At 42.1% G+C, this 553,341-nt stretch overlaps 3 protein-coding genes, 1 long non-coding RNA gene and 1 pseudogene across 9 annotated transcripts; 2 read left to right on the top strand and 3 right to left on the bottom strand.

Annotated features, from left to right (window-relative positions):
* Nucleotides 1–7,549: 7,549 nt before the first annotated feature.
* Nucleotides 7,550–80,136, bottom strand: LOC126266986 (pre-mRNA-processing factor 6). 2 transcript variants are annotated; one of them, XM_049971726.1, is made up of 20 exons: nucleotides 80,060–80,136; nucleotides 79,859–79,978; nucleotides 79,647–79,706; nucleotides 72,166–72,265; nucleotides 69,832–69,967; nucleotides 69,260–69,416; nucleotides 68,868–68,995; nucleotides 63,854–64,031; nucleotides 63,536–63,680; nucleotides 53,616–53,789; nucleotides 48,349–48,488; nucleotides 34,258–34,400; nucleotides 33,710–33,888; nucleotides 31,028–31,243; nucleotides 25,114–25,277; nucleotides 23,978–24,155; nucleotides 14,544–14,745; nucleotides 14,036–14,174; nucleotides 13,069–13,195; nucleotides 7,550–8,563 (listed from the first exon to the last, which is right to left on the bottom strand). In XM_049971726.1, the coding sequence occupies exons 2-20, from the start codon at nucleotides 79,951–79,953 to the stop codon at nucleotides 8,411–8,413; spliced, it is 2,814 nt and encodes a 937-aa protein (XP_049827683.1). In that variant the 5' UTR covers nucleotides 79,954–79,978; nucleotides 80,060–80,136; the 3' UTR covers nucleotides 7,550–8,410. The 2 variants fall into 2 exon arrangements, with proteins under 2 accessions (XP_049827683.1, XP_049827682.1); XM_049971725.1 differs by having other exon boundaries at nucleotides 79,859–80,116.
* A 93,695-nt stretch (nucleotides 80,137–173,831) lies between these two features.
* Nucleotides 173,832–424,409, top strand: LOC126267438 (adipocyte plasma membrane-associated protein Hemomucin-like). 5 transcript variants are annotated; one of them, XM_049972703.1, is made up of 10 exons: nucleotides 174,025–174,057; nucleotides 195,062–195,142; nucleotides 312,546–312,735; nucleotides 320,623–320,834; nucleotides 328,348–328,464; nucleotides 352,771–352,939; nucleotides 378,620–378,754; nucleotides 386,707–386,974; nucleotides 413,647–413,859; nucleotides 423,662–424,409. In XM_049972703.1, the coding sequence occupies exons 3-10, from the start codon at nucleotides 312,635–312,637 to the stop codon at nucleotides 423,665–423,667; spliced, it is 1,221 nt and encodes a 406-aa protein (XP_049828660.1). In that variant the 5' UTR covers nucleotides 174,025–174,057; nucleotides 195,062–195,142; nucleotides 312,546–312,634; the 3' UTR covers nucleotides 423,668–424,409. The 5 variants fall into 5 exon arrangements, with proteins under 5 accessions (XP_049828657.1, XP_049828660.1, XP_049828659.1 ...); XM_049972702.1 differs by lacking the exons at nucleotides 174,025–174,057; nucleotides 195,062–195,142 and adding exons at nucleotides 202,103–202,322; nucleotides 292,113–292,339 and having other exon boundaries at nucleotides 312,623–312,735; XM_049972700.1 differs by lacking the exon at nucleotides 195,062–195,142 and having other exon boundaries at nucleotides 173,832–174,057; nucleotides 312,623–312,735.
* On the bottom strand, nucleotides 228,378–228,497 carry LOC126268474 (5S ribosomal RNA; annotated as a pseudogene).
* A 23,477-nt stretch (nucleotides 424,410–447,886) lies between the features above and the next one.
* On the bottom strand, nucleotides 447,887–533,794 carry LOC126266676 (protein farnesyltransferase subunit beta). The gene is made up of 10 exons (XM_049971098.1): nucleotides 533,129–533,794; nucleotides 504,650–504,793; nucleotides 498,405–498,517; nucleotides 498,191–498,316; nucleotides 478,840–479,010; nucleotides 478,035–478,164; nucleotides 474,825–474,957; nucleotides 460,636–460,747; nucleotides 454,691–454,799; nucleotides 447,887–449,336 (listed from the first exon to the last, which is right to left on the bottom strand). The coding sequence occupies exons 1-10, from the start codon at nucleotides 533,213–533,215 to the stop codon at nucleotides 449,238–449,240; spliced, it is 1,224 nt and encodes a 407-aa protein (XP_049827055.1). The 5' UTR covers nucleotides 533,216–533,794; the 3' UTR covers nucleotides 447,887–449,237.
* A 6,114-nt stretch (nucleotides 533,795–539,908) lies between these two features.
* On the top strand, nucleotides 539,909–552,930 carry LOC126267334 (uncharacterized). Its single transcript, XR_007548995.1, has 5 exons — nucleotides 539,909–540,352; nucleotides 541,340–541,484; nucleotides 541,580–541,710; nucleotides 541,850–544,804; nucleotides 550,917–552,930. It is a non-coding gene; the product is annotated as an uncharacterized LOC126267334 (long non-coding RNA).
* The last annotated feature ends 411 nt before the right edge of the window (nucleotides 552,931–553,341 follow it).

The following is a 553,341-nucleotide window of genomic DNA, read 5'->3' as shown; positions in this document are numbered from 1 at the left end:
AATTAATATTTCAGGTATGATCTTCACCAAAATCAGCCACACTAATTAATAGATGGTCACATTGAACAGCTGTAAAGTTGCTGTTTTTTTTAAGGAAATCAATGAAGCAGCAGTAATAGTATTCGCACACAATGTCCTGAATGAATGCCAACCAGCTGTGTGTCAGGTGAAGCCGACAGCAGTTGGTTGACTTTGGGCCATGACTGTTTTCTGTCTGGCCACTGCCAACATTGGCAATCTAACAATATAGTACTTGTGCATACCATAGTCATTACAAAGTGATTTTTGAACCTTGCCATATCAGTAAGCACATGTGCAGTGACAGTTCTGCAGGATGAAAGTGCAGCAAGTTCTCACCCACACGAACTCTTCCACGTTGATAGCCAATGTCTTGGAAGTTGGATGAGTGGAGCTTGCTTCCTCTGCAACCCGTACCTTGCACTTAGTTGCAATTTAACTGGCTACAAATATATCACATTTGATAACAATTGCAGTTATCAATCTCAAATATCTCCTTCTGTGTATGAAGAGCAAAAAGTAAGAAAAAGAAACAAAGAGTGACTCCAGAAACTCTATATAGGCGATATAGCAAAATAGCTAATGGTATTGAAAAAGGCAATAAAATGAGTTATTCAGCACTAATTATTTAATTTCTGAAGTGAAGCAGCTAATGAACAAAATTTATTTCACACCAGCCAAGTGTATGTATGAATTTTAAGTCCCCATCTATATAGTTCATAGGCACCATTAGTAAGATAAAAATAAAAAATAAAAATACCAAACATACAGATATACATTACCTGTACCCTATCATTCCACTTTCTAGAACAGCTGCCACTGCACAGCAACAAGCGTTTATTTTAGATTGTCGTTTTGTTTGTTCAACTGAGCTACTCATTTCAGTTTTCTGAACAATATTTTGATGACCCATCCAGTTGCCTTCTTCAGGTGTTGTGAGGTGCGTTATTGAGTGTACTCCAACCAGGTAATATGCATGATGACACAGGTCACAGAAACTGAAGAAAACCACTGTGTCAATGTTTACAATACTGTACAAGAAAATGGAATCAGTAACTTGCATGAACAGCCAAAACCACAACATTTATCAAGCATCACAACTATTTATTTCTCTGGCTATATACAGAAGCAAACATCTATTTTTGTCAAAGTGTAAAGAGGAGAGTAAACCGCTCACTTATCTCATTTCTGACATATATCTTAAATATACTTTCTACATGTTGTTGAAAGTAACTTCAATGGTAGCTTGTGCATTTTGTGGAATTCTTTCTGGGCTCTCGTGTGTACACATAATTTCAAAATTTATTAGCTAGCCATCAGTCACTAAATATTTCGCAGAAAAAGTATACACCTAATGTTACACCAAGCTGATGTGACATTAAAGCAGTGTTTAAAAACTCAACTATCCAAAAGTGTATGTTTCTTACTTGACTGAAGCCAGAAAAGAGATGTGTTGCCAGTACACACACTGTGTCTGGTAAAGTCTTTTCTGTTGAACAGAAAAACAGAATTTAAAAAGAAAACTTTTAAACTTTTGTACATGACTATTTCATTACATGTTATAGTTACCAGTCCATCAGGCAAGTTTTACCTATTCGCTTCACCAAGTTGTGGTTTTAATTCCCACAAGTCTCAAAGTTTATTTTCTTTCATAGGTTTTACTTTACAACAGCAATCTTATGAGACAGAATATATTCTATTAAACAGTGACGAAAATCTTGTGAGATGGGATATGAATTATTACATAGTGGTGATACTGATTGAAAACATTTTTAGAAAGAATGAATGTAAACCTAAATGCATGTGTTAAGTAGTGTTAAAATAATGTAAGTTCAGTATCAGACCTTATCAATACAAACTCTGAGACATGTACAGCTTACTGTTTTGCTTTACGCGATTTGTGAGTGACATAGACAAGAGTATTGCATTTTCACAGTCTTGTTACGTTCAAGTCACACACTCTCTTCAGAATCAAAGAGAAATGCAAATTTTATTTGTACAGATAACTGAAATAAACCATACTAGAATACTATATGATTTCATGAAGTTTGAACTGTTTGTCAATAACATTTTATTTGATGTAAAACACTAGTCTGTCAACAGGCTTAGGTGGATATATCTTAGCTGAAGTATAGCATGAATATGAATCATATTATCCATAAGAACTCTTAAAATTTTGCCTAATGATAGTGTAAATTATCTCTTTCTAGTCAATTTAAACTGTATGTATTTTATTTCTATATGTATATTTTTTTGTATTTATGTACATCTGAAAATAAAACATCAAAATATAACTACCCAAACAAAAATCAACAAGTCTGCTATAAATAAAGATACCTAATTATCCCATAAATAAACTTCCGGATTTCAGAAAATGTTTATGTGGTATAGTCCATGTAAAAGCCTATGAAAATGGAAACAATCAGTGTTTTCGCAGAAATCTGTAACTGTTTGTACATCAGAATTTCACAAGGAATGTGCAAGACCTCTACTAAGAATAGTGTGCACTGTCACTATCAAACATATCTGGAATACATTTAATTGGCAAGTCGTCGTCATGTTTCTCAGGTAACAACTCCTGATGCTTTGTGATGTGAAAACAAAGTGTGTGGACGGACATTCACTAGCAACATATTCAAATGTTGTTTGATTTCATGCACGACATTTAGAAAGCCTGATGGCAGCATGTCGGCACTTCACAGTGGACTGGACTGTGATTAAACATACACAGTTCTTTAATTCTAATAATTTGTGTGTCTTGTCATGAATCTAGTATGTAGTATACAGCTTTAGTAATCATTATTGGTGCTGCAATTATCACAAATATTAGAGTATTGCTGTGACTTGTTGCCATTCTAGTTGGACATTACCTTATTTTATGGACTATAAGATGCTACAGACTATCACACACACCTTAATTTTTAAACATTTTTTAGATAGCATTGTTATTTTTTTATTATTTGATTTGCAAAGCCCAACTAAAAAAAATTCTTAGTTTATAAAACTGAACTGACATTTAAAATCTCTGAAAATCATCATTTGAACTTTCTTCTTCTCCTTCCTTTTCATTGTCTTCATTGTCCTCTTTACATATAATATGGTCTTCACTTACATTGAGTGTGATACTTATGCCCAACTTCTTGAAAGATTGAACATTAATGTCTTCTCTCACTATAGACTACAACTGTTTTATCCACTGACACACTTGTTTGATTATAGGTCATTTTAAAGCTTCCTTTGGCTGAATTAATGGTGGGTTTCATCCATTAACCATTTGTTCCATTCCTCTCTCATATACACTTTAAATGCTTTATTTATCAAGACATCAAGAGGTTACAGTTGTGAAGTAAGTCTTCCTGAAATAAGAGCAAGCTCAGTATTTTCCTGTCTCAGTTTCTCTTTCACAGACTCTTTCACATGACTACTAAATTGATCTGGCACAAGAAGAGAACTCTCCTTCAATGAAGTGGCTTTCTTTATCTTCCTCACTCTTTTAATCAATAATTTCACACCAGCCTCATCCATCCAACCCATCATGGACATGGACAACACCACCTAGCAGTATTTCAGAAGGTTTTGGCATTGTTTTGTGATTGAAAATAATCATTGTATTAAGTTTAGTCCTGTCAGCACTGTAGTGCATTTTTTCATGTTCATGTTTAGCACCTTTCATGGCAACAGTTCTATTAGCCAGCACATCACATCAAATGTCAGAGGAGTTTCGTCCAGTTCGCTATTTGATTTAGTTACTCACTGGTTTTCTTTCAATGTTGCATAACAAAGTAATAGAAATATAATATTTTTCTTCATACTCTTGTGACATTTTCTGAGATAATTTTGTTTTGCTTTGCATGCCTCAGGATATATCTTTCTCAACCAATCCATTTCTTTTATTCATGTACTGCCATAAACTTTTTTTCTCCCCAGTTCAACTCAGTAGCACCTCTTTAGTTACCTGATCTACTCATCTAATCTCCACTTCTGTAGCGCCACATTTCAGTAGTTTCTATGCCCTCCTGGTCTACACTGTCTATGCTCCTCATGTTACTTCCATATAAGGTTACACTCCAGTCAAATATCTTCAGATGAAGACTTTCTAACACATAATTTTATATTGGATATTAAAATATTTTCTCCTTGAGAAATGCTTCTGTTACTATCGCTAGTCTACTTACAACATTGTCAGTTGTTTTGCTCCCCAAAAAACTCATCTAATACTTTATTGTCTCATTTCCTGATCTAAATTGCACAGTTCCACCTGATTTAATTTGACTACAATGCATTACATTACAATGACTAAATACCCTTACCATACACACTGAAACATGAAAATCAATACCAAATGTTCAATGCCCGGCACTAGCCGGACAACCTCAGGATATGTCTCCTGCAGATGGAGACGAAACGTTAGGTGGAAATTTTATACATCAACCACGGCCTCTCAGCCCAGAAGTTTCAACTGAGGAATTCAATAAGATTGATATCAAGAATCAGATGGATTTCAGGAAAAGTATATGCAACTGTTTTTTTTGCCAGAGTGAGATTGAGTTTTTTGAATTGGAGATGAATGGGTAAGTATTCATTCTGACAGATTTGGGGAAAATGTTTGGTAAGAGAGATATATAAATTTTATAAGAAAGGTAATAACAGAAAAATTATTTATTTTCTGGTACCAAATTTTATAGACTCAAATGCTACACTACGGACTATAAGATGCACCAAAATTTTTAAGTAACTTTTTAAAAAAATAACATTTTCCCCATTTTTATTATTAGATTGCAAAGCAGGACTAAAAATGTCTTAGTTTACAAAAACAAATCTGTCTTGTTTTTCAAAATCCGTGAAAATTGTCATTTGAACTTTCTTCTCCTTCATCTTCACCTTCGTCATCATTGTCCTCTTCATATATAAGAGGGTCTTCCATGACATTGAGAGCATTACTTCTGCCATACTTCTTGAAAGATTTGACAACAGTGTCCTCTCTCACTCTAAACTGTCAATGTTTTATCCACTTGCCTGACTATAAATTATTTTAAAGCCCCCTTTAGTGTGAATCCATGTAGGGTTTCATCAATCTTCCATTTGCCTCATTCCTCTCTCATATACACTTTAAATGGTTCATTGGGTAATCCAGGATGGAGTGTAATAATATAATAAAATGGATAGGTCTACTCACCATACAGCAGAGATGCTGAGTCTCAGATAGGCACAGCAAAAAGACTGTCAGAAACTAAGCTTTCGGTCAACAAGGCTTTTGTCAAACATAAACAACACACACACACACACACACAAATGCAACTCACACACGTATGACCACAGTTGCTGACAGCTGGAACCAGACTCATATTTCCCTGCCACAATTTCTCTTTCACAGAATTTTTCAAATGACTACTAAACTGGCCAGGAAAACAAGCCCACTTCCCTTTAGCAGGGCAGCAGCCTACAGCAGGACTGTCACATTGTTACAGGGATTTCAATCTCTTTTGGTGTTGTAAGATTGGTAATCAAAATCTGTGTTACACCACATCTGTACAAATAAGAAAAGAAAACCATGAGCAATACACAATACTTAACACGTGGGGATGGCTACCGTGCAGTTGCTTGTTGAGGTTAGCAGAGTATTGTTAACGACATACTTCAGATCCGACCTCTATAGGTATTCGATATGATCACAGCTCTAAACATCCGCCACCTCATTTACCATGCTAGAAGTTTTGCATTATACCATGTTTTGAGATTTGGCTAACAAACAAATGTATGCATTTCTCTGTTGTAAAATGCTAGGTCCAATGGCTGAGCACTACTACATTGCATTACATGGTGTGTACCTTAAATAGACCATTCAACGATCCACAACTGGCATGGCGCCAGCTCATTGTGCGCATTGATATGTCATTGCTTTCATATCCTTTTTACTTTGTAAACAGGTCCTTATGTCATTATCTTTTCAAACTGAACTTCGCCAGATGATGTACAATTCTAATAACTGAAAATTTGTTGCATTTTCAAGACATACATGTAGAAATTGAAGCTATTTAACTATCTGATAAAATAGTTCATATGGATACAATTCACTATGAAATAAGATCTATTAAGTAATTTCACTATTTCACATTTTGAGGCAGAATCCGCATCTATTTTGCATTTACTGAAAAATGTGAATTTTTGGGAGTCCCTACCCATTCATTACCCAGTAAAATTACACAATAATTTGGTCCATCTGTATGCCCTTTATATTCCCAATACTAAACTACAGTTCAGTCACCTGTGAACGATTCCGGTAAAAAATCTGTTACACATGACCACTCACAATCTCCCAAAGCAGTTGTATCACCATGGATGAAAGCATCTATGTCATATACCAGTTGCAGATCAGCTTCTGTACATAGTTTTATTTATATATGACTGCTAACCAGTTATCTACTCACATAAATGGTCACTGTCAATATGCTGTTAACAGTAAACTCGATCACCTTGTTGTGGAACATGCTGCGCACAACACACAAATGAGAATCCCACCACCAGCTTACTCACTCTCTCTCTCTCTCTCTCTCTCTCTCTCTCTCTCTCTCTCTCACACACACACACACACACACACACATACATACACACACACACACACACACACCATCCCCTCAGTGTTACTACCAGAAGAAATCCCTTTCCTTGTCCCACGTCTTCGCCCTCCACCATGACACCTCTCCCTGGGCAACCAAATCATGTTACTTATACTGTGTTAGTTTGGATGTTTAGTGATACAATCCAAGCTGGTGTAATTAGTCTGCTTCCAAGGAGTAAGGAAACGAAATGCTTGGCAATAGCAGAGCACATCTGACTATCAAGGAAGCAGCAGCTACACATGCTGACCAAGCAATTGCATGAAAGGCTTTTCTATTATTATCATTTTTGGGTAATTGTATTATTTTACTTGATTAAACATTCAGTTCTTGGTGAAAGACTGAAATAAACAAAAAATAGCTTTAACAATAATAACATTGCAAAATGTACCTGAAATCTGAACCCGGGCCATTTAAAATACAAAGTTATGAAACATAAGCAAAAAGTGTGTTTTCTTTTGTAGTAATATTATGACATGTAATATCACATTTTAATGTCAAAACAATGAAGATTGTTTGCATTTTATGTTGGAGAGAATGTCAGTTTGTTACAATGAGTCACAAATGAAACACATCTCACTGTAACTATAGGAGGCAATAAACAGGAGATATATGCAACTGGGTTCTTGTAGCACTTTGTTACCTACAATAAGCAGTATAAAGTAATACGATATCTCAATTTAAATCTAAGTTGCTTCTAATTACAATTTTGTACAACTTTGTGAAATTTATTTCTACCAATGGATATTTGAAGAACGAGTGACATAAAAATAAGTATTCTTGTTTACGAGTCATATTTTTAATATTTATGATTCATCTGAGGGTGAAAATTACAGTTTCCTATATGCATCAGCAAACTTTGGTCATCTTGGGACTATTTGTACAATAAGGTTACAAAAGTTAACAAATGTATATAAACAGTCAAACTGGTTATTTAATTATCCATCTTGACTGGAACATACATTACAGTTCCACATCTGCAGTGATTGATGTAATAAAACTATGTACACTTTACATAACTCTTGATGGCTAGGAGATACTCCACAGAAGCACAGAAAAAAAAATTAACTCTTGCCATAAAATTTCTAAAAAAGAAGTATATATACAGTGCACCACAGTACATCACAATATAAAATTAAGATGAATATAAATTGTTGCTATCACATTCTTTAGGTGCTTCAATGTAACCACAATTTCTTTAAATAAAACTATACACCACAATGACTGTGTGGCACTGAAATTAAAATGTTGGATTTTGCTACAAAAAAATGAATGATGTTTCCAAGAACATCTTTGAGGAGTGTGGTTAATGGTAATTTACAGAAAGACAAATACTGCTCTCATACAAATGAGATCGCATAAGCATGTACACAACTTAAACACATTACACCACACAATAAAACATTATGTTTACTCCAAATGAACATTATATATGCTATGTGATTGTTTAGCAAGCACTTTTGAAATATGTTAATGTTCTGAGCACTTCATTTACAGCCAGAAATAATACGTGTATAGCCCTGAATGAGAGGTCACCATGTAACATACACACACACACACACACACACACACACACACACACACACGCACACACACACAATTATTCATGCCAAAAAAGGGGGCAAGTGTAGCCACAGAAAACACTAAAGACACAACTTTCTTGTTTTCTTTCAACTCACAATATATAATAACACATGTAGGTCACATGAGAACACACATAAATATTACAATGTTTTATACAGCATTACTCACTCACTTAAGTGAGCTACTGTTATTTACACAGGAATGGGAAGATCCTTTGCAACAAGACGCAATATTTGTTCTGTATTGAACCGCCAATTACGAATGTCCTTTGAAACCTTACACCAAGCTTCACCGTGATGAGGCTCTGCAGCAATACATCTCTTCTTGACCTCCTCTTGTTGCTCCTACACAAAAAATGAGATAAATATGTATATAAAAATGATACAGTACAATGGAGTCACAAAAGACAAGAAGGCACTAAAATAATACTTGGTATGTTTTACCCTTGCATCAATAACTGGCCCACTGCAAAAAGTTCTACATAAAAAACTGTATCATCACAACATTATATAAATAATAATTATGGAGTTCAAAAGCTAGACAAAATACACACAAACAACAAAATATTTAAGTCAGTGGGCACCAAAGCTGGAACTGCTGTAATTACTCTGCTTCAGAAGACAGGAGACAGATTAGATAAAAAAAGGTGCACCATTCATATCAGTGTTCTCTTTGTAATGGACAACATGAGTTTATAAGTCATGCTGGCTTTCAGTATGGCCTGTGAGAGTAATGCAGCAATGATGTGATTCTGTAGATTTTCTCGGCATAACAATGAGTTGGAACAGCTAAGGTATGGCAGGTGCTGAGTGCCAAGGACAAAAGGCAACCACAGATAAAAGAATAGGAAATCCTGGAAGCACCTGACATGTGAGCAAGTGGCGGATACATTGTCAAACTGTCAAAAGTATTGCTTTAGAGCTGTGAAATATTACTCCTAAGTATTACCGGGACAATTACAAATATTGCGGACAGTGAACTTACATAATAAATGCATATATCAAATTGTGTGATTTAATGTTAGGAGTTCAATGCAGTATTGCATGCTGTTGTATGTTTTGACTGACACTGATTTTTATAAACAGTGATTAAATAAATACTTTAAATTATACAATTGGCAAACCAATGCTGCTACACTCACAAACAAAATGTCAAACTGAAGCTGAACTGCATAGTATACCCATACTAACACATTTTACCAGAAACTCAACTGAGTCTACAGCACTGGTTTTTAAACTTTTCTTGTTCACAGCTGTAGCATGTAGCAAGTTCCCACAGCACAGTGACACGAGTTGGTAATAGTAAACAGGGAGACAATGTATGAGTCGGCAACAATACGAGAGCCTCCATCTAGCATGTGCACAGCTTGTCTCCACCAATCAAGTTGTTTGTAGGCTCACAGTCCTAACGCAAACCTTGTTGAGGCATACTTTGAGGTGGATTTTTAGTTACACACATGCATACACTGTCCAGTAAATGTGCTGATTTTTCAGTATGGATAAGTTTTTGACTAAAAGGAAAAATTTTTAAGATAAGTCAGTGACAGAAACAAATAACAATAACAAATGTAAGAGTGATAGATTTCAAATGTAAGCCTCATGAAAGCAGTGAAACCTAATGGCACAGTGTGTAAGTACCAAGAGAGTTATTTAAACTTGGATTTACATTCAGTGGACCTGAAAACTGTCTGGTACCAGAATGCATCATTCTCAGAAAAACTAACCAATTAATTTATGATCCCTAGCAAACTGAAAAGACTGTTGAATAGCAACCACGGTCGCCACTTATCTGGCAATGAAAAGAATTATTTAGCCAACTGATTTCATCAGCAGAAAAGCAAGCCAAAGCTATAGTATGGAGAGCAATTATTTCTGAAATAGTACAAGAGGCCAGTTATAAGATTGCTGACATTGTAGCAAGAAAATGCAGCCCCATACTACTGCAGAGGATGTAATTTTTCCTGCATGTTAGGAAATGGTGAAATCAATGTTATGTGATGGTGTTAAGAAGAAAATTTCTTTGGTTCCACTGTCAAATGATTCATCTTCTGATACTATTTCCTGGAAAACTAATGATATGTCTTCAGATATCTAATACAATGTCCACAAAAAGCGAAGCAATGGTCATGTATTTTCACTACAGCTAGATGAGTCAACTGATATAAGTAAGAAATGTAGGCACTGTCATGAGAGAAATTGAAAAAAACATAAGAAGAAGATAACACACCTCATGAGACAACAAATACAAAACACAAACATTAACCATAAACAATCAAAATACACACATCAATTTTATGCTAGACTGATGAAAATTATATGTTGAAAAAAACAAGGATTTCACAGAAGCACAAATGATTGTCAAAGACTACAAATCCTGTGAGAGGGAGAGAGGTTTGTACCACCACACGAGTCCTCATCCTTCAGGTGGTCGAAGTTTTCAATTGCTTATGATTGCTGCCGAATGTCATCTTAATCATGTTGGTGGAAGAGCAGCCAGAAAACAACAGTGTTGAACATATTTCAATCTTGCCAAGGAGAAAATGCTGCTGATTTTCAATACAAAGAAACACTTGTTGAAAGCTTGAACAGAGTCAAAAGAAGAAAACGGGCAAAGATCATTTCGGAAAAGGAAAAAAACTGTGTACGACTTTGTGAAATAGTCCACTCAGAAGCTCTTATTATGGAGAGCAAAGACCATTTTGGAAAGATAAACTGTGTAGGATTTTGCACATTCCATTCAGAGGCTCTTATTATGGGGAATAAAAAGTATTTATTCTCTTTCATTATTATTTTATCCCCAATCACAACTTTTTAAATTTTTTGTGATCAACTTCCTCTAGTAATTTCATAAAAATACTGGTGCTAATTTTGCCCAAGACAGATTCTAATTTCACCCAAAATGTATTCTATTTTTGACAAAAATAGATGCCACATTTTCAGGTCCATATTTATGTGGAATAACAAACAATTTTTTACTGTAATAACTCACCTCAGGGGGCAGTAAAGCTAACTTTAATTGCTTGGAATTCATTTAGGGAAGAATTATCTACACTGAAAAGTATGTCCCTTATGTGCTTCATGTGGAACATTAATCAGGATTGTGTGCTGGAAATTCTCGCCCATAGCAGTGAGGCACGGGTCTTAAATGTAATGACTATTAGAATAGTGAGAACTTCTTGGAAGAATTTTGTTGGTTATGTCAAGAAGAGACCCAAATCAAATAAAGAGAAATAAAAAGTGACTTCTGGATGTAGCGATGACTGTCAAGAAGTTAAGAAACTAAGTTGTATTAATATTTTGGGCACCAAGGTTTTTCTTCTGCAGCACCACAAAGAAATGACTGCACAATAACTATAAATAAGTTCTTAGTGTATGCAGAAAATTTAGTAGCAAAGGTTGTACAATATAAAGGAAATACATCAAGCAGAAATACTGACCAATATTTTCACAATAAACTGGTATTTAATACTGATGTACTTTGATTTAGAGCAAAATTTTTGTATTTATTAAATATAATTTTATTCAGCTGTGACTGGTTCATCAGGCCATGATCAAGATAATCAATCAAAATCTTTAAGACCTGAAGAAGGTGTTTTTACAATAATATACATGTCCATTTTTTTAAAGTTGCCACTCTTTACTAATAAAATATACTAAGGAAATGTTCAATTCATTACACTTATCATATGGTAACACATGAACCTTTTTTCTTTTTTTAAAAATTCTAAAATCCAATATTTCTTGACCTCCAGACTAGTTTTGTTATATAATAATCTTCTTTTATCAGGATTCTTATTCTTTTTAACAGACACATGTATTTTTCTTATAATTTTATCTCTTGGTAATTCCTTACAGTACAGCAGAACCAAATTTCTTAACTAAAAAGACTGCATGAGGCATGTTACAAAGTATTGAGAATTTTGTAAATTCATGTTTGTATAATTCTGAGTCGCACGATTTTCAATATTGTGTTGGTACCCGTCCCTCAAAAGTATTTGTACAGCGTTATCCATATCAGATGTTTAGTCTGTTGCCAGTTTTCAAAAATGTTGTGCACATTTTGGTAATTATTTATTTAGTATAAAAATGGGTCACAGAATATGTATAAAATTTTGTTATAAGAATGGAATAAAGTGCAGCAAAGTTTTAGAAATGTTAAATATGGCTTCTGGTTAGTCTGTTATTAGTAAATCAAGGGTTTATGAATGGTACTAATGTTTCAAAAAAAGCCATGAAGATGTTGAATATAACAAATGCCCTCTACACACTAGCAAATCATCAACCAATCAAATCATGAAAAAGGTGAAGTAGTTATTATGGATGATCACCAAATCATTAACAGATGGTGTTGACAACTCAATTGGCTGACGCAAAGAAATTTTTTTCCGATGTTTTGGTTAGGAAATGTGTGACAGCAAAATTTGCTCAAAAATTGTTTAGTTTCAAACAAAAATAGCTGCAAGTGCGAGCACCTCAGAGGTTGCTAAATGTATTCAACAATGATGTCAAACTACTAAACATGTCATAAAAGATGACAAAACTTGGTCTTAAGGATAGGACCTTGAAACTAATACCCAGTGATCCCATGGGAAATATTCTGGATTGCCAAGATTGAAAACAAGTGTTGCCCAATGTGAAAGTTCATGCAAGTAATTTTTCAACTCACTTGTGAAACTAAAATGATCAAAGTAAATTCTACTTTATTATTTGCATATAAGTACTCACATTAGATTAACTTAAAATTCATAGGAATGTAGAAAAGAAACTAAAGTATTTATAGTAAAATATGATAACACTGTATTTAATAATAAGTACAGCTGCAGATTAGTTATATTGTGACCATTACTTGCCTCTGTTCCATTGAGTAATTCAAACTTGTAGAAATATGCCCATGCATCACCGAGATCTGAGTCAATCTTCACAGTCCTGTTGAACCACTCACGACATTTCTGAAGTTTCCTCTCTGACCAAAACAACCTTTTTCAAAGAAAAACATGACAAAAGAATGATTAATGAATGAAGAGTTTGGGCATGAAAATATAAAAAATTAAAAATGTGTGTAACCAATCACATTTCAGTGACAATTATTCTTAATTTACAATTATTGTTACGTGGAGTTCTGCAGCAGTAGATGTGCATAACAATTACCTATGAAACTACTGAACCACATGAAGACTTAGAAGATTCTGCTGTAATGATAAGTCACTTCTTTAAAATGATTTATCTTATGGTTTGAAACCAGAGTCAATCAAAACAAAGAAAACAGCACTCTTCCAAAAGAGCTTTACATGGAAACTTCCAGTCTGAACTACAGTCCCCTACCATTAAATCAAATGGACCATCAAGACACACTAAAGAATGCATATTGAAAAAAAAAACTGATAATTGTGCTTTAAGCTTCAAGTACATCAAAAAATTGATAACTATTGTTACAATAACCATCATGTCATGCCAAAAGCAATACTGCTTCGATCATCACCAATATTTAAGCTTATTTTACTTTCGTTTACAGAGGTGAGAGAAGAAAGAGAACACAAAGATGGAACCAGAATAGGGTATAAAGAAGAATTTGGTATCCAAATCCCGTCAGAAAGATTTTTTCATTCGAATTCTATTATTTAGAGATAATCATCAATCATCAGCCTGAAATCATCATAATAATGGAAGATATAATAGTGGAAGAGAGTGATTTAAGTGTGACAAAATAATGTTTACATTTCTATGCCTCTCCAACAATTTGCTTCCCTCAACACAGAGTTCTTATGACAAAAGTTGCACTGTGTGTAATCAGAGAGTAAGTATATAACAGACACTTACTTAGAGACAGCAAGGAGTACATGAGGGTCATGCTCGCATCTCTTCAGTGCATCCACACTTTTTGTCTTTCTCTGAGGTCTCTGTTCAAGGAAAATAGCTTCTGCCCATAAAATGCCAGATGTTGGGCACTCTTGCAGTGCTGTAAAATTTGTTCAGTAATAAGTTTTTATTACTGGAACTAGAACAAGTCTATCTGCTTGAATTATCATCAGTGTTGCAGATGAGTCTCTTATTTTGCACAAATCTAATTACACATTAAAGATTCATACTCCCCATCAAATTTATAATGGTGCTACTCAAAACCAGTTTTGTAATAAATTGGGGGTCTCTTGTTAAACAGCTCTTGCATCATGCTATTAAAGAGTTACTATCAAAATTCAAACAATATTGTAACAGTGAAACACATGACATTCCTTAAAAATAAACAAAAACTTTCAGGTGAAGATCATAAGTTTCTTTCAAGGTAAAAGTTTCAGCCATCACAACTGGCCATACATTCCACACATACCTTTAGCCATTAGAGTATTGGCTATGTCTCGTAATCCACCACGAAATTCAACACGTATAGCCTCCAACCACAGTTCAGCACATTTTGGATTGCGCAATCTGCCTTTCTCCAGTACTGAACGTGCTTTTGTTAACAGACCACGACGTTCTTCCAAGGATGACAACAATCGCCATAATGGAATTGAAGTAGGACACTTCTTAATCTATATAACAAAACAGATAAACAAAAAAATAAACAATTTTTTTTGCACTTTTTGGATGATTTGAAGCAGCCAAAGACATATATGAGTCTTTCATATAAAATACATAGCACATACAGTTTATTTCATATTAGAGGAAATTAAAAGAAAATATTAAAACAACAAAAAATACCTTCAATATATGGAATGATTCATTACAAATTAAATGAGAGTAAGTCCTTCTGTTACTAATAAAACTGTATGAGAGACAACTCAGTCTCCAGTTTCAAAATTCTTTTATCCATTACACTGTAAAACCTGGCAAGCATAAACTAAAACATCTGTGCTCAAAAAAAAAAAAAAAAAAAAAAAAAAAAAAATCAAATTTAACAAGCACCATGTGAACCCTATCTCTCTACAAAGGAAAATACTATGATGTGATCATAGAATAACATACTCTTTTTATGTACATACATGTTCTAATCTACAGTAATGCTTACTTTCAAAGCTATATCATGCATGATAGTAATGTAACAAAAGAAATTCTTACATGTTATTCAACTGCTAAATTTGTGTAATGAGAAATAATTGAGCAAAAATACTAAAATTAAAGAGAGGCACCAGGTACAAAATACATCAATATGAAGGGGCCATGGAAACCAATCATGCCACATGTTAAAAATAGAAGCAGAGTACCAAACACAGGAAAAACAAGGTAAAAATGTGATACATTTCAGAAAATCCATGAACATTAAATATGGCCAATCCATGTTATGATAGCAAGTACATGGAAAGAACATTACATTTTATTAAAATTAGTTATCTTAATTTAAGAAGAAACAGAAGCAATGTGGAATCTATATATGCACATTAAAATTTGCATTATGAACATTATCCTGCAAGTAAACAGTGTCATATACTCATGTTCTTACATCACCTCTGGCTACATGATCATCTCTTACAACAAAAAGTCTCCACTCTACTTAACTCTTACTATGTCCTACACTATGCAGACCACTCTCACAATGGTTCCACAACTTCCCTATGCATACAGGAACAGCTAATTTAGGACTGTGCTCCCCTCTAATCTTCGTTTCTCAGATATTATTTTATTTCATTCTTTATACAACTTGGCAAAATGCCACATGCAGCTGCAGTAAGTATATTTTTTAAATTGCAAGTCAGTACATAATCTCATATTTCTGTAAAAAATATTTTTTTTTTCTCTGCTCCAAAGGTCTCAACATATTTTACCTCAGGATGGTGCATCTGAAATATAAAACACTGATCAATGCTCTGTCTTCAAAGTAATGGACAAGACCCTCCACAGTCACTGTCAGCTCCTGGTGATGAACTCATGTTGTGAAGAATTCAAATTCAAGATCTCTAATTGTTCAGAAATTAGCTGACTTACTGGAGCTGCAATTATCATTTGTCCATTGAAACAAGAAGCACACTGCAAAATAGTAACTGCTGCTTTATAGGAAAGCTTCCTGGCTACCCAGTTCACCTGAAGAGCCAGAACTTGGAAATTCCTTTTTATCAGCTATTCACTTTGTGAAACATCCATTGGTTCCCCAAAAATGAAATGTCAAACATTAACAGCACATTCATGACAAACATGCAAGGCAGTGGCAGAATGATATTAAAATATTTTTATTGGTTCAAAAATAATTGATTGGCCATCTGGAGAAACACCTTCTTTTGTCTTGGCTTCTAAGCCGAATAGTTGTCGACCTTCCCTTGGACCATGTCAGTGTTCACTGAGGAGACAGTGGCCGTCACACAAGAACACTTATTCAGGTCACCTGAAGTGCGCCAAGATCCTAATCATGTCTGACTTATTAACTCCGACTTATTAACTCTAATACTGGCTTTCGACAACCTAGCAATGTACAGGTACACCAATGTACATCTTATTATCACAAAGAAAAAGGTTGCATGCTATAGCAGCATAGGACTTCAGTGATATTTCTCTGGAGACCAGAACTCCAAGGCATCCAACATTATGAGTATGTAGACTTCTTTGCAAAGGACACAACACAACCAGCAGTAGCATATTCCTGATTTCAATGCTACAGGCAATCTTCCTGAACTTAAACTGAACCCCAGAGGTCATTGGTACTATAATCTTTAACCTGCTCCTGCACAAGATTGTGGTTTCTGGCTTCTACATGAGGCGGACGGGACCTAGTGCCCAACATAAGGATGTGCTCCCATAATGGAAATTTCCTGTCATGTGCACAAAACAGGCATCACACATCCAACTTTTTTTACATGACTCAACATCAGAGTGTGATTTAAATTATATGTTCTTTTTGCATGAATGCTGTGGGGGCACACCTTCTCATGCCACCGCCACAGCTGCAGAGTTGGTATTCAGCACTGCTGGCAACAGACCACAACGCAAGCAGGCATTTCATTTATTGCCAGTGCTGTTGCTAGCCGCATGTTAACAGTGAGGCTCTCTTCTTCCATCCGTCATGCTCAGTGAAGGTTCTACTTGATCACTAGGATTGTTCTGTGATTCTGCTATAATGAACTTTGCCTGTTATTGGCCTTGTCCTGGATTGTTGTTTTCCTTAGTCAAATTTCGTATGCATGTGTAACTCTGGTGCTCCGTCACTGATTTTGTATCTCTTGTGCTTTTGGTTGTTGTAACAAAATTGTTGATACTACAGTTTTTGGCAATGACGTTATTTAATATTTGCATGATCTGTGAGCACAATGGAGTGTTGGTTCAGCTGTTACAACAATAACAACAGCAGCAGCTTGGACAACAACAACAGCAGTTAGACTTGCTTAGTCAGCTGGTTACAACTTTGCAGTATGTCAATGACATTCCACAACCACCCTTGGAACAATCATCTGCACCCCAGTTTTTTCACCACCATTCCAAGAGGCAAAGGGAGAGTGTGACTTGTACACGCAGCATTTGCAGCAACATTTTGCAGGATTTCAAGTAGTGGACCCGACTCTGCATAAATGCTTTTTCTTACTTGGATCTAGCCCAAAATATTTCGTTTCCTCTGGAAACTTGCTCCATTAATAGACCCTGCAGCATTGTCATTTTCTCAATTGTGTAAGTTCCTCAGAGCTTATTGTTGTAAGGAAACCCCACAGGGTGCACACACACACACACACACACACACACAAATTCCTTGATTTATCCTGGATTTCCAGGCAAAAATACTGTTTTTCTGAGGCGAAAATACACTTTTTCCCTGTTGAAAATTCTTTTTTTCCCAGGTGAAAGTAAATTTTTTCCATGTTAAATGACAATGTGCATTCTACGTCTACATTTATACTCCACAAGCCACCCAATGGTGTGTGGCAGAGGGCACTTGATGTCCCACTGTCATTACCTCCCTTTCCTGTTCCAGTCGCGTATGGTTCGCGGGAAGAACGACTGTCTGAAAGCTTCCGTGCGCGCTCTAATCTCTCTAATTTTACATTCGTGATCTCCTCAGGACGTATAAGTAGGGGGAAGCAATATATTCGATACCTCATCCAGGAACACACCCTCTCGAAACCTGGCGAGCAAGCTACACCGCGATGCAGAGCGCCTCTCTTGCAGAGTCTGCCACTTGAGTTTGTTAAACATCACCGTAACGCTGTCACGCTTACCAAATAACCCTGAGACAAAATGCGCCACTCTTCTTTGGATCTCCTCTATTTCCTCTGTCAACCCGATCTGGTACAGAGCCCACACTGATGAGCAATACTCAAGTATAGGTCGAACGAGTGTTTTGTAAGCCACCTCCTTTGTTGATGGACTACATTTTCTAAGGAGTCTCCCAATGAATCTCAACCTGGTACCTGCCTTACCAACAATTAATTTTATATGATCATTCCACTTCAAATCGTTCCGCACGCATACTCCCAGATATTTTACAGAAGTAACTGCTACCAGTGTTTGTTCTGCTATCATATAATCATACAATAAAGGATCCTTCTTTCTATGTATTTGCAATACATTACATTTGTCTATGTTAAGGGTCAGTTGCCACTCCCTGCACCAGGTGCCTATCCGCTGCAGATCTTCCTGCATTTCGCTACAATTTTCTAATGCTGCAACTTCTCTGTATACTACAGCATCATCCGCGAAAAGTAACACTCCACTGTGGCACGCCAGAGATTACTTTAACGTCTGTAGACGTCTCTCCATTGATAACAACATGCTGTGTTCTGTTTGCTAAAAACTCTTCAATCCAGCCACACAGCTGGTCTGATATTACGTAGGCTCTTATTTTGTTTATCAGGCGACAGTGCGGAACTGTATCGAATGCCTTCCGGAAGTCAAGGAAAATGGCATCTACCTGGGAGCCTGTACCTAATATTTTCTGTGTCTCATGAACAAATAAAGCGAGTTGGGTCTCACACAATCGCTGTTTCCGGAATCCATGTTGATTCCTACAGAGTAGATTCTGGGTTTCCAACAACGACACGATACTCGAGCAAAAAACATGTTCTAAAATTCTACAACAGATTGACGTCAGAGATATAGGTCTATAGTTTTGGGCATCTGCTCGACGACCCTTCTTGAAGACTGGGACTACCTGTGCTCTTTTCCAATCATTTGGAACCTTCCGTTCCTCTAGAGACTTGCGGTACACGGCTGTTAGAAGGGGAGCAAGTTCTTTCGCGTACTCTGTGTAGAATCGAATTGGTATCCCATCTGGTCCCACTTTCCTCTGTTGAGTGATTCCAGTTGCTTTTCTATTCCTTGGACACTTATTTCGATGTCAGCCATTTTTTCGTTTGTGCGAGGATTTAGAGAAGGAACTGCAGTGCGGTCTTCCTCTGTGAAACAGCTTTGGAAAAAGGTGTTTAGTATTTCAGCTTTACGCGTGTTATCCTCTGTTTCAATGCCACCATCATCCCAGAGTGTCTGGATATGCTGTTTCGAGCCACTTACTGATTTAACGTAAGACCAGAACTTCCTAGGACTTTCTGTCAAGTCAGTACATAGAATTTTACTTTCGAATTCACTGAACGCTTCACGCATAGCCCTCCTTACACTAACTTTGACATCGTTTAGCTTCTGTTTGTCTGAGAGGTTTTGGCTGCGTTTAAGCTTGCAGTGAAGCTCTCTTTGCTTTCGCAGTAGTTTCCTAACTTTGTTGTTGTACCACGGTGGGTTTTTCCCGTCCCTCACAGTTTTACTCAGCACGTACCTGTCTAAAACGCATTTTACGATTGCCTTGAACTTTTTCCATAAACGCTCAACATAGTCAGTGTCGGAACAGAAATTTTCGTTTTGATCTGTTAGGTAGTCTGAAATCTGCCTTCTATTACTCTTGCTAAACAGATAAACCTTCATCCCTTTTTTTATATTTCTATTAACATTCCCTCGGAGCTGTAAAATATACCAATACTTTGAAGAGTGAAGGTTTTATACACCAGCATAAAACTTCTTGGGACTTTAGGAACCAAAACCACAAAAAACATCAAATTTCCTAAAGACATTTGATGTGCAGCAAAATTTACACTACATATTTTTGTATTACGAAAGTATAAGCAAAAATTCCACCAAATCCAAACACGATAACTTGCAAAGCACTGAAATCTAGATTGTGACGCACTTTTCGCAGCCAATTATAGCTCATGTATCGTGATCTCAGTAGTCACTGACAGCAGATATTCATAGCATAGGACACGTAGTGTAGTGAGCCAACAGCAGCATCACTGTTAAACAGCATGAACCCACAAACAAGAAAAGTTAATGGTTTAAATTAGTATGAATACAATATAGCTACAAGAAATACTAAGCTTTCACATATAATATAGGTCATATATAATTTTTTGCTATTTTTTTCTCAGGGTGTGGTTACTCAGGATCCTAAGACCATGCCTTAAACTGGAACACCTGAATATCTCTGGCAAGGAGGATTATAAATTTCACTGCTGTGCACCCAACAGTTTGTGGGTTACCTAGCTGAATAAATGTTCCACCAAGCACTTCAACTTTCCCATTGAAAAGCTAACTAAATGTGAAATTGCTCGAGGGCTCACCTTGCACTTTTTTTTTAATGATAATTACACTTTTTGCCATCATTATTGGATAATCTGTAATCTATGAAAGAACTAAAAAAAATACGAAAAACTATTCTTGAAGATTGGTCTTTTTCAGTGTGTGTTACTCTTTAAGATATATCAAACACAAATGTGCCAGTAAAATTTTAAGTATTGGCATAAATGACTGGTCTTTTGAGCCTGCAATTTTTCTACATGTCTGGTCCTCAGTGTTAAGTTTTGAATGAGAGTCTAATGCTCTGTGATTTAAGAAGTTAGTCACACTCTCTCACATGTACCATAATTCATCGAGAGTAAAAGGAAATTTACTTAAAAAGTAACACATCTCAAACCACCATTCACAATATTTTCTGCAACTTATTAGAAACATAAACAATTGTAATTATATGTTCACTAAAAGCAATTTGTTGTTACAAAGTATTGCCAAGTATTTGGCATGTTTTACTGTCAGTGGACACTTGTATGTGCACCGTGTTTTGATGATGTAAATGGCTCACTTTCTTTGCAACTGTAGTTTTATTTTGATGTTATTCTCTCATTTATGTTTTATTACTGCAGTGTTATTCTGCAATAGTGGGTTAAAGTAAAATTCTTCATTAAAGTATCAGTTCTTACCAGTCAAAATTACAAAACTTTAACTGAAAGCTAAAACAATGAGAAATTCCCGGAATTCAAAAAATTCCTGCATTTTCCCGGATTTCTCCCAGATGAAAAAATAACCAGGTTTTTCACAGATTTTCCCGGTTGTCCTGGGGCATATACACCCTGAAACCCACATTGTGGCATCCTGCCTGAACTTTCATCAGCAACAAAAGAAACTGGACAGTCCTATCATCTGTGGGTAACCGACTCCAGGGTTTAGATCATTAATGCAAATTCATTTGTGCTCATTGACCCACACGATAGTCCTAGTGCAGTGTTTTATCTACTGGCCTGGAATCAATTTGGCAATTGAGAAGATTGTCCATGATTGCAAACAGTGCACCAAGCAGTAGGCGGCATCACCAAGAGCTTTTGCTTCCTGTCCCATGTTGAGTGAGCCACTGGACAGCATCCACATTGACTTTGCTGGGCCCTTCTGCAATTCTATGTGGGTAGTGATGCTCGACAAGCTGTCCGACTATCTGTATGTCCTGTGCATGTGCCCCATCAGAACAGAGGAGACTATCTGAGCTCCCACTCTGTTCTTCATGACTGCAGGATGTCCCTGATGATTGTCTCTTATAATGGCCACAGTTCACATCAGCATTGTTTCACAATTTCTACACCTGCAATGGCATTATCCACTTCACTTCGGCAATGGTGTTATCCACTTTACATCTGCATCATTTCACCCACAATCAAATAGAGAAGCAAAGCATATGGTGTGCATCTTTAAAACAGTGCTCAGTGGACTCATTAGAAGACTCAAGATTGCTTTGTTTCTCAGCACCTACATGAACACACCACTGAATCCCTGAAGACTGGAAGATATCCTTCACAGCCTGCAACTATTGACTCTGCTGAACCTGTTCTGCCTGGTGCTGCTGGTGACAACATGAGTGATGAACAGTTAGTGAATGTTCACCACAGGCACTGATAGGGTATCACTGTCCCACCAAGAATCAGTTGCAACCTGGTTAGGACACCTACTTGCCGCTCCCACACTCACAAGGAGACCCCCGCAGGGAGTTCTCCTGCAAGCACCCTCCACTGCAGGGGCCAGGCGCCATGGGAGCACTGCTGCTTGAGGCACTGTTAGGAGCTGGTGACATTGAGTTGTGGTTGCTGGCTGCACTGAGCTCTCAGCAGGTGTTTGATGGCAGATGCCTGGAAGCTGCCCTCTCACAGACACACCTGGTGGCCCTTCCGTTGTCATCGTAACGACTACCTCTCACCACCAATGGCACATTTTTCTCATCACCAGTGAGTGCAGTGTTGTTGCCGTGTCTTGCTCACCATCATCCAAGCCACTTCCAATCGACTTCCACTCATATGCCCTGCTGGGCCGCAGACAAATATCTGCACATGCTCACGATGATGACATCCCTTTGGACACTGGCAAGACAAGCTGATGGAGGTGAACATCGTGGCATACAGTGGATGCCACTGCCATGCAGTCATCTGAGTGAACCCTGTGGTCTCCTGAGCTACGCCAGTTCATCTTCAGCAGCAGACCCACCCACCTGGTACGTCTTCTACCTCCTTCCAGCGATGTCAGTTCAACAGAGAAGGGGAGACACATGGTGGTGTGCAGACTTACGCCGTAACCACAACCGTGGAGTTTGTATGTGATGCAGCTGGTAAGAGACCGAAACAAAGGCATGCACTTCGCTTGTTGCCAGCACTATTGTGGGCTGCATGGAGCCAGTGCACATCAACAGTGCAGCCTATTCTCTCTTGCTTCAGTCATAGTGAAGTTTCTACTTGACAACTAGAAGTATTCCATCATTTTCCTGTAACAAACTTTGCCTGTTATCAGGTTCGGCCTGGACCGTTCTTTTCCTTAGTCAATGTTCACATGCTTGTGTAACTCTCATGCTCTGTCACTGCTGTCCTATTTCCTGTGTTTTTGGTTGTTGTAACAAAACTTTAGATGCTACAAATGCTCCAAATCAGCAAGTCACTATGTGCAAAACACTGACAAACTAAAACATTTATTTCCCACTAGTACCTTCATTATCTTCCTATTAGAAACTGCAATAAGGTACAGAATAGTCATGGACTTTTTAAATGGTTGTTGCCTGCAAATATTATTGAACCTATTTTCTTGTGCATGAACTTCATACTGTATATCCTTACTTTTATATTACTTCTTTTGTTTGATGCATGGTATGTGAGCCAAATGCAACAGATAAAAAAAGTGAGATTTGAAACATATATATTGCCACATTTAAGATAAATTTCTTGTAAATGATTTGAAAATAAAGGAGATAGTCATAAATCTAACCACACTGTAATGTTGCTAATAGTTCCATAGCAACACATATTAGATGACAAGAAATAGTTGTGGAATCACTTCTGTAACATATTATGACAATAAAGCTTTCTGCTAAGATTTAGAATTATAGGGCATCTATTGTTCAAACACAAATACATAGTACACATAAAACACCTCTATTATTGAACTGTCAACAACTGCTGTAATAATTATGGTGACATTCAATAGTCATAATTGAGCTGATGAAGCAACATGACTGGCAACAAATGGTGATGATGACGAAACAGTGTTTACACTCACCCCCATGTTATATGTGTCCCATGCCTTATCAACTTTCCCTTGCTGCTCTTCTATTTGACCTTTCATCAGCCAGAGTTTAGGAAATTCTGGAAACACTTTAATAGCTTCTTCCAAGAGCATAAGTGCTTGCTCTAGATTGTCCAAAGCCCACTCAAGCTTTGCAGATTTCATCATTACCCTACAAAATTGAGAATTTAGTGTAAAGAAAAAAAATTTAAATAATCACTGAATGACAGAATTCTAAAAATCTCTTTTTTTTTAATTGAATAACATATATGTAATATTGTTCAAGAAATGTAGTATGACAATCACAACAGAATACAGAAATAAATTTAGGGAATCAAACATTCCTAATGAAGGTGCAGCAACATCCAAATTAAAGCAAAAATGTTTTCGGTTATTGGTTCAAAAGCTTTATTAGTTTCAAGCACTTTAAACTAAACCAAATGCAAATATGCACTCAAATATATTAGCTAGAACTTCTGAAAAAGCTTACATTATTGCTGAAAATGTTTAATGCATACTGAATGTCCTAATAAAGCAGAAGTTCTGGCTGAGATAAATGTACAGAATTTATAAACACACTGATTTTTGACATAATTTCCCAGAAGTTGCATATTACTGGTTAATAAAACCCATGAAAATATCAAAGGAGATACATACAAGTTGATAATACAAACAGGACATCACATCTGAGGAAACGCTAAGAAAGTTTGTCAAGAGTGGCATGCAAGGCGCAAATATTATTCGAATGTGATAATAAAATTATATTCTATGTTTTATATTTCACTTACTTCCATGGTTTCTTTTCTACATTTTCCCATCTTTCTCAACCACAGGCTTCTAAAGACTGAGATTCTGATATCCCTCCCTACCAGCCTTGTAAAAGATTAATGAAAAAAATTGCTTGTGACTCTTTAGATACAGTAAACCTATATGTTTTAGTTTCTGTTTTACATCAGGTTTACTAACTTGCTGTTGACTAATTACAAGCACAATCATGAAAATGTAGCACTGGTCTTACATCTTAACAAAAGAGCATAGAAAATATGATGTCATGTAGTCCTGTGACTGAAGAAGCATCGACAACATTTTCCCTGATTTCAAATTTTATGTTAATAACGGATTACAGTTACCTTGGAGTTGGTGCAGATGCACGAGCCTTAGCCAGCAGACGACGAGCACGTTCATACTCAGAGTTCTCCGATTCAAGTTTGACAGCAGCAAGCCAGATTTCTTCTGAGTTTGGGTTAGCTTGAAAGGCAAGTGATAAAATTCCTCTTGCAGCTGGTACGTCACCCTGAAACAGAAAACCTGATAACACCAGATTTCATCCAGAGCAATTTGCAATAAACTGGAAGCTAGCTCTCAGGTTGCTGTGTTAGGACACAAAAGCGCTCTCTCTCTCTCTCTCTCTCTCTCTCTGTCTGTGTGTGTGTGTGTGTGTGTGTGTGTGTGTGTGTGTGTGTGTGTGTGTGTGTTTTTATTGATGTATCACTTTGGACTGTCCAGTATCTGGTTAATGTTCCCATTGGCTTCCTTCCCAACTGTTACTTTATATCATCTATCCTTCATTGATGTCAAATGTTCTGTTTTCTACCTCTCACTGCCTGTCAGCATCTTTACCTGTGTTTTAGTTCTCATCTTTGTTTACACAAATGAATTAGTCTCTCTCACTATAGAAGTTGTCCTGAATTTGTGCAGCACAGTGTAGTAGCAATGTCAGCCACTTTCTAGGCAGTTTTTCTAATTACCCCCACAACCACTGGAGTTCTGTTTAACGTTTTTTAACTGTAGCATTACTTCACCTTAAATTCTGACCTGCTCCTCGATCCTCTACACAGTATTTTCATTAGTATTTCAGATGTAATTCACAACAATATGGCCATGCCATATTTTGTCTGCATTCTACAATCAACTATGCTTAATGAAATATTTTCACACTACAGAATTATTTTTACAATAAACAGTGTAACTTCTGTTTCTCATTTTGCAATACCTCAAATAATTTTTAAAGTTGTATGTATAATAACTTCACATTTCTATTCATTTATTTATTTCATCATGCATTTATTTTGCCTTTTTACTTACACAAAAAACATTAACCTCATAGCTAAGTTGTTGGACAATCTCGTTTATGTTCCTGTCTATCACTTAACACTTCAATAGTGTGGTGAGTGGTTATCTGCAGAGCTCCATTGTTTAATGATAAACATTATTAGATAATAAGTATCATTCACAAAAGGATGATGTTATGTGTCAACTCGCTATGCGCTAATCAAATACATACAATGATTGACTTTATGGGTTTTAGAGAAATCAGCAACATATGTGATGCATCATTTCTCAGACAAGCATTGATAAGAACAGGTTGTTTAGTTGTGTTTAAGAGCTAGAGGTGCAGTCTGTTTGCAGTTGCCTTTTTTGTCTGAATTTTGTACTGTGTCAAGTAGTAGACATACAATATTTGCATTATTAACAGGGGAGTGGATAGAAGAAATTAAAAGCAGAGCTAAAAATACAATGTTTTGGGCCTCATTGGTTACTGATAGTCTGCTCATGCTACCCTGATCCATTTCCAGAAGTTATCTGAACATCTGATATGCTGGTAGAAGCTCAAGTTTCACATTGCTGATGTACTATTACAATATTGTACCAAAACCATTGTCATAAGCTTGTACAATACTCTACTTGTATGATTCTATCCAGTTTGTGAAATAATATTTTATGCACACTGAAACATGGACTGAAGACACTTGCTTTTCTTGTGGGCATTAAGAGAGCAGATGGCAAGCGTGTACTAAACTAAGGAGGGAATACCAAAAGGTATTACCGCGTATTGGCAGAAATACATAAGTTCATACATAAAGGCAACATAAAAGAAGATAATATCAAGTCCCAATTCTGCTTCAATGGGTATTTCATAGTCTTTTAATGTCTTTTATGAATCAGCCCAGTTAGGCTCAGGATTGCATAGAAGTAGTTATTTCACACTCTGCTAATAAGGACAGCACAGATTTGAATCTGTTACCAATGATGTTTTTGACTGTCTATATACTTATCTTCCCATCAAGATCTACAAAGGTCCAACAAACATTGACTGTCACTTGGAAAATCCAGGACGGCATATGACAATATTATGAAAAGACTAGATTGCTACTCATCACATAGCTCTCTGTTATGTGTTCAATAGCAACCTATGACGGTGGTCGTGTGTGTGTGTGTGTGTGTGTGTGTGTGTGTGTGTGTGTGTGTGTGTGTGTGTGTGTGTGTGTGTGTGTGTGTATGTTTTGTCTGTTTTTGGTTAAGGCCTAGTTGGCCGAAAGCTCAATTTCTAACAGCCTTTATCTGTGCCCATCTGAAAAACATAGATCATCACTTGGAAAATCCAGTATGGAACATGACAATATCACGAGAAGGATAGATTGCTACTCACCATACAGCAGAGATGCTGCGTCCCGGATAGGCACAACAAAAGAACTGTCAGAATGTCAGCTTTAGGCCAACTAAACCTTCGTCAGAAACAGACAACAGACAACAGACATATATCAAGAATCTCTGTGAGTATGGTCTTCTACAAACATCCTTAATCGGTGTACAACTGTGAAATGCACAATGTTAGATCAGATAAAGGAGTCTGACATTTTGGATGGAAGAACAACGTGGCCACAGAGTTCAAGTAGGTTTGCCCCTTGAAAACATCTCGTGGAAACTCTAAGTAATGGGATAGAACTTTAAATATTTTTGTATAATTTCCATGGTGCACATAATGGGAGTACAAAACTTGATGCTGAGAGAAATCTTGGATTCGTATCATATTCTAGAAACAAGTACAATGATGATGCTTACAGCAGATAACAGTTTCTTGTATCAAAATCCAAGTTGGTAACATAGAACTTCAAGAGATCAGCAAGTTTAGAAAGCAGTGTAATAAATAGGAAGATGTGTCAGTAGAACAATTGTTACATGACTGTAAACAAGAGGAATTTAATGTGACAGTTTGAATAGGTCATGGGAATAAGCCCAGGTAAAATATTAAAACACAGTTAATGTTTCGACAGGTAACCTTCCCACCATTCACTTATCATGAACTATTGTATGATCTGCTTCTGCTTTCCAGTTTGAACACATGGACAGAGCCATGTCAGGCAATGCAATATATACACATCAAAAAAAGTTTTGTATCACTCCGGTTCCCAGAACTCCTGAAGATAGACACTGACTGTGGATACCATATCACAGACATAGTCCCATTGACTGTTTAGAGATGTCACTAAACCCGCCCAAAGATGTAAACAATCATGCACGAGCAGTGCCTATTAGATGGAGGGGATCCAACAGCCAATCATTTTCAGTCGTTCCACCAGGAAGGAGGTCTGTAGTTCAACCATGCCCAGACAGTCAACTCCGCAGTTCGATCGCATCCGCACTGTTACTCTGTAGCAGGAAGGGCTCTCAACAAGGGAAGTGTCCAGGTGTCTTGGAGTGAACCAAAGCAATGTTGTTCAGACATGGAGGAGATACAGAGAGACAGCAACTGTCAATGACATGCCTCACTCAGGCCGCCCAAAGACTACTACTGCCGCGGATGACCGCTACCTATGGATTATGGCTCGGAGGAACCCTTACAGCAACACCACCATGTTGAATAATGCTTTTCGTGCAGCCACAGGACATCGTGTTATGACTCAAACTGTGCGCAACAGGCTGCATGATGTGCAACTTCGCTCCTGACGTCCATGGCGAGGTCCATCTTTGCAACCAGGACATCACGCAACGCAATACAGATGGGCCCAACAACATACCGAATGGACCGCTCAGGATTGGCATCACGTTCTCTTCACTAACGAGTGTCACATATGCCTTCAACCAGATAATCGTTGGAGACATGTTTGGAGGTAATCCCGTCAGGCTGAATGCCTTAAACACACTGTCCAGTGAATGCAGCAAGGTGGAGGTTTCCTGATGTTTTGGAATGGCATTATGTGGGGCCGACATACGCCGCTGGTAGTCATGGAAGGTGCCGTAATGGCTGTACAATACGTGAATGCCATCCTCTGATCGATAGTGCAACCATATTAGCAGCATACTGGTGAGGCATTCGTCTTCATGGACGACAATTCGCACCCCCATCATGCACATCTTGTGAATGACTTCCTTCAGGATGACATCGCTCGACTATAATGGCCTGCATGTTCTCCAGACATGAACCCTATCAAACATGCCTGGAATAGATTGAAAAGGGCTGCTTATGGACGAAGTGACACAACAACCGGTCTGAAGTATCTACGCCAAATCACCATTGAGGAGTGGGGCAATCTGGATCAACAGTGCCTTGATGAACTTGTGGGTAGTGTGTCATGAGGAATACAGGCATGCATCAATGCAAGAGGATGTGCTACTGCGTATTAGAGGTACCAGTGTGTACAACAATCTGGACCACCACCTATGGAGGTCTCACTGTGTGGTGGTACAACATGCAATGTGAGGTTTTCATGAGCAATAAAAAGGGCAGAAATGATGTTTATGTAGATGTCTATTCCAATTTTCTGTACAAGTTCCATAACTCTCGAAACCGAGGCGATGCAATTTTTTTTTTTTTTTTTTTTAATTTGTGTATGAAGCATGGTCATATTCTTATTAAAATATTGTCAAACAACGATTAAAGTAAAGAAACATTAGTGGTTGATCTATCAAGATAGTTTTACTGTGGCAACCTACAACTCCAATGCTTTAACAAGCAAAGCCATTTCATTACTAAAATTACATGAACGGCAAACAATTAAGCAACTCATTCCAAATGATTGCAGAAGAAAGCACATGATTAACATCTCACTCCATGTGATTCCAGATGGGAGAAAGTGAGTCTTTAGCATCCTACTGATGATGAAGTCATTGAAGACAGAGCACATGCTTGGACTGGGGAATGAAAATGAGTGTGTCCTTTTCAAAGGACCCTTCCCAGCATTTTTCTTAAGTGACTTCATGAAACCATTAAAAATCTAAATCTGATTGGCAGGATACACAGACGAGTATGTTAAGTTCAATTTAAGTGGGAGTACACAAAGATGCATTGATGAAACTTTGCTTTGTAAACTGAAAGTTATAACAGAACATAAAAACTCTGGTCTGAAGCAGTAGATTCTGGAAAGTTGTTCACTTTTCATTTAAAGTAAACGCTACTAATCTCTCAGTTTCAAAATTAACTGTTCAAGACAAAGCCTTGTATATTACTTTCAATAACACATATTTCGTTTTTGCAACACTCCTTGTCTAGTAAAGCGACACAAAACAAGCACTAGCACTACTGTAGATTAAGTTTTCATAAGGACAATCAACTTTTTGTGCCAATACTTTGCCACTCATTGACAATACTCCTGTTATATTTATCCTTGAGACAGCGAAGTGAAATTTCTGGATAAAGCTCTTAATTTTTGACATAATAAGACTACTAATACACAACTATTGTACAAATACATTTACATGTGATAAAGGACTTAGTCCTACAATTTATAATTATCTCGCAGTCTTCGTTTGATTGCCTACCTGCCACTCAGCACTTCCTCTATCTGATACGCAGCAATCTTTGTTCTTTTCATACTATTGTACAAAGAAATATTTACGTCAGACTCCAAAATAACTTATCTCAAAGGTACCATATAGAATTTTTCTGACACTAAAAACATTTAACACATTTTTCTCAATACATAGAACTGACACGTAACCACATAATTCATACAGCCGCCAAATGTGTAACCTTTCTAATAAACTAAAACTGCAAACCAATTTTCTGCCTAGAGTGACACTCTACCCATGACTGAGATTACCTCTAAACCTGACTCAAACATTCAATATGCCAGTACTTCTATCCTTTCATCTACAAATTCTACCTTTTGCTAGGATACTAATTTTTCCCACGGCAATTTATAATACTTTGGATGGTACTGCAAACATTTTCATATATCTTATAAAAGAGGGAAGGCAAATACATTCTTGCTTGGGATGATGTATGAGACACATAATGAACAATATGAACAATAGTACACTTACAGCCATCCACTTAGATTTGGCACCCATTAACCAAAGAACCTCTGACTTTGGACAATGTGCTACTGCTCTCTGTAGTAGTGCTTCCAGAGAATCCCTGGTGCCATGATTCTTTTCAAAATATGCAGCACGGAGCCAGATTGATTTTTTACTAGGAAAAGTTGCAAGTGCATGGGCGTAAATGGCACGAGCACATTCATATGCTCCCTGTTGTGCACACTGAAACATAAAACAGTAAAGTCAGTAAAGAAACAGGACATGTGCAACAGTTTATAGCATCACAACATTACATCTAGATCTGTTCATCACAAGCTACCACACAGCATGCAGCAGAGAGTAAACCACAATCACTTTCCCTTCTTCCAGTTGCAATGGTACAAAGGAAGGAATGCAGTCAGTACCTACCCTACAGAGAGCTACAGTCTCCCTTTTCTGATTTTTTCTTTCTTTTCATGAGAGATGTAAATTTTAGGAAGCACTGTATTCCTTGAATCATATTGGAACATAGGCTCTTGTAATGGAACGTAGGCTCTTGTAATTTTAAGAATAAGTCTTTCTCTGATGTGCAGTGCCTTTCCATAATATCACCCACTGGAGACTACTGAACATTTCTGTACTGTGTTCTTGTTAATTATACAAATCCACGACAAAATATTCAGCAATCTTTGAATCTTTTCTGTTTCCCATTAATAAAACTTGGTAAGGGACCCATATGGATTAACAATGGTCAAGAATTGGTGAAATAAGAGTTTTGTAAGCAATCTCCTTCTTGGGAAAATTACAATCCCTCATGATTTGCATCTGCCTTTCCCAAAGGCACATTTATGTGATCATTCCTTGAAAGTTGACTGACTGCCAATTGAACAACACCAGGTCTTTTCATTTATCTATGCACATTGCATTACACTTAATGATCTTAAGCACTAGTCATCTTCTTCTTGTATTTCATGTATTTCACCAAAATTTTCTGAATGATTCTAGAATTAAGAATCACTGTACCAACCTGGAGTCTGCTACCTCAGCCTTTTGGATCTGACATATGATCAGAGTAAACACTGTTTCATGTGACTGGCACTTGTGGCATTTATGTTGTTGATTCTGTTCCAAAAAATCATCACATACAAGCATGAAATATAATCCATGACTCTACAATTGCCATACACCAATGAGATAGGTCTATAATGCTATGCAATTATCTTTTAAAGACTGGAATGAGCTGTGACTTTTTCCTATCATGCGGTATGCTTCATTGTTTCAAGTAACCACCTGACTTTTACCAGAAAAGGGACGAGTTCTTTCACATTTTCAATACAGAATATAAAATTATCTTAAATTCTGACACTATGTATCTTATCACACTTTAATGAGTTTTTAAAAGCAATAAATATGCTTAATGGCATGCTTTTGGGGTACAGCAGAACTGTTGATTCCATTTCATGGTGGTGGTGGTGGTTAGTGTTTAACGCCCCGTCGACAACGAGGTCATTAGAGACGGAGCGCAAGCTCGGGTAGGGAAGGATTGGGAAGGAAATCGGCCATGCCCTTTCAAAGGAACCATCCTGGCATTTGCCTGAAACGATTTAGGGAAATCACGGAAAACCCAAATCAGGATGGCCGGAGATGGGATTGAACCGTCGTCCTCCCAAATGCGAGTCCAGTGTGCTAACCACTGCGCCACCTCGCTCGGTAATTCCATTTCATGTAAAATATTTTGACAACTGCCAAGTGCTCTTCTTCAGGTATTGTAACTTGTGTTATCATGCGTACTTGCTGCCTACACTCCAGCAAGATTTGTTGAAAAGCACCAGCTACTCCAAGAACACCTGACAGATGACCACAAATATATAGCTACCATTGGCATCAAACCTGTATTTCCAGGTTGTATTCCAATTGCAGTTTTAGATTTTGCTGTTATCCTAGTCACATTTATTTTCCAAATACAATGATGCATTACAATTGTTTATAACTAAAATTAATTTTGGCACCTTATACTCAACAGTGTTAGATTTACATTTTATTTTTCTTGTTCGTAAGGACATATACTAATGAGACAACTTGAACAAAGAGAAAAAGTTAAGAATTACTTAAAAATTTAAATTCATTCCATGTTTATCTATCACCAACAATGTGTTCTTGTGAAGTTTCAATTTTAAGTTTGAAGTCATTATACCAAGTAGCAAAGTGGAATCTAAATCATTTGTTTAAAAATGGGAAAAATACAGTACAGAATAATGACAGTATTATGAAAAGGATAACTGCTATTCACCATATAGTGGAGATGCTGAGTTGCAAATAGGCACAATAACAAAACTGTCAAACAAGTAAACTTTTAACCAAAAAGGCCTTCTTCAGAAGTAGACAACACACCCATACACACTCATGCAAATGCAACTCACAAAGACAGGACATGCCGAGTCTGGTCTGGCCTCGGCAGCCAGAGACTTTGGACATGTGAGTGTGTGAGTTGCACTTCAAGTGTGTTTGTGCATGTATGTTCTCGAATTAAGATTCAGGCCTTTCGGTTGAAAGCTTACTCGTCTGACAGTCTTTCTCTTGTGTCGATCTGCGAAACGGCATTTCTGCTATACGGTGAGTAGCAACTATCCTTTGCACAATACTGTCACTAAAACATTAGTTTCATTTTTCAAATGCTATAAATTTTATTGTTTTAAAGTGGTTCCTTACAGACTCTGCATCATCCATCCAAGTGTGTTTCCTGTCTTCCTCTTCAACACCGTGTCCAATTATAGTTCTGATCAGTACTTGACAGCAGTGAACAGAACCTGATTTTTCAGCTTCTATTGCTTCTTTAATCCAGTGCTCACGATTGATTTCTACACCATTTGAGCTCAGAGATGTTATTGCTGCAAAAAGAGAAAAATATATGATAATGTGAGAAAATATGGCAGTGGAGGAAATGTGAGAGATGAATATTGTAGAGGGAGACAAAGGCTTGACTACAGAGAGCACATTCAAATGAGTGCACGTTGCAGCAGTTATCCAGAAATGAAGTGACTCACATGGGATAGACTATAAAGCACAGCTGCACTGCACTGAACCATTCTGTGGACTGACGCCCACAATAACAACAAAAATGTAGGAAACACAAAGAGAATATTTTCATTAAATTACAACTGGCTTATTTGTCTCATAAAACTTTCATTGTTACTGTGAAATTATATTTTAAAGTGGATCATTTTTTGTCATAAGCCTTTTGCAATGAATCTGCTTACCTCTCTCAATGATCTTTTCCACCATATGATTATTCCCATTGGCTTCCTCAAGTTTGGCAGCAGTTGTCCAAATCTGTCTGTCAGTAGGTATATTTTCTCTTGCTTTATTGAGGACCTTACGAGCATTTTCATATGTCTCTAATCTGTGACAAATACAAGACACAATATTCAGACACAGAAAGGAAGAACACCATTAAAAAATTATTACACAAGAAAGTTTCCTGACCTACAAAAATAAATGCACATCAATGCAAATAAATGCTTGGAAATAATCTAGTTTAATAAATGGCAAAATGATGAAATTAAAACAATATGGCAAAGTCCATTCAAAAAAGTGTTATGATGAGATTATGTATATAGTAAGTGGAACACGAGTAAAAAGTGATGTACTAGAATCATGCTGGAGACAGTACAATTAAATCCTTGTGTGCTCAAGTTTTCTTCAGTTCTTGCTTCCGCATACAACCAGACCATAAAGATATTTTGAAATCAGGCACAACAGCAACAACAAATAGCATGCTACGGTATCATCTCTCTTATTCCAAAACCACAATGTGCTAAAATGATTTTGACTCATATGCATTGGTGAGTTACATTTTTCATGCCCTCTGTTATTGAAGAAGGGAGATGACAGCGACGTCGTTAGAGATGGAGCACAAGCTCAGTTTACGAAAGGATCACAAAGGAAATCAGCTGTACCCGTTTCACAGGAACCAACCCAACATTTGCCTGGAGTAATTTTGCAAAATCGCAGAAAACTTTATCCTTTGTAATGGATAAAACGTAACATCTGCTATAACAGAAGTTTAAAAAAGTGTACTTTGTAATGCCACAACAATGAAAGTCGCACATTCATGATTTTGGCATGTTGGCATAATTCCAGAAGAGCGAGTAACACATATTTGCATTCTTGACACTCCATTAAATGTCCTGAGATCATTGTGTAAGCAAGGATGTATTAAATATATTGATAAGATGTCATGACAAATTTTCTTATATATGATTACAACCTCAAATTTCATCATTATTTATCTCACTTGATGTGTAATGATGTGACAACATTATAGCTGTTCACTTATGTGAAGAGTTCATTACAGACAGCTTTACAGTTAGGCAAAGACTTAGCTCAAAAGCATAGCAGGAAATAAGGTTGTGTATTTTTTACTTCACTTTTGTGGTGAGTTGAATTTCCGTATAGTATGACTGAAAGAGCGAGAACAACTCTCAGGATAGCACAGATGATGTTTAAGCAAAACGAAAACAAAATGCATCCTATATCTTGTTACATTAGATTCTTTGTTCTTTAAATTTCTAAGCTCCCTAGGCCCAGAATCAGATCTTCAGGGTGCATTTAATGAATTCTATCCTTCCAGCTGTACTGAGATCACCAGATTTAATAATGACTGTTATTAATCATAACAACAATACCAGCAATACAAATGATCGCAACTGGATAAAGGTACCCAAAGTAAAATGTAGTAAACCTTCTTTAGGAACGCACCTTAATTATATCACTGTGATTTTCATCACAGAACCTAAATGTCATTTTAATAACTGATAATCATTCATTCTGCAGTCATTAAGAAATGGAGAAAATGTGGAGAAAATAAATAGACAAAAAATCTGGTGGAATGAATATGGTATGCTGGATCTACACCCAGATCAAAATAATAAAGAGACTGACAGTGAAGCACAGCTGGGTGCGGAAGGGGGCAACAATGTCGGTTTGCCAGTGCGTGCATGTGCATTATGGCTTTAGCAGCAACAGCTGTGTGGTTACTTACTGGACTACCTTCTCACGCCGCCATTAATGTGCAATATTAAATTCACTTTACAGGATCATTATATCCGTGTGGTTTATCAAACGCACTCCCATGTATAAAATGATACTATGTCCCTATTATTTGTATATTTCAACAAAAGCAACAAGAAGTGCACTGTTTTTACAATAATTTGAATGAATCACAGTCAGCTGTCACATTCAGTATGTAAGGGGTGTTGAAATGGATCTGAATCATTTATGTAAATACAATAACTAACAACATTAAATCAATACAAACTGCTTGAGTACTTACCAATCACTGTAGTGTGCATGCAGAGAGTCATACATGTGCAGAGGAAAATTCCTTAATAATGGGATGAGATTTATTGTGCAACTATAATATACACCACTCAGTAAAAAATATGAAATACAAACAGAAAAATAAAGATGAATTAAGGTAAAAGGTAAATGCCACTTAGTTCAGAATCTCTTTCTCCCTCGACAATGTCATTATATGAGCTCTAGTCTGTTGACAAGCCACTGGAATAGTCCAAGGATATAATTATATTTTCTATATTATTCTTGACATTCACTTCACTTTTCCATGCTTCTTTAACAACCGTTTCTGTGTGGCGTGCAACATTTTTCCACTTCTCAAGCATTATTTGTTCCCTAACAGTCTTTGAATTCATGTCACAATGAAGCTTCTGTTATTTTTTGCCTGGTAATTTTTAATTTGAGCCCAAATCATTTTGATAGTGTTAAAGTAGCAGTGCTTTGGTGGAAGCCTAAGAACCCCATGGCCATGTTTTTTTAGCTACCTCATCCACAACATACTGTTGAAACTGTGGCTTATTCTTTTTACTATTTCCATGAGCTCCGCCTTACATAAATCATCTTAAATTTTCACATTGCAGCATTTCAACCATTCAACAACATCAGCCTCCATCAGCCTTTTTTGTTGCCATCGTTGGAGCTTTATCTTTAATAACTGAATTGTATGGGGCATTATTCATTACAATGACAGATGGCCAATTTAAGCTATTGAACTGCTTCAGAAAACTGTTGTAGTTCATTTCCTCATGGCAGTTGCTTGTTTTCTTCGATCTGTAAACAAGGAGACAATTAGGTATGAAACCAGATGCAGTTTCAGCACACAACACAATAATTCTTGCACCCTTTGGCACAGGAACAGCAGAACTTCCACATATGCTGTCATCTGTCCAGACTTTTCTGACAGAATTATCAGCATTTATTCAGGTTTTGTCAAGTCACACAATGTCTTCAAATGGCACTTTAACAATTGTTCTTAAAAATCGACAAAGCCATGCTACGATGCCACCTCTCTCCATTATAATTTTCAGTCGAATATTTTTTTATTCTGAAAACTGAGGGCTCTGACAACCATTAGCAAAGAAGTTTTGCTGCCACTGAATCATCCTGCCTTGAAAAGAGTAACACATAGCTTTTTTATAGATGGATGTTCTTTTCTTTCAAAATATCCATATATATGGCAATGAACAGCATCCTGTTAAAAAGAGTCCAATTTTGTTACTCATGGTTCTGATGTGAATTTTAAAATTTTCCCGACGAATTGACTGTTCAAACAAATTTCGGGCTTGCAGCCGGTCGTCGTTCAATACTTCGCACGATATTTCAACTGGGCACCTGCCAGTCATCTTCAGGTGAGATGTCGCAGATGACTGGCAGGTGCCCAGTTGAAATATCGTGGGAAGTATTGAATGACGACCGGCTGCAAGCCCGAAATTTGTTTGAACACATGGTTCTGTCCTCTTCTTTCCAGGTGTCCGCAGTTTGGATGAACCATTCTGCACAGTATTTCTCCTTACAAGTTTTGATGGCAGTATTTTTGTGTATCTTTAAGGCATCTGCAGTTCTTTCGACTACCTTCATTAGAGGCAATAGAGTTGCACCACTGTTCTCTCTTTCTAGAAATATTCCCACACCAAACAAACAAATTCAAGTGTCTGAGCAAACAAAAGATGAGTAGATAGCTGAACTTTCCATTCTGCACACTTTAGCCACAAGTTTCAGACATTCTGAAGCAAAATAAACTTGTCACACTGAGAAACAAAGCACACAATGTAACGGACCACTGAGAAACAAAGCACACAATGTAACGGACCACAACTGTTTATGTTGCCAACCGTGAGCATTGTCTACAACTGGGCTACAATGGCTGCTACCTGCAGTAGCAGAGAGATTTGACAACAGTGAACAAAGATTTGACAATGGTGAGCAGAACAGGAGGCACGGCCAAACGCATTCTCTGACTGGCGCTGTTGCTATAGTAGCAGCACTGTGAAAGAGCCAGATGTCAATCTCTTTATTATTCTGATCCAGATTTACATAGGCAGCGTGGAAATAGTAACCCTGACCATCTGCAGCACGACAGAGTAAGTAAACACAAAAATGTCTTGTATTATTTGATACAGATGACCAACTCAAGAAACCCCATGCTTTTAGGAACACAAAAAATTCAGACCGATGACGCCATTTTATTGAAAGATATGCCCAATAGAGTCTGAGAAAGACTGAACAACAGGGACTACACTAAATTGTCAAAGGCATTTGGCCACAGCAGAAGGAATGAAATGCTAATTTGCTTTATTTTTTCTTATCTACCTTAAACATGAACCATGGACCTTGCCGTTGGTGGGGAGGCTTGCGTGCCTCAGCGATACAGATGGCCGTACCGTAGGTACAACCACAACGGAGGGGTATCTGTTGAGAGGCCAGACAAACGTGTGGTTCCTGAAGAGGGGCAGCAGCCTTTTCAGTAGTTGCGGGGGCAACAGTCTGGATGATTGACTGATCTGGCCTTGCAACATTAACCAAAACGGCGTTGCTGTGCTGGTACTGCGAACGGCTGAAAGCAAGGGGAAACTACAGCCGTAATTTTTCCCGAGGACATGCAGCTTTACTGTATGATTAAATGATGATGGCATCCTCTTGGGTAAAATATTCCGGAGGTAAAATAGTCCCCCATTCGGATCTCCGGGCGGGGACTACTCAGGAGGATGTCGTTATCAGGAGAAAGAAAACTGGCGTTCTACGGATCGGAGCGTGGAATGTCAGATCCCTTAATCGGGCAGGTAGGTTAGAAAATTTAAAAAGGGAAATGGATAGGTTAAAGTTAGATATAGTGGGAATTAGTGAAGTTCGGTGGCAGGAGGAACAAGACTTCTGGTCAGGTGATTACAGGGTTATAAACACAAAATCAAATAGGGGTAATGCAGGAGTAGGTTTAATAATGAATAGGAAAATAGGAATGCGGGTAAGCTACTACAAACAGCATAGTGAACGCATTATTGTGGCCAAGATAGATACGAAGCCCACACCTACTACAATAGTACAAGTTTATATGCCAACTAGCTCTGCAGATGACGAAGAAATTGAAGAAATGTACGATGAAATAAAAGAAATTATTCAGATAGTGAAGGGAGACGAAAATTTAATAGTCAATGACGACTGGAAAACGAGTGTAGGAAAAGGGAGAGAAGGAAACGTAGTAGCTGATTATGGATTGGGGCTAAGAAATGAAAGAGGAAGCCGCCTCGTAGAATTTTGTACAGAGCACAACTTAGTCATAGGTAACACTTGGTTTAAGAATCATGAAAGAAGGTTGTATACGTGGAAGAACCCTGGAGATACTAAAAGGTATCAGATAGATTATATAATGGTAAGACAGAGATTTAGGAACCAGGTTTTAAGTTGTAAGGCATTTCCAGGGGCAGATGTGGACTCTGACCACAATCTATTGGTTATGACCTGTAGATTAAAACTGAAGAAACTGCAAAAATGTGGGAAATTAAGGAGATGGGACCTGGATAAACTGAAAGAACCAGAGGTTGTACAGAGTTTCAGGGAGAGCATTAGGGAACAATTGACAGGAATAGGGGAAAGAAATACAGTAGAAGAAGAATGGGTAGCTCTGAGGGATGAAGTAGTGAAGGCAGCAGAGGATAAAGTAGGTAAAAAGACGAGGGCTGCTAGAAATCCGTGGGTAACAGAAGAAATATTGAATTTAATTGATGAAAGGAGAAAATATAAAAATGCAGTAAATGAAGCAGGCAAAAAGGAATACAAACGTCTCAAAAATGAGATCGACAGGAAGTGCAAAATGGCTAAACAGGGATGGCTAGAGGACAAATGTAAGGATGTAGAAGCTTATCTTACTAGGGGTAAGATAGATACTGCCTACAGGAAAATTAAAGAGACCTTTGGAGAGAAGAGAACCACGTGTATGAATATCAAGAGCTCAGATGGCAACCCAGTTCTAAGCAAAGAAGGGAAGGCAGAAAGGTGGAAGGAGTATATAGAAGGTTTATACAAGGGTGATGTACTTGAGGACAATATTATGGAAATGGAAGAGGATGTAGATGAAGACGAAATGGGTGACACGATACTGCGTGAAGAGTTTGACAGAGCACTGAAAGACCTGAGACGAAACAAGGCCCCCGGAGTAGACAACATTCCATTAGAACTACTGACGGCTTTGGGAGAGCCAGTCATGACAAAACTCTACCAGCTGGTGAGCAAGATGTATGAGACAGGCGAAATACCCTCAGACTTCAAGAAGAATATAATAATTCCAATCCCAAAGAAAGCAGGTGCTGACAGATGTGAAAGTTACCGAACTATCAGTTTAATAAGTCACAGCTGCAAAATACTAACGCAAATTCTTTACAGACGAATGGAAAAACTGGTAGATGCGGACCTCGGGGAGGATCAGTTTGGATTCCGTCGAAATGTTGGAACACGTGAGGCAATACTGACCTTACGACTTATCTTAGAAGAAAGATTAAGAAAAGGCAAACCTACGTTTCTAGCATTTGTAGACTTAGAGAAAGCTTTTGACAATGTTGACTGGAATACTCTTTTTCAAATTCTAAAGGTGGCAGGTGTAAAATACAGGGAGCGAAAGGCTATTTACAATTTGTACAGAAACCAGATGGCAGTCATAAGAGTCGAGGGGCATGAAAGGGAAGCAGTGGTTGGGAAAGGAGTGAGACAGGGTTGTAGCCTCTCCCCAATGTTATTCAATCTGTATATTGAGCAAGCAGTAAAGGAAACAAAAGAAAAATTCGGAGTAGGTATTAAAATTCATGGAGACGAAGTAAAAACTTTGAGGTTCGCCGATGACATTGTAATTCTGTCAGAGACGGCAAAGGACTTGGAAGAGCAGTTGAACGGAATGGACAGTGTCTTGAAAGGAGGATATAAGATGAACATCAACAAAAGCAAAACGAGGATAATGGAATGTAGTCCAATTAAATCGGGTGATGCTGAGGGAATTAGATTAGGAAATGAGACACTTAAAGTAGTAAAGGAGTTTTGCTATTTAGGAAGTAAAATAACTGATGATGGTCGAAGTAGAGAGGATATAAAATGTAGACTGGCAATGGCAAGGAAAGCGTTTCTGAAGAAGAGAAATTTGTTAACATCGAATATAGATTTAATTGTCAGGAAGTCATTTCTGAAAATATTTGTTTGGAGTGTGAAACATGGACGATAACTAGTTTGGACAAGAAGAGAATAGAAGCTTTCGAAATGTGGTGCTACAGAAGAATACTGAAGATAAGGTGGATAGATCACGTAACTAATGAGGAGGTATTGAATAGGATTGGGGAGAGGAGAAGTTTGTGGCACAACTTGACTAGAAGAAGGGATCGGTTGGTAGGACATGTTTTGAGGCATCAAGGGATCACAAATTTAGCATTGGAGGGCAGTGTGGAGGGTAAAAATTGTAGAGGGAGACCGAGAGATGAGAACACTAAGCAGATTCAGAAGGATGTAGGTTGCAGTAGGTACTGGGAGATGAAGAAGCTTGCACAGGATAGAGTAGCATGGAGAGCTGCATCAAACCAGTCTCAGGACTGAAGACCACAACAACAACAACCTTAAACATTCCACAATACATGGTGAGAAGGGCTCTTTCAAAATGTGCTGTTGGGAAAGAAAAATGTAATAAACTGCCAGACAGAGATGATGATCACATAAGGCAGCACAACTTGAGTTATCTTCTATCAAATAAGGCTACTGCAGTCGTAAGTTTAACTCAAATCTGAATATTACAGTAACACACAGCTGCTATAAAGCCAAAGCCAAATGTGAAGAGGACAACTTCAAGTCAGCATCTCTACCGGAATACAGGGAAATAATCCAAGGATACAATTTAGGATCCTTGGGACTGAAGAGAGACCTGTGTCCTAAATGTTTGCCATTCAATTGGCTGACGTGGGAGGAGAAACTGTTGAAGCAAATCATGACAAACATTTACAAAGAAGAGTTCTGCCCCAAAAGAAGTGTAATGGAAATAAAGTTCTAGCATAAAATGATTCAAGCATTGTGATTGTAAATTCCAATCTACAAGTGGTGTGGTACACTTCAAAGGGGCCTTGTGACCAATTGAGGTCATGACGTTACCACCTGTTACTTGTGGAATAAGACAAACTGCTCAAGACTACTATGATTTTTGATTTAAGGAACTGTAAAACTTTCACTTGTCTTTACCTCAAAATTAATATGTCGATTTGTTGTTTTGTCATGTATGGGACAACTACGTATTGACACTACCAGACATCAGACAAATTATACGGATTTGGTGGTCAGCAGAACAGCACTATGTCTGTCTGCTTGTGCACCGTGCTATGCAAAAACCCTCAACACATGCTGTCTATTCCTCACATATTTTATTTATTTATTTTAAAAAACAGCACACATAAAATTAGAGCGTGACTATTCATTGTAAGATAGAGAACAAAATAAAGTATATGCTGTCGTACTTCCCTGAGGGATGGACACAAATCACTTGAATCTGCAAACCTCACTCTCTTGTCATCCACACTATACTCTGCAACAATTTCCTCATATTTAAAGGTGACCAAAATGGATTCCACAAAATTTCAGTGCACAACGTTTGCATTCTTCGCTATGAAAAAATAAATCTCTTTCAGTGTTTTTTGAGATAGAATCTAATGGTGCCTTTGCTGGAGCTGCCTTGAAAATATAGGGGTAACTTTTTATCCCTGCATCTGTTCCCAAAGCTTACATGAAAAAAATTCCAGTTACTATAGAAAAACTTAAAAATAACTGCTCAAAGTATGTGAGAAACAGATTATATACTATGAATACTGCTGCAGTTTGTTAAGTGATGGAACTGTGTCTCCAATTGCCTGAACCAACACTGAAGAGAGCTCTAATACAGATACAAATTAAAATGGTTATGTGAATTGAGTTCTTTATGTACAATCTGATAGTTGATTGAGCCTGTAATTTGCAGTTTCCCCTGATTTTTCACATGGTAAAACGTATTTTGAAGGAATAAAATTGGAACTGACACCAAATATGACTGATTTACTTTTAGTGAATACGTTGGAATCCAGCACCAAAATGACATATGTGCAATACTCGCCCTTCTCCAGAGGGCAACATCATTATGAAACTCATACCTTACTTACTATTTCTACACATGGTAACAGTCAGGCACAACATGATTACTTAACTATCACAGTTGATTTTAAAGCCACATAAAACATTAATTTCTATCTTAAAGATACAAATGCAAATTTTGTATTGATGTGCAAGGGATGATATGAAGTGATGAAACAAATTTAATAACATAACTCATAAATGCTTTTAATGTAAATATATTCTGAAGATTCCACCTAGATCAAAACACAATTTCTTGTTCACTGTTCCTTGTACAATTTTAAGTGTTATTATACAGCACCATTGGTTGGCTAAGCTTTATTTTACTTTGGTTATTCACTATGTAACATCAAAATGTACAGGGAACAGTGAACTATAATAAATTGTGTTTTGGTCATGGAGGAATCCTCAAATCATATTTATTGTTCAAGCAAAGACTAACAACACATATACTGCACTCTTGAAGAAAACAACTTCAAGGCAAAATGCTTTAAATATTTTGACAAAAAAAGACTGCCATACTAATAATTTGAGGCACTGAAAATTGTGATTATATCAAAGAAGAAAGTATATGTAGTCTAATGATAATGTAATATTGAGATAAAAACAACTTCAAAATGACATTGCTGTACAAAGGCATGAGAAGGTTTTCTCTACTGAATTTTAAATACTAGGAACAAAGATTTTGAATGGTGAGAAGCTAAAAAGGCAGGTGTGTTACGCATTCTGTGCACAGAGAGAGGGAAGATACAATGCAACATTGCCAATTTCCTTCTGTCAGTTCACACACTGAGACAGCTGATGGCACACTAGCATAAACATCGTTCCACAGTGAACTAATGAGAATCCTTACACACGCGCACACACACACACAACCTTCCACACAGAATTAATTGATGTTGCACTCAATCACAACATTCCCAATCGTATAAAATATTGAGATAAATAATCTTTCCGCCCCCAGGATTGGAATGACTCCTTACCCTCTCCCTTAAAACCCACATCCTTTCGTCTTTCCCTCTCCTTCGCTCTTTCCTGAAGAAGCAACCGTCGGTTGCGAAAGCTAGAAATTCTGTGTGTGTGTTTTATTTATTGTGCCTGTCTACCGGCTCTTTCCCGCTTAGTAAGTCTTGGAATCTTTGTTTTTAATATATTAAGTTCTATATGATTGAAGACGAGTCTCTGAAAGTAAAATAGCTGTAAAACATTTAAAAAATCAGGAAAACCACTGTACGTGGTAGCAAGATATATATATGGAAAACTTTATGCTGTTTTCAGATTTGTAAAAACTTTCATAAAAACTCTAATTTAAATATATGTACGTAATAATGAATATTTTTGTTATTGTATAACAGAAAGCAAATGAAAGCCCAGCGATGATGCTGAAATCTCAACAAAACACCTCTGGTTGATAGCACAAAAAGAAACAATCGTGTTTTGCTCAAGGCGGATCCCTTCCAAAAGTACAGTTTATTTGTAAAGCAAAGACAGACAGAAGAGCTCCAATCTCAAGACAATACATACACTATTTTGTCAGTAATCATGATGCAGATTCATTATTTCAATGTTTACTGTCAATGTTTAATGTTCTGTTTTTTGAACGACAACAATTTGTTTCGTTAATCAAATGAATTTTTGCATTGCTTACATTACGCACCCACAGCGATCAAATACATTTAAAAGCATTTTCAAGTTTTAATAATTTGTGACCGTAAGGATATCAGAAATAGATCATTTAATGTGTTACAAAAAGCTAATTTCCTTTCATTGCGCAACCCGCTACGGTGTTACAGCATGTGTACTTAATTGAACAAAATACGTTTTATGAAGAAAATGGCATTGTTATGAAGTCAAAGATAAAAACTTGAGCTTCTATTAATTTTTTATGCTGCTGCAGGCACGGTCACACAAAGTAATAAGTAGCAGTAATTGGTACTTAGATTCATCACAGCAAGAAATCCACGGCATTGTCTTTGCTGTCTGATGTAGATGAATCAGACTCAGCAAGATTTATGATGAATGGCTCCATAACCGTGTCCCTGCCAATTTCCCTGTTGTATTCTTCATCTTGCAGCTTGTTTGCATGTCTTACACAAGCTGCCCATGCAGATGTTGAGATGCGGTCTATTGCCTCATGTGTAAGTGTCTCAACATCTGCAATTTTGAATGTATTGTTCTTTTCCGCAATATATGCTTTCACCTGAGCCCATACCAGCTCGATTGGGTTGTAATGGGAATGGTATGGGGGTAAACTAATGATACTGTGTCCATACTGCTTTGCAATTTCATTTATCTCATAAACTCTGTATGCAGGCTTGTGTCGATTGACAAGAACCAGCAATTCTGCTCTGGTATGCGACGAGTTATGGGGTATTCCGTTAGGCGACAGCCATGCAATAAGGTCTGCCTTTTTGGAGTTCGTATTTGGAGCTTTGTTCACTTGCACTGAGTGGATGCTCACATTATCCATGACTATAACTGAAAACGCAGAAATATGTGGCAATAATTGTCATGTAAACCACCTTTTGAAGAGTCTGTACATCATTTCATAACGGTAATTTTCAGAATTCTTAGCTACAGATGCTTTAAAAATCAGCTTACCCTGGGGGATAAAGCCAGTATCTGCTGATCAGACATGAACCACTATTATTCTGTTACCCTTTGCCCTTGCGTCGTTCTGATTAACGAAAGTTTCATCTAAGTAATAAATTATAGATGTGCCAGCTTCTCTGATCTCCTGCATTGTTCTCAAAAACACAGTTCTTGCAGCTGCGATATCGCTTCATTCCATTAATAATTTCCTACCATCATTCGTTTTCTGATACCTGAACCCCATGTCTTTCAGTCTCCTTAACATAGTCCATTTGCTTCCGTTAAAATTTACAGCTTCTTTCATACACGAAACTAGTTTCTCTGCTGTTGGACACTCGCCTTCAGAATACATGCTGAACTCTTTGTGCCACAAAACATTTTTCGCGAAATCATCTAGTTCACCCACTTCTTTATTGCGGTTGTGTGGCTTCCCTGGTGATTTGAAAACAGCTGAGCTGCAGGCTTGTGTAGACATCTTAGCATCACTGGATACTCTCTGAATGGTCCTCAAACCAAACACCACAGGCTTCAGCTGTCTGTTCCTGGCATTTAGCAACAGCATGACCTGTGCCTTGTGCCAACATGGATTAAAGCACAGAACACTATTCCTCTTACCTGTTTGTGTAGTACTTGGCGTGATTGCCTACCATCACTCATAATGAACACTATGAAGGCAGTCAGCACTCAGCATGGCACACAATGACTGAAATAAACAGTTAGAACCTTGGAACACAGCATGACCCCCACAGAATGAAGACATGAATGTCACTGACACGGGATTGGCTGTAAGTTACGTGGTACACTTCTGCATGCTTCTGCGCATCCAACCCTCACCCACTTTCGTAGCTGCTCTCCACTCTAGCAGTTATTTTTCAACATGGCAGCAGAGAGAGTCACTAAGGACCACTACTCATTACTTCCCTTAAGTGCGCCTGTATGGCTATATGTGATACGAATCTCTCTTAAAATTCTAATTCAAAATTAAGAAAAAGAGACAAAAATTGAGAAAAAAATTTAAGCAGCAATGTAAAATCCTCTGTTGAGATAGCAATAAATGATCAATTCCGTATTTTGTAGAATTTCTTCCATACTTGTCCCTGTCAAGTTCTCTCCCTCTTCCATTTTTACTATTTAAAGTGATTTATTACTTCTGACATACTAAACATCAAAATTGATCATCAAAATACCTGCTGCACTTTCTGTAGAGCTCAATCAGGTTATTACCAAACAGTGGTACTAATTTGAAGTCAATCTTTCACACATTGCATTCAACAGATCCATATTAAAAAGAAATTCCACAAATGTTAATAAAAAGCATATATACAATAGCATACGGAAGCAATTAGCAGCTTCTACATAGTACTTCAACAACTGAAAATGGCCTAATTAATTATAGCACAATTCATAATATTAGCTAAGCCATTTGCACACTATTTATCCACACAGCAGTCACAGATGAGCATCTCACTACTGCACAGAAAAAATAAAAAAACTACCACTATTAAAAAGACAGCTACTCATCCATTTATACTACTCAGACACTGTTTATCTATGATTTCTAAAAGGGGTGTATTATATGGTGCTGCTTCAAATATATCTGTCAAAGTTTATTTGACAATTACAAAAAATAAACAAATAAATAAAATAAAAATAAAACAAAATATATAAATGGCATGAGGAATTAAGGAACAGAGGAAACCAGTAAAGGCGAATGTGTAACAGCTACACAAATGTAAGAACATACTCTTATATTTAAATAGGAGGGAATAGGATAAGACACAACAGATGGAAATATAGCCAACATCAATCCTCTTGTTTGGTACTCTTTAACAATTTCAAACATACATTTCTCAATGTGTCAGTCCAATAGACCCCATAAAATCCTTTTTTTGTTACTGGCAGATATACAATAATTTTATATTATCGAAGTTTTTTAGATAATTACAAGTCACAAAGCACAAAGATGAGTTTCACTATTAACTGAAAGCATAGTTTTAATTTCTGTCAATGAACATGTTGGCTAAGAGGCAATATTTTGCTTGAACTTGCATATTCCACAAATACCAACAGAGGTATCAATGTAGCATCACAGACTAACACGTTATACACAGCTATTTATACAGCTATCATGGAACTGAGTTTAATAACTGAACAATGAGTTTTCAGTAAGTAAAACTGTTGGTCTCACTGGTCTGATGACAGTTAACATGTTGGAAAGAAGGCAGACTATAACTAAAAATGCAAAATATTGTTACAGAATAATACAGATATAGCCGACTCACCTAGCAAGTGCAAGCCAGAGATCAACACTAGTTGGACAGCATTCTACAGCACGACTGAGCAAAATCCTTGCATCTTCTGGGTCTTCAAGCTCTACAGCAGCTTTCCAAAGTCGAACTGAATTAGGTATATGTTCAAGAGCCTGGAATAATCCATTTAACCATTTTGAGAAAGGATGACATGACATATACTACAAAACTTAACAACACAATGGCATGTCTGAGAAAAGCAGAGACAGGTAAACATGACAGAACAGTATGAAATTAGACAGAAAGTATACAATACCTGGACATCTTATAATGCCTCCCTAACATGTTAATGATCTCCTCCTTTCTGCTCATAAAATCCTGGCAATTAGTTCAATTTAGTCTTTACAAAAAATAATAATAATGGCAGCTTAAGGTGTTATATAATGTCATTTTTGTGATTCATGAAAGCTGTGGACCACGCTCAACAAAAAATAACAAGAATTTGAAATGAAGGTCTCCTCCATGATGGAATCACGTATTAATTATAGACATGAGACCTGATAATAGGACAGAACAGTAAGAAGCTGTCAAACAGCATAAATTTCTCTTCAGTGCAGACCCATTATAAAGTGTGAAGTTTCAGCAACATTACACCAAAGACATGAACACTGCTCCCTAAACATTCATATTGTACATTTACAGCATATTCACAAAATATTGCGAAGTTATTACACCAGCTCCGTCAGATCTGTGAATATAATGTACTCAGAGCAGATGCGGCTCCTAATTAAAGGTCATCCCAAAATATATATTAAAATAAGTTTCTCGGTAATGTATTACAGAATTTAAATTATCAGAACACATTTCACATATTTCCCACATTGACTTAAATAATGCTGGTCAAAACTGACATGTGACATCATGCGATGTTTTTCTAACGAGTAATAGCTACTCCTAAGGCTGCGCTTAGAAATACCACGTAGCAGAGGTTTGGGGGCGTGGCTTTCTTGAAGTACAGCTCTTATGGGCATCCTGAAGGCTCTGGTGTTTAGGCATCCTGAAGGCTCTGATGTTTAGGCATGCTGAAGGCTCTGATGTTTAGGCATTCTGAAGGCTCTGATGTTTAGGCATGCTGAAGGCTCTGATGTTTAGGCATGCTGAAGGCTCTGATGTTTAGGCATCCTGAAGGCTCTGATGTTTGGGCATCCTGGAGGCTCTGATGTTTGGGCATCCTGAAGGCTCTGATGTTTGGGCATCCTGAAGGCTCTGGTGTTTCGGCCTAAGGGTGTCCTACCAATGTACACACAATTTTCATGTCCCATTGCTCACATCAAAAGGGAATGAAGAGAGTTGCTGAAACTCTGCTGTTGAATCCCTATCTCTATATATCTCTGCTATGCTTAGATGCACCATTAGTTGACATATTGTTTTGATAGTTTTTTAGAGAGTTTCCTGTTTCTGCCAATTCTGTCCATCACTGGAATTAATTTGCAAACGTCTCGCCAGAGTACACTAGAGTACGGTAACATAAGAATCAGCACTCAACAAGAGATTTCATGAATGATTAGAGAGAAAAGTGCGTGAAATGTACCACTGTGCAAAATATGTCCTGTTACTTTCGTTTCCTTGCTAGCTGATTGCAGATAACATTCAATATTAGCAAGTTTCTTTTTGGGTGTTATGCACAAGTATAGTGAGTTTTACTATCTTGCTAATAACAGCAGCATACCACAAGTTCGAAAACAATGCAATTTGAATTCAATGTGCAACTTATCAGATAAAATTTTGGAACATGTGATTAGGAAGGAAGTGAAGGAACACGGTGGACCCAGACATGACGTAAACATGAATCGAGAACAAAAATAGCATAAATCCAGGCACGCGTATACACACAATTTTAACACAGCAATGTACAATGCAGCTGAGTGGTTGTGTGTGCTGTACGATCACCTAAAATATATATTTTTGCAATACACAAGTATGAATATGACAAGTACAGTGCATAAATTACCATGCTGGTTGCTCGAGCTGCTCAAGTCAGCCAGTCACAGCACAAGACCTGTGACCTCATGGAAACATCACGGTTTCATCACGTAATCTCAGAATGCCAAGACTTGAGCGCACAAAACATTGAAGTCTGAAGTTTAGAAATGAAAATACAAAAAAACATTAAGCATGCAGCAAAGCTAACGTACACCGCATTAAAGATCTCTATAAAATGCATCTTTTAGTATGATTTGTTGTGCTAAACTGTTGAGAAATGTGATGTTGAGGGATCAATAAGTTACCTATACATTTTATCTAGGAGTTAACTTCTGATGTTATTTAGTAGTTGATTACAAATCCAAAAGAAGATACAGTATGTAATTATTGAATTATTTGGCTAGAGTGCAATATTGCTCCCACCCTGCAGCCCCCTCCTCCTTCTGAAATACTGATTCTTTTGATGGACTGATCTGTAGTGCAGCCCGAGGTCTAGGTTAGCTCCGATCAATAAATGCGACAGCCTTCCCCAGCATGGAATCCGCACACAGCACTTGATTCAGAAATATATAATACGAGAAGTGCACACAAAATGTGACAGGTATGAACAAATAATAGAAAATCTGGAACGGAATAACAACAATATGAATTAGTCTAATTTTAAATGTACCTTAAAATGTGCCGGTCAGCTGATCAGTGCCCCCTCTATATGGTGAGCAGCAATCTATACATAATTCACATTATTACAGGTTAGGAACATATGGAGAGTGGAAGTGGAAAAAGTTCAAATCTGGCAAATCTCAAATTTGTCAGGAGACTCCAAAATCTATGCATCCTTTTGTGTACAGAACTTATTTGTATCCAAAAAGGCTGAAAAGCTTTTATGATCCCACAGAATTATACTGTTCACCTCATCACCAGACAATGTACTAAGACAAATTAGAAAAAATAATTTATTAAGAATGTTCTACGTGCTGCACCATGAAACTGGTTCTAAGTGCCAACAAGAAAGTTTTTGTTTGAAGCACCACTAAAACAGAGGCACTTCATTTTATTTGTGATAATACAAGAACAGAAATACTGTAGGAATATTTTAACTAGTCGAACTGTAGTCCACAAAAACCATTTCTCATTTCTTTAATCTCCCCCCCCCCCCCCCCCCCCAAGAGAATAACAAAATTAAACACAGAAAAAAGTCTCAGTATTGACTTCTGTTTCTTACACAACTCCATTCTTGGGATCTGATGTTGCATAGTGATGTTTTGTGCCATGTTTTCCGATAAAGACTGTTCATTCCACTCCTTGGGTCAGAATATCACTGTGCTGGTGAAAATCGGGGACGAGTTACCACCTTGCTCAGCATCTGCCTTTTCTCCTGTGCTGTGCCTTTTCCCAGTACCAACCACGCCAGCAAGTGACAGTGCCAGAACTTATGAATTGTGAGAGTATTTCGTATGTTTCTTTGTAGTTGTGTGGTCGGGTATTAGATGTGCTCCTTGATCATGCGTGAATGTAGTTCTTTGTGCCACACCTACCATACCTTGCTCTTACTGTTTGGTAGTCGACTTACAAGGTACATAAGGAAACATTCCTACAAAGCATACATTGACAATAGTCTTTCCGCAGCATCTTTAAAATCAAAGAAGTTAGCTGTACGCACTCTTTGAATGGCAACTGGACTTCTGAAGGAAGAACTGCTTGGCACAAAGACCATGCACCTTCTAGTTATGAATGTTTGAAACATGTCTCCCATGTTTAGACACTTGGAAGAAATGTTGGGACATACAACAGAGTACCACAAATGTGACAGCACTAAAAACTTGTTTCTGAAAAAAAATTGCACTTAGAATATTGTTATGGTTTCCTTTCTGGTGATTTTATTTTATACAGCAGGCTCAATTGGAAAAAGGCCAGTTAACATGGGAAACAAATGTAATTACAACCTTTTTCACTGCTATGAAGCAAGATCCAGTCCACTTATCTCTGCTGATATGTAATGTATTTTTTCATTTATATTACATTTTGTTCAAGTGAGCTAATGTACAAGACTTGTTACTTTTTGATAAACTTTACAACCAATCTAAAAAAAAAAAACAATTAACAGTAATTTATAGTCAAAAAGAAAAATATTGATGAGATGTCACAGAACTCATCCTCTCAATACCTTTGGCTTGCATAACAGGCGCAACAGCAGCCAGTTTATACTACGAGGTGGACAAATCCCAGTCAGCCACAGCACTTGCTCACCTCAGGGGCAGAGAATTAAATTCTTCTGAAGAAGTTTAAACATATTAAAAACAATCCATTAAATGAGTAATGAAATTAGGCATTTCCCCTGATTGTGCTAGAAGCAGGAGTACCAAATGTAAACATCAACAATTTTGTGACATGTTTTCCATTTCCACTCCTCATATATTTACTGTTTACAGGTAGAAGGAATTCTGCTTACAAGAAATTATACATAGAATAAATATGAAAAAGAAGTTCCACAAAGTAGAAGAGGAGGCTTCATTTAAGATACATATATAGTGAAAATATCTAATGACATACACACAAACGTAATTTATTGATGTGACTTCTCACTTATACAGTATTTGAAACAACTGAACATAACAGACTGTTTGTGTGAATGGTGTGGAATAAATGAGAAGTTGACAATGTGGCAACACCTGCTAAAAAGGAATTGAAAGGTGAAGGAAATGCAGCTTACTGCACATTGGCTTTTGTAATTGACACTGGTGTTATCCATGTTAGATACATGAAGTTTGCATGTCAGATATGTCAGTGGAAAAGTGGGGAAGTGTCAGACTGCTCATCTAAAAGTTACATATTAAATCCTCAGTAGATGCTGTCTCCCTCCCCCCCCCCCCCCCCCTCCCATCACATATCATTTCCTTCACCCATGGCTGTAATACCAAGCTGTCTCATGTCTTTAAGAGCATTTTAAACTGCAGATTAACAACAGTGGAAATTACTGGTTGAAAAAATACATAAAAATCTGTATATTCATGCACAACTGGTTAGGTAAGTTAACTGAAAGGTCAGAGGTAGAGCATATCAACTGCAATACAACCATATGTAATATAGCACAGAAGTGTTCAAAGCAGCTTTCACATAAAGGGCAGCTTTACTTTTACTTATCAAGATGGTTTCAAAACAGAATGATTGTAGTCCATCCCCCTCTAATAACAGATACACTAGTTCTCTACTAACAAACAGCAGCATGCTAACTCCTCAGTGATAAGGGCTCAGACATGTTTTAAGTGTTTTACTAAAACAGAAAACAAACAATCAAAAACATAATATGGATATCATACCTTCCTGTAGACTTTTCGTTTTGCCTTTATTTCAGTCTCCAGATCAGCAGCTTTGATCCATATCCGCACAGAAGTGGGTATATGGCGAACAGCCTGGGCTATAACAGCTCGTGCAGTGTCTGGAGGTTGCAGTCGAGCTGCTTCCAGCCACAGATCTTCAGACTTTGGATTGACCTAAGAAAAAATCATAAATACCATCACAGCAAAATAATATTATATGGAATGGAATTACTGCTATGATTCAATGCATGTCTTACTGGAAAGTGGGAGACCTGCCTGTTGTGTGTAATGAAACAGAACATATTGATGGTAGTCGTGGCAGTAGATACATGATGTTGACAACTAGTGTTTTGCTAACATAAAGTACAGCAACACTTTCAATTATTTATTACACAAGAACTAAACATTGAACAGATGTCATACATATTGCATTTTGAAGAGAAACTCTGAAAGTTTTTTTTTTTACAAACATTCAATATGCGAACCATGAGTGGCCCAGCAGACATCAGTACGGTAATTGAATTCTTTCCATACCTGTCCCAGCATGGCATTGTTGACTGTGGCAGTCGCTTCCCGTATTCTCTTCTGGAGCTCTGCTACATCACATGGTACAGGCAGTACATACTTCAGATCTTTAATGTGTCCCCACAGAAAAAAGTCACACGGAATGAGATCTGGTGATCGGAGAGGCTATTTCAAACTCCAACAAACAGAAAGCTCGCTCAGCACCTGAACTTGCCATGTTCGCGTCTAGCACTGACTATCAGCAAATTACCAAACTATGCTGTGGAGATATATATGAAAAGAAATTTTCAGGGTTTCTCTTCAAAGTAATAAATGTATGATATCTGTACAATGTTCGGTTCTTGTGCAATAAATAATTGAAAATGTTCCTGGACTTTATGTACACCCGTATAACACAACATTCATCAGTGCAGGCACAAAGTTACCACAACTCGGTTCATTCGGATTACAATATTTCATACTAAAATGCAATCAAGGCAGTTAGTGAGTGCGATGACTGCCACTTCATGTCTCAGCTGGATATGAGACGCAAAACAGTCCGAACAGTGGCAGCACTGTGCCCTTTTACAGCTACCTTGGATGATCTGCCAAAGGAATAAACAACAACTACAACACTAGCCATAGCATGCCAGCAAGACTCACCAGTTGGCCAGACAGGCCAATTTCAATATGTCTGATAGAGTGTGAACCATTGCAACATGGATACAAGTCTCGCCTTTGGCTACCAATCCTACTCAAGCAGGTGCAAACACTATGTACAGCATGTAGGCCACTACAGGCAGTTCATGTCACTTCATTGTACTACACAGTTACCTATGCCAATGATCAAGAGTTAGGATCATGCTCCAAATTCTGGACTACTATTTCAGTATATTCTATCATTCTCTGTCAATGCTTGGTTGGACTAACTGGACACTGTTTATTGGAACAGACTTTGGTTTGCGAACTGGACCTATTTTCATGGTGTGTGAAATAAACACCTGTTAGTGATTGACAGTCTGTGTTCTTTCAGTCCTAACAGTATGAGTGTAAATACAGATGAACATCACACATATCAAATGGTAACAGATAATGAGTTAAGAAAGAACAACTGATAATGTGTTCATTTCTTTTATAAGTTGTAAGCTGCCTGGATGTGAGAAAGAGTGGGGCTTGTCCCAGCAACCAATGTGCTACAACCCAATAGCAAGCTTTCGTCCCCAGCATCTTCCATTTAAGTGCCAAGTTAAAGCGAGTGATTAGTACGAGGATCATGGAAATACTTCAGAATAAGTAGCAGTAGATGAGCTACAATGACAAGCAACCGCTGCCACTCATTGGATCATAGTTCCTCATATACAATATTCTGTTTATTAATTGGAATTATCTTTCATGTGATCCTCCTCCTTAAAGGCTTCTGTGGTTTCAGAGGTGCTGCATCTTTCCTCTGTTCAGCAGCACTGTCATTTAGTGCAGTGATGAATGATATTTCATCCACGTTGCTGTAACTGTCAAACACTTCCTTGAAAGACAGTTGATATGCTTGTGTTTGTGTCTGCTTTTGAATACCACAGTACTTTGTACTTCTGAAGCCTCACTGCCTGTCTCACCAGTCAACCAAACAGATCCTGTGGGCCAGTCAGTCTGCATAGAGAATGGTGGTCCATCACAATGGTGAATGGTTTGCAAAATAAATATGGCCAGAAATTGTTGATGGCTCTAACAACCACAAGACACTCTTTCTCCATTGCAGAGTAGTTCATCTTGGACTTGGAGAGTAATCTGGAAGAATAAGCTATCATCTTCTCAGCACCCTTGTGGATTTGTACTAGAACAGTAACTCTCACTAAAAATGCTAGCACCAGTGCAGTTCTGTCTCAGCATTCTCGTCGCATGATGATAGGACTGGTGAGATGCTAGTGCCTTCATAAGGACAAGAATAGATCTTTCTTGCACCTTGTTACAGGGAAATTTCTCTATCCCTGCAGTAGTCCTTGCGAGGGTCGTACTTTGATACTGAGATCCATTATGAATTTCCAGTAGTACAAGCACATACCACTGGAATGTCGCACATCATGAATGTGCCAAGGAGACAGAAAATTTGTGATTTTTTTTTTTTTCTCTGGATTGGTCAGACTCCACTACCATTCACTGAGTCCCCAAAATTTTTGTTTCCAGGGTGGTGAAGAGATATATTTTTGGATTAGGATGGACACCTGCAGTCTGAACACACTTCAACATGGTTGTCAGGCAGGTTAAATGTTCTTCAAAAACAATAATTTCATCCAGATAGCAAAGACACATCATCCATTTAAGATGGACACCTGCAGCCTGAACACGCTTCAACATTGTTGTCGGACAGGTTAGATGTTCTTCACATGCCTTTGAAAAACAATAATGTCATCCAGATAGTGAAAACACATCATCCATTTAAGGTGTCAAAGCAGATCACCCTCCATATGCTCAAAAGATGGCTGGAGTGTTACACAGCCCAAATGGCATAAATTTGAACTCATAGAGACTGTCAGATGTTCTGAAGGCAGTCTTTTCCTGGTCAGCCTTATTAACCTCAATTCGCCAGTACTCTGGCTGCATGTTCAAAGTTGAGAAATACTTTGCTCCTTTCAAGCAGTATAAGGCATAAAAAATGAGAGGCAATGGGCAGCAATTTTCTTTGCAATTTTGTTCAGTTTTTGGCAGTCTACACTAAAACTGTTGTAATCGCAATAGGAATCGTCGCAGGGTTGCCGCTAACGAAAATGCAGCAGGACCGGACAGGAGCGGCCTGTAAACAAATAAGACAGACGAACAGGAATGGAAGTACAAGCACGACGATGGACAACATAGCAAGACACCAAGATCAACAACAAAGTATTAAGCAACAGGGTCACAAGAGATAACCTCACGAAATCAATACAACATCCATTCATAAATGAGAAATAAGCACACGCAATGTAAACACGATGTCTGTAAGTGAGACATTAACTGATTCAATGCGAATACCAGACTGCCTTGCTGAGTGACAGGCAGCCACCTAAATGCACACAGGGTACGTCACTATTGGCCACTGGGACCACGTGCTCCACAGTGGAGCCCTCACATTAGACTAAGGGCCAGGAGAAAGTGCAGCCACGGCATACAGCATGACTGCTGCAGAGACCTCTAGTGGTGATCGAGTTCCATGCCATCTGGCGTGGATTCGAAACCTGCGGCGCTCGGTACCAGTAAAACAGCATGTGCCATCCTTCTTCTTCTTCACAAGGACTACAGGAGAGCTCCAAGGACTCTCCGAAGGTAGAATGATGTCAACTTGCACCACATTCTCCATTACTTCCTGAATTATGCAATGTTCAGCCAACATTGGCAAAGTGGGGCAGAATGGCTAACACTCACTGACATTGTTCCTCAAGAAACCCAGAATCTATTGGCAGCTCAACAGCAGCTTCCTTCCTGCAGTGGTAGTGAGCGCAGTTCTTCTCCAATGGCATGCACACCTTTAGGGATGAGCGATGGCTGCTCACGACAATCAGTTATCTGAAGTTCTTCGAGATCTCCTGCAATGTTAATGATCATTGCTGGTAGGTAGATTTCTTTTGTAAGCCTGAATAGCTTTTTTTAACCAGCAAAAGCTTCACAGTTTTTACTAAGCACTACTAATGATGGCGAGGTAACAACATCTGCACCAGCAAACAATTGCCCAGCCCAATCTCTGTTGTGTGCACTTGTTTGAGTAGCTTTGTCAATCTGAAGCTCTGACCTTACACAATCTATGACTGCTAGTGACGCCAGCAAGAAGCCCCATCTGAGAAAAACATCAAGGCTACATATTGATAAAACAATAAAATCAAAAAGCTGTGTTCTGTCACTGATAGATATGATTACAATGCATGTCCCTGCTGACTGGACAATTTCCTATTTTCAGCCTTTGGCACAATTGCTTTCATATCATGGAACATAGTCATCCACATATACATCTACATCCATACTCCGCAAGCCACCTGACGGTGTGTGGCGGAGGTTACCCTGAGTACCTCTATCGGTTCTCCCTTCTATTCCAGTCTCGTACTGTTCGTGGAAAGAAGGATTGTCGGTATGCTTCTGTGTGAGCTCTGATCTCTCTGATTTTATCCTCATGGTCTCTTCATGAGATATACATAGGAGGGAGCAATATACTGCTTGACTCTTAGTTAAAGGTATGCTCTCGAAACTTTAACAAAAGCCCGTACTGAGCTACTGAGCGTCTCTCCTGCAGAGTCTTCCACTGGAGTTTATCTATCATCTCCGTAACGCTTTCGTGATTACTAAATGATCCTGTAAAGAGGCACGCTGCTCTCCATTGGATCTTCTCTATCTCTTCTATCAACCCTATCTGGTTTGGTTCCCACACTGCTGAGCAGTATTCAAGCAGTGGGCGAACAAGCGTACTGTAACCTACTTCCTTTGTTTTCAGATTGCATTTCCTTAGGATTCTTCCAATGAATCTCAGTCTGGCATCTGCTTTACCAACGATCACCTTTATATGATCATTCCATTTTAAATCACTCCTAATGCGTACTCCCAGATAATTTATGGAACTAACTGCTTCCCGTTGCTGACCTGCTATTTTGTAGCTAAATGATAAGGGATCTATCTTTCTATGTATTCGCAGCACATTACACTTGTCTACATTGAGATTCAATTGCCATTGTTGCACCATGCGTCAATTTGCTGCAGATCCTCCTGCATTTCACTACAATTTTCCATTGTTACAACCTCTCGATTCACCACAGCATCATCTGCAAAAAGCCTCAGTGAACTTCCGATGGCATTCACCAGGTCATTTATGTATATTGTGAATAGCAACAGTTCTTTGACACTCCCCTGTGACACACCTGAAATCACTCTTACTTCGGAAGACTTCTCTCCATTGAGAATGGCATGCTGTGTTCTGTTATCTAGGAACTCCTCAATCCAATCACACAATTGGTCTGATAGTCCATATGCTCTTATTTTGTTCATTAAACGACTGTGGGGAACTGTATCGAACGCCTTGCGGAAGTCAAGAAACACGGCATCTACCTGTGAACCCTTGTCTATGGCCCTCTGAGCCCCGTGGACGAATAGCGCGAGCTGCGTTTCACACGACCATCTTTTTCGAAACCCATGCTGATTCCTACAGTATAGATTTCTAGTCTCCAGAAAAGTCATTATACTCGAACATAATACGTGTTCCAAAATTCTACAACTGATCGACGTTAGAGATATAGGTCTATAGTTCTGCACATCTGTTCGACGTCCGTTCTTGAAAACGGGGATGACCTGTGCCCTTTTCCAATCCTTTGGAATGCTATGCTCTTCTAGAGACCTACGGTACACCGCTGCAAGAGGGGGGGGGGCAAGTTCCCTCGCATACTCTGTGTAAAATCGAACTGGTATCCCATCAGGTCCAGCGGCCTTTCCTCTTTTGAGCTATTTTAATTGTTTTTCTATCCCTCTGTCGTCTATTTCGATATCTACCACTTTGTCACCTGTGCGACAATCTAGAGAAGGAACTACAGTGCACTCTTCCTCTGTGAAACAGCTTTGGAAAAAGACATTTAGTATTTCGGCCTTTAGTCTGTCATCCTCTGTTTCAGTACCATTTTGATCACAGAGTGTCTGGACATTTTATTTTGATCCACCTACCGCTTTGACACAGGACCAAAATTTCTTAGGACTTTCTGCCAAGTAAGTACATAGAACTTTACTTTCGAATTCATTGAACGCCTCTCGCATAGCCCTCCTCACACTACATTTCGCTTCACGTAATTTTTGTTTGTCTGCAAGGCTTTGGCTATGTTTATGTTTGCTGTGAAGTTCCCTTTGCTTCCGCAGCAGTTTTCTAACTCGGTTGTTGTACCACGGTGGCTCTTTTCCATCTCTTACGATCTTGCTTGGCACATACTCATCTAACGCAAGTTGTACGATGGTTTTGAACTTTGTCCACTGATCCTCAGCACTTTCTGTACTTGAGACAAAAATTTTGTGTTGAGCTGTCAGGTACTGTGTAATCTGCTTTTTGTCACTTTTGCTAAACAGAAAAATCTTCCTACCTCTTTTAATATTTCTATTTACGGCTGAAATTATTGCTGCCACAACCGCTTAATGATCACTGATTCCCTGTTCTGCGTTAACTGTTTCAAATAGTTCAGGTCTGTTTGTCACCAGAAGGTCTAATATGTTATCGCCACGAGTTGATTCTCTGTTTAACTGCTCAAGGTAGTTCTCAGATAATGCACTTAAAAAATGTCACTGGATCCTTTGTCCCTGCCACCCATTATGAACGTTTGAGTTTCCCAGTCTATATCCGGCAAATTAAAATCTCCACCCAGAACTATAACATGGTGGGAAAATCTACTCGAAATATTTTCCAAATTATCCTTCAGGTGCTCAGCCACGACAGCTGCTGAGCCCAGAGGCCTATAGAGACATCCAATTACCATGTCTGAGCCTGCTTTAACCGTGACCTTCACCCAAATTATTTCACATTTCAAATCTCTGTCAATTTCCTTCGATACTATTGCACTTCTTATTGCTATAAACACGCCTCCCCCTTCACTGTTCAGCCTGTCTCTGCGGGATACATTCCAATCTGAGTTTAGGATTTCATTACTGTTTACGTCTGGTTTCAGCCAGCTTTCTGTCCCTAGTACAATATGGGCATTGTGACCAATTATTAATGAGAGCAGTTCTGGGACCTTTCTATATACGCTCCTGCAGTTTACTATTATCACAATAATATTGTTATTCCCTGTTGCATTTTGCCTACTCCTACCTTGCCGCGTCTCAGGAGGCGTCTTGTCAGGCCTAGGGAGGGAATTCTCTAACCTAAAAAACCCCCATATGCACTCCACACGTACTCTGCTACCCCTGTAGCCACTTTCAGCGTGTAATGCACACCTGACCTATTCAGGGGTACCCTACATTTCTCCACCTGATAGCGGAGGTCATCTTTAGCTGGTGACAACAAACATTCGACATTACAGGAAAAGAAGCCTATAAGTCAACTAGCACCCAGAGAGGATGGCCAGTGATGAGATTTCCTGACCTTTCATAAATGGTCAATTTTCATTTATGGCAGCCTCATGTTCAAAGATGGTCACCTGATTTAGTTTTCCTGAATTTGGTGGCTAGGTGAGAAGCTGGTATCTCTATACAATGATGGGGAGAAGCTATGGCATGATGAGAAGTGATCTTATTCAGGGTACAGCAACAGGGTTCATGCCGCAGGTCAACTGTAATTGTCTGCAGCTGACTGCCGCTAACCATACTGTTGTAATGATTGATGCCATGGGGTGTAATAGTTGTCAGCACTCATTGTCTTTCTCTGCAGTAGCATCTTGGACATCCACAGTGGAAACAGATCCCTGTATTGTCCTCTGTCATTTAAATGTCTGTTCTTCTGTGATGTTTTATACTTGGCGAAGGAGTTGATTGTACCTGCACTGGTCAGATACTGGGTTGTCTTTTGACAGTTGCCGCATACGTTTGAGTCCATTGTTCATGGGGCATTCTACTGGTGGCTGAGATTAGATCTACAGATTGATAAACTTCCTCTTCAACATACTCTATTACCCCCTGATGTGTAGGGACAACAGTCATGGCCGTTGTCTCTCGTGTACTCAATCTGATATTTCCAACTTCCATAAACTGCTGTACCCCGTCTCTTGCTACCTGATGTACAGGAGAGGCAAGATCATAGTGATCTTCAATGACTGACATAGGGGCCACATTCAGGAGTCAATCATACCTTTTTTATGAAACTTTTTTTTTTTTTTTTTTTTTTTTTTTTTTTTGCGAATGTTTCCCTGACATGCTGAAATCACTTCATGAAGCCTTCTATGGTTGTGACATTCCTTACAGAAGAGCTTCGTGCATGTCTGCTGCGCTTTATCAAATGTGAGATTTTTTCAGTTTATGTAATGTTCAGATTCACAATGTTTCATACAGCCAAAACATTCTGTACGTGAGTATGACTGTCTCATTTCACCCTGATACTGGGATCCTTCGTTCAATTGTTCTTCTACTAAGTGTGTTTGCTGTAGATCACCACCAAACATTTTCTTCAGTTCAGCCTGGAATTTGTCCCAGCTATTGATTTTCTCATTTCTGTACCTGAACCAGTGCTGGGCTGTGCCATTCAAGTAAAAGTATACATTTGCCAAAAACATCGTGTCCTACCATCTGTTGTATTTGGCAACTCGGTTGAATTTTTTCAGTCATTTTGTTGGGTCTTGATCAGCTCTCCAAAAAATATTGATGGATGCTTGAAATGTAGCTAAGTTACTGCTAACTCGGAATCCATTGGTCTCCCGTATATTCATACCTTTGGAATGATGGCTTTTAAATTGCTTAATTGGAGCCAGGGTTATATACTGTTTTGAGGTACCCAGCATCTCCATGTCATGGCATAACAAACATTAGAAGTCCTGAGAACCTTCCAAAAAGTATAAATACTAAATAACAAATATATGTTGGTGATTGGGACCTGCAACACTCCAGCCATTGATGCTAACCAATACTCCACAAGGGATGCACCTCAGTTCACATCATTATTTCTACCTTGCAATGTTTTCAGTACCATACCAGATCTCAAACAATTTTTTAGTCAGCATACATACTGAGAGACTTGCTACTCATATTTTATAAACCAACTGAGATGGTAAAAATCATAACAAAGTGCTGCAAATGCGATCAATGGAACTTGTAAATCCATAACTCATCAGTTCATGATCATTTTCACTTACATTTAACTGGTAAGATTGTTCTCTTTTATCTGATTTATGAACTACCTTCACTTCAGCTGTGTTTCATTAATCTTCAGGCCTTCAAACCTGATACTCTGTAATGCACATTTTTCCCCTTCTTTGCCATACTGCTACAACATATTGATCATTTTTTCCCCCTGTGTACCATGTCTTTCATGGTCTTCTTCTGTTAACCTACTGATGACAAACAAGTTAAAAATATGTAGGTTTTCTGTTAATCTTCAATTTTACCCAGTGTGGATTATGAGGAATTAATTCATGGTGGGTGGATCTCTGGTCCAATAGCCACAACATTTTGGCAAATAACAATGTTGCCACCTTCAGGTGTGTGATAAGTTCATCAGTGGAAGTGATGACGGCAACATGATTGTTTGCTTGTATAAAGCTTTTATGTGTATTCCATATCAAAGTCTCTACTTCTATCAAAACTCTGCCAAACTCTCCATTTACACCCACTTCCAAAACTGTCTGCATGAAATCCTGTGTGTTTTCTGTCCTTTTTGCATGCTAAAGTTTTTTCAACTGAAAAATAGCAGCTTCAAAAATTATTAAATAATGGTTTCAAATTTCAGAAGGGTGACATTAAGGAAAACAATAAATCCAGAGTATGCAAGATTTCAAAGCCATTACCTCACAACCTTTCATAATAAGGTTCCTCGCAGCTTGTACTTTGCCAGTAACCTCCTCCAGTCTGGCTGACGCTATCCAAGCAGGTGGGTGGTTTGGATTTGTCTCTCGCACAGACTTTAAGAGAAGTCGTGCCTTCTTTATGTCACTGAAAATAAAATGACTCAAGAGTGAAAAAATTGTATTCTGGTTCCATTCAATGGCAGAAATAAAAATAGGCAGAAATCTACTATTCTCCTGTGTAAAGCAAATCCACTAAATAAAAGATCACAGTTAAATTTTTGTTAGCAACAATAGTACATATACCCAATCAAAACTCACTTTATGTCTCCACCATATGATGGTATCATGCTCTGAAGATCTGTCAGGTATCCTTTAGGATCAACTACTGTCTGGCCCTCTACAGAGTCCGATACTTGGCTCAACTTCACATTCATCAATGTGTTGCGAGCTTGTCCAATTTTGCACAAGTCCAAATCTCCAGTAGGTGTTAACATTCCTTAAAGCACAAACAGAAAAAAACTAAAACACTGTACAAAATACTGATGACTTTTCCTAGACAAAAGAATAATTACATACATTTTACACATATTCATTAAAATAAAAGTATCCACACACAAATTAAAAATATAAGTTTTCATAAAAGTAGTGTGATGAGTGGCTTGTCCCCACAATTGGCATCACCTTCCAAAAATATTTCTGAAAGATAACTTGTAAAAATGGAACTTCCTTACACTGTAGGTAAATCATTTGAAGGGTTTTGTCAATTAAACAAGACAAGTTAATTTCCTTCAAATCTTTTTATTAGTGTGCAGAACGTTTGTGATGCTTGTTAAAGACAAAACACATTGCCCACAAGTAAATGATTTTTTTATTAAAAATTTACCATTGTTTAATTTGACCCTCATGTCTTTTTTACTGTTCAAATCGTGATTCAGTCAAACAACAGCAACTACTCTGTGTCCCATACAATAACATGTTCAGTCTGTTTTACTAATTCACATGAACATACCTTTAGCAAATCTCAAGCCAAATGTTAAGTTCAAGCAAACTACAAATAAAAAATACTTTGTTAACTGAGTCCTGATAACAGGACATAGCTATAATAGCTATATGTACCTACCAACTTCAACACAACATACTCTCTTTTTCACAAATTTTCATTTTCTTGGATACAATGAGAAGATAATGCGTAAGCTTTCTTAGCTGTTATTCCTCTTAGTCATTTACTTTCACTCTGGTAGTCTGAATCCATGAATTTTGCTAGTAATTATAACAATGCTGATCACTCGTAGAACCAATCAACCACATAATCAGACAGCGATTGGTGTTCACTCGTTCGGCTTTACTCAGCTCAGCTCATATAGCCCGGTCCCCTTTTGCTTGCAGGAAAGTTTATTTCTAGATGCAAGGAGGATTCCCCTGACAGAGACATCATGTACACTACGCACATATTCAAAAATGAACTTATGATTCATTCAGAAATCAACTTACAGAGTGTTCAAAAACCAACAGGGATGCGTTTCAAAATCATATGAGTAATCAATAGACCAATGTGCTCTGGATGCTAGGCGCTTTGTGAAACAAGGTTTTTTCTCCTCAAGAGTATGAATTTGGTGCAGGGGCAATATTTACTCTTCATGATTGTGTAATGTACAGGTGTGCAGTAAAGTATGTAAACATGTCAGAATTTACCAAACTGGGCATACAGAAACATCCAATTACTCCATCAGATTTTCCTTAAATTCCGCAATGTCATGTTCACTCAGAAAATTTTTGAAAGGAATAAAATTTCTACTGTTCCAAAAACTCATTTTCATATCTTCTCAAATGTACCTCCTTCAAGTTGGATTACCTGTTATGTCTTGTCACACCACTTGGAAGAGTTTTCATAGCAGGTAAACTTGGAAAAAAACTGTTTACTGCTGTTTAAAAGGTGGATAAACACTTTTCAAGAGCTTAAAATAATATCCACAAGAGTTACTTTAATGTTTGTGATATGAAACAAATCACAAGGGTCTAGTTAAGTGTTATAAGTGGATGGCTTTGAGAAATATCAGTATTTGGACTGTCCTTTCAGCAGGCACATTCATACCAACTTGTGACTACTGACCTACTTTATTCAATTGTGATAGCAGTTCTATAACCATACAGAGCAAAGACAATGTATCTTTTTCTTTCAGCCACTTTTCCTCTACTGTTACAATGTTGGAGAACGTCCAGTTCCATAACTGCTGATGTCTCTGGATCACACTCATACGGACCATGGACAGCAACCAACGATAATGTTGAATATTTACTGTCAGAATTAAAACACTACAACATCTGTACATAGAACTGCTAACATGGTCTCTTATTTCTGTTTTAGGCAGTGGTAAGGTCTAATGGGACCAAACCGCTGAGGTCATCAGTCCATTTCTGTTTTAAACAAACCCATACTGATTACCTACAGTTCATCCAAATGCAGGTGTTCATGTAAGGTATTAGAGATAGTCACCAACACAGTCTTAACAGTACAATTCACATACTGAAAGAAGCATTGGGCACCCTGTTGAACCATTGTTTCTGCAACAATAATTGGGTACATGTATAAACTTCCATTTTCAAGAGAACATATTTAGTCTTTGCTTTTGTTTGCACAACTAGTTACCACAACCACAGAAGCAGAAGAATCTCCTAATTTTATTTTTCTCTTCAACCCAGGAGTTCCTTCCTCCCTTCTTGATGCTAGTCTCTCAATGCTCTCCTATTTACTGCCACTGTTAACTTTACCCATCAACTCCTTCTCGGTCATCTTTTCTGTCCTCTTCCCTCCACAATTTCCTCAATCAGAGTAGAGAACTGAAATGAATGGCAGAGTATGAGACTTCCCATATTGATCATCCTAACAGTGATTATTTTCAGTATGCTCCTTGCCCCTCCTGCTCTTCTCTGCACTTGTTTCACTGAAACTTTGTCAGTATGTGGCTAATCACGGTGTTCCTCCTAACAGTGACTGTTTTGAGTAGGCTTTTTGTCTCTCTTGCTCTTATTAGCATTTCTTCATTTGAGTTGATGATACCTTCAACACTCTCCTCTAACACCTCATCTCAAAAGTTTACTGTCTTTCTTTTCCTTCTTCCTCAGCTTCCAAGTTTCTGTTCAATATGTGCAGATTCTCTGAATGTAGCTCCTTAAGAATATGCTGTGCATTGTCTTGAGACATTGCACTTACAATTAATGGCAGCATTTAATTTAGAATGAATTCTCAAATTGAAATTATGGTTTCACATCAGCTGTCGAATATGTTAGAACAAATTAAAACTTGTGACGGACTGGAACTCAAGCCTAGATTACCCGTTTATCGTGAGGGGTACCTTAACACCTTCGGCCATCCAAGCATACTTCCAGGAGCAGACCAAATCTCCATGCATCATGGTGTCTACTTTCCCTTGTGCTCGCACTACATTCCGTGATTTCCACACAGCGTGAGACACTATTATCTCTTGTCATTGCCTTGCTATGGCATGAAATACGAAAGAATCAGTTGAAAGAGCACTTTATGGGACATCATAGCTTTGTCAATCTGGTAATAGAAGGATGTATGGCAAATACAAATTGTGGGGCGGGGGATCAAGAGATTAATACAGCAAGCAGCTTCAAATGTATGTAGGTTGCAGTATTTGTGCAAAGTTAAAGGGGTTTTTGCAGGACAGGCTAGCTTGGAGAACTGCATCAAACCAGCCTCCAGACTGAAAACAAAGGCAACGACAACAATAACAATGAGTGATTTCAGTAATTCCCTGTGATGACAGGGATGGTGCCAGTACTCGGACCTTTATGATCTTTCAGTCCCTTTAATTCCTTGTGAAATTCTTCCCTCAATACAAAAGTATCAAGCTCATCTTCACAAACTACATTAACTTTTTTCCAGGAGATTTTCATTCAATCTTTTCCCATAACACAGTTCCTCTATACAACTCTTCCACTCCCTACGTATTGCTCAGCAGGCTCCTTCTGTATTACTAAGTTTTCAACAATCAGTTTAAATTTATTTTGAGATAGAACTACTGGCCAGCATTCAGTAGAACTGGCAATACTGCTGATTGACATACTCATATTTAAAAGTATACACACTATTCTCGGTTTTTGAACTAACAGTTTCTTTCTTGGGGAGGAGGAAGGGTTCGATTGAGGAAAACTGGAAGACAAAATTAGGTCACTCAGACCCCATGATGCTTTGTCTCTCCTCACCCTCACAGCAGGTATTTCCCTTTGATCCTGTAGTCTCAATGACCTGTCCTTCCTTTTCAATCTCGCCCAATCCATCCCTCTCTCCTCTGTGAGGAAGAGACTAGTAGTTCTGAAAGTTACAATAGTCTATGCAATTTTATATGTGTCTTATCAACAGTACTAACAATTCACTTTAAGGTGATAAAGCCAGCAATTCTGCTCACAATCATATAGTTTCCTAGAGAGAATTTTCCTTTTCGTACATTTACTTGAAACCATTTTTTGCGCTTCCTCAATCTCTCTATTGATCTGCCGATATCCAGCTTGGTGTACTGCTATTTCACATTTTCTCCTTTCATTCATCATGTTTAGGACAATTTTTGTTACCCATGGCTTGTACGACACCTTCTTCCCCTTCCCAAAGGATCCTTATACTGTCTCGAGACACTACTTCTTTCAACAATTTTCAATTTTCCTAAACACCAAATATGAACATTAAAGTCACTGAGCTACACTGATATCCATCTTGGGTTTGTGAAAAAACAATGCATTAAAACAGTCTTGTATCAAATGCAGTGCAGAGAGTTGTAGAATATAATGTAAGGCACAACAAAGGAGGTTACTCAAGAATTTCTAATAATTACACATTTCTGAAACTTTCAACAACTCACTAGGTTACATGATGCTATCCCGCTCCTTTTTTTTTCTATTTCTTACATATGAGACAATTCAGGAGAATCCTGTTATTATTTAATGTTTTCAGGCTGATCCTTAGACAGCAAATTGTAACTGCCCCTGAAAACCTCCCTAACCTGGGGTTATAGCAGTTAGTTACCTGGCACACCTAATAACAGCTATCTGGTTTGATTTGTGGTAACCTGTGGCTTTCCTGTTTGGCCAGAGATAATGAAACATTTCATAAGGCACAGACCTGGAGGGATTACATTTACTGCAAACAAATGTCCACTCACAAATCACTGTACGATGACATCACCGTCAGGGAAGACATCAAACACAGAGGGATGCAGGTAATTCACAGCTGTCGGTGTCTCTTCGATTACTACCATTCATAAATACTTAATGCAATACATCGATGTCTTTTACATGGAATTCTTGAACGTACCTGGTGTGGAAAATCCGGGTGTAGTTGTGCCTGGGAAGGCACTAGCAATTCCACTACTCGGATCCAGTGACGTAGTTGTTTCACCTCCCAAATTTCGTGCAAGTACAGAGTCGGGAAGAGGAGTAAATCTACAGCAAAAGAAACATCATAACTTCTTATACGCCATCTGCATAGCAATCAAATACAGTTCTCATTGCTGGAGCCACTGTTCTGTGATAACAGATCTGACAATTGGAGAACTAAATTATAAGTGTTCAATTCCACTGATAAAGAAAACAAGGTATTTTCAAAACTGGTGTAATAATTATTTTACATTAATATGCACACAAATTCCACAGCTACAAAACAGCAGTTGTTCTTTAAACTAACTAAATTAAGGAAAAAAATCTTACTTTTCAGAGCGAGGGTTTCTCATCTTTCTGTTTCGAGCGTCTCCTACTTCAGGAACATTACGCCATTCATCCTCAGTCACATTTACTAAACCTCTTTTTAAATCACTGAATTGCTGCTGAATTTTTGGCCTCTCCTGTCGATAGCGCTCCAGTTCCTCTGTGTATCAGAGATTTGAAGTTAATACATTGTTGAAATAAAGAATAAAAACAACTGTAATTGTATTTAATGAACTGGTTTCTTCCAATTTTATCTCTCAAGTTAACCATCATAACTATTACACTCAGACCAAGTGAAAGGGTAATGCTGATTTAATTTCATTTATATTATGCAATACTTACAAAGTGCAAAATTCATTTCAGAAGAGACCAGTTACTTTTAGGGTTAAAGTTTTACATTTATTAGAATGCAGCATGTAGCAAACAGTAAAACAAAACAAGTGTGAAAAAACAAACACTGATAACTGCTTATAATAAAACTTCATGGGTAGGATGTTGTTTTCTATATGACAATCTACATCTCACTGAATAGCGAGGTATCCCAGAAGCACCAAATAAGAACTTTGTGTACAGACCTTTCAGTCTTTTTTCACGGTATTCTTTCCTTTTCTCATCCATTCTCTTGTCAATTGCTTCATAAATAGCATCAGCTTCCTCATCGTCTTTGTCATATGGATCTTTACTAAATAAGGACCCACCATAACCTGAAAACTGTAACACAGTATAAAAACAAAACACTGTAAAACAAATATAAAATCAAATCACTGTAAGTGACTCTTTTGACTGCAGTGTCATAAGAGCTACTAACACAGGGCAGTAAATAAAATCATATTGAATGCCAAACACAATTCTTCAACAAGAGCTATTCCTTAAGTTCAGTATGTGACTCAAAGGTTGGTCTTAGAAAACCATGAGACAAGGAAGGCAGTTTAAACTGTCCATCATGCAATAAGTGTAAGTCAATGCCCCTGTACATCTGCGTTCAATGTAGAGCATGATTTTAGGGTTGCTGAGGTAGAATACATCTCTGTGGAAAACTCTACATATATCTATGCACCATTGAGTCACCATTCACATTCTTAAACTCTATTCAATAGTACTTTAAGGATTGGTATTTGACAGGAAATCATGAAAGTTTGGAGCAGAGTTGCCACACTCCAAGTTCGATGTCACATCAACATGTTCAAATTCATAAGCTGTTTGATGTATGTTGACAGTGCATGCATTAGGACATTCTAGAAGAGCTGTACTTTTTTTTTAATTTTAACTTTTAAATCATGTGACAAGTTTTTGGGCCACAATTTAAAAACAAGTTTACTGGTAAAATAAACAATTGAAAGTCCAGGTTGGAATATCAATAATATTACAAAAAGGATAGACTGGTACTCACTGTAAACTTGACACAATGACAAGGCAGACAAGCACAATGGAAAGACCGTCACACACACACACACACACACACACACACATTCACACAGCAAGCACACCTTATGCACACATGACTGCTACCTTCAGTTGCTCTCATTAGAATGCAATGGTGTCATGTCAAATGCAAGGAGCAATACGGAGTTGGGCAGGCAAGAGGGAGGCAAGCAGGGTAAGGGTGGCGGGAAGAGGAGTCAGCACTGTCTGTTGGAGCAAGCAGTTACTAGATGGTAGCTGGATGAGGCTGCCAGGTGCAGCATCAGTATGCTTTGAGGGATAACGCTTGTGGGTACATTGGTAGAGAGTGGAGCACAATGAGGGTGAAGAGGTGTGAATTAGGAAGAGGTATTAGGACAATGGGGGTGAAAAGTGTTGCATGGGAGTGTGGGGATAGTCATTTACAATACACTGAGGCATTGATGATTATGGGAGTGGAGAATATGTTGTAAGGATAGTTTTCATCTGCACAGTTTAGAAAAGCTGGTGGTGGCACTGAGGATCCAAATGGCCAAGATTTCAAAGCAGCCACTGATATGAAGCATACTATGTTCAGATGCATGTTGTGCCACATGGTGATCCACTTTGCCCTGGGCTAAAGTTTGACAGGAGCCATTCATCGTGGTGGACAGCTAGCTGGTGATCATAACAATATAAAAAGCTGTCAGCTGCCATTTCCTTTATTTCCTGTATGATTGTACAATTTTGGCCTTAGACCATTTTCAAGTATGTTACAGATGTTTTTTTGGTAACAGATTATGTCATATACATCGTTGCTCCAATGACATCATGTTATGCTCATAAATTAGTTTGAGGTTTTGACACTATTTTACGAGCACATGCATATGGAAGTTGTCCTTTCAACACATTCTCGATTACCATAATCATCAGGGCTCCACCTACTGTAACCTACTATCCTCACACCCTCCACCTAACAGTTCCTGGCTCCTTTGTCCTGTCACCTCCTCCCAGTTCACACCCCTTCACCCTCAATGTGCTCTGTTCTCCTCTGCCAATGCACCGACCGGTGTCTTTCCCTTCTCCGAAGCTCTCATTTACCATTACCCGTTTCTGCCCCCCTCCCTGCCGCACAGCATTCCAATGCTGCACCTAGTAGCCTCGTCTGACTGTCACCTAGTCCCCGCACGTTCCACCAGGCAGTACTGATTCCACTTTAAACTGCACATCAGTTCATCCTCCCAAAACAAATGATTATTCTGAAGGAATATGCGTAATAATTTTGGTAGCAACTTTTCATTTACAGACACACGGTATGCTTTAAAGCCTATACATAAATACCATCTGTAGAATAATTTGGTAAAAGCTGATACGCCATGGACACAATACAACAACAGATTCTTCTTTAAATAATAACCTAAAAGCTTTTTTTGAACAGAATTAGCTTCATGCATTATTGAAAAAGTAATGCAAGATAAGTATCACAGTTCATTGCTACGAACAAAATCAAAATTCAGACCACTACATACCTCATCATAATTGGAATCATTTAAATCCTCATCATCATCTTCTTCTTCCTCTTTCTGATGACCTTTTTTTCTTTTACTTGGTGGAGCATGCCGATCATCTCTGCAAAATATATGGCACATTATTCAGTGCATCTCCATCTCCCTCAATAAAGAGAAGACAATATCATACATAACTAAAGTTCTGTAATTTAAAGAAAAAAAACTTTCTTGTCCCCTCCTCCCATCTGACACTTGATCATCTTATTAACACTCATACAGAGCGAAGGAAGGCTCAATTTTCATAAAATCTTTTTGCAGCAATGCAGCCATAATACTGTCACAAGCATAAGCTTTTTGTGTTAAAATCCAACTTAAGAAATCATTTTCAAGAAATCGAGATGGGAAAAAATGTCCATGCAGGACACTTTTTCACCAGAAACATTTCCTTGAGCAATGCATGGTGTGGGTTCCTGTAGTCATGTCCTAGTTCATGAACCACGGGCAACGTATGAGTGGCCAAGTAAGTGGCCCCGGCAGTTGGGATACCAGTTACTTTGGAATAAAGCTGGGCATCTCGGACATATTCTGAGCCGTGGTCACCTTTGTGCTCATACGGCAACGTCTACCAAATCCACCAGTTAGTCCCTCAACCGTTAGGGGTAAAACTCAATGGGACTCGGGGCAAGTAAGGCTAGCAACCTGCTTCCCCGTTACTCTAAATATGATGCTGGCAACAATCAGAGCAAAATGCCTCGGACCTTTGGAGGTGACGGAGTCCCACTTCTAACTGACAAACCAGGGACTCCTAAGATACGACTTGGCAAACAAATGGTAATGACATGGGGAGCTATTAATATCAATGGGGGCTGCTCTGGGAAGAAGGTACAGCTGGCAGAGGCTACAAGTAAGATGGGGCTGGACATTTTAGCTGTTAGTGACATCAGGTAAGGGGTGAGAAAGAAGAGGAAGTGGGAGAATACAAGATCTGCCTGCCAGGAGTCAAAGCAGGAATAGCACAATGGGGTGAAGGGCTTTACACCAGGAAAGAAATGGAACCTAGCATAGTTGCAGTAAGCTATGTAAACGAACGACTGATGTGGATAGATTTGACAGTGTCTAGCAAGAAAATTAGGATTGTGTCAGTATATTCACATTGTGAAGGGACAGATCAAGATAAGATGGATAGTTTTTATGAAACACTCAGTGATGTAGTTGTTAGAGTAAAGGACAAGGACGGTGTTCTGCTTATGGGCTATTTTAATCCCAGGATTGGAAATCGAACAGAACAGTATGAAAAGGTTATGGGTAAATTTGGAGAGCAAATGGAGGTCAACAGGAACGAGAAACAACTCTTGGATTTCTGTGCCAGTATGGGCTTAGTAATCACAAACTCCTTTTTTAAACATAAAAACATTCACCGATATACCTGGGAAAGCAGGGGAACAAGATCAGTCATTGACTATATAATAACAGACCAGGAATTCAGGAAGGCTGTGAGGGACACACGTGTATTCAGGGGATTCGTTGATGACACTGATCATTATTTAATCTGCAGTGAAATTGGGATTGTGAGGCCGAGAGTGCAGGAGGTCAGGTCCATATGTAGGAGGATAAGAGTGGAGAAACTTCAGGATAAGGAAATCAGGTGCAAGTACATAACAGCGATCTCAGAAAGGTACCAGTTATTTGAATGTAGTCAATTACAGTCATTGGAAAAGGAATGGACAAGGTACAGGGACACAGTACTAGAAGTGGCTAAAGAATGTCTTGGAACAGTAGTGTGTAAAAGTAGTATGAAGCAAACAGCTCGGTGGAATGACACAGTCAAGGCAGCCTGTAAAAGGAAAAAGAAGGCGTATCAAAAATGGCTACATACTAGAACTGAGGTAGACAGAGAAAGTTATGTTGAAGAAAGAAACAAAGCCAAACAGATAATTGCAGCATCCAAGAAGAAATCTTGGGAAGACTTTGGAAACAGGTTGGAGACTATGGGTCAAGCTGCTGGAAAACCATTCTGGAGTGTAATTAGCAGTCTTCGAAAGGGAAGTAAGAAGGAAATGACAAGTATTTTGGACAGGTCAGGAAAACTGCTGGTGAATCCTGTGGATGCCTTGGGCAGATGGAGGGAATATTTTGAAGAGTTGCTCAATGTAGGTGAAAATATGATTAGCAATGTTTCAGATTTCGAGGTAGAATGGGATAGGAAAGAGGATGGAAACAAAATCACATTTGAGGAAGCGGAGAAAATGGTCAATAGATTGCAGTGCAATAAAGCAGCTGGGGTGGATGAAATTAAGTCGGAACTCATCAAATACAGTGGAATGCCAGGTCTTAAATGGCTACACAGGATAATTGAAATGGCCTGGGAGTCGGGACAGGTTCCATCAGATTGGACAAAAGCAGTAATCACACCAATCTTTAAACATGGAAACAGAAAAAGACTGTAACAACTACAGAGGTATCTCTTTAATCAGTGTTGTGGGTAAAATCTTCTCAGGTATTGTTGAAAAGAAAGTGCGAGTATTAGTTGAGGACCAATTGGATGAAAATCAGTGTGGGTTTAGGCCTCTTAGAGGTTATCAGGACCAGATCTTTAGCTTACGGCAAATAATGGAGAAATGTTATGAGTGGAACAGGGAATTGTATCTATGCTTTATAGATCTAGAAAAGGCATATGACCGGGTTCCAAGGAGGAAGTTATTGTCTATTCTACGAGATTATGGAATAGGAGGCAAACTTTTGCAAGCAATTAAAGGTCTTTACATGAATAGTCAGGCAGCAGTTAGAGTTGACGGTAAATTGAGTTCATGGTTCAGAGTAGTTTCAGGGGTAAGACAATGCTGCAACCTGTCTCCACTGTTGTTCATATTATTTATGGATCATATGTTGAAAACAATACACTGGCTGGGTGAGATCAAGATATGTGAACACAAAATAAGCAGTCTTGCATATGCAGATGACTTAGTTGTGATGGCAGATTCGATTGAAAGTTTGCAAAGTAATATTTCAGAGCTAGATCAGAAATGTAAGGACTATGGTATGAAGATTAGCATCTCCAAAACGAAAGTAATGTCAGTGGGAAAGAAATATAAACGGATTAAGTGCCAAATAGGAGGAACAAAGTTAGAACAGGTGGATGGTCTCAAGTACTTAGGATGCATATTCTCACAGGATAGCAACATAGTGAAAGAACTGGAAGCGAGGTGTAGCAAAGCTAATGCAGTGAGCGCTCAGCTACGATCTACTCTCTTCTGCAAAAAGGAAGTCAGTACCAAGACTAAGTTATCTGTGCACCGTTCAATCTTTCGACCAACTTTGTTGTAAGGGAGCGAAAGCTGGGTGGATTCAGGTTACCTTATCAACAAGGTTGAGGTTACGGATATGAAAGTAGCTAGGATGGTTGCAGGTACTAGTAGATGGGAACAATGGCAGGAGGGTGTCCACAATGAGGAAACCAAAGAAAAACTGGGAATGAATTCTACAGATATAGCAGTCACGATGAACAGGCGTAGATGGTGGGGTCATGTTACACACATGGAAGAAGCAAGGTTACCCAAGAGACTCATGGTATCAGCAGTAGAGGGTAGGAGTCAGGGCAAACCAAGAAGAAGGTACCTGGATTTGGTTAATAATGATTTTGAAGTAATAGGTTTAACATCCGAAGAGGCACCAATGTTAGCACTGAATAGGGGATCATGGAGGAATTTTATAAGGGGGCTATGCTCCAGACTGAACGCTGAAAGGCACAATCAGTTTTAAATGATGATGATGAATGATTAGCAAAAAGTGTTACAAAAATAATTACACTGATTGATTCATGAGCACATTTATATGGCACAACCCTTAATTTTGTAACGAGCAAGTTAAATGACAGTGAACACTAAAGTACACCACCTAATTCCAAAGGTTATTTCCATGTCAAGGTAAGCTGGATGTGCAATTGCTCTGTGTTACTACTGATCAACTTCTGTTGGAGAACAGCAGTCAGCTGCAAAATATACGAATTCCTGAAAACAGTGTGTCTGCTAAAACACGATTTTAATTGAGACATGATTCCATAAAACCAGTACCATGTCAATATTTTACCATGTATTCTACTTCAAACTGTTTTGCACATTATAAGACCTAAATGTTTTTAGTGGGGACTGTGACTGAATTGGATGCCACTGAGGTATGTTCTAAACTGTATCTCTGCCTTCATTTTTGGATAAAAGCAAAAAGGGGTGTCTTTGTTCAATTTCATGTACAATGAGCAGTTTGTATTATTTATATGTTGTCAATACTATAAGAAACTTGCAAGAAACAAATGGAAAAAGCTATGTGAGATACATAACAACTGAAAAGGAAAGGTACAACATGCCTTTATGACAAGCCAGTTTCGATATACTTTATTTCATATTTGACACAAAGAGTAAATAATGTTATACATCAAATAAATAATAGAAAATACAAAGGGCACTTAATAGAGACAACAATAAAAATAACAGCAATAGTAATAACAACAATACTAATAATAATGTCTATGCAAGATGTTGTTTTCAGATTACTAGTAAATGGAAAGACTGATGGGCACTACTATGACATTTGTCTGGAATAATATGGTAAAACTGGGAAATTCAAGATGAAACAATCAAGTATTAATCCTGCTTGCTTTTAGCAAGAATAAATTTTCTAGGGCTTTTAGCAAGAATAAATTTTCTAGGTCTCATTAACTTTACACAGTTCTGATCAGCAGGGATAGAATTAATTGCTCAAAAGCTAAAACACATGACAAAATCCAAGAAGGGAACTCAAAAAGCTTGGTATTCCAATTCTGGCAATGTGTGAGATGTGAGGTACTTAATTGTAGATCAAAGTGGCACTTCCAGATTGCAGAACCTGGCCTGTGCATTTTGAGAGTCTTATGGCTGCAGATGGTGGAACTTGATTGATGGTAGTTAACAATATTCCTGTTATTTATTTGAGTGAGGTCCGGTGTGCATGAGAATATCACAAAATAATCAGTGGCTTTGTACAGTTTGACATCTCTGACTTCATGCTGGAGCACAATATACAATTTCTGCTGTTCTTGAGAAGGACCAGTGTGTTTGTTGTCAGGGACATTTTGTGTGTCTACAACAGGGTTTGGATTATGCCTAGGTAATTCTTAATGGCTTCCATCAAATCAGTAGGGAAATAGTAAATGAAATCAAACAAATTAAATATTAAAAGTAACTTGGCAAGTTAACAACTTATGACAGTATGACAGCTGAAAATTGGCTTTTAATTTGAGAACTATGAAGTAATCAACAGTTGCTCAGAAAGCAATGGAGAGATGCAAGTTGGAGAATTACTAGGGGAGAGAGAGATAGAGAGAGAGAGAGAGAGAGAGAAACAAAAATCAGTGGGCAGGCACGAGTGGTAGACGTAATATTATTTTAATGCATATTATATGCAGAAACAGAGACAGACAGGTGATGTAGCCAGGCAGATGGTGGTAGACAGACAAGGAAGTTCTTCACTGGATTCATCAAAGACGTCTGTGACAACACAAAATGAAAGGTGGGTATATGAGATCAGAAAAAAAGAAAAACGGAAATTAACATGAATGCATACAGCTGAAGACCATAAATCACGAAAGTTTAGAGAAGGCCTTCATCCAAAATGTGGATGTCAGAAACCAGATGGCAGTTATAAGAGTCAAGGGGCATGTAAAGGAGGCAGTGGTTGGGAAGGAAGTGAGACAGGGTTGTAGCCTATCCCCATGTTATTCAACCTGTATATTGAGCAAGCAGTAAGAAAAATTTGGAGTTGGAATTAAAATCCATGGAGAAGAAATAAAAACTTTGAGGTTCGCCGAAGACATTGTAATTCTGTCAGAGACAGCAAAGGACCTCGAAGAGCAGTTGAATGGAAGGAGGCTATAAGATGAACATCAACAAAAGCAAAATGAGGATAATGGAATATAGTCAAATTACACCCGGTGATGCTGAGGGAATTAGATTAGGAAACGAGACACTTAAAGTAGTAAAGAAGTCTTGCTATTTGGGGAGCAAAATAACTGATAATGGTCAAAGTAAAGAGGATATAAAATGTAGACTGGCAATGGCAAGGAAAGCGTTTCTGAAGAAGAGAAATTTGTTAACATCGAGTATAGGTTTAAGTGTCAGGAAGTCGTTTCTGAAAGTGTTTGTATGGAGTGTAACATGGAAGTGAAACATGGACGATAAATAGTTTAAACAAGAAGACAATAGCTTTCGAAATGTGGTGCTATAGAAGAATGCTGAAGATTAGATGGTTAGATCATATAATTAATGAAGAGGTATTGAAAAGAATTAGGGAGAAGAGAAATTTGTGGCACAATTTGACTAGAAGAGGGGATCGGTTGGTAGGACGTATTCTGAGGCATCAAGGGATCACCAATTTAGTATTGGAGAGCAGTGTGGAGGATAAAAATCATAGAGAGAGACCAAGAGATGAATACACTAAACAGATCCAGAAGGATCTAGGTTGCAGATGGTGGGAGATGAAGAAGCTTGCACAGGATAGAGTAGCATGGAGAGCTGCATCAAACCAGTCTCCGGGTTGAAGACCACAACAACAACAGTGAAGTTGCCTGCTAGCATCCATTAGTATATATAGGATAATCTCAGGAACTGCTGTAGGAGCTTTGATGTTGTTTTAACCAACAGATACACTAGTTCATGAGGATGATTTTTCTTCACAAATATTTTATACAAATTGTCTGCATTATGATGAATGAAGGTTGAGTTGCGAAAACGATGCCACTACCACCTAGAGAACAGCTGGAACAATTCAAGACAGCAGCATTGCTGAAGAATGCAGCAAGTAGGATCTGATTAGAATTTGGCATGGTGGTCTAGTGGTACAGTTTGTGGTTGGTAAGCAAGAGGATGTGGGATCAAATCCTACTAGGATCATATTATTTTCACTCTGTCTTTCACCTTGGACGTGAAGATACTTATTTCAAAATATGACAAAAACTTCAGACTGCCAACTGCTGCTTTCCTAAGATTAGCAATAGCAATCATACTCTTAATTCACTGTGATTTGAACAACAGGCAGTGAGTTACTCAACACTAAAGTATAAAACTTTGAAATCTAAAAATTGCTAAAAAATTTATGATGGACCCACTCTGTAGTGTTAACCCTATACGAAAACAAGCCAGCCGCTGATGACAAAATACATCTTAAAATAGAAATGCTGGAACAACTGTGATGGTGGGTTATGAATCGTGTGTGGTAGTACAAATGTTTCAATAAGTTTATATTTGGTATTATTCAATATTATCAATAGTTTCAAGAGAGTATTAGCTACTTTCTAAGAGTAGAATATTTAAGTACTTAAACCGCTACATCACATAAATCATATAGGCAAAACCTTATGGAAGTACAGGCACTGTTATAACCATATACGTACAATGAGCAAGAATCCAAGACGTGTAGACAATGTTACGTTTCATATACTTAGGTGAACGTATGGAATCTGTGATATTACTTACGAAACATCATTTGCATCACGGGCAGGACCGATATCAGAACGTGTTGTGAAACCAGTTGCACTGAAATCATAAAAACGGATTTCTATATATTAAAGCACCACTCAAGAGTGTTGCAAACAGAATTTAAAGATGGCAGTTAATCTTCCAAACAATTTAGCATCGCGTGATTACATATCAATTCCATAAGCAGAAATCAAAAGAAAATAACTCACCCTCGTCCAACACCAGCAACATATCCAAGAGGAGCAGGTACACCCATAAAATGTTTCTTATTTCGGTTCACCAACGCTGCTGGTGGAACTGCCATTGTGCTATGTTTAATTTAAGTCCAACTACGGGAAAATTGTTTACCTATAAGCTGATGTAAACAAATTCTATAATGTTTTTGTTAGGTTAGCCACACAATAACAAACCTATCAACAAAGATGCAGCTGCAAACACTGATCGACCAAAGACATACATTACTATGTGTGTGAGATCGATGAACCTTACTGTAAAGTCGACAACTAGCCATCGACCAACACCACCGCTAGAGGGATATGCTTTGGTGCTGTTTTTTAAACCAACAGAAAGTACAGAAAAAGAAGTTTATGCTTCTAAATAACAAAACATAAAAATTTGAATGGGGATCTAAAGCTTTTTACTAATATCTATGCAGTTCTTCGTTTAATATAAGGATATACTGGAAGTAGTCAGATCAGTAAGCGACTCCAGTACTGAGGACATCCATGGTTCTTCTAATTTTACCATAAAGAAAATAATAGAACTATATGTGTTCCACTGTCTTATTTAATCAATAGGATGTTTACAGAGGGAACATTTACAGACAGCCTTAAACGGACAATTGTATTGCCCGTATACAAAAAGGGCGATAGAAATTCACCCCAAAATTACAGACCTACAGCAATAGTATCAATATTATGTAAAATTATTGAAAAATTAATTAAAGACCAATTAAACGATTTTTTGAGTGTCACAACCTTATTAATAGGGCTCAGTATGGATTCCGAACTGGGCTATCAACAATAAAAGCAGTTCAGGAAGTTGTCTTATCAATATTACAAGGTTTTTAATATAGGGAACATACCTATACAACTTTAGTTGATTTAACTAAGACATTTGACACTGTCTCACATAGCATTTTAATTAAGAAACTAGAAAAATATGGAATAACTGAACAGAACCATTACTGCTGAAATCATATGTGACAAACAAAAACTAAATGGTCTATGTAAATTCAAACAACAAATCTGACCTTCTCAAGGTATAATATGGAGTCCCACAAGGATCTGTACTGGGACCTTTCTTATTCATTGTATATGTGAATGACCTGCCCAACACATTACCATATAAATCTGTAATGCATGCTTACAACACAACATTTATCACGTCATATAATGATGTGAATGTTGTCAAACAAATGAACAAATCCATGATGGAAATGGCAGCTCACTGCTTCTATGAAAATAGGCTGTCATTAAACAAAAATAAAACTGAACACATCCTCTTTTCCCTTAGAGATATTAATGATGGACCTAATGAATTCAGACATTCAGTAAAATTGCTAGGCATTTATCTTGATATCAAATTGTGCTGGAATACCCACACAGAAAAGCTGTGCAGTAAGTTGGCAAGAGTTCTGTATCTCCTTAGGAAACTGTGGGATTGTGTCAGTAAGGAGTAGGCCTACATGCTTATGGAATACCATGCCTTTTTTCATACTCATCGGCATTATGGAATACTTCTTTGTTGAAACTCTGCTGGGGCAAAAGATGTTTTCCTCTGGCAGAAGAAAGCCATTGGATGTATTTTTGATGTGAGCAATTTAACTTCTTGCAGACAGTACTTCATTGAGCACAAAATTCTCACAGTTCCCAGTCTGTATATGCTTAAAGCACTTATGCATGCCAAAGAAAATGCCCACATGTATGAAAGCAGGTCAGACGTGCACTCATATAAAACCAGAAATAGGAACTTATTAGACATTCCTTGGACACCTTTGAGTAAAATACAAAATAATTTTTTACATGCTGGCAAAACATTTTGCAACAATATATCACATGGAATGAGGGAATTGCATGTGAATAGATTTAAAATGGTGGTAGAGACATGGTTAAAAGAGAAAGCTTTCTGTAACATAAGTGAATTCCTACATAATGAAAAAATATGATAAATGTGATTGTGATCAAAGAAACTGTAATTTATGTCATACAACCATACTGACCTTTTGTATAATCATATACCATATGTTAACTTTTGTGTAATCATTTGTACCACAATCTGTATAACTATGTAACTACTGACTTTATGTATAATCATTTGCATAACCATCTGACGATGCCTACACAATGCAACAATTGTCTGCAGGCAAATAAAATAAATATTAATTGTCAGAAGACTTGTTGTTGTTGTGGTCTTCAGTCCAGAAACTGGTTTGATGCAGCTCTCCATGCTCTTCTATCCTTTACAAGTTTCTTTACCTCCAAGTAACCACTGCAACCTACGTCCTTCTGAATCTGCATAGTGTATTCATGTCTTGGTCTCCCTCTACGATTTTTACCCTCCATGCTTGCCTCCAGTACTAAATTGGTGATCCCTTGATGCCATAGGACATGTCTTACCAACCGATCCCTTCTTCTACTCAAGCTGTGTCACAAATTCCTCTTCTCCCCAATCTTGTTCAGTACCTCCTCATTAGTTAGGTGATCTATCCATCTAATCTTCAGCATTCTTCTGTAGCACCACATGTCGAAAGCTTCTATTCTGTTCTTGTCCTAACTATTTACCATTAATGTTTCACTTCCATGCCTGGCTACACTCCATACTATTATTCTCAGAAAAGACTTCCTGACACTTAAATCAAGACTTACAGCCATCACAGTTTTTATCACATTAGCCATCCCATCGCATCTCAACACGTTCCAGCTCATCAAAACCTTCAGCAACGCATTTCAAATGCTGGCACTCACACTGGCCGTCCCCTCCCCTCACGTCATGTCATGTCATGGAACCGTCAAGATCTCTCGGGAAGAAATTTTTTTGTTGAGTAGCCTTCAGTCCAAAAATGAAAAAAGTAAATAAATAAAAGGAAGTTTTGATGGTTGAAGTCATTCATCCGTAATTGATCACATGACCCCCAAGCTCATTTCCTCCTGAGTCATGGCCATGAGCATATTTACATATTTCATTTCGTCGTTATTTTCGTGGTTGATATCAGTTGGTTGTTGTTCGTTATTTGTTATAAATTGTTTCGTTTCTTTATTAATTTTGTTAAAATTTAAAAATTTAATGGGAATCGTGAGGTAGCATTCTGAATTGTACCACATGAGCGAACTAAATTGCTTGCTCTTTATTACATGTAAAAAATGGACTTGTATACATACCAGTACCGTATTTAATATTTTACAATGAAACTGACTGCAGTATGGTTGCAACTTGAAGTCAATGGGTATGATCAGATTGGTTAATAAGTGGAATTTATTTTAATGTTGTCAGGCAATTGTAGTGTTTCATAAGGAAATGGAAGGAAACCTTCAGACACTGCATGCCATTTATTTGAATCTGTGTTTATGGCAGGCTTATTTATTGTTAGGTAGCTCTCTGGATTGTGTTTGTAACAGTTTTGCAAGCACCAGTAGTCAATATTTACTTGGTTTCACTAGCTAACTCAAGTACAAATATGGAATTTGAACAATTAAAAGCCAAATAGAAGATGTAAAGAAAACCTGTAACTCTTGAAGAAAAAGCAACTGAGGGAGAGATGACTATAGCACAGAAAGTTGAGGACATCCATGCCTGTTGAGATCACTTGACTTGTGTTGGCTTGGGATTCCTTAATGTAACAGATAATGTGAATACATTGTGACATGTGTTGCAATGATGTCATGATGCTGTGATAGTCAGTGTGGATAGGCCTTAACTGAGGAACCTAACAATCCACTCAATTCACTGTACATTTCTTTCTGTTGTCTTGCAGTTATAATATTTATATAAACACATTGGAGTTAAGTCAGTACGGTTGGTGTAACTCGAAAGATGATGATGTTCACATTTACTGTTGTGGTTTTCAGTCTGAGCACTGATTTGTTCAGCTCTCCATGCTATCTATCCTGTGCAGCCCTCTTCATCTCTGCATAATTTCTGTAATGCATATCCTTCTGCACCTGGTACTGTTTGTGAGCCTTGGTGTCCCTCCATAATTTTTTCTCCCACACTTCTTCTGCATACCAAATTGACGACCCCGTGATGCATCAAGAAGGATCCTATCAACTGATCACTTCTTTCAGTCAGATTTTACAATAAATTTTTTTCCTCATTTCCATTCATCAAGTGGAATAGTTTTGTCTTGTCTGGCTCTCCCAAGCATCTCAATTGTTCTGTGAGAATTTTGTCTACTCCAGGGATCTTTCTTCTACTTAGATCTTTCAGTGCTCTGTCAAATTCTACTCTCAGTAACATATCTCGCATCTCATCATCACCACATCTTGTTCTCTTTCCATAATACTGTTCTCAAGTTTGTTTCTCATATTCAGAGGCTGTATATTTTTTGTGCACCTTTCAGTTTTCCATTCTTTGTTTAGTACAGTTTACTATCTGAGCTCTTAATATTCATACAGCTGCTTCTCTTTTCTCTGAAGATCTCTTTAATTTTCATACAGGCGGCATCTGTCTTTCCCACAAACAGGCATGTTTCTGCAGCCATGCATTTGTCCCCTAGCCACTCTTGCATAACCATTTTGCAATTTCTGTCAGTCTGTCTTTTATAGAAGTCTCTATTTCATTTCACGCATTTCATATGTTGCAGCTTTATATTTACTCCATTCGTAAATTAAATTCAGTATCTTGTGTGTTATCCAAGAATTTCTAGCACGCATTGTATTTTTACCAATACAATTCTCTGCTGCCTTCACTACTCCATCTCTGAAAGCTATCCGTTAGTCTTCTATTGTATTCGTTTCTCGGTTTTCACTCCAACATTGCCTGGTGCTTTCTTTGAAACTCTCGACAGTCCCTGTTTCCTTCAATTTATCCAGGTTGTATTTCCTTAATTTCCTACCTTTCTCCAGTTTTAATCCGCTTTTCATAACCAATAATCTGTTATCAGAGTCCATATTTGCTCTTTTTCTTATTTTTTGAAATGTCTTGCAGTTTAATATCCAGTTTCGAACTTTCTACCTTAACATTATATAATCAGTATCAAACCTTCCAGTGTTCCCAAGTTTCTTCCACATGAACAACTATCTGTCATGACTCTTAAACCAAGTGAAGCAGAGATTAAATTATACCCTGTGTAAAATGCTATCTGGTGGCTTCCTCTTTTATTCCTTTCCCTCAGTAAATGTTCTCCTCCTATTTTCCTTTCTATTCCTTTCATTATTGTCAAATTTCAACCACATCCAACAATTGCTTCATCTTCCTTAACTACGTAAATAATTTCCTTCATATCATATATTCTTTCAGTCTCTTTATCATATGCTAAACTAGTTGATATATATACTTGTACTACTGTGTTGGCTTTATACCTACCTTGGGTACAATACTGCATTCACTACGCTGCTTATCCACTTTCTTATTATCTTATTCATTATTAGGCCTACTCCTGCATTACACTTTATTTATTTTGTGTTGATAAGCCTACACTGACCTGATCAAAAGTCCTGTCTTTCCCGTTACCACACTTCATTAATTCCCACTATATAAAACTTCAACCTATTCAAACCTTTTTGAAACACTCTAACCTAGCTACTCGATTAAGGGATCTAACCTTATATGCTCTGACCTATAGAATGTGTGCAAATTTATGTACATATACATATAAATAGCAATAATAATAATGAAGGGTACACCGGCCGGAGTGGCCGAGCAGTTCTATGCGCTACCGTGTGGAGCCGCGTGACTGCTATGGTTGCAGGTTCAAATCCTGTGTCGGGCATGGATGTGTGTGATGTCCTTAGGTTAGTTAGGTGTAAGTGGTTCCAAGTTCTAGGGGACTGATGACCTCAGATGTTAAGTCCCATAGTGCTCAGAGCCATTTGAACCAATGAAGGGTACATAAATAAAGAGATTAATAATAATCAATTATTTTCAATTAATGCCCGAATTTTGGATTTTTATAGTTTCTTTCCTTTGAGTCCATTTAATGTGAACTTACTCTTGATGTCCTTGGTTATATTCATCTTCTTCCATCATGAATGTTAATCTGCTGACCGTGTCTATAACAGTTCTTAATCGGGCTGCTTCTTCCGAAGGCAGATCGCTTGTGAACCTGTCATTGAAATGATGTGCAGGAGAAAAGAAAACTTTAATGGATTTGCACAAATCTTACAACAATTCATCTTCTCCACTCGAGAACTAAAGACAGAGACGCTCTATTAACAAAAAAATTGAATGAAATTTTTATCATTTGTTAACCGCCTTCTGGCGTAGCAAAATATATCTTTATTGGCGCTTTTAGTGGCCGCGCAATGATCATTATCATTGGTTTTAAATTTTTGTCATAGCTTGTTGGGGCTTTTCCTTATGTACCTATACAAATGCCAGTTTAGCTTTTCCTGATTATGATAGTCTCCTGAGTGGGATGCTACCCATGTTTCTGAACAGGCGACTATTTTATTTCCAGAATATTTTACCCAAAAGGACGCCTTCATCTGTGAGCAATACAGTAGAGTTGTATGCCTTTAGTGAAAAAATAATGTCTAGTTCCCCCTGCTTTCAGTACTAGCACAAATCAATGTTTGCTGATGTTACGAAACCAGAACAGTCAATCATCCAGACCATAGACCCTGAAAATGGTGATGCCCCTCATCAGGATCCAAGGGTTAGTCTGGCCTCTTCATAGGCAGCCCTACATTGTGGCTGCGTCTACTGTTTGTATCGTACAGGGACTCAAGACACCCATGTCAGAGAGGCTAATTGTTTATAAGAGGACAACATAGATTATCATCCGTTTAAAGCAGGGGAGATGAGGCACAATAACTCAACTACACATGAGCCATGAAGCTGGAAAATTTTTGCATCTCCTATGGCTAGATAACATTCTTACAAGGTAAGATACTCAACATAATACAAATTAAAATATGAAACCGTATGTGTTATCTTTACCAGAATGTGTAATAATCTTTAGCAGATGTAGGTGTTTTCGAGTTCTACACCTGATGTGCAGCTATCGTAGTACAGGGTAATATTCTTAATGGTACATATTTCTCAAAAATGGAAATATGATTCTCGATAGAAGTAGGAAATAAAATGACAATTGAGTGAAGAAAACTTTAACCTTTCTTTCAGTACAACCATGATAAAAAACAGTCACCACATAAGAATCACTTATCCTAATATACTTGTATGTGTATGTTCTTAGAGGACTGAATACAGCAACCCAACATGCATGCCTCTGAAAGAGGAGAAGTAATTTTAAAAAACGAAATAATTAAAGTGCGCTATCACCAGAATCGTATATACTGTTTGACAACATAGCTATTGTGTGACTGTTGTGGAAGTTTGCTGGATATCACTGTTATGCTGATAACAGTCATTGTCATACATGTATAGCACATTACTTGCATGACACGAGGCAGTAAATCCAATGGTAATGAGGAAGAGTTTTGTGAATGATCAGTCCATACAAATGGCGACTTGGAGGGATAGAGCTGAAAAGTTACAGTGAGGACTTCAGTAGTCTTCTCCCAATGACATTGCTATCCCTGAAATTGGTGCCAAGCACAAAGAGCAAGAGATGTGAAGTGACGTTGTGCTGAGTCACAGCTATTTTCACCAATATATGAATCAGCACACATGTTCTGCAGCCATTACATTGGGGGTATTTATACGTCCATCACGTAGTACTTTTCTTCGCCTCTCTTACGTTTGAGGTAAGTTTATTTGGCGCAGTATTTTCTTTGTAACAGTAATATCCAACTCGCATTCACAGACTAGATCAGTTTCCAGATCGCAGACTTCTATGACAAAAGCACAAATTTCCACAACATGACAAGTATTTCATTTCTGATGATTAATATGCACACAAAAATCCATCTTCAATTGTTTGTACTTTGCATTCAAAAATCACGACAATTTAGAAAAAAAAATCTTAAAATTATTCATGTGTTATGACTTTGAGTGAGATACTCCGAATAAAACATAATTATTTGTAAATTTCTTCATGAGGATGTGAGAAAGAGGTATGATGTAAGCGAAAAAGGAACTTTGTGCAGGCAACATAATTCATGAACTGAGATGGCACATGGTAAAATAACTAACACCTGAGATGGAATTATATAAGAAACCGACTTTTCATTCAGTATTCGTATAGTACACAACTCAACAGATACTGAACTGGAAAAAAGTCAGTCTTCCAAAACTGGTTTATCATTGGGAAAGAAAGACGTGTGGACAAAGTCCCTAAGCGGACAACAGGCAGTGTCTCAAAAATGTACGAGAGGTGTTATGACTAATTAAATATATTTCATTGAATTACGACATACAGAGACGTGTCTTACGTCAACATGACTCACAAATATTCCATTTATAGTATGTCCAGCAATGTCTATTGCAGTGGGTATCCATACAGAAGAGGCCCCCACTCCTTGGTCCAGAGCACTGAAGGGAAGACAAGAGTAAGGTCAGTGATTGTGTCAGTGGTGGGTGCTGATGTGAATGGCTGGTCATGCTGTGGCTGGCACTTTCGAGAAGCATGAGTGGACCGTTTCTCGAAGTGATGATGTGCAGATGCACATGACCAATCATGCTACGGCTGGCACTTTCATTAGAAATGGCTGGACCATTTCATGAAGTTGTGGTAGGTATGATATGAGCGTTGAACAGGTAGTGTGGCTATAGCTAATGTGGGAAGCACATAGTGTGTTTCCACAGGACACTGATGGTATGACAAGGTATGGGGGTGGGGTGTTAGTGGTGAGTGTGTCAGCATGTGATGCGGAGGCCACATATGCCAGAACGACTTTGATCTGACGTAAGTAGTAGTGTACGTATAAGGGAAAGTGCCATTGACATGAGATGGTAATTTATTTGCCAGAACGAACCTCTGGTTCAGTGCATACACATGGGATGCCAGTTGTACGACTGAAGAGGAGGGGGTTGGGTGACAGTAGTGAAGATGTTGGCACGTGAAGGACATGTATGTGAGAGAGACTTTGATAGGGTCAAAGGAGGAGCATATGTTGAAAAGGAAGTGCAGTTGATGTGAGCCAGCAATTTGTCAGAAACCTTGAAGGGTGTGGTCTGCACAGTGGCTATTTGTGGCAGAGGCAGGGCCATGGGGAGGCAGAAAGGTAGGGTATCAATGTGTATTGGGTCATGGTCGAAGTCAATCTAAACAGAGGTGCAATGGTAGTTGTACTGAACTCAGGACATGAAAGGGCACTGAAATTGTCATTGGTGGCTGAGGGCGAATTGTGCGATTGAAAGTGGTCAAAAAGATGTTGTGTGAGCGAATTGGGCAATTGAAAGTGGTCAAAAAGGTGTATTGTTCAGTCACTCCTGTGCATTTTCGGTGTGGCACTGTAGATCATGATCAACCTGTGATGGGTGTGTGGTAGTCGCTCGTGGAACCAGATGGATGTAGCAGGAAGGGTCAGTATCGTCATGTGAAGATCATCAGCAGGTGATGATTGAGCTGTGTTGTGGTGATTCATGTGGAAGAGATGTGGCAACAGTGTGCTGTTCAGCCTGCGAGCGCGGACACACCAATGGGAATGTGGCTTAGTGGTGAGGTGAGACACAGTTTACCAACTTGTTTGCTTTGCTTTTTGTCCCACGTCTGTGACAATGTGGTTGCAACGTAGAGTGAGATGTGCTCATGATTGGATATTGAGTGGGTGTGATTGGTTGGTGGGCCTGGGACCACGCGTGTGTTCCCACTCTCATCATCATAATAGTTGTGTGTCAAGGCCATGAGCTGCCAAGGCGAGGGCAGTGAAGATATTATGTCATGGGAGTGCGTCCAATGGCCCACGGCAATCAGCATAGTGTTGGTGAATCAGCAATAGCTTGACAACTGAGGAGGCATACTGCTTATGTGCATTGATAGATGTAGAGTTGTCAAAAAAATGGCTCTGAGCACTATGGAACTTAACTTCTGAGGTCATCAGCCCCCTAGAACTTAGAACTACTTAAACTAACCTAAGGACATCACACACATCCATGCCCGAGGCAGGATTCAAACCTGCGACCGTAGCGGTCGCGCGGTTCCAGACTGTAGCGCCTAGAACTGCCCGGCCACACCAGCCGGCTGTACAGTTGTCCTCCTGTTGTTTGTCTTGAATGGCCAATGTACTGGTAGGGTGGAGGAGCCACAATGGAAGGTCCTGGGATGCAGTGATCTGCGATAAATCACAGGAGCTTGGCATGCTGTAAACCTAGGAGAGATGCAGGAGGTATAAAAAGTCCATTGTTAGGTCTGGTTTTTGAAGTCGTTAGTACAGAATGTCCATGTGAGGTGATGAGATGGTAATAGTTGTAGGGTCCAGGACGTGGATCCATGCACTGTGATAGGCAAGCTGGTAGCTTCATGCAGTTACAGAGCTATAGGTCTGTCCTTTGTTGATGAGGTGTCGAGTGATGGAGGGTGGATGCTGGAACTGATGGCTACTGAATGGTGGTTCATCGTAGGTGACGAAGCAGACAGCATCGTTGAAACCACAGTTCTTAGAAGTGGGACCATTGGAGTTGTAAGCCTCACAGAACACTCATCAAAGTCCAGGCCGAAGAGATCACGTTCATGAGCGCAGTCAGAGGTGTGAAGTCCGGTACCAGTCATTATCAGTAGGGTAAGACATGGTTTGCTGCTGTACGGAACGCTGAGGCCACTAGAATAGTCTTCTCGGATAGATGAACTCATTAAGGGCCGAGTAGTCATGAGACAGTCGAAAGTCGCTTGCAGTGTCAGCAAACTCCTTCCTGTCGGACATGGTGTCATGTGGGTGCGACTGCACAGCTCACAGTAGTTTTTTTCACTGGATGGTTGCTGTGCCGATCGTCAGTGATGACGTATCTGGCATGATGCTATCTGAAGTCAATCTGTCTGGGTGTGGCACAGTTAGTCACGTGATGCAATTGTAGCATGGCTGATGATGTTCTGCGCAGGCGAGAGCACAGTGCACTTGGCAGCATTTTGTGCAGGCTGGGGCGGGATGCAGAAGGCGATGAAGTAGGAGTTTGTTGATGTAGTGCGGAGGTCATCACTCAAGCTGGGCATAGTGATGTCAGAGTCAGAAGCAGCTGGGCGGAGATGGTAAGGTTCAGTCACAGTACGAAAGTATGCCAGTGTTATTTCCAACTGTATCAGTGCATTGCTGGTGATCGGTGAACATTCTTGATGTATTTTCGCATTTGTGACTTGAGTTGTTACAAGTAAGTTGTCGACAACTGCGGACCAGGCTTGAGGTTGGTCTGGACGGAATCGACTATGCTTCATCTCTGTCCGTGATATGATATAAAAGTTGGAAATCTGGACAAGCGGTGGTAACAAAGATGGGTCAAACGAAATGGCATGTGGTACAGAAGAAGCGGCGCCCTTGGCAAACGAACGCAAATCCGAACAGCCAGAATGTTGCTAATCAGCCGTTGCCTAGTGTTTCTACAAGATGGAAACAGATCGTTGGTTGCATTCGATTGTTTGGCACTGTAGTCATACTTCGCAGCACACTAGTGAAGCATGTCACTTTCACAACTGATAATTATAGACGGCCAAAGAGTCACCTGAGCATCAATGCACTGTCCAGAAAGAAAGCTGTCGCCATGGCATGAGAATTTCGGCACACGACGACTACTCGATGGTCACATTTTGCTTATGCCATAACCGAATAGGGGCGAAACTAACATCGTATGCAGCCATCGTGAATTGTCAGGGTCAGCACTGAGGACAAAGACCCTACAGAGATAAAAGGGAGTGAGGCAGTGATAGTTAATTATACTTTACTGAATCACGACATACAGAGAGACGTGTTACACCCAACACAACTTGGCACACACTGCAGTTTCAAAACATCCCTGGTGTGAGTTTATTTTGGTAATGCGAGATACCACTCCTTACTTCTGTCTGTAATACTCTGCGTGACAGAACCACCTTTCGTCTATACCACTATAAAACTATGCACAATGGAGATCCGGCTAGTTAATTAATATTTCAGTCCTAGTTGGATGTTATGTAAGAGATATTCAACTACTATAAGTACCTCACACATAAATTAATCGGAAAAGAGTTATAGGGTCTCATTTGTACTGAAATTAAAGGTTTCCATTGTGATTACAGATATTTATTCTCGAAAACAACAAGGGTGAAATTCAGTGAGCAAACATAAATCACTCATAATTAGAATCAATACAAGAAAATGGTGCAGTGCAATTGACGAAGTTGGGAATTGGTGTAGTCCCTACATCATGGTTCCCACTTAGAATGTGGATAACGCTATCTGACTGTAATGGTTAAATCCTGCCTAGTCGTCAAAGATGGGGTGTCTAGGAAACCTGCTTTCTCGGATCGCTAGACAACAATTGAAGCAAATCATGTTAATGAGTTTTATTACGAAAAGTAAATGGCAACACTTAACTTTGAGAATTACATAGATGTGTCGTCAGTAAAGGAAGGCCTACGGAATAAACAAGCCTCTTCAGAATGTACAGTTCATAAGTCGCTGCTATACAAATGCCGAATCTTGATGCTGCTGTTCGACTGGTCGCGGCCAGTTGAGCGCGGCCCTTAAGTCGTCTTCACATAGGGGCCACTGTTGTCGTGTTGTCTTCCTGGAGAGGGGTAGGTCAGTGTGCAATTGGCTGACGTCTGCTCACCGCCCTGTCTGCTCTATCGTTCCCATCTGGCGTACCGGCGCTTGACTTTACGCCTTAACATTCCTCCCTCCCCCACGCCCCCTAAAGCGACGGATCATCGGCGTACAGAGAGCACGACAATGGTCGGGGAGGCAGGAGCGTGGACGCTGCACTGGACCGGAAGCTGTGGCTGCAGGGGACAACAGGTTTCCAGTCGTACCCCGCCATACGGCCTTCGCTCTGGATAAAACCTCCCACGGAAAACGCCCAGGAGGGTACGCTCCTGAGGCCCAAACTAGATGTAGAAGTCGTCGGCTGTTGCGGCGCGGGTGGGTCCAGCTCAATCAGTAGGACGAGAGGAGGTAGAGGAGGAGAAGGTTCCGTCTCCATGGAGCTGTCCCGCAACGTCGTGATGACATCCCCTGGCGGCTGCTGTGACCGCGCTGTCATGGGAATCAGTGAAACTGGGGGAAGAGTTACAGAAGGATCGCCGTGCACATGACAGTGTCGAATTTGATTGCTGGCGCTGCAGTCTGTTTGGGCTGAAAATGAGATACACGCACGCGCCCAACGTCTGCTGCCGCTAAAAACCCTGAAAACAACATGATGTGGCGCGAAGCGATACTTGTGGCTTTCCTTCGGCGCCAGATGCTGAGGATGGTGGAGGTAGGTGGAGCAGCGTCCAATGATGGAGGCCGTGAAGCAATTCCGCTGGCGATGGTCCATCGTGGATACGAACTATAGGAGGTGAGAAACAGTTGCAATGCTTGATCCCTGGTGTGTGTGGAGGGAAGTTTGGCCATCTGCTGCTGGAATGTACTGACAAAACGTCCCAGTACGCCGTTTGACATTGTATGGAATGGTGCTCTAGTTAGATGCTGTATACCATTGAAGTCACGGAATGTTTCAAATTCAACTGAGGGCCGTTGATCGACTCTATAACTTCAGGCAAATCTTCGAAGGAAAAAATAGAGAACACCAAAATCATGTTACGTGACATTGTCGACTTCATTGGCACAGCAAAAAGTAACTTGCTAAAAGAGTCTACCACAATCAACCAACGAGTGTTCCGGAAGGGTCCCACAATGTCTAGGTACACAAATTGCCATGGCGATTGCGACTTAGGCCAAGCAGAGAATTTTTGTGGCGGAGCGGACTGATTTTCCCCACACGCATGACACTGTGATGTCATCTGTTCTATTTGGTTGTCCATACCCTGCCAAGTACAGTGTCAACGCGCTAACTGTTTCATACTCACAATCCCCCCATGTACTTGGTGAAGTAACTGCAACACTTCTTTCTGAAAAGCTTTGGGTATAAACACAGGTGACTGGCCATTGTAATTTTGAACAAGAATCATACCATGCTGTATAGCGGTGCTATGCCAATGTGCAAAGTATTGGTGCACTACAGAGTTCTTTAATCTATTCAGTGAGCGGGGCCAAGATGTGAGAATGAGTTTAGGAAAATTTTCAAATCGGAATCAGCTTCTGTTACCTGTGTAATTTTCCCGTAGTTCAGTGGAAGGGATTGAAGTATTGAGCATCGATATGACAACAAGATGCAGCAGAAGCGTCAAAGTCTGTGTGAGGGCCAATCAGAAAACATGAAAGTGCGCCCGCATTACCATGTTGAGTTGTCAACGATACACAATATTGTACTGTTATTGAGATAACAGCAAAGCCCATCTTTGTAATTTCTGGGCAGTTCATACCGGCTTTTTAGGATGAAACAAGGACTGTAATGGCTTTTGATTCGTTACTAAGTACAATTTTCTGCTGTACAAATAGTGGTGGAATATGGTGACACCATACACAATAGCCGATGCCTCTTTCGCTATTAGTGAATAGTTACACTGAGCTTTGGACAACACTTTTGATACAAAAGCAATAGGCCCGTCTTTATCATAAAGATGTGAGAAGTTTCAACTGAATAACTATAAAACTATAGCGATAGCCTATCTCCAAAGGGCAAGTTCAGAGCTCGTCTACTGCATGTAGTGTAATTAAATTAATTCTATCGCCTAAAATATTTGACTTAGCCATGTCAGACTTTTATTATGATTACTTACCTGTGTGCTGATTGCAGATTTAAATTTAGAGCTTCATCGGCCATCAGCAAACGAAGCAATGATTTATTCAATAACTTAAAGTGGTGCATTACTAGCCCAGTGGCTAGTCGGGAGAGCGGATTTAATCAGGCGTTCCCTTAGCCGTCCGCACCGCGGCTTTATATATAAGAACGCTGCGCGAGAAAAAAAGGCCCCAGTTCTCTCCAGATTCTGATTAGCGCACCGTCTGTGCTGGGAGTCGCGTCGCTTCGGTATCATTGCTATAAACAGCCTCGGATGCCGTAATAAGTTACTCGGGATACACGTAACCAGGAAGTCGTTTTCGAGTGAAGTGTTAATTCTGGGATGACTTTAATGATCTATCTTCAGTTTGCATATGTCGTATTTTCAAGTGCCGCCGCGGGACAGACATTCTGCCATTATTTAGTGTGGCGTTTGATGAACATTATCATCAAATTTAAGTGTGACACACAAACACATACACACACACACACAATATATTACATCTTCCACTTACTGATTCTTCTTCCTCAAATGTTTCTAATTATGCAGGTTGTTCACAAAATCTTGTCTAAACTTCTCTTTACTCCTATAGACAAATGTTATCAACGTTTCAGACCTTGCAGTGTCTATGAATGCAACTACATTGTCTTTCCCAAGATGGGCTTGCCCTCATTCAGTTTGTAGAATCAGCAAGCACCAGTGACTGTCGAGAATACAGATGATCAGTCATTGAGCAACAGAGAATCTGCAGCAGTAGGACAAGAAGAAGAAGACCTAAATCTCTCAGTGTTTAACCATTCATTGTTCAGTCATTCAACTGTTCAACCAATTAACCGTTTACCCACATGAACAGTGGTATAAACTGAGACTTTTGCTTACATTCAATTCAGCTGTTGATTAAGCATTGCAACTGTCAACTTGTCTTTCAGCTCCACAGGACAAACATTAATGTTAATGAGTTGGGTGTTGAAATATTGACAAAATAACCATAGCAAACTGGAAACTGGTGTTTTTGCCAAACAGGCAAGCTGAAGCTGACTCTGTACTGGGAAATGCATTTAAACACGTTTGTCAACCGCTACAGAGATTGTAGCAGCTATTGCAAAAAAAAGAGGATAGACCATGACAAAGCCAAAGACAAAAATGTATTTATGTAAGCAGAAGATGGAAAAGAAGAAAAAGAAGAAGAAGAAGAAGATAATGAGTAACACATTGAAGATGATGGTGGGAGTGATGATGATGATGAAAGAGTCATGAAAGAATATTGTGTCAGAGCCATGGCGTAACTGACAGCATCATTTTTTGTTGAACAAATAGATAAAATATGTGATATAATATATGGTTTCAGATTTAAACCAGCATTAGAAGTGTAGACGATTGGTGATTCACCGGTAGATGTTGATGGAGATGACTGAATAGTTCACAATATAAGATATCTAGAAATGATAGGATAATATAAATCTATTGTTTAAACTTCAACCTCTTACAAAATTCTTAAGGCTATCAATGCACACAAGCAAATAAATCTCCTTCACAGAGAATTAAACTCCAACAGAGGCTATAAATATATACATTTAGTTAATATTGCATTAGATAAAATAAGTAGATCATTATTTAGTGATTGTGGTATATGTACCATTATGGGTTAGACTCTCATCCAACTCTGTCTGATGCTGGATACAAAACATCACCAGGTTTCTTCAGGGGAGAAGCTGCAATTCACTCAGCGTGCATTTCAACCAAAAAATTCTCAGAAACTGATTCAAGTAAGACAGTTATTCCAGAAGAAAAAGAAAACAGACACAGATGAAGATATTATAGTCGCAGGAAAGCAGAACGTTAAGATAATGAAGGATGATTAGAATGAGGAAGATATTAATGATGAAGAAGAGAATGATTATGATGTTGGTGATGAAGAAGAAAGGATGATTGTGATGTGAATATGATGTTTGTGACTGGAAAATGCTGTGCAAGAAATTTTTGCAGATAATTACTGGAATAACCTGAAAGAATTGGTAGAGCTATTAGTTTTCTTGGTAGCTCTGAATGTGGTAGAGAATATCTCACATGACAGTGAAATATTATCTATAGTAGAGGAACTTGAGAAGCATCGATTATTGCTTGAAATTTATAAATAACTGTCGAAAATAATAAAGTGAAAGACTTAACTGCAGGATAGGATATTGCATATGAGAATTTTTTTCCTTCCATTCCATATGTAGTATATTTTAATGCTGATGTCATGTGAAAATGTAAAAAAATTAAAGTGCGATTTCTATGTAGAGTATTTTTGTGTGGCATTTATTTTGGTGTATTATTACATACATGTTATATTTATATTTAGTATATTATAATGTTGATGGCTCCTTCAAGTAACCATTACAGAGAGAGAGACGAAATTTCAAGTAAACATTAGTGGAGTAAAAAACAGAAAGGGATGGAATTTTCTGTGAGGCAGAATTTTAGGTGCTTCTGTATTTTTGGCGTTGGAAATCTTGTTGGAGAGAATACTTTCGAACATAGCATAAAATTTAGGTATGTGTGTATTTACATAATTTTTTGATAAATAATCGAATACTTTTGAACATGGAGATAATTCAGGTGAAGAAGCTTGAGTGTCTTTTATGTGTTCTTACATAATCGAATACTTTTGCACATGGCGAATTTTGCCAATCAAATGTACACTGCATTGTGATTGACTGAAAAATATTTTCCACCCATGGTATCTCACAATGTGATTGAATGAAAAATATTTCCCACCATCCATTATCCTTAATTTTTTAAGTTTCCCACCACATCATGTGTTCAAGGTCATTGATGGCATCATGTGTGCACATGTCATGGTTGTTGATGAGATTATGCATTCAAGGTCAATGATCTCATGAGATGTCACCAGGGCTCAGAGTCAGTCGAAGTGGCTCAAAGTGTAAATTGCCATACTACTACCATGCAAGGAATGACTGCTTCTATACCTCTGTGCTACCCTGTATCACCAGCACAGTCTCTGTGGGACAGCGATATAGAGGGCTCATGATTCATGCTTTCTGCACTGAAAGATAGATCTTAGTGTTTTCCAAGGATGTTCCAGAGAGATGTTCTGCATCTTACTTCCTGTACTGCCAGTTAACATTTTTCAACATCTCTGTTCATTCTCTCACCAGTGAAACAAGCCTGTGACCATTCGTACCACCCATCCCCTGTTGACAGTACTGCCACATCATATTACCATGCCTGATGACTTAAGTGCTTCGTTTTCACCATCATCGTCACAGGTGGTAGAGGTAGCTTGTATTGCTATAAATGTGTCTATACCATACATCATTCCTTAAAACCATGTAGTTAGTTGTGAACAAATCTTGTCAACATTGCATAAAAAGGTGTTACTTTAAGTCCAATTATGGGCTCTCATTCTCTCGTCCTTACAAAGCTCGTTTAAATGCTTCTCTGCTGTTCTAATTCGTTTGTTAAGCAATATACACTTAATGAACCATTTTCACAGTTGATGAAAGTTTCATCAAGTAGTTTGCCCTATTTCCGACAGCGATTGAGTGAGAAATTGCAGCAGTACGACTATGGATAAGCATTCGGGAGGATGACGATTAAAATCCCCGTCTGCTTGTGGTGATTGAGGTTGTGCTTGACTTCTCCTCATATCACTTGAAGCAAATGTCGGGATGGTTCCTTTGAAAAGGATGCAGCTGATTTCCTTACCCATCTTTCTGCTACTCGAATTTGCACTCCATCTCTATTGAACACGTCATTGATGGGACCTTAGATCCTAATCTTCCATCTTTATTTCTGACATTGCTGTTCCTAAAAAGTCATATACACTTACAGCGACCATTTTCTCAGACTATTTTCAGAAAATAGTAACATTATGTTTTAAGACTTATTGCTACACTCCAGTTATTACGTTTCGTACTTTATGATTTATAAACAGTTTTTGATTTTGCTGAGCAACAGTAGTACAATAATTTTTAAATGAACACCCCGCCATTTGACTGTTTTGTTGTTTATTTAATTACAGCCCAGGTTTGGCCTTTTATGCCATTTTCAAATGACTTAGTTTAAGTCTTAACACATATTGCAGGACATCATGCTCAAAATTGACCATAAATTAAGAAAAATATTCGCTCCCCACAAAATGCCAGACGTAAAATCATCTTTTTGTAAAAAGATCAGTAAATAATGGTGAGAATCAGAATGATTTCCAAAATCAACTTTGATTATTTTAATATAATTAAAGACTTGGCATGACTGATGGATTTTACTAATTTCTTCCATTTTAATTTTTCATTTTCTTATTTCTTTCTTTCGAGAGCCAGTGACCTTTCATCTTCAGGGTCCCCAGGGAAATATCCTGATTGCCTGCCCTAATTACATCTGTGGTGCTGACTCCATATTAACTTGTTATCCAACTGGACCCAAGGTATTTTACGCAGTGTGTGACTTCTAATGTCTACTTCTCGTGCCAACAGGTAACTATTGCGTGCCTGGAATGGCATAATATGAGTTTTTGTGAGAGTAACACTTAAACTGTTGGTTATGAACCAGTCATAGGACTGTTCAGGTACTGCCTGAATGGTGGCTGGTATGGTTGAATTTGGACCTTAATTATCATGCTTCTGTCATCTGCAGATAGTGCAGTTTTAAACCACCCTTTAAAGTCACAGAACATCATTTATGTGTGGACCCAGTACCAATCCCAGTGGGACGCCATATCTTACGTTCCTCCTATCAAAGATTAGTCTCTTTCCTGTGTCACTGTCTATCAGTTTGAGGCTTTGCTTTGTGTTATGAAAACAAGGCTCCATACAGAACAAGAGAGGCGTCATTAGCGCCATAACTTGATAGTTTCTCAACTAGAGATTTGTGTTCCACATAATCAGAGGCTTTGGGAAGGACACAGAATATACTAACAGGATAACATTTCTTGTTTTGCTGTGCTACAACAGTATATGAGAGGTCCTCTGCGATGAAATCTTCATGAAAGTGAAAGTGAGAGGCAGTTGAATGTTATTGAAGTAGAAACGAACCAAAATGGCAATGCAAATGAAATTGGTCCCCAGAAAGTAGCTCTGGCAGAAATGACGAAATACTGAAATCACTGGCTATCGAATTATATGATTCTTGTCTCATTGATCATGTTCGACAATATTCCTAGGTGCGTTACGTGTTCCCGCATCTCGCCATGTGTGGGTACATCCACGATCCTTTTGGTAGCACAGCTGTTATGATGTGGCAAGACATAGTGTTACATGGGCGTACTGATCCCCAAATATTTGAAAGCGGCACACTAGCCAGTAAGCGTTATTCTGACTCTTTACTCCTCTACCACGTACGTCTTTTCAGCGGTGACTTCATTTTTATGGATGAGAATTCGCAACCGCAAAGAAAAGCGCAGGTGGAGGACCTCTTGAAACGAGAGGATATTCAGCGAATCGACCGGTCTGCCAGTTCACCAAATTTAAATCCCATCGAGCACGTGTGGAATGCATTGGGGAGATGTGTTGTAGACTGACTTTTGTTTCAACGCGTCAACCACTTTCTCTATTAACTTGAAATACAATTTCGCGTTACTGTCTAGTAACGATGTATATTTTGAGACAGGATGAGTATCTGGATCTTAAGCTAGAGGTATTACGCTGTGCAATATGTTCGAAGAGACTTAGTGCGAGGAGCTGCCTGTTTGGAATAATAAGTGATAAACTGATATTGTGCAAACATGCCAAAATTACACCAATGACCGTCCAGCAGTTGTCAACCTTGCCGTTGGAGGAATGGAACGCCCTAGAAAGGAACTCCATATTAATCTTATCGCCAGCATGGTAGCATGCTGTACAGCGTGCATTGCTGTCCTTGGTAATCACACACCCTATTAAGAACCTTGTCGAACTGTTTGTAATGTCCAGGGGACCGTCATGAATCGCGGTGACTTCAGTGTCATTGTTGTGATTGGATAAAAGTGTCATTTTTGTTCGTCCAGTTGCGTATTTCTCTCGGTTACCTCGTTTACTGAACTGTACGGTATCATAGCGTGGCATTTCCTTCTGTACGGCCCAAGTTTCATCGAGCCATGTTACTTGGTAGTGACACATTATACGAAAGTTATTTTCTTCCTTAAGTTTTGCACTACTGTATGTTGGGATCTCCCCTGCGTGAGTATCTGCATGTTTAACCATAGTGAGCTTTTCCATTAAAAAAAAAAAACAGATGTAATTTTAGTATGCTTGTATTATCACATAACACTGAGATCCTTCGTAGAATGTAAACACTTGGAACTGACTTTGGGAAATTAATTTATAGTAAATCTTTAAGCCAGTAACGATAAATCCAAACGCATCATGTGAATGGAAATGCAAGGATCTAAACACACTGAAGCAGCACTTACACAATTCAGATAAATGCTGTAATGTCAAGTTCAACAATGGTATCTTCTCTTACTATCCATTTTTAAACTATTTAGTTATTTCGCATGTTAATAGGCCTTACTATGTCACAGTATGAGCTACTTCTTCCGCCGAAACTTTATCCATGCCTTCTTGGGAAAAATAGTTACAACTGAATGGAAGGTGGTTAACGCCAAAGACGGAACAAATGTATCTATTTTCGAGGCATAAACAAGTAGAGGGGAAGTACCGTTAAATATGTCGATTGTGCACATTCCAAGAACCTTAGCAAAATACCAGTGGGTGGATATACGACAGATGACAAAACAAAAAGTAAATGAGAACACAATAAAAAGTGAGCAATATTGCTGCAGATCCAACCAAAGCGTACTGCACGTGGAAAAAATGGCCAAATAAATGCAATTAATTGAAGTAAAAATGTATCGATATCTGTTAAGGTGATATTAATTAATGAAGGAGAGAATTTTTTGTGAAATAGGTTTTCGGAAACAGTGTAACACAAACGGTACTAACAGTATAGGACAATGGGAATTCTGACGCTACAACAGGCATAAATAAAATGAAACATTCATCCGTTTAATTCGCCACTGAAGCAGCGATTTTATTTTTTACGCTTTGCGTAGGAGGAAGCAAAAAAATAGAAGTAGTAACAGAAATTTTACAGTTGACGATGAAATCATGTCAGTCCGGGAGAATTATTTCACGGTAAATTAAGTAAAATTCTGACAAAACGGAAGTTGTATAAAAAGAATGTGCGTGATGCGCTGACTAAGGAGTGATTTCTACGAGAGCTGATATTTAATGAAAGTGGAAACAAGCAGCTTTCACGTTGATGTTTCACAAAAAAGGTCGTTGCTCCTGTGAAGCAGGCTGTGAAGCGTTCAGACAGATGGTCTTGATGCGTTGCTAACGAAATTCCAGCGGAACGACTTCTGCCACTCGCAGTCGGTTGGTAAAGCAAGCAAATTTCACCTTCACCATTCGGCTCTCAAAACGTTTTAATTGTGAAAGTTTAAAACGCGAGTTTCAGAGCCTGGCTTGCGTTCCGACATGTTAACCAGTTTCCCTATCAACTTCAAACTTAATTTTGTGTTACTGTCTGGTAACAGGCCATATTTTGAGCGGGAATGAGTATCTGGATCTTAAGCTTGAGATATTAATCTTTGCTACATGTTGTTACGGAGTTAGCGCAAGTAATCGCCTACTTAGAACAATAACTAATAAATCGATATTGTGAAGACATGCGAAAATTTTACTCTTCAGTACTTCTGTTTAGCCGAGATTAGTCCGGATGCTATTATTAACTGAAAAATGTAAACTGAACACCACTAAATTCGTAGAAACGCCATATCTGCATGCAGCATTCACAACAATAATGGTTATGATTAAAAGCGCTGTGGCGTTGGCACAGTAGGAACCACGTATTGAGCATGAAAACATCGAGTACATGAAAACTGCGCCACTCGACCAAAAATAATGCCTTGGTTTAATAAACGTTGCATACAAGCCAGGATAGCGACGACAAATCGATGTTAGTGCCTGTGGTCCAAGGGAGGCACTGAACATTTGACGAACAGACACTGCTGATCCTGGTGGGACTACAGCTGGAAGTAAGACAAATTCTGATACCAGAAGGTCCGCTGAGACAAACAGGAACCGTATCTTGAACGCTTGGTTTCGAATATCGATTCCACTCGCCAGGTGTCACCATGAAGTCTACCGCTCTGATACAGCGAAAGACTCAAATACAGGGATGAATGCATCAAAATAATGTTTAGTGATACGAGCATATTCTAGCCACACTGGACAAAAAGTTAGTCATCATCAGGAGACAGTACTTTAATGCCGTATAACATGGCTCCTAACCATGATAATGACTTCAAGCCGATGACAAAGAGAGTCTATAGACTTCTTCGGGCACGCCATATCATGATGAAGATGCCACAAAACTACCTAAGTACGGGAACATGGACTGCTAATCGAAATAGTCCTATTTCTCTGTGGGATTAAGATTCGCTGATTTAGCGGACCATTCGATGTGCGATGGAATGCATGAGTATTTCTCAAACCGAGAATGTACACTATCTGATCAAAAATATGCGGACACGTGTTTGTGGGTATTAATGTGGGGTGTGATCACCTGACACCTTCATGATTGCTTGAACTGTGCTGGAGACACTTTAAGTGAGGTGTCCGATTGTCTGTGGGGGAATGTCAGTCGATTCTCGCTGAATATCACAAACCAGAGTGGGTAGTGATGTTGCACGTTGAGGTGTGGAGCAGAGTCGACGTTATAACTACAAATGTAGCGTGTGGACAGTAAGTTGGAAATGTTGGTCTCTCAAGGACCGTGCCAAAGTTAAATCCCTGCAGTCGCACTGTCTTCTGTGTCCTCGATGTCCCGGTCGGTGCACACCTTTGTCAACTGTCTCCGTTGATATTTAACAACGCCTATAAACAGCTAATGGTCTAGATTTCATTGTAGTTTCATTCGACCCACTCTGTTGTTACTACTTCTCTACTATACGAATGCATCGTTTTCAGTGATACATACTTACAAAATTTTCTCGGGCTTCCAGCTACGTCCAATGGTTTAAAAACTACGAGCTTTCGGCCGAGTTCTCCTCGGACATTATCAAGTGGTAACTCTAAAATGATTACTATTGCTTGTTACCACTTGACAATGTCCGAGGAGAACTCATCCGAAAGTTCGTCGATTTTAAACCACTGGACGCGTCTGAAACCCCGAGAAAATTTTATCTGTTTCTCTACTGGCAACACCTCCTTCTCTATTGGCGAGTCTGTCTTTGGTGACATTTAGTGATCAATTTCGCGTTACATAGGGGTGTCCATACATTTTCATTCAGATGTGTGCACTTACAGTCCGGTGAATGGGGCTGTTGCCACCTTGGAAGACAGTAGAGGCGACGGTATATTCACTATGAGGAAATGAGAGTAAAGCTGAAACCTGCTCATAGACAACGCTGAAGTAAATATGCTGGTTCTTGTTGACGGTAACCTGAATGAGTGGGCCCCCATCATGGTACCAAAACAACCTGGGAACACCACTGAATCACCCCCGGCCTGAACCTTATTTTCACAAACTCCGAGTTAAACACCTCATTGAGCCTTCACTCCACTCGACACCTTGCAACATATGCAGAGAAGCATGGCAACTCATCGAGACACACTGCACGCCTTCTGGGCAGCTACTGCCCAGTCTATTCGTTGTTTGGCCACTGAAGACTTCCATCTTTATGTTTCGCTGTTGGCAGAAAGCAATTCCAAAAGTCCGTTGTATGCTGTTCTGTTCTCAATGTTTACTCAGAAACTGGATTTGCACTCACGGACAGCAGCATAATTCCAGTTGGGGTTGAAGCCAACTGTCATTGAGAAGGCGTCCCTGTCAGTCAGTACCTTTTTACGACCACTCTTAATGGGCCAAGTTACGAGGAGCGTTCAATAAGCACCGCAACACTTTTTTTTCTCGGCCAATTTCGGTTGAATTTTTTTTTTTCTGGAACGTCGTGAAATATTCTCGCTTCAGCCCTTATAGTTTCATGAATTTTTGATAGCTGGCGGTGCTATACGTAGCCTTCAGCATGGAATTTGTAACGGAGGTACGTTCCAAGCAGAGATCTGTCATTGAGTTTCTTTTGGAGGAAAATTTCAGCATTGCAGACATTCATAGGCGCTTGTAGAATGTCTGTGGAGACCTAGCACGATGAGTCGTTGGGCGAGGCATCTGTCATCATTGCAACAAGGCCGCACACATCTGTGACTGTTGCAATGTTCGTCGCCACAAAAATGCAATCAAACTTCTTCTCCAAGACAGAGCAAGACGTCACATAAGTCAGCGTACCTGACAGGAGCTCACAAAATTTCACTGGACTGTTCCTCATCCATCCTACAGCCCGGATCTCGCATCTCTCGGCTTCTATCTATTTGGTTCAATGAAGGATGCACTCTGCAGGGAGCAGTATGTGGATGATGGGGAAGTTATTGCTGCTGCAAGACGTCGGCTTCGACGTCGACCAGTAGAGTGGTACCATGTGGGCATACAGGCCCTATCAGTAAGGTGGAATAAGACCGTTGCATTGAATGGAGACTATGTTGAAAAATAGGGTTTGTAGCCAAAAGAGTAGGAAATGTTATGGGGTTTTGGAATCCTGAGTAAAACCAATCTGCTTTCAGAAAAAAAGTGTTGCATTACTTATTGACCACCCCTCACATACAGGTGCAAGCGATACACTCTTCCTTGTAGAGATATTGGATTGTCCATGTTGACCCCCAAAATATCGGCTAACTTCATTTACATTGTGGTCACGGGCACATTTAAACACTCCTTTCCGCCAGTCTGTTATGGCTCCACGCTAAGTCTTCATAATGTGTTGATTTCATACAACTGTCTAGCACATGCACACCAATTTACTGTCATGACGTACGTCAGTGACAGGGAGTCACAGGACTGTGTGGTGCCGCGGTGGCCGAGCGGTTCTAGGTGCTTCAGTCCGGAACCGTAAGACTGCTACGGTCGCAGGTTCGAATCTTACCTCGGGCGTGGATGCGTGTGATGTCCTTAGGTTAGTTAGGTGTAAGTAGTTCTAAGTTCTAGGGACTGATGACCTCAGATGTTGAGTCCCATAGTGCTCAGGGCCATTTGAACCATTTTGACTGTGTGGTACCAGTTCTAAACCATCTGCAGCGTTTCAAAGCGATCACTGCTCTCTTATATGGCCTTGAATGATATTTTCTCCAGTGAGCTTGCCTCGGCATCTGTGACGTCGACCAGAAATTACTGGAGTATCCTCGTATCAGCCAAAAGCATACAGGATCAATTCAATGTCGAACTCTGCACTGAGCCTTTAAACGGAACAGTTAGATAAAACCAACAGGTTGACAAGTGTCAGTATCTAATATTGTTGTCACAGTTAAGACAATAAAAGCAGATTGTGGTACATTTGATGATTTGACCTTGCAAAGTTCCATATTTCCTGCTTCCTCTTCTCTAATATCTACAACAACATTATACCGCAGCTTACGTATGGGTCTACCAAATTCCCTAATTCTTTCCATGACCAACATCTTGGGGGCCTCGCGTGGTCGCTGTTGGTTTAATGGAATAAAAGATGTAGAACAACTACTATCGTCTACAACCTCAGTGTTAATCAGTGGCTGGTTCTACCAGTCAAAATTATTAGCAGGCGATGGTACTTCGGAAGCTGTAGACCAGTACTTAGTAACGAATGGCTTTTCAGTGGCGACATAGGTTGTACAAGAATCTGCAGCATCAACTGCCCAGGGGGCTTCGTCTCCAGGTATGAATCTACTAACGTCACTTTTTATCCGTCGTAGCAATATGGCGAAGGCTATTTAATTTTTAGTTCTAGACCTCCGTTTGTCTATGAGGTGTTTTACAGGCTTTCACAAAACCACAACACGACAATTAATTACATGTACTTGTCTACCTGCTTACAAAATTTGAAGTGATTTGCTTAAGTGACATAGAAGTTTTGAGTGTAAAGAAACTCAAAAAAATGTGTTTCTTGCACGTAAAATCCGAATGAAGCTAGATTTTCAATTTTATCGTAATAATGCATTTTTTATTTATTTGATTCACTTTAAACCGCTTCGCGCGTTCAATTTATGGAAGAACGAATTTGACGTGCTACGTTGAGCTCAACTTTAAATAATCGTGTCTTCACGACAACAAATAAAAATTACTGGATTACAAAATTTCGATTTGACTTCATTTTTAATCTACCTTTGGGCAAAGTTTGGACCGATTTATACAAATTTTAAATGTAGATGTGGTGCGCTTCTAAAACCTCCCAGAAAAGATATTTTTTGCAAGTTTTTGCGCGAAAAATCCGAAAAGGCTACACAAAAATGGTGCCATTAGACGGGCATTAATTTCAGCCCGGTTAAAACCGTTTGCAAAAGAAATTAATCGATTCGCACAGTTTGCCCTTTAGCCAACTGCGGTTGGTCTTCAAACCTTGCTTAACATACTGTAACGATAAACATTTTTATTTTTTAACGTTACCCAGCTGGAGTCCGGAACATTTTTATTTACGTCATTGACCATAATCCAACGTGCAATTAATAATCATTAAAAATTAACAGAACAATTTACAGGCTAATGAAACATGTGTGGGCATCCCCTCGACGTAAATATACTCAATGAAAATTAAATCAGTCACGCACATAACAAAACAAGACTATGCAGAACTCTAAAACGGCGGTGTACGTTAACAGGTAACTAGGTAGGACAGCGAAATGGTGCCTTCCTTGTACCTGTAGAGATGGAACGTGATTCACAGCGATTGATGAATGAGCTATGACCATGTGGAATTCCTGGTACAATAATTCACGCTTGCCTGATCAAGGTGCAGCATACTGACGCATCTGGAACGGTGACTAGGTAAAAGATACCCAAGTACCTACTCTGTAGCACAGTTTGGATATCTGACATCCTCGTTAAAGCTGCCGAAAGGAAGAAGTCTGAGAAATCAAAACTTATTGCTAGGTTTGTAACCAGCGGTTTGACCCATACATTGTGAGGAGTACGTTCCAATAAAAGACTACATCCTTCATGCAAAAACCTACCGAGTAAATCTAAAAATAAGACCAAGTCGATCACACGCTCAGGAAAAGGAGGTTGAAGACTAGGGAGCATTCTTTCACCATAAGTACTGCTTTCGGTTAATCAATTAAAAATCGTAACAATAACGAAAGACGAAAACACTATGAGTCGACCATCATTAAACATGTGTCTACATTTATCACGAAAGGTCAGAATGTAAGAAGCCTAGAATACTCAACTTGACACTTTTTTTTTAAAAAAAAGACGCATTTCTTATTTTTCCTATCCATTCGCGTACAAAATGTTTAAACGAAATCCAACTTGTGGCAATCATCTTTTCCGAGAGTGGTGATCTCGGGTGAAAATTCTGAACCTGTTATCTACTGGAGACAGATTCAAATACGGATTTAGTGACATATATAGACAATTGCAATACTGATAAACTATTTCAATCGGATGTTGGGACGACTTACATAGGAAGGTTATGGTGGATACATTCCTATCTCTTTGGTTATCAGTAACAGTATGGGAAACAAAAAAAGGAATACGTGAAACAGATTGCTCAAAATTCATGGTTGTGCGCATTGGTTAGAGCTTGAAATGGAAATCACATATTATAGATCATCCCAAGACATTTTCTCTAGTTGTAATTACTGGTTTTGATGATGAAAGCATCAGCAAATTTGCTTACTTTGCACACTTCGGTTCATAATGACATATGGAACGATTTTTTGGGACAATAGCACACACAGGCACAAAGTATACGTTGTGAACAAACGTGGTTGAAGGATAATATGTGTTGTCTATCCTGGATCTTCATGTAGATAACTGTATAAAAGATAGGTATACTAGAAACAACTTCACAGTACGTCTACTTTCTTATGAAGTTTATTGTACATTGCATATGGGCTTAATTAAAATGAAAGGACTAATTTTTAATGAATAAATGCAATAATTGTAGTAGCTGTGTGACCGGTTATGAAGTCTCGTAACCGGTTGGCCCTGACTAGTATTAGCATGCAATCTGACTGCATAAAATAAAAATGAAGAATGACAAGGAATTTCCATTAACATAATTGATTAATTAAGTCCAGTGCAACTATAAAAGCTACGAAGCAACAAAGCACAAGTGTAACTGTTCTGTGCGTGGTAGTGGTGGTACATGTATTTGGCTCGGTTCTTTCTCAGTACGACAAAATATTTTTTACACCATTTACAATGTTGTTGTTGTTGTTGTTGTTGTGGTCTTCAGTCCTGAGTCTCGTTTGATGCACCTCTACATGCTACTCTATCCTGTGCAAGCTTCTTCATCTTCCAGTACCTACTGCAACCTACATCCTTCTGAATCTGCTGAACTAATTGAAAAACCAGAAATACTATAATTGCACATAGAAACCAGAATTACAAGTATAATAAATGAACAAGAGCCTGATGCTTTGTTGACTGTACCTGTGAGCAAGAGGGATTGTCATTAAAGAAAACTGTAATACATTTTTACGTCATTATATATTGACGAAGATATTCCATTGCACCAGCATCATAAATCAAAAGCCCATCTCCTTTCTCAAATATATTCTGACAATTGGAACTTCTTCCATCTATACATTACACAAACCGAACAGCGGCTACTCTCTCGTCCAGCAGAACAACAACTGTCCTCGACATCCTCTGAACTACTACTGCCCAGTGCAGGCGGCGGAATAATAATCTTTGGCGCAATCTCTGGCGCTGTGACTCAGTGTAGCCACCTTTCAACATAATCAGGCGTTATTTGCAACTAATACTGACATTGCGCAGAAAAGAGCAAAGTGTGCAACAATAAAAACATTTGAACTCATCCCGAAATGTGCAGACAAATAACGCGTGTTTTAAAAACAAATTGAAATCACTTCTGGTTGACAACACTTTCTTCTCCCTAGATGAATTTCTGAGCAGATTATATACGTGTGGTTGAGTTGCACTTGTAAAATTTTGTTAGAGATTAATATAAACACAAAATTCTAGGTATTTAAATGACCAGCTTGTTTCAGAGGAAAAATGTATGTTATGAGCCTACTCACGTCACGGCGAGCTGGCGTGAATGTGATATACAACTGGATCATGGAATGGTTCCATTCAAAATAGTCACCACATGCGTTAAGGCAATTATCCCACTGAGAGACGAGACGAACTATAACCCATTCGTAGTACGCGGTCGGCCGCTGACAGATCCACAAGCGCACCCACTCTGGCACTTCCTCTTCCGACTGAAACCGACGTCCACGTCGCCAAAGACATGAAAATCACTCGGTGAAAGATCCGCTGCGAGGAGGATGCAGTGTTTTCCAAGCGAATCCCTGAAGCGTAGGCTTTGTCCGATTGTGGTTCCACGCCCAGGAACTCGTTCCACCGTAATCGAAAATGCCCGTGCTGCGAGCGGGCGAGGAATATAGGCCATGTCTGCTACAAAGCTGTCTAGCGTGTAGTCGACTCGTAGGCGCTAGCTGCGCGACACGACCGCCAACAACCTGTGATGTGGCACCATTCCCCTACCACAGCGGTGGCAGTACCCAAGCGTAACAACAGTGAGGCCACCTGTCACACAGACTGTGTGTTTATGGCACGTGTTCGCTTTTCATTTGACTGCCTTTATATCATTGGTGAGACCGTAATACACACATACATGCATAAAACCCATGAACAAACACACGCTATAAGCTTCCCATGTAGTTATGCGAGCGCATTTGATACCGAATTATGAGCCAAAATATTTCATTATTGCCATAATTACGTCTTCTCTTCAAATACGTTCCCCGTCTCATATGTTCGTTTGCCTGTCCCTCCCAATAATTCTCAAGGCAAATCGCTCCGCTACTAGTGGGAAAACCTTCTGTTTCTGAATCGTTTTTGTACTGAAGTCCGTGTCTCGCTGCAATAGACTCTAAGTGAAAACTGGTAATAGTCTCTGGTTGTATTCTTTTCTCTTCAAACACATCAAATATACGGTTCTGAAAACCCCGTTTACCGACAGCATTTCACTCTCCAATTTTTCTCGTTTACTGTCCATCCATCATGGTCTTCAACTGCCCTAAAAGCAAAATCTCATCAACCGGCTCTACAGCTTCGTAAATAAACTGTATCGTTTTCCTTGTGATGTGTTAATTGAACAGTATTTTAGTCTTACCGTAATTGATTTCCAGGTCTGCTTTCAAAATTGCTCTATTAACTTTTTCCATTCGTTTTTGGTGTTCGAGAGTGTCATCAGGAAATGAAGATCATTCAGGTGTGTTACGTTCACACATATAGCTTCTTTGTTTTCTCACTTTAGAGGACTGACGGTTTCCTCTAGGACTGAAAAGAATTATTTTGATGATATGGGTGCGCAATTTAGTAAGTGAGTTGCCATCTCTAGCAGCAACAACAACTCTAACCCAGCTGTTCATCCAATCGAACTGAACATGGATGACAGGTACGGGTATATCATTACACACGCTCATGGCTGTGTGTGTGTGTGTGTGTGTGTGTGTGTGTGTGTGTGTGTGTGTGTGTGTGTGTGTGCGAGCGTTGTAACTGTTTTTTGGGGTGTAGCATTTTGTTTCGATGGGTGTCAGTCCCTCTGTCTATTTTTATTCGCAACGCGCAATTTTTTATTTCGTGTTGTCGTTTCCGTGACGTCAAGTCAGTTGATGGTTTTAGCTGTAACCAATGGTTGTGCATGTTGTTGTGTTCTTTTACATTCAAATCAGCTATGATACACCTATTGTATATGTTTTGGTCACATAATGAGTTAAGGAAATATTTTATTTTATAAAAAAAACATGTATATGATCTAAGTACCTGCAATAATTGTATTAAACTTCAAAATGTAAATTTATTATATAAAAGATTCACATGTCGTAACACTCGATGTAATTTCATTTCGTTTTTCTGTTTATCTCACCGTTGAAGGAACATTTAAATTAATCCAATTCGTGTCTACAGTTGGGTTAGGTAGAAGCAAGAAAATCAGTTCTGTGGTTAAACGTAACATTTTGCAATAAAAAATAAATAAATACAGCACGAATGAATCTGTGTGTGGATACCTAAAATCATCAGTTCCACAAGCAGCACATAAATTCTCAAAAGAACCCCGGACGATAATGTAAACTGCAAATCACTTGCGTACAATGAATTTCGTGGTTTGCACTGAACACCAGATACGTGACTATGAATTCAGATTGTGCTTACTGTTCTCAAATTTTGCTAATAATTGCAAAATGTCCCTTTATGGAGATAAAATGCGTTCATATTCTAACTTAAAATGTTGAGTGTGATGAGAACCTAGCTATGCTCTCAGTGTGTTTATCGGCGTGTGCTTGAGCTGGATTGTAAGTACTGGTAGTCCCTTACGATCTCGCAGAGCAGTCGTCGTAAGCAGACTTTGCTTCTGCTATAACTGCAGCATGTCAGTAGATTGTGCAACAGTCAGCGAAGTCGTGCAGGAATGCTGGCAATACCAGCGACAGGCATGTTTCTCCAGATTCGTTCGTCTTCTCCTTCCGCACTCGCGGAAGGAAAGTGCTACACATGTGCACCGGGATTCCTGTCGCCCGTCTGTTCTGGGAACATTCGTGTGACACGTTGGCGTAATTTATAGTCTCAAGTCGCTAGACAAGCGCTTTCCAATCCTTAAAAGGAGCTGGGCGTCACTAACTAGTCCGGCAGCTGCTTGGACCTCTTACGGCGTTGTGGGCAGTGTGTGCTATCATTCCACCTAGACCTATTCAATGGACTCTAGAACACAGGAACTAAACACTCAGACGAACCGAAACATTATGACCACTGCCCAGTATCCATCGGGAGATTGAGTACAACGGTGGCACTATGAACATGTGTAGTGGCAGGGGAATTATGTAATGGGAGGACAGACTAATGAGGCATCGTTTTAGCAACGATACGGGCCGCAAATGGGAGCATCCACTATTAGAAGCTACTTTGACAAAGGGATAAGAACGATCATCTCAGACACGGCGCAGCTGGTCGGTTGTTCTAGGGTTGGGAAAAACCGATCGATTAAAGTGATACCGCTATTTTAGTTCTGAATAATTGCTATTTTTAATTATTTGATTGATCTCAGTTATAACAGGTTTTTAATTTTTTGCTGATGACCGGGTACAAAACTAGCATATCAATTTGCCATACTAGCAGAGCTAAAATTGTTGGCTTTTAAATAAAGGATTTTCTTAAAAGCGAGTGCTGTTTATTCGTAAAATTTCAATTGGTTTGGAATAGAGGGGAAAAAAGATCGGCGCTGTTTTAATCACATTGACGACAGTTACGTACTAATAATAAAGATGTGACATAAGAATTAGCATAGCGTTGTAGAGACAATGACGTACATGTCGCCGTGTGCAGTGGCCTGTTAGATGATAGTGGCCACATACATATGCAGTGTGCAAGACTTGCCCCACCTGGCACACATCATCAGTTTTCCACCGTCGTCCTCGCGCGTCGGTTGGATTGCAGATTGGCACCATGTCTAGTTGGACAAGTATTTTCCGAAGTGCGGTTGCAGTGAAGCACAATGCTTTATTCGCTTAAAAGATTAAAAACGGGTGGGAGCGCAACAAACTTGTGACATCATGTAAGAAGAAAATATTCACAGTGTTATTTGGTTGTTGTTGTTGTGGGCATCAGTCCAGAGACTGGTTTTGAAGCAGCTCTCCATGATACTCTATCCTGTGCAAGCTTCTTCATTTCCAAGTAACTACTACACCCTACATCCTTCTGAATCTGCTTAGTGTATTCGTCTTTTGGTCTCCCTCTGCGATTTTTACCTTCCAAGCTGCCCTCTAATACTAAATTGGTGATCCCTTGATGCCTCAGAACATGTCCTACCAACACAAAACTTCTTCTACACAGATTGTGCTACAAATTCCTCTTCTCTCCAATTCTATTTATTACTTCCTCCTTACTTACGTGATCGACCCATATAATCTTCAGCATTCTTCTGTAGCCCCACATTTCTAAAGCCTCTAATCTCTTCTTGTCAACACTATTTATCATTCACGTTTCACATCCGTAAATGGCTGCACTCCATACAAATACTTCCAGAAAATACTTCCTGACACTTAAATCTATACTCGGTGTTAACAAATTTCTCGTCTTCAGAAACGCTTTTCATGCCATTGCTAGTCTACATTTTATATCCTCTCTACTTTGACCATCATCAGTTAGTTTACTCCCTAAATAGCAAAACTCATCTACTACTTTAAATGTCTCATTTCCTAATTTAATTTCCTCAGCATCACCTGATTTAATTAGACTACATTCCATTATCCTCGTTTTGCTTTTGTTGATGTTCATCTTATAGCCTCCTTTCAAGACACTGGCCATGCGGTCCAACTACTCTTCCAGGTCCTTTGCGGTCTCTGACAGAATTACAATGTCATCAGCGAACCTCAAAGTTTTTATTTCTTCTCCATGGATTTTTCTTTTGTTTCCTTTGCTGATTTCTCAATGTATAGATTGAATAACATCAGGGATAGGCTACAACCCTGTCTCACTCCCTTCCCAACCACTGCTTTCCTTTCATGCCCCTCGACTCTTGTAACTGCCATCTTTTTTCTTTACAAATTGTAAATAACGTTTCGTCCTCTGTATTTGACCCCTGCTACCTTCAGAATTTGAAAGAGAGTATTCCAGTCAACATCGTCAAAAGCTTTCTCTAAGTCTTCAAATGCTAGAAATGTAGGTTTGCCTTTCCTTACTCTATCTTCTAAGGTAAATTGTAGGGTCAGTATTGCCTCACATGTTCCAACATTTCTACGGAATCCAAACTGATCTTCCCCACGGTCGGCTTCTCCCTGATTTTCCATTCGTCTGTAAAGAATTCGTGTCACTATTTCGCAGCCATGACTTATTAAACTGATAGTTCGGTAATTTTCACATCTGTTAACACCTGCTTTCTTTAGGATTGGAATTTTTATATTCGTCTTCGTAGAGAAGCTAAATTTGATTGATATACCTACTTTTCCTTGACATGCTATAAACTTAGGAAAGTAACTGAATACTTAATTCTGTATTTGCTCCAGGGTGACAAACTGATACAGTTCGAAAGTGACGATGCAGTTAAGTCATCAATTTGTGACCTTTCGCTCCTGCTGTTACCGCGCCCGTCCCCTCCACCTTCACCATCTTTCCTGGAGACAGTGGGACCAATTTCTGTCACAGTGTCAACACCGTATCTGTTGTGATCTCCTTCACTTTCATTAGAATTTTTCGGTCTTTATTCGGAGTCTACGTTTATCATTTGGAAACAACAACAACATAAAACGGAAAATTAGTTATTTCAGAAACCGGTTATTTTGGGCAGCTTTAACAGTCAGATACGAGAAAGCGGGTATAACCAAAAACCGGTTGTTTCAGCGATAACCTCCATCCCAAGGATGTTCGCATGCTGTTGTCATAAACATCTGTGTAAAGTAATTGAATCACGATGAAACCACGAGTGGGTGACAAAATTTCCACGTCTCGTCACAGGATGTGGATGCTGGAAGCTTGCCCAGTCCGTAAAGCAGGATAAACGGCGAACTGTGGCAAATCTGATGACTGAGTACAGTATAGGAGCGAGTGTTTCGTAGCATACTGTTCAGCGCACGTTGTTGAACATGGGACTCTGCAGGAGACAATCGTCCAGATACGAAGGCCTGTTCTTTCCACACTACGCAAGTGCACCGGGATTTATGCCTGCCCCTCCCTCCCCCAACTTCTTCTATTGTAGGAACATTCGCTGTTGACCCAATGACATCGATAAATATGACTGCAGAGGGCAAGGGATAATCGATTTTGGGCCATGCGTCAATGGAAACGTTTCGCCTATTCTAATGAATCACGTTTCTTTTTACTTTAGGTCGATGGTCACTTCCAGATACAACTGCATCCACACGAACGGCTGAGCGAAACATTTACACGGGCCAGTAGGGGCAGTATTATGCTGTAGTGGATATTTGTTTGGGCTTCCATGGGACCTGTGTTATTAATCGAAGACATCTTGACAGCTGTGGACAACATGAACATTATTTAGGGCCATCTGGGTCCCCCCATGCTTGATATCATTCCCAAGGACGATGCCGTTATCCAGCAGATTAATTGCCATTGTCACAAGGCCAGAATCGTGTCACATTGGTTTCTGGAGCATGATAGTGAATTCTTGTTGATATTTTGGCCACCAATTTCGTCTGTTGTGATCCTAATGGAACACATCTGGGACATTATCAGGCACAAGGTCCCTACCCGCAAGCCACCGCCTCGTAATTTACGGGAATTCCGTGACCAGTGCATATACAGCTGGTGCTACACACCTCCCGAAGGCCACAAAGGACATGCCGAATCCATGCCACGCAGAATCGTTGCTGCATCGCATTGCAAGGGTGGACCAATACGCTATTAAGCAGGTAGTCATAATGTTTTGGCTACTCAGTGTAAGTTTGCGAAGTTAATGAGCAGTAAAGAATTCTAATCGGCGCTGTTAATAATACCATTTATCAACTGTCATAATTGTAAGTACAAGGTGTCCCAGAATATTTACCCTGAACTTAAGTGAACGCAACTTGGCAATAAAAGGTCGTATCCGATATTATTCCAGTAATTACGAAATCGAGCCTAATTTACAAAGAACTTGGCAAAATTAGCCCACTTTGTGCGACGTTGCACACCTTCTGGGTTTGATGCATGCCCTGTTTCGGGTGGGAAGGGTGTCATACAGCCGTTGTAACCTTCACTGAGGCAAGATGGCAAACAACTGGTGTAACTGATCCTTGATATCCTAGATCCTGACAATAGGACACAGTTGACGTTCTAGATGGTCTCACACATGTTATAAGAGGGACAGATCTGGGGCTGTTGCTGACCATGGGAGTACCTCAACATCACGCAGACGTTAGAGACGTGTGCCATGTACGGATGACCATACACCCTACCAAGCCTGGTAACAACAATAAACACGATCAACACTAATACTGTCTGGTGGCTGTTCTGCCTGTCTCAGAGAACTGAAACTCTAGCCATTTACATACCCGCCGATGGTGAGTATGGTGTATTGAACCGGGTGCCTAGAAGCGACGGAGAGGCTTCGTTCCGCCGTAGCCCTCAGTGGTTCACTACTCCACAACAGGCCACAGCAGTCCACCCACCTCATCGCAGCCCCACACCGAACCCAGGCTTATTGTGCGGTGCAGCCCTCAGTGCCCTGCCCCCCCCCCCCCCCCCCCCCCACGTCCCTCCTCCTCCAGGCTAGCCGGGCGGTAGTACAGAGTTACACTGACTTCCGACAATGTCTTCTGGGTGCTTCAACTTTTTTGTCGGCAGTATATGCGGTCAGTTCAAAAAATTCCCGAACTTCTTTGTGAGCAAATAATAATCGAAACAGACAAAATGAATTAAAATTTGGAACTTATAGGAGGGGAAATTATTACATTGTTGGATTTGTTGCGTATAAAGCTAGTCCTTAACTGTTTTACTTTTAATGTTAAGATTTACCTTCAAAAGGGCGGCCTGGCAATAGGTTTCTGCTTTTCTAGCTTTTGGCCGATATTTTCACTATTTGTCTAAAAAGAAAATTCTTTGGAAATAATAGCCCGTGCCTGATAATATAATGTGCGTCGTAAATATGTAGACGATATTTTTATTGTATTTTAAGGAACAGAATCAGACATAACTGACTTGGTAGGCTCCTTCAGTCAGTTGCATTCAAATAGGAGTCTTAGACTTCAATATTATTAGGCAATCTACACATTTTTGTTAAGATTTTTCAGAAAACCATCCCCCGTAGATGTAATTATTAATGTAGACTCATGCCACCCAAGTGTGCATAAGCATGCTTTCGTCCTGTCAGTGTTCAACAGGTTAACTAAACTTGACTTAAGCCCAGAAAAAAAGGGTTAAAAAAACGGTTGAAAAAAAAAAACGGTTACACTGAACCTGGGATACGAAGCTTCTATGAATCGTATTCCAATAGAAGGAAAAACTCTATTCCCGATTCTCCCGAGAATTCACCCAAATTTGCATCTATATCCTATACAGGACATTTCTGTGAACGAATTGCTAATGCATTTAAAAAGGCCAATAAACAAATTGGCTTCCAGACGTGCAAGAAACTTTAGACAGTTTTGCGCACATCTGTTGGCATTAAGCAGAAAAAAATGTACATAGTCGAGAGTAGAAAAAACGACTTGAGGATCATGTGAAAGTGTTTAGATTTCGCAGACAGGGTGTGTTTGTTTAAGCTGATTAACTGTAATAAACACACCACTGCTATGTGGTGTCATCTCAGAGACAAGAATCATCGTTTAAGTACGACTGAAAAATCTATAACGATCTTACAAAGACCTAAAAGCTTTAGACAGACATTTTGGACGAAATTGAGATTTACAAACATTTTTGTGCTTAGCAACATGGACTAATTTATTATTGGGTATTTTATGCATCCACAAGCTAGCAGCCTGCCTATCCAGCTTAGAGCAATAATTGAAGGGAAAACGATGTGCGTTCACGATTGGTAATAACCACTTTGCTAACAATGGTAACGGCATGTAAATGGCTCAATAAAAGGTGTCCGATGCGTCAGCCGTTCGGTTTCGTCACATATCGTGTTTGTCCGAAACACTTAATGACGACTTACCTGTATTTTTCATTTCTGCTAAAGCCAGAGACCTAGCAGTTGTAGTGTCAAAACTGTCTGGTGAAGTAAACGTTAAGTTCCTGTTGGTAGTGACGAGCGCCATTTACGTCAGCATTTCCCTTCACATGTCTCCACCCATCGCAAAAACCAATTTCGTCATTTAGATTTTTTCTCATAATTTTCAACACCACTTCTTGAAGATTGCCGATGTTGGTAAATAACACACTAGCTGCGTTAAAAAAAATTTTTTCTGGTGCAACAGGTGAGCTATTTCTTCACATCGGAAATCTTGTTTTTCCATTCACACCACCACTCATTAGTCCAATCGGACTTTTTCTATTGTGCCAAATATACTTCCTTCATATTGTCAATGAGGGACATTGGACTTGATGGAAGTTCAAAAAATACTACGACTCCACACAGTGAAAGTAAAGTTACGTTCTACTACAGTTTCAAAAGAACAACTTCAAATATTTACCGAAAATTGTGAAAAAATACAATATAAAATAAAAATATCGGCACTCGATATTGCCATTTTGATATCGATACATCTAAGGACAAAATATCGCCGTTATATGTCGTAACCTTTTGGAAAAATATCGATGTATCGACGTTGTATCAACAGCCCTGCGTGGAACCAAATAATATGTCTTAGTTTTCTATGGGCATGATAATCCGCCACTACCGATTTTAGTTTATATTAAAATAATTACGTTTCATAAAAAAAATTTGTGCTCATTAGCAGAAAATTGTTGTTCTTCTGTTTGATGCAAGCGCTGGTACCGGTTTGAGTTTGACAGAGTATCTGTCTTAGTGTTAACGAAAATATTTAATTCTCCTTCCCCTGTCTTACTGCTTGTATTTAAATTTGTGACATATATTTCTATCACTAATTTATGTTTTAATTTCATGTCGCTTGTCATATCGCACAGTTGTTGTGATTGATTGTAGCTTTTAGACGATGTGTGGCACCACGTTATATTCCCGATTTCAAACAAATGTTTTGTGTATCCTTTTATCAATGTGAAGAAAATATTTTTTTATAATAAGTTGGTTCACAGTCATCAGACACACGGTATAATAAATGTGCATGATCTGTTTCGCCTTGCCGTCTTTACACATTTTGTAATGCCTCCTGGGCGTAAATATGTCTTCTTGGCCCGCACGCTGCACAACTATGTCTGTAGGCTGCGAATGTTTGTTTCACGTAAAACTTGAAACGTCACATCTCGAGCAGCTATTGCTCCTGGGAAGGTGTAATATAGTTTACTATGTTTGACGAGATATTTTTGCATCTCACTTTTTGAAGCTATCTGATGATGGATAAATTCCGAAACGCGCCATATGAGCAATAAAGTCATTCCTTGCCTTTTACCAATCATTGACTGTTACCCTGTCAGCCTGAAAACAAAACTGCTGATTATTAATGTGATGGGCACTTGTCTCCTGCATGACTGTCAAATTTATATTACTGTGGGTCTAGTCTGAGTCAGACGACAGTTTTGAACCTGATGGGAATACAATGATGAGCCAAAACATTATGACCACTGTCCAATGCGAGACTGAATGCCGCCAGGTGACGTTGGGGAAGTATACACGCAGAGCAGAAACTTTGTGACATTCAGTTCTGCAGTGACAAGTTGTAGCTTTCGTTCTCTTATTTTCCGTCACAATCCTCTTCAATGACCGTCCATCAGAATCACTCAACACACACTTTTCGTCCGTTTTGTGACTTTGCAAATGATGTTTCTCCGATTTCCCTGTACACCATATGAATCTTCGGTATAGTGCCCCTTAAAACACTAAACACTTCGTCTACCTTCTACATGTACAGCTACACGGATACTCTGCAAATCACATTTAAGAGCCTGACAGAGGGTTCGTCGAACCACCCTCACAATAATTGTCTATTATTCCAATCTCGTACAGCGCGCGGAAAAAACAAATACCTATATTTCTGATTTCCCTTATTTTATTATGGTGATCGTTTCTCCCTATGTAGGTCGGCGTCAATAAAATATTTTCGAATTCGGAGAGAAAGTTGGTGATTGAAATTTCGTGAGAAGATTCCACCACAACGAAAAACTCCTTTGTTTTAATGATGTCCACTCCAAATACTGTATCATTTCAGTGACACTACTTCCCCTATTTCGCGATAATGCAAAATGTGACGCAATTCTTTGAACTTTCTCGATGTACTTTGTCAAACCTTTCTGATAAGGATCCCACACCGCGCAGCAGTATTCTAAAAGAGGATGGACAAGCGTAGTGTAAGCAGTCTCTGTAGTAGATCTGTAACATTTTGTAATTGTTCTGCCAATTGAACACAGTCTTTGATTAGCCTTCCCCTCAAAATTTTATACGTGTTCCTTACATTTTAAGTTGTTCGCAATTGTACTTTCTAGGTATTTAGTTCAATTTACGGCGCTTAGATTTGACTGATTTATCGTGTAATCGAAGTTTAACGGATTTCTTTTAGCACTCATTTGGATGACACCACACTTTTCCTTATCCAGGGTCAACTGCCAATTTTCGCACCATACAAATCTCTTTTCTAAATCGTTTTGCAATTCGTTTCGATCTTCTGATGACTTTACCAGTCGATAAACGACAGCGTCATCTGCAAAAAAACAGAAGACGGCTGCTCAGATTGTCTTCTAAATCATCTATCTAGATGAGAAACAGCAAAGGACTTACAACACTACCTTGGGGAACGCCAGAAATCTCTTCTGTTCTATTCGATGACTTTCCGTCAATTAATACGAATTGTGACCTTGGTAACAGACGAACCCATCATATGACCACTTTGCCAGCGTTCGAATTACCTTAGTTGCTACATAATGCACTCACAACTACACATAACACTGGTCTGACACTTGCAACGTCAGACCAGTTGTAAAGTGCCGTTCGTGATCATATTCAACAGGGCAACCTGCAACCTGGCTAACACCTACATTTATGTTCAAGCATGCATGTCTCGTGATGTTGCGATATTTTCGCCCAATCTCTGTGTATTTCACGTATTATTGTAGCGTATTTCAAACATACTTGTTCGCATATTTCAAATGTATCTGCAGCGAATACAGCCTTTAGTTCCGTCTCAATCCTGAGGAAACCTGTAACTCTACCTGGGTAGGGAGTGTGCAAAAAGATCTGGATAATGATTCAACTTTTTACGTGTGAAAATGGAACAAGTACCTTTTACATATGTAAGAGGGTACATATTTCCTCTCATTTCTTATCATTCACACACATTCAGTCTTTTTTTCTAACATATTGTTTTCGAACATTTTTACTTGACACTCCTCATAACTTCTCACCCCGCTTCTAGCCACTGACCCCTAGAGGTAGCAGCGATATATTGTCATGCATGTATCAAACGTCGTTGAAATTGTGCCAGGCATTCCTGAGTTACGCTTCTGTCACCGGGTTTCAGCCTCACCTTCAGCTGCTAAGAGTGTCTTACTTTCACAGTAACTTTTTTTTAGATAGCGAGTAATACATGTGCCAACTTTAGTGAAAATTGCTTCAGGCATTACAGACATAAGCCGATATGTCACTGACACTCATAGGAGGAAAAGTCATCGGGACTTTCACCGTTGAGCTGAGCGAGCCATAAACTATGAATTCAAACTAATAGTGGTCATCATAGAATATTTCTGTCAAGCTTCGTACCTCCACCCCCATTTACATGGTTGATAGGTGTACCTCCACAGCATTTTTATGCAAAAAGTTATGTAAATAATGTAAATGAAGACACATGTTTATACAAAATTGGTTGAAATTGCCCAACAAATTCCTGAGCCACACCCTTCGTGGATACACGTGGTTCTTTTTCATACGGTGCTTTTCTGTAGCAAGTTTCGTTGATATCGATCAAGAAGTAATAAATAAAAACGATATGCTTCATGCGGCAGCTCTACTGCATGAAGAGCAAAAATGTAAGCGATTATCTTTTCCTTTCATCATTTTGTGGGGTTTTCAGAGAGAAATATTTCGTAAAGGTTTGAAATAATGTTTAACGTTTGTTCCAAGTCACTAAGTGCTCTCAAATACTAGATGACTACATTGCCTTTTCACTCCCACCCCCACTCCTTTGATAGGAAGGTAGCTCTCTCCTGCACAGCGATGATTCCCAGACAATAAGTGATACATGTACCAAGTATGGATTTTTTTTTTACTGTAAAAAGTGCTGCACAGTTCATGGGATGTACAGAACGACATCACGATCCACCGAAAGCTTCTGTAATGTGTGTCAATCGACAATCGGCTTCAGTTAAGTGACCATTTTCAAATCACAGATATCATCAGGAACATCATTCCTCCAGCCTGATGTAATGATGTGCGTTACTTTACCGAAACCAGATGTCGATAAAGAAATACACATCACATCAACTTCAGATAGATTGCGATGCCGTTTTTTAAATTCTTACTTTTGTTTATAAACCTTTGGCTGCAACAGTCAAGCAGGCAACTGTTGGTTGGTTGGTTGGTTGGTTGGTTGATTCGTGGAGGGGACTAGACTACGACGTCATCGTTACCATCATATTATGGAAAGATAGAGAAGGAAGTCGACCGTGCCCTTTCAAAGAAACCATCCCGGCATTTGGGTCAAGCGATTTAGGGCAGTCACGGAAAACCTAAATCAGGATGGCCGGACGCAGGTTTGCACCGTCGTCCTCCCGAATGCGAGTCCACTGTGCTAACCACTGCTCCACCTCGCTCGGTACAGGCAACTGTCACTTCAGTAAAGGATTACAGTACTTCAGAAGAGGACGCAGACATAAGCAGAATAATTAGTTACTTCAGCTCAACTACTAAATTTACAGTTCCTTCTGGGTTCGTTCATGCAAAATTTAACAAAAACCTTACCACTCCATAATTATTTTTTGTGCTTTGTATCTTTAATAAAAAATGGTCAGTGGTAAAATGGCTCAGTGCATAGGCTCTCAAAAACTGAACAGAGATCAATCATGAAGAGAGAAAGAATGTGCACTGAACTCTGAAACAAGAAGCAAAATAGAAACAGTGAACGGTGCAAGGTAGACATATATAACATTGAGCGAAGTGCGGGAATCACGCCATAGTTGTATGGTCACGCTGTAGGACTACAAAGCAGGATATCCGTGTTCAAATCTCCCTCGTGCCCCCTTTTTTCACAAAATTATGAACTTCCCGCCGGGTGATGACTTTTCTGTCTTCTTCTGTAGACTTGAGAACTGTCGTGCTATACAGAAGGTCACCACGTTTTGTATCATAGCGAAATGTGGGAGAGAGTGTCACTGAAATGATACAGGATTTGGGCTGGACATCATTAAAAGAAAGGCGTTTTCCGTTGCGGCGGAATCTTCTCACGAAATTCCAGTCGCCAACTTTCTCGTCCGAATGCGAAAATATTTTGTTGATACAGACATACATAGGGAAAACCATCACCGCGATAAAATAAAGGAAACGAGAGCTCGTATGGAAAGATATAGAACATATGTGTTCGTTCTTTTCGCGCGCTATACGAGATTGGAATAGTAGAGAATTGTGAAGGTGGTTTGATGAAACCTATGCCAGGTACTTAAATGTGATTTACAGAGTACCCATGTAGATGTAAATGTCATGAATAGTGAGAGCAGGCGAGATGTCGCATACATCTCTCACAGAAAAGAAAACAACAAATAAACGGGTGTGAAATTTATTACTATAAGGGAGTTCAAGAGTCTAAACTTCCAAAACGGAACACAAGAGTCATAACGTGTATCAGGGTAGGCCAAATAGGAGGTACATACGTCTGGAGGTACTTCGCTGTTGCAAACGGTCTTTACACTACGACATAGAGACAGATTTAAATACAGCGAACAGTCACATCAATGACCGGATGGACAGTTCACAATTTTGTGAGGAAAAAAGAAAAGAAAAAAGGTCACTAGGGATATTTGATCTCGGACATTCCTCTTTGTAGTCTACCACCGTGACCGTACGACCACTATGCGGGCGCTGTTCAGATTCGCTCCATGTTGCACTCTTGAACTCGGATCGTTCATTGTTTCTATTTTTCTTCTTTTTTCAGAGTTCAGTACACCTTCGTCCTGTTTTCATGCTTGACTTACGTTCAGTTTTTGACGGGATATCGACTGGGCCATCTTACCACAAAATCTGAGGCGGGAGCGATGGAGAGTTTTCCTTGTTAGTAAAGATACAAACCACAAAAAATAATTACGGAGCTGTAACCTCTCTGTTAAATCTTGCAGGAATGAACCCAGAAGGGACTGTAAATTTAGTAGCTGATTTGAAGGAACGAATTATTCTAGCTATGGCTCTGAGCACTATGGGACTTAACATCTGAGGTAATCAGTCCCCTAGAACTTAGAACTCCTTAAACCTAACTAACCGTAGCGGTCGCGCGGTTCGAGTCTGAAGCGCCTAGAACCGCTGGTCACAACGGCCGGCTTCTATCTATCTCTGCGCCTTCTACTGAAGGTCTGCAGTCCTTTTCAGTGCGCTGTCCCATAGTGGAACGCTAAATAAATAGCTCATAGATGGTTCGGTGAACCCTTGCCAGGCACCTAATTGTGAATTGCAGAGTAAATCACGTAGATATCGGTGTGCATGTAGAGAACTTTATATTCTCAATCACCTCCTCATTTCCTGTACATGACTTTGAGCATCATTTAGAGATGCGACGAATATTTCCCTAATGTACTTTATTTCGAACTCTTATAGATATCATTTCACAAAAGATTTTACCGATTTCCTTCAATTTTTTATTTTTTAAGTATTTCTTTTAGTTTTATTTCATTGTAGTTTTAGATATTATTGATGTTTCTATTTTTAACACCCTAAAACACATCCATCAATTAGTCCTTCATCCAGCCATTCATCCATAGACTTACTGCGAACTTTTGGCTCTTTTCTCGTAAAAGCGTCTGCGTAGACGGTGTTCCCGTTTAAGGAGTGCTTTCGTGAGGTCGGACCCTGTGATTTCAAGCAATTGAGGCGTTGCGAGGTGTTTCTTTGGGTTGGTTACGTCATGCCGACTCGCTTCAAAATGAAAACTTGTACTTGGTGCTGACCTCCATTTGTTGACTTTCACACAAGACATTACTCCATGCGTATGTACTTGGTATGCACAAAAGACAAATATCATTATCACCATTTATTAATTACTGGACACAATAAGAACACATTCAATAGAAGAATGAAACTGAGAGCGACATTGCTTCCTTTTTCGATCTCGGTACCCGTGTATACGTCTTTTATGACAAATGTAGTTTAAATATGTGGAAGGTTACTGTATAAATTCATTGTTAAAACTCCTCTACTATCAACACACACACACACACACACACACACACACACACACACACACACACACACAGATACACACCAACATCCGAAGTGATAATGCACCACTCCTTGAAACGTAGCCTGAAACAAAGATCACCGTGACCACATACAATAACTCAGTAAGACACACCGAAGACCACAGATCCTTCATACCAAAATACTCAGCGAATGCCCCTAGACAACCTGAAAATTATTGTTGACAGACTTCTGGTTCGTCCTGTACATTTTACATGGTCCAGTCATAGTTAAGTAACCACTGCCAATATTCGCAGACAACGTGCAACAACTACTGACAGACGGCAGGTGGTAGCCTTAGCAGTGCTGCGCTAGCTTTCTCGGTTGAAGGTTCATGACGCAAACAGCCCGATTGGGCTAGTCCCACAGACTGTTGTTCGCTTTCAGACCTTTTACTCCGTACACGCCAACAGTTATCTGTCCAGTGGAGCGTAAAATGAGATTCATCTGAAAAACTCACGTGTCTCCACTCAGTGGACATACAGTTGCAGTACTGGCGTGCAAATTCTAGCCTTCGTCGCCGATGAACAGCAGTCAACATTGGTGCATGAACCAGGCACTGAAGACCATACGCAGCAACGTTCGCTGAACGGTCGTTGAGGAGACACTGTTAGTAGTCCCTTGGTTCATCTGGTAGACCAGTTGCTCAACAGTTGAGCGTTTCTTCCTCCGTACGCGTCTCCGCAGCTATCGTTCACCCATTTCATCTATGGCCCGCAGTGCACAACAGTTGCCTCCGTGCCGGTTTACATAGCGCCATTTTGTCGTGCACTATATACCTCAACCTTGGAAGCACGTGAACGGTTTACAAACTTAGCCTTTCGGAAATGCGTCCTCCCTCGGCCAGAAAGCCAATGATCATGACATTTTGGACGACAGATAAATCGCTCGGTTTCCGCATTGTGACAATGACTGCCCTGTTTCCCGTGTCTCCACGACACCTTTTATGCGCTGAAGAGCCAAAGAAACTGGTACAGCTGCCTAATATCGTGTAGGGCCCCCGATAGCACTCAGAAGTGCCACAACACGACGCGGCGTTGTGTCGATTAATGTCTGAAGTAGTGCTGGAGGGAATTGACACCATGAATCCTGCAGAGCTGTCCATAAATCCGCAAGAGTACGACGGGGTGGAGATCTCTTCTGGACAGTACGTTGCAAGCCATTCCAGATAGACTCAGTAATGTTCATGTCTGGTGACTTTGGTGGCCAGCGGAAGTGTTTAAATTCAGAAGAGTGTTCCTGGGGCCACTCTGTAGCAACTCTGAAAGTGTGGGTTGTTGCATTGTCCTGCTGGAATTTCCCAAGTCCATAGAAATGCACAATGGGCATGAATGATTGCAGGTGACCAGACTGGATGCTTACGTACATGTCTCCTGTCAAAGTCGTATCTATACGCATCAGGGATCCCATATCAAATCCAACTGGACACGCCCCACACTATTACAGAGCTTCCACCAGCTTGAACAGTCCCCAGCTGACGTGCAGGGTCCATGGATTCGTGAAGTTTTCTCCATACAGGGATAAAGATTACCGCACTATGACGTGTGATTTTGCAGTGTCGGTACCTCGCATTGCATATATCGCGATAACACAGTCACATCATCGTTATTGCGGCACGCTTACTAACAGATGCGGATGGGTAGACACAAGGTTGCTCCCAAAGTGATGAAAGGCAACACTTGCAACAGAATGGCGGTAAGTGCCGCGTGAGAACACTAGCGATATAGACTCGTTCTGAAACTGCAATCGAGTGGAACTGAAGAAAGGTTCTCGGTGCTGTTTCTAACCTCGGACGCCGCACAATCGTGTGCGTCTGCGTTTAAATATTCAAGAGAGAGACCTTCACAAACTCAGCAAGTCAGTAACGCCTTGGTCCACCTCAGGTGCTCATGCAAGCAGTTATTCAGCTTGGCACTGATTGACAGAGTTTTTGGATGTCCTCCTGAGGGATATGGTGCCCAATTCTTTCCGAACTGACTCCCGATAACCAGCGAAGACGTATCTGGAGTCGCCCCGGTGGGACACCGACCTGGCTGTCGCCCATCCTAAGGCCCGCCGACCAAGGGTGTTTATCTAGGGTGCCACCTCATTTCCTAGCAGGACCCCTGTCGTTGTCATCCGCTCCACCCTTACAGCACAGCGGTACACGACGATATTCTACATGCCATTTTGTTGACCTATATGAGAAAGCATCCGAGGCGTATATTTCAGCAAGATAATGCTTGCCTGCATTGCGGGAGTCATCACTGAAGACAATTATAGTCCACCAACTGCGACATAATCGCGTATACAAACAGTGACCCAATACTGGAAAATGCTTTTTTATTCCAGTCTCTGAATTCTTTAGACGATGACCGGCATATGTTTTGACGATGCCATTATGGCCGTATCACTTTAGGGCATGGTGTAAAAAATATCTGAGGATGGTCATTAAAGCCTGAAACCGGCCATTATCTAAAGAATTCATTTGTGATCAGAGACTGGAATAAAAAAAGCAAATAATAATCCAGTCAGTGTGCTTCCAGACTGAAGGCGTGTCTAGAGTCGCCCCGGACAGCTGGGGGATACCAGTCTGAATGTCCCCCGCCATTCGGTCTGACGGCCAGGACTGATGGTCTGAGGTACCAATTGTTTTCATAGCAGGCCCCCTTTGGTTGTCACGTGCGGCACACTTACGCCACAGTGACACGTCGACGATATTCTACGCCCTGTATAGTTACACTTCATGGCAACCCATATTGGGCTTAGCATTTTAGCAGATAAAGCACGCCCGTACACTGCGAGAGTTTCTACTGCTTGTCTCCATGCTTGCCAAATCCTGCATTGACCTGCAGTATCGCTGGGCCTCTCCCCAATAGAGAACGTTTGGAACATTACGGGCAGGGCCCACCCACCAAGTCGGGATTTTGAAGAACTAACCCACCAATTGCACAGAATTTGGCAGGATATCCGTCAGGAGGACGTTCAAAAACTCTGTCAAATAGTGTTAAGCCGAATAACTGCTTTCATAAGGGCCAGAGGTGGAACAAGGAGTTACTCACTTTCTCAGTTTGCGAAGCTCTTTCTCTTGAGTAAATCATCCATTTTTTCTGAAATTTTAATCGTTGGTTTGTCTGTACATGTAAATTACATCTACCGACTTCCGTCCCACTCGGATAGTTACTTCGTGGTGCGTCGTTCTTTTTTGCCTTAGAACGTAGTTTCCCGTAGCTATCATAACAGGGTGTGGGCGTGGAAACTTTTCCGCACCCTCGGCCTGGTGGGGCGGCACCATTCCTTGACTAGCAAGTTGAGACACCGCTTTGCGAGCAAATTATCAGAAGAAGGGATGGACTAGTACACTTCCGCCACCATGATTTCAACTTAAATTTGAAATAACGACTAGGGAACTTCGTTGGACTTCGCCATGTTGGGTGTTTTTTTATATTAATTAAACTGTGAATGTCAGAATTACCCCAACACCTCCAACCAGTGGTCCTCATTGTAGACAGGACATCGGTGGTGTCTGCTGGTCTGGGAGTACCAGTTGTTTCTGACTGAAACCAATACTTCATTAATTTTTTGAAATACCAGTGCCTTTCGCATGAAAATGCTGTTGCTACTGGAAGACAGAGACCGCCAATGGTACACTGACGTTGAGACCTGGTAGTCAGGGAGAGGCAGGATAAGGCAACGATTATGGATGGGGCTGTAATCAACAACTGTTGGCTACAGTAAACAAATACACTTTATTTGAGGAAATAATTTTCAACAATCATTTTAAAGGAATTTACCTCACTGACGGCTGAAGGCTTTACTAAGAAAGAATCAAAATTATTTGTCGGCTGAAGGCCACAAGCAACTTCAGAATACTCAACAGCTGAAGCCCTGAATTACAAGTGACGAAAACAGTTACATGTTAACAAATACTATGATATTTTCTTCTTAAACAAAATAAATGGCTCTGAGCATTGTGGGACTTAACATCTATGGTCATCAGTCCCCTAGAACTTACAACTACTGAAACCAAACTAACCTAAGGACATCACACAACACCTAGTCATCACGAGGCAGAGAAAATCCCTGATCCCGCCGGAAATCGAACCCGGGAACACGGGCGTGGGAAGCGAGAATGCTACCGCACGACCACGAGCTGCGGACCTCTTCTTAAACAACCAAAAAATTGTAGAAAGCTATAGTAACGGCTGAAGGCCTTAATAAGAAGGAATTGCTAATTATTTGTCGGCTGAAGGCCACAAGCAATGTTACACACAATCAACTGCTGAAAAACTTCAAAATTATTCGTCGGCTGAAGGCCACAAGCAATTTCAGAATAGTCAACGGTTGAAGGCCTGAATTACGAGTGAGGACGGCACTACATGTTAAAAAATACTGAAACCTTTACTAAACAATCTTAACAAACTGTAACAAACTATAATGACGGCCGAAGGCCTTATCAAGACAGAATTGAAAATTATTTGTCGGCTGAAAGCCACAAGCAGTGTTAAAAACAATTAACGGCTGAGGGCATGAATTACAAGTGAGGACGGCGATTTCACATTAAAACATTAAGATAAATTTGAAGCAACTATGACAACTTGACCGAGTAATATGCAGTAATCCACAGACAGTGCTCCACAGATCGATCTGAGGAAGGTCACTACAGCTGTGCAAGCGGCGAGCCTGGCAGCCAAGAGTAATGTTCATCTAAGGAGGGCAACTCAAAGTAGCTACGGTTTAAACGCCGATCAATCCTCTTACCAAATCCACCTAACGCCAGATAACCAGTAAAACGCTGGAATAATTCAGGTGAGGGTGAAGTGACAGTTAGCACTGCGTCTCCAGCATCCGGTGTTAAAAACACCAAAAGGCAGAAGGAACCACTATAACCAAGGTAGACAAGGAACACAATTATCCATACCCCAATCAATGAAGCTGTCAAATTACACACCATGCCAAACAGCACCGGCAACACGAGGAAAGTACAACCGAGCGAGGTGGCGCAGTGGTTAGCACACTGGATTCGCATTCGGGAGGACGACGGTTCAATCCCGCGTCCGGCCAACTTGATTTAGGTTTTCCGTGATTTTCCTAAATCGTTCCAGGCAAATGCCGAGATGGTTCCTCTGAAAGGGCACGGCCGACGTTCTTCCCCGTCCTTCCCTAATCCGATGAGACCGATGACCTCGCTGTTTAGGCTCTTCCCCCAAACCAACCAAACAACGAGGAAAGTACACTGCCGCAAACTGCGCTAACCTCCAGGGCACGTAACTGGGGCATTAGGGGCCACTAGGCAGTAAGATACCACTGGTTGCACTTCACCAATAACAACACCAAATTCAAACTAATATCAAGCAGTATAAGGAGGTTCATAGCTTCTGCCAACCTGACAGACTCCACTTGCGGTTGGTCTCACGGACCCTGGGAGCAGCATCACGCAAACAACAGCGGGATTCCAAACAGTGGAGGTTTCACTACTGGATAAGACTCACTCAACTTCAAACATCCTGGATTCGGTCGTCGGCTACAGCCCCTCGATCCGACAGTGCCTGTATGCTGCCAACGGTCCCGACCTGCCCTCGCGCTGCAAACCACCTTGCTGCTCCATCCGAAGCCCAAATGCCTGACACACAGCATGGCCCGGAAATACAAGCAGTCACACCAAAGATAATACCACAGTACTGGCTATCGATAACCGCTGCTGCTGCTACTCGCGGACAAACAATGCTAGCAAACTCAGAGGCGCCATTAATAGAAGAAGGCAACGAGACTCCACTACCGCTATTACAAGACACCAAGTTATGAACGCAAGAACGCGAGCCGCACACGGCTCAGACGTACTTCTACTAACATAGTGCATTGTAGCAGCCACAGCGTTCAAAACAACAGCCGGCGCGGAGATTGTGCTACATGCTTCTAGGAGCTTGTGGTTCTTTCGTAGTGACCATACTGAGTAGATCACTAACAGTGAGGGGTTTCAAAATGAAGATACTGATGCACTACGTAGTTTTGATACAAAATTTATTAAATTTTAAATTTGCTTGTTATTTAGGACTCTAATTTGTTTTAGGCATTATGAGGTTATGGTAGTTTCGAGTTATGACTGTGATTAGAAAAATTCGAAATTACTTTCAAATATACCTCATAAAATGGTGGATTATTAAAAATTGTGCGTCCCACTGTTCCAAAGTGCAATCACAACTTTAAAACAATTGATTGTTTACTTTCTAGTAATTTGTTCTTGCATTTCTTCTTTGCTATGATAAGGGAGATCAGTTTTAAAATTATACTTCATAGTGAAACCACACCCTAAAGCAATTGATTTCCTTCTTGTATTCGTTACTTACTATAATGATAAAGGATATTTTCGTGAATTTTTTTTGTATTTTTGGATCCCAAGGGTAATTAGTATAAAAAGTTTGGCGATTTGATTATTAATCAACTGACCATTCTGAGATTAGCATCAAATTACTCGGAATTTTATGAGGATTCCAAATCTGTTATCACAATTAAAGAATTAATCTTATTTCTCCCCCTTCCTGTGTGGTAAGGGCATGACTGCACAGTCGCTGTGGCCTCGTCACACGCAGTGTTTGTTCTTATATAAATCACTCAACTACGCTGTGACAGTGAAATCGGTAGGCATGCACAGTTTAGATTAATGTGCTCCGTGTATTCTTTACAGCAGTTACTGTACCATTTTTCAGTGATGGAATTATTTGTCGTAAGTTGGTAAAATTACTATTGCCGGTTTTAGAAAGTAGCGGTAACAGCCCAGTTACATATGTATTTTGTAGTCACAAATAAAATATTAATTTAAAATATAACTGGGGGAAGATATTGCTGGAACCGCGTGACCGCTACGATCGCAGGTTCGAATCATGCCTCGGGCATGGATGTGTGTGATATTCTTAGGTTAGTTAGGTTTAAGTAGTTCTAAGTTCTAGGGGACTGATGACCTCAGATGTTAAGTCCCATAGTGCTCAGAGCCATTTTTGAAGATATTGCTTTCAGATTGTTGCTAAGTAATGGTAGAATGGCGACACGTGGTAAAAAATCCTTTTATCAATATTTGTGCAAAAATATCTGATTCATATTGTCGTCAAAGGCTTTCGAGTCGCCACCCAGCTTATACTCCCGGGGAATGCTGTAACCGGATGAAGGATGTGAAACCGGTGAAGGCTCGGTATCCATAACCTGCCACTGTCGCAAGAGAAAGGCAGCTTTAGTTTAACTACGTATTCATATTGGATGAGATGGTAAATATGATAGGCGAGAAAAATTTGACATAGCACTCACTGAAAGATCTAAGTCGAAACAAGATCCCAGAATCAGACGACATTCCGTCAGAACTACTGATAATTGTGGGAGAGCCGGATGTGACAAAACTCTTCCATCTGGTGTGCAAGATGTATGAGACAGGCGAAACACCATCAGGCTTCAAGAAGAATGTAACAATTCCAATTTCAAAAAATCAGGTGCTGGCCGTGTGAATACTACCGAACTATCAGCTTAATAAGTCATTTTTGCGAAATACGAACACGAATTCTTTAAGGAAGAATTGAAAAACTGGTAGAAAGCGACGTCGGGGAAGATCAGTTTGGATTCCTGTGAGATGTAGGAACATGCGAGACAATAGTGACCCTAAGATTTCTATTAGAAGACAGGATAAGGGAAGACAAATCTCCGTTTACAGCATTTATAGACTTACAGAAATCTTTTTACATTGTTGACTGGAATACTCTCTTGAAATTCTGAAGGTGGCAGGGGTAAAACACAGGGAGCGAACGGCTATTTCCAAATTGTTACAGAAACCAGACAGCAGTTATAAAAGTCGAGGGGCATGAAAGGGAAGTAAGGGTTGAGAAGGCAGTGAGACAGCGGAGATGAACAGGCTCGCACGGAGTAGAGTAGCATGGAGAGCTGCTGCATGAAACCACTCTTTGGACTGAAGACCGCAACAACATTACATTCGTATTGTAACCGTTATAGAGTGACATATTTATGGTTGCACGGGATAAGGTCTGGTGCGTCTTTCGCACCCCGTGCACCGCTCACAGTCACCCGAGGGACGGCACTGCATATAAAAATCTCCCACCAGCGCGCCGCCGGGCGACGTCGTCATTCTATCGGTCGCACCTCCGACGGGTTGCCACGCACACACGCCACCACATGGCGCGGAAGTCGCGTGACCTCGCTGCTCGAGAGACTGATTGGCCGGCGCATCCTTTTGAGCAGCCGCAGTTCAGATCTTGACCGCAGATCGGGCGTACCTATAGAGTTATGAACCGTAGTGTGGAAGACTACAGTGAGGAACATTACATTTAAGTAGCACGAACGTACTATTATTACTATTCAGAAATTTATGTATGCGAATCAGCATTGAAGGCTACTTGATTCTGTCCAGAAGATTAGTGTCATTTGTATATTACTCAGCACCACGTCATTCACAGCTATACATAACTCAATTATTATGTATGCATAGTGTAAATAAACTTATTAATGCGTTATCTTTTTGTAAATGTCTGCTTTTATCGCCACCTCGTCTACCGATACAACAGCTCTTAACGCTAATCTGTAACGGTTATGTCATTACGATGAGGCGGAGTGCCTGTAATTTTCTTTAAAAAATACGTCGTCATATTTGTCCTAAAATGTACGCGGTTTTCTTTACAACTAAATCAAATGAATGTGACATTATTTTATTGCCAACTGGGTGCTGTATGTAACGTCTTTATTAATTGGTTTGTGGACCTGAGACGGATGATTATTCTATGTTTTATACCTTAGTAGCTGTTGTTTGGACATGATTATCTGACCCAGGTACTTATTATATGGCCATAGTCATGACTTTTGGCAACTTACACTAATGTTTGGAAAATGTGGAACACCAACACCTAGAGATGTTATCACGATGAAATTTATTCCACCGATTAGGGACATGACACTATACAAATAATTATATTTACAGACCTGTACGTGCACTTTGACTGTGAAAATTTAGTACTGATAAGCGTCACAATCAGGGTCGCTAGACGCCGTGGCATAGAATCAAAGAGCACCTGAATATGCTGTTGGGGAATACTCTGCCACGCGGTTTGCAGGCACGTCCACAAAGCATCGACTGTGGGTACAGTGGGACCTGAACGAACAAGTTGCCGACCAACCATGTCCCAGACAAGGTCGATGGACGACTTGCCAGGCGATCTGGCAGGTCAGGGAAACAGTGGTAGCCGTCATTCTTCAAAGAACGCTTGCACATTCCTCTCCCCATGTGACGGAGCATTGTCCTGTTGAAATATGGTACGTGGAACAGTCTGTAGGATGGGCTGTGCCTCAGGCTGTAAAATCTCCCTTCAAGTTGCCCTCAAGATGTAGGAACCTAAGTTGGAACTATCACATTGATAATGTTGTGGGCAGAGCAAACCAAAGACTATGATTCATTGGCAGAGCACTTGGAAGGTGCAACAGATCTATTAAAGAGACTGCTTACAGTACACTTGTCCGTCCTGTTCTAGAATATTGCTGTGAGGTGTGGGATCCGCGTCAGGTGAGACTGACGGATGCTACTGAAGAAGTTCAAAGAAGGACAGCTCGTTTTATACTATCGCGAAATAGCGGAGATAGTCGAAATAGAGAGGATATAAAATGCGGATTGGAAATGCCAAGGAAAGAGTTTCTGAAGAACAGAAATTTGTTAACATCCGAGTATAGATTTAAGTGCCAGGAAGTCGTTTCTGAAAGTATTTCTATGGAGTGTAGCCATGTACGGAAGTGAAACATGGACGATAAATACTGTGGACAAAAAGAGAATAGAAGCTTTAGAAATGTGGTGCTACAGAAGAACGCTGCAGATTAGATGGGTAGATCACATAACTATAAGTAGGCTGTTTAGGTGTTTCTATTGGTAACGCCGCCGCCACGTAGCGCTCTGTATGAAAATCACTGGCTGTGTTGTGCCCAGTCTGTGGCTGGTTTGCACTGTTGTCTGCCATTGAAGTGTCGGGCAACGGCAGCTGGATGCTAACAGCGCTTAGCGTTGCGCAGTTGGAGGTGAGCCGCCAGCAGTGGTGGATGTGGGGAGAGAGATGGCGGAGTTTTGAAATTTGTAAGAATTGATGTCATGAACTGATAAATATATTATGACTATTGTTTGTTCTATATTAAAATCTTTCATTTGCTAACTGTGCCTATCAGTAGTTAGTGACTTCCATAATTTGAATCTTTTAGTTAGCTGGCAGTAGTGGCGCTCGCTGTATTGCAGTAGTTTGAGTAACGAAGATTTTTGTGAGGTAAATGATTTGTGAAACGTATAGGTTAATTTAGTCAGGGCCATTCTCTTGTAGCGATTATTGAAAGTCAGATTGCTTGCGCCAAAAATATTGTGTGTCACTTTAAGCACAGTCGTGTATAATTTTTCTGAGGGGACGTTTCATAACTAACGAGGAGGTATTGAATAGGATTGGGGAGATGAGACGTTTGTGGCACGACTAGAAGAAGGGATCGCTTGTTAGGACATGTTCTGAGGCATCAAGGGATCATCAATTTAGTATTGGAGGGCAGCGTGGAGGGTAAAAATCGTAGAGGGAGACCAAGAGATGAATCACTAAATAGATTCAGAAGGATGTAGGTTGCAGTAGGTACTGGTAGATGAAAAAGCTTGCACAGGATAGAGTAGCACAGTGAGCTGCATCAAACCAGTCTCAGGACTGAAGACCACAACAACAACAGTGCCACAGACATCATACGTGAATTGGCGTGGCAATCATTAAAACAAAGGCGTTTTTCGTTCTGACGGGATCTTCTCATGAAATTTCAATCACCAGTTTTCTCCCCCTACTGTGAAAACATTCTGGTGGTACCCACCTACATAGGGAGAAATTATCATCACGATAAAACAAGTGAGATCAGGGCTTGCACAGAAAACATTTAAGTGCTAGTTTTTCCCGCTCGCCGTTCGAGAGTGGAATGGTAAAGAGACAACTTGGAGGTGGTTCATTGAACCCTCCGCCAGCCACTTAATTGTGAATAGCAAAGTAATCACGTAGATTTAGATGTAGGTGTAGAAGACGAGATCGCGTATTATAGACAATGGTGCCCCAAACCATCAGACGGGGAGTTCGTGCGCTATGCCGCTCAACAACAAGGTGGCGTCGAACACCTATGCGGTCATCACTGTAGGACAGATTGAATTGGAACACGTCCAAAAACACTACATTTTGCCACGCAGCACGTAAGTGCAGGCATTCTCGTGCTCATTGCAGTTTGCTGCGTTGGTGGGTACTGGTCAGTGGAAGCCGATGCAATGGCATGTGTGACATCAGTGCAGCCCGCAGAAGACATCGTCGAACCAGCCACACAGACATGATCACAACAGTTGCAGTGCTCCAACGTCGTGGCAACGCTGTGGACGAATCTGGTCTGTCTGTTACTGCCAAGAGGACAAGATGGCGGCCATCTCGCACTGCGGGCTCGTTGTGCCGTCCAGTTTGCGCTGTGTATGACCCTCTTCTGTCTACTGGTTCCACACAACCCTCACTGCTGAAACAGCGTGCCCGGTCTGAACCGCATTGTCACATAATGACAGACCGGCCTCCGGGAGGCTAATTATTCTCCCCCGTTCGACTGCACTCACTTGCCAATATTCTGCCATGTTATTATGGTTCCTTTGTTCTCAGCACGTCCTCTTATCCTGGAGTGTTGCAGACAATTGCTTCTGAGCGTTTCACTTTTTACGAACAGCAGTGTGTATACAGACTTCAATGTTTAAATTTTTGCTTCGGTTACAACCTTATACAGCTCACTATAAAATGTTCCATCACGTAGTTTTAACAGTAAACCTGCAACCGGGAATCCATTTCATTGGCCCTTGTGCACACATCGAATGATGCTGCTAAGTTAATTTTATTGAGTAACCATTCATGTAATTACTTACAGTAAGCCAATTACCATGGTATGGAAGCGGTATAACAAGTCATTTTACTATCTCCAGTTTTGAATAGTACAGAAGGAAAGAGGTAAATGTTAATACTCACGTGGCAATTACATGAAAAATTAACAAATTTCTCTTTTACCTAACTTTGACTATGTATGTTATTGTAGATTTCTTCAGTTATGTCTCTGTTGTCTGGGATAGATTCAACTTGGGCTTAGTTGCTGAAAAAATGGTCCATAGGTTCTTTGCTTCGTACTCCTACAAATATTTACTCTTATTTAACATGTGCGCAACTTGAAAAATTTATTCTTCAAAGTCTAATTATTAACAAAATATTCTTTCCATTGCCAATACACTACTTCTTGTAAAAACTGCTTATAATGGACTCTCCTCCAAAAACTCGTCATACAACTCAATACCACCAAAGGTATTGTAAGAAGTCGCAATACATCGATCTCACACAATTTTACATCGAAAGACATAAATAAACAATTAGTTTTTCTTACAAATACTCTCCAATTATTACTCAGAATAAATCAAAGCGTAAATTAATAATTTCAAATGTAATTACAGTTTGTAACTGAATTAGAAATGCGGAAAATAATTAATTTTTCTGAAAATAATTCTTATGTTAATTCCTTGTGGTAATTTTGTTTATGAAAAGAAAATGTAAGATTTTTTAAAATTATACCTTCAAAATTTACATTAGTAAATGTAGAATTGCAATTTTGGTGCCAGTGAATAGTGTTCTGAACTAATATATATCGGATTCTACAATACGTGACAAAAGGTCCACAGACCTGTTCTATTCCAAGCAGCACTTGATTCGTGGTTTGTGACAGACGTACTATGGCATGAGCGGGGATAAGACGGCTAGTTTCGAACCTAGAATAGTCTGCTGTCGCCATTGGCGTTGAACTTATCTAGTAAATGATTATAAAATTTACTCGTGTTTCGGATATTAACAATTTAGAAATGTTCTTTAGAGATTAGATGGACTTGTATCCACTTGAGGAGTTCTTGTGTTATTGATAGCAGATTAATTCGTACCACTGCATTTAAAATGCTGTATGCGACCGAAATAAATGTGGTGAAGTATATACATTTCCGTCTGTGAAGGAAATTTCCAACGTATCATTTGCACCGAAGAACTCTGTGTTTCAGCCAGGGAAAATTTTAAATACCAACAGTTTGTACTTGGGGACAAAATATTATGCTCGTTTGTGGTCTCTCTTACACTATGAGCAAACCAAAGTTTTTGTTGCAGATCACACGTTGTCCCAATACCCACTGCACAAAAGTGTATGTTAATAAGGAACACTACTGTCGTATGTTCACGATCATATTTAGTCCAGTCTATATGTACATTAAGCCGGACATTTTAAAAAACAAGCTGAAATTTGACAGAAATGTTCAGGACAATGTCTAGATCAAAATCCCAAAGGTCCCAGAAATCCACTTTGGGGAAAATCCGCCTCCCTGAAAATACTACTGCAATTTTCGAATTTTTATCTTTTCAAATAGTAACTGAACCAAGCGTTTGATTAGGTTCATTTTTGCGTCAAATTAATAAGTTTACGTACTGACGTCGGTCCTATCTGTGTACCCGTGGCCAGCCATAGCCACACAAACTTGTACAACTTACTTGCCATGAATACACACTTGTTCACATATTCAGTATTACAGTTGCAAGATGTACTGTGAATTACAAGCTCTGGTGCTAGTTCGTATCAGTCAGAATAGGTTTAAGCTGACCAGCATGCATACTCCATCCTCATTCTCTTTATGGAAGGTGATTCCCCGTCTGTACATGAATCTAAAGGTAATGATGCAAATCAGTTAAAGATCTGAAGGTTTGTGTTTGATAGCAGACGAAATTAATAAAGATAATGCCTGGTGGCAATCTCGAAATGAATGCTGTTTTGCCGCTGGTGGAAGAGCGACCAAATGAAAAGTTCTTTTGACGGAAAGATTTGCTACAGTCCTGCAGTTAAACCGATATCTTGAGCTGTGTAGGTTGTCTTCCACATCACAGTCGCACAAAGCTAAAAGGAAACGTTCTCCAGCTGCTGCGATTTCCTGGTGTGCAGCTTTCGGTATGATGAAGATAGAAACGCTTTCCCTGAAACAGGCGTCCTCTCCTGCCGGAGGTTCGAGTCCTCCCTCGGGCATGGGTGCGTGTGTTGTTCTTAGCATAAGTTAGTTTAAGTATTGTGTAAGTCTAGGGACCAATAAACTCAGCAGTTTGGTCCCTTAGGAAGTCACACACATTTGAACATTTTCAACAGGCGTCTTCATTGAATTTCTTGAATTATACGTTTTTGCCTCTTCTGTATGTAGCAAAAGTTGTGTCACATCCAGCTGGTGCGTGGAAAAAATAAGGTTGTTACAAAGATGTCAGAGGATAGCAATGAGCCCTTCACTGATGAAATCTCAGAGTTCGGCATTTTTCTTTCCTGGTATTAGGATTTGGAAATTTATTCCGGGGTTGGACATAGTGATTATTAGTGGAAGATCGGTGTCTTTGCCTTCTGTCATTGATGCAACAGCTTTGTTGGCAGTATGCATAGCATCCTTCATCACCACAATACCGCCTCTCCGGGAGCTTGAATTACTTCGATTCCAGCGCGTATCAGGTGTCTAGATAACAGAGCGATGGAGTGCAGTTTGTTTTTAACATGAGTCACAATAGTTTCTTGGGGAGACATTGGTGGTGTCACAGCGTCAGTTACAACTAACCCCCATGTTTCTTTTGGTGTGTTCTCCATTCTTGGTACTCAGATAATTGCAGCCGCCGAAGACCCGGAGATGTCCCAACCGAAGAGATTATTGATTTACTTGACGTTCTGGAGTTAACTGTTATTTTCTGGATGCGATCAATACTACCCGATTCAACAGGAACCCGTTGCATTGGATGGAAAGTGTGGTGTGCGTACTGCAAGACCTTCGGTACACACACCATCAGATTATTTGACTTGTCGCTCTAACGAAGTAGACGAGTGTCAACAATATGTCTCATGGTCTTATCGTGGCGTGTTTATCTTCTGCCGTTAGGTCAGACGATAAAAATGGCACTTGCACACTTAGAGTAACAGATTGACGGTGACCAACTTCAAACAGAACTTGATTAATTTTCACACACATTTATTAATATAATAACAATCATAAACCTCACTTAACTTGACTCTGGATGCTATTTCCAACTGACAATATGACGTTCCTTTGGTGTTGGTACATTAATCTTATTCTCACATATCTCTGATACTTGACAAAGTGTCTATACATTTATCTTCATGGCTATGTATAGGTATATGATAATTATATTAGGCGCAGACTGAAACTTGACTATAGACTGGTACAGACAAATGCAGCCTAATGCAGACTAATGCAGACTGACTAATCAGAGGTACACTCGTTATAATACCTCGCGCGTTCAGGTATCACTGCGCGAGTGTGATCCACAAGGAGAAAAGGTTCTACGTTAGCAGCAATCTCATTGGCTGCGTTACATATTAATATGTGGATCAGCGGAAGCAGAATTTGGTCCGTCTCAAAGACAGCGCCATCTCGTAGTGCGGAGATGGCCGAACGCTGCGCCTGAGCTGTTGTGCTTAGCGGGGCGCGCTCTAGTGGGAAAGCTGTGTACGCGCTGACTACGCGGAACTATGTACACAACAGAAAGTCAGTTTTGGGTGGCACCATCGCTTCAAGAATGTCGATTAATGCTGACTTCGTGCCTTTTCGCATCAACGTCCTGTCAAACAGCGCAGAGGCTACTTCAGTATTCTCCAAAGTCATCGTCGTTGCATACAACTCACAGCAGTCGGCGAAAAAGTTGATTTGGATTTATTTCGAAGATAGTGTCTTTGATCTTAGCCGTTTTAGACGCAGGGGGCAAGAATCGTGACTATATTTTTCTCTTTAAGTGGACGTCATTGATAGTAGACCCTCAGTCAATTTCATTGCACGTAGACTGAGGGAGAGAGCCTTGTCATTGGACAGGAAGAGGGAAAGAGCCTCGTCATGGGAAAAACTGAGATCGGCTACCATATTGGTAGACATGGACGCTAGAACGTTGTTAGTGCCGCCAAAAGGATTGTGTAACTGTGTAAGTAGGCTGTTCAGGTTTTTTTATTTGTAACACCACCTCTGTATGAAAATCATTGTTGTAATACTCGCCATTGTAGCGTTGGACAGTTGGCTGTTAGCAGCGCGTAGCGTTGCGCAGTTGGAGGTGAACCGCCAGCAGTGGTGGACGTGGGGAGAGAGATGGCGGAGTTTTGAAATTTGTAAGACTGGATGTCATGAACTGATATATATATTATGACTATTAAGATCTGTTAAATGATAATTTTATGATCCACATTCTTAAAAAAAAAAAAAAAAAAAAAAAAGAGCACTTGGAAAGGAAAGAACAATAAGAAGGGACTAGTAACAGTAACTGCATACATAATATTCTTTTCAAGTACTCGGTAATTTATTTCATAGAATTAGTTTTGTGGTGCACCACTTTAATGACATAGACATTAAGATGTGAATATACATTTCCCTTATCTGCATTGTTGTCTTTACTGTAATATTTTTACTACTTGAGCTTTGTCATGTTTAGGTATAAGTTATAGCATTTGCTGCTGCTGTTTGCCATGCATTATGCTACTGAATGTCACTTTGTATTACTAGGTTAAGACAATTTTATTACTGATCTATTTTTCTTGTTGCTGCACATTGGTTCACATTAGTTGTAATGTTGCATTGCTTGGTAATTTAGATTTACTGTAGCTTGCTTTGCCCATTGCCATTTTTTTGTCATTGCTGTTTGTGTTAATGGTTTTGTGCTGCTGCCTTGCGTCGTCCCTTAGTTTAGCATCTGAGCTCAGTAGGTTTAAGTTAGCTTAAGAGGGGTAGACTATATAAGAAACTAACTATGATGAATTGGAAGAAAAGCATTGAGAAGCTATAAGAAAATGGTTTGGCCAAAAAAGTAGTGTACAGTGGAGAAAAACTATTTTTGAAAGAGGTTGAGAACAGAATACAGAAAGCATGCTGGGAAAGGATTTTTTTTTTTTTTTTTTTTTTTTTTTTTTTTTTGGCTGGAGCAAATGTTGAAATAAGAGAGACGATCTATGGAATGAAGTTTTGGGTTGGACTGCAGTACCAAATGTTACCCTGAAAACAAAACCTGTCCTTTCCTTTTGTGTATCCCACTATGTGTTTGTGTACCCTTGTGTATTTATTTTCTTCCTGTCTCTGTGTACTGATTCATAGAATTTTTTCTCTTCTAATACTAAGCAACATTCACTATGATGAGGAATACTGTTATCCTCAAATATAATTTGCATTAATAACATGTTATTTACTTCGTAAAGATGTTTACACATTATTCATTCTGTTTTGTTCTAATGCTCATGTGTGAAGTTGATGTTTCAAAAGTTGTTCTGATCTTTTATGTATCTACTTATGTCATAATTTCTGTAACACTGCTGTATTTGTTATTTCGATTCTTTTGTAAAGCCTGTATTACAGCAAGTGTTGTCTGTACTATTATGTTCTTTAATAATATATTTTGTACCTTCGTAATTGTATTGTTATGTTGTAAATTTATAACTGTATAGACACCAGTTCTTCAAAGTAAGTTACATTTCACTGCACACGTTTCTGTTGGTCATAGTATATGGACAATATGTGAGAAGTAGGGACTGATAGTGTTTGCACATGTGTTAATAATTCAGCAAGGGACTGGATAACAGCATTGCTGGTTCTAAGGACAATTCCAAAAACTTTGTGAGTACACAAGTGGTGGTTTATGGACTTGCTATATTCTCTGCAAGACACTTCGATAGTGATTGTGCACCCGCACAGTGGCAACAGCTGGCTGCTGGCCGTCCCTACATGGACTACAGTGGGTCTGCATCTTTGATGGCCCACCAGTACCATTATTTCTACAAGAACTGCAGTGGGTCTGCACCTCTGGTGGCCCACCAATACCATAATCTCTACTACGACTACAGTGGGTCTGCTCTGTGATGACCTACCTACCAATATTCTTCAAACTTTCGCCTGACTCTGCTGTGGGTTTGCTCTGTTGTGGCCCGTTACCTGTCTGCATGTCAAGAGTCATCACTGTCGTTCCGTTGGAAGGACAACACTACTTCTTCAATACTGCACAGAAATCCACTACTCACGTATGCATTCTCTTTTACTACTCAGACTTTGAGAAAAACACTGCAATTTTACTGTGATGAACGATCAGGACTGTCTTTATGGACTGTAAGAAAATTTTAGCTTTTGACCAACATTGTATCAATAAGTGTGTGAATTTGATTTCTTTGTTATTGTAATAATAATGATGAAAAATTTTTTCAAATCTGTATTGGCCAGTGCCCAAAACAATTTGTAAATTTTTTTGTGGGGAGCGTGGGGGCTATATAAATAGGCTGTTCAGGTTTTTTTTATTTGTAACACCACCTCTGTATGAAAATCATTGTTGTAATACTCGCCATTGTAGCGTTGGACAGTTGGCTGTTAGCGGCGCGTAGCGTTGCGCAGTTGGAGGTGAACCGCCAGCAGTGGTGGACGTGGGGAGAGAGATGGCGGAGTTTGGAAATTTGTAAGACTGGATGTCATGAACTGATATATATATATATATATATATATATATATATATATATATATATATATATATATATATATATATATTATGACTATTAAGGTAAATACATTGTTTGTTCTGTATTAAAATCTTTCATTTGCTCACTATGCCTATCAGTAGTTGGTGCCTTCAGTAGTTTGAATCTTTTATTTAGCTGGCAGTAGTGGCGCTCGCTGTATTGCAGTAACTTGAGTAACGAAGATTTTTGTGAGGAAAGTGATTTGAGAAACGTATAGGTTAATGTTAGTCAGGGCCATTCTTTCGTAGGGATTTTTGGAAGTCAGATTGAGTTGCGCTAAAAACTATTGTGTGTCAGTTTAAGCACAGTCGTGTATAATTTTTCCAAGGGGACGTTTCATAACTGCAGCCAGCTCGGTATCTTCCCAAGATATGCCCTATACAGAAATTTGAGACTCTCTTAGCTGCACATGTTGGTCAGAGGTTTCGGATAACACATCACAGAAACTTTCCGTGGTATCGATTACATTTGTACATGCAGGCATGGTACTGACCCATCGAGCGAACACTTAGTCCGATAGTCGCCGTTCATGTGTGATCCTCCGTGTCGTTTTCATATTTTGCACTAAAACGTGCTCTATGGTCTTGTCAGTCTATATGCCTGACCGAACTTTACAGATCGTTGGATAGTGAAGTAGCCTTCGTTGACTAATTGACGGTACTCCAACAAAGTCGTAATGTTCTTAAATTGCAACATTTGCTGCGGGTAGATACGAGTTTATTTCGCACAGATGAAGTGCCCCACAGCGTGGAAGAATGGAATCATGCATCACAGATGAAGGGCCCAGTCTCCCGAAAGTTAGGCCCTGACAACAGTTGCATAATGCCAACCATTTCGAAGTATTTCATCCTATGTTTCGCAGTGCGCTGTCCAGAAACGTACGAAGGCATTTTAGATTTGCGTCAAACAAATCTGCTGCGTTGGCGATGAACTCTGACAAAAGAGCGTCGCCAACAGAAGTCTCTCCCGAATGGAGGTCCAAGTATGAGTGTTTCAAACGATCACTGAAACAAGTCTCGACTTCTTCCAAATGCTTAATAATCATGATCGCCAATGATAGCTACGTCAGAAAATGCGCGCGGTTTGTTAGAGCATAAGCATGGCCGGTCACTATAATAAAAACTCGAAAATTCGAATGTGGTGGGTTTTCCCCAAAGTGGATTTTTGGGGACTTTGAGGATTTTGATCTGGAAGTAACCCTAAGCGTTTCTGCCAATTTTCAGCTTATTTTTCTTTTGAAACGTTCAGATTGGGGAGATTTTTTTGTTTAATTTTGCCGGCCTGAGTGGCCGAGCGGTTCTAGGCGCTACAGTCTGGAACCGCGCGACCGATACGGTCGCAGGTTCGAATCCTGCCTCGGGCATGGATGTGTGTGATGTCCTTAGGTTAGTTAGGTTTAAGTAGTTCTGAGTTCTAGGGGACTGATGACCTCAGAAGTTAAGTCCCATTGTGTTCAGAGGCATTTGAACCATTTGTTTAATTTTACTGGACTTATTGCAGTCTGAGTCTTTTGTAGTTCTGGATAACAGATGCCGACTTAACAGCGCGAGTTACACCAGCCCAGTCTACAGCAGATGGCACTCAACTGTCGACATAAAGAGTTAATTAATCTAGTGTTGAACCGTTGCTGTTCAAGTTGCACGTCAGTTTTACAGCTACATGAACAAAACGGTGGTCACAGCACCCTACAATCACACTGAATATTCTTGTTCATGCTTCGCACGACCCAAACACTCATAGGAGCTTTCTCTGTTCAAGCTGAACTATCACAGAGGGCCGCACCCATTGTCGTGGAGTCGCTCATTCTGCCCCATTCGAATTCACAGGCTGATATTGCGCGCTTTGATGCCGGAGAAGCGTTCAGGCACTTGCTTTCACTTCATTTGGCGTCCCTTCAATGAATGAACTTGGTTTACCAATGAGTTTTATTGCAGTCACGCAGGAGAGCGAACTATTGTGCTCAGTTGTTCCCTCTTATTCGCTTATACTTGTCGATAATTCTCCAGATTCTTTTAGTTTGGAATAACTTTGGCTGTTCTTTGTGTGCACTATGTGTCAAATACTGCTAACGTTTAGTATGTTCTGCGGGTGACAAGCTACTAATTTTTCAAAAGGGAATTCTATTGAAATGTGCTTAGTTTCTGCGATGTGAGCCGTCAACGTTAGTATGGCGGTGGCGACAAACCACCTTCGTATTTTATTTTATAGCCTAATCAGTTCCACTTTAAGTCAGCCATCGGTGTAAAGTGGATGTGCAGAGTGCAACTGCGGAATGATTCGTGTGGTGAGCAGAACGGTAACCACATTTGTCAAGGTACAACCATTGTGTTTATGCAGGAAGAAATGTTGCCTACAAAAACAGAGAAATAAGTGACTATATTTGAATTCCGGGGTATATAGGAGGTGCGAAATTTAGCACACAGAGTGACAGTGGCGCTAACTCAGATGGTCATGAAGTAGAACTGAACTCGGGTGACAGATACGGGTACGTCTTTCCACGCTGTTTCAAATAAGGAATGTGGTTGTATGTTGCTTGAAATACGGGCCTATCGTTCAAGGCCCCTTCAATTCACACCAGAGTTCGTCAATGGTAATGGCTGGCCTCTCGTGGTGAACCGTCTCTCGGCACCCGTAACCAGACGTTTTCAAAGAGTGAGAGATCTGAAAAACGTGCTAGGAAAGGCAATAAATAGTCAGCAACTGTATCTAGCCACGTTAGGAAGCACGGGCAACATGCGGTCTTGTGTTATCTTGTTTAAAGACAACGTCACGACTACTCAAAAATAGTGCACAGGCATGGATCTTAAAATTCCGGAAATTTAATGGCTGATCTCCAAGTTACCAGTGAGGCGATCGTGTTGTATGCTCAGTAGGGACGGCGGTTATGGATGAAACAACCGGTTTTCGGTTAAGTCGTTTTTTTTTTCACGCCAGTTTAACCCGACTGTCAAAATCCCTCAAAATAAACGGTTTCTGAAATAACCTATTTTTGGCCCTCCAGACAGACATTTTTCTGTAGTAATCTTAAGATACGTACAGTATTATTTTGTCGTGAGGCGTCAAAATATTTTTCATCCAATCCTTTTCCAGGTAACCAAACATACAAGCAGCTATATTGTATGTTGGAGTTGACGTCCATGGGCGACTATACAAGTCTGAATTCGCTTAACTTTATAGAAAGGCACTTTCTAGAGACCTGATTGTGACATGCTTCTCAACTACGCCGTTTTTCAAATTTTCAGTGACAAATCATGTGTGAAAGATTCTGATGCACTACATATTTGGCTGCTTCTCAAAGAACGAAGTGTGATGTGGTAAGGTCAGGCTAGCGAGGGGACCATAGGTTTCTGGGATGACACGTTCACCAATAAACTTTTCCAGAAGACGCATCGTGTCGTTAACAGTGTTCTCAGTAGCGACATCTTGTTGAAGCCATGAGTATTTTCGTGTTCCTTTAGCAGCCTAATGAAATCTTGGATCATTAATAACGTTCACTGTTGACGGTTTCTTAAAAAAATGAAGGCCCAATACGCGCCGCTAGATATTGCTACCCACGCTCCAAAAAAATGGTTCAAATGACTCTGAGCACTATGCGACTTAACTTCTGAGGCCATCAGTCGCCTAGAACTTAGAACTAATTAAACCTAACTAATCTAAGGACAATACACACATCCATGACCGAGGCAGGATTCGAACCCACGCTCCGATTTTCTGAACATGCATTGGCGTTTCAAGCACAGCATGAGAATTATCCTCGGCCATAATCGTGTGTTTTGTGTATTAAAATGACTAGATAGGTGGAACGGGCCTCATCTGTATAGGTGATATCAGGGATATCAATGGCACTCCGCTCAATAAAAGATTAAACCATTTGCAGTGACAGATTCATTTTTCATGATACTCATCTATCAATTCATGCACTGCTGTCAATTTTTACTGGAGCAATTTCAATGTTTGCCTAACAGCGTTATGTGCGGTTGCAAGTTCGCTAAGTTTTTCCTGTACCATCCCGCGCAATGATTTTCCTGAGCTCTGCTGCAGTCATAAAGGCCAAAAAACTTCTGCTTATTTGCTTTAGATGGTATTCCAGTTCGTCCAGCATCTAACACTGATCCTGCCTCTCGAAATTTCCTAACAAGTCGAGGAACCGCATTACGAAGAGGTACAGCTGTTTCGCCCCCGTGCTAAATCTGTGTATTTATTACCTTGTCGAAACAGATCAAAAAGAGAAATACGTCCCTCACTTCAAAGCACCATAATTTAGAGCATGTTGATGATCCAAACATTGCATATCGCATTTAATAGCTGTCATCAACTGAACCAAGCAGTTCAATGTTTAGCAACAGTAGAACGAATTAAAGAATGATAGGGTATCTCTGAAAAAAAAAAACGGTTCTGTCAATTTGTATTCTGCCAACTTTGTTTCGAACTTTCAACGTAATCTACATGCGTAGACCGCAGTCCAGAGCAGAGCGACTCTCCGAATGCACTTTATTACATTATGGTGATTGCATTAATTTCTTTACTGTTTTCTCCTTAAATTACTGTGTCATTTGCATGTACCAGTATGTTGAATTGGTGTTCTTGTTTTGTTTGAAAAGGCAATTATTTTATTTTCCTAATGATTTGCTCTGTAACAAGCTTCCAAAGCGATGATGACATAGCTCCTAGTCGACTGACACCAGAGGTGACGGAGAACATTTCTAAGAGACAGTTTTGTATCTTTATCCTAAATATCGAGTGTTCAGTGCGTATTTTAACAAGCTGTATTAAGTTTAATTGGATTCCAAAGCCTTTCATTGTTATCCATAGATAGTTTCTGTTAATACTATCAAATGGCATGAAAAGCATGTGCAACGCCTGTAAAATGAAACTGTTAAACTATTTCATCTAAAACCAGCCGGAGCATCATCAAGAATATCTTACATATATAGAATTATATCTTTATAAAATTATGTTGCAAATATTTTGGCTGCAGAACTGACTAATGAGATTTCCCTATAGTTAGTGCAGTTCAATGTAGCTCCTTTTTTGTATTCTGAGCAAACTGAAACTTCTTTCCAGATTTGTGAAATTTTCCCGTCGTCCCAACTTTTGACAATCAGGTTATGAGGACGTCTAAATAAAGATAGATTTCTTATTTCTAAAGCATCAGCCCCTAAATCAGTACCAACTACTTTATGTTCTTTCAGCTTCTTTACATTTTCTTTCATTTCTTGTAGGGAGGGTTAATCACTTGGTGTTCATTAGTTTTGAACCATATATATCCGTTGTTTTTGTTAATTTCCTATTGCTATTTAACAGTTCTTCAAAATAGAATTTTTCTGTTTCTTTAACATATTTTAATTCCATTAACGGATTCCCATTTACATAATTCATGTAACTACAATAAGTATTGCAAAGTCCTTCCATGGAGAAACTCAACTTTTATGAACATGACAAACAGTAAAGAAGATGAAATATGTTAACAAAAGTGTTGTAGACAAGGCTTCTTACAGAAAATAATTAAAACATTGGAAAAATTCCAAGAAGGATCAAACAGAATAATAAAAGTATTGTCATAATATAATAATATCGTAATCTTGTCAGTCTGAAAAGTTAATGAATTGCGTGTTAAGAGTTTTGAGTGATATTATATCCAGACTTAAGCTAAAGAAAGTAAGAAAATTAAAATAGTGGCCATAAATAAACAGAATCTTCAAAACAAATATCAATACCGAAAACATATTGTGTTATTCGCATAGGACGATGACAGAGAGAAACATGACTACCTTTACAACGTAAGCCTTTACAATTGAAGTAGAGCCATTGTGATACAGAAGCAGAAAAAATCTCGAGATCTTCCTGCAGAGACTTTTAAAACAGTTGTTTGGGAATATACTTTGGCAAACGTTTTCCTGGTGAAGAGTTTTAACTGGGACATTCTGGACAAAATATCGGGGTAAAACCGAAGGAAGATCATGGCTTACCGTTCCGTCAACAACGAAGTCATTAGAGCCGGATTACGCACAGGTATCGGGAAGGGATAAGGGAGGAATTCGCCTCTGTTCTCATCGTAGGAACTATCGTGGTTTTTACCTTAAACGATCCAGAAAAGCCACGGAAAAGTTAGATCTTAAGTGTCCGGATCGAGATGAGTACCTATGTCCTCATGAGAGAGAGCACAGTGTGCTGGCGGTGTGAACCGTGGCTATCGCTAGTATGCAGTGTTGTTCCAATACTGCTCTGGCTGTCTGGTTTCGCCTTCCTATGAGCAATGGGAAACTGAATGTAATTTCTTTCTCGGTCTCGACCGTAAACTATCGGTTTCATACCTACTTGCAGGGGGTTCCAACATAACTCCGCCGGCCGGAGAGGCCGAGCGGTTCTAGGCGCTTCAGTCTAGAACCGCGCGACCGCTACGGTCGCAGGTTCGAATCCTGCCTCGGGCATGGATGTGTATGATGTCCTTAGGTTAGTTAGGTTTAAGTAGTTCTAAGTTCTAGGGGACTGATGAACTCAGCAGTTAAGTCCCATAGTGCTCAGAGCCATTTTAAACTTAACTCCGCAGGAGACTGATGAGGGTGGACAGAGGTTACAACACAGAAAATAGGGTTTTGTACTATGTTCGCATATATTGAAATAAAGTTAATTCACATAGCCAAAAACAGACTTGCCAAAGTACTGAACCTACCGTCATAAGGTTGGGAGCAGATGCCAAGAAGACAACACCGGAAATGAAATACAATACACGGATAATTAACTAATACGGAACAGACGCTACTAATACTCCACTAAAACTGCAAAGTATACATACAAAATGACGGAAAATACGCCATTACCCCGACGCTTATGACACTGCGGGTGAACAATCTCGCAATAGATCAGGGAGGTTGGGGGGGAGGGTTGAAAGCATAAGAGAGCGATCGACGATCCCGTGACTTCTTACCACAGGGCGATGCCAAAATCGGTTTTATACATATGGTAGGTTGTCTCATTACTGCTGCAAGATGTACGTGCGTTCGTCGTTTCAAAAGAGTGGCGTTTAATCGCGGACGACATGACAATTTTCTGTCCATAGTGTATCTGAACCGCTTGTCTGCTTCTCTCTATCTGAGTGAATCTTCCTAAAACTGTCTACCAAAACTTCTCAAAAATGATTACGATACAAACTAATTCCTAACTTAAACTCGTGTACTGACAAATGTCTGACCACACTGAATTATACAAAGGCTTAGTGTGATTTGCTCAACATAATCTACAAACTGACGCTGTTTCTATAAAAATACAATGGTACCCTGAATGTTAGCCGAGTTCTGACGTAAATGCGCAGCTGAACTTACACTTACCTCGTTTCTTGACATACATTTTTTCAGATTTATAGAAAGCAGCGAATAGCAGACAGCATCAAAGCAACATTAAAAATTGTGACTTAAAATTCCATACTACAAAGTGTAACGTCCGAACGTACATAATAAACTGAAGTAAGGGTGAGAATTTTAACTGGAAAAAATTACTTCTGACAAAATTCAAATGAAACTCAGTATTCAAAAGTAATGCTCTGAAAAGTTAACTTGAACGTCCACAACAGTATTTACATAACGCGACTCTAAGGAATAACTTTAGGGAAGGGGAATCTCGTCTTCCTATCAGAGTAATCCACGTAACAATCCAACTGTTCGTTACCACAATCTCAATAACACAAAACAGTGCTGCACATCTGCATGCTAATCTCGATCTCTCAACATTTCAGAAAAACTCACAATTAATCTCCTTAGCTTCTCTCTCCATAAATGCATCAAAAATATTGACACTCCAGTTCCATCGATCTCATATCACGCTTAAAAAGAAAATTTCCTGACCATTCTTCAAAATACATCTGCTACTCAACGCTGTTCAACTTAGGAAGCGTGTAACTTTGTTAGTGCTCCAGGCAGAGCCCGTGTAGCAACACAAAGATATTGTAGCGCTAGTCAAAGATTACTAGAACAGGCTTCCCAGAGTGAGCAAAATAATATGCATACCTCACAATAGCAATGGACAGTAAAACTGTATCATCGCCCAATTTGCAAATGCCAAGGGTTCACTGCATTCTCTGTCGGCAAACCTCAAGCGAACCGTCTACTCTTTAGTGCAACAACTGAAATCGGACTGACGGGTGAAGAGACTTTGAACCGGCACTGAAATTTTGTGAGCTTGGTGTGACCGGTCTTCAGTAAACATCCGGCATCAAAAAATAAGTTTTGTACCAAATGTTGGGAAGATCTAACTGTCAGGACGCAGAATGCAGACAGTGTCTTCAGTTCACAGAGGTTCCTGGGCCTATTTCTTGGCGGCAATCAACGCAACCGCAGTAGTTTTTTGCGTATCAGTGTGCATCCTTGAATAAGAAGGAACTGTTCAAATTTATAGCGGATATTAATGGAGTTGCATAATGACCATATCAGAAATTAGATTTTGGAATACTACCCTCCAGTACACAAGGAATCTATTATTGTCTTCTTTCCCTTCTACTTATTTTTTGAGGAAATAATTTGCATAGAAAATAAAATCGGCTGTAAATATAGTTCACTAATATGTCAGTCTAAAATAATGGATCCCAGTTCTGTATGCATACTTGTCAGAATTTTTAATTACTTGGAGTTTCTGTTTTATTTAATGGCTTCGCGCAAACGAACATATAAGTGAGCAAACACGTGCCAAGGTTAGCGAAGGAAGTTGTGCAACATGATGAGTAGCATTACGTGTAGCAATTGCAGCCAACTGATAAAAATGGCAAGAGTTGTAGAGGAATACAACATTAGCAATGTACTGCCATTAGTAGGTGTGGACATTAGACTGCCGCAGTGACTGTGTATTCCTGCCAGGTTGGAGTAGAAGCAATTAGCACCTGACGGTGATAATATAATTTAAAAATAGAGCTGAACTTGGATGTAAATAAAGCAACTCCAGGACTGCCAGAGTGCTCTTGAGTCGCCTTATTCCTGATCGTGTACAGAGAGAGCATTACAAACAACTCACGCAGATTATTGAGATACAAATGGCCCGTCTATCGTCTCAGCACAGTATCGCGTGCACGGAACGAGCCACCAGCAGAGGCATGCAGGACGTGCAGTCGATGGCCAGCTGATGTCCACGCATAGAGACAGCGAGAAAGCGTCGCGGGGCAAGGGACCTCTCTATCGTCAGAGAAAGAGAACACAGGCGCCTCTAGCGCATCGCTGTCACGTCACTGGTGGCCCAGCCTTAAGCCGTCGGCACACGGACCGTGCATCCGAACGTTGACCGTTGAGCGTGCCGAGTTTCTGACGTCATAGCATGAAAGAGCACGTTCGGGAATCTTTCGGAACGTGCAGAGCAATATTCTGAGCGTGCGTCTGAGCGTTGACCAATGAGATGGCACAACGCCACCTACGTCACACGCACGCCGTCTCCCTTCAGTTCAGAGTTGGGTGGCGCAGTGGTTAGCACACTGGACTCGCATTCGGGAGGACGACGGTTCAATCCCGCGTCCGGGCATCCTGATTTAGGTTTTCCGTGATTTCCCTAAATCGGTCCAGGCAAATGCCGGGATGGTTCCTTTGAAAGGGCACGGCCGACTTCCTTCCCCGTCCTTCCCTAATCCGATAAGACCGATGACCTCGCAGTTTGGTCTCTTCCTCCAAACAACCCAAAACTCAGATTGCTGCCACCCCCAGTGCCTCATAGTTGTAACACCGTAATTTCCTGACGAAGTGTTGTTGTCTTGACTGTGTGAGCGGACGATAAATTGATCAACAACAGTAATAGTACTTAAATTTAAATATACTGTGCAATATGACACACGATCACAAATTTTTACTACATGTTCTGCACGTTATTTTCTTCTACTCGTTGATTCGTACAGTGCCAGTCTTAATTTCATATTCCTTGCTATAAATATGTGTCGCACTAGAAGATGATCGTCTGTGTAATGTGCATTCACTTATCCATGTTACTTCCATGTCAATATTCGTACCATAGCAGCCGATCGGTACGAGTAACGCATGCCCGTGTGTTGTCAGCACTGCAGGACAAACAGTAAAACATTTCCCTGTCACATCCTCTAAGCCCGCAGTGGTTGCGCTACTTGGACTTCTGTCCCTGAGGTAAGGCGCCAACTTCAGCTCACGGCAAAATTCATCAAAGTCTATTAAGATTAAGCACTTCATAAAATGTTATTGTTTTTGTGAATACTTTTGTTACTGCGCTGGTAAACTACTCTCTTAAGACGTTCTTAAAACTAGGTGAAGTTTTCGTTAGTTGTTCGATACATATTGTTACAAACATTGTTGAGAACCGCGGGCCACACGATTATCTAAGGTCTCATTTTGACGATCAGTGCACTAGATGTTTGGCAACTAGTGGACAACTGCATTAAACGTATGCCTTGTGAAGCATTGCCTGGTAGCTTGAGTTTGATTCCAAACATGTACCCGACTCATAAAATTATAGTTGTGCTGACTTTAATTTACCCTCGATGCGTTGGCGAAAATACATCTTTAATTTCGGAAGTATGCTAGAAACATCATCCGAAATTGTGCTAAACGCATTCTCTGAAAATTATTTCGAGCAGTTAGTTCATGAGACCACGCGAAAAGTAAAAATGGTATGAGCACTATGGGACTTAACACACGAGGTCATCAGTCCCCTAGAACTTAGAACTACTTAAACCTAACTAACCTAAGGACATCACACACATCCATGCCCGAGGCAGGATTCGAACCTGCGACCGTTGCGGTCGCACACTTCCAGAATGAAGCGCCTAGAACCGCTCGGTCACAAAGGCCGGCTCGCGAATAATAAACGGTTGTGAAAACTCACTTGACCTCTTAGCAACAAATATTCTTGAGTCAGTTGTTGTTGTTGTGGTCTTCAGTCGTCAGACTGGTTTGATGCAGCTCTCCATGCTACTCTATCCTGTGCCAGCTTCTTCATCTCCCAGTACTTACTGCAACCTACATCCTTCTGAATCTGCTTAGTGTATTCATCTCTTGGTCTCCCTCTACGATTTTCACCTTCCACGCTGCCCTCCAATGCTAAATTTGTGATCCCTTGATGCCTCAAAACATGTCCTACCAACCGGTCCCTTCTTTTTGTCAAGTTGTGCCACAAACTCCTCTTCTCCCTAATTCTATTCAATACCTCCTCATTAGTTATTTGATCTACCTATCTAATCTTCAGCATTCTTCTGTAGCACCATATTGTGAAAGCTTCTATTCTCTTCTTGTCCAAACTAGTTATCGTCCATGTTTCACTTCCATACATGGCTACACTCTATACAAATACTTTCAGAAACGACTTCCTGACATTTAAATCTATACTTGATGTTAACAAAATTCTCTTCTTCAGAAACGCTTTCCTTGCCATTGCCAGTCTACATTTTATATCCTCTCTACTTCGACCTTCATCAGTTATTTTGCTCCCCAATAGCAAAACTCCTTTACTACTTTAAGTGTCTCATTTCCTAATCTAATTCCCTCAGCATCACCCGATTTAATTTGACTACATTCCATTATCCTCATTTTGCTTTTGTTGATGTTCATCTTATATCCTAATGTCAAGACACTGTCTATTCCGTTCAACTGCTCTTCCAAGTCCTTTGCTGTCTCTGACAGAATTACAATGTCATCGGCGAACCTCAAAGTTTTTATTTCTTCTCCATGAATTTTAATACCTACTCCCAATTTTTCTTTTGTTTCCTTTACTGCTTGCTCAATATACAGATTGAATAACATCGGGGAGAGGCTACAACCTTGTCTTACCCCCTTCCCAACAACTGCTTCCCTTTCATGTCCCTCGACTCTTATAACTGCCATTTGGTTTCTGTACGAATTGTAAATAGCCTTTCGCTCCCTGCGTTTCACTCCTGCCACCTTTAGAATGTGAAAGAGAGTATTCCAATCAACATTGTCAAAAGCTTTCTCTAAGTGTACGAATGCTAGAAACGTAGGATGGCCTTTCCTTAATCTTTCTTCTAAGATATGTCGTAAGATCAGTATTGCCTCACGTGTTCCAATATTTCTACGGAATCCAAACTCATCTTCCCCGAGGTCGGCTTCTACTAGTTTTTCCATTCGTCTGTAAAGAATTCGTGTTAGTATTTTGCAGCTGTGGCTTATTAAACTGATTGTTCGGTAATTTTCACACACCTGCTTTCTTTGGGATTGGAATTATTATATTCTTCTTGAAGTCTGCGGGTATTTCGCCTGTTTCATACATCTTGTTCACCAGATGGTAGAGTTTTGTCAGGACTGGCTCTCCCAAGGCCGTCAGTAGTTCCAATGGAATGTTGTCTATTCCGGGCGCCTTGTTTCGACTCAGGTCTTTCAGTGCTCTGTCAAACTCATCACGCAGTATCGTATCTCCCATTTCATCTTTATCCACATCCTCTTCCATTTCCATAATATTGTCCTCAAGTACATCGCCCTTGTATAGACCCTCTATATACTCCTTCCACCTTTCTGCTTTCCCTTCTTTGTGTAGAACTGGGTTTCCATCTGAGCTCTTGATGTTCATACAAGTGGTTCTCTTATCTCCAAAGGTCTCTTTAATTTTCCTGTAGGCAGTATCTATCTTACCCCTAGTGAGATAAGCCTCTACATCCTTACATTTGTGCTCTAGCCATCCCTGCTTAGTCATTTTGCACTTCCTGTCGATCTCATTTTTGAGACGTTTGTATTCCTTTTTGCCTGCTTCATTTACTGCATTTTTATATTTTCTCCTTTCATCAATTAAATTCAATATTTCTTCTGTTACCCAAGGATTTCTACTAGCCCTCGTCTTTTTACCTACTTGATTATCTGCTGACTTCACTACTTCATCCCTCAAACCTACCCTTTCTTCTTCTACTGTATCTGTTTCCCCCATTCCTGTCAATTGTTCCCTTACGCTCTCCCTGAAACTCTGTACAACCTCTGGTTCTTTCAGTTTATCCAGGTCATATCTCCTTAAGTTCCCTCCTTTTTGCAGTTTCTTCAGTTTCAATCTACAGGTCATAACCAATAGATTGTGGTCAGAGTCCACATCTGTCCCTGGAAATGTCTTACAATTTAAAACCTGGTTCCTAAATCTCTGTCTTACCATTATATAATCTATCTGATACCTTTTAGTATCTCCAGACTAGCACTGGCAAAAAGGGCATTCTTGGCCAAGAGAAATCCACTAGTATGAAAGATAGGCATTACCTAAGGAAGAAATTTCCTAGAACGTACGTTTAGAGCACAACATTGTATGGTTGTGAAACATGGACTGTGGGAAAACCGAAACAGAGGAGAATCGAACCATTTCAGATGTGGTGCTACAGATGAATGTTGAAAATAAGGTGTGCTGGGTATAAGGTAAGGAATGAGAAGGTCCTGCACAAAATCGGCCAGAAAAGGATTATATGGAAAATACTGATTAGATGAAGGGACAGGATGACACGACATCTGTTAAGATATCAGGGAATATCGCCCATAGTACTAGAGAAAGCCGTACAGGGTAAAAACCGTACGGGAAGATGGAGACTAGAATACATGTAGCAAATAACTGAAGACGTAGGTTGCAAGAGCTACTCTTAGATGAATAGATTGGCACAGGATAGGAATTAGTGGTGGGCGCATCAGATCAGTCAGAAGACTGATGACTAAAAAAAAAAAAGAAAGAAAGAAAGAAAGCTATAGTAATTTCGAGACAGTCTGTACAGTTTACCTGCAATGCCTCCTAACTGCACGTTCCGATTGCCTAACGGTGGTAAAAACGTGGAACTGTAGGTACTTTCTGTTCCCATTAGTGGAGACAAGAGCAAAAAAAAAATCCTCGGCACTTTCTGAAGTTTACATAATTTGGAAGCAGGTATTAGTCCACAAATCATATTTCAGTTTTGTGCTAGAGAGACTCATTACTCGTAGACGGTGATTTTTCTTTGCCATGCGAATGGAGCTCTGTAAATTCAAAAGCCTCGAGTATGGTTTATCACGTTGATCAGATGATCGTTCAAAAACCAAAGTGTATAGTAACTGTTAGGGCTCAAATTAGTGAAATACTATTTCATTATACGTTACCTTGATAACATTTGTGGGAGTAAAATAACATGTTTAAAACACATGGACATTTATTGGTGATTATGAGACCCGCAGTTCTTCAGTGTTACGGGACCTGCACGACCTTCACCTTAGAACATTAAAGCAAGGGAAATATATACCGTTACTGAACCATCGTAAATTTTACTAGTCCATATTTTATTCAAATGAGGTGATTTATGTTTTTGTGCTAGTGAATTACAATTTTCGGGTCTCCAATGGTATGTCGCATATAAAGTAAACATGGAATGTCCTGCTTTACTCTCTATACTGAAAATACCATATTGGCAGAAACCGCGAATTGGTACGAACTGCAATCGTAAGTTTTACGAGGGTTTAGTAAGCTAACGTTAGACTATTTTCCAGGTAGCCGTTCTACCTTCTTGCTGCGAACAATTTACACAGTAGTGGAAACGACGGGATCGTTTAAAACGTCAAACCCTATTATACACGTCTTAACACACCAGAAATTTGGCACCTATTATCCCTGCGGGTCGCCGACACTTCCTGTCAAGTGAAAGTGAAATTGCCGTTCTTGGTCATCGGCAGTCTCGTAACGTCCGCCGTTTGCTGACATCCCATCTGCACTCAACAACTGAATGACGAAACACGAGGACTCTTTAAATTTTTGCGGCTACACGGGCTTAAGTTTCTTTCCCAAGAAGTTCGAGAAAAGAAACCTCAGTTACTCTCATCGAGAGGCTGCAAAGTCATGAAATACAATTAATTGTATCACACAAAATACACCCTGCTGTTAAGCTGCATCAGTCTTCAAATCGCCTCTGCCTCAATGCGTTGGCGCTACTGATGACCTCTTCTTCAAGAACACTCATCTTCCGGCCAGGCACCCAACACGAGAAGGATGCTTCTGATCTAAACACTAATAGTGAGACCGAACAATATATTTAGTTCGTGCATCAATTAACAACTAACTTACACAAAGGAAAATATCACAAATGTTACACAACACGTAAGATAAAATTGTGATAACAGTGGCACTCCATGTCTGTGCAACAGCAATAGAACACACACTGATCAGTAAGATCAAAAGCACCGGTTAGTGGGATCAAACAGATAAAACTCTTTCTGATGTGCGAGGTGATTCAGCTCCCCCTACCGATGGGCTTTATGCAGCACCAGGGTCTTCAAATACCACAACTCAGATTTTCATATTCTCTATCTCGCTACACGCGAACTGTTAGTCTGGCAGAAAAAAGAAAAGGATCTTCTTGTACGAAATTTAATGCAATTAAATCTTATATCGGAATACGTTTTCGCTGGAGGCCGTAGCTTTAGAATTATTTGAGAAAAACGTACATTCGTGAGCTTCTAACGCACCTTAATTTAAAAATTCGAAACTAGTCGCCATTAGGCTCAAACGTGAGTGCAGCTAAGACAGCACATTAAAGAAATAGCGAAAAAATAGACGTATGCTATAATGTTATTTAGAAATACATATTGTAGTAATGTAGAACGATCACCTTAGAGATTTTTTTTTAATCATATTAAGCACCAGTTATTTCTTCTAGCGCCTTTTGTGTACTCGCCAATACTTTTTTTTTTTTACTTTTTCTTTACAAGCTATTAATTTAGCAAGTTTTATGCGTTGGTAAATATTTTAGAAAAACAATAGCAAGTTTTGTTCGCCGTTCTCTTATACTAGTCACATTACAAGCTTCTAAACAAAATTAATCTGTCGAATAAAGATAAATTGGATATCTGTGAGACTGTTGGTGTTACTTAGTAGGCTCTCAGAAAATCGTAACACAGAGAACGCGCCTATCTTAACCAATCGCATAACGGGATTTTGTATACGCCGTTATGTCGACACCGCGGTGTGGTCGCAGCTCTAGTGACAACTACTGTCTTCGCCAGCAGCTGTTTGAGTTTCGTATTTGAAACCTGGCAAAAGTGCTTCGTGGTCTCAGGGATCTTCTTTCGTCGATTGCTAAGGCCCTAATACGATGATTTGTAACTGGGTAGGGGGGGGGGGGGGGGTAGGGGGGTAGTGGAGTCCATAGTCGAGAGCATGCAGAATTTTTAATACTTTGGAAGAGGAATGCAACTTGTAAGTAGCCATAAAAATTTCGTTCCGGCTCTATTAAAAATGTGTGCAACACCGACTATTCAATAATTTTCTTGTAAGAAAAACACCTGAATACACTACATTTTTTCCATTCCCAGAGAGCTAGGGGGGCACCGAGGCGTCCCCTTGCACCCAGATATGGACACCATATATCGATTCTACCATTGGATCATCAGTATGTCATTTAAACTGAGATGAACAGTTTACATTTTAATCGAGTATTGTAACTTGAATTGGTTGTTGAAATGTGTCGATTTCTGAAGAGACATCTACGGAATGATCGCATTATTCCTGTGATTGCTTGTTGTAAACAAACAAATACTTCCGCTTACAATTTCTTTGCCTCCCAGACACTGCTACAGCCGGCCGGGGGGGCCGAGAGGTTCTAGGCGCTACAGTCTGGAACCGCGCGACCGCTACGGTCACAGGCTCAAATCTTGCATCGGACATGGATGTGTGTGATGTCCTTAGGTTAGTTAGATTTAAGTACTTCTAAGTTCTAGGGGACTGATGACCTCAGAAGTTAACCATTTGAACTTTGCTGCACAATAAGTTTCAGTATTTGGAACATCCAGTTTCAATTTTCATCCTGAGTTGACTCGAAAATGCAGAAACTGCTGCGCAGATATTACTTCTTGATGTTATACTACATTTGTGATGTCATACCCACCGATTAGTGTAAATGAATACAGGCCTGCTATGTAAGGGAGTGAGGTTTTGTTTTAGAAGCCCTCTCAGTGATTCTTTCAAAATAAAAACAAAATTTATCATTTGCTCTGTTATCTTATTATGTGAATTTAGGTTGATTAAATATTTGTGTCATATGTAAAAATGTCTTTTGTGTTGTTAAAACAGAAATTAGACAGAAAACGATACCTGTGTGATAGACGCTAAGAGCTCATGCTTCAGCGCCTACCACATTCATGATGATGAGACAAAACATTATAAGCGCAATACAACAGCAGATTTGCCTGGCATGGATTCGACAAGTGCTTGGTAGACTTTCGGAGGTATGTGGTACCAGATGCCTACAGTGAAGTCACGCAATTCCTGAAAATTACGGGCTAGTGTTCTATGGGCGTGGAAATGGCAGCAGACAGCGTGATAGACGTTTTCCATCAAGTTGAGAACATATGAATATCGTTGCCAAGACATCAAGATCAGTTCACTGTCACGCTCCTCAAAACGCTGTAGCACAATTGTAGCCTTGTGGCACTGACATCTATCCCACCAGATGAAGCTATCTCCATCGGGGAACACATCAAGCGTGATCAGATGCATGTGGTCGGCAGTAACGTTCATGTAGTCCCCAGCTGTCTTGGTGCCTTTGATTACTATCAGAAATCCCATGGAAGTCGAAGTGAATGTTCCCAATGTCATAGTTCCTCATCAAGCTGCGATGGCTGTGCGGTGCATGTTTTGAGCAGTTGTTCGCCGTCTTGACGGTATACCTGAAAACGACCATCGACCTGGCGTAACAAGGAAGATGATCCATTCGACCAGGTGACACGTTCCCCTTGATCCACAGTCCAGTCTGAATGATCCCGTGCCCACTGCAATCGCACTTGACGAGTTCGTTGGGTCAGTTTGGGAACGTGATGGGGTCCTTTGCGGCGGAGCCCCGTATTCAAATGCGCCCCGGTACATTTGTGCCTGCACTAGCGTTGTACTCCCGTTGTGAGGTCTGCCACAGATTGCCCCCTATTCCAATTTATAGGTGGGCAAATCACCGACCTCCACATTCTGTCATGAGCCGTGGGACGTCCAACACTTTGTCGCATACTCGTGGTTAGACTCTCCATTGATCCTCACGCCGGTAGCATGCGAACAATCAACCTTCTTCACCGTTTCCACGGTGCTCTTTCCTAGGCGCTGGGCCATGACAATCAAAGCTATTTATCTCAGTGGATTTTCCGGTTTGCAGCCTACATAAGCGCTTTAATGATACTCCATTCGTCTTTGCCCCTCTTACGTAGTTTTCTTCCCGCGTCACATATCTGCAGCGCCACCACACGCCATTCACTCTCGCTGCGGACAGTGGGCGTAATATTTCGTTTCATCAGTGTATACAGTGTGTCCCCGAAATGTTGCGTGAAATTTCTAGCGGTTGTAAAGTGTCTTGAGGAACAAATCTAGGATATGTACCTGTGTCCAGAAACTTCATCCAACGACACTTTTTTTGTCATCCTTAGTCTTCTGGCTGGTTTCATGCGGTCCGCCACAAATTTCTCTCCTGTGCCAACCTCTTCATCTCAGAGTAGCACTTACAATCTACGTCCTCAATTACCTGTTGGATGTATTCCAATCTCTGTGTTCCTCTACAGGTTTTGCCCTCTGTAGATCCCTCTAGTACCATGAAAGTCAATCCCTGTTGTCTTAACTGATGTCGTATCATCCTGTTCCTTCTTCTTGTCAGTGTTTCCCACATATTCCTCTCCGATTCTTCACAAAACCTCCTCATTCGTTACCTTATCAGTCGACCTAATTTTATACATTCCTTTGTAGCACATCTCAAATACTTCGATTCTCTTCTGTTCCGGTTTTCCCACAGTCCATGTTTCACTACCGTACAATGCTGTACTCCAGACGTCCATTCTCAGAAATTTCTTCCTCAAATTAAGGCCGATATTTGATATTAGTAGACTTCTCCTGGCCAGGAATACCATTTTTTCCATTGCTAGTCTGCTTTTGACGTCCTCCTTGCTCCGTCCGTCATTGGTTATTTTACTGCCTACGTAGCAGAATTCCTTGACTTCATCTACTTCGTGACCATCAATCCTGATGTTAGGTTTCTCGCTGTTCTCGTTCCTATTACTTCTCATTACCTTCGGCTTTCTTCGATTTACTCGTAATCCATACTCTGTACTCATTAGACTGTCCATTCCATTCAGCAGATCATTTAATTCTTCTTCACTTTTACTCAAGATAGCAATGTTATCAGCGAATCGTATCACTGATATCCTTTCACTTTGAGTTTTAATTCCACTCCTGAACCTTTCTTTTATTTTCACCATTGCTTCTTCGATGTACAGATTGAACAGTAGGGGCGAAAGACTACACCCTCGTCTTACACTCTTCTTAATCCGCGCATTTCGTTCTTGAACGTCCACTCTTATTATTCCCTCTAGGTTCTTGTACGTATTGTATATTACCCGTCTCTCCCTATAGCTTACCAATATTTTTCTCATAATTTCGAACATCTTGCACCGTTTTACATTATCGAATACTTTTTCTAGGTCGACAAATCCTATGAACGTGTCTTGATTTTTCTTTAATCTTGCTTCCATTACCTACCTCAATGTCAGAATTGCCTCTCTCGTGCCTTTACCTTTCCTGAAGCGAAACTGATCGTCATCTAACATCTTCAATTTTCTTTTCCATTCTTCTGTACATTATTCTTGTCAGAAGTTTGGATGCATGATCTGTTAAGCTGATTGTGCGATAATTCTCGCACTTGTCAGCTCTTGCAGCGTTCAGAATTGTGTACATGACATTTTTCCGAAATTCAGAAGGTATACTGCTAGACACATACATTCTACACACATTTTGTTGCCACTTCCCCTACTGATTTTTGAAATTATAATGGAATGTTATCGAACCCTTCTGCCTTATTTGATCTTAAGTCCTCCACAGCTCTCTTTAATTCTGATTCCAATACTGGATCCCCTATCTCTTCTAAATCGACTCATATTTCTTATTCTATCACATCAGACAAATCTTCCTCCTACCCCTTGGCTACCCCTTCGGGAGCAAACGTGACTTTTTACGCTGATAGATCGTAGGCAAAACGTCTCGCAAATGTTATTTCTTATTCAATGATTGCGACTGATTGTAACGATCGCCAGGGAGAACATGAGCTAGCTACTGCACAGACAGACCTTGTCTCCTATGAATGCGATTCTCTGTTGCCTCTGTGGATGACTGTTTCGGACACGGTTTCCATCCGCAGTTTATTTTTCCCCTGGAACCCTCTAAAATCTCCAACGTTTTTTGATATGGAAGAGAAAAGTAACCTACGTCTGTGTACAAAGTCACGTTTGCTGCTGAAGGGTTGGATAGAGGCAGATTCTGGTGTCTGTAACTTCGACTCTCTGTAGCGTCGTTCGTTGACGTTTCCGGGCACGGGTACCTACTGTCGATTTGTTTCTCGAAACACCTCCTACAATCTCTCGAAGTTGGTCGAAATATTTCCGAGACACCATGTATCTCTTAAATACATATTACAAATTAAAGTCCCCTGTCGAGGTTTCTGTCTGCTAAGCTCAGGCACTATCGTAGTGATATCGATATGGTTTTCACCATAGACAGGGACTCACTAGGAGGGCTTGTGTTGATAATTTATAATTATTTGTGCAAACTGGCTGAACTACGATAAATTTAAGTTCCCCGCCACGTTTTTCTGTCTGTAAGTGAATATTAACTTTAGGAACAACTGTAGGGACTCACGATGAATATTTGTGTATGTAGATTATTACTGCATAGCCAAGCAAGCCATCTGGTTGCAGATTCTTATTGTTAGCCGTATGAAGCCGAAATGGTAAGCAAACTACATATAAATTATAATTACCGGCGCAGATCAGTAATAAGCGATTTGAAGCTTATCAAAATTAAGCAGTTATAATATTTGATTGCCAGACACATGAAGTACACAGCTGTATCCTGTGTAAAATTTATTGTGTAGAACATGTTCAGACACGTTGCCTAGGTCTTTTCAGTTAACCTCACGGATCGACACAGAGTTCCTTTCTAGAACATGAGTGGTGAATCAAAAGTTAGCTTTCCAATCCCCATTTCGTTCATTACGTTTGTCGGTAAAGGGAATCTCTCTCCATAGAATGTGACAATGTGTGAGACCTGCGTCGCCGAGGAATACGATATACTGTGACGAACAGAATTCCAATACGAACAGTGAACATAAACAACATTTTGTTTCGTTTTCGAGTTATCGTTATGTATCAATGAGTCATATAATAAGGTAGCAATAGCTCGCACTCTCTACTTTGCAGCAACGTTTCTTGATTTTGAAGTACACTTCAGCTAAACGTTCGTATTCGAAGCAGTCCAACCAGTTACCATCTTTAATTATTAAATGTAGTTGTCAGCCTCAACCCTACCCTTAGCGGTAACCTATAGTAACAATTAGGACCGTTCCAGTGTACCAACGTTTCCATTTGTGTTGTGAGAAACTGCAAAAGTTATGCCAGACTTTCCGAACAAGAGCAGACTTCTTACCACATTCCTTCAAGCTAATCCAACTTCCAGAAACCTTGTTCTGTGTGGTGTTACGTAGGTTTCTGTAATTGAACAGCTGAAGGAAAATCTTCCTTTAGCTAGTGACAGCTACTCTCATTGCTCCGAGGATCAAACTATGGCCATTCGATTCGCGAACACTTTGGGCGGGAGACCTCTTATTGTTCCCGGACTAGCTGTCCATGTTGTTAAACCAAGAGCAACTGCCTCACGTAGAATGACACCGCTGTCCGCAACGTTAAAGGCCCCTAAGTTTTCAAACCAGAACATCATATCTCCTCTTCCTTTTTCCTGGCCTTGTCTGGTATCTCCATAGGGACGGCATGTTAGTCTGGATTTGGCAATGTGATTGGTAGAGGGTGCTTCAGGAACAGCAGGATCTTGGGAAGAAACTGTGAGAGAGTATGAATTGAAATTTAATGCAAACAAATGTGAATCAAAAACATGGTTCAAATGGCTCTGAGCACTATGTAACTTAACTTCTGAGGTCCCCTAGAACTTACAACTACTTAAACCTAACTAACCTAAGGACATCACACACACCCATGCCCGAGGCTGGATTCGAACCTGCGAGCGTAGTGGTCGCGCGAATCCAGACTGTACCGCCTAGAACCGCTCGGGCACCCCGGCCGGCAGAAATGTGAATCCTTGTTACAATTAGAAAGAAAGATACACCAACTAGTGGAATAAGGCCTGGAGATCAACAACGGGAAAAGGTAAAAAAAGTGTACTTGTGAAATGTGTTAGAGGAAAATGGAAGAAATGAGAAAGATATTAGTGAAGAACGTGGCAGACAGGCAGAAGCATTCCTGCGAAGTATTATGATCTTGGTTTGGGGCAAAGACTTCCCACAAAAAAGCAAAGAAATGTTATGTAGAAGTTACTATATCCCAGTACTGATCTATGTATGTGAAACATGATGAAAGGGTGATGAAGGAAAGAGATCTAAGCAGATTACAGACGTGTCGAATGAAGTTCATCAGAAGTAGGACAGGAGTAACAAGGAGAGTCAAGGTGAGGAATGAAAGGGTAAGCGAAATGGTGAAAGAGGAATACTTACAGGCATGGGCACTTAAAGAGAATGGAAAACAAGAGGATTACCAAACCGATACATGACATAGATACGGAAAGGAAACGACGAAGAGAAAGACCAAGGGATAGATGGCTGAAAAAAGTGAAAGAGAGTGTTGCAAAAAGAGGCGAGAAATGGACCAGAGTGAACAAAGAAATATGGTGGGGTGACCTGTCCTTCTCTCTTTGTTCCGTTTCTTTCGGTGATCTTTCGTCTTCTTTCTTCCTTCTTCGTACCACGGCTATATCTCAGGATTTTAAATGCAGAAATGTAGCGAGAAGGGAGCACATGTGTGTGGTGGTTCACGGTATCGTAGTGCTGTGAGGGAACGTCACACGTGCCTCTGGTTTGAGAAGAGGTTTCAACCTCGAAAGAAATTTATTAATACCAATTAGCTGAAAAAACGCATCCAATCCAGAAGTCACTCACAGTCAGAGTAATTAGTTTCTGTTGTGTGTGTAGTGGTCATTAATAGTTAATAGATCGTTTCAATAATTCTATCACTGTCCGTTTATGAGTTACTAAGCAACGTATCAACAAGCTGATTATGCATTGATTAATATTTGTCGTATACCGACAGTAAATCGCTTCTCGCTTGCTTTAAGCATCAAGACCATTACTATGCCGCTCATATAAGTCTTTGATAGTTATTATCAAGCTAATGTCCGTAAATTACAGTTAATGTTACTGAATCACACACGCGACAATAACGCCCGATTCCAGTTGTGTATCTTAAACTCCGCGCCGATATTTGAGAATTCGCGCGCGATTTGTTTGCACCAAAGTCGGGCCGTGGTTCCCTACAATAATTTTTAAATCAACTGCAGGCTGTAAATTAACAATTCTATGCTCATTCATGAAAGTTACAGCAGATCCGCACTCGACGGCTACTTGATCGCGCACTAGAGCAAAACAATTTTTTTTTCCTTACAAAGAGAAAACATACCATGCATAATGTAACAAGGTCATTTGCTACGTCAAAACATATTTATATCTATCTCATTAAAACTCATTATCTATTAAATGTTGCACACAATTAAATTCTTTATTCTGTAAATAATCAATAAAATTTAGAAAAGAAATCTCAAGTTGACATGACGTCATGGGTCGCTACTGGTTTCTACTCGGCTAGACTCACGTGAAGTAGATCCGACTATATAGGACATACTCATGTAATGTCACAGTGGGAAAACAGGACTAGATGGCAAGGCTTATGTTCCAAACAGAACTAGCCTGGGGGTGGAAATTCTTCAAGAGTACGATGATGATGATAATGAAGATGAGTGGTAGAGGGTGGATGGATGCCCTTCCTGTCGCCACCTCTCCCCCCCTCAGGACTGAAGTTGTTACCCCATGTTTGTCTGTGTCTAACCGTCACCGTCATCCCATTCGAAAGGGTGAGAACGTTATAGAAACGTTTGCGAATAGTGTAACTGAGGCGCGACGTTGGTACTAGCCTCGTATTCACTTACGAGACGGAAGTCGGAAGCCGCCCAAAAACTACACCGCGACTGGCCGGCACACCGGCCCTCATCATAATACACCGGGCGAATTCCATTTGGAGCCAGTGCGCCTCCCCGAGTCCCGGAAGTGACGAGCTAACACTGGCGGCTTTCCAGTACAGTATATTATCCATGGTGTCGATGTCATCCGTTCATTTTAAAACGAAAATTATGATTTCTGCGTCTTGATGCAGAGTCAATTACCATTTTAATTATCAAATAGTTTTTACTGGTATGGTAAGAAGCAGAACTCACCTGACAAAGAGCTCGACGCTCTTAGAACTGTGGTGCTACTGCATGCTGTGTCAATTTCTTGGCCAAGTTAATGTATGAAGAGACGCTTTTGGCTTAAGATCCAAAAATGTTCAAATGTGTGTGAAATCTTATGGGACTTAACTGCTAAGGTCATCAGTCCCTAAGCTTACACACTACTTAAACTAAATTATCCTAAGGACAAACACACACATCCATGCCCGAGGGAGGGCTCGAACCTCCGCTGGGACCAGCCGCACAGTCCATGACTGCCAAGCCCCAGACAGCTCGGCTAATCCCGCTTAAGATTCGTGAGCCTGTACGAGTATCGGTGTTAGTCTCAAATTGTGCAATAAGGGTATCGTTACTGGCAGCCTTTTCAGTTTGTCCAAAGTTAATTCAGTTTCAACGACGGAAACAATACCAGTTAGTTAATATTGTGTTTCGAAACTGATGCATAGGACTTAAGAATACATTTTCTTAGTAAAAAAGTTGTAAACAATGTATTTATTTAAACGGTGAGTGATCTATTATTGTGGCTGCAGACTACACCCATAGAATTTTCGGACCGATGTATGCTGGATGCTTCAACGGCCGAATCTGCACGAACGCTCATTTACTCTTTGGTAACCATTATTCCCGTTTTCTGAATTATGAAATCCTTCGCTGCCGTAAAGATCATCCAAATCTCATACCAGAACTCTACTTGGACCTATGCAGACTCCGCTGATTCTATGAGGAAAAGTAAAGGACATTTCTAGATTACAGGAGACCGAGAAAATTTTAGCGGAGTCGCTGCTGAACTACAAGATCTTCGGAACCCAGCACGGCGATTTCTAGGAAGTTTGGATATCTGTCAGCTTCAACAAAAGCAGTTCATCAATCATGATATCAATGCACTGTAACTGAAGGACAAAGGAAAACTTGAAGAGGCTTGTACTAGATAGAGTAGCATGGAGAGCTGCATCAAACCAGTCTTCCGACTGAAGGCATAACAACGGCAAATAAGAACCTCTAAGCAAGATAATAATGAACTTTCAAATAAATAATATGATTTCTTTTTTATACTTCACTTTAACTAGGGATTTGGAACATCAGTTCATTTTCAAGTATTATTCAGCACGCATTATTACAGGCATTCATAACATCGGGCCAGCGCTCTATTCTGTTTAACAGACTCTTAAGAGATGGTTAACATTTCTCCGTGGCTACAACGAACCTGTTTCCAAAAGTTACTGTCTTTCTGAAATTCGTGTCTATTTTTTTCGATATTCAGGCCGAGCAGTGACACAAGAGATTCAAAATCATCTGCGATCAGAACAGATGGAGCTCCTGATGGTGTCTTCAGTGGGTTTCGCTACCATTTCCCTCATATGTTGTTATATGGTGGTTTCCCATATCGACAGCGCCGACGGAGTAATACAGGATGTTTGAAAATGAATATACGAGTTTTAAGGCCTTGTTCCATTTATTACATTCAACTTTTAATTATAAATAATACATCAAATGAAAGAGCAATCCAAACTGTTTTGTCTGTATACCTGTGCGCAAAGGGAAGAGTATGGAACGACCAAGAGTGACTGAAGAACGTGGTGAAAGAGAGAGTTTCTTTCAAGCATCGTCCCAAGAAATCATTTTGGAAGGCTATTCGTGAATTAGCAATTCAACTGGCGTCTGTGTGAAGACTTTTAAAGAGACGCTCACAACTATGTGCTTATCGTTTGCAGTCTACAGACATGCCAACTTTGTAAACGAAATTTTGTTGCACGACGTTGTAGATTTCATGAAAAATATTGGAAATTTGCGGTAAGTTCCTGTGGGACCAAACTGCTGAGATCATCGGTTCCTAGGCTTACACACTACTTGGTCTAACTTAAACTTACTTACTCTAAGAACAACACACAGTCCCATGCCCGAGGGAGGACTCGAACCTCCAATGGGGTGAGCCGCGCGAACCGTGGCAAGGCGCCTGAGACCACGTGGCTACCACGCGCGGCTTTCCTGGATCATGTAGTCTTCAGTGATGAATCGAAATTTAACGAAGTGGAATCGTGAAAACATGTAATGTACGTGTCTGGGGGTCAGAAAATCCGTCACGAGATAGTACAGTTGGAATGGTGCTTTCCTAAATTGAATGTTTTTTGTGCTATACTCCGGAGGAAAGGTAGTGGGACTTTCTTTTTTGATGAAACGACTGTAACTGGAGTTTTTTTTATCCTGATGCGCTAGAGCTATAGTTCTTTGCTCAATTTGAAATAGCTGAACCACAAAACTTTATTTGGCAGCAAGATGGTACGCCGCCTCACTGGCGTAGCTCAGTACACAATCGGTTAAACGACGGTGTACCTGACCGCTGGAACGGCCGCAAGAGATAGGATGACAGAGCTTGTTCTGCTTGACATTCACGATTTGATGTCTTGCGATTTTTACGTTTCGGGTTTCAGAAAGGATCATGTGTATGTGCCTTCGCTACCAGTTCAAAAATGGTTCAAATGGCTCTGAGGACTATGGGACTCAACTTCTACGGTCACCAGTCCCCTAGAACTTAGAACTACTTAAACCTAACTAACCTAAGGACATCACACACACCCATGCCCGAGGCTGGATTCGAACCTGCGGTCGCGCGGTTCCAGACTGTTGCGCCTAGAACCGCTCGGCCACCTAGGCCGGCCGCTACCAGTTGTCGACCCGACTTCAGAAACAGCATTTTTACGATAGTTATTCCAGACATATTAATCAAGTTTTGGGTAGAACTCACCTATCGACTCGATGTGTAAAGAATGGTGCTCGCATTGAGCAGTTGCGAGAATAACTGTTTGAGTTGCTCTTTGAGTTGATGTATTATTTGTAACTAACTTGGGGCCCGCTGATTCGTTCGCGCATAGTGTATGGTTTACAAAGATTATTTTGTTTTTCTTCTATGGAATGTTTATGTTGTTTGCAAATTATAACACCTTCTAAAGTTTCACACTAATTAAGGCCATAGAAGCACTTTTTGTTTGCGAATCTAGTTCTGATGAAAAAGCGAGTTTGATAGTTGGGATCCCTGAGTCAACGGAAGGGGACGTTTGCAAGACAACAAACATCTGCACGAACAGTTCGACGACATTTGCAGCAGCATGGAGTATCAGCTCGGAGACCATGGTTGCGGTTACCCCTGACACTGTATCACAGACAGGAGCGCCTGCGATGGTGTACTCCACGACGAACCTGGTTGCACGAATGGCAAAACTTCATCTTTTCGGATGAATTCAGGTTCTGTTTACAGCATCATGATGGTCGCATCCGTGTTTGGCAACATCGTGGTGAACGCACGTTGGAAGCGTGTATTCGTCATCGCCATACTGGCATATCCCCCGGCGTGATGGTATGGGTTGCCATTGGTTACACGTCTCGGTCACCTCTAGTTCGCATTGGCGGCACTTTGAACAGTGGACGGTACATTTCAGATGTGTTGCGACCCGTGGCTCTACCCTTCATTCGATCCCTGCGTAACCCTACATTTCAGCAGGATAAAGACGACCGCATGTTGCAGGTCCTGGACGGGCCTTTCTGGATACAGAGAATGTTCGACTGCTGCCCTGGCCAGCACATTTTCCACATCTCTCACCAATTGAAAACGTCTGGTCAGTGATGGCCGAGCAAATGGCTCGTCACAATACGGCAGTGACTACTCTCGATGAACTGTGGTATCATGTTCAAGCTGCATGGGCAGCTGTACCTGTACACTCCATCCAAGCTCTGTCTGAATCAATTCCCAGGCGTTATTACGGCCAGAGGTGGTTGTCCTGGGTACTGACTTCTCAGGATCTATGCACCCAAATTGCGTGAAAATGTAATCACATGTCAGTTCTAGTACACTCCTGGAAATGGAGAAAAGAACACATTGACACCGGTGTGTCAGACCCACCATACTTGCTCCGGACACTGCGAGAGAGCTGTACAGGCAATGATCACACGCACGGCACAGCGGACACACCAGGAACCGTGGTGTTGGCCGTCGAATGGCGCTAGCTGCGCAGCATTTGTGCACCGCCGCCGTCAGCGTCAGCCAGTTTGCCGTGGCATACGGAGCTCCATCGCAGTCTTTAACATTGGTAGCATGCCGCGACAGCGTGGACGTGAACCGTATGTGCAGTTGACGGACTTTGAGCGAGGGCGTATAGTGGGCATACGGGAGGCCGGGTGGACGTACCGCCGAATTGCTCAACACGTGGGGCGTGAGGTCTCCACAGTACATCGATGTTGTCGCCAGTGGTCGGCGGAAGGTGCACGTGCCCGTCGACCTGGGACCGGACCGCAGCGATGCACGGATGCACGCCAAGACCGTAGGATCCTACGCAGTGCCGTAGGGGACCGCACCGCCACTTCCCAGCAAATTAGGGACACTGTTGCTCCTGGGGTATCGGTGAGGACCATTCGCAACCGTCTCCATGAAGCTGGGCTACGGTCCCGCACACCGTTAGGCCGTCTTCCGCTCACGCCCCAACATCGTGCAGCCCGCCTCCAGTGGTGTCGCGACAGGCGTGAATGGGGGGACGAATGGAGACGTGTCGTCTTCAGCGATGAGAGTCGCTTCTGCCTTGGTGCCAATGATGGTCGTATGCGTGTTTGGCGCCGTGCAGGTGAGCGCCACAATCAGGACTGCATACGACCGAGGCACACAGGGCCAACACCCGGCATCATGGTGTGGGGAGCGATCTCCTACACTGGCCGTACACCTCTTGTGATCGTCGAGGGGACACTGAATAGTGCACGGTACATCCAAACCGTCATCGAACCCATCGTTCTACCATTCCTAGACCGGCAAGAGAACTTGCTGTTCCAACAGAACAATGCACGTCCGCATGTATCCCGTGTCACCCAACGTGCTCTAGAAGGTGTAAGTCAACTACCCTGGCCAGCAAGATCTCCGGATCTGTCCCCCATTGAGCATGTTTGGGACTGGATGAAGCGTCGTCTCACGCGGTCTGCACGTCCAGCACGAACGCTGGTCCAACTGAGTTGCCAGGTGGAAATGGCATGGCAAGCCGTTCCACAGGACTATATCCAGCATCTCTACGATCGTCTCCATGGGAGAATAGCAGCCTGCATTGCTGCGAAAGGTGGATATACACTGTACTAGTGCCGACATTGTGCATGCTCTGTTGCCTGTGTCTATGTGCCTATGGGTCTGTCAGTGTGATCATGTGATGTATCTGACCCCAGGAATGTGTCAATAAAGTTTCCCTTTCCTGGGACAATGAATTCACGGTGTTCTTATTTCAATTTCTAGGAGTGTATAATATATTTGTGTAATGAATACCCTTTCATCATCTGCATTTCTTCTTGGTGTAGCAATTTTAATGGCCAGTAGTGTATTTTGTTTTTCTTTTTATCTTTTTCATATATAGCATTGTTATGAGGGCTAATGCGGGTGCAGCAGTCGGAGACATGACAGAGTGCGCCGCGGCGGTTTTCCTTGCCCAAACTGGCAGCTCACCATTTTCGAGCCCGCTTCGCGTAATCTGTCGGTCTGCGTGAATGAAAGACCGAGGTCGCAGTCTCGCGAAACAGCTGCGCCCTCGACTGTTTCGCGATGCGAGTCGCGCGTAGCGTAAACGCACCTTTTCTGCACGCGCCGCCGCTGCTACCGGCGCGTTCTGGCGAACAGGTTGGCCGGCCGGTGTAGGGACGAGTGGGGCCCCTGGGCAGGTGCTCGCCGGCAGCCGGACACCGCCTCCGAGGCCCGCAGTCACATCGTGGACGCCGACCGCGACGGGCCGGTGAGTCTGCACAGCTACTACTGCTGCTGCTGCTGCTGCTACTGCTGCCCACAACGAGAGTCAGCCAGCGTAAGCTGAAATTGTCTTGTCCCGTGTCTCTACAGCGCTCCAACTACAAAGAAAGGAGATGCAATGCTGAATTTTTACTTCGGTGCCTCTAAAGAAATCATCATGCGAAATGTCTCTGCACTTAATAATTTCCGTGTGCACAGTTTACTACAAGGAAATCTGTGTAGATTAGCGTAACAGTTGCCTTACAGAGAGGGGGTTTACGGCTGATACCATCAGAAGAAGCCGGCAAGTGTGGCCGAGCGGTTCTAGGCGCTTCAGTCTGGAACCGCGCGACCGCTACCGTCGCAGGTTCGCATCCTGCCTCGGGCATGGATGTGTGTGATGTCCTTGGGTTAGTTAGGTTTAAGTAGTTCTAAGTTCTAGGGGACTGGTGACCGTAGAAGTTGAGTCCCATAGTGCTCAGAGCCATTTCAACCAGAACAAAATGGCTCTGACCACTATGGGACTTAACATCTATGGTCATCAGTCCCCTAGAACTTAGAACTACTTAAACCGAACTGACCTAAGAACAGCACACAACACCCAGTCATCACGAGGCAGAGAAAATCCCTGACCACGCCGGGAATCGAACCCGGGAACCCGGGCGTGGGAAGCGAGAACGCTACCGCACAACCACGAGCTGCTGACCCAGAAGAAAAGAGGAATCTGTTGAACAAATATTGTTTGCTAATAATTCTTTTGAGTGTTATAAACGCCAACAAAGTGTACATCGCAACGATCACTGACCAATGCTGTATTTTCATACAACTCGTTTCGGTGTAACGTGGGCACGGTAACTGGCAGAATGCAGCTGTTTACAGACGACGCTATGGTATACTGTGGTATATGGGAAGGTGTCGTCGTTTAGTGACTGTAGTAGGATTCAAGATGACTCAGACAAACGCTGTGGCTGGTGTGATGAATGGCAGCTAGTTCTAATATAGAAAAACGTACTGCAGATGAATGGGGAAAATAAACCCATTATTTTCGAAAACGGTATTCGTAGTTTGTTGCTTTATACAGTCACGTCCATTACATATCTAGGCGCAGTGTTGCAAAGCAGTACGAAACTGAATGACGGTGCAAGGATTGTAGTAGAGAAGACGAATGGTCGACTTCAGTTTATTGGGAGAATTTTAGGAATGTGTGGTTCATCTGTAAAGGAGACCGCGTATAGGACACTTGTGTGACACACTGCTGAGGACTGTTCGAGTGTTCGGGATCCGCACCATGTCGGATTAAAGGAAGACATCGAAGCAATTCAAAGGCAAACTGCTAACTTTGTTACCGATAGGTACGAACAACACGCAAGTATTAGTGAGATGCTTCGGTAATCACTGGAGGGAAAGCGACGTTCCTTTCGAGGAGCGCTTTTGAGAAAATTTAGAGAACCGGCATTTGAGGCTGCTGCATAACAACTCTGATGTCGCTAACGTACGTTCCGTGTAAGAACCATGAAGATAATATCAGAGAAATTAGGGCTCAGAGGCATATAGATAGTCGTCTTCACCTCACTTTATTTGCGAGTGGAAGAGAAAAGGAAACCATTAGTATTGGTACAGGATACCGTCCACCACGCACCGTATGGTGGCTTGCGGAGTATGTAGATGTAAAGGCTTGTCATCAGGTACATGTCTGCTGCCTCCTCTGATTCAGTGATTTTCTGGAAATTTTTAATCTGGTCGACGTAAAATATATACACTCTAGATATATGAAATATACGCACAATATCAACATTGCAGAGGCCCTCCGTTACATCACTATTGCGGTACTCTCCATATTGTAATGTTCTGACAAGAAACACTAGTTTTCATTGCTAGGCGAAGATACTACAGTAATATGGAAGTTGGAAGTACCTGTGACGTCGTTAGAGTGCAAGGCCCATAATGTGCCGGTGGAAATATGTTTGATTTCATTCCTCATCATCGACGTTTTTAGAAAGCTAGCAAATGTGTCATTCCTGTTTTATGTAACAGAAAATTATCCCAGTTACATTTTTTCATATATAGAACGACGAGTTTCGAGAACACATTCTCATTATCACGTACAAATATTTACATTGATATCTATATTGTGTTTGCGTGCGTGCTGTTCTGCCTCTCTTGCCTTGTAGTCGTCTCTTTGTGGTTTTACTGCAAACGGAAAATATTGATTCTGCAATTTTTAAGTGCTAAAGTTAGAGAACAGTGTTTTTGCCTATACACTTACAGGTTACTGTGCCTCTTTCATTGCTAATTGCGTCTGTATGGATTTCTGCAAAATGAAAGAGGCACAGAACCTGTAAGTATACAGACAAAAAGTGTTATTTTTAACACGAGCACTTAAAAAATCACAAGATCTGTATTTTCTGATTGCAGTATAACCACAAAAGCGCATCTACAGGGCAATAGAGGCATAACAGCATATATGCGAACATAAAATACCAATGCAAATACACTGACGACAAAAAATTTCAACGTCAAAAATTAATTAATGTAAAGCAATGAAATTTCTGGAATATATTTGTCTAGCTAACATACGTTCTTGATTAACAATGCAGAATCATAGTTCAGTGGAAGCGCGAGATAAGTCATTAAAAGGGTGAAATGCTGGTACTTACATAGCCTGTTGTTACATAGCCAGAATGTTGAATGCAAGCATGCAAACGTCTGTGTATTGTATTGTACGGGTGCCTGATGTCAGTTTGTGGAACGGAGTTCCATGTCTGTTGCAATTGGTCTGTCAATACAGGGCCGGTTGATGGTGCTTGTGGATAACGCTGGAGTTGTCGTCCGATGACGTCCCATATGTGTTTGATTGGAGACAGATCTGGTGATCAAGCAGGCCAGGGCAACACAGTAGAGCATGTTGGGTTACAACAGCGGTATGTGGGTGACCGTTATCCTGTTAGAAAATAGCTTCTGGAGTGAAGTTTATGAATGGCAGCAAGACAGGTCAGATCACCAGACTGACCTACAGATTTGCAGTCAGGGTGCGTGAGATAAAGAATTACACCCCTGACCATAACTCCAGATGTATGTCCAGTGGGTCTGACACACAGATAGCTTGGTTGCAGGCCTTCGACTGGCCTTCACCTAACCAACACACGGCTATTACTGGCACCGAGGAACATTCAGCTATCACCAGAAAACACAACAGAGCTCAACTCCAATGAGCTCTCGCTTAATACCACTGCAGTCTGGGGTGATTGGATGCACGCTACAGTGCCCGCGGCTCTGAGCTCTCCTTGAAGTAACAGATTTGTAATAGCTTGTTCTGTCACTATGGTGGCGATTCCAGTTCAAACTGCTGCTGCAGTACGATGCACCACAGCCATTCGCCGAACACAATGGTCTTCCTTCTCGGTAGTGAAAGTGGCCGTCGGGAGCCCGGTCTTCTTACGACTGTACAATCTCGTGACCACCGCTGCCAGCAGTCATGTACAGTGGCTACATCCTGAGAAGTCTTTCTGCAATATCGCAGAAGGAACATCCATTTCACGAACAGTCAAAACTTCAGTAAGCTGGTTATGCGTCCAATAAAATTTCTGAATATTTACCCTCGTTTCCACTCCAAGATGCTGACAGTTTACAGTCTGGCGACTGATTGACCGGTCTGTACCTCTCTTGCGCTCGCTACACGCCCTTATGCGCTTTACTTGAGGCGCTAACCACGTCCTATACACAGAGGGACCTCACTCCCTGAAGGTTCGCTTACACGTGTGCGACTTCCTGTGCGCACTAGGTGCATGCAGGCTCTCAATGAAGAGACAAGGAGCACTATGCACCGGAGCAAAGTTGCGCATGCCTCTGAACTGTACGGAAGGGGCCTCAGGAGTCTTCCCAGATCAGACTGGCAGACATGTGCCTCTACTTGCATATGTGCATATGGAGCAAGGACAATCGCACGACGCACACGTGTAACCAAGGTGTAACACTAGGTTTCTATCGATCCCTACGCATGAATCAGTTTAGGACCAACATTTATTTATACATAATCCACACTCAAAAATATTCATCATTGCTACAAATAGTGAAAAATTTATACATTTATGAACAGACAACACTAATAATCCAGAATGAGATTTTCACTCTGCAGCGGAGTGTGCGCTGATATGAAACTTCCTGGCAGATTAAAACACGGAGACACGGCTTAGCCACAGTTGGTAGAGCACTTGCCGCGAAAGGCAAAGGTCTCGAGTTCGAGTCTCGGTCGGGCACACAGTTTCAATCTGCCAGGAAGTTTCATATCAGCGCACACTCCGCTGCAGAGTGAAAATCTCATTCTGGAAACATCCCCCAGGCTGTGGCTAAGCCGTGTCTCCGCAATATCCTTTCTTTCAGGAGTGCTAGTTCTGCAAGTTTCGCAGGAGAGCTTCTGTAAGTTTGGAATGTAGGAGACGAGGTACTGGCAGAAGTAAAGCTGTGAGTACCGGCCGTGAGTCGTACTTCGGTAGCTCATTTGGTAGAGCACTTGCCGCGCAAGGCAAAGGTCCCGAGTTCAAGTCTCGGTCGGGCACACAGTTTTAATCTGCCAGGAAGTTTCATATCAGCGCACACTCCGCTGCAGAGTGAAAATCTCATTCTGGAAACATCCCCCAGGCTGTGGCTAAGCCGTGTCTCCGCAATATCCTTTCTTTCAGGAGTGCTAGTTCTGCAAGTTTCGCGGGGAGAGCTTCTGTGAAGTTTTGAATGTAGGAGACGAGGTACTGGCAGAAGTAAAGCTGTAAGTACCGGCCGTGAGTCGTACTTCGGTAGCTCAGTTGGTAGAGCACGTGCCGCGAAAGGCAAAGGTTCCGAGTTCGAGTCTCGGTCGGGAACACAGTTTTAATTTGCCAGGAAGTTTCAACAACAATAATAAAACAGTAATAATTTCATTAATGGCACATAGTGTTGATCTTACAAGACTATCGGAATCTTCACTTGAAAATAGTTTTAACTCTCCTGATTTTTGTTTACTTGTTTTGTCATTTTTCTTCGTTCAGTCCTTGTCTTCAAGTGTTCTAAATTCAAAAACATAGCAAATAGGTCTTTGACTTTACTGTTAATATGTACATCAGAATAACCTCAAAAGTTATCTGCTTTATTTAAAATATTCTTTTCATTCTCGTTTACACAATTGAATACTAATTTTAGTCTTAATAATTTGAGTATAAAAGTGTATCTGCCGAAAAATACTGCGCTTTTAACAGAAAATAAAAGAGCTAGTCGATTACTCTGCATAACTTTTAATTAGCAGTAGTCGGGTGGTCTTAGGTACTAGGTCAGCCCTGGAAAGGGATGACAATAGTATGGCTGCGGTGTCTCCATCACACTTCGTTTATATTCGTGACACCACATGACTTAGGTCACTGAACTTTCGATGACATCATGAAGCCACATCTCTCTTACCTTTCCTCCAATCAGAGCCTAGTATCCCAGCAACCATTAAAACTAAATACCCAGTTACAATGTGACCCTATGTGGGATGTGCTGAAAGGTATCCAAACGACCTGAAATGTTAATTAAAAAATACGTCACATACTCGAAAAAGTAGGAGAACTCCCTAAAATGACAAAAACGTTGTCAACTATGTTTTCTTTACTGACTTCCAAAAAAATTGTTTACTGACTAGCATCAGAAAATTTAAGTTAAAGTTATGAAATATTGGAACGGATAAAATACATACTTTCCTTAAATAGTTTAAATCATCATTTGCTTATGCAATACAATTAACAAATTAGTAACATATAGTTGTCAGATATGAGTTTTACTTTAAATGCTATTCAGCAAAACTTCAAACACGCAAAAAAATCAACTACTGGTTTAAGTTCATATTGTTTGTCTTCGCCAAAAAAAGGTTGTACTCGTAGAACGTTCAATGTTCGATCTAAGTTCTGAGAGACAACACCGTCTTTAATTAAATAATTACCACATCTATGTTGCTCGTCAAGTGCCAATGTTCTTTCCAAGTCTGAAATGTCTGCAAAAATATGTCAGCAATGCAAAAAAAAGTGCCATCTTTACATCAAGTATCACAATTTTCATTTCTGAATACACACATTTCCGTCAAATTAGCCGCCTAAAATATGACTGTCAACTATTGAGTACACTGAACAGCCAGAACATTATGACCACTTATCTAATAGCTGGTATGTCTACCTTTGGCACTGGTAACAGCGGTGACGCGACGTGGCATTGAAGCAATGAGGCCTTGGTAAGTCGCTGGAGGGACACACAAAAGTCACCTATTTACCGTAAATTCCGGACATGGGTGCGAAGAGCTCTGACGTCACGTTCAATCACATTCCAGTTGTGTTTCATTGGGTTCAGATCTGGCTAGTTTGGGGGCCAGCACATCCACTGGAACTCAACACTGTTTCCTCGAACCACTCCATCACACCCCTCGCCTTATGACATGGCGCATTATCTTGTTGAAAAATGCCACTGCAGTCGGAAAACATTATCGTTATGAAGGGATGTACGTATCCTGCAACCAGTATACGATAGTCCTTGGCCGTCATGGTGCCTTGCACGAGCTCAGTGGATCCATGGATGCCCACGAGTATTTTCTCCAGAGCATAATGGGCCGTCGCCAGCTTTCTCCCGCAGTACAGATGTCAAAGAGATGTTCTGTTCTCCTGGAAGACGACTGATTCGCGGCCACCCATCGACATGCTGAAGAAGGTATCGGGATTCTTCAGGTTATGCAGCGCTCTGCCACTGCTCCAACGTCCAGTGCCGATGGTTAAGTGCTCAGTTCAGCTGTAGTTGCCGGTGTAGTTGTGTTAATATTGACACTTGCGTGGGTCGTCGGCTGCAGAGGCCGATTGTTAGGAGTGTTCGGTGCGCTGTGTATTTAGACACAGTTGTTCTCAGAATTAAAGTCTGATGATAGTTTCGACAAAGTTTGCCACCTGCCGTGTTTTACCAGTCTGCCCAGTCTACGACGTCCGACATCTGTAGTGAGGTGTGGTCGTCCAACCCCATAACGTCTGGACGTGCTTTCACCTTGGTTTCGCCACGTGTTGGATACACTCACGCACTCCTCGAACATCCGACAAGTCGCACAGTCTCCAAAATGCTCGTGCCGAGCCTCCGGGCCATGACAATCTGCCCTCGGTCAAACTCAGATAGCTGGCGCGCCTTTCCTATTCTACACACGGACAGCCCGCCACTGATACTACATGCAGCGTGCCTGGCTCTGACTAGCAGCCATTCCTCGCCAGGTGACGCTGCTATTGCCTGCACGGGGTTACATAGATATTAAGTCGGTGGTCATAATGTTCTGGCCGATTAGTAGAAGTACTCCAACGTTATTTCCGTGGCTAAATAGTTACTAACAACATGAACTAACAATCGATATTAGAAGTTAGGCTAGGAGATTAATGCCATAAGACTAACCTAAGCTTATAATTGAAGAAAATACATGTTAGTGAAAATACTTCACTAAGCACGCTAGCACACAAACAGACAGTTTGACTTACTGGGAGAATGCAGTTAATTAGACCTATTCTTGGTGTGAGTCACAAATTAAATATATCCACGTCAAAAATTGTTCTCAAGTACAATTTTAAGCGGAACAAAAAATGGCTCTGAGCACTATGGGACTTAACTGATTTGGTCATCAGTCCCCCAGAACTTAAAACTATTTAAACCTAACTAACCTAAGGACATCACACACATCCATACCCGAGGCAGGATTCGAACCTGCGACCGTAGTTGTCGCGCAGTTCCAGACTCTAGCGCCTAGATCCGCTCGGCCACACCGGCAAAGATAATGTTAATGTTATAGACTAGAAAGATATAATCAGTATTATTGACTGGTAGTGACTGCTTCTACAATATTACATATGGCTCAGGCCTACTAGAGATTATGTTCAATAACTACTTTCAACGAAGGCTGCAACTTTTTCCATCGCGATTATGGCACCAATGTTCTCTAAGCATTTATAAACTATATTTCCCATAATCAGCCATTAAACAAGGCTAACATCTAATAAAAAACACAATTTGAAAACACACACCTACACACACAAAATAGCTAAAAGACAAGCAAAGTGTGGTCAAACACCATATTAGGAAGAAAGGAGGAAAGGAATGAAGGATGGAAAGAAGAACATGTCGTGATGAATTTATTGCGCTGAAGCATATACAACGCATATTATTCTGTAGTGACTTATATCGGTTCCAGCAGGAGCACTAGTGATTGATTAGGGCTTATTTTTATTCTACAATACTAGAGTCGTCAGGTGGTCCGATGATGTACCATTATCAAATAAAACAGTGAAGTCCTATGGCTTTTTGACTCGGAGACACTGAAATGCAGGTTCAGCGGCATAACTGGAAAAGTTCTCCTGCCCTCCGCGCACAATGGCACATTTCCTTCGTGAAGTCTGTGTTTAAGCGTAATTGATAAGTGTGGTCGACAGAAATGGTTGTGCAGTGTGATGTCATTTTTATGATATCTCGGAATGGGCGTAGCAAAAACTTGTATCACTGCTGCGGACGGCATTGCAATATGTCAAGATACAACTTGTGACATCAGACTAAAGGCGATATCCCGGCCAAAAAGTCAGTACGGTAATCTGGCTATCGAGTCAATTCGAACGCTACCTGATAACATCAAAAACATCGAGTTTAACGCAACTTAACTTTAAACTGACCACGTTAGGCCACGAACTGCAGAACAAACGAAACTACCAAGACAATTTTGTAAAGCACGCAGTGAAACCACTGCTCTGTACCACATGCAATACTTCAATGGAGGGTTGGGGTTTATAACTGTCGCGATACTTCAGCGACCACTAATTTCGACACCCAAGTCAGGGACCAGAACCAACACTTAAGTAGGGCAATTAAGCCACACACCAGTTACCGCTCTGCAAAGCTTAAGAATGCACAAGTTTCAGAACGTGCTTAGAACTGCGATCTTGGTCAACTTCACATGCGCTGAAGCGTAACTTGGTATGGAGACCAACAACTAAATACAGCAAGTCAGCTGCTTTAACACGCTTAACATACGTCGCGCATTAGCTCCACTACAATTCAGAATTGTTTTAAGACTGCTAGACACGAAATGTTAATAACCACTGACAGGTTAAAAAGAGACAATCGGTCACAGCGGCACTAACACTATAATAGACTTCATCTCCCGCTGGATACTCCAGTGGCTGCCCTACCTAGCGTCATATTGGAAAGATTTGGTGGACTAAGTCCACTCAATCCCGGATGCGCTGCAATATATCCACGATAAACGTCACCCTATTACTATTCACTAACATGCAATTTAAGAAAACATTTGCAACCGAAGGCAAACCCCATAAACGGATATGCTTATACGGTAACCAAATCCGTCCCTCATGAATATTGCCAACACCGACGTATTTATACACGATAAAAGGACAGTGACATATCATCAGCACACCACACTTAATATGTGTCAGGCTAGTCGGCGAAGCCTGTAAAACCATATAAATATTTAAGGAACAACTAGAATAACGCTAAACACAGCTTCACAGCCGGTCTGTGTGGCCGAGCTGTTCTAGGCGCTTCAGTCTGAAACCATGCAACCGTTACGGTCGCAGGAGAGAAGGTTGCCGGCATACAGCATACTCCTTCTCGAATAGCACTGAGTGGGTCGCCGTGCTTTACGTCCCCATCTGACAGACGGACCAACATCAACAGCGTCACGTGCCATGGCTTCTCGAAACACTGTGGAGAGGATTCGAATTTAAACCAGGACGTTGGCGCAATCTCTGTTGATCAGGAGCTTTACGTCACCACTTCTCCTCCCCTTGCCGCACAAATACTGGTAGTGAGAGTTTCATCGACCACCAGGATTCGAACCGGCTTACCTCCGTGGCGAGTGCCACTGCACAGACATGCGTTACAAACCTCTTTTAGTGTGTGTGAGTTCTTAAGGGACCAAACTGCAGAGGTCATCGGTCCCCCTAGACTTACACACTACTTAAACTAACCTACGCTAATAACAACACACACAGCCATGCCCGAGGGAGGACTCGAACCTCCGGCGGGAGGGGCCGCGCAGTCAGTGACATGCGCCTCTAACTGCGTGGGCACTCCGTGCAGCCAACCTCTTTTTATTTTATTTTTGACTCCCCTTATAGCCTTTCCATTGACTCATATTCAGTTGTCATCTCGGCCTGTTTTGTGTGCCTGTTATCTTGTATCATCAAGTAACCTTCCATTAGGAACGTGGGCCCACTCAACGGCTGTGATATGACTTTCAAATAATAGAGCACAGCAATCAGTCGTCCTTTTCTTTCAGGTTTAATTAGGCAAATCCACATTTTTGCTAATGCCTAGCCATTATCAATGCACTATTTTATACTATCAACGCATGTCCTAGTACGTCAATCCCCCGATGTTCGGACATCTGTCACATTTCTTTCAAGACTTGAACGAACTGTGACAGAAGCCCGACCATCAGGGGACTGACGTACTAGGACATGCATTGATACTAAGAAGTAGTGCATTGATAGTGGCTAAGCACTAACTGAAATCTACATTTGCCCAATAAAACCTGAAACAAAAGGACGACTGATTGCTGTGCTCTATCATTTGAAAGTTATCTTGTCTGCTAAAAAGTAATAATAATCCTTCAAATTGGAATACATTAAAGCAAGTGTTTCATTTCATGTAGCGATTTTTTGTTACTTATTTAAACTGAATTTCCTTCTTGATTGTTATTAAATGATAAGAAACTGAAATTAACTGTATGCTTCTTTATGGACTGAAGAGCCAAAGAAAGTGGTACACCTGCCTAATATCGTGCAGCGCCCAGCGAGCACTCAGAAATGCTGCAGCACGACGTGGTATGGACTCAACTAATGTCTGAAGTAGTGCTGGAGGGAACTGGCACTATCAATCCTGCATGGCTGTCAATAAATCCGTAAGGGTACAAGGAGCTGGAGATCTCTCCTGAATAGCACGTGAAAGGCATCCCAGATTTGCTCAATAACGTTCATGTCTGGGGAGTTTGGAGGCCAGCGGAAGTGTTTAAACTCAGAAGAGTGTTACTGGAGCCATTCTGTAGAATTTTTGGACGTGAGAGGTATCGCATTGTCCAGCTGGAATTGCCCAAGTCCGTCGGAATGCACAATGGACATGAATGGATGCAGGTGATCAGACAGGATGCTTACGTACATGTCACCTGTCACAGTCGTATCTAGACGTATCAGGGGTCCCACATCACTCCAACTGCACACACCCCACACCATTATAGATCCTCTACCAGCTTGAGCAGTCCCCTACTGACATGCAGGATCCACGGATTCATGTCTCCACACCTGTACACGTCCATCCGCTCGATACAATTTGAAACGAGACTCGTGCGACCAGGCAACATGTTTCCAGTCATTAACAGTAGAATTTCGCTGTTGATGGACCTAGGCGAGGCGTAAAGCGTTGTGTCGTGCAGTCTTCAAGGGTACACGTGTGGGCCTTCGGGTCCGAAAGCCCATTTCGATGGTGTTTCCTTGAATGGTTTGCACTCTGACACTTGTTGATGGCCCAGCATTGAAATCTGCAGCAATTTGCGTAACTATTGCACTTCTGTCACGTTGAACGATTCTCTTCAGTCGTCGTTGTTCCCGTTCTTGCAGGATCTTGTTCCGGCCGCAGCGATGTCGGCGATTTGGTGTTTTACCGTATTCCTGATATTCACGGTACAGTCGTAAAATGGTCATACGGGAAAATCCCCATTTCATCGCTACCTCGGAGACTCTGTCCCATCGCATCGCTCGTGCGCTGAGTATAACACCACGTTCAAACTCACTTAAATCTCGATAAGCTGCCATTGCAGCAGCAGTAACTGATCTAACAACTGCGCCAGGCGCTTGTTGTCTTATATAGGCGTTGTCCACCGCAGCGCCGTATTCTGCTGTTTACAAACGGTTCAAATGGCTCTGAGCATTATGGGACTTAACATCTGAGGTCATCAGTCCCCTAGAACTTAGAACTACTTAAACCTAACTAACCTAAGGACATCACACACATCCATGCCCGAGGCAGGATTCAAACCTGCGACTGTAGCAGTAGCGCGGTTCCGGACTAGAGCACCTAGAACCACTCGGCCACCGAGGCCGGCTGCCTGTCTGTTTACATATCCCTGTATTTGAATACGCATGCCTATACTAGTTTCTTTGGCGTTTCAGTGTATATGCAAAGATTTTTGATATTTTCACTAAATTCTGTCACTTATCATCTACAGAAACTGAGGTTCTATAGGAATAATTAAAATGAATTTCTTTCCCTTCGTTGTAGCATACTTCCTCTTTACTACCTGCATCCTTCTTGGGTAATGTAACGGGAAGAAATACTAACCTTAATTACAAAGGGTTCACAAATCTAGACACTGTTCTTATTATCTCAGATGCAGGGATACCACACTATTGCTGTGCCATATGGGAGTCCCCGCGAATTTTTCTTTCGTCTTCCGTCTGGTGGGCTACAGTGTTAATTGAAAAGACCAGCTGCTTCAAACTATTCCGTACTGGGTAAGCGGCAATGCCGTCTAACGTAAGCCAAGAGAGCAGCGAACGGGCAGTGAGTCGGACGGAGCCTTCACAATGGTACAATGGTGTGGGCTGTGCGGTGAGCCATCGACATGTGGTTGCCTTTGAGAATTGCTACGAGATGTTTGTCTTTTGTTTATACTTTTGTTGTTTCGTCGATTTACTTTTAGGAAACGCGTAGCAGAGATCGTTGTTTACATCTAGTAGCTTCCAGTCATCGATGTTTGAAACTTCAATGATGTGTTTTTCTGGCGGTATTAGCTGTTGTTTAGGGAATATGAGCGGGGACTAAGATTTTATCACTTTTAGTGATATATTGTTATTCCCGTGTACTTTTTCTTGAGAGGAATTAGTTTGACGTTTGTGAAGCTGTTCAAATGGCTCTGAGCACTATGGGACTTAACATCTGAGTCCATCAGTCCCCTACAACTTACAACTACTTAAACTTAACTAACCTCATGCCCGAGACAGGATTCGAACCTGCGACCGTAGCGGTTGCATGGTTTCAGACTGAAGCGCCTAGAACCGCTCGGCCACACAGACCGGCTGTGAAGCCGTGTTTAGCGTTATTCTAGTTGTTCCTTAAATATTTATATGGTTTTACAGGCTTCACCGACTAGCCTGATACATATTAAGTGTGGTGTGCTGATGATATGTCACTGTCCTTTTATCGTGTATAAATACGTCGGTGTTGGCAATATTCATGAGGGGCGGATTTGGTTACCGTATAAGCATATCCCCCCCCATGAACCATGGACCTTGCCGTTGGTGGGGAGGCTTGCGTGCCTCAGCGATACAGATGGCCGTACCGTAGGTGCAACCACAACGGAGGGGTATCTGTTCAGAGGCCAGACAAACGTGTGGTTCCTGAAGAGGGGCAGCAGCCTTTTCAGTAGTTGCAGGGGCAACAGTCTGGATGATTGACTGATCTGGCCTTGCAACATTAACCAAAACGGCGTTGCTGTGCTGGTACTGCGAACGGCTGAAAGCAAGGGGAAACTACAGCCGTAATTTTTCCCGAGGACATGCAGCTTTACTGTATGATTAAATGATGATGGCATCCTCTTGGGTAAAATATTCCGGAGGTAAAATAGTCCCCCATTCGGATCTCCGGGCGGGGACTACTCAGGAGGATGTCGTTATCAGGAGAACGAAAACTGGCGTTCTACGGATCGGAGCGTGGAATGTCAGATCCCTTAATCGGGCAGGTAGGTTAGAAAATTTAAAAAGGGAAATGGATAGGTTAAAGTTAGAAATAGTAAGAATTAGTGAAGTTCGGTGGCAGGAGGAACAAGACTTCTGGTCAGGTGACTACAGGGTTATAAACACAAAATCAAATAGGGGTAATGCAGGAGTAGGTTTAATAATGAATAGGAAAATAGGAATGCGGGTAAGCTACTACAAACAGCATAGTGAACGCATTATTGTGGCCAAGATAGATACGAAGCCCACACCTACTACAGTAGTACAAGCTTATATGCCAACTAGCTCTGCAGATGATGAAGAAATGTACGATGAAATAAAAGAAATTGTTCAGATAGTGAAGGGAGACGAAAATTTAATAGTAATGGGTGACTGGAATTCGAGTGTAGGAAAAGGGAGAGAAGGAAACATAGTAGGTGAATATGGATTGGGGCTAAGAAATGAAAGAGGAAGCCGCCTAGTAGAATTTTGCACAGAGCACAACTTAATCATAGCTAACACTTGGTTTAAGAATCATGAAAGAAGGTTGTATACGTGGAAGAACCCTGGAGATACTAAAAGGTATCAGATAGATTATATAATGGTAAGACAGAGATTTAGGAACCAGGTTTTAAGTTGTAAGATATTTCCAGGGGCAGATGTGGACTCTGACCACAATCTATTGGTTATGACCTGTAGATTAAAACTGAAGAAACTGCAAAAATATGGGAAATTAAGGAGATGGGACCTGGATAAACTGAAAGAACCAGAGGTTGTATAGAGTTTCAGAGAGAGCATAAGGGAACAATTGACAGGAATAGGGGAAAGAAATACAGTAGAAGAAGAATGGGTAGCTCTGAGGGATGTAGTAGTGAAGGCAGCAGAGGATAAAGTAGGTACAAAGACGAGGGCTGCTAGAAATCCTTGGGTAACAGAAGAAATATTGAATTTAATTGATGAAAGGAGAAAATATAAAAATGCAGTAAATGAAGCAGGCAAAAAGGAATACAAACGTCTCAAAAATGAGATCGACAGGAAGTGCAAAATGGCTAAACAGGGATGGCTAGAGGACAAATGTAAGGATGTAGAAGCTTATCTCACTAGGGGTAAGATAGATACTGCCTACAGGACAATTAAAGAGACCTTTGGAGAGAAGAGAACCACGTGTATGAATATCAAGAGCTCAGATGGCAGCCCAGTTCTAAGCAAAGAAGGGAAGGCAGAAAGGTGGAAGGAGTATATAGAAGGTTTATACAAGGGCGATGTACTTGAGGACAATATTATGGAAATAGAAGAGGCTGTAGATGAAGACGAAATGGGAGATACGATACTGCATGAAGAGTTTGACAGAGCACTGAAAGACCTGAGTCGAAACAAGGCCCCCGGAGTAGACAACATTCCATTAGAACTACTGACGGCCTTGGGAGAGCCAGTCATGACAAAACTCTACCAGCTGGTGAGCAAGATGTATGAGACAGGCGAAATACCCTCAGACTTCAAGAAGAATATAATAATTCCAATCCCAAAGAAAGCAGGTGCTGACAGATGTGAAAATTACCGAACTATCAGTTTAATAAGAGACGGCTGCAAAATACTAACGCGAATTCTTTACAGACGAATGGAAAAACTGGTAGATGCAGACCTCGGGGAGGATCAGTTTGGATTCCGTCGAAATGTTGGAACACGTGAGGTAATACTGACCTTACGACTTATCTTAGAAGAAAGATTAAGAAAAGGCAGACCTACGTTTCTAGCATTTGTAGACTTAGAGAAAGCTTTTGACAATGTTGACTGGAATACTCTTTTTCAAATTCTAAAGGTGGCAGGGGTAAAATACAGGGAGCGAAAGGCTATTTATAATTTGTACAGAAACCAGATGGCAGTAATAAGAGTCGAGGGGCATGAAAGGGAAGCAGTGGTTGGGAAAGGAGTGAGACAGGGTTGTAGCCTCTCCCCGATGTTATTCAATCTGTATATTGAGCAAGCAGTAAAGGAAACAAAAGAAAAATTTGGAGTAGGTATTAAAATTCATGGAGACGAAGTAAAAACTTTGAGGTTCGCCGATGACATTGTAATTCTGTCAGAGACGGCAAAGGACTTGGAAGAGCAGTTGAACGGAATGGACAGTGTCTTGAAAGGAGGATATAAGATGAACATTAACAAAAGCAAAACGAGGATAATGGAATGTAGTCAAATTAAATCGGGTGATGCTGAGGGAATTAGATTAGGAAATGAGACACTTAAAGTAGTAAAGGAGTTTTGCTATTTAGGAAGTAAAATAACTGATGATGGTCGAAGTAGAGAGGATATAAAATGTAGACTGGCAATGGCAAGGAAAGCGTTTCTGAAGAAGAGAAATTTGTTAACATCGAATATAGATTTATGTATCAGGAAGTCGTTTCTGAAAGTATTTGTTTGGAGTGTAGCCATGTATGGAAGTGAAACATGGACGATAACTAATTTGGACAAGAAGAGAATAGAAGCTTTCGAAATATGGTGCTACAGAAGAATACTGAAGATAAGGTGGATAGATCACGTAACTAATGAGGAGGTACTGAATAGGATTGGAGAGAAGAGAAGTTTGTGGCACAACTTGACTAGAAGAAGGGATCGGTTGGTAGGACATGTTTTGAGGCATCAAGGGATCACAAATTTAGCATTGGAGGGCAGCGTGGAGGGTAAAAATCGTAGAGGGAGACCGAGAGATGAGTACACTAAGCAGATTCAGAAGGATGTAGGTTGCAGTAGGTACTGGGAGATGAAGCAGCTTGCACAGGATAGAGTAGCATGGAGAGCTGCATCAAACCAGTCTCAGGACTGAAGACAACAACAACAACAACAACATAAGCATATCTGTTCATAGGGTTTGCCTTCGGTTGCAAATGTTTTCTTAAATTGCATGTTAGTGAATAGTAATAGGGTGACGTTGCTCGTGGATATATTGCAGCGCATCCGGGATTGAGTGGACTTAGTCCACCAAATCTTTCCAATATGACGCTAGGTAGGGCAGCCACTGGAGTATCCAGCGGGAGATGAAGTCTATTATAGTGTTAGTGCCGCTGTGACCGATTGTCTCTTTTTAACCTGTCAGTGGTTATTAACATTTCGTGTCTAGCAGTCTTAAAACAATTCTGAATTGTAGTGGAGCTAATGTGCGACATATCTTAAGTGTGTTAAAGCAGCTGACTTGCTGTATTTAGTTGTTGGTCTCCATACCAAGTTACGCTTCAGCGCATGTGAAGTTGACCAAGATCGCAGTTCTAAGCACGTTGTGAAACATGTACATTCTTAAGCTTTGCAGAGCGGTAACTGGTGTGTGGCTTAATTGCCCTACTTAAGTGTTGGTTCTGGTCCCTGACTTGGGTGTCGTAATTAGTGGTCGCTGAAGTATCGCGACAGTTATAAACCCCAACCCTCCATTGAAGTATTGCATGTGGTACAGAGCAGTAGTTTCACTGCGTGCTTTGCAAAATTGTCTTGGTAGTTTTGTTTGTTCTGCAGTTCGTGGTCTAACGTGGTCAGTTTAAAGTTAAGTTGCGTTAAACTCGATGTTTTTGATGTTATCAGGTAGCGTTCGAATTGACTCGATAGCCAGATTACCATACTGACTTTTTGGCCAGGATATCGCCTTCAGTCTGATGTCACAAGTTGTATCTTGACATACTGCAATGCCGTCCGCAGCAGTGATACAAGTTTTCGCAGCGCCCATTCCGAGATTTCTCTTGGTTAGTGACATATGTATAAATCCTCCTCATTACACTTACTAAAATTCGGTGAATCCGCAAGATGTATAACTTTGTACAAACTGGAATCGTTTCGTTGACGACTTTGCACCTCTCTATCCTAATGTCTGACGTAACCTATTTGTCGTCAATGCTCTTTCACTTTTCGGGGCAAACTAACATTTCTTTTACTGGGTAACGTAGCTGTTCTCGACTATGGCTGTTCTGAGAAAACTGAAACGTGAGTTTATTTTGCGAATATTGAAGGGAGCTACTTGGCTTTCTGGTTGAACTGGTTTTAGAAGGATACTTATCAGACTGCTACGGCTGAATTTTGAACTTTTAAGGACACGGCGCATTAGTAGCTAATTTTTGTATTTTGCGTCAGTATATAATAGTCCGATCCCAGCTTCTTTAAAGGGTAATGTTAGTGTGTCACATTTTACCTTGAAAATATTTCCACGGCATGCGAAATATCCTATAGCTGGTAGTAGTCTTCTGGCTATTGGCGCTGGTACTGTTAAAACAGACTTACGTAACACGCTTCCGGTAAATTGACTAGTTTTATTTTCTGGGTCATATCGAGACTTGGTTCGCAATGTAGCTGCATGCTGGCCCTAACTTTGTTCAACATCGATCGCCAAATGGTAATATGCATCCTTTGATGATTTGACACCGGATCTAGCCCTAGACCTCGTATCTTTGTTACTGTTTGTATCCATTGTTGTTCTTTCAGCAGTAAACCTTTCCCTAAGTTCATTGTCTTGGATTTGTTACAATTGATCGTGGTTCTTGTTGCTGGACAGTTAGAGTTCAGTAAATGTTTTGTATAGGGTATCTGGTCTTGTGCCAACACAAATACGCTCAGATCATCTGTAAACACTCGACATACGATTTTCGTTCCCTGTAAGATTAAGGCTGGGAGAGAGCTGTTAAATTTTCTTACGTGAGATTCGAGCGCAATTGCATATAAGGCCAACAATAATGGGCAACCCCGACGGCTTGTCCTCTTTATATCGAATCGTCCTGTCAGTTGCCAACTGATTCTGGACTGAGCTCCTCGGCAAATGATTGACGAGTTCGGAGGATTTGCTGCAGATACCGAAATTCGCGTTGCTGTCAGTAGAAAACTGTGGGAAAAACGGGCGAAAACTTTCGAAAAGTCAATAGTTATTGGTGTGTCCCTGTTTTATAGACACCCATGACGGCTACTGGGCCATGGTAATCACTCGAGAAGTCGGCTGTACTGCGTCCAGGGACCCTGCAAGTTTGGTAATTTCCTATCAAGATTTTCCTTACGTCCCTTAATCTTGAGTTTACTGCTTAAGCTAGTATTTTGTAATCGGCGCTCATCAAGGTTATCGGCCTAAGGGATTCGATGTTTGTTGGCAGGTATTTCTTGCCTGCCAATACAACGAGCCCCTCTTCGATCTGTTACACGTTCGACGTATGAAATGGTTCAAATGGCTCTGAGCACTATGGGACTTAACATCTGAGGTCATCAGACCCCTAGACTTAGAACTAGTTCGCACCTCGTGGTCGTGCGGTAGCGTTCTCGCCTCCCGCACCCGGGTTCCCGGGTTCGATTCCCGGCGGGGTCAGGGATTATCTCTGCCTCGTGATGACTGGGTGTTGTGTGATGTCCTTAGGTTAGTTAGGCTTAAGTAGTTCTAAGTTCTAGGGGACTGATGGCCATGGATGTTAAGTCCCATAGTGCTCAGAGCCATTTGAATCAACTTAGAACTACCTAAACCTAACTAACCTAAGGACATCACACACATCCATGCCCTAGGCAGGATTCGGACCTGCGACCGTAGCAGCAGCGCGGTTCCGGACTGAAGCGCCTAGAGCCGCTCAGCCACAACGGCCAGCTTTCGACGTATCACTGAATATGTTAATTAGCTCTTGTTCCTATATGTCCCAATAAGTTATATTTTTCTCCTAGTCACGTCTGTTGTAATCATATTGTCTAAGCAATCTCCGTAGTTTGAGTTTCCACCCATCAATTTAATCTATTGGGGTATTTCCTTACGTTCATGACTCAGGCGTTCCATGTTTTCAGCATCATAATTCTTAATTACGCGTATCTGAGTAAGGTGGTATCTAATTTCCAGTGTCGTTTCCCACGAAAAGTCGTTTGCTTTTATAACTGATTCTGGTAATATAGGCACAATGATCGGAGAAATTTACAGGTCAGATTTCTGACGCAGTGACGTTGCGTTCTAAATCTTGTGAGATATGAATTCTGTCTACTTTGCTCGCTGCTCGCTGACGTTGGTGCACATTCAGTCTGAACTCCACTCTGTATCCTTGGTTAAACAGACATAGTTTCCTGTTTGAAAAACTCTGCCCTCGCCTCTCTGCTACTCCCTCCAGACGGATCACACACAGATTGCATCTTCTATTTGTACCGATATTGCTCTACCATTTTAAGACCTCCTAGTTTCTGCCACTTGAATGCCGTCCTTTGTTGATAGAAGCGTACTTACACTTTCAGACCTGGTGTTTCTGATCATGAATTGCTCTGCATTTTGGACTGAGACTGAACCAGACGTCGCTTGTCTTGTCTTAGTTCAGGATTGGTTCTGCTTGACCCTACAGCCCCCAAAAGACCATTATCCTGGACATTTCTGAGTTGTTGGTATCTCTTTGAGAGTCGCACTGTTTACCTTTCGATGTCTCGACATTGCTAATATCAGTTGTGCTATCATCTTCAGTTATACAAGTGACATGGGCGAGAATTTCAGGTAATGGACCTGTATTCCCCATTCCTAACTCTGACTCTTTCCACGTACGTCTGAAGGCGCAGATACATACTCATTTGGAACATCGCTACTCTGTTCAGGCTTAGTGTTTACAGTCTCAGGATCATTAGTCTGGAACTCTAGAGAGGGAAATGTTAAATTGTTACTCAACCGTCGTAAATTCTACCACTCCATGATTTTATTCAGCCAACGGCCTTGCCGCCTTGGATGGGTGACCATGCTGTCTGCCTAGCGTTGTTGGCAAGCAACTCAGCCCTTGCGAGCAAACTGAGGAACTCCTTGATCAAGTAGCGGCTCCTGTCTCGTGAACTGGCATACGGCCGGGAGAGTGGTGTGCTCACCACATGCCCCTCCATATCCGCATCCAGTGACGCCTGTGGGCTGAGGATGACACGGCCGCCGGTCGGTACCGTTGGGCCTTCCGAGGCTGGTTCGGGCGGAGTATGTTAGGAACGGGTGGGTTTGATTACAAAACCAAGAGTCAAAAGGTAGGTTTGTTTGACAATTTCTAATCTTCTCTGGAAGATCACTCATTCCTCTCTAAATGCCATAAAGGTCATAGCTCACCGTTCACATACCCCGTCTGCAAAACCTCAAATGTTATTGCTTATATTGACAAAGAAGGTGACGACTGAGCCAGTATCCCGTGTCTGCTGAATATTAAATTAAACGCTGGAGGACATGGAGCTACATTTACTCTGCGGTCGGTTCCGCACACACAGAGTGCCAACGTTTCACATATTCAGAAATTATTAAAAAGGTTCAGATTTTTACATTTTACATTACAGAGACTTGGCTGAGGTCCGTGAAACCACGACAACAACAGTAATGCTGCAGACCGGTACTGTGACGGCTACTGCTCAGTGTGAGTGTTACACAAATCTATAATTTTATTCAAAGAAGGTCATAATTTGTAGTTTACACACTAGTTAAATATAATTATTAGAAAAAGTATGTGGTAAGGACTATGGGACCAGACTGCTGGGGTCATCGGTACCTAAATTACGCACTACTTAATCTAACTTAAATTAATTTACGCTAAGGACAATACACACCGAACGTCCGATAGGAGCAGCTGCACGAACCATGAAAAGACGCCTCAGACAGCACAGCTACACCACGTAACTAATTATTAGGTCTCCAGTTGTACGTCATATACAGATACACATTGTTCTGTTTTACGCTCTATACTGACAATACCAGATTGGCGGAAACCGCGAATTGGTACCGAGTGCAACAGTAATTGTCATGAGAGTTTATTGATCTAGGACTAACAACAATTGAGTAAATTCCAGCTGATCACTGTATACTATGCATTGTCAACTATTTCCTGTTACGTGATCAAAAAATAAAGGTTTACGTTTCGTTAGGCTGAGTTCAAGAAGGAATTTTCGTCTGGGATAGTCTTATTTAACGCGATCTGCTTCACAATATACAATATATGCTTGATATCAGTACTGATTACACACAAGATCGGTTATTTAACTTTCACTTTGATGTATGTTGTTTCATTTCGAACTGGGATCGGGAAAAATCTGCCTAGATCTCGTTCCGAACTGCACGAATATTTACATAAGTACTCAATTTAAATGTTATTACTTCGTCTGGAATCCCCATAGGGATGTTGAAGGTAGGCACATTTGTCAAGCATCCTTCGACGGTACTAAGTGACAGAGTCACTTGGTAACATTAGTAGTGGAACAGCAAGGCCATCAGCTCATTTCGTTAGTGTGGGTTGCCTAAATAGGCGCAGGTATGCAATCAGGGGCAAACCTATTTTTCTCCTTTGATTGACAGGTACTTAGCTCATTCTTCCCCCACTCCCTCCCAACCCCCTGCCCCTCAGGAAACCTCCAACCATCCTAACCCCCCCCCTCGCTGTGAGTTATTCGAATAACCCCTCTCATTCATATCAATTTGAATGACTACTTAATTAAATTGATCAATTAATTGAACCCTCCCCCTGGTAAACACCCACCCCTCCCTCTCCCCACTCCCCTACCCCCTCACCCCCTCCCCTCCCCTACATGGAAATCGGCGGCTCTGTGGTGGAGAAAGAAGGATCTCACAAAGGGAAATTCAAGAGTATATTGCTTTTCATAAAAAAAATCAGTTTGCGGTGATTGTATTTCTCTTGCTAATCATCCCCTGGTGTTTGGAAAGATGCAGGTCTTGTGAGAAAGTAGTAACAGCGATCGCATTTCTTTTTTATTCTGATTGCGCAGGGAATAACATCATACATCTCACAAAATAACACAGGTAAAAATATTTCGATCGCGAAGCACTCACTGCCTGCCGCCCTCCTATCCGCTAGTGTGCACAGAACGCTGCCGCACACGCCCCCAGGAATCGGAGTGCACCGGTGGCCCCCGCGAAGTGACGACGCTGCCGTCAGCTGCCGAGCCAGACACAGGTATCTGTACAGGTCCTGCAAGCATGAGGCGGCGGCATCCCTTTCATACTTGACACCGGAAAAATTCATGTCAAAATGTGTGTTCACCTAGGCGCCATTGCTAGTGTGATGAAACATGTCCTTTGTACCTGTGGTCTTGCGAGATGTTCGCATAGAGGGTCACCCTCGGCGACGCTGTGAGCCACAGTCAGACAGACGAATACAGGAGCGCTAAATATTCCTCTCAGGCCGCTGCCGACAGCAGCCAGCAGATGAAAGTCGCGCCTATTTTCAAGTATAAAGTTAGAGTTCTTAGAGTGCCATACGAATGTCAAATGTATATGTAAATAAGAGCCAAGTCAACCTCTGGGCTGTGCTTGTGTGTTTACAATTGCACCTACTACTACTAAGTACACTCCTGGAAATGGAAAAAAGAACACATTGACACCGGTGTGTCAGACCCACCATACTTGCTCCGGACACTGCGAGAGGGCTGTACAAGCAATGATCACACGCACGGCACAGCGGACACACCAGGAACCGCGGTGTTGGCCGTCGAATGGCGCTAGCTGCGCAGCATTTGTGCACCGCCGCCGTCAGTGTCAGCCAGTTTGCCGTGGCATACGGAGCTCCATCGCAGTCTTTAACACTGGTACCATGCCGCGACAGCGTGGACGTGAACCGTATGTGCAGTTGACGGACTTTGAGCGAGGGAGTATAGAGGGCATGCGGGAGGCCGGGTGGACGTACCGCCGAATTGCTCAACACGTGGGGCGTGAGGTCTCCACAGTACATCGATGTTGTCGGCAGTGGTCGGCGGAAGGTGCACGTGCCCGTCGACCTGGGACCGGACCGCAGCGACGCACGGATGCACGCCAAGACACTGAATAGTGCACGGTACATCCAAACCGTCATCGAACCCATCGTTCCAACATTCCTAGACCGGCAACGGAACTTGCTGCTCCGACAGGACAATGCACGTCCGCATGTATCCCGTGCCACCCAACGTGCTCTAGAAGGTGTAAGTCAACTACCCTGGCCAGCAAGATCTCCGGATCTGTCCCCCATTGAGCATGTTTGGGACTGGATGAAGCGTCGTCTCACGCGGTCTGCACGTCCAGCACGAACGCTGGTCCAACTGAGGCGCCAGGTGGAAATGGCATGCCAAGCCGTTCCACAGGACTACATCCAGCATCTCTACGATCGTCTCCATGGGAGAATAGCAGCCTGCATTGCTGCGAAAGGTGGATATACACTGTACTAGTGCCGACATTGTGCATGATCTGTTGCCTGTGTCTATGTGCCTGTGGTTCTGTCTGTGTGATCATGTGATGTATCTGACCCCAGGAATGCGTCAATAAAGTTTCCCCTTCCTGGGACAATGAATTCACGGTGTTCTTATTTCAATTTCCACTAGTGTAGTAGATATACTCGTTAGTATTACGTTGCACACTATCTACTTGATCTGTAGTTAGCTGACTTTGGATTTAGAGAGCTGCTGGCTGCACATTGTCCTTCCGGGGCTAAATTTCCGTTGTTTTGTATACTTTTTCATGTGCTTACTAAAGTGAAGAGACTATCAATTTTCGTCTAATGCAGCTGTGTAATAAACCTACTCTAGCCGATACCAGTAGCACGAGATTTGTAAACACTGACTGTAGTGCACACATTTAATGCCACATGACCAACAGCTACGACCACCGGAGCAGAACTTCCAGGGGTTCACAGGCGGGTTGTGCTCACTACATTTAGTCTTAACTGGTTTTCGCGGTTCCTACAACAGCGATGTGTAAGGAGCTGTAATTTATTCCTAGATTCCTAACTTAAGTCTATTTTTTGAAACTTGGTAAGTAGGCCTTCAAGGGATAGTTCGTGTCTATCTTCAGCGTCTGCCATTTCAGTTCTTTCAGAATCTCCGTGACTATCTCCCACAAATCAAACAAAACTGTGACCTTTAGCGCCACCGTTCTCTGAGTATGTTCAATGTCATCACTTAGTCTTACTTTGCATTGGTCGCACAGACTGGATCAATTTTCTAAGATGGGCTGCAGAGCGCTTTTTAAGAAACATCCTTTGTGTTACCTCTGCATTGACCTATTACTCTACCAATGAACCGAAGTCTGCCAACAGCTTTTTCAACGACTGAGGCTACATGGTAGTTCCATTTCATATCGCTATATATTAAACATCCACATATTTGTATGAGTTTACTGATTCCGGTTGTGACAGAATGATAAAGTAATCACAAGGTACGACATTTCTTTGTTTTCTGAAGATCACGATTTTACTTTCTTGAACATTTATAGAAAGTTGCAGACCTTTGCACCACTTCCAGATGTTGTCATGATCTGACTCAATAGCTAAGCAGCTTTCTCTAGCCTGGTGGTCTCTCTGACAAAAGACCCACGTCACATATCGCTGTTGCACTTTCATCAATGGAACAGCGCCTGTCTTTAGGTCTTCGATTTCTTGTTTACCAGATAAAATATTCGGGGATGCTGGCCCTCATGGCCGCGGAGGAGCGACGCTGTCTCGTAAAGTGGTTTGAAACACGCATCGGCTTTGCGCGTGGTTTTTAAATGCGCCGTTACTGTGTGTGTTCTACATAGATTGAGATAAAAGATATAAAGACTAGAATATGGATACTCTATGCGTACATACGATAAATATCCTCTAACCACAGGGGAACATACAACATTTTGGACGTAACCCTTATGTACCGGAGCGTGGTGGATGAATAAAAGTCCGAAAATCAAAAAAATAATAATATTGCAGGTCATATTCGTGGTTGATATTGTTAGATTTTGACAGTCTGTTCAAAAATGGCTCTGAGTACTATGCTGAGGTCAGCAGTCCCCTAGAACTTAGAACTACTTAAACCTAACTAAACTGAGAACATCACACACATCCGTGCCCGAGGCAGGATTCGAACCTGCGACCGTAGCGGTCACGCGGATCCAGACTGTAGCGCCTAGAGCTGCTCGGCCACTCCGGCCGGCTTGACAGTCTGTGGAAAGGAACATTAATTAAAGAAGGTGATTTAGAACCAGCGTCCGGTCCTTGCTGGAGAAACCAACAAGTGACAGAAGTGAATGAAGAAAATACGCCGAGCAGTAAATTAAGACAAGCAGACTAAGGCTGTAACGTTCATTCTCCCCCGCCAATGTGTTCAACTGGACTATTATTCTGTGAGCAAACCATTTACAGCACGCCTGCGCCGTGTAAAGCGCTACTTTTCATATGAGCGGTAATCTAAAAGTTTTAATTATCACCTCAAAAAGATGTAAGTAATTACTTCATGTGTTCTCAAGTACGGGTGACTATAATTAAAGTCTAGCCACCCACGGAGGTCCAGTGTGGACTGTAATTATCGTATGGCAGCGTAACTTGGCAGATATGCTAATGCGTTAATGAAAAACCGATTTACAATGCAAAAAATTGGTTTAAACTTGGCCACCATGTAACAATTTGGTGTTGTACAGCATGTCATCGATGTCTCTGGTGCTCATGTTGAACAAATTGCCTGAGCGGCAGTTAATAATAAAATGATCTTTATGACTTTCTCAGTTGTCTGAACTTTTTTGTTCACGTCCAGTTCCTGATCTATTACATATGCAAACATTTCTATACGTAAAATCAACAGCAATAGCAGCCCTCACTCGCAACAAAGGAGTCTTTTGATTTTTGGTTTTAACGCTTTCTTCGTAATAAACACAACTGTAATGTTGCTTTTCAACCAATAATTGTTTGAATAAAATATTATTCACAATTTAGAATCGAACTGTTCCCCTTTGAAAAACTTTGGTGTCTATAAGATGTTTTGCGACTCTTACTCTTCTTATTACATAGGACACACAGGACGTGCCTTTACAGGCAGATACAAAGGACATCTTTTTTTAAAAAAAATGGCGCTATCACCCAGTATTCGTCTTTTGGTGACCACTTTCTGATTACAGGTCACCCACCCAAAGCTGTTCACGATATCAACATTTTGCACACTGAGAAGAAAGGCTGTTGATTACATGTTCTCGAAGAATTAGAAATTTTTAAACATATTTCTCGTAATGATGGCCTGATTCTTAATGAGCAGCTACAATTACGTAATAAAAGCTTCTTCAGTGATATAAAGCCGTTACTTGATATTTGATTTCGTGTTCCCTCATGCAGTTACCGAAATATTTTTTGTATCTAAGTCGACTCTCAATATTTTTGTTTTTTAAAACTTTTTATGTCATACCATTCTTTTCTGCTTTCTGATTTATTCAGCTTCCTTTGTACGTCTAAAGTGGTGTTTTCAGGCTTTAAACTGTGTTTGTAAGCTCTCATAAAGACAATTTGTTACTGTGTCTGTTGCTGTCAGATAAAATTGTCTTTTACTCATGTACAAAATAATGTTCATCGTAACATTCGTCTGTCCACATTTTGAATTTTAAATAGCCTGTTTGTATTTGCGGCTACTGGATAGCACTCTTGGTGTAATGTTCATTAGCTTGCATTTGCAGATTTGTTGACTAAAACTTTATCGCTTGATTTTTAGTTTAATTTGTGACATGTAAGTAGTCTTTTTTGTACTACTAGCTAGTAATTAAAAAATTTCTTTCCTGTAATTTTGTAATTATGCTATAGGCCAATCTGAGAGCTTTATTTCTGATGAAGGCACTGATACCAGTGCCGAGTACTGGATCAAAAGAGTCCTTTTTTGCGACCGAGGGCTGCTATTGCTGTTAAGTTTACTTTGTAAACGTCCGCTGACCGCACAGCCATGTTCAAAACTGTAAGATTTCCATACGTCTTTCGTGCATTCACAGCACCAGATTTGTACCTTGTGGCCAAAGCTCGGAAAAAAAAGAAAATGTTCAAATGTGTGTGAAATCATATTGCACTTAACTGCTAAGGTCATCAGTCCCTAAACGTACACACTACTAAACCTAAATTATCCTAAGGACAAACACACACACACCCATGCCCGAGGGAGGACTCGAACCTCCGCCGGGACCAGCGCCCAAGACCGCTCGGCTAATCCCGCGCGGCAAAGCTCGAACCATTTTCTTTTTTTTTTCGTATAAATCGGTTCCGCATTACAGCATTAGAATACCTACCAAGTTTCGCTGCTACTCGATAATTGGAGCCCACCCTGAACCTCTGCGAGTAGCTGCACTTTAATTATAACCAGCCGGTACATGTCTGTAGTCTAGGTACGCCTGACATCCCCGCGCCATCGTAACATAGCACGCCGCTAGCCAAGCCTAAAGAAAATGGCGCGGCCCATTCTTTAAGTGGAGTATCGTATATTAATTCGTCTTCTGCATTTCAAGTGTAAACAAGTGTAAGGTTTTTCTATGTTTTCTGCTATTGTAAATAATTCACTTTTACTGTACTGCGACAAAGATGAATGACCGCACTGTAATCGCAGTGAATAACATCGCTGACTGTGTTTAGTTTTATCTGTGGCTGACTCGTTAGTCAATCAGTTGTGCAGGGATGAGACATTCTTATTTGAAGCATAGTAGCATGCAGTTAAGCTTTTCAAAGAATGAGATCCGTTTTCTGTGTATTTCGGAGAAGCTGTCTAGAACACTTTATTATGGAGATAGAAAGACTAATGTATAATACTGTCTTCTTCTTATAGTATTGAAGAGTTAGAAGAAATTTTAAAGGTATGTTTATAATTTTTGTAATGAGAGAGTTTCGTAATTTTTCTTAAGCTGTGCAGTCTTATTGTCAATAATAATAGTCTGATTCCTCAAAAACGATTTTCTTTAAAGTTAACCCTACTTCCATGATTCATAGTAAAGTTGGGAATTTTTCCCGTGTGTACATTTCACTTTACGCCACACGAAGCAGCAGACTGTTTATCTGTTTATGACAAAGAATTTCGGGTAGATTATTTACCTTTATCTGCTGCATCTACTGATTTGTATTTGCTTTCGAGAACGCCAGTACTCAACATCCTGAGCAAGAGGTAAGTCACTTATTTCAGGGCAGATCTCACCTCGCATTCTTGGTCAAACAGTTTGTAGTCAAGTTGGTCTGGTGTCGTGATAGTAAGTACATCAATTTTCAGAGAACAGTGTTGATAATTAACAGTTAGTCTCTTTCGAATATAGTAATGATTTATTTTTGTGGATATTCTTAGCCTAACATTGCACTTCATATTATGCTTTGTTCATAACATGAACGCAATTAGTTTCCTTTGCCATTCAGTGAGATTCATCTTCTTCAAGTGAAATTTCGCATTTCGTAAAGTTTGAAGTTTTATTTCACGACACTGTTCATATGCGCAACACAAGGCCAACCAACAGTCAGTTTTGCTCAGAAATTGAATATATTAACTAAAGTACATTCTACATGAGGAGAAAGTTGTCGAAATCGACATATTCAGTTCTCTCACAAAGATACAAAATTTTATAGAAAGTTTACAGAAGGTACGCGAGTCCATAACGAATCACCCCAGGGGGGCTGTTTTGTGAGTACATGCCTGGCTACCACGTGGCCCCAGCTATTGGAGCACTACTTCCTTTCCTGTGCTGCGAACCTATACTTCCACTATCCTTTTTCTCCTTCTGCTTTTCCATCGGATGGTCTTTCTGGTGTAGACCCCATTTAGACCTGGTACATCATTTATGATATTAGTTTTCCATTTCACTTCCGGCAATCTCTATACCTTTTCATTAATAAAGCACCGTTGGGTGTCACCTGTCATCATTTTTCCATTTTTTTCAGAAATACGGATCATGCTCCATTTTTTTCAGAAATACGGATCATGCATGGAAGGCCGCCCAATGTGGTGTCTGTTCCACCATTGTACATTTCCATCTCATTTTCCAATAAGATAGTACACCCAAAATCCAGCACAGTAGCCATCCCGTTATGGTGGTTGGTTGGGGAGGGAGGGGTGCGGGGGAGGGGGCTAGAGGCTCACCTAGTACCTGCTTGTTGTTAGCCCTCTGACCACAAAGTGATCACATTGTAGGTGCCTGAGCTGAAGCCTCCCCGTGTACGCCAATGAGTATGTGTCCATCATGACTGGGGCACCGGGACTCTGGAGCAACGGATTACTGGCCAGGGAACCATCGTTGTGACTGAATGGCGGCCTTGGGGAGAGCTCCCATTCTGAATGGGTGGCATCATGGTGGATAACTCGCACATTAAGTGGATGAAGCTTTCTCTTACTGGTGACCGTATGGCCCCAACAATCTCTTCAGAAGGAAATAACTTGTACAACACAGAGAGATGCGACCCCAAAATTTTCCTTCCCTGGCTTCCTTGGCAGGAACATTGGGCTAAGTGACAAGCAGATAAATACTAATACCTAATACCTGGTCTGTAGAAAGACAGATGGGGATTCTTTATTGGCCACAAAGCTTTTATTCCTTTATAGAGACTATAGAGGACAAGTATTAGGAAGCTGCACCTATCTCCAAAACGAAGAGTGAATTTTGAGTAAAACAGCACCCCCTTGCCCAATCATAAGCGTTGCTCGCTTGTGACAAGGTGGGTAACATTCCTGTGACTATCACTCCCCATAATAGTCTAATCATCGTTCAAGGCATCATTCAAGGCATCATTTTCCACCATGACCTCCTCTCGCATTCTGACGACGAGCTATGCACCAACTTGGAGCGATGGGGTGCCCGTCGTGTCGTTTGGGGACCAAAGGACAATAGGATTGCTACTAGGGCCTTCATCTTCGCCTCTGAGCGCGATTCGTTGCCTGGAAAGGTCAAGGTGATGGTATATCGACATGCTGTGAAACTGTTGTCCCATTCTCCTGTGCAGTGCTTCAAATGCATGAAATTAAGTCACATGATTTTGCGTTACAGTGCTGGCCCAGTTTGTAGCGATTCTGGATGACCGTTGCACGCAAATGTTCCTTGTGCTCCGCCCCCTATCTGCGTCAACTGTGGAGAGCATCATACTCCCTGCTCACCAGAATGCACTGTCTGGCGGAGAGATAAAAAGAATTCAAGAATGTAAGACACTAGACAGACTGAAATACCAAAAGGCCAAGAAGAAGTATGAGCATCTGCATCCTACACACATGACAGTGTCGTTTACCACAGCTATCACGATATGCTACAGCTATCGTGACATTGCTCTCTTTGCAGCCAGTACTTATGGCTCCCACAGCGAGCTCCCAGTGCTGCTCGACTATGCCAGCCTGCTCCCCCCACCCCCCCCACGATGCATCGTGCCATCTGGCTTCTCACGCCGGAAAGGGGTCCCTCGGGATCTCCCCTCCAATGTTTATGCTGGACTGCAACCAGATACCGACCAGTAGCTGAAGAAGCCACAGGCTACTGGTCATAGAGCTGTACGATCTTTGTCAGCCCTCTGTCATCCAAAAATCTTAAAGAAAAGAAAGACAAAAAGAAGTCTTCAAGGTTGAAGGAAATTCCTGTGCCCCCATGCCATCGGATCCCACATGCTCTGCTTCTGTGGCCCTGCAGCTATCGCTGTGGCCCCTGAGGCTTCAGATTGCATCACGCAATGTGTCCGAGAACTTGGGTGGCTTGATATCATACCTTCTCAGCCAGTGGCAGCGGATGGCTACGGGACACAAGCTGCCTCCTTGGTCCCTTCACGCCCTCACAGTATACTGACAGCATGATTCTCTGGTGGAACTGTAACAGTTTTTTCCACCATCTGGCTGGATTACAACATCTCTTAAGCTCTTCCCCTGCTTTCTGCATCGCACTTCAGGAAACTAGGTTACCAGCAACACAGACCCCTGTCATTCATAGCTACCAGACATCATTTAAGAATTGTGCCGACTGTGATAGGGTTTCAGGTGGAGTTTTCACTTACGTTCTCAACTCTGTATATAGCAAACTTGTGCCTCTTGATACAACTTTGGAAGCTGTGGCTGTTTGGGTAAGAACATTTCAGGATTTCACCGTCTGCAATTTTTACCTGCCTCGCGATGGTGGAGTGCCTCAGAACGTATTGTCTGCATTGGTTTCACAGCTCCCACCCATCTTTCCTAATCTTGGGCGATTTCAGTGCCCATAACCATATGTGGTGTAGAACTATGATCATTGCCCACTATACAGACATCGAAAACTTAATGGCAGATCCTCACCACTGTGTCTTGAATCTGGTGTCTTCAAGCAATTCAGTGTGGCACATGAAACTTACCTGACCATTGATCTTTCTATTTACGGCATTGGTCTTCTCCTATCCACCCACTGGAGAGTCCACGATGACCTGTGTGGTAGCAACCATTTCCCAACCTTCCTGTACCTCCCCCAGCATCACTCCCTTGGGCGCCCACGTAGATGGGCTCTCCACAATGCTGACTGGGATGCTTTCACCTTCACTGTCGTTCTCAGCTCCCCACTAGATATAAGCATCGACAAGGCTGTCCAGAACGCAACAGCAGCCATTCTGTTGGTAGTTGACTTAATGATCCCCTATTCTTCCAGATTTCCTCATCAGAAGGTAATACCTTGGTGGACCTCCGACACAGCTGAAGCCATTAGAGATTGCAGGTAGGCTCTTTAATTCCTTAAGCAACATCCATCGATTGAGTACCTATTTGCTCATATTTTTTTGTTTTATTATCCGCAAAATCGATTTTCACTAAGTGACCATCCTCAGTGCTGTAATATACAATTAAAATTGGTAGGCACTGGTATCAACAAGCTTAGAGCGAGTTTATGTGATCGCTCTAAGCTTGTTGATACCAGTGCCTACCAATTTTAATTGTATATTACAGCACTGAGGATGGTCACTTAGTGACCGAAAATCGATTTTGCGAACAGTAAAACAAAAAACTACGACCAATGCTGTTTCTCCTTCCAATTATATCCATTATCTGGTCGTGGTGCACAGAACACTCCATGGAGTCGCCAATCAGTACCTCATTGCCTTTAAAAGGCTCTGTGCCTGGGTCTGCTACCTAATAAAATAGCAGTAACAAGAACGCTGGGAATGATACATTTCAACCAATTGGATCAGTACTCCTCCTTCACATGTCTGCGGAGCTTTCCTCTGGTGGAGAGACCATGATCTACCCCTGCTCCACCACTGCCGTCCTAATCAGAGCTCCTGAAACCTTACTAGGACACTCCTTTCGAAGTCCGCGAGAACCCCCCCCCCCCCCCCCTCGCCCCTGGTCAAACTCTTAGTGTAGCTGTCAGAAGACACCGGTGGACAGGTATTGTATGCATCAGCTGGGCTGTCTTACTTGCACGGCGCTGATCTTGCTGCGTTAGCTGCCGTGATCTTGTCAATGGTCTCAAGATACTGCTTAGGTGGACACAACAGCGTGTTCCAATCTTGTGCGCTGAGTCCTCTGCCCTTGCTGGGGCCATGTTGAAAATGACAGAGTTGTAAAACCAAAACAAATAAATAATTAAACTGCTAATGCTGTCTCATTAGCGCCCAGAGACCTGACAGGCCCTCATCATCGTGCTCCACGCTTCGTCATCCTGCAACCCTAAGGGCTACAGCCTGCCGACCCTTATATATTGGTGTCAGAATCAGGAGTCACCTCAGGACTTCGGGAGATCGGCCATACTTACCTGTCCATTTTTGCAGACCAGCGCAAAGCGGTATGGTGAGTGCGGTAATTTTTTGTGTGTATTTGACTACAAGGATCATGAAAAGCAGATATTCATCTTTAAGCTGTATGAAATGAATACATTGATAATCAAAAATTATGTGTACCAATGTATACCATTTTTAATAGGTACAATATTTTTTTTGTGAGCAACGCTCAACGTCTTTAAGTATGGGGTAGCAATATTTACGAGTAGACATTCTGGTGGAACGTTAGGTTGTACTAAATAGTATATATATATATATATATATATATATATATATATATATATATATATATATATGAGTATCTGCATCTTCGGTTTGGGTTTCTCTCGTTTGTTTGGTTCTGTATATTGTTAGTGGGTCATCTGTGTCGTTGTCGATTCCACAGGAGGTTACCCTGGAGGAAAATTTAGAATTTTACAAGCTGCAGTAAGTAGCTTATTAACAGGAGATCAACTTATGAGCAGTGGAGTATGTTTAACAAAGCAAACTTATAGCACCATACCAAGCAACTTCACAGAAGAAGAAAAAAAAAAAGAATCGAATAGGAAAAGAAATGATATTGGCATTTTGCTACTCCGGAGGAAATGGAAGAGAGTGAGAAAGGATTGGATGTTTGGTTTGAAGAAAACACCGATTATGCCTCTCGAGCAGCGAAAAATGCTAAGACTGGGGAATAGGAGGAGCTGTGGTTGAATGACGTTTCTGTGTGAGTAGGCAGTGCGAACAGGTGTCAGGAAAAGAAGATTGTGGAAATTCCTGTAGGTTTAGGTGACACGCAAAGTACTGTGTTCTAGAAGTGACAGAGTAATGTAAACGTATCAGCTACATTATTCTGCCAAAATGCGGAGTCTAAAATAGCTGAAGTGTCGGACGAAGTGAGTGTGATTTGTACTGAAGTAAGAGTGTTTGCGAGTAGCAACATGAATGATACTGATTTAGGTGCAGTAGTATCTACGCCGTTGGATGCTAATTGTTGTTATTTTGAAACCGTGGAGCCTGGGACAGATGTACAGTGAAGTATATGCTCCACTGATATTTGCGTCGTACAGAACGGAATCATAGATGATGATTTTAAAGTAGTAGGTGTATAGTATATTGTATGTGGTAGTATTGCAAGTAGCTATTCTGTAAGGACAGCTTTAAGCACAGGTGTTTAAAAAAACGCAAGGGAAACTTCTGTTTCCAATATCAAGTTCCAGATGACACACTAAAACAGCGAGTTTAAAAACCACATGGTAGACAAAGGAAGATGCCAAATATGAGAAATGACTAGTACAAATAACGAACAGAAAGTGTAACCTAACAAAATTATGAATTTTTGTTAATATATATGGAGTCAATAGAGACAACATAGAACTAAAAAACAAAATAAGGACATTTTGAATCAGCTTTTACAAACATGTAAATAATAAAATTTGTCCAGTGTATAGTTGTCCCTTTAACGTACACTCCTGGAAATTGAAATAAGAACACCGTGAATTCATTGTCCCAGGAAGGGGAAACTTTATTGACACATTCCTGGGGTCAGATACATCACATGATCACACTGACAGAACCACAGGCACATAGACACAGGCAACAGAGCATGCATAATGTCGGCACTAGTACAGTGTATATCCACCTTTCGCAGCAATGCAGGCTGCTATTCTCCCATGGAGACGATCGTAGAGATGCTGGATGTAGTCCTGTGGAACGGCTTGCTATGCCATTTCCACCTGGCGCCTCAGTTGGACCAGCGTTCGTACTGGACGTGCAGACCGCGTGAGACGACGCTAAATCCAGTCCCAAACATGCTCAATGGGGGACAGATCCAGAGATCTTGCTGGCCAGGGTAGTTGACTTACACCTTCTAGAGCACGTTGGGTGGCACGGGATACATGCGGACGTGCATTGTCCTGTTGGAACAGCAAGTTCCCTTGCCGGTCTAGGAATGGTAGAACGATGGGTTCGATGACGGTTTGGATGTACCGTGCACTATTCAGTGTCCCCTCGACGATCACCAGAGGTGTACGGACAGTGTAGGAGATCGCTCCCCACACCATGATGCCGTGTGTTGGCCCTGTGTGCCTCGGTCGTATGCAGTCCTGATTGTGGCGCTCACCTGCACGGCGCCAAACACGCATACGACCATCATTGGCACCAAGGCAGAAGCGACTCTCATCGCTGAAGACGACACGTCTCCATTCGTCCATCCATTCACGCCTGTCGCGACACCACTGGAGGCGGGCTGCATGATGTTGTGGCGTGAGTGGAAGACGGCCTGACGGTGTGCGGGACCGTAGCCCAGCTTCATGGAGACGGTTGCGAATGGTCCTCGCCGATACCCCAGGAGCAACAGTGTCCCTAATTTGCTGGGAAGTGGCGGTGCGGTCCCCTACGGCACTGCGTAGGATCCTACGGTCTTGGCGTGCATCCGTGCGTCGCTGCGGTCCGGTCCCAGGTCGACAGGCACGTGCACCTTCCGCCGACCACTGGCGGCAACATCGATGTACTGTGGAGACCTCACGCCCCACGTGTTGAGCAATTCGGCGGTAGGTCCACCCGGCCTCCCGCATGCCCACTATACGCCCTCGCTCAAAGTCCGTCAACTGCACATACGGTTCACGTACACGCTGTCGCGGCATGCTACCAGTGTTAAAGACTGCGATGGAGCTCCGTATGCCACGGTAAACTGGCTGACACTGACGGCGGCGGTGCACAAATGCTGCGCAGCTAGCGCCATTCGACGGCCAACACCGCGGTACCTGGTGTGTCCGCTGTGCCGTGCGTGTGATCATTGCTTGTACAGCCCTCTCACAGTGTCCATAGCAAGTATGGTGGGTCTGACACCCCGGTGTCAATGTGTTCTTTTTTCCATTTCCAGGAGTGTATATGTAATGAGATTGTTTCAGCAGCAAACGAAGAAAAATCAGGGGATAATTTTGTAAAGGGAAGGGAGTAAGGTGCCACAGAAAGATATACTGGACGAATGTAGAATTTTTTTGAAGATTTCCCCAGCCAGCGCCAAACCAAGCCAACACAGGTACAACTGCAGTGTGGCAACCAGTATGACAAACAGGCAAGAGAGTCAATACTGGCCAATACTGGCACACAACCAAGGCCATTGCCACACATCACTCAAATGAGCTGTCTCAACCACCAGTTCGGCAGTGCCATCTGAGTATGAAGGGAACATAACGTGATTCTGACAGCATGGCAAAGTACCATAACAAGGAGTAAACCTTACACAACTACGTCTTTCATCCCACTGACATTGCAGGCCGGCCGCGGTGGTCTAGCGGTTCTAGGAGCTCAGTCCGGAACCGCGCGACTGCTACGGTCGCAGGTTCGAATCCTGCCTCGGGCATGGATGTGTGTGATGTTCTTAGGTTAGTTAGGTTTAAGTAGTTCTAAGTTCTAGGGGACTGGTGACCACAGATGTTAAGTCCTGTAGTTCTCAGAGCCATTTGAAACTTTTTTTTGACGTTGCAGAATGTCGGTGGCTGAAGAGCTGAAAGCTACAGTTGTAAGACATCGAGGTGCAGTAAAGAATGCTGATGAGCTCAGAAAACCAGGGCAAATTTGGCTGTCCTCATCAAGAGAATGAGCCAACTTCGAGGCAAGACCTTTATGTGTCGAGTACCTTCCACCAGATGACTATTACCTTCGAGATTGCAAATGGTTCAAATGGCTCAGAGCACTACGGGACTTAACTTGTAAGGTCATCAGTCCCCTAGAGCTTAGAACTACTTAAACCTAACTAACCTAAGGACATCATACACATCCATGCCCGAGGCAGAATTCGAACCTGCGACTGTAGCTGTCGCGCAGTTCCAGACTGTAGCCCCTAGAAACGCTCGGCCATCCCAGCCGGCCGAGACAGCAGCCAGCCTGGTCTGCCAGAAGTGGCCACTATGAGCTGCCAACCTCACGTCTTCTGAGGTGAAGACTTGGAGTCTTCTACCATCAGTTCACTGGGGACCAAACTGGCAGTGTGTTATTCTCCACAAATCGTTGCCTTACAGATGCTGTTTTACGACAGTGTGCATTGTCAAGTTGATGGAAACGATCATCATCTCCAAACTATTCCTCTAGCGTACGCGGTACACAATACTGTGAAATGTGTTCCTATTCTCAGCAATTAGGGTTTTCATAAGCGTAATCAGAGAATCACACCCTAACAAAGAAAAACATTCCCATACCATAATACCATATACTCTGTACTTCATTGTTTTGCACTACATGTGACAGGAGGTAAAGATCTCCAGGCATTCGCAAAACCCACACACTTCCATGAGATTGACACAGGTTATAGCGTGATTCATTATTCCAAATCACTTGTTTCCAGTTGTTCACAGACCAATGGCGTTGCTCTTTACACCACCTCAAGCGTCGCTTAGTACTGACTAGAGAAATGTGTGGCTTATGAGAACCTGCTCGCCCATTATGCAGCGTTCTTTTTAACTCCATACACACAGTCATGGTGCTAGTTGGACTGTAGCTTGAAACTTAAGAGTAATTTCTTCCGCTGATTTCACGCGATTTTTTACAGGCACTCTCCACACTGCTCGATGGTCGCTCTCAGTCATGTCTGGTCTTGGTTTAGCTCCAGGTGTTTCTTCGAGTTTCAACTTCACAGTCACATCACCAATAATCGACTCGGGCATGTTAAGACGGGTTGAAATTTCCGTGATAGGATTTTTACTCAGGTGACATTCAATGACTAGTCCAGGTCCGAAGTCACAGTGCTCTCCTAATAGAGCCACTCTGCTGTTACTGCTTCTTGCTATCTGCATTTGTATTGGCGGGTTGGCCTCTCGTGGCATCTAGTGACCAATTCTGCATTACATAGAGTTATTCGGATACTTTTGATCAGGTAGTTTATACACCGGTGTGCAAAATGTAAGAAAGAGAATAATTTCCGCATGTTGTGTCACTACCAAGCAACATGGTCGATGAAACTTGGACCTTACATAAAAAGAACTGCTACAGCAGGTAACTAAAAGAAATACGCATTATATGAGCGGAACAAAAATGACAAAAGATGGGATATACCTATTAATAGTGTGTGTGCAATTCATGCTCTGAAAGGTGCTTCCATTCAGGCTACAAGGTCTTAAGGACTTCTTGTGGTACGGTGTTCCATTCCTCCATCAGCATCGTTGACAATCGCTGGATGGTCGTTGGTACCTGTGGACGTGCTGCAGTACGTTTCTCCAAAGACTCGCACGTGTCCGTTGGGATTTAAGTCGGGGAACGTGTAGGCCAATCCACTCGCCGAACATGCTCTTCTTTCAAGAGCTCCTCCAATTGCGTTGTTAGATGCGGTCGCGTATTGTTATTCATAAAAAATGAAGTCAGGTCCGAATGTACCAACGAAAAGACGTACACAGAGAAGAGATACAATGTCATACGAGTAAAGTTGACTGGAGACTCTACTGTGTTCATATATTTGGAGGTCAGTACCCCATACAACATTACTCATTCCCATATCATAAGCACTGGACCACCGAAACGATCATGTTCGACAATGTTTCTGGGAGAATTGCATCACGCCATATGATCATTCATTTATTTCCGACCGAGCGAGGTGCCGCAGTGGTTAGCACACTGGAGTCGCATCCGGGAGGACAACGGTTCAATCTCGTGTCCGGCCATCCTGATTTAGGTTTTCCGTGATTTACCTAAATGGATCCAGGCAAATGCCTGGACGGTTCCGTTGAAAGGGCATGGCCGACTTTCTTTCCAGTCCTTCCATAATCCAGTGAGACCGATGGCCTCGCTGTTTGGTCTCTTCCCCCAAACAACCCAACCCAATCATTTCCGTGTCCGGCCAGCATTTCCAGAAGGTACCAGCACCGATGTCCTTGTTGTCTCCCTCGATCATGTCCTTTGTTGTACAGGGTTGTTCAAGTTGAGGACAAATTAGCAGGTGTTGTGTTGTTCTGCACTCGCAGGATGTATCTCCATCAGCTGGGAAAATGCCCCATTTTCGCATGTTGGTCTTGCAAAGAGGAACGCCCACCCTAAGACGATTGAGCGATCTCCAAATAGGGTAGGGCAAGTCAAATGGTTCAAATATCTCTGAGCACTATGGGACTTAACATTTGAAGGCATCAGTCCCCTAGAACTTAGAACTACTTAAACCTAACTAACCTAAGGCCATCACACACATCCATGCCCGAGGCAGGATTCGAAGCTGCGACCGTAGCAGTCGTGCGGTACCAGACTGGAGCGCCTAGAATCGCTCGGCCACACTGGCCGGGCAGGGCAAGTCATTTCCTGGAGCTATCCCTTCCTTTACAGGAGTATCAGGTGGCGGCTTGCTCTTCCACCTGGTTATACGGTTAGACAATGGTATTCCCTCTAGCGGTTGAGTCCTGGCGATGAAGCTTGAAACGTCCCCTTTGAAAAATTATACATAACTGTGCTTAAACTGACACACAATATTTTTTTAGCTCAACGCAATCTGACTTTCAGTAAACCCTACAAGAGAATGGCTCTGACTAACATTAACCTATGTTTCACAAATCACTTACTTCACAAAAATCTTCGTTACTCGAGCTACTGCAATACAGCGAACGCCACTACTGCCAGCTAAATAAGAGATTCAAACTACTGAAGGCACTAACTATTGATAGGCACAGTTAGCAAATGAAAGATTTTAATAGAGAACAAACAATGTATTTACCTTAATAGTCATAATATATATATATCAGTTCATGACATCCAGTCTTACAAATTTCAAAACTCCGTCATCTCTCTCCCGCGTCCACCACTGCTGGCGGCTCACCTCCAACTGCGCAGCGCTACGTGCTGTTAACATCCAGCCGCCCAACACTACAATGGCGAGTATTTCAACAATGCCAACCAGCCACTGACTGCACACAGCACAGCCAGTGATTTTTCATACAGAGCGCTATTTGGCGTTACCAATAAAAAAACCTAAACAGCCTACTTACATAACTCCCATACTCCCCACAAAAAATTTTACAAATTGTTTTGGGCACTGGCCAATAATAATTTGATAAAATTTTTCATAATTACAATAACAAAGATATCAAATGCACACACTTATTGATACAATGTTGGTTAAAAGCTAAAATTTTCTCACAGTCCATAAAGACAGTCCTGATAGTTCACCACAGTAAAATTGCAGTGTTTTTCTCAAAGTCTGAGCAATAAAAGAAATTGCACTTGGAAGAAGTGGATTTCTAAACAGTCTTGAAGAAGTAGTGTTGTCCTTCCAACGGAAAGACAGTGATGACTCTTGACATGCAGACAGGTAATGGGCCACTGCAGAGTCAGTCGACGTTGAAGACTATCGGTAGGTAGGTCATCACAGAGCAGACCCACTGTAGTCCTGGTAGAGATTACTATTGGTGGGCCTCCAGAGGTGCAGACCCACTGCAGTCCTTGTAGAAATAATGGTATTGGTGGGTCATCAAAGGTGGTGACCCACTGCAGTCCTTGTAGAAATAATAGTATTGGTGGGTCATCAAAGGTGCAGACCCACTTCAGTCCTTGTAGAGATGGCCAGCAGCCATCTGTTTGACTGTGCAGGCGCACAATCACCATTGAAGAGTCTTGCGGATAATATAGCAAGTCCATAACCACCACTTGTGCACTCACAAAAATTGTTTTTGAAATGTCCTTAGAACCAGCAATACTGTTATCCAGTCCCTTACTGAATTATTAACACACGTGCAAACACTATCAGTCCCTACTTCTCACATATTGTCCATATATTATGACCAACAGAAACGCGTGCAGTGAAATGTAATTTACAAGTTACTTAATTTGATGAACTGGTGTCAATTACAATTTTATAATATAAGAATACAATAACAAAGGTACAAAATACATCTTTAAAGAACATAACAATACAGATAACATTTGCAGTAATACAGGCTTTACAAAAGAATCGAAATCGCAAATACATCAGTGTTACAAAAATTACGACATAAGTACATACATAAAAGATCAGAATAACTTTTGAAACATCAGCTTCACACATGAGCATTAGAACAAAACAGAATAAATAATGTGTAAACATTTTTACAAAGTAAATAACATGTTATTAATGCAAATTATATTTGAGGATAACAGTAATCCTCATCATAGGGAATGTAGCTTAGTACTAGAAAAATTCTGCAACATAAGTCTTATCAGATAAACATATAAAGACCAGTAGAACATAAATACACAAGGGTACACAAACACATAGTGGGATAACAGAAGGAAAGGACAGGGTTTGTTTTCAGTGTAACATTTGGTACTGCAGTCCAACCCAAAACTTCATTCTGTAGATCTTTCGTCATATCTCAACATTTGTTTCCACCAAAAATATCCTATCCAAGCATGCTTTCTGTATTTTGCTCACATCCTCTTTCAAAAATAGTTTTTCTCCACTGTACACAACTTTTTTGGCCAAACCATTTTCTTATAGCTTCTCAATGCATTCCTTCCAATTCATCGCAACTCATTCTCTTATATCGTCCACCCACTCTTAAGCTAACTTAAATCTACTGAGCTCAGATGTATAAACTAAGGGACGAGGCAATGCAGCAGCACAAAACAATTAACACAAACAGCAATGACAAATAAGGAAATTGGCAAAGTAAGCAACAGTAAATGTAATAACTTATATCTAAACATGACAAACCCACAAGCACGAAAAAATAGTACACTAAAGACAACAATGCAGATAAGGGAAATATATATTCACACCTTAATGTCTATGAAATTAAAGTGGCGCACTACAAAAACTAATTCTAAAAAAAAATTACCAAGTACTGGAAAAGAAAGTTATATATGCAGTTACTGTTACTAGTCCCTTCTTATTGTTCTTTCCTTTCCACGTGCTCTTTTTTTTTTTTTTTTTTTTTTTTTTTGAAGAATGTGGATCATTATTTAACATATCTGTTGACAGAAAGTTTTCACGTTAGCAAATGCATTTAATTTTATTTTATAAAACCAATGCTGTAACACAGCTGAAAACAGACATCAAATGAAACAAGCAACTATGAAAGGCAAAGCATAAAAATATCATTCAATAGTCATGTGACATTTCATAAGTTAGTACAAATTCTCTCAACTCTCGTAGAAAGACACTTGTCATTATCAGGTGTGCAGATGTGAGAAAGTATCTTTCCAAGTAATGAGCGTGTCGTTTTTGCGATGCTTTCTACAAAGAAATGTCAATAGCGAGGACAGTGGCCACTTTATTTTTTTCTCCACCTGTGCCTCTGAAAGGCACACACTAATGGCTTGTTTCCAGGTGGCTGTCGCCCAGCTGAGTGCCCACGACGCATTACTTGCAGGTGGTCACTTAACTTTCTTACCGAATTCCGCTACAGTGGCAGTCTCATATAAAAAAATTCACAGGTCAACAATTTGCGTTACACATCTGTAGAAACAAAATCCTATTGATATAACAGTGTCCAAAAATTTTTTTTCGGCATTGTAATACATTCACGCATTTACATACATTTCATAGCTCTTTAAAGTACGGTTCTTGGTTTCCAACAACCTTCTTCACAAACCAGAGTCCCTAACCACTACTCTTTATTCCTTACCTTATTCGTCGACACTTCTTCAATATTTCATCATAACAGATACAGAGAATAATCAAATTCCTCGTATAGCATCAGCTTATTGATCATAAACATACCTCAACAGCTTAATACACATAGTCATCGTAATAATAACATCATAACACCTCAGTCAAATTCTCAAAATCGTCGTAGCTTCCTCCAATAATTTCAAAACCTAAAAGAATTCTCTGCTCATGTCAACAGTGTCATCTGCCTCAAACGTACATTAAAAATCATGATCCCATACCAAATACATCATTCAAAGCTCTCATAGTATCATAATGGTTCCGAAAAAATATGAAAATTTCACAAAGTGCAGACAAAATACAATTTCATAAGTGTGAAGTTATCCAACTGTGTAATTACGTTAACATCTGTCACTGACGTAGTAAAATAAATATTTGTCTCTCTCAGTTAAATGATCAGATGGCTGTGTAATTCTGTGTTAGAGAAATAAGGTACCGATGTGTAAAGTTGTATAAGCAAATACCATATTAGCTAGGGCTCCTTGGGCTTGCCATACACATGGTACACAAAGTAAGCGTGTACCCCCATGAGGATTAATGTAATTATATCCTCAGGTGTTGCAGATTACAGCAATGGAATGAAATGCATCACGGAAAACCTTTGTATCATTGTACTTCAAATATCTTTAAAAATAAATGTTTTAACTACAAAATTAATCACTCAACTACGTGCCCTGTAGTGCTAAATGTGCGTTTTGCTGTAAGATAATTCTGTGGAACTGTCGTAGTTATCGTCCTCTGTAAGTAAAGTTCTGCAGAAGTCAATGTACTTACCTCATGATAAACAAAAGTGAAATGCTTTGCGTATAGGTATCGTAGTTACTACGCTTATTGCCGTGATGAAGTAAGTACTGTACTGTAACGTATTGTTGTGCTACAGAAAAGGCTGTCTCATTGTAGCTATACCACAAAAGTTACTAGTAAAACGTTTTACTTTCCAGAATAGTTCAGAAAACCTGTGCAGATATAAAACAGATACAGTGCAAAAGCAACATTGTAAATTGTGTGACACGTTAGTAGCGTCGTGATAAAATCGTGTAGGTGTCACATAAACTAACCACTGAGTCATCTGGTATCTCACAGAAAGTACTTTAAATCCAGAATGTATTTTCAAGTAAACCAAAACGTTGCATTAAAATCTCATTAGCAGTACTGGTAAATGTTCTAAGTATGTCAGCCTTATAGTCGTTACGTAATCGTGCAACTAACAAGCAAGAATGTACACACACAATAACAGTGTGACGTGTGTTCACTATAACAATGCATTCGTAATTTCTGTTTAAATAAGTTCTCTTGGTTCTTGACTGGATATTTAACTTCAAACATGATTGCATGTTACCAGATTCTAAGTCTGACAAATTGTACTAGTAGCGTGAAGTGAATAATTTTATGGCAAAGACAAAGTTAAAAAGCAGATTATCTTTCAATAAACGGTTTTACATGTGAAATGTGGTGTAAACCTTTACTCTTCCTAGTACGCAGAGTTTCAGTCTCAACGCAATTATCATGTGGTTACGTCGGTAAGGAACACTGGAATTTTGCTCAAAGTTAGCTTATGTTATTTTTCTCTGAGCCAGCCGGCGCACGCGGCTGCCTGCGGTGCGAGTCATTGTCTATCTCTTTGTTGGCGCGCGTCGTTATTGGGATTAGGAGACCTAACTTATACAAATTCGCCTTGACGAGAAGGCCCGGCCCTGCCCTGTTTGAAGCTCGCCAGTTCTGATGGAATTCAGGCCTGTCGTTTTGTCGGTAGTTCACATAGTTTCTTGTTTGTCGGTCATGTGGTGGAGAATTTCTCCCTGAATCGTAACTGCGCGCTGCACCGTTGCGTCTGAAGTTATTCTGTCTCCCTTGATAATAATTGTTTTTGTTCCCATATTGTCTGTTTCTATGGTTACCTCTGTCATATTCATTACTACGGAAATGCGATCTTTCTCTGTAACTATTATTACTCTTCCAGTGGTTGTCATACAGGTGGTGTATGTTTTGGTCACGATTTGCGTTGTAAGAATAGCCTTGTTGTGTCCAGTTATTGTTTCTTTCGTCGCGGAATTGCGACGGATGTGACCTGTAATTGTTGCGTTCCTGTTTTCGCGTTCCGCGATTGTCAGTGTCAATTTCCAGTTCTTGTAACAGTCCCTGAAAAGCTTCAATGTCGTCTTTGCATCGTCCTGCCAAAATAATATGCCGTAAATGTTCAGGCAATTTGATTAAGCAAATGCGGATGAGTTCTGAAAGGCTGTATGGGTTTGACAGGTATTGATTCTTATGCAACATGTCTTCAAAATATTTCACAAGACTGGAGAATTCAGATTGTTCGAAATGTTTCATCATTATGATGCCATGTTTTACTCGGTCTTGTGTGACTTGAGACCAATATGCTGAGAGGAAGGCATGGTAAAATTCTCCTTCACTGTGGCAATCGTGAATGACCGATCGCATTCTTACAGCTGGTTCATTCTCTAAGTAGCCACACATAAATTCTAATATGTGCTCTAATGACCAGTTGGGGGGGAAACAATGAGAGAATTGATGAAGCCACGCTTGTGGATGAATGACGTTGCCAGAATTTTTAAACGTTTTGAATTTACGTGTAGTAATGAACAGCTTATAGTCAAAATCATCATGTCGGCGAGTCGCATGTCGGTCACTGTTACGTCGTTCCGGCGGTTCCATCTCAAAATTCGGTGTACTTTGCCAATTTCTTTCATAATCTCCGAAGTGCCCTGTGTTATTATTTTGTGGCATTTCCGTATTTTTATGTCCCTCTTCCCGTATTGGAGTGCGAGTGTCCTCTGAAATACGTAATTCTTGTATTACCTGTGTCAGCTGATCTTGTACTTCCCGGATTTCTCTTTGGTGTTGCGTATTAATTTGATTCTGATTTTGTTTGAATTTCCTAATTTGTTCGAACTCTTCTGTGTCATTAAAGACTACCGGTTTTGTGTCATTCAGATTATCATCTACCTTCGTAGATAAATTATTTAGCTGATCCGAAAGTTCAACTACTTTCTCTGATAATGAACTAATGTCCTCCATGTGTCTCTCTTAACCAATTTTCAGAGTATCTACTGTGTCCTTTAAGTTTTCTTGAGTTTTTGCAAGTTGCGTAAGTGGATCGGTAGATGCAACTGAGTCAATTTTAGCTTGCAAGGTCTCGTGATTTTCATGTACAATAGTTTGCAGTTCTTTTATGGCTGCTTCGTGATTCTGTAATGCATTTTCATGCCGCGAAAAAATAGGTTGGAAATGCTCACAAATTTGTGTTTTTACGTCATTACAGACTTTTTGACATTTCGATTAGATTTTATGTAATTCAGTAGTTAAATCTTCACGTGTTTGTTCAAGCGTATGTTCCACTGAGTCTAACTTTTGAAGCTTTTGTTCCATTGCGTCTAACTTTTGCTGTGTTTGTCTCTGATTTTGTTCCATTGTGTCTAACTTTTGAAGCTTTTGCTGTGTTTGTCTCTGATTTTGTTCCATTGTGTCTAACTTTTGAAGATTTTATTCCATTGTGTCTAACTGTTGCTGTGTTTGTCTCTGATTTTCTTTCATTTGTTGCATTAATTGCAGTAATAATGTATTAGTGTCTGGAATCTGTTCCTCTGTGCTTTTCGGCAGTGAATTTGCACCGGCAACATTCACATTTTGACAAGCAGAAAATGTGTCTTGACTCATTTGAGAAAACGGTGAGAACCCAAAACCTGAATGTACAGTATTTGCAAGATTGTGTCCTGTCATTTCGGATTCCTGACGCTAGCCGTTGCCAACCGATCGATCGATAATGCTTCCCTGTTCACTAATTGTTTCACTGCCTACACAATTATTTGCAGCCCGCTCCATTTCCCTATGCACAATGACCAAATTACTACTTTGAACATTAGTTAATTCATTACACGGTGGCGCTAACACACTGCTTTCGTCTTCACTGTCATTTCTCAGTTTACTTTGTAGCCTAGTATTACGTTTTTTACACGCCTTTATTGTCACAATATTTCATACGACAACACAGAAAAACACAATTTGAAGAGCAAAAATAAGAGAACACATTAACATAGCAAATAATATCTAGTTAATTGCAAGCGCAGCTGCGAAATACTTGGCGCAAATCTACATGCATGCCACAACTGTTTTACTGTACAACAATGAAAAACTACAACTACAGAGGAAATTCTCTCTACAATTACGCGCTAGCAATAAACAAAGGCTACACTAACTACACAAACTACAAGAAAAAAATCAGAAGATTCCAGTGAGGTATCCTCAGCTAAGGGTCGACATATGAAACGTCCCCTTGGAAAAATTGTACATGACTGTGCTTAAACTGTCACACAATATTTTTTTAGCGCAACGCAATCTGACTTTCAGTAATCCCTACAAGAGAATGGCCATGACTAACATTAACTTATATGTTTCACAAATCACTTACCTCACAAAAATCTTCGTTACTCGAACTACTGCAATACAGCGAACGCCACTACTGCCAGCTAAATAAAAGATTCAAACTACGGAAGGCACTAACTACTGCTAGGCACAGTTAGCAAATGAAATATTTTAATAGAGAACAAACAATGTATTTACCTTAATAGTCATAATATATATATATCAGTTCATGACATCCAGTCTTACAAATTTCAAAACTCCGCCATCTCTCTCCCCACGTCCACCACTGCTGGCGGCTCACCTCCAACTGCGCAACGCTACGCGCTGTTAACATCCAGTCGCCCAACACTACAATGGCGAGTATTACAACAATGCCAACCAGCCACTGACTGCACACAGCACAGCCAGTAATTTTTCATACAGAGCGCTATGTGGCGTTACCAATAAAAAACCTAAACAGCCTACTTACAAGCCCTTTCTCGACATCAGTCGACGGACTACAGCCTGATGATCATGCAGTAGATGTCGGGCATCATTAGTTTGCTAAGGCCTCTCTGTATCAGCAGCAACAGTCCTATTAGGGGGGGGAGCTATTCCAACAATCGGGTAGATTTTATCGACTGGAGATGGCTTCATGCATCCCGCCATTTGATAATACGTCCAGAACAACTACTCATAATGAACCTGCTCTCGCCTGAGAAGAGCACGCGACCCCATTCTTCGTTAGCCCCGGGTCTGTGCTTTTGGCACCATTGCAATCGGTGCCGCCAATGTGTGGTTATAAACGGAGACAGCGTGCTGGTCTTCGGGGAAAGAGGTCACCAAAATGCGTTCGTCGTGTCACTCTGGAACGTGAGATTACGTGCCTTGCAGCCCTGTTAAACGTGTTGCGATTGTACCCGCTGTTTCAGAAGTGTCCCTTCTTGCCTGTTGCAAAACGTAGCGGCTGTCTGTTGTTGTGGTTGATCGTGGTCGACCACCTCCTCTCCTCTGGGCTGCACTGCCTTTGGTTCGGAGCGTTCCCCATGCATGTAAAGTAATGTTGTGAGCAACACCAAACTCTCTGGCTGTATTCGTCACGCTTCATCCTTCTTCCAGTTTGCCAGTGATTCTTCTGCGTGTGAAGTCATCCAAATGTTGTCTTCAGGCTGTGTTGCAATGAAGAACAGCACCATGGTGGACCGTAACTGCTCGCTAAAACACACACACACACACACACATATATATATATATATATATATATATATATATATATATATATATATATATATATATATATATATACAAATAATACAACAATCAGACATAGAAATAGCACACTGATGAATCGCCATGTCACAGTTATATATAATTCCAATTCCACAATTACATATAGTTTTAACACAGTCTAATATATACAGTCGCGACACTCACTGCTGTGAAAGTTGTTACCATTTGACAGTTCAAGTGGCACTAGCGCCCCTAGCGGCCAGAAAGCTCGCCTTCCTCTGACGGCAGATGCGACGTAAAAATAATGTTTGTTTTTAATTCGTTTTGTACGTAATTTACAAAATAGTTAGTATATTTTTGCGTCACAAGTATTAGGAGAACAGCGAGAGACATAAATGATCGTGAAATATAAGTAAACAGAGCACGAACTATTGAATGAAGTGACATACGCTGCAACATATTCTTGACTAGGTTCTTTTGGGGGGAAGAGACCAAACTGCGACGTCATCGGTCTCATCGGATTAGGGAAGGACGGGGAAGGAAGCCGGCCGTGCCCTTTCAGGGGAACCATCCCGGCATTTGCCTGGAGCGATTTAGGGAAATCACGGAAAACCTAAATCAGGATGGCTGGACGCGGGATTGAACCGTAATCTTGAAGAAATACTTAAGAAGCAGCATACAATCGCACTTATTTCACTGTAAGTAAGAGAATACACACTGTTTGGAAGGCAGCGTGGAGGGTAAAAACCGTAGAGGGAGACCAAGAGATGAATACACTAAGCAAATTCAGAACGATGTAGGTTGCAGTAAACACTGGGAGATGAAGAAGCTTGCATAGGATAGAGTAGCATGGAGAGCTGCATCAAACCAGTATCAGGACTGAAGACTACAACAACAACAAGAACAACGTCCCACATATGAAGTATATAGATGCTCTTCCTTGTGTAAAAATGAAGCAACCATCACTTTTCATTACGTTCTGCTTTGCAGGAAGCCTGCTTCCAAAAATACAATTTCCATCTTATTCTTTGTGCTATCAGGCTATCTCAATAAAAATCATGACTGTTTCAAAACTTTATTATATCCCAGTGATACATTTACCGAAAATAAAATCAAACGAATGTCAGTCCAAACCAATCTCTGTGAGTTTTCTGACAACTTCAAAAAATATGCGTGTCAGATGGATGGCTTCTACTGGTCTTTTAGAGAAATAATATACTAAAGGCTGTTTAAAATTTGAGAAGATGCCGTTAATCATTATAACTAATGCAGTATTGGCAACCAAAGATGTACGTATGAAACCCATATCTTCAAATCCAGTAACACGATCCCTAGAGCTGTCATACATCAAATTTTCCATTAGTGACTTATCCATAGACAAATTAACAATTACATCGGCTTCTGGTAACTGCTGCACTTTCTGCTTTAAAAGATGAAATATGTTATTATTTATCCCACAGTTTAATTGTATATCTTCCACATACCTTTGTATGGTACGCACTGATGAAAGGCTAAAGCAGTGTGATAAAAACTGTATGCTTGAGTACTACAATACAACAAATTAGTGCAAATAATTTAGTTTCATCTTTCCATCTCGCACCACGTTTTTCCATTCAATGGTATACTGATTTGGCTTATCAATAAATCGAGAGTATCTTTTTTCAAGTACTTGGAACCAATACTTTTTAAAATGAACTTGTCCTTTTGTACATGTGTCTTGAGACGTTGTGGTTGCAGTTTATTCTTACGATGGACACTTTGCTTGTCACGTAGTAATTTTGTACGAAGTCTAATGATTTGCACGTTTTTACATTTCACACGACTTTCAAACACGCGAATTATTTCATGTAATCTAAGAATTTCATCTTCAAAAGATGTCTGTGTTGCAGATTCCGTTGGTAGTGATTTTATATATGTCTCTCGTGTAGGAACACTTGTGGTAGCTGTTTCTTCTGTGTCGGGAGGCAGTTTTATTGTTTTTTGCAGTAACACTTTCACGTTTGTATGGCAATTTTCTCTTCATTGTCACTAATTGTGGCTTATTCGGCACGTCAAATAACGTAGGAACTGCATTCCATAACAATCTCTTCTTTCCCGCGCTCATGAACTGGTCTGACTCGAAATGCAACGCACAAAACTTCACGTTATTGTGCAAATAAAGGGCATCTTTTTGCAGCAGGTCCTGTCTTCTACTATTTATTAACCATTTTTTGCTCCTAAAAAAGAAAAACAAATTAAGTAATTCAATACAGTTTACATAAAAATCGTAAATAAATAGCGCTCTAAAGTGATGTTTCATACCGCTCAGGGTCCTTAGGAAACCTGAAGAATGGCAAATGTGGTATCTTCTTCCTATTATTACTACAATTAATTGCGCTACATACGCTGCCTTTCGTAAAAACCATGTTATAAATGAATATAAACGATACTGCTTACATTTACTGAATACTGTATTCAGCAGCATAGCTACTCCACCGCTTGGGGCGCTGTTGTTGCGGTGTATAACAAAAATCAGCGAGAGTGTCGCGACTGTATATATTAGACTGTGGTTTTAAGTAGTCATGTAAGGTAAACAACGGTTATTCGAATCTAACATGGGCATGTAAAGCGTTAGTCCAACTGAGGCTGCTGTTTACAGATCCAGACAGCTAACTTCGATTTACGTCATACTGGATAGCCAATTTGTTATTGTTGTGGTCTTCAGTCCTGAGACTGGTTTGATGCAGCTCTCCATGCTACTCTATCCTGTGCAAACTTCTTTATTTCCCAGCACTTACTGCAACCTACATCCTTCTGAATCTGCTTAGCGTATTCATCTCTTGGTCTCCCTCTACGGTTTATATTCTCGACGCTGTCCTCTAATGCTAAATTGGTGATCCCTTGATGCCTCAAAACATGTCCTACCAACCGATCCCTTCTTCTTGTCAAGTTGTGCCACAAACTCCTCCTCTCCCCAAATCTATTCAATACCTCCTCATTAGTTTTGTGATCTTCCCATCTAATCTTCAGCATTCTTCTGTAGCACCACAATTCGAAAGCTTCTATTCTCTTTTTGTCGAAACTATTTATCGTCCATGTTTCACTTCTATACGTGGCTACACTCCATACAAATACTTTCAGAAATGACTTCCTGACACTTAAATCAATACTCGATGTTAACAAATTTCTCTTCTTCAGAAATGCTTTCCTTGCCATTGCCAGTCTACATTCTATATCTTCTCTACTTCGACCTTCATCAGTTATTTTGCTCCCCAAATAGCAAAACTCCTTTACTACTTTAAGTGTCTCATTTCCTAATCTAATTCCCTCAGCATCACCCGTCTTAACTCGACTGCATTCCATTATCCTCGTTTTGCTTTTGTTGATGTTCATCTTATACCCTCCCTTTAAGACACTGTCCATTCCGTTCAACTGCTTTTCCAATTCCTTTGCTGTCTCTGACAGAATTACAAAGTCATCGGCGAACCTCAAAGTTTTTATTTCTTCTCCATGGATTTTAATACCTACTCCGAATTTTTTCTTTTGTTTCATCAATATACAGATTGAATAACATCGGGGAAAGACAACAGCCCTGTCTCACTGCTTCCCTTTCATGCCACTCGACTCATAACTGCTATCTGGTTTACGTACAAATTGTAAATAGTCTTTCGCTCTCTGTATTTTACCCCTGCCACCTTTAGAATTTGAAAGAGAGCATTCCAGCCAACATTGTCAAGAGCTTTCTCTAAATCTACAAATGCTAGAAACGTAGGTTTGCCTTTTCTTAATCTTTCTTCTAAGATAAGTCGTAAGGTCAGTATTGCCTCACGTATTGTAACATTTCTACGGAATCCAAACTGATCTTCCCTGAGGTCGGCTTCTGCCAGTTTTTCCATTCGTCTGTAAGGAATTCGCATTAGTATTTTGCAGCTGTGACTTATTAAACTAATAGTTTGGTAATTTTCACATCTGTCAACACCTGCTTTCTTTCGGATTGGAATTATTATATTCTTCTTGAAGTCTGAGGGTATTTCGCCTGTCTCATACATCTTGCTCAGCAGATGATGGAGTTTTGTCAGGACTGGCTCTCCCAAGACCGTCAGTAGATCTAATGGAATGTTGTCTACTCCCGGGGCCTTGTTTCGACTCAAGTCTTTCACTGCTCTGTCAAACTCTTCACGCAGTATCATATATCTCCTTTCATCTTCATCTACATCTTCTTCGATTTCCATAATATTTTGTCCTGAAGTACATCTTCATCTACATCTTCTTCGATTTCCATAATATTGTCCTGAAGTACATCGCCCTTGTATAGACCCTCTATATACTCCTTCCACCTTTCCGCTTTCCCTTCTTTCCTTAGAACTATGTTTCCATCTGAGCTCTTGATATTCACACAAGTGGCTCTCTTTTCTCCAAAGGTCTCTTTCATTTTCCTGTAGGCAGTATCTATCTTACCCCCTAGTGAGATAAGTCTCTACATCCTTACATTTGTCCTCTAGCCATCCCTGCATAGCCATTTTGCACTTCCTGTCGATCTCATTTTTGAGACGTTTGTATTCCTTTTTGCCTGCTTCATTTACTGCATTTTTATATTTTCTCCTTTCGTCAATTAAATTCAATATTTCTTCTGTTATCCAAGGGTTTCTACTAGTCCTCGTCTTTTTACCTACTTGGTCCTCTGCTGCCTTCACTACTTCATCCCTCAGAGATACCCATTCTTCTTCTAGTGTATTTCTTTTTCCCATTCCTGTCAATTGTTCCCTTATGCTCTCCCTGAAACTCAGTACAACCTCTGGTTTAGTCAGTTTATCCAGGTCACATCCCCTTAAATACCCACCTTTTTGCAGTTTCTTCAGTTTTAATCTACAGTTCATAACCAATAGATTGTGGTCAGAGTCCACATCTGCCCCGTGGAAATGTCTTACAATTTAAAACCTGGTTCCTAAATATCTGTCTTACCATTATATAATCTATCTGATACCTTCTAGTATCTCCACGATTCTTCCATGTATACAACCTTCTTTTTATGATTCTTGAACCAAGTGTTAGCTTTGATTAAGTTATGCTCTGTCAAAATTCTACCAGGCGGCTTCCCCTTTCATTTCTTACCCCCAGTCCATATTTTCCTACTATGTTTCATTCTCTTCCTTTTCCTACTTTTGAATTCCAGTCACCCATGACTATTAAATTTTCGTCTCCCTTCACTACCTGAATGATTTCTTGTATCTCACCATACATTTCGTCAATTTCTTCATCATCTGCAAGCTCTCTATTTATTGCCCATATTTAAAAGATGGGTTTAAGATTTTAAATATCTTTGTTCAGTCTTCAACGGAAACAAATTTTAATTTCCGATGCCCTCCAAGATAAGTGATGCAGTGTAGGTGATACTCGTAATGATTTTTTGAATCTATACGCATCCACACAAAACTATATTTTATTACAATTGTTATCTGAATTCACTGTATTTTTATAATTTATCTTAACCCATTCTTTTACATATAGGTAGGAAAAATAGAGGGCGTTGGCTTTCCACTATGTCGTAAACAGAAGTTAGCAGTGTGAATCTGTAAACAGCGGCATCAGTTGGACTAATGGTTGTACACGTCTGTTTAGATTGAATATGCGTCGTTATAATTTCGTTCAGTCTACAAGATTACGTATAAGGGTATGTAATTGTGGATTTGGAATTGCATAACAGTGTGACATGGCGTCCGAACAATATGTTGTTTCTATGTCTGAGGCTTGTCTTATTTGTATTTCTAGCACTGACGATATTTGCAGTGTCAGATGAAATCTAAATCTGCAGTGCTGGTCTTTCTGTCCTGGACCTAATTATTAGTCCACGATCGAAGTTTGTATACTCTCCTGATAGACATAGTCTGCTGTTACTGATTCTGTGCTAAATAAATAAATGTCGAGTGGCACCACTGCCTGGTGCAAGTCTTTCAATTGGACGCCACTTCGGCGATTTGCGTCTTCTGAAAGCCAACGGCTTCCGGATTTCCCCGGATGGTCTCCCATCCAAGTACTAGCCAGACCCAACGTTGCTTAACTTCGGTGATCGGGCGAGAACCAGTGTTACCTACGTGGCAAAGCCGTTGGCTGCTTCTTTACGACAACACAGTACTCCCCGCCTCCTTTTATACTGTTGGGTCCGCCTACTTTGATATCTAATGGTCAGTTCCATATTACATAGGGGTCGTAATCTCCATACACTTAAGAGCGAATTGCAAATTAATCATATATATGTACATGTCATAGGGACCCAACACTTAGCATGATGACGTTATACGGTGCAATTGGGAACACAGCAAAATCATCTCTGAAATTAGTGTAGCAGGTAATCTAGACAACAAGTGTCACATTTCTGACGTGTTAAGGCTGGGAGCTGTGCCCTGTCTTAGAGGTCTCCAAGATATTATCCTCCAGCATGTTTCTCGTGCTGCCTTGGCCTAACTCCATACAGAGAAGGCCCGACTGTTACGGTACTTACAAGGCAACCTCCCCATCGCACCCCCCTCAGATTTAGTTATAAGTTAGCACAATGGATAGGCCTTGAAAACCTGAACACAGATCAGTCGAGAAAACAGGAAGAAGTTGTGTGGAACTATGAAAAAAGTAAGCAAAATATACAAACTGAGTAGTCCATGCGCAAGATAAGCAACATCGAGGATAGCCTGGGATCAAGAGCGCCGTGGTCTCATGGTTAGCGTGATCAGCTGCAGAACGAGAGGTCCTTGGTTTGAGTCTTCTCTCGAGTTAAAAGTTTAATTTTTTATTTTCAGACAATTGTTATCTGTCCGTGCAAAGTAGCGAACAGGCAACTGCCAGCCGGGGAGGTTTAGATCAGTCATATTACTCTCACAGGTATACTTTCATCCTTACAGATCGGAAAGCGAAAATATTAAAGTGGCATTCATAAACTGCGGAACATGCAGGTTAAAGTCCCAGAATTAATGTCACTTGTTAAAGGTATAAATGTCCACACAGTGTTAGGAACAGAAAGGTAAGTCGAAATGAATAGCGGTGACGTCCTAAATGATTGGATAAAGATATGGAAACACCAAAAACACAACACATCACCATGCCCAATACGGAGCAGAAAAACCATTGGGATTCAAAAGAGCTTCCAGTCTTCTCAAATGGTTCAAATGGGTCTGAGCACTATGGGACTTAATATCTGAGGTCATCAGTCCCCTAGAACTTAGAACTGCTTAAACCTAACTAACCTAAGGACATCACACACATCCATGCCAGAGGCAGGATTCGGACCTGCGACCGTAGCGGTCGCTCGGTTCCAGACTGAAGCGCCTAGAACCTCTCGGCCACCTCGGCCGGCCCAGTCTTGTCAGTAAGGATAAATACGGGTCCTGTGTGATTTTCAACAAGTGTTATTGCACCCTTCCTGCAAAATAGTGGCACGTTCAGGTGACGATGGAGGAGGGGGATAGCGATCACTCACACTTCTCTTCAAAGTAGACAGCGAAAGTTCAATAATATTGAAACATGGTGACTGTGACGGTCAATGGAGATACGACAGCTCATCCTCGTCCTAACACTAGTCCTAAACCATGTGAGCTGTTGAACAGTCGTCATGCCATCTTGGAACACTACATTACCATTGAGGAAAAAATACTGTACCATGGGGTGGATCAGATCGGGCAAAATGGTCACATAATCCCTGGCAGTAATACGGTTTTGCAGAATAAACATGGGGGCCCAAGAAATACCTCGATATGGGTGACCTGTCATCACACTTAGCAGCAAGGAGTCTACATCGGAGGCTTGGGACGGTGTACGCCAGTCGTAAGTAAAACTAGCCGAAATAGGAAACTGAGAAAAAAAGATTCATCCGACCAAATGGCTTTCTATAACTGGTACATAGTCCAGGTTTTTTGGCTTCGGCATCAAGTTTTCGCGTTTCGGGTTTGCATCACTGATGTGTGGCTTTGGAATTCCAACTCGCTCTGCAGTTAACGATTTAAAGAACGTACTTCTTATTATAGGAAACAGCGATCTATAATTATTATAAATAACAGGGAAGCAGTCTTGATCACATAAATGTTTTTAATGTGGTGACAGGTTTCGATCTTATTATAAGATCATCTTTAGACCTACAATAAACAAGAATTCTTATAAACATATAAAGGACGAAATTGTATGTTGACAAAACAGTAAATAACGCTGATATACCATAGATGTCTGCCGGATGCGGTGGCGCATGGCAACCCTCTTGTTTGTGGCTGGTGGTGTACTGCAGCGTGAAGGACGCGAGCCACTAATTAAATACTTGAAGCTCCGACCACCGTCTCCGGCATAACGTCACGAATAGCCAGTCATGTAAGTTTCATTTGTGCTGCTTAAGAAAGTAACGTGGTAGTTACTATTAAGTCATTATTACCATCTATAGAACTTATAAAACAAGTTAAACTCTTATAGATTATAAAATACAGTGAAGAAAGGTAATTACTGCGACCTAAATAGTGTGGCCCTCTGCCATGTACTGTTATCGACCAAAGCAAAGGTCATAACAAGGACACCACGCTATTAACCATGGCTACCTACTCGTCCTACTGAGGCCAAAGAGGCCATCTGTGGGAAAAGCGTCCTGGTCGCGTTACAGTTGCCAGGGAGACCCAACGAACATCGATCAGTACATGATATGGGTAAGTGGTATGCGCATGAGTTACAGTTACTACTAAAATCTTAATTAAAAGACATCTAGAATGCGATATCAGTAGAAATTTATAAGTAAGATCTATATTACCGTTACGATCGTTGATCTACATAGAACAGGCTGTTCCAACTCGTCGGCTCCGTTGTGAGCTGCGGAGCGCTCCGAGCTCCAGGGAGCCGTGCCGAGTCGCTGTGACCATTCAAGTGGGCCGGCACGCCGGCACGTGGCACTGCTGGCTGAGGCAGGTGGCAAGGCAAGCGTTTTGATGCGCCAGCTGCGTCTTACAGGATCGACAACCTCGTACTCTTGCCTGCTAAGACGTGGTGACATGCTATACCAGGAAATACGATGTTCAGGAAATAAAAAGGAAACAACTGTTTTACAAGAAATTGCATACTAAATTTATTGGGACTCTGTAGCTTGACATTTTCCTTTCATTACAATATCGGAAATATCAGGCGTCAAAGTGCTCGCAGTGTTAATGTGGAGGATGGCCTTCATTGTTGCATCCTGAAGAAACGATCGTTCGTTACTTTTTACTCTTTTCATTGCTGAGAGAAGCTACTCTCAACAATCATAGATCCAAACATGCACATCATCTGAGCGGCATTGTTGTGAAGCTTGGGAAATAATTTTTGCTGTAAACAACGATACCATCATGACAAATCCAACGTGTTGTAGTACCTCTCTTTCAACAAAACTGAATTTTGCATATCAATAATTCACAATTGAAGTGACGATGACAAGTCATCGGGGAAAACTGAAAAAGGAGTGCTGAACACCTTAAGTTTCATTTCCAAACTAGTGGGGTCTCGGAATCGTGGCCGGCCAGAGTGGCCGAGCGGTTCTAGGAGCTACAGTCTGGAACCGTGCGATCGCTACGGTCGCAGGTTCGAATCCTGCCTCGGACATGGATGCGTGTGATGTGCTTAGGTTAGTTTTGTTTAAGTAGTCCTAAGTTCCAGGGGACTGATGTCCTCAGCAGTTAAGTCCCACAGTGCTCAGAGCCATTTTTTTTGGAATCTTGTTTCAAACGACGTGATGAGCTGCTTCAACTTTGCTTGGTAATAGCCGAAAGTAGTACCTTCAGGTAGTTTTAAAGAAGCAAAACGATTGAAGAACGTTAAATGTCCATTACTCAGTTGCCTCTCAAATAAACGTAACTTTTCCACGAACGCTTTGATCAGGTCGTGCATGTTAACTATTAGCTGCCCTTTGCCCTGCAATGACAGATTTAAATTATTCAGATGCACAGTTATGTCACCTAGGAACGCCAGGTCTGATTTCCACTTTATACCTTTTAGACAACCCATTTCTTCCCCTTTCATTTCAAAAAAAGGGATATTTCCTCACGAATGGCAAAGAAAATATCAAGAACTTTTCCCCCACTCAGCCAACGAACTGTACTGTGGTAGGGTATATCCCCATACTCCGCTTCCATATCTTTCAGGAATCCTTTTAATTGGTGATGACTCATACCGTGACGCCGCACAAAATTCACACATTTCGCGACATCTTCCATTACGCCACCTAGCTCTACTGTTTCAGCACACAGTGCCTCTTGGTGAATAAAACAATGAAGAGTCAAAATGTTTTCCTCAATTCGTCCCTGAGTTTATTTTTCAAACGAGAAGCAAAACCTTGATGACGCCCGATCATTTTTGGTGCACCGTCTGTCATTACGGAATGGAGCTTGTCCCACCGCAAATTCATATTGTCCATTGATTCACAAACAGCTTCAAAAATGTCACGTCCTGTTGCGATGTAATCGACTGGTACCACATCCAATAGTTCTTCAGTTACTTGCAGCTCCATGTCAACACCACGCACAAAGACTGCAATCTGAGCACAGTCCGATATGTCGGTGCTTTCGTCAAGCGCTAGCGAAAATGCAACAAAGCTCTCCGCCTTTTTCCTGAGCTGTGTCTCAAAATTCGCTGCGATGTCCAGGATTCGACGAGACATTGTATTCTTCGACAGGCAAACATCTTCAATTGCCTCCACCTCCCTTGGAAACTAAACATTCTGCAACTGCTACCATGCACGATTTTACGAGTGGTCCCAGCGAAAACGGCTTGTCACTCGTCGCAATGATGTGAGCGACCCTGTAGCTTGCTCGAATTGCAGATTCAGTAGTGTTTTCTCCACTCTCATTCACCTGAAAATTATAAACGCATTACAAAACACGAATTATGTTGCATGTTTTGATACCCTCCGTATTACGAAACCGTTTTTAACCTTACTTCTCCTGGTATGTCGTTCTTAAGCCTAGCTACCAGTTTCTCTGCGTGCAACGCCTTCTAGGTGATCGTAGTGCGCTGCGTGAAGACGTGTATAATGTCGTTGTATATTGCAGCTCTTCGCAGAATTGAATACTTTATGACATACAAGACACTGTGGACGACCATACCTCTCAATGAATAGGAAGGATCCTCCAATAGAGGTACAGGGCTCCCGCGGCTAGTCACTGAACACGTATTATTGCTTCAGTTGTGGCTGCATGCGGCCAGGGGGCAGTGAGTTCGCTTTCCCCGTCCACGTGGGCTCGGAGCTGCCGCAGTGAGCGCTCCGGAGCGCTCCGGCTCCCTGCAGCTCGGTTGGAACAGCCTGGCATAGAATGCAACGTGATGGCTATCATGGGCGTAAAATTAATGACATTATTACGCAGTTCCCTGTTTATCGAGTCCCGTTCGCGTAATTTTGATGTTGTGAGGGTTTGCGAGCGCAGTACTCAGTTCTGCAGTGACTTTTGCAACGGGCGTCCTCCTAATTCCCGTCACAAATTTCTTCAATGCCCGTCTCTCAAGATCACTTAACACACACTTTCGTCGGCGTTGTAACTTAGCAAATTATGTTTTTTCGCTTTCCCTGTAAGTGGTATGAAACTTCGATATGATGCCTCTTGAAACACCAAACACTTGAGGTGCCTCAATTATGGAAGCATTCACCATACGAGTACCAGCAATGTGCCCACGTTCACATTCACTTAACTCCGATGACGCACTGACAGCTATACAGAACACTGTCCTGGCCACGATTTACACTTGCAATTTATTGAGAGCACTGCAGAGGCGCCGTTCCTCAGGAAATACAACAGTGTAACAGGCAGGCTTGGCTAGCGTCTGCATTTATGTTCAAGCATGTTTTCCTCCCGGTGTTTCCTGGCTTTTGTCCAACCCCTCTATATCGCAACGACAGCCTAGAAGTTAAGCGTGGCGACGTAAATATGACCGTAGAGGATTCGGAAAGGAAAAAAAAAATTGGATGCTTTTAAGCACCTAAAGTGGTGAAACATGGTAATTGGATCTTTCATAGAACGCTTGTATCGGGAGCTACAACGGCAGACTACTTCGGAGAGAATTTCATGGAAGTTTCCACATCATGCTATAGTAATACTTCACTTGATAGGTGCAGCACAGGAGAGTCATCCGAACGATACTGATATCAGAGACAGAAATATTTGTGTGATTGTTTCAGTGTCTCGCCTAAAAGATACACTACTGGCCATTAAAATTGCTACACCACGAAGATGACGTGCTACAGACGACAGGAAGAAGATGCTGTGATATGTAAATGATTACCTTTTCAGAGCATTCACACAAGGTTGGCGCTAGTGGCGACACCTACAACGTGCTGACATGACGAAAGTTCACAACCGATTTCTCATAGACAAACAGTAGTTGACCGGCGTTGCCTGGTGAAATGTCGTTGTGATGCCTCGTTTAAGGACCTTCGATAAAGGTCGGATTGTAGCCTATCGCGATTGCGGTTTATCGTATCGTGACGTTGCTGCTCGCGTTGGTCGAGATCCAGTGACTGTTAGCAGAATATGGAATCGGTGGGTTCAGGAGGGTAATACGGAACGCCGTGCTGGATCCCAACGGCCTCGTATCACTAGCAGTTGAGATGACAGGCATATTATCCGCATGGCTGTAACGGATCGTGCAGCCACGTCTCGATCCATAAGTCAACAGATAGGGACGTTTGCAACACAACAACCATATGCAGGAACACTTTGACGACGTTTGCAGCAGCATGGACTATCAGCTCGGAGAGCATGGCTGCGGTTACCCTCGACGCTGCTTAACAGACAGGAGCGCCTGCGATGGTGTTCTCAACGACGAACCTGGGTGCACGAATGGCAAAACGTCATTTTTTCGGATGAATCCAGGTTCTGTTTACAGCATCATGATGGTCGCATCCGTGTTTGGCGACATCACGGTGAACGCACATTGGAAGCGTGTATTCCTCATCGCCATACTAGCGTATCGCCAGGCGTGATGGTATGGGGTGCCATTGGTTACACGTCTCGGTCACCTCTTGTTCGCATTGACGGCACTTTTAACAGTGGACGTTACATTTCAGATGTGTTACGACCCATGGCTCTACCGTTCATTCGATCCCTGCGAAACCCTATATTTCAGCAGGATAATGCACGACCGCATGTTGCAGGTCCTGTGCGGTCCTTTCTGGATACAGAAAATGTTCGACTGCTGCCCTGGCCAGCACATTCTCCAGATCTCTCACCAACTGAAAACGTCTGGTGGCCGAGCTACTGGCTAATCACAATACGCCAGTCACTACTCTTGACTATCTGTGGTATCGTGTTGAAGCTGCATGGGCAGCTGTACCTGTACACGCCATCCAAGCTCTGTTTGACTCAATGCCCAGGCGTATCAAGGCCCTTATTGCGGCCAGAGGTGGTTGTTCTGGGTACAGATTTCTCAGGATCTATGCACCCAAACTGCGTGAAAATGTAATCACATGTCAGTTCTAGCATAATATATTTGTCCAATGTATAACCGTTAATCATCTGCATTTCTTCTTGGTGTAGCAATTTTAATGGCCAGTAGCGTACATCGAACTGATAGACAACCGACTCGTGAAGGCAATGTATTAGACCTGCCAGTAACTAACAAACTGGAACTTCTCGAATCAATTAACTCAGATGAAGGCATCTGTGATCAGAAGGCTGTGATAACAACACGGACTGAGGGTGTTAAAAGCAATCTTAAGAAACGTAGGAAAATAATTTTGATTATCAATACGAGAGGATGCAAACTGCAGAATGTCTGAGTAGTCAAAATCAGATATTCAGCATCAAGAACCTAGATACGGAGAAAAAAATGAGTAAAGTTTAAAAGTCTTGCAGAGTACGCCTTAGACGAATATGTGCCGAGTAAATTTGCGAGGGATGAGATATACCCACCTTGGTTCAATAGCCGTGTTAAAAGTTGTTGCAAGAGCATTCCATCGCAGATTAAAGCGAAGCGAAAGCCTGATAAAAAACCAAAACTAAGTGAAGTCAAAATGAGCGTAGGGGGATCAGTGTGAGAAGCATTCAGTGGACTCGAATGTAATATTTTAGCACTCGATCTGAGTAAAACTCTTCAGAGACTTGGTCTTACCTAAACAAAACATGAGAATCGATTTCATCTGTTCTGTCGCTAAGTGACCAGACAGGAAAAGAAACAGAAGATGACAGAGAGAACAACAAAATACTAAATTTGATCTTCTGGGATTGTTTCAATTTGGAGAGGTTGATGCAGTTCACGCTTTCAGTCATTGTACGTACGTCGAAATGGTATATAGTGGGATAAGTGTCCGTAGAAAGGAAAATCATCTAAAATTGCTGAGGGTACAAACGCATCTGGATCCGATTATATATCCGTGAATTTCTATACATATTAGGCATAAGAACTTGCTGCTTAACTAGCAGTAGATTACCACAGCTCGCTGGAACAACGAAGGGTACCGTGCGCATATTAGCCCTGTTTTCTAGAAGGCTCATCCCATGGAAGAACCTAATTACAGGCTCGTATCGCTGGCGACAAACTGTTTTATAATTATGAAATATGTCTTATGCCGACGCATTATGACGTTTTTAAAACTATAATCTCCCCTGTGATCCCCTCTATCTTCAGTGTGAATAAATATAACATGTTGCACACAAACACTGAGGAAAATATATTCTACTATCGGCGTTGGTCACCACGAAGAAGTGTGATGTTGAAATTCCAAGATCATACGTTCGAAGAAGAGTATGTCAACATATTATAAGGACCAGACAAATTAAAAAGAGAGATACGGAAAAAAAGTAAGTAAACTGTTGTTCCATTTATCTCACTGTGAGACAGAACGGTCAATGTCTTCATGGAAAAATATTTGATCACAATAGGCATACATCAACACGATATCGACCTTTTCCGTAATTGGTAAACGGTCCATTTTAACGCGGGTAATGCATCACGAAGCAAATACAGTCCGCACTGGCGGAATGTTACGTGATACCACGTACTTATAAGTTTGTGACTATTACAACGCCATCTATCACAAGACGAAAAAAGTGGTCCAACTAAAACATTCATATTTCTTTACGTACTACACGAATATCTAGTAAAAATGGAAGTTCCTATTTAAAAAAAAAAAAAAACGCAGTTGATATCCGTTTGACCTATGGCAGCGCCATCTAGTGGGCCAGCCATAGTGCCATCTGGTTTCCCCCTTCAAGCTAGACAAGTTTCGTTGTTTGCAGTTTTTTCGTTTGACGCTTATTTCGTGAGATATTTGGCCCGGTCACAATCAATGGACCTCCCTGTATACTGGCCGGCTTGCACGTAGCTGCCATGTACACGCTAAATTATCTGATGTTTAAACAAGCTTTCGTGTTGATGATTGTTTCACTTTTTCATTGCTGTAGCTTACTTCTCCCGGCCCATGTAATCAGACTCACCTCTGGGCTGTAAGACCGTTCCTGGGCTGGGAGGTCCAGTTGTCCAGTTAATCGGCAGTCACGGTCGGATACGAACGTGACGAATAGTGGAGACGCCCCCCATCGCAATAGCAGCCTCCTGCTAAATATCTTGAATAGGCGGCTCCCAACTACCGGATAAGGGTAATTCGGCTAGGGCCGTAGTCAGAAGTGCGGGCTTTGCGGTAGCGAGAAAATTACTGGTATCCGAAGGCCCGTACAGTTACGGCAATGTCCCATGGCATTCTGCGTTCTGTAACCATATGACTACCGGAATCTACCCAGGCCACTGTAGAGGGCAATGGGCCACTTCCATCAAAAGTGAGATGGGCAGCAGAGGCAGCTGAGTTGACAGCGATTCGTTCTTTGTGGTAAGAGGAATCTTGGCTAAACGACTGCCTTCGACTCACCCAAAGGAACACATAAGATTAGCCGAAACTTTGCGAAGAACCTAACGGTGTTCCGAAAGGATAGGATAAACACGGTTGGCGGTGGCGTGTTTGTTGTTGTTGGAAGTAGTTTATCTTGTCGCGACATTGAACTAGATAGTTCCTGTGAGTTAGTATGCACAGAGGTCAACGTTGGCAAACGGAATAAAATAATAATTGGATCCTTTACCGGCCTCCCAATTCAGATTATACAGTTGCTGAAAGGTTCAAAGAAAACTTGAGTCTGATTTCAAACACGTACCCTACTCATACGATTCTAGTTGGTGGTGACTTTAATTTACCCTCGATATGTTGGCAAAAACATTTAATTCCGGAGGTACGCATAAGCATCATCCGAAATTCTGCTTAACGCATTCTCTGAAAATTATTTCGAGCAGTTGGTTCATGAGACCACGCAAATAGTAAACGGTAGTGAAGATACACTTGACCTCTTACCAACAAATAATACTGAGTTAATAACGTTACGCCAGCCGCGGTGGTCTCGCGGTTCTAGGCGCGCAGTCCGGAACCGTGCGACTGCTACGGTCGCAGGTTCGAATCCTGCCTCGGGCATGGATGTCTGCGATGTCCTTAGGTAAGTTATGTTTAAGTAGTTCTAAGTTCTAGGGGACTAATGACCACAGCAGTTGACTCCCATAGTGCTCAGAGCCATTTGAACTACACTCCTGAAAATTGAAATAAGAACACCGTGAATTCATTGTCTCAGGAAGGGAAAACTTTATTGACACATTTCTGGGGTCAGATACATCACATGATCACACTGACACAACCACAGGCACATAGACACAAGCAACAGAGCATGCACAATGTCGGCACTAGTACAGTGTATATCCACCTTTCGCAGCAATGCAGGCTGCTATTCTCCCATGGAGACGATCGTAGAGATGCTGGATGTAGTCCTGTGGAACGGCTTGCCATGCCATTTCCACCTGGCGCCTCAGTTGGACCAGCGTTCGTGCTGGACGTGCAGACCGCGTGAGACGACACTTCATCCAGTCCCAAACATGCTCAATGGGGGACAGATCCGGAGATCTTGCTGGCCAGGGTAGTTGACTTACACCTTCTAGAGCACGTTGGGTGGCACGGGATACATGCGGACGTGCATTGTCCTGTTGGAAGGGCAAGTTCCCTTGCCGGTCTAGGAATGGTAGAACGATGGGTTCGATGACGGTTTGGATGTACCGTGCACTGTTCAGTGTCCCCTCGACGATCACCAGAGGTGTACGGCCAGTGTAGGAGATCGCTCCCCACACCATGATGCCGGGTGTTGGTCCTGTGTACCTCGGTCGTATGCAGTCCTGATTGTGGCGCTCACCTGCACGGCGCCAAACACGCATACGACCATCATTGGCACCAAGGCAGAAGCGACTCTCATCGCTGAAGAAGACACGTCTCCATTCGTCCCTCCATTCACGCCTGTCGGGACACCACTGGAGGCGGGCTGCACGATGTTGGGGCGTGAGCGGAAGACGGCCTAACAGTGTGCGGGACCGTAGCCCAGCTTCATGGAGACGGTTGCGAATGGTCCTCGCCGATACCCCAGGAGCAACAGTGTCCCTAATTTGCTGGGAAGTGGCGGTGCGGTCCCCTACGGCACTGCGTAGGATCCTACGGTCTTGGCGTGCATCCGTGCGTCGCTGCGGTCCGGTACCAGGTCGACGGGCACGTGCACCTTCCGCCGACCACTGGCGACAACATCGATGTACTGTGGAGACCTCACGCCCCACGTGTTGAGCAATTCGGCGGTACGTCCACCCGGCCTCCCGCATGCCCACTATACGCCCTCGCTCAAAGTCCGTCAACTGCACATACGGTTCACGTCCACGCTGTCGTGGCATGCTACCAGTGTTAAAGACTGCGATGGAGCTCCGTATGCCACGGCAAACTGGCTGACACTGACGGCGGCGGTGCACAAATGCTGCGCAGCTAGCGCCATTCGACGGCCAACACCGCGGTTCCTGGTGTGTCCGCTGTGCCGTGCGTGTGATCATTGCTTGTACAGCCCTCTCGCAGTGTCCGGAGCAAGTATGGTGGGTCTGACACACCGGTGTCAATGTGTTCTTTTTTCCATTTCCAGGAGTGTATTTTAGTTAATAACGAGCATCAAAACGGATACAGGGATTACTGAACACAAGTTTGTCGTAGCGTGACTGAATATTGTAATCCCAAAATCTTCCAGAAATAAACGAAATATATACCTATTCAAAAAAAATCAGTTGAAAATTCACTTGACGCCTTCCTAAGCGACGATCTCCTCTCCTTCCAAATTAAAAATACAAGTGTAGACGAGATGTGGCTTGAATTCAAAGAAATAGTATCGGCAACAATTGAGAAATTTATATCGAATAAATTAACGAGCAACGTAGCTGATTCTCTTTGGTAGATAAAACTGGTCAGAAAGCTGTTGCAGAAACAACGAGACAAACATGCCAAATTTAAACAGACACAAAATCTCCAAGACCGGCGATCATTTACAGAAGCTCGAAACTTAGCGCGAATTTCAATGCGAGATGCTTATAATAGTTTCCACAACGAAACTTTGTCTCGATACCTGGAAGAAGCTCCAAAGAGTTTCTGGTCGTATGTGAAGTACGCTAGCAGCAAGACACAATCAATGTCTTCTCTCCGCGATAGCAAAGGAGATACTACGACGTCAGTGCTGCCGAAGCACAGTTACTAAACACAGCCTTCCGAAATGCCTTCACAAAAGATGACGAAGTGAATATTCCAGAATTCGAATCAAGAACAGCTGCCAGCTTGAGTAACGTAGAAGTAGATATCCTCGGCGTAGTGACGCAACTTAAATCACTTAATAAAAGCTAGTCTTTTGGTCCAGACTCTATACCAATTAGGTTCCTTTCAGAGTATGCTGATGCAATAGCTCCATACTTAATAATCATATACAACCGTTCGCTGTACGAGAGATCCTTACCCAAAGACTGTAAAGTCGCACAGGTCGCGCCAACATTCAAGAAAGGTAGTAGGAGTAATCCACCAAATTACAGGCCCATATCATTAATGTCAATATGCAGCAGGATTTTGGAACATATATTGCGTTCGAACATTATGCATTACCTCGAAGAAAACGGTCTATTCACATACAGTCAACAAGGATTTTGAAAATATCGTTCTTGTGAAACACAACTAGCTCTTTACTCGCATGAAGTGTTGAGTGCTATTAACAAGGGATTTCAAATTTGATTCCGTATTTGTGAATTTCCAGAAGGCTTTTGACACTGCACCACACAAGCGGCTTGTAGCGAAATTGGGGGCGTATGGAATATCGTCTCAGTTATGTGACTGGATTCGTGATTTCCTGTCAGAGAAATCACACTTCGTAGTAACTGACGGAAAGTCATTGAGTAAAACACAAGTTATTTCTGTCTTTCCCCAAGGTAGTGTGATAGGCCTTTCGCTGTTCCTTGTTTATGTAAACGATTTGGGAGACAATCTGAGCAGCCGTCTTAGATTGTTTGCTGATAACGCTGTCTTTTATCGACTAATAAAGTCATCAGAAGATCAAAAGAGATTGCAAAACGATTTGGAAAAGATGTCTATAAGGTGCGAAAATTGGCAATTGACCCTAAATAACGAAAAGTGTGAGGTCATCCACATGATTGCTAAAAGGAATCCGTTGAACTTCGGTGACACGATAAATCACTCAAATCTAAAGGCCGTAAATTCAACTAAATACCTAGGAATTACAATTACCAACAACTTACATTGGAAGGAACGTACAGAAAATGTTGTGGGGAAGGCTAACCGAAGACTGCGTTTTATTGACAGGATACTTAGAAAATGTAACAGATATACTAAGGAAACTGCCTATACTACGCTTGTCCATCCTCTTTTAGAATACTGCTGCGCGGTGTGGGATTCTTACCAGATAGGATTGATGGAGAAAATCGAAAAATTTCAAAGAAGTGCAGCGCGTTTTGTATTATCTCGAAATAGGGGAGAGACTGTCACTGAAATGATACAGAATTTGGGATGGACATAGTTAAAACAAAGGCTTTTTTCGTTGCGGAGCAATCATCTCGCAAAATTCCAATCACCAACTTTCTCTTCTGAATCCAAAACTATTTTGTTGACGGCAACCTTCATAGGGAAAAACGATCTCCATGATAAAATATGGGAAATCAGAGCTCGTACGGAAAGATGTAGGTGTTGTTTCTTTCAGTGTTCTATACGAGATTGGAATAATAGAAAATTGTGAAGCTGGTTCGATGAAGCCTTTGCCAGATACTTAAATGTATTTTGCAGAGTATCCATGTAGATGTAGATGTTGACAGGCGCGGTGATTTCAGGTGTCGAGCCACACGACGGGAATCGCTAGAATCAGAATTCCCCTTCGGAACATGATACAACCACTTGGCAGACCGCATGTCGATAACGCGTAAAATTTTAACTACCATACCCCTGGTGCTCAGGACATCAGGAATTTTCATTCTATGAGATGTGCAGTGGAGGCAACACGCTAGCGCCCTCGATGCTAACTGGTCATATGTGGTAGGAGAAGATATACTGAGACAGGTTTCATTTCCAAGTCACGGCGCGTGCCTAAGACCTCAGGGGAACTAGGGTGTAACTGGGCAAAGCCTGGTGAGTCTGAAGGAACCTGGGCTCGTTTGTGGGCAGTCTAGCCTACTGTGTTCTGCAGCCACTATGGGCTACAGCTCCAAGCAATGCTCACAGTTCAGACACCGACCCTAAATGATTCAAGCGAAGGATCACCCCTGTCACTAAGGATCCCCGCAGGCACTGGTCGCAAGCTTAGCCTGGTTGCAGTGACAAAGTGTGTCTGTTCCACACACACATAGGGTAACAGAGGGTAACTTATCCAGGCCTTGACTGGCGTATTCCGTTTATCCCATTAATAGTTAGTTCTAACATTCTGCGTGGTTTCTGTAATTTGTTCTAAGTCGTGTCTCCCTACCACTTTCGCACAACGACGCTCTGAGGGTGTTTTTTAGGGAATTGACTGGTTTGAACCTGTGACCTGTTACTGGTAAGGAGACGCCATGACATGTAGAATTCAGAAGAGTTCAGTGAGACTATCGATGATATAACCAAATACTTAATGATCTCAGCGTCAGCTCCACTGCACTCCCTGTAAAAGAATCTTAATACTAACTAAATTTAGTGGAAAGTGTTCAAGGCTTTCCTATTTTTAGTAAGCTGGTAAAATAACGTCGAAAAAGCAGCTAAGTTTACGATTGGAAATTTTATTCTACTCACCAAACCTTGTTTATAAATTGCACTGTTGATAAAATGAAATATTTTAATACAGGATGATAAAAACCAACTGCGTTCAACAAAAATGTGAACAATGGATCGAAGGATGACCTATGCCATATCACATCTATAATCTAGGTTTAAATTAAGTTTCACAAAACAGAAAACTATCAAAATGGTCTACAGTGACCCTCAATTATCTTTAATTACTTATCTAACTTGTCGTAAATTACAGTGGCTGATGTGGCTTCTCAATAATTATATAACAGAAAAATCATCGCGTTTCAGATTTTAACTTCAAGTAGCAGTGAATGTCATGAGATTTAATTGACGATCAACACTAGTATTACGTAAAAAGGGGGTGTACCAGATGAGACTTCTGCAGTTCTGAGTGAAGCTTTATGCGCTGTTATGCGCCATCGCGTGCGTTCATTACCTTGTCGGTGGTTAGTCAGCGTCAGGGGGTGGCGGGCGGCGCAGCTCCACACCTCGACGTCTCGGAAGCAACTCTTTCTAACTTCTCTTTACTACAATTTACCGAAGAAAAGCTGTTTTCAACTGACCAATCAGGGTCTCAATGTTAACCTTAAGCTCAGCCTACAAAAATTCTGTCTATCCAATGAGAAACGTTATACTTTTCGTGGTGGGGCAATGTTTTTAACGTTTGCAACGTAACAGAGACGCGAAAAAGTCTCACGCTAAAACTTGCAGCTGGTGCGGCCCTTCTAGTGTTATCGTAAGATCTATACTGTTCTTCTGGAGGGTTCTATCTTTTAACATGGGCTGGGGGATGGTCCTGGTGGTTGGCTGATACGTGAGTGTCCGTCCCTTATCGTAGGGCCTCCTAGCTTAACACGGTTCTGCTCTCGGCTTCTGTTCTCGTTTCTTCCCTCGGAACTGCGTCTGTTTCACGGTGGGTAGGTATGACATGCATTTAGGCGTTCTTGTGTTACTCTGTGGTATTCCATTTGCTCATTCGTTGATCGTATTACTTTGGTTAATTTAATGTCAGGATTTATTCGGAGTTATGTGACATACTGCCGGATTTGCTTATCATGTCAGGGTTTTCATGGAAGGTGTTGGATTTGCCTGACACCTTACATAGTTGCTTCCATATAGTACACATTATACTACATACTAACTTCTAAACTCTTTTACTCACATATACAAAGCAGTCATCCATCTTTTTTACGATTTTCTAAAGTTTTTGACTTAACTAACTAATGTCATTTAAAACCATCTCTGTTGTGTTACATTTGGCTTAACACAAAAATCAGATTTCAAACGGTCTGCTGCAGGAACCTGGTATTCTTTCAGATACAAGTACATCAAAATTCCTATAAAATATGTCAAAAAATCAGAGCAATGAACATGGGACGCTGTTGCGATGGAAAACGCGATTAAGGCTGTAAAGAATGATGAGATATCTTCTTCTAAACCAGTAGATCAGTTTCATGTTCTACCTACTATATTGAAAAGAAGATTTCAAGGAAACAATAGAGGTGCAAGAGGTGGTACAAAGATTACTTGTAGCTTATAGTGTGTGTTCAATAAAGAACAACAACAAGAAATGTTTTTGAAATGGAAAAGCGGTTTTATTGATTTACAGTGAACTATCTATGGATATTAGCATGCCAATTGGGGCAGAGTGAAACACTAAAGATTGCTCATTTACGAAGCTTTATAGTGAATGGAGCAACTTCAGATCATGATGACCACGCAAATGAAGCTTATTTCGTCAGAGATCTTATGGTTACTGTTGATGGCTGCTAATGCAAATGTACCAGGTTTGGTTTCTGGGAACACACTTAAGTTTTTGTGGGATGTAAATGCCTTTAATTGCCACTTGAGAAGTTGTTTCAGCAGTGTCCATTTGGCCTCTTGAGAAGCTGTTTCAATAGCCTTCATTTGACCTCATAGGAGTTAACGGCCATTCCGATCTGGATACATCGGTTGCCGTCAGATCACCGAAGTTGAGTTCCATTGGCCGTGACCGTCCGGGTACGCCATCAGCTATTCACAAATTTCCTTAGACCTAATGCTACAGGTAAACTTACACACATAGCTCTCATACTTCGCAAAGGAAAAGTGCGTTCTGACGCGGAGGATAGGGAAAAGTTTTCCAATTAGGTGGCTGAACTTGCTGTTTGGAATGTCCCTGCCATTCTTGCCATACAAGTTTGCGTTACCCTTTCACCTCTCAAGAACCTGTTTCGTCTCCAGTTATCTTCTTGGGAAGCTGCTTCAACAGTTTCCAAAGACCCATCGTTGTTGACGATGGTATCTGGCAGCCTCACTGCATTTCTTTTGTGGTTGGTTAATATTGACAACACCTAGTCACGACATCCAAGACGATTTTCTTTTTCCGAAAAGATCTGTCTGCGGATTGTATTTCAATCAATTCACGGCAGGCGTCCACGCGTCGTTTTTGTTTTGGAGTTAGGGTGTGGTGTTCGGTTGAGGTGGCGCAATGATTAGCGTACTGGACACGCATTCCGTAGGAAGACGGTTCAAGTCTGCGTCAGATCATCCTGATTTGGGTTTTCCCAAAACGCTCTAGGCTAATGTCGGAATGGCTCCTTTGGAAGGGCGTAGCCGATTTCGTTCCCTATCCCTGAAACAATCCGAGTGTGTGCTTCGTATCTAATAACCTTGATATCGATGGGACGTTACGCCCTGATTTTTCTTCCTCGCTTTGAAAGTGTCCGAGAGAAACTTTGCAAACACTCTTTTCTGCTACAAAAAACTCTGTAAAATGTCTTGAACTCTCGGTTTAAAGACTTTGCCCCATTGCAATTTGTGGCACAACAATGTTGACATACTACCGTCGCACGTCCACTACTTAACACTAGCAGCTCACAAGTGATGAATCGAAAGCACACGTCTTGTTTAAAGTTGTTAGTTCAAGTTGTCGCCGTAGCTACTGCACTGACGACGCTAGTAAGCAAGGAATAAAATTAGTTTCAAAAGCTTTTGGACGTGCGTTTTACATTGATTCAATTAAATATTTCCGTATGTGGGTATCCTCCTATATGTTTGTTGCACAGGTTAAATGGCGTAAAGATATGCTAGAACATTTTATTTTATGTATGACACGTCTGAAACCCAAACCAAGCGTGGAGGTTACCAACCACAACTGCTTCAAAAGTTTGCACTAGACAGCCTGAGAAGCTGCTACAACCATCTCTACTTGGCCTCTGAAGAATGTGCTTCAATCGTTTCCCGTTTGTCTGTGGATAAGCTGTCTCAGCAGCATCCATTTTGCTTCTGAAGGAACTGCTTCAATGCTTCATTCGGCCTGTCGAGAAGAATGAAAGACTAAGGTTTAAAGTTCCGTAGATGACAAGACCATTAGAGGCGAAGCACGAGCTCCAATTGGGAAGGATTGAAACGAAATCGTCCACAGCTCGTGGTCGTGCGGTAGCGTTCTCGCTTCCCGCGGCCGGGTTCCCGGATTCAATTCCCGGCGGGGTGAGGGATTTGCTTTGCCACGTGATGACTGGGTGCTGTATGATGTCCGTAAGTTAGTTAGGTTTAAGTAGTTCTAAGTTCTAGGGGATTGATGACCATAGATGTTAAGTCCCATAGTGCTCAGAGCCAATTGAACTATTTTTTGAAACGAAGTCAGCCACCACCTTTCAGAGGAACTGTCTGGTCATTCACTTTAACCTAAATCTGGATTACTGGACGAAGATGTGAACCCTCGTCCTACCCAATACGAGTCATCATACCACTGACTCATTTCTGTGGCCTCTTGAGAACTTAGTTGGGCAGTCTCCAATTGGTCTCTTGAGATGCTGCTGCTGGAAGGAAATAGCTCTATTGAAAAGGTGCTCGCCGAAGTGATGTCAAGTCAGAAGACTTTTACCAGGCTGTGTTGCACATACTTACGTCATTTTTAGGGTTCCATGCCTCAATCGGTAATAACAGAATCATTACAAGATAGCTTTGTTGTTCGTCTGCCTGTCTGTCGCTGTTAAGAACCCTTCCCGTCAGGAAAGGGTAGATGTATCAAGCTGGAATTTGTCTCATGCTAAGGTTTACGGTCCCTTGTTGGTGGATAAAAATTAGTCTTCTGCGCAGTGGCGGATACATGTGGCGGACGCGCGGGACCGCCCGCATGGCCACCCGCGCCGCCCCCGCCAGTCAGCCCACACGCTATTCGTTCGTCTCTTTCGTCAGTCGACTCGAATGAATCGAATTATCGAGTACTTGTACTTTCCTATGTGGCAGGCGCGTCCGCGTCATCGTGTTTTATACGTTTCTGTCTGGCACATAGATAGCTAACACATGCCTACGAGAAAAGTCGCGGCCATTCTAGTGATATCGATAAGTTACTCTCCGTGGCATTTATTCGAGAAAAGTCCCGAATATTTGCTTATCTACCTGCATCTGTTGCTACAGTAGAAAGACGTTTTTCAACATTGCCGCCTACAAAGACATGACTGAAGTCGACAGTGAAGGAGGGTCGACTTAATGGCTTAGCTCTGTTGAAAACACACCCTGACATTGATTGTCCAGTTGACGATGTAATTAACCAATTTGCCAGGAAGAATAGGCGCGTAGAACTCATCATTTAAGGGGGGTAGGACGTGAAACGGGCCGACTTGGAGCAGGAGAGGCACCACAGGACATTTTAATTTCCACTGTCTATACTTTTACAAGTAAATTCATAGAACTTTGTCAGCATGACCAGGAAGGATTCAGAATTCACACTCGTAGCAGTGGAAGTGCAAAAACAAAACAAAATAAATTTTTTTGATATGAAATTTCATCATTTTTTCACTTACTGTTGGCTGCAATTGTTGCTATAGGTACACTTTTCTTCATAAGTAAGAGACACTTAGAAGATGCAACAAGTCCACTAAAGAGACAGCTTACACTACACTCGTTCGTCCTCTGTTAGAATATTGCTGCGCGGTGTGGGATCCTTACCAGGTGGGATTGACGGAGGACATCGAGAGGGTGCAAAGAAGGGCAGCTCGTTTTGTATTATCGCGTTATAGGGGAGAGAGTGTGGCAGATATGATACACGAGTTGGGATGGAAGTCATTACAGCATAGACGTTTTTCGTCGCGGCGAGAGCTTTTTACGAAATTTCAGTCACCAACTTTCTCTTCCGAATGCGAAAATATTTTGTTGAGCCCAACCTACATAGGTAGGAATGATCATCAAAATAAAATAAGAGAAATCAGAGCTCGAACAGAAAGGTTTAGGTGTTCGTTTTTCCCGCTCGCTGTTCGGGAGTGGAATAGTAGAGAGATAGTATGATTGTGGTTCGATGAACCCTCTGCCAAGCACTTAAATGTGAATTGCAGAGTAGTCATGTAGATGTAGATGTAGATGTAGATGTAGACTGTTCGATGAATTTTGCACAGCATACAAACCATACTTACAGGCGTCTGAAACTCTAGAATCTATTTAATTTATGAAAAAATGAATGAGCTGTTACTTTATGTTCATTATCTCAATTTTTACCACAGTTTTTAATAGATTTGGAAAATTCTAAAGTTTCATACACCTGTAAGTATGGTTTGTATGCTGTGCAAAATTCATCAAAGAATCTCTCTTACTTGTGAAGAAAAATGTACCTATAGCAACAAATGCAGCCAACAGTAAGTGAAAAAATGATGAAATTTCATATCTAAAGAAAATTTCTTTTGTTATGTTTTTGCACTTCCACTGCTATGAGTGTGAATCCTGAATCCTTCCTGGTCATGCTGACAAAGTTTTATGAATTTATTTGTAAAAGTATAGACAGTAGAAAATGAAATGTCCTGTGGTGCCTCTCCTGATCCAAATCGGCCCGTTTGACGTCCAGCCCCCCTTAATGACGAAAGCCACAACTGTAACTTTTTTATATAATAAGATAACACTGTCTTGTGTATATGTATAATCAGTTTAAATACTACTTTCTTAAATTTTGCATGTGACTTGATTATTTTTTATTATGGAAAAAGTAAAGGTAGTTCAAGATATCCTTAATGCCCCCTCATTGAGGATTTTTCTGTATCCGCCACTGCTTTTACGTCACTGCAGACAAAAGATATGGCCATTTTTGTCACATACACTCCTGGAAATTGAAATAAGAACAACGTGAATTCATTGTCCCAGGAAGGGGAAACTTTATTGACACATTCCTGGGGTCAGATACATGATCACACTGACAGAACCACAGGCACATAGACATAGGCAACAGAGCATGCACAATGTCGGCACTAGTACAGTGTATAGCCACCTTTCGCAGCAATGCAGGCTGCTATTCTCCCATGGAGACGATCGTAGAGATGCTGGATGTAGTCCTGTGGAACGGCTTGCCATGCCATTTCCACTTGGCGCCTCAGTTGGACCAGCGTTCGTGCTGGACGTGCAGACCGCGTGAGACGACGCTTCATCCAGTCCCAAACATGCTCAATGGGGGACATATCCGGAGATCTTGCTGGCCAGGGTATTGGCTTACACCTTCTAGAGCACGTTGGGTGGCACGGGATACATGCGGACGTGCATTGTCCTGTTGGAACAGCAAGTTCCCTTGCCGGTCTAGGAATGGTAGAACGATGGGTTCGATGACGGTTTGGATGTACCGTGCACTGTTCAGTGTCCCCTCGACGATCAGCAAAGGTGTACAGCCAGTGTAGGAGATCGCTCCCCACACCATGATGCCGGGTGTTGGCCCTGTGTGCCTCGGTCGTATGCAGTCCTGATTGTGGCGCTCACCTGCACGGCGCCAAACACGCATACGACCATCATTGGCACCAAGGCAGAAGCGACTCTCATCGCTGAAGACGACACGTCTCCATTCGTCCCTCCATTCACGCCTGTCGCGACACCACTGGAGGCGGGCCGCACGATGTTGGGGTGTGAGCGGAAGACGGCCTAACGGTGTGCGGGACCATAGCCCAGCTTCATGGAGACGGTTGCGAATGGATCTCGCCGATACTCTAGGAGCAACAGTGTCCCTAATTTGCTGGGAAGTGGCGGTGCGGTCCCCTACGGCACTTCGTAGGATCCTACGGTCTTGGCGTGCATCCGTGCGTCGCTGCGGTCCGGTACCAGGTCGACGGGCACGTGCACCTTCCGCCGACCACTGGCGACAACATCGATGTACTGTGGAGACCTCACGCCCCACGTGTTGTGCAATTCGGCGGTACGTCCACCCGGCCTCGCGCATGCCCACTATACGCCCTCGCTCAAAGTCCGTCAACTGCACATACGGTTCACGTCCACGCTGTCGCGGCATGCTACCAGTGTTAAAGACTGCGATGGAGCTCCGTATGCCACGGCAAACTGGCTGACACTGACGGCGGCGGTGCACAAATGCTGCGCAGCTAGCGCCATTCGACGGCCAACACCGCGGTTCCTGGTGTGTCCGCTGTGCCGTGCGTGTGATCATTGCTTGTACAGCCCTCTCGCAGTGTCCGGAGCAAGTATGGTGGGTCTGACACACCGGTGTCAATGTGTTCTTTTTTCCATTTCCAGGAGTGTATTTTGATACTCTCAAACTCATTCATCAAAACCTGTAGAGTACTTGCGTTTTGTCTGGAATCACGAAATTTGGAAAGAAGCAAAGCTTCACGATATAAATGAAGGAAAAAATCCGAGAATTTTTATATTTCACTCATATCAAATAAAATTTTTTGTCATCACACGCTTACATTACATTCGCACTCTGTCAAAAATCTCATGAGCTACTGTAGAGATTTTGATCTGATTTTCAGTAATAGCTAGTAATACACGAGGAAGTTTTGTATACATAATTTACAAATATTTCGTGATAGGTGGCTGAGCTACGATGAAATGAAGTTCATGCCCCTTTTGAAAACTATGCCTCTGCCGTCTACCGGTGCTAGGTGTTGAGGCCGCCAGAAAACCGCACTGACTATTTATACCTGCAACATGTACAGCATCTGTAAAGTTTTTAGAGAAAAGTATAATTGTAAACTGACGCAGGATTGTAGCTCATTGTTTAGGATGAGCTTCCAATATCCTATAAAATATCGACTGAAGCGTTCCACAGGACAATTCGACATTTTGAGTAGCAACAGTAGCCCAACAGACGACTATATCGTTTTCTTCTCTGGAGACTTCAGTCAAAAATTACCACTAATCATAACAGGGGCGAGAGTAGATGAAGTGAGCGCAATTTCCATATAGCGCAGCATGTTAATGTCTTGCGACTAGGGCGTCCTGTCGGGTAGACCGTTTGCCGGTGCAAGTCTTTCGATCTGACGCCGTTTCGGCGAGTTGCTCGTCGGTGGGCATGAAATGATGACGATTAGGACAATACGACAACTACTCCCTGAGCGGAAAAAATCTCCGACCTAGCCGGGAATCGAACCTCGGGTCGCCGGCCGGAGTGACCGTGGGTTCTAGGAGCTGCAGTCTGGAGCCGAGCGACCGCTACGGTCGCAGGTTCGAATCCTGCCTCGGGCATGGATGTGTGTGATGTCCTTAGGTTAGTTAGGTTTAATTAGTTCTAAGTTCTAGGCGACTGATGACCTCAGAAGTTAAGTCGCATTGTGCTCAGAACCATTTGAACCATTTTTTTGAACCATGGCCCTGAGGATTGGCATTCCGTCGCGCTGACCACAGCTACCGGGGGTGGACAGCATGTTAATATAACACAAAATTAATAAAATAAATGAAAAATTTCAATGGCAAATGTGAAAATACACAAAAAAATGAACTTACAATAAAAAAGGTCTCGAAAGTCTCGGACTTCCCGGGAGCCGATATCACGCCAATGTTTATATCAATTACAAGCAGAAATTGTCGACATTCTCGATTTCCGGGACGGATGAACTATAAGTTTGTACGGAGCCCTCGTTGGGCACGTCCTACTCGCTCTTATCCGGATTTTTCTTCTCTTACCTCGATTGCCAGTGCCTGATGGGCAAGTTACGTGATGAATGTTAACACATGTATGAGATCTGGTCGCTCATATATAATCACCAAAGATTCGACAATGGTTGACCTCCTGAGAATCCAATGCGGTAGACAGCAATAAGCGCACCGCATCTCAGCTGTTGGGCCGCTGTCCTTCGGGCGCTCTCTAGAAAGCCTCAAGGACGGCGGCGCGGCGCGGGAATCATCTCTGTTGGCGCACCGCCACCACCACCGCCACAGACTACCCGGCGGCGCCAGAGCCAGAGGCCTCAGACGTAACGCGACGCGCGTGCCTGCCCCACTTGGCCGCAGCCCCAGCGCCAGCGGCGGCTGAGCTTTCGTCGCTCACCACTCTCGCTTTCACGCAGCCCCTCCCTGCTATGTGAGTCCATTACTTCGACGGTCCGCTCTCTCCGACGTAACAGCCGGCATCGCCGAAATTTCGCAGCCAGAAGAAAGTCGGAAAGGTTTGCCGTCGTCTGGAACCGGCTGCCGTACCGACTGGATGCTGCTGACCTTCTTAGACCTACACCTGTTAGTACTGTCCGATATACACATTCTCGAAATTGTCGTGCCGTTCATATTTCACAGGGACTCTTAGGTTTCCATAGGTTCGAAGCCAGCTACTTCTCTAGAACCAGCGCCAGTTCCATCAGACAGGCGAACATGGCAGTCGGCCATAGTATCGACGTTTGGGGGCGGAGCGATGGAGGCACTAAATTCTGAGTGAAAGTTCAGTAAATCCCAGCAAATTTGGTTTTCAGTCCGTTTACGTTGTTCATCCTTTGCCTCCAGACCAGCAGAATATAAATTGCGTTGGCAATGTTATTAATTGTTTACGTATACCAGAGACAGATTAAATTTTTCATACACGCGTAGACAGATCTTCCAACTGAAGACCCGTGACTGAAATGACAGTCAAATGAGAAAATTTTGTTCTTACAAATATATGTAAACTACTGGCCATTAAAATTGCTACACCACGAAGATGATGTGCTACAGACGCGAAGTTTAACCGATGGGAAGAAGATGCCGTGATATGCGAATGATTAGCTTTTAAGAGCATTCACACAAGTTTGGCGGCGGTGGTGACACCTACAACGTGCTGACATGAGTAAAGTTTCCAACTGATTTCCCATACACAAACAGCAGTTGACCGGCGTTGCCTGCTGAAACGTTGTTGTGATCCCTCGTGTAAGGAGGAGCAATGCGTACCATCACGTTTCGGACTTAGACAAATGTCGGATTGTAGCCTACCGCGATTGCGGTTTATCGTATCGCGACATTGCTGCTCGCGTTGCTTGAGATCGAATGACTATTAGCAGAATATGGAATCGGTGGGTTCAGTAGGGTAATACTGAACGCCGTGCTGGATCCCAAAGGCCTCGTATCACTAGCAGTCGAGATGACTCGCATCTTATCCGCATGGCTGCAACGGATCGTGCAGCAACGTCTCGATCTATGAGTCAACAGATGGGGACGTTTGCAACACAACAACCATGTGCACGAACAGTTCGACGATGTTTGCAGCAGCATGGACTATCAGCTCGGAGACCATGGCTGCGGTTACCCTTGACTCTGCATCACAGACAGGAGCGCCTGCGATGGTGTACTCAACGACGAACCTGGTTGCACGAATGGAAAAACGTCATTTTTTCGGATGAATCCAGATGCTGTTTACAGCATAATGACGATCGCATCCGTGTTTGGCGACATCGTGAAGAACGCACATTGTAAGCGTGTATTCGTCATCGCCATACTGGCGTATCACCCGGCGTGAACGTATAGGGTGCCATTGGTTACACATCTCGGTCACCTCTTGTTCGCATTGACGGCACTTTGAACAGTGGACGTTACATTTCAGATGTGTTGCGACCCGTGTCTCTACCCTACATTCGATCCCTGCGAAACCCTACATTACAGCAGGATAATGCACGACCGCATGTTGCAGGTCCTGTACGGTCCTTTCTGGATACACTAAGTGTTCGACTGCTGCCCTTACCAGCACATTCTCCAGATCTCTCACAACTGAAAACGTTTGGCCAATGGTGGCCAAGCAACTGGCTCGTCACAATACGCCAGTCACTACTCTTGATGAACTGTGGTATCGTGTTGAAGCTGCATGGGCAGCTGTACATGTACACGCCATCAAAGCTCTGTTTGACGCTATGCCCAGGCGTATCAAGCCGTTATTACGGCCAGAGGTGGTTGTTGTGGGTACTTATTTCTCAGGATCTATGCACCCAAATTGCATGTAAATGTAATCACATGTCAGTTCTAGTATAATATATTTGTCCAATGAATACCAGTTCATCATCTGCATTTCTTCTTGGTGTAGCAATTTTAATGGTCAGCAGTGTATAAGGAAGCATTACAGTTACGGTCACACAAGCGTCGGCTACAGGCGGCCCTATCGGGAGTGACACACGGCGCTGACAATGTCAGTACATCTGTTAATGTGAGCCACTAATATCATACAGTCTAAGACACAAAAAATAAATAAAACGACGCCCACGAAGAAATAATCCGAGTTGGACGAAAATCGGTAGATATATGTACTGGCGACAGTTCCGTTCGTACCCCATACCTGTCCAGGGCGCCTCCAGACACGTCTTCACCTCTCACCGGGGCTCAGTTCGAGAGGGGTTTCATCACTGAAGACAATTCTACTCCAGTGAATGAGAGTCAAGGCCCCCGATGACCAGCGAAGACGAGTCTGGAGACACACTGGGATATCAACCTGACTGTCACCCACCATCGTCATCAGCCAATTCAATCATTAAATGATGTGGCCTCTTGGAGTCGTGGATTCAGGTAGGCTTTCAGCAGTCTTCTCCAAGTGGAACGGTCTTGGGCAGTTCTCTGCAAGCGATCTTCTTGATATCTTTGTCCGATCTGTCTGGTGGTCTTCCTCTAGGCCTCCGGTGCTCTCTCGGACTCCACTCCAGTACTAGCTTCGTCCATCTGTTGTCTTTTCTTCTCGCGACGTGGCCAGCCCACTGCCATTTCAAGAAGCCTACTGTCTCTAAAATGTCCTCAACCTTCGCCACAGACTGGATATCATCTGCCCTTTTCCTACACTTTCTTGTATAGCCCAGCATTGATCTTTCCAAGGCTCTCTGTGCCTTTAGTAAAGGAGCTCAGTGTCCACGTCTCTCAGCCATACGTCAGCACAGGAAGAATGCAATGATCAAATACTGTTTTCTTCAGATTTACTGGCATTTTTACATACATACACTCCCCCCCCCTCCGCTCCACAACACACATAATGCACTTAATGTTAACAGAATGTAGTACCCTAACTGTGAGAAAGTACAGTATTGTGACATACCTACTTGCACAGTCATTCATCAAGAACTGCGTAATCTCTGTAGTCTATGAAGTGATATTGAAAATTTGTGGTAAGTTCCTATGGGACTGAGGTCATCGATCCCTTGGCTTACGCACTACTTAATCTAACTTTAACTTACGCTAAAGACAACACACACACACACACACACACACACACACACACACACACACACACACACACACACACACACACACACACACACATGCCCAAGGGATGACTCGAACGTCCGACGGGGGGCAGCCGAGCGAACCATGGCAAGGCGCCTAAGACCGCACGGCTACCCCGCGCAGTTCTATGCAGTGATTTACCTGCAAATTTCTATACGCAAATGTGAATACAGACGTATAACTTCTTGTGCATACACGCAATTGGCGTGCATTTAATGATTAAGAGATGCAATTCTCTGTGACCAGTCGACAGAGAGCATTAGTGTTGCTCGTGTTTAGTGTTGTTACCTGGCGTGGTAGAGTATGTAAAGGACGTGAACAGCGTCAGATGTTGAGTGATCACTGTGAAGGACGGAGAGATGCCTTGTACCAGCACCTCCTAAATGAGAGGTGCTGCGCGTACCCGAGTGACACATCGTTATCACCACCTGACTGTTTGAAAGGGGACTCATTATGGGCCGGCCGCTGTGGCAGAGCGGTTCTAGGCGCTTCAGTCCGGAACCGCGCTGCTGCTACGGTCGCAGGTTCGAATCCTGCCTCGGGGATGGATGTGTGTGCTGTCCTTAGGTTAGTTAGGTTTAAGTAGTTCTAAGTCTAGGGGACTGATGACCTCAGATGTTAAGTCCCATAGCGCTTAGAGGAATTTGAACCATTTGAACTCGTTATGGGTTTTTGTGTGCTCCGCTGGTCGAGGAGGGCAATATCCACATTTGTGAGGTATTTCGACATGACAGTGGCCCGATCTTGGACTGCATGGGTACGTGAGAGCAGGCATACTCGATGCCATGGCTCTAGCCAAGCGAGTCTGACCACCAACGGAGAGGGATCATCTTATTGTGCACCAAGCAGATCGAAATCCTTTCGCAACAGCGTCTGCCATCAGGTAATGGATTCCTTGCAACATTCTGTGTTATCTCGCACCATTTGTCTGAGAGTGGTAACAACCGGACTAGAGAATTGTTATACTGTGCGAGGCTGCTGCTAAGACTACAATAGAAACAGCTGCATTTGTAGTGGTTCCATAAACGGGAAGTATGAGCTGCTGATGAATGGCGTCGCAATGAGTTCAGTGGTGGTCGGATCATGAAGGCAAGCGTACTTGTTGTCAAGTTTCTCTTCGAACACATCTGATCGCCACTGTGTGTAGACTGCCGTTAAGACTTCAACGCAAACGGCAGCGTTTAGTGTGTTGCCCCGGGATGAAGGAGCAATGAACCATTCTTCCTTTTTTTTTTTTTGAGTCACAGCGGTGTTACTCCTAGGTCATGGTGTGGTGAAACATAGGGTATGACTTTAGGTCATGGCTGGTAGTGATTACTTAGTGATTACTGATGATGATGAAGATATTATGTTTGCGGGGTGATCAACTTCACGGTTATCAGTGCCTGTACAAATTCCAAAGCTTTACATTATCCAGTCCCGCCACTTTCCCGAATGATGATGGCAAACACCCAGTTCCTGGGTGGAGAAAATCTCCGACCCAGCCGGGATTTGAGCCCAGGACCCCATGTTCCCGAGACCGCTCGTAGTGTTGGTGCTTCTTTATCACGGGGTCCCGGGATTTTCTCTGCCCGGGGGACTGGGTGTCTGTGTTATCCTCATCATTTCAGGGCACTCTGACGACACAACTGTACATCACGGACATCCAACATTGTCATGAGTTTCCTTTCAAGTGGCAGTAGCTGAAAACTACGAGCATTTCTAGGAAATTGGTTATCTTAGAGAGCTACACTGGAAGTTCCGATGTCTCAATGGATCAAACTGTTTGTTCATCGTGGTGGTTATATTGGTTGCTAATTATTTATCTTATTTTCGGTTAGATGTGAAATCAGAAAGTTGATTTAGATGATATCATGTTGCCGCTCACTCAACTAACTGTGTTGGAGATCGTCCACTTCTCAGAACAGCCCACTTGCTCTTCCTCGCTACTACTTTACGACTGAGCTCTTCGCTGGTGCACGTACATTGCACTGAGTATGTATATAGAGACAACTGCAAATTTGTACCACTTCAGGAGCTGAACCCTGATGTCCTGTTTATTGTTTGCAGTCGCCTTAATCATTACACTACCCGGGAATACCACCAGGCCTGACTTTTATTTTCACTGATGTTTGCCGGCCGCGGTGGTCTCGCGGTTCCAGGCGCGCAGTCCGGAACCGTGCGACTGCTACGGTCGCAGGTTCGAATCCTGCCTCGGGCATAGATGTGTGTGATGTCCTTAGGTTAGTTAGGTTTAAGTAGTTCTAAGTTCTAGGGAACTGATGACCACAGCAGTTGAGTCCCATAGTGCTCAGAACCATTTGAACGATTTTTTCACTGATGTTTCTACCTACGGTTTCGGAGCCCTGTTGTTGTTGTGGTCTTCAGTCCTGAGACTGGTTTGATGCAGCTCTCCATGCTACTCTATCCTGTGCAAGCTTCTTCATCTCCCAGTACCTACTGCAACCTACATCCTTCTGAATCTGCTTAGTGTAGTCATCTCTTGGTCTCCCTCTACGATTTTTACCCTCCACGCTGCCCTCCAATACGAAATTGGTGATCCCTTGATGCCTCAGAACATGTCCTACCAACCGATCCCTTCTTCTGGTCAAGTTGTGCCAAAAACTTCTCTTCTCCCCAATCCGATTCAATACTTCCTCATTAGTTATGTGATCTACCCATCTAATCTTCAGCATTCTTCTGTACCACCACATTTCGAAAGCTTCTATTCTCTTCTTGTCCAAACTATTTATTGTCCATGATTCACTTCCATACATGGCTACACACCATACAAATACTTTCAGAAATGACTTCGTGACACTTAAATCTATACTCGATGTTAACAAACTTCTCTCCTTCAGTAACGCTTTCCTTGCCATTGCCAGCCTACATTTTATATCCTCTCTGCTTCGAACATCATCAGTTATTTTGCTCCCCAAATAGCAAAATTCTTTACTACTTTAAGTGTCTCACTTCCTAATCTAATTCCCTCATCAACTACATTCCATTACCCTCGTTTTGCTTTTGTTGATAGTCACCTTTTACCATCCTTTCAAGACACTATCCATTCCGTTCAACTGCTCTTCCAAGTCCTTTGCTGTCTCTGACAGAATTACAATGTCATCGGCGAACCTCAAAGTTTTTATTTCTTCTCCATGGACTTTAATACCTACTCCGAATTTTTCTTTTGTTTCCTTCACTGCTTTCTCAATATACAGATTGAATAACATCGGGGAGAGACTACAGCCCTGTCTCACTCCCTTTCCAATCACTGCTTCCCTTTCGTACCCCTCGACTCTTATAACTGCCATCTGGTTTGTGTAAAAATTGTAAATAGCCTTGCGCTCCCTGTATTTTATCCCTGCCGCCTTCAGAATTTGAAAGAGAATATTCCAGTCAACATTGTCAAAAGCTTTCTCTAAGTCTACAAATGCTAGAAACGTAAGTTTGCCCTTCCTTAATCTAGCTTCTAGGATAAGTCGTAGGGTCAGTATTGCCTCACGTGTTCCAACATTTCTACGGAATCCAAACTGATCTTCCCCGAGGTCGGCTTCTACTAGTTTTTCCATTCGTCTGTAAAGAACTCGCGTTAGTATTTTGCAGCTGTGACTTATTAAACTGATAGTTCGGTAATTTTCACATCTGTCAACACCTACTTTTTTTGGGATTGGAATTATTATATTCTTCTTGAAGTCTGAGGGTATTTCGCCTGTCTCATACATCTTGCTCACCAGATGGTAGAGTTTTGTCAGGACTGGCTCTCCCAAGGCCGTCAGTAGTTCCAATGGAATGTTGTCTACTCCGGGGGCCTTGTTTCGACTCAGGTCTTTCAGTGATCTGTCAAACTCTTCACGCAGTATCGTATCTCCCATTTCATCATCTACATCCTCTTCCATTTCCATAATATTGCTCTCAAGGACATCGCCCTTGTATAGACCCTCAGTATACGCCTTAGCCCTATTACTGGCAATTCTTCCACGAGGCTTGCGGGTACGGACGAATGGAGTCGGTGGAGGACGGTAACTTTCCCTGGCGCAGAGGATATATATTAAATGAGTTTTACTCGGAATTGAAATTAACACTCATATTATCCTCATCGGTCCAGTTATTTAACTGTAGTACATTTCATTTGTACTTTATTTCTGTTAGACAGCATCGCCGTTAGTGTAAGGATCTTCTTGTCTGGTTACTGAGCATACTTAACTTACGCTCAAGCATAAATTGCTTATTCGGAACAAATAATGTTTAACTTCATGTATCCTGGTCTGCGTGAAGCCACTGCCTTTGTATGAGCAGAAAAATTGCCGTTCTCCAGAAGTAAGCAATACCCTGAATACAAATGCCAACTGATACTCAACGTCAGTCTTATGTTAATGACTACAGGCTGCAAAAAATTATTTCTGAAACATCCTTTTTTTAAACCTAGTCAACCAAATGAATTAAAAATCGAGACTGTATTTGTCTTAAACGGTACATTTTCATTTCACAACATTTGAAAAACAGGTAAGATCCTGTTCCGGGAGACAATACAGGTGCGTCAGCGTGCAGGACTGCACTTACGGAAACAGAAAACTGAGCGAGTAAACACGGCTGCTATTCCTCCTCTGGACAGGACAACAGCACACTAGCACAGACGGGGAGACCCACACTGTAACGGTCGGTAAGCACATCGGCCAATGAAACTGCGCGGCTACACCTAGCTGCGCCATTTCTGACGTGAAAAAGAACTGTGATAGAGAATTCGAGAGGAAGGGTAAATCTAGTCTGTAGCGAGCCAACGCTACAAACGTGTCTCTTATTATTCTGGCCGCCTCTGGGCAAAAACTTTTACGAAACGCACACTTCTGGCGGCCGATAACAGCTCATGAACAAACCTCTTGGAATTGTGTAGGTATGTACGACGACTGTTACCTGTTTTATTACTGCAATGGAAAGTTTTGAACGTTAACAGAAATCGCGCCGGAAAATTAATAGGAAGAAATAGTAGACGCGTATTCTACATTCTCAGATTTTTTTCGATAAGATCATGAAACTGAAAAGTCTCTTTCTATACTTGTTTCACAAGAATTGAGTGTTAAAAAACCATTCAAAAGCCAAGATCGCATAAAAAATTTGTTCATCTAAGACGACCGGTTCCAACACTCATTGCTGTCATCTCCATAGAAGATGTTAGAGGCCTGAAGCTGACAGCAATGACTGTTGGAACCGGTCGTCTTAGATGAACAAATTTTTTATGCGATCTTGGGTTTTGAATGGTTTTTAACAATTAAAACAGATCGCCCTTCAATACCCTGAAAACAAGAAAATCTTGTCACAAGAGTCATTTTTTCTAATTAATGGTCCAATTGGGTGCATTAAGTGATCACCGCACATTACAGACAGTTGCTACAAACCTTGTTCTTCTTTCCTGAAGATCAGAGAAGAAATGCTTCTTCTGATTTTAATGACTTTCAAGCGATTGTTCACGCAACTCATTAGATGACATCCATCATCTCTCTCCCAGTAGAGTTTTCAGAGCGGTATCTGCCTGGCGTAACTTAAATCTTCCATTAGCCAACGTGGTCTCACGTTTCTTTCTATACTTCGGAAGTTCTCAAATGCTGAAAAACATATATATCGCCGGTCAATTGTTTTCATTTTTAGATTTAGTCTAAATGAACTTCGTTTCAGCTTTTCGGAATCTATATAGATGTACGTTTAAGATATTTCTCCTCTCGCATTTTTTATGTTGTACAATAGACACCAATTTCATGTAATATTTTATCGTGTTTTTACTGTATCTCATTGTCGTTGCAGGATTGTAGACGGTGGTTGCAAGATATTTACAGTACATCATTTGATCAGTAGTCTAGCTACTGTTAACACGATTGAAGCCTGTTTTTCTCTCCGCTCTAAAACAAAGATTCATGTATGTTCTTTCTGTCGGCGTAGTAAGGCTGTATGTTGGACACAATTTGTCTAAACCGTCGGAATTTATCTCAATCGTTTTGAATGATGTCATTAGCAGTGACAGAGAAACTGAGGAAGTACTTCTCGGTTAATCTCCTGGATGATACAATAATTTCAATCTCTTATCATTTAACCCGTATACATTTTAAGTAGTGTTGGTCGTAAGACACGCCCCCTTTCTTGGTTTCTTGTTTCTGTTTAATGTTCAGTCACTAACCTATGACTAAATTTGCTACTATATTACTGGTATCCAGCAACTTCTATATCATTTCATAAGAATTACCTGTCTGCTGAACTGATAACGCGTTTTAGGCGTAAAAAAAGAAAGTAACTTTGGTGAACTACTGTTGTTTTCCTTTTTTGTGCAGAAGAACGAACACCGAAGAATAGTCCTTCGCAGAGACGGCATTGATCTTAATGAGGAAGTCTGGTTGCTGTTATCTCGATTTCCTTACAACTTATTTCCCAGAAATATTGTTTCCTGTTCCGAGAAAACTAATTTCGGGATCGTTCTCAAGTATTTCACATATTCTTAAAATGGCTTTGATACATTCTAGTTTTAATATGTTCATTACGTAGACTGTTTGTAGAAAACTGTTCGCTGATTTCTGAAATACGAACTCGAATAAGAGACAGCTATACGGCATTATATTGTTCGAGCCCTCCATTAGAGACGCATTCTTTTTTTAATTTTCAGTAAACTTAAATGTAATTCTTCGAAGCCAGGTTGATGTAACTGGCACACGACAGAATCATTCGTCTTAGCGGGATCTGATTTATTCATAACTAACTACTTGTTTCATAATATTCTCTTTTTCTATGAAGTTAATTTCATCAATAACTCTATCAGCTCGGGTTAAATGTATTTGCCCATTGCTGAAATAGCGTGGCGCGTGAAAGTAAATTTAAGAAAATTTCACAGAAACGTTATAACACTTATTCTTAAAAATAACATACGCGTACACCAGTACGTCCGTGCAAACTGTTGTCAAATTGCCGGCCGCGGTGGTCTCGCGGTTTTAGGCGCGCAGTCCGGAACCGTGCGACTGCTACGGTCGCAGGTTCGAATCCTGCCTCTGGCATGGATGTGTGTGATGTCCTTAGGTTAGTTAGGTTTAAGTAGTTCTACGTTCTAGGGAACTAATGACCCCAGCAGTTGAGCCCCATAGTGCTCACAGCCATTTTTTTGTTGTTGTCAAATTGATCATACAAATTAAAAATTCTGACAAAATAATGTGGTAGGTCAGTATGTGAGACTGGTGGCGTAATTAATAGGATAAACCAGCCAAGAGTTTTAATATCCGGTCGACAAGGAGAGTACTTGAAAAGGATCACAAACTCGAATAGGACATGATGGGAGAAGAAAATCGATTGCTCCTTTTCCAAAGTAATCATTGTGGTATTTATCATAACAGGTTTTGGAAACCGTAGAACCTAAATCAGTACCATCGGATGGCGATCTGATAGCCGCTCCTCCCGAAAGTGAGTTGAGAGGCTTATCCTAACCGTACCACTGAATGCTGGTTGTGAGCTCTGTTCATGGTAGTAATGGATAGATGCGAGGTTTAACTGTTTTCTTGAAAAGTTACTTAAGAGAGTCTGTTGGCCGGTAACGCACCTGTAAAACTGTTAAACCTCACTGTGAATGTACGAGTTGATTACGCATGTCAACCATTGGATCTTTGCGGTTGCACAGGAAACAAATGGCTTGCTACTTGAGTAATAGTCACCCTTTTTCTGTGAAGTTTCGGACAGAATATATGTTACTAAAGGCATCTTCCGAGTTTATCTGTCTATACGTGAATACTAATCTTAGGAACTACTGTAGGGATTTGATATTTTTTTCACTAATAGACTCATTCACGAGGATGACTTACGTATATACGAGATGTGATCAGAAATTACAATGAATGAATTTTTTAACAGCAACTGCTGACACTACTACCAGTTGATGTAATTGTTTCGACAGCCTAATCCGCTCAGAAAGGCAGCGTTAATTGGGAACATGTTCTGTCTTGTCAGTCAGCGTCCAGGGACGCCAGAGCGAGGTTGTGTTTACCGTGTCGAACGTCGTGTGAACATTAACTTCCGTTCCAAATCGCAAAAAAAAGCGTCAAAGAAATTCATGAAATGTTGGAGTTGTTGTTGGCGATAATGCCGTAACTCAAAAGACCATTTTGCAAGTGGTACGAGTGGTTTAAAGCGGAAACGATTCGGTAGAAGACAAGCAACTTTCGGGACATCCGTTAAACTCAAAAACAGAAGAAAAACGTACAAAAAGCGGCAGAAATTGTTCATTCAAACATGCGAATATCTATTAGAGAGCTTACCGGAGTACTTAGTATCGAGCACGGATCCGTGCAAAGTACTTTAAGCGATATTTTGCGTGCGGCGTTAGAGTGAAAAAATTATTCCCAGACTTCAGAGTGATGAGCAGAAGGGAAATCCTGTGTCAGTTTCCACAGTGTTGAAGGCTGGTCTTCATTCATGCCCAAAACTGTAACTGGAGATGAAACGTGGGCCTATAGGCATGACCCTGAGACAAAAATTCAGAACTGCTTATGGAAAGCCACTGAATCTCCTCGCCCTAAAAAGGTACGTCAGTCAAATTCGAATGTCAAAGTCATGCTCAATGGTTTTATTTACATATTGAAGACACAGTGCGATCAGAGCTTGTTCCAAGTGGAAAAACTGTAAACGTCGAAGTTTACAAGGGCGTACTGTAATGTTTGCGAAACGGTGTACGAAGAAAGAGAACAGAAAAAAGAGCCACTGGCTTCCTTCTTCATCACGTCAATGCCTCGTGCCACACCTCGCCTTTGATTTGAGAAATTTTGACGGGGAAAAGTGTTCCTGTCCGTCCACGTCCGCCTTAGTCGCCGTATTTAGCATAATGCGACTTCTGGGTCTTCCCAAAAATTAAAATAGTAATTAAAGAAAGACGCCGTGACACCATTCCTGCCACTGAGAGGACCACGACAAAGCTGCTGAACCCCTTTCAAAAGAAGCTTTCCAGGAATGCTTCCAGTCACAAATTAGTTCAAATGGCTGTGAGCACTATGGAACTCAACACCTTAGGTCATCAGTCCCCTAGAACTTAGAACTACTTAAACCTAACTAACCTAAGGGCATCACACACATCCATGCCCGAGGCAGGATTCTAACCCGCGACCGTAGCAGTCCCGCCGTTCAGCGCCTAGAACCGCACGGCCACCGCGGCCGGCTAGTCACGAATTCAGCATTGGTATAAATGCATTGCTAGCACAAGACAGAACATTCTTTTCTTTCTTCTTTCACTTGTGCCATGTCCCGTGCTGCCGCAGGGTCGGCATTGTTGGGAACGGATTTGGCAGGCTAGTGTTAAGGGGTGACCGGATGCCCTTCCTGCCGCCACCCCGTACCCCCTAGGATGGAGTTAGTGTACCCTTGCTGTCTGCGTCTAGTGGAAGTCATGGAATAGTGCGAACGTGTTCAGATGTCTGCGAGTCGTGTAACTGAGGCGGAACGTGGGGACCAGCCTGGTATTCACCAAGCGGGATGTGGAAAACCGCCTAAAAACCACATCCAGGCTGGCCGGTACACCAACCGACGTCGGTAATCCACCGGGCGGATTCGATCTGGGGGCGGTGCGCCTACCCGAGTCCAGGAAGCAGCGCATTAGCGCCCTCGGTTAACCTGACGGGTCAGCACAAGACAGAATTTTGGAGGAGAGTAAATCGAATTCCATGAAAGCTTATTACTTTGTGTGTAATAAAATTACTAACCGTATTTTTTGATCACACCCCGCAACTTATTACCCCTACGCTAGACAATTCCTCTTGCAGTTTACTTACTGTTAGAGATACTCATGCAAAGACAGGGCAGATTGCTAGTTATATGCTAAACTGCACTTCTTTCTAAGCGGACCTGTTGAAGTTCAGTGTGACATCCCTGTAAGGGAGTGGTTAAGTAACACTGTTGTTGTTCCAAGATATTTATCAAATGAGACGCGGCCTGATTTAGATTTTTAATCTCATGACAGTATCATATTAAGGACCACGACCTTGACGAGACGTTAATCCCTAATTTTACTCACTTCAGATACATATCGCATAGCGTTGACGTGACTTTCACAACAGCGTGAGAAAATACGAAAAACATGGCCATAGTCGAAGAATTTTTTTAAAAAGTCAGGTGTGAGGACTATGTAAATCTGCTGCTAGGTTCGGACGGCTGTATGGGCAGTTTCTCCATCCTGTTGCAAGTAACTGTAGGTCTTTTCCTTCTCTATTAATGCTGCCACAAACTCACGTCCTATAGTATCTACTCTTCCTGGCCACTCTTATTTGCCCCACCTTGCAGGGTGTGGTACAATTGCAATAAATTCTTTTAAAAGACGTCGCCCAGACCAGATGTGCGAGTGCAGCTAAGAATCACCACTATTTTAATAAGAGAGCGAGCGAGGGGGCGCTGTGGTATGACTCTGGATTCATGTCTAGGAAGACTGCGGTTCGAATCACCCACCCATCCTGGTTAAGGCTTTCGGCGATTTCGCTAAATCGATTAAGGGAAGTGAAAAGTTCACAATCGAATTCCCTTCCCATCCTCCCCTAAGCTGAGATTGTGCTTTGTCTCTAATGATCTCACCGTCGACGGAACATTAGACCTATAATATTACTTCCATCTTATTTCATAAATATAAATATAAAAATCAATTTCATATTCGTTGACACATAGATAGTGAACGTTCGAGGGTGGTAGGCCAAAGAAGGGATGGGTTGCATTTTCTAGGCGTTATTTTTGTACGTAATGTTCTCAATAACAGTTTGCATGACTTCCTGGATCAAAATTGTTCGATACGTCGCTTCGCTTGAGGCAGGAATTCCTACCTGCATCGCAGACTATTAGATACTTTACGGAGTGTTCATTCCTGCGTTGTTTTCACTTACGCGTAACTCTTTTTCCCCGCTACACTGTCCACCTTCACCGCCAGCACATTGAACTGTGTCAGCTCTGAGAACACATCATCGTCTGTTCTCTTATGTAACTTGAACTTGGTGATTTATTAACGAACGGTTTCGATGCTTTAAAGCAGCATCTTCAAGTTATTAGTGTTGTCACACAGATAAGGGCACGGAGACGCCCTCAACCTTCGTTGTCACATAACCCAATCCCACTAAGAGGGGAAGTCGTCAACTAATAATAAGCGACAGAGCATTGGCGCGAATAGTGTAGGGGATGAGGCTCCTGTATTTGGTAATCACAGGGGCAAAGCACTGGAGCACTGGACCGCCTGCAGTGCTTTACGCTTGCGATTACCAAATACAGCTGCCTCATCCCCTACACTATTCGCGCCAATGCTCTGTCGCTTATTATTAGTTGACGACCTCCCCTCTTCATAGGATTGGGTTATGTGACAGCGAAGGTTGGTGCCGTCTCCGCATCCTTATCTATGTGGCACTACTAACAACATGAAGATGTTGCTTTAAAACAACGAAATTGATCGTTAATAAATCATCACTTAACAGCTGTTTGCTGTTTATTCATGTTCAGTTTACCGTAAACTTCAACGACAGTGGCTGTCCATATTATAAAATTCTCTATGTTCTCTTAGGGGTTGAGAATGTTATCGTTTACTATGTCTTAATGAGTTTCAACCGAAACTGGGACCTTGTCAACATATGGTAAGAGTGAATGAGTCTTATTTAACTGTTTTAAGCAAACAAAAAAAAACTGAAGTGCGCACGATGATTAAATATATCCAGTTAAATAAAAAGCAAGATGCTGCGCAGATAGTAGCTTGCTTGGGCAAAGAATAAGACGACTGTATACATGTACTCAATACAATTAAGGTGGGCCTAAGAATGAAGTTACCCTTATAACGGCCCCTGCTTCACATTTTATCGTCGTCCTCGTAGTATTTTTCTGTCTGTCATAAAAATTAGACCATAGTGCGAAAATTAGTAATTTTCGTTCATTTAAATTTATCATTGGATGTTCATTCGGAAACGGACAATGATAGAGTAAGTAAGCAATAATTAAGGTGACAAACTTAACGTTTATCGTCACATTCGCAACGAAATAAATATTCAAGAAAGTTCAGATTAGACTGTATGATACTTAGTCCAGATTTATATTACCACAATGAATGTTCATTTTAAGACTCTAGAGAAGAACGCACAGTTAAATTACTGTTCTATTAAACCAGATAGCATTCCGAACCAAAATTTCTGAAGCTCGTATAAAAACAACAAATTCACTCATAGGCCACATCATAACGTACTTTGGATACAGACATACACGAACAGGCATTTAGCATAATTTATTTCGTGGGTAGACCTCATACCAGCGAATTTTTTAATAACTACAGAGGCCATGGATTGCAGTTCCGTCAGCTACCAAAGTAACAGTTTTACCTATTAGTAAATTCGTAGTAAAGCTGCAGTGCATGTTTTGTTTACACCCGCCATTACGTTATTTAAATGTTATACAATTTGCACCGCTGTAACGTATGTTTAGACTTTTTCACATCTTTTTTCTCATTGTTTCCTTTCACTTAGGACAGTCTTTATTTCGCTATCTGATTGGCATTAACAGCTCACAGACAGCGCCGCACATAAAAAAATACATGTTGTCAGAATGAAATTTAGAAAGTAAGGGGAGAAGAACTGGAGGAAGTTACAATGCGAGGGTGGTCGTGAGTCGTGACTTGGACAGCTGAGTTGTCAGTAGCACTAACCGCTAAGGGGAAGTTGCTGGTGGTATCGAGGAGTTTTAATCTGCTACAAAGTTTCAATGTAGACGTTGTTCGGCACCTCAAGCGTTGCCAAAATCACTGAATCCAAGCGACCTCCACATAAAGTGCTTTCTTTGCGCACAACTGCTAGCGGAATATTCCAGCACCACGTACGGAGAACTGAAATGAGATGATACGAGAGGTAGACAAATGAAAACCTTACATTGTTTAACATTTTACTGAACGAAAGAGGAACACGGGTGAGTCAATTTTTGGACATAGTCTACCTATCTTTCATCACTTTTCCTCCAGTGCGTAGAAAGTGCACGAGTTCCTCCGTAAAAAATTCGTTTGGTCGTGTTTACAGCCACTTATGCACCGCTTGCTGCACCTCCTCATCGGAACGAAAGTTTTTTCTTCCCACGACCTCTTCGTCCGCCTCCATAGCTGAGTCGTCAGTGCTGCAGAATGCCATGGGAGGGGCTCGTCTTCTCGGCTGGTTCGGAGATTTCTCCGCCCCGGGAGTGGGTGTTGTGTTCCCTTCGTCATCAGATCACTCTCATCGGCACGCAAGTCGCCGAAGTGGCGTCAACTAAAAAAGAATTGCACCAGACGGCTGGTCTACCTGACGGGAGGCCATAGCCACACGACATTTTATTTTCGTCACCTCTTTCAGTGGTCCAGACATGTGGTAATCACTCGGTTCGAAGTATGGTAGTTATAGCGGATGTGGCAGAGTACCATATATGGCGGGAGTTGCCGCGGCACCGATCTTGCAGACACCTAGCAAAACTTAGGCACTTCATGAAAGATGTTATGTGCTGAGTCATGACTAACGTTCAGATTCGCGGTTGTTTCATTCCCCGTGACACGGCAATTCTCCATCACAATGACTCTGATGTCTACACAGTGTGCTTGACCCTGGTGCTGAGCGTCTGTCACAGAAGTCACGCCATTTCCGAACATTCTACTCCACTCGTACACTTTCAATAGGTTTCGTACCTTCACTGCTCAGAAAACGTAAGAAGGAACGCTGTTCTTCCTTGGTGTACTTTGCAAGCAGGGAAATGGCAATGTGTGTTGTGGTTGGCAGGAGAGCCAACCCGTATAACTAAAGGAGGCCGAAATGCACGCGTTTTAGCTCACGCAGGCTGGCTTGAGGTCTGGAACATGGCAAGGGAATTAGACTTGAGAAAAACGGACGTAGCTGGTGGAATACTTAACTTTAACCCATTAATGGAGAACGTCACTCTTTATGGTACATGATTCACAATATCAATAGTACGGATACTGGCGCCTTGCTAGGTCGTAGCAAATAACGTAGCTGAAGGCTATGCTAACTATCGTCTCGGCAAATGAGAGCGTAGAAGTCAGTGAACCATCGCTAGCAAAGTCGGCTGTACAACTGGGGCGGGTGCTAGGAAGTCTCTCTAGACCTGCCGTGTGGCGGCGCTCGGTCTGCAATCACTGATAGTGGCGACACGCGGGTCCGACGTATACTAACGGACCGCGGCCGATTTAAAGGCTACCACCTAGCAAGTGTGCACTGTGGCCGCGTTTCGCTTATCTGTAGATGTTGCCACCTGTAGGGCATTCATTACGTCATTGGTAACAGTACTGCCAATCCACAGAAATATGACGCTAAAAGTCAATTTTTCCTTCGTAATTACTTAAATTTCAAAATAGAGTATGCCACATTAAACTGATAAAACTACAGCTCGACATACATAGATCGAGCAGCGCCTTGTAGTATTGCTCAGGAGTACTTTCCGTTGTGTATCATCATCCGCCAGCAGTAATGTTGAGCGAAATATCCCTGGGTCTCACCGCCCCCAAATTACTCAATACGGTCAAGTTACGGAGTTGAAATAGGAGTGAACAAACAGTCTTCGTGCCTGTGAGTCTCCTTCTCGAGAAATTGTTACTCGTACCAAGAGTAATCTAAATATACGGAAACGTATTTGTCTTCTGTTTTACTACACCTTTTATTTATTTGCCTTTGATTTACATACCAAACAGTTCGTACTTCGTTACATAGCTAAAACATTTGACGATTTTACGAAATGGTGTAAGAATACTCGAGCACATTCTACTTCATAACAGACCAAACATACACTGAGAAGAAATACTGTTCATTTCGAAAACTAGTGATGTCTGTATTTATAGTTGTGTGATTAATTCCATATGGTAAATATCTCAACAAAAAAACAACAGATGATTTAAATCACCTACTGAAGTTGAGTACAAGTAGTGCAATTTTATATGCCAACTAGCTCTGCAGATGACGAAAAAATTGATGAAATATACGATGAGATAAAAGAAATTATTCAAGTAGTGAAGGTAGACGAAAATTTAATAGTCATGGGTGACTGGAATTCGAGAGTAGGAAAAGGGAGAGAGGGAAACATAGTAGGTGAATGTGGATTGGGGCTAAGAAATGAAAGAGGAAGCCGCCTGGTAGAATTTTGACAGAGCATAACTTAATCATAGCTAACACTTGGTTCAAGAATCATGTAAGAAGGCTGTATACATGGAAGAACCCTGGAGATACTAAAAGGTATCAGGTAGATTATATAATGGTAAGACAGATATTTAGGAACCAGGTTTTAAATTGTAAGACATTTCCAGGGGCAGATGTGGACTCTGGCCACAATTTATTGGTTATTAACTGTAGATTAAAACTGAAGAAACTGCAAAAAGGTGGGAATTTAAGCAGATGGGACCTGGATAGACTGAAAGAACCAGAGGTTGTACAGAGTTTCAGGGAGAGCATAAGGGAACAATTGACAGGAATGGGGGAAAGAAATACAGTAAAAGAAGAATGAGTAACTTTGAGGAATGAAATAGCGAAGGCAGCAGAGGATCAAATAAGTAAAAAGACGAGAGCTAGTAGAAACCCTTGAGTAACAGAAGAGTAGACACCATTCCATTAGAACTACTGACAGCCTTGGGAGAGCCAGTCCTGACAAACCTCTACTATCTGGTGAGTAAGATGTATGAGACTGGCGAAATACCCTCAGACTTCAAGAAGAATATAATAATTCCAATCCCAAAGAAAGCTGGTGTTGACAGATGTGAAAATTACCGAACTATCAGTTTAATAAGTCACAGCTGCAAAATACTTACGCGAATTCTTTACAGACTAATGGGAAAACTGATAGAAGCCGACCTCGGGGAAGATCAGTTTGGATTCTGTAGAAATGTTAAGCCGACCTCGGGGAAGATCAGTTTGAATTCTGTAGAAATGTTAAGCCGACCTCGGGGAAGATCAGTTTGGATTCCGTAGAAATGTTGGAACACGTGAGGCTATACTGACCCTCCGACTTACCTTAGAAGAAAGATTAACGAAAGCAAACATACGTTTCTAGCATTTGTAGACTTAGAGAAAGCTTCTGACAATATTGATTGAAATACTCTCTTTCAAATTCTGAAGGTGGCAGGGATAAAATACAGGGAGCGCAAGGCTATTTACAATTTGTACACAAACCAGATGGCAGTTATAAGAGTCGAGGGGCATGAAAGGGAAGCAGTGGTTGGGAAGGGAGTGAGACAGGGTTGTAAGCTATCCTCGTTGTTATTCAATCTGTATATTGAGCAAGCAATAAAGGAAACAAAAGAAAAGTTTGGAGTGGGTATTAAAATCCATGGAGAATAAATAAAAACTTCGAGGCTCGCCGATGACATTGTAATTCTGCCAGAGACAGCAAAGGACTTGGAAGAGTAGGTTCGCCGATGACATTGTAATTCTGGCAGAGACAGCAAAGGACTTGGAAGAGCAGTTGAACGGAATAGACAGTGTCTTGAAAGGATGGTATAAGATGAACATCAACAAAAGCAAAACGAGGATAATGGAATGTAGTTGAATTAAGTCGGGTGATGCTGAGGGAATTAGATTAGGAAATGAGACACTTAAAGTAGTAAAGGAGTTTTGCTATTAGGGAGCAAAATAACTGATGAAGGTCGAAGTATAGAGGATATAAAATGTAGACTGGCAATGGCAAGGAAAGCGTTTCTGAAGAAGAGAAATTTGTTAACATCGAGTATAGATTTAGATGTCAGGAAGTCGTTTCTGAAAGTATTTGTATGGAGTGTAGCCATGTATGGAAGTGAAACATGGACGATAACTAGTTTGGACAAGAAGAGAATAGAAGCTTTCGAAATGTGGTGGTACAGAAGAATGCTGAAGATTAGATGGGTAGATCATATAACTAATGAGGAGGCATTGAATAGGATTGGGGAGAAGAGAAGTTTGTGGTACAACGTGACTAGGAGAAGGGATCGGTTGGTAGGACAAGTTCTGAGACATCGAGGGATCATAAATTTAGTTTTGGAGGGCAGCTTGGAGGGTAAAAATCGTAGAGGGAGACCAAGAGATGATTACACTAAGCAGATTCAGAAGGATGTAGGCTGCAGTAGGTACTGGGAGATGAAGAAGCTTGCACAGGACAGAGTAACACGGAGAGCTGCATCAAACCAGTCTCAGGACTGAAGACCACAACACAACAACAACAATAACAACAACTGAAGTTGAGGTTGTCTGTCAAGTTGGATTGTCAACGTAAGACTAAAGTCGAAGAGGACAAGTTGTGAATCCAGTCTCGGGAAAATGTGACATACACCTCATCCACGTGGTCATGATACTGGCAACACTACAGGTGTGCCTTTTCTAGGGTCACAGTTCGCCATAATCTACTGCCCTGCCCTCCGTCAGTAGATAGCCCTTTGCACAGAATACCGCTAACACCAAACAATAATCACTACTAGCTACAATCTTTTCGTCAGTATAAACTGTCGACTGTTAACAAATTCTGTTTCCTGATAAGTATCGCTTGATTGTATTTCACAGATACAGCCAGGTTTAAATGAGATGCTATAGATATGAACACCGTCTCCTAGAGTCTAGAGTACAATATTCACCCCTACATCTAAGTACGTACACAAATTGCAATAACATGACATCTACAAACTTGGAGTGGTTGTATAGCATGTCTTGGGGAACAGATACACGATAGGACCCCTAGTCTGGAAACGTCAACCAACGACGCATAATAGCGTCGAGGTTGTAGGTAACAGTTTCTGCCAAAAGACTACAAACGCGATTTTGTACGCCGGCGCGGTGCTGTTGAGGCATCGTTCTGAATGCAGCTAGACCAGTGATTCCCAACTTGGGATAATTGCCCCCTGAGGGGTAAAATGTAATTTCCTAAGGGATAAAAACAAAAAGTTCAGTAGTGTTTTAATCACGAAACTATTTTTAAAAGTTCATTGCCATTATCAGTATTTCGTAGGGCAGCGACACTTTTTCTCAAGTTACCAATAATTAAATTTTTTCCAATGTTATCGTGAATGTGTGACACAATGTGTTGATTACAGCTTGTGAAGTGAGTGTGTGGACAACATTTCCTCACATAGTCCAAACCCCACACACATAGTTCGTAATTTGTATCATCTTTACAGTAAAATTGAGACGTATATATCACATATGCTTCAACATTCTTGGAAGTGCCGTGTTAGTTCCTGCTGTACAGCAGAAATTGCTTCATTATTCATTTCGCATCAATAAACGAACCAACTTGGAATGCAACGCGATAGTAACTATGTAATGGTTACTACACTGCTGTAGGTCCTTCACTGTATTATTATTATTATTATTATTATTATTTATTCATTCATTCATTCATATCAATTTTGCCCTTATGACAGTGTTTGAACTTAAATATCTCATGATGACACAAATTTCACTTCTTTCCTTTCTTCCTTTTCTCTTCCCAAAATCTCTTCATCCTTTGACTATGCTCTTGTTTCCTTTGTTCTGTCCATAATACTCCCGTCTTCCTCTTCTCATTTACCATTAATTTTGCGTTCCTAATTTTGTTCCTGAACTCCTTTCTGTCTTTTATCATTTGTTTGTTGATCCACAGCTGCCTTATGCTTCCTCCATTCCATAATACCAATTTGTTTTAAGTCTTGAATGTTTTATTACATCAAAGACTCTCTTTGTAAGTATGGTGTTGTCCAGTCTCTGTATGTGTGCGTAGAAATGTAGTCTGCGTTTTCTGATCATATCTGTGAGTCTGTCAGTGTGTTGGTATAACTCATTGGTAGGTCTTTCCATCCATATTCCCCCTTTGTGTATTGGTCCGAATATTTTCCTGAGAATTTTTCGATCTATTTTTTCTGTCTCTATAATGCCTGATACTCCAATTGTGGTCGTTTCTGACGCATATAGTGCTTCCGGTAATACAACTGTTTTGTAGTGTCTAATTTTGGCCTGTCTTGATATGCTTTTCTTATTGTAGTGTGACCATGTGAGTTTGTATGCTTCCTGGAGTCTTTGTGTTCATCCTAATTATTATTATTTCTTTCCTTTCTCAGACGTTATGTCTGGTTAAAAATGGAAAGTGACGCGGACCTTGATCAAGCGTGACTTACTTTTAACTGTACAGTATATGTTACATTGCATTTAGGAACTTTCGGGTAATTGAACATGTATCAATAATTACAGATTTCTGTAGCTATATATATACGTTTGGATGTAGCTGAATTGCGTTGATGTACTGGTGGATATTGTGTGGTATGACTCCTGTAGTTGATGGTATTATTGGTATAATGTCAATTTTATCCTCAGCCAATTGGATGTATTTTTCAATTTTTTCTCCTGTTATCTTTTGTATATTTGTTGTATTGAGTATGGATCTTTCGATTAGTTGTGTTAATTTCTTATTTTTATTGGTGAGTATGATGTCAGGTTTGTTATGCGGTGTTTTTTTTATCTGTTATAATGGTTCTGTTCCAGTATAATTTGTATTCGTCATTCTCCAGTACATTTTGTGGGGCACACTTGTATGTGGGAACGTGTTTTATTAATTTATGTTGTATGGCGAGTTGTTGATGAATTATTTTTGCTACATTGACATGTCCTCTGGTGTATTCTGTATTTGGTAGTATTGTACATCCGCTTGTGATGTGATCTACTGTTTCTATTTGTTGTTTGCAAAGTCTGCATTTATCTGTTGTGGTATTGGGATCTGTAATAATATGCTTGCTGTAATACCTGGTGTTTATTATTTGGTCCTGTATTGCAATCATGAATCATTCCGTCCCACTGTATATATTGCCTTTTCTTATCCATGTGTTGGATGCATCTTGATCGATGTGTGGCTGTGTTAGATGATACGGGTGCTTGCCATGTAGTGTTTTCTTTTTCCAATTTACTTTCTTCGTATCTGTTGATGTTATGTGATCTAAAGGGTAGTATAAGTGGTTATGAAACTGTAATGGTGTAGCCGATGTATTTATATGAGTGACAGCTTTGTGTATTTTGCTAGTTTCTGCTCGTTCTATAAAGAATTTTCTTAAATTGTCTACCTGTCCATAATGTAGGTTTTTAATGTCAATAAATCCCCTTCCTCCTTCCTTTCTGCTTAATATGAATTTTTCTGTTGCTGAATATATGTGATGTATTCTATATTTGTGGCATTGTGATCGTGTAAGTGTATTGAGTGTTTCTAGGTCTGAGTTACTCCATTCCACTACTCCAAATGAGTAGGTCAATATTGGTATAGCATAAGTATTTATAGCTTTTGTCTTGTCAATTCTGTTTTCAGTATTTCTGTTAGCCTTTGTCTATATTTTTCTTTTAGTTCTTCTTTAATATTTGTATTGTCTATTCCTATTTTTCCTCTGTATCCTAGATATTTATACGCATCTGTTTTTCCATCACTTCTATGCACGTAATCTCCTTGTTTAGTGTGTTTTCCCTTGACTATGCTATTTTTCTTACTTTTGTCTGTTCCAAAAGCCATATTTATATCATTGCTGAATACTTCCGTTATCTTTAGTAATTGGTTGAGTTGTTGATTTGTTGCTGTCGGTAGTTTAAGATCATCCATGTATAGCAAATGTGTGATTTTGTGTTGGTATGTTCCAGTAATATTGTATCCATAATTTGTATTATTTAGCATGTTGGATAGTGGGTTCAGAGCAAGGCAGAACCAGAAAGGCCTTAATAAGTCTCCTTGGTATATTCCACACTTAATCTGTATTGGCTGTGATGTGATATTATTTGAATTTTTTTGGATATTAAGTGTGGTTTTCCAATTTTTCATTACTATGTTTAGGAACTGTACCAATTTAAGACCTACTTTGTGTATTTCCAATATTTGTAGTAACCATGAGTGGGGTACACTATCAAAAGCTTTTTGGTTATCAATGTATGCTTAGTGTATCGACCTTTGTTTAGTTTTAGCTTGATATGTCATCTCTGCATCTATTATCAGTTGCTCTTTACATCCTCGTGCTCCTTTGCAGCAGCCTTTTTCTTCTTCACTTATAATTTTGTTCTGTGTTGTATGTGTCATTAATTTCTGTGTAATGACTGAAGTTAATATTTTATATATTAAATGTAACCGTAGGCTTCCGCGGCCGTTGTTAATGTCAATGAAATTCTTCTGTGTTAGAGACCGCATTGTCATTTATAAAATTCCAACGTTTCGGCGTCTGTTGCGAGACGCCTTCCTCAGGGTGTGCTGCTAACTGCTGAATGAGCGCAAGTGCCGATTTCCATCAATGGCAGGCAGTAAAGGAAACTCCAATGGAAAACGCCTATTTCCGCCAATAACAAGACGCAATGCAAACGCCAATAAAATGAACTCCTAGTACCCTTCCTCCTCATCCTCACATCCAATAACAACACTTTTCCATAGTATATATGTACCCACACTTGCGCTCATTCAGCAGTTAGCAGCACACCCTGAGGAAGGCGTCTTGCAACAGACGCCGAAAAGTTGGAATTTGATAAATGACAATGCGGTCTCTAACCCAGAAGAATTTTATTGACATTTTGTATATTGTTGGTAGGCATGTTATGGGGAGTTATTTTGATGGGTTTTCTGTGTCTGCTTGATCTTTAGGTTTCAGATAAGTTATTCCTTGTGTAAGTGTATCAGGGACTGTGTTGGGTCTGCAATGTAACTCTTAAATAATTTAGTTAGATGTGAATATGTTGAAGTGAACTTCTCTAGCCAGAAAGTTGCTATTTTATCTTTTCCAGGGGCTTTCCAATTGTGTGTAGAATTAATTGCTCGGGTGACTACATGTTGCAAAATTATCACTTCAGCCATTTGTGGTACCATCTTGTATGTGTCTGTTTCTGCTTGTATCCACCATGCATGTCTGTTACGTTGTACCGGGTTTGACCATATGTTGCTCCAGAAGTGTTCCATGTCTGTTATGTTTGGTGGATTGTCTAGTTTAATGTGCGTGTTATCTATTGTCTGGTAAAATTTCTTTTGGTTTGTGTTGAATGTTTGGTTTTGTTTCCTTCTATTTTCACTTTTTTTGTATCTTCTAAGTCGTTTGGCCAATGCTTGTAATTTCTGCTTCTTTTCATCTAATTGCTCTATCGCTTCTTGTTGTGAGATTTTACCTAACCTTTTTCGTTTTTGTCTGATATTTCATTTCTTATAAATTGTGTTAGCTGTTCGATGTCTTTTCTCAGTTTTTCTATTCTGATCTGTAGCCTGTGTTGCCATGCCGGTTTTGTGGGTTTCTTCTGTGTGCTGGTTGGTTCTGATCTCTGCCTAGTGTGTATATTTAGTGTAGTGAGTGCTCCGATATAAACCAGTAGTTGTAACTCTTTTGTAGTTGTATTTTCATTTATTTTGTTGTGTATGATTGTGTTGATAGCTGTTATTGTTGTTTCGACTTGTGAATTATTTGGTGGTCTATACAAGAATGGTCTAATGTCCGTATTTGTATTCTGTGTATGTCAGTTGAAATTTTTCTTCTATATCTAACATGTGTGTCATAACGTGTTCTCCTTGTGCTTGTTCTGGTGGTTGTCTTAAGATTTCGTTTTCCACTGATTGTTTAATTGATGCATGTTGTTCTTTGTTTGTTTGATCTGGGATGTTTGAGTCCATTAGTATATTTTCTTCTTCTTCTTCTTCTTCTTCTGATTGCACATTATTTTGTTCCTGTATTTGTTGTACTTGTTTGATGTTTTCTAATTCTGACTGGGGTATCCTGTTATTTTTTATTATTACACGGATCTGATCAGCTAGTCGTTGTTCTGTTAAAAATTTTAATTCTGCGTATCTGGTAATAAATGTTGTGTTATATTTGTGATCTGTATACAGTTGTGTTGACCATCTCATCCTCCGTCTTTGTTTACCTTCTAGAGTCGTTGCAGGAAGCATATCCTGCGGGCATAGGGTTCAAGCGTCGTCCCTGACCATGACAGCGCTTGTCTGAGGCTTCATTAGTTCTGTCCTGAACCAACTAACCACACTAAATGGGGGTTACTCCTATTAGTGGTTTGTTCTTTTCGTCGCCTTTTACGACTGGTAGAACATACTGGAGGCCTATTCTTTTATTATTATTATTATCATTATTATTATTCTTAGTGACAGTGGTCTGGCAAAACGCATTGACAGCCTGAAGTCTTCAAATTTCTTTGAAAATACAGCTGTGGTGATCCATTTCCACCACTTATATGATGAGCTGCTGTCCCACAACCACAAGAAAACTGGACTCTGACAAGTTATAGGAATGATGTTCAGACTGTGCTCTGCAGGATTTGTGTTGCTAAGAATGTTAGTGGGAACCGCTAATTAAACTCGTCATAAATAATCCATCACAATTTGAGAAGAACAGTGATGTCCATCCTGTAACACCAGAAGGAAAAATGACCTTTATTGCTCATTATTAAAGCTTTCAGTGGCTCAGAAAGGAGTTAAATATGCAGCAGAAAAATGGTTTGATCATTTTCCCAAAAACATACAATGTCTGACAGGTAAAGAAGCAAGATTTGAATCTATTTTAAAATCTTTTCTCCTGGATAAGTTCTTCCACTCCATTGACGAGTTTCTACTTAAAAACTGGCAGTCAATAAAAAAAAATTAGTATAGCTGCACGAGTAGAACTAAAAGTAATATGTTCATTAATGTTAACACTAATCAGGTATACATAACCTGTAAACCGACTCGTTCCCCATCATTTCGCTAAAAGAATAGTTCAAATGATCTACTGTACATGTAAATAACTAAGTACGTAACTTGCCGTTAGGTGCCGGTGCTGGTACTGTTACGTGTGGTTGAAACACAAGCATCAGTGTGCATTACAGTTTGAGACAGTCACCATGGGTCTGGACAAGGTGAGCAGGGCCTTGTGGTAAAGCTGTTTTATCACAACAATAAGATTAGTGCTTCTGGTCTCCGCGAGTATCGACTCATTAAAGGAATACGGAGAGAGCCCCTTACCGCGCCAGGGTTGGAGAACATGATTCAGAAGCTCGATTGAACTGGAAATTTGGGAATTACTCTTGCGAGAGGCCGATGGCCAATTACGCCACAAATTTTTGGAGCAGTTATGTTGAGTCACGAGAGCCGACATATCGTAGTTCACGTCCGAAACGTACTGCGAACAATTGTGAAACGGTATCCGTGCTAACTTCACATGCAGAGGGTCATTAAATTGAGCTAAGTTTGTAATCTGGGACGTAAACAGGGCACTCAAGTAAAAATGTTACCCGCTCATCTGAAAATTGAAATGTTTTTCTTTCAACTGTTTATTCTCCATTTCTGTTCCTCAGGTCTTTACAAATGTCTCCACAAGTTTGATTTTCCTATGTTGGCTGGTTCTTCATGTGGGCCCTCTCAAATAGCGAAAGTTTTATTGTAACTACCCTGTACAGATAAATAAACAGAAGATAGAAGAAGACAGGTGGACAAATGAAAATACAGAAAAAAAATTTATTTACTTATAATACACTAAGTGAATAAGAAAACTTTGTGTTATCAACCCTTGTTTTATATTAATGAATTTATTGGAATTTTCTTCGAGCGTGGACGCAATTTCAGGTAAAATGAAGGTAACAGTTAACTGTTATTATAAGAGTACTTCTATCGCGTATTTCATTTCGACGGTTTCAGACTGTTACAAACTTCAGGTGTGCCGCAGGGGAGTGTCATAGGACCGTTGCTATTCACAATATACATAAATGACCTGGTGGATGACATCGGAAGTTCACTGAGGCTTTTTGCAGATGATGCTGTGGTGTATCGAGAGGTTGCAACAATGGAAAATTGTACTGAAATGCAGGAGGATCTGCAGCGAATTGACGCATGGTGCACGGAATGGCAATTGAATCTCAATGTAGACAAGTGTAATGTGATGCGAATACATAGAAAGATAGGTCCCTTATCATTTAGCTACAAAATAGCAGGTCAGCAACTGGAAGCAGTTAATTCCATAAATTATCTGGGAGTACGCATTAGGAGTGATTTAAAATGGAATGATCATATAAAGTTGATCGTCGGTAAAGCAGATGCCAGACTGAGATTCATTGGAAGAATTCTAAGGAAATGCAATCCGACAACAAAGGAAGTAGGTTACAGTACGTTTGTTCGCCCAATGCTTGAATACTGCTCAGCAGTGTGGGATCCGCACCAGGTAGGGTTGATAGAAGAGATAGAGAAGATCCAACGGAGAGCAGCGCGCTTCGTTACAGGATCATTTAGTAATTGCGAAAGCGTTACGGAGATGATAGATAAACTCCAGTGGAAGACTCTGCAGGAGAGACGCTCAGTAGCTCGGTATGGGCTTTTGCTAAAGTTTCGAGAACATACTTTCACCGAAGAGTCAAGCAGTATATTGCTCCCTCCTACGTATATCTCGCGAAGAGACCATGAGGATAAAATCAGAGAGATTAGAGCCCACACAGAAGCATACCGACAATCCTTCTTTCCACGTACAATACGAGACTGGAATAGAAGGGAGAACCGATAGAGGTACTCAGGGTACCCTCCGCCACACACCGTCAGGTGGCTTGCGGAGTATGGATGTAGATGTAGAAATGTTCAAAATAATTCTGACGCCATCTGTCTGGTGATATCAAAACGTCATTAATAAATAAGAAAAAAAATTCGTTGCCAAGAGTGTGGCCTAGAGACAGGCGTTGACCCGGACCCAGTAGAGTCGTTGGATGATGTTTCCTGACTGCAGTTTCTATCTTTAATTTGTTCCTCGAGACACCTTCTATAGCCCTTCAAAGTTTGTCAGTGTAGTCTTTTTTATTCGCTGTATATTACGCAGTCTACAGAATAGTGCATGATGGAATCAAATACAACCAATTTCACCTTCCTCTTTGCGCGAGGGACGAGAAAAGACATGCATGCATGCTTGCAATGCACTCTAATCTGTCTTATCTTATTCTCCTCGTTCCTATAAGAAATATTTTACATGAAAGGTGATTTGTTGCACAGCTTACATCGAAAAATGGCTAGGCTTCAGTGGGAGGTAAGTCGCCTGCCCTCCAACGATTCCCACTAAAGTTAACATTTAGTGCTGGCTACAGTGAGCTGTTACGATCCTGGGAGTGCGTCTCCTGTCGGACCAGCTTGACAAGAATTCCAAATGTTGTAGCAATACTCTAGAAAGCTGAGGTTTCCTTAAAGTATGTGCCGCAAATTTACAGTATTTTCGAAAAGAATCAGTCTCCAAGTACTTTGTTGCTGTTATCTTGAGGTGGTCAATGCATTTTATAAGGCTTTTTAGTCTTCTTGTTTCGACAAAGAGAAATTGCCCTACCCGTATTAATAAAAAATTGTTCAAATGGCTCTAAGCGCTATGGGACTTAACATCTGAGGTCATCGGTCCCCTAGACTTGGAACTACATAAACCTAACTAACCTAAGGACATCACACACATCCATGCCCGAGGCAGGATTCGAACCTAAGACCGTAGCAGCCGCGTGGTTCCGCGCCTAGGACCGCACGGTCACAGTGGCCGGCCGGTATTAATAGTGCACTATTTGTTTTGGTGTATTAATGCAGTACTCTTTCTTCTCCTTGGAATGCGTCCTTAACCAGCGATAAGTTCATTAAAACCGATAAATCGACAAAGTAGGCAACCAGGTTATTTCAGAAGTGTTCCAAGTTAACGTTAGTAACTTAGTGTACTTGTCACACATGTTCACTTAAAGGTGGTGTGCATTTTACTTATAACAAAAAAGGAGTTCATCATTGCTAGGCAGAAATTTTTCATCTTCCTATCGTCTGACACAAACTGTACTCAAAAGATTTTGAGGAAGTTCGGTCTCTCACTGGCGAAGCGATGTGTGAGAGAAGCACGCTAGCTAACGTCCTCGACTCATCTGTCCTGCGACTCAAGGACAACCACTTTCGCGGTCACTCACAGCAGAGGTTGCTCAGCTGTTGTCCGTGATAGCATCTCAGCTCTAATGAATAGGTGTCCAGTGCTCTTCATGACAGAATGCTAAAGCACGTCACCGGAGTGTGGCGAAAACCTTACAAACAAATACAAAAAATTCATGGCTTCTCAACAGATGCCAACGTTTTTCAGCTTATTATTGCCCCTGTTTATACGACAGTTGCTTTTAAGTACTTAGAATAACTAAACATCAGATAATTGCAAAACTGTAAGACATCTCTAAGCGAGGTTAAGGTTCGCCTTGAGTTCAGAAACTGTCTCTCCGAGCAAATTTAGAAGATTAGATGGAGGAGTTACGTGATTTTTTGACAGACATCAATCTACGCCCATTTACATTCCCATATACAATCTATTAAAGTTTATCGCAGTAGTAGGAAATTACGCTCCAGTCGCATTAATGTGACCATCTGTCACAGGCCTTAATAACCACCTTTTGTAGAGCGGCCTGCAGCAAGACGTGGAGGAGGAGAGTCAGTGAGTTTCTGGAAGGTATCGACAGGGACCTGGAGCCATGCTGACTCCAGTGCTGTGGCCAGCTGTGCTAAGTTTATCGGTTGAAGATCGGGCGCGAACAGCCCGGCCGAGGTGGCCCCATATATTCTCGATTGGGTTTAAACCCGGAGAGTTTGGTCGCCAGAGGAGTGCTATAAACTAATCCTTGTGTTCTCTGAACTAGCCATGTACACTGCGAACTGTATGACACGTTACATTTTCCTGTCATACTGAGGAAGAACAAATTGCTTGTATAGGTGGACATGGTTGCCAAGGGTAGATGCATACTTGTGTTGATCCATTGTTACTTCCACAATGAAAATAACAACCGAATGAATGCCACGAAGACATTCCACAGACCATTACACTCCCTCCTCTGCCCTAGACCCTTCCGACGATTGTTACCCGATGTTTTTTTTTTCAGACGTTTCACGTCAATGGCCATCCGTTTTCTGGAAAGGCTACCTGTTGCCACTCATTGGACGTCCAGGTGCGGTATTGGCGTGCAAAATTCCAAGTTCGTCGCCGATGAATGGCATGAACCAGGCGCCTGGAGTTGGAGGCCGATACGCAGCAATCGCTGAATGGTCATTGAGGAGACACTGTTTACAGCTCCTTCGTTCATCTGGCTGGTCAGTTGCTTAACAGTTGTACGTCCGTTCGCCCGTATACATCTCTGCAGCCGTCACTCAGCCGTGTAATCTGTGGACCGCAGTTCACCACAGTTGCCTCCTCGCAGGTTTTGGATAGGGCCATTTTGCCATGTACGATAAACTTTAACCATGACGAACAGTTTACAAACTCCCTCGTAAATGTTTTGACCCCTGACCCAAAAGACAAAGATTATGCCTTTTTGGACGTCAAATTAATCGCTCCATTTCAATATTACGACAACGACTGCACTGTTTTCCGCGTCCCCCCGGCACGCTTTGTGTACCCTCCAATGCAAGTCCTGCCACTTGCCATCTGTGAGTGGTTATTTCGGGTTTGGCATCGAACATAGGCGGTGGTCACATTAATGTGACTGCACCGTGTATATACATGTATACCACGATTTATCATCGTGAGCTATGATCTCAAGTGATTATCGGTCGTCTGTTCATCACTTCATGTATAGTAAAGAAAGTAAGTTTCAGGCTGTCTGCTACAGCCTAGTTTACACATAACACAGTACCTTTAGCTGTAGTGATTTTCCTGACTGTTACAATACGATACATGAAAACACCAACACCGGGAAGGATAGCAAATAACGAAAGTTTACTCAGTATGCGCATACCGTATAGCAGCAAAAACAGACAATTAAATTTATAGGTGATTTCGGGATGTACAGTAGGCGAAATTTAATACACATGACTACCATCTATAACATTAACATTTGCTCTTACCAAGCTGGGTATCGAGTCGAACTGAGCTTTGAGTACAGCTACCACTCCATGTTGTTTCAGCTATGTACCAGAGATCTTAAATCGTAGTGGTTGGCACGTGGTTACGTGCCATTCTCTCGTCAATGCATGACCACATATTTTCGGTGAGTGAGAAATGTGAAGAACGTGCTGGTGAGGGGCAGCAGTCGAACTCCCGCTATATCGATGTAGGTCAGGCTACCAAGAGCAACATCCAGTCTTGCGTTATCTTCTTGAAACATAAGGTCTAGTAGAGCTCGCAGTAGGGTAAAGCCCCCAGCTTTAATACGCCAGAAATGAACGGCTGCTGTCCAGGTATGCGAACCCGATGGCGCACTATGCCGTTAAGTCAGTAATGGTCCTGTATGACGATAACGAATGCAATATCACGTTTTCGTCGGAGCTTCCACACAAAACGTCTACCATAATGCTGTACGCGCCACCAGAACTCGACCGAAAAGACAGCGTGGTAGCACTCCTGTGTGCAGCAAATTGTTGTGGGCGCACCAACGTCGTGGCGCCGCTGTCTGCTACTGTGTGCAGGGATCCCGCAACAGCGTTCGGCTTGCTGACAGTCCGTGCACCTCCACACATCGTTGCACTGCCCACGTGGATTCTTAACTTGCTGCATCCAAGCCCATTTCTCCACTCAAGGTGTGTGACATGGCTGTACCGCCCCGCAAAATCGTGCGAACAATGCACTGACCAAAAGTATCTGGACACACATATGTAAACCGCAGTTGATCACTAGATGAGACGAAAGGCGAACCCGTCAGCATATGACGAGGCAGGGAGTGTTGTGTTACCAGTAGCGTAGAAGTAGCAGCTGAATGGATCAGTCAGGAGAGCTCAGTGACTTCGAACATGTGGACTAGTCATTGGATGTCGCCTGAGTAACAGATCCATTACGAACATTTCAGCCCTTCTAAAGCTGCCCAACTCAAGTGTTGGTGAAGTGTTTAGGGTCAACCATAGCTAAACCGAGACCATGCAGCAAGCCATATTGACGCAAATTGCGGAGGGGTGGCTGTAAAACAACGCTTGAAATCAGCACAAGGAATCACACATTAATTCCAGTGTACATCTACATCTACATACATACTCCGCAATCCACCAGTGCGTGGCGGAGGGTACCTCGTACCACAACTAGCATCTTCTCTCCCTGTTCCACTCCCAAACAGAACGAGGGAAAAATGACTTCCTATATTCCTCTGTACGAGCCCTAATCTCTCTTATCTTTGTGGTCTTTCCGCGAAATATAAGTTGGCGGCAGTAAAATTGTACTACAGTCAGCCTCAAATGCTGCGGAAATAAAAAAGAATGGGGTCCAATGGTTTAGCAACGCCTGGCTGTCACATCTGTAGTCATGGGACGTTGGATGTGGTGTCCATTGTCCATTAGACAACGGATGGTTGGAAAGGAGTGACTGCGAATGATGAATCACTGAATCACATGATACCGTCGGCTAGTGTGGCCGAGCGGTTGTAGGCGCTTCAGTCTGGAAGCGGGAGACCGCTACGCTCGCAGGTTCGAATCCTGCCTCGGGCATGTATGTGTGTGATGTCCTTAGGTTAGTTAGGTTTAAGTAGTTCTAAGTTCTAGGGGACTGACCACCTCAGATGTTAAGTCCCATAGTGCTCAGAGCCATTTTCACATGATACCCTGCGGCAAGCCGATGGAAAGGTTTGGGTATGGCGAATTACTAGTGAACAACAGTGAGATACGAAAAAGGTGGGGAAGTTTTTTCGTGGATAGGATGTGGTCCCCTAGGAAAACGCTAAATGTGGGTGGATATGGACACATTTTGCACCACTGCCTATTGCGTACAGTAGAGAAACAGCTCAGAGCCGGTGACTGATTGTATCAGCATGACAGTGCACTCTGTCATCTGGAAGGCAATGTTTTGTGGACAACGATTTTGAACTGACTGGCCTACCCATAGTACCTTTCTGAACGCAGTGGAACATCTTTGGCACGAGCCAGAACGTTGACATCACTTCAGACCTCAACCTGCTTAACTGGGTGGTAACGTGCTTACCTCCCATGCAAGCTCGGTTCCCGGCCGGGTTGGAGATTTTCTCCGCTCGTGGACTGGGTGTTGTGTTGTCCTCATTGAAAGTGTCCCCAACAGAGTTGAAGCCCTCATAAAACGAAGGTTGGGCACACCCCATATTAATGTCCACTTTTCATCAGATGCTGCAAAGGGTTCAGTACGGCCCTCCAGAATCCATCGATCTCATGTCAGCATGGCAGTCTGAACATCTCGATCAACACGAGGAGTAATATCCCAGAACAATAGAGCGCACTGTCGACAGGCGACGATCCCACTTCGATCACATTCCACACGTGCTGGTTGACTTTTCCACTTCTCACTCGCGCAAAACACGATATTACCACAGACAACCAACATTCAACTGCGATTGCTGAATGAGCAACCTAACGTGTAGTTTATTTTTGCATACAGAATTTAGATAACGTTACTTCTACCTGCTTTTGTGGTTGCTCTGAAATGCTAATCATTAGCATATCCAAGACAGACGTACACTTCACGCCAATTTCACGTTTACATATTCCCGACATAATGTCGGTAGGACAGCAGCCAATACAATTATAAAAATATATGTTATATTAAAGAGAAAAACAATTCCTACTGTTTGGAAAAATTGTATTTATTTTCTCATAAATCACCTTTCAGCTTCTCAGGCCTCCTCAGGTGACAACTGAATGTCGCAAATACAGATAAATATGACGTTCGACTTTCACAGAAATTATTTGTACAGAAAATACAAAAGTGAAAACTGTTTACATATGGTACATAAGAAATTACATGATTACATTAACTTAAAAAGGGGGTAAAAAAAGTTTTTATGTGGAGACACATATAACAAATGATGAGAACTAAAATGAATTTACAGTTTGAATGTAGTATTTGGAACGAAAAGTTCATTTAACAGGGGAGAAAATGGAAACTGAGTCTGATCGTTTAGTACATGGCTGGCATTCTGTGTCATGTGTTTACTGATTTCCATATTTCCAGTAGGGTCATCTTTCTGTTTTTTTCAGACAGAATGTAAAAATTCACATTCTACATCATATGGATGGCTCTCTGCTAGAAGATGATCATCGAATGTCGAACCTTTCTTCTTTAATCGCCAGCTTCTCTAATTTTCACGTAGCCTAATTGCCAATATATTTTTACAATGCTTGCAAGTGATCATACATATACACCATTCCTAGATAAGGGTTGCATTGTCTCCTTACTATTCTATAAAAATTTTGATATGATATTGGCGTTATAGAATTCAGGTCTGTAGTTGCCAGACTTTTTTGTAAGACTATCTGTAATGTTGACAAGATAGGAAATTTTCCACTAGCCCTTGAAACTAATGAGTGATTGCTGTTGGCCATCGTACAGAAAGTGGGGGGGGGGGGGGGGGGGGGGATGTAATTTTATTCATTTTCTTTTTTCATAGATTATTATCAATCAGGGCAGAGCGCTAGCCATTGTTGAAAGCAATTTGTTTGATGTCGCAGTTTTTATTTTGGGTGCTCGCTACTGAAGTATTTGACACAAATACTTGAGATGCGAGCGATGACGACAGCGAGCCAAGAGATAGCACGAGAATGGGAGTGTGTACCGAAACCCGTAGCTAGGAGGGAAAATAAATAAATTGACGCTATAGACTCAAACAGACTGATTCCTAATTTCACATTTTTATCGCATCTGCCTGTATGGTGTTGGAGTTTTAATAGACAGCAATGAATGTATCTGAGTAACTAGCAGTGTTCACTTTTTACACGGTTTCGGTTCAGTAAGCTATATGGAACGATTTGTTGAACAATCAACAGCTTACATTAATATCAATAATACATATCAAATACCTTTCGTCACAGAACTATCATGTGTACTCGGGTGATTCACGTGAAAAATTTTCCGACGTAATTATGGCCGCAATTAACACACTTTGAACGCGTAATAGTAGTTGAAGCAAGACGCATAGGACATTCCATTTCTGAAATCGTTGGGGAATTCAATATTCCGAGATCCACAGTGTCAAGAACGTGCCAACAATACCAAAGTTCAGACATCACCTCTCACCACGGACAACGCAGTGACCGATGACCTACACGTAACTAACGAGAGCAGTGACGTTTGCGTAGAGTTGTCAGTGCTAACAGACAGGCAATACTGCGTGAAATAACCGCAGAAATCAATGCGGGACGTTCAAAAAACGTATCCGTTAGGTCAGTGCGGCGGAATTTGGTGTTAATGGGCTGTGGCAGCAGACGACTGACGCGAGAGCTTTCGCTAACCGCACGACATCGCCCGCAGCGCCTCTCCTGGGCTCGTGACCGTATCGGTTGGAGCCTTGACGACTGGAAAACCGTGGGCCTGGTCAGATGAGATCCGATTTCAGTCAGTAAGGCCTTGTGGTAGGGTTCGAGAGTGGCGCAGACCCCACGAAGCTATGGACCCAAGTTGTCAACAAGGCATTGTGCAAGCTGGTGGTGGCTCCATAATGCTGTGGGCTGTGCTTGCATCGTATGGATTGGTGGAACCTCTGATCCAACTGAACCGATCATTGACTGGCAATGTTTGTCTGGCTACTTGGAGTCAATCTGCAGCCATCATGGACTTTTATGTTCCCAGACAACGATGGATTTTTATGGATGACAACGCGCCATGGTACAAGTTGTTCGCAATCGGCCGACATGAATCCATCGAACAATTGTGGGACATAATAGTGAGGTCAGTCCGTGCACAAAATCCAGCACCGGCAACACTTACGCAATTATGGACGACTACAGAGGCAGCATGGCTCAGTATTTCTGCAGGTGACTTCCAACGATATATTGAATCCATGCCACGTCAAGTTACTGCACTATGACGGGCAAAAGGATGTACGACACGATATTATGAGGTTTCCCATGATTTTTGTCACCTCAGTTTTTACTAAATTGGACACAGACACACACACACACACACACACACACACACAGACACACACGTAGACACGTGACCGCGCGCGCGCACTTGTTTTCGGGTGGTATGGGATTTTAATACTCTCCGTGTTCGGGATTTATGTAGTTCCTTCATATCAATCAGGCGAATACGATATGCTTCCCTAGAAATGGGAAGTTATACAGAGAAGAAAAAGAGAAAGACTGGGATTTAAGGTCGCTTAGACGGCCACATTATTAGACGTGGCTGAATGGTTTTATGGGAAAGCTCTGAAATTTAAAAAAAGCTGTTCCGGAACTCTGTTGGGCTTCCCCTGCCATATTGCGATTGTCTGCTGCTTTCCCCTTTCTAGAAGTATTTTTAGCAAACAGTACGGTCACGGAGCTACAGTACTTCGGACCCCTCACAACCGCGCGTGGTTAAACGAGGAATCTGTTACATTATTCGTAAATGGCCTAGGAATTTCCACAAGCAGAGATACTGGACCTAGCATGTTGATGACCTAGCGAGTTCTTGGCAAATCGTAGCCTGCCAAGCATAATGCCGGAAGCAAAATTAAATTTATTGGCAGAGGCAAGAAGCTAATGGAGAAAGCTGGAACTCCAGCAAGAAAGCAACGAAAGTTACTTCTGAGATCAGAAAACGTCTGGAAAATACATCCTCAACGAAGGCAAAATGACGGGAGCTACATAAATAAGTTTTTGAAGACGTAAATCCAAATAAAATGCTCCAGTCGTTCAACAATCCCAATACCTTCTCTATGGCAGATCGTGTTTACATGCGGATTAGACCACATACAGTACAAGCCGTATTTTTACAACTGTCAAACATGGCGGAGGTTCTTGTACGTATCTGGCGTCCTCTCCATAATGCAGCGATGGCTCCAAACAAGTTTAGAGAATGCTACTATAAGAAAGGGAAAGCAGATCAGTTCTATGCAGCCCACTGAACTTCTCATTAATAGCGACCACACGAATTTGACCCACTTTGACGTTAAACTTCATCCTTAAATGTTGTCATCAGAGCTGGGAATGTCTGTTTGGCACAACGGCCACAAAAAGTGAACGACATACATAACTGAGCGACTGAGGTCATTACCACTGGTTTCTGGACTCCAAGGAAGGCGCTTTTCGCTTTTATATTCTGATACCTGTTCTGTCTCGTCATTTGGGGTCCAAGTGAAAGTCAACCGGTTCCCTCACGAGTCTGTCCGCAGCAAACCAGTTTCCAGCACAGGCCTTGAATGCAGCAATGTGAATCCCCTGGAAAGCTTTCCAAAATAGGCAGGAGTGCTTGCGTGTTGATATGATCGTCCATATGCATCAGTCTACTTGCTTCTATTCCATATTACGGTAATCACAGTAAACGAATAAAATGCTCTCTTGACGGACTGTCTGACTGACTCACCGTCGCCCAGCCCAAGGATAGAAACTTGAAATTTGAAGAGGGTGTCTCTTATACCGTATACATCGTTTATTAAGGGATTCTTAAAAATTCCGTCCTTAAAGGGGTGAAGTAGAGGATTAAAGGTTTTTTGAACATATGGCACTATTAAAGCAGTTCTGAAACTAGAACTACAAAAACTGATAATTGGTATTTGTTTCCTCTGTCAGAAATTGTTGTATGTGGTTCCGCATTTTTGTTTGCGAACTAAATCATTATTAAACTCCCAGCAAAGCTTTTTTAAAGCTACATCTATGATTACTGACATCCGACTTCTCGGTTAAAACATGGGTGAAACAGGGCCTGGCTGATTCATTAACTCATCATCACCCAGCCCAAACCGCTCAGCATAGAAACTTGAAATTTGAAGAGGGAGTTGCTGTTATGCTACAGGCATCGTTTAGTAGGAATTGTTTGAATTTCCAACCCTGAGGATATGAAGTAGCGTATGAGAGAATTTTTGAAAATTTGTCGCTGTTAAGGCAATTTTGAAGCTAGAAGTACGAAAACTGGTATTTTGTTTCATGGTAAAAAAAAATACGTGGTTCAGCGTTGTTGGAAATTCTACCAAATAAGGCTGAAAATTTGTTTTGAAAGTAAATCATTACTAAATTGTTAATGAAGCATTTTTAAATTGCGTCTATGAGAATTTGTTTTTGACTTCGCAGTTAGATTTAAAGAAATACATGTTTCAGTGTTTTTCGAAATTCAGGGAAAGAAAATTTTTATGGAGATATTTCGTTATGTTCAAACATTTCTAAAGTTACATCTATGAAAATTTGTTACTTGGCTTCTAAGGAAATATATGTTAGGGGATAAAGGCAGGATTAACAAAAGGCTTGGACTCCAGCTGCCAAAACACTTTTTGATTAGAAGTGCATTCGGAAAAGACCATGTTTCTATGGCCTTAGCTAGTGTGAAAAGTTTAGGTGTTGATATTTGTAAACAATATATAAATTGTGCCTAACGTTCTTACTAGAAGCGGCATATGTTCTTAAGTGGCATGAAAGAATTTTCATTTTTAGGGTTCTTATTTCTCTTATGAACCGGCCTTGTTAACCGTGGCCGCAGAGGTTGCTGGATGGTAATGGAAGAGTGCGAGTTCGATGCACTCAGCGATCGTGCATCTCCTACTAATCGGGAAGTCGGTGCTCAATGTGGTGCCCTTCATTATCTACATCTACGTACCTACGCCGCAAGCCACCATCAGCTGAAAAGAGAGCGAGGGAATAACGACAGTCTATATGACACGGTAAGAGCCCTAATTTATTAAATCTTGTGTTCGTGCTATACGCGAAATATACATTGGTGGTATCAGACTCGTTCTGCATCCAGTCGCAAATGCCAGTTCTCCAAACTCCATCAACAGTGTTTCGAGAAAAGAACGTCGTCTTTCTTCAGGGATTCCCAGTTGAGTTCTCGAAACATCTCGAAACACTCGCGTGTTGAGCGCTCAGAGCAGTACCAAATTTAGCAGTACGCCTTTGAACTGCTTCGATGTCTTCCTCCAATACGACCTCGTTGGGATCCCACACACTCGAGCAGTATTCAAGAATGGGTCGCCCATTTGTTCTATACGCCGTCTACATTTGCTCTATACGCTGCCTACACTTTTCTAGAATTCTGCCAACAAACCTAAGTTGACCATGTGCCTTTCCTATTTCCAACCTTATGTGCTCGTTCCATTTTTTATAGCTTTGCAACATTACACCTAGGTGTTTGATCGACGTGGCTGTCTGAAACAGCACAGTATTCGAAGGCTACAGGACTGTATTTCCTATTCATTTCCATTAACTTAAATTTATCTACATTTAGAGTTAGCTATAATTCATCACACCAAATAGGAATTCTGTCTGTCCTGTATCATCCTATAGCAACGACACCTGTCCCATCCTTGTCATTCTAGACCTACAAGTCTGTGAATTCTTCATTTGTGCGGTCCTTAGTTGCTCTACAGTTCCTGTGGGTATTTTCGTTCTGAGTTCCAAATACAAGAAAATGCATGTTCTTTTTTATCCACCAAACACGTTTCGCTTTATTGAGGTAAGGCATCACCAGTGGTCTGTAAATAAAGACATTTACAATTTGATTTGTATTTTAAAATGGAAAAACACAGTTCGTTAACAGTATGTTGCTTTTTACTTACTGTGATATCCGTTTGGTATCTCGCCTACATGGGGAAATGTCGTCTGCTAGCACATCTTTGGTGTTTTTCTTCATTAGACACTGATACTTTTAGTCTAATTTTTAGTTGCACTGAAGAATTATGCATTTCTTATGTTTAACACAGCACTATTTTTGCACACCGCTGTTTTCTGTTTATTTTTATACCTTTAAGTGTATTGTGTTTTCTGTTTTGTAGTGTTGCCAACATAACATTGCCACTAGTTGCCTTTGACCTATACTGTTTTTTTTTAACCTTGGTTAATTGTATGTGTGTAATTATATGTAATTAGGTTGCTGGGTACTTATATACGTAGACCAAGAAATATTGAGAAAAATATGAATATCGTAACAATCAGTAAAGACAGACGCCTGTTCCCTTTCCAAGGAAATGTTCACGTACACAAAACATTAACACAAAATAAACTGTTGCTCAGGGACCAGAGGAATATTGAATACCAGACACTATATATAATAACTGAGGAAATGGCTTGGAAAAGAGCCTTTTCCATCCTTCACCCTATCCCACCCAATCCCTCCCCCATCCCCTTCTCATTTCATTTCTTGCTCCTCACCTTCTCGTCCAACTCACACTCCATCACACTTACGACCACTTATCATGGCTTCTCCACCCCCACCCCCCCGACCCCCACCACCCGCCACTTAAAAAAAAATAAAAGCTCCATCACTGTTCCTTCACCACTCTTACACAGCATATAAAAACACAGCAACATAATTACATACAATTACACACATACAATTAACTAACATGCAAAAAATATATAGGTCAAAGACAAACTAATGATAATGTTGTGTTGGCAACACTACAAAACACAAATCACAATATACACTTAGAAGTATAAAAATAAACAGCAAACAGTGATTTGCGAAAAAGTGTGTTGTATAAAACATGAAAAATGCTTAACTCTGCAGAACAACTAAAAATTAGACTACAATAATCAGTGCCTAATGAAGGAAAACACCAACGATGTGCTAGCAGACGGTATTTCCCGATGTAGGGAAGAAGCCAAGCAGAGATCATCGTAAATAAAAAGCAACATATTGTTAAAGCACTGTTTTTCGGTCTTAAATATAAGCCAAATTGTAAATGTCTTTAATTACAGATCACTGATGAAGCCTTACCTCAATAAAGCGAAGCGCTTCTGGTGGATAAATAAAAACACACACACACACACAAATTTTCTTGTAGTTGTACCGACAGAACGAAAATATCCTCAGGAAGTCCGTACATGTCTGTATATGTGTATTACTTTTTTCTTGTTTCTGAAATATAAGACAAAGACATGTTCAAAATACTTGTAAAAGAGATCTAATGTTCTTTTCAGACATGTTAAGAACTCTTTATAGCCCATTTAATGGCACTGCGGTAACACTTTGGACATATTGAGTATGTGTGAACTGCCTATTATACAGCAGGTGAAAAATTGCTGACTAAAAACATAGTTTAGTGACCTCAGAAACCTTGCGATGACACTAGAACCTTTACCGTGTGTTCACTGGGTCAGTTAACGGTTCTGAGCACCATGGGACTTAACATCTGAGATCATCAGTCCCCTAGAACTTAGAACTACTTAAACCTAACTAACGTAAGGACATCATACACATCCCTTCCCGAGGTAGGATTCGAACCTGCGACCGTAGCAATCGTGCGGTTGCGGACTGAAGCGCCTAGAACCGCACGACTACCGCGGCCGACACTGGGTCAGTTAAAACTACAGTTACGCCTGACACCGGATATTACGTGCATATTTTACGTGCATAAATAAGGCATCTTGGAACCACAGAAATATGAAAAACAATCACTTTCAGAGCATCGAGCACATCACACAAATGCTGCATTTTTACATTTGCTACGGTACCATTACAATATGAAACCAACAGAACTGATCTGGAGCCAAGCTGAGGGATTTGGCCCGAGAAGTAACACGACGGTTAAGCTGCCAGACGTACTGGAACTAACGCACGCAGCTTTTTCACACGTCACTGCCGAACGCTGGCGTGATATAGAACGGCTCGTCATAAAAGAGAAAAATGCTGCGCCTGGTTGCCTACGAGGATTCTGATGTTGATAGGCTTGTTATCAACGTAGCAGGTGACATTTCGAGAACTGAAATGTATTTCTTGGATTCCGATACGGAAGGAGCTAAGAGATCACCAGACTGTACGCAATACCTTCAGTGGGTTCAATATTTAACTATATGGTGAAATCCTTCAATACTCTCTTACGTTACACACAGCTTATGCAGAAAAATTAAGCTTTGGTTAAGTCAGGAATTTTCATAATTCTTGTTTTTGATTACAATAGTACGTTAGCTAAAAACGATAACGTGTTGCGCTTTTCGTCTAGTCGTCTAAGGAGCGTATTGTGGGATATTTGAAGTGTATTACTTCATTCCGCTCACAAATTAAATGACATTAGAAGCTGTTTTGCTCCTCTGCTCGTCTTTTTTTACGTGTGAACTGCAGCCGGCTGAACCGTGAATTTACTTTCAAAAGCTTTTCTTAAGAATTTACTTTATTTACTAGCGACTCATCAAGAACATTAACACATTTAATCACATTATGTGAGCGTGGAAGTAGTTGCCAGTGGGTAACTGATGAAAACAAATTAAATTTCAACAAATGGATATTTTATTACTAAAACCCCTTTCTTCTTTAAAACAAACACAGATTAAAAAATTATGTTCAGAAAGTACCCTCTAAATATAAAGTTACAATTTATTCAGAGACAGAAATAACATTTTTTTAAACTGTATGAGCTTTCGGGCTGAGAAGCTTGTCGTTCCCTTTTAACACGGCCGTAGTCACGACCGCTCACAACAACCTCTGAAAGACAACACTGGTGCAAATCTGCCACACACCAGATTACTTTGAACTAAAAATTTTAACAACTCACACAAACACATAAACTATGCACCCCGTAGGAGGGATGGAAATGATACAAAACACTCACATTAAAAAAAAAAAAACTACTTGCCACCGAAAGTGCAACTTGTTTTTAAAAGAAAACTCTTACGGTGGAAGGGTGGCAACTTTATATACTAAAATGACGATTTAAATAAAAACCCATGAAATGAAGTGTTACATAAAATGTACAATGATAGGCAATATAAAACATATTTCAGGAATTCAGCCTTTACATCTTAATCAATTAATTCGTTAACACAGAATACGACAAACATGACAGAGGCAGCTATTACTATACGGCAGACCGACAGACAGACAGACAGATACTAACTGCCTAACAAATGCGGACGAGAGACAGGCGAGCAAGCTGGGGACGAGAGACTGACTAAGAAAACAAGTAGAATTTAACAAGTAAATGAAACAACATATCACGAATCACTTAACTTCTAATAAACTGCGCTGTCTGGCGAAGACCTGGCGCAGACCCCCAAAACGCTCTCCCGAGCCGTCCGCTGCAGCCGCTTCAACGGACGCAGGAAGGCGCGCCGATCTCCCGTCTCACGGCGTCGCAGCTCGCGCCGGCCAGCCCGATGTCGTGGGTTGATTCCTGTTGCTCTCGTGTCGGCCACAAAGCCACTATCCCTCGCTATACGTCGCGGCCCACTGGATTGAGGTGGCGACCTCACATGCGCCGACGCTCAAGATGGACACGTCATCTTGTGTCCCAGTGCCTGACCGACCAACCGATCGATCCAACCGCCAATTACCATTGCCTGAACAAACTCGAGCAGACTGGTGGCCTAACACATACTAGCACTCCGAACGACAGACAGACTCTGACTGGCCCACACTGACCCGGCTGACCAACTGACCAGACTCCCCCTAGCGCCACTTAAATGCACGTGAAGAGCCAACCTTTCCCCTTTCCCACCAGAGGGAGACACCAGAGCTGCGATTGCCACAGCGGCGCCACCACCAGAAACGGAGGGCGACTGCTTCACACTATGTGCTTCGGCGCGCTCTTCAAAACAGCCATTTTTACCACGGCTCACTGGCCACGTTACAGCAGGATAGCTGTACCAGCTGACAGGCCAGTGCTGTACAATCTAAATTCGCTGGTAAAGCTGTTGTCCCGTATTATCGCTAAGTCGATGTGCGCGCAAAGCACAGCACAAATGGTACCCTTAGACGAGTGTAACCCGAAATGTTTGCGTGGTAGAGTAATTATGGTGTACATAGGTGGGGACAGTGTTTGCGCAGCTATCGCTGTCGTAGTGTAACTGAGGCATAATAGGGGGAACCAGCCGGCATTCGCTGAGGCACATGGAAAACCGCCTAAAAACCATCCACAGGCTGGCCGGCACACCTGACCTCGACTCTAATCCGACAGGCGGATTCATGCTCGGGACCGGCACGCCTTCCCACGCGGGAAGCAGCGCGTTAGACTGTGCGGCTAGCCTGGCGTGCTGTACTTGACAGTACTCGGAGACAGCTTAGCTGCAGTCCCACGTGAAACGGAAATCCAGTGATGTTCCAGCAAACGCGGAAGAATACATAGTGAAATGTTTACATCGGGTTTATTCTTATTATGAATGGATTATAGCTTCTTCAAGGGTGGAATCGACTGGCTAGTGCCGCAAGGGGAAATTTTATCAACCGTTTTGGCGACTATGTTTGAATATTTTTGAGTTAATAAAATCGTTATCGTTACTTTACGCTACTGACCGGATTTCATTTGAATGCCCCATATTTTTGAAGCGTAAACTTTTCAATTAATTTCAACCTAATTGTTCTCAGCGAGAAATGTAACAGTGTTTCAGGACTTTCTTTACATATCACAATTTACTGTACACTCGTAACTTTGTCCTACGTTTTGTCCTAATATTTTGATGTAACAATGTACTCATGTCTGCAGTACGTTACAAACTCTTTCAAGCAACGTCGGGTCATTTTGTAAATCGTCACAAGACTACATTCCACTGGTCCAGTTCTTCACCGTAGCAACACTTCGCTTTTGACATGATCCCAGAGAGAAATATCCAGATGATTCATGTCTCATGATCTTTGTAGTAAAATGTCCAGCTGTACTATCACACACCTACCACATTTCCCAACCATGGGCCATGAGTGAAATTTGACTTAGTTACATGGGAACTTAGTTGAAAAGTAAAACTTCCAAATACTTCTGGTCTAACTAGGTCAGTATGTCGTACTGCAGTCAGTGGCAGTCCGTAGCCACGCATGCGCCGTTTGGGACACATGTATATGTGGGCGTTTCCTCTGCTATTATTGTATACCTTCACCAGTGTTAGTTTTCCCTATTATGGTTTAAACATAACTGAACTACTTCCCTGTTTCTTAGAGGTAACTTAGAAACAAGCTGCAGTGAGATTTGAAAAGAACCATCATCAAAACACAAGGAAACAACTTAGAACCAGCTGTCTATATCTGCAGAGAAGCAAGTGTTGACTGTCTCTCTTACAGTGCTGGAAACGAGAAATCTTCAACCGCCTTTCATAATCTAGCTGCACGTTCCTCCATTCAAACAGTGGAAGATTTAAAAAAATAATATCTACATCTGCATCTACATGACTACCCTGCAATTCACATTTAAGTGCTTGGCAGTGGGTTCATCGAACCACAATCATACTATCTCTCTACTATTCCACTCCCGAACAGCGAGCGGGAAAAACGAACACCTAAACCTTTCTGTTCGAGCTCTGATTTCTCTTATTTTATTTTGATGATCATTCCTACCTATGTAGGTTGGGCTCAACAAAATATTTTCGCATTCGGAAGAGAAAGTTCGTGACTGAAATTTCGTAAAAAGGTCTCGCCGCGACGAAAAACGTCTATGCTGTAATGACTTCCATCCCAACTCACGTATCATATCTGCCACACTCTCTCCCCTATAACGTGATAATACAAAACGAGCTGCCCTTTTTTGCACCCTTTCGATGTCCTCCGTCAATCCCACCTGGTAAGGATCCCACACCGCGCAGCAATATTCTAACAGAGGACGAACGAGTGTAGTGTAAGCTGTCTCTTTAGTGGACTTGTTGCATCTTCTAAGTTTCCTGCCAATGAAACGCAACCTTTGGCTCGCCTTCCCGACAATATTATCTATGTGGTCCTTCCAACTGAAGTTGTTCGTAATTTTAACACCCAGGTACTTAGTTGAATTGACAGCCTTGAGAATTGTACTATTTATCGAGTAATCGAATTCCAACGGATTTCTTTTGGAACTCATGTGGATCATCTCACACTTTTCGTTATTTAGCGTCAACTGCCACCTGATACACCATACAGCAATCTTTTCTAAATCGCTTTGCAACTGATACTGGTCTTCAGATGACCTTACTAGACGGTAAATTACAGCATCATCTGCGAACAGTCTAAGAGAACTGCTCAGATTGTCACCCAGGTCATTTATATAGATCAGGAACAGTAGAGGTCCCAGGACGCTTCCCTGGGGAACACCTGATATCACTTCAGTTTTACTCGATGATTTGCCGCCTATTACTACGAACTGCGACCTTCCTGACAGGAAATCACGAATCCAGTCGCACAACTGAGACGATACCCCATAGCTCCGCAGCTTGATTAGAAGTCGCTTATGAGGTACGGTGTCAAAAGCTTTCCGGAAATCTAGAAATACGGAATCAACTTGAGATCCCCTGTCGATAGCGGCCATTTCTTCGTGCGAATAAAGAGCTAGCTGCGTTGCACAAGAGCGATGTTTTCTGAAGCCATGCTGATTACGTGTCAATAGATCGTTCTCTTCGAGGTGATTCATAATGTTTGAATACAGTATATGCTCCAAAACCCTACTGCAAACCGACGTCAATGATATAGGTCTGTAGTTAATTGGATTACTCCTACTACCCTTCTTGAACACTGGTGCGACCTGCGCAATTTTCCAATCTGCAGGTACAGATCTATCGGTGAGCGAGCGGTTGTATATGAGTGCTAAGTAGGGAGCTATAGTATCAGCGTAATCTGAAAGGAACCTAATCGGTATACAATCTGGACCTGAAGACTTGCCCGTATCAAGCGATTTGAGTTGCTTCGCAACCCCTAAGGCATCTACTTCTAAGAAACTCATGCTAGCAGATTTTCGTGTTTCAAATTCTGGAATATTCCATTCGTCTTCCCTGGTGAAGGAATTTCGGAAAACTGTGTTCAATAACTCCGCTTTAGCGGCACAGTCGCTGATAACAGTACCATCGGCACTGCGCAGCGAAGGTATTGACTGCGTCTTGCCGCTTGTGTACTTTACATACGACCAGAATTTCTTCGGATTTTCTACCAAATTTCGAGACAATGTTTCGTTGTGGAACCTATTAAAGGCATCTCGCATCGAAGTACGTGCCAAATTTCGCGCGTCTGTAAATTTTAGCCCATCTTCGGGATTTCGCGTTCTTCTGAACTTCGATCCTCTCTTCTTCTTCTAATGAGCAAGAGCAATGACGTTTGATACTACACCAACAATTCTCAAAGACGAATCCCATAGAGAAATTTCCAGTAGTCATACGGCAATTTTTTATAATGCACGCCGGCCTTTGTGGCCGAGTGGTTCTAGCCGCTTCAGTCCGGAACCGCGCTGCTGCTACGGTCGCAGGGTCGAATCCTGCCTCGGGCATGGATGTGTGTGATGTCCTTAGGTTAGTTAGGTTTAAGTAGCTGTAAGTCTAAGGGACTGATAACGTCAGACGTTAAGTCTCATAGTGCTTAGAGCCATTTGAACCATTTATAATGCCCCTTCCCGATAATTCCTGCATTTACCAGGTGTAGAAGAATGAAACAGTAATTCCTCTATAGATGGTGCTAGCAATCAGTGTAGAGCCCGTGAGACCTAGAGAGCCTATATAGAGGGAGCGAGTGGCCAATGGTGATAGCGTCGGTAATTGGCTGAGAGCCGAAGACGCCATGTTTTTACCAAACTGACGCTGACTTGGTACGAGTATAAATAGACACTGTGTGTGATTCTGTACTATTGGTTCTCTTCAACGCTTCGAACGCCAATTCCATTGTACAATTATGTACAGGTTGTAATATGGTAGGTATTGAAGGACTTTTGCATGCTCTCTGTCGATTCTATTTTTGTAAATTACTTTATAGTCACTCTGTTGCTCGGATCTATGACGATACTTTTCGAACTTCACAGCAATTTTAGAGGCAAAATTTTTATTTAAAGTGATTTACTGAGTGTCACTCATAATATGAATTACAAAATCATTAAGAACAGTCAAGAGGAATGCCTGGTTGCTCCGCTGTTGGGTGCAAAAACCGAAGAGAAGATGGATGTATGATGCTTGTTGTAATCCGAAGGTCGTGAGTTGGAATCCTCCTCTATCCAGGTTTCCTTTAAACGTTATTTTCTAGACTTTTAATGGTTCTTGAGTTCAAAAAAATGGTTCAAATGGCTCTGAGCACTATGGGACTTAATATCTATGGTCATCAGTCCCCTAGAACTTAGAACTACTTAAACCTAACTAACCTAAGGACATCACACAACACCCAGCCATCACGAGGCAGAGAAAATCCCTGACCCCGCCGGGAAACCGAACCCGAGAAACCGAGCGTGGGAAACGAGAACGCTACCGCACGACCACGAGATGGGGGCGGTTCTTGAGTACGACGACGTGTTTTATGATGTATACGGAACCCTAAGTCTACGTACTTCCAACTGGCGACTTGCGCTTGGCTCTGTAGTCTTGGCTATTCACATTCCTGATATTATAATTATTGTGTGGATATTCAGTTACCTATTTTGAATTACTTTCTGCTGTTTCAGTAGAGTACCTAAGTAATGATATTTTTCCCATTTTCTGTGGTACAGAGCTGCTAAAAGTGTGTACAGAATGACGTGCTTTGCCAACATAAGAAAATGTTTATAAGATCGACACATACTTATAATGCATTATGTTTGGGCGGAAAGATACAAGAGTTTGCCAATTTCAGCGATGAATATCCGCACGGAAAAATCTGAAATAGCATCATGTACTCCGAGATACATTAAATGAAACTATTTCTTATTAATCAGTTGTCAATGTTTATACAGCATCATAAAATACAACTGTTGAAATTCGGCAGACATACACACTGCTTCACGATACTTCCATTTACTCACAAATTTATTAGGCCTATATAAACATAGACGAACGGCATCTGTCTTAATCATGTACCGAGTATTAAGCTAGAACTGCTTTGGTGTCATGCGTCAAACACATGCCTTAATTGACTCGCGAAGTGGCTAGCTTTCTGCTTGCGTTGCTACCTAACTGCACACCCCGCGCGCAATCTGGTAAAAGCATGGCGGCCTCGGGTCGGTTGTCCACTCTCTCGCTATATAGGCTCTAGTGAGAACAGGTCCGCAGCGCCACCTGCTTCCTGTAACGGCTGACGACGAATGTCAACTCCCAGTAACCCAAGTTCCGTACACTGCCGTAAAGATGTCGAGTTTTGTGTCTACGAACTACGATTTGCGGACAGCATTGGTTTTCTGTTATTATTTGAAGAAAAATGCCGAGGAATCGCATCGAATGCTTGTCGAAGCTTTCGGCCGACATGTTTTTGGGAAAACAGTGTTTCGAGTGGTTCAAAAATACAAAAGCGGTGAGTTAGACGAGAGAAACGACGAGCGCGGGAAACCACCGAAAAAGTTCTAAGACAAAGAATTGCTGGCCTTATTGGATGAAGATGATACAGAAACTCAAAGGAACTCGCTGAACAAATGAATGTGACTCAGAAAGCCGTTTTTATTCGGTTGAAAGCTATGATAAAGGTGCAGAAAGTGGGATAATGGATTCCGCATGAACTGAATGAAAGACAGCAAGTAAATCGAAAGACTACTTGTGAAATGCCGCTCACCAGACGCAAAAGAAAGTCGTTTCTCCATCGAATAGTGACAGATGATGAAAAATGGGTATACTGTATTTTGAGAATCCTAAGCTTAGTAAGTCATGGGTGAATCCAGGCAACCCATTGACATCCACTGCAAGACCAAATCGCTTTGGAAAGAAGACAATGCTCTGTGTTTGGTAGGATTACGAGGGTGTCATCCATTATGAGCTGCTAAAACTTCGTGAAAGCGTTGACACTGATCGCTACCAACAGCAAATGATCAATTTAAATCGTGTAGTGCGCGAAAAACGATCGGAACCAGGAAAAAGGCGACACAAAGTCACATAGCCCCACGATAATGCCCCATAACACAGAAAAACGGGTCGGCGAAGCAATCGAGGCGTTCAGTTGGGAAATACTAGGGCAAGCAGGTTATTCTCCAGATTTGGCTCCCTCCGATTACCATCTATTTGCACCACTGGGACACGCTCTCGTTGAACAACGCTTAAATTCGTATGAAAATGTACGAAAATTGCTCTCTGACTGGTTCGCTTCAAAAGAAGAATTGTTTTTCTGGCGTGGCATTCATAGCTTGCCGGAGAGGTGGGAGAAATGTATAATTAGCAATGGAGATTATTTTGGATAAAATATTGTTTATCAGTTTCAAACAACAGACTCAAACAACCGATTGCGAAAACATTCTGTTGGCTCCCACATACATAGGGAGAAATGATCATCACGATAAAATAAATCTGAGCTCTCGCGGAAAAATTTAAATGCTCGTTTTTCCCGCGTGCCGTTCGAGAGTGGAACTGTAGAGAAAACATGAAGGTGGTTCGTTGAACCCTCTCCCAGGCACTTTATTGTGAATAGCAGAATAACCACGTAGATGTAGACGTAGATGTAATTATTGCAACCACATTCCGGCTTCATGTTTCTTTACCTTGTACTATGTTCGTCAGACCCGTAGACCCCTGCAGACTGCTTTGGCCAGCAGCAGTCTAGCAGTTTTGCTGGACATCTACACAGCAGTTCCATATAATTCACGCCATCTTGAAATGCCGCCAATTCTTTACCAAATGTTGAGCACATAGATGCAATTTTTGTCCATCGTGCACATTAATTCGTCCGTCAATTGTGCAGTAATGCTAAAAACTAGAATAAAATTTTCACTCTAAAGCGTAGTGTGCGCTGATATGATACTTCCTGGCAGATTAAAACTGTGTTCCGGACCGAGACTCGAACTCGGGACCCTAGCGTCTCGCGAACAAGTGCTCTACGACTCACGCCCCGTCCACACAGAAAGGCAAGGGTCCCGAGTTCGAGTCTCAGTCCGGCACACAGTTTTAATCTGCCAGGAAGTTTCATATCAGCGCACACTCCTCTGTAGAGTGAAAATATCATTCTAGAAACATCCGCCAGGCTGTGGCTAAGGCTTGTCTCTGCAATATCCTTTCTTCCAGGAGTGCTAGTTCTGTGAAGTTTGGAATGTAGGAGACGAGGTACTGGCGGAATTAAAGCTACGAGAACGGGACGTGAGTCGTGCTTGGGTAGCTCAGATGCTAGAGCACTTGCCCGCGAGAGGCAAACCTCCCGAGTTCGAGTCTCGGTCCGGCACACAGTTTTAATCTGCCAGGAAGTTTCATGAGAAAAACTAACAGTTAAAAGACTAAAGATGACTGTTACTACATTGGTGTTCAAAATTAAAGTAATGAACGGCTATTTCCCCGTCTTGTGTCTAATGCACCGTATAATCATACAAAACTGTCAAGAGATGTCCGTACAATCGTCTTCTGCACGGAAAATGGGATTCCGATCTACCGACAACTACGTCAACGATGACGTCAGGACACCTATCAAACGGGGTAGTGTTTGCCCGGTAGTCCCTCATCCATAATCGCTGTTTATATAGTCACCGAAGGTTCAGTATGGCACAAAGAAGACGCCTACCAGACTCTCTGCGGTGGAGGGCCACAAGAAGAATGGAAACAGGACAGTCGCAAACTGATGGCTTAACGTGAATCGTTCTGTTGTTTCTCGATGTGGCAACAATTTATAGAGACTGAAACAGGGCCGACCACGTGTGATATCAGAAAGGGGGGAACCGTTATTTGGATGTGAGGGCGCACTACATGGCAACTGGCATCTGACCTTGCGGCATCCACTGATAGTGTTGTATCGAGGCAAACGATGGCAGAGTGGACTACATTGCTCGAGACCTGCTGTGTGTGTACCTCTGATGCATCTTCACAGAAGAGTGGAATCATCAACATGCCATCTACGCGGTCGAACAGCGGGCCAATGTTGTTTTTACAGATAAGTGCCGAATTGGGCTGGGGAGTGACTCTCAACGGATTCGCATCTGGTGGGAACGTGGAACACGATTTCGGAATCCAAACGTTATGGAAAGAGACGGATATCGAGAAGGATCCCCAGTGTTGTGGGCAGGGATTATATTGAGCACACGGACACCTCTTCATGAAATTGTATGGATGAATCAGCAAGGTTTAACTACTGCCAGGTATCGTGACAAGATATTGGGACTTCATGTGCGGCTGTTGCGAGACTATGTGGACCCAGACTGCGTACTGATGGATGATAATGCTGACCACATAGACCATGGGTTGTTGATGGTTCCCTGCAAACGGAAAATACTGCACGCTTGGCGTGGCCTGTTCGTTCTCCCAATTTGAATCCCATAGAGGATGTCTGGGGTGCACTAGGAAGACGGGTTGCATCATTTCAGCATCCACCAACCACTCTCCAAGTCTTGCGAGCAGCTCTCCAGGAAGAATGGACGTTATTGCCTCAACAGGAGATTGATGATATCATTCACAGCATGCCCCGTCGTTGTCAGGACTGTATTGCCGCCAGAGGTGGTCACACCCCATACTGAGCACATTAACCAGTTGTCAAAATGTGTGTGGAAATCCGTTAAATTGGAAAAAACGAAGAACATTTTTGTCTACTGTTATGCATGCTGCAGTTGTTAACGTTGTCTGTTCTTTACATTATTTCTACTTTACCATCACCAGTTTATACTGTTTTGTGGCAAAATAAACACAACTGTGCAAAATCTCCGTTTGTTGCTTTAATTTTGGACATGAGTGTAGCTGCATTTTTGTAACATTTTCTTCAGTTTTCGAACTGAAATATTCTTCTCCCCGTACACTGATTAAAAACCGATAATACATGCTAAAAGTAGGTCTGTTCGTTGGAATATATATATAAAACTTATAATTACGAAAAACTTCATCCGTCATACTCACACAGAAAGCTAATGTTGTCATAGACTATCAGCTTAAACCTGTCCACCTGGTAACAGAAATGTTCCCTTCGAAACATGTTGCAAGAATCATCCAGCAAAATTTATCGGTTACAGGAAGTAGGCAGAAGGAACGATACAGTTTAATGTTCTGTCGGTTAGGCAACAAATTCGAAGCAGAACGGCGATTCACCTGTATCAACTTCTAGCTATTCATCCATGCTCTGTGTTCAATAAAACTAATCATGAAGGCGAGCCTTGTGGAATGTGGAACAAGACAAAACAGACGTTAACTGGCTGAAGGAGCCACTGCAGGCCACTTATGTAATGCATACAGGGTGATTTTTTCCACTGTGTAAGAACACTAGGGATTGATCGAAGAGAAGATACGGAACAAAAAAGGTCTCTTGAACTTATGTGCGGAATGCATGGTTTCCATTTTAGAGACCATTTGTATTTTTGCGGTGTCTGTTCTGTCGTACATGTCTGACTAAACACTCAAATATATACGTTTCTGAATAAGGAGGGTATTGCTCCTCGACGTTTGTTCAGGTGTGAATGCACAATGTTATCCAAACTCCTACGGGAATCAGGATTTGCGAGTAGCGTCTTTAATGGACCAGGAATTCTACATTGCAACGTGTGATAAAAGGGATTTGAACCATGTAGGACCGTGTCCGGATGGCCGAAGCGGTTAAGGCAGCCACTCATGACAGGTGGTAAATCTGGGCTCGAGTCCCGGTCCGGCACAAATTTTCAACTTTCGCCATTGCATTACCACAATGCCCTGTGCGGCTATCGATCACAATTGTCCACTCATCCCTAGACTTGCCTTCCCCTTCCTACATTACATGTTTATAATAATGTAAACGTATTCTAACAACCACAGGTAATCTACTCACGTAGATAATTATAAGAATTACTCTATATTACCTTTTTTCTATAAATATTTGCAGCAAAGCAGCTGTCACTGTTCTTCATGGTACACTATTCAGCTTGTAGTATCCCATATGCTATTGTGATTTTGTCAGTTATCCAAAATATTAAATCTGGACTACAACTTAACATGGGAAACTTAATATCACGATTTTTTTCATTATTTATAGTCTGCCATGTTATGGTAAATACTGCGATAAAATCAGTATACCTGTATATTTTTCATTTACATACTGTACGAGGAACTGTCGGGGACTTCCACTCTTATAGTTGTGCTATTCAGGACTGAATACCTATTTGCATAGTTTTTCTAGTACACACCTCTACCAGTACTTTACTAAAAAGCATCATACAAAATCTTCATCTGTTGCCTGTCTTGCTGGCACTTATATAGCCCACAATGCTGCTTCATCCTGCATGTAACACCAAAAAATTTGAATTTCTTCTGAACTTCTGACGCATTGTCAAAAGACTTTCACTGATGGTACTCTGCAACTTCTCGGTTTTGCACTCGTTTTCGCTTCTGCGCTCATTGGTGGCCACAACAGCATCCAACCTTGTTCTATTTCACCCACGTGCTGATTTATGTCTTTGGTACACTCACCAATTACATGCTCAATCTGGTTTCAGCATGCATGAATATCTTTTTTGTACCACTGTTCTAGTTTATCTGCAATCAGAGTATCCTTTTCGGTAATCCATCTGTTTATTTCAGTATATAATTACTTTCCGTGTTGCTCTGAAACTATCTGTGTTATTTTATTGGGTAGTTATTTCAGTTTACACTAGTCCTCAACAAATTGCGTTATAGAGTCAGCAATCACTTTTAACTTTTTTGGCGCCTTGGACATTTTTCTCTGTTCAAGTGACATTTCTCTTTGCGCCTTAACTGTTGCCTTCATCTTTATCGTTACGTTATTCATAGCGACAGCTAAACTCTGGGAGTTCATTAACATTTCATTTATCTGAATGATGTGCTCCACCTTTATTATTTCAACACAGTAATTAATCAAACAGAAGGTAAGTCCATAGAAATATAAATATTTTGTACAAAATCTAATGTTATGCACAACAATACTAAGAGACACAGAGTGCAAGGGAAAAGGAAAACTAGTACTACCAGAGTAACTCAAGCACTGCATACCGCTTGAAGACATCATGAAAAATCAACTAAATTACTCTGAATTTTTTTCCACCTTAGAGAAATTCGAATTGAAAAAATTCTGGACACTTTTTTCAACTGTTAAGAAACGAACTCAACCGTTAGTGAGAATTCTTTTACAAATTTCGATTTTTTAAACTTACATCTGTTCGGTTGTGATTGTGGCTCTTTCAGGTTTCAGCTTTTATTTTCCGTTTGTTCTGTGTTTCGTTCCTTCCACTTTTGCTTTATGTTTATCACCCAGGTAGTAATGGTAAAGATAGCGCAATATCTATAGATTAGTACTTGGCAACAATATAGCATGTAACGATTAACTAATACACTTCGGCACTAAATGTCTGTTTACTAAAGACTTTGCTCCTAGATCACAACAAATGGCTTTTCCATTGTCACCATATTACTATGTTATTACAGATGCAATTCCTTATTTTTGCCATTTTGTTAGTTACTCAAAATATTAGCCCTGAAACAAAGGTTAACATAGCAGGTAAGAAATTAGAACACTCTGAAGATTATATTTAACCCCTACAGACAGGATTATGAATCAATAAAGACAAAAAGCTTAAAATGCTATATTTGTGTTACTTTAGGTTTACAATAAACAGGCAAGTATATTGACAGAAAATAGTATATGTCATATTTATATAATATATTTTGTAGCGTTACATATTTGTTACGTTGGGCATTGTGGGCAGAGAAGAATTAAATTTTGGCTTGTAAGTGTTTACCTGTATACTTTTATGACGTATGAAAATATTTAAGAGTTTGAAACTTTTGACCTTCGTAGCTCTTTCTCCAAGTCCAGAAAACATTTCCTTTTCTTTTCGATCCACAAATTAACATTACACTTCTAGCAGATAATTGCAGTTTCATAGATCTTTGCGTCTACCTCTCTTCTCAGACTCAACTGGGCCATGTCCAACATTTTCCTGACGAACAACCTTTTAGAATTGGCTTTGATGCATGCTCTTTTTTCTTCTTCCTTTCATATTTAGTATCTACACCTGAATAAGATCTTCCCCTCTTTCTCCTACTTACATCCATGTTCATTTTTCGCAGGTCATCAGCTATTTCAGCTTTCAACTAACAAAGTGGACTCACCTCATTTTTGGGCACCCCAAGTCACAGTCCTTCCTGTGCAATAGCTATGCATTTACTACCATCTTATAAAGGAAGTGAAAAAATAGTCGATGGTAGTACTTCTTTGATCTGGTGTTGATTCTGTACACTATAGTTAGTGAATATAAGAGATCTATTCCCCCCATAAACTCTTAGAGAAGAATAATTGATGGACAGTCAACTCCAAACCTTTCTTTTCCCTTCTTATCCCATCCGTTCACCTCCATTACATAATATCTATTGAATACTGATAAATTAAGTTTTTAAAGATCAGTAATGATGCATATCAGCAGCTGAAATACACGAGTCCACGCAACACAGAACTCCAAAGATTCAACTCTTCGCGTAGTTGAAATTCGCACAGTGCAGTGCAACCTCTACACTTTCAGTCAGAAGTGTTACGAATCTCACACGAAAGACGTCTGCGGGAAGGTACCTCTTGCTATGCAGATACAGCAATGTACTGTAAGCGTTACAGATTTGTCAAGCTCTTCCACAGAGGGTTAAGTGCACTTTCGAAAGGATTAAGAATATAGTCCATTACAATGGTGTGTGTCATAATATTGGCAAACTGAGAGCAAACCAATACGCCTGGTGTGTACAACTTATAGACCCAGAGTGCTTTGAAGATATTGACTTGAAACTTGATTGACCCATGTATGATGTCAGTTTTTTGTGTGGTACTTTGCCTTATATTACATTAACACATGTTCCATAGATCATGAGTGCTACTTTTCGTAATGATATGGAAAATGTCATTTTAACATATATTCTTTACACAATACAATATTTTTTAATATCTAAAAATTCATCTATGAGTAGAAGGAGTTGTCAACCAGAAATTCTTTTAATATGTTTTTAAATGTTAGTTAGCTATCTGTCAGACTTTTACTGCTACTTGGAAAACATCAAAGATTTTTTGGTAGCGAAATTCATCATTTTCTGTGCCAAACTCAGATTTAACCCAGAACAGTGAAGACCATCCTTTCTCCTAGTGTTGTAGCTATGTACTTCGCTATTATTTCTGAAATGGGATGGGTCATTAATAACGAATTTCATAATGAGTATATGTATTGCGAAAGGTATTGTGAATATACCGAGTTCCTTAAATAAATGTCTGTAAGGTGATCTTGGTTAGACTCCGGCTATTATTATGATTACACGCTTTTGTGTAATAAATATGTTTCCTCTTAATGATGAATTACCCCAAAATATGATACCATATGAAAGTAGTGAATGAAAATAGTCATAGTAGGCTAATATACTGATATTTACATCAACGAAATTTGCAATAACGCTGATGGCATAAGCAGATGAACCTAACCGTTTGAGCAAATTACCAATATGTTTCTTCCAATTCAATTTCTCATCGATGCACAGACCCATAAATTTTGTATATTCTGCCTTAGCAAACAGAATTCTGTTCAAAGTCTATATTTATCAATGATGTTATGCCATTTACTGTATAGAATTGTATGTACTGTGTTTTCTCAAAATTTAGTGAGAGTCCATTTGCAGAGACCCACTAATAATTTGCTAAAAGACATTATTTACCATTTCCTCGCCCTATTCATGTTTGTTGGCTGTGATTACTATAGTTTTATCATCAGCAAAGATACTTAACTTTGCTTCTTCGTGAATGCAGAGTGGCAAATCATTAATACATATTAAGAACAATAAGGGACCCAAGACTGAGCCCTTGGGGACACAATTCTAGACACCTCTGCTGATTTTTGCAGGTTATCTACGCTGTTAAATTCCGCCTTCTGAATTCTTCTAGTTAAATATGAATTAAACCATTTATGTACTGTCCCACTCACGCCACGATACGTAAGCTTATCTAGAAAAATTTCATGATTCACACAGTTAAAAAAGCTTTAAGAGGTCACAAAATATCCCAATGTTTGATGACAGTTACTCAGAGCATTTAATATTTGATCAGTAAAAGCATACATAGCATTTTCTGTTGAAAAGCTTTTCTGAAAACCAAATTCACATTTTGTTAGTACTTCATGTTTACATTATGTGATGCTACACTTGAATACAATACTTTTCCAAGAATTTTGGATGAAACTGTGAGAAGCGAGATTGGGCAGTAGTTGATAGCATCAGACCTATGCCCTTTTTATGCAAAGGTTTAACAATAGCATATTTCAGTCTATCTGCAAAAATGCCCTGTTTCAGTGGCTGTTGCACTACTTATCTGTTAGGAATAAGCTCTGCTGGAAATGCCATCAATTCCATGTGAGCTTTTAGTTTTGAGTGAATTTATTAATTTCCTAATTTCGGTAGGAGAGGTGGGTTGAATTTAAGTTTTATCAAATTGCATAGGTATTGTCTCATCTATATATTGTCTTGCAGTATCTAATGAATAGCTGGATCCTATTTTCTCTACAACACTTACAAAATGATTATTAGAAGTGTTTTCTACTTCTGACTTTTTGTTAACAAACTTTTCATCGAGTTTGATATAAATACGGTCTTCCTGTCCTCATGGTTGCTGTTTTCCATTTAACAGTAGTCCAAATTGTTTTAATTTTCATTATCAGAGGTGCTAATCTCAGATATAATCCACATACTTCTGGGCTTTTTAATAACTTCTCTTAATACAGTGCAATATAGTAGTTTTTATGTTTCATTGCTTCGGGGTCATTACTCCTTCTAGCTATAAGATACATTTTCCTTTTCTGTTTACAGGGTATTTTTATCCCTTTAGTAATCCATGGCTTTTTAGATGGCTTCTTACAGTTGTATTTCACTTTTTTCTTAGGAAACTATTTTCAAATATACTCACAAGGGTATCATAAAATAGGTTAAATTTTAAATTAGAATCAGTTTCCGGGTACACCTCATCCCAGTCTAACTGTTGCAAGCTTCCCTAAAATTTGCAATTGTTAAATCGTTAGCTGAACGCACTATTTTGGAGGAATGTTTTGCATTACTGTAAGGAGCTGTGTCACATATTGTAACTGGCCGTGCATCATGATCACACAGACCATTCTTAAGAGGCAATGTTTTTGTTTGATTAACTGTCTCTAGTGTGGAAGGAAAAGGCTTTGCATTTATTAATTCATTTGACACCTCTGTAACACGGGTGTTTGATGGTGATGTTGCAGTGAACTGCCGTGATGGCTCTTCGCTACGTCCTCCTGGTGGCCATGCTGCTCTTCTTCTGCTGCCTGCTGCCTCAGGAGTCACACACGCTGGGACGACTGCCCAAAGCATACAGGTACTGCACGCACACCATGCCGCTACGTTCAGACAGTGGCACACAGCTCTGAGAAATATTAGACGGTCACTACTATTTGTGAAAGTAGCATTACCACGAAGTTCATACGAGCATAAGAGGCTGCTGAGCTGTGTGAGATGTAAAGAATAATACACTCCTGGAAATGGAAAAAAGAACACATTGACACCGGTGTGTCAGACCCACCATACTTGCTCCGGACACTGCGAGAGGGCTGTACAAGCAATGATCACACGCACAGCACAGCGGACACACCAGGAACCGCGGTGTTGGCCGTCGAATGGCGCTAGCTGCGCAGCATTTGTGCACCGCCGCCGTCAGTGTCAGCCAGTTTGCTGTGGCATACGGAGCTCCATCGCAGTCTTCAACACTGGTAGCATGCCGCGACAGCGTGGACGTGAACCGTATGTGCAGTTGACGGACTTTGAGCGAGGGCGTATAGTGGGCATGCGGGAGGCCGGGTGGACGTACCGCCGAATTGCTCAACACGTGGGGCTTGAGGTCTCCACAGTACATCGATGTTGTCGCCAGTGGTCGGCGGAAGGTGCACGTGCCCGTCGACCTGGGACCGGACCGCAGCGACGCACGGATGCACGCCAAGACCGTAGGATCCTACGCAGTGCCGTATGGGACCGCACCGCCACTTCCCAGCAAATTAGGGACACTGTTGCTCCTGGGGTATCGGCGAGGACCATTCGCAACCGTCTCCATGAAGCTGGGCTACGGTCCCGCACACCGTTAGGCCGTCTTCCGCTCACGCCCCAACATCGTGCAGCCCGCCTCCAGTGGTGTCGCGACAGGCGTGAATGGAGGGACGAATGGAGACGTGTCGTCTTCAGCGATGAGAGTCGATCCTACCTTGGTGCCAATGATGGTCGTATGCGTGTTTGGCGCCGTGCAGGTGAGCGCCACAATCAGGACGGCATACCACCGAGGCACACAGGGCCAACACCCGGCATCATGGTGTGGGGAGCGATCTCCTACACTGACCGTACACCTCTGGTGATCGTCGAGGGGACACTGATTAGTGCACGGTACATCCAAACCGTCATCGAACCCGTCGTTCTACCATTCCTAGACCGGCAAGGGAACTTGCTGTTCCAACAGGACAATGCACGTCCGCATGTATCCCGTGCCACCCAACGTGCTCTAGAAGGTGTAAGTCAACTACCCTGGCCAGCAAGATCTCCGGATCTGTCCCCCATTGAGCATGTTTGGGACTGGATGAAGCGTCGTCTCACGCGGTCTGCACGTCCAGCACGAACGCTGGTCCAACTGAGGCGCCAGGTGGAAATGGCATGGCAAGCCGTTCCACAGGACTACATCCAGCATCTCTACGATCGTCTCCATGGGAGAATAGCAGCCTGCATTTCTGCGAAAGGTGGATATAGACTGTACTAGTGCCGACATTGTGCATGCTCTGTTGCCTGTGTCTATGTGCCTGTGGTTCTGTCAGTGTGATCATGTGATGTATCTGACCCCAGGAATGTGTCAATAAAGTTTCCCCTTCCTGGGACAATGAATTCACGGTGTTCTTATTTCAATTTCCAGGAGTGTAGTATTATAGAGTGGTAGATAAAGATCGCTAGAGCAGTGCTCTGTCAACGATTTTCTTATGCTGTGCCACTTTGGCTTATACGAGTATAAAAAAAAGTAAATACTATCTAATCAAAAGTATCCGGACACCATGAATAGAAAGTGTGTCCACCTTTGGCCTTCATGACGACTTGAACTCTGCTGGCGATACTTCCAATAGGTGTCTTTGAAGGAATGGCAGCCCATTCTTCCTCAAAAGTCTATACCAGAGAAGGTAGTGTCCGCTGGGGTCGGAAGCGAAGTCGATGTTCTGACTCATCCCAAATGTTTTCCATTGGTTTCAGATCGGGACTCTGGGTAGGGTATTCCATTTCAGGAATGTTATTGTCCACAAATCATTGCCTCACAGAGACTGCCTAATGAAAGGGTGCATATTCATGCTGATACAAAAAAATCATCATCTCCGAACTGTTCCTCTATTGTGTGCAGACACAATCCTGCGAAAATGTTTTCATATCCCTTCGCATTTAGCGTTTTCTTAAGCACAACAAGGTAACACAACAAGGTAACACTACCTTCTCCGTACTTGACTGTTGACACTATACACGATAGAAGGTGACGATCTCCAAGTATTCGCCAAACCCAAATCCATCATTTCCACAGGGTACAACGAGATTCATCATTCCAAATCATCCGTGTCAAGTAATATACTGTCCAGTGATGTCCCTGTTTACAACTATTCATGTGTCTCTTAGCATTAACTACAGAAATATGTGGTGTACGAGGAGCTGCTCGACCACATTAATCTATTTTTTAACTCCCTATGCACAGTAATTGTGGTAACCGGACTGCTGGTAGTACTTTGGAAATCATGAGAGTTTCCTTCCGCTGATTTCATGCCATTTTCTGCACCCATCCTACGCAACGCTCGGGAATCCCTATCCATCAGTACACGAAGTTTTGGTTTAGCATTTTCACTTCACAAGCATATCAGCGCCAACTTTGGCAGTTTCAGAAGAGTTGAAATGTTCCCAGTGGATTTTTTACGCCAGTGATATCCAGAGAACGGCTAGTCCACATTCGAAGCCACTGAGCTCCCCTGTCCAAGCCATTCTACTGTTAATTGCTTCTCTACTGACAATAGAATTCTCTTCGTTTAATTTCATACTGGTTGATAGCTCTCTCGTGACATCTATCGGTCAGTTCTGCATTATATAGGGGCGTCCGAATACTTTTGATCAGATAGCGTGTGAGGAATGCGGTCCTGTTTCGTTTCGTTTGAAGATTGACGAGACGCGTTATAGTGTCTCATGACAAGTTACAAATGGTTTATAGAGAAACATTCCTACCCAAGGAGTGAGTGTCCAGTTAGCAAAACCATTTTTAGGATTCCTATAAGAAGTGGTAGACGAAGCTCACCTTCCACCTCAAGAACGTGTGACAGTGTGGAAAGAGTGAAGTCGTTGACGGATGTTATCTCTATGTCAAAACTAAAAATTCACACTTCTTAATGGCTGTGTAACCCAACGAGAACAGAATGATACAGTGGAGTGTACTGTGAAGTCAGTTTGTCGGTGGACGGTCACGATGGACAGCAGTTTGTTAAATTTGAACAAGTTTGGCATCTATCAACTTTTAAAACAGGATTTGAGTATGTGAAAGAGTGTGTGCAAATATAGTTTCAAATAACTTCACTACTGAGCTGAAGAATAATCGAAGAGTATTGCTTGATCTTCTGGACCGCCTTAAGAGGGAGCCAAAATCCCTTAATTGCATTTTCGATCATGACTCCGAAACAAAATACCAAAGATGAGAATGGTACACTACAAACTCTCCCCATCCCAAGGAAATAGAGATGAGCAAATTTAAAATCAAACAACTTTTTTTTAAAAGTCAGGGTTCACTCACAAATAATTTGAGTCTCTAGGACAAACTGCCAAATTTATTTTTTATCGCGAAGTCCTTGACACACTCAGTAAAACGGGTGGTGCTTGTGCCATCAGGGTTTTACGCGCTTGGATGCTGCACCACGATAGCTCACCATGTCTTACGACAACCTCCATCAATGAATTTTGCTGCAAGAAATGACATGTTTGTGGTTCCTCAGCCCTCCTATTCGCCGGATCTTCTATTCGACGGCTTCTTTCCATTCTATATGTAAATTGAAGGGAGATGAGTGCTATCAGCTGGAGCGGGACATTAAGCGCAATCAGTGGCGACGAGCGAAAATGTGTACAGGAGCGGTATTCGAACCCGAGATCTCCTCACTAGGCTAGGTGTTCCTACTGGAGATGGAATGCTGTTGCCTTTCTCTGACCTCTAAATTACTTAACCGACTGATTAAGGGGTGGGATGAAGTTTTAACATGGACTCCGAGCCACGATACCACTTGGCACTTTTCACATAAATAAAACATTGCCAGAGATGAAGGATTGGGAGGGTCTTCTTCTGCCTTTCACAGATTAGGCGTATTCGATCTCTTCTCGTATAAGTTCCTTTTTTAACTTGCCTTTCGCTCTCTGTGTTTTATAACTGTTTCCTTCAGAATTTCAAAGAGTGTATTGCAGTCGCCATTGCCAAAAGTTGTCTCTAAATCTGTAAATGTTATAAACGTAGCTTATCTACTAAGGTAAGTCATAGGGTCAGCATTGCCTCGTGTGATCCTACATCTTCCCCAAGGTCGGCTCCTACCAGTTTTTCCATTGTTCTGTGAATAATTCGTGTCACTCTTTTGATTATGTTGGCGTTGATTAAGTTATGCTCTGTGCATACTTCTCCCAGCGACTTCCTCTTTCATTTCTTTCCTCCAGTCCTTGTTCTCCCAATATTTTTCGTTCTCTTAATTTTCCTGCTACCGTGTTTCAGTCTCCTTTAACAATTAAATTTTCGTCTCCCTTAACTATCTGAATGATTTTCCTTATCTCATGAGACATTGTTTCAGTCTCTTTATCAGCAGACCTATTTGGCATATAAACTTCTACTATTGTGTTGGGTGTTGCCTTCGCGTCTATCTCCACTAGTATGTTGTTCATAGAAGCTTACATGCATTTCTGTTCTGTTAAACATTTCTGTGCCTACTCCTGCATTACCCCTGTTTGATTTGTTTTTGATAATCGCATACTCATCTGAACAGATATCCTGTTCCTTCTGTCCCATAAACGTTCGATAGCATTCACGTTGGGCGAAGTGGGTGGGCAACTCATTCGCTTGAATTCTCCAGAAAATAGTTCAAACCACAAACAATTGTGGCCCAGTGACATGGTGCATTGTAATTCTTCAAAATACCAACTCTGAATGTCTGCAAATTTTCCACATGTAGTGGAACATAACCATTTCCAGTCAATGATCAGTTCAGATGGAACAAAGGACCCAGTCCGTTGCATGTAAATATAGCACACACCATTATGGAGCCACCACCAGCTTGCGCTACTTCGTGGGGTCTGCGCCACACTCGAACCTTACCGTCAGCTCTTACTAACTGAAACCGGGACTCATCCCACCAGGCCACGGTTTTCCATTCGTCTAGGGTCCAACTGATACGGATGCGAGTGCAGCAGAGGCGCTACAGCCGATGTAGCGCTGTTAACAAAGACACTCGCGTCGGTCATCTGCTGCCGTAGCCCATTAACGCCAAATTTCCCCGCAGTGCCCGAACGGAGACGATCGTCGTACGTCCCACATTCTTTTCTGGGGTTATTTCACCTAGTGTTGCTTGTATCTAAGCACTGACAAATCTACACAAACGCAGCTGTTCTCGGTCGTTAAGCGAAGGCCGTGGGGCACTGCGTTGTCCGTAGTGAGAGGCAATACCTGAAATGTGGCATTCTCGACACACTCTTGACACCGTGGATCTCGGAATATTGACTTCCCTAACGTCATCCGAAATGGAATGTCCCATATGTCTAGCTCCAAATCTAACGTCCCCTTCGAAAATTTGTAAATGACTGCTAGTAAACCTCTTACGTTATTTGATTTTCCAACAGCTGAGCAAGACTGAACGTACTCAGACATTTCTCTCTTTACTTATTCTGATCAACACTAAACTGACACACAATATTTTTAGCGCAACGCAATCTGACTTTCAATAATCCCTACAAAAGAATAGCCGTGACTAACAATAACCTATACCTTTCATGAATCAGTCACCACACAAAAATCTTCGTTATTCGAACTATTGCAATACAGCGAGCGCCAATACTGCCACCTAAATAAAAGATTCTAACTACTGAAGGCACTAACTACTGATAGGCATAGTTAGCAAATGAAAGATTTTGATAGAGAACAAACAATGTATTTATCTTAATAACGTTCAAAAGTCATTATTACAAAAAGCTACGACTGAACTTTCAGGAAACATTCCTCACACACAAAGAAAGAAAATATGTTATGTGGACGTGTGTCCGGAAACGCTTACTTTTCATGTTAGAGCCATTTTTATTACTTCTCTTCAAATCACATTAATCATGGAATGGAAACACACAGCAACAGGGCGTACCAGCGTGACTTCAAACACTTTGTTACAGGAAATGTTCAAAATGTCCTCCGTTAGCGAGGATACATGCATCCACCCTCCGTCCCATGGAATCCCTGATGCGCTGATGCAGCCCTGGAGAATGGCGTATTGGATCACAGCCGTCCACAATACAAGCACGAGGAGTCTCAACGTTTGGTACCGGCTTTGCGTAGACAAGAGCTTTCAAATGCCCCCATAAATGAAAGTCAAGAGGGTTGAGGTCAGGAGAGCGTGGAGGCCATGGAATTGGTCCGCCTCTACCAATCCATCGGTCACCGAATCTGTTGTTGAGAGGCGTACGAACACTTCGACTGAAATGTGCAGGAGCTCCATCGTGCATGAACCACATGTTGTGTCGTACTTGTAAAGGCACATATTCTAGCAGCACAGGTACAGTATCCCGTATGAAATCATGATAACGTGCTCCATTGAGCGTAGGTGGAAGAACATGGGGCCCAATCAAGACATCACCAACAATGCCTGCCCAAACGTTCACAGAAAATCTGTGTTGATGACTTGACTGCACAATGGCGTGCGGATTCTCGTCAGTCCACACATGTTGATTGTTAAAAATTTACAATCTGATCACGTTGGGATGAAGCCTCATCCGTAAAGAGAACATTTGCGCTGAAGTGAGGATTGACACAGTGTTGGATGAACCATTCGCAGAAGTGTACCCGTGCAGGCCAATCAGCTGCTAATAATGCCTGCACACGCTGTACATGGTACGGAAACAACTGGTTCTCCCGTAGCACTCTCCATACAGTGACGTGGTCAACGTTATCTTGTACAGCAGCAACTTCTCTGACGCTGATATTAGGGTTATCGTCAACTACACGAAGAATTGCCTCATCCATTGCAGGTGTCCTCGTCTTTCTAGGTCTTCCCCAGTCGCGAGGCATAGGCTGGAATGTTCCGTGCTCCCTCACACGCCTATCAATTGCTTCGAACGTCTTCCTGTCGGGACATCTTCGTTCTGGAAATCTGTCTCGATGCAAACTCACCGCGCCACGGCTATTGCCCGGTGCTAATCCATACATCGAATAGGCATCTGCCAACTCCGCATTTGTAAACATTGCACTGACTGCAAAACCACGTTCGTGATGAACACTAACATGTTGATGCTACGTACTGACGTGCTTGATGCTAGTACTGTAGAGCAATGAGTCGTATGTCAACACAAGCACCTAAGTCAACATTACCTTCCTTCAATTGGGCAAACTGGCGGTGAATCGAGGAAGTACAGTACATACTGACGAAACTAAAATGAGCTCTAACATGGAAATTAAGCTTTTCCGGACACACATCCACATAACATTTATTCTTTATTTGTGTGTGAGGAATGTATCCTGGAAGTTTGGCCGTACCTTTTTATAACACCCTGTATATATATCAGTTCATTACATCCAGTATTACAAATTTCGTTTTTGTGACGGACACACGTCCAGGTCGTCCGCTCTCAAAACTCTCCCACCTCTCTGCCCACATCCACCACTGCTGTCTGAGCCACAGATTGCACACAGCACAGTCAGTGATTTTCATACAGAGCACTACGTGATGTTACCAACATAAAAGCCTAGATAGCCTACTGACACAAATACCATTCCGCAGTCCGTTAATTCTCGTCGTGAGGCCATAATCACGTCGGAAACCTTTTCAGATGATTCGCTTGAGTACATGTGAGAGCTCCGCCAGTGTGAAGACGACACTACCGCCAGCTCTACATGTGCATATTCCTATGTCAAGACTTTTGTCACCTCACTGCAATGTGGGGTTCAGGCCTTGGCGCAGCATATGATTCTTGAATGTGTGTTTTTTAGGCCCCCGCCGCACCTGCCGCTGGAGGGCGGTCTGTCGCGGAACGCGCGGCTGTGCGGCGCCTCGCGGCTGCTGGACGGTCTGGTATCGGGTCCCGAGTCGCTGGCCGAGCGCCGGGGTCAGCTCTTCACGGGCCTCAACGGCGGCCACGTCGTGCGCATAGACCCGCTCACCGACCAGGTCACCTCCGTCGCCAAGTTCGGCAGGTCCTGCGGTCAGTACATCCGACACATGCACGTAGCAACCGCGATGCAATGAAATACATTAAACACACCATTAACGAACGTTCCATTAATGACGAGGTCATTAGAGAAGGAACACAGGCTCGGATCTGGTGGGTGGGGAGGGGGGTGGGGGGGTGGGAAAGGAAAAGAGAGAGAGAGAAGGAAAACAGCCGTGCTCTTTCAAAGGAGCCATCCCCATATTCGCCTCAGACTATAGGTCGTCAAACTGCGGCCGACATCAAGTGTTCATGCGGTCTTCAGCTCTCTGGCGTATTGTATAATACACACATCAAAAGATGTTTTGCATCACTTCGATTCCGAGAGTTCCGGAACCTGTACAGTAAATTGGAATAAAGATCAATATGAACTTCATTTCCGCCCTTTTTATTGCTCATGAAAACCACACATTGCATGTTGTGCCACCATACAGCGAGACCTTCAGAGGTGGTGGTCCAGATTGCTGTAAACACCGGTACCTCTAATACCCAGTAGCACGTCCTGTTGCACTGATGCGTGCCTGTATTAGTCGTGGCATGCTAACCACAAGTTCATCAAGGTACTATTGGTCCAGATTATCCCACACCTCAACGGCGATTCGGCGTAGATCCCTCAGAGTGCTTGGTGGGGCCGGCCGGTGTAGCCGAGCGGTTCTAGTCGCTTCAGTCTGGAACAGCGCGACCGCTATGGTCGCAGGTTCGAATCCTGCCTCGGGCATGGATGCATGTGATGTCTTTAGGTTAGTTAGGTTTAAGTAGTTCTAGGTTCTAGGGGACTGATGACCTCAGATGTTAAGTCCCATAGTGCACAGAGCCATTTGAACCATTTGTTTGGTTGGTGGGTCATGTCGTCCATAAACAGCCCTTTTCAGTCTACCCCAGCCATGTTCGATAGAGTTCATGTCTGGAGAGCATGCTGGCCACTCTAGTCGTGTGATGTCGTTATCCTGAAGGGAGTCATTCACGAGATGTGCACGATTCGGGCGCGAATTGTCGTCAATGAAGATGAATGCCTCGCCAATATGCTGCCGATATGGTTATACTATCGGTCGGAGGATGGAATTCATGTATCGTCCTCATATAATACCACTCCAAAACAGCAGAGAACCTCCACCTCGCTGCACTCGCTAGACAATGTATCCAAGTCGTTCAGCCTGACCGGTTTGCCTCCAAACACGCCTCCGACGTTTGTCTGGTTGAAGGCATATGCGACACTCATCGGAGAAGAGAACGTGATGCCAATCATGAGCGGTCGTTTCGGCATGTTGTTGGGCCCATCTGTACCGCGCTGCATGGTGTCATGGTTTCAAAAATGGACCTCGCCATGGACGTCGAGAGTGAAGTTTCGCATCATGCAGCCTATTGCGCACAGTTTGAGTCGTAATACGACGTCCTTTGGCTGCACGAAAAGCATTATTCAACATGGTGGCGTTGCTGTCAGGGTTCCTCCGAGCCATAATCCGTAGGTAGCGGTCGTCTACTGCAGTAGTAGCACTTGGGCGGCCTGAGCGAGGCATGTCATCGACAGTTCCTGTCTCTCTGTATCTCCTCCATGTTCGAATAACATCGCTTTGGTTCACTCCGAGACACCTGGACACTTCCCTTGTTGAGAGCCCTTCCTGGCACAAAGTAAACAATGCGGAAGCGATCTAACCGCGGTATCAATCGTCTAGGTATGGATGAACTGCAGACAACACGAGCCGAGTACCTCCTTCTTGGTGGAATGACTGGAAGCTGATCGGTTGTCGGACCCCCTCCGTCTAATAGGCGCTGCTCATGCATGGTTGTTTACATCTTTGGGCGGGTTTAGTGACATCTCTGAACAGTCATAGGGACTGTGTTTGTGATACAATACCCACAGTCAACGGCTTTCTTCAGGAGTTCTGTGAACCGGGGTGATGCAAAACTTTTTTTGATATGTGTAATATACATCAAGCAATTGACAAATGGCTCTGAGCACTATGGGACTTAACTTCTGAGGTCATCAGTCCCCTGGAACTTAGAACTACTTAAACCTAAGTAACCTAAGGACATCACACACACCCATGCCCGAGGCAGGATTCGAACCTGCGACCGAAGCGGTCTCGCGGTTCCAGACTGTACCGCCTAGAACCGCTCGGCCACACCGGCCGGCCGGCAGTTAACAGTGTAATCCAACTATGTCAACTAAGGTTAAGAGCTTCTCAAGAATGTATTTCTTTGCTTAGTAACAAACAAAAAAGAGACCGCAATATTTTAAGATATACTCAATTTTAACTGACGTTGGTCAATTCCGCAGTGAACTAAGTATCTTTTGAGGCTTACGTCATGGGCAGAGTATTATGTAGCGCGGGCACTGCAGGGTAAATAGAAGTGAGACGGAGAATATTGTTTTTTATTGTCTGTCTTCCAATACTTACAACTCACGAGGATGGGCAATTAGCAATGATCAGCTGGTGTGTTCAAAATGTCAAAGGGAAGAAACTTAGATTCGTGAATGTGCATTATAGAGATGGTCGTCTTCAAATGTGGTATATGTTTCCAACAAGTAACATCCATCCACATTAAGCATGTTGTAATACAATTAAATCACTAAAAGCAAAAGTCATTCAAAACATTTCAGTAAACATTTGCGATAGTGTGCCGTATCGCAGTTACTGTTACTAATTAATATGACATACTAATTTATGTAGGTTACCAATTAATAGTAAGAACGGTAGGTGAAGGTGTGGTAAAGCGGCCAGGGCAGGAAAAGTGGCCATTGCCCGTTTTTCTGCCTGCCGAAGAGTGGTCAGACTAGCTCTAATACATACATCGCCATTGTTGTCACTAAGCTTGACAAAAGAAGGTTGGTCCGTTATTTTTTTAGTAAATACGTTTTTGTTTTTCAGTTGTCTTATTTAAGATAACTCATTTATATTATTCTTTTTGCCTCACTTGTATGTAGTGTAATAATTTTCTACCATGTCAATATTTCAACAACGTGTTTTGGCCTACAAATGTAGTCTCTTGTTATTTACTTCAGTCTGATAGTTCCTTGTGTAGATCACTAATGCTGACATAGCGTCCGATCGGGAAAAGTGGTCGCAAGGAAAAATGGCCAAGGTGTTCACTCATTTATTTACTTCCAAAAAACCACGCAAAATAACAGCCTAAATTGACTTCTAAAGCGTATCAAATGGCTCTGAGCACTATGGGACTTACATCTGAGGTCATCAGTCCCCTAGAACTTAGAACTACTTTTACCTAACTAAACCGTATCATCCCCCTTTCCATTCCTTTGTGAAGACTTCGAATTAATTAAGTTATATTATTTAAAACCGTCTCTACATATTGAAAAACGACTTTCACGGCTATGAGTGTAAGGCAGTACCTCATGAAAGTAAATACTGCGAGACATTCTAAAACGTAAGCAATCGCAATACGTCAATTACATCCCAAGAAATTGCAAAGCGAAGTTGACGCTTGAAACAAACGAAACGCGCCGCTATTGCACGTCCCTTGATGCAGGCGTGATCCTCCCATATCAATGTTTGTGGCAGTAAACCCTATCATTACTTTCGGCCCTCTTGACAACAGTAAAAGTAAGATTACATACGTCAAACACATCGCGATTATGAGCAAAGTGAGTTGCACACTTGCATCTCGAAAAGTGCACTAGCGGTGCGTTTCGCTTTGCAATTTCTCAGGATGTAATTGACGTATTGTGATGCAACAGTACCATTCTTTACGTGATTTTTTATGTTATTCATTGCGAGAGGAATAATAAAGGGTGTCCATTAAAAAAACATATTTGCTTACGTTTTAGAATGACTCACAGTATTTATTTTCATGAGCCCCTTGTCTTACAATCGTACCAGTGAAAGTCGATTTTCAGTATCTATTTTTGTTCTAGAGATAATTGCGTTGAAACGTTTAAGTGAGTCCCCCTGGATATGGTCAAAACCAAAAGTGCGATTGAAAACGGTCCGCTGCAGCAACCACTTCGTATTCTTTTATATACAAGGGCGTGAAGACGCATATAAAATGTACCCAGAAATAAAGAAAACAAACATGTGATTCTGTTGCGAAGGCACTGGCCACAGTACCCACTTAGGTATTAAAAACTGGTCACTTCGTAAGCGTCCAGATAAATGCATACATTATTTTACACTCCTGGAAATTGAAATAAGAACACCGTGAATTCATTGTCCCAGGAAGGGGAAACTTTATTGACACATTCCTGGGGTCAGATACATCACATGATCACACTGACAGAACCACAGGCACATAGACACAAACAACAGAGCATGCACAATGTCGGCACTAGTACAGTGTATATCCACCTTTCGCAGCAATGCAGGCTGCTATTCTCCCATGGAGACGATCGTAGAGATGCCGGATGTAGTCCTGTGGAACGGCTTGCCATGCCATTTCCACCTGGCGCCTCAGTTGGACCAGCGTTCGTGCTGGACGTGCAGACCGCGTGAGACGACGCTTCATCCAGTCCCAAACATGCTCAATGGGGGACAGATCCGGAGATCTTGCTGGCCAGGGTAGTTGACTTACACCTTCTAGAGCACGTTGGGTGGCACGGGATACATGCGGACGTGCATTGTCCTGTTGGAACAGCAAGTTCCCTTGCCGGTCTAGGAATGGTTGAACGATGGGTTCGATGACGGTTTGGATGTACCGTGCACTAATCAGTGTCCCCTCGACGATCACCAGAGGTGTACGGCCAGTGTAGGAGATCGCTCCCCACACCATGATGCCGGGTGTTGGCCCTGTGTGAATCGGTCGTATGCAGTCCTGATTGTGGCGCTCACCTGCACGGCGCCAAACACGCATACGACCATCATTGGCACCAAGGCAGAAGCGACTCTCATCGCTGAAGACGGCACGTCTCCATTCGTCCCTCCATTCACGCCTGTCGCGACACCACCGGAGGCGGGCTGCACGATGTTGGGGCGTGAGCGGAAGACGGCCTAACGGTGTGCGGGACCGTAGCCCAGCTTCATGGAGACGGTTGCGAATGCTCCTCGCCGATACCCCAGGAGCAACAGTGTCCCTAATTTGCTGGGAAGTGGCGGTGCGGTCCCCTACGGCACTGCGTAGGATCCTACGGTCTTGGCGTGCATCCTTGCGTCGCTGCGGTCCGGTCCCAGGTCGACGGGCACGTGCACCTTCCGCCGACCACTGGCGACAACATCGATGTACTGTGGAGACCTCACGCCCCACTTGTTGAGCAATTCGGCGGTACGTCCACCCGGCCTCCCGCATGCCCACTATACGCCCTCGCTCAAAGTCCGTCAACTGCACATACGGTTCACGTCCACGCTGTCGCGGCATGCTACCAGTGTTAAAGACTGCGATGGAGCTCCGTATGCCACGGCAAACTGGCTGACACTGACGGCGGCGGTGCACAAATGCTGCGCAGCTAGCGCCATTCGACGGCCAACACCGCTGGTGTGTCCGCTGTGCCGTGCGTGTTATCATTGCTTGTACAGCCCTCTCGCAGTGTCCGGAGCAAGTATGGTGGGTCTGACACACCATAACAAATGTTTCGTCACGAATGCCTTAGCGGTTAGGGAAAACAAGAAAAAGTTAAATCTGGATGCAAAGTATTTGATTAGACGAACATCCGCAACTGAGGAGTATATTAATAGAATAAGAGCCCGCTTCAGTTGCTAGTAAATATTTTCTTAATTACCCGACCGGTGACGAAAGCTAAAGATCCATCTTCGGGTGCCACCAAATACGAGAGGTGTTTTTAAAATAAGCACCGTTCTGAAATTCCGCCACTGCAGCGCTGCAGCTTAATTTGTTGTAATTTAAGTTTTCTCTAATTCCAATTCCTAGGTATTTAATTGAAATGACAACCTATGGATTTGTGTGATTTATCATGTTCTGTAATTTACTGAGTTCCTTTTAGTACTCACGTTGATGACCCTGCACTTTTCATTATTTGCAGTCATTTGGCCCTTTTGACACCATACAGATATCTTGTTTCTACTAGTTTTGATCTTCTGATGACAGTGCTAAACGATAAATAAACAGTGCAAGAGGGCTGCTCAGATTATCTCCTAAGACATTATACAGATTTGAAAGCGCAAAAGTTGTAACACGGCTTGGGGAGCGCCAGATATGCCTTCTGTTCTAATCGATGAATTTCCATCGATTACTACGAACTGTGACCTTTCTGACAGAAAGTCACGAATCCTGTGGCATAATGAAACGATATTCCGTAAGCACGCAATTTGATTACGAGTCACTTGTGAGGAGCAGTACCAAAAGCCTTCTGGAAATTTTGAAATATGGAATCAATTTGAGAGCCCTCATCGATAGCACACGTTACTACTTGAGAATAAAGAGCTATTTGTGTCTTGTAAGATCGATATTTTCTGAATCCGTGCTGTGTGTCAATAGATTATTTTCTTCGAGGTGATTCATAATTTTCGAACACATTATATGTTCCGCAATCCTACTACAAATCGTCACTATCGATTTGGGTCTGTAATTCAGCGACTTACTCCTATTTCCTTCTTTAAATACTGGTATGACCTGTGGAACTTTCCAATCTTTAGGTACAGATCTCTCGTCGAGCGAGGGAGATGTTTATAACTGCTAAGTATGGAGCTGTCATATCAGCATACTCTGAATCTGGAACAGAAGACATGCTTTTATTATATGATTAAGTTCCTTCGCTATACCGAGGATATCTGCTTCTGAGTTACTCATATTGACGGGTGTACTTGATTCGAATTCTGGAATATTTATTTCGTCTTCTTTGGTGAATAAATGTGAGAAAAATCATATTTAGGAACCCCCGATTTAGTGGCATTGTCATCACTAACATTACCATTGCCATTGTACAGTGATTTTATTGATTGCATCTCGTTGCTGGTAGGACCAAAATTTCTTTGGGTGTTCTGCCAGATTTCGAGACATAGTTTCACTGCGGGAACTGTTAAAAGCATCTCGCATTAAAGTCCACACTAAATTTGGAGCTACTATAAAACATCGCCTACTTTGAGATTTTGCGTTCCTTTAAATTTTGCATGCTTTTTTCGTTATTTCTCTACCTGATTTCGGACCTGTTCTGCGTACCATGCGGAATCAGTTCCCATTCTTATCAATTTATCTGTTATAAATGCCTCAATTGTCGTCGATGCTATTTCTCTGAATTTATGTTACATTTGGTCTGCGCCTACACAGCCAGTTTGGAAGGAACAGAGACTGTCCCATAGAAAAGCGTAAAGCGAATTTTTATCTGGTTTTTTAAACAGATACATTTTGCGTTTATTTTTTGGTGGCTTTCGACTTTACGGTATTCAGTCTTGCTAATATCAGCCTGTGGTCACTAATCCCTGTTGCTGTGATGATGCTCGCACAGAGTTATTTGTTACTAAGAGGTTAAGTATAATTCCGCAAGTTCTTTTAGTTTCGCAAGATCTTCTGACCTTGAGACATAAACTTCCTGTGAAACTGTTTCTGTAGTGCAATTCGACAAGTTCCTTATGAACAGTGGGAGTGGCTGTTGGTGTTGCAGAAGGCCCCTGGGATGAAGAGGCGTGTGGCAGACCGGCGGGAGTCAAGTTCGCCAGCGACGGCACTCTCATTGTTGCCGACATGTACTACGGACTCTTCAGGGTGGACGTCGACACAGGTGAGTCGCATCGCAGTTCATTCACTTATTCAGAAATTAAGAAATTCAGCCTTCAGGTGCAAGGTAAAATTTTATTAGTTTACCTAGGTTTCGATTGTAATAATGGTATCTTCGTCAGAACCTATAAATTGACCCATACAGACATATGTTACAAATTGAAATACATCATCAATCTAATGATTTCATAATAAAGAAAATCGTGCTACTCGTAAAAATTTAATTATTTTGAGGGACAAACGTTGGCCATGTCAGAGAACAAAATTAAAACAGAATAAAGATGCACAGTCATAAGATTATGTCTGTCAAAACTAAAAACATTAAGGCAGACGTAGACGGAGCTATGCCGGCCAGGAATAAGAGTCACACGTAAGATACAAGAAAACTAGGCGTCGCGAGCAGTTGCGTGGCTCAGCCAGCGGCCAAGCGCATGCGCGAGCGCAAGCGCAAGCACTAGAGACAAGCTGTCTCAAAATTACTGAGAGCAAGCGTGAATTGCAAACAAATTGTGACGGAAGCAGTCCTACAAATGGACAAACCTACCTATTGGTACAGTACATTAAACAATTTACTTGAGAACGATCTACAAATTCAGGGCATGGAAATTTACATTCAAATATTATAATGAGAGCCGCGCGGGATTAGCCGAGCGGTCTTGGGCGCTGCAGTCAGGGCTTGTGCGGCTGGTTCCGGCGGAGGCTCGAGCCCTCTCTCGGGCATGGGTGTGTGTGTTTGTCCGTAGGATAATTTAGGTTAAGTAATGTGTAAACTTAGGGGCTGATGACCTTAGCAGTTAAGTCCCATAAGATTTCACACACATTTTTTTATTATAATTAGAGGGCGAAGCCCCACAACAGTAACTAATAAATTAGTATGGGAAACACAAGCGTGCGAAGCAAAAAATATCTTGAACATAAAACAGACAAATTAAGAAACACCTTAGCAACTAGGTGTCATTCCCAGGAAATAAAAATACATAGAGACACAATGTACAATCGCACTATAAAAAAGGGACTCTTATTCCTGGCCTGCGTCGCCTAGTCTACGTTTGTCTTAATGTTTTTAGTTTTGACAGGCATAATCTCGTGACTATCCATCTTTATTCTCTTTTAATTTTATTCTGTGACATGGCCAACATTTGTCCCTCAAAATAATTTTATTTTTGTTCTGAAGAAGATACCATTTTCAGCATCGAAACCTAGGTAAACTAATAATATTTTGTGATACCTGAGCTTCTCCTGGCGTAAACTATGTTCAAAGTACTTACGGGCATTCAGCCAGGTTGAATTTTCGACAACTGCCGATATTTCGGCGGATGCACACTCCGCCATTTTCAAGGCTTAACTGCAACGACCAGACAAAGTGCAGAAAACACGAGAGCTCGGTTCTGCGAGTCTAACAGAAAAAATAACACACACCTAAACAAAAGCCACCAAAGATGAACGAAGTCAGAGCTATCGATAGTAAGAAACTATGGACTGGTAGTTGAGGAAACGTTAACTCTGTCCCTATGTTTTTTAACAAGTGAAAGAGCAGGATTCCAGGCCGAGTTTAAACAAAAGTCTCCATCCCTATTCACAAGGTTGCTAGCCAATTTAATTTCAACAGACTCCTTAATCACACTATCCCAATAGCCGGACGTGCATGCTAATATCTCGGTGTTATTATACCACATGGGGTGACCAGTGTCCAAACAATGTTCGGCAATAGCAGATTTGCTAGGCTGCTGTAGTCGCGTAGCCGCAAGATGGGCCAGCTCAGCAGGCAAAGTCTCAACGTCGGAGATGACATGTGCCCTGTGTACCAGGGTACGAAGTACCCCTTCACGTTGGCCCAGACTTTGCCTGCTGAGCTGGCCCATCTTGAGGCTATCTTCCGCCACAATGGGTATAGTGAAAGACAGATTGGACGGGCGTTGCGAGATCAACCAACTGTGCGCCAGGTGACTGATGATAATTCTCAGTTGACTCCTAAATCTATTGCCATTTTGTCCTACATAGGAAGCACTTCAAACAATATAGGTCGTATTTTACGGAAATACAATGTGAAATGTGTTTTCCGACCTCCATCTAAAATTAAAGCGCTTTTGGGGTCTGTTAAGGATGATCTTGGTTTACGTAAGGCAGGTGTTTATCGCATTCCTTGTAGCTGTGGCATGACATACATTGGTCAGACCATCAGGACCGTGGAGGACCGGTGTATTGAACATAAACGGCACACGCGACTACAGCAGCCTAGCAAATCTGCTATTGCCGAACATTGTTTGGACACTGGTCACCCCATGTGGTATAATAATACCGAGATATTAGCATGCACGTCCGGCTATTGGGATAGTGTGATTAAGGAGTCTGTTGAAATAAAATTGGCTAGCAACCTTGTGAATAGGGATGGAGGCTTTTGTTATACTCGGCCTGGAATCCTGCTCTTTCACTTGTTAAAAAACATAGGGACAGAGTTAACGTATCCTCAACTACCAGTCCATAGTTTCTTACTATCGATAGCTCTGACTTCGTTCATCTTTGGTGGCTTTTGTTTAGGTGTGTGTTATCTTTTCTGTTAGACTCGCAGAACCGAGCTCTCGTGTTTTCTGCACTTCGTCTGGTCGTTGCAGTTAAGCCTTGAAAATGGCGGAGTGTGCATCCGCCGAAATATCGGCAGTTGTCGAAAATTCAACCTGGCTGAATGCCCGTAAGTACTTTGAACATAATAATATTTTACCTTGCAACTGAAGGGTGAATTTCTTAATTTCTGAACAATTCACGATTGCTGAAGCGCTGCACTATGTTAAAGATTTGTAAAATCTCAAATCTCCGACATCGCTACGGCTAGAAAAAAATCCTACGAGAACGGCACGAACGACGACTGAAGAAAATCGTTCAGGGTGGCAGAATTGTAACCCTTCCGTAAATTGCTGCAGATTTGAATGCCGGGCCATCAATAACTGTCAGCGTACGAAACAGTTAATGGAATATCATCAATATGGGCTTTCGGAGCCAAATGCTTACTCGTGTACCCTTGAGGACTGCACGACACAAGGCTTTACGCCTCGCCTGGGCCCGTCAACACCGACTTTGGAATGTTGATGAAATGGTTCAAATGGCTCTGAGCACTGTGGGACTTAACATCTATGGTCACCAGTCCCCTAGAACTTAGAACTACTTAAACCTAACTAAGGACGTCACACAACACCCAGTCATCACGAGGCAGAGAAAATCCGTGACCCGCCGGGAATCGAACCCGGGAACCCGGGCGTGGGAAGCGAGAACGCTACCGCACGACCACGAGCTGCGGACTAATATTGATGACTGAAAACATGTTACTTGGTCAGACGAGTCTCGCTTCAAATTGTATCGAGCGGATGGACATGAATCCATGGACCCTGAATGTCAGCAGGGGACTGTTCAAGTTGGTGGAGGCTCTGTAATGATGTGGGGCGTGTGCATTGGAGTGACAATGGACTCCTGATATGTCTAGATACGACTCTGACAGGTGACACGATGTAAAAGTCCTGTCTGATCACCTGCATCCATTCATGTTTATTGTGCATTCCGACGGACTTGAGCAGTTACGTAGGACAATACGACATCCCACTCGTCCATAATTGCTACTCAGTGGCTCCAGGTACGCTCTTCTGAGTTTAAACACTTCCACTGGCCACCAAACATCCCAGACATGAACAATACTGAGCATAGTGTGCGCTGGCATGAAACTTCCTGGCAGATTAAAACTGTGTGCCGGACCGAGACTCGAACTCGGGACCTTTGCCTTTCGCGGGCAAGTGCCCAATCAACTGAGCTACTCAAGCATGACTCACGCCCCGTTGTCATAGCTTTACTTCTGCCAGTACCTACCTTCCAAACTTTACAGAAGCACTTGCCCGCGAAAGGCAATGGTCCCGAGTTCGAGTCTCGGTGCGGCGCACAGTTTTAACCTTCTAGGAAGTTTCATATCAGCTCACACTCCTCTGCAGAGTGAAGATCTCATTCTGGAAACATCCGCCATTCTGTGGCTAAGCCATGTCTTCGCAGTATCCTTTCTTTCAGGAGTGCTAGTTCTGCAAGGTTCGCAGGAGAGCTTCTGTAAAGTTTGGTAGGTAGGAGACGAGGTACTGACAGAAGTAAAGCTGTGAGGACGGGGCGTGAGTCGTGCTTGGGTAGCTCAGTTAGTAGAACAGTTGCCCGCTGAACTCAAAGGTCCCGAGTTCGAGTCTCGTTCTGGCACACAGTTTTAATCTGCCAGGAAGTTTTAATATTGAGCATATCAGGGATACCTTGCAACGTGCTGTTCAGAAGAGATCTCCAGCCCCTCGTTCTCTAAGGGATTTATGGACAGCCCTGCAGGATTCATAGTGTCAGTTCCCTCCAGCACCACTTCTGCCTGCTCGCGGGCCCTACACTATGTTAGTTATACCAGTTTCTTTGGCTCTTCAGTGTATATAGCGCATAGACGCGATCGTAGGATATCAGGCGCTTTGTTGTCGGGGCACGGGGGCTCCCTTAGCATTCAGACAGTTACAGTAATTGGAGAACAATATTGAAACACCGCGAGAAATGCATGCTTCAATATAAACACAGATGTTGGCCAAGCCTGCAGGTTACGCTGTTTTATTTTGTCACGAATCATACCTATGCAATGTCCTTCGCACGTTACAATTGTCAGTCGTGGCATAACAGTGTTCTGTGTAGTTGTGAGAGCATTATGTTGGAGCAAACTGAATTCGAATGTCGGTAAATTGTTGGAGCTCGTATGGCGGATGCTTTCATAATCATGATAGCCGAAGTATTTGGTATTTCAAGAGATACCGTATCAAAGATTCACAGGGAAAGCGGAGAAACATCATCCACTAAGTAACGGAAGTGTGTGTTGAGTGATCTTAATGGACAGGCGTTCTTTTAAGAGGATTGTGAGAAAGAATAAAGGGACGACAGCAAAAAAAACTCACTATAGAACTGAATGTCGCACTCGCCAACCCTCTCAGCACGCAAACACAGACACACACACACACACACACACACACACACACACACACACACACACACACACACACACAAAGAGAAAAAAACAGGAAGAGAGGTCACAAGTAGGGAATTGCAGAGCGAGCTGGAATTCCAAAACCACTCATCAGTGATGCAGAAGACATTAAACTTGGACAATGCAGCAGTGGACCGGCGGCTGTGGCCGAGCGGTTCTAGGCGCTTCAGTCCGGAACCACGCGGGTGCTAGGTTCACAGGTTCGAATCCTGCCTCGGGCATGGATGTGTGTGATGTCCTTAGGTTAGTTAGGTTTACGTAGTTCTAAGTTCTATGGGACTGATGACCTCAGGAGTTAAGTCGTATAGTGCTTGGAGGAGGAGGACGAGGAGGAGATTAGTGTTTAACGTTCCGTCGATATCGAGGTCATTAGAGACGGAGCACAAGCTCGGATTAGGGAAGGATGGGGAAGGAAATCGGCCGTGCCCTTTCAAAGGAATCATCCAGGCATTTGCCTGAAGTCATTTAGGGAAATCACGGAAAACCTAAATCTGGATGGCCGAACGCGGGTTTGAACCGTCGTCCTCATAGCGCTTAGAGCCATTTGAAGGTTTTTTAAATTTTTTTATGGAATAAAGCAATTTGGTGGATGAGTCTTGTTTCACACCGTTTCCGAGTTCTGACCGAGTTGCTTCCTAAGAGTGAAACGTGGCAGGATTTGGTGACCATTTGGGCTGTCATATCGTGGCATTCAAAAAAATATTCAAATGTGTGTGAAATCTTACAGGAGTTAACTGCTAAGGTCATCAGTCCCTAAGCTTACACACTACTTAACCTAGATTATCCTAAGGACAAACACACACACCCATGCCCGAGGGAGGACTCGAACCTCCGCCGGGACCAGCCGCACAGTCAGTCCATGACTGCAGCGCCTTTGACCGCTCAGCTAATCCCGGGCGGCTCGTGGTATTCCATGGGCCCCATGGTTGCTTTGCTAGGTCGCATTACTGCCAAGTATTATGTGACCTTTTTGGCTGATCAGATTGATCCCTTGGTACAATGTTTGTCCCCTTATGCGATGCTGTGTTCCAAGAGGCAGGCCATTGTTGACACAGGTCGCATCGCTCTAGGCTGCTTTTGTGAGCACGAAGATGGATTGTGACATCTCCCATTGCCACCATAGTCGCTAGATTTCAGTATTATAGATCTGCCTTCAAAAGAAGGGTGCGTGGTCGCTATCCAGCTCCATCACTGTTACCTGAAGTTGCAACTATTTTGCAGGAGGAAGGGTGTAAGGTTCCCTCGAAAACTGTTTATACATTCCGGGACGACTGGAAGCGGTCTGAATGCCAACGGTCGTCTTACACCGTTTTAAGCTTGGTATGTGTTGTGCTTTTGGTGTTTCCGTATCTTTGTCCACCCGCTGTACTATCTTCACAGACAGCGACTATCACATGATGATACTCTCTGCTGGTTGCCACTCGTGATGGCATGTATCAGTGGGCTTGGAGTAGAGCAGGGAAAGAAAGAATAAGCCCTTATGAAACTGGAAAGTTGTATCTTTACCGTGAAATAAAAACAAAACTATTAGTAAAATAAAGGAATTCTGTTCCGAAGTGCTCGTCTTTGCACATAGTATAAATTAAAATTTACTGCTGTGTAACATCCTGTGAAAAAGTGAAACCGCGTTCCTTGCTATGTGGCTTGGAAAAGAGCACCCACTAACTCACTCCTTGCCCCATCCCTGAACGTGCCTAAAGCATCTAGTTCATCTGCTACTTCAGGCGCGATTTGATCTTCACAATTAATGTGGATAAAGTAAGGACGAAAGGAGATAGCACAACTCTGCTCAAATAATACTCGACCGCAGACTCAATTAAATATGTTTATTTGTTCAAAGACCAACAAACATAGTAATAATCAAGTTCATAGACAGAACATGATAAAAAGGTACGAAATAGGCGGCAAAAGTACCAGAAAGTTATTACTGAACCGGTAGGCAACACTTGGTAATCAGACACAATATGAAGAAGTGAAACATGTAATTGATGACAAGTGAGGTAGGTACTAATGATAGAACGTAGCATTAGAACATGACAGTTTACCTCGAAGGTGGTATGGATCCGTCAGTAGTCCAGATGCAATCGTACTTTCTACTGACGTAGCTGTCGCAACTAGCGTGCTACAAGATCATTAACTGTTCTACTGACTAAGCGGCAATCTCGCCCGACCAACCGGCAATCTCGGGCAATCTGTTCGTATTGTCGACCCTTGTGATGCCTGTAGCACTCACTTAATGTCTGAATAGGATGCCTAAACGGTAGGATCATGTGGTATGGAGAATGTGCCAGCCACGGAAACGCGTCTTGATAGCGCAGTATTGTAGAGCTCTTGCTGTCGCTGTAGTTTTACTCCTTGGATATTTAAGTAAAAGGTTGTAGCGCAGAGGGCACTATTTTTCATAGCCAACCTAACTGGGCTCACATGAATTGATTTGGAAAGCTTACTTAGTTGCTTTGAGTTGTTAGACACTGTCTTCTGATGGCCACAACCTCTTCTCTGAAGCCTCTCATGTGTATTCTTGTGCGTAAGACCGCTCAGTCTTAATACAGATGGCTGTGTCACTGCGAAAATCGTTTGCAAATTTCTGGGTTAACTGCGATCACGACCAGCGAAAATTCTGGAAAATACCTCTACAGTGAAGCATCGGTACTGTCGCCCGCCTTCACATTACACACAAAATTACTAATCGGATTATAATAAAAACTAATTAATATCATTCCTAGCCACAAACACTATTTAATCTACAGTTACACTTATTATAGTGTGGCGATAATAGTCAGCCACCCCTGGACAATGTGGCATCACCATTCGGTACTGTGTTGCTGCACCCCATACAATGACATGTCGGGGCCTTCCCTGGCATAAAAGTATTCGCGATGTTGCTGTTCAACCCTGTCTCGCGCTTCGCTCTTCGAGGAAGGCCTTCCAGAGATCATTCTGCTTGTGGGAAGAAATCTTGCAATGATGCACTCCAAGTTCCAATTGCTCCCAAGCGTATTCAGTCACTTTCATTCCGGCGTATACCGCAAGCCATTCTATTGAGTTGATTCCCGCCTTCTAGAGGAAGATGTTCCCGATGTGGATGTGGTGTGTTCCGGCTACGTCTTGAAAGACAAATCCATCACCGAAATTTTGCCGGTAGGCAAAGACGTGCATCACGCGCTAGCAGCATGTTCTAGTCCATTTCACAAGGGGACCACACAGGCATCTGATTTGTTATATTTATGGTACGTGAAGTTTCGAACTCAGATATTAATCGCTCAAAACAGTTCGATACATTCGTCGAAAATTTTCTAGAAAACCCACTTTGAAGTTTTACGACAGTCTATAATATGCTAATTTTTCTCGATAGCCCTTGTGGCTGTGAGATAGGATATTCGAATGCCACTTAACAGTCTTAGGTTCTATTTCTAGCTGAAGCAAATTTTTAACCACAAGTGCATTTTCTACTAGCTGCACCGTGAAGTTTAAAATACACGAAAACGGAAAAAAATCAGTAGCGCTCGAGACGTAATCGCTGGTTCAAGTCTCATTCCGTCATTATTTTTTCACTTTTTCCGTTCAGTTACAATAGCTACGTTAATTAAATATATAATTAATCAAATTCATGCTAAGTACCAGATATCTAATTGGTATTTTTATAAAAAACGCACTCCTTTGGCGCCCGTTGCTTCGCTCACGTAGACTGTACGATCTGCATAGATTTTGTTATTTTTTGTTTTTCTTTAATAGAATTTTTATGTTGCTCGCGAATTGCAATGCGCTCTAAGTTTTAGGCGCTAATTACGGCATTAGAAGCATGGTCTTTTCCGAATGTACTTATGACCAGGAAGCGCTTCTGGCCATATTTCCATAGAATCTTTTAGAGATTTAACTATGTAAATGCTTCAATATAACGAAGTACTTCCATGAAAATTTTCATCCTCTCTTTCACCCCCATTAGAGGTTGAATATCCAAAAAAACACTAAAACACGTATTCTTTTTATTTCTAACCGAGACACAAAACACAAATTTTCAGAGACTTACTTTCAAAAATGCTTCCATACAAACTTTTATCCCCTATTTTACCCCCTTATAGGCTGCATTTCCAAAAACACTGAAACTAGTACTTATTAACCAACTGAGAATACAAATACCAGTTTTCACAAACGTTCCTTCAAAAATGCTTTAGTAGCAGTTCGATAATGATTTTCTTAACTCCGTCGGTGGTTGAATTTCAACAAATGTTGAAGCACATAATTTTTTATTTCTGACTGAGAAACCAAATACCAGTTTTCTTAGTTATTGCTTCAAAATTGCCTTATTAGCGAAATATTTTCGGAAAAACCTTTCATCCTCTATTTCACCCCCTTAGTGTAGAATTTTAACAATCCTTTACTAAGCTATACCTACAGTACAAGCTCAAACCCCTCTCCAAATTTCAAGTTTTCCATCCTTATCAGTTTGGGCTGGACAATGATAAGTCAGTCACTCAAAACACTTCCTTTTATATTTAGTGCTTACATCCAGTTTTCATAGAAAATAGAAATTCTTAATTACTTATCATTTATAAGCGACCGTTGAAATTACAAAAAAATTAAAAATTAAATTCTTTTTATGCTTCGATAATTTAACGCTTTAGGTAAGTGTTCATGGCACATACACCTTTGTTTAAAATTTTTTGTACAGCTAGGAATCGAACCTGTACCACACACAGGGTAGGCGAGCATCCTGCCACACAGCAACACGGCCGGCAGAGAGATATTGTCCTGGTTTTAGCATCTTAAAGAAGGCTGGAGAACTTCAAAGTGTATTTACTCGAAAATTTTTTAGAGTTTCATCTTACTGTTTTTATTGATATTTCAGTTCTGAATTTCGAGTACCATACATATAAAAAAATACAAAAATCCAATTGCCATATGGTCTCATTGTTATCCGGGCAGGCTAGCACGGTGCGTGTAGGCTGAGTCCCGACCGGAGTTGTCGGCTTGGGAACTCCAACTGGTTCAAATGGCTCTGAGCACTATGGGACTTAACTTCTGAGGTCATCAGTGCCCTAGAACTTAGAACTACTTAAACCTAACTAACCTAAGGACGTCCCACACATCCATGCGCTAGGCAGGATTCGAACCTGCGATCGTAGCGGTCGCGCGGTTCCAGACTGCAGCGCCTAGAACAGTTCGGCCACTCCGGCCGGCTAGGCGCTACAGTCTGGAACCGTGCGACTGCTACGGTCGCAGGTTCGAATCCTGCCTCGGGCATGGATGTGTGTGATGTCCTTAGGTTAGTTAGGTTTAAGTAGTTCTAAGTCCTAGGGGACTTACGACCTCCGCAGTTGAGTCCCATAGTGCTAAGAGCCATTTGAACCATTTTGTGGCCCATAGAACCGCTCAGTCACTCCGGCCGGGGGAACTCCTACTGGGCTGGCCCGCCAGGTGGAACAGTACTTCAGAAGAGGACGGACAAGCGTAGCGTAGGCAGTCTCAGCAGAACGTAATTTGAGTTACGCAGCTGTTATGACTTAAGGGAAAATAAGTACAGCAAGTGCTCACGTATCGCAGCGCAGGCTCAACCCGCCGAGCGAGTCGCCAGCCAACATGTCGTCTCAGGTGTGTCAGTTATTTTTCTAAATACGAAATAAGACTACGCCTAATGATATGTAATCCAGACAGCGAAGACCCAAAACTGTTATTTTTCTGATGGCAATTACGGCAGCATTGCTTTCGTTTGTAGGCTGGCATGTTAGACTTTCACCGTTCCTGCCACTAGTGCCTGCTTCTACATCAACGCTGTACAGTTCACACTTAAGTGCTTGATAGAGAGTTCACCAAACCACCTTCAGACTATTTCTCTACTGTTCCACTCCCGAAAAGTGCACGGGGAAAACGGACACTTTCATCTTTCCGTATGGCCTCTGATTTCTCTTATTTTGTTGTGAAGATAATGTCTCCGAATCTGGTGGCGTCAACAACATAGTTTTGTGTTCTGAGAAGAAATCAGATGATTGAAATTTCGTTGAAAGACCTCACTACAACGAGTAACACCTGTTTTTAATGATTGCCATCCCAGCTCGCGTGTTATTCCATGAGACACTCTCCCCTATTTCACGTTAACATAAAAGTCCTGCCCTTGTCTGAGCTTTTTCAATGTCTTCTGTCAATCCAACCCAGTTAGAATATCGTGCTGTGAAACAGTGCGGACAAACGTAGCGTAGCATCTTCTCAGTGTTCCCCCAACAAAACGCAGTGTAGCAGAACGTGATTTCAGTCGAGCAGTTCTTATCATTCAGAGAAAAGGAGTACAGTAGGTGCTCAGAATGTGAATTACTTCTACTTATACGCAATTATTTGGTAAAATTCTCACCTAAACTGTTTGTTGTAAAACTGCATAATTTTCTTTAATGTGAGTGCAAAAAAAAAAATAATGTTTCTTCCATGCTGAGTATGATGTAGAGAGCTTACATGATACATGAGCTTCAGCTTGTTCCTTCTTGAGACTGTTGTTTATAACAGATGTATTTCTTTAAGTATACAGTATTTCATTAAATGTCTGTATAGAAACACAAACTTCAAAATAGCTGTTGCAGCTTCTGCTTATTCTACACATTTAAGTAGGTTACATAAGAAAAACCCTTGCCTCATTGAATACGTGAGTTATACTCAGATCACCGAAGTTAACCAACTGTGAGCGTGGCCTGCTTGGATGTGTAACTGTTTGCCGGTCACGGTGACCGAGCGGTTCTAGGCGCTCCATTCTGGAACCGCGCTGCTACTACGGTCGCAGGTTCGAATCCTACCTCTGGCATGGATGTGTGTGATGTCCTTAGGTTTAAGTAGTTCTAAGTCTAGGGGACTGATGACCTCAGATGTTGAGTCCCATAGTGCTCAGAGCCATTTTGCTCTAAAGTCCTGTATTAAATTCCAAACATCCCCGCTACGTCTTACAGCAGGGATGAGCGGAGACATCCGTGTGTGAGGTCAGGATGGCTGCTCGGAATCTATGAACCATCTTTGACACTAGTAAAATATTATTGAAGCTCAGCCAGGCATTCACTGTGTCTATAATTCGTTGCTCTCCCGCTTCAGCCTTGGCTGATGCTTCATTCAGCTGCATGTTGGATTCCAGCTGACGCCTGGTTTGTCAGCACAGTGTCTGCACGCCCAGGCTATGGTGTTAACGATCTTACGCCCCGGCCGGTTGCCCGCTGACAGGCGGCTTCTACGCCCAATGCAAAGGTTTGGTCTCAAACTTGCTGTTGGATTGGCCTCGGTCTCGCTCTGACTTGTATGATGACCCTTAATGAGCCATCAGTGATGTACATGGTGTCGGTAGTCATGCGGTCGGCTGTTCAAACAAATTTCGGGCTTGCAGCCAGTCGTCATTTAATTCATCCCACATATTTCGACTGGGCACCTGCCACCCATCTTCAGGTAAGCCACCGAAGACTGTCTTCGCTGGCTTACCTAAAGATGGTTGGCAGGGGCTGAGACGAAATATTGTGGAATGAATTAAACGACGGCTGCAAGCCCGAAATTTGTCTGAAATTTCAATTCACTGTAAAAAAAATTAAATTCGTGTGGTCGATTGATCACTTCCCTACCGGTCTGGTAAGTTCAGCAATCAGAGGCACTTGGGTGTTGAACAGGAACGTGCACCCCATGAGGCCCTATTATTGGCTTTCGTGTTGAAGCTTAAGGCTAGCAACACTCTGCAATGTGGTGTAGTCAGTCAGTTTCTTCATCAGTAGGTTGTAGGCAGCAAGCAACATGAATTTCATCAGGTGAAGACCATCGTCTTGAGTAGACTGTGCTGGAACAAAGAAAATGGCTCTGAGCACTATGGGACTCAACATCTGTTGTCATCAGTCCCCTAGAACTTAGAACTACTTAAACCTAACTAACCTAAGGACATCACACACATCCATGCCCGAGGCAGGATTCGAACCTGCGACCGCAGCAGTCGCGCGGTTCCGGACTGCGCGCCTAGAACCGCTAGACCACCGCGGTCGGCTGTACTGGAACATCTAGGACATAAATTCACTACAGCATCATAATCATAGAACTGAGTACTGCTACTGTGAATACTATCGATCTCAATAAGAGATGGAAAATTGGAATATTTAAAGGGAGCTAGCACAAGACTATGACATGAGGCTCAGTTCATAATGAGCGTATACATCCTCCTTATTTGGCTACATCTACTTAGCAGGCTATTAACTGCTGTCTCATGTCCTGCCTATGTGTTCTTGTGTAAGAGATAGAGTTTCTTGCCCCATATGTTATGAGCTAACAGATATGCTTGTCTCTCTTCCCTCGGTTTTCTGTCACAATCTTCTTTCTGCTGAATGCGTATTTCTCATTCGACAGATGGTGATGTAATGTGCCAGTACACCTCCTGCTTCGGCCTCTATCTCTCTATCTCTGGCTTAACATGACAGTGCCTGTGGCAGTGGGAATGAGTTTTAATAACAATGTCTAATTTTGTACCTCTTGCTATTCTGTGCTGTAACAGTCTCAGGAAGTGTGGGTATATGAGACTGCTGATGGTGGTCTGTCTGTGAGATGAGGACATTAAGCTCAGTGGCCATTTGGTGCTATCTGACAGCGGTAGGCTATCTGCTGACACTAGGTTTCAAGCTCTCCTTCTCTCATCATCATCATCCAAGACAAACATCACACCACACTACACACACGAATTACAGTCACTTACTCTTATCAGCCCCCCATGAACCATGGACCTTGCCGTTGGTGGGGAGGCTTGCGTGCCTCAGCGATACAGATGGCCGTACCGTAGGTGCAACCACAACGGAGGGGTATCTGTTGAGAGGCTAGACAAACATGTGGTTCCTGAAGAGGGGCAGCAGCCTTTTCAGTAGTTGCAGGGGCAACAGTCTGGATGATTGACTAATCTGGCCTTGCAACATTAACCAAAACGGCCTTGCTGTGCTGGTACTGCGAACGGCTGAAAGCAAGGGGAAACTACAGCCGTAATTTTTCCAGAGGACATGCAGCTTTACTGTATGATTAAATGATGATGGCGTCCTCTTGGGTAAAATATTCCGGAGGTAAAATAGTCCCCCATTCGGATCTCCGGGCGGGGACTACTCAGGAGGACGTCGTTATCAGGAAAAAGAAAACTGGCGTTCTACGGATCGGAGCGTGGACTGTCAGATCCCTTAATCGGGCAGGTAGGTTAGGAAATTTAAAAAGGGAAATGGATAGGTTAAAGTTAGATATAGTGGGAATTAGTGAAGTTCGGTGGCAGGAGGAACAAGACTTTTGGTCAGGTGAATACAGGGTTATAAATACAAAATCAAATAGGGGTAATGCAGGAGTAGGTTTAATAATGAATAGGAAAATAGGAATGCGGGTAAGCTACTACAAACAGCATAGTGAACGCATTATTGTGGCCAAGATAGACACAAAGCCCATGCCTACTACAGTAGTACAAGTTTATATGCCAACTAGCTCTGCAGATGATGAAGGAATTGATGAAATGTATGATGAGATAAAAGAAATTATTCAGGTATTGAAGGGAGACGAAAATTTAATAGTCATGGGTGACGAATTCGTCAATAGGAAAAGGGAGAGAAGGAAACATAGTAGGTGATTATGGATTGGGGCTAAGAAATGAAAGAGGAAGCCGTCTGGTAGAATTTTGCACAGAGCATAACTTAATCATAGCTAACACTTGGTTCAAGAATCATAAAAGAAGGCTGTATACATGGAAGAATCCTGGAGATACTAAAAGGTATCAGATAGATTATATAATGGTAAGACAGAGATTCAGGAATCAGGTTTTAAATTGTAGGACATTTCCAGGGGCAGATGTGGACTTTGACCACAATCTGTTGGTTATGACCTGTAGGTTAAAACTGAAGAAACAGCAAAAAGGTGGTAATTTAAGGAGATGGCATTTGGATAAGCTGAAAGAACCAGAGGTTGTACAGAGTTTCAAGGAGAGAATAAGGGAACAATTGACAGGAATGGGGGAAAGAAACACAGTAGAACAAGAATGGGTAGCTTTGAGGGATGAAGTAGTGAAGGCAGCAGAGGATAAAGTAGGTAAAAAGACGAAGGCTGCTAAAAATCCTTGGGTAACAGAAGAAATATTGAATTTAATTGATGAAAGGAGAAAATATAAAAATGCAGTAAGTGAAGCAGGCAAAAAGGAATACAAACGTCTCAAAAATGAGATCGACAGGAAGTGCAAAATGGCTAAGCAGGGATGGCTAGCGGACAAATGTAAGGATGTAGAAGCTTATCTCACTAGGGATAAGATAGATACTGCCTACAGGAAAATTAAAGAGACCTTTGGAGAGAAGAGAACCACTTGTATGAATATCAAGAGCTCAGATGGCAACCCAGTTCTAAGCAAAGAAGGGAAGGCAGAAAGGTGGAAGGAATATATAGAAGGTTTATACAAGGGCGATGTACTTGAGGACAATATTATGAAAATGGAAGAGGATGTAGATGAAGACGGAATGGGAGATAAGATACTGCGTGAAGAGTTTGACAGAGCACTGAAAGACCTGAGTCGAAACAAGGCGCCCGGAGTAGACAACATTTCATTAGAACTACTGATGGCCTTGGGAGAGCCAGTCATGACAAAACTCTACCAGCTGGTAAGCAAGATGTATGAGACAGGCGAAATACCCTCAGACTTCAATAAAAATATAATAATTCCAATCCCAAAGAAAGCAGGTGCTGACAGGTGTGAAAATTACCAAACTATCAGTTTAATAAGTCACAGCTGCAAAATACTAACGCGAATTCTTTACAGACGAATGGAAAAACTGGTAGAAGCTGACCTCGGGGAGGATCAGTTTGGATTCCGTAGAAATGTTGGAACACGTGAGGCAATACTGACCTTACGACTTATCTTAGAAGAAAGATTAAGGAAACGGAAACCTACGTTTCTAGCATTTGTAGACTTAGAGAAAGCTTTTGACAATGTTGGCTGGAATGCTCTCTTTCAAATTCTGACAGTGGCAGGGGTAAAATACAGGGAGCGAAAGGCTATTTACAATTTGTACAGAAACCAGATGGCAGTTATTAGAGTCGAGGGGCATGAAAGGGAAGCAGTGGTTGGGAAAGGAGTGAGACAAGGTTGTAGCCTCTCCCCGATGTTATTCAATCTGTATATCGAGCAAGCACTAAAGGAAACATAATAAAATTTGGAGTAGGTATTAAAATTCATGGAGAAGAAGTAAAAACTTTGAGGTTCACCGATGACATTGTATTCTGTGAGAGACGGCAAAGGACTTGGAAGAGCAGTTGAACGGAATGGGCAGTGTCTTGAAAGGAGGATATAAGATGAACATCAACAAAAGCAAAACGAGGATAATGGAATGTAGTCAAATTAAATCGGGTGATGCTGAGGGAATTAGATTAGGAAATGAGACACTTTAAATAGTAAAGGGGTTTTGCTATTTGGGGAGCAATATAACTGATGATGGTCGAAGTAGAGAGGATATAAAATGTAGACTGGCAATGGCCAGGAAAGCGTTTCTGAAGAAGAGAAATTTGTTAACATCGAATATGGATTTATGTATCAGGAAGTTGTTTCTGAAAGTATTTGTTTGGAGTGTAGCCATGTATGGTAGTGAAACATGGACGATAACTAGTTTGGACAAGAAGAGAATAGAAGCTTTCGAAATGTGGTGTTACAGAAGAATGCTGTAGATAAGGTGGATAGATCACGTAACTAATGAGGAGGTATTGAACAGGATTGGGGAGAAGAGAAGTTTGTGGCACAACTTGACTAGAGGAAGGGATCGGTTAGTAGGACATGTTCTGAGGCATCAAGGGATCACAAATTTAGCATTGGAGGGCAGCGTGGGGGGTAAAAATCGTAGAGGGAGACCAAGAGATGAATACACTAAGCAGATTCAGAAGGATGTAGGTTGCAGTAGGTACTGGGAGATGAAGAAGCTTGCACAGACCAGTCTCAGGACTGAAGACAAAAACAACAACAACAACAACAACTCTTATCAGATAAGCTTAAACATAGAACTCCCACACTTTGTGAAGGACATAAAAACCTTTTCAGTTAGGCAGCAGAACTTTTCCTTCAGGGTATCCCAGCCAACAATCTCATACAGCTTTACTTATTTGGTAGGTTACATAAAACTTTATGACCCTTCAAGATGTAGATGAGTTAAGCACTACAAATGTAGCAAATTGAATGAGCGTCTGCAAGCTATGGTCTGGCTGGACTGGATGGGCTGGCTTGCGACGTGCCGACGGAGGCTCCCCACAATGAGGCAGGCTGGAGCGCCAGTGAACGGCCAAGCAGCCGAGGATGAGCTAACCCGCCCTCGGTGGGCTGCAGCAGGCTAGTATCGCACAATAACCCTGAGTTCGGTGTGGGGCGGCGGTTGGGTGAGTAGACTGCTGTAGCCTGTTGTGCAGTTGTAAACCACAGAGGGCTACGGCGGGCAAGAAGCCTCTCCGTCGTTTCTAGGTCCCGTTCCATACAATACAATACAAGATGAAATTAAGGAATTCTGCTACCTAGACTTACTACATTACCCAAGATGGAGGGAGCAGGAAGGATATAAACAGCAGACTAGCGCAGACAAAAGGGCATTCCTGTCCAAGAGAACCTATTAGGATCAAACATAGGCGTTAATTTGAGGAAGAAATTTCTGAGAATGTACGTTTGGAGCACAGTATTTTATGGTAGATAAAGAAAACACGGACTGTAGGAAAACCGGGGCGGAAAAGAGTCGAAGCATGTGGTGCTAAAGAAGAATGTTGAAAATTAGGTGGACTAATAAGTTAAGGAATGAGGATGTTCTCCGCAGTTTTGTCGAGGAAATCAGCATACAGAAAAAACAGTTAGAAGGGACAGGATGAAGGACATGCGGCAATAACATGAGGCAATAACTTCCTTGGTAGTATAGGGAGCTGCAGAGAGTAAAAACTGTAGAAGATGACAGAGATTGGAATATATCCAAAAATATTTCAGGGCGTATGTTGCAATTGCTGCTCCGAGACGAAAAGGTTTGCCCAGAAATGGCGGGTCACATCAAACCAGATTGCCTCGAGCATCTTACACCTTTTGTTGCAGTTTGGCAATGGTTCTTGCAGGCTCTGGAGAATGGGTAGTTCTCTTGATCATGCCACATACATATTCAGTTGGCTAAATATGGTGACCTTGCTGACCAGGATAGTTTTATATGGATATATATCCATATAAGTATATAGTTCTGGCAATACCGGTCACGACCTTCTTCTGTGCGGATGCACACATTACGGGAGTTGGTAAGAATGTCTTCCACGAGTAATGAGTGTGTTGAGGTGGGACACTACGAATGTAGTATGTGGACATACAATGTGGGTCACGTGGGAGGCGTGCGCGAGACAGCCCCTGCAGTCGCACTATCCTCTGTGTCCTCGGTGGCTCAGTTGGATAGAGCGTCTGCCATGTAAGCAGGAGATCCCGGGTTCGAGTCCCGGTCGGACCACACACTTTCACCTTTCCCCGTTGATATATATCACCGCCCATCAGCAGCTTCAGGTATTAATATAATTTAATTTCGTTCAGGCTAGTTGTAATACGCGAAAAGCATGTTGTGTCACAGAAACCGTGTCTGGAGGAGCATTGTCCTACTGAAAAAGCACATCACCTTCCTGCCGAAGAAATGGCAAGGGCACGAGGATAAAAACCTGTGCATTGTAGCGGACACTGGTTACTTTATCCTGTAGGAACACCATGTGTAGCCATGACTTGGAACAGATGCCTCCCCACCACATGAAGCTTGTGGTGGGACCTTCGTGTCGTGAGAGAATACGCTCTGGAATAGACCACTCACCAGCTCTACGCCGTACACGTGTACGTTTATCAATTACATACAGACAGAACCTACTGTCGTCACAGTTGATCCGTTCACTGCTCTAGAGCACACGTACTTGGTGGTGTCGTGGTGGCAGTGGTGGTCTGGCCAGAGGCAACGCTATCTTAGTCCCTCGATGACACATGAAGTGCCTGGAACTCGGAGGTTTGCCCGTTCTGTAAGGCGGGGTATGGGGCGATCTGTAGCAGGTCTTACGACAGAGCACAAAGCTTGTGCAGGCACAAGTGTTTCTGAGCAAGCCGTTTGCAGCAGGCGACCGCCAGCGACATCGTCTGTCCAACGGCGTAGCTGTTAACACCACCTGAAGGGTGACTACAGAAATGTGTGGCTAATGAGGATCTGCTCGACCACTGTATTCTTTCTGTAACCACGCGCAGTCATTGTGCCAGTTGGACTGCTGATTGTGCTTTGTAACTCGCGAGTGATTCCATCCGCTGATTTCATGTGATGGTTTGCAACCACTCTCTGCAGTGCTCGAAAGTCTCTGTTCCGTCTCTGCACTGCCACATCACTAGATACCGACATGGGCAGCTCTACAGGATGAGCGAGTATTAACTCCATATTGAAAACTGTTTATAGCTATTTTAATACTCAACTTTCATGAAACAAAATACATTTTGTTCCTTGCAATGGTATACTCATGCTCATAAATGAAGGATAATTGCAGAATGTGGTGCCACAAGACGTTGCACTACACAAAACTGACGCCAATAGCATAGGCACATGGGGAACACACACGACCAGATAAGTAAGTCCACGGTGTTGGTGATAAATTGAGAAAACCGCCCCGAATCACATGTGGTACAAAACGCACTGTTTTCTGCGCATGTACCCCGACATCAATGTGGAATATGATCACCATGCACACGTACACAGGCCGCACAACGGGTTGGCATACTCTGGATCAGGTGGTCGAGCAGCTGCCGGGGTATAGCCTCCCATTCTTGCACCAGTGCCTGTCGGAGCTCCTGAAGTGTCCTAGGGGTTTGAGGAGGCGCAGCGATATGTCGACCGAGAGCATCCCAGACGTGCTCGATGGGATTTAGGTCCGGAGAACAGGCAGGCCACTCCATTCGCCTAATATCTTCTGTTTCAAGGTACTCCTACATGATGGTAGCTCGGTGGGGCCGTGCGTTATCATCCATCAGGAGAAAGGTGAGACCCACTGCACCCCTGAAAAGGCGGACATACTGGTGCAAAATGACGCCCCACCCCAAGCCATCAAACCACGACCTGTATATAGGTCCCTCTCAAGGACATTAAGGGGTTGGTATTTGGTTCCTGGTTCACTCCAGATGAAAACCCAGCGTGAATCACTGTTCAGGCTATACCTGGACTCGTCCGTGAACATAACCTGAGACCACTGTTCCAATGACCATGTACTGTGTTCCTGACACCAGGCTTTACGGGCTCTCCTGTGACCAGGGGTCAGTGGAATGCACCTTGCAGGTCTCCGGGCGAATAATCCATGTCTGTTCAGTCATCTGCAGACTGTGTGTCTGGAGACAACTGTTCCAGTGGCTACAGTAAGGTCCCGAGCAAGGCTACTTGCAGTACTCCGCAGCCGTCTGCGGGCACTGATGGTGAGATATCGGTCTTTTTGTGGTGTTGTACACAGTGTACGTCCCGTACAGTAACGCCCGGACACGTTTCCTGTCTGCTGGAATCGTTGTCATAATCTTGAGATCACACTTTGTGGTACACAGAGGGCCTGTGCTACAACCTGCTGTGTTTGACCAGCCTCAAGTTGCCCTAGTATTCTATCCTCATAACGTCATCAATATGTGTTCCTTTAGCCATTTTCAACACACAGTCACCATTAGCACGTCTGAAAATGCCTGCACACTTACTTGCTGCGCCGTACTCTGACATGCACCAACATACCTCTGCGTATGTTGACAGCTGTCAGTGTCACCGTGCGACGACCGCAGGTCAAATGCACTGCATGGTCACACCCCGAGGTGATTTAATCCCGCAAACCGCACACCAGAGCGTTGTTTCACCATGTCTCAGCATTATTCTTAATTTATGAGCATAAGTGTAGAATTTATTACATTATATCTCACCTATGTCAGTGCATATATCAATGGAGGACCGCGGCACAACGTCAAACTTTGCGTGAGCGGACCCAGCTGGCATCAAAAATGGTTCAAATGGCTCTGAGCACTATGGGACTCAACTGCTGTGGTCATAAGTCCCCTAGAACGTAGAACTACTTAAACCTAACTAATCTGAGGACATCACGCACATCCATCCCCGAGGCAGGATTCGAACCTGCGACCGTAGCGGTCGTGCGGTTCCTGACTGTAGCGCCTAGAACCGCTCGGCCACTTCGGTCGGCCAGCTGGCATCCCGGTACGAAGTATGGCGATCCGTGGTACAAGTATACAGATGGTGGTGAAGTGTGAAATGACCTCGTGCCTCAGTAGATGCAACGAGTACAAGGAACTGCCAATGCACGCAGGTTCTGTATCAGACGTTAGGAGAAGCGGTCGACTCTCACCATCCAAAACGCAGCAAAATGTGCAAATGGTTCAGAAAAAGTTTACTTGAAGTCCTCAGAAATTGGAGTCCCCAGGAGATACACAGGCACGCATCTCGCAAAAGTTGTTTCACCTGATGCAGAGTCCAAACTGTTCTGAAGAAGGAGTTGAATTTTGTCCATGGAAACCACATTACTGCCAGGAATTATCACTGAAAGACTGTGATCATCTGGTGGAATATGAGAAGATGATGCTTGGTTCATACGTAGACAGGTCCGATATTTTTGGTAACGTCCTGTGTTCAGATGAAGCCGTGTTTCATGTTGGTGGTGGAAGAGGGATGATGTTAACCGGCACAATTGCTGTGATTGGGTAACAGCGGATCCGAGGGTGATGTCAAACAAAGCTAACGTCGCCCAAAAGTCAGAGTGTAGCGTGGCATGATACCCAAGAAAGTTTGGATCCATATCTCATTTGGGGTACAATGAATGCAAAATGGTACCTTGGAATGCTTGAAAATTATATTCACGGTATTATATTACATGGGACAATTACAGTGACCTAATCGTTACGCAAGATGTGGTCCTGCCTCACAACGCATATCATGTAAACACGTAGCTCGACACCCATTTTCCAGGACGCTGGCTGGGACCCTCTTGAATGGCAGCAAGGTTTCCTGAGCTAACGCCCTGCAATTTACTTCTGTGGTGTTGGGCGAAAGAAGTCGTTTAACACACAAAACCAAAAACTGTTGATGAACTGGAGGAGCGAATTTGCGAAGTTCTTGAAAACGCACTGCTGGGTTATCTGCAGAAGTCTGTTTCAAACATCCACATCCTTTTAGAGAAGCTGGTAGATAATGGTGGTGCTTATCTCGAGTTTTAGAAATGCAGCCGGCCTTGGTGGCCGAACGGTTCTAGGCGCTACAGTCCTGAGCCGCGCGACCGCTACGGTCGCAGGTTCGAATCCTGCCTCGGGCATGGATGTGTGTGACGTCCTTAGGTTAGTTAGGTTTAAGTAGTTCTAAGTTCTAGGGGACTGATGACCTTAGAAGTGAAGTCCCATAGTGCTCAGAGCCATTTTTTTTTAGAAATGCATAACAATTCTACCATTGTAAAGAACAAAATGTTTTTTGATTCCACAAAATTCATTAAGTATTAAAAAACTTATGAACTAATTTTACTAAGGAGGTAATTCTCGCCCCCTGTAGAAGGACTCAATTGCCCCTGACTGACTCAAGTGGCATCCAATGGCAGTCCACGTCCGAAGTCAATGGGCTCTGCTGAACGACCCATTCTGTTCTTACCTCTTCTCTACTGACAACACAACGTACCAGCTTGTTTTATACTGACGTACAGTGGGCCAGCTCTCTTCAAAACCTGGACATAATAGAAAAATAGATATAAAATTCTTCAAAACTGATTTCTTTTTAGATTCTTTTGGTCGCTGATTGGGAATCGATGTCGGAATTGCAAAATTCCAAAATATCCAGTTTGTCTTCTTCAGTTGTCATTTTTTCGACTCTCGAGATGAATGGACCCGCAGATGCCAGAAGTCGATGGAAAACGACATGCAACGTCTTTTCATTGGAATATTTTCGTGTAAAATCTTATCGGCAATGCCGAGTATCCTTAAAAAGATTCCTTCGCATCTTTAGATAGCTTCCCAATCGGCAACGAAGCAGCTTCAATTATGGCATATCCATGCACTGAAACTACGTGGACTGATGTCAGCATCGGGCGTTATTGTAGAATATTGTGAGTCCAGTGAAGCTGGCGCCTAACTTCCGAGAAATATACATTATTTCAGAATTCTTGATAGCTACGTTATAGTGCTAGCGTTTTCTGTGCAATATCAATAATTCTGCAGTATTTTGCAGAAAAAAACAATATTGTTGGGATAAATTTTTGTCTTTTAAGAAAATTAGTTGTCAGTTACCAAAAAAAAAATATGATCTCGATTCAGAATAGCTCCACAATAATTCTCCAAGCGGCCCTAATGATATTTTCCTGTGCAGATAATAGTTTATGAGATAATTGTAATGATGAGGATCCACTTTTACCGCGTGGCAGTGCCACTCGGTAGAAAAATCACATACAACTGAAAAGTGCAAATATGTGCACTCAACTACATTTGGTCGCCTTAACTATACTATTAAGACCGGCCGGGGTGGCCTTGCGGTTCTAGGCGCTACAGTCTGGAACCGAGCAACCGCTACGGTCGCAGGTTCGAATCCTGCCTCGGGCATGGATGTGTGTGATGTCCTTAGGTTAGTTAGGTTTAATTAGTTCTAAGTTCTAGGCGACTGATGATCTCAGAAGTTAAGTCGCATAGTGCTCAGAGTCATTTGAACCATTTACTATTAAGATAGTGGGAGAGTCATTTACAAAAATGGAGCCACGCAAAGGAAATTTTTGTACCCAACGCTTTCGGGTAATATTGGCAATAGTTTATTTTAAAGTCAATATTCGTCATTACATCGGTTAAAAATGTCATAAACATACCTTCTGCAGTGGTACCCATATTATTTTATCCTGACAGGCAGGATCGCTGTCTAATACATCGCAGGTCACACAAACAATATCTGAAAAATATGTCGTTCTCCGATTCACTGTTTACCATCAACTGTTACAGCACGTACCATATCGACTTGAGACTGAAATAACACCGCAACATAGGGCAAGTAGGCACCAGTGCAATCTACGCAAGATTTTTTTCACATGACGTCCAGGTTTAGAAGCGGGTTGGCCGAATGTGTGGCGGGTCCTTTCCCCTCTTTCCCCTTTCATCCCTCCTCCTCCCCCTCCCCCGGTCTGCAATGTAGTGGTCAATTCCACATAACATAGGGATGTCCCGTATCCTTTTTATCAGACAGTATACTTACGTAGCCGGAGCTCAGCTCTCCAAACACGATGCCTATGAGTTGATGAGCTACGTCGCGCCACACACAGGGCAGTCGTGGCAGCTGGTGTCGGTGAACCAGACGATCGCCGGCAGGAGGCCCGGGCTGCCCAACGGCGTGGAGACGGCTCCCGACGGCTCCATCTTCTGGTCGGACTCCAGCACCGCCGCCAACTTCCGCAACGCCATCGTCGAGTTCCTGGACGACGCCAGCGGCAGGTACGCTCCTTTCCTGCACGCGCTTCATGACTCGAATCTTTTTACACCAAACATAGCAGAGTTTCAGAAATAGATTCACTAACCACACATTTACACTATGTGATCAGTATCCGGACATCTAGCTGAAAATGACTTACAAGTCCGTGGCGCGCCCCATCGGTAATGCTGGAATTCAATATGGTGTTGGCCCACCCTTAACATTGATGACAGCTTCCAGTCTCGCACGCATACGTTCAATCAGGTGCTGGAAGGTTTCTTGGGGAATGGCACCCCATTCTTCTCGGAATGCTGCACTCAGGCGAGGTATCGATGTCAGTCGGTGAGGCATGGCACGAAGTCAGCGTTCCAAAATATCCGCAAGGTGTTCTACAGAATTCAGGTCAGGACTCTGTGCAGGTCAGTCCATTACAGGGATGTTTTTGAGGGTGTACGGATACTTTTGATCACATGGTGTATATAAAACTATTTGAATTAGGGAGAAAAGGAAAGCACTGTCAGATTATGAGAGATGCTATATTTCCAACAAATATGGATAAAATCATACAAGCAGTAGTACTAAAGATACTTATAAAAATATTTACCGTATACTGTGGAGTGAAACAATTACTAAAAACCAAAACATGCGGTAACGTTCTACTTCAGAAGAAAGGGGATAAGAACGATAGATCCTTGTGCCTCATTTCCTTAATGTACCAGACATTCGACATTAACCACATTAAAAATATTAATTTTTACCTCTCCAAAGAATAAGGCGCCCACGGAAATGAATAAATAACTATGAGCCACTTGAAAATCAAAAAAGAAATTACACAAGCGCAGAAATACGGTTACGGGGATGGTAACATTTACCCGTGCCATGATTGCGTTTCAGGTTGCAATCGTTGCTCAATGTGACGACTATCTCCACGAAAGCTTTGGACTGCACTACATATACCATTTCATAACTGTTCGCAGCACTTTTCGTACTATGGACCATGGAATATTCAGCTGTCGTGACATAGCCCCTGCACTGCATGAAGATCGCAAATTGTGTCCAGCACTCTCAGCCATGGGAACAGTAACATTTTCAACAATTCATGGCGCAGTTGGCATATTCCTTTAATGCGTCGATATTCGCGAAAAGCAGCGGGAATGCTGTTCTTTTCGTACAAGAGCTTTATGAGTAAAGCCATGCTGCCCTTGTCCAGACCCATATTGACTGCCTGTAGCTGTAATGCACACTGATGCTTGTGTCCCAACCCTATGTCGCCGTACCAGTACCCATGTGTAACGGTAAGTCATGACACAAACACTACTAACAACGCGAATACTGCAGCGCACAGTCTGAACAACATTCCTATAAAGTTTTGTACCCATACGGTAAATAGTTTTCCGTCCACGGTCGAAGTTTGATTATGACCATCCTGTAGTTAAAGGACAATGAAACTGTCATCAACATCTTCAAGAAGAACAACTGTCAGCGTCACAGGGCCAGAATCTTGTTCGAGGAAGATGATCCTGAACTCACGTTGACGTCTTGGCCACCAACATCGCTTGATGCGAACCCGAAGGAACACTTCTGTAACGCTATCAGGCACCAGCCGTGTCCCCACAAAAATTTACGGAAATATCGTGAATTACGCGTAAGACATCTGGTGCCACATACCTCTGGAAACCTACTAAGGACTTGTCGAATTCATGCCAAACAGATTCGCTGCTGTTTTGCTTTCCAAAGGTGGACCAACACGCTATTAAGCACATAGTCAAAATGTTTTGACTCATATGAATGTACTGTATGTCAGACAAAATTTCGTTGGAATAGTGAGAAATACGGAAATGAAGGTTGTGTGGAGCAAGGGGATTCCATATCACCAAAGCTACTCTTTGTTACTCCAGATGGTGTTTTCAGATCCTTAAACAAAATTAGAAAGAGACGCAGGGTGACCCAAAAGTCCTTCAACATTTGAAAACGCTCTAATTCATCGAATAATGTAGATAGAGAAGTAAACATTGACATACATGCCTGAAATGACATGGGGTTTTATTGAAACTGGCCCCGTGGGGTGCTACCTTTCAGATTGTCGGCGTGATGGGTGCAAGGTACGCCGACATGTTGTACCTTCAGACTGACTGATAAATACGTTTTGGAAGGTACGACTTCTATGAACGACGGCGCTCTACCTCATATTGCTACACGAGTGAGAGATCTCTTGAACACGTCGTTTGGTGAGGATCTGTTGCTGAGCCTCCACTTTTGTCACGCTTGACCTTCCAGGTTTTCATATCTCAATCCGTGTGGTTATGGTTGTGGGGTTACCTGAAGTCGCAAGCCTACCGCAATCGTCCGACCTCATTAGGGATACTAAGAGATAACATTCTGCGGCATACCCTCTGGCATGCCGTACAGTGCTGTTCACAACATTGCCCCGTAACTACAGGTATTGTTGATGAATGACGGCCGACAAACTGAGCATTTGTTTAAAAGAACATCGCCTTTGCTAAACATCAGTCGTTATAACTGTTAACTGCTTGTCTATCATATGAAGCACCATCCGTTGGTCAGTCAGTGCACTTTTTTGGTTTCAATGAAACCCTATTTCATTTTAAACATGTGTGTTAACTTTTATCTCTCTACCCACATTATTCTATGAAGCATTGAATTTAGAAATGTTAACCGACTTCTTGGTCATCCTGTACGTGTTATTAGAACATAACTGCTTCTCTATACTGAAGATAAGCTGCAACAATGAATGGAAGAATTTAATAGAGCGAATTTGATAAACCTAAGACCTCTAACAAGGTTGCAATAAAAATAAATTAATGTCCTAGGAATACATCTAAAAGGAAAATTCTACTAATTAACATGGTAACTGTGGTGGCTAAACGCAATAACTGGATGGACAGAAAAACAATTAAATATTAGAATGAAAATGGACAGGACTAATTAGGAAAACAGAGTTTTCAAAGCTAAACTTCCGTCTGAAACGGAGAAGATACAACCACTTTTGACCCATGGCAGCGAACGAGTGCTTACAGTGCAAAAGTCATACAAAAACTGAAAATGGTTCAGTAAGGGAAGGTGAGGTATGTGATGGCGGTCACTAGGAGATACAGGGAGATAAACAGTCCATTAGGGAATAGATTGAAGTTGGAGACGTAATTATGAATGTCATGTAAGGATGTGGAGGTAGGCAGGACATTTAGCCAGGGGAATGAATCAAGAAAGTTCTTTGCTGGATCCACAGAGAGAAGACGGGACATAAACTTCGACGTAGTGGAAGGTGGGCAGACGGCCTCAGAAAAATGCAGTAGCATCGCGGATGCATTTAGCAAAAGACCGTACCACGTGGAAAGGGGAAGACCAGGGGAGGACATGATCCAGCAGTGTCTGTCGAGTGATTAATAAATATTAGGAAGGATAACTTATTAGTTCACGCAGAATTTTCATTCTGGAAAGAAAGAAGTAGAACATAACGATAAATCTGAGCGTGGTAGTTTCCAACACCATCTCGTCACCTACATTTAGCATTTACTTTCTGATCACATATCAGGTAAATGTTGGTTCTGCTGTGTGAGTTTTTCAGTTAGCTTGATGAACTTTTATAGTTTCTTCATCTTGTTATGTTTACTATCGACAGTGCCATCAGTCACCACAAACACAGTGGACACTAATTTAATGGCTAATGAAGAAACAGCGGGCTAATTAATAGTTTACAAATATTTGTATTAATTTACAACAGCGTAAGGACGAAATTTTCCAGTCTTTCAATTCTTCCATAATATTTGTTATTCGCTGCTCCCTCCGTCATTAAAGTGTCTGTCCTTAAGACATGTCCTATGATACAGTATCCCACAATCTTCTTTCCTTGTTAATTCTACTTTGTGTTTTGTTTCGTATTTTGTGCAACAAAACAACCTTCTATCTCTTCTAAGCGTTAACACTAGCCACAGACTCGAAACAAGGTCCCGAGAGTAGACGATATTCCGTCAAAACTACTTACTGACAGCGTCAGAAGAGCCAGCCATGATAAGACTCTCCCATCTGGTGTGCAAGATGTATGAGATAGGCTAAATACCCTTAGACTTTAAGAAGAACGTAATAATTCCAGTTCTAAAGAAAGCAGTTGCTGAGAGGCGTCAAAATTACCGAACTATCAGCTTAATGAGTCACGGTTGCAAAATACTAACACAAACTCTTTGTAGAAGAATGGAAAAACTGTTAGGAGACGACCTCGAGGAAGATCAGTTCGGATTTCACAAAACTGCAGAAACACGCGAGGCAGTACTGACTCTACGACTTATCTTTTAAGGTAGGCTACGGAAAGACAAAGCTACGTTTATAGCATTTGTAGACTTAGAGAAAGCTTTTGACAATGTTGATTGGAATACTCTCTTTCAAAGTCTGAAGGTGGCAGGGGTAAAATACAGGGGGCGAAAGGCTATTTACAACTTGTACAGAAGCAAGACGGCAGTTATAAGGGTCGAGAGGCATGAAAGGGAAGCAGTGGCTGAGAAGGGAGTGAGACAGGGTTGTGGCCTTTCCCCTATGTTACATGGTCTGTGCATTGAGCAAGCAGTAAAGGAAACGAAATAAAAATTTGGAGTAGGAATTTAAGCCCAGGGACAAGAAATAAAAGCCGGCCGCGGTGGTGTAGAGGTTCTAGGCGCTCAGTCCGGAACCGCGCGACTGCTACGGTCGCAGGTTCGAATCCTGCCTCGGGCATTGATGTTTGTGATATCCTTAGGTTAGTTAGGTTTAAGTAATTCTAAGTTCTAGGGGACTGATCACTACAACTGTTAAATCCCATAGTGCTCAGAGCCATTGGAACCATTTGAACAAGAAATTAAAAAAAAAAATAGTTCTGCCGATGACATTGTAATTCTGCCAGAGACAGCAAAGGACTTGGAAGAGCAGTTTAACGGAATGTACAGTGTCTTGACACGAGGATATAAGATGAACATCAACAAAAGCGAAACAAGGACAATGGAATGAGTCGTATTAAATCAGGTGATGCTAAGGGAATCGGATTAAGAAGCGAGGCACTTAAACTAATGGATGAGTTTTGCTACTTGGGCAGCAAAGTAACTGATGATGACCGAAGTAGACACGATCTAAATCGTAGACTGGCAATGGCAAAAAAAGCGTTTCTGAAGAAGAGTAATTTATTAACATCGAATATAGATTTGTCAGGAAGTCCTTTCTGAAGATATTTGTCTGGATTGTAGCCAGGTACGGAAGTGAAACATGGACGATAAATAGTTTAGAAGAGAAGAGAGTGGAAGCTTTCGAATTGTGGTGCTACAGAAGAATGTTAAAGATTAGATGTGTAGATCCCGTAACTAATGAGGAGATACTGAGTAGAACTGGGGAGACAAGAAATGTGTGCCACAACTTCACTAAAAGAAGGGACTGGTTAGTAGGGCACATTCTGAGACATCAAGCTATCACCATTTTAGTATTTGAGGGAAGTGTGTGGGGTATAAATCGTAGAGGGAGATCAAGAGATGAATACCGTAAGCAGATTCAGAAGGATGTAGGTTGCAGTAGTTATTCGGAGATGAAGAGACTTGCACAGGATAGAATAGCATGGAGAACTACATCGAACCAGTCTTTTGACTGAAGACACATCTAAGACGGAGTTTTGTTCACCGAACCAATAGTATTGTCAAAGTTTACCTCAGTCTTAGATCAATGTTTGTTACTAGTTAATTTCTCCTAACATTGCGGATGTTGTTTATTCGTGATGGTTTGGTTTTACATAATTATTTCTTCCTACGATGCTTCAGCCATGCTCTGTGACTTTTCATCCCATAAACGTCATATTTTCTTCACTTCTTTCATTTAATCTTACCCATTTTGATGTATAACGTTTCATTATTCTTATTTCTATTGCTAATCTATATCTTAGTTTGTGAAACAGTCAGTCCAAGCAGACTCATAGTTCTGTCCTTCATTGCTATCTGCACACTTGTAATGCCAACACTCGGTCTTTAACATTGACACTGGTAGCACTGTATCAACTGAGCCACCCTAGCCCGTGCAGTTTTTTTCTGTTATTTTCAGTATAGCATAAATACTGTGGTAGGGTGAAAGAGAGGAAGAAGCAGATTGAAAATTCGAGCATGAGGCATTCTCGCATGACTTAGATTACAAAGCCTTCTTCCCGGGTTGGTACTCAGTTTTAATACACTGGTGTACAAAGCTTAAGGGCGACAGTAAATTTCACATGGTGCGGTACTGCCAAGTAACATAGTTCGTTGAAACTTGGACCATACACGGAAGAAACTGCTACAATATAGTACAAAAGTAACTGAAAGAAATACGTAACTTGACGAACGGAAAAGACACTTTTATTCAAAGACAATGACTGTACTAAAGTCACCACGATTTCTGATGTCCCCTGGACGTTAATAAAGGCGAGACATGGTTCTTGATTGAGTGTGTGATTACCACTAGCGGCGACCCAGGCTCTGCAGCGGGTTCACATGCTGGCCACAAGTTCTGTAAGTTCTTGCGGTAGGGAGTTATATTCCTCCACCAGCGCGGTTGCCAACTGCTGTAAGATCAACGGTGCGTGTAGACGTGCTACTATACGTCTCCCCAATGCACCCCACACGTCCTCGATGGGAATTAAAGTCGAGCAGCGGGCAGATCAGTCCAATCTCCAAGTATCCTCTCCTTCCAACAGCTGCTCCGCCTGCGCCGTTCGGATTGGTCGCCCTTTGTCGATGTGCCATCCATAAAAATGAGGTTAGGGCAGAATGCACCCCAGAAAGTACGCACGTGCGGAAGGAGTAACAGTGTCAGAATAACATTGACCGGTGAGTGCGGCGTGGCCAAATAAACGTAGGTCAGTACTCCCAAGCAGTATTATGCCTCCCAGCACCATAAAAGAAGGACCACTAAAACGATCATACTCGACAGTGTTATTTTCTTAGGAGCTTGTGCTGCGCTTATTGCGGCTCTTCAAATGGTTCAAATAGCTCTGAGCACTATGGGACTTAACTTCTGAGGTCATCAGTCCCCTAGAACTTAGAACTACTTAAACCTAACTAACATAAGGACATCACACACATCCATGCCCGAGGCAGGATTCAAACCTGCAACCGTTGCGGTTGCACGGTTCCAGATTGTAGCGCCTAGAACCGCTCGGCCACCCCGGCCGGCTATTGTGGTAGTAGTAGTAGTAGTAGTAGTAGTAGTAGTAGTAGCTTTATTCATCCGTGAATCTCTTTTTACAAAGCTATATGACATGTCAAAGTATTTACAAATTTAGATCAACTTAAAATAAGCTAAGTCGTATACACATATATTTACAGACTTCTAGTTAGAGACAATTATTAGATTTACTCCTGGTATACAACACTATTTTTACAAATAACTTATTAAATAATGTAATGCCACGTTGTTCACTCATATCTCACTATCATTCACTGCACACACTATACACACATTGTTTCATAACACTTCACTCACTGTGTGAAATAGTCAGTCCAAGCAGATTCATAGTTGTGTCCGCCATTACTTTCTATCACACTTGTAATTCCAACACTCAGTCTTTAGCATTGACACTGGTAGCAACTGAGCCATCCTAGCCCATGCAGTTTTTTTCTATTGTTTTCTGTATAGCATAAATACTGTGGCAAAGTGAAAGGGAGGAAGAAGCAGATTGAAAATTCGAGCATGAGGCATTCTCGCATGACTCAGATTACAAAGCCTTCCTCCAGGTTTGGTACTCAGTTGTAATACACTGGTGTACAAAGCTTAAGGACAGAAGTAAATTTCACATGATGCGGCACTGCTAAGTAACATAGTTCAATGAAACTGCTACAATATAGTGCAAAAGTAACTGAAAGAAATACGTAACGTGACGAACAGAAAAGACACTTTTATTCAAAGACAATAAGTATACTAAAGTTATCGCGATTTCATATGTCCCCTGGACGTTACTAAAGGCGGGACATGGTTCTTAGCAAACAAAAAGAAGGTGACAGAAAAAGAAAATGCGAAATAGGCTGTAGTAAACAACTGTAAATAACGGAGGTTTCTAATATACAGTAACGACTAATATACAGTAACGACAAAACAACAACGTTTTCTTTTCAGAGTGTAAGAGGGAACAGCGAAATTTTAGATTTTCTGCTTGGGAAACAGCAGCGACAAGGCTGGCAACAACATTTCGTTAGCTAGTAACGGGCGACTTATATACCAGTTTCAACTACGTATTTCGCATTTCAAAACAAAGCTTTTCAGTGATTATTATTGAAACTGAGAAATATTTAAGGGGGGTTTCTAGTTGTTATTAGTAGGTTAATTAACTTTCAATGCGTCATTTGTATTTTATTTTATAAATAAAGTTGTTTACACAATTTTAACCATGAAAGATTATACCTGTAGGTTAACATCCTAGGACGCGACAAATCTGAAAACTTCGTAGACGCTACAATTCACTTGAACGGAGGCTGTGTTTTCCAATCTTATGTTTTTTTGCATCATCAATGTCTTTCATTTCCATTTATAGTAATTTGTTGACAGGCTACCAATACCCCATCATTCCTTTTGTTCAGATGTCAGGCTGCTAGTCACACAGTTTTCATATGCATTTTTCATAAATTTCTGGCTTCTTCTTGTCTGTTTTTCACATTTACAAACTTATGGTATCTTACTCTTTACAGCAATATGATCGAAGAATTTACAGGGTGTTTAAAAAATGACCGGTATATTTGAAACAGCAATACAAACTAAACGAGCAGCGATAGAAATACACCGTTTGTTGCAATATGCTTGGGACAACAGTACATTTTCAGGCAGACAAACTTTCGAAATTACAGTAGTTACAATTGTCAACAACAGATGGCGCTGCGGTCTGGGAAACTCTATAGTACGATATTTTCCACATATCCACCATGCGTAGCAATAATATGGCGTAGTCTCTGAATGAAATTACCCGAAACCTTTGACAACGTGTCTGGCGGAATGGCTTCACATGCAGATGAGATGTACTGCTTCAGCTGTTCAATTGTTTCTGGCTTCTGGCTGTACACCTGGTCTTTCAAGTGTCCCCACAGAAAGAAGTCACAGGGGTTCATGTCTGGCGAATAGGGAGGCCAATCCACGCCGCCTCCTGTATGTTTCCGATAGCCCAAAGCAATCACACGATCATCGAAATATTCATTCAGGAAATTAAAGACGTCGGCCGTGCGATGTGGCCGGGCACCATCTTGCATAAACCACGAGGTGTTCGCAGTGTCGTCTAAGGCAGTTTGTACCGCCACAAATTCACGAAGAATGTCCAGATAGCGTGATGCAGTAATCGTTTCGGATCTGAAAAATGGGCCAATGATTCCTTTGGAAGAAATGGCGGTCCAGACCAGTACTTTTTGAGGATGCAGGGACGATGGGAGTGCAACATGGGGCTTTTCGGTTCCCCATATGCGCCAGTTCTGTTTATTGACGAAGCCGTCCAGGTAAAAATAAGCTTCGTTAGTAAACCAAATGCTGCCCACATGCATATCGCCGTCATCAATCCTGTTCTCTATATCGTTAGCGAATGTCTCTCGTGCAGCAATGGTAGCGGCGCTGAGGGGTTGCCGCGTTTGAATTTTGTGTGGATAGAGGTGTAAACTCTGGCGCATGAGACGATACGTGGACGTTGGCGTCATTTGGACCGCAGCTGCAACACAGCGAACGGAAACCCGAGGCCGCTGTTGGATCACCTGCTGCACTAGTTGCGCGTTGCCCTCTGTGGTTGCCGTACGCGGTCACCCTACCTTTCCAGCACGTTCATCCGTCACGTTCCCAGTCCGCTGAAATTTTTCAAACAGATCCTTTATTGTATCGCTTTTCGGTCCTTTGGTTACATTAAACTTCCGTTGAAAACTTCGTCTTGTTGCAACAACACTGTGTTCTAGGCGGTGGAATTCCAACACCAGAAAAATCCTCTGTTCTAAGGAATAAACCATGTTGTCCACAGCACACTTGCACGTTGTGAACAGCACATGCTTACAGTAGAAAGACGACGTACAGAATGGCGCACCCACAGACTCCGTTGTCTTCTATATCTTTCACATCACTTGCAGCGACACCTGTTGTTGAAAATTGTAACTACTGTAATTTCGAAAGTTTGTCCGCCTGAAAATATACTGTTGTCCCAAGCATATTGCAACAAACGGTGTATTTCTATCGCTGCTCGTTTAGTTTTTATTGCCGTTTCAAATATACCGGTCATTTTTGAAACACCCTGTATATCTAATACTTGACGCTCAGTGTACTATATCTCAAATTTTTATCTACATAATCTTTAGAAGCTGCATTCCACACGACTTTTCGTTGTCTGTAATGGTCTATAAATTTAAGCGTGTCTCCGGAATCAGTACGGTAGACATTATTGCACGTAAATCCCTTCACAGCCCACTACAAAACGAAGTACACATGGGCCCCAGCTGCCTATCGCCTGCTAAAAAGAGCAAAGATTCCCACAGAAGGCGGGAAGCAATGCGCTTAAAGCACGACCTTCATTTCCAGGAAATTACGCATTCACAAATGGGCATGCGTAGTTGGCCTATCGGAAATTCATGCGCATGCACAAAGTTGAACAGAAAAATGCTTCATGTGGACGCACTTTGAAAGCGCCCTTTCTATTCGTCTCACTGCGTATTTCTTTCAGTTACCTTCTGTACCATATAGTAATTTTTCTTTCTGAGTGTGATTTCATCGTACTATAAGTATGTTTCTTGGCAGTGACACATCATGCGAAAGTTTCTCTCGTCCTTCCGTTTTGCACACCGGTGTACCCAATGTTGCAAGCACGTGTGTAGTCTTTTCCAGAATAGTGTCTCATTTGTGACTTTGGTAATCTCCTGGTCATTGTTGTCGGTTAGACAACATTGCATCTTCAGTGACTCGTGCTTCTCGAGTCTTTAAACTACTAGACCTTCGATCGTACACAAATGCGGCATTTTACAGATAAACGAGCATGACGGGCGTTAGAACAAACATCTCCGTATTTTAAAATCATTTTGTTCGATATTACCAATTGAAGCTGGGGTACCTTCACTGTAGGCGTTCAACAGGCGGCATTCCATGGGTCAACTTTACATTCACTATGTTTACATGGAGCTCCCAAACCCAGATTTCGTAAACCAATTTCTCAATACCGCCTCTGCTTGGTCATACAAATGCTCCTCTGTTGATCATAGAAATGCAGTACTAGCTGCTCGATTTCCGCTTCCAAAATCGATTTTCGCTCCCATGTAAACATGTAACTGTATTTGGAACGTGTTTGGGTAATGAGCTTACGTCTCGTTTTCAAAATTTTCGACTAATCTGGACGGAGTGACTTTTTGTGCAGCGAAGGAAAAGTAGAAAGACTCGACTGAGGATGAAGTTGCCTACCTCTAGTATTTAAATGAACAGAAACAACCACTGTCCCGACTAAATCACAAAATGAGAACAGCAGATTTTCAGACGCCATTTCTATAAAGTAGCTGACGATCGGAAAACTAATGTTCGACGGGTCTAACTTAACTCCCTCAGGCGTAAACATAGAACCAATACACCCAAAAACAGTTTCTGAATTTCGAGTTTCGTCTTTCGTAAGCTACATCGATGGAAACATAGTGACTGATGGCTAATAGGTTGCATAAAATATTATAATATCCAGCACAGCACCAAGAAGCTTTGACACAACCGTTCTCAGACGTCGAAACCACAGCACCGAAACTTGCATAGCCCGACAGGGAGCCCTATTAGAAAGATACGTTTACCGTCTCGGAAATCGTACAAATGTTATCGGTGTTTTCCTTACCCACCTTGTATAAGCGAGTACTTATTTATCTTTTCCGTATTTAGAACGTCTCCAGGCATGTTACGGTGCACACGTTTCAATGTATGGTACCATAGTCTTCTTGACACCAACAGAATCAAGCGGCTAGAGCAGCTGTCACTTGGGGAATGCAGTATCCGTTGCTAGTCTCCGTTAGTGGCCGCTGTCTCACTTTCGCTCACATGCAAGCAGTATGTGTGCATATCAAATGGCTTCCGTCGTTTGTCCGACCCTCGCTAGCTACTGTGTGTCTCCTTCAAGACACTTTCTCACGATCAGTCTGTACAATGCGTTACTCAGTGCGACTGGCAACAAATGAAGCAATCCAAGACTTATTTCAACTACTCGCCTATCCAAATAAAAATAATTTAATTTATGATTAATGGCTGTGTAGTTTACTTCGTTCGTATTAGGAATCTAACGTTCGGATTTCGCTCCCTAATAGTTTAGAGCAGGGGTTCCCAACAAAATTTTCTCCAGGACGCCCTCATCGAACATGATTAGTACCTTGTCATATCACAGTATCAAGTACTTAAAAAAGCCAAATTAAGAGTCTTGTTATACGTTTTCTATTTTTGGTACTTAGAAAAAACATTGACATATTCATTACTGAAAAAATATTGAGCTTAAAACTTTATCAATTTAGCCTCCATTGTTATTGTTAAATTTTTGATTATTGCTCAAAATCTTTGTCTTCAAATCTGGATGTTTAGTATAACAAACTCCTTCAAAAAGTACAAATTGAGCATGAACTGAAAATGAGAGGACAAAATTAAAACTGAGTGTATTGGTCCATTTTTAACTACGCGAACTGTAGCTTCCGCGAAAACAACGCTTTACGAACACTACTGTTTTAATACAGAATATTGAATATGTAAACAACATGGTCTGTGAAAGCACTGGCAATTAATTAACAATGGCCGTTTGTCGTCTGAAATGCGATTTTCTGTGTAAAGTAACTGCTGTCATTGTCCGCTACAAAGAGGCAGCGCGCGCAGTCTAACGGCTTACAGCAGAACTATTTGCCTCTATCTAATTCTAGTTTTGCACTAGAGTGCGCTAGTGTCAGTCGGCTCTAGGGAGACGCTAGACACACAAAGTTGGCGTTCGCTAAAGCTCTGCTCATGCAGGAAGCGGCCAAAACAAATCTGTTATCATACGAAATATATTTAATATATTTGTTATTCTAATAGCATCTTGCGGACCCCTCTTGCATACGTCGCGGACCCCTGGGGCTCCGCGGACCACCTGTTGGGAATCACTGGTTTCGAGTACTTTTCAGGAACTTCATACACAGCATAACATTTTTTTCAAGCCGTGTAATTGGTAGGGAGGTTTGAATTCTGATCTGAAGAAAGCTGACGTACACGGGTGTCTGAGGAGAAATGATCAATGTACAGCCGTGTGATAGGAACGATCACACGAGGGGTGGGGGGGGGGGGGGGGGAAGAAAATGGTTCAAATGGCTCTTAGCACCATGGGACTTCACTGCTTAGGTAATTAGTCCCCTAGAACTTAGAACTACTTAAACGTAACTAACCTAAGGACGTCACACACATCCGTGCCCGAGGCAGTATTCGAACCTGCGACGTAGCGGTCGCGCGGTTCCAAACTGTAGCGCCTAGAACCGCTCGGCCACTCTGGCCGGCTCGAGGCAAAAATGTCTAGTAAATGTGGTCTCTAAAATGCGTACGTCAAGAGCTATGAGCACTTCTCCATCTTCGATCTTTTCTTCTGCAAAGCTCTTTTTGTGGTATTGCACAGAAATCTCATTGCCACACCAAAGTTGGCAACGCGAATCGATACCACAGATATTAGTGAGGGCTCGCTACTCATCTAGACCACACCTTCCCTCAGCACAGTTGCATCCTCACGCTGAGGTCAATCTAGTGTCTAGCTAGCAAGACCTCGCCCAGTTCGAGACCTCAGCTGCAGTAGTCACCATCATAGTACTGAACCGATGCATGGCTAGTCCATAAGAGTTGTAAATTATTCAGTGCTCCTGTGGTCAAGAAGAGTGTCAAAGCTCGGTAAATCTTTTATTCATTTATGTAATAAGGTTAACTAATATTTCATATGTTTCCAGAGCGGTCAAAGAACCCGCAATTGTGGCTGACGATTGTAGCTTCGTCTGGTCACAACACTTTGCTTTCCATGTTTTGAGAGGTGGTAGTGTGGATCAAAGTAAGAAAATATTTTTCCAATAAGTATGGGCTCTAAAGTGCGTACTTTAACAGCTATGAGCACTTGTTCATCTTCGCTACTGTAAAACACTGGTCCTCTACTGAACAAGTGCTCATAGCTGTTAAGATATGTGTCTTAGAGTCTATGTTTACTAGACAATTTTTTCTTGTTTTGGCTCACACTACCTCCTCTCAAAATACATAAGGCAAGAAACTTGCAGTATCGAAGACGGAGGAGCGCTCATAACTCTCAAGGCATGAATTTTAAAGCCCATGTTTACTAGACATTTTTGCTTCGAATGATCGTTCTTGTCATAACCCTAAATACTGACCGTTCGTCCAGAGCCGCCCTGTGTGGATTCCACGGGCAGTAACGCGCTGTATTGTTCACTCCAACTTTGAGATTGATGACCAAATTCGATGTCTTTCTCGTCACGTTTTGAAAGTACGAAATGCCAGAAGCAGCTCATCCATCACTGGTGTTCATACATTTCATTTAACAAAGTTTACAAATGATCCGGGAACACTGGGAGACGTACTGAGATCGAATTACAAAGAGTTCGTGTAAATGCCTCTGTAAAGAGAAACTCTGATAGATTTTCATATCATAAAAATCGTTTATAAGGGTCTTGCATGATTGTGCAGGCGTTGTACACTTTCTGACGTATTCATACGATGGACGGTTATAAAGTTTTAATCATCACCTCGAAAAAAAAATAAAGTTATGCAATTAATCTTTGTCTTGTTTCCAAGCACAGGCCTGCATTAATGTTGCACATTGAAACATCGTGCCACTGTACCGCAGCACGCTAGAGGAGCAAAAATAAAAGACGCAGCCAGTCTTTCAAACGAACTAACATGGGGTAATTCGCTTATGGTAGCAACGGGAATGCTATAACTGTGTCAGTCCTATCCAGATTTCATCTTCAACCGTCTGATTTACCGCGCCCTCTATCAACGGGTTGCGCCATTCTATTTTGGCTACTCCAGCGCCGTGCTATGGTACTGTGGAGCTGGGATTTCAATTTTTATCTGGTCTTCAGACATGTGCCTGCAAACAAACAGAAAAATAATTGTGTAACTCTATTTTTTCGAGATGATGATTAAAACTCTATACTTACCCTTATATGTTTCGCCACTTACAAATACAGCTTTCTAGAAGGTACCTCTAGAGCTCAACAACGCCATATTTAAAATCAGCACTTAGCAAGATTTTATAAGGCTTCATAGATGAAAAAACCATAACACTCCCATCACTACACAGGACATCAGCCTCACACTCCGCACTAAACGCAACACTGCTCCTGGCCACGACTGCATTACCTACCGCCACTTCAAACACTGCCCTCCCTCCTTCCTTTCAAACCTTGCCACCCTCTACAATGTCATTCTTGCCACTGACTTCTATCCCGACCTGTGGAAAACCTCCCGTATCCTGATGTTCTCAAACCCCAACAAGCCTCCATCTAATGCCTCTTCCTAGCGTCCTATCTGTCTCACATCGGTGTTCAGCAAGCTCTTGGAATCCATCCTTTCCCGGCGCATCCATCACAACCTCCGCCAAAACCACCTCCTCCCCAACACCCAATGTGGCTTTCGACCTTCCTTCTCTGCTGATGACCAACTCCTCCGCCTCACTCATCTCCTCTCCCTCCAGCTTAACTTCCGTCGCTCTGCCATTTTTGTCTCCTTTGACCTCTAAAAGGACTACGGCCATGTCTGGCATCCCGGTCTCCTGTTTAAACTCCAAACCTACGCCCTTCCTATCAACTACATCCATCTGATGGCCTCCTTCCTTTCCCACCGCACCTCCTATGTTACCATCCATAATGCCAATTCCCACACCTTCTACCCCTCTGCAGGTGTGCCCCAGGGCTCTGTCCTCTCCCCTCTCCTCTACCTCCTGTACACGGCAGATATGCCCCAATCCCCCCCCTCCCCGCCCCTCCAGTACACCTCTTGCAATATGCTGATGACACCGCATTCCTCGCCCTCGCTCCTACCCTCCAACGGTCCCAACGCCTTCCCAGTATCACCTTGACCTTTTTGCAGCACGGTGTAACCAGTGGCTCCTGAAAATCAATCCTTCCAAGACCCAGGAAATCGTCGTAGGTCGTACCACTCGCTCCTTCCGGCTCCTGGATTTCTCCCTTACTGTCTGCGCCCGTCCTGTTCGCCTCAGCCCCACCCTCACTTACCTTGGCCTCACCATTGACCGTCACCTCACCTGGATCCCTCATCTCCACTCCATCCAATCCAAAGCCCACAAACGCCTCCGACTCCTCAAACTCCTCTCTGGCCGGACATGGGGGTTACACCCCTCTACCATCCTCCACACCTACAAATCCTTAATCCGTCCCATCCTCTGCTATGCCAGTCCTGCCTGGATATGTGCCCCCCCCCCCCCAAATTCTATAAGTCCCTCCAGATCCTTGAGCGTCATGCACTCTGCTTTGCCTTCTGTATACACCTTATGTCCCCCATGAAGATCCTCTATGATCTCATTCCTTTCCCCCATCTACTCCTCAAACATATCCACATACTCTACACCTCCCACCACCTTGAACGCCCTCATCCCCTGGTTGCTCCTCTCCTCTCCCATCCCTGCCCCCTGCCACGTCTTCACTGTTGTATCCCCCCTACCGTCCATCTCTACACCCTACATCTCCTTTCCCACAGTGGCTTCCATCAACTCCCCCTCCCAGATGATGCCCTCTCTCCCTCCATTTATCCCTCCTATCAACTCTGATCCTCACCCCCCTCCTTTCCTCTGTCCTTTCCCTGGGCTCCCTCTTCCTCCCCCCTTCCATCCTGTATTTTCTCCCCACCTAACCTCTCCTTATCTCCCTTCTCCCCCCCACCCGAGTCCTTTTGTATTCCCCTCCTCTGCCTTCCCCTCCCTGGTACATCTGCTCAGCACCCCCACCCCTTTTATGGATCCTCATCCTCCATTGGCTCCTTTCCCCCCTCTCCCCTTCACTTTTCCTCTCCTTCCCCCCTTTTTTCCCGCCATCTGTCCAGTTTCTGCCCACCTGCTCTTGGCTGTGGTATGTCATATTTGTGCCAACTTTTTAGTGCAGTGTTTAAGTGAGTGTTCAGTGTTGTGCGTCTTTCCACAGTGTTGTGAACAGAAATCATGCTGTCGCTGGGTGTGCATTTTATATATCTTGCGAATAGAAACCAGACTGTCGCCGTGTTTTTTAATTGTCTGTCTATTATTTTTCTGCTTCCTGTGTATTTTATTAGCATCATCAACCCTGTGTTTTATGTTTTAAGTTGCAGAATTTTCTGCCATTTTACCTTTAAGTCACCGATTTTATCGCCAACTGTTATTTTTTATTATCTTCATCTTTTTAAAACAAATTCTGTAGGCTGAAGAGCAGCGTAATAAGCTGCTGCAAGCCCGCCCCCTTCAGGGGAATCGAAACTCTATAAAGGAAAAAAACCATACGCAATCAGTTCTGATGCTCCCGATAGCGATCAGTGTAGCACAAGTAAACACCCGATTCTTTAAAAATCGAACACTCATGTGTAAAACAGCTTTAGACGTATGGTTGCAGTTCAGTTAAGGTGCTAAATATTTTACTTTAAGCATATAAACGAGAAAAAGTTTGTAAAAGGTTTGAAATTATGGTTAAAGTTTGTTGTAAGTCGCTAAGTGCTCTCATTATGGAACACTTTTAAACCAAAGCAAATTTTTCGCGTACCACAATGTTTATGACGTCGTATTTACCGAACTACGTGTCATACAATGATACAATTTTGCAGTTGCAACAGTGATATATGTGGATACTGTCTGCTAATTGCATTGCGAATAGAGTTAGTAGTAAAGAAGTAGTAAATTAAAACATCGTGTCTGATGCTAAAGTTTTACTCCATCAACAGTGAAAATGTAGTAGGCGGTAAACTTCATTAATTCGTTATTTTTCGCTGCCTATCAGAGATATAAGTTTTGTAAAGGTTTGAAATTATGTGTAAAGTCTGTGGCAAGTCGGTAAGCGCTCTCATTCTCAAATAATGGGTGTATAATATCCGTCTATTTGCGAGCCATCGGCCGGCAGCGGTGGTCTCGCGGTTCTAGGCGCTTCAGTCCGGAACCGCGCTGCTGCTACGGTCGCAGTTTGGAATCCTGCCTTGGGCATGGATGTGTGTGATGTCCTTAGGTTAGTTAGGTTTAAGTAGTTCTAAGTTCTAGGGGACTGATGACCACAGATGTTGAGTCCCACAATGCTCAGAGCCATTTGAACCATTTTTGTGAGCCGTCAGTTACACAGCGTCAAGAGACCCGCACAGCTTCTAACAGTAATAGTTGTCTCATTCAGTTACGCTTTTAATATAAGATAGTACCTCTTTATGAATACATTATGATAGCATTTTAATTTGATCAATAACTACACGATATATTAAAAATCAAATTTTTCTTGCCCCTGGATAGCGTTAGATAGGTAACCTGCAAATGATACTGGGTTCCAAGATAGTCGCTTAATAATATACACTGTAGGAAAAAAGTCCCAACACCAAAAAAATAATTAATGTACACTAATGAAACTTCGGGATTACTTTGGTCTAGATAGCATATTCAAGTGCTTAACATTGCAAGATCACACGTTAATGCAAGCGCGAGTTAAGTCAATGCAAATGTGAAATTCTGGTACATAATAATCGGTATCAACGTGCATGCAATGTCTTTCTTGTACAGGTGCCGGATGTCAGTTGGTGTGATGGAGTTTCATGCCTGTTGCACTTGGTTTGCCAATACAGGGATGGTTAAGGCTGTTTGCTGCAATTGTAGTCCGATGATGTTCCTTATATGCTCGACTGGAGGCAGATCTGGTGATAGAGCAAGCTAAGACATTTCGACACTCTGTAGAGCATCATGGGCAAAAACAGCGGTATGTGTTCTAGCGTTAGTCTGTTGGAAAACACGGTTCTTGAAAGGCAGCACAACAACTCGAATCACCAGATTGATGTAGAAATTTTTTGTCATGGTGTATGGGTTAACCATGAGAGTGCTGTCATACGAAATCGCACCCCCAGCCGGCCGTTGTGACCGAGCGGTTCTAGGCGCTTCAGTCTAGAACCGCGCCACTGTTTCGGTCGCAGGTTCGAATCCTGCCTCGGGCATGGATATGTGTCATGTCCTTAGGTTAGTTAGGTGTAAGTAGTTCTAAGTCTAGGGGACTGATGACCCCAGATGTTAAGTCCCATAGTGCTTAGAGCCATTTGAACCATTTTTCGCACCCCAGACCGTGCGCATAGAGGGAAAGTGGAAAACCGTCATCGCCGACGTTACAACGCGGACGAAATTGTGCTGTTGTATGAATGCGACAGACGGCCTTCGAAGAGGAGCATGGTGAACCAAAGAGGACTACAGATGCAAAACTCACTGCAGAACTGAGTATCGCATTTGCGAAACCTGCCAGCGGGAAAACAACACGAAAAGATCTCCATAAGCTAGTAACTGCACGGCGACCTAGAATTCAAAAACCACTCATCAGTGATGCAAAGCCGATAACAGGAAAACTTGAAGCCGAGGCATGAGTCTTGTTTCACACTGTTCCCAACTTTTGGCCGAGCTTGCTTATGGCGTACTCCACCCCAAGCTTACGATCCAAACTGCTTGTTGCCAAGAGTGAAACACGGGGGTCTTGTGACGATTTGACCAGCTATACCGTTGTATTCCATGGGCTTCATGGTTACTCTACAAGATCGCAAACTGCCCAGGATTATGTGAACTTTTTGGCTGATCACGTTCATTAGTTGGTTTAATGTTTGTTCCCAAATGGTGATGCTGGGATCCATCATCATAGGGCCCTTGTTTACAAGCACGAGGACCAATTGTGTCTCATCTCCCCTGGCCACCAGTCATCAGATCTCTGTGGTCTACTTTGGCGAGAAGGCTGCTGTTCCCTTGGAATTTCCGTCCATATAGCGTGTTTTTATGCTGTAAAACACGGCATTGGAGTCTTCACGTGATATAGGTGCATTAAACCTGTCTAGGAACCACCAGCTGTTCCAGTTGCTTATTAAAGAAAAGAAAACATACAATCTTATTCAAAGTAGTTGTCACTTGACAGTCAACGGACTGCAGGGCTCCCGCCACCAATAAACCAATGGCAGCCGGCGCTGTCGGCTGCCACTGCGTTGCCACTTCCCTCTGCTGAGCTGACTAAGGCATTGTACCGAGCGAGGTGGCGCAATGGCTAAACACTGGACTCGCATTCGGGAGGACGACGGTTCAATCCCGCGTCTGTCCATCCTGATTTAGGTTTTCCGTGATTTCCCTAAATCTCTCCAGGCAAATGCCGGGATGGTTCCTTTCAAAGGGCACGGCCGACTTCCTCCCCCGTCCTTCCCTAAACCGATGAGACCGATGACTTCGCTATCTGGTCTCCTCCCCCCCCCCCCCCCCCCCCCCCAAAAAAAAGACCAAGGCATTGTGCCAGCCAGTCCTCAGCGAACCGTTGTAAACGTGCGGGTGAGAGATTTGAGTGGCTTGTAGCTTCGCGTGTTTACGATGTCTGATGAAAGCAGTCGCAAGAGAGGGAGGCCGAGGCTGCACACTCCTCGGAAACCTCCAAAAAGTGGCGGACATGGCGTCGTTACAGGCAGTCAGGCGCGTGAATACGTGTATTCCTTAAGGTTCAAATGGCTCAGAGCACTATGGGACTCAACTGCTGAGGTCATTAGTCCCCTAGAACTTAGAACTACTTAAACCTAACTAACCTAAGGACATCACACACATCCATGCCCGAGGCAGGATTCGAACCTGCGACCGTAGCAGTCGCACGGTTCCGGACTGCGCGTCTAGAACCGCGAGACCACCGCGGCCGGCCGTTCCTTAAGGAAGCATTCTGAGAGAGAGAGGGATGTAGGAGGGCCTCTCGTTCCTTTGGATAAGGTGGTGGAGCGAACTGCAGCTCCTCTACAATTTAGCGAACGATTAGTAATAAGTATCTGCAAGGAGAAATTCCCGAAAAAAGGCTCAAGTGAATCATCTAATTTGGAGACACCTGGGAAAAAGAGGCGACTAGACAAGAGGGTCACAAAACTTGACTCTTTTCAGGAAGATGCCATTCGTCGTCAAATATTCGCATTTTATTCGAGGAAGGAGTATCCAACACTCAAAAAACTACATGTTACCCTCGCAGCGGCTGACCTGTTTCAGGGTAGTAAATCGTCTTTGTGACGAGTCGTGAAAATGTTAGGATTCCGCTATAAATCCATCTCTGGCAGAAAGTTACTAATGGAACGCCAGATATTGCAACCTGGCGAAGCCGCTTTCTTAGAGAATTAGTGGGGACAAATTTTGATTATATCGTTTGGCTCGATGAAACGTGGGTGAATGCAGGACACAGTTTATAAAAAGGCTGGACAGCCGGTACCATCAGCGGTAGTATGGCAGCTCCGATCGGCCGAGGAAAAAGGATAATTGTAGCACATTCCGGAAATTCAAAAGGTTCCATTCCAAATTGTCTGCTGCTATTCAGTTCAAATAAGACCTCCGACTACCACGAAGAGATGAACCACAATACTTTTGTGAAATGGTTTGAAGACTGTGAGCCCCAGAACTTAACAAAAAACTCTATCATTGTTATGGATAACCCTCCTTATCACTTAGTAATACAAGATAAAGCACACACAAAGGCAACGAGGAAAAACGACATTGTTAACTGGTATCAGAAACATAAGGTACAGTTCGACAGTAATTTGACAAGGGCAGAATTATTAGAACTTGTATCGCAACACAAGCCAAAGAACCCGATTTACATTGTGGATGAAGTAGCAAAAAAATACGGGCATAAAGTGCTCAGATTGCCTCTTTACCATTGCTATTTCAACGCAGTAGAGCTGATTTGGGCTCAGGTTAAACGGCATATTGCTGCAGAAAATAAGAAATTCACATTAACCGAAGTGGAACGACTTTTGAAAGAGACTGACAGAAGGTAGTGCATCACGTGAAAGGAGTGATACAGGACGCATGGAACAAAGAAGGTATCTTACAACAAAGTGTCGAAGACTTGATTATATCTTTCAATACGAGCAGCGACACGGATAGTTCCACTGACTCTGAATAAAGCAGTGTTTTCGCATTGTCTGATTAGTATGTAGTGTACTTACTGCCATTAAATATTGTGCTTGTGAATTTATTTCGATTAATTCTTATTCTTGTTGTGAGACTAAGAAATACTGTTTGGCCAGCTCTCGTCATTGCCTTACAGTAAGTTAGACTGAATTTTAATTCTATTTCATTATGTTTATACACCAAGATGTTATTCAATGTGTGCAATAGTTTTCGAGATTTGCAACCTAAAGAAGAAAACATTTCCGGACGCGAAAATTTCTTACACTTCAATAGTTAATGTAACAACGGCCCTAATTAAAATTAAGAAACGATATGTGATATGCTTATAGATACCACTGTTATCGATACTGTACGTAAATTTCAGAATATTTACATAATATTTATAGAAGATAGAGATTTTAAACGTCATACTTGTATCGAGTTCAGGTCTGATAGGGTTGCTTAAAAACGCTCTTTTCAGAAATTTATATACAGGAAACGTAATGCACTACGAAAAGTTTTAACGATTCTTTGCCGAGTACATTATTTTGGTAATGAATGGAAAAAAATAGTTTGCTATGACACCAATAGTTTTTCAGTAATGACGTGATAAGTTAGAAGCTGTTTGCGAATTAGAGAATTTAAATGGTTTAAAAACAAATTAATGTAACTCTTGTCCTAATTAAAATTAAGAATAGATATTTGACAGATTGAGAGACATTGTAGAGATATACAACATATGTGGGTTTGAAATTTTTTACTTACTTTTTGTAGAAGATACAGGCTTTAAAACGATTTTCTATTGCCGGGGGTAGCGATGCGCTGAGGCGGCTGCCTCCAGCCAGTGCTTGACGTGACAACACCGCAACTTCGCAGCGCAAACGTCAAGTGACAACTACTTTAAATCAGACTGTAGTTACAAGTAATTGCCATAGCTTCACTACTTTGGAAAGACGCTGAAGAAGATTTTATTATTAGGCAGTATTGCTGAACAGGTTTTCAGGCGAACGACACACAAATTTCATGTGACACATGTCTTTGTTATTACACAGCATTCTAATAAGTGGTGTTATTCTCTGCAGTAGATTTTTATCCCTTCTTTGTTTTATGATATGTCCTTCTAGCAGCGCGTTTTCGATTTTGTTTTGATTTCGTTGATCATTAGTTTATATGATTATTTCTTTTTCCACTATCTAATGAGAAAATATTGATTTCGAAATCCTATATTTATTAAGTTATCGGAACCAGTCAATACGATCGTTTCGAGACTCGCTGGCAGTAGCTTAAGAGTTATTTGAGACAAAGATTTGTGCATAGGCCTCAGCTGTCGAGCTGCTACATCTCTTCTACACTGCAGTCGTCATTCACAACAACGGAGCCCCAAACTCTACTGTTGTCCCCTCCCCTCAACCCCCCCCCCCCCCGCCCCCTCCCCCCGTAAAGGTATGGGCCAACTTACTTTGTACGCACACTACTCAAAAATGGTTCAAATGGCTATAAGCACTATGGGACTTAACATCTGAGGTCATCAGGCCCCTAGACTTACAACTACTTAAACCTAAATAACCTAAGGATATCACACACATCCAAGCCCGATGCAGGATTCGAACCTGCGACCGTAGCAGCAGCGCGGTTCCGAACTGAAGCGCCTAGAACCGCTCGGCCACAACCGTCGGCACACTCTACTCTAGGTCTGACCTTTGTTCTACAGGGTATACGAGAAGGAACGGTCAGTATTCAGAGATAGGACGGGAACGATCATTCAAAGCAAAAATGTCCAGTAAACATGGACTCTGAAATGCTATGACCATTCCTTCATCTTCAATACTTGAAACAAATCTCTTCCACTGCAAGGTCTCCACTTTCCATATTCTGAGAGGAGGTAGTATGAACCAAAACAAGAAAAAAAATCCAGTAAACATGGGCTCTAAAGTGCAGTCGAGTCACATTCATGTTCGACGTCAAAATGGCTCAAATGGCTCTGAGCACTATGGGACTCAACTGCTGAGGTCATAAGTCCCCTAGAACTTAGAACTACTTAAACCTAACTAACCTAAGGACATCACACACATCCATGCCCGAGGCAGGATTCGAACATGCGACCGTAGCGGTCGCGCGTTTCCGGATTGTAGCGCCTAGAACCGCTAGGCCACTACGGCCGGCTGTTCGACGTCAACACGTTATAACCACTCATAGACATTGGGCGGCAACACTGATAGTGGAGAGTATATAAAGCCTTCGGGGGATGAGGGGCGCGCGGAAAACAGTGCTTTTGTTGTCGTAATGTGGAAACGGAGTGGTTTATCTGACGTCCAAAAGGGCATTATAAATTAAAAAATGGTTCAAATGGCTCTAAGCACTATGGGACTTATACCTGAGGTCGTCAGTCCCCTAGACTTAGAACTACTTAAACCTAAGGACATCACACACATCCATGCCCGAGGCAGGATTCGAACCTGCGCCCGTAGCAGCAGCGGGCTTCCGGACTGAATCGCCTAGAACCGCTCGGCCACAACGGCCAGCTTTGGTGTACCAGGAGCCATAGATGACAGGGGTGAGAGACGGCTGCGGAGATGTATACAGGCGAATAGATGCGCACCTGTTGAGCGACTGACCGCCCAGATGAACCAAGCGGCTACCAACAGAGTCTCCTCAACGACCATTCAGCGAACATTGCTGCATACGGACCTCGGCAGCAGTCGCCTGTTTCGTGCACTCTTACTGACTGCTGTTCAGATGCAATGCCGCTACTGGACTTTCACTGAGTGGCGATAGATGGCCCTTTTCAGATGAATTACGTTTTATATGCCCTCGGACAGATGGCGATTAGCGTGAACGCCGTAAAACGCTGAAAGCAAACATCTTACAACAATGTCCGGCAGAGTCCAGGCAGAAAACGGGAGCGTCAGTGGGATGTTTTGTGCCATCCCCTTGATTATCTCGCCATTGTGCAACACACAATGGATCAACACAAGTGTGCTTCTATCCCGGGGGACCATATGCACTCCAACGGCAGTTTGTTTTTCCTTGGCACAATGGCATCTCCCAGCAGTATAATGCAACGTGTCACAAAGTTCACAGTGTACGTGTGTGGTTCAAAGAACACCAGGATGGGTCTACCATACTCCCCTGGCCACCAAACCCCACGGATTTAAAGCCAATCGAGAATCTATGGGACCACCTCGATCGGGCTGTTCGCGCCATCGATCCACAACCGAGAAATCTATAGCAGCTGGACACAGCAGTGGAATTGACACCTTCCAGAGCCTCACTGACTTCCTGCGCGGCTCGTGCTGCAAAAGGTATTTGCTCAGGCTCCTGACATGTGGTCACATAATGTGACTAGAAAGTGTACGTCCCATAAGCGTGAAATACTGCTCCGTGATATTTTTATTCTTTCGAAGTCTCTAGTGTGCCTAAAGTTAACTGCTAATCATCCAACGCTCGTTACTGATAAATGTTCGAATTAAGAATATTAAGGGAATCTGTAAGTCAAAGCTCCTGTTCACAGTAATCCCATGAAACATATATAATCTGTAGTCCCTTTTCACAATTCATAACATGCGTTTGAGTGCTTGGTGTGGATGTCACAAACTGTGTGGTATTTGGATCGTGTTTTGTGTGGCAGGGTGCTGCGACTGGACCCAGAGACGGGCACCAACACCGTCTTGGCCGACGAACTACGCTTCCCCAATGGACTGCTCTTGACACCTGACCAGAGCCACCTGTACATCGCGGAGACTGGCCGCAACAGGATTCTCAGGTGAGGGCCTCTCACTGTACCACTCCTCATCACTGTGGAGGCAGGCAGCAACAAAGGGAATTCCCTACACAACCACTGCAAACATTGGCACTGGTAAGTGCAGTATAACGAGTCCCGATTAAATATGAAATGTTTATGAAGAATATACGAGAGTCATTCAATAAATAATGCCTCACATTTTCTTTCTCAGAACATATTTACTTTTAAGAGCTAGAGCTTGATGACGATATCAGTAGACTTTCTCAAATGTACTAATTTTTTACCTGGTCTTATTCACGTTCTATGACTTTCCTCCGTCCGCCCCGATAGTTGAGTGGTCAGCGTGACGGATTGCCGTCCAACGGGACCGGGTTTGGTTCCGGCTGGGTCGAGGATTTTCTCCGCTGGGTGTTATGCTGTCTTCATCATCATTTCATCCCCATCCAGCGCGCAGGTCGCCCAATGTGGCGTCGAATGTAATGAGACCTGCACCAAGGCGGCCGGATCCGCCCCGCAAGGGACCTCCCTGCCAATGACGCAAAACGCTCATTTCCATTTACCTTACTCTAGCCTTGTGTAAGAGCATGTATTCCTTGTTGGTAAAAGCTCTAGGCTCGTGCTCATAGCCACGTTTTCACTGCATGAATTTCATTCTCATCACATTCGAAAGTGTGTTACGTTGAGAGGGTCCTTGAGTGGCACAAACAGATGGCAGTCAGAGAGCGACAGATCTGGACTTTAGGGTGGATGACTCAATGGTATCGAACCACACAGGAGATGTGTTCCGGGATTCTGAGACTTTTGTGTGTGTGCGCGCATTGTCGTGTTGGAGCAAGATTAATTTTTTGGGTTCTTGTCAGACTGGGCACATCGGAATCGGTTCTTGAGTTTGTTTAGAGCCTTCACGTTTATCCCTGGATTAATGGTTGACCCTTTTGGCAATATGTTCACAAGAATGATGGCTTCATTACTCCAAAAGGCTGTCACCATGAACTGCCTAGAAATTTTACTTTTTTGTTGACTGCGAGTGGACATTCCAATGACTGACTTTTTGATTTCGGCTCAGTCATGCATCCAGATTCCGTCCCTATAATAATATGTGACAGAAAGGCCTTACCGTTTGCCTCAGACTTCTCGGTGAAAATGACACGGCTTTCTTTAATCTTGTTGTCTGTTGTGAATATTCATGGAACCCAATCTTGAGCACACCTTTGAATACCTAAGAGTCTCAGTTATTGTACACGTACTTCCAATTCTCTCTGATAGCTGTGGAACCAGTTGTCACATTGTGATCTGCACGAGTAATGGAATCCACGCGATTCTCCATGTCAGGTGCACCTAACGTGGTTGATAATGGAGCTCTGCAGTCCCTGACGCTTTAATTCCCCTTTACGCGTCGCCTAACAATGCTACATCGAGAGAGTCATTACCACACACTTCACGCAAATATATTTGATCATTCATCACGGTTTCTTTCCCTCAACCGATAATTCAATTACATCTCGTTATTTGTAATGAGGGTTGTGGGTAAACACCATTTTGATGGTTCACTGCGGCTCTGCATCCGTCAGAATTTTTCGAAACTTCGCATACGTGCAGAAGAAACATCAAATTTGAAGCACCGAAAATTGCTTTATGTTGGATACATTAACGAATCTAAAAAAAAATCAAAACCATTGGAGCTTCAATTATTGAACGACCTTCGTATTTTATACTGTCCCGACCTTGTGCTGTCCCGTAACAACCACAACAGCGTCTGTATCTGATACTTGACTCTATATTGTTGTTTTGATTCACTGTCCCTTTGAGCTTAGTAAGTTTTAACTTTGTCGTCGACTGAGCTTCCACGTTGTAACTTACAGCAGACATCTGTTCTCAATAAATAATTGACAGTATATTCTTAATTTCTTGTATAACTGCAGTTTCGTCTCATTTTAGCAAGAAGTAAGGTAAATAATGAAATATTCTTCCTTTTTTTCCAACGAACACTTTCAGAAATCGTCCCAAAATTCAGTTACTAACTCTGTTTGTTGCCCATACAACCAGCAATGCTTTTTAAACTGACACTTAATGACACTGGCGAATCTTTACATCTCTAATGACACTGGCGAATCTTTACATCTCTACTAGCAATTGTACTTGAAAATAGAATTTTCAACAATAGTATTCCATAGGCTTAGCTCTCATATAAGTGGACTGTGTTCTTTTATATAACTCGTATCATCAATAAGAAAATCCATCAATGACAAGATCCACTACAGTTGTAATTTCTTTATTTCTTAAAGGAAAGCACCACCCAGTTTCGGGACCTATGTCTCATCCTCAGGTTCATATAAAATATGAGTCCAAAATGTCAAATAACAGAAGTTAAACCAGGTTAAAATAGTGCAGCACTCATACATGGCATAAAAAAGGAGACCTTCTCAATTCAGACTTTGAAATTGTTGCTATGGATATCTAAATGGCGTCAAGATGGAACTGTGAAGGACAGCAGACCTGCAGGACGTTCTCTTTCGGTATGCACACAGCAAACGCGAATCGTGCGTGGGACGTGATCTTGAGTAGTCATCAATGGTCAGCTCGGCGGCAAGCTATCGTACTTGGGTTGGTGGATAGCAGCGTTCACCGTATCCTGCACCAAAAACTTCACTAGAACCAAAAAGTTATCCACCAGCTTACTTAAAGGGCTGAGACAAAGAGACTTCAGTTTTGCAGCGAGTTCTTGGAGCTTCTGCAAGTTGAAGAGAACGTTGTGAACAGGTTATTGAGGCCCATTCCCAGTTGCCTGGGCGTGTAAACAAACATAACTGTCTATTTAGGGTTGCGCACACCCTGCGTGAATAGCTGGAGCATCCTATGCACAGTGGAAAAGTGACAGTATGGTTCGCCATTTCCTCCGAGCGCGTTATTGCAATGAATTTCTTTGAGAATGATGGTCGCACTGAGATGGTAAATTCTTAGCACTACTCACCCGTGTTGCAAACATTGGGTCCTCCATAGCACCAGCAAGACAGAGCAACAGCCGATACCGCACGTCTTTTCACAAGAGTACTGAATGAAAAGTTCTAAACCAGATTCATTTCCCAGTCTGGGGACGTTAAGTGGCCTGCTCGTTCGCCCGACCGGACAGCATCTGGTTGATTTTCGTGGGACTATCTCAAACAGCAATTTCATGAAAAACACCGACCCAGTATCGACGAAATAAAATATCGTATTTGTAAGTGTATTCGGCAGATTTCAAATGGTATGTTGCTGCAAGGTGCGTTATCTCTTCCAGAGAGACTATATAAATGTCTTTTTTTTTTTGTAGCATGGTGAACGGTTAGCGAATGTTATTTTCAGGAAAGAGCGATACACACTAATTATTCATAAAAAAGAGAATACATCTTCATTAAAAAATTACACTTCCCCTGAAACTTTTAATTTTCAAAACCGTCAGGTTTTTTTTTTTTTTATTTTTTTTGCCAGCTACATTACATTCATTTACGTGAGTATACATTCTTAGCCCACATTTTAGAAGTGTTTGGCACTGGCTGGTGACACAACAAAACATATTGCAAATAAAGGTGCAACGCAACTGGAAATTCTTAGAACCCAGACGTGTCTGGTGTTTTCTTTGCCATGAGATTAGCAGTGAATGGCCAAATATTTTTGAGATTTCACGACTCTTGATAGACTTGCTACTGATTAATGTCCATTACATGTTCTGGCTTTCTTCAGTCTGGTAAGTCTGCCTGGGTGGCGGGTGAGGGAGCGAGTTTGTTTTGTTTTGAGCGATAGTCATACAGCGATAATCATCATGTCGAAAACATGAAGTTAATTACATAATTTTAGGAAAAGTTCCAGCTCACATATTACCTAGTCGTCATTCAAGAAATACTTGCCGTGCAATGTTCTCCTCGTGCAAGGAAAGTGAAAGAAACTTCCTGGCTGATTAAAACTGTGAGCTGGACCGAGATTCGAACTCGGGACCTTTGTCTTTCGCAGGCAAGTACTCTATCAATTTCTTCCAGGAGTGTTAGTTCTGCAAATTTCGCAGGAGACCTTCTGTGAAGTTTTGAACGTAAGGGACGATGTACTGGTGGAGGTACAGCTGTGAGGACGGGTAATGAGTCGTTCTTGGGTAGCTCATTTGGTAGAGCACTTGCCTGTGAACGGCAAAGGTCCCGAGTTGGAGTGTCGGTCCAGCACACAGTTTTAATTTGCTAGGAAGTTTCATATCAGCGCACACTCCGCTGCAGAGTGGAATTTCATTCTGGAAAGAGAAAGAAGTCGCTGTGTATCATGTGAGGATCGGGGTGGGGGTGGGGGTGGGGGTGGGGGGGTTGAGACAAAATTTGGTCCCCAATAAAGCATTATATGTTGCTGTACACTGTGCAGAATGAGATAAGGCGCTGTTGTGGAGCAAAAACACCTCCTTGGACAGATTCCAATGACACTTCATTTTGACAGCATCCTGTAATCTCGACAGAAAATTTCGATAGTATGTTCCTGTGGCGGTTTGCCCCTTACGAGTGTAATCTTTTAGCACCACACAACAGAATTCTCAGTATGCTCTCGGCCTCACCTTGCCCAATGATGACTGGGTCTTTGTTTTAGTTCGGGGTGTTGAATACACATGGTTCTACAGCTTGCTTTCCTCTTTTGTCTCACAACCGTAGCGATACACCCAGCAGTCATTCACGGTGATGAGGCAGCTAAAATTAAGTGATCCGCATTGGCCTTGCAGGTGTCACATTTCCACTGCCACCACAGTTCGGCGAGCTTTCTGAAAGGATGTGAGCAGTAATACAAGCCAGCGGGCGGCGACCTTCCTCATGTTAAAAAGTCATGCAAGGTGTTGAAAACTGAACCACGACTGGTTATTACTTTTTCCACTATAGCCTCGATTGTGATACTCTTGAGATCGAACGGCAACACCTTCACTTCTCTTGAAATTAGTGGTTTTTCATAGAGAGACGTTCTGCCACTTTCTTTGGGCACAATGAAAGCATCTTATGAGCACTGTGTTATACAGTGGTGAATTGTTGCCGTAGGGTTCCACCAGCTCAGCTTGAATTGTGCATCATTGCTCCCTTTCAAATATGAGGGGCAGTCAAATGAAAAGCAAACATTCACCATAATGCGTCCAACGAATGGTTCCTTTCAAAAGTATTTACCACGCATGTTAAGACATTTATCCCACTGGGAGACGAGACGACCAATTCCTGTTTTACATTGCACTATGTCCGGTTTCGGCTACTGCCATCTTCGGATCATAAAATATTCTGATGTAGTATCAGCGTCAAACTAAATATCTAGGTACTTACTGTGTACCTACATGTTTCGTTTGACGCTGACACTAAATCAGAATATTTTGTGATCTGGAGGTGGCAGTAGCCAAACCGGTCATAGTACAAAAAAAAAAAAAGTGATCAAGACGGACCTTTAAAATAAAGTATCAAACATATGATCACGGACACATTTTCAGACTTTACGTCTTCAATTGACTACTCCTGTTTCGTAGAATGCACTCAGATGCTGACGCCACAAGCGCACCCACTCTTGCACTTCCTCATTAGACTGAAACTGACATCCACACATCTCTTTCTTCAGGTCGCCGAAGATGTGCAAATCTCATGATGACAGATCTGGGCTATCCAGGGAATGATGTAGTGTTTCCTCACCAAATAGCTTAAGTGTAGTCTTCATCCAGGCGGCATTGTGGGGCCGGGCATTTTCTGTATCAGGAGGATGCTCTTCGATAGAATTCTGACAGATGGCAAAAGTCAAACCCAACAGCGGAAACATCCCATATCTCCCCAGCCATAAAAATCAGAAGCGGTTTACTGAGGTTCCAGTAAGGCCATGATGACCTTCTTCAAGTGCAGAGGCCGCCTTCTCATAGAGTTTGTAAGCGTTGAACCACAGTCAATGCGCAGCACTATGAAGACCCTCTGGAGAAAATGCAACATGGCATAATGTCAAAATGCTCAAGAATGCTGTCGGACAGAATCGTCCTGTTACACGATAACACCGGCCTCCACACTGCCAATTGTACTAAGGCTATGCTTCAGCCATTTAGTTGGGGAAACACGCAACATCATCTATATAGCCGGGATATTTCACCGCGTGATTTTCACATGTTTGGCTACCTCAAGAAAGACAAGCATGGACGTCAGTATCAGTTGGACAAGGAAGTGCAAAAGTGGGTGTTGTTGTGGATCCGTCAGCGGCTGAGTGCGCTCTGCGAAACAGGAATTGATTGTATCGTCTCCCTCTGGAATAAATGTCTTAATGCGTACTTATGATTACTTTTGAATGAAAACGTTCGATGGTCCTCTTGTGACAAGTGTTCGGTTTTCATTTGACTAAGCCTTACACATAAAGTGGATTACCAGATGACACTCCACTTTATGACTGTGGAGTGCCATTTTGTTTTGAATCCTCTCGCGATGCGCAGTGGTACAGTGTTTCAGAGATTGTAATCCGTGCTAAGACTGCAGATATGTAGCTGCAAACCAACAAAAAATTAGGTGATTTAGTTTTTTTTAAGACAGTGATAATTAATACACTACTGGCCATTAAAATTGCTACACCAAGAAGAAATGCAGATGATAAACGGGTATTCATTGGACAAATATATTATGCTAGAACTGACATGTGATTACATTTTCACGCAATTTGGGTGTATAGATCCTGATAAATAGGTATCCAGAACAACCACCTCTGGTCGTAATAACGGCCTTGATACGCCTGGGCATAGAGTCAAACAGAGCTTGGATGGCGTGTACAGGTACAGCTGCCCATGCAGCTTCAACACGATACCACAGTTAATCAAGAGTAGTGACTGGCGTATTGTGACGAGCCAATTGCTCGCCACCATTGACCAGACGTTTTCAATTGGTAAGAAATCTGGAGAATGTGCTGGCCAGGGCAGCAGTCGAACATTTTCTGTGTCCAGAAAGGCCCGTACAGGACCTGCAACATGCAGTCGTGCTTTATCCTGCTGAAATGTAGGGTTTCACAGGGATCGAGTGAAGGGTAGAGCCACGGGTCGTAACACATCTGAAATGTAACGTCCACTGTTCAAAGTGCCGTCAATGCCAACAAGATGTGACCGAGACGTGCAACCAATGGCACCCCGTACCATCAGGCCAGGTGATATGCCAGTATAGCGATGACAAATACACGCTTCCAATGTGCGTTCACCACGATGTCGCCAAACACGGATGCGACCATCATGATGCTGTAAACAAAACCTGGAGTCATCCGAAAAAATGACGTTTTGCCATTCGTGCACCCAGGTTCGCCGTTGAGTACACCATTGAGGGCGCTCCTATCTGTGATGCAGCGACAAGGGTAACCGCAGCTGATATGCTGCTGCAAACGTCGTCGAACTTTTCGTGCAGATGGTTGTTGTCTTGCAAACGTCCCCATCTGTTGACTCAGGGATCGAGACGTGGCAGCACGATCCGTTACAGCCATGTGGATAAGATGCCTGTCATCTCGACTGCTAGTGATACGAGGCCGTTGGGATAGAGCAGGCCGTTCCGTATTACACTCCTGAACCCACCGATTCCCTATTCTGGTAACAGTCATTGCATCTCGACCAACGTGAGCAGCAATGTCGCGATACGATAAACCGCAATCGCGATAGGCTACAATCCGACCTTCATCAAAGTCGGAAACGTGACGGTACGCATTTCTCCTCCTTACACGAGGCATCACAACAAGGTTTCACCAGGCAACGCTGTTTGTGTATGAGAAATCGGTTGGCAACTTTCCTCATGTCAACACGTTGTAGGTGTCGCCACCGGCGCCAACCTTGTGTGAATGCTCCGAAAAGCTAATCATTTGCATATCACAGCATCTTCTTCCTGTCGGTTAAATTTCGCATCTATAGCACGTCATCTTCGCGGTGTAGCAATTTTAATGGCCAGTAGTGTACTTATGACCAGCCCTTGTATGAAGAGACGGCCGTCGGTTGTCAGGTGCCGGCTGTCGGACGGGTCGGTGTCGACGCTGGTGGAGGGCCTGCCGGGCGCGCCGGACGGACTGCGGCCGGGCCCGAGCGGCGCGGGCGTCCTGGCGGCGCTCATCTCCACCGACACGCCGTCGCGCGCCACTCTGCCAGAGCTACTGGCGCCACTGCCCAAGGCGCGCGCGGCGCTCCTGCTGCTCCTGCGCGCCAACCGGGCGCTGCTCGCCACAGCCAACACCGCGCTACCGTTGCAGGCCACGCGCAGGATCACGCACGTGGTATGTAAACACGCGTCCCCATTCGATAACTAGGCCGTACTAAGGCCGTGGCGACACAAGAGACGTTAGGTTCACTGCAGTGATACCTCTCTGTGACTTCACTATGGCTTGTAAATCCCCAGTTTCCATCACTGGGCATTTCTAGCTACTTTCGTGATCATATCGAGTTCTGAGAAGTGGAAGATGCCAAACTGGATTTCGTCGTTTTACAGCTTATACAGGGTGCTCGGAAATTCCGGTTACAAACTTCTAGAACATGTACAGGGTAGTGAGTACATAATTTTGAATAGGAACCCATGTCCGGGAACATATCGTTTCCCTTCTACGACAGTTTCACTGCAGATCATTATCTCATCCACACCCACGTGAGGAATGTACTTAAGCGCGACTCAGTACAATTCTACATCTACATCCATACTCCGCAAGCCACCTGACGGTGTGTGGCGGAGGGCGCTTCTATTCCAGTCTCCTATTGTTCGTGGAAAGAACGATTGTCGATATGCCTCTGTGTGGGCTCTAATCTCTCTGATTTTATCCTCATGATCTCTTCGCGAGATATACGTAGGAGGGAGCAATATACTGCTTGACTCCTCGGTGAAGGTATGTTCTCGAAACTTCAACAAAAGCCCGTACCGAGCTACTGAGCGTCTTTCCTGCAGTCTTCCACTGGAGTTTATCTATCATCTCCGTAACGCTTTCGCGATTGATAAATGATCCTGTAACGAAGCGCGCTGCTCTCAGTTGGAACTTCTCTACCTCTTGTATCAACCCTATCTGGTACGGGTCCCACACTGATGAGCAGAATCCATCAGTGGGCGAACAAGCGTACTGTAACCTACTTACTTTGTTTTCGGATTGCATTTCCTTAGGGTTCTTCCAATGATTCTCAGTCCGGCATCTGCTTTACCGACGATCAGCTTTATATGATCATTCCATTTTAAATCGCTCCTAATGCTTACTCCCACATAATTTATAGAATTAACTGCTTCCAGTTGCTGACCTGCTATATTGTAGCTAAATGATAAGGGATCTTTCTTTCTATGTATTCGCAGCACATTACACTTGTCTACATTGAGATTCAATTGCCATTCCCTGCACCATGCGTCAATTCGCTGCAAATCCTCCTGCATTTTAGTACAATTTTCCAGTGTTACAAGCTCTCTATATACCATAGTATCATCCGCAAAAAGCCTCTGTAAACTTCCGATGTCATCTACAAGGTCACATATGCATTGCGGTTTATCGTATCACGACAATGCTGCTCGCGATCCAATGACTGTTAGCAGAATATCGAATCGGTGGGTTCAGGAGGGTAATACGGAACGCCGTGCTGGATCCCAGAGGTCTCGTATCACTAGCAGCCGAGATGACGGGCATCTTATCCGCATGGCTGTAACGGATCTTGCAGCCACATCTCGGTACCTGAGTCAACACATGGGGACGTTTGCAAGGCAGCAACCATCTGCACGAACAGTTATTCGACGTTTGCGGCAGCATGGACTATCAGCTAGGAGACCATGGCTTCGGTTACCCTTGACACTGCATCACAGACAGGAGCGCCTGCGATGGTGTACTCAACGACGAACCTGGGTGCACGAATGTCAAAACGTCATCTTTTCAGATGACTCCAGGTTCTGTTTACACCATCATGATGGTCGCATCCGTGTTTGGCGACATCGCAGTGAGCGCACATTGGAAGCGTGTATTCGTCATCGCCATACTGGCGTATCAACCGGCTTGATGGTATGAGGTGCCATTGCTTACACGTCTCGGTCACCTCTTGTTTGCATTGACGGCACTTTGAACAGTGGACGTTACATTTCAGATGTGTTGCGACCCGTGGTTCTACCCTTCATTCGATCCCTGCGAAACCGTACAATTCAGCAGGACAATGCACGACCGCATGTTGCAGGTCCTGTAAGGGCCTTTCTGGATGCGGAAAATGTTTGACTGCTGCCCTGGCCAGCACATTCTCCAGATCTCTGACCAATTGAAAATGTCTGGTCATGGTGGCCGAGCAACTGGCTCGTCACAATACGCCAGTCACTGCTCTTGATGAACTGTGATATTGTGTTGAAGCTGCATGGGCAGCTGTACCTATACACACCATCCAAGCTCTGTTTGAATCTATGCCCAGGCGTATCAAGGCCGTTATTACAGCCAGAAATGGTTAACATGGCTCTGAGCACTATGGGACTTAACTGCTGAGGTCAGCAGTCCCCTAGAACGTAGAACTACTTAAACCTAAGTAACCTAAGGACAACACACACATCTCTGCGCGAGGCAGGATTCGAACCTGCGACCGTAGCGGTCGCGCGGTTCCAGACTGTAGCGCCTAGAACCGCTCGGCCACTCCGGCCGGCATTACGGCCAGAGGTGGTTGTTCTGGGTACTGATTTCTCAGGATCTATGCACCCAAATTGCGTGAAAATGTAATCACATGACAGTTCTAGTAAAACACATTTGTCCAATTAATACCCGTTTATCATCTGCAATTTATCTTGGTGTAGCAATTTTAATGGCCAGTAATGTACTTACTCATTTGCATCACAACTTACTCCTTATGGTTTACATTAGTCGACAACAACAAGAACCCAGTATCTACGGCACCAGCCGCAACGTACCGATGCATTACGACAGCGGTTCGATGTGGCGACCACCAACTTTGTTACAAACACTGTACCTCCGAAACATGTTCTGGTACACTCTCTCCATCCCACCTGGAGTCTCTACAATGTCTTGTGCAGCGGCCAGAACTCTTACCAGCAGATCTTCCTCTGTCTTTACAGGTGTCTCTTAAATTAGGCTCTTCATACGACCCCACAAGAAGTAGTCCATAGGGGTTAAATCCGGCGGCCACGCGGTTGGACCACCACGGCCTATCCATCTTTCACCATACCGTCTGTTGAGATGTCTCCGGACAGCCAGTGAAAAGTGAGGTGGTGCTCCATCATGCTGAAACCACATTTCCTGACGGACATGCAATGGCACAGCTTCCAAGAACGGGTCCATTATGTGTCGTAGGAAGACTAAGTATGCGGGACCCGTGAGCTTGGACGGAAGGAGGTATGGTCCAATCACATGACCGTCCAGAACACCTGCGCACACGTTAATTCGAAACCTGTCTTGAAATCCCCGAACATGCGTGGAATGAGGGTTTTCGTTCGCCCAGACATCGCTATTTCGAGCATTCAGAACACAATCCCTTGTGAACCTACTTTTTATCAGTGAAAAGAACTCGATGTAGAAACAGGGGCGCGTCAATGCAATGGTGCAGGAATCATGTGCAGAAGGCGACGCGTTGTGGAAAGTCTGCTGGACCCGTAGCATTCAGTTGCAAAGCGATTTAGAAAAGATTGCTGTATGGTGTGTCAGGTGGTAGTTGACGCTAAATAACGAAAAGTGTGAGGTGATCTACATGAGTTCCAAAAGAAATCCGTTGGAATTCGATTACTCGATAAATAGTACAATTCTCAAGGCTGTCAATTCAACTAAGTACCTGGGTGTTAAAATTACGAACAACTTCAGTTGGAAGGACCACATAGATAATATTGTCGGGAAGGCGAGCCAAAGGTTGCGTTTCATTGGCAGGACACTTAGAAGATGCAACAAGTCCACTAAAGAGACAGCTTACACTACACTCGTTCGTCCTCTGTTAGAATATTGCTGCGCGGTGTGGGATCCTTACCAGGTGGGATTGACGGAGGACATCGAAAGGGTGCAAAAAAGGGCAGCTCGTTTTGTATTATCACGTTATAGGGGAGAGAGTGTGGCAGATATGATACGTGAGTTGGGATGGAAGTCATTACAGCATAGACGTTTTTCATCGCGGCGAGACCTTTTTACGAAATTTCAGTCACCAACTTTCTCTTCCGAATGCGAAAATATTTTGTTGAGCCCAACCTACATAGGTAGGAATGATCATCAAAATAAAATAAGAGAAATCAGAGCTCGAATAGAAAGGTTTAGGTGATCGTTTTTCCCGCTCGCTGTTCGGGAGTGGAATAATGGAGAGATAGTATGATTGTGGTTCGATGAACCCTCTGCCAAGCACTTAAATGTGAATTGCAGAGTAGTCATGTAGATGTAGATGTAGCGTGTACCCTTTGTAAGTGGTACGGATGTAATTGTTGCTCATGCAGGACGTCCAAGACGGTACTGTGACTAACAGCCATTGCACGCGCAATTGATCGCGAACTCGTTGATGGGCTATCTTCAGTGCGACGCAGTACACCTTCTCCAAAGTCGGGAGTTTGGCGTCGCCGCGGAGCACCACAGTCTTGCCTCCTCACGGTGAAGGAACCCGTTTATCGTAGCCATTGTGTAACTTGGGCAAACAGTTTGTGCGATGGAGTGTGACGGTGTGGTAAACGTTGGTGATACAGCCGAGTAGCAGCTCTTCCATTACCTCCAGCTTCGCCATACACAAGGAGCATGTCTGCGTATTCCGCAAACTGCACCATGTTTCCTCTATCGGTGATGCACAGGTATTGACTCGGTCTCACAACGAAGCGGACAATAAGTGACATCTGGAGATCTTTTGACGTAGTACACGTCATCGTGTCTACTCTGTTTCATACCAGGACAGGGAACTTTGAGACGTTTCTCTTGCCCTAAGCAGACGTTGACGAGGTACACATGTGAATTGAAACTGTCGTAGAACGGAAACGATACGATTCCGGACATGGGTTCCTATTCAAAATGTTCTGTACTCAGTACCATCTACATGTTCTAGAAGTTTGAACGGGAATTTCCGACTGCCCTGTATGTGATGGGTTTTATATTGTAACTTACATCTTATAAATACAGGGTGAATCAGGAGAAATGTCACATGATTTGTGGGGTGATTCTACATGCGAAAATAAATCGAAAAAGTCCTATGAACTTGTTTCCGATTTATGGAACTGGAGTGGGTTGAAGACTAGACACATCCATGAATGGATATGACGACAAATGTGAATATTACTTACTGAAATGCTGTATATGGGCTGTGGTGGACAGAATAATGGGTGGGACAGATACCTGATCAATCCTACAAGAGATGTGGAGGTTCTCCAACACATGGCACCACTGTGAAATTACACTGGGTCAACTGCTGCAAGCACACCCAATGTTCAATCACACGTTAGATCAATGAACAGTTGTGAGGCTGTGAGCATGTCGTGCTTGAGTGTTGTTTAATTGTGCAAATACATTGTGTCGTTCACCCATGCGGAATACACAGACATGTTACTTATGTACAGGTACTGTAACTGCAGTGCGCATGAGGCTGCGACAGAATGCTATAGACTGACAAACCTACTGTGCCTGTGGTATTTCCCAGGGCTTTTCAACATTACGTGAATCCGGAACACTACCCAGTGTACACGTAACATCAGAACAAAAGGCCATCCAGTCAGTTGAGGAAAGGGAAGACATTATTACAATGGTACAACCGAGTCCCACCACCATTACATGACACATTAGCCATTGCCTATTCCATGTGCAGCCCACAGGTGACCCAGTAAGCATACAACAATTTCGTGAATTGTTTGCTGTAGACAGAGATGTCATGTAATGCACTTTACTTATACACAATGGTGACATTGGTGCCTGTAAAGTGCCGGCCGCGGTGGTCTAGCGGTTCAGGCGCTCAGTCTGGAACCGCGCGACTGCTACGGTCGCAGGTTCGAATCCTGCCTCGGGCATGGATGTGTGTGATGTCCTTAGGTTAGTTAGGTTTAAGTAGTTCTAAGTTCTAGGGGACTGATGACCACATATGTTAAGTCCCATAGTGCTCAGAGCCATTTGAACCATTTGGTGCCTGTAAATCTGACACATTGACGACAGAGAATCCACAGGACACTAAGGAAATACGATTCCAAGTTAGATTCTAAATGAACATCTGGTGTGGTATGACTGATGGCCTGATGATAGGCCTCGTATGCCTGCCAAATCGCATGACAGCCACAGAATATGCACATTTCCTAACAGGAGACCTAATTGCACTTTCGGAAGACATGATATTAGGGCAGTGATCGAAAATTTATCTGCAACAAGACGGATCACCGATTCCCTGTAACAGACAAGTATCCCAGTATCTGAATAACACATTTTGTCTACGGTGGATTGGATATGGTGTACACATGAACCTCATTTTGCACAGCGTAGTGCAGCAAGTCGACATGGCTTGGTCTCAACATGTCGGTGGTAGTCCCTGCAGAAATACTGAACCATGCTGCCTCTACAGCTGTCCATAATTGTGAATGTGTTGCGGGTGCAGGGTTTGCTGCACGAACTGTCCTCTTGATTACGTCCCACAAATGTTCGATGGAATTCATGACGGGCGATCTGGACGCCCAAATCATTCACTGGAACTGTCCAGAATCTTTTTCAAACTAATCGTGAACAACTGTGTTCCTCGTGGCGTGGAGCATTGTCATCCATAAAAATGAATTCCATAAATGGCTGCAAATGGCCTCCAAGTTGCCGAGCAATCATTTCCAGTCAACGATCGGTTCATTTGGACCAGAGGACCCAGTCTATTCCGTGTAAACACTGCATACACCTTTATGGAGCCACCACCAGCTTGCACAGTGCCTTGTTGGCAACTTGGATTTATGGCGTCGTGGGGTCTGCACCAAACTCAAACTTTATCATCAGCTCTTACCAAATGAAATCGGGACTCATCTGCCCAGGTCATTGTTTTCCAGACGTCTGGGGTCCAACCGACGTGGTCACGAGTCCAGGAGAGGTGCTGCAGACAAAGTTGTGCTTATAGCAAAGGCACTCACGTCGGTCGCCTGATGCCATAGCCCATTAACACCAGATTTGGCCGCACTGTCCTAACCGATATGTTTGCCGTACGTCCCATATTGATTTCTGCGGTTATTTCATTCAGTGTTGCTTGTCTGTTAGCACTTACAACTCTACGCAAACGCCACTGCTCTTGGTTGTTAGTGGTGAGACGTAATGCCTGAAATTTGGTATTCTCGACACATTCTTGACACTGTGAATCTCAGAATATTGAGTTCCCAAACGATTTCCGAAATGTAATGTCTCATGCACCTAGTTCCAATTACCATTCCGCGTTCAAAATCTTTAACTCCCGTCGTTCGGCCATAATCGCGTCGGACACACTTTCACGTGAATCGCCTAAGTTCAAATAATAATTTCATCAATGCCCTCCTCTTTTACAAGTTTTGTAGGTGATACTACCGCCATCTGTATACGTACATGTCGCTATTCCATGACTTTTGTCAGCTCAGTGTATGCTATTCGAACATCGGCTTCAGATTTCTGTCGAAAGGGGACTGGAGCAAGACTGTTTGAGACACCAGAGTTTGAGGCAGAGTGCTTTATTTACTAGACTAATAAGTGAAATGGAAAACATATATCACACCATTTCATCTGCCTACAAAAGTCTTAAATACAACTCTGTTTCTTATCATGTAAAATCTGCAACTTATTTTGGTGCCAAATACATCAGAGGTATTGATTGGTACAGCGGAGTTCCTTTCAAGTTCCAGGTAAAAAGCAATGATACGGCTTCCTATCTGGATAGTTTTACTGGTTTCTCTTTCAGGGCATGGATTAAGAGATACATTGCGCAAAAAAGGTATTACTTTTTCGAAGCCCTATAATTGCCTCCAAGTGCGACGCGAAATTTTTAAATGTGGCTCTAAGGTGCCTACAACCTCCCTCCGCTACGTCATGGAGACGCATCAGACCGCAAGATGTCAACGTATGCGAAAAGAGGCCACAGTTGAAAAGGTCATGTGAGTTGTAACGTGGGTTAATGATGTCACATTGGCACCAGATTTCGCTTTAATTCTGCCCAGAGCTGTCATGGATGAGAAGGTCGTCATACCCCCTCTTACCCATCCTTATCCACAGTGGGGGTTCGTGAGTGTACATTCGGGGTATTCACAAATTTGTAGATTCAGAAAAATCTGAGAGAGTGAAATTAATGGTATCTGCTGTATAACAGTTATGCTTACCAACAGGTTTATACAACTGCAGCCACTGCCAATAACAATAATCACAGTAATAATAACAATAATAATAATAATAATAATAGTAATAATAATAATAACAATAATAATATGCATAACTTCTCTGACAAAAGAAAGGTTTTAGTGGAATTTTTTTGTTTCGTACGTAATTAAGTACAGTTTCAGGCAATAACGAAATACTTTGTAAGCTTTCGAAACTCTCCATTTCATATTCTTGTATAAGTGGGTGATTTCGTTCTCATCCAGTTTTTCAAACAATTGAAAGAGGCAATAGATCGCGATTTCATTTCCGGGCTGAAAATCAGATATTCTTACGTGGCACCCACACAACGACTTGTGCTAACTGTACCTTTTTAAATCTTCGCTTGTAGTCACGCTTATTTGATTTCGTCACTCTCTCATTCAAAGGATCTGTTCTCGGAGGCCTTAGTTCCTTTGCGGCTAACTTTTCCTGGTATTTTCCTTTTCTGTTCCCAGAATGAAATTATCACTCTACAGCGGAGTGTGTGCTTATATGAAACTTCCTGGCAGATTAAAGCTGTGTGCCGGACGGAGACTAGAACTCGGGACCTTTGCCTTTCACGGGAAACTGCTCTATCGACTCAGCTACCCAGGCACAGCTCACGTACCGTCCTCACAGCTTTACTTTGCCGTTAGCATTTAAAATAGATTCGACACATTGCACACGAAAGCGATTCCTGCACAGTAAGCGACCAGCTCCAAATACTAAGTGCCACGATTAAACTCAAGTAGTAATGTCTACTGACATGGTCACTTGACTAGAATACAAATGAGGCGCTGAGATCCATAAGAGCCTAAAGCACACCGCCGTCGATCCCACATTTAAGTGAATATCAGAGGAAACCAGTGAAACAGATCATCGCGAACTTTATATATATATAAAATCGGGCCTGCAGCACACATAAACCTAACTGACCATAAGATTAACAGATTTCAGGAGCATGAATAATTGATACAATATCACAATCGACAGTGATGTGCTTTAGGCTCTCATGATTCTCAGCACCTCAAATGGATTATTGTGTGATAAAATTCACTACTTATACACGTTACCCACAAAACAGGTTTACTGTCAGTACACCTTTAACGTATACTGACTTCCGATCTAATTCTACTACAGTATATAGTAAGTGGATTAGCATATCTAAGAAGTGTGCTATTACCTAGTAGGACTGATCCCGAACGAACTGGGATAAAAGTCTAAAATGGTTCAAATGGCTCGGAGCACTATGGGACTCAACTGCTGTGGTCATCAGTCCCCTAGAACTTAGAACTACTTAAACCTAACTAACCGAAGGACATCACACACATCCATGCCCGAGGCAGGATTCGTACCTGCGACCGTAGCAGTCTCACGGTTCCGGACTGCGCGCCTAGAACCGCGAGACCACCGCGGCCGGCGATAAAAGTCTGCCGCAGTGTGCTACCACTTGGTGGCTCTGACCTCAACTTCTAGTTGAGTGTCAAGAGCCAGTTCTGCACATCAAGATCTGTGCACGTTGTATATCAAATCCGTATGTATTTGGCCTGTAATAAAATCATGTCAAGTGCGTTGCGCATGCGCAGAAGATCCTTAAAACGAGCACAACTGAAGGTGTTCTCACACCCCTGATGCCGAGTTTCACGGAGTTGCAAGAGTAGTAGCACGGTGGATTTAAGTACCATATCTTTCAGATCGCAGCATCTATGTTACGTTAAACAGCATTTAAAAAAATAACAAATAAATCTACAAGGTATCGGAAAGTTAGGTTGTTCGCGTGCTCTTATGCTCTTACACAGCAGCCACCACTGCTTTTCACATTTCTGCGATGGAGACCAGAATCACGACACCCAGCATTGAAACCACGCGGTGTTCCCATGGGTGGCCGTGGAAAACATTTCAGACACACTACCACTCAGAATCGACAAGAAGGTCCCTTAGTAGGTGGCATAAAACCACCTATTCCCTTGGGGCGCGCGTTTTCCAAACATTTCGTGATCGGAAACCACAGTTTGCAGTGCGATGAGCAGCAGGACGACATTCTCAACGACGTTCGACACTGCTGACACCCTTGGACGATTCAACACTGCTGTAAGGACAACGTGGGGCTACAACTCCTCTGAAGGAGATCTGACCCCTTTGGAGTTTATACAGAGTGGAACCACTAGGAAACGTCCAAAACCATTCGATGAAATTAAAACGTGATCCAGAGCAGCAAAGGGTGTTTACACTTATTCAGCCCTCCTGTTTCGCGCCCTTCTGGGGCGTGATAACCAAGGGGGTGCAAAGTTGACATGTTCTGCGAGGAAGAAAATGATATGCTGTGCTGTGAAAATATGCGGCTTCTTTTTCTTTCTCACGGTCGGTTTTAACTACAATAGCAGCGAATTGAATCATTACACAAATTGTTGCCCTGTATAAATTATTTTAAACAGTATTGTATACACAACACTGTGCTGTTTTGTTTTCTTTCACAAAGTCAATTTTAACAGAAAACTTGTACATTCGGAAATTTGTATATATGGCTCGTGATTAGAACACTACTACGCCATCTCAATCGTCTGAAACATTATGAGCTACCACTCACACACTAAAACTATGTAAAATAATGTCACTGTTGCTAGCATTTTCACAGATCTAGCATCTGGAGTATACCTTGAACGAGGGAGGACTCAAAAATAACCGGAATTTCTTTCTAGAAAGCATATATTTTATTGTTTTCAAATACAACCTTAATCTCCTTCTAACTACTCTTCATTAGCATTAATACACTTGTCCAAACGTTAATTCCAGTGTTCGAAGCATCTTTTAAGTTCGTCCTCTTTGATACCTGCTAGCACTTTCATGACATTGCGTTTTACGTCTTCCACATCCGCAAAACGCTTCCCTCTCAAGTCTCTTTTCGTCCGCGGGAATAGAAAGAAGTCCGAGGGTGCTAAATCCGGCGAATAGGGTGCGTGGGTCAAGGTAGTCGTCTTCGTTGAGGCCAAAAACTGGTGAACACTGAGAGCCATGTGCTCAGGAGCGTTGTCGTGATGCAGGAACCACACGCTAGAATCCGACAAAGCCAGACGTTTTCGAGACAAACTTCTGCGAAGCCGTTTCATAACCTCCAAATAGAATTGTTGGTTTACTGTCTGGTTTTCAGGGACAAATTCAGAGTGTACGATCCCTTTGATGTCAAAAAACAGATCAACATCGTTTTCACATTCGATTTCACTTATCGAGCTTTTTTTGGTCGAGGTGAGCCAGGTGATGACTGTTGTTTACTTTCTGGCTGGTACCCATACCACCATAACTCATCAGCTATAACGATTTTGTTGAAAAAATGTGGACCATCTTTGAATGCGTCCTTCAGTTTGAGACAGGCTTGAATGCGACAATCCATTTGATCTCCGGTAAGAAGCTTTGGCACGAATTTTGCTGCTTCGCATCCCCAAATTGATGTTCACGATGAGCTGAATTGAGCTCCAGGACAGCCTGGACAAGTTCTCGAGTTGGTCGATTGTCCTGCGTCGATCTTCACTGATAAGATCAAGGATTTTGTCAATGTTGTCTTTGCTCCGAGCAGTTGAAGGTCGACTGGAATGGGGCTGATCTTCAACCACCATTTCTCCCTTTTTAAACCGAGAAAATCATTCGTACACTTGCGTTTTATTAAGAGCATGGTCTTTGTAGGCTGTCTGAATCATCGCAACAGTTTCTGCTGCGTTCTTGCCGAGCAAGGAACAAAACTGCTCTGCCGCACGTTGTTCGTAAGAACTAGCAACTAGCCATTTCCTCGTGTCACGTCTGCGCTGTATGCACACTCAAAGAACTGCCAAAGAAACCACACTTCTCACTGTTTGGTGACGCCGCGAGGCAGAGTGACTCAACAGAGCTCCTACTACAACCCTCTGGCGACGCAACCTGCTACTACAACAAGTACATGATGTGCAGCATTACGATTCCGGTTACTTTTGGGTCCCCCCTCATATATCAACAACCTACTTTTTTTTACCAATTCAGTTTATGCCATCTTAGTTAAACAAGACTGCGAGAAAGAAATCGAAAAGGCACACCCCAAAATCAAGACAAGAAAGAAGATAAATACAGTACAACATGAGTAACGCACTGGACCACCTTTAAATGCATTATATGTCGTAATTCAGTCCGGCCTCGAATTGATTAGACGTTTCGTGTTGACCTGGGTCACATTGTCCCTCAAATCTTGAATAGCAACCCCCAAATAACATACAGAGTATCACAAGAGCATCCGGCGTAAAGCTAGTCCCACATGTACTCCATAGGGGACAAGTCTGGGGAGAAGTCCGGCCATGGATGAGTCGAAACATGACGTAGAAAGTCTTGAGCAAATCGTGCGATATGCGGACGAGCATTAACTTGCTGGAAAAGTGGCTCTTGTAGACCATGTGGGAAAGGTCAAACATAGAGTCTAAGAATATCATCAACATAACGCTGTGCCGCTTAAGACTCCACGTACCACAATTACAGGGGATCGGCTGTCGTAGGCTACAACCCCCACACCATTACGCCGGCTGCGCGGGCAGTGTGGCGCGTGACAGCGTGGGTGCAACTGTACCGTTCACCATCCTGTCTCCACAACTGTATGCGGTTATCATGCACTCCCGAACAGTACCGCGATTCATCACTAAATACGGTGTCTTGCCAATCTGTGGCAGTCCACATCGTTTTGACTTTGCACAACAGTAGACGGAGTCGTCGATGTCTAGGCGTTAACGGCAGTACACGACGAGGGCTCCTGGACAACAAATTCGCATCCGCAAGGCGTCTGGAAATGGTTTATGGAACAACTGGCACCAGTACTTCTGCTTGTATTGTGGAACGGGCCATTGTAGAATCCCTGATCGCTTACCGCACAATCCTTCAGTCCTCTCATCTCGTAATCTTCCTGGTCGCTCGAGACCCGTTTGGAGCTATCTCGTGTCCACTGCTCCCAAAATAGCCTAACTGAACACTCCAAACGACTGACCTGGCGAGTCAACATGGCGCGTTGACAGTTCTGCGGTTTTCAAGTCGATGAATAGGCCTTTCTCAAACTGCTTAACTGTGGGTAATGTCGTCTAACTCATCTACCTGCCATCCTGCGCCCACTAACGTCCTCCTAGAGTCAGGATGAGATCGTCACGTGTATGACCCGTCCACTATGCGCCGCTTAAGTAGGATTCCCTGCCCGATTGCAGCGCCACTGCGCGCTCTGTGGCATGCGCATTAATAACAAGCTTGGGATCATTTGCATAAGGGATCTCACTGTACTTGTTTGCAAAGTTTTGGGTTTGTACCTTTCTTCGCTCTGGGTGCTCTATTTTCGATGTTCCTGGGTGTATATTAGTATAGATAAACACACACATTTTGTAATTACTGATATATGTTTCTCTGTAGATTCGGCATTATCCGTAAGGTGAGTCAGGAGGAGAAGTACACGCTCTGAGAAGTGATAGTATTAGCGTTTCTGAACAAAAAACGCCATATGAACATATGACCTACTCCAAACTGCTTCTGACATGAACGCAGATAATATCACTTTTGAACGTTTTTCTTGAACAACTCGAAAGCCGCACCTTCCGGCGAACACCTATCGCAGTACAAAATTACATTAAATTTCCTACACTATGACTAATAGTTTGCGCGAAGAAATCGCGAGAGTAATGAAAATCTCGCTACTTGCTTCTGCTGCTGCTTAGCTGTTTTGTGCAGGCTTCGAGGTAGTTTGCCGACTTAACAGACCACAAGGGTCCTGTGTAAAATTGTTCGTCTCAGCTTCCTCTACACCACTGTGGTACATTGTAAATAATGAAAATGTTTGAATAATACAGAAAATAAATAACAATGTACAGTGAATGTGTTCTATATCGGAAACCATCCGGAATAAGGCGCATGTCCGTATGTTGTTCCTTGTTAAGAACCATTAATATTATCACCCCTCAAAGCTTCTACCTTTCCTCCTGACTCATCCTACATAGACAGAGATACATCGGTAATCGCAAACCGCGGTAGCTACACGTCGAAACCAATACGCCTAAAAATGACACAATACACGAAAAACGTACTTGATAATGGGAATTATGCGGGAAAAAAAGAAAACTTGACTAGTAGCAAACATTATTTTATAACAAACAAAAGCATTGTTTTTACAGTCACCGTTTTCACGAAAAGAAAACTTTACAGATGTCGTATCATCCTGTCCTCTCATCTTGTCAACCTTTTGCACATATTACTTTCCTCGTCAATTATGCGGAGAATCTCCTAATTTCTTGTCAATGTACGTAACATCCTTCTACAGCATCACATTTCAAACATTTCGATTCTCTTCTTTCCCGGTTTTTCCCATGGTCCATGATTCACTTCCATGCAACGTTGTACTCGAGGCATTCATTGTCTGATTTTTCTTCCTCGTACGCCTGTGTTTCATATTACTGAAGTTCTTTTAGAGCAATGTCTTATTCCCCTGTGCGAGTCTACTTTTTATGTCCTTGCTTTATGTTTCATGTGTTATTTTGCTTCCAATGTAGCAAAATTCGTTCAGTTCGTCTACTACATAGTGTCCAGTTTTGAAGCTAAGTTTATCACCTTTCTCATTTCTGCTACACCTTATTACTTATTTCTTTGGTTTACTTCCAATCCATATTGTGCGCTCATTAGACTCTTCCTCCCATTCAACAGACCCTGTAATTCTTCCTCACTTTCCCTGTGGATAAGCAATATTATCAGCGAATCTTATTATTGATATCCGTACACCCTGAATTTTGGTCGCACTCCGGAGACTCTGTTTCACATTGAACAGGAGGAGAGAAAGACTGCGTCTTTGCCTTTCGCCCGTTTTAATCTGCGCACCTCTTGAAAGACAAATACACTCTGCGAAAAAACAAATTTTGAATAAAAAATAAAATGAAGCATGAATTGTCTGAACACGACGGAAATCGGTAGATGACACGTACATGTAAAAACATACAAATATGAATGGTTTATTCAAGGGAAAGAGCTTCACAAATTGAGCAAGTCAATGACGTGTTGGTCCACCTCTGGCCCTTAAGCAAGTAGTTATCCGGCTTGGCATGGATTGATAGAGTTGTTGGGTGACCTCCTGAGGTATATCGGGCCAAATTCTATCCAACTGGTACGTTAGACCATCAAAATCAAAACTGGCTGAAGAGCCCTGCTCTCAATTGGGGTGAGACGCGGCTTCCTTGCTGGTGAAGGTAGGATTTGGCAAGCACGAAGACAAGCAGTAGAAACCGTCGTCTGTGGGTGGGCATTATTTCTCTGGAATTTAAGCCCCAGAAGCTTGCCAGGAAGGGTAACGAAACATGGCGTAGAATATCGTCAACGTACCGTTGCATTGTATGGGTGCTGCAGATGACTAACAAAGTGGTCGTGCTATGAAAATAAATGGCATCTCAAACCATCACTACTTGTTGTTGGGCCGTATGGCCGGCGACATTAAGGCTGTATCCCACTGCTGTGCCGGGTTTCTCCAGGCACATCTTTGCTGGACATTGGGAATCCATTTGGAGCGGGACTCATCGGTGAAGTTAACTATGCTCCAGTCAGTGGGATTACAGGCCAAAGATGCCTGGAGACGCCGCGAACAGTGGTGGAATAAGTGGGAAATCCGGGTTCGAGTCTCGATCCAGCACAAATTTTCATTGTCGTTCTTCCATTATACACTACTGGCCATTCAAATTGCTACACCACGAAGATGACGTGCAAAAGACGCAAAATTTAACCGACAGGAAGAAGATGCTGTTATATGCAAACGATTAGCTTATCAGAACATTCAGACAGGGTTGGCGCCGGTGGCGACACCTACAACGTTCTGACATGAGGAAAGTTTCCAACCGATTTCTCATACACAAACAGCAGTTGACCGGCGTTGCCTGGTGAAACGTTATTGTGATGCGTCATGTAAGGAGAAGAAATGCGTACCATCACGTTTCCGTCTTTGATAAAGGTCGGTTTATAGCCTATCGTGATTGCGGTTTATCCTATCGCGACATTGCTGCTCGCGTTGCTCGAGATTCAATGACTGTTAGCAGAATATGGAATCGGTGGGTTCAGGAGGGTAATACGGAACGCCTTGCTGGACCCCAACGGCCTCGTATCACTAGCAGTCGAGATGACAGACATCTTATCCGCATGGCTGTAACGGATCGTGCAGCCACGTCTCGATCTCTGACTCAACAAATGGGGACGTTTGCAAGACAACAACCATCTGCACGAACAGTTCGACGATGTTTGCAGCAGCACGGACTATCAGCTCGGAGACCATGGCTGCGGTTACCCTTGACACTGCATCACAGAAAGCAGCGCCTGCGATGGTGTACTCAACGACGAACCTGGGTGTACGATTGGCAAAACGTCATTTTTCGGATGAATCCAGGTTCTGTTTACACCATCATGATGGTCACATCCGTGTTTGGCGACATCGCAGTGAGCGCACATTGGAAGCGTGTATTCCTCATCGCCATACTGGCGTATCAACCGGCTTGATGGTATGGGGTGCCATTGGTTACACGTCTCGGTCACCTCTTGTTCGCATTGACGGCAATTTGAACAATGGACGTTACATTTCAGATGTGTTACGACCTGTGGCTCTACCCTTCATTCGATCCCTGCGAAACCCTACGTTTCAACAGGATAATGCACTACCGCATGTTGCAGGTCCTGTACGAGGCTTTCTGGATACAGAAAATGTTCGACTGCTGCCCTGGTTAGCACCTTCTCCAGATCTCTCACCAATTGAAAATGTCTGGTCAATGGTGGCCGACGCAATATATTTGGAGAGCCTTCCAGAACAAATAAATACTAAATACAAAAAATTGCCGATGGATGGATTTGAACTGGCGACCTGCAACATGCCAATCAGTGACGATAACCACAATACTGCACTGTGTACACTAGAGCTCACAGCATTGTGCCCTCTCCTGGAGAAACAGCAGCATACTGTTTCAGAAGTTCTCATTGGAAATGACTACAGATCCACGGATCTAGATCTTGTCAAAGGTTCTCTGTATGACGGCGCTGGCTGACCCTCACGATCTGGTCGTGTTGTTATATGAGCTATGAAGGTAGCCCCTTCCATCGAGGCCTCGCAATCATCGAGTGAGCCTTCAGTTTCCTTGAATTCCCATCATTGATCTGCACATCTGGGCTGCAGTAGGGCTTCGTACAGTGAATATGGACGACGTCTCTGCGCTTTTGTCTTACTGATGAGGCGTCATAATGCTCGACATCACAATGACGGCTGACGAAAGATATTTTATAGCCCAAAACAACGCTTTAGTATAGATAGTCCCATTTTCTGCACAGGCGTAAAAATCCAAACCAAGTCCCACATGCTTTATCTCACTGGCCGGTGCTTGGCGTTGTCGCGCTCTCGATCGTTCTTTTGAGCGTGAGGAGCCCATGTGTGATCTAGATGCCTTGCTTTTTCGGTCCTAGTGATTAAGTGTTTCATGTAGTCATCACAAGTTTCACCTAGTAGAAACGGTGTATCCGTTGTTGTTTTGACTTCGCAGCTGTGGAGCAAAAAGAACAGTGTGAAGCCTATAGTGTCTTGATTACCAGTCTTGTATGTCAATGTCACCAACAGGTAGTGTTGTATTCCAGTCTCTTTGTTCAACATCAACGTACATCAAGAGCATATCTGCCAAGATTTTATTAAAGCATTTTGCAAGGACATTCACCCTTGTATGATAGGCAATTATCATCCTGTGGGTGGTGTAACAATGTGAAATTACGTCTCACACTAGTCTCGACAGGAAAACTTTGCCACCATCAGAGATCATGACATAGCCGCTCTGTGCTTCAAAATGATATCTTCTACAAGGAACTTTAAAATTTCTAGAGCTTTGGCAGTAGGCACAGGTTTGGTGACACCATCGCAGCTGAGGTAATCAATGCAATCCATCAATTCCCAGTTGCCGACTTTGGGGACCTCCCCAAGAGGTCTGTTCCAAATTGGCGGAATGGTATTGCTGCATGCGGGATTCGTATTGATGCCTCAAAGGTAATTGTAACTCTTGCTTCTGTCGTTGGCATTCGTTCCTGTAGCACACATAGTATTGATCAGTAGAGACTGGGTCAATGATAGCTGCATCTGATTCTGTCTAGAATCTTCGTGAACCCCGGTTAACCAGATGTTGGAGTGTTGTGGAAATACCTCAGGATAGTTGGCTGTAGATGAGCTATGATGCTGAGCAAGACCGTCCACACGATAGTTTGTAGGATGGAGGGCAATTTGGGAGGGTGAGGGGGTATGAAATATTTTTATAGTCTGGAAGACGAATAGCGACTTTTAATATCCACAAAAAAGGTTCAATTTTGACATTGTTAAAAACCTGCATATTACCGACTTTTAAATCATTTTTTTTCAAAGCAAAATACGTGACTACAATATTTTTTTTCATTTCCCTGAGAGCTATGGGGAGGCCACAGCCCCCTTGCGCACAGATATGGGTGCCCTTGATGACGAGAAATCATTTGTGTACCATTGGATGATATTTCTTCTTATACAATGTCCGTTTACTAATTGGAATCTTTCTTGGGTTAGTTCCTCTTTCTTCAAGGCTTTTATGGTTTTCGGCAGCACTGGAGCTCACCTCTGTCCAACAGGAATGTCATTTAATGTGGCGATGAGTGAAATTTCATCCACACTGCTATGTTCCAATAAATGAACCCTTGAAAGTTAATCGGCCGTATATCTGTATCCACTTTTGTACACCACTGGGACGCCATATTCCTGAAGTCTCAGTGCTCATCGCGTCAGTCGACCCGATAGATCGTTCACAATAGTAAGACAATGTAGAAAATGGTGGCCTGTCACAATGCTGAATGGTTTGCCAAATAAACACAGCCAGAACATGCTGGCGTCCCAAGCAACTGCAAGAAGCGCTTTCTCGTTTGTAGAATAGTTCATGTCATACTGATTACTCTGAAAGCATAAGCTATCACCTCTCCAATGCTTTCCTGAACTTTCAGTGGAATTGTCCCTATCTGTAAACAAAGCTTTGGCGTGTAGTTCTGTCACGGCTTTGTTATCATACAGTGCTAGAACTGGAGAAGATATCAGAGCCTCCTTAAGAACAAAGGAAGATCGTTCTTGTGCCTCATTCCTGGAAATTTGCAATTTCCCTGCAGTAGTTCTTGCAAGGAATGTGGCTTGGTACAGAAGTTCTTTATGAATCACCAGTGAATTAGCACATTCGAAGAAAACGTCTCACATTCCGAATGTGCTATGTAGTCGGAAAATCCTTGGCTACACTTATTTTATTTGGGTCAGAACAGACTCCTTCGCTATTGGCTAAGTGGCTCAAGATTTTTATTTCTTGCACAACTATGAGACACATTCTTGGATTCTGGGAGACCTACAATCTGACCACATTTCAACACAGTTGTCAAGAGCTTAGACGTTCTTCAAATGTCATTGAACAAACGTCATCCAAATAGCAAAGACACTTTTTTCAGCTAGGGTGCCGAAGTACGCTGTCCATCATGTATTTGAAATCGCTCAGTGAGTTCTATAGTCCGAATGAAATAACTTTAAACTCACTCAGGCGTCAGGAGTTATGATTGCAGTCTTTCCCAGTCAGCCTAGTCACTATTGATTTTCATGTAGACTTTCTGCATGTGCTTAGTTGAGAAATACTTGCTCCCTCCAAGAAGTTTAGGATGTCACAAACTCACAGCAATTGACAGATATCTTTCTTCATGGTTTTGTTCAGTCGCCAGCAGTCAATGCAGCAATGTCATGTGCCATCCTTATTCTTCACAAGAATAATGGGGAAGAACCAGGGTTTAATTAAGTCATCCTGCGACATTTTCTCTACTTCCGCCCAAATCATGCATTTTTCAACTGGCGACACTCTATAAGAGCTCAAACTAATTGTTGGGTCATCGCCAGTGTCAATACAGTGCTTTACCATGGACCACTTTGTCTTTTCTCCATTCCATATTTGAAAACTGACGCAGAATGGCGCCCACTAGCAACATTGTTCCTCAGTCAAGACAGATTCTGTTGGCAGTTCTATAGTAGCTTCCTCCTCTGCATTGTCTGTAATGGTAGCAGAGCACCATTCTTTGTCAATGATAGTAAGCTGCCCTCCCTGGACTGGTTTGGATGTACCTGCGCCATACCTTTAGGGATGAGTTGAGGCTGCTCATCACAGTTAGTGATCCAAATGTTTCTTCACTACCTGCAATACTTACGACCATTTTGGGCACATAGTTTTCTTTTGTGGGGCTAAATAGCTTTTTACAATCAACAAAAACTCCACTGTTTAACTGAACATCTCAACCGATGACTAGAACTCATCTCGTTGATAAAAACATCTTCAGCAATAACAAGGGCCCAGAGCAATCTTTGTTAAGAGTGCTTTTAGGAATGTCTTCATCAATGTGCAGTTCAAGACTGCCTGTGATGCCTACAAGAAGTCCCTCACAAGCTTAATATCGTGACTAAAAACCGTAAAAATGACAAATTTGAAGGCCTGTGTTCCGTCATTGATAGTTATTCTTGCACCGCATGTCACTGTTGGATGGACGTTCTATCCAGTTGCGACCTTCAACAAAATCTCTTTCGTATTATGGAATACAAGGCCTGTTCAAAAATTTCCGGAACATTCGTGATTTCGCGCAGCGACGCTCCACGAAACTGCGTTTGTGTCATGGAATAGCAGGACTGTTCCAAAATGTCCGGAACACTCGTAATTTCGGACCAATGGTGTTTTGGGCACATAATGCAGCGAGGAAGTTACATAAACAAATTGGAGATGAATGGGAAATAATCCTAGCAATGATATGTTTTGTAAATGGGGAAATCCAATTAAATAAAAAACTTTGACAAAGGGCTCATTGTTAAGCTGCCCATTGACACCCCGACCGGTCCGCCAAACCGCTCGCTGAAGCCCCGACAAGTCGGGCTGTGTGTGGCCACCCCCGACCGCTGGGCGGTCTCTAGCTGCGAGCGTACAGTCGTGTGGCAGCGTTCGCCATGCCAAAACAAGAAGGAAAACTTGCTGTGGCTGCAGCAGTGATGTGTAGATAAAGACAAGAAAAAGAAACGTTTATGAATGAAAGAATGGTTGAGAGATAAATTCAAGTTTTCTCACACAAATCTGTTACGTACCCTCCAAGTTCAAGAGCCTACAGATTATAAAAACTTCTTACGTATGGATGACAATACTTCTTATGAATTACTGGATCTCATACGGCCTAAAATCGAGAAGAAAGAAGCGCATATAAGAGCTACCATCACTGCTGAGGAGCGACTAGTAACAAGCATGTCCTGATAAAAAAATAAAAAATAAAAATAAAAAAATCTGCGGGTAGTGGCTCCTATTACTATAATTACAAAGGTACTTCCAGTTGTCCTTTTCGCTGTTGTAAATGGAAACTATGAGTTTATATATGTTCACACCGGTACGAATGGCTGAGTGCCAGATGGTGGTATTCTAAAGCTTACAGATTTCTACATTTCACTAGTATCTAGAACTCTAAATTTACCAGGCTTAGCAGAGCTCGGCGGGTAGTTGAGAATGCTTTTGGAATAATGGCAAACGGATTTAGAGTGTTATTAACGCCAATAGCGGTTGACGTAAAAACCGTTGATGGAATCGTTCTTGCATGTACAGTTTAGCACAACTTTTTAAGGAAGAAAAGCCCTAATTACATTCATACTGTCGGTGATTGCAATATCTCACAAACTGTAAACCTTACTGATAAAAACTTGCAGTCAGGTAGTCAACAAATGTTAAGACTCAATACTACACGCAAACCAGTACAGTTTCTGCAGAGGAAGTGCGAGGAAAATACAAGCAATTTTTCAGTGACGTGAATGAATTAGAATTTCAAGAAACTTTGATCATTTAGAGTTTACGTGCACAGCAACATTTATTTATACTTTGTATACTTAATAAATAAAAGCGTCTGTATACTTACAACAACAATATCTGACTCATCATTTATTTCCTCAGTCTGGTCATCCTCCAGAGTCCTCCCCTGTGTTAGTGAAGATATCCCACATCGCACCTCTTCTCGATCCAGGTGAACTGCAGGAGATCGTAGTACCAAAGTGTCGGTTCTGGCATGTTTTCAGCAGCACTTCTAGTTGCTGATTTAGCGTCCTGTATTTTTCTAAACTGTCTTCGGAAAGACGCTCATAGAGAACTAATTGTTTAATAACAAACGCCTTGTCTGCTGCACGATTTATCTCTTAGCGCTTAGCTATAAGAACTTTGTAGGCTTTGTTCCTCATATTGCTATTGGAGTAGTCCGATTTTTATCTCCCACAAACATGGCCATTCTCTGTACATTATTAATGAAACACGCCCAAAAGTCTTTGTTTTCCTCGAACAACGTTATCATAAAAGCAGCGAAAAGCAGTGACAACGAAAGAAGTAGTGAATAACAGAGAGTCGGACATCGTACTGACGGAATGTGGGCTCGGAGGAAGCGGCCGGCCTGAGCTGTGGCCCCGGCTCAGCAGGTGGCTGTCGAGGAAGCAGGTAGCGGCTCGCCGGTGGAGGCGACACACCCGAACTTCGGACACGAGCGCGAGCCCATCGCTCACACACTGGTGAGCCAGTCGGGGCCAACCCTCTCAACGGGCCGGTTTGCGGACCGGTCCGGCTGTGTATGGGCTGCTTTACAGCCTGGCACCTGAGAACAAACATCTCAGAAATGGTGAAGCTGATCAGTTGTTTGTGTGCAACTGCCATGATCATCTATGGAATGTAGTTGAAGGACAGTGAAATCCTGAGTAGGCAACAAGGCGTTGGATGTCTATATCTCATCAAAGAACCTGCAGTATTGCCTGTAAAGTAGGGTAGGGCTGTGTGGCATATCTGATGACATAGTACAATGGTGGTGCAGACACAAGTGTTTCGAGGGCACTGTTCAGTGCACATTGTTGAAAATGGGGCTTAACCAACAACGACATCAATAGCAATTGTGGTAGTCGAGGGATCCTCAAGATTGTACCATAGATTAATGGGAATGTGTCCCTGGTGTGATGAATCATGTTTTTTGTTACACCAGGCCTATGGTTGTGTCCTACTATGTCATCATCCAAGTGAAACATGCATTGCACTGTGGCCACAAGTCAGTGGGAACTGCATTACACTATGGGCAACAATTCACCAGGGCTTCCATAACACCTGTGGTGGTAATCAAAGGCATCATGACAGCATACCTCCAGAGACCTGCCAAGGGTTTGTCGAATATGTGCCGTGCAGAATTGCTGCTACATTGCAATCCGGCATGCTATTAAACAGGTGATCATAATGTCATGACTCATCAGTGTATACCAGTAAATTCATTATTCTTTCAAGAATCAAAAACCCTGTATAAAACAGCTTCAAATGTCTGATTACTTCACAAAGGAGTTAATGTGTTAATTATCTGATGTCAAGTATGTCAGTGAGAAAAACTTTCAAGAAGGTTTGCAATTCTGCTTGTTGTTTGTTCAAAGTCACAAAGTGCTTTCATTATGAAACACTGGATGAATATAGTCTGCATATTTTGTGCTCCATTTTAAGAAAATGGACGTTTTTTATACAACTCAACGTTTATGACACAATATCTCCTGAACTACATGTTGACAATGACATAATTTTGCAGGTATGTTCAGTGAAGTTTTGCTGCATGTTGTTTTAAACATAAGATGGGTTTTTTTCATGCATCTGAATTTCTATGACATCATATTTTGTGATCTATGTGTCATATCATGATATAATCTTGCAGGTACATTCAGTGGCATATGTGAATACAGTCTACAACTATGTTATGAATAGAGTCACTATCAAAGAGGCAATAAATTAAAATTTCATGTCTGATGCTGAAGTTTTACTGCATGGACAGCAAAAATGTGCAAGTGATAAACTTTTTCCTTTCGCCATTTTGCGTGGAATGTCAGCAAGTAAAAGTTTCAAACATGTTTGAAATGACATTTAGAGTTTGTTGGAAGTCACCAAGTGACCTCAGTCTCAAAAACTGGTTGAATAAAGTCTGGGTATTTGCATGTTGTGTTATGCTGCCTCAAGACAAACACACAGTTTCTAGGCGTATTGTGTTCAATATTAACATAAGATTATACCTCTTAATGAGGAGATTATGACAGCATTTTAAGTTTTTAAATTTAGTCAATAATTTTGTGAAATGTTGAAAATCAAATTTTTTGTTGTCCCTGGGAACCATAAGATAGCCAACCTGCACCTGGGATAATCACTTAGCGACAGACATGCCTCTCTCATTGAATGTGTTTGCAGTGTTCTGATTTGACAACCAACTCATTCAGTTCAGCATGTAGCCTAAACCACGTGAACACTGCCCCTTATGTCTATCTATAACATAACAGTTCCAGTTTTTATAAAAGTCTGTTCATAGGGTTTTTAATAATAGCTGATGATGAATAGAATAATTTGGGAAAATGATAGTCAAATGTTTGTGCAGAAAATTATGAGACAAAGATGAATACAAAATTAATAAAAAAAAAATCATTTCCTCATAAATTTATACAGCCTAATCTTCATCATTATTGGATAACAATTGTAATTATTTATGAAGCTATGCCAGCTTTTTCAGCTAACCAAAGTTTTTCATAGATTATTTTATTCATATTGGTGCATTTATTTCCAGTCTGTTTATGAATTTATTCCTCCCAAAATTCATGAGAGCTTTCTTCCGTACTTTGGCCCATCACAGTTATTTCAAAATCTTCCATCAATATGCTGTTAAATGTCATTTTCTTAATGTGACCATAACGAAACCATCTTTTCCATATTTTGTTTTACAACTAGTTTGAAATATAGACTCCTGTTAAGGTTTTTAATTGATGCACCTTTTTTCATTGAGTCACATACTAATTACCACAATATATGTACCAGTTTTTCTCTCCAGGCTGGACAAGTGTAACAGAAAAAAAAACACTGCTCAGAATTAACATCATATTATTGATGCAGGGGAAACTGGAAACTCAATGGGCCAAAAGAATATTTAACAGAACTTTTACCAACAGATGGTGCTGTAAGTGTCTTAGAACTTGGGTCGGCTACAAATGACAGATGAATCATAATATGATGATTATTGTCTGATTTGCATCTTACACCATCCATAGTGTTCAATGTGCATCATTTCACAAGTTGGCAGTCAACAATTGTGGCACTGTTAGTTAGGTAAGCCCACCCACTAAGTCAAACTCATATCACATTGGGTGGGAAAAATTGGGTTTTAATTGTCCAAAGCCAAAAACAACATAAAAAGCAAAATCAGGTCAGTTTTTAACTATCCTGAGGCCAAAATCAACATAAAAAGCAAAATAATATCAGTTTCTACTTGTCATGTGACTAGCACAAGACATGTTCAATATACGTGTTCCACAACAGATTGGAACATCTCAGGAGTCCCAATCAGAATGCGTTGCGCAATGTGTGCTTTCAGTTCAGCTACATTCATAATTGGTGCACTGAACCCAACATCTTTCAGATTAACATCAGGTGAACTGGACAGCCAGGCTGTAGGGAAATAATGGCTCATAATTCTAACATTTCGCAAACACCTACGCAGCAGCTGACTAACTGGCTGTGCAATGTGTGGAAGAGCACAATCATGCATAAAAAAGATCCTGTCCAAGCTGTTGAAGGGTTGGTAGAATATTGGTGCACAGAAGACTCTCAAAGCATTTACCAGTAATGATGCAGTACCCGCAGGACTCATCTCCTAAAAAAAAAAAAAAAAAAAAAAGGGTAACACAACGATAAACAATGCCATCAACCTGCACTACACAGTCACCTTTGAAGAGTGAATTGGTACCGATTGATGTGAGTGGGGATTTTCCAATGCCCATATTCTGCAATTTTTGCATACTGACATGTCCTTGGAGATGGAAATGGGCTTAATCTGTCCACAGAATGTTCCACACCCATTCATTGTCCACTTCTATGTGAGCAAGAAATTACAGAGCAAACATTTGTGTCACTGGCAGGTCTGCTGGAAACAACTCCTGAACATGGGTGATTTTGTATGGACAGCATATATCATGTTTCATAAGATTTTATGTACCATGCTCATAGGCATGTCCAATGTTTGGGTAATTCCACATGCACTGCATGTTTGCACAACACAACTTGACCCCTCCTATAGTGCTGTGACCACATCTTCGAAAGACTTCAGGTGAGTTGTTTTCCTCCATTTACCATATCGCACTTAAAGAGAATCTATCTTTCCAAATTTTATAATAATTTTCTCCAGACCCTTAGCAGTCATTGGACCAATGCCTTTTTTCATATACTTGAGAGTCTAGAACTTCTGCAGGGCTACTGGTGCACAGTCACAATTGTTGTAAAAGAGCTTTACCAGCAGTGCATGATCCTTCTTGGAGACAGTCAGGCTGGGCATCCCAGATGCAAAGTGAGGAACAGCCATGTGCCATGTGCCTGTTGGTGCACATATTCTGACTATTGCGATCCACACGTTGGTCAAATTTTTGTTAAAATATTTATTGTTCCTTGACATTTCACCGTGCTTCAATAATATGCTGTACAAATTTGATGGCACTCTGAGCAGTAGTTTTCTTTCCTGAGTGTTTTGAACCTGGAACTTTGGACACCCTGTATGTTTCAGATAATAACTAACACGATAATTGAGACTGTATGTTGCAGCTTGGACATACTGAGACTGTATTCCGAGAGACAATGGCTCGTAGCATGGTAGTTTGGTTGGATGATGAAGGTAGAATCTTAACAAGCCTGCAGTGTCCTTCTGGAACTACACGCTACATTTCAGAAGCCATTGTTGTGGGTAATAATATTTACCTAGCATCACCATTCAACAATTATATCGGACACCTTCCCACCGAATCTCTGTTATCACAGGTAAACTTCAATCTTCCATTATTCTTTCTACGTATCCATAAAACTTAACACTGAGACAGCAAAAAATGTTTGTCCCATTGTTATTTTTATCATTTTGCTTTCATGTTAATCAATAAACATGGAAAAGGACGGGAAAGGAAGGGTGAGGGGGTGAGTGGGGTGTTGGGTGGGGGGTGGGGGATGGGGAGGGTGGTTGGGGGGGGGGGGGGGAGAGCACAAGACTGAAAACCAACTGTAAGTTGAATAAATTATCAATATTCAATATTCACATCATACAGTATTCACTTATTAAATAAATATCATTACGAAGCATTTAGTAGTCAGTCAGAAAATAGGCTTAATTCAGTATCAGAATACCCATTTTTCTTGTTCAGTTTTTTTACTTGTGTTTTATTTTTGAATGTATTTTCTCTGTGGTTCTCATGCCTCCCATTGTTCACATTCTTCATTCAAAGTTAATATAGATACACAAAATAAATAAAATCAGTTTGAAACCTTGTTATATATTATATTTCTATAAATAACTGCAGAACAATGTTTTATTTAAAAAGCAACACCTGAGTACAAGTTAAAAACATTGTGCATAGGTGGTTTCGCACAGCTTGAATGAAGGTTAAGAACTGCAGTATCAAATACACAGCTGTAGCAGTATATTTTATCAAAGATGATCGATTTTAGCCTGGGATCAGACCATCAACAGGCCCAAAAAACATCTAGCTGTCTAGTGCACTTTAACAAGTGCACACAAGTGTCTCTCAGTAATGGAACAGTCTCCACTTGATAACTGTTATTCCAAATGTGTAAATGCATAGCTGAGATGTTTTTTGGACCCAATGATTTTCTGATCCTAGATCAAAGTCAGTCACCTTTAATAACATATACTGATACAACTGTCAAACAATGGAAAATCCAGGATGGAGTGCAAAAATATGTGAGAAGGAAAGCTGCCACTCACCATATAGTGGAGACGATGAGTCGCAGATAGGCACAACAAAAAGATTTTCACACTTCAAGCTTCCGCCAGTGACCTTTGTCAACAATAGACACACATGTGCACACACACACTCATGTAAATACAACTCACACACGCAACTGCAGTCTCAGTCAACTGAAACCATACTGTGAGCACCAGCACCAGTGCATGATGGGAGTGGTGACTAGGTGAGGGAAAGGAGGAGGCTGGGGCAGGGAGGGGGAGGGATAGTATGGTGCGGATGGCAGACAGTGAAGTACTGCAGGTTAGGGGAGACGCAGGGAGGTAGGGGAGGGCAAGCAGCAGAAAAGGGAAGAAATAGAAGGAAATAAATAAAAAAAATAAAATACTGTGTGTGGTCATGGAATGACAGCTGTGTAGAGTTGGAATAGGAGCGGGTAAGGGGCTGGATGGGTGAGGGCCGTGACTAACGAAGGTTGAGGACAGGAGGGTTATAGGACCATACAATGTATTGCAGGGAAAGTTCCCATTTGTGCAATTCAGAAAAGCTGGTGTTGGTGGGAAGGATCCATATGGCACAGGCTGTGAAGCAGTCATTGGAATGAAGGATATCATGTTTAGCAATGTGTTCAGCAACAGGGTGGTCCACTTGTTTCTTGGCCACAGTTTGTCAGTGGCCATTCATGCAGACAGACAGCTTATTGGTTTTCATGACTACATAGAATGTAACACAGTGGGTGCAGCTTAGCTTGTAGTCCACACGACTGGTTTCCAGGTAGGCCTGCCTTTGATGGGATAGGTGACAATAGTGACTCAACTGCAGTAGGTGGTGGTGGGAGGATGTATGGGACAGGTCTTACGTCTAGGTCTATTACAGGTGTATGAGCCATAAGGTAAGGGATTGGGAGTAGGGAGGGGAAGGATAGTGGGCAGGACATTTCTCATTTCAGGACACAATGAGAGGGAATCGAAACCCTGATGGAGAATGTAATTCAGTAGCTCCAGTCCTGGGTGATACTGAGTTACGATGGGACTACACCTCTGTGGCCAGACGGTGGGCCTTTGGGAGATGGTGGGAGACTAGAAAGATTAAATGTGGGAGATTTGTTTTTGGACAAGGTTGGGAGGATAATTACGATCAGTGAAGGCTTCAATGAGACTCTCGGTATATTTTAAGAGGTACTGCACGTCACTGCAGATGCAACCACGGGTGGCCAGGCTGTGTGGAAGGGACTTCTTGGTATGGAATGGGTGGCAGCTGTTGAAGTGGAGGTATTGCTGATGGTTAGTAGGTTTGATATGGATGGAGGTACTGATGTAGCCATCTTTGAGGTGGAGGTCAGCATCCAGCAAGGTGGCTTTTTGGGTTGAGTAGGACCAGATGTAGCAAATGGGGGAGAAGCTGTTGAGTTTCTGGAGGAATGTGGATAGGGTGTCCTCACCTTTGATCCAGACAGCAAAGATGTCATCAATGATTCTGAACCATGTGAGGGGTTTAGGGTTTGGGAGTTTAGGAAGGATTCCTCTAGATGGCCCATGAATAGGTTGGTATAGGATGATGCCATGTGGGTGCCCATAGCCATACCCTGGATTTGTTTGTAGGTAATGCCTTCATAGGAGAAGTAATTGTGGGTGAGGATATAGTTGGTCATGGCGACTAGGAAGGACGCTGTTGGTTTGGAATCCATCGGGTGTTGAGAAAGGTAGTGTTCAATAGTGGTAAGGCCATGGGCACTAGGAATGTTAGTGTACAGGGAGGTGGCATCAGTAGTGACAAGCAGGGCACTGTGTGATAAAGGGACAGGAACTGTGGAGAGTCAGTGGGGGAAATGGTGGGTATCTTTTATGTAGTAAGGTAGGTACCGGGTAATAGGTTGCAGGTGTTGGTCTATGAGAGCAGAGGTTCTCTCATTGGGGGCACAGTAACCAGCCACAATGGGGCATCCTGGGTGGTTAGGTTTATGGACTTGAGGAAGCATGTAGAAGGTACAAGTGCAGGGAGTGGTACGGATAAGAAGAAAGATGGACTCCAAGAGGAGATTCTAGGATAGGCGTAAGGATTTGAGCAGTGACTGGAGATCCTTTTGAGTTACTGTTTTGGTGTCACTGTGGCAACGTTTGTAGATGGAAATACCTGACAGCTGGCGGAATCCCTACAACAGGTAATTTTTGGAGTTCAGAACAACAGTGGTGGAGCCTCTGTCCGCAGGTAGGATTATAATGTCAGAATCAGTCTTTAGATGGTGGACTGCGGTTCTTTCTGCACATGAATGATTTGGGGAATGATAGTGAGGCAAGGTTTGAGGTTAAGAAACTCTGGAAAGTTAACAGGGGGTGGTTTGGGGGTAGTGATGGTGGATAATGGTTTGATGAAGGAGTGAACTGAGTTAGGCAGTATCTCCCATTGGAATAATTAATGCTATACTTTCAAATTGATTAATCTCCCTGAGCCATTTCATGTATTTTTGGGTGTTTACTCCTGCATCATTCCAGTGCCACATGATATTGTATCTCATCCTACGAACCGTTCCCCACCCCAGACACCTTCTCCTTTCTATCCCATTTCATACCCGCTAATTCCACCATCCAGTCACACCTGCTGTCCCCCTTCTTCACACTTATTCACCCTCAGACCTGCTAACCACAGTTTTATGACTTCTCCCCAATTTTTATCAAGTTTTCCCTGTTTCACAATCGTCAACTCCCTCAGGTTTCTTATTGTTTCCCCCTTTTGCATCCATTTCATCTTTTTCATATATTTTTACATGTATTTGGGTGTATTTTCGTGAAATTTTTCAGATGTTATTCTACATTATTTATGTAATTTTTCGCATTTTTCCAGCACCGCGGATCCTTGCTCCTTCCATCTGCAGCAATACAGAAATGTCTCATTATCCCTAGCCAGATCCTAGCCCCACATACTGTTCCTGTGTTGTTGCTTGGTTCATGGAATCCCCCCTAATGGCTTTACCATCAAATCACCAATCTCTGGCTTCCACCCCTCCTTCCACAATGACCTCCACCTGTTCAAATTCTGCCAATCCTTACCCCTCACAAACATAGTCCTGCAAAACCATACCAATAAAGCCCAAACCTAATTGCAGTAGCTTCTCTCCATCCGCAAGATTGTCCTGCCATGCAATCCAAAATTCCTGGAACCCATAACACACACTGAAACTCTTGTCCTCCAGGAACTTCAGCAATATGCATGACGCCACCTCAGATAGCTCTCCATCCTGCTCACTTCCTACTCCTGTCAAGGAGTGCCACTGTCCACCACCTCTACAACAACCTCAAAACTTCCCCCATGCCCCTCATAGCTGACAACCCTGTCTCGCAGATCTAGTACACTTACACCACCCTCCAAAGCTCCCTCCCATCACGGCACAGAATCCAGAACCTAAACAAACCCACAACACAGTCATGAACCTTTCCTCCAGAAGGCTTAGCCTCACAGAAATATCAGTCCTTTCCAAAGGCCTCTCATCTTTTGCCCCACTCCCAAATTCCATCATGCAGGACTTGTTAAAAACCTTCTCTCCTTCTCCTGGTCCCTACAGTGGAAACACTTTTTTGCCACCAACCCTACCAATCAGACTCAACACAAGACCAATATTGAACCTTGCCTAATTCAGGTCATTCCTCCATCCAACCGTGATCCACCCCCACTGCCCCCAAACCATCCCCTGTTAACTTTCCAGAGTTTCTTAACCTCAAACCTCGCCACACTAACATTACCCAGATCCTTCAACATGCAGATTAACCTTGCATCCACATAAAGATCCACAGTTCACCATCTAATAACTGATCCTGACATTATAATCCTACCTGCGGACAAAGGCTCCACCACTGTTGTTCTGAACTGCAAGGATTACCTGGCAGAAGGACTCCACCAGTTGTCAGATACTTCCTCGTACAAACCTTGCCACAGTGACTCTATTCCAACAACCAAGCAGGATCTCCAGTCACTACTCAAATCATTAGGCCCATCCCAGAACCTCTCCCCAGAGATCATCTCTCTACTCACCCCTGCCACTCTCTGCACTCGTACCTTCTACATGCTTCCTGAAGTCCATAAACCTAACCACCCAGGACACCCCATTGTGGCTGGTTACTATGGCCCCACTGAGAGAACTCTGCTCTTGTAGACCAACACCTGTAGCCAATTACCCGGTACCTTCCCTCCTATATAAATACCTCCACTTCAACAGTTGCCAACCATTCCATACCAGGAAGTCCCTTCCACACTGCCTAGCCAGCTGTGGTTGCTGAATCTGCAGCAACAAGCACTCCCTCTCGAAATATACTGAGGGTCTCACTGAAGCCTTCACTGACTGTAATTATCCTCCTAACCTTGTACAAAAACAAATCTCCCATGCCTTATCTTTCTAGTCTCTCACCATCTCCCAAAGCCCCACCATCTGGCCACAGAGGAGAATTCCCCTCATACCTCAGTACCACTCAGCACTGGAGCTACTGAATTACATTCCCCACCATGGTTTTGATTCCCTCTCGTCATGCCCTGAAATCAGAAATGTCCTGCCCACTATCCTTCCCACCCCTCCCACAGTGGTATTCTGCCACCCACTGGACCTACACAATATACTCATCCATCCTTATACAACCCCTGCTCCTAATTCCTTACCTCTTGGCTCATACCCCTGTAATAGACCTAGATGCAAGACCTGTCCCATACATCCTCCCACCATCACCTACTCCATTCCAGTCACTAACATCACCTACCCCATCAAAGGCAGGGCTACCTGGAAAACAGTCATGTGGTCTACAAGCTAAGCTGCAAACACTGTGCTGCATTCTACGTAGGCATGACAACCAACAACTTGTCTGTCTGCATGAATGGCCACTGACAATCTGTGGCCAAGAAACAAGTGGACCACCCTGTTGCTGAACACGCTACCAAACATGACACCCCTCATTTCAATGACTGTTTCATAGCCTGTTCCCTACGGATCCTTCCTACCAACACCAGCTTTTCTGAATTGTGCAGATGGGGACTTTCCCATCAATACATCCTATGTTCCCATAACCCTCCTGACCTTGACCTTCGTTAGTCGCTGTCCTCGCCCATCCAGCCCCTTCTCTGCTCCCATTCCAGCTCTACACAGCTGTCATTTCACCTCCACACACAGTCTTTTTTAATTAATTAATTTATTTATTTATATTTCTTTCCTTTTCTCCTACTCCCCCTCCCTGCCCCAGCCTACTCCTTCTCCCCCCCCCCCCCCCCTAGTTGCCACTCCCATCATACTCCAGTGCTGCTACTCACAATATAGTTTTAGTAGCTTGAGACTGCAGTTGTGTGTGTGAGTTGTGTTTGCGTGAGTGTGTGTGCACATGTGAGGCTGTTGTTGACAAAGGCCATTGGCCAAAAGCTTTAAGTGTGACAATCTTTTTGTTGTGCCTATCTGCGACTCAGCATCTCCGCTGTATGGTGACTGATACAACTGTGTAGTTCCATAATGCAGTTCTTAACTCTTTCAGATCTACTTTCAATTTTCTGCTATGGCTCTTATGTTGGACAATGTCTGACATGTATGCATTATTGTGAAATAAGTAAGAGCTGGGGAGAATGTCTTCAGTAGAAAAATAGACTTGGAAAGGGTTAACCTTGATTACAAGTCTTTTCCTTGGTCAAATGACTTGTTGCACAGTATTTAATGATCTTGGAAAAAGTATTGAGACAGAAGGAAACAAAATCTTAAGGATAGTGAGATATTTTTTACTTGAAACAGACTGTGCGCAATGATTTTCTTACTTGGAAGTTGGCATGATGACAAGGGAGAAGGGTGGAGGGTTGAGTTTGACCTCTGGGGCTCAGATTGTAATCTAAACATCTGCATGTCCAGCCTACATCTCAATCTATAATTACATACTACAAACCACAGTTAAGTGTATTACACAGCATGCTTCTCACTGTGCCTCTTATAAATGATTTTTAACATGCCATTCACATATGGAATGGAAAAGAATGTTTGCTTAAATGCCTGTGTGTGTACTGTGATTGTCTTCATAGTCCCTGTGGGAGCAATACATAGGGAGCTGTAGCACATTCCTAGTTTCCTCACTTTTTTGTTATTCTGGACTATGATATAGCCAGTCCGACAGATCACTATAATGCTGTGCATGAATTGAAAGAAAGGTTGGTTTATTGTTGCTCTATTCAGTTATTAGAGTAGTGCTTGAAAAGAGGATTGAAATGTTATTAATATGTATAACAGTGACATGTTAGATAATATAATGGTAAAATGAATCTCTGAGAGCAGACTCAAGGTGCCAACTTAAATAACTCCATTTCAGTTCCTAAATACAATTTTTGAGCAAAAAACTGAGAACCATTTTTCCAAACATCTATTTGTTCCTAGTCAGGATCTGTGGCTGAACGGAAAGATCATTTATCACATTGCAAAAAAAAAAAAAAAAAAAAAAAAAAAAAAGGTTTTGCGAGCTTGACCATCTGTTACAAATGTAGCTCTGTTATATTCGTTATATTCAGTTATAACAGTGTATGTTAAGTTTTATGATATGTAAGGAAATGCCTATCACTAAATAATAATATGGAATGCAGAACAGCATCTACATACTTTTCTAATGTAGCAGTTATCTGCAGTGTATGTATTGCTATATTCAAATAATACTATGTAATAAAAAAAAGAGTTTCATTGGTCAGAATTACAAGCCTTCAAAAAATTAACAGAGATATGTAGTACCACTTTAGTAGTCAAGTCAGAGAGACTGACATGACCTGTCACAGGCCCATCCTGGCTCTCAGCAGACCTACTAGGAACTTTTACTTTTTAAAAAAGAAGCTAGATCTTAGGCAATTACAGATTATTTTTTTCATCACGTCAGCACTCTCACATAAATGTGTTTTCAACAATTCTTTTCAGACAGAGAGATAACAATAACATACAGTGCAGTATGACGTGCCTCCAGCATATGTGCAGTGGCTTTCATTGTAGCTAAAGAAAATGGCTTTGAATAATATGGATAAGATAATGCATGGGCAACCTCACAAACATTACTACCAATTTTTTTTTAAATAACATTTTTACCATTTTTCTTGGTAGGTAGCACAGCCAAACAACAAAATAATTCTTGACCTTGAAAATCCCTGAAAATCATCATGTGAACTTTCTTCTTCTTCTTCTTCCCCTTCATCGTCATCATTGTCCTCTTCACATATAAGATGGTCTTCACTACCATCAAGAGCATTACTTATGCCGCACTTCTTGGAAGATTTAGCAAAATTGTCTTCTCTCACTTTGGATCATAAGTGTTTTATCACTCAAACACATATTTGATTGTATGTTGTTTTAAAGCTCCCTTCGGTGTGAATTCATGTTGTGTTTCATCCGTCATCCATTTGTTCCATTCCTCTCTCATTTACACTTTAAATGGTTTATTTGTTGAGACATCAAGAGATTGCAATTGTGAAAGAAGTCCTCCCGGAATAACAGTAAGCTCTGTATTCTCCTGTCTCAGTTTCTCTTCCACATAATTTTTCAAATGAATACTAAACTGATGCAGCACAAGAAGAGAACTTGTCTTCAATAACACACCTTTTCTTCTCTCCCACAATCTGTTAAGCCATAATTTCATACCAACCTTGTCTATCCAACCCTTCTCATGTGTATGAACGAACAACACCTGGTGGTCTTTCAGAATGTTTTGGCATTGTTTTGCACTTGAAAATGACCACTGGATTAAGTTTACTAGGATCAGCACAACGTGAAAGGACAACAGCATAGAGCATTTTCCCATGTCCACTTGTTTTAATAGTTACAGTTTTTAGCACCTTTCATGGCAACAGTTCTTTACTCAGCATATCAAATATAAGAGGAGTTTCTTCCATATTTGGTAACTGGCCTAGTTCCACACTGGTATAATTTTTATGTTGAATAATAAAGTGGTGGTAAGTTAATATTTCCTCTTTGTACTCTTGTGGCATTTTCTGAGATATTTCGAAGTGAGTATTTTAATCGTTTTGTATTCATTCCAGTGTTATTCTGATGGTGTCCTTGAATCCATTTCAATATGTTATCTTCTAGTTTTGGCCATTTTGCATTCAGTCCTCTATTTACACATTTAGTCCTCCTCATTTTTTTCAATCCTTCTTTATTAGCCCGCTAATCACGAATAGTTTTCCCCGTTCGTGGAGGCCAAAATGCTGCCCAGCTGCTCTGTTTCCATGTTCTTCTGCATATGCTATTACTTATAATTTATAGCCTGCATCATATGAATACCTTTTTACTTTTTTCCGTTAAGAAACTAGCTACTAACAAAAATATTGTACTGTTATCGATAACACAAATCACTTTCAATTCACTGGCATTGTAGACTGCTTTGACACGTCTTGGGCTAGACAATGTTCTGGGTTTGTGATGGTAAGGCAGGAGTGTTAGTAAGCTTGGGAATCCTCACAACTCATGTTCATCATATCAGTGTACTGCTGCTGCACTAAGTATGTGGGACTAAATATGTGGGATAGAATGCATTTAACTTCTCAAGGAACAGTAAGAAGTTGAAATTATAAGCAGGTAAGTACACCTGCCTAATTAAGTTGTATCTGCTGTGAAAACATGATTCTGAAAATAACTTGGGGTGGGGTGGGGGGTGAGGGGGGTGGGTGGGGAGGGGTTAAAATAAAATAACACTGTTTCTACTGTTCTATGCCCTATCACACAGGTAAGTTTACATTCAAAAAGCTATGAAGTTGATTGTTCTTTGAGAATAAAATGATAAATCTTAGGCACTTACGCAGTTTCATCATTAAGAACTTTCCTTGGCTGTCATCTAAATCAGTGTCATTGTGTAGAAGACTTTTTTAATTCCACATTTTCATTTCAGCTCTGATGATATACAACTATTCTCAAGAATAAAAACTCTGCTCAGTGTATTGACAACCTAAAATAAATATAACATTGCTGCACATATGGGGTCACTGCATCTCCTTGGAAAGGAGCAGCAAAAATGATGGTGCAATACTATCATTTGAGATGTGCACTTGCTCAATATACCCCAAGGACGTCAAGACATTTAGTCATCTTGCCATAGGTGATGTTGTGCATTGTGTCTGACCGTGTACTGAACAGCAATGCAGAAGTGTGGGTTCAAGTGGCACCACAGACTAGAACTGATAACTTATATAATTTGATTTGGAACACTTCACATACTTAAATGATTTTTGCCATCACAGTACATACAGCATTGGCTTGGGCAAATTTATATTACAGTTACTGTTGCAAAATGATCAGTGCCATAAGCTGTTTACAACCAGCTGTGCTGAATATTTTTGTTTGAGAAATCATGTGCTGGTGATAATATTTTAGAATATAATATAAGTAGCCAGAACTCATATGTGAGTGTTGGGACTGACAGGTAATCTTATGTGACAGTTATGAGTCTGCAACTAAAATAATTGTAATACATTTCTTTGTGTTATCATTTTGTAAAACTTTTTATCAAGACTTTAGAGTGCTTATAAAGTACAAATACTGTTTATGTAATATAGCTTCTTTGTAGTGTAATAGAATACAAAGTTCTGAATTTTGTCATTTTGATGTCTGTCTTTTTTACAATAAACTGCTTTTCATTATGTTACAGTTTCAGTGAGGTACTAATTGTAAGATAACATGTACTTACCATGCCTGGGAAAATATTTATTGCTGCTGCAACTATAAATCTTCAGTGGAATGCAGAATTCCACCAAGGCACGAATAGTATGCAGAAAACAATTCATTTATGAATCACATGATGGAATAACTATGGTCATATTCATTTAAAAAAAAAAAAAGATCATGATGTTGGTATCATAGCATCATGACAATGTAAGTTCAGAACATTTTTAATAGTGCCTGCAGATTTCTTTATAACAACAACTTGATGTTTTTGAAAATATGAACTTTGTTAAGCACATCTTTACTAATAGAGTTCACAAATATTGTGTTATTAAGCCCCAATCCTCCAAACAAGTGCTTTAAATGAATAATAAATAAATTCATGACAAAAGTATGATCACATAAGCTCAATAGTACAGTGTGTCCACATCAATCGTTCTTGATTTTCAAATGCAATTAAAAACAAAGAACAAAAAAAAAAAGATATCTATGAGACATAGATACCCACAGTTTACAGCATCATGTAAAGTGACAAAAAATTTTGTACAAAAAATTAGAACACTTGCTCATGGGCTCCTTTCATAACCTGCAAAAGTCTAGATGATACTCTATCTCAGCCTATGTGTGTACAGGATGTCTAGGGTGCTGCAGGCTACTGCAGCCCCTGTTCATTTGCAGAGATTGCCATGGTCACATATAGGTGAGGCATACACAGCATCTCTCATATAACCCACAGGAAGAAATCCAAATGGGTTATACATGGAGATCACTTTGGGTGCTTGGTTGGCCTATCATGTCCTATCCATCGCCGTGGAAATGTTCGGTTCAGGAAGTCGTGAACATGTAAACTCAAGTGCAGTAGTGCACCATCCTGATGGAAAACTATATTTGATGGGAAAGAATCTGAGGGACACAAAATTGCTAAAGTATGTACAGCTAAACAGTTCCTGTTACCGTTTGCTCGATGAAGACAAATGGTACAACTAAGCTATCTTTCACCACATCAACAAAAGTATTGCATCACCCCGATATATCATGCAGGTGTGTTGCTATTACAACTGTACCTCTACCAATCGGTAGGTCACCTCTGACATTGCTTGTAAACATACACACTGTTACAATGGATGCTAGCTATGAGTAGAATGCTGCTCTCTAATGGATAGTAGCATTTCAGTTAAATGTAAAGTACCCACAGGGGCAAATTAAAAGGCTCTGTGGAACATTAGGGTGAATATCCATCATGCCATGAAGGACACTCATGACCAATGGTTGGGTCTGTATCATCAAGTTACACCCAGAAGGCTCATCAAGTAGGGAAGTTGTTCGATGTGTGCACCAGCATCAAAGTGAAGTGTTGTGGACAGAGAATCAGTTTCAATTGACATATGGTGTTGAGGACTTACACTGTGTAGGCTGTCCACATTCGATAGACACACAGGATGATTGATATCTATGACTTCTGAGTCATAGAAACTGAGGACTGGTTGCTCCAGAACTGAATTTGGCATTCAAAGAGGCTCCAGGATGTCATATATTGCATTAAACTGTTAGGAGATGATTGCATGTTGTGAATCTCCATTCCAAGCAACCACAGTAAACACCAATTTAAACACGATAGCACCACAGTACAGATGGGAAAAAAATCGTGCAGAATGGACACCCCAAGATTGATGTCAGGTGTTACTCATGCAGGAAATTCACATCTGTTTGTACCCTGATAACTGCAGACAATGTTTTTGGATAAAACCCAGTAATATTAAATGCCTCTGACACAGAGTCCCACATGTGCAACAAGGTGGTGGTGGTGGTGGTGTTGGTGGTGGAGTGATGCTCTAGTGCGGCATTACATGGGGCCACCTTGCACCTTTAGTGGTTGCTGAGGGCAGACTCATGGTACTGAGATGAATAGAGTGGCCTTTCTGTTACCTGGACATAAACTCAATCATGTGTGGGATCAGCTGAAACAAGCTGTATTCGGACATCAACAATGACTACATGCTCTGTGCAATTTAGGCAGATCACAATTGAAAAATTGGACAATTTAGACATGGGCTGACTTAATGATCTCATTGATGGTATGCAACAAGGACATCAAGCTTGCATCTGAGCAAGGGGATGTTCCACCACATTTTGACATTGCTTAGGAGTGCCATGAGAAGCACACCACGAGAACAGACAATTTTGTCTTTACACAAATGTTTGCCTTTTTTATTTGGTGATCTGGACAAATTGTAAATGAAGATGAACATTTGTACCAGAGCCATTTTTTTGTTTTCTACGTAATTAATTTTTAAATAAAGGAGTGATGCAAAACTTCCATTGGTATGTTTGTTTGGTGTTTTGCCCTGTCTGGTCCAACAACTCAATAGCAGCTTTGTGGTGAGGCTGCAAGTCATTTTGCTCAGTTCATGCACAATTAGAAATTTGTAAGCAAGCAATTTAGTTTATGCAACACCTTGGGAACTGTTGAGCAAGAGAAGTTCAGGTCTTGTTGTGTTGACTGGTGAACTGACTTCGGGGGGCTAATTCAGAAGATTGTAATCTCCTCTACAATTTCATTAGATGAGCATTTCCTGGCAGAACCTATTTGTTTGCACTCCCAATGGCTGACATCTGGTGGTTCCCCTTGAATTTCATGTCAGAAATTTCTTTGGACAGCAATGGGTGATTTTGTTCCCACATACCACACCATGTTTGTTGTTGTTGTTGTCATCAGTCCTGAGACTGGTTTGATGCAGCTCTCCATGCTACTCTATCCTGTGCAAGCTGCTTCATCTCCCAGTACCTACTGCAACCTACATCCTTCTGAATCTGCTTAGTGTACTCATCTCTCGGTCTCCCTCTACGATTTTTACCCTCCACGCTGCCCTCCAATGCTAAATTTGTGATCCCTTGATGCCTCAAAACATGTCCTACCAACCGATCCCTTCTTCTAGTCAAGTTGTGCCACAAACTTCTCTTCTCCCCAATCCTATTCAATACCTCCTCATTAGTTACGTGATCTATCCACCTTATCTTCAGTATTCTTCTGTAGCACCACATTTCGAAAGCTTCTATTCTCTTCTTGTCCAAACTAGTTATCGTCCATGTTTCACTTCCATACATGGCTACACTCCAAACAAATACTTTCAGAAACGACTTCCTGATACATAAATCTATATTCGATGTTAACAAATTTCTCTTCTTCAGAAACGCTTTCCTTGCCATTGCCAGTCTACATTTTATATCCTCTCTACTTCGACCATCATCAGTTATTTTACTTCCTAAATAGCAAAACTCATTTACTACTTTAAGTGTCTCATTTCCTAATCTAATTCCCTCAGCATCACCCGATTTAATTTGACTACATTCCATTATCCTCGTTTTGCTTTTGTTAATGTTCATCTTATATCCTCCTTTCAAGACACTGTCCATTCCGTTCAACTGCTCTTCCAAGTCCTTTGCCGTCTCTGACAGAATTACAATGTCATCGGCGAACCTCAAAGTTTTTACTTCGTCTCCATGAATTTTAATACCTGCTCCAAATTTTTCTTTTGTTTCCTTTACTGCTTGCTCAATATACAGATTGAATAACATCGGGGAGAGGCTACAACCCTGTCTCACTCCTTTCCCAACCACTGCTTCCCTTTCATGCCCCTCGACTCTTATTACTGCCATCTGGTTTCTGTACAAATTATAAATAGCCTTTCGCTCCCTGTATTTTACACCTGCCACCTTTAGAATTTGAAAAAGAGTATTCCAGTCAACATTGTCAAAAGCTTTCTCTAAGTCTACAAATGCTAGAAACGTAGGTTTGCCTTTTCTTAATCTTTCTTCTAAGATAAGTCGTAAGGTCAGTATTGCCTCACATGTTCCAACATTTCGACGGAATCCAAACTGATCCTCCCCGAGGTCTGCATCTACCAGTTTTTCCATTCGTCTATAAAGAATTCGCGTTAGTATTTTGCAGCCGTGGCTTATTAAACTGATAGTTCGGTAATTTTCACATCTGTCAGCACCTGCTTTCTTTGGGATTGGAATTATTATATTCTTCTTGAAGTCTGAGGGTATTTCGCCTGTCTCATACATCTTGCTCACCAGCTGGTAGAGTTTTGTCATGACTGGCTCTCCCAAGGCCGTCAGTAGTTCTAATGGAATGTTGTCTACTCCGGGGGCCTTGTTTCGACTCAGGTCTTTCAGTGCTCTGTCAAACTCTTCACGCAGTATCGTATCTCCCATTTCGTCTTCATCTACATCCTCTTCTATTTCCATAATATTGTCCTCAAGTACATCGCCCTTGTATAAACCTTCTATATACTCCTTCCACCTTTCTGCCTTCCCTTCTTTGCTTAGAACTGGGCTGCCATCTGAGCTCTTGATATTCACACACGTGGTTCTCTTCTCTCCAAAGGTCTCTTTAATTTTCCTGTAGGCAGTATCTATCTTACCCCTAGTGAGATAAGCTTCTACATCCTTACATTTGTCCTCTAGCCATCCATGTTTAGCCACTTTGCACTTCCTGTCGATCGCATTTTTGAGACGTTTGTATTCCTTTTTGCCTGCTTCATTTACTGCATTTTTATATTTTCTCCTTTCATCAATTAAATTCAATATTTCTTCTGTTACCCAAGGATTTCTAGCAGCCCTCGTCTTTGTACCTACTTTATCCTCTGCTGCCTTCACTACTACATCCCTCAGAGCTACCCATTCTTCTTCTACTGTACTTCTTTCCCCTATTCCAGTCAATTGTTCCCTTATGCTCTCTCTGAAACTCTGTACAACCTCTGGTTCTTTCAGTTTATCCAGGTCCCATCTCCTTAATTTCCCACATTTTTGCAGTTTCTTCAGTTTTAATCTACAGGTCATAACCAATAGATTGTGGTCAGAGTCCACATCTGCCCCTGGAAATGTCTTACAACTTAAAACCTGGTTCCTAAATCTCTGTCTTACCATTATATAATCTATCTGATACCTTTTAGTATCTCCAGGGTTCTTCCACGTATACAACCTTCTTTCATGGTGATTTTAAAATCCGAGTTCATGTGGACACTGCATCTTATTCAAGTGTAGCTTTCATTTATTGAAAGTTCTGATAAATCAACACACTGGCATGATGGAATAATATTTACATTTTTCAGTTACATGGTATTTTCCAGGACTTGAGTAAGTAGTAGGACTGTCAAACGAGCTTTCCTTTGAGTTTTTGTTGTTGTTTTGGCTCCACATTCTACATCTTCCACTTCCTCATTCCTCTTTTCCTTGTTTCTCTGTCCCTATTTCTTACTTTTCATGCTTTCGTCAGATTTCTATATTGTGTCTCGTACACTGATTGTTTCCTAAATGTCGCTTTACATGGGCTCCGCCTTTTCATAAAACTTCTTTATAGCTATTCACTGTGTCAATATCTCATTTCCTTAAAATAAATGAAAAATATTCCTACGTATGATTTTTTTTTTGTTTATTACTTTACACTGTTACTGTTACCAGTGTTCTGAAAGAGATCTGTAAGGGACCACTCGTTACATGGGTCAATATAAGGATTGAAATCAAAGTTAGAAAGAATTAAAGTGAGGACAATCTGTTTTTATTAAAACAGCATTAAATTCTTGATGTTCTAAGTTTACAGTTTTGTATGTAGTCAACACACCAATGAAGGATGTGGATGACTCTTCAAGGCCAGGGTGATGATACTGGGTTATCTGAGGAGTTCTGGTTGGTGGCTATTATTCTGTGAAGTATTTAAGAAATTTTCTAATAAGGTAAATCCAGAATGGAATCAACCACAGAGACAGAAGTATTATTTGGTGTTTCACAAGCAAAAGTACAGGAGTGTTGTTGTAAATAATATACATTAATGACTTATGTTATTCATTTACGTAACCTGACAGAATTACGTCTTTCGTCTAACTGGGAATTCTACATATTTTATATCTAATATAGAATACTACAATTAGAAATTGCTGCAGTGTACACAAAAGACACTGTTTACATTCTTTATTACAAGCATACCAGTAAATACAAAATTAATATAGGTTTAAACCAAGCACTAGCAACAATGGGTGTGATAGGAAGGGTTTGAAGATGGAAAGATACACAAACATGATCCACAATTAATGAAGATAGAGGAAAAAGTGGTGTCTCAGATAGAAAAAAAATTAACTTGAAAAACTCAAACAATAGAAAATCCAGGATGAACTGAAACAATATTACGATTCAGTGTGGGCATGACAACCAACAAGCTGTCTGTCCAAATAAATGGCTCCCGACAAACTGTGGCCAAGAAACAACTGGACCACTCTGCTGTCAAGTGCGCCACCAAATATGACATTCTTCATTTCAATGACTGCTTTACAGTGTGTGCCATATGGATCATTCCCACCAACACCTGCTTTTCTTAACTGCATAGGTGGGAACTCTTCCTGCATTATATCCTACATTCCCAAACCCTCCTGACCTCAACCTTTGTTAGTCAATGTCCTCAACCATCTAGCCCCTCCCCTGCTCCCATCCTTGCACTACAGAGCCCTCAGTCCACCAATGCACCCAATCTTTTTACTTCCCTCCTTTTCCACTACCCTCCACCTCTCCCCTGTCCACCATCTAACCTCCACGACTGCACATAGCTGCCCTACTCTCTCTCCACAGCAGCACTTCACTGTCCCCCACCCCTTACCCTGCTATCCCCCCCCCCCTCTCTGCCCCAGCCTTCTAATTACCCCACCCACCTATCTCTCCCATCATGCACTGCCACTGCTGCTCATAGTGTGGCTTCAGTTGCCAGAGACTGTAGTCTCTCTCTCGTGTGTGTGTGTGTGTGTGTGTGTGTTGTGTGTGTGTTGTTGTTGTTGTTGTTGGCAGAAAGCTTATTTTGTAACAGTCTTTCTGGTGCGTTTATCTGAGACTCAGCATCTCCGCTATATGGTAAGTAGCAACTATCTTTCATAATACTGTAACTAGGAAAACTGCTGACAGTGGGATTATTAGCCATTATCTTAATTGTTTGGGGAAATGTTATGAGGGTCACAGAAGCAAGTGCTTCAGATTCTTAAAATCAAAAGGGTATTTAATAGCAGAGTGCAGGGTAGCTTGTATCAGAGATAGACGGCAGCAACAGAGAAGTTTGTGAATGTTCTTGCTCTACTATTGAACACATCTAGGATACCAGATAAGTGTGATCTCATGTTTTGATTATGTTGAGATGAAAGATTTTTACTCTCTAATGTGAGGTACTGACTTGCTTGTGCACTGTGGAGACAATGAAGTAGATGTAGCATATGGTAGTCGTGTAACTTATGTGGGCGCAATCAACCTAACTGGGTGTACAAAGCACTGACATAGTCATAAAGAGGAATGTTGGAGATGCAATGCACAAGCATTCATGGTTAACTCTAACCATCTGGTGTTTTCAGTACTTGTGTCATGTTGGATTACATTGCAATAGAGGTGGTTTGGAAAAATGATTGATTGCTCAAGTTTCATGTTTGTTAATCCATACCTTTCCTCTAGTGGTCACAATAATTATCTAACATGACAATTAATAATTATTTATTTCAAGAACAAAATATCTTAAAAATTTGTTGTTGCTAATGCTAACAAGTTTCCTATAAATTATAGCTTTTCGTTTACACTACTGGCCATTAAAATTGCTACACCAAGAAGAAATGCAGATGATAAACAGGTATTCATTGAACAAATATATTATACTAGAACTGACATGCAATTTGGGTGCATAGATCCTGAGAAATCAGTGCCCAGAACTACCACCTCTGTCTGTAATAATGATCTTGATACACGTGGGCATTGAATCAAACAGAGCTTGTATGGCGTATACAAGTACAGCTGCCCATGCAGCTTCAACACGATACTACAGTTCATCAAGAGTAGTGACTGGCGTATTGTGACGAGCCAGTTGCTCGGCCACCATTGACCAGGCATTTTCAGTTGGTGAGAAATCTGCAGAATGTGCTGTCCAGGGCAGCAGTCAAACATTTTCTGTATCCAGAAAGGCCCGTACAGAACCTGTAACATGCGGTCATGCATTATCCTGCTGAAATGTAGGGTTTCACAGGGATCGAATGAAGGGTAGAGCCATGGGTTATAACACATCTGAAATGTAATGTCCACTGTTCAGAGTGCCATCAATTCGAACAAGAGGTGACCAAGACGTGTAACCAATGGCACCCCATACCATCACGCTGGGTGATATGCCAGTATGGCGATGATGAATACACATTTCCAATGTCTGTTCACCTCAACGTCGCCAAACACGGATGCGACCATCATGATGCTGTAAACAGAACCTGGATTCATCTGGAAAAATTACGTTTTTTCCATTTGTGCACCCAGGTTCGTCGTTGAGTACACCATCGCAGGTGCTCCTGTCTGTGACGCAGTGTCAAGAGTAACCGCAGCCATGGTCTCCGAGCTGCTAGTCCATGCTGCTGCAAATGTCATCGAACTGTTCATGCAGATGGTTGTTGTCTTGCAAACGTCCCCATCTGTTGATTCAGGGATCGAGACGTGGCTGCACGATCCATTACAGCCATGCGGATAAGATGCCTGTCATCTCGACTGCTAGCGATACGAGGCCGTTGGGATCCACGACGGCATTCTGTATTAGCCTCCTGAACCCACCGATTCCATATTCTGCTAATAGTCATTGGATCTCGACCAACATGAGCAGCAATGTCGCGATATGATAAATCACGATAGGCTACAATCCGACCTTTATCAAAGTCGGAAACGTGGTGGTACATATTTCTCCTCCTTACACAAGGCATCACAACAACGTTTCACCAGGCAATGCCGGTCAAATGCTGTTTGTGTATGAGAAATCGGTTGGAAACTTTACTTATGTCAGCACATTGTAAGTGTTGGCACTGGCGCCAACCTTGTCTGAATGCTCTTAAAAGCTAATCATTTGCATATCACAGCATCTTCTTCCTGTCAGTTAAATTTCGCGTGTGTAGCATGTCATCTTTGTGGTTTACCAATTTTAATGGCCAGTAATGTATTAAATTTTTGTACAACCTTCTAGACACATTTAGTATATCTGGTCCATATTACTCTCACATGTGAGCTACACATGGCTTTGTATTACTTTTCACTCAAGTCACTGCAATCTGTTAGACACACTTGGTACAAGTGATTTCTGTTTTATGCACACATTTTCCACACATGGCTTTGTGGCACTTTACACAGTTCTCTCTGGTCTTTTTGCCTTTGCAGAGGCTAATTTGACTCTTCCTCTGCTTCAGTCTCATATCCTCTTTCATTACATAATGTTCTCGTTCTTTCAATCCCTTGAGTTCATTCGTCAGCTAAAATACAAACTTCTTCCTTTCCATTTCCTTGTTCATTACTATGTTGTAGATGACCGTGCATTTATTGCCACCATATCAAAGATGACATAGAAGATATGTATTTGCCATTTCCTACATGCAACCTCCGTAGTATATTTACGGGTCATTTGATCAACCACATCCATCCCATACATTGTTTCATTGTAAATGTAGTAATTTTAGGTTTCTTCTTGTTGCTATTTCAGCATGCACTGTACTCAGAAGAATGACTTTTTATTCTTCTTTCCTTGGTATACACTCGTGATGCATTTTTGTGTTACTAGTCTGGTGCAGGATGGTGGTGGAGTGTATTTCAGCATTGGGCTTCCTTACTTAATTGGGGATTTCATGAAAGATCTTGTTCATTATACCAACTAATGAAGTTTTCTTTTCTTTGAGTTTGTTAACAAGTGGAAGAGACACAAAGTTGTTGTCTTGTCTTCACATTGCTTCCTTGATTTACAAATGGTTCCACGAGACGCAAAATGACGAACTCTCCAAGTGTCTGCTTCTCTCTATGCGTGTCCTCTTTGCCAAGATATGGGAAACTATATATGTCATTACATTGATAGCCAATCAGAATTTGAGACCATATGTGGTTGCTTTATCGGACATGAACTGAGTGAATCAGCATCTTGTTTTGCTTGATAATAGTTGCTCTTCAATGGTTGTATTTTCTCCACGGCAGTAAGAACAAATAGTGTTTTCAATGAAATTTCCCAAAATTTCAGGTAAAAAGCAAATATGTTGGCTGCCAGGCATCCAGCTTGGGTTGTTTTGTCATCAAAACAGAGAAATCTGGGAAGTTCCCAAAATCTCTCTCTTGGCATTATTCCTTGATAAAACTAGAGATCATTTACAGACATACATTTTGTACAAATGACATCACAAGCATACATAATGGGTATTATATTTTTCCAGTTCCTCAAGTGACACAGTCCAGTCATTTTTTAGTACTTTGAGCATTTGATGTATTTATTCATGAGACACTGCATTGCTTTATTGAAAATAAGACTAAAAGCACTGGTGACAGTCATCTATGAGTTGGTAACCATAAGCAGTGAGTGGGATCTCTTCCCCCTTTACAACATCCATAGCTGACTTACTTCCAGAAGATGAAAAATTGGCACTGTACCACACAACATTCTTTGTAGATGCTTCCAACTGTGCCTGCTGTGATAAAAGAGGTGATGTTTGATGTAGATCAGCATATGAATTATCTTCCACTAATTGCTCCTCATTGTCTCAGGTACATAATCATCATCTACATATGCGAAGTCAATTTCCAATTCAGCTTTCGAATGCTCTGAGAGATGTAACACCACTTCTTCAGAAAGTCCATACTGATGATACATGTTCAAAAATGTGTTTCATGGACAAAGATTGTTATCTGAATGACACAAACAAACTGGGGGAGACTGGAATTTACATATGCCAAGTTGCAAAGAATAAGCAGCAACTGCACTGCATTACTGCTGACTTTAGCCACTTCACTGTTGGATATTACATATAACCAGAAGAGAAATTAAAGTAGAGTCAAATTGACCTTTCCCACAATTCTAGGTATATTTAATGAAATGTCGAAGAAAATATAAATATTTTGTAAATCCTAATACATCATTTAAAGAGGAGGAAAAAATTAGGAAAGCCATATGATTTCATTAATGAAGTAAATAAACTGGATAGGACAATGAAGGAAAAATGTATGACAGAGATCACTTTGACCACTTTCACAATACTAGAGTTAAGCCTCAGGTTTTGCATCGATGTAGCCACTGAAGACAGATCATTCATCTGAACAATTGCGGTATTCGTATTTTCAGGTTTGGCACTTTGGCAAAGTTGGAGATCATTGGCATAGAAATGATATTTGCACAAGGACAGAACTGACAGGGTATCATTGACATACAAGGGAAACAAAAGTGACCAAAGATTGAACCCTGTAGCACTCCTAAAAGAACGTGCTCCTATGATAACTTTTTATTCCTCTAGACAACACACAGCTGTAATTCAAGTGACTTTTAAACCACTTTAGCACACTATCTCAGAATTTTAGCTGTTGTATTTTTCTGAACAGTTACTGCTATTGAAAGCTAAGCTGAACTCTACTAGAGTCAATGCTGTGGACTCACAGTTATTCAAAGTATATTTAAGGTCATCAGTCATGTTAATTAATGAAAAGTTTGTGCTACATTGTTTATGGATGGTGCATGTAGTAATGCATGTATTATCAGTGAGTGTCCTGTCCCTGTGCAGAAAGGGGAAGATGGGTGATCTATCCAAGTTTGATTGAGGCTGTGATGGCCTGGATGCTCGGCACGAGCATTCTGGAAACTGCACAATTTGTTTGGTGTTGGAAGAGTGCTGTGGTGAGCGCCTTCAACACATGATGAAACAATGTCCAGATGTTGTTGGGCTGGGCAGCCACCCTTCATTACAGAGGTCGGACATTTTAGACTGGGCAAATTGGTAAAACAGGACAGGTGCTGAACTGTGGTGGAACTAACATCAGATTTTAATGTTGGGCAGAGTGTCTGACCAAATACTCCCGACAACAGGCCACCAGACGTGACTGCTCATGCATGTGCCATTGTTAACACCATGACATCGGCAACTACGACTAAAATGTCAACGTAACTATCGGCACTGGACATTGGCAGAGTGTTGCACAGTCTGATGAATTCTGACACCTTGTTCATCATGCAATGGGAGGGCACGAATCCATCATCTTCCGGGGAAACAGCTCCTTGACACTTGTACTGCAGGACAGACACATTCTGGCGGCAACTCCAGTATCCTCTGCTAACATTCACATGGGCATCCCTGAGTCCAGTGGAGCTCATGCAAGGCACAACAGCCAAGAGGTATCATACATTGGCTGCAGATCACATAGACCCTTCATAGCAATCAGATGTGTGCAACTCTCTCCAGCAATCTACTAAGACCTCATTGCTTCTACGCCACAACATGCCATTGATGTTATCTATGCCAAAGGTGGACATACTAGCTATTCAGTAGGTGGCCATAGTGTATATTCTATCACAAGAGAAAATTTAAGTATGTCTGTTAGGACAGATACAAAGCTACCAGCAATGTTTCATTCATGTGTGTGCTAATACCATCGTTGACTACCACTTCAGAAGAGTTTCTCATTATTGCTTTTCTTGTTGTATTTATTATAATATGTTTTAAGTAGAAGGTTTCATGGTTAGTTATGTAGTTGTTTTAAGTAGAAGGTTTCATGGTTAGTTATGTAGTCCGGGGATTGTTGTGGGCAATAGTTCTTTGCAGCATAATGGTTGACTAGCGCAGAGAAAAATTCATTCAGTTTGTCAGTTGAGACCTGAAAAATAGTTTCTGATGATGTCTTTCCAGCACCCAAGCTACAGAGATACTTCCACAGAACCAAGGACATTGTATCACTGCACACAAAAGGAATTAGCATTGCCAATTTTGGCAATGCGAACACACTGCTTTACCAGTTTTGATGCTTTCTGTATTCTTCGTAGTGTCCTTGACACGTCTATGAGCAGCCTTCCTATTCCACATGTTAATCTGTATGGATATTCTGCAAATCACGCTTTACTGCCTGGAAGAGGGTTCATTGAGCCACCATCACAATAATTCTCTATTATTCCACTCTCGAAAAGTGTGCGGAAAAAACAAACACTTATACTTTTCTGTGCTAGCTCTGATTTGCGTTATTATATTATGATGATCATTTCTCCCTGTGTATGTCAACATCAACAAAATATTTTCATAATTGGAGGAGAAAGGTGGTGACTGAAATTTCATTAGAAGATTCTGCCACAGCAAGAAACACCTTTGTTTTACTGGCATCCATCCCAAACCCTGTATCATGTCTGTGATACTTTCTCCCGTACTTCGCGATAATAAAAACGGTGCTGCTCTTCTTTGAATTTTCTCAATGTACTGCATTAATCCTATCTGGTGAGGTTCCCAGACCACGCAGCGGTACTCCACAAGAGAACGGGCAAGTGTAGTGTAGGCAGACTCTTTAGTAGATGTGTTACATTTTCTAAGTGTTCTGCCAATAAAACACAATCTTTGGTTTGCCTTCCTCACAACAGTTTCTGTGTATTCTTCCCAATTTAAATTGTTCATAATTGTAATTCCTAGGTATTTAGTTCAATTTACAACCTTTAAGTTAAACCGATTTATCATGTAACTGAGGTTTAACTGATTCCTTTAGCACCTTAATTATTTAGAGTCAATTGCCAATTTTCGCACCATTTATCTGTCTTTTCTCAATCTTTTTTTTTTTTTTTTTTTTTTTTTTTTTTTTTTTTTTTTTTTTTTTTTAAAATCTTCTGACGAGTTTACTAGATGATAAACAACAGGGTCATCCGCAAACAACCTAGGACAGCTGCTAAGATTGTCTCCTAAATAATTTGTATACAGGGTGATTATAATTTAAGTTAAACTTTCAGAATGCTGTAGAAATAACATCACTGGTCACAAAGATGTTAAATTGCAACAGAATATTATCAGAGAAGGGGAAAACATATAGCAGAACAAAACAAATAGTGTGGAAATTGATCAATAGATGGTGCTTCACGTGTCAGAATATGTAAATGAAAATACCTGTCACGCACACAACCCAAAGAAGTTGGTATAAACACGCCAGGTACACAGCTTTTACTCCTTTCACGTCTGTGCCGTTCCTCACGACTGTTCCAATGCAGGATCGCACTCTGCTTGTAAAGCTACATTACAAGAATGACTGCTATGCACACATTGCTCTGCAGAAGTTCCCAACACTAAAGGGTTTGAAAAACAGCATTAGCCCGATGACTGCAGTGGGTTTGGAGAAAATGATTCAGAAATTAAAAAGAGTCAGGTGCTTTTGGTGTGGAACCTGGTAGAGGGAGGAAACGAATGGATTCGATGTCAGTGGAAGCAGTGACCACAGCAATGCAGGAGGAGACAAGTGGTGGTGTGGAAACATGTAATGCATGGAGAATTGCCCAAACACTGGACATACCCGTGAGCACAGTGTGTAAAATCCTACAAAACATCCTTCTTTGCTATCCATCCAAAACTACGCATGTGCATGAATTGCTTCCTGGTGACCTGCCAGCAAGGGAGACCTTTGCTTTAGAATTTTTTGCTCACATGGAAGTGGACAATGATTGACCGTGGAAGATTTTGTGGACAGACGAATCCCACTTCCATCTGACAGCATATGTCAATACACAGAATTATAGAATATGGGCAACGGAAAATCCACACGCAAATCAACCAGTACAACTTCATCCTGAAAAAATTAACTCTGTGGTGCAGGTTTAAGGCATTATTTATCATAGGGCCATATTTTTTCGAAGAGACAGCTGCTTCCAGTTGTTACCTGTACCGTCACTGGTAAGCACTATGAGTGCCCTTTGCGCAACCACGTCATTTCAGCTCTCCAACAGCATGGATGTGATCATTTTTAGGCAAGATGGCACACCACCACACATTGCAAATCCACTTAAGCAGATGCTGAAGCACCATTTTGGAAATGCTAGAATTATCAGCTGCCATTTCCCTCCAGCTTGGCCATCCCAATCACCTGATCTTAATCCATGTTTACTTCTGGCTGTGGACCTATCTGAAAGATGATCTGTTCAGTGTTCCGATTGCAAACTTATTTACATTGAAGGCATGCATTGCATAACACATTTCGAACATAACCCCAGAAACACTTTGATCAATTGTGGAACATGCTGCTTCTCCATTTCAACTTGTTGCAGAAAACACTGGGCAGCATACTGAACATGTTTTGAACTAGTCACACATTAATTAATAATCCAATTTGATTGATGCTTTTTATGCAGTTTTTGGCCTCAGGACAATTAAAAACAGATTTTTTCCCATCCGATGTGATATGAACTTGCCATGGCAGATGGGCGAACAGTACCACACCTGTACACCCATGCACACTGAATAGTACAGTTTGTTTAACGTCAAACGTACACCTTAGGCTTTTTTGTATGACTCATTTGTAGTCAACCACTATTAAATTATGATGCTTACAGCGCCATCTATTGCTACATTTTTTATCTATTTTTTTCTGCCATATGTTTTCCCCCTTTTCCAATAGTATTCTGCTGCAATTTGAGGTCATTCTGAGCAGTGATGTTATTTCTACAGCAGTTCGAAAGTTTAACTTTAAATATAATCACCCTGTAGATAAGGAACAGCAGAGAGCCTGTAACACTTCCTCGGGGAATGCCACAAATCACTTCTGCTTACTTGATGACTTTCCATCAATTATTACGAACTGTGACCTCTCTGACAGTAAATCAATCAAGAATCCAGTAACATAACTGAGAAGATATTCCACAAGCATGCAATTTCACTACAAGCTGCTTTTGTAGTACAGTGTCAAAAGCCTTTCGGAAATATAGAAATACAGACTCAATAGCACTCAAAATTTCATGTGTTGAAAGAGCTAGCTGTTTCACAAAAACAATGTTTCCTAAATTTATGTTAACTGTGTGTCCTTAGACTGCTCTCTTCCAGGTAATTCATAATGTTCAAACACAATATAGTATGTTCCAAAATCATGCTGCATATCAGCATTAATGATCTGGGCCTGTAATTTAGTGGATTACTACTACCTTTCTTGATTATGGGTGTGATCTGCGCAACTTTCCAGTCTTTGAGTATTGATCTTTCGTCGAGCAAGCGGCTTGTGAGGTAACGGGTGAGTTGTGGCACCCTCGAATACTATATGTTTGGAATAGGGGCGACTGCACAGAGCGCTCGTCACAAGCCGGGGCCCGGCAGCAAACACGTTGTGGCAAACTTTAGCCGAACGAGAGTGGTAGCCCCAGCGCATGGTCCAGCCTCGTGGCTGGGAATTCCGCTTTGTGTTGATGAAGGAGATGTTTATGCCGGCAGTGCCAAAGATGGAGGATTTTGAGAGACCTTAATGGCAGATATTTCATAGTTCATGTAGAAATTAATAGTACCCAGATGAATCATGATACCTCACAAAGAAACATGTACATTACTATTATTTGCATGACAATTCTGCTGGTGTAATCAGATTTTCAATACCTTCATTAGTTTAAAGTTTAGAATCTGATGGTAAATTATACAAATAACACCCAGCAACAAATTTCCAAAATCTACATGGGTCTTCTGATTTTGTCGATCGCCATGTCTTTAGAAAGCTATTAGTGTAAACCTAAATTGGTATGAATTACAGGCTTGTAACTTGAATAGTACACAAGTTATTGGAGTTCAAAGTGGCCGATTATTATCGATCGTGACAGGCCATAAGAACTCCACAGTTACATGATAAAACGGTAGCAGCATGCTTATAAATATATTTATTCATCTATGTCTTTGTTTATACCCAATGTATACTATTCATGAAGAAATTTGTTAAATATTTACTGTGTTTTAGAAAGCACAGAGACATTAGGCTCCTGACCTACCTTCTGCTTCTTTTCTTTTGATATATGTTTATTTAATTGTTTATGTATTTAATAATGTGTGTTAGAGCATGTTTATGGTCCAGCCGTAGGAATATTTATTTAATTTCAAGTATTTAAATGTAAATAAAGTATTTTGAATATGTTTCATTATGTTTGTGTGACTGTACATTGGCATGAAGACATGGCGAGAGCGCTCTAGCCAATCACAGCACTCATGAATGGGGAGACTGGATGGAAGCGAGTTTCTGGAGAGGGCACAGGGGTAGTCCGGAGAGTACGGCACTGGACACGGGGAGTGCTGGAGTACAGGACAGGACACGAAGAGTGCTGGACAGCACAGCACACAACACGGGAGTCGCACAGGATGGATAGTACGGCGACAGATGCGAAGTTGCGGGAAAGACTTGGATTGGAGCAGTTTGTGCGTGATTGTGAGAGATAGAGATACTGTGGAGTGCCGACTTGTGTGCTTGACCCTCTAACCTGAAACCCTGCCCACTCCATGCCACACAGCCCCTGCTACCCGTGGAGCCACCTCCTGCATGTAGTGGACTCCTGACCTATCCAGCAGAAACCAAAACCCCACCATCTTATGGTGCAAGTGGAGGAATCTGTAGCCTACATGGTCGCAGAACCGTCTGAGCCTCTGATGCAGACCCTCCACTCGGCTCTGCACCAAAAGTTGTTCATCATTTGCCGTAATTCAGTTGTCAGCCAAGGAACAGTACTTTTTCTTCCACAGACTGTTGGCTTTGAGAGCAGTAAGCTTATAACTAAGTTCATGGAGTTTACAGTAAATTGTGGATAATATGATTATTTGACACCATTTGGTTTCTGCGAGGTCAGCAGTTAGAGCATCAGGACCTGTGTGTTTGATGTTCTTATTAGCTATGCGACACAATTTGAGCTTTGGGGGCTGTGAGGAGTAAATCAAGAATATTACTAAGGATATTTTTGACATCTGCTGCATTAGGCATAAAATCATACTTACTGGTAATACATGTAAATTTGTACTGGACTAGTACTTGAACCCAGTTGGTTGGTTGGATGGTTTGAGGAGGGAAGCAAACAGTGAGATAATCGATCCCATTGGATTAGGGAAGGAAGTTGGCCACGCCCTTTCAAATGAACCATCCAGCCAGCAATTTAGGGAAATCAGCGAAACCAGATTCTTCATTCATCATGAGTGGTTGCTTTAACCATCTCTACTGTCCGTGCGTGCTTCCAGGACCAATTCAAATCTCCACTAGCCATAATGGTCTGAAGGAACAGACATTGTAATAGTACATAAGAATATTACATTATGTGCTGAAAGTCTTGGAGCCACAACTGACCTATCTGTGACTATGTCAATCTTTTTCATTGTCATGGAAGAATGATCTGTTTCAACCAAATAATCTTCTTAAATTTATTGTTATGGGAGTTCCTCTCAAGAAGCCAACGTTCATTCCCTTATTACAATGACATGGTCATATTGAAATGAAATGAATGTAATTCAGATTGGCTGGTTTAGAGGCAGGAGAAGGGACCAAACTATGAGGTCATCAGTCCCTTGGTCCTAATAAAACAATGCCTCAACTGTGAGAATAAAACAGGCGAAACATATAACACAAAACGGAAAGAAAGGTAAGGCCACAAGAACAAAGAGAAGGCAACAAACGCTAAAAGGAACAAAAGAGGAAAAGAAAACAACAAAGAGACACTAGAAACAGAAGAGAGAAAACATGAAAGCAGATTGCAGTGGCTGGCCTACCACGAGAATAAAAAGGGAAAGCCACCCACTCTGCAATACGTTAAACCTCCACCCTAAAAGCACTAGGGTGGAGGACGCACAGGGACAAAGGACATGCACTAAAACCTAGGTAGAAGTATAAAACCCATTCCGACGGATAAAACATAAAGCTGCAGGGTGCTGGGAAAGTTAAAAGTCTGCTACAGAGCGGCACCTTGTTGATGGCTCCATGGAGGCGCCGCTCAGCAACAACAGTACTGGAGCAGCAGTACAAAATGCAGTAGTCATCTGCATACAGAGGTGAGATGGAGGGCCTGACAGCTGCTGCTAGAATATTAATGGCCACCAAAAATAGCAAGAGACCCTCAATACAGAGCCCTGTGGGACTCCCATTCTCCTGGATATGGATGGAACTACGGAAGTCACCAACTTGAACACGGAAAGTACGGAGCGACAGGAAGTTTTAGATAAAAATCGGGAGTGGTCCACGGAGATCCCACTCATACAATGTGGCAAGGATACAATGTGGTATGGATATGATGTCGCCAAGTCGTGTTGTGTGCTTTACGTAAGTCAAAAAAGATGGCAACCAGGAGTTGGCATCTGGAAAAGGCTGTTCGGATGGCAGACTTGATGGATACAAGATTATCAGTGGTAATGTGACCCTGACGGAAGCCGCCCTGACATGGAGTCAGCAAGCCACGTGACTCCAGGACCCAACCCCGATATACCATACGTTCCAGCAGCTTACAAAGAAAGTTGGTGAGGCTGATGGGCTGGTAGCTATCCACATCAAGTGGGTTTTTACCAGGGTTTAGCACAGGACTGATCGTGCTCTCCGATGCCATCGCACCAGATCCGGTTGAAGATGATGAGAAGATGTTGCTTGTAGTCAGATGAGAGATTTTCAATCATCTGGCTGTGGATGCGATCAGGCCCAGGAGCTGTGTCAAGGCAATGTGCAAAAGCACTGAGGAGTTCCCACTCTGTAAATGGGGCATTATAGGATTCACTGCAACATGTAGGGAATGAGAGGATGTACCCTTTCAGCCACCGTTTGAGTGTGTGAAAGGCTGGGGGGGGGGGGGGGGGGGGTAATTCTCCGATGCAGAGGCTCGAGCAAAGTGCTTGGCAATTGTGTTTGCGTCGGTACATAACTCGCCATTTATGATAACACCGGGGACAGCTGTTGAAACCTGGTACCCAAAAAGACCTTTGATCTTTGCCCAGACTTGGGAAGGTGCCATGTCGTATCCAATGGTGAGGACATCTCTCACCCAACACTCCTCCTTCCATTTGATAAGGCAACGAACATGGGCACAGAGCCATTTGAAGGCTATGAGAAGCTCCGAGGAAGGGTGCCGCTAATGCCACTGTAGAGTGACTTCAGGTGACCAACAAGGGACCGCCTTACACCTCGGGAACCCTAAAGAGCAAGGGATCGCATTTTCTGCCACAGAAACAATTGTGCTCGTCACTTGCTCAATCATCACATCGATGTTACTGTGTGGGGGAGATTCAGAGGTGACAGCAGAGGTGAAAGTTTCCCAATCCGCCTTGTTCAAAGCCCATCTGGGCAGGCTTCCATGTGCCCGACACTGGGGCACTGACAGGAATATGGGGAAGTGGTCACTGCCACACAGCTCGTCATGTGCTCTCCAGTGGATAGATGGGAGAAGTCTTGGGCTGCAAATTGATAAATCAATGGCCGAGTAAGTACCATGAGCCACACTGAAATGTGTGGCGGCCCCAGTATTTAAGAGACAAAGGTCGAATTGCAACAGTAAAGTTTCAACATCTCTGCCTTGGCCAGTAAGCATGGTACCACCCCACAAGGGGTTATGGGCATTAAAATCTCCTAGAAGTAGGAAAGGTTTAGGGAGTCGATCAATCAGTGTAGCTAATACATTCAGGGGTACTGCACCACCTAGAGGAAGAAATACTTGCAGACAGTTATTTCCTGCGTCGTCCTTATTCCGACAGCCACAGCTTCAAGAGGGGTTCGAAGGGGCACATGTTCACTACAGACCGAGTTTAGGACATAAACGCAAACTCCACCTGACACTTGATTATAGTCGCTTCGGTTCCTGTAATATCCCTTATAACCGCGGAGGACAGGGAGCTGCATTGCTGAGAACCAAGTTTCCTGGAGGGCAATGCAGATAGCAGATGAAAAGATTAACAGTTGCCGTAGCTCAGCCAGGCGGTGGAAAAAGAACCCACAATTCCACTGGAGGATGACATCGTGAGACTGGGAAGGCATGGAACATTCAAAGAGGCAGTTTACGCTGCCACTGATTTATTGCCTGAGCAGTCTATATCCATTGTCTGAGGGTCTGGCGAGATCTAGGTCCTGTGCGGATGCCACAATCTCCACTCCATCCTCAGCCACAGAGCTTATAGGTACCAGTGGTATGTGTGCCACCGCAATTTCCTTGGTCTTAGGAGGTTTTCTTTTTGGATTTCTCTTGCTCCTCCTTGGGTTTTCCTGGTTGGGAGGACTTCACTGGCTCAGTCTCTGGGACTGAGGATGAGCGTGAAGCCCTACAACCAGCTGCTTTTGGGCTCTTCAGCCACTGGCGGGTGTCGTCTTTCCCACTAGAAGAAACCTGGGAAGGAAGTGACCCAAGGGACCCCTTCCTAGCTTGAGACGCCGAAGAAGAGTTAGGCTTCTCCGGCTTAGAAGTGGGGACAGGCGTCTGTGATGGTTGGGGGGACAGTGCTCCCGGAGTAGGTGGTGCAGGAGCAACAGGGAGGGAAATGCGCTGCCCCCGCCCCCCCCCCCCCCCCCCCCATCAAGGGGGCTGGTCTAGTCTTCCGGCTCTGCGAGGTGACCTGTGTTGGCAGAGCTGATGGTGCCAGACCTGTTGTAGCGTCGGTGTAAGAATGTCATATGCACAGGATGCAGATGTTCAAATTTTCTCTTAGCCTCAGTGTAGGTTAGTCTGTCCAGGGTCTTGTACTCCATGATTTTCCTTCCTTTCTAGAGAATCCTGCAGTCAGGCAAGCAAGGCAAATGGTGCTCTCTGCAGTTGACACAGATGGGAGGCAGGGCACATGGAGTATTGGGATGTGATGGGCGTCCGCAATCTTGGTATGTGATGCTGGAAGTACAGCGGGAAGACATATGGCCGAACTTCCAGCACTTACAGCACCTCATCGGGGGAGGGATATAGGGCTTTATATCACACCGGTAGACCATCGCCTTGACCTTCTCAGGCAATGTATAACCCTCAAAGACCAAGATGAAGGCATTGGTGGCAACCTGATTATCCTTTGCCTTTGGACCCCGGTGGATAGGCTGGACGAAATGTACACCTCGCCACTCTAAATTGGCATGCAGCTCATCATCAGACTGCAAAAGAAGGTCACTGTGAAATATGATACCCTGGACTATATTTAAGCTCTTATGGGGCATCACGGTTACACAAACATCCCTCAGCTTGTCACAAGCGAGTAACTCCCGTGACTGGGCAGAGGATGCTGTTTTGATCAAGACTGACCCAGATCTCATTTTGGAAAAGCACCCACCTCCCTGAACTTGTCCTCTAAACGCTCAACAAAATACTGAGACTTCATCGTCATGAAAGATTCCCTATCAGCTCTCGAACATACAAGGTACCGGGGCAAATAAGATTTGCTTCCATCCTTAGGCTGACGTTCCTCCCATGGTGTGGCCAAGGAGGGGAACGATTTGGGGTCGTACTTCTTTGAGTTGACTTGAGCTCGTGATCACTTAGAGACTGCTGGTGTTTCACCACCAGCAAGAGATGATGGACTACACTTCATCGCATGTCATCCGCCCTGATGCTACCCTCTCCGACAAGGGGCCCTCCCCACGGGTGCCACCCAGCCACATCAAAGGCCACCTGGCAGGATGGCCATTGCCGGGAGACCCGATGCCCCAGGGCATCTACCCCTCAGCATATCTGGGGAGTTAACGATGCAGGCATCAGCAGAGGAATTCCTGTGTGGTCAGGGGGCTACAATCAACAGGGTACATGGTGGCCCCACCACAGCAGACTGGCTACCGTGCTGGATATCAGGTGCAAAGAAGTCCATGGTCCATGGTCCTCATCAACACGGAAGTCGACACTGCGAAGTGCATGGTGGAAAAAACGCCCAGGAAGGTGTCCTCACCCTAGAGATGGAGAATGGGCAGGACTGCAATACGACAATGAGAAAGTGGGCTAAAGATCTCAAAGCACAATGGACACAATGCACCTTGTAAGGCTACCTCCCCAATTAGCTCACTCTTTGGGAAAATTTTGAAGAATGGAGGTCAAACCGTACAGTGGACCATCATATAAAGGCCAAAACGTGTGAAACACCTTTTAATTGCCTCGTACGACAGGCAGGAATATCTCAGGCCTAGTCTAATTCCTGGACCTGCAGGGTGGCATAAGGAATTCTGAATGAAGAGAAGTCACTGTGCAGATTTCTTTGCAGTTTGTGGATGACAACAGCTCTGTACATCCCCACAAATGACACTCAGTTCTTTCCCCACGGGATTCATATGATATCTGAAAGATGGGAGAATGTAGAGGCCGGCGATGGCCAATACTATGAATAATAATTTTTTTATACGTTAGAGTGCATTCACAAATTGCTGAGTTCACCGTCATATTAAAAAAAAAATCTAAAAGAAGACCTTGTATGATTAAACGTAGGTACCAATTGGCGAACAGGTATACAAAATTTGGCGAACAGGTATACAAAATTAAAAACCATTTAGGTGTAATGCAGTTTGCCACAAGTACAGCATTATTTGACATCTGTCAATACACAAATTTTGTCCTAGGTATGGCAAAGGAGAGAGGAATCTGTAGACATAAAACCATTCTTTTATGCAACGGCAATAGCCATATTTCTTTATTATATACAAGTTAATAGTATTGAAAAGCGTATCATTCTCCAAGATAAGAGCATAAAAATGTAATTTGATCATTCATAAATAACAACCAAACTTCCACAATTTTATTCACATGAAGTGTAAACAGACATCACTAAAACAGAGATAGTTTACTTTTTATTATTTTTCATCACTTACCAGACATGTAAAAATCACTAAAATTATTGGTCAATATGTCTGTCTCATTCAAATTACTAATCAATCTTCAACAAGGATATATGCAAAGTATCCATAACAAAACAACATTCAACGAACTCCCCTTCTCTCTTCTTCAATGAAAGCATATCATAATGACAATTCCATCTGCTCTGATGAGTATGTGACACGTAAAAGGAAAGTGCTGGTACAACTGTTTACATATAATTTTGTTTTTATTTTTTATTTTTTTTTACAAAAGATATAATCATGCGATGGTTTCATATAAATTGATGAAGGCTGTATAGGATCTGGAGCTTGGTGGAATTTTATTTTTACCTTGTGTATGCATCGTTAGGCTGGATACTAACATTCTGCAGTAATATCTCATATGTGAATCTAAAGCTCTCTCTCCTGTTATATTTTTACCTGCTGAATTCAGGTTTGAAAAATCATAAGCATAGCATATTGGAAAGGGGAAGATGGCTGAAGAAAATCTGTGCTCTGTCGTGTCTTGTTGAGTTATTCTGTTCAGCTGTCAGATGAATTCTCTACTTATTTCAATGAACATAAACACTACAAAAAACTGCCAAATTCTTTGGTGAGAAAAAATAAATGATACTGTTATGCTTCAACTTACAAACCTGTTCCCTTCACTCAATTTTAGAGAGAAAAGCATCAGGATAGGGGGATGGGAGAGGGGAGCAGGAATGTGGGATGGAGGAGGGATCAGGACTGGGATGGAAATAAGTAAATGAGCGTTATCTGTATTTGTAGCAACACTTTTCCATTATCTCGTTTGTAGGAAAAAGTGTTGGCTCACCAACTTTATGGTTAACTGTATTATGGAGAGAACTGTAGTTAAGTCCACTGCCTTTCTGAAGTAACCTATAACAGTTTATCATAAAATTTTCAAAACTCAAAAGATTGGAACAACATAATCACAATGACAGAACTATAGTTTAAAGTTCATCGCGATTATACATAACTAAGCCAACAAGGTATGGTTTTTCTTGGTATCCCAGTCCTTCAAGAATTTAGTATTTTTTTTTCCTGTAATGGATGATGCAGCATTTGCACAACAGATACACCTTCATTGTAATGCTTCAAACCATTTCATTTTTCATTATTCAGGCCCCATACAAAGAATTCCATATAAAACAGTACCATTTACACTTTGTGTGTTAGGTAAGAAGCAATGTTGTACCACCTAATGTCTTTTCAGTTTGCTTGTGGATTCTACTATGAAAAAGGAAACCTCACGACCGTTTTCTTCGTACTGTAGGTAGATTTGTAAAATACAGAGCAGCATTCAGATAGGCTTCTTTGCTAATATTGTACACTGGATGAACAGGAGCCTGGAAAAAAAAGGACAATTTAAAAAAAAAATCCTGTTGGAGGCCAGTAAATCTTAAGCAGTTTTTAATCCAAACTTCCTACTTCCTTAAACTTTTAATTTAACACCAGCTCCAATTTGTTACATTTTTAGTGCAAATAAGAAGTAGACTCGTAGCTAAACTCAAGAATCAGAACTGTAAGCTGAAAACTATACTTTCTGTAACAGGGTTGACAAAAAGGTTTAATGAGGTTGTATAAGTGTAATTTCTTAAATAATGCAATGGATTGCAAACAAATCTTTAAGGTAATGACAAGTAAAGCACCATATTTTGCCCAAAAACATAGATATTTGGTAGTTTCTGCATTTTTCTTCTTAACACACTTACGAGCACAGGAAGAACCAGGAGTTGTTGACTGAAGACACTTTATATAACAGAGATACATCATCAATTTCCTTCTCACACCATCTCTGGGCATGAACAGAATCCCACTAAACCATTCATATTCCTCAGAACCTCCAGATATGATGGTGGTAGTTAGCTACTGTGTGTTCCAAGCAAAACTCTGAAGTGTGTCTCCTACTAATTTCAAAATAATTAGCAGGAATCATCTTGGAAATGGATAATGCCATTTATATCACTATAGAGTATTCTTTCTTTGATATCATTGCTCACAGCTGGTTTGAGACCCAAGTGACACAAGGGTGAATAATAATTAATAGAAAACTGACACTGATGAAAATATATGCTAACTAAAGTAAAAAACATTACAACAGTACACAAAAGATATTTCTACAACTGCAAATGTGTGGATGCAAGTGACCACTGATTTCTGCATCAAACATTGTCCTAGTTGGAATTAGAGTCCAATTAGATGAGGACTTAATACAATAGTTTACATCTGTACAAATTAGGACAATATTTCATAACTCAAGTCAGTGGCAGCTCGTAACCATACATTTACAAGTACAATGTCAACAACTCATTTGCAGGTCCATGTTTACTGGAACGTTTTGCTTGTGTTTCCATAAAGTTTCAGATGTGGGAGCTTTTGCTACTAATTATGATATGCCCTACATGTATAACACCAAAATTTTGATTATAATATTTATAGATACATGAATCATAAAACATACACTGCTCAGAGCTTAGTGCACATATTTTCATATTACACCATTTCAGTGACAGAAGGATTAAGTTCCTTCAAAGAATTCTGATGGTCGGTCAGAGAAATTAAGATGGACCATTTGTAAGCGCCTCTTCATTTCATGGGCTTCAAGGAATCATTCATGAGAATGGTTGTGTGTGACACACTGAGGTTTATTTCTCCATTACGGTTAAATTAAATATGAATTTAATGTAACTATTGTTGTATTTTCTATTACAAGCCACTTTCTCAAAATGAAACAGAAATACAAATGAATAAAAGGATAACAAACAAAAGTGTAAAAATAATGTATTTTTTATAGTAAAAGAAATTATATAACAACAAATAAATAAATACATATACTTTTACTATCTTCAATTTTTAATTGCATAATGCTATGTAACAATCACTGATATTGTCAACCAAAACAAAAGAATGTGTACTGAATGACTGGTTCATGCCATGCTGTGATGTCAGTTGCTTACTCCTCCCTCCTGGCCACCCACAATCACTAGTACTCACTGGGCATGCGGCACTGCACCACCCGCACAAAATGGATTAGCAATTTAAAAAGATTAAAATTTTGAAATTTTAAAATGTACACTGGCCAAATTTTGATTCTTGCAGACCACCAGTTGGGAACCAATGCTCTAAATGGACAAGATCCTGCAACAAGTGGTAGCCAGGTCCCTCAGCATGCTGAGTACACAGAAGACACACATCGGGAGGAACGAGTGGGGTAGCACCTGTAAGAGCTTTGTCAGTGCAGCTGCAACCAAAAGACCATGAGTGAAAGGCATAAAGAACACTCTGTGATCTTAGCTGGTGTGTGAACTTCCAGGCAACTGCATGTATGGCCATGGTAAGAAGGACAGGAAATGTGTGGCATCTGTCATTGACAAAACAGCCACACCACCCTCATTCCTGTCTCCAGTAAGATTGTCCTTCCTGTGGGAGTGGTAACCCATTAACTCAGGTATATCGCTGACTCTAAAATGAATTTCTTGTAAGCAGATGCAAAATGGCCTCTCCTCGGCCAAAGGCTTTAATTCTACTGCAATATGGAAGTCCCAGTTGGGGCCACTGATTAGTGAGAGTTGTCCTCGTCCTTTTTTCGCAATGGTGATATGTCCTAGAGGTCAAGGGGGCCATTAGATGGTGCCCAGCTCTCCCGTTCCTCCACGTGGATATCAGTATCCTCGACCATAATATCACCACCAAAAAGGGAGTGTGTTCGAGAAGCTAATGATTTTGCTGCCTCTCGTTTTTTCCGATTTGAAAGTGTGAATTCTCTATTTGCATCTCATATTTCTGATCCTGAAACTCGATATAATATATCTTCGATTTTGAACAAATTTTTGTATGGTGTTTTTCCTTACCTGTGGGGGGGGGGGGGGGGGGGGGGGGTAGAGAGGACATCTTAGTGGGTTTCTGATGGTGTGCAGCAGTATGTAGACAAGGTTCCAAGACCATTGCTGATGACCCCTGAATGGTTTCATGATGAAATGTGTCTTCCCCTTTCCACAGGTACATTGACAAGAGCATACATGCTTATTTGACTTGGCAACTGACTTTTTAAGGGCTGATGCAAAAGAAACAACAAATACCAAATGTTGCATAGCTTTGAAAGCTTCACCACAGTGTACGCGTCTCATAACTTTCAACTCCTAAATTTAACAGTCGTTCGATTCATAAGGGAGCCTCCAGAATTTCCCTTCCATTACATGCCATAGTGTACGACCAAATCTTTGACATATGCAGCATCACACAGGATTGGGAACAAATAGTCAAACATTAAGATGGATATCCCCTGCAAGAATATTATCAGGAAATTTTGGAGTGCTGAAGGTTAGAATAAATGACACAGTTTTTCCCAATGCGTCACTGACTCCTTTCATGTAGTTCTGCACTTCTGTTATACCCACATTTTTAGATTCTCCATGTAACTGCTTAGCGTCTATCTGCATTATATCAGAGCAGGTAACCATGCCTTCACAGAAGTTAATGGCATTATGCAACTCACCTACAATTGGACAGTCACCTAAACCTTGCATTACAAAAGCTTAAGCACTTGGTATGATGTGGCAGTTTCAACTAGAAGTGTGCCATTACGAAGATGTTTAACTTTTTTAAGGACCCTGCAATACTCTCCAACACCTAGTGAATATAGAAAAAAGAGACCTTCTCAAAGGTACCCACTGCTACCTCAATTAGAAAGAAAGATACTGTAATTATGAGACTGATGAAATGAGTTTTCTTTGTTCTATCTGACGGTACACCCGCCCCATCAGGAGTAGACGAAAATGGTGGCCACTTCAAATGAATCCCACGAACCACCAGGGAAACAAATGTTGACCCAAGCAGAGCCCCGTGTGCCTGATCAAGCCTTATACTGCTGGGGTGTTGCAGGTGGCCCAGAGCATTCCTGGTAGACACCGTTCTAACTCAGCAGTCATTAATCCCATTAGCTCATAGCACATATTGAGGTTGAAGGGCTTTTACCTTTCTCATGTTCCAGGCAGTGAAGCCAAGGCCTCCGTTCTCCAAAACAAAAATCATTCCACCATCGCACCTAATGATGACCCCCAAAGCACGCCCAGAGTTTACAGTAGAGGAGGTCTGGCAGTGCTGGACGTTCTTCAGCTTAGGGGGAATGTGGTACCACTGTGCCCATATTCAACCACTGCCAGCAGAACTCCCTGGCAAAAACATGGCCAGCCCCCCCCCCCCCCCCCAATTTGTGGGACTTGGGGCACTCTTCCGTCAAGCCCCTCTGCAGAGGCCTGTCTGGATTGGGTGGCCCTGCAAGTAGCTATGCTTTGGCAGGTATAGCCCTCGGCATCACTGAGGCACACAAACCCTCCCACCTGGCACTGAAGATGGCTATGATATGGCAGCACCCACTGGGAGGTGTTTTCATCTGTTCTGGACATCAAGAAAATTTAGTAGTTATTTCATCAGTAATGCACTCAACATTTCTCAGGTTTAGAGATGCAACTGGAGTGTCTGCATCCTTGCGATCAGTTCTTGGTTTTAGTAGTCATTGATGGTGAATTTAAGACCTAAATACCAGGGCACTATGCTCTGGTAACAGAGTTCCAGTTATTTTACTGTATCAAAATAATTTTCTTTACACTCTATTCTTTGAAGTCACATTTCTAACAATTTTCTTAAGTGTTCTGTGTAATGGATCATGTCTGATGAGCTCTTCATTCGTAGAAAATTGTTATGCTTTCACTCAGTCTTTACTTTTGGAACCAAAACAAAGTAACTCACATCAAGATTAGGGTACTACAGGAGGACATTCTAATATTTCCTTATTGTAAACAAAATAGTCATTCTAATTCAATTGTAAGGTATTCTTGGATTGAAACAAGTGCACTCACATCACCAAACACATTTTATTTGATTGGAACAGTATTACTAAACACTATGTTCTGTTGTCTGCTAGGATGTAACACCACACGTAACTCATGTACTTATCTGAGTAATTCTTTGCTTCATGAACTATCTGTTCTTTCAGAGCTTATGGTACCAACAAAGAATAGTTCCTCCTCCCACCAATGCAGTCCTGCACAATTACATTCTTTTTTTTTCCTTTCAATGCAGACAATATCAAGGATTTTCTACAAAATAATGTGACACACAGTACTCTCCTCCACTAGTTCCTGAACTGTAACAACAGTATCCTTGACAATTAAGAAGAAACAAGAAGGAGCAGTGGAAGGCTGAACTTACTATTCACATTCTGAACACAGTAGTGCAATGAAGAGAACCTTTCCTAAACACCAGACAATATTTCCAGGAACAATGGTCCACTTGTCCAATATTAAATCTCGAGACAAAATATGCAACACAAGTGATGGCCCATCTTGCTTCTTCTTCTTAAATGTCTTTACACTCTTGAGTGATCAACCATACAACAAAGCTGAGGAGCATTATGAACTGTTGACAACAGTATGTGTATAGATGTAGAGACATGTATAAAATTATACACAGATGCTGTTTAGACTTGTCCACCTAGAGCCTCACACTGCAAAACATTACTAGCTTAACTAGTAGTTAGTTCAATAGTTCTGATAGTTAAAATTCTCTTACATAAAATCTGTGTAACATAACTAGATTATCAGCCATATGCATGAATGGAGTGACTGCATTTTCTAACAATTGATTTATTGTAATAGAAAATGACTGATGATATCTAAGGAAAATCAAAAGAAAAACTTACAATTTCATTTAAAATTGGATTTCCTACAATACAGCACCGGTCCCCAACTGCATGCTGTGCAACTGACAATCCACTCAGTGTGTAACAGGTATGATAAACATCACGGGGTCTGCAATAGTACAGAACCTATATTAGGAAACAATACATTATACTTAAGAAAGGCAACATAAATTTGCTCTAACTATGAACTTCAATCATACATATATCATCTGACACATTATTATTGCCTTCCTGTTACATGCCACAGATGTTACTGAACCTGGGATTTCCAAAGTTAGGTACAAAAATAATGATAAAAACCTATGATCATCTATGAGTGAAAAAAAAAAAAAAAACACAGATGTAATCACTTATTATAGTTAAAAGTACAAAATGGAGTTCATCCCACTCCAGAAGTGAAACCATTTATACTAAGCTACACAGTGAACTAACAATAAAATGATAATCTAGTGAAATTCTTATGAACTAGACACAGACTTAAATCACCTGAGGGGTAAAACTGAAAACAGGAGCCATTATAGTGTAGTCATGAGCACATTATTTTAAAAAGTGTATTTCCACTACCTTCTTAGTGTAATATTCATTAAACCATCATTGTCTGATATTTTTACATCCCACCACTGCACAGGTACAACCTCTAGAATTTTTGCACGTATTGTGGTCTTTAATGATATGTACTCATGTTGCTCCTGCATATTTCTAATGGGTTCTAGCTACTTTCCAATAAGTCACGGCATCAATCTTTGGTTATATTTTAGACTGCAGCATACAACTTTCTGAGCCCATCTGTAATCCATTTACCTGGCCTTGTGTCTGTTCCACTTCCATATCCCATAATAGTCTGCTTACAGAATCTTTTTTTTTTCTTTTTTAGCCTCTCCTAGCAATCCCATCATGCATATCTTCACTGCCCCCCTCTCCCTCGAGCTGCCCTTGGTTTTATTACTGCTTTTCACCACAACTCCACATTATCAGTGTCATAGACAAGGATCATATATATTGATAGCAAACTTTACCATAATTTACTTGAAGCAAGCAAATTTTAAATCGATAAGCACTTTGAAGTTTGTGCATGTGAACTATGGCTAGATAATTTAGTGTTGATATTAGCAACGGTGTACAGGTCCCCCATTAGGAGATAGGAAGCTATTCATAAAAAATTTGACTCCCTATTACACTGTCTGTCAGGCAGAACAAAGACATTAATCTGTGGTGTAAACTTTTTAAGCAATTCTGATAGGAAGAGTGAACTAGAAGTGTTATTAATGACGTATAACTTAGAATCAGTGATCAATTTCCATATATGTATGGCTCAAGACAGTAGCACTCTAATAGATAATGTATTTGTCCAGCAAAAGGATGCAAAAATAACACATGCTTTCCCTGTGATAAAATGGATTGTCAGACCATGGTGCATAACTGATTAGCTTGCAAAGCTTATCAGGGTGTACAGTACAGAAACCATTAAGTGAAAATGTAAGGCTGGTTAACGCGATACCTACAGGGCACTTCAGAGTAAGTTTAAGAAATGTTAATTGGGGAAATGTATATAATGAGCCAAATGCCAATGATAAATGCAACATATTTCTTGGTAAATTTATATCCATTTTTGAGCACTGTTGCCCCCCCAAAATTACTAAATGTAACACCAAACAGTTTTCAATGAAACCTTGGATCACTACACGTATTAAAGTGCCTTCAGAGAGGAAAATAAAATTGCAAGAGGCTGCAAGAATTAGTCAAGACCCAGATGTAATTTTACACTATAAAATTATTGTAACATACTGAGAAAAGTTGTCAGAAAATCAAAAAATGTGTGTATTAGAGATGAAATTAACAACTCATGCATTAAAATCAAATCAGTATGGAATGTTGTCAGAAGAGAGACAGGAAAACTAATCACTGGGGTAAATAGTATTACTATTAAAGAGAATGAAACCATCATAACCAACAGAACACAAGTAGCTAACGTATTCAACAACCATTTCTTAAGTGTAGGTAAAAAAAAAAAAAAAATTGGTGACAACAGTTCAAAAGAAAAAGTCATGCAGAGTCAGTTTTGAGAAAACCTAGTCAGATAAATTTTCACCTAACAACTTCTTGTGAAATAAGGAAAATCATTAAATCTTTGAAAAATAAATGTTCTGTTTGAGCAGATGACATCTCTAACAAGATATTAAAACAATGTGGAGCAGTTACAGCTGATGATCTGAGTCACATCTTTAATGCATCACTAATTCAAGGTATTTTCCCAGACAGGGCCATTTTCAAGCCTCCATACAAAAAAGGGGCCACCACAGATGTCAAAAATTACAGGCCAGTGTCCTTGTTCACAGTATTTTCAAAAATTGTCGAGAAAGTAATGTAGTCAAGAGTGGTTAGCCATCTCAGCAGCAATGGGATATTTAGTAAGTCACAGTTTGTGATTTCAAAAATGCTGTTCTACAGAGACAGCTATATACAATATCACTCCCCACATAATAGAGCCTTTAAATAATAAAAAGGCCACCAATGGGAATTTTCTCTGACTTATCCAAAGCATTTGATTGTGTGAAGCATGACATTACGTTACATAAATTACAATTCTATGGTATAAATGGAACAGCATATGAGTGGTTTAAGTAATATCTACAGAACAGGAAGCAAAAAGTTTGTTTATATGGTTTTAGTGATTCAAGGAAGTTTCCCCACTTCATCTAACTGGGGTGAAATTACATTAGGTGTTCCACAGGGTTCTATCAAGGCCCCTTCTGTTCTTGATGTGTGTGAATGACCTCCCTTCTTATCTGAAACAAGAAGCTGAACTGACACTGTTTGCTAATGATATAAGCATCATTATTAATCCAGTGAAAGAAACTCCAACAGAAAATGATATAAATAATGTCTTTGGAAAAGTTATCGATTGGTTTTCTGCGAATGCACTTGCCCTGAACTTTTATAAAATGCAGAACATCCAATTTTCTACTGTAAGAAGTACAGCTCCTTAACAAAAATATACCACATCAACGGAAATCAGTAGCCAGGGTAGGGCATAAGTTTTTGGGTGGACATATAGATGAGAATCTTAATTGGAAAATTCATATTTTGGATCTCCTAAAGTGACTAGAATAACTGCTAATTTTAAGGATGCAGAAATTAGTAAGCTAACATACTTTGCATACTTTCACACACTAATGTAATATGAAACAATAAGGATGCAGAAATTAGTAAGCTAACATACTTTGCATACTTTCACACACTAATGTCATATGAAACAATATTTTGGGGTAACTCAACATTTAGACAAAAAGTATTCACTGCTCAAAAGAAAGTGGTTAGAATAATTGTGGGGCTCATAGCCACACATCTTGTAGGCATCTCTTTAAAAGGTTAGAAATTCCTAAAAACAGCCTCACAGTACATTTACTCTTTAATGAAATTTGTTTTCAACAGCATGGAGCAGTTTAAAAACAACAGTGACATTCATGATTGTAATACCAGAAGAAGGAAGGACGCACACTATCCTCTACTTAACTTATCTCTGGCACAGAAAGGGGTAAAATATGCTCCTGTAAAACTTTTCGATAAATTACCAAATGAAATAAAATGTCTGACAGAAAGCAGTAACAGTTTTAAAAAGTAAACTCCTTGATAACACTTTCTGTACCACAGACGAATTTTTGAATTGGAATAAATAAATCTATATGTATTCTGCACCATTTAAGAGCATGGGGTACGTTACAAAAAATTTTAAGCTTTAAAAAGCAAAACAAAAACAACCAAAAAAACCTTCATTCATGTGTGTATTTCTTATGCACTTGACATGTTCCACATCATAACGGTCATGTGAGATTGATCAATGGAACACGTAACTAAAACACACACACACACACACACACACACACACACACACCAAATGCCTCACAATTCAAACTATTTGGTTTGCCAAAAGAATTGCAAGCCATTGTTACTATTTTGTCTGTATATTCTGATATTGATTCAGTAGTAGTATTGTGCTCATTTCATCAGTAATAAACTATTAGCATCTATTTCCCTGATTTGCTGACTTGGCAAGTACATGCAAAGGTTCTAATACTATTTTCAATGAATGAAAGAACATTTTAAAGTACTGAAATTTGAACCAAAGTACAATTTCTTGGACTGAGGGGGACACTAAACATGGATTTGATAAAAATTGAGCTGGCTACATTTGTAATATGTTAATGGTGAGTATTTATTATTATCTGAGAATCATGAAGAATACTTATTCCATTTACCAAAACTTGTAGGTTTAAAAATAGTCTTTCACTGTGGTAGCAATGATTAAGAAAAATAAACATGAACATGAAGCAAAAACAAAAATATAAAACCAAACCAAACTAAATATAAACCCAAACCAAAAACAAAAAAAGATTTTTAAAAGTAAGATGTTAATCATTATTCATTCTTTTCATTAAAAACTGTAAAGTTTCTAATCCCTCCACCCCTGCTCTGAAGTTCAGTTAGGTGCTAAAATTTGTTGGGGCTATGGGATACCTGATTCCACGTAGGTTTAGTGGTCTCACAAAGGTTGGGGGACCACTGCTACACACAGATTCTGTGGTCATGATTTTTTTAATACATGCTTTGGAACAAAACCAGCATTCCCAGCTCAAATTTTGTTATATTAATTTGATAGGATTAATTACTTTTATATTTAAATCTCTGTTTTTCTCTGCTTCTTAGCCTCTGTAGAAGTTATTCCCTGATGTTTTCACGCATGTCGTATCATTCTGTCCTTTTTATCTAGTCTGCTACAGATGTGTAAGTACGATACTGACCTTTGTAACACAGCTCGTGTAACTGTAACTGTCATTGTTGTTTATCATTATGATCCCAATCACCTACGAAGACAGCAACAATAATTGGTAAGTAAATGTTCAGTTTTTGTGTTCTGGACATATGCAACTGCTGACTGCACTGAGCAAGTGTGTGTGAATTCCTAAGCGACCAAACTGCTGAGGTCATCACTACTTAAACTAATATTAAGAACAACACACACACACACACACACACACACACACACACACACACACGCCCGAGGGAGGATTCTAACCTCAGCGCGAGGGGCCACGCACTGAGCAAGTGAAATGATGCTGATTAATCATCAGACTGTTCCAGAGCTCCCACTCCTTTCTCCCTCATTATCAAAATTGCTAATTGAACTGTAAACATAGTGTAATGATAGGACATTATGATTCTTGAGGCAGTAACTTCCCAGTAACTAAGATACAAAGTACTCTGGACTGTCAGAAATAATGTTACTGTAAATCAAAGTAACCAGACTAGGTTTCAATATAATTATCACTACGAACATCACTATGTTCTATAGAACACACAGTACAGCACAGAAAAAAATAATATCCCAACACTGATTTCCCCTCTCAGTTTCATCTGAGTCACATTTGGACATAAGATTAGGTTTTCTTCTCCGGTATCTAACATACATTCACCTATTCAACAACAGTAACTTTTGAGTGTCTTTAGAGCTCAACTTCAAAGTTGCTAAGTAATTCACAACTAGATTATTCTATATCAATAACAGATATATGGGACACCTTGCCTATACAACTAGAATTTAAAAGACTAAAACAACTAGTCACAATTGTGTTTGGTTGTGGTTCTTAAGTCACGTAACCCAAATACTAGGATAAGAACATCAAACAAGCAAGCAATGGTTCACAATCTGTTCTTTTTATGTTCAAATTTCTCAATGTAAAGTACTTCTGAACCAGAGATTTGAACCATAATAGACTGGTTATGTTATATAAACAATGATCATAAAAGTAATTTAAATTTCTTGCAGTTTCAGAGCATTCAACTTTCTCAGCAATATTTTCACACTGCAACCACTCTACCAAACTATATATGCAAAAAAAAAAGAATCACTTCTTAAAAACAATTAACAGTACAAAACAATAACTTACTTTGATGGCTTGTCAACAAAACCCCCAGAAGGATCCTGGCAACAAACGAGTATATATTCTTGTAAGGCTGTCTGATGGAAAAGCCACCTCTCCATGTCTACAGTACTCGTACCTGATACAGAAAGAAAAGTGAAGACCCATAAAAATATGTAACTGTCAGCACCTGCAGCAAGTCCTGGGTGCCTTTTGATAGTTTTGATAATGTATCATCAAGTTAGAAAGAGGGGGTGGGAAGTAAGGAGCATGGTAGGGGAGAGAGAGAGAGAGAGAGAGAGAGAGAGAGAGAGAGAGAGAGAGAGAGAGAGAGAGAGAGAGAGAGGAGAAAAATAAGAACAATATGTGGGGAAAACAAGGAGGGGAAATAAGGTGAGAATATGAAAAAAAAAATATAGTGCAGATGTGTAGGACATGGTTGGGTAGGGGGAAGTGAAAAGTGATAGGAAGAAGTGACAAGCAATAGCAGAAATGAGTAGGCGCAGGGGGGAGTGAGTAGAGAGGATGGAAGGATGCAATGCAGATTGTGCTAAATGGTGAAGGAGAGCCAGGTGAGTTGATGAGTGGGTGTGGGGTGACTGGGTGGCGGCAAGTAAGTGGAAGGGGCAGGACCAGTGGGGACGAGAGGGATGGACATGTGGTCGAAGGTGATTAGGGGCCGGTGCAAGGGCAGAGGGGCCGGTGCAAGGTGGGCGCATGTGTGGACAGCCGGCGACTGGTTGGAGGGACAGTGGGCAGGTGAAGGTGAAGTGGATTAACAGTGGGTTAATAGGTGGATGAAGGCACAGTGGATTAGAGGATGGGTGAAGTGAAGGGCGAGTGGCCACATAGGTGAAGTGGCAGCGTACTTGAAGTGGTGGGGGCACGAACATGTAAGCGAAGTGGTGGCAGGGTCGTACGTACTTGGACGAAGTAGTGGCAGGGTCATACACACGTGGGCGAAGTCGTGCGCACACACACATGGGCCAAGTTGTGCGCACACACACATGGGCCAAGTCGTGCGCACACACACATGGGCCAAGTCGTGCGCACACACACATGGGCCAAGTCGTGCGCACACACACATGGGCCAAGTCGTGCGCACACACACATGGGCCAAGTCGTGCGCACACACACATGGGCCAAGTCGTGCGCACACACACATGGGCGAAGTCGTGCACACACACACACACACACATACACACACGGGCGAAGTCGTGCACACACACACACACACACACACACACACACACACACACACACACACACACACACACACACACACACACACACGGGCGAAGTCGTGCACACACACACACACACACACACACACACACACACACACACACACACACACACGGGCGAAGTCGTGCACACACACACACACACACACACACACACACACACACACACGGGCGAAGTCGTGCACACACACACACACACACACACACACACACACACACACACACACACACACACACACACACACACACACACACACACACACACACACGGGCGAAGTCGTGCACACACACACACACACACACACACACACACACACACACACACACACACACACACACATGGGCGAAGTCGTGCACACACACACACACACACACACACACACGGGCGAAGTCGTGCACACACACACACACACACACACACACACACACACACACACACACATGGGCGAAGTCGTGCACACACACACACACACACACACACACACACACACACACACACACATGGGCGAAGTCGTGCACACACACACACACACACACACACATGGGCGAAGTCGTGCACACACACACACACACACACACACACATGGGCGAAGTCGTGCACACACACACACACACACACACACACACACACATGGGCGAAGTCGTGCACACACACACACACACACACACACACACACACACATGGGCGAAGTCGTGCACACACACACACACACACACACACACACACATGGGCGAAGTCGTGCACACACACACGGGCGAAGTCGTGCGCACACACACATGGGCGAAGTCGTGCACACACACACATGGGCGAAGTCGTGCGCACACACACATGGGCGAAGTCGTGCGCACACACACATGGGCGAAGTCGTGCACACACACACATGGGCGAAGTCGTGCACACACACACATGGGCGAAGTCGTGCGCACACACACATGGGCGAAGTCGTGCGCACACACACACACACATGGGCGAAGTCGTGCGCACACACACATGGGCGAAGTCGTGCGCACACACACACACACATGGGCGAAGTCGTGCGCACACACACACACACATGGGCGAAGTCGTGCGCACACACACATGGGCGAAGTCGTGCACACACACACATGGGCGAAGTCGTGCACACACACACATGGGCGAAGTCGTGCACACACACACACACACACACACACACACACACATGGGCGAAGTCGTGCACACACACACACACACACACACACACACATGGGCGAAGTCGTGCGCACACACACACATGGGCGAAGTCGTGCGCACACACACACATGGGCGAAGTCGTGCGCACACACACACATGGGCGAAGTCGTGCACACACACACATGGGCGAAGTCGTGCGCACACACACACATGGGCGAAGTCGTGCACACACACACATGGGCGAAGTCGTGCACACACACACACACACACACACACACATGGGCGAAGTCGTGCACACACACACACACACACACACACACACACATGGGCGAAGTCGTGCGCACACACACACATGGGCGAAGTCGTGCGCACACACACACATGGGCGAAGTCGTGCGCACACACACACATGGGCGAAGTCGTGCGCACACACACACATGGGCGAAGTCGTGCGCACACACACACATGGGCGAAGTCGTGCGCACACACACACATGGGCGAAGTCGTGCGCACACACACACATGGGCGAAGTCGTGCGCACACACACATGGGCGAAGTCGTGCGCACACACACATGGGCGAAGTCGTGCGCACACACACATGGGCGAAGTCGTGCGCACACACACATGGGCGAAGTCGTGCGCACACACACATGGGCGAAGTCGTGCGCACACACACATGGGCGAAGTCGTGCGCACACACACATGGGCGAAGTCGTGCGCACACACACATGGGCGAAGTCGTGCGCACACACACATGGGCGAAGTCGTGCGCACACACACATGGGCGAAGTCGTGCGCACACACACATGGGCGAAGTCGTGCGCACACACACATGGGCGAAGTCGTGCGCACACACACATGGGCGAAGTCGTGCGCACACACACATGGGCGAAGTCGTGCGCACACACACATGGGCGAAGTCGTGCGCACACACACATGGGCGAAGTCGTGCGCACACACACATGGGCGAAGTCGTGCGCACACACACATGGGCGAAGTCGTGCACACACACACATGGGCGAAGTCGTGCGCACACACACATGGGCGAAGTCGTGCACACACACACATGGGCGAAGTCGTGCACACACACACATGGGCGAAGTCGTGCACACACACACATGGGCGAAGTCGTGCACACACACACATGGGCGAAGTCGTGCACACACACACATGGGCGAAGTCGTGCACACACACACATGGGCGAAGTCGTGCACACACACACATGGGCGAAGTCGTGCACACACACACATGGGCGAAGTCGTGCACACACACACATGGGCGAAGTCGTGCACACACACACATGGGCGAAGTCGTGCACACATGGGCGAAGTCGTGCACACATGGGCGAAGTCGTGCACACATGGGCAAAGTCGTGCACACATGGGCAAAGTCGTGCACACATGGGCAAAGTCGTGCACACATGGGCAAAGTCGTGCACACATGGGCAAAGTCGTGCACACATGGGCAAAGTCGTGCACACATGGGCAAAGTCGTGCACACATGGGCAAAGTCGTGCACACATGGGCAAAGTCGTGCACTCATGGGCAAAGTCGTGCACACATGGGCGAAGTCGTGCACACATGGGCGAAGTCGTGCACACATGGGCGAAGTCGTGCACACATGGGCGAAGTCGTGCACACATGGGCGAAGTCGTGCACACATGGGCGAAGTCGTGCACACATGGGCGAAGTCGTGCACACATGGGCGAAGTCGTGCACACATGGGCGAAGTCGTGCACACATGGGCGAAGTCGTGCACACATGGGCGAAGTCGTGCACACATGGGTGAAGTCGTGCACACATGGGTGAAGTCGTGCACACATGGGTGAAGTCGTGCACACATGGGTGAAGTCGTGCACACATGGGTGAAGTCGTGCACACATGGGTGAAGTCGTGCACACATGGGTGAAGTCGTGCACACATGGGTGAAGTCGTGCACACATGGGTGAAGTCGTGCACACATGGGTGAAGTCGTGCACACATGGGTGAAGTCGTGCACACATGGGTGAAGTCGTGCACACATGGGTGAAGTCGTGCACACATGGGTGAAGTCGTGCACACATGGGTGAAGTCGTGCACACATGGGTGAAGTCGTGGGAGGGGTGTGTGCGCAAGTGGGTGAAGTGGAGTGGAGGCATGCACACGTGGGTGAAGTGATTTTGAGGGTACATGCATGCGTGCATGAAGTGCTGGAGGGGGACATGTACATGTAGGTGACATGGTGTTGGGTGAAATGCACACGTGGGTGAAGTGGTGGCAGGGTGGAAGGGGTGTGAACACCTGAGTGAAGGGATGGTGGGGGCATGTTCTTGTGGGTGAAGTAGTGGCGAGTTCATGCACACAGGGGTGAAGTAGGGGCAGGTCTAGCACACAGGCGTGAAGTAGTGGCAGGTCTAGCACACAGGGGTGAAGTAGTGGCAGGTCTAGCACACAGGGGTGAAGTAGTGGCAGGTCTAGCACATGTAGGTGAAATGGTGGCAGGGCAAGCACACATGAGAAGTGGTGGCAGGGTGGTGATAGCAGGCACACATGGGAGAAGTTGTGGTGCGAGCCATGAAAAAGGTCCAGATGAAGCTTCAGCCGAGGTGTACACCTTGGAGGTGTATGTGAATGGAACTCATGTAGAGGCGGTAAAGGGAAGGACTCCAGTTCGGAGAGAAGGAAATGCACGCAAACCGCAATCGTGAGCCCTGACCAGGCCCATTGATGCAGGACATGAACTACTGCGGATGGGAAACGGAGAACTACGAATGTGTGCAACATAATTGGTGAGCAGTTGTGCACATTGGATGTGCAATGGAGGTACTCTGGCCTCTACCATGACAATGGCCACCGGACTCATTCTGAAAGCTCCCGTCATTAGGCGAATGCCACAGTGATGCACTGGGTTGAGTAAACACAATGCTGAGGGTGGTGCCGAAATGTTAACCAGACTCCCATAGTCAGGGTGGGATTGAACAAGGGCTCTGTAGAGCTGCAGCAACGTAGAGCGATCTGCACCCCAGTTGGTGCTGCTCAGGTAGCAGAGGGCACTGAGGTGCTGCCAGCACTTCTGCTTAAGATGACGAAGGTGAGGAAGCCAAGCCCATCGGGCATTGAAAACCAGTCCTAGGAATCGATATGTCTCCACTACAGTGAGTGGATCATCAGTAGGGTAAAGTTCTGGTTCTGGATGAATGATATGATGCCTACAGAAGTGCAAAAAACATGACTTTGTGGCTGAAACTGAAAGCTGTGGACTAGAGCCCATGACTGTGCCTTGTGGATGGCTCCCTGTAGGCACTGCTCAGCAACACCAATACTGGTGGAGCGTTACGAAATGCAGAAGTAGTCTGCATACAGAGAGGGTGACCTGGATGGCCCTACAGCTGCTGCTAGATCATTTATGGCCACTAAAAATAGAGATACACTCAATACAGAGCCCTGTGGGACCCCATTCTTATGGATATGGGGCAAACTATGGGAGGCACCAAGTTGGTCATGGAAAGTACAAAGCTACAGGAAATTTTGGATAAAAATCAGGAGCGTGCCTCTGAGACCCCACTCATATTATGCCACAAGGATATGATGTCTCCACGAGGTGTCAGACACTTTCCGTAAATCAAAAAAGACAGCAACAAGGTGTTGGCGACTGGAAAAGGCTGTTCGGATGGCAGACTTGAGGGACACGAGATTATCAGTGGTATAGCAACCCTGGTGGAAGCCGCCCTGACATGGAGCCAGTAAGGCACATGACTCCAGGACCCGACCCAACCCAACTGCTGACACATCATACGTTCCAGCAGCTTACAAAGAACGTTGGTGAGGCTGACTGGCTGATAGTTATCCACATGAAGCGGGCTTTTACTGGGTTTATGCACTGGAAAGATACCATGGCACCAGATCCGGTTGAAGGTGACGAGGAGATATCGCTTGTAGCCAAGACAAGAGATTTTTAATCATCTGACTGGGGAATCCGCTCTGGCCCAGGAGCTGTGTCGGGGCAATGTGCAAAGGTGCTGAGGAGCTCTCGCTCTGTAAAGGGGGCGTTATAGGGTTCACTGTGGCATGTAATCAACGAGAGGACTTTCTTTTCAATCATCTTTTGAGAGTGCAAAAGGCGGGAGGGGGGGGGGGGGTAGTTCTCTGAGGCAGAAGCTCAAGCATAGAGCTCAGCAATCATGTCTGCGTCAGTAGAGAACATGCCACTGATGTTAATGCCAGGGACACCTGTTAGGGTCTGGTACCAAAAAGACGCCTAATCTTCGTCCAGACTTGGGACAATGACATATGGCACCCAAGGGTTGACACGTACCCCTCCCAACACACTTGTTTCTGCCGTTTTATAAGCAGGCAAATGTGGGCACAGAGCCACTTAAATGCTATTAGGTGCTCTAGGGATGGGTGCCACTTACGTCGCAGTAGAGCTTGCTGACGCACTTTAATTGCCTCAGCAACTTCTAGCGACCACCAAGGGACTATGTTTTACACCGCAGAAACGATTGTTATAGTGATCTGCTCAAACACGACATCGATGGCACCATCTGGGGGAGATTCAATAGTGACAGCATGAGTTGAAGGCTACCCAGTCTGTCTTGTTTAAAGCCCATCTGGGTAGGTGCCTATGGGCATGATGCCGGGAGGTGAAAGGAAGATGGGGAAGTGGTCATTACCCCATGTGCTCTCCAGTGGATAGATGGGAGAAGTTCTGGGCTGCAAATTGATACATCAATGGCCGAGTAACTACCATGAGCCACAGTGAAATGTGTGGCGGCCACAGTATTTAAGATGCAGAGGTCGAGTTGGGACAGTAAATTTTCGACATCTCTGCCACAGCCAGTAAGTACGGTGCTACCCCACAAGGGGTTATGGGCATTAAAATCTCCCAATAGTGGTAAAGATTTAGGGAGTTGATCAATCAGTGCATCCAATAGGTTCAGGGGTACCACACCATCTGGAGGGAGATATATGTTGCAAACAGTTATTTACTGCATCATCCGTATCCTGACAGTCACAGCTTCAAGAGGAGTTTTAAGGGGCACAGGTTCACTACTTACCGAGTTCAGGACATAAACGCAAACTCCACCTGACACTATTGCACTTGTTACGGTTCTTGTTAACAGGGTGTTTCAAAAATGACCGGTATATTTGAAATGGCAATACAAACTAAACGAGCAGCGATAGAAATACACCGTTTGTTGCAATATGCTTGGGACAACAGTACATTTTCAGGCAGACAAACTTTCGAAATTACAGTAGTTACAATTGTCAACAACAGATGGCACAGCGGTCTGGGAAACTCTACAGTACGATATTTTCCACATATCCACCATGCGTAGCAATAATATGCGTAGTCTCGGAATGAAACTACCCGAAACCTTTGACAACGTGTCTGGCAGAATGGCTTCACGTGCAGATGAGATGTACTGCTTCAGCTGTTCAATTGTTTCTGGATTCTGGCAGTACACCTGGTCTTTCAAGTGTCCCCACAGAAAGAAGTCACAGGGGTTCATGTCTGGCGAATAGGGAGGCCAATCCACGCCGCCTCCTGTATGTTTCGGATAGCCCAAAGCAATCACACAATCATCGAAATATTCATTCAGGAAATTAAAGACGTCGGCCGTGCGATGTGGCCGGGCACCATCTTGCATTAACCACGAGGTGTTCGCAGTGTGTCTAAGGCAGTTTGTACCGCCACAAATTCACGAAGAATGTCAAGATAGCGTGATGCAGTAATCGTTTCGGATCTGAAAAATGGGCCAATGATTCCTTTGGAAGAAATGGCGGCCCAGACCAGTACTTTTTGAGGATGAAGGGACGATGGGAGTGCAACATGGGGCTTTTCGGTTCCCCATATACGCCAATTCTGTTTATTGACGAAGTCGTCCAGGTAAAAATAAGCTTCGCCAGTAAACCAAATGCTGCCCACATGCATATCGCCGTCATCAATCCTGTGCACTATATCGTTAGCGAATGTCTCTCGTGCAGCAATGGTAGCGGCGCTGAGGGGTTGCCGCGTTTGAATTTTGTGTGGATAGAGGTGTAAACTCTGGCGCATGAGACGATACGTGGACGTTGGCGTCATTTGGACCGCAGCTGCAACACGGCGAACAGAAACCCAAGGCCACTGTTGGATCACCTGCTGCACTAGCTGCGCGTTGCCCTCTGTGGTCGCCCTACCTTTCCAGCATGTTCATCCGTCACGTTCCCAGTCCGTTGAAATTTTTCAAACAGATCCTTTATTGTATCGCTTTTCGGTCCTTTGGTTACATTAAACATCCGTTGAAAACTTTGTCTTGTTGCAACAAGAGTGTGTTCTAGGCGGTGGAATTCCAACACCAGAAAAATCCTCTGTTCTAAGGAATAAACCATGTTGTCCACAGCACACTTGCACGTTGTGAACAGCACACACTTACAGCAGAAAGACGACGTACAGAATGGCACACCCACAGACTGCGTTGTCTCTATATCTTTCACATCACTTGCAGCGCCATCTGTTGTTGAAAATTGTAACTACTGTAATTTCAAAAGTTTGTCCGCCTGAAAATGTACTATTGTCCCAAGCATATTGCAACAAACGGTGTATTTCTATCGCTGCTCGTTTAGTTTTTATTGCCGTTTCAAATATACCGATCATTTTGGAAACACCCTGTATATCCCCTGTAGCTATGAAGGACAAGGGTCCGCATTGCCAGGAACTAGGTTTCCTGGAAGGCAATGCAGAAAGTAAAGTAAAGCTTAACAGCTGCCATAGCTCAGACAGGTGGTGGAAAAAACCACTGCAATTTCTCTGGAATATGATGTGATCGTGAGGCTGGGAAGGCATGAAACAATGAGGTACTCAATGCCTAAGGGTCACCGGCTGCCACCGACTTATTTCCTGAACAGGCTATATCCATTGTATCCGAGGGTATGGTGAGATCTAGGTCCTCAGCGGATGCCAGAATCTTCACCTCATCCTCATATGCAGAGCTTGTAGGCAGCAGTGCTGTGCCACTGCAATTACCTTGGTTTTGGGGGTCTTCTTTCTGGATTTTCTCGCTGATCCTTGGGTTTCTCTGGCTGGGGAGGTTTCACTGATTCCGACAGAGGATGATCGCAAAGCACTTTGGGCACTTCAGTCACTGGTGGGCGTATCCTTCCCACTAGCTGAAACCTGGGAGGGGAGTGACCCAAGGGACCATTCCTAGCAAGAGGAGCCAAAGAAGACTTAAATTTCTCCTGATGATGAATGGGGACTGGTGTCCCCGATGGTTGGAGGGACAGTGCTCCCAAGGCAGGAACAACAGGGAGGGATTTGCCCCCCCCCCCCCCCCTGCCACCATCAAGGAGGCAGGTGTAGTCTTCCAGCTCCGAGAGCTGACTAGAACTCGCACAACTGATGGGGCTACAACTGTTCTCGTAGCAATGGCATAGAAGGTCATAGGCACAGGATGTAGATGCTCAAATTTCCTCTTGGCCTCAGTGTAGGTCAGTCAGTCAAGGGTCTTGTATTGCATTATTTTCCTTTCTCGCTGTAAAATCCTGCAGTTTGGTGAGGGGGAGGGATATATGGCTTGACATAACAGCGGTAGACCATCACCTTGAACTTCTAGGGTAATATGTCGCCACTGAACGCCAAGATGAAGGCACCGGTGGCAACCTGATTATCCCTCGGACCCTGAGGGACAAGCTGGATGCAATGAAGTTCTCGTCGCTCTTAAGCTGGCGGCAGCTTGTCGTCAGAATGCAGAAGAAGGTCCTGGTGGAATATAATAGTTTGGACCATTTATAGCTCTCATGAGGCGTGATGGTAACGGAAACATCCCCCAGCTTGTCACAAGCAAGTAATGCTCGTGACTGGGCAGAGGATGCTGTTTTTATCAAGGCTGATCCTGACTACATTTTGGACAAGCCCTCCACCTCTTTAAACTTGTCCTCTAAATGCTGTACAAAAAACTGAGGCTTTATCGAGACAAATGAGTCCCCATCAGCTTTTGTACATACGAGGTACCGGGGCAAATGAGGTTCGCTGCCATCCTTAGCCTGGCGTTCCTCGGTTTGGCCGGGGAGGGGAACGATTTAGGATCATACTTCCTTGCATTGTACTGAGACATGGAACGGCTTGGAGACTGCTGGCATTTGATCACCAGCAAATGATGATGTGGTACACTTAACTGCGCGTCATCCGCCCTGATGCCACCCACTTCGACCAGGGGCCCTCCCCATGAGTGCCGCTCAGCCGCAGCAAAGGCAACCTGGCAGGACAGCCATTGCCGGGAGTCCCAATGCCTCAGGGTGACTGGCATCTACTCCTTGGCATGCGTGTGGAGTTAACGGTGCAGGCATCATCAGAGCAATCCCTCTGTAGTCAGGGGCTACAACCAACAGGGTACATGGCAGCCCCACCACAATGGACTGACTATGATGCTGGATATGAGGTGTGAAGAATTCCACAGTCCTTGTCAGTGCAGAAAACGACACTGCATAGTGGGTGGAGGAAAATGCACCCAGGAAGGTGTCCTCACTCAAGAGATGGAGGATGAGAGGACTGAAATGTCATGACGAGAAAGTGGGCTAAAGATCTCAATGCACAATGGGTAAGATGCACCATGTAAGGCATCCTTTCTCAATTGGATAGCTCTTCGAGAAAATTTTAAAAAATGTAAGACAAACCCTACAGGCCAAAAAGTGAGAGATTCTTTTAGCCATCTCTTACGACACGCAGGAATACCTCGGGCCTATTCTAACGGCCCACAGAGGGGTGAAATGGTGGTGGAGCCATGGACACTTGGGTGAAGTGGTGGCAGATCCATGGACGTGTGGGTTAAGTAGTGGAGAGTGGTGGATGGGTAGGTAAAAGGGCAGGGGGACACATGGGTGAAGTGATGGAGACTGGTGGACAGGTTCGTGAACTTGTGGGTGTGGGCATGAATGTGTGGGTGAAGTGGTGGGGGTGTATAGATGGGTGTGTGAGGTAGTGGGGTGGATGAGTGGGTGAAAAAGCTGGGGAATGCTTGGGTGGATGGTCTGGGGTGCCAACCCCTGGGTGCAAGGGCAGATGTTGCAATGTGTGCTGGGGGTGTGAGTATACATATTGGTGCAAGAATTGGGGAAGAGAAAGATGGGTGGCTTAAAGGGTGGGACTGGAAGGGAGGTTGAAGGGGCAGTGTTGGTGGGTGGGTGACGGGATGCAGGTAGAGGCAGGGTGAAGGGTGGGTGAAGCAGAGGGGTATCAGTGGGTGAACTGGAGGAGTGACAGGTGGATGAAGCGGAGGAGTGATGTTTCTGTAAAGGGGAGGTGACAGAAAGTGGTGGGGGTGCCAGGCAGCATAGAGTGGATAAATGGGAGAGGGCAGCAGAGTATGAGAGATCAACGGGAGAGGGGCAGAAGAGTAGAGCGGCTCAAAGGGGGAGAGCCAGTGGTATAGCATGGGTCAAAGGGAGAGGGGTGGCAGCACAGCATGGGTCAAAGGGAGAGGGGTGGCAGCACAGCATGGGTCAAAGGGAGAGGGGTGGCAGCACAGCATGGGTCAAAGGGAGAGGGGTGGCAGCACAGCATGGGTCAAAGGGAGAGGAGTGGCAGCACAGCATGGGTCAAAGGGAGAGGAGTGGCAGCACAGCATGGGTCAAAGGGAGAGGAGTGGCAGCACAGCATGGGTCAAAGGGAGAGGGGTGGCAGCACAGCATGGGTCAAAGGGAGAGGAGTGGCAGCACAGCATGGGTCAAAGGGAGAGGAGTGGCAGCACAGCATGGGTCAAAGGGAGAGGAGTGGCAGCACAGCATGGGTCAAAGGGAGAGGAGTGGCAGCACAGCATGGGTCAAAGGGAGAGGGGTGGCAGCACAGCATGGGTCAAAGGGAGAGGAGTGGCAGCACAGCATGGGTCAAAGGGAGAGAGGTGGCAGCTTGGAGAGGGTCAAAGGGAGAGAGGTGGCAGCTTGGAGAGGGTCAAAGGGAGAGAGGTGGCAGCTTGGAGAGGGTCAAAGGAAAAATGTGTGGTGGTCGGGGTACAAGTGACTAAGGGGGAGGGGCGGGGGCAGATGCAGTGGATGGGGAGCATACTGGTTGTTGGGTAGGGATAGATTATGGGTCGCGTGCATGTGGAGTGGGCTGAGGAAGAGGGACAAGATGCAAGTGCGACAAAAGGTGCAGCAGGTGGTGCATGAGCACTTAGACGGGGCAGCAGGCAGCGCACATTGAAGGGACAGGGGGTAGGGTTCTCTAAGAGGGTAGGGATTCAAATAAAGCAGGGTATGAAAAGGGGGAGGGGGATTGGGTTTGACCGGGTGGAGGGGAGTGGGGATGAGAGGTTTCTGTTGGAGAACTGTAAGATACATGGACTGGGAGTTGAGCAATGGGATCAATTGCGTTAATTGCATAAAACTATGGGTACAAGGACCATGGCGCATGTAGAATCAGGTTAGAGGCCAATAAGATGAGTGTTATGTGTAAGTCAGACAGTACATATAGAAGATGGAGGTTTTAAAGAAGTGGGTGAGATTAGGTTAATTTACAAGGTTGAAGAGGGAAGTACTAATAATGGAAGGCTGGTGAGAGCACATGAGGGCTGAATGGCATGACATCAGGACAGAGACTATAGTAAAGGTTGAATGCAAGACAGATAGTACAGTGGAGGGAGGTGATTTTGTATGCGTAAATTTGAGTTCTGGTGTGTTTTAAGAATAATGGGTATAGTGAACGAGTTTTCATCTGTGTGGCATCAGTGAAAGCAAGCACTGCACAGAAAGGACAAGACTGCAACCATCGTTTGAACAGACTGCCATAAGCAAGGCTAACTTTAAACAAACACATTTAATGGAGACAGTTGTAGTGTGGTTCTCTCCTCCCCCCCCCCCCCCCCACACTGTAGTGATCCTGGCTGAATGAAGGGTAGAGGGATCCAGTCACCTTTGTCACGTGTCATGTATTATTGTCCTGCTCTCTCCATTACAATATACTTACATCAGCAGTCAGTAAAAGTGCCGTTAGTGTTTACTTAAGAATGCATACATGGCAGTGGCAGGTTTAGCACTGCTCTTGACAGAGATATTGGAGACAACCCTTGAGATACAAATTTTTTAATTTACAATTGGTACTGCTAAAATACTATTCATATCATATACAAAATAATCACTGTGAAACCCTTCATCTACAAATGCAGCATGTGTTCTCTTTCCATCTTTACTTTGTTCACGTCTCTACTGAAAATAGGCTGTTTTTAAAATGGATTTATAAATATGCAATTGTTGAATGTATTAGGTAAATTTTAATACAATTCTCTATTGAAAATAAACACATTATACATGCACCCTTAGAAGACTGTGAGGTGGTTGATGGAAGCAGCTAGGTAAGGAGAAATCGAATTAAATGAACAACTACTGAATGCTTCCTGTTCCTTGCCAACTTTAGGTAACTAGCAACACTGTTTGGTTCCCCACACACATAAATAAGACAATTTCCAAGTCGAGTACAGAATTTAATAATTTAACATAATGCATTTTTTCTACTTGCATTGAAATACACACAATGTTGTCTGGTGGATGAAGACAAAAGGAACTGAAAATAGTCAACAGGTAATGCCATTCTGCATCTCCAGTTAGTATTATCATCAAATTATTTCTTTAAGTTCACATACAGTACTAATATACGCACTGCACTAGGGAAATTATGGCTAGTTTAATTCTTAACTTTTGTATTGACTAGGAGGATTAGGTATCATATTAAATTTAAATAAAAAAATATATAATCCATCTTAATAATTATTATATCAAAAACTGAATAACTCAGACAATTACATCTATTAAAAAAATTAAATTCCTACATATAATTAGTTTAAATTTGAGAAAGAACAGCTGTCTTACCCTCTTGTGTCAGTATTCGGTGTATCATAGGAAAAATACCACACTGCCAAAATGAATAGCAGCTATCTACAAGCTTGTTGGTGCGGCCCTGAAAGCCACCTTCAAAGCGCATTTGTCGATTTACAGCCCACCGCTGAAGAAAAATGAACAAAATTCACAATCCTACAGTGCGAATTTTAATCATCGTGTAGTCCTATTTCCTTTAATCTTAGTAATTACTTATGTGGAAGAAGACTCAAGAATAAATTACACCATTAGATAGCAGTAACAAACTAATACTAGTAACTAAAACAAGGACAGGAAAAATAAAAACACAGACAAATCTAACAAAATAGTTCATGGTGAACAGCCAGATGTCAGTGCGACCACACTGCCATCATCAGATGCTTTGATGAGCTGAGTGCTTAAGGGCCAACACGGTAATCCCCCCCCCCCCCCGCCTTTCCCTCAGTACTGCCACTCTGTTCACCGTCCATGCCAAGCATATCCACACCCGCTCCTCCAGCCAACTTCTTGTTACATCTTCAGTTTACGCCCTGGTATGCTTGCTGGTAGAATCCCCGCAGCTCCTCTGCCTGCCCTCGAAGTTAGTTCATTGTGGTCACTTCCTGATATACTGTGCCTGTTCGGCACTGAAAACTGGCCATTTACCCACGAACTATTTCATCATGATGTATCCCTGGAGCAATTAAGAATCTCTTATCTATGATGTAAAGAACAGAAAGATAAAAATACCCTCTTACACTTATTCATTTACTGTCACTAGAAATTCCTGTAATGAGTTTTTTTATCATTATTAATCTGATTTTCTAATTGATTCCTACTTATGCTCCATCATCTCTGTGTGTGTGTGTGTGTGTGTGTGTGTGTGTGTGTGTGTGTGTGTGTGTGTGCGCGCGCACGCACGCACACACACGCATTGAAATACTTATCTGTAAGAAGTACAGGCTCAACTGAATATAATACCTTCTATTGATTCCAGTATCTGTGGCATCTATGTGATCACAGAGCACTGGCTCGCTTTCTGTATGTTATACCATCCTGAGCAAGACATAAAAACATACTGTTGGCAAAATTTCTTCCATTCCTTTCTATATCCTGTTTTTCATCTTTCTTCACTTTTGTAACTCCTTTTACTTCCTCTTTATTTTATTCACAAACTTTAATTTCATACATGAAGTTCCATTTCTGTCAACAATTTGTCCCCTATCCAAATTTTCAGCCGATTGTTACTTCTGTCTGGTACCTCCTGACAAGTGAAGCATTTTTACCCCTTACAATTACACTAATCCTTTTCTTCGCCAATTATTATGTGGTATTTCACGTAGATGTGTGCAATATTTCTGGCACTGCTACTACTCTCAAGCTAGCAACAGCAGTGTAATGGAGTATTTTGAAACCAGTTGATAACAATATGTCATACTCGTATGACTTGTCACTAAGATAGTACCCACCAAGGATACATGTCAAGCCTCAGAATAGGCAGACATGTCTGGCTGACTGATGGTGTTTTGAAGTAAGGTAAATGGTCAGAAAGTGACTTAAAAATGTTTTACTCCTTGCCATTGACTCCTATGCAGCATGCAAGTTAATACTCCCAGTGCTTTTCTTGGTGCTCTCTGTGCTTGCACTTGGGACCACTAGACCAATGTCTCAATGGACCTGCACAAACCTTCCCAACATTCTGCAGTATGAGTAGCACCTTATTTGAAGTTTGTTGTTTCAAGCAAATGAGCATAGTTTAAGACTGCTGTAAGCATACTCTCCAATAAGGTGGCTAAGAATAACAAAAATGTGGAAATGCTGGTAATGAAATTGCTTGGCATGCTGATGGAAATTAGAAACTACATTCAGAATCCCTTTGAAGAGGGTGAGAGAAGGAGAACAAAGAAGAGATGGTGGTGTAACTAGATTCTTGAAGTTACAAACAATTTGAGTACATGTAAACATAACTACACATCAAGGACTAGTACTGTCTTTTGTTGTTTATGTTTTGCAAAAAAATTCAGCTTCCTCATACCAGCCTGAATCTCAGTCAATGTATGATGACCTACTTTAGTATATGACTAACATGATAAACCAAGCAAGATGGTGCATCGGTTAGCACATTGGACTTGCATTAGGAAGCGTGAAGGTTCAAACTTGCATCTGGTCATCCAGATTTAGGTTTTCCTTGATTTCCCTTTATCACTCAATGCAAATGCTGGTATGGTTTCTGGCAAAGGGCACAGCTGATTTCCTTCCCCATCCTTGCCTCAGTCCAAGCTCTTGCCCCATATCTAATGACCTCAATGTCAGTGGGACACAGAACCCAATCCTCCTTTCTTCTTTTTTCTAAACTGATAAAGCAATTTCCAAAAATACTAAGAAATTCTTTTTCAAATTACAGTAGATGCCCAGGACAAAACATACAAATGAGAAGCCCGCCACTTAATGGCATATAGTTCTCATTTACCAATGCCGTAGCACTTTAATATCAAAACTTGTGCCATGAAATGAAGTCTCTACATTATCATTTAATACATACACAAATAAATTGGGCAAAATGAAATTTCACTCATATGTGAAGCACAAATTTTAAACATATTTCAATTGGTATCTAACAACATTTATATAAATAAATGAATTTCCTCAAACTGCTCATGTGAGTCTTGAAACTTACTGTGGAGGGAGAGTAGAAGTGGTTACAAAGTTACATAAATGGTTTAGTAGTAGTAGTAGTAGTAGTAGTAGTAGTAGTAGTAGTAGTGAGTGAGAGAGAGAGAGAGAGAGAGAGAGAGAGAGAGAGAGAGAGAGAGAGAGAGAGAGAGAGAGAGAGAGAGAGAGGGGGGGGGGGGCAGGGGGGGAGGGGGGGGGGGAATGTGCATGGGCACAGTGAAACGAGCTCAGTGTGCAATATCTTTCTGTAATAACTCAGTCTGGATGATCTTTCTGTGATACATCACCATAGCTGACACACCAAGTTCTGATGCAATAAATATATTTCAGATCATAGTCCCCACTTCACTACATCTACTAATAAAACTGGAAAAACTGTGGTCTTAACATAATGTTAGGTTGCAATATGCTGCTTCCACATTTTACTGCATGTTATATTTACCTTTGATAAGGAATTAAAGGACTTAACAAAACATAATTAGAAACCAACAACCTCGTCACAAATAATAACATATAGTTCATATGATCAGAAGAGAACTACACAATACATACCATAAGTGCCTTCATATTGCACAAATTTTCTCTTCCAAGTATAGTTAATGCTGCCAAGCCACAGAATGTATAGCCTCCATGCGCCTCCATGTCAGGGCAGCCTGAGAAACCACCTTCATATGTCTGGCAACTGAAAAGAAATTAATTACATATTAAAATTAAAATAAAATCTGATTTTTACCAACATTTAAAGAAATCTCCATAAACATTTTTTAAAGAATCAGTATTTATCTTTTAAGAAAATGAAGTATGGAGAAGAGAGAATGGATCTTATTTATATTATTTCAAATTATTTACACACAATTCAATTTTTCTTCAACCAATATTTTAGAGAGCAAAGGTGTTAAAAACAATAGCGTTCTTCTTGATTTGAACAATTGTTGTAGAGTAAGTTTAGAAACCAATTAGTATACACATATTTCACAGTCTGTAAGCAGTAGACAACAGTCTGATGTTATCCTGAATAAAACAAATGAAGTTCTAACCTACTGGTCTCCTACAATCCATTATTTGCCTTTATGGTTGGTGACCATATTATTATTTCTAAATTATTTCTGCAAGCCCAGAGATTCCTCCAGACAGTTAAATAAAAAACAGAGGAGAATACACATTAGTTCAGTATAATATTTACTTGTCGAAGAAGGTAAATAACATTCTTTTCCATTAACCAAAGCCAATTTATTCATTTATTCTTGTCATTTGCAGCTAAATAATGACTGTGACTGTGCAAGATCATCATACAACAGCCAGGACAGCTTGATCAAGTTAACCTATTGCATGATTAAATCTTTAATTTTTGATGTACCTGACTATCCATTCAGCTGAATTTTCAAACAATGAGTCTGTATAAATGTTCGTCAATTTTGCAACGGCAAGTGCGCAGTATACGCCTCTGATGTCACATTCTCCTCCAACATGCATGTGGAAGCCTCCATCCGGTGATCTAACAGCCCATAAGAATTGGCTTAGTTTCTCTCTGCAACAAAAACATGACAATGATTTCAGTGTTCTTCCATTTTACAGGTATATTTACATCAGAAAAATATAATTACTTTAAAAGTCTATTAATTTAAAATCGGCCTACATGCTGATAAGTCTCTAGAATCTGAAGTATTTCACCATAAGTATGTGCTGTAAGAACAGCACTGAAACTTACAAAGAGCTGCAATATAATTAGTCACAGCTGTATAAATCAAATGAATAACCATACCATGCAGGTATAATGTAATTTCACTTGTCTTACAATTTTATACAATGGTCAAATAAGTATGGCTCAAAAGATTATTTTTATTTGCAATTTAAACTACCCTTAGCATATATGTTAAATTCAAATGCTCTAACTCAAGTATCTGAACAGCACTTTTATGGTACACTCAGTACCAAACACAAAATGCTCGTATATTGTCAAGTACACATTAAAATCTTTCTACAAATGCTACTGGATAAATGTGTTTAGAAATTAAAACTGGAATAAATGTGTCTGCATGCATATACACAGTCAGTTCACATTAATGTGAACACCCACTATGTTGAACATCAACATGTAACAACAACTCACAGATGGCACATGGCAGCACTAGCAAGGCAGAAAACAGTGCAGTCGTCATCGTAATGTGGAAACTGAATGAGTCAGTTGACGTCCAAAAGGGCATGATCATTGGCTTTTGGGCCAAGGGTAGATGCGTTTCTGAAGTGGCTAAGTTAGTAAACTTTCTGCATGCTGCCATGGTTAAAGTACGCCATTCATGGCGAAATGGTGCTATCTAAAACTGGTGCTGAGGCAACTGTGATGCACCACGAGCCATTGATGGAGGGGTGAATGAAGCTGGAGAGATGTGTACATGTGGACAGCCATGCGACTGTTGAGCAACTGACAATCCAGGTGAACAAAGGGGCTACCAACAGTGTCTCCTCAATGACCGTTCAGCAAATATTGCTGCACACAAGCATCCAAAGCAGACACGTGTTTCATGCACTCACAATGACAGTTGTTCATTGGCGGTGTAAGCTGGAATTTGTACACCAACACCCCAACTGGACATCCACTGAATGGTGACAAGTGGCCTTCTCAGATGAGTCACATTTTATGCTCCATCAGACTGACGGCCTTAGGCATGTATGGCTCTGCAATAATCATTGGTATGGACCAGGCCAGAGCAGGGAGCATTGTGGTTTCGATGATGTTTTCATGGCTTTCCCTCAGTGATCTCCTCATTCCGGAACGCTCAGTGGGTCAACACAAATATGTACAGACATGCCAACTTTGAAAAGTTAAAAATCAGGAGAATTTTAGAGGTGTACTATTCTGAATTACAACACATCCCTGACGATTAAAGTTGCAATAATATAATAACTGTAACAATTCAATTACATTTGCTTTACTATTTACATGTAACTACTAAATAATGGACATACCATGAGCTACTGAAAAGTCACATCTACATACACCACAAAATGCTCATGTTTGTCCCTTCCCCGATTCACTTAAACATGGAAACTCTTCCTTATAAACTTTTCTGAACACTGCATAATATTTCTTTGCCATTCTGCATGAAAAATAATCAACACCTTCAAGATATTCAGCCAACAACTACTACTGAGTACACAAACAGAACTGAGAACACAATGGTCCTACATTCTAGACAATGGTTTTGTAGCAGTGATGCCAACCCTCACGCACCATTTCCCCCTATATTGCACATCAAATTCCCGTAAATAATGTCAGGTAAGCACGCGGGGCAGTGGGGCGGTAAAAGGGAGTCCAGAATTAAATTGCCAAGCGGAGGGGCGGGGAGGGTAGTAACATTAAATACTTTTCCCCCTTAAACCTTTCTCTCTCTAACTGCCCCCTAGGCAGCTTAATCCTGCCTAAATTTAGGGGGAAATCCCCTAACTTGGCAACACTGCATTTTAGACACAACAATGCTAATCACTTGGCTTGGAACAACTATCGACTACTCCTTGTCAACAATAACTTTACGACTGCACTGGCGCTACCAGAAGCGGAGGAAATTGGCACTAGTTGAAAGATATTCATTTGTCTCTGAATGCTGCCAACAATAAGTTCCTTACTTCCTTGTAGATCCAAAGCGTGAGCTACGCCTACTGCCGCTCCTGATAGCCACCGCACCAATCTACCAAGTCAACACAGACAAGTAGCAGCCATTCCTTGTCATCCACCAATATATCGAAGGTGCAGGATTTTCAAATAGTAAGGAAAGTATTGAAACTGCTGTGAAAATTGGGAGATCAGTCTTCACTGTCGGGAGATCGGGAGGAAGAAGGAAAAATTGGGAGTCTCCCGCTTAAATTGGGAGAGTTGGCACGTCTGTATGCACCTATCATTGGGCACATGTTCACCCATACATGCAGTTTGTTTTTCCTTGGCATGACGGCACCTACCAACAGGACACTGCAATATGTCACACAGCTCTCAGTGTACACGTTTTTTGAAGAGCATCAGGATAAGTTTACCATACTCCCCTACCATCCAATGCCCCTGGATTTAAACCCAACCTAGAATCTATGGGACCATCTGGATTGGTCTGTTCATGCTGTGGATCCTCAGCTGTGATACCTAGTGCAACTAGCCAAGGCACAGCTCCACATCCCTGTCAGTACATTTCTTCACATCTATGCACATCTCCATCATACAATTAATTATACTACAAGATAAATTACAATAAAAATGGCATGCATTATAATGATACAGGTACTTGTACCCAGTTTACCTCAATACAGAATTTGATAAGCCAGTCTTAAAACATTAAAACTGTCAGTTTGGGATAATGTAATGAAGTTGAAAATAAAAAGTTTAAAATACAATTTCAACTGTTTACATGCTTCCACTGACTAGCTCAAGAGACATTCACTGATGTGTGAAGAACAAGATTCAAAAACGGGCTATTTAAATGGACATGCCACAAGTATGGCACATCATAAATCACGTTGTAGGTAGAGAAATTCATGTGTTACAGGCCACAATTATACAGGAATTGGACTACATTAAGAGTGTGTGTGTGTGTGTGTGTGTGTGTGTGTGTGTGTGTGTGTGTGTGTGTGTGTGTGTGTGTGGGCGTGCGCGCATGGAGGGAGGAGGCACACACATTCATGTCACTGACCATGTTCTTCAGAATCTACCATGAATTCTCCCAACAGCTCATAATTCTCATAGTTTTTTGGTCTCATGGATAACATGATAATTGGAAAAGGTTTTGGTTGGTTGGCTGGGATTATTCAAATGTGTAGGAGTGGTAAAACTGTGGCACTGAAAACAATATTGATGCCAGAGCTGGGAAATAATAAAGGGAAATAAAATTATATGAGAGGGTCTGGCATGCAGTTCAAGAGCTGACAATGGCTCCCGAGGCCTTGTCTATGGTACTAGAAACCACATCTACATCTGACCACTGCCAACCAGATTAAGTGCTAAGACAGTTATGAGGTAAATAATGCTTTCTAATGGAGGAAGGGGGGGGGGGGGGGGATGATTTGTAGTAGTAAAATAATAAATTAAATTGAGAGAAACATAAGGTTAGTAGCTGGATGGGGCCAGGTGAGTGTCCCCCTCAACTCAGCACATGAAGGGGCTGTCCAGCCGTCTCACTCCTGATCCATTACGGTCAAGGCATTACAGAAAGAAACAGCACTCACTACCTCAGAGAAAGTATAAAAATCTAATCACCAGTCCTTTCATCATTAGCTAATATCAAGGGTAAAACACAAAATAGCTGCAGTAGAGAAACAAAGGCTAAATGCAACCAAAAAAACTAAAAGGGGGATGGTCACAACAGCTGGCAGAGGATCATGTCTGCAAGTATAAAAATTAACAGGGAAATCTACAATAAGAAAATTTTGAAAGGGGCAGATATGAAATCAGATCATTACGCGATAAAAATAAAAATTGAATTCATACCAATGACAATGAAAAAATCCCACCCCAAAAAGAAGATAACCTATGGCCCCCATAAACTGATAAATAACAAAGAATATAAAAAACAAACAAGGAATATAAAACCAGCAGATGATCTACAAGAAATAGTTCTCCCAACTAAAACAAATAGCTGAATAAGTATTTCCAATAAACCTATAGAATAAACATTAACCTGCAAGGATGAGTGCGACAAAACAGAGGTAGATAAATGCTAAGACTGGTTTAAGGTATGAGTCACACTTGGAACTCTCAAAAAATAATAAGTATCAAACACCAATACAAAAAAGATAGCAAAAAAGAATCATAAATGGTTCAAATGGCTCTGAGCACTATGGGACTTAACATCTGTGGTCATCAGCCCCTAGAACTTAGAACTACTTAAACCTAACTAACCTAAGGACATCACACACATCCATGCCCGAGGCAGGATTCGAACCTGCGACCATACCGGTCACACGATTCCGGACTGAAGCATTTAGAACCGCACGGCCACACCGGACGGCGCAAAAAAAATCAACTCAAGGGATTACTACAAAACATTTTTTCAGCCTACAATGGCATGAGCCTTCAACATTAATGTTAAAGGATAAAAGTAATATGGTCCACACCTATATAATAAATACAGAAATTTTAACAGACACATTTAACAAGTTACTAATTTCTTAAGCGCCCCTGGAACTATTACAAATAAATACAGATACCACTATTAAAACACCAGCAGAAAATATAAACCCAACTACAATCTATGAAGTCTACAAAGCTTTGAGAGAGCTGAAAAATTACAAATCAAGTGGAGGAGGTCAAACATTTGTGAAACTGGAAGTATCCAAAAGAACTAGTGAAGACATCGTTACACCCAAGCCCAGTGAAAATCTGGAACAAAGAACTACTAGAACATTAGACTACACAAAAAGGAGACAAATCAAATCCAGACAACTATACAGACATTCCCTTTTGGATTCTGTACAGCAATTGTAACCAGGAGAATACCAACAGGAACTTTAGGCCCTGGAAAAACTGTCTAGAACAGATAATCATTTTGAAACTGGTAATGGGTTACTCCAAAAGAAGGCTAAAACAACAAGTCATATCCTTTGAAGGTATCCTCAGATCTTGAATGATGAAGATACTAATAATATGATAAAAATAACCAAACAAACACCAAATCTAAAGTACAGTTCCGAGGAGAAATATCTGAGCCATTTATGACAGGGTTACGACAGGGAGATGGTTTATCGCCATGACTTTTCAATTGTGCTCTGGTACAAGGAAAGTCCTAAAAAATTAACTGGAACTAAGAAAGTCATATAAACTTGAGTTACTTGGAATTCACAGATGACTTACTGTTTCTAGCTAATAACATTCAAGAAACCAGAAATCACATAACAAGCCTAAAAAATACAGCACCAAAATCGGACTCCAGGTATCATTCATAAAGACTGAGATAATGGTAGCTGATCCAGCAGCAATGAACCACATAACAGTAACTAACATGGAAGTAAAAATGGTGAAAGAACTTAAATACCTAGGACAAATTATAACATACAACTTGGACAAGATACCTGTGTGGCAATAAAGAATTAACAAAATGATATAAGCTCAGAAATTAAAATACAAAATAAAATACCTATTACTCAAAACTAAATTAACACATTGCAAGACTGTGGTTCGACAAGACATGACTTACAGAAGCAAAACTCTTTTCAAAGTCACTCTGAAAAACAGAACCGACAAAATCCTAAAACTAGAGAAGAATATTTACAACATGCAGAAATAAGAAATAGCAAAAAGATGCACAATGGCAAAGAGCACCAAATGAAGTGGTGTACAGTGAACTAGCGCCCAATGCAGACACTACATGGAAGAAAAGAATTTTTGTTCACGTTATGTGTACATTAGAAATCAGATTACCAAAAAAAAAGTTATACAGAAACTTTAGAACATGAAGCAACAAGTAGGATGATTAAAGGCAATTGGGGAGGATATTAAAGAGCTAGAATTAACTCAGGACTTATTGCAAAACAAAATGGAAAATGTAAAGAAAATAAAAAACATAAAAATAAGATTGAAACCAAAAATAGACAAATGGCATACAATAGAAATAACATCTGAAGAGGAACGACGAAAAACGATCAGAATGAGAAAAGGCACTGTGTAATTTGGAAAAAAAAATTACTGAAGATGATTAACAGCAAATGATTAACTGAAGTGGTCCAATGAGTCTATAAAAGCATGGTGTGTGTGTGTGTGTGTGTGTGTGTGTGTGTGTGTGTGTGTGTGTGTGTGTGTGTGTGTGTGTGGGCGGCGGGAGGGGGGGGGGGGGGGGAGGGGGCTTTCCTCCTGCTTCATCTCCACTTCACATACTAGGCAAATTGCCTGTTACAGTACTCCACCTCTTATATGGTGTTCCTCTATTTCTTCTTCCAGTGCATTTATAATTGAGAGACTTTACTGAAAATCTTGCTCCACCCATACAGTCTGCTTGTTACTTTCCTCTTCTTCTATTTTTCTTTATTTTTTTCATTTAGGTTATATATTCCTAAATCTTTCCTTATGTCTTCATATCTTTTTCGATCTTCCCTTTAACACCCTTCCACTCTCGTTGTTGTTGTCTTCAGTCCTGAGACTGGTTTGATGCAGCTCTCCATGCTACTCTATCCTGTGCAAGCTTTTTCATCTCCCAGTACCTACTGCAACCTACATCCTTCTGAATCTGCTTAGTGTTTTCATCTCTTGGTCTCCCTCTACAATTTTTACCCTCCATGCTGCCCTCCAATGCTAAATTTGTGATCCCTTGATGCCTCAGAACATGCCCTACCAACCGATCCCTTCTTCTTGTCAAGTTGTGCCACAAACTCCTCTTCTCCCCGATTCTATTCAATACCTCCTCATTAATTAAGTGATCTACCCATCTAATCTTCAGCAATCTTCTGTAGCACAACATTTCGAAAGCTTCTATTCTCTTCTTGTCCAAACTATTTATCGTCCATGTTTCACTTCCATACATGGCTACACTCCATACAAATACTTTCACAAACAACTTCCTGACACTTAAATCTATACTCGATGTTAACAAATTTCTCTTCTTCAGAAACGCTTTCCTTGCCATTGACAGTCTACATTTTATATCCTCTCTACTTCGACCATCATCAGTTATTTTGCTCCCCGAATAGCAAAACTCCTTTACTACTTTAAGTGTCTCATTTCCTAATCTAGTTCCCTCAGCATCACCTGACTTAATTTGACTACATTCCATTATCCTTGTTTTGCTTTTGTTGATGTTCACCTTATATCCTTCTTTCAAGACACTGTCCATTCCGTTCAACTGCTCTTCCAAGTCCTTTGCTGTCTCTGACAGAATTGCAATGTCATCAGCGAACCTCAAAGTTTTTATTTCTTCTCCATGGATTTTAATACCCACTCTGAATTTTTCTTTTGTTTCATTTACTGCTTGCTCAATATACAGATTGAATAGCATCGGGGAGAGGCTACAACCCTGTCTCACTTCCTTCGCAATTGCTACTTCCCTTTCATGCCCCTCGACTCTTATAACTGCCATCTAGATTTTCCATTCGTCCGTAAATAATTCGCGTTAGTATTTTGCAGCTGTGACTTATTAAACTGATAGTTCCGTAATTTTCACATCTGTCAACACCTGCTTTCTTTGGGATTGGAATTATTATATTCTTCTTGAAGTCTGAGGGTATTTCGCCTGTCTCATATCTTGCTCACCAGATGGTAGAGTTTTGTCAGGACTGGCTCCCCCAAGGTCGTCAGTAGTTCCAATGGAATGTTGTGTTCTCCGGGGGCCTTGTTTCGACTCAGGTCTTTCAGTGCTCTCTCAAACTCTTCACGCAGTATCGTATCTCCAGTTTCATCTTCATCTACATCCTCTTCCATTTCCATAATATTGTCCTCAAGTACATTGCCCTTGTATAGACCCTCTATATACTCCTTCCACCTTTCTGCTTTCCCTTCTTTGCTTAGGACTGGGTATCCTTCTGAGCTCTTGATATTCGTACAAGTGGCTCTCTTTTCTCCAGGGGTCTCTTTCATTTTCCTGTAGGCAGTATCTATCTTACTCCTAGTGAGATAACCCTCTAAATCCTTAAATTTGTCCTCTAGCCATCCCTGCTTAGCCATTTTGCACTTCCTGTCAATCTCATTTTTAAGACGTCTGTATTCCTTTTTGCTGCTTCATTTACTGCGTTTTTATATTTTCTCCTTTCATCATATAAATTCAATATTTCTTCTGTTACCCAAGGATTTCTACTAGCCCTCGTCTTTTTACCTACTTGATCCTCTGCTGCCTTCATTACTTCATCCCTCAGAGCTACCCATTCTTCTTCTACTGCATTTCTTTCCCCTATTCCTGTCAATTGTTCGCTTATACTCTCCCTGAAACTCTGTACAACCTCTTCTTTAGTCAGTTTATCCAGATCCCATCTCCTTTTTGCAGTTTCTTCAGTTTTAATCTACAGCTCATAACCAATAGTGTGTGGTCTGAGTCCACATCTGCCCCTGGAAATGTCTTACAATTTAAAATCTGGTTCCTAAATCTCTGTCTTACCATTATATAATCTATACGATACCTTCTAGTATATCCAGGCTTCTTCCTTGTACACAACCTTCTTTCATGATTCTTGAACCAAGTGTTAGCTATGATTAAGTTATGCTTCCTCTTTCATTTCTCTCCCCCAATCCTTATTCACCCACTACGTTTCCTTCTCTCCCTTTTCCTACTCTCGAATTCCAGTCACCCATGACTATTAAATTTTCATCCCCCTTCACTACCTGAATAATTTCTTTTATCTCATCATACATTTCATCAATTTCTTCATCATCTGCAGAGCTAGTTGGCATATAAACTTGCACTACTGTAGCAGGCATGGGCTTCGTGTCTATCTTGGCCACAATAATGCGTTCACTATGCTGTTTGTAGTAGCTCACCCATACTCCTCTTTTTTAATTCATTATTAAAGCTACTCCTGCATTACCCCTATTTGATTTTGTATTTATAACCCTGTATTCACCTGACCAAAAGTCTTGATCCTCCTGCCACCGAACTTCACTAATTCCCACTATATCCAACTTTAACCTATTCATTTCCCTTTTTAAATTTTCTAACCTACCTGCCCGATTAAGGGATCTGACATTCCATGCTCCGATCCGTAGAACGCCAGTTTTGTTTCTCATGATAAAGACTTCCTCTTGAGTAGTCCCCGCCCGGAGATCCGAATGGGGGACTATTTTACCTCCGGAATATTTTACCCAAGAGGAAGCCATCATCATTTATCCATACAGTAAAGCTTCATGCCCTCGGGGAAAATTACGGCTGCAGTTTCCCCTTGCTTTCAGCCATTCGCAGTACCAGCACAGCAAGGCCATTTTGGTTAGTGTTGCAAGGCCAGATTAGTCAATCATCCAGACTGTTGCCCCTGCAACTACTGAAAAGGCTGCTGCCCCTCTTCAGGAACCACACGTTTGTCTGGCCTCTCAACAGATACCCCTCCGTTGTGGTTGCACCTACGGCACGGCCATCTTTATCACTGAGGCACGCAAGCCTCCCCACCAACGGCAAGGTTCATGGTCCACTCTCCTTAGAAATCTCATTTCTTGAGTCTGTATTCTACTTTCTTGGTGTCTGATTGTTGCCCATGCTTCGCTCCCATTAGTGAGAGTTGATACTGCTATTATGTTATAAAACTATAGCTATATTTATTTCCTGGCTTTATTGCACAAACTTTTCAGGATGGTTCCAAAAATGGAAGTGAATTTATATAATGTTTGGCCCATATCGCAGTTATATTCATAACTGATGTCACATCCTAGATATTTAAAATGTTGTGTGGGGATCTCTTTTTTAGTCATGACATCGTACATCAAAATTTCTTTTTGATTTTTATTTCTTATACTTTCCTGTAAATAACGTATTAACAGCGAATGTATTTTTATCTGCTGCACAAGCAACTCATGTTATTAGAGAAGGAGAAGAAGGGGGAAAAAAAAGTTTTATTTTAATTCTGCATGATTCTCTGTAGAAGAAAGTGTTGATAGCAAATGTATTTTGCGTTTGCTTCAGCATTTGTTGTAGAAGAATTTATTAAAAGTGAACATATCATTGTCTCCTAAATGCACATACAGCTGCATTGTTCAACAGTAAAACAACAGTTTTATACTATTATTGTTCACTGATTGTTTTTTTGTTCAATAATGTCTTAACAGAATGTATAATTGTTTCATGTGCTGCAAGTATACCAAGCATAGTTCACAAACCGTGTTACACTTTCACTGAGAGCAGTTATACCTTTAGTGCATCATCCAAAACAACCAATAAGAGCACACATCAACAGTTCGCAGCGCACCCAGCTAAAATGGCCACTGTAAACTGAACAGATAATAACTGCATTGCCTGGAGGTATACAAACATCATAAATGATGATCACTAGGGTTGTTTGCACTTGCATGGATATTGCTTCCAATGCAGTACAGAGAGGACTCCATTAACTGAGGACATCTGTGTTCTCTGCATCACAGTTCTAATACAATGCACAGTAACCTCGAAAGTTGGTGAATGGTTATCAGTGAAGTGTGTTTCATGGAGAGCAATACAGATTGCAGAACAAAAGCAAAATAGTAGCTGCAGTTATGACAGATGACACGAACATCCATTGCAGTTCCATTGAATTTTCACATGGAGGGTGTCTAGGGTAGGCATGAAGGGGCCAGGAGGATGGGGCATACCCCAGGACCACTGTGTCACTATTAGGGGAAGAGCATCAACAAATTACAAACTACGGTTCGAAGTCTGGCGCATGAGGAGGATTTGATGTCTTCAGGATCACCAGAGCAGCCTTCTCCTGTGATATCCTCTTTCTCTCATTCACAAGTTTTAGCAGCCAGCAATCTTGTAACATCTTACACACAGTTTGTGCAGTAGTGGAAGAACAGCTAGCAACCCTCTACTATCAGTCAATGGCTGCCCAGAAGATGGCTGGTGTTGGGCCACTGGACAATAGATTTCCAGGGAGAGGGAAACCATAGGGGGCCCTGCCACTGGTACATATTGGGGGAGAAGTGTGCATCTCTGCCCAAACGCAAGGAGTATTTCCTGATGATTATGCACAGGAGCCACAACAAGCTTAGGTCTATCATCCCCATGGTCAAATTTATTTGTGTAACTACTGGAAGTCAACGATGAGGAAGCAAGTACGCCAGGCAGTGTCAACAGACTGGTCACAGTACTGGCAAAGCTAGTATGATTGAGCTTGGATGCAAATGATATTTTTTCCAAGCCTCAAAAAACAAGATGCAATCAAAGACCTCCACTTCCTGGATTTTGCATTCCTTGATTAGGATAACACACTGTGGGGATTGAAAAGAGACAAAGATGGGTGGTAGCAGACAAGGTGAATTTTCATGAAGTGGCCTTCCACAGTCTCCACAAATTGAGAAATATGTACACCTGAAAGACATCTGCCCAAAGTGCTTGTATTTAAAGCATTGCATTGACAACACAAAACAGCTTGACATTTTAGTGGTAAACCAAGATTTTGACCTTCTATGGAAACAAATTCTCCTCAAAAGCGAAGATGGCAAGCTGCCATCAGCTATCCTGTCTGGCAGGTCTCATCTTTCCACGTGTTTGCGTAGTAGTTCTCTCATCCTGTAATGAATCAAGCCTGTTCAGAACTTTTGCACTGCTAACTGAAATGTTCGATTCCTTATAAATTTTGGCCAGACTTGGGTTATCATCTTACTATAATTTCTCACCTTCTGAACCATCTGATAGCCTAAAAACTATTTTTCTGTCAATTTATTTTTATTATTTATATCAACATATATCATAGTATCGATGTTAGTAATCACAACTGTCAACTTAAATGATGTAAAAACAAATCTGCAGTAAATACAATATCATTGTGCTTCAGTTTTAATGTAAATAAAATTCGTCTTCATTTACCAGTTTTATAATTTAGTTATTTTACAAGATAAAATAAAGCTTCTATTTTTCTATATTGTCAAATTTTGTAACTCTTGCTATTAATCATTAAGCTTACTAGATCCTCAGTTAAAAACTGATTTAGCAAAAACAATATATGAATTAGACCTGAAAAATAATTTCAATTGAGACTCAAGTTTGTATTAATGTGGACTTTTTTCAAATGTTCTGGAACCGGAATTTGAAATAGACATAGAATTTTTTGGTGCCAAGTACATCAAAGTTGGTGTTGTATAAGAAAGTAACAAAGTGGGATTATAATTTGTAGAGTTCGGTACTGGTTTGTCTCAGACCAGTTATGTTCTCTGTATGGCACAAGCAAGTTGCACAATGTACTTTTGAAAAAAAATTAATTATGTGATTATAAAATGTGTTACACGAACATTCAAATAAAGGAAGAAAATGGTTAACTGCAACATAATGTTCCAGCGATTTGTCACTTAAAGGAATCCGGACAAACTCTTTTGAATATGTTATACCGGAGGAAGAGGAGCAGACCTGACAGAGACCGATTTTGCAAAGTAAGTGCCATTTATCTGCAAATATAATGTGCATTCTCTCACAACATTGTCTAATCTATGAGATATTTCATAGAACTAACTAAACTAAACTTCATCCGAATAGAGCCTCTGAAGACCCAACAGTACTGACTGACCACTGTGTCATCCTCTGCCAATAGATGTCACTGGATGCGGGTATGGAAGGGCATGTGGTCAGCACACTGCTCTCTCGGCTGTTGTCAGTTTTTATGACCGGAGCCACTACTTTCTCTATCACATAGCTTCTTAAACTGTCTCACAAGAGCTGAGTGCACAACACTTGCCAACGGCACTCTGAAGACCAGATGGTCACACATCCAAACGCCAGACAAGCCTGACAGTGCTTAACTTTGGTGATCTGACACGAACCAGAGTTACCACTGCGGCAAAACCATTGACAGCTTGTAGAAAATAAGAACAAATATTTGAATTCTCCAGATATAAGGAGTTTAAAGTGACGATTGCACTATAGTCTCAGCAAGGATTGCATTATAGTCTCATCAGACATTAATCCATGTTGAGGTTCTTATGGGGTGTTGGAAACAACTACATAACCAAACTGTTTACAAGAAAACTAAGACTGGATCGAATTTGCCACCTTAAGATGGAAGCACTTCACAATTTACTCAGTGAAGATAGTTTGCCAATAACATTTTCAATATTGGGTACAAAGAATATTGGTTTGGTAGAGAGAAAGGTTCCTCCACGCGTGAGGGAGCAAACCAGGAACTGAAGGGAGCAAGTTTCTTCAAGTGGCCCATTTTGTTTTCCTCTCATGGTGTAGCAACAGACAGAAAGTTCCTATCTCTCTGAAGAGATTACTGGAGCCTTGCGGCCTGATGACTGATCACTCCACGTGACCAAACTCTGCCACAATACCGCCTCCTCTGAGCGAGAGGTCTTCCAATAGATGCCATGCAGCCAGAGCAAATGTCATCTTGTCCCTGAGACACACAGGGACTTAATCCTTGGTAATCATATGAAAGTTACAACTCAGCGTGATCTCTGATGTCAGATGGCTATCACTGTCAGGTACCCGACAATCCCTACGTGGACTGGCTGCCATGCTGAGTATTGTGAGGCCTTCCCCACACTTCCTGTATTTTTTTAAGGTCAATGGTCAAACCTATACGTGGGGAATAAATGGAAGTTAATGTGTGGTGTAAAATAAATGGAACAAAGTGGGGAAAGCCATAATGGACAGCCTATGAGTGATCTAGATTGTCAATATGGAATTTTTCCAAGAGAATAAGCCTCTGAAGAGACATACAGTATCTCCACTACCTGTTTGCCTTCTGTGTCACATCAAATTCTGCAACTCTGCACAGAACAATGAAATGCTTTTCTTAGGAGATGTATGACACCATAATGAAGGGAAAATGACAGCAGAGCCTGCAGTTCCCTTAGTCGAAGAAAGATAGTATTTGCATGTCTCTTTTTTAATTTTCATCTAATTTGTTTACCTTTTATAAAGCAACTGCCACAGTCTTGTGTAACTGAATTTGGGTCTGCCTTCTCACTTACCCTTTGGTGAAGAGAGAATTTCTGCATAAAACTGGCAAATAAGGAAGCATCTAGGTAACAGACAGACCACCCAACTTACCTTACACCATGGTTGTTACACTCTTATTCTTACATAACACCATCACATTCCCCAGATAAAGGAAGGAAGATAGATTAGTGTATAACAACCTGTTAACAACATCATTACAGGCAAAGCTCAAGCTCTGCTAGAGCAAAGCTGAGAAGGAAAGCAGCATGTCGTTTTCAAAAAGAGCACCTGAGCATTCACCTTATTCATTTTAGTGAAACCATGATAAAGTTGAATCATGGTGGAGGTCTGGACTGCACTTCGTCCAAATGTGAGTTCCTTTTCTTAACCACAGTGGCATATCACTCAATGCTTTATACGAAGAATAGATACCATGCCCAACAAAATAGAAATGAAAGGGAGAAAACGATTGGCGGGCTCACTTGCTGCCAGACAGTAGTTCTAAATTCAAGATCTGCAGCTGTGAATGTCTTTTTGATCACACAAAATGGCACAAAACTGCAATGTAACAGGAGGAAGAAGGGAGAGAAAATTTGTACTGCTATGGTTGTTTCAACAGAAATCTAAAAAAGGTGCATGACTTCAGAACGATATTCACTACCAACATCAGCTTTCAACACTATGTGCTAGTATACTGACACTGCTGAGGAAACGTTGTTCTTTCTTAATGTTGCTGCGATTATGATCATGTACAGAGGTAATCCACTTCCCAGAATTCTAAACTAATTACTACAGTTTCATTTACAAGCATGCCGATGCACTGAACACAGAGTCATCTGCCAGAAAATGTTGACTACGTTGGCTGTGCCGAGAAAGGTGTTAGCAGCAACTGTGGCTACTCAGTTTGTATCAAAATGGGTACTCTTGTCAGCTACTGCACCTAGCGTCTCCTCAGGGTGAACAATTTTTTTTAGAGCTGCCAGCAAAATGGGCCCAAAAACATTTACATATGTTTAACGCCTCGAGTGATCTTGTTCTCCTGCCATGCCAACAGATTAGGCACCTACGAGTTCTTCAAATATATCAAAAAACTTCATTGAACTTTTAAAACTAAGTTTGCTGGAAGTCTGATAAGTGGAAAACAGGGTGGAAACAATGAAAAACATGTAATTTCATTTTTGGAGAAAAATCTGAACATCCACTGATTTCTGTCTCACATACAAGTGATAACATGTATGTATGAAAATCTTAAGAAAAGTTAAATTGCATTTTTTTGTGTTGGTGTTTAATATAATGTCAAAAAAGACCAGATTTACGAGACTTTTCTGTTTCTGAAATGCATATACATTAACAGAGATTTCACAGTGTTGGGAGACCTCTGCAGCAACTTCCAAGCGGATCTCAATGACTTAGCTTTCTCATCCTTAATAGTGATCTATTTCAGTATTCCTACACAGGTCAGCAACATAACAATCTTTCAAAGTAGAATCATATTATAATTTTTGGGTGAAAAATTGAAGGCATTTTTCACTGAGGATTCAAAACTTGCCAGGAATTACATGGACATAAAAAGATATGACCCTTTTCAAACTGCTGTAAAGCACTGTAGGACTAATTCTGCTGGAATCTGCATCCATGCTGGTCACAATTGTCAAGGAAAATTCTAAATTCACGATGAAGATACTCACATTCATGGTTTTCTGAACAGAAATTCATCTGCTATTTTTTACACGAGACAGAAGCCTCAAGGAAAACCTGTCTGATCTGTAAACAATTTGCTTACAAACCCATGAGACTATAAAAAAATACAAGGTGGCACAGAGAATTCAGAAAATTTGAAACTACTAGAAAAAATTAAAAACATTAAAAACTCCATTTGAGGTTCTGTGTGTGTGGTATTTTTTTTTTTTTTTTTTTTTTTTTTTTGTGCCTATCTACCGGCGCTTTCCCACTTGATAAGTCTTGGAATCTTTGTTTTTAATATATTTTTCCCATGTGGAAGTTTCTTTCTATTTTATTTACATCATCATATATTAAAAACAAAGATTCCAAGACTTACCAAGCGGGAAAGCGCCGATAGATAGCCACAATAAATAAAACGCACAAACACACACACAGAATTTCGAGCTTTCGCAACCGGCGGCTGCTTCGTCAGGAAAGAGGGAAGGAAAAAGAAAGATGAAAGGATGTGGGTTTTAAAGGAGAGGGTAAGGAGTCATTCCAATCCCGGGAGTGGAAAGACTTACCTTAGGGGGGAAAAAGGATAGGTATATATATAGGTATATGCGCGCACACACACACACACACACACACACACACACACACACACACACACACACACACACACACCCATCCAAACATACACAAGCAGACATATTTAAAGGCAAAAAGTATATATATAACAAGCAGGAAAGTGCCGGTAGACAGGCACAATAAATAAAACACACAAACACACACACACACACACACAGAATTTCTAGCTTTCGCAACCGACGGTTGCTTCTTCAGGAAAGATCACGTTAAAGGGTGGGGAAATTCAAGAAAAATTAGAAAATCATTTTTCGAAAAAAGTTTCGAAAGAAAAAAAGGTTTCAAAAGAAAAAAAGGTTTCAAAAGAAAAAAAGGTTTCAAAAGAAAAAAAGGTTTCAAAAGAAAAAAGGTTTCAAAAGAAAAAAAGGTTTCAAAAGAAAAAAAGGTTTCGAAAGAAAAAAAGGTTTCGAAAGAAAAAAAGGTTTCGAAAAAATAATTTCCGAAAAAATAAAATTCGAAAAAAATTTTCGAATAAAATCTCGACAAATGTGTGTGTAAATGTATTCAAAGGACTGGTTGTGGACTGGCAGGTTATGAGAATGAGGCTAACAATTGTTTGATGAAGAAATAATAACGTGTAAACCTGTGGGAAGCTGCTGAAAAATGATCGGTTATGTGGGTAAAACGGGAATGGAAATAAAACGAAAGTTGTTGGAAATAACTGAGATGGTTGTTTAATGGGTGAAAGGAACTGAAGCTGTGAAATAGTATTCACGAGTTTACACGAAATGTTTGTAAACTTGGAACAGTGGATTTTATAGCAGCGGTTATGTTGAAAGCGTTAAAAAATTTTTAGGTTATGGTTTGGAAGTAAATTACGTATTATTGAGTATAATTAGGCAGGATAAAATGTAGGGTAGATTCGGAAAAAGGGAAGATTAATACAAAATGAAACTACTTGTACAAACGAGAAGAGAAAGTAAGATGACAGAGAAGATTTCGAAACGCAACAGAGACAATAACAAACGTAATTGTTGGGTTCAAATTAATGATGATGTAAATAAAATAGAAAGAAACTTCCACATGGGAAAAATATATTAAAAACAAAGATTCCAAGACTTACCAAGCGGGAAAGCGCCGGCAGACAGGCACAATGAACAAAACACACAAACACACACACAGAATTACTAGCTTTCGCAACCGATGGTTGCTTCTTCAGGAAGGAGAGGGAAAGACGAAAGGATGTGGGTTTTAAGGGAGAGGGTAAGGAGTCATTCCAATCCCGGGAGCGGAAAGACTTCCCTTAGAGGGAAAAAAGGACAGGTGTACACTCGCGCGCGCGCACACACACACACACACACACACACACACACACACACACACACACACACACACATATCCATCTGCACATACACAGGCACAAGCAGTGCGGATGTTTTTCGAATTTTTCTTGAATTTCCCCACCCTTTAATGTGATCTGGAGACAACATAACTACCTAACCTTTGCACCCATTGTTGTTCACCAACCTAAGTTCGGCACAAGGCTGCTTGTGTCTGTGTATGTACGGATGGGTATGGGTGTGTGTGTGTGTGTGTGTGTGTGTGTGTGTGTGTGCGCGCGAGCACGTGCGCGAGTGTACACCTGTCCTTTTTTCCCCCTAAGGTAAGTCTTTCCGCTTCCGGGATTGGAATGACTCCTTACCCTCTCCCTTAAAACCCACTTCCTTGCGTCTTTCTCTCTCCTTCCCTCTTTCCTGAAGAAGCAACCGTCAGTTGCGAAAGCTAGAAATTCTGTGTGTGTGTTTGTGTGTTTTATTTATTGTGCCTGTCTACCGGCGCTTTCCTGCTTGGTATATATATATAACAAAGATTCCAAGACTTACCAAGCGGGAAAGCGCCGGCAGACAGGCACATGAACAAAACACACAAGGCCTTTAAATATGTCTGCTTGTGTCTGTGTATGTGCGGATGGATGTGTGTGTGTGTGTGTGTGTGTGTGTGTGTGTGTGTGTGTGTGTGTGCGCGCGCGCGAGTGTACATCTGTCCTTTTTTTCCCCTAAGGGAAGTCTTTCCGCTCCCGGGATTGGAATGACCCTTACCCTCTCCCTTAAAACCCACATCCTTTCGTCTTTCCCTCTCCTTCCTGAAGAAGCAACCATCGGTTGCGAAAGCTAGTAATTCTGTGTGTGTGTTTGTGTGTTTTGTTCATGTGCCTGTCTGCCGGCGCTTTCCCGCTTGGTAAGTCTTGGAATCTTTGTTTTTAATATATTTTTCCCATGTGGAAGTTTCTTTCTATTATATATATATGTTTATTAGAGTATTGTGTAAAAAGCTGAAGTACACTGGTCAAGAACTTTGAGATTTCTGGTTACAATGTTAAACATCAACTTGTTTCTATGTACTAGTATAGATAAGCTCCAATAATGGTTCAAATGGCTCTGAGCACTATGGGACTCAACTGCTGGGGTTATCAGTCCCCTAGAACTCAGAACTACTTAAACCTCACTAACCTAAGGACATCACACACACCCATGCCCGAGGCAGGATTCTAACCTGCGACCGTAGCAGCAGCGCGGCTCCGGACTGGAGCGCCTAGAACCGCACAGCCACCATGGCCGGCGCTCCAATAATGAGACAAATTACAATCAGCACTGCACAGCATTAACAGATTTGTTCTTTATCATAATGAATTGTACATGTATATTGCAACATTTAAGGTAGGAACATTATGGCACATACAGAACTGTGCACATGTTCCCATATAAATCTGTAGATTGGAAAGGAAGACTGCAACCAAGACTAGTGAACCACACATCTACTCCAGCACCGAGTACACACGTAAGTTCAAAACTGAAGATAAATTTTCCCTTCCTCTCTGAACTGTAGAGCTTTCTTCAAAACTTTGACCTTTACAAACGCTACCATGAAATTGGATATTACCTATCAATGACACGGAACGCTTCTTCTGTCCCAAGCGTACATAATGCATTAACAGCTGCATATGTGGTTGCAAGATGTGCATACTGCCCTGGACCACCGCCAAACCCTCCATCGGGACACTGACATCTGCAATATGATAATACTGGCTTATATACTGTACAATAGTGAAATAAAACAACATATCTACTTTAAATGTTGTTAGTTTTCATACCACCTTGCAAGGAACTGTGCAATACTAGAGATAAAATCTGGCTCTAGAGTTAACTCCAGAAGTTCAAGAGAGTGCAAAATCCAATAACAGAGCCATGGTCTGCTGGAATCCAGACACTGCAATACAAGAAAACTCTTGATGCATTCACATAATAAACAATTAGTTTTTTGTGAAAATGCAGAGAAAACAATCTCAAATATTACTTGATTTTACAGGAATAACACAGAATTCTTTCATTGATGAAAATCTCAAACAGAATAATCATAGCTTATGAAAATCTCAAACAGAATAACCACAGCTTCAAAGCATTTACCATCAAACACTGCAGTTTACTTTATTTGTTTTCACATACTTCAAGCTGCTCGAAGCGCAGAAATGTTAAGGATCAGTACATAAAAATAATAATAATGTGGAATGTTATTTTAATAGCAACAATCCTAATATAAATCTGCCATCAGTTTTCACAGAACTGCTCTAGGTAAGCATCAAGTCAGTTCCTTGATTCTTCCTTTCAAAAAAATTATGTACCACAAACTCTTAACACCCTGACATCTAAATTAAAAACATACACAAGTCCCAGTAAAAGGATAGCTAAGTTAGCTTATAACAATGCACCGGTCAGATGATCTGGCACTGATAATGCAGTGGACTAGTGTGGACAACTGTTATGGGGGTGGGGCATACAATGCATTATATGAGCAGACCCACTGACAAAAGTGTTTACAACTGGACAACAGCAGGCCAATCTTAGCAGTTCTAACATGAGTTCAACAGTCGCCTTGTGCCTCATGCCACTTCTTTGAGCTCCTTGTTGTCAGCTGTCTGCTCATGCTGTGTGTTGTGTACATTCCCATGCACGTCTCCACCCTGTTTCGGATTTTCTGCTTCCCTGCAGATTGACTTGCAAAGCGAGTTTCCATTTCCCCCTGCAGGGTTCTGTTCCCCGGCTTATTATCAAGACACCATTAAGCCATATAAGGGACCGATGACCGTAGCAGTCTGGTCCCTTTAACCCCCACAAACCAACCAACCATTAAGCCTTACAGAACCTTGTGCTAACAGTGTTGTCATGCCTGTGCAGATAAAGTGGCGCAACAAAGGATGTTCTTAGACATGTGATGCTTCACTTTTTTACTTTCCTTTTCATACTGTTAATTTTGGTTCATTGTGGACCCACTATCTCTACAATGCACCTGCAGAAGAAGAAGAAGAAGAAGAAGAAGAAGAAGCAGTAGTACTATGAACAGATTTGGATGCTGCTAAACCAGAATATGGAATTGCTTTGCGCCCACACCATGCAGGTGGTGGACCAGGCACCTGCTGTGCAGTTTTCTTTTCTGTCTCCTGACATCACTTGCCTGTTTTAATGAGACTGCAGAAAGGTAGTAAAATTACCTGTTCTTGTTCTTGCGGCTCTGCCAGCTAAGGTGTATTGTCAATCCAGCTGAAAAAGGCATCTTGCTATTGCCCAGCAGTAAGGCGTTAGACGAAGGTCTGCAAAATTTAAAGCTCTCCACTGATCCCAAGAAGTGCCCCTTTGAAAAGCTGTGTGTGTTGGTTATGCAGTATTTCAGATATCAAATCCATTAGGTGGCAGTGCCGTTGCAGTTCAACCAGTACAAGTGCCTCAGGCAGTGGTATGAGGCCTGGATCACCTTGCAGGGTCCCTCGTGCAAGTGCCGTTTTAAGTGACCCCAAATGTGCTACCTCACGTCCTCACATGCAGACTCACTAATTTGCAATGTGATCATCTGGTTACCACCCTATCCTGTGGTCTAAACTAGGGCATTTATCTTGACTAAACCCTCTTTAGCTCATGTTGGTCAAATTGCGAAATCTCATGATCTTATAGCAGCAGGTGGTACAATGAGGAGTGTATGGTAAACCAGCCCCAGGGCCCCATGCTGTTTCCCAGATATTCTTCCCACTTCTACATTGGTGCAAAATATTTTTGGGTTAACCTTTTTTTCTCTTTTTGGCTTTCAAGTAGCTGAAGTTCATTTGGTAAAGCCTCTTAAGTTTTGGCCTTATTATTATGGTCATACGACCAGTTATCTGAGAATACCTTAGACTGGGAAGAATATTTCGAGGTACATGTCAGTGGTGCCTAAATTTCATTCCCCCCACCCCTCCTTTACGCATTCCATCTCTATGCACACCAAGGTAAATGCCAAATTGCAATACTGGTAGGATCAGGGCAATGTTTCTCCTATATCATCTAGTCAGTGAGCCACCTCTTTGGTGGTCATTCAGAAGCCCAGCAGCACCATGTGGTAAACACAGTCAACATACAATGTACCCAATTCTGGGGCCACAGGAATTGTTGGTAATGTTGTCGAGCGGCCACTATTTTTCACACACTGAACTGCAATTGCAATTGGATGCAACTTCACTAACTTTCTTGGTACTTTGCTCTTGACCAGTTGGAATCTTGTCTGTGACAAATTTATTAACAGTATTTAGAGCAGGTGATTCAGAACATTCTTTGTTCCATAAACTACCTTGATGACATCTGGGTTATGGGCTCTACCCAAGAGAAGCATTTATGAAACCTGCTTGAAGGGGCATCTTTCGGGACACATGCTCAGCAAATAAGGTCTCATCCCTATGGACAACCACATCAAAGCCATTGTCCAAGACCATGGAGGGGCTCCACACTCTCTCTCCCCCCCCCCCCCCCCCTCTCTCTCTCTCTCTCTCTCTCTCTCTCTCTCTCTCTCTCTCTCTCTCTCTCTCTCTCTCTCTCCCCTCCCCTTTTTTTCTTTGCAAAATTTCATATTATGCCAAGTTCATTCCCCAGATCGTCCACATCTGCCATCCTCTTAACTAACTTTGACAAAAGGATGTTAAATTTGTCTGGTCTATGGGTTGTCAACAATCTTTTCAGTCCCTCACGCACTGTCTGTGCTCTGCTCCCTGACTGGCTTCTTTTATGCCAGGTCAATCATCAACCATCGACGGTGATGTGCCCCAGTATGGTACTCGTATAGTTCTGCCCAATTGGAATACTGGTGGTAGTGAACAGCAAATCACTTTTGCATCAAAGATACTTTCTGCAGCACAATGTAATTTTCCACAAATGGACAAAAGGCACTGGCTATTGTTTTTGGAATTAAAACAGCTCATATTTTCCTGTATGGTACAAGGTTCCTCCTCATTACCGAAGACAAGCCGCTGGTTTCCATATTTGGCCCTCGTTCCAAGCAACCAGATAGGACTGTCCACAGATTGTAGAGGTAGGCCCTCTTCCTCAGTAATTAATGCTACGACATTTGTTAATGCTCCACCACCCAGCATTCAAATGTTGATGCACAACTGCAGCTGCCGTTGGAGCACAACCCCTAGTCTGATCGGCAAAAGGCTCTCGTCTGCACATAGGATGATGGATGATGCCTTGGCACCCAACCTTGTTGGATTTTCCATTAACAGCATAACAGGTCATGGCAGCCATGGCTGCCAACTCACTTTTTCTGAAAATCATTTTGGTTACCCAGATGGGTTGGCCGGAGAATGTCTCTTTGGGTGTGTATCCAGCATACAGATCTGGCATGGTGTACATTAAAAAATGCATCTCACACCAGTATCCAGCATCTGACCACCTCTCGTTTCATCAGGGATCTAACTTGGAGGTGGAATGCTTTGTTCAAGACCCAACAGAATACGTCCATGTGTACCTTTTCCCACAACGCATGCTCGAGTGCATACATACAGGCATCACATACTGGGTGATGCCTGTCAATGAGCACAGTCTACCAGAACATTTACACAGGCACCATTCATGGGATGATTTCGATTTAATGTGCCTTAAGTTGCACGGTCCAGAGCATCATGGCCTTCCATGTTTTCCCTCCCAAGACTGCCATTTGGGCCTGGTTTTTCGACCAGCACCAGGGATGGCTATTGGGTGCCATGGTGGGCCACTATGATCGACAATTGTTTGTAATCGGGAGCACCAGACCAATCATGCGAATGACTTGCATCTGCAGCAGTCTTCCCATCAGACAGGTGGCAGGGTTGGTCACAATGTTGTTCCTGGTGCAGGTGGTGTGTTTCCCCCCTGCCACCCCTTTGTGGCCTCCATTCATCTGTGGCCATGGACCAGCATATTCTGGTATAAATCAAACAGCCTGAGATCCTGTTACTGTGTCTCAGAGTCCTAATGCAGTTTGTGTTGCATATTATTAGAAAAAGTTGTCTCACCATGCACTGAGACTAAACTGCACACTGCACAGTCATCAGGTCGACATCAAGTGCTGAATAATTCTCAAGCCACTTTAAAGAAAATCACAAATCAGCAGGCACCAAACGAAGGCTGAGATCCCTTATAATAGAGCTAATCCTTGGCATGAGATTACACCATTTTCTATCAAATCAACTCTGGTAAGTTCTACTCCCGCAAAGTGAGTAGGTAAATCTTGTGATGTTTGCAGGTATGTAAAACAGCTAATAGCACAATGAAGATCTGTTCTGACTGCCTTCTCCTGATAGTTCACCTGGAACATGAATATGGGAAAGCAGGTAGATATGTGCGAATTCCAGTTTCAGTATGTTGGTCGGCTTTTGGACAACACTACAGAAACAATGATGAGTGACATGCATTCAACCACCCCTTGGTGGGTTTCTTGGGGTATGAGGCACCAGATGTCTAGAACATTTCTGTAGAATTACAGGCCAGAGGTTTGTGGGTGCAGAGCGGTACCTGATAGTTTCCCAGTTGTGTTCCACTGAGCTAAGATCACATAAATCTTGTGGCCAAGACATCAATACAAGTTCGGTATTATGCTCCTCAAGCTACTGCAATGTGATTATGTTTTTGTCATACACACACTTATCTTGATAGAAGATGCCGTCACCATCAAGGAAGACGCTAAGCATGAAGGGATGTGGGTGGTCCATAATTATGTTCACATACTGCACAGCTGTTATGCTGTCTTTGATTACTACTAGACATCCAATGGAAGCCGAGGTGAATAGGCATAATATTGCCCCCACCACCCTAAATAAATGACCATGTGTATATTTCAGGCAGCAGTTTACTTAGTGACAGCATATCTGGACATGACTATCAACTTAGTGTAACAAGACACATGATTCATCTGACCAAGTGACAGATTTTCATTGATACACTGTTCTATCTCAATGATCCCATGCCCACTTTAATTATTATTGGATCAACAAGGGATCACATAGGGGTCATCTAATGCACAGTCCTAAGTTCAATAATGTGTGCTGAACAGCGTGCCCTGAAACACTTGTGGATGTACTAGTTTTGAACTAAGTTGTCAGATCTGCCACAGATTGCTGCCTAACCTGCTTTACACAATGAGCAAGCATCAAATCTCCACTTTCTGTGATGAGGTGTGGATGCACACCACCTTCTTGTCTATTCATCGTTTCACCATCATTGAACAACTTTCCACAGATGTTCATGACAGTAGCATGCAAACAGCTTCACACTTTCTGAGATGCTCATTGCCAGATGACAGGCCATAACAATTTGACCTTTGACAAAGTCGCTTATGTCGGTGGATTTCTCTATTTGTAGACTATGGCATCCCGAATGATACTCCATTTGTCTCTGCTCTGTTTTTATACTTTCCTTACTGAGTCACATGCCCACAACTCCAGGAGACATTCTATCTTTTAGTGAACAGTGGTCATAATATTTTAGTCCATCAGAGTATAAACATGTGTCTACTCCCTCGTGCCACTTCTCACAGTCTTCACTGAACCTGACAGAGGGTTGTGAGAGAGGATACAGCAAAATTTCTATGGAAAAGGTTGGTCCAAAATGATAAATGCTTTGTTGCCAATAGTATTGCAAGCTTCACTGTTTATTTACCTATTTCTTCAGTATAGGAGTGTTTTTGTTGTATTAATACTGTTGTGGTTTTGATTTCCCATTCAAACATTCTAACAAATAATGCTGACTAATAAGACTGCTTCCTCAACTGATTAAAATGTCAATAGAGTATTTTACAGTAAACACTCCATTATTTAATTGCACTGCATTCAAAATCCAATAACCCAAGCTGGCCAAATCTGAACAAGTTCAGAATATCCATTTAACTTGACAAAATGAAATATTACATAGATTTCTGGAGTATAAGAACTAGCCTGAAACGTACTAGCAAAAGTACATATTTCCCAATAATTATTTCAAATGAAATCCATTTATGTCACATGGTTTTTCAATCTAGAAGCAATAATTAGTTACTAAAATTCAAAATAATGAACAAATATCTTACTTGGTAGGCTTTTGGTAAACGGCGCAATAAAGTTCTGAGGAAATGTTCATGTTGTCTTCTAAGTAACAAAGGAGCATCAGCATCTGACTCTGCTATCTTTGAGAAGGTATCATAAAGGTCTTCAATTGATTCTTCAACCTTTTGCTGGAAGCAGACATAAGGTGCATTAGCTTCAATAATATACAATTACACTTTTAAAAATACATAAGCAATGCGCCAATAGCATGTGGAATGTTACTGGAGGCTACTGAAATGAGAGTGTATACATCACAATGAAAATAGCAAAGAAATCACAGGTAAAACTATCATCTGCCCTAAGGTTGGTTTGAACACCACACATTGCCTTCCTCCGACTTTTGAACTGATCCGGCTATTTATAGAAGAGGCAACAGTGTAATGTTGACACTCAGCCACGGTACAACTCTGCATTTTTCGCATCAGCTAACATTGCCATGGGTGACAGAAGTGCAAAGTTATGATTACATAACTATTAGGACTCAACTCACCTGGATTGAGCCCAAAACCTTTGGATTCATAGTGTGGTACTTTACCTCTCAAACACCAACATGAAAGTAAAACCGGGTGGTACTATCAACTTAATCGATAACTATGCCATTACAATAACATTCAATGTTATTGTGCAGAACAGAAAGCTCAAAAATACTTAACACAATAGGACCACGGAATACAAGATGATTATAATTAAATTTTCACTATCTGATAGTTCTGGTCAACCGCCCCCCCACCCCCACCCCCCAAAAAGTTGGAAACACTTGTAAGGACATGTGGTAGAGAAATAACAAATAAGCCAATTGAAAGAAACACATTTTGTTTCCACGTGAGAGAGTAACATTGTTTACCTTCCAGGTTACAAATGTTGCTCAATGTGACAACTATCTGCATTGATGACATCTTGGAAGTTTTTACATATAGTCTTTCACAACTGCTTGCAGCACTTTTCAAATTGTGGACCAGCGAATGTTCAGCTATCATGAGACAGCACTGCTTGAAGAGTGCAAATTGCATTCTCAACCATGGCAACAATAACTTCTTCAGCAATTTGTTACGCAACTGGCTGTCAACCTCTCCTAGGAGCAATCCCCAAACCGCTAGTTCATCATCTGTTGAACTTCCGAATCATTTTCTTCATGCTCGGTGCTGAAGGAGGACTTCTCCGTATTCCTTTAATGCTTTGATACTCATGAAGTGTATTGCTAGAGAAAGACAATGTGTCACTTTCATAAGATATTGGTGGTTGTTCTGATAAAATAGCTTTACAAGCTCACCTTGCCCAGACCCATGTTGACTATCTACAACTGGAATGCACACTTATACTTGTGTTTCAACCATACGTTACTGTACCAGTACCTGTGCCTAATGGGTGTCATGACACTAACACAACTAACAACGCAACTCTGCAGCACACAGTCTGAACATCATTCCTACAAAGTTGGGTATCCATATGGTATGTAGTTTCCCACCTACACTGACTCAAGTGGCGAAAGTTTAATTATAATTATAACCACCTTGTACATTACTTGAGGTAGACAAACTATTTCCACAAACAAATTATATTGGCCCTTGGCTTTGCTCTAGTAAATTTAAATTACCAACACAAATTTCATTTGACATATGTCTCGAATGCTTTTTGTCGAGTAATGACAGTTAACCTGTATCTAAACTAATGAAGCATCATCAGACCCAGCATCATCTTATATGGAAGTAACATGTTAAGTCATTATCTAGCACACATTGTGGCCACTTAAAATCAATTGTCGTGCCTACTAATGAGTAGGCATGATCATGACTACTTCATATGTTATTTACATAACAATATTCTGTTTCTGATGGTGACTCATTAAGAGGCTAAATCCATTAACAGTCATAAATCTATCAAATGGGATGACATTTGCACTTTCGAGTGAATTTATCAAACATGTCGCATGCTCCAGTTTGATAGTTTTATGATAAATCTTTTTAAAAAAAAAGCAATACCTCAATTCAGATAGGTGAAGTGAAAGCCAAATCAATTAGCCATGGCCATCACTTAGTAATGATCTCCATATATCTTAGGATGAATCAAGAGAACATCAGAATCAAATACATGTTTTATGCAATTGGATATTTTACTTCAGGTCTGGAACATAAACAATAACAGCCACCTTCCAGTCTGTACAACTACTAAAGACTGAAATAAAATTAAGCAAAAGACCTTGTCAGACTAAGAAATAATTCAAAATAATGCAAACACTTAGAAAGTACTGTGATTCTTCAGTTTCTCCCAGCATATTTCTTGATCGAAGACACCACAGGCATACTGCTGGTTTATAGTGTCCACATGTGCAATACTTCAGAGATCAGAGATATCCTCTCCTCCTCCTCCCCCCTCCCCACCCCATACCCTCTACACAAGCCATTCTGTATGTAGCCCATAGTCAATGGCACTTGTCAGAGGCCACGGAGGTGATTGTGTCAGTGTGTGGCACACCCAACAGGATGGCCTGTTTGTGGTAGGGATGAGAAAAACTGAATGGTTAAAACAGACACAAACATTTTAGTTCTGAATAACCGGTATTTGTTTGGTATCATTTCTAAGAGGTTTTTTTCACTTTTTACTAACAGATGCATAAAAAAAATAGCATATCAATTTGCCCTGGCAGCAGTGATAAAATTTTTGACTTTTAAATAAAACCTTTTTTTTAAAAAGCAAGTAATGGACATTTGTAAAATTTCCTTTGCTTTGAAATCCTGATTACAGGAATTGGAAAAAGCAATCAGCACTATTACAATAACACCACCTACAGTTAGAAACTAACAACAGACATGACACGAATCGGTACAGCATTGCAGAGAGAATAACATACGTGTTGCTGTGTGGCATCGGCTATTAGATGGTAGGTGTGTAGCTCCAGTGTGCAAGACTTGCCCCACCTGGTTTATGCAGCAGTTTCTTTGTGTTGTCTTTGGACTAAGGTAGCCTAGTGTCCCCACTTTCATAGTCGTGTCCAGCCAAATACATACAAGTCCAGCCTGTCCAACTTTTGTTAGGCTTTTTAGTGATGAAGCACTGAACGCACACCCAAGGCATGTTTCACGCTAATGACATGAGCATGGGGAAAAGTATAAGGAGGAATTAGGAGATATGCCATAAGGATATACAGATATACCAATTATTGAAATTGGTAGAATATTACTTTGCAATTAAAGGGAGAAATGCCAAGGTCAAAAGGATGTTCCCTTTCATAAATGCCCAATGGAAAAGACCACTATAAATTGCAAATCACAGAGATGATGATGTGAAATTTTAAATGATCCTGTCCACATAATTATTTCCAAGAAAAATAATATTCTTTATAAAGGGGGTTCAGATGAGAAATACTAATGCTCTGTTATTTCTTTATAAGTCTGATTGAAAAGACCAAAGTTACTGAATATCTTTCATTTCCATCCCAGAAGAATGCATCATCTTTTATTTTGTTTAATAAAAAACTTGTCACCCAATTATGACGCTGTTGACTGATTGTTTTTCTTTTTAATTTACATGCAGCTCTCACAGAATACTGACTGTAATTGATTATTTAGTAATATATGACTGAAAATATCCACTTGATCATTTCTATTAAAAGTAAACAGACCAGCTTTTAGGGCAAGATTTCCGGTTAAATATAGCGCCGAGCCCAGCTTCTGTATTTCTGAACATGGCAACCCTACCTCAAATGTCAGTTGTATTACAGAATGGTAGCACTCCTAGTTTGGAAGTATTTTACAAAGTTTGGTAGCAGTGAATTATGGTGCTCCATTTGCTTTAAAACATTAAAAGCAGGAGGTGGCACAAGAAAATAGTGACATCCTATAAGGAGGAAACATTCACTATGTTTCTTTCAGGAGAAGGTAAACTGCATTAATATACCTGTAATTTTAGTGAGGTGCTATAAACTTGTGGTAATAACTGAGCCTATATTTTTGCAGTTGCCACTATTTACATTCCAACCTTTGTATATACAAAACTTCAATAGTGTTTTAATCACGTAATTTTGTTTTAGAGTCATGTCCTGCATGTAAAATTGTCTAATTTAACATTATTGTAGGATTATTCTGCAATTTTATACCTTTCGTATATTCTACCTACATATGCCTATTGTCAAAAGATTGTAATTTACATATATTATTGAATGTCAGAGACGTTTATAAATACAATCTTAAAAATAACAGAAGACAGGTAATGTAATCCCTTTTACCCGTCAGTTCCATGTTTACACCATATGGTAGTAATGTCAAACGTGACCAAGAATTGTCACTCTCAGATTCAACAGCAGTAACATACATGACAACAGTATACAATGTGAAGAACAGTTGTTGTATCCTATTGTATTCACTGACATGCATGTCACTGTTACTTAGGTACATAATGTAAGTAGATTTATATTTCTGCTACAATATATACAGTTGCATTCTTGTAGAAATCAATGTACCAACAGTTGTCTGTCCATCTGTGTAACTGATGATGGGTTACAAATCTAAAAACTAATTTTGGCAAATAAAAATTCCTACTGCAACTCACATTGTATAGAACATGTCTTAATAAAATGTTATCATCACTCTAAATCTCTATTTTTCCATGTCTACATATTTATTTCTCAAAGTAGTCACCCTGATGACAAACACATTTCTGCCAACAAGAAACCAATTTGTTGATACTGTTAGTGTAGAATGTTTGACTTTGTTGATAGAGCCACAGCCTCATCTCTCTTTGCACTGCTTCTTAACTATCAAAGCCCAAAAGTTTTGGTTGGTTGGTTGGTTTAAAAGAAGAGGAAAGGATCAAACTGCTAGGTCACGGGTCCCTTGTTCTGAATAAAACAATCTCACAATGGTGAGAATAAAACAAGCGAGACTGACAACACAAAACAGAGAGAAAGAAAATACCAAAAGAATGACGGAAGGGCAATAAACACTTACACGGACAAAAGGGGAGAAGAAAACCACAGAAACGCAAGAAACAGGTAGAAGAGATTAAAACGACAAAATAGATTACCATGGCTGGCTGACCAAGAGAATAAAAAGAAGCCAGTCACTATGTGACACATTAAAACCTCCACCCTAAAAGCACTAGGGAGGAGGACATAAAGGGGAAAAAAAGACATGCACTAAAACTTTGATTAAATGATAAAACCCATCCTCGCAAATAACACGTAAAACTAAATCAGCCAAAGAGGCGTTTCAGACAACATTAGTGGCAATGAGTCCAGTAACCAAAGATTTCTTCGCAGGACAGTCAATGTGGGACAGTGCACCAGAATCTGGGCCACTTAACCGGGCACCGCATCGACACTGAGGCAGGAGTTCACGGTGCAGGAGGTAGCCATGGGTCACCCAAGCGTGGCCAATGCGGAGCCGACATAACCACAGAGTCCTTGCGAGAGGCCCACATGCAGGACTGCCACACATTCTTAGTCTCCTTAATGGCACGCAGTTTGTTGTGCGTACTGAGACTATGCCATTCCGTCTCACAAAGTCAAAAAACCTCTCGGTGTAAAAATGAACATAGGTCAGTTATTGGAATACCGATCTCTATAAGCAGTTTCCATGTAGCCTGTTTGGCCAGCTTGTCAGCAAGTTCATTGCCCGGGATTCCCATGTGTCCTGGCGTCCACACAAACACCACTGAACGACTGGACCGTTCCAGGGCATAGATGGCGTCCTGGATGGTCGCTACCTATGGAAGACGAGGGTAGCACTGGTCGCTAGCTTGTAGGCTGCTCAAGGAGTCAGTACTCAGAAGAAACAACTCCCCAGGGCATGAACGGATGTGCTCAAGAGTACAAGATATAGCACCAGCTCTGCAGTGAAAACACTGCAGCCATCATCAGGCAAAGAATGCTATTCAATATGTCCTCCAAGTACACAAGTGAAGCTGACGTGACCATCATCCATCGAGCCATCAGTGTAAACCACTTCATGGCATCAGTACGTCAAAAATCAAGAGGAAGTCACAATGGAGAGCCGCAGGGTGCACCGAGTCTTTTGGGGCATGTGAAAGGTCCAGGGAAAGCCGCGGCCTATGTGTACACCGCAGAGGTGTACGCGGTGGAACCTTGAGTATAGGCGGTAAAGGCAAGTACTCCAGTTCAGATAAAAGGGATCAGATGCAAACTGCAATTGTAAACCCTGAACAGGGTCACTGATGTGGGAGATGAACCACCGTGTGTAGGAAAAGGAGACAGTAATTCAGGTTACGGGAGAACTATGAACGTGTGCAACCTAACTGGCGAGCAGTTGTGCACGCCTGACCTGCAATGGAGGGACTCCAGCCTCTGGCAGGACGCTAGTCACCGTACTCATCCTAAAAGCTCCTGTCCCTAATCAAATGCCACAGTGGTGCACTGGGTTGAGTTAACCTAATGCTGAGGGCACTGCCGAACCATAAACCAGACTCCAATAGTCAAGGTGGGATGAACAAGGGCTCTGTAGAGCTGCAGCAGCATAGAGCGATCTGCACCCAAGTTGGTGTTGCTCAGGCAGTGGAGGGAATTGATATGCCGCCAGCACTTCCACTTAAGCTGACAAAGGTGAGAAAGCCAAGTCAATTAGGCATCGAAAACCAGTCCTAAAAATTGATATGTCTCCATTACAGTGAGGGGATCATCATTAAGGTAACGTTGTGGTTCAGGATTAGCGATACGACGCCAACAAAACTGCGTAACACATGTCTTTCCGGCCAAAAACTGGAAGCCGTGGGCTAGAGCCCATGACTGCTCCCTGTAGGCGCTGCTCAGCAACACCTGTATTGGTGGACCAGTACAAGATGCAGAAGTCGTCTGCATACAGAGAGAGTGAGACAGACGGCCCTACAGCTGCTGCTAGACTGTTAATGGATTGGGCTGGGGATGCTGTCTGAATCAAGACTGAGCTGTTTCACATCTTGGATAGCGCTGTCAGTTCTCCAAACTTACCATCAAGCTGTTGAATGAAAAAGTGAGGCTTCGTAGGTAGAAAAGAGTCCCCATTACTTCTGCTACAGACTGAAAATCAAGGCGAATATGGCTCTCTCCATTCCTCCCATGCAGTAGCAAGGGAGGGAAATGATTTAGGGCCATATCTGTCGGCATTGTATTTGATCTTGCCCTTCTTAGAGACTGCTGGCACCGTACAATTATCAACAAGAGATACATAGTCTGCTTCATTGAAGGTCATCCACCCTGATGCCACCCACTCAGATCAAGGCTCTCCCCACAGGAGCCACCCACCCATGGTAAAGGTCAACTGGCATGATGGCCGTTTCCAAGAGTCCTGATGCCCCAGGAAAACAGGCATCTACTCCTTGGCATATGTGGGGACTTTACAGCTCAGGTATCAGCAGTGCGATTCCTTTGTTGTTATAGGGCTACCACCAAATGGGTACATGACGGACCCACCACAACGGACTGGCTACTGGGCTGGATATTGGGCGCAGAGAAATCTAATAATGTCATGGGGACAAAAGAGGAGATTGGTTAGTTTGTGGGGGTTAAAGGGACCAGACTGCTACGGTCATCGGTCCCTTTTTCGAAATACTAAGAACACCCACAGAGAATAAAAACGATCAACAGACGATAAGACAGATGACACAGAACAAGAGAAACATAGACAAAGACCAGACAAGACAAACTAAAATCACACAGAGTGTGACGGTGGTTGGCCGACCATACAAACAAAAAGGGAAAAGCCAACCACCGAGAAACACATGAAAAATCAGACAAATGGTAGGCCAGAGGCCAGAATCAACACAAAAACTCACACACTTACATTAAGCGATAAAATCCCCCTGCCCAAATAAAACGCAGAACTATGTCCGGTATGGAAGAGTCGTCAGATAAAAGCGCAGAGAGCGTATCAGGCAGCGCAAAAGTCTGCCTGAGAACAGTTAAAAGGGCGCACTCCAACAGGATATGGACCACCGTCAAGGACGCCCCACAACGACAAAGAGGGAGATCCTCACGACACAGTAAATACCTGTGCGTGAGTAGGGTGTGGCCAATGCGGAGCCGACAAAGGACGACTGATTCCCTGCGGTTGGCTCGCATGGATGACTGCCACACAGTAGTCGTCTCCTTGATACGGCGGAGTTTGTTTGGCACGGGCAGGTTGCGCCAATCAGTGTCCCATAAATCGAAAACTTTGCGACATAATAGTGCCCGCAAATCAGTCGCCGGGAGGCCAATCTCCAGAGATGGTGCACTAGTGGCCTCTTTCGCCAGGTGGTCAACAGTTACATTTCCGGGTATCCCAACATGGCCCGGGGTCCAAACAAAGACCACAGATCTGCCATAACGGGCAAGAGTATGCAGGGACTCCTGGATAGCCATCACCAGACGAGAACGAGGGAAACACTGGTCGAGAGCTTGTAAACCGCTCAGGGAATCGCTACAGATAACGAAGGACTCACCTGAGCAGGAGCGGATGTACTCTAGGGCGCGAAAGATGGTGACCAGCTCAGTAGTGTAAACACTGCAGCCAGCCTGCAGCGAACGTTGTTCAGAATGGTCCCCTAGAGTTAGTGCATAACCGACACGACCAGCAACCATCGAACCGTCAGTATAGACAACGCCAGAGCCCTGATACGTGGCCAGGATGGAATAAAAGCGGCGTCGGAAGGCACCGGAGGGACTGAGTCCTTCGGGCCCTGTGCCAAGTCGAGCCGAAGGCAAGGGCGAGGCACACACCATGGTTGGTTGGTTGGTTGTGGGATTGAAGGGACCAGACTGCTAAGGTCATCGGTCCCTTGTTCCACGATAAAATCACATGAAATAAAAACTGTCAGTCATTAAAAACGGAGAACTGAGACAAGGGACAACACAATACAAGAAAGACAGACAAAGACCAGACAAACGGAACTAAAATCACACTGAGTGTGAAGGTGGTTGGCCGACCATGAAAATAAGGAAAAGCCAACCACCAAATGACATTAAAACCCACAGTTTAAACCACAGGCCAAAGGCCCAAGTCAATACAGGAAATAAAAGGACAAACACTCAAATCATACGATAAAAACCCCCTGCCCGAATAAAACTCAACACGAGGTCCGCCATAGCAACGTCATCACATAAAAGGGCAGGGAGGGTATCAGGCAGCGCAAACGTCTGCCTGAGTCCTGTTAAAAGCGGGCAGTCCACCAAAATGTGGACCACCGTCAGAGCTGCCCCGCAGCGACATAGCGGTGGGTCCTCCCGGCGCAACAAATGGCCGTGTGTCAGCCACGTGTGGCCAACGCGCAGCCGGCAGAGGACGACACAGTCCTTCCGAGAGGCTCGCATGGAGGAGCGCCACACACCGGTCGTCTCCTTCACCGCCCGAAGTTTGTTGGGCGTGGGCAGGGTGCGCCACTCGTCACCCCAGGCACCAAGCACTTTCTGGCGCAAAAGCGACAGGAGATCACACTCCATAAGGCCGAGTTCCAGAGCCGGTGAACTCACTGCCTGTTTAGCCAGCGTGTCAACCCGCTCATTGCCCGGGATGCCGACATGACCTGGGGTCCAAACAAAGACCACGGAGCGGTCGCAACGGGCAAGAACATGGAGCGACTCGTGGACGGCCATCACCAGACGGGAACGAGGAAAGCACTGGTCAAGAGCTAGTAAACCACTCAGGGAGTCACTACAGATGACAAAGGACTCACCTGAGCGGGAGCGGATATACTCTAGGGCGCGATAGATGGCAACCAACTCGGCAGTGTATACACTGTTCCCGGGTGCCAGCGACCGTTGCTCACAATGATCCTCTAGAGTAAGAGCGTAACCAGTGCGACCAGAGACCATCGAACCGTCGGTATAGGCCACGGCAGAACCGGGAAACTCGGCAAGGAGAGAAACAAAGCGGCGGCGGAGGAGCGGAGGAGGGACCGAGTCTTTCGGACCCTGTGCCAAATCCAGCCGAATGCATGGTCGGCGCACACACCAAGGGGGCAGACGGAGATTGGCCCGGAAAACAGGCGGGAGAGGAAAAAACTCAATCCCACACAGTAGAGCCCGGATGCGAACCGCGATCGTACACCCTGACCGGGGCCGCCTGTCTGGAAGATGGACGATCGAGTGCGGGAACAGGAGACGGTAGTTGGGATGCTCTGGCAAACTACAAACGTGGGCAGCATAAGCGGCCAGAAGTCGGTCGCGCCGGATCCGCAATGGAGGAACACCAGCCTCCACAAGTAAGCTGTCAACAGGGCTTGTCCGAAATGCTCCTGTGGCGAGTCGGATCCCGCAGTGATGGATGGGATCCAGCAATTGCAATGCTGATGGCGATGCCGAACCATAAGCCACACACCCATAATCAAGGCGGGACTGGATCAGCGCTTGATACAGCCGGAGAAGGGTGGACCGATCGGCACCCCATCCGGTGTGGCTAAGGCAACGGAGAGCGTTTAAATGCCGCCAGCATGTTTGTTTAAGCTGCCTAATATGAGGCAGCCAAGTCAACCGGGCATCAAATACCAGTCCCAAGAACTGATGCGACTCTACCACAGCAAGGGGTTCACCATCAAGGTAAAGGCGTGGCTCAGGGTGAACCGTGCGACGCCGGCAGAAATGCATAACGCAGGTCTTAGCGGCCGAAAACTGGAAGCCGTGCGCTACAGCCCACGACTGCGCCTTGCGGATAGCGCCCTGCAGCTGGCGCTCAGCAACTGCAATGCCAGCGGAGCTGTAGTAGAGGCAGAAGTCGTCTGCATACAATGAAGCTGCGACGGACGATCCCAATGCCTCAGCGAGCCCATTGATCGCAATTAAAAACGGGAGACACTGAGGACAGACCTCTGTGGGACCCCGTTCTCCTGGACCCGGGAGGAACTATGGGACGCAGCAACTTGCACGCGGAAGGAACGATACGACAGAAAATTCTGAATAAAAATCGGGAGCGGGCCCCTAAGACCCCACCCATGAAGTGTGGCCAGGATGTGATATCGCCAAGTCGTATCGTACGCCTTCCGCATGTCGAAGAAGACGGCAACCAGATGTTGGCGGCGTGCAAAGGCTGTACGGACGGCAGACTCTAGGGGGACCAGATTATCGACGGCAGAGCGGCCTTTACGGAACCCACCCTGAGACGGAGCCAGAAGGCCTCGAGACTCGAGGAGCCAACTCAACCTCCGGCTCACCATACGTTCTAGCAACTTGCAAAGAACGTTGGTGAGGCTTATGGGGCGGTAGCTGTCCACCTCCAGCGGGTTCTTGCCAGGTTTCAACACGGGGAGGACGATGCTTTCTCGCCATTGAGACGGGAACACACCCTCAACCCAGATGCGGTTGAAAACATCTAGGAGGCGTCGCTGGCAATTCACAGAGATGTGTTTCAGCATCTGGCTGTGGATGCGGTCTGGCCCAGGAGCCGTATCAGGGCAAGCAGATAGTGCACTCTGGAATTCCCAGTCGCTGAAAGGAGCATTGTACGACTCCGCATGGCGCGTGTGAAAGGAAAGCCTCCAACTTTCCAACCGCTCTTTCTGGGAGCGGAAGGCCAGTGGGTAATTCGTAGATGCAGAACACTGAGCAAAATGCGCTGCTAACCGGTCCGCAATCGTGTCGGAGTCAGAACACACCACTCCATTCAGTGAAAGCCCAGGGACAGAGACAGGTGGCCGATAGCCATGGAGTCGCCTAATCTTAGCCCAAACCTGCGATGCAGAGGTACGGACGCCAATGGTGGAAACATACCGTTCCCAGCACTCCTGCTTCCGTTGGCGAATAAGGCGTCGGGCACGGGCACGGAGCTGTTTAAAAACGATGAGGTTCTCCAAGGACGGGTGCCGCTTATGGCGTTGAAGAGCTCGCCGGTGATCTCTAATCGCCTCTGCGATCTCGGGCGCCCATCAAGGCACAGTCCTCCGCCGAGGGGACCCGGATGAACAGGGAATCGCAGATGTCGCCGCAGAAACGATGCCGGTGGTGACCGACTGAACCACCGCATCAATGGTGTCATGGGAAGGAGGTGCGATAGTGGCGAGAGAGGAGAACAAGCCCCAATCAGCCTTATTCAGAGCCCATCTGGAGGGGCATTCAGAAGAGTGACGCTGTGGTAGTGACAGAAAGATGGGTAAATGGTCACTACCACATAAGTCGTCATGGACACTCCAGTGGATGGATGGTGGAAGTCCGGGGCTGCAAATAGAAAGGTTGATGGCCGAAAATGTGCCATGGACTACGCTGAAATGTGTCGGCTCTCCCGTGTTTAAGAGGCAGAGGTCAAGCTGCGAGAGAAGAGTCTCGACATCTCTACCCCGGCCAGTAATCGCGCTACCCCACAGGGGGTTATGGGCGTTAAGGTCGCCCAGTAAGACAAAAGGAGGAGGCAGTTGTGCTATCAATGCAGCCAACACATGACGCGAGACATCACCATCTGGCGGAAGATACAAACTGCAGACAGTAATAGGCTGAGGCGTCCACATCCTTACAGCGACAGCCTCTAAAGGTGTGTGAAGAGGTACACATTTGCTGTAGACAGAGTTAAGGATGTAGACGCAGACTCCACCAGATACCCTCTCATAAGCCGCCCGGTTCTTGTAATAACCCCGATACCCACGTAGGGCAGGGGTCCACATTGCCGGAAACCAAGTTTCCTGTAGGGCAATGCAGAGGAAAGGGTGACTGCTGATGAGTTGGCGAAGCTCAGCAAGGTGGTGGAAAAAAGCGCTGCAGTTCCACTGGAGTATCGCTTTGTACATGTCCGAAAAAGGCGTGAAGGGACCGAGGAGGCAGATCACGCCACTGGGTCACCTGCTGCCACCGATGGAGGACCAGTACAATCTGCTTCCATGGTGTCTGAGGGTCCGGCGAGATCCAGGTCCTCAGCGGACGCCCGGATCTCCACCTTATCCTCGGACGCAGGGCCTGTAGGGAGCAGTGGGGTGGATGCCACCGCGTGTTCCTTGGCCTTAGAGGTCTTCTTCTTCGTCTTGTCTCTCTGGTCCTTGGGTTTCATTGGCTGGGAGGGCTCCAGCGAGTCAGTCTCCGGGACGGAGGAGGAGCGGGAAGCCCTGCGACCAGCCGCTGGTCTGCTTTTCTTCCATTGGCTGACGTCACCCTTCCCAGAGGCGGAAACCTGGGAAGGAAGGGACCCAAGGGACCCTTTCCGTGCTATTCGAGCCGGGGAAGTTTGAGGCTTCCCCAGCTTAGCAGTGGGGACTGATGTCCCCGATGGTTGGGGGGTTGCTGCTCCTGAGGCAGGTAGTGCAGGAGCAGCAGGGAGTGAAGTGCCCCCCACCATCAAGGGGGCCAGTGTAGCATTCCGGCTCTGAGAGATGGCAGTCTGAGGGAGAGCTAATGGGGCTATAACAGTAGTAGCCGCGGCGTAAGAGGCAGTCATTCGAACAGGATGGAGGCGTTCGAACTTCTGCCTGGCCTCAGTGTATGTCAGGCGGTCCAGGGTCTTATACTCCATGATTTTGCGCTCTTTCTGGAAGATCCTGCAGTCCGGCGAGCAAGGCGAGTGGTGCTCTCCGCAGTTTACACAGACGGGAGGCGGAGCACATGGAGTATTGGGATGTGATGGGCGTCCACAATCTCGACATGTGAGGCCTGAAGTACAGCAGGAAGACATATGCCCGAACTTCCAGCACTTAAAGCACCGCATCGGGGGAGGGATATATGGCTTGACGTCACAACGATAGACCATCACCTTGACCTTCTCAGGTAAAGTATCACCCTCGAAGGCCAAGATGAAGGCACCGGTGGCAACCTGCTTATCCCTTGGACCACGATGTACGCGCCGGACGAAGTGAACACCTCGCCGCTCTAAATTGGCGCGAAGCTCAACATCGGACTGCAATAGAAGGTCCCGATTGAATATTATGCCCTGGACCATATTAAGACTCTTATGGGGCGTGACTGTAACCGGAACATCCCCCAGCTTGTTACAATCGAGTAACCGGCGGGACTGGGCGGAAGACGCCGATTTGATCAAAACCGAGCCCGAGCGCATTTTGGACAAGCCCTCCACCACCCCGAACTTGTCCTCTAAGTGCTCGACGAAGAACTGAGGCTTCATGGATGTAAAGGATTCACCATCAGCTCTCGTACACACCAGGTAGCGGGGCGAGTATGTTTCGCTGGCATCCTTAGTCTTTCATTCCTCCCATGGTGTAGCCAGGGAGGGGAACGATTTGGGGTCATATGTAGTTGCGTTGTATTGACCCCTGGAACGCTTAGAGACTGCTGGCGGCTGGCCGCCAGCAAGAGATGATGTACCACGCTTCATTGCGGATCATCCGCCCTGATGCCACCTACTCCGACCAAGGGCCCTCCCCACGGGTGCCACCCAGCCTCAGCAATGACTACCTGGCAGGATGGCCATTGCCGGGAGTCCCAATGCCCCAAGGAGATAGGCATCTACTCCTTGGCATACGTGGGGAGTTAACGGCGCTGGCATCAGCAGAGCGATCCCTGTGTAGTCAGGGGGCTACAACCAACAGGGTACATGGCGGCCCCACCACAACGGACTGCCTACCGTGCTGGATTTCAGGTGATGTAGTCCAATATCGTCATTGGCGCATAAAGCGACACAGCATAGCAGACTGCAATAAACTGCACCCAAGAACAAATCCACGCCCAAGAGATGGTAGGTGAGCGGGACTGCTAAGCGATGACGACAAACCTGGCTAGAGATGGTAATGCATGATGGACACATCGCTCCTTGTAAGGCGCCCTTCCCCAATCGGCTCGCTCTTCGGAAAATTTAGAAGGATGGAGGTCAAACCCGTTAGGGGACCATCTCACAAGGCCAAAACGTTTGAGACTCCTTTTAGTCGCCTCTTCCGACAGGCAGGAATACCGTGGGCCTATTCGTACCCCCGAACCCACAGGGGGAACAAAAGAGGAGAGAAGACAACAGAAGAAGATGACATATCCCGAAAAGTGTCCTCCCCGAAAAAGTTCAATCGCAGGTAGAGATGCAAAGCCATGACAAGAGATTCAGGAGATGGAATCCAAGGACACTATGGACAACTAGTGCACCACTTAAGGCATCCTTCCCCATACAGCCCATAGTTTTGTAGAATTTTGAAAGTGGCAAGTCAAACCATAGAATGGGACCTGAACTCATAGAGCTGAAAAGTGTGTGATTCCTTTTAGTTGCTTCTTACGACAGGCAGGAATACTTCGGGCCTATTCTAACCCCAGGACCCACATGGAGGCCTTAAGTTTTGGACACAGTCTGTATGGAGGATTATTGATGACAGTGAATCCAAGGCGTCAGACTCAAACAATGGAAAATACAGGATGGAATGTAACAATATTATGAAAAGGAAAGTTGCTACGCATATAAGCACAACCAAAAGACTGTCCAAATTAGCTTTCGGCCAGTATAGTAATCGCCAAAAGCATATCTCTCTCTCACACACACACACACACACACACACACACACACACACACACACACACACACACACACAGAGAGAGAGAGAGAGAGAGAGAGAGAGAGAGAGAGAGAGAGAGAGAGAGAGAGAGAGAGATGCGACTGGCAGGACAGGGCAGTGTGGCTTCACTTTCCAGAGACTGCAGTTGTGTTTATGTCTGCACACAAGTTTCAAGGTGAGATACTTGATTCGACTATATGTTAGATAGATATACCCTCTCAAGCATATCGTTTTCAATGTTTGTTCTCACGCAGAGTGCTCCGCTCTATATCATAGGTGAATTCTAATACACTCCTGGAAATGGAAAAAAGAACACATTGACACCGGTGTGTCAGACACACCATACTTGTTCCGGACACTGCGAGAGGGCTGTACAAGCAATGATCACACGCACGGCACAGCGGACACACCAGGAACGCTGTGTTGGCCGTCGAATGGCGCTAGCTGTGCAGCATTTGTGCACCGCCGCCGTCAGTGTCAGCCAGTTTGCCGTGGCATACGGAGCTCCATCGCAATCTTTAACACTGGTAGCATGCCGCGACAGCGTGGACGTAAACCGTATGTGCAGTTGACGGACTTTGAGCGAGGGCATATAGTGGGCATGCGGGAGGCCGGGTGGACGTACCGCCGAATTGCTCAACACGTGGGGCGTGAGGTCTCCACAGTACATCGATGTTGTCGCCAGTGGTCGGCGGAAGGTGCACGTGCCCGTCGACCTGGGACCGGACCGTAGCGACGCACGGATGCACGCCAAGACCGTAGGATCCTACGCAGTGCCGTAGGGGACCGCACCGCCACTTCCCAGCAAATTAGGGACATTGTTGCTCCTGGGGTATCGGCGAGGACCATTCGCAACCGTCTCCATGAAGCTGGGCTACGGTCCCGCACACCGTTAGGCCGTCTTCCGCTCACGCCCCAACATCGTGCAGCCCGCCTCCAGTGGTGTCGCGACAGGCGTGAATGGAGGGACGAATGGAGACGTGTCGTCTTCAGCGATGAGAGTCGCTTCTGCCTTGGTGCCAATGATGGTCATATGTGTGTTTGGCGCCGTGCAGGTGAGAGCCACAATAAGGACTGCATACGACCGAGGCACACAGGGCCAACACCCGGCATCATGGTGTGGGGAGCGATCTCCTACACTGGCCGTACACCTCTGGTGATCATCGAGGGGACACTGAATAGAGCACGGTACATCCAAACCGTCATCGAACCCATCGTTCTACCATTCCTAGACCGGCAAGGGAACTTGCTGTTCCAACAGGACAATGCACGTCCGCATGTATCCCGTGCCACCCAACGTGCTCTAGAAGGTGTAAGTCAACTACCCTGGCCAGCAAGATCTCCGGATCTGTCCCCCATTGAGCATGTTTGGGACTGGATGAAGCGTCATCTCACGCGGTCTGCATGTCCAGCACGAACGATGGTCCAACTGAGGCGCCATGTGGAAATGGCATGGCAAGCCGTTCCACAGAACTACATCCAGCATTTCTACGATCGTCTCCATGGGAGAATAGCAGCCTGCATTGCTCCTAAAGGTGGATATACAATGTACTAGTGCTGACATTGTGCATGCTCTGTTGCCTGTGTCTATGTGCCTGTCGTTCTGTCAGTGTGATCATGTGATGTATGTGACCCCAGGAATGTGTCAATAAAGTTTCCCCTTCCTGGGACAATGAATTCACGGTGTTCTTATTTCAATTTCCAGGAGTGTAGATCAAATCAAGAAATTAATACCCTTGGTTTAACCAGAACTTCAATCTCAGGAGGGGTTTCTTTGATTGCAACCATATCAATGTCATAATTTTAAAAATCTTATCTAGTTACTGGGATTTTACTCTGGTTATACCCTCAATGTTGAGTAGAAAATTATTTTTGTGTCATGTATTATTGCTGGGGGTGGGGGGCACCCTTGTTTAGGGGTAGTGTCTTTGATTAGCAATCAAAATGTCATGGGGTCCCGGTTCAACCCCAGCAACTTCTTAAATTTAAAATAAAAAAAAAGAAAGAAAGAAAAGAAAGAAAAGAAAAGAAATAATCATCAGTAATGGTGGCCAACGACATCAGAGCACAAGTAGTCAACTTCGTTCTGCGCACAGCCTTGACAAAGATGGTAGAGGAGCCTAATGGGTGGAAAAATCAGCAATAATCAATGGCATGAAGATGCAAGAGGCAATGAAAACCATAGCACTAAAGAAAAATAATGTGTCTCCACAGGGCATGTGGCCTATAACAGAAAAAGTGCCATTTTACAAAAAAATCCCAGATTTGTCCCCCATTCAGATATCTAGGAGGGGACTGCCAGTGGTGATTTGACCATGAGAAAAAGATGGAATGATCAGTGAAGGAATAACATTCTACAAGTCAGAGCAAGGTAGAAAATCTGAAAAGAGGTCACAGACAGAGGATGAAGAGACAGAGAAAGTTACAAAGATATTGAACGTGTAATTCAGTATGTACAGAGAGATGAAACTCTAATAACCATGGGAGACTGGAACATTGTTGCAGGGAAGGGACAGAAGAAAGGGTTATGGGAGAGCGTGGGGTGGCAAGAGAAATGACAGAGGAGAAAGTCTGAGTTCTGCAGGAAATTGCAGATAATAGTGAACACTGCCAAAAATCAAAACAGGAGGAGATGTACTTGGAACAGATTGAAAGCAAACTGTAGAAAGACAGAAGTAATGAAAAGCAGCAGAAGTGAGAACAGTGAGTAACTTAACATCAAACTTGATCAAAGTTGGCAACTTGGTAGGATATGCCTTAAGACATCAGCCAGTAACTTCCATGGTACGAGAGAGAACTAACTATAGAGGGTACATCTGTAAGAAGAAGACAGAGACTGCAAGACATCCAACAAATAACGTAAATTGGAACGAACACATAGGTAATGTTGTGGGTAGAGCAAAACAAAGACTGCGATTCATTTGCAGAACACTTAGAAGGTGCAACAGGTCTACTAAAGAGACTGCTTACACCATGCATGCCCACCCTATTCTGGAGTATTGCTGTGCGGTATGGGATCCGCTGCAGATGGGACTGACAGAAGTCATCGAAAAAGTTCAAAGAAGGGCAGTTCGTTTTGTGTTATTGCGAAACAGGGGAGACAGTGTCACAGACATTATACATGAATTGGAGTGGTAATCATTAAAACAAAGGTGTTTTTCATTGCAACGGGATATTCTCATGAAATTTCAATCAGCAGTTTTCTCCTCTGATTGCAAAAATATTCTGTTGGTATCCATCTACATAGGGAGAAATTATCATACGATAAAATAACAGAAATCAGGGCTCACACAGAAAAATTTAAGTGCTCATTTTTCCTACACACCATTCTAGAGAGGAGCGATAGAGAGAAAGCTTGAAGGTGGTTCATTGAACCCTCTGCCACGCACTTTAATTTGAGTAGCAGAGTAATCACATAGATTTAGATGTAGACATAGGGTGCAGGTATTACTCTAAAATGAAGAGGTTGGTGCAGTAGAGGAATTCATAACAAGCAGCATCAACTAGTCAGGAGACTGAAGACTAAAAAAATCAGGACTGTATAAATTACAGCTCAGCTGAACCACTTTTACAATCGGCAATTAAAACCACTAGGAGTTAATGTATTGGGAAGTGACAGAAATAATTCAAACATCCTTAGACATGATTCTGCAAGATGTACTGTCATCTACTTTACACAATATTCATACTGGTCAGGTCTTCTGAAAATGTATTTGATTTACTTTATGTACACTGCCTCAGGAGATAATTCGGAAAACAAGGAGTGAAAGGTGCAAAATAAGCCACTGCTCAGGTTAATACAATGAGAGATGCTTCTAAAGGCACAACACGCACACACACACAAAGCCTCTTAATTAGTTTACCCACGTGCTGATTCCATTTCAACATGTTATCCTGCTTGACCGCAAATTTCAAACACTGTGCTTCATTTAATGTATGGCCATTTAATGTCAAGCTCTGGTGCCAAAAGGTCAGATTTGGATCAACTTCTCACACTCAGCAAACCACCTTACAGTGTGTGGCTGGACTTACTTCTGGTTCCACTATATTTCTATCCCTCCCCCATTTTCTATTTTATTTGTGGGTGATGCATGAGAATAATGACTGTTGGTAAACCTCAGCATCAGCTCTAGTTTTTTGGGTTTTCTTGTTATGACCATTTTGCGAGATGTTATGGCGCAGGAAGTAAACTGCTCTTCGACTCTTCACAGAGCGTACTCTCTCGCAATTTAAATACTAAATGTGTCTCTGATGCTCAATGCCTCTCCTGCAGCATCAGCCACTGGAGGTTTTTGCGCAACTCTGCAAGGCTCTCATGTGACTGAATGAACCTGTGACCAAATATACAGCTCTTTGTTGGCCTTCTCTCTCTTCCATGATCCAACCTGCTGGATCCCAGACCAATGAGCTATACTCAAGAATCAATCAGGTGTTTTGCAAACCACTTCTTTCCTGGATGAATTACATGGCTCTCAGGATGGCATCGCTTTTTCAATAATTTGTTTCGTGAGGTCATCCCACTTTAGGTCACTCCAGATCGTTACTTCCATATATTTTATGGAAGTTACTGTTTCCAATGATTTGTCATCAATAGTGTAATCGTACAGCACTGGATTTCTTCGCATACTTATTCACAATACATAACATTTATTTATGTTCAGGGTTAACTAATAGTCCCATACCAATCATCACTCCTCTACTTCTCTTCCTGTAATTCATTACTGTCTTCTGGCACCGCTATCTCCTTACAGAAAACCACATTGACATTGAACAGCATGAAGGAGCTTCTGCTGTTATCCGCTAGTTCATTATATATACTGTAAACCTATCATACTTCTTTGAAGTATAGCTGATATTACTTATGTTGATTTTGTTCCATTAAGAAAGACATGTTGACTAGATCTTGAAGAACCCCTGAATTCAGTTACAGATCTGGTCTGATACTCAGTAAGCTCATATCTTGTTCACTAAACAACAGTCCGTAACTGTATCAAATGCATTTCTGAAGTCAAGGAACAGAGAACCAACCTGGACACTGATGTCTAGTGCGCTATGGATCTTGTACATGAGCAGACTGAGCTGAATTTTTTAAGATAATTGTTTGTGGTATCCATGTTGATTTTATAAAGCAGATTTTCATTATCTGAAAACATCATACTACAGGGGCATAAAACATTGTCCATGATTATACAACAGATTTATGTCAGTAACATAGACCTATCACTATATTTGTCTGACTTGCAATCTTTCTTGGAAACAGAAATGACCTACACCTTGTTTCCAGTCACTGGGTACCCTCTATTGTTCTTATGACCAATGATAATATTGTTAGAAGGGGAGGGAGTTTTATCACTAATCTCTGTACAATCATAGGTGTCTCATCTGGCCCAGATACCTTTCAACTATTAAGTACTTGTTGTTGCTTTTCTATTCTGTTATTACTTATTTCAATATCTACCATTTTGGCGTTCAATCTTGGTTGAAGAGAAGAACCATTTTATAACCTTCTGGAAAGAAAGAGTTTCAGAACACCAAATTCGATATTTTTACCTTTTCTTTGTCATCATCTGTTGTGCTAATACAACCACAGAAGAGCTGAATAGATTATTCCAATCTGCTTACTAAATTTACACAAGACCAAAACTCCTTACGTTTTTTACTCAGATCTGGTAGCAAAAGCTTATTTTTCAAGATCACTGAACACTTCTCTCATTGTCCTCCTTACACTCATTTCACTTTGTTCAGCTTTTGTTTATCAGCTAGGCTTTGATTTCACTTAAATCTGTACTGAAGTGCTCTCTGCTTTTGTTGCAACTTCCGAACAGAATTATTTAACCAAGATGGGCCTTTTCAATCATTTAAAACTTTTCTTCGCAAGTAATTGTGTAACGCATATTGAATAATGTTTTCAATTTTCCATGTTTGTGCTATACATCTCCATCATCAGAACTAAATATTTGTCATTGGCGATTGAGATTTATCTGCAACTAGCTGAATACCCGGCATTCCAGTCTTCTATTAGCTCAACTCATCTTTGCCCCTCTCCTTGTCCATCTCCCCTTCCCCCCTCCTGACCAACTCCTCCTCCATCGCCTCCTTCCCATTCTTCCTGTCCATCTCCTCCTCTTTCCTCTTCCTGTCTACTTCCTCCTCTTCCCTTTCACTGCCAATTTTTTTCCTCCTTCGTTCTCTGTCTGCCTGTTTCTCTCCCCTCCTCCCCCCGCCATCTCTGCCACCCCCTAGGGCCTGCTTATCTCCTACAGCCCCTCTCAGTCCATTTGCTTATCCCCCCCCCCCCCGTGTCCATCTGCTCATCTCCCCTCTATCAGTCCATCTTCTCCACCCCCTCACACCATCCAACTCCTCTACACCCCCCCCCCCTCCACACACTCTGTCCACCTCCTCCTTGCTCCTCTATTTGGTCATCCCCTCCTGCTCTTCTCTGTCCACCTGTTCCTACCCCTTCTGTACATCTGCTCCTCCCCCCTCTGTCCATCACTCCTCTCTTCTAACTCCACCCCCTTCTCTTTCTGTCCATCTCCTCATCCCCCTCCCTTTCCATCCCCTCCTCTAAGCTCTCCCTGCCCCTGTCCATCTCCTCCTCTTCCCTTTCTCAAAATTTCCTCTTCCACCTTTCTCAGTCCAACAGCTTCCCCCCCCCCCCCCCCCCCCCACCCCCTCTGCCCATCTCCTCCAGCCCAGAGTCTAGGATATGTTGAAAAATGGTAATTTTGTTGAGAGTTGGCAAACCGACAAGTCTGAATGGCAAATAAAGGTTGTGGGAACAGATTGACATGTAGCATAGACTAATTTTTACACTTGTACCATATTGAAATGCACTTTGCCATCTTTTATTGTATTTTCATTATAAAAACATAGCAAGATAAGTTCAGAATATGTACATTAGACAGTAGTAAAACTGCTATGAGTATTTTATAGTATGATGTGCAGGTACTTTGTATGAACACTTCGAAAAATGCAAGGGGGATCCAATACATAACTTTTGCCAATAAGCTACACTTGACAATTGGTTTTACACCTAAATCACTATGTCACTGAGTACTGAGTGCTCAGACACTGCACAAAAGTGATAACCTCAGTAGTGCATATGTCAACTCTTGCTCTGCAGCTGTCATTCTCTGCAACATTGCAATTAACTGTCATCTAGCAGAAATACAGTTATGATTGGGAGATGGGGTTATACTAGATATGGCCTACACCTGAAAAGGAGAGGGAAAGACAGGTCGGCTGAACTTCTTGCAGGAAATGTATGTGGGGGCCACCATCACACATTGCAAGATCACTGTGGTTACTGGTGCCAGAGGGGCACGTTCTTTACGTTAGAATCAAATTTCAGGGACCCTGTTTCGAAAGAAGTCACATAAAAGAAAAGCCCCACAAGGATGCACAGAAAAGTATGGTTAGCTTATTCCACTAAAATATTAGAGGACTGTGTACAAAGAGCTTCTTGCCTGCTTGCAAAATTTAGAGTAAAAGATAGACATCCTGTGCCTGTCTGAGCACCACATAACCACAGGCTTAGATAAGTTAGGCCTACATATAAAAGATTACAGTCTAGCAGCTTACACATACAGAACTAATATGGCAAAAGGAGGAGTTGTTGCATATATTAAGACAGAACACAAATTCAAAAGCATTGACACAAGTAGATTTTGTAGTGATCAGCACACTTGTGAATTAATGCTGAAAAACAGTTCAGTTTTAATTGTAACAGTATATAGATCCCCACTGGGAAATTTTGAATTATTTATGAGGAACCTGGATTTCTTACTGTGCTGTGTCAGACATCAGCAAGCAGTTAAAAGCCTGTGATTACTTCAATGTAGATTTTCTAAAGGATTCTGATAGGAAAAATGATCTGGAAACCTTATTTGGATCCTATAATTTGCTTTCAGTAGTTAACTTTCCAACACAGGTGGATAAAGACAGTAGGTTCCTAATTAGGGTCGACCGAAGCGTCCAATCGCACCCATCAGTTTTGACCCGTGACGTAAGGCTGTTGTGGTGTGTGACGTCACGACGGCGCGGAATTTAGTTTGAGAGTGTGGCGTGTTTGTAGATGTCATTTTGATGAGATCAGTGGTGCTCTCTGGTGATGTGTTAGGTGATGTTTTTGGTTTAGTTTGCGTCTGTGGCGTGTTTATAAGTGGTGTATTGTTGCACTCAGTGATTCTCTCTGGTGGTGTGTTTATGGGTAGCGCGTTACGTGGTGTATGGGGTTCATTTGCGTTATAGCATTGCACGTGTGTGGTATCTGGACTGTGCTTTCAGCAGAATATTTGTCAGTGAGTTAACGATTTTAGTTTTGTTATTTTGAAGTTATTGTAGTTTTTTTCTGTTCTTCGTGTGTGAATTTTGGTAAATTGCTTTTTTATGTCTTTGGTGGGTATGGATATGACTGACAAGGTCAAAGTTTTTGGTTGTTGGCAATGATAGGGGGCAGTGTGTTGTCTCTAATAAAATTTCTTCAACTATTTGGATTTTTGGATGAAGTTGTGAAACGTTTAGTATGTCGTGAAGAAATGAGGCTTATTAAAGTTACTGCGTCTCGGACCAGGAAGTGGAGATGTCATAAGGATAATAGGTCAAGAGAAGCGTTTGATTCCAATTTTGTTGGTTTGTCGTGTTTTTTGAGGTAGTGATGATTGTGGACGTGGTTGTGGTTTTGGGTTCTATGATTTGGTATTGGTAGTTTCTGTGGACCTACATAGGTCAAGGGAAGTATTCGATTCCAGTGTGTGCTTGTGGCTGTGGGTGTTCCAGTATTGGGAGTTGCTGTTGAGCTGTATGGGTCAAGGGAAGTGTTATTTGTGGGATCGGGAGCTGATGTTGAGCTATATAGGTCAAGGGATGCATTCGATTCCAATTTGTGGGATCGGGAGCTGCTGTTGAGCTATATAGGTCAAGGGAAGTATCCAATTCCAGAGAATATCATTTAACTTTGTCCCCACCCAAAAAACCCCAATTTCCCAGGCTTGTCCCGTTAGTTTCTATAGGTTTTTTGTGGTACGTGTGTGTATTGGTTTTTCAAGGTATTTTCGTGTTTGTGGTCACGTTTACATAATGACGTCATAGACACCGTATTGGAGTCATAGTGTATGGTCGTTTCCGTCATATTTGTGACGTCATGGGTCAAAGCAAACGATTGTAATCAGACACTTCTATATTTACCCTAATTGTTAATGTTTTCTTTGATGGGGCACAAAGCAAGAAAATAACTGTTTACCCAATAACACATGCTCTATCTGATCGTGATGCACAGTTAGTCAGGACAAATGACATAATGCCTTACAGTTTGGATACACCTAAGTGGAAGTCAGTCAAAATCATTAATGACTATAATGACTACAGGGCAAACGTTTTTAAGAGTAGTTTACAAGAAACAACCTGGTATGAAATTTATAAAGAACCAAATCTATTCCATGATAAATTCATTTCAGTATTTGAAAACAGCTTTCCACATAAGCTAATCAGAAGGGACATTAAACAAGTAAAAAACCACGGATCACTTAGAAGATTAAAGTATATTGAGAAAGTAATAGGGAAATGTATCTTTTGGCAAGGACAATCAGAGACCCTGCAGAAGCTGCACACTACAAAAACTACTCAAAATTGCTAAGAAAGGTTATTAAAAATCAAGAAACATGCACATAATGCCCGAGTTAAGGGAATATGGAATATAGTGAAGCAAGAGACAGGACATCAAACCACAGAAGAAGATAACATTACTATCAAACTGAATGGAAGGGTTATAAATGACAAGTCACATATAGCAAATGTATTTAATAATAATTTCTTACACATAGAAGAAAGCATAGGGACCAACAGTTCACATGAAAGATCACAGCAATGTGTTGAAATAACTCTCATAAAATTACATCGTATGAAGTACTATCAACTTCTACTTCTGAAATTAAGAGGGTCATACATTCTCTCAAGAATAAAAGCTCTTCTGGTGTTGATGGTGTTTCCAATAGAGTACTAAAGATTTGCTCCCATATAATAAGTCTACTATTGTCCGAAATATGTAATGCATCACTAACTCAAAGCATTTTTCCAGAGAGACTAAAATATGCCATTGTTAAACTCCTCTTTAAGAAAGGTGGTAAGAGAGAGACATCAGTAACTACTAACCTATTTCACTGCTGACATCATTTTCCAAATTTTTTGAGAAGGTGATGTAGTCAAGAACAATAATATCCTCAGCAAATCACAGTTTGGGTATATGAGAACGCATGCTTTCTCGGCGAATCTTGATGATAAATTCTTCTCGGGTTGACAGCCGAGTCAATGTGTTGTTCTCCAGCAACGTTTCAGCAAGGCCTGAAGATGGCAAGTACGAAACTTTGCTGAAACATTGCTGGAGAACAACGCATTGACTCGGCTGTCAACCCGAGAAGAATTTATCACAGTTTGGGTTTCAGAAGGGTTGCTCTACTGAGAATGCCATTTCCATGTTCGCACTCCAGATACATGCATTAAATAACAAAATAGCACCACAAGGTATTTTCTGCGACCTATCCAAGGCATTTGATTGCGTGAAACATAGTATACTGCTAAATAAATTGAAGTTTTATGGGATTGACAGTATAGCCAACCAATGGATCATGTCATATCTAACCAAAACAATGCAGAAAGTTGTACTTGGTAGCAATTCAACCAACAAAATCCAAGGACCTAATTCTTTCTGGGGAGGAAATGCACATGGGCTTCCCCACGGCTCAATCTTAGATCCACTACTGTCAAATGAACAAGCAAAATTAGTTCTTTTTGCAGATGACAAAAGTATTGCAATCATTCCAAATATGCATACAGAAATTGAAGAAATGGAGAAGAACGTTCTCAAAACTATCATTGACTGGTTTTCTGTGAATGGTCTCACTCTGAATTTCACAAAGAGCACACCATATTCAGTTCTGCACCAGTGATAAGTGTACCATATGATGATTAAATAATACATAGGATCGAAACTTCAAAATTCTTAGGTGTTCATACTGATAAGAATTTAAATACGAAAAAAAAATTTTTGGAATGCCTAAAACAACTTATTTCAGCTAGCTACATTTGCACTTAGAACCATAGCAAATTTTTGAGACAGAAATCAGTAAGCTGACATTTTGCTTATTTTCATTCAGTAATGTCATATGGAATAATGTTCAGGGGTAACATCTTTAAGAAAGAAGGTCTTCATTGCCCAAAAATGTGTTTTAAGAATAATATGTGGTGCTTGCCAACAATCATCTTGTAGACATCTGCTTAAGAAGTTTGGCATTCTCACTACTGCTTCACAGTTTATTTATTCCCTCATGAAGTTTGTTGTAAATAATCCACTACAGTTCAAAATGAACAATGAGGTACATAATTACAATACTAGAAGAAAAAAATGACATTCATTACTCAACATTAAGGTTGTTTTTAGCACAGATAGGAGTGCACAATGCTGCAACAAAAATTTTTGACCACTTACCCAGTGATATAAAAAGTCTAACGGACAGCAAGGTAAAATTTGAAAATAAATTGAAAAAGTTTCTCCTTGACAACTCCTATTCCGCAGAAGAATTTCAATGTTTGTAATGTATAAAAGGTAGTGCGTAGGAATTGGTAACTCAATCTGTATAGCTATGTTGTTTTCACTTCTGAGGAAAAAAAAATATATGGTGATGTTTAAGAGTGCATACAGATGTAAAAAATTAATTTACAATATGAATGTAAAGTGACTAGTTCCACATCATGACAATTTAGTGTGCAAAATGATCCATGGAACGTGAAAGTAACTAACTAATTAACGAACTAACTAACTCTCAACCCTATATTGCTGTATCACTGAACATGTAAGTTGATAACACTTATTCAATAACAAGTGTTTCAGAGTGATAGCTTGAGTCCACAACAGGAATCAAGACATGTTGAGGATGCTCTTGGCAGATGTGTTGCCACTCCTGTAACATATCATGCTCAGAACAGCTTTTACTTACTGTGGAGCTCACAGGCAATACTATTAATGGAATAACACATTGCTGTATATGTTGCACAACTGTTCTGATGAATCAAATGTACTGACATCAGTCATGCTATTTTCTTGGTGCAATAATTTACCAACAGCCATATGTACTATAATTTTTTTTTAGATGAACTACTTATATGCTACCAATTTCAGCATTACACTGATGCATCCTCAGGCCCCACATGTCATAGTCGTTTAATCACTATACATGGAAAGAGCCATATAACTGGATCCTTGAATCAAATTGCTATGCAACAGCTCTTGGTGGCCAGGTGACACAGGCTATGATGTGTGGGGCCTGAAGGTGGCATCAATGTAATGCCAAAACTGGTAGCTTATAAGAAGTTCATAAAATAAATTTCTACAATACATACGGCTGTTTGTAAATTATTGCATCAAGAAATACATGCCAGCCATTGTCCCACAGTCCATAATGGATCAACGAAGATCAGTCATGCTATGTCGAACTGACAAGTATTTTGTACAGTTTGAGCACTTTTGAAGTTGGAACAGTCCTCAGTTACTGTGTTTTACTGTTTCACTATTCCATTTCATACGTGCCATTCAATGTTGTACATTCCAGTTAACTTTCATCAGAAGCTATATATTTTGAATTAAATTTTTCAGACAGTGAATGCAATGGTTTATATACTAGTGGCAGAAAATCGCATACTGGTATATAAAAACTCAACCGACACAACAACAACGCGCCCATCTTCATTCTCCTCCACTGTTCAAGACTTAAGAAGCATGTCCAAAAATGCAATCAAGTCTGGAAAGAATGGTCTAAAATATTATATAATAGTTGGGTTCCTCATGAAATAGTAATGCACTTCCCGAAATATACGCAGAGGATAATATTCAGCAGTGATGCAAGACCTGCACTAACGAAAATATTAAGTTCAGATAGAGTCCGTTTGAAATTTACATAATATCTTCTCCATTACGCTTTGGGAAACAATAAACTGCGATATCAGAAACAATTATACGCTACTAGAAATGTACCTGATGCTAATACAGTGCATGTCGCGTCAAAAACGTAATTTAGAGTGAGTACACAAAAAACATTTATTACCTGTTCTTCCGAAGTCTTAGTTGGATAATTTTCATCATCGTAACGTTCTCTCACAATATCGTCGAAGGGTCTAATATTTACTGACATTATACAAAATCTAGTTCATACCTTACTCTCACGCATATTTCAAATTTTTGTTACACCTTCACACATACCCCTCAATTTGCCCTCCACCACAGATAACATGAAACATGGGAATGTGTACAAGGCGAATGTGTTGACGAACCAAAGTACATCTGAACGAAGATTGATCCTCCTCAGGCGCCAAAAATTTGTTGTGTTGTAACGCTGCCATACATATCACAGTGATTTGCAGAACGTAGAACTCTACCGTAAACGGTTCAAGACGCTTTTTTGTGTCGCTTTGCTGCCTGCTGCAGGCTCACCAGATCTGTTTTCGCAACTAAACGTTGTAAGCAGCTGCCTTCTTAGACCGATCGCTGTATTCTTTGATCTTAACTTTCCAAAAATACGTGCGACCCCGATATATTTCAATAAATTCAGTTATGAGCCCCTATCCATTTTAGAATTCAGTATGCACCCGAGGACAAGAACAGTACTCTCAAAGAACAACTGACTGAAACATGTTTCGCGCTAAGTTTTGCGGTGATTTCCTGTCACCACGCTACCATTCGCTTGCGCACATGCAGTTGAAGAATTTTATTCAAACCTTCAACTCAAAGGTTTTCGTAGACTCATGTTGTTGTTGTGGTCTTCAGTCCTGAGACTGGTTTGATGCAGCTCTCCATGCTACTCTATCCTGTGCAAGCTTCTTCATCTCCCAGTACATACTGCAACCTACATTCTCTTCTTGTCCAACCTATTTATCGTCCATGATTCACTTCCATACATGGCTACACTACAGACAAATATAAATAGACTCATATCCTAGCAAATATGCGGTTCTCACGCTACGATTTGTTTGTGCGGGTCTAATGTTGATGACACGTAATTTGTTTACTCTTTTCTTAACGATCTACACGTGAGTGATATGTAGGTGATTGTAGTATATTCGCATATTCCTCACTTAAAGTTGGTTGTTGAAATTTTTTAAGAAGGCTTTCTCTGGATAGTTTTTGTCATCTTCAAGAGCCTGCCAGTTCAGTTTACTTGGCACCTTTGTGATTGATTGCAATGAGTCAAACACATCTTGGGCCATTCAGGCTGCCCTTCTTTGTATACTATACGTTCAATAACAGTAACACTTGTTAGTCCTATATGATTAAGCAGTCTCTCTTGTAGATTACATATTCCTAGTATCTTACCAATGAATCGAAGTCTGCCACCGTCTTTACCTTTCATGCTGACTGTGAGTCCTTTGATGGTCAGAAAGAGGACGAGGGGGGGGGGGGGGGTGAGGCGAACGAGGGGGGAGGGGAGAGGAGCCACCTAGAAGACATTATAACTCGTTAAATCGGTGCATGGCTGTAAACAGGGAAGTTAATAGAAATAATAAATTTGGGCAATAAGCAATCCGCTCTGCTACTGTGGCATCACCAAGGAACAGTGCCTTCACTTGCAGGCAGTCGGAAAAAGTGATTCGATGAAGTTTCTGACGAAGAACATTGTTCCTCTCAGCAATTTTAAATGTAAATTGCTGTTTTGCTGCTAAAATATTAATTTCAAGAGTGTCATTTTCGACTGTAGACTTATGCCCTGCACGTCAGTAACAGATAAAGTCACATATGTATTTTGTCGTTTGCTCACCTTTTAATTCGAACCGTTGACTTAAATGTTCAGGAACTTGAAAAACGTTAACATAATGACTAAAGTGTATAACCATGCCTTATAGAAAACAAAGCGATTCACCATTCCGTCAATGACGACGATTTTTTTTAATTAATACGGTAATGTAAGTAATTAAATAGAGAGGATATAAAATGTAGACTGGCAATGGCAAGGAAAGAGTTTCTGAAGAAGAGAAATTTGTTAACATCGAGTATAGATTTAAGTGTCAGGAAGTCATTTCTGAAAGTATTTGTATGGAGTGTAGCCATGTATGGAAGTGAAACATGGACGATAAATAGTCTGGACAAGAAGAGAATAGAAGCTTTCGAAATGTGGTGCTACAGAAGAATGCTGAAGATTAGATGGGTAGATCCCATAACTAATGAGGAAGTATTGAATCGGATTGGAGAGAAGAGCAGTTTGTGGCACAACTTGACCAGAAGAAGGGATCGGTTGGTAGGACATGTTCTGAGGCATCAAGGGATCACCAATTTCGTATTGGAGGGCACCGTGGAGGGTAAAAATCGTAGAGGGAGACCAAGAGATGACTACACCAAGCAGATTCAGAAGGATGTAGGTTGCAGTAGGTACTGGGAGATGAAGAAGCTTGCACAGGATAGAGTAGCATGGAGAACTGCATCAAACCAGTCTCAGGACTGAAGACCACAACAACAACAACAACAACGGTAATGTATTTGGCCTTAACCGTGAGTACGCTATTTACCCTGTAACAGTTAAAACTGTAGTTTCTTTAACTTAAGACATGAACATACAGTACAGTAAATATGCCGAACTCTGGCATTGTCTGTCATGTCATACTACGAAATAATTGTGGATGGTGTTTTAAGAATAAGAAAACAGCGACCCCTTGCACTTATCGATTTATTTTGCTCTTGACCGATTTCAGTCATTTTATTTGTCAAAAGACAAGAGTGTTAACACAGATGCATTAAGTGTATGTCATAATCACTTATTGTATGTTGCAACAGCACTGTAAGTACAGCATTTCCTGTGGAAGGTGTTTAGAAATAGGATTACATACATGTCATTACAGGCCAGGAGCTACACTGCCTGCATTTCAGTTGTGTCGTAAATAGAAGTTCCCGCAAAACATTTAATTACCAAAATTTTTTTTCAAATGGTCGCTATTACAAGGATAAATATCTCGTTCTTCTTAATCGAGGGAAGGTGCTTGTGGTTTTCTTACCTAGTTTATGACAACAGCAAGAAGGATGAATGTTAGTGTTCTGTAGTAACTTTTATTATTTCCGGTTGAATAGGGGGCAGCCACTTAGTTGGGATCATACACAAGTTTGTAAACACATTCCTTTCTCACAATAAGTTGTTGCACCCATTTATACGTGCAACTTTAATTCAAACTTGCTTGTTCTTTTAAGCTACTTCTCTGAATGTTCAAGCACTAATGCTAAGCAAAGTACATGACAGAAGTGTAGCTGTCTTATTCCGTAAACTGATCGAATCTAACCGAAAGTTGCTGATATAACCAGGTTCTTGGAAATTACAGACCTGTACTGCTAATTTTGGTTTGCTACAGAATCCTTGAACATATTCTCATTTCGAATATAATAAATTTTCCTGAGACAAAGAAGTTTAGGTCCCTTGGAAGTATTTTAGAAAGTTATCGCTCGTGCGAAACTCAGCTTGACCTTTTCTCACATTATATACTGTGAACTACTGATGAAGGACGACAGGCAAAGTCCATATTTTACTATTTCTGGAAAGCATTTGACACTGTGCCCAATTGCAGGCTGTTAACGAAGGTATGATCATATGAAACAGGTTTCACAGGTATGAGAATGGTGTAGAATACAGTACTTTGTCCTCGACAGCGAGTGTTCATCAGAGACAAGAGTATCGTCAGGTGTGCCCCATTGAAGAGTGATAGGACGCTGTTGTTCTCTATATACATAACTGATTTGGCAGACATGGTGGGAACATTCTGCAGCTGTTTGCTGATGATGCTGTGGTGTGCGGTAAGGTGTCGAAGCTGATGGGCTGTAAGATGATACAAGATGACATAGACAAAATTTTTAGCTGGTGTGATGAATGGCACCTAGCTTTAAATGTGGAAAAAGTAAATGAATGCGGATGAGTACAAAAGACAAACGCGCTATGTTAGGATACAACATTAGTATTCTCCTGCTTGACACAGTCTTGTCATTTAAATATCATGTCTCAGAACATGTAATACCAACCGATGTTAACAAATTTCTCTTCTTCAGAAACTCTTTCCTTGCCATTGCCAGTCTGCATTTTATATCCTCTCTACTTCGACCATCATCAGTTATTTTGCTCCCCAAATAGCAAAACTCCTTTACTACTTTAAGTATTTCATTTCCTAATCTACTTCCCTCAGCATCACCCAACTTAATTCGACTACATTGCATTATCCTCGTTTTGCTTTTGTTGATGTTCATCTTATATCCTCCTTTCAAGACACTGTCCATTCCATTCAACTGCTCTTCCAAGTCCTTTGCTGTCTCTGAGAGAATTACGATGTCATCGGTGAACCTCAAAATTTTTATATCTTCTCCATGGATTTTAATACCTACTCCAAACTTTTCTTTTGTTTCCTTTACTACTTGCTCAATATACCGATTGAATAGCACCGCGGAGAGGCTACAACCCTGTCTCACTTCCTTCCCAACCGCAGCTTACCTTTCATGCCCCTCGACTCTTATAACTGCCATTTGCTTTCTGTACAAATTGTAAATAGCCTTTCGCTCCCTGTATTTTACCCCTGCCACTTTCAGAATTTGAAAGAGAGTATTCCAGTCAATATTGTCAAAAGCTTTCTCTAAGTCTACAAATGCTAGAAACGTAGGTTTGCCTTTCCTTAATCTTTCTTCTAAGATAAGTCGTAAGGTCAGTATTGCCTCACGTGTTCCAGTATTTCTACGGAATCCAAACTGATCTTCCCTGAGGTCGGCTTCTACTAGTTTTTCCATTCGTCTGTAAAGAATCTGCGTTAGTATTTTGCAGCTGTGACTTATTAAACTATTAGTTCCGTAATTTTCACATCTGTCAACACCTGCTTTCTTTGGAATTGGAATTATTATATTCTTCTTGAAGTCTGAGAGTATTTCGCCTGTTTCATAAATCTTACTCCGAAAGAACAGATACCATCGGTGACCAAGCAGCTTGTTAGAATGAAATTACAATGAAATGAACACCCTTAGCTGTTCCCGGCCACTTGACCATCTTCTTCTGTGTGAATGCATAAACAGTGCCCGAACTCTTCCAGGAATCGGCAACGCGCCCACGAGTAATGAGTATAATGGGCGGGGGCACTATGAATGTAGTGCGAGACAATAAGTTGAGAATGTGGGTTTCGCAGGAGGCGTGCCAGAGACAAATCCCTGCAGTCGCGCTATCCTCTGTCTCCTCGGTGAATCAGATAGATAGAGCGTCTGCTATATAAGCAAGAGATCCCCGGTTCGAGTCCCTGTCGTAGCACACGTTATCATCTATCCCCATTGACGTATGTCAACGACTGTAAGCAGCTAAGGGTGTTCATTTCATTGTGATTTCATCTTTGTCTCATATGAAACAGTAGTTGGCTTCGTTACATGTCTATTTGCTTCCGCTTACAAACCCAAAAGTGAACTGCTCGACTTAAATGCATTGCAAATATATGGTTTGTTTTCTTCATTATCTTTGTTCCTATTCGTTTTTCGTACTCTTGCATTCAATGGAGGGCACCATTATTTTCATTGACTTCTGCCAAAATGCACTGTTATTAGTACCTATTAATAACATGTGAAAATCAATGAAATCTTTCCGGGCTTCCAGCCGCACCAAGTGGTTAAAATCCCGCAAGCTTTTGACCAAGAGCTCCTTGGCCATTATCAAGTGGTAAATGATTGCCGAGTCATTGTGGCCTCGCCACTATATAGCCGCGCTGAAGGCAGTGACGTCATTGGTGCTCTCTTCCTCGTTAAATATGGTAATGTTTCGGTCCTGGATCCGTCATGCCCACTTCAACCTTGTGATGGCGAGGTCCTAGAACCGTGCTGAGCTCCAAACTGCCGTACTTATTGATGTTCTCCAGATATTTTTAATTCTATACTTTCTTTAATATCTCTGTCCCAAAATCCCTTCATCCTCATAATGACAGACGCTTTGTCACATTGAATTTATGAAGCATGTTCTGCTCCACTGTGAACACCATTGGGTGACCCAACTTACAGACAGGCAAAACAACTTAAAGACTGGAAAATTGCTCAAGTCACATTAATCCCCAAAAAGGGAAGTAGGAGTAATCCGCTGAATTACCGGCCCATATATATATAGATTTGCAGTAGGGTTTTGGAACATATACTGTGTTCGAACATTATGAAGTACCTTGAAGAAAACGATTTATTGACACATAGTATAGATTCAGAAAATATCGTTCTTGTGAAACACAACTAACTATTTATACTCATGAAGTAATGAGTTCTATCGACAGGGGGTGTCAAATCGATTCCATATTTTTAGATTTCCAAAAAGCTTTCAACACCGTTCCTCACAAGCGTCTTCTAACCATACTGAATGCCTATGGAATATCGCCTCAGTTATGTGACTGGATTCGTGATTTCCTGACAGAAAGTAATAGAAGGAAAGTCGTCAACTAAAACAGAAGTAATATCTAGCAATCTCCAAGGAAGTATCATAGGTCCTCTATTTTTCTTGATTTATATTAACGACACAGTGGACAATCTGAGTAGCTGTCTTAGATTGTTTGTCATTTAACGTCTTTTAAAGTCGTCAGATGATCAAAATGAATGGCAAAATGATTTAGATAAGAAATCTTTATGCTGCAAAAAGTGGCAATTGACCCCAAATAAAGAAAAGTGTGAAGTTATTCACATGAATACTAAAAGAAATTCACTAAACTTCGATTACACAAATCGATCACACAAATCAGAAGGCTGTAAATTCAACAAAATACTTAGGGATTCCAATTACAAATAAACTAAATTGGAACAATCACATAGATGTTGTGGGTAGACCAAACCAAAGATTGCTATTCACTGCCGGAACTCGTAGAAGGTGCAACAGATCTACTAAAGAGGGGAGAGCTTCGTTTCACCCGAACGAACTAAGAAAGTGACGTCGAGATGACGTAGCCCAGCGTTCGCAAAGTATATCGATCGGCGACTACAAATCGAGCTGACTTAAAAGTGGCGGGAGAGTTGTGTGTTTACTGGCTCAGTGCTGTAGAGTTCTGCTGCTGCGGTATGTCGCAAACTCCTTTTTCGGGCACTTCTTCGAGTATGTTTACTGACCGCGTTGAAGACCGGGAAGTAGATGTGTTCGAGAGGTTAGTGCGTTCATCGTTGAAAGGTGTATGTATTATCAGAGAAGGCGACATCCATGGATTTTGCGAGACAGAAGAGGATATTGTCCATCTTCTGAGCAACCTGCGCCCATGGCTACGCATACTCAGAAGAAGTGCGTATTAACGGCAGCCCCCCTTAGGTGCTGCTAAACGTAAGTGAAAGTGTCCCTAATTCGTTTTTGTGTTAAGATGTAACATAATTACATAATTGTTACATAGATGTGTTCCATTTATATCCTTTGTCTGCGTTAAAAATAAATGTAATTAGTTATTTATAGTAAATAACGTCGTTCGTAAATCAGATTTGTACACTTCTCGAGTTAAACATGTCTTGCATATTTTAATTATGTGAACACATTACGCTTTTCATTCTCGCACTACGTACTGTTCAATCGAGTAAATCAATCGTGGTAGGATGGGGAAGACAGCAAGCCATGTAGCACACACGAAACAATCGCCAAATAACATTAATGGCTATGTAGCTAAGAATATACATCAGAAATGAGGGGGAAAAAAACACGCACACATTAATAGAATGCCGTGAACAAAAGACATGTGGGAAGAAGAAATGAAAGAAATTGATTTTGGAAACATTTAAGACATGCAGGGATTAAAATGTAACTGAAGTGTAGATACTGATACTTTTTTAAATTATTTGTAGCAGCATCAACGCACGAAATGCCAATCTTCCTGCCTCTACTCTGTCAAGATTTTTTACAGTGTGTCCTAAACCTCACTGACCACAGGCGACTGTGTATTGTATATCTATTGATCATTTGGGTCATTGTTCCTGTACAGTTAAAACAGCTTAATTTACTAAATTATATACCCATTAGTGAGTGAAAATACTGCAACTAAGTACTGACATCACTTCCATGCTGTTTGCTTCAGTGGTCAAAGACAACTACTTGTCTCCAGTAGTGAACTATATCCATTTGTGTATGAATAAACTGATCTTGATTGTACTAGTTCATGGCATGGTAATTGGTATTTGCACTATATTCTGTTGGTTTTTCATGATGCTATCATACATATTTTACATAGGCCTGCTGCATAAGTTTCCATGTACATCAGTGGCCTACCCCATATATGTGTTGTGAAATGATTATAGATTTAATTAAAATTCTGTTTTTTACCAGACGAGACAGGCTTCTTCTACAGCCACACAAAAGGCAACATACCAATACAGTTTTTTGGTCCTGTTTTCTGTGTGGTAAGCTTAGTAAAAAGAGAATGTACTCTTCCCCTGCTATATCATAAAAGGGAGACCCTGTTGCAGATCTGGTAAGTAAAATAAATATATAAGTAGCAATTACATATATTTTCAAGAAAAAAGGAATAGTTACAGGGACTTATTCAATTTTATTTTATATGTAAAGGTGGACCATGTTGACCCAAAGAAGAAAAGTTCTCATGGACACACAAAAGAAAGGCTGTCCAGCAACATTGGATGTTAAGTGTGTCAGGGTATTCCCCGATCATGCGATAAACTCAGCAACAGACAGTTAAAGTGAGTATCCAACTGAGTAATGTGTGTAGATATATTAGCCTGATTAGATCATTAGCCTGATAAGTTACATGTATGTCATTTGGCAAGCTCTTGTATATAAATATTTGTAATTCATTGATAAATTTGTATTGTATTAAAGGTCACTGAGAAACTGAGAAGAGACTTGGAGTCAACATAGGTACCAAAAAGTTATCTGCGATATTATGTGACTGCCTCCCAAGCAAGCCACCATAATCATGGCATTAAATGTGTGAAAACGATTGGACACATACACACTTTGCTTTCAAAAGAGATCAGGGATATAGTTACAAAGGGGACGAACTCAGTTCGGATAATTAAGTTAGAACTGGAAAGATTTGTGGAAAAAAATTTAACTGGGGAAAACAGATCAGATCGGATGAACATAATGTTTTAGCCAACAGATAGTACAATTTATAGCCATATGTATTGGGCTCTGTTCGAGTTGAAGAAAACCGTTATAGACAAAGATGCATTAAGGAACACTTTTTTTTTTCCCAGACCGTTTAGATGACAATGGAAAAGTGCAGCCATTGCTTTTTTGTTACCAGCACAAGTGGCAAAGGGAACTTTTGAAAAGGTATGGTAGGGTATGTTTGCTTGATGCAACATACAAGACAACGAAGTATGACATTTCATTATTTTTCTTGGTAGTGAAAGCTAATGTATGCTATTTAGTAGTTGGGATATTCGTTCTTCAAGTAGAAAACACTGCAACGATTAAGGAGGCTCTAGACATTTTCAAGGCATGGAACCCAGACTGGAATCCAGTTCCATGGGTTACGTATTTCTCTGTGCCTGAGATATGGGCAATTAAAGGAACATTTTCAATGTCAAGGGTTTATCTTTTTTTATTTCATCAAAAGCAAGCCTGGCAACAGTGGCTTAGCAAAAAGAACAATTTAGACATACTGCGAGACAGTGAGCAAATTCTGAAGCTGTGGGAAGAAATTGCAGAGTCACCATCTGAAGAAAAATTCTTAACTGCAAAACACAACCTTCAATCTCATGAATTAGTAACTAGAAATTCTGGTGCACTTGATTATTTTAATAAGCAATGGCTTTCAGTATCTGAAAGGTGCGTGAAGGCCTATGAGGACAAGCAGAATTTCTTCGCTAATATAACTACTACTAATGGTGTTGAATCACTAAATAAGTGAAACATTTTTTTCTTAGACATTCAGCAGATAAAACATTGACAGGTGTTGTTAAAGTTTTAATAAATGATTTCCTCTCTAGCCTCTTTAAAAAATATTGTCTGAAGAATTCAGCTGTGAAATCTTACAGCAGAGCGATTCCTCACTTCTTGCGTAACAAGTCACACGAATTTGTGAATCACGTAATGAAAAAGTATTCGCCAGCGCAAACTGGACTTACTGAAAGCTCAGTGAAATAAATGGGTGAGGGATTATTTTGTGTAGAAAGTGCAGAGGCCAAGGATTGTTACTATGTGGTAAATTTTGCAAAGCCTAATTGCACATGTGAAGACTTCCAAAGGTGGAAATATTCATGCAAACATTTCTGCGCAATTTTCATTTATTACTGTGGCTAGGACTTTAATAAGTTGAATGACAATTACATGAACAGCCCTTTAATTTGTCTCGATGGGACCTTTGGGTTTGGCTCGAGCAGCAGTTGGTCTGAATCTGCCAGTCCTGTATTACAAAGTTCAGAGGATACCAGCAGTGAGAAGGCAGTAAACCAAGGCAGTGACAATCCCAGAAGCTCAACTTCATCAGAGGAACAAGATAAAAGGCAGTTAGCTAGGCTGGTTATAAACCTGACCTACAGCACTATAAAAATTAAGACTTTGAGAATGTGTGCACTAGCTACATCTTATCCTGAGGATGATGTAATAGCATCATGATTTAAAAAAAAAATCAGAAATTTGTCTTTGTCTTACTTGAACACCAAGGCCACTTTTGCAGCAACCTGTAACAATACAAAGTTGTCAAATCATGTAAAGTGAAGTGATAAAATAACATGCTGCTAGAAATATAATTCAGAATCGGATACTATACTCACTTCTGTCTCCATGTGGTAATTTGTTCACTGAGCAGAAAACCTGGAAAATTCAGCTATTTGTCTGAAACTGTAGCTGAGCAATCTCATCAGTGTTCATTATATTTTCCCTTGGACTGATACAGTCTAAGTGCAGAAAGCAAAATTAATTGAAAAAATTGTCTTGTAATAAGAATTTATGTAAATAAATGTTATCACATTACGCACCTTGATGATACACAACCAGGTAATGTGCCACAGCAACCTTATTTTTAACGGTAGGGACTCCCGCACCTAGGTATGCATTTGTGTGTCAATTACACTTTCCACGAGATCAGGAGGTTCAGAGGAATGATCACAACATTGCCTCTCGCTGCTGAGAGAAGGCAACTGTGTCACCTGAATGGGAATACAATGATTAACTTTAAAATAACTTGGCCAGAAAGTGATTTTAATCAAAAATCAATGCAGATACTGACATACCTTGATGTTGCCAAGGTGATCTGCAACTCTCTTGTAAATTTTGCTTGTGGCTTGTCCATTGCTCCCATACAGTACAAAAGAACCAAAAAAGCTGATCTGACTGCTGCTTTTAAATGTGGCAAAAGAACACAGAGTACCTGTGAACCGTGAAATAATCTAGTAAGCAAAAAAGGGTAAACAATACATATTTAATGACGAAGCATATGTAACACGTTTAACTGCAAAAGGGGATAACTCCCACACCACCCATAGCTTTAAAATAAAAGATTGCAATTCTTACCTATCACTACTGCAATCTATATATGACTGACAAGGTGTTGAGAAAAATGTCCTTTGCAAATAATAATCTGTACGTACACAGAGTAACTGTCGTAAATAGTACAGATTCATTCTACTTGATGCAGAGTACACATAACATGTATAAGAATGGTAATATTATAACAACGCGAAGCCCAGGATGGAATAACAATTTTGCACTGTTATCCATCTTGGCTTTCAGCCAAAGCTCCTTCATCTGAAATACAAATTAGACACACATTCTGGCCACAGTAGTGAGAGACATTGGTCATGGGTGTGTGTTTTTCTATTTCAGGTGACCCCCCTGTGGGTTCGGGGGTAAGAATAGGCCCACGGTATTCCTGCCTGTCGTAAGAGGCGACTAAAAGGAGTCTCAAACGTTTCGGCCTTATGTGATGGTCCCCTACCGGGTTTAACCTCCATCTTCTAAATTCTTCCGAAGAGCGAGCTGATTGGGGAAGGGCGCCTTACAAGGTGCAATGTGTCCATCGCTCATTACCATCTCTAGCTTGGTTGGTCGTCGTCGCATAGCTGTCCCGCCCACTCACCATCTCTAGGGCGTGGCTTTGTTCTTGGGTGCGGTTTTTGCAGTCTGCTCTGCTGTGTCGCTTTATGCGCCAATGACGATCATGGGCTACATTTCACCTGAAATCCAGCACGGTAGCCAGTCCGTTGTGGTGGGGCCGCCATGTACCCTGTCGGTTGTAGCCCCCTGACAACACAGGGATCGCTCTACTGATGCCTGCGCCGTTAACTCCCCGCGTATGCCAAGGAGTAGATGCCTGTCTCCTTGGGGCATCGGGACTCCCGGCAATGGCCATCCCGCCAGGTGGTCGTTGCTGAGGCTGGGTGGCGCCCGTGGGGAGGGCCCTTGGTCGGAGTAGGTGGCATCAGGGCGGATGACCCGCGATGAAGCGTGGTACATCATCTCTTGCTGGCGGCCAGCCGCCAGCAGTCTCTAAGCATTCTCGGCCTCAATACAACGCTCAGGCATATGATCCACAATCGTTCCCCTCCCTGGCCACACCATGGGAGGAACGAAAGGCTACGGTTGGCAGCGAACCTTATTCACCTCGCTATTTAGTCTGTACACGAGTCGATGGGGAATCGTTTATGGCGACCAAGCCTCAGTTTTTTGTCGAGCACTTGGAGGACAAGTTTGGGGAGGAGGAGGGCTTGTCCAAAATGCGCTCTGGGGCAGTATTGATCAAAACAGCATCCTCTGCACAGTCACGGCGGTTACTCGCTTGTGACAAGTTGGGGGATGTTTCCGTCACGATCACGCCCCATAAGAGTCTCAACATGGTCCAGGGCATTATATTCCATAGGGACCTACTCTTGCAGTCAGACGACGAGCTACGCGCCAATTTAGAACGGCGGGGTGTTCACTTCGTCCGGCGCGTCCATCGGGGTCCGAGGGATAATCAGGTAGCCACCGGTGCCTTCATCTTGGCCTTCGAGGGTGACGTCCTACCCGAAAAGGTCAAGGTGATGGTCTACCGATGTGATGTGAAGCCCTATATCCCTCCCCCGATGAGGTGTTTCAAATGCTGGAAGTTCGGCCACATGTCATCTCGGTGTACTTCCAGCATGACATGCAGAGATTGTGGACGCCCTTCACATCCTAATACTGCATGTGCGCCGCCTCCCATCTGTGTGAACTGCGGCGAACACCATTCCCCTTGCTCGCCAGACTGCAAGGTTCTACTGAAAGAACGAAGGATCATGGAATATAAGGCCCTGGACCGCATGACCTATACTGAGGCTAAGCGGAAATACGAGAGGCTACATCCTGTGGCTCTGACCAGCTCCTATGCCACCGCTGCCAAAACAGTAGTTTTGTCATCTGCTGCACCGATTCCACTGACCACTCTGAGCCGGAATACTACACCTGCTCCCTTGATGGTGGGGGGCACTTCCCCATCTGTTGCTCCTGCACCACCTACCTCAGGAGCAACGACCCCCCAACCATCGGGGACACAAGTCCCCAACTCTAAGCCGGAGAAGCGTCCGACTTCTTCGGCGACTCTCTCTCGCAAGGGATCCCTCGGGTCCCTCCCTTCCCAGGTTTCCACCTCTGGGAAGGGTGACGTCAGCCAATGGCTGAAAAGCGGGCCAGCGGCTGGTCGCAGGGCTTCCCGCTCCTCCTCCGTCCCGGAGACTGACTCGGTGGAGCCCTCCCAGCCAATGAAACCCAAGGACCAGAGAGACAAGACGAAGAAGACCTCTAAGGCCAAGGAACGCGCGGTGGCATCCACCCCACCGCTCCATACAGGCTCTGCGTCTGAGGATGAGGTGGAGATCCTGGCGTCCGCTGAGGACCTGGATCTCGCCATACCCTCAGACGCCAAGGACGCCGATTGTACTGGTCCTCGATCGGTGACAGCAGGTGACCCAGTGACGTGATCTGCCTCCTCGGTCCCTTCACGCCTATTTCGCCCATGGACAAAGTGATTCTCCAGTGGAACTGCAGCGGTTTTTTCCACCACCTTGCTGAGCTCCGCCAACTCGTCAGCAGTCACCCTTTCTTCTGCATTGCCCTCCAGGAAACGTGGTTTCTGGCAATGCGGACCCCTGCCCTACGAGGGTATCGGGGTTATTCTAAGAACCGGGCAGCTTATGAGAGGGTGTCTGGTAGAGTCTGCGTCTACGTCCTTAACTCTATCTACAGCGAGTGTGTGCCTCTTCATACACCCTTAGAGGCTGTCGCTGTAAGGATGTGGACGCCTCAGCCTATTACTGTCTGCAGTTTGTACCTTCCGCCGGATGGTGATGTCACTCGTCATGTGTTGGCTGCATTGATAGGACAACTGCCGCCTCCCTTTGTGTTGCTGGGCGACTTTAACGCCCATAACCCCTTGTGGGGTAGCGCCGCGATTACTGGCCGGGGCAGAGATGTCGAGACTCTTCTGTCACAGCTTGACCTCTGCCTTTTAAACACGGGAGAGGCGACCCACTTTAGTGCGGTCCATGGCTCGTTTTCGGCCATTGACCTTTCTATTTGCAGCCCCGGACTTTCACCATCCATCCACTGGAGGGTCCATGACGACTTATGTGGTAGTGACCATTTCCCCATCTTTCTGTCACTGCCACAGCGTCACTCTTCTGAACGCCCCTCCAGATGGGCTCTGACTAAGGCTGATTGGGACTTATTTACATCTGTCGCAGTGATCGCACCTCCTTCCACTGATCCGATTGATGCGGTGGTTCAGTCGGTCACCACCAGCATCGTTTCTGCGGCGGCATCTGCGATTCCCTGTACATCCGGGTCACCTCGGCGGAGGACTGTGCCGTGGTGGTCGCCCGAGATCGCAGAGGCGATTCGAGATCGCCGGCGGGCTCTGCAGCGCCATAAGCGGCACCCGTCGTTGGAGACCCTCGTTGCTTTTAAACAGTTCCGCGCCCGAGCCCGACGCCTTATTCGCCAACGGAAGCAGGAGTGCTGGGAACGTTATGTTTCCACCATTGGCGTCCGTACCTCTGCATCGCAGGTTTGGGCCAAGATTCGGCGACTCCAAGGCTATCGGCCACCTGTCTCTGTCCCTGGGCTTTCGCTGAATGGAGCAGTGTGCACCGACTCCGACACGATTGCGGACCGGTTACCAGAGCATTTTGCTCAGTGTTCCGCGTCAACGAACTACCCGTTGGCCTTCCGCTCCCGGAAAGAGCGGTTGGAAAGTCGGAGGCTTTCCTTTCACACGCGCCACGCGGAGTCGTACAATGCTCCTTTCAGCGAATGGGAATTCCAGAGCGCACTTTCTGCTTGCCCTGATACGGCTCCTGGACTAGACCGCATTCACAGCCAGATGCTGAAACACCTCTCAGTGCCTTGCCAGCGACGCCTCCTAGATCTTTTCAATCGCGTCTGGGTCGAGGGTGTTTTCCTGTCTCAATGGCGGGAAAGCATAGTCCTCCCCGTATTGAAACCTGGCAAGAACCCGCTGGAGGTGGACAGCTATCGCCCCATAAGCCTCACCAACGTTCCTTGCAAGTTGCTGGAACGTATGGTGAGCCGGAGGTTGAGTTGGCTCCTCGAGTCTCGGGGCCTTCTGGCTCCGTCTCAGGGTGGGTTCCGTAAAGGTCGCTCTGCCGTCGATAATCTGGTCTCCCTGGTTGCCGTCTTCTTCGACATGCGGAAGGCATACGATACGACTTGGCGCCATCACATCCTGGCCACACTTCATGGGTGGGGCCTTAGGGGCCCGCTCCCGATTTTTATTCAGAATTTTCTTTCGTATCGTTCCTTCCGCGTGCAAGTAGCTGCGTCGCATAGTTCCTCCCGGGTCCAGGAGAACGGGGTCCCACAGGGGTCTGTCCTCAGTGTGTCCCTGTTTTTAATTGCCATCAATGGGCTCGTTGAGGCGGCGGGGTCGTCCGTCGCGGCTTCTTTATATGCGGACGACTTCTGCCTATATTACAGCTCCAGTGGCATCGCCGCTGCTGAACGGCAGCTGCAAGGTGCCATCCGCAAGGCGCAGTCATGGGCTGTAGCGCACGGCTTCCGGTTTTCGGCCGCGAAGACCTGCGTTATGCATTTCTGCCGGCGTCGCACGGTTCACCCTGAGCCGCGCCTTTACCTTGACGGTGAACCTCTTGCTGTGGTCGCGACGCATCGGTTCTTGGGACTGGTGTTCGATACCCGGTTGACTTGGCTGCCCCATATTAGGCAGCTGAAGCAAACATGCTGGCGGCACTTAAACGCTCTCCGTTGCTTAAGCCACACCAGGTGGGGTGCTGACCGGTCCACCCTCCTCCACCTATATCAAGCGCTGTTCCAGTCCCGCCTTGATTATGGGTGTGTGGCGTACGGTTCTGCCTCGCCTTCAGCATTGCGATTGCTGGATCCCATACACCACTGCGGGATCCGCCTCGCCACAGGAGCGTTCCGGACAAGCCCCGTCGACAGCATACTTGTGGAGGCTGGTGTCCCTCCATTGCGGTTCCGGCGTGACCGCCTTCTGGCCGCCTATGCCGCGCACGTTTATAGCATGCCAGGGCATCCAAACTACCGTCTCCTGTTCCCGCGCTCGATCGTCCATGTTCCAGACAGGCGGCCCCGGTCAGGGTGTCCCATTGCGGTTCGCCTCCGGGACCTTCTCCGTGGCCTTGACTTTTTTCCTCTGCCGCCTGTTTTCCGGGCCAATCTCCGTCTGCCCCCGTGGAGTGTGCCCCGACCGTGCCTTCGGCTCGACTTGGCACAGGGTCCGAAGGTCTCAGTGCCTCCGGAGGCCCTCCGCCGCCGCTTTCTTTCCATCCTGGCCGAGTTTCCGAACGCGGCGGTGGCCTACACCGACGGTTCGGTGGTCTCTGGTCACACTGGTTACGCTCTCACTCTACGGGATTATTGTGAGCAACGGTCATTGGCAGCTGGCTCCAGTGTATACACTGCCGAGTTGGTTGCCATCTATCGTGCCCTAGAGTTTCTCCGCTCCCGCTCAGGTGAGTCCTTTGTCATCTGTAGTGACTCCCTGAGCGGTTTACGAGCTCTTGACCAGTGTTTCCCTCGTTCCCGTCTGGTGATGGCCATCCAGGAGTCCCTCCATACTCTCGTCCGTTGCGGCCGCTCTGTCACCTTTGTTTGGTCCCCGGGTCACGTCGGCATCCCGGGTAACGAGCGGGTTGACGAACTGGCGAAACAGGCGGTCAGTTCCCCGGCGATGGAGATCGGTCTTTTAGAGAGTGACGTCCGATCCGTATTGCGGCAGAAGGTCCTTGCTGCTTGGCGTGATGAGTGGCGCACCCTGCCCTCTCCCAACAAACTTCGGGCAGTCAAGGAGACAACCAGTGTGTGGCGCTCCTCCATGCGGGGGTCTCGCAAGGACGCTGTCGTCCTCTGCCGGCTCCGCATAGGACATACCCGGCTCACGCACGCGTATCTCTTGTGCCGTGACGACCCGCCTCTCTGTCGCTGCGGATTGGCCCTGACCGTGGTACACGTCTTACTAGACTGCCCACTTTTAACTGCCCTCAGGCAGACGTTCGCGCTGCCTGATACACTCCCTGCTCTTTTAACCGATGACTCTACTATGGCTGACTTAGTTCTCCGTTTTATTCGAGCAGGGGGTTTTTATCATTCAATATGAGAGTCCCTTTTTATTTTTTTTAGTGTCGACTGTGGCTTTTGGCCTGGGGTTTTAGTTTGTGGTGTTTTAATGTGTCCCTTGGTTGTTGGCCTTTCCAGTTTTATTTTCATGGTCGGCCAATGACCGTCGCACTCTGTGTGTCTTTTAATCTCTTTTCTCTGGTCTTCGTCTATGTCTTTCTTGTACTGTGTCGTCCCTTGTCGTCTCCGTTATGTGTTTATTGCTTGTTGGACTTTTCTTCATGTATTATTATGGTCATGGAACAAGGGACCGATGACCTAAGTAGTCTGGTCCCTTTAACCCCCACAAACCAACCTATTTCAGGTGAAGGCCTTTGGGCTGAAAGCTAAGAGTTATCAATCTTTTAATTGTACCAATTTGTGAGAACATTTTGTATCCTTTTAGTAATGTCAATATTCTACTTCATTAAGTCTGCCACAATTGGGAAGTCCTCAATTAAAGCTGATCTTCTACAGATAATTTCTACTTTTTGGATAGTGAATGTCAAACATACTGAGTGAATTTGGAATTGGCAGCAACATGTCAGTTCATCTTTAGCAAAGTGTAAACAAATTTCATTGTAGTAAATTACAATTTACAGGATATGTTTATCAGCAGTGACTAAGGGCTTAACCCATTGTCTTTAATTATCAACAATCAAAGATCCTCTTGCAACACTGTCTAAATTGTTTACTCTATCTGCAAGGTTGCCTTCATCTCATGGTTGGTAGTCTTAAGTTGTTTTACAGAAGTAATTGCAGATGTAACACGTGTCATTAAAATTTCAGTATGGAAAAAACCAAACACTGTGTGTGACATGACTTTTTACCAAGCACCCCTATACTCTATACAATGAGTTGATAAAATATTAGGAGTTGCACACATAGAATGAGTGGTATCATGCAACAGATTGTCTCCATTTTTTACGTACCTATCCCTGCACTTCATAGGTCAATGAAAATGTCAGAGCTACCGAGGTAAATCTTTCCAAATAGGTGAGGCTCTATACCATCTCACTGTTGGAAATTAAAGGGGCAGGATAACAAATGAGGGCAGCTCAAGGAGTGTGTGTTGATCTCAAGAAGATTGGCAAGCAGGGGGATAAGTAGCTACTGGAATGATACTACTGATGAAAATAGCAATACTTCAGTGATTAATGGATCTACAGACCAGAGCCTCAGACAAATTCGTATATGTATACACACATAGGTAGAATAATTGAATAATCTTTGGGAATTGTATTTAACAGCCAATTGTGTCAAAGTAACTGTACAACATTTAGTCCATTCATGCATGTGATGAGGCATTAGCTACTTAAGACAAGAGCTCCTTTCATCTGACCACCACCAGACTGTATACAGCAAATTCCACAACAGTGGAACAATAAAACTTTTAAGCGAAAATATCGAAAATTGTACCCTATAGTACAGTACAAGAACCATGTAGATTGAGTCATCCCAGGTGCCTCTACCTTTCAGTAATTATAGTAATGTGTAATGAAAGGGGGAAAAAACTGTACGAGAGATAAGGTGGAGGGAATGGGGGCAGAGAGAGAGAGAAAATTTGCTTACAGGAAGATTTATAAGGCACATATTATTAGAACAGGAAAAGTTTTTAAGGTAGGACAAACTATGAGAGGAGGAAGGGGCAGCTTGCACTTGTGCAGACTAGACAATGGTTGTTATGTGGAAGCAGCTCAAGTTTTGAACCAACTATTGTGAATAATCTAGAATAGGGCCAGTGAGGTACTTATACGTTTCGCGCAGGAATGTTTTCAGCACTTCTTGTGAAGTATAATGGAACAAAAGAGGGTGTGTCAGCTGTGTTATACAGCCAATGAGGTAGCAGTAGGCAGACTATATGTTTCAATGTAATACATGTGAAACATTGTTGTAAACAAAAATCATATATTTAACTGCTCCCTGTTTGAGTCACAGCTATTTAAACTGTGCTAGCATCTGAAAACTGAGTTCAGTGTCACAACCCAAGATGTATTTGAGAAAGAAGTGAAATATGTTTCTCCTCTTCTAACATGACATTAGAGGGAATAGCAATTTTCAAATCATATTTTTCAGTGCATACTCTTATGTGTGCATTGCTCCTTTAAGCTTACACACAAACTGTTGTTCAAAATGACAAGTTGTTACAGTGTTTCTAAAATGTTTATACTATTGTACATGTCAATGTATTTTATGTTTTGCATTTATGTAAGCAAGCATGGACTATGCATGTGAATTGGACATATGAAGAAATGTCATAGTGTAATTATCCTTGTTGAGTGAAAACTAAACTCCATGTATTTCTTATTATGGATAATAAAACAATGTGGTATCAATAATTATGAAGTTTTCTTAATCATTTGCAATTACCTACTAGAATCCACAGATATGAAAGTAAAGTAGTTTGATTGTGGTGCCTGAAAAATGTAACCAACCTAACAAACTTATAATTTTTAGGTTTATTTACTTCACAAGAGGATTAGAACTTTAAAAATGGCATATACAGAGCCTACTACAGGGAAATTTCTACACCTGGTATTGTTCTCCTGATTGTCATTTGCCCTTTCCTTTTGTATTCTCTTTCTCACCTTACCATTCTTCTTTGGTACCACCATATGGGCACCAGGTAGACAATAATTCATATGGTTGTTTTTTTTTTTTTTTTTTTTTTTTTTTTTTTTTTTTTTTTTTTTTTTTTTTGACAATAACTTAAGGCTACTAATTCTGAATGTTATTAGAAATGTTATTAG

Source organism: Schistocerca gregaria, chromosome 4 (genome assembly GCF_023897955.1).
Source record: "Schistocerca gregaria isolate iqSchGreg1 chromosome 4, iqSchGreg1.2, whole genome shotgun sequence".
In the NCBI taxonomy this organism is placed as follows: domain Eukaryota; kingdom Metazoa; phylum Arthropoda; class Insecta; order Orthoptera; family Acrididae; genus Schistocerca; species Schistocerca gregaria.
This window is presented reverse-complemented; position numbering and strand designations above follow the sequence as displayed.

Bases quoted from the DNA above. Each gene is read 5' to 3' on its own strand.
- LOC126266986 (XM_049971726.1), bottom strand. From the start codon at position 79,953: ATGGCAGTTCCACCAGCAGCGTTGGTGAACCGAAATAAGAAACATTTT. The intron at 69,968-72,165 runs GTATGTAGTGGT...ACTGTGTTACAG, and splicing joins ATGATTCCAATTATGATGAG to TTTTCAGGTTATGGTGGGTC. The intron at 13,196-14,035 runs GTAAGTGTCTGT...TCTTTGAAAAAG, and splicing joins GTACTCCTTGCTGTCTCTAA to GTTGTTTTGGTCAGAGAGGA.
- LOC126267438 (XM_049972700.1), top strand. From the start codon at position 312,635: ATGGCTCTTCGCTACGTCCTCCTGGTGGCCATGCTGCTCTTCTTCTGC. The intron at 312,736-320,622 runs GTACTGCACGCA...TGTGTTTTTTAG, and splicing joins CGACTGCCCAAAGCATACAG to GCCCCCGCCGCACCTGCCGC. The intron at 352,940-378,619 runs GTACGCTCCTTT...TTTGTGTGGCAG, and splicing joins CTGGACGACGCCAGCGGCAG to GGTGCTGCGACTGGACCCAG.
- LOC126266676 (XM_049971098.1), bottom strand. From the start codon at position 533,215: ATGTCAGTAAATATTAGACCCTTCGACGATATTGTGAGAGAACGTTAC. The intron at 478,165-478,839 runs GTACATCAAAAA...ATTTCTTTTCAG, and splicing joins TCAGCTGAATGGATAGTCAG to TTGCCAGACATATGAAGGTG. The intron at 449,337-454,690 runs GTAAGTTTTTCT...TTTTTTTTCCAG, and splicing joins ATCCAATTTTAAATGAAATT to GCTCCTGTTCATCCAGTGTA.